Genomic DNA, 576716 nt, shown 5'->3' with positions numbered 1-576716 from the left:
GTGATTTTATGAGATTTGATAAACACTTTGTTTCAGTTCTATAAGCATATTATGTTTCTGTGAAATACTAAAAAAAATGTGTTCCCATTCCAAAAATTTATGATATTAATTTAAAGCTCTATGGTAACTCTAACAATTCTACAAAAACAGTTTTTTTCTAACTGTACTTTTATTAAAGAAACAAATTTCTCCTTTTTTCCTATTAATTTATTGAGTTTCCATTATTATTAATAAGGGTGAATATTCGTTTGAGTATAAGTATGTCAAAATATTAAATAAATGCTCCTAAATAAGAGGATAGCGGAAGTTCTAATATTACTCATAGATCGACTCAAAATATTTCGGTTGTTGGTTTTTGACACTAATTGTAACCGAAACTACACTCTAGTATTTTTTACAAACCGAATGATAATTGAAAGTACGAAACTAAAAAATCGCTAAGCGACAGGCCATACTGATTGAGGACTATAATAAGTGCTTCTAAAAATGGATTGCTCCCTGGAGCATATACCACATCAAAGAAATCTTAATTTGAAAACGATAATGACAAAGTATTTGAAGATGACCGTGGTGGTAAAATGAACTAAAGTCCTTCTAACTACTACGGAGGACATGCGTTAGGACCATATACCAACCAATATCGAAGCTAGCAGTTTATTTCCTATCGGTCAGATTGCAAGGAGCCAAATTTTAATAGTACTTCTATGGAGGGGATATATTGAGTAATCGAAAAAGTCTTTTCGTATTTTGTCCAAAGATGTTGTTGCAGTCGTAGATCTCCAGTGCTACCAATTAGATTGTGTCATACCATATAGTGTCGGAAAGGTAGGATCTTAAGCTTTATGCAACCAAAAAAAATCGATATATTTTGAAATGTTTACAAAAAAAGGAAAGAATGCCACGCAAGCCACCAATGAAATTTGTGAAGTCTACAGAGACAATGCTGCAATGCAGTTTGCGTAGCACAATAATGGTTCACTCGCTTCCGTTCTGGAAATTTCGAAACTTCGATTTACGCGGTCGACCAAAATGGTGCTTATTTATTTATTAGTATAAGTAAAAAAAATAGATTGAAGTTTGATTTAGAAAACGTCGTCTTTTGTGTAAAAATTTACCCCTCAGAGGGCCACCACGGCTGACTTTACAGTAGCTTATCCGATCCACCCAATTTTGAAGTACTTTTTCGATGGTTTCAGGCCTTACGGCAGCTACAGCAGCTTGAATCTCGTACTTTAGATCTTGAATTGTTTCTGGGTGGTTGGCGTAACATTTATCTTTAACAGCTCCTTACAGAACCATCGAGGGGGAAATGAGCCTCGTCCGAAAAGATGCTTTTCGGTAAAACCACTTTGGAAAAAAGTTTTCAATATTTCCCAGTTTTCTTCTAGTAAATTGCGAACCATTTCGTAAATTTTAGACTTTTTACTGAATATCTGTCACTTTCCAAATGGTATTTGACATTTCAAATGTCGAAATATAGATAATTCAAATTTAAAACGTTAGATGGTCCACCCGTTATATTGCTAAGTTGGTAGACCTGTCCTTAATTATTACGCCAAATATGAGCGCGATCAGTCAACCAATTCGTTTACAGCAGCTGCCTAAGACGGTACACCTCAGAAGTGCGTTGCGATTTTTTGAATGGAAAAAAGCTATCGCACAAAGAATTTGTCTCAAATTTTGTATTTTTAACCGAATTTCGTGTACGGAATCATCGCCAATGTTGGAGAAGGCTTACGGTGATTCAGTTTTATCAAAAACATAAGCCTACGAGTGGTACAAAGCTTTCAAAGACCGTCAAGAGATCGTTGCCGACTTGCCTAGTTCAGAAGTTTGCGTGAGAACATCTGTCGAAAACGCCCGGAATTGTGGAAGAATAATTCATGGATTTTACACGATGATAATGCACCATCTCATCGAGCCAAGATTGTGACCGAATTTGAAGCCAAAAACCATAGATCAACTACTGTATTCACCAGATTTGGTTTCGTGTGGTTTTTTCTTGTTCGCCAAACTGAAGTTTCCTCTACTTGAACCCCTTTTTAGTCGATCGAAAAGATAGCTGAAGCAGCTGAAGGCCATCTCAAAAAGTGCTCAGGCAAAGTGTTTCGATGACTAGAATAATCGGTTGTCAAGTGTATTTCATCTGGTGAGATTATTTGAAGGCGACAAAATAAATATTGATGAATAATTAACTATTATTAACAAATTATCTAACCGATATGCATTAAATAAAACATATTTAGTTTATATGTTTCTACAGGCAGACAATTTCCTTTCTCATAGCTTTATCATTTAGAGAATGGTCATAAAAACACTCGATATCTTTTAGAACAAAAAAATGTATTAAATTTGGTGGAATTCGATTAAAATTCCGGGAAATATTTATATTAAGCCGCTGCCATCGATCTCATTTATGTTAGTCAACAGTGTTTATAGCTTTTCCAAAAATTTGTTTACACATATAAAATAAAAGTTCTTCATGGCTTTCGAGAAAACGAAAAAGAACATGAACACGGCATAAAATACGAGCAATCAAATGTTACTACTCGCATGAGAAGACACACACATGCCTACATATGGATATACATAAGTATAGTAAGTGAATACTTCCTTCCAGTAGAGCAACCCAATGGCAGGAAGATTTGAATGGCTCGCAAGACGGTAAGAAACAAAGAAGAGTTCATAAAATTTCAGGCGACAACAAATCAAAGGCGAAACAAAGCGTACGGATTTTATAGTCTTTAGTTGCGCCACACATGACCTCTCGTAGCCGAGGCTTTTTCGGCACATATTGCTGTAACTTGACTGAGGCCAGCAACCAACGAAAAAACCACGCTAAAGATAATGACACTCTTAAGGAAATGAAAATTGTAGTCGACAATATTTTTATTTATGAACCCGAATAACTGTAAAGCACTAACACAGCCAAGTGGCAGAGGACACTTTGTGACTTGACTGCAGAAGGTCGCTGGCGAGACAGGCCTGACGCTCGCAACGGGTGCGAACGAACACACGCAGCTTCAATGCGAGCGCGACACACACACAGACACGGAGAGAGACACAGCCGCAGACACACTCAAATGTACTTAATGTAACGTAATGTTTTATGACTGCCTAATGTTTCCTGCGTTGCTGCGTATAGTAATTGTGGGGCCCCGGAATGGAAATGGAAATGGAAAAGTTGTGCCAAAGCAAAGCGAGACAAGTTTGGCTGTGTGTTTGTGTGTGCGTGTGTGTTGGCAGGGTGGAGGTGGCCATAGAATTCGAATTGAATGCGGTCTGAAAAAGGGCATTTATTTACATCTCTACTTAAAATAACGGCAAACCAAGTGTGAGCGATGATGAACGGTATTCTTGCTTTTGCACGTCGGTTTTGGTTTTTGCTTTTGCTCTTCGCTTGTTGGCAGTTGCTTTGGCGTGTCGGTGAAGCGGGTTATTTGTTTGGCGGAGTTTTAGTTTTGTTGTTTTGCGAGTTGCCAAGGCAAGCGCATCTAATTACCGCAAAACTGCAGTTTTTCGGCGTAAATTGCACAAATGTGCAACATTGCACAAATTCACTTTACGTTAACAGCGCAAAACGTGCAAATTGTTTACGTTTTTTCCTCTTTGTTTCGCTCTTCGGCGCTTTTCTTTTGCCATTTGGCGCTATGAAAACTTTTCACCCACAACTCACACGCTCACTCGTCCCCGCGTCCGCCTTCGCCTCGGCCCCTTGAGGTGCACTGTGAAATGCGCAACGAAGCGCAGCAGCCAAAGAACAAATGCAACAAAATAAAAGTAAAATAAAAATGAAACCGAAAACTCACAAAAAGTAAACGAAATAATAAGAGTAAGAAATAAAATAGATGTTCAGCAAATTTTGAAAAGCGTCGTGTGGCAGCAAGACGCCAACATAAACGCGCTACAAACAACGACAAATTGCTGGCGCTGCTGTTGCAACAAACACTCCCAGCCTCAATGCTAAACAACGTGTGGCAGTCACCGCAATCAGCGGCGAAGCGATGCATTGCAGCATAAAATACAACAACAACAACAGTGCACAGTGTTTTGTGAATGAAGTTTTTGGGGTTTATTTGAGATGAATTTTCATTAAGCGGCAACCGCCTTCTGCACATACTAAACTTCGAATAAGTTGAATTTCGATTTCAACTTCAATTACAACTTCAACTTCAACTACAATTCCAACTTCAATTTCAACTTCAACTACAATTTCAACTTCAAATTTAACTTTAAGTGCAACTGCAACTTATACTTCAACTTCAACTACAATTTCAACTTCCACTTCAACTTTAACTTCAACAACAATTACAATTGCAACTTCAAGTTCAACTTCAACTTTAAGTTCAACTTCAACTGCAACTTCAATTTCAACTTCAACGTCAATTTCAACCTCAACTTCAACTTCAACTTCAACTTCAACTTTAACTTCAATCTCAACTTCAATTAAAGCTTCAACTTCAACTTAAACTTAAACTTAAACTTAAACTTAAACTTAAACTTAAACTTAAACTTAAACTTAAACTTAAACTTAAACTTAAACTTAAACTTAAACTTAAACTTAAACTTAAACTTAAACTTAAACTTAAACTTAAACTTAAACTTAAACTTAAACTTAAACTTAAACTTAAAATTAAACTTAAACTTAAACTTAAACTTAAACTTAAACTTAAACTTAAACTTAAACTTAAACTTAAACTTAAACTTAAACTTAAACTTAAACTTAAACTTAAACTTAAACTTAAACTTAAACTTAAACTTAAACTTAAACTTAAACTTAAACTTAAACTTAAACTTAAACTTAAACTTAAACTTAAACTTAAACTTAAACTTAAACTTAAACTTAAACTTAAACTTAAACTTAAACTTAAACTTAAACTTAAACTTAAACTTAAACTTAAACTTAAACTTAAACTTAAACTTAAACTTAAACTTAAACTTAAACTTAAACTTAAACTTAAACTTAAACTTAAACTTAAACTTAAACTTAAACTTAAACTTAAACTTAAACTTAAACTTAAACTTAAACTTAAACTTAAACTTAAACTTAAACTTAAACTTAAACTTAAACTTAAACTTATACTTAAACTAAAACTTACCTCATGCTTATCTTTATAACATTTGACATTAGTAAGTTTAACAAATTCAAGACACTGTGCAACTGCGTATGCATGTTTCTGCGATACTCAAAGCCATCGGGCACACACACACATACCCACACATACAAGCAGTTGTATGCACATTTGGAGCATAGCATGTCACCATCGTTCCGGTGCGCTCAGTGGGAAATGTGAATGCACCTTCAAGAGTACCAAGTGAAAATGCACTTGAATTTTTTGATTTGTTTGCCACTTCCTCACCTGACTCGTGCCATATAGCCTGCTTGCCGCTGTACCACAGTGGAGTGCAACACGATAACGATAGCAACAACAACGCGCCCTTCAAAAGTCAGCAAATGTAAACGCCTCGTTGTTGGTAAGACGAAATATTACATGGCAAACAGAATGCGAGAAATAAAAGTAAAAATTAAAACTGTTGTGAAATAAAAGCAAAAACAAGCAACAAATTAAAATAAAAATCAGCAATAAAACAACAAAAACGGCGCATCAAAAAATCAAAAGGCTATGCTTAAACCAGCTGGGGGAGAATTTGCAAAAAGTTCGCCGCTGTCAAACATGAGCCGTGCGCGCGCTTACACCTGGCTAGATTTGCACCTAGGTGCCGCTCCCAACACACCAGCTCTAACCACCCCCTCTCACATATCGCACGGACGGAGCACGAAGCACGGAGCACAGGTGACACGGCGTTGCATAACCGAAAACCCCGTTACCGCATAGAATGCAAAGGGACTGCCCGCACAGCCGGCATGCTGATGAATATGCTCGCGGCGCCGCGAAGTATGCAACGACGTGCGCAGTGCTGCAGATTTGTCCCAGGTCCGCCTTGTGGTTGTCGCAGGCGCCTGTTTGACATGCGAGTATTCAAAGTTGTTGTCGCCGTCGTTGAGCATGTTGCTTTTGTTAATATGATTTGCTGTCGTTTTGGTTGTTTGCTTTTACTGTTACCGTTCGACGCGTGCACCTGCATCAGCATCAGCTTTTATTGCATCGCGCGCTGGCGAAGAAAGCAACTCGGTTGATTCTATTTTTAATTTTATTTCCACTTTTATTGTTCGCCCATCCCTGCAACGGGTCTCCTTACCTAACTCAACTTCGACTTTGCACCGCCTTTATGGCAGTTGTAGCCGAAGCGTTCATAGCTTCCATTTACTTAATAAAAATATCTGCGAATATTTAAGTTTTTGTTTTTTAATTTCTCCGCTTATTCTCAAACTGTCAAAAAATGAACAAAAACAACGAAAAGCGCACTTCAAAAGCTGGCGTGGCAGTGGAGGGGTCAGTTGGTGGCAGCATTTCCATTCTCAGGTGACGCGTTGTGGTAGCACAACGAGGAGCTATCATGAAACCTGCTGTCATATGCGCGCCTACAGATACTCGGAGCCGGTTTGGCAGGCTGTTTGGTTCCGCTTTGTGACAACACCTCACTTCATGAGAGCACTGACACACGTTTTTTGGTTTTTGTTCTTGTTCATCCTCCGTACTTCATTGTTCAACGTGACGTGGTTCCCTTAATTTTAATGCAAGCATGTGAGGGCATTTACATAAAGGAGGATTGCCACGAGCACCGCTGCGCGGAGTATACTTCGGATCCATTGGATATTTACCAAATAATATTACTTCCAAAAAAAAGAAGTGATAAATGTTCGACTTTCCAAGCGAAAGTTTAATGAAGGAAGATTTTATACCCAATCCAGCTACGAACAATTTACTCAATGAACTTATACTAATGGATTAAAAATATGTTTATTCCTAGGTCCGTTAAATCTGCTTTGCCAAATGGCCGAGTTTATTGGTAATTTTTCATTTCAGTATTAACACCTACCAATAAATTATCTGACTTACAGGCGTGAGAGCGCCAGACTGCTTGCGACTGCAATTTGGGCCATCATTAGGCTCTCTGGTCGTAACCAAATTATATCTTATCCAACATTGGATAAATGGATTTTGTGAAATATTTTTTCCATCCCTGCTACGCAATGTCTCTTAGATTTGAGTTGTGAGGCATGGAATATATCCTGTCTCATCGGACAAATCTACTTTTCCAAGTTTGTGCAGGTGAGATCTTAAGAACAGATGCCCTGTGATGATTCCTACAATATTTCTAAATTCCCTTTTGTTAGAAGTAGAAGCTTTTTTGTCTGTCTATCATCAATACCACCCCAGAGTAACTTTTAATATGCCTTGTGTGTCCCAATACCAGAGATGTTTATCTGTTGTTGCATTAATGTGGTCGCCTGGATGCAGTGAAACTCAGATGAGCAGCTCCAGACTTGTCAGAATGCTGCATTCCAGACTAGGACAGGATGTCTCCTATTGAACACCTGCATAGCGAGGCCCGTACGCTCCCAGTTAAGGAGCCTACTGAACTCCTCTCCAAGCAGTTCCTGCTGGGGTGCTTCCGCGGAAATCATCTTTGCAGACACCTGCTTGAAGCGGAACCGCATCTTAGGAACATTAAGAGGTAATTTCTCAACTACATCGACGACATTAGGCAATATGTCGACCAGACTTCGGACGCAACTTACTTACGACAAGCACTGACAGTCAGCAACTTCACTCATCTGACACCCCTCTCCCTTTGGTCCGACCCTGTTTCTTGAGACTACCGCTGGATGACATCAACGACAACAACACTTACCGGGGATTAGGTACCCGTTACAACAACAAGTTGTTCCCCTAAGGTCAATTGCTTTAAACAACCATGATAAAGCTGGTCTGTCACTTCCTAGGGGAATCTTCTTCTAAGCTGCATCCTGCAGGCCAATTCGTGTGCCTTTTCGGTTTTTTCTATATCCTGTTCTTAAGGACGACTTATGTCTTTTTTCACAGAGAAAAGAGTGACTCCAATGAATTAGTTCTTGTAACGGACTTCTTATTTACATTTTTTAGAACAATTTTCCCTGCGGTAAAGACATTTTGTATACAGCACTCCTTTTAACAATTCCTCATCATTATTTTTCATTATTTTCTAATATTAGTTGCTACAGAAGAACCCAACGCCTCACTACCGCGTGTGCCAAAAAAAAAATCTTCAAAGCAAAAACCTGTACACACAAGGGAATATCAGAGTGGGGATTTGATCGTTTCGAGTGACTGCTTAAGAACTTATAAGTGTATATTTACCTATCTGAAATATGAAAAAGGCACTTGCTTTGAGTGTCCCCTATTCTGGCAGCTTTTTTTCGAATAAATAAAAAAGATAAAAATACTATAAGTTTTTGAATAGTTTGAGTGCATATCGCTTTCATGGCATAATTAATTAAAAGACTTCATTAAAAGTGCACTTTCTGAAGGGTGCAAAAGCAGAGGATTTGGTTTCCTTTTTATTAACCCACTTATGGTTGGGTTTTTGAATGTACTATATGTACTCATAGAAAGCGATGCGACATGGGGACATTTTATTTATTCGATTTAGAAAAATAACAAAAACAACTGCATTTCATTAGCGCTATTCGCTTGGCGAAGTGGAGGGGTACGTTCAACGAAGTGGCTGTGTTTGCACTTCAGCGGGTAAATATCATATCAAATCTAAAAAATGCAAGGAGAGCAAAATATGACAAAGAGAAACCTTGAAATAAGTTTTTTTAAATTCTAACTGTGCGCGAGAAGAACTCAACTCCCTAGAGTAGTCAGAATAATTAATTAAAGTTATGGTCCAGTTAATGAAAATATGGAACTTACTATGCATGCATATATGTATGTATAATGGTAACTTATAGTTTTAATTTGGTATATTTATTACACCCTAATGATGTTAAAAAATTTGAATTAATAAGTATGTCTGACTCTACCAATGGGCTTATAATGGATGTCTGCGACAATGCGGTAAGTTCCGTTTTTATTTTTATATTTCCATCGGATGAACTTCGTCCAGGACTTATAAAAAGGAGCTAAAATATTTAAGATATTTCAATACATTTCTTTATTGCTTGAACCGATGCAACTTTCCACTGTTAGAAGCCTCAGTTGGTTTGGCTTTGACTGTCTTCAGTGAACTTTGTTTTTTTTTTCGGCTTGGGTTCAATTTTGGTTCGCATGATTTGTTGACAGTTTCGACGTCATATTCACAAACCCACATCTCAGTACTAGTAGTGATGCGTTTGATGAATGTAGGGTCGTTTTCGAGCATAGCTTTTGCGACGTGTATTCGTTTTTACGAAAAACGTAGGTCTTTTAGTTTAAGTCTAGCACTGTTGATCGAAATGATTGAGTTGATCGATAAAGATGTTCAAATCCTCTGCTATCTTTCTGATGCCAACACGACGATTTTGCAATACAATTCCTTCAACTTTCTCGATATGATCGTCAAATACACAGTACTTGAAGTTGGACTTCAAATTTCACAAGGAAATAAAAAAGATCGTAGGATCAGGAAAATTTTTTAATCTATTCGGTTTGCGCGTCCAATTTACGTGGACCTGTCCGAGTCAAATTTGCTCAGATGGTAGAACCTAGGTAGGTAGGTCTGGATTACTCGACCACGCACATATATTCTCACCAACCAACCCGGACTAATATCCCTCGCTCTACTGTCTCTTCTCTGAACTAGAGAAACTCAGTACAAAAAGTTTTGTCTCTGCAGCCTTCAAACTTATCCAAGAAATCTTCCACCTCGATCTTGCATTTGCATAGAAGTTTTTTTTTGTCTTCCCTTCTTCTTCTTCCTGAAAACTTCTACAAATAGACATTATATGGTTTATCTACTATTCTACCAAATCTGCCAATTAGATTGTGATCCGTTGGCACTCCATTAGAGTTCGTATGTCATTCCTATTGAGTTCTAATAATCGGCATGTGCGGCTCATTCATGCTTAAACTTGAGATGTTTCTTTCCTAAAATGGATGATCCAGGTCTCCAGCTGAAACTTTTCAAAGGGTATCTCAAATAATAAGACTTTAGTGAAAATGAAATTATTTTAATTTAATGAAAAATTATAAACAATTATTTTACTTTTCTTATTAATCTTCATTTCTTAATATTCTTCATATAAACAGCGGCATCTATATTAATATATACTCAATTATATTAAAATACAAAATATGAAAGCTTCATGCCATAAAGTTCATATCCATATTTCGCGATTAGCTAGGCAAAAACGATAGCTCTCAAATCAGTGCCATCGTAAAGACAAAGTTTCGTTTGCAATGTTTGCTTTGACTTTGAAGCCAAATAAACAGAAATCAATGCAAAGCAAACAAATGACGCTACTCGAGAGCTCAAAGCGCTTGTCACATTTGATTATCGGCACATTCCGATGCAGATTCACTCATGACAGAGCGTTCAAACGCAATTTGTTCGATGATACTAAACGCGAAACTAATAGAATTTCCTTTCAATTTATTACAATTTTGTCTCTTTCGGGAAAACAACGCACCACGCAGTATTTATGCCTCGCATTCCACGCACATGTCCCTGGAGCTGCTTTTGATCCTTGCCACGCGCTGTAAATTAGCCTCATCAGCATGTTGCGTTCGCCTAGTTGGCGTTGCTGTTGGCGTTGTTGTTGTTGCTACTGCTGCTGAGTTGCATAACTTTTAGTTCTTACTACTTAGCATGGATACTTTGCGTCGCCGCCACTCGCCTCTGATCCTTGCAACTTCGCACGCATCTTAAAGTTCGCTGCATATTCGCGCTGGAGCATCCCTGCGGTGTGCCGCCTCCGCCGCTGCACTGAAGTTTGCGTTGCGTTTTTGTTGGTCACGAATATTGAATTTGTTGCATGCATTAATGCAAACTCTTTCGGTTGCAAGCGTGCCTGCATGCCAGCATCTGTGTATGTGTGTGCGTTAATGATGCACCCAACACACCACTGGAATACATTATTTCCACGAAAAGGAGCAAAAAAAAGCTGGAAACAGAATAAATGCAGCGCAGTGCACTTTTTGCTTTGTTGCATTTCATTTACTCTACTTTATGATAATTACTTTTAAAATAAACACTATGTATGCATTACACATGGGAGGCGGGGCGCCAGCGCAAGCAAATGAAAACTCTTAGCAACTTTGCCAAAATATTTTCACATGCCAACCATGTACACAGTTATGTGCTATGTATATGCATATATGTACGTATGTATGTATGTAGGTATATATGAAGGTTACAGTAGTCACAGCGTGAATTGTCACCTGCTCTTTCACAAAAAGTAAGAGAGTATAGAAGTTTCGAAATAATAATAAAATCTAAATCAAGCTTAATCTATACATTTCTTTAGCATCATAAGCAATTTTAATCTGTATATATAAAATATTTGTATACCCCAAACGGGATTTGTCACGAAGCTTGTAGCATGCAGCAGCTCCCATGAGATATACAAGTATAAATGATCAGCGTGCCGAGTTGAGTCAATTAAGCCATGTCCGTCTGTCTGACGAACTAGTTCTTCAATTTTTGAGATATCGACCTGATATTTTGCACACATCCTTCTCATCAAGAAGTTCTTCGTTTGTTGGAACGACCGATATCGGAGCACTATAACATATAGTTGACATTCAAAGTTTTCATTTGGGAGATATCTTTATGAAAATTGGCAACAGCTATTGCTTTCTCCGAAAAAATTGTTCCGATGAAGACACTATAAAATACCTATATCGTCTTCCTCAATATAATCCTCTTAACCCCAATACGAGTACACATCGATAACATTCTGACAACGTTTTTTCCAATCCTCGAAACATCCTCCTTATTGACAGTTTGGCTGGTCGGAAGGAATTCGTAGTGCACTACACCTCGATAATCGTAGAAAACTTTCAACATAACTTTGATTTTTGACCTGCTTTCACGAGATTATTCGCCCCCGGCTCACTTTGGCCACGATATTAGACCGATTGATCATCTGTTTCCGGATCGTAAGCATAGATCCAAGACTCACCGCCAGTAATAATGTGTTTCATGATATTCTGCTGGTCGTAAAGCATTGTTTCACAGACGTAAACCCGAGGCTGTTTTTCGAAAAAATTGAGTGTTTCACTTTTCTTAGGCCCAAATGACCTTTCAAACTTCTTTCCACGGATCCTTCCGATATTGCAATGATGCCAGTATTATCTCTGACTGTTAATCGTAGATTCTTAAGCACCAATTCCTTTGTTTTATTGACGTGTTGGAACTTCTTTGCTGAATAACTTCGCTCATCGTAAAAATCGACGAACGCAGCTTATGTACTTCAGAAAGACAAGTGTATACCAAAGTCAGATTGTCACATAGCGCTTGTTACACATATCTATTTTAAGTTTTCTCCCCATGAATGACCGCTCTCCTGAGCTTCGTCTTCTACTTCTCGCCAATATGTGGATTGCTTTAAGATTTTTGAAAAATATGGCAGATCCATTTTCATTTGCGGCGATATGTATCGGCAGCTGTTTGATTTCAAAGAAGATTTGACCACAAAACAAGCATAATGTTTCGATTATATCGGTTAAAAAATCACCGCAGAACAAAAGATTTCACGCTTGATTAAAATGTATAGGCTTGGATGCAGTAGAACAATCATTTACCAAATTTAAACCTCATAGGTAATTGAGAGTAAATTTAACCTTATTTTCTCTAGAAGGAATAGATATATATGTTTTTCAAAGCCAATACTTTAAAATGACATAACGGTTCCTAAGTATACAAAAATACGTTGGAGGAATGTCATAAGAAAACAGGTAGTATAACACTGGTCTTCAATGCTTATATTGCTTTAGAAATAAGATGGATTTGGATTTTGGATCAAACGGTGCCCAAAGTTCATGGCACTATCAATGATTTGATAAGATTAGCTCTCGTTCATTTCTAAATCTTTATTTTGATTTAACATTACAAAAGTATGGGTAGAAGTAAACAGAGAAACAAATGACGAAAACATGGGTTTATTATGTTATATCAATTAAACAACTTTTTTGAGCTTTTCTTTTAAAAATTTCCAGCTGACAATTTCTTGTTAAAGATCGGCAGTAATCTGCTATCATTTGGTGATCCCATCAACTTAGATCTCTTTCTTCCATCAGGTTTAGATTCTTTGGAATCTCTCCTTCTGTTTCTCACTATAATTAACTAATTTATCCAGATGATTTTGGAGATGGTTTGATAGTATCAAACTCGTATTTGGTCTTAGAACTGCAAAGCATGATAGCGTGTTTTAAAGTTACCTGGGAAAACTTCGACTATCACCATTTAACTTTTCCAAGCCTCACTTTCCGGCACAGTCAGAACATTGATAAAATTTGTATTTTTGATGAATCCCCATATTTGAGAACCAAACGTTTCCATAGCAAGCTTCGAAAATTTCCTACAAACGTAATTAAAACACTATGCTTCCAAATCCACCGTTTTAAAAATTACTTTTTTCATTCCTAATTTGATCACTTTTTGAACATTTAGTTCATTTTGAGAAAATAACTTTCGCGTAAAAGTTTTATCCTTCCATTTACTTGCATTGCGTAAAGCTGAATATTTAGTAGACCATCGATTTAGGTATCTAAATGTTTGATTTTTATTATTTTTTGGTGTAAATTGTAAATATATTTATTTATTTTGTTGAATGTATATTCATATAATACATATCTATATACATATACAAGTGCAATATTATGCGTTCGTTCTGTGAACTTTGCTATGATGCCACTAACAAAGAGGCTTCATTTTGCGACCATCGTAAAGTTTTGTGATACATTTCATTTCTTTAAGCATTTATATATACATATGTATACGACGTCTTCTTCTTCTTCACATTCAGTCTCTTATTAATGCGCGTTTATGAAGTCAAACAGCCGAGTGAAGAAAATTTATTTCCTTGAGTGCTTATCGCTGAAATCTAATGATGTCACTGGGTAAAAGAAAGTATTGCCTGCTTTCAGCTTAAAAATGAAAGAAGAGGTACGACAAAATAAAGAATAGCAAGAAAAATAACTGATCTTATCAGCAGTACTCTTCAAAAGTATGCACCGAGTGGCATAAATATATTTGTTTTCACCTGCGAGAAGCTTGGTCGCCGCAAAAGCTGCATGCAACGGGTTGGTTGTCGATTTAAATTCTTTCCATAAATTTCTAATAGAAAACACAGCTGTTGTAGTGCGGTTGCGAAACCAAAAGTATGCATAGCGGAACACACACAGCCACACAGGCGCGTTAATATGTGGGTGCACGCCTATTGCGCCCACGATTTGGGGCGTGAAAAGTGACAAGATCTCTTATCTGTAATTGCTTTCCGCAGTCGTTGTTGTTGACTGTGGAATTTTACTTTCCTTCAGCTGCAAGCACCCACACTTGCAACTGATATTTGTGTGTGTGTGCAACTGCATAGAACTACCGCTCAAGTGCCCCAGCTAACGCGCGCTTATCGACTTGGCTACACGCGCAGCCACCCCCGGCCGCATGCAACTTTTGATATTCAGAATGCAGTTACTTTTGCATACAATCATTTCTTTCTGTATTTTTCCATTTCTACACATTTATTTGTGTGTGTGCGCGTGCGTGTGTGGGTTTCTCAAGGAAATTGTTGCTTACATGACCTAATTTTCAAATTCACTGCATTTGAAGGGGCCGCAAGAAACGTGCTGACACCGTGCTACACCGGTGAGAGTTGAGCCAAAGCGTGCAGAACATGAGATGCCTCACACACACTTACATATACATCCATATATTGTATATGCGTAAGATATTTCTGAACAGCACGCCTTGAACGACAAATTTCCGCAAATTATCTAAAAATGTAAGACTATCTCACACACACATACAGGGTGCACGCAACTATAGTGGTGGCGGTGCAGTGGTTCGTCTTGAACACGTGTTATAAATGTCATACTAACTACCTGACATTTGTTGTTGCAGTGCGAATGTTACATTCCATCAGTGAATGTGTACTTCCTCGGCGTTGGTGTCAATTTGAAAATCAAGAAAATATGCTGCGGGCTAAGCATCCATTTCAACCACACAGAAAGCTTTTCAAAAGTGTTTATCAACACACAAATCTTGCGGCGAACGGAACGAACATGTGCCACTCGAGTCAAGCAAGTTCACACAACTCATGAGGGGTGGATTTCAGATCTCAGGTTTAATACGAGTATTAAATATTAAGAAAATATGAAAATGGATGCTGAAGCTTCTCAATCACTAAATGCTTTTATTCTCACTTCACGAGCATTATTACTCCAGATTGATTAGATATGGTTAAGAGCCACTCTAAACTCAAACTAAAGTTTATGCTCCATTACTATAATATTAGCTTCCAACCGAAGGAAAACGATTTGAGTAGAAGACTGTCAGCTGAGTGCTGTTATCCAACGCTCTACAAACTTTGATTCGAAAAACAAGAAAAAAAAATCGGCTCTAATTGCTATATCTGTTAGATCTCAAGAATATGCTCGAACAGTTAGCCAATGCCGAAATATCAAATTTCAATATGTCTTGTAAAAAAAAGTTTTACATACAAGGGCCTGGTTTCGATAGGTCAGTTTGTATAGCAGCTATATGCTGTAATGGTTCGATTTTGACGGTTTCGACATATGCGCAGCTTCTTGATGAACAAGACAGACGAACATGGCTAAGTCGGCTCAGATCATCTGAGGGTTTGTATACCATATACGTATATACTCTATAGGGTCTCCGATGTTTCCTTCTAGGTGTTACAAAGTTTTCGACGAAGTTAATATAACCTTTTCAAGGCATAAAGAAGACTGATATCGGATGAAAACTTCTAGAGATTCGTTCATCATAATTACAATTTTGCTTTTGTTATAGCTCCCAATTATTCGGAAGATATTTATATATGGAAACTATTCCTACAAAAATTATTTTAAAAAGCCTTGGTGGTCGAATAGCTACATATTAGGTTAGCTTAGGTTCATCTGGTAGGCCAATAAGCCACACATAGACCAGTTTTGGTCCTTTGCGATATCAGATGGAGTTCAGTTACTAGATCTATGAGGAGTAGTCATCCCATTTCAACCGACACTGTGGCGTCACTATCGATACATCCTCCAGTGTATCATACTATGGGGACCTTACAGTATAGTCTTCCCAATGCCGGGGCAAGTGCACAAGATGCTCAATGGTTTTCCTGATGCCTTGTTATAGATATTTCCTGCAGTCTTCACAATCCGTCAGCCCAATTCTACGCGCGTGTGTCGCCACCAGACAGTGATCAGTTAGTATTCCTACAGTCTCTTCTATAGAGTACCAACAGGAATTTGGTGTACTTCCGATCTACCGTTTTGCACATGACTTTTGCCGTTTTGCTTGCAGCTAGCTCGTTCCATCAGGTTTTGATTTTGCTTGCCATGCTTCTGTTCAGATCCAATATAATACACGGGTTTCCCAATGTTGATTACTTTTTCGGCGCCATTCTTGGTAATCTCATACACTATTTCATTGCTCTCGATTCCTTTGGGCAATGGCACCCAATAGAAGTGAAGTTGCTTGCTTCCGGCAACAGTTTCTACTGCTGCCCACCTTCTCAAGACACTTCTGGCCGATATACGAAACGAGGTTTTAAGGCCATTTAGATAAACAATTGTGACCTCTGCAAGTCTTTAAAGTTAATGAATTGTAGATTTAGAGGAGAGAACAGTCACGAGTTCTTGTTTGTGAAGCACCCAAAAATCAAACGAAAAAATGCCACCAATTGGAAATATTTTTAGAATTTTTGTTAAAACTATTCAACGAATCCGAAGCCTTTTCGTTTCAGGGAGTATACCAGTTATGCTTAAAAAAGTTCACGTTCTCCTTATCCTAGGATAAAGTAGGGCGTCTTATCGAGCTCCTGCAATACCTATGTATATGGTCTTACTCAATTTTTGATATTTTTAAAATAGTCTTCGTATTCAAAAAGATGAGTGAGAATCTCGATGTTATGACATCAATGCAAATACACTGTCCAGACGATAGCTCCTTTTAGTTATATGTATTTTGTTTTATTTTAGTAAATTGTCTCACTTTACCACGATTAAGTTGTCTCATATCTCATGCAGTGGTTCTCTAACAATAGCAAAAAGTCCTCATTACATCAACGTTGCTTCATATGGTACATGGTTTTTCCAAATTACTGAAGATATTTCAAGACAAATAGTAAAAAAATATTACTGAGTGCTTTGTTCGATTTCGAATGACGTACTTATCTGAATGATCTCATATATTCAGTGGAAATCTCGAAGTTATTTTTATTTACAAGAACTTTTATGAACAGAATTAAAAACTTTGAAACCGAAACCCAAATCAAGCAATAACGAGTTATTTGCTTCTGTTTTACAAGCAAATCTTTCTGCTGTTTGTATCCACAAACACACACACCTTGACACAGCGCTACTCGTTGACTCACTTGTAGCCGAAGGCCTCCACGTCATTTCGACTTGTGATTTCTAAATGCGACTTGCATTTTTGATTGCAACTGCCAATAGCGCTTTAAATGCAATCACACACACACACAGGCACATTTCTAAATAAATAAATCAAAGGTGAATATTGTAAAACGCAATATTAATTTCTATTCATTGCGCTTAAACACTTGAAATATCTAAAATGAAAAAAATATATTTTTATAATATACGTAATATTCAGATTCAGAGTTCATTATTTTTTTATAAATCACTTGCGGTTACACATTTTTATAAAAATATGGCGCCATTTACCTCAACCCACCGCCTAACGCCGTCTAACTGCACAGTCGTACACACACACACACACACACTCGCTGGCACACGAACTCAAGTGCTCGCTTGGCGGCGGTAATTTTTTCATGTTATTAGCGATTTATGCGTGAACTATTTTCAAAGCCCGTTTTAATTAATCAAATGCTGGTCATTTTGTTTGCTTTCAACCCGCGCGCCGGATGCTGGATTGTGTTTGGCTTTTGAGCCATTTTTTCCACAACAATATTCCACGTTTATGCCATTGGATGCGCTGGTTGCCCACACCAATAACTCAATCGGCTCGTTGCGATTGTTAGACATTTGTAATGAATCAATTTTGAAAATTATGTAAATAGAATTAGCAGCAATTGACGTGCGGAGGGTGTGGAAGTAGACTAATCCAACAGTCTTCAAAACTAATCAAGTTGAAGTCTATGAAGTTATTTGCAATTTGATTAATTTCATTTAATTAGCCTTCTATTATTAATAAATTTAGAAATTTTGTCCAAAAGTGGATCAATCGGATTTAATTTATTGAGTCGATTCGTCTGATATGTTATATTTATGAGCTCTTGCAAAAATCTAGTAAATCTGGCTTGAAGTATGCGTGCAGCTCTTATAATATGAATACGGAATCGCTAATGAAATGATTTTCTGGACATATTAATCTAGGTAAAGGGTGCAGCGAAAGGTAAAATTTATTTATTAATTTGACTCGATCTGTTTAATCAGTAAAAATATTATATTTTACTATATAAATAGTGAAACATTTTAAGTATGCACATTTTGGTGAACAAAACAACGCAACTCTTCATTTGACCCCCCACTTTTAACACTGAGACATTGTATAGCTAACCAGCCATCTGCCGTCCAATAGCTGTATTAAAAAGCTTTCACAAAGTATATTCCTTAAATTTAAATATTCATGAGCAACAACCTTCAAAAGCTTAAAGCTCCAAAGCACGATTTGTTTAGCAGAGACTTAAACATATTCAGAACAAAAGCTCTTTTGTAATAGATTTGAAATAATGGTCTAAAAAAGCTTTCAAAGTTCAACCAGATGATTTTATGACAGAGAACGTATAATATTATAATATTATTATACGTTCACTGTTTATGATACAAAAAAAATATTCTATGTTCAATTTTTCGGACTCTGTTCTTTAACATTATCCGCTAATTATATGGTATTTTAATTTCACCGATTGTTAAGTATGTGAACAAAGCTATTGGAAAATACTCCCAGATTTACCAACTTTTACCCGCAAAAATAACATTTTAGTTTATATTAAGCCCGGTCCTGGTCGATTTTTTTACAATTCAACAGAGTTTTAAAAGAAACAAAACCATAGCTTATATAAACTTCGGGAGCCTGCATGGATATGATTTAAATCGCAATCGATGGGAGAGCAACGACAGAAAATTAACTTTTAGTTTCTCAATTATTTTCCACAGGACTTTCGATACATATGTATACATTGGTTATTAAGAACTAAACCCTTTACCTTTTTTATCCTAAAGTCCTCTCTAGACGAACAAAAATCAAATTCTACAAGTCACTCATAATCCTCGTCCTACTATATGGGGAAGAGGCATGGACGATGACAACATCCGACGTTACGAGTTTTCGAGAGAAAGGTTCTGCGGAAGATTTATGGTATGGTATGTTATGGTATTTATGTGCATTGGCAGCGCCGAATACCACACTCGACGGAACCATGAACCGTACAAGATATACGACGACATTTTTTTTTTTATTTTTTTATTTTTTTTTTTTTTTTTATTTCAGTGCCATTGTAACTAGTTAACATAAAATAAACTAACGAACAATTTGTTTTGCTTATTGTATAATACAAAATAATTAATGGTGCTCTGCGTATAAATTGCAGAGAATCTGGTTACTGTATAAGGTGATACGGTTTTTTGCGCTTAAGCCTTTCTTTCCATTCACTTCGAATGACAAGAGCCCTGGCTTCAGTGTTCACATGGTCAGAAAGTCTTTCCATATGAGACTTTGCACATTTTTTAATTGATGCAGCAATTGAGTCAATTCCGAGATCGCGTTCAAGATCGTGACTGCGAACATACCAAGGCGCATTGACGGCGCATCTTAAAACTTTGTTTTGAAATCGCTGGATTTGTGCAACAATGCTAGGGCTTGAGCACCCCCAAAGTTGTATCCCATAAGTCCAAACTGGTCTGAACGCCTGCTTGTAGACTAGAATTTTGTTATATGTGGATAATGCAGAGTTTCTACCCAATAGCCAATACAAGTTTCTGAATTTTATTTCTAATTCTTCTTTTTTCTTTTTGACATGTGCACTCCATCTAAGTTTTGTGTCCAGGGTCATGCCTAGGTATTTCACGGTATTATGATATGGTATTTGCACACCGTTTAAGTACAGAGGCACATATCTAGTATTGTTGTATGCGAAATCAATGTGTACTGATTTAGTCTCGTTTAGTTTTATTCGCCATTTAGCTGTCCATTCAAATATTTTGTTTAAATGTTCCTGCAATCTTGCAATTGATGCAGTTTGTGTTTTGCCAACAGACAGAACCGCAGTGTCATCTGCAAATGTTGCTGTAATACAATTGTCGTCATGTGGTAGATCGCACGTAAAGAGTAGGTAAAGGATGGGTCCTAACACACTACCCTGAGGAACACCAGCCTTTATTTCCTTTAAGTCAGAGTATATATCTCCAAGTTTAATTCGAAAAAAACGGTCCGAAAGGTATGATTTTAAAATATTGTAATATTTTTTTGGTAAAAGCATTTTAATTTTGTTTAGGAGCCCGCCATGACAAACTTTATCAAAGGCTTTAGACACATCGAGAAAAACAGCTGAGCAAACCTTTTTGTCTTCGAAGGCATTTTCAATGACTCGAGTTATTCTATGTACTTGGTCAATAGTGGAGTGATTTTTTTCGAAAGCCAAACTGATGCGCTGGTATCAACTTCCTCTCTTCAATTATGTTGTTAATACGCACAGCAAGCAGTTTTTCCAATAGTTTTGAGAGTATTGGCAGGAGAGATATGGGCCGATACGAAGTAATTTCATGCGCTGGCTTACCAGGTTTATTGAACATAATCACCTCTGCAGTTTTCCAATAAATGGATACGTGTTGAAGATTTATAGTTGCATTCATTATGGCAGTAATTTTACATATAACGTTGTGAGGAAGCTGTTTTAGTATTTCACTAGTAATAAGATCAAACCCAGGCGATTTTTTAGACTTCAGTTTTTTTATTTCTGCGCATACTTCATCATTAGTTATTGGAGAAATTTCGGTATAATTCTCGTAAGTATGAGTTTCCATACCTTCAAGGTATGCCGAAAAAACATTTGCCTTCTCGATATCGCTCTTGGCCCATTGACATAATTCAGCGAATTAAGAGACAGCGGCTACGGTGGATAGGTCATGTCGTCCGAATGAATGAAAGCACTCCAGCGCTGGGAGTATTCGATGGAGTACCCGCTGATGGAAGCAGAGGAAGACAAAGAGGAAGACCTCCACTCCGTTGGAAAAACCAATTAGAGTAGGTCCTAGCTACACTTGGAATCTCTAATTTGGCGCGAAAAATGAAGAATGACTGGAGCGATGTTGTAAACTCGGCTGTAACAGCGTAAGCGGTGTCTACGGCAATAAAGAAGAGGAAGAAACCCTTTCCGTTCACGCACTTGAAAATGCTAAGCGCTCTTAACCAAGTTCCTAGAAAAGTGAAACTTTTCAATAAATAGTTCCATGATTTTCTATTTTGCCTACTCAGCCATTAGACAGTGTCTATGTGAGCACACTCCCTTCTCAGCCCCCTCGTTGTGTTTTAATTAAACTACTTTATGCGTCTCAGTCTGGCGATGTAAGCAAACGAACTATTTTTGCTGTGTTGGTCTTAAAGCGGTACTTTGCTGCTTGTTTGGCAAAATTCATTACTTCCACGCACTTTCCACTAACTTATTAAGTAAACAGTAAAGTGCTGCTTGCAGCATCGAAGAAAGTTCGTCGGCAGCGAATTCAGACGCAAATGCAAACACAGCAATTTCAAAAGCGCTAACTGTAATTCTTGCGAATTTTAAAAGCTCTGTAATGATGGATGGGGAATGCAGTGTGAAAACAAAATACTCGTAACAATCATTAGAATTTCACTATGGTTAATGAAAAATACATTCTGCAAGTATTGTATTGTATGTATCTACAACTTTTTGGTGTCAGAAGACTATTGCTTTAATTAGTGTGTAATGTGTAAAGATAAAAACATGCTGATTTTCGAATAACTCGCCGATTGTAAACTCGCGCAGCACTCCTTTGCACAGAGCTTTGCCTTACCCAACAATTCATGAACAATGCGTTCATATGACATGTCATTCCATCGTTAAAGTGTCGATTATCTGATCCACCCCTATTTTTTTACTCTTGCAACGAGTTCCTACAGGCTATCATTGTTCACCTAACGGTTGTACGTATCACCTAAAGCTAATCGAAATAGATATAGGGTTGTATATATATAAATGATCAGGATGACGAGAAAAGTTGAAATCCGGTTGATTGTCTGTCCGTCCGTCCATCCGTGCAAGCTATATAGAGGCCGGGCACCGCCCACTTTTGGGTGAAATCCCATATCTCGGAACCCGACTGACCGATTTCGACAAAATTTGGAACATGAGTGAAATCGAAAAATAACCACGCCTACTTTTCATATAGCACAATTTCAAATTCCAATTGATTCGCTCAGTTTTCAGCACGGAAATCAAGAAACGGTTAATATAACGGGATAAAACTTTGCACGAATAATATCTTTAATCCTTATGACCAAAAATTATTTAAATCCAATAAAAACTGTTCAAGGCCCTAGGTACCGAACATTTGAACCCCAGTACCTATAGTTGACTTTGACCTAAAACATCGGTCAATGAGTGAGATATATAACTGAAATTAAGGAATAAGCATTATCTAATAATGTTATGTCTGTATGTCAAAAGTGGGCTGAATCGGACCAATACTTCCTTTAGCCCACATGTACCTAATATAAAGATTTTCGAACCTCTGAGTGACTTTGTGCCGAATATATCGGCCAATATTCCATTCCTAATGAAAATAAGAGAGCGTATTTTACCCATAACAGCATATCTTTGTGTCTAAAATAGATAAATTTGAGCAAAAACTTGGCCTTTACTCTATATGATTGGTTTCACACCTTAAAGTATTTCCCTGGCTTTGACTCTTGTAAATTGCAAGAGTACAAAATGATCGGTTGCACCCGAACTTCCGTACTTTTTTGTTTGTTATAGCATCATCATCAGCTCCACAATCCAGTACGGGTCTTCGCTTGCTGCAATTTAATTCACCAATTATTCAACGTCCTGGTTCACAACATCAATCCATCTAAGTTTTGGTCTGTATCTACTTCTGTTATTTCTGCATCTGCCCAGAAGAATTTGCGTAGGAGGAGAGTTTAAATTAATTGTTGTTACAATTTTGATGTGCTTATACAGAGTCCGTAGCTTGAAGTAATACTGCTTCTTCCATAAGCCATCATCGCATATAGCTTCAAAAATTCTCCGCAACACTTTTCGTTCAAAGACTTCTTCTTTATTTTCTTCAGTTCCGCATAACGTCCACGCTTGGCCTACTTATGTTGCCATAGAAGCAATTAGTGTGCGGTAGATTGAAGTTTTCAAGCCATAGTATATTCTTTACATTTTTTATATTATATTTACAGCACTTAAACTCGTCAACTACTTCAAAGTTATGTTCGCCTATGTTTGTGTTTTCTCCAATACTGTGCTGCTCTGATTTCTACGTTGAGGATATTAGTACTATTTTTTTTCATTTACGATATGTGAAGACAAATGTTCTATAAGTAAAAAAAATGACCAATGAATCTGGCAAAAGACAAAACTGGCAATGGTCTTAGAAAACACATTCTGTCGAGCTACTATCAACAAATATACTCCTTGACGAATAAACTGTGTATGATTATTATGAAATAAATTAAAATGAAATTCACCGCTCTCGACTATTTAATTTAGGAAGCAATTTCTCTTTGCGGAACTTAAATTAAGGTTTCAAAAGTTATTACTTTCAATCTCATATAAACACTTCCTCTTGACTGTGAGCTCTACGAAACGTGCTAAAAATTAAATCCTTTGCATATGCCTTAACATCATTTACTTGTAAAATTTATATCAAGAAATGAAGGAGGAATTTAAAATTCCTAATTAAGATTTTGTAAATTTCATGCATTATTCATATGTAAACGCTTTGCATGTGACCTTCCCTCCTTGTGTGTATTTTAATACATTCACACATGTGTACATGTATGTATGTATAATTAATATGAGTAAACAGGCTAAAGACATTTTTAATTGCACGCATTATGAGCTTAAAGTAAATCACTCGGATTTAATAGTAATTAAACAAACATGAAGAACAACAAAGCAGCAGGGGTCGATCGATTACCGGCCGAGACTTTTAAATACGGCGGCGAGGTACTGATAAAGAACCTGCATCAGCTTCTATGCTTTGCCCAATCCAAAAAAAAGGGAACCCTACAGTCTGCGCTAATTGCTGTGAGATAAGCCTTAATATCGCATATAAGGTTCTAAAGCCCACCGTAAACAAACTGACTGAACCTTATCAGTGTGGCTTTAGGCCTGCAAAATCTGCAAGAGAGCAGATATTCGCCATGCGCCAAATCTTGGAAAATACCAGTGAAAAGAAGATCGACACACACCAGCTCTTCGTCAATTTAAAGCCGCTTTCGACAGCATGAAAAGGTCTCTATACTCTGAATTTGGTATCCTCGCAAAGCTAAGTAAAGAGATAAATAGAGAAGGGACCATTTTATATACGAGTGTACGGCTGCTAGCGTACGCCGATGATATTGATATCATTGGCCTCAACATCCACACCGTTAGTTCTACTTTCTCCAGACTCGATAAGGAATTGAAGCGTATGACAAACAAACAGTCATCGCACTCGCGACGAGGCTCATAAGTCTTTGTTGACAGTCATAACTTAGAAGTCGTACATTATTTCATCTATCTTAGAACCAGCATTAACACCAATAACAACGTCCGCCTCGCAGTCCAACGCAGAATAACTCTTGTCAACAGGTGCTACTTTCGACGGAGTCGGCAATTGAAAAGAGAAGTCCTCTCTTGAAGAACAAAGACTACCAAACACTATAAGTCCCTCATTATTCCCGTTCTGCTATATTACGGCGTTACAAGTTTTGGAGAGTAATGTTCTGTGGTCCTCTGCGCATTGGCAACGATGAGCTGTACAAGATATACAGCGACAATGACATAGTTCCGTGAGTGAACAGGCACCGCCTACGATGGCTAGTTCCTGTTGTTCGGATGGAGGAGAAAAGTACGGCTTTGAAAGTATTCGATTCGTTACTCGCTGGTGGAAGCAGAGGAATAGGAAGTCCTTCAATCTGTTGGACAGATCAGGTGGAGATGGACTTGGCTGCACTTAGTATCTCGAATTGGCGCCAAACAGTGAAAAGAAGAAACCACTGGCGCGATTGTTGTTAACTCGACTATAATCGCATAAGTGGTGTCTACATCAGTAAAAAAGATTGCATACCCTCACCCATATGTCGAAAAACATGTTCGTTTTAAACAAATTAACTGGAAAGGCTTTAGCTGTTGTTGGCACTTTCAGATACATATGCAGGTTATATAAAATGTATCTGTTCTTCTTATTTATTTATTACTTTTTCGTGCCAAAACGAGTCGTTAAAATATTCACAATCGTGTTCTCAAAGGGTCCGGGTAAACTGTAAACGCCTCCTCCTCACCTCCCTTGTGCGCTGCGCAAGTTAATCGGTTATGCAGAGTAATGTACGAATGTGTCATTAACTTGAGATATTTCACCTTTTGTTTTGCGATACGCTGGAAAACTCATCAGGAAAGCATAAAATGAAGGCGTAAGCACTTAAGTCGCGAGTATTTCGTGGAGTCGCGCGTGTGTTCAGCAGTTGAAGAAAGGAAAAACCGTAGCAATGCTGCATTTTATCCGCTTCTTTCACTTTTGAATGCGAGCATTTATGTTTCTACAAAAATGTTTGCTTTCTTTGTTGTTGTTGAAATACCAGATGCCACCAACAGTTCGGCAACATTTGCCAACGAAGAAGAGGGAAGCACAATTACGGCTCTTATTGAGTGAGCCCATGCCGGAACCGCTTTTGTTTTGATTTCATTTATTTTGCGGCAACAAGCGAGCGGTGAACCGAACAAACAACCGCTACTTGTTGTGTTTAAAGTCAACAACAAACAATGAAATAAAAACTGTGCCATTACAAATAAGCAAAAAATAAATAAATGTGTGTGTGTGTGTGTATATGCGCTAGGAAAATGATAATGCCGTTATTGGTCGGCAATGGAATACTTAATTAAATTTAATGCACATTTATTCCTCACATTTTCAATGCAAAACATCTTAGCGGAGAAGTTTTAATTTTAATTCGATTTGGAGCGCCGCACAGGAAGCGACAAAGTACACAGACACAAATAATAAAGTAGTCGGAAAGGCAAAAGCGAGTCATTAGCTGTGTGCAAAAGAAAAAATAAACGAAATTAAAACAAGAATATTGCTAAGAACTTGATAACTCTATTGTTTTACCTCGTTGCAAAAATGACAAGGCGAATTAAACGATGTCAGTCCCTTGAGTCTGGGAGTTCATGTATAAGAGATGCTGGGACGAGGAAAATGTCACAAAAACCATAAGATCACACAATTGTTGTTCAACGACAAACTGAAACTTCTTTATTATAAAATTTTGTCATGATACCAAAACTGACGATATCCAAAATACTTATCTGTCCTAGCAGATATATTATTTTACAAATTTGTTTGAAGATTACACGTTGAAGAAAACCATTCTGAAGTTCCTTGATATGCTCCGATTACGTAGCCCTGACTGCTCTGGGAATGGGTCGTTCAAAAGATTTTTTTAGTCTACTTGGTATCTCTACAGTCTTGCCATCAACCCAAATAAAACCGAAGGGCTTTTATTTACTAGAACATACTATATCCCGGTGGTACCACTGCCGCAAATAGAAGACATTCGTCTGCAACCGGCGGACACAGTGAAATATCTACAATTCATCCTGTCCTCATTCCTTCGAAGAGAGAGCAAAAAAGGTATCGAATGGCTTATACTGCTGTAGAGGAGCCATTAGCTCAAGATGAGGTCTCTATCCGAAAGTGGCCCTTTGGCTCTACGACATCATAGTCAAGTCCAATATGTTTTCACATGTCCGAACACTCGGATCAATTGGATCATGGAGTCACCAAACCGAGCTCTGGCGGCTCCTTCTCTGCCCATATACCGGCGAGGATGTTGTGGGTAGAAAGAAGCTATTGGATGAGAAGGGCAGTGAGCTCTTTACGGATGGGTCAAAGCTTGGAGGAAGATTGGTAGAGGGGTTCACTGTAAAGAGCTCTCCATCAACTCCAGCTTCAGATTTTCTGGCTATTGCAGCGTCTTGCAAGCCGAGATTGCAGCTATTAAGGAAGCAGTAGATTTACTGCTCCGAAGTGTAGCCCCCTTCAGAGAAGTGACTATCCACTCAGATAACAGGGGGGCGATACTAACCTAACCTAACCTAACGTAAGTGCTTCCATTAAACTCTTTCACACCGTGGACCGACTATTTAAGTCACCTAACAATCAAATTCACCAATATGTCATAAAGTGCATAAATCTTCAACAGATTGCCACTCTTCAAGGACGAATTTGAGTATTAACAATTTATGATTTTTGAGAAAGAGGAGAATTATGTCGCAACTTACAAGCTTCAAAACAAAAATTCACAGACCGTCTCACATGTCATTGGATTCTTTGCGCATACTGAATATTAATGGGTAACCAAGCAGTTCTCACGTTTATCATTCCGAAATTATTGATGAATAAATATGCATATTTACACGCATCTAAACCAACATTGTTTTGGCATGTGTTTGGTAAATATGTGCATATGTGCTTGCATTTCGTCAGACAAACAATTTCGAAATGGGCCAAATGTTGTATTGTGAATATTTGATGAAGGTGGCAGCACAGACAAAACAATAAGCGCACCCAATTATATGTACGAGGGTAGCACTCAAGAAGAGGCTATGAATATTTCTCACAGTTGGTTAGATTTGTAGACACGCACCGCTTCTTTGCATAATATGTTGATGTGTGGATAAGAAAACAATCAATAAGCAATTACATACGAGACGCAAGAAGTTGAAGAAAAAGAAAACCTCACTTTTTCCTAGCCTTTTTTTAAATAGTGTGAATGTTTTTTGGCTGTCACTTTAAATAATCCGTATGAGATATTAAATTAAATTTTTTATTGCTTTTACTAATTAACATCTTACCTTCTTCTTCTTTTTTATCCTTTCAACCGTGGATCGGTCGGTCTGGGTTTAGAATCGAACACTTCGCCAGTCGCTTCTGTCCTTTGCGAGGTTACGTCATTTGTACATCCAAAGGTCTTTCCATTGGATGCGCGGGCGTCGTTGCCTCCGTTGTCTACCCATGGGTCTCGTGTCGAAGAAGCAATTCGCTATAGCATCATTTTCCATGTTCGGTCTAACCAGGGCATTCGTTGGATTTCTATGCGGTTAACTGTATCCATGTTACTTCTCATACAGTTCATGGTTCCATCTTTTCCGAGGTCATAGTTCACGCGGATGGCACCAAAGATTTGCGAAGAACCGTTCTCCCAAATACTGAAAGTGCTTTCCCAGCTAGGGTCATCATCGTCCATGTTTCTGCACCGAATAATAGAATATTAATGTGGAATTTATGCTGGTTCCAAGATCTACGAGGACCTTAACTTTTACAATTGTGTAGCTGCCCACAATGACGTAGTTCCCAAGATGCTAGGAGTCTTTATATGTGGCCTCCAAACGCGTTGTCTGTCCCTCGTTCACCACAAGACTACACTTCGCTTCTTTTTCTAGGGTGGAAAAGGCTGCGCTGATGGCTCTGTTTTAAAGTCTTTGTTATCAATATCATTTGTGTAATTGTACTCAACCTCATTCTGCAAAACCGTACAAGTTTCGCACTGATACCAAATTTAGACATGACGTCGAATAGGAAGCTCCTATCAGCGCTGTCGAAAGCAACTTTGAAATTGAAAAAAGTTTATGGGAGTCGATTTGTTTGTCAAGGTCTCCTCGAGGATTAGACATATTGTGAAAATCTAAAGTCTATGGTGAATTTGCCAAATCTAAAGCCACACAAATAAGATCCAATCAGTTTTTTTACAATGAACTTAAGTCTTTCACACAATACTGTCGAAAGAACTGTATATGCAATGTTCAGAAAGCTAATCTCCCATATTCCAATCATTGGACATGCTTTCCAACTACTCGCTGCTGTTCTTAAACGCCTCAGCAGGTAATCCATCGACCTGTGGAATTTTGCTGTTTTCAAAGCTGCTTTCACCTCGTCTGGAACAAGTGGCGGGTCGAAGCTTTTGTCGCAGTAGATTGCTAATTGGGGTTCTTCTCTATCCGTCGCATGACTGCTTCTTTCCTCTACATTTCGAATGTACTCTGTGTGTTCCCCCTGCGGGTAGGGGGGACCCCCTCAGGGTTCGGGGGGAAACCGAATATACCCGCGGTAAGGCAAGCCTGTCGTAAGAGGCGACTAAGATCCTGGCCGCCAGTCCAGAGTTGTGTGGAAACTCAACTGGTAGTAACTTCGGTTACAAGGTCTTACCAGAGACTTTAACCTAGTACCACGGGGAGCAGTAAGCCCTTGGAGGTAACTCCAATCTGCTCATTGGGTTTGGCCTTTTGTGGAGATTCGTGGTGGCTGTGGTTAAAACCCAAATCGCGGGAAGAACTGACTTTGTCAGTTCAAATGTGGAGTTGCATTGCAACCTGGCGCCGTGCACTTAGTACGGAAGAGGTTTTAGATGGGCCTCGAACCCTACCAAGGTGGTAATTTGTGTCCATGCCACACTGCCGATTGGTACTGAAAATCGTTACCCATTTTTCAGGGCGCTGAGCGACGCATTGTATTGATCCGTTGTGCTTCTGAGCACCGTAGACTTAGGCCTTCGCAGGTAGGATCCCACGTAAAACACTCTCGACTGTTGTACTCTGTGTGTCTGTTACACAAACATCATATAATATAAAATTTATGATTTCTATTTAAATAAGCAAAACTTAGCTCCAGAAACCAGAAATAATTCAAAACAAAAGGAAAAAATATAAAAAGTAATTTTAGTACTTTTTCCCCTGACAAATATTGTATTTTCGTAATACAGGTTAGTTTATAAGCTTGAATAGCAATAATCTCAGCCATACCTCATCGGCTTTGCTAGCTTGTTTTCTCTTCCCAAACCACTTGAAAAACCGTTGTCACTTTCGCCGGCATAAACTTAAAGAAATTGTATGAACCTTTTTTTTAAATATAATTACCCTTAGAATTAGCATTTTCTTAATTTTTGTAATTCTTTTTTATGTAGAACTTTATGGAATCGCCTGTTTTCAGCTGTCAAATACAATACTTTGTTGTGAGGAAAATTGCACGGCTGAAATCTTTCAAGAGTTTTATGTCGAACCTGCACCTTCTCTATGCTTTACGTTCTCTGGTTTATCTTAATGTATGTACTCACAAACCCTACCTCTAATGTTGTTGGAAATAACGGATACCCTAATACACAATATTATAAATATTTGCACCATATAAATGGTGAAATTAGTCACCAGGCCGATTAATGCAATTATAATTGATCGTTGAAAGCAAAATTATGCAGAATACATGTGACAAATGAATGAATATGGACGAGAAAATATAAACCTATTAACGAAATGAATTATTTAATTTGGGATATTTATAGCCTAATCTTCGCAAAATTAAATTACTCAGAAGATTTATTGGAAAAACAGCAAAAAACTTTCTCAATAATTATTCTCCAAGAGCCTGATACAGACACACAAACATTTATGACCATTTTGTGGCCTATCAAGTACGAACTTTTATGATGAAGCAGTTTGTCCGCTTATGCGCTGTAACTACATAACAGGTGGAAAGCTAATTGAAAGCGAAACTAAATATAAGCCTCTTAAGGTAAAAAAAATGGAAAAGGTGCTTAATAACATTGTTTCAATTGCACTTTTCAGATGCTATTAAACTGCGCAGATTTAATTTGTTTTACGAATATGTGTGTGTGTAAGTATATGTGTTTCATGGCACTGAACAAAATAAACAAAATGAAGCAGTGGAAATATTTTTATATATTCGACCTTCTTACAAGCCGAATTACAGACATCCCATCACTTTACCGTCATAATAACTACATAAATAAAAAAAATTCTCACTTAATAATTTTTTATCTGAAATAAAGATATATTTACGTCTCTACGTAATAGGTTGGGATTACTACTACAGTAGCCATTGATTTTTTCCACAAACGCCGATTTCTCCAAACAAATAACATATTTTTACTTTTAAAACGCTCGTATAAGCTATTGCCTCGTTGAAAATGTAAGCTCTTTTGGCCGAAACAACGAATTGGCGCTATCAGTTAACTTCAACTTTCAGCTGTTTTTATCCCAAAATATTCTTTCATATTTTTTATATATTAATCTTATATCTCTTATAACGAAATATTTATGTTTGCATGTTATCCACAAACGCTGCATTGCAAAATTTCAGCGGAATTCAATTGTCATGAAACGGCTCGTCAAATGGCGCGCTTCAAGCTTTTATGCGCCTGAGGTGGCTATAAAAGCCCCATGGCGTTTCTGGAAATAGCAATTTAGTATCAATTTCTCACAGCTCGTAAAATGTCGGTGCACATCAAATAATCGGAAATCAATACAGCTGCGAGAGGGTATATATATTGTGTATAAAAGCTATAAAAGCGGTAAATGTAATTTAAACAAAATAAAAAGCGATACAAAAATTGTATTTTTCATATTGTCAACAAAAATTAAATACGGCCTAAAATAAAGCAAAAAATCTTTTATACTTTGAGTAATGACCCTTTGTATACTAAATTTATATTTAGAAAAATGGATATAAAAACTTATACTACTGTGTGTATATTAGGGTGCTCCGTTTTAGGCGATATTTTTTCTTCTCTGTGCTAAGTTACATGTCATAGCGGCTTAGTTCTTTCAAAAACTCAACTAACCATATGAATAATACCAGACTTTTATTTCCTGAACAGGGTATATTAAGTTTCCCACGAGGTTTGTCATAACCATGAGGAAACATCGGAGATCCTACAAGGTGCGTTCCAAAGTAAACAGAATTAAAAATCAATTTATTTTATTCAAAATACTCTCCTTCAGCTTCAATGCAGCTTTTTGCATGGTCCAAAAGCATGTCGAACGAGTGTTTTAGCTCGTTGGCCGGTATGGCTGCCAGTAAGCCGGTGCAAGCCTTTTGAATGGCCTCCACGTCTGCATAACGCTTTTGTTTCATAGGCAAATGCATTTTTCCGAAAAGGAAGAAGTCACGCGGTGCCATATCAGGTGAATGCGGAGAGTGGTTAATGGTTAAAAATCACATTTTAACCAATCAATTCAAATAATCGGTCACAAGCGTCGATCGATGAGAACAATTTTTGGTCGTCAGTCAATTTTTGCGGAATAAACCGTGTATACACCTTTCGTAAGCCCAAATGTTCGGTCGAAATGTGGTAAATCGATGGGTTGGAGATGTTCAATTCCATTTCCATGAATTTCAATGATTATTTCTGCTGAATTTTGATGAATTCACGCACAGTTTCGATGGAATATCCGGTGATCACGCATTTTGTTGGCCCACATGTTGATCGTCATTTATGTCCTCACGACCAATTTGAAAACGCTGAAACCATTCGTGCACTCAGCTACGGGATAGGCAATCATCACCATAAACTTGTTTCATCAACTGAAACGTTTCGGTGAAAGTTTTACAAATTAAAAAAAAAATTAAATTTTTTCTCTTTGTTCGAAACTCATTTTTGCACCGATAACACAAACATACTGACACTTAAAACGCAATAACTTCAGTTCCAATCCATGAAATGTCATTCTCACTGAACAATCGATAAAGATAGTAGATTGTAACACACCAGTCGACATAAAGATGGCGCCACCAGGGGCGCTAGATGCAAAAAGTCCTGTTTACTTTGGAACTTTCGTTGTATAATGTATAAAAATAATTTAACAGGATGACGACCTGGGTTAATTCAGCCATGCCTGCGTGTCTGTCTGTTTTTATATACGGGAACTGGTCCCTATTTTTATGTGGTATCGATCTAAAATTCTGGGCATGTCTTTTTCTCTAAAATTAGCTCGAAATTACCTATTACGAACCACCATAGCATATAGTTCCTATATAAACTAAACGATCGAAATGCTTCTATGAAAATTATATTTTGTATCAAATGCTTGCATTTGATACCAAATCTTCACGAAATTTAATAGATACAGGAATAAACTAAACAATCGAGGTTTTTGTGTTTGTGAAGGGTATTATAGTTTCGTTTTTTCTTGTTTTTACTCCAATTTGATTTTCGGCGTAATTTCTTTGTTTAAGGGGTTATACTCGTATACAGTAAAAATTTTCAAAACGTGATTTTAAATTTTATTTTCTTAATGTGCTTGTACATATATTTAAGAATACACACTGAAAATTTCATATCGTTCCGGTGAATATTTTTGAAGTTACTAAAATACACGTATAGCTTTTGCACAGATAGTTTCGTAATTTTATTGGTTAAAAAAGACGCACCCTAATGCATTTGCCACATATGAGTCTTTGTGTCTTTGCAGCATTGTAGATTACTAATGCTCTCGCACTGCTCTAAACACGTTGCCATATACAATTGCTTGTGTTCGCAAGCCAATCAATCATGCCTAATCCCTGCAGCTTCCACGCACTTTCACAATAACAGTAACTTAGCACTGCTTCAACACTGCATTACTGGGCCAAAGTCCATTTTAGATTAGCAAACGCTCGAATAGCCACTAAACACTTGATTTGCGGTGGCAAGAAATGTTGCCCAAAGTACTTGCAATGGTTTTAGGGGCACAAAAAAATTCGAAAATAATTGAGGACCAGCTCTGTAAGACATTGAATCTCTGCACTAAATTTAAATGATTGTTGAATCTTGTGTTGAAGTTTTAAGTCCGAAAATGCGGCGTATGAGTTGGAGATTGAAAAAACTGCATGAAAGTGTAACATGCAATACTTTACTACTTTTTTATTTTTTTGTTATAATTTTTTAATATTTTGTTTTATTTTCGCTATTTTGTTCTATGCTATTCAGTGACCAAAATTCGCTGGAAAATCGAATTTGAACTTTTGTCAGCTTATTTGTACTCTTTTCATACGTACATATGTATGTAACTGAAGCCAACGCTTTCAAAGAAGCGCAAGCAATTTAGATAATAAAATTAAAAAGCCTTGGAGCGTGCGGGTAAATCATTAAAATATGTAACTCAATATTTCAACAAAATTTTCATATTAAATTATTCTGTATCAAATGCTTGCAGAATTTTTAAATAGACGCTAATTAGTGTAATCTTTACAAATATACAGAAAAACTACTATTCATTGACTTAACTAAGTGGCTATTTGAAATGCCTTTGACATCAGTAAATTCAAAAATAATTTATTAAAACTTTTTTTATATTTATAATAGTTTTTATACTGACTCTGGCTATATCTAGTTTAAATATTTAATAAAAAGAGCAAAAGTTTCAACTTTAAACGCTTATTAAATTTTTTGACTTACTAATTTTTATATTTAAAGAATGTCTGAAATCTTTACTTATTTTCAGTTAATTTTCAGTTAAATTTCCAGTGACTATTTATAAACCCGCTTATAACTGCGCAAGCGGTGTCTACTTGTTCTAAAGAAGAAGATATATTATTCCTTGCCACTCTATTTAAAAATAGCTAACGTTAGTTTGATTATATTCTCTGAGAAAACACTCAGCCTTCACAGCTTTAAAGAGATGAAGATAATAAAGGCATTTAAAGCGAAGAAATGTATTTGCAAGCAATTAACGCCACGCTGAAATGCACGGCATCGTGAAATTTATTCCTGTATGCACAGAGCAGAGAAAATGCATAAATAAATAACTGCTGGTAAATAAACAAACGATTAAGGCGCTTAACGTAGTATGCATGGCGTATACGTAACATTTACTACTGTGCGTACACCCAAATGGTATTGGACTATATATTATATATTTCTATATCTATATTTAACCGAATAGATTATAGTTAAGGATAAATCTTTCTAATTTTGATTTGATAAAGGATTTCTGATATAGAATTCGAAATTTTTATATCAGCGGATAGCACGATTCATTCAGTGTTGGAGAGTCTACTCTGTGCAATGCTAAAGATGTTTCCTTATCAAATGTAAATTGATGTTTTCCAAACATAGGGGTTGGGTTTTATACAGTCTTCATTAAGGGGTTAGGGGTAGTCAGAGGCACGAAAACATGAGAGTTTTCAGCATTTTTTTTTTGCTATTAAATCATGTTATTTTACAAAAGTAGTAATATGGCATTATTATAGGATATATTGACGTGAAGTGACGAAATTTTCGAAAAAAAAATTTAATTTCCAAAGTTATAGTTGTTGGTGTTGACCCTGTTCCAAAAAAGGTACTTGCGGTGACAAGCATAAGTCTTTGGAGATTCATCTAGAAACAATCGGACAAAAATAATTAGTTTTATAAATAGATAATCCCGGGCCTGATCGAAGGATTTTATTTTTTATTTTAAAAATAAACAATATGGCGGCCTCAGGAAATTTTTTTCTAAATTTTTGCGAAGAAATCAACAGTGATTGGTCTTAAAAAATCGAAATTCTACTGAGTGGTTTTCGAGTTAAAGTTGTCACCGATTCAAAAAACATAGTTTCACACTAGCGTTGTGAAGTGCCCGAGCTCTCTTTGTTATTTGTAGAATAACTCAAAAACTAATTATCGGATCAACGTGAAATTTTCAGAGAATATTTTTAAGATATTACACTTAACGAAAATGCAAAAAATAATAATTTTTTGAAAATTCTAACTACCCCTAACCCCTTAGTATCGCATACCCCTTTGATTTGTCTCTTTGTTCTAAGCACTAAGCTTAAGTTTTTAGTGTGTGAAGAGCTCAATTACGTCTTTAGTAAAGTTATATAATATCTATACTAATTGCTTGATCTTCGTAATTTTTCGATATTCTTTTTGTCTACGACATTTCCAACGGGGTTCGCCTATTCGATTTACTAGCACGTGCAGCGCCGCAAAGCAAAACAAAAACCGAAATTATTTGTAAAAAGAAAATATCAGTGGAATTGCGGCTGCTTTAAGCAAAAAAGTCATAAATAATCAATCACAGTTGAGGAAAAGTAGCAAACAGGTTAATTTCAGATTAAATATTGAAGTGAAAGTGGAATTTACAGACGTTCGACCCATTTAAAGTGAGGCTGCTGGGCTTCCAGCACTATTTACATAAACAACTTAAATCTGACAAGCACAGACAAGCTTTACTTTTTTGTTGTTAATAAAGCGAACACTTTCGATTGAAATTTTCTGCTTTCATGGCTATGGGTTTTCATATATTTCCCACCATTATCCCTTTTGGCCAAACTCCTTTTGTGCTGCTCCGTTTTCTACCGTATTTTTCAACCTTTTAAATATGTAATTGCAGTAATCTTGTTACAGCACATACGAATGAAGTGGAAAGGAGATGCGAATGCATTTTCGACCAGAGCAAAAATACTACAACGATTTTCACAATACAACTTTTTACAATACTAGCAAGCTCTTACCTTGATTATTGCCATGACAGCCAAACAAAGCGAGCAAAATATAAAGAAGCAAAGTTTTCTCTTGAATATTCAAATAGCAACAAAATGGGTAGTCCGAAAAGTTTTCTAAAGAATGGCCAAGCGAGCAAACGAGAGTTGCTATTAAACACGAATGTCTACTCTAACGCACATGCCTACAAACACACATACATATATGCTTAGTCTACTGTGTAGTAGTGTGTCAAACATTTTGCATATTCATTTAAGAGATTGCATTTTGTTATTCCGATTAACTTGTATTTGATTCAACCGCAGGCAAAGATTTTGTTCAATACCATTTTCATTTTGAAACTTGCAACAAACACATCAAATGAACATATCGAACATTTTAAAATCATTTTCTGTTAACAGTAATACTAATCACTTATTTCACAGCTAACAAGCAAATAATAAATATTTTGCCGAACTACTATGCTCCAGTAAATCCACTCGCTCGAATAAAAAGAACATCATAAAATTTACATGAATATTTTTCTTTTCAGAATTTCCTTATGTTTTGAATTTTCGGTGAAATGAAGCAGATAAAATTGTGGAAAACTTCGCTTAGCTATTTCCAGAAGGCAGAAGTTTATTGCAGCTGCGTAGGCAACAGCAGCAGCAAAACTTTTATGAAAATGGTAATTAATTTTAATGAAAAATTCTGAATATTAAAATATTTCAGTGCCGTTAAAAAGCTTTACTAAACAAAAATTGCAAGAAAATGTTCATAATGGAAAGCTAGAAAGCACAAAGTTGTATTATTCAATAAATTGAACTGAACAACAATTTTGCGAGAAAAATTATTGCCTTTATTTGCAAACGGTGAATGCTGAAACTATTTGAAGCTAAACTTTGTGAACGAAAATGAATTTGCTTTTACTTTATTTCAACTTTATTGCCAAAATGATTGACTTTCCAGCAAACCAAATCATCAAATTATTAGCCTGATATTAAAAAGAGAGTGCCTTACTGCTTTTACTCAAAATTTTAAAGCTATTAAAAAGGAAACTACTGAGACTAACTAGAAATTTCTTTTTATTATTATTTTTTTTCTAAATTAGTTTAAAAATGAGCTTTGATTTCACATGGTTAATGCAATAATAATTTGAATACTGTTATTTTGTGGAATTAGTCGCTAACTAAATTCTAACTAAGCGTTCTCATACAAAATTAAAGCAAGTTAGAGGATTCTAAAATTTAATTTTTGCCGGTTGTATCAAGCTATTAATATCGGAAATAGAATTTTCATGCGTAACTCAGAAATTAAGGATTCTTTCACTATGAACTCCAACCTCATATTATACAATTGCTTTACTAATGTTATTAATAGAACTTTGTCTTATTTCATATTAAGGATATAGTTGTTGCATTTAGTATTCATCATTTCTCAGAAAATGTGCTTAACTAACGATTCAATAGCAAACACAAATTTCTTAGACTAATGTTACTCATACGCACTGTACTATAGATAGAAATTTCACTGGGGGAATGAATCGAAACAAGCTATTATTCTTAGAACTTTTTATTTTATTTATTAGTTGATGAGACTTATTCGAAATTTTTTAACATGCATAACAAAGATTATTATAATGTTAATATATCATCAAGCCATCATATTATTTTTGTTCAGTATTGTTTGTCATTTGGCAAATCGTTCAACTTTATTACGAAAATTCACGTTCTGTAAAGAATGTTTTTAGCGTTTCGCTCAACTGTTGACCCTTAGTTGGCCTACTGAGCGAACTATTCGAAACAACACCATCCATCTTGAGAGCCATCATTCATTATTGGATAACACTCAACCGACAGCTTGTGCCGTTCAACCTTCCCAAGCGACATCGCATCGTTCTATGGGCACTTGAAAAGTTTCAAGAAGACCCGACGTTTTCGAGTCAAATTTTGTTTAGCGATAAGGCCCATTCCTGCCAAACTGGGAACTAAGATCAATCTAAAGAGATTCAAGAGCTGTCATTTCATTCAAAAAAAAAAAAACAATTATTTGGTGTAGTTTGTGGGCCGGTAGAATCATCGGTTCATAAGTATTTCTTCAAAAATGATGTCGGTGAGAACGTAACCGTCAATGGCGACCGTTACAGAGCCATAATAACCGACTATTCAATGCCTCAAATTAAAGCTCGTGATCTCGGCTACATTTGGTTTTAACAAGACAGCGTCATTTCCCACGCATCCCATCAATCATTGGATTTATTGAGAAAACACTTCGGTGAGCAGAAATTGGCTGGTTTGGGCCAGTCGATTAGCCACCAAGATCGTTTAATATCTCACAGTTAGACTTTTACCTATGGGGATATGGTGTTGGAGCAAAACATAACGGGTGTCATTCACCAGTTATTTGTCTAAATGCTCGAATATGCCCTTTATAAGCTCACAATATAAAATTAAAGGAACTCATTCCACAACAGTGGAGTCTAAGCCATCAGTATGAACCTTTATTTATATATAACCTGTAATTTTAAGAAGCTGTTCATGCAGCAAAATTACTTAAAACTAATTAAAAATGCTGCCCCTTCGACAAAAATAACAATAACAATTGAGAACTGTTCCGTAGAAGAAAATTATTATCCGGAAGATTGCGGAGCTTGTCATCAAAACCCATTTTACTTTCACTGAACAAATAAAAAACATTGCTAATAACAATTTTTGTATTTATAATCGCCATCAATAAGCAAGTAAGATTATTTAATTGAATTTCAACAAAAACAACGAAACCTTTATAGTTACTTACAACCAACTTTTGTATATATGAGCACACGACAATCTCCACTCAAGTTGTCAAAGCAACTTAAGCTAAGGACCCGCCTTCGCACTGAGCCCGCCTGCATCGAGCAGCAACAGGTGTAGCAGAATATGTGAGGGTTGCTAGCAACATGTTGCCGTTTACAACATTATACTGCCGAACAAAATTCTATGGCATCCACGTTGCTATTATTACTGTGAAGTTCTACTAGTGAACTACTTACTTGTCGTTGGGGTTCACACATTTTGCATTGTTTACCAGCAAGTAACACAGAAGTCATATGGCAAACATACGGCTGCACAATGGAGAGAATGGAAAATATGTTAAGTGCATACGTAATTTAATTTTAATTGTTAATGGAAAAATACTTCAATGAATCTTTGGCTATAAACACATGATATACATACATACATATAAATGTAAATATGTATATGCATGAAAAATATATAAAAGTGCTGGCTAAATAGGAGCATATAAAGGTAGATGAATATTCATATATGGAAATAATTATGTGACGGCGAAATATAATATTGCAAGCTACCCACTTAACTGTTGTTATAACCTCATTTATGCATTTAAATTCACACAAAAGTTAACTCTACAAAGCTGTACACCTTCGTGCGTCATTTTTATTATTATTTCATTTCAACAAATTATGTGCTTAACAAAAACGCCTTTGTATCCTGAAAGCTTAGAAACGCCGCAGGATTTAAAGTTAATTTCGAAGTAAGGTTTGATTCCGAAGGTAGCGCAAAATTATGGTTTTCTACTCCTACTTTTCAGGTACTCTCTCTCTCTCTTTCTCTATTGACATTAACCTTCAGCTAATTATAGCATAATATATACAAGGTTTTCCAATAAGAGTGCTATGACTGATTAAAAAAAATATTTTTTAGGTAATATGAAATGTTTTTTTAATTACTGTGAAGTACAATCAATAAAAAAAGGTGAATATACCATCACTAAAATGGTCTTTAAGGCTTCTTTTACAGGAACGAATTTGTTGAACCCAATTTTCGAGTACTCTTTCCACTAAATCAAATCGTATGTTATAGATAGCACGTTCAATTTTGACTTCTAAAGCTTGAAGAGAGTTTGGTTTATTGCTAAGGACCAATGACTTCAAATAACCCTACAAAAAGCAGTCTAATGGTGTTCAATCACAACTTCTTGGAGGCCATTCAATGCCACAATTTCTTGAAATAAACGAATCTCCACACTTTTCTCCCTCACTTGTCCCTCAGGGCTGTGTGACAACCCCGTCTTGTTGAAACCAGTTGTTGTCAAGATCAACTTCATCCAATTTCGGCCTTAAAAAGCTAGATTTCATCGATCTATACCGCACTGCATTGAGAGTATCGGTATCATTTCGAAAGGAGTACGGACCGACGATTCCATCAGGCCAAAAACTACACGGAACCATGAATTTAGGTGAATGTAATTGATTTTCATGAATAGTTTGTGGATTTCCATCGCACCAGTTTTGTTTATTTACGGCAGGACACACATGAAAGTGAGCCTCATCGGAGAAGATGATTTTATTAAAAAAATCTTTATCGTTTTCAAGTTATTCCAATGCAAAATCAACAAATTCATGACGTTCACGGTGAACCAATGGCTTCAGTTCTTGAGTGAGAACAATTTTGTGTGGATACAAGCACAAATCCTCTCTCAAACTGCGCTAGCTTGTGGTTTGAGACAGTCCCAATGCTTGAGTACGTCTTGGAATCCACAAATTGCGGTCTTCAGCAACACTTACCTAAACCACAGCAATATTTTCTTTACCTTAAGCGGTTCTCTGTCTTACTTGAACATTATGTGAAGAAAATGGGCGCTCGAAATTTCCAACAATTTGACAGATTGCGGTGCTCGCGGATAATTATTACGACCATTAAATAGCAAAAGCGCACGAAAAGTCGCTATGGGTGAATTTAGAAATCGTATCATCCCTTTTGGAAAACCCGGTATTTGCAGAAATTTCGTTAAGATGCTAATCTAATTATAGCCTTTTAAATTGAAAAAATGTAATTAGCAAAGTAAAAGTTATTACAACACAATGTGGGAAAAGCATTGGTTTATAAAATGGAGATGAATTCCTTGAAAGCTTAAGAAACATATTATATAAAATATATCTTCGCAGCCCACTAATAATTAAATTAATCGTAACAGTATCCAGTAATAAATATGTGGGTTTTAAAAATTTAACTTTTTAAAGTAAAAATTTTCCCATTTCAAATATAAAACCGTCAGAACCCACTTATTAGAATAATATCCAATATTACTTAAACGCTGCTATGTAGCTTTGTGTCCGCCATGCAGAACTTCGCAAACATTTCGAAACAACAAAACACAGTCGCAGACTAACAAATAATGCCATAGTGAATAGGTGAAGCGGAATTCCGAAATGAATACATGATTGCCAAACTTTTTATCTTTTTGCAACTATTTCCAATTTAGTTTCACACAACATTTATGCGTCCATGCACATTTGCAGATAAGCCGAGATTACACTGATTTTGGCAATTTCATATATTTTTCCCCTTAAAAAAAGATATTATAGTATACAATAGTAATAGATATAAATGAACTTAGTTTCAAAGCAGCAACATGATAAATTTATACCGACATGTTTGATATACTGAAAAATATGCAAGCACATAATGCTGATATAAAAGCTTTCAAGCTAGTGATACGTGACTAGTTCACTTGCAACCAGTCGGCAACAAGTTCAAATTGAGAACTGCGGTCTGAACTATTTTTTAAACATTTTATATTTTGAAGATATGAACAGACGGACGAATAATTTAAAATAAAAGTATATTGGGCCTAACTACATTCATACGATTTTACGTAACTTATTTATTAGTCCATTGTTCCAACATTCCGAGCATGCTTGATGATTGGAACCTGCGTGTATTTTGCCAAATCCACAAAAAGTGGGACCCTACAATATGGGATAAATCTCCTTAAATTCGCATATAAGGGCTTATCGAGCTAATTGGGCCTTAGACCTTGAAAATGTATTATCGACCAGGTTTTCACCAAGCGCTAAATCTTACTAAAGACCCGTGAAAGTAAGATTGACACACACCACACCTTCATCGATTTCAAAGCCGCCTTTGACAGTACGAAAAAGGAACGGCCTTTATGCCGCTATGTCTGAACTTGGCGTCCAAAGACCAAACTTTACAAGTGCATCATCATTTCCGTCCTGACATATGGCATCATCCGATAAGTTGGGCTTAGGGGTGTTCGAGCGGAAGATGTGTGTTTGAATGACGTCCTCCATTATGAACCTGTGAAATCGGGTAAAACCATTAATTGAACTTATATTTCTGTTAGCAGAGATACGGACATATGTAAATATTATTTATATTTAATGAAAAAAATATAAAATGCGGGCAACACTGCTATCAAGTATTCGCTACGCAATAGATTTCAATAGATAGATTCCATAAGTCAATGCGCTTTTAGAATCATTTGATCTTTGTACGTTGAAACAAAAAATTAAAGAATTTCATCAACGAACATCGTACCAAAAGAGCACGTTGAAGTATTGTGTGTATACAACCAGTACCGCCATCTAATGAGATAGTTTGGCACTAGCATTAAGTTAACTGCATTTTTGGTAGGGTGAATGACTTAAATATACACATCAAATTACTTACAAAAGAGAGCACAAATGGAGATTTATTATTTTACAATTGAGTTTGATTTTAGTTACAATTCGCTGGAAAAATCACAAGCTAAATTGAAAATTGTTGATTTTCTTGATAAAATAAAAGTTTTACAAACACACTTTACCATAATCTAACGCAAGTTATTTTACTTTAAAAATATCCACAGTCTTTTCCTGGCGTTGGTAATGTAGCTTATGCAAGTCCACTTCAGTATTTTGTTGTAATATGCAATTTTTGTGTTTCATTCTGAGAATAGCATGTTCAAACCTTAATCGATTTCGTCTGTGTTCGGTTTAAGTCGTTTCAATTTCATGAAAATATCAAATTGTTCACTTTAGTTGTTGTTTTCTGATAATTCTTTAATTGAGACTTGCAAATGGAGAAGTCGACCCTCTCAAAGCACATCGATAGAAAGCACAGCCGAAAGGTGTACATATGTATTTTTACTTAAAATGCAAGTGTGTGGATTATTTAAAACTAAAGAAATATGGATTAAATAGAGATAAGAATTGTTATTTTGGAGCAATCAATTACTTGTCAATCCTTTCAAATTATTAAGAAAACTACTTCATAAGTAGTTGTTCTTGATGGAGTAGAAAATGACGTGCCAGTACAGCTCGAAGACAATTGAGTATTAATCGTGGTATAGTCAACTAACTTAGAAATCAAATTTGAGTTATAATTTCATTCCATAACAAAAGTATGAATTCTGCCTGAAGGACAAAAATGAATGACGTTTCATTTATTTTATATTTTCTTACATTTTGATATCCTATACAAGGTAATAGGACAATTGAAAAGTCCTCGGCCCACCATAGTAAAACACCCTCCAACTTTTCGGTACCAATTTTGTACTACGATTTGTCCTTTGCTTCAGATTAGGCCCCAGTTTCAGCGATGACCTCTTCAATCGACGAAAATTTCTTCTCAGCGAGCATTCTTTTGAGATTTGAGAACAGAAAATAGTCACTGGGCGCCATACCTAGAGAATACGGTGGATGTGGTAGCAATACGATGCTTAATTCATGGATTATTGCCATCGTTTTATCGTTTTCACTGACTGATGACAAAGGTGCATACCATTGGTGAAATAACACTTGGGGGTTTATAACCCTTGAATATCTCAAAACACTACTCCGAATCCTCAACTCGTCATTGTTACTGACCAAAAGTGAGCTTGCACACCCCTTTGCATAGCCAAATATTCATGAGTGATATGATGTACACATTCAGTTGATGTATTAAGAGTGCCTGCTATCTCGAACAACTTGACTTTACTGTCATCCAAAATTAATTTTTGTATTTTTTTTATGTTTTCCTCGGCAACAACATTTTTATGGCGTCCACTGCGTTCGTCGCCTTAGTTTGCTCAATTCCCTTTGTCTAAGCTTAGGATAACAATCCTTGATGGTTAATTTTCCTGGGGCAGTGTCCGAAAACTCGTTACGAAGCCAAGTGTTTGCTTCAACTGTTTATTTTTTCCTTCAAAAGCAATATTTTATTGATACAATTTTTTTGCAAGAACAAAAGTTCAAAATGACTTCTTCCTAAACTAATAATCCGACAGCTGTGAAATTTATACATGTGCGTTTTGAAGGTTAGGGTTATCCAAACAATATAGTATTTAATTCTAGTTAATTTTGGTCTTAAACAGATTGTCCAATATTGATGTTTCGCTTTTTCTATTCGCCATTCATGCATCCAGCACTAAAATACACGCCTTGAGTGAATTGTGCTGCTGGCTTGTATTTCTGTTAACGACATGCTCATTATTTAGAAACCACAATTCCAGAAACCAATTAAAAGAGCCCAAAATATGAGATGCGCATATAAAAACATTGCAGAACATGCAAACAGACACAAACCTATGTACATATCTATACACAAATAGCATCCAATTGCAATGCAAAGTGATCTCCCAGCGGCGTTGGCATTAGAAAGTCATAAATTGACGCATTTGAAATACAGTTATGTTTTAGTAAATAATTTGAGTGTTCTCATAACGACGCAAAACTGCGTCAAATTGCCTATATTTAAGCGAATTAGCATTTTTTAAATTCATTAAAGCAATAATAACTGTTTTAATGAGGCATTTTCCATTAGAAAATTCAGTACTCAACACAGCTCAATATCGCTTCTATGTAAGCAAGTATGTATGCGAGTGTGTCTTCGTTCGTCGGCACTAATTATGGCGCCTATTTCGAGCAGTCGTTGACTCAAATTTCAATTTTCTTTTAATATACTTTTTATGAAGTAATTACTTTTCCTCCAACCAAGAATGACTAGGTAATCGACTGTTGCCAAACATTCGGCTTCATTAAATACGCCAAAAGTGTATCGAAAAGTTGCATTTACAACTTGATTTGTCTTGCTAAAGTTTTGCGACTGAATACTCACAGCTTTATAATGAACAGATGTTGGCTTCTTTAACACTTTAAGCATTTTTTTTACAAAGGCAGATGTAAGATGTGTGTACACAGGCATCTATGCCCGAATGTATTAACAGCTCTTGGAAGCCGCCGTGGCGTACGTTTTCGTGAATGCTGTCAAAGGCTGCTAAAAGCATCAAAATATTAAGTTTGTTTATATATAATTTCGTTGTTTAGTAAATCATCTGGAATTTTATATGTATAAAACTTTCACTAGACGTTCTCTTTAACTTGATATCTAAAAGAAGCTGTGGGATGTCATCATTAATATTAGTTTTAGTGCTTGAAAACTGAACGCTACCCCCATTAGTCAGATGTTTCCCTATTAGTTAGCTGTCCTGCTTTTAGTTAGCTGTCCGGAACATCTGTTCTCGTATTGATTAATTGGTGGCTTAAGTACAATTTTAATTAATTAATTTGATGGGCGTTGCAGCTGAGGCAAGTTGTTTTATAGGCTCTTATTAATGAAAACCTAAGCAACCAAAATAAGTGGGGGAAAGTAATGTGAGATAAAATAACTTCCATGTTGCCAGCAAAATACCATTAATATCCCTTACAAACTGGACGATCAAAATCATCGTTCTCGTATGAAAAGATAATTTCCAAGGATAGCATGTATCCAACAAATTTCGACACCATGCGTCATACAAATATCATATAATTTCTTATACTGGGTGAGCAGGATTTTAACTTTGCGAAAAGAAAATCGTAGCATATGGATGATCAGATAAAGAGTTGGATTCAAGAAGTCTGTCATCGAGGATTTTTTCAAAAATTTAAAAGCAGTGGGTCTTTGAGTAGAAACCCAAACTCAGAATCAGCAAGGAAAACATCTTCTAGGGAGAATCAGCAAATATAAATAAAGGAACGATTCAAAACCACTGATGACATCAGGATGGAGGTCGTAGATGACCTTGGAACCAAAATCACTGTTAGAACCATATGAAGCAGGCTCCGGGATGCTGATTTGAACGCTCGATGACCCGCAAAAAACCACTTTTGAATAAGAATATGCATCAACATCGCCTCCGGTGAGCTAAAAAATACCAAAGCTGGACTGAAGTCGATTGGCAGAAAGTAATCTTCTCCGACGAGTCCAAATTCAACGAGATATGTAGCGACGGGATGTCGTACGTAAGAAGAAAAATTGGTGAACGGTATAGCGATAGGTGCATCCGAAGAACGGTTAAGCTGGGAGGCAGCCGAAAGGTTAGGGGGTGCTTTTCTTACCATGGACTTGGCAGTCTGACTCTAATGGACGGAACAGTAAAGGCAATTCAGTACTAGCAAATAGAATATTTATGACCTTCAATTGAAACAGCCGTATTTGAATACACATATTCTCACAAATCAGAGAAAACGATGGCAAAAATTCAAGTATTGGGATTCAAATTGCTGCCACATCTACCGTATTCTCCAGATCTTGCGCTCAGCGATTATATCATGTTTACAGATCTCAAAAGAACGCACGCTGTGAAGAAATTTTTGTCGAATGAAGAGGTGATGGGCTAAACTGAGGCCTATTTTGAAGCAAAAAATAAATCGTACTAAAAAAATGTTATCCAAAAGCTAGAGACTTGCAATAATCTGTGTATCATACTTGAAGGGAACTGTGTTAAATAAAAAATACGAATTTTGCCAAAAATACGTGTTTTACTATGGTAAGCCGAATACTCAATTGACCATTTATGTATTTCACTGAATTTGGAGACGAAGAAGCACACTGACGATATTCCTTGCACTAGGAAGAAGAAGAAGTGAATTTCTCATGTATAGAGTTAATTAACAATGTTCAATTTCTTCCAACTCGGACGCCTTTTACCCACAAAGCACTGCTCGCAACTGTTCTATTCTTTGGCACCTTTCATTGTTTTTCCTGTAATCTTTATTACTTGAAACAATTTTGAATTGATTTATATTGCCAAACTCTATTCCACATGTAGCAGCACACACACACACTACAAACAATATTCGTAAAGCCCTACTTACATTCGTGTCGCCGCTTCAATCCAATTAAGGCGAATTCAAATTTTGATTGTCACTTTTGTGTATTCTGCGAAATGCGATAAAATCGTGACCGTTCGCCACACTCCATGTGCTCGTGCAAACCACGTATTTTGACAAGCTCGTCAAAGCACTAATAACACAACAACGCGCTTATCCAACAATATGCGTACCAACAACTACAGTCATACATAAATATTTATGTGTGTGTGAATGGATGAAATGAGCAAAATTACATTTCTAAGCATGTAACAGCATTAACGGAAGTGTATTTACACATGTGAAATACAAATAGTTCTTATATGTTTGTATTGAGTAGGGTATGTTATAGAAAGCTAAGAAAAGAGACAGTAAATGATTTTATTGAGATTTAAAAAAACACATCAGAGCTTTTCGCTTCTTCGGATTTACTGGGATTTTCGCTAAGACAACTCATTTATACTATATTTCGATTACAACTATAATTTTTACGCTCTAATAAGAGGTTGTAGAGGATACACTCAGCATAACAGCGGTGTGCCGTCGCTGCTGTCTGATAAGTTTATAGCCTTTGTGTTAGGATTCCAATATAATATCTTGTGATGTACCTTGAGCTGTATCTTTTTTGTTTCACCAATCACCATAGATGTTTCAAAATCCTTATGTAGATGGATATTTTTAACATACTACGGAACGCTAGCAATCAGCCCGAGTATTTTTGAGTGGTATCTTTGAATCACATTTTTACTGGATAAACCTTTGCACTTTGTCCCAGATTTGAAGGTCATGACACCTTAGAGATTTCAACAGAGTTTTGTAGAGAAGAATTTGTTTTGTAAACTAAGCGTTTACTAGGGACCCGCTACCAATATATTTTGTCTAAGCTCGTTCTCTTTTCTCTGTGGTTTTATGAGGAAAGACAGACCGAGATACCGTGCGCATAGCTGAAATCAAATCGATAATTTTGAATGATCGATTGTCTTTCCAGCTCTAGTAATAATCCTCCCAAAAATATGCCTTCGAATATTTTCGAGAATACTGTCAGTAGCCAATATGTTTATATAACGAGCAAATATTCATGAGAAGTAGTGCTATATACATGAAAATAAAATAAATATAGACTGATTACAAGTTTACGCCGAAAATAATACATAAATGAAGCAAATGCAACTAATACAAGAAAAAACGTTAACTTCAGCTGCACCGAAGCTAAATACCCTTCACAGGTGCATTTCTGTTAGTAACTATAGTTAACCGATCTGAACAATTTTTTTGGAGATTACATTGTTGCCTTAGAAAATAATATAGACCAAATTTCATGAATATATCTTCTCAAATGTGAAAGTTGTCCATACAAGAACTTGATTCCGATCGTTCAGTTTGTATGGCAGCTATATGTTATAGTGGTCCGATATCGACAAATGTACCTTCTTTAAGAGAAAATGAGGATTGTCGATATAAACATGACCTGGAACTTGCAATTTTTATCGACGAGACTTCAGACCGGACCCTGAATGCTTTAGTGTGTACGAGGTTTATCCAATGGGCATAAGCTGTTGGTGTAGGCTTCGACATTCTAAAGATGACTGGTACTACGAGGTTTCTTCAAAAATTAGCACGATTTTTTTTATTTTTATTTCTCCAGAAAGTGTTTATTTATTCAAGAATATCTGCTTTGGCGCCTTCAAAGTGATCACTCCACCCGTTATATTGCACTTCTGCCAGCTTTTTTTCCAATCCTGAAAGCACTTCAAAAAGTCATGTTTTATAATCTTATTTTCTTTCACCATCGATGCAGTTTTTATCTTTTCAATCGTAGTCATCCTTTAATGCGCCTCGTTTTGGGAACAAAAAAATCACATGGGGTCAGGTCTAAAGAATACGGTGGCTGCGGCGCCTTTAATGTTTTGTTTCTGGCCAAATACTTGCGCAGCCCTCGAAAAATCAAAAACCGCCGTACTTTTGGTACAGATCTCATTCTATGCAAAACTTCAAGTGATTATTTGGTTTTCTGGACATTCGATATTTTCGTAAAGTTATAATAATTTTAGTTATTTTTCTTAATTTTGAAGATATTAAAATAAATATATGTGTATATATATATTTGTTTTCTTTTTTTTAATATGAATTCTATAGACTTTTAACATAATCGAAATATGAACTATCTTATATTCTAAGTTTTATCAAACTATGTACTTTGTGCTAAATTTTACTAAAATCCGGTTCAGTAGGTTCAAGCTTACCTTGGCCAAACAACTGGCACGTATTTATTATGTTCAAGTTGGACTCTACGCATCAATGAAGAGGTTTACCCAATCGGTGCTTTACTGTATGGCTTCTGCATTTCCATCGTAAGAATTAGCTTGAACATCAGCAACTGGAATCTCATTTGAAAACTTAGTCAGCGAGGACTCCATATTTACATACACAGACATAAACATATTATATACATATTCCGACACATCATCCTAACTCATACGCTTAGCCACGAAACGAAGTAGCCGAACCACCTTTGTTGGTCACTGAACATGAAATATTGACCATAGCTACATTTGACACAACTAAGAAACTTACAAAAGATTAGGAGTCAGTCAATCCACACAATAGAAAAGACTTAAATTTCTTTTTTTCTCCCAAGACTACCTAGTCCGGTGGTTTCGTGGGAGGTACAATAGTTGGCAGTAGGTTAGCTTTAGCGGATTAAAGTTCTGCACTCCGGCTTATGATGCTTCCACCTGCTATAAAAATGTATATACAGTATGTAACACAATTGAGCAAATAAAATCACGAATATGGATTCTTACAAAAAATTTGTATTTAATTTGGGCGAATTGAATTACAGTTTTTTCAAATACATTCTTCAGTCCGTCTATAATAAAAAACAACAAAAGAGTAACAAATTTATTCAGGTTTTATAAAAAGAAAATATAAATACTCTTGTATGGCACTTGCTCAATTTTGATACAATGTAATTTTTACCGCTTTAATATTTAGTATAGCCTCCTTTGGCCGCAATCACCGCTTCAATCCGCATGGGAACGCTATTGACTAAATCTTCACATTCTTTTTTAGTGATGGAGTTCCATACTTCTACACATCTAGTAAATAATTCCGCCTTTGTTTTCGGTGGACTGGCATATTTGTATACCCTTTTTTTTAAAACAAACCAAAGGTTCTCGATAGGATTAATATCGGGACTTTGAGGGGGCCGTTCCAAAGTTTCAATTTGTTGACTTCTAAGATACTCCATAGTCTTCTTAGCTTTGTGCTTGGGGTCGTTGTCTTGCATCAGAACGATTTTGCTACTGTCCAGACCCAATTTCTCCAACGAAGAAAAATACCCTTGCCATAATATATCTATATACATATTCGCGTCCATATTTCCGTCGATTAAAATTAGGTCCCCAACACCACTTTTACAAAAGCCACCCCAAAAAAGGACTTTTCCGCCCCCAAATTTGAGTGTTGGGATGACATCGCGGCTGGTAATAGTCTTTGATGGTTTCTTCCAAACGTAATGTATTCCGTCTGACCCGTGAAGATTAATCTTGCTTTCGTCTGTCCAAAATACATTCGCCCACTGTTCTGGAGTCCAGTTTCGGTGCGCTTTAGCAAATTTTAGACGTAGTTCTTGATGACGTTTAGTAAGCAAAGGTTTTTTAATTTTGCGCCTGGCTTTAAAACCTAGTTTTTTCAACTCGCGGTGTACAGTCATGCGAGAAACTTGTTTTCCGTAAGTCCTCTCCAGTTCTTTTTGAATCTCAGTACCTGATTTTACTGCTCCCGAGGCCACTAGACGGTTGATAGTTCGTCTATCATGGTTATTTAAAACGGATCGCCGACCAGATCGATGTTTTGGTATTGATATTTCATGACAATTAGCAATATTTTTCACTGACCCAAATGAAATTTTAGCTAAATTTGCAACTTGCCGATATGACAGCTCTTCATTCAACCATTGAAGCACAGATTTTTTAATAGAGTCAGCAATTTTCTTCATTTTTCTAAAAAAAAACACACGAAGTTAATCAGCTTCACAAAAAACAACCTTTCTAATTCTACTTACCGTCTATAAAATGAAAAATACTTCTGAAAACGTTAGTTAATTGATAAATAGAGCCAGTGGTATTTAAAATACTCGAAAGTTGTTTATTGGGTCTTAGCTATGCTCACACGCCTGATCGCAACCGATGTTGTAACACAATTGAGCAAATGTGCACGTGGCGCAAACCAGACGCAGTCAGAAAATTATTGAGAAATTGTACCGTTATATTTCCGTGAAAAAAACTCAACTAGTGTACCTATTCGAATACATATATATTCTTTTCGTAATAAGTTGCGTAGTGCAAAAAAGTTTTGAAATCAGGAATATTTGATTTTATTTGCTCAATTGTGTTACATACTGTATATATATACAAGGTGCATTCCAAAGTAAACCGTACTTAAAACCCAAAAAAAAAAACAGAACAAATAGTTTTTTTCGGCAAAATCAATTTTATTTATTCAAAATAGTCTCCTTCTGCTTCAATACAGCTTTTTGCACGGCCCAAAAGCATGTTGAACGAGTGTTTAGCTCTTTGGCCGGTATGGTCACCAGTATGCCGTCGTAAGCCTTTTGAATGGCCTTCCTTTTTTCTGAAAAGGAAGAACAGTGCAATTTCAGGTGAATACGTGGAGTGGTTAATGGTTGAAATATGATTTTTGGTCAAATAATCATCCTTCGAATGTTGGATTCTGAGCAATTTTTGGTCGTCAGTCAATTTGTGCGAATCAAACCATGCAAACACCTTTCGTAAGCACAAATGTTCGGTCAAAATGCGATAAATTGATGTTGTGGAGATGTTCAATTCCACTTCCATGAATTCCAATAATAATTTCGGCTGATTTTTGATGAATTCACGCACAGTTTCAATGGAATTTCCGGTGGTCACAGATTTTGATTGGCCAACATGTTGACCGCCATTATTATCCTCACGACCCCTTTGAAAACGTTGAAACCACTCGTGCACTCTGCTACGGGATAGGCAATCATCGCTATAAACTTGTTTCATCAATTGAAACGTTTCGGTTAAAGATTTACCAGTTTGAACACAAAAATTAATGTTGGCTTCCGAAGCTCATTTTCGCACCGATAACACAAACACAAACACTTAAAACGCAATAACTTCACTTCTAATCAATGAAATGTCATAAAATTCTCACGGAACAATCAATAATAATCGCTTCTAAAGCACCAGTTGATATACTAGATGGCACCAGGGGCGCTAGATTCAAAAAGTCTGTTTTACTTTGGAACTCAACTTGTATTATATAATATTTGATGTATATATTACATATATTCAACATTCTCCAATCCAAACGCATATACTCACGAGTTATTATCCAAGCAATCCGAAAAATTTAAACACGAATTTCATTATTTTTAGTTATTTCTTATATTTTTTATTCTAATTCACATCTAAATTACAGTTATTCTTACAAATATATTTATTTAACAGAGATCTTAGTTAATCGCGCTTTCAAAACTTGTTTAATAGTCAACATTAGTTTTTATTTGGAGAGATATCGTTGCGCTTAATATTCTTAAAACGACAACATGGACAATGGTTTAGCCTACACACACACAATGACACAGCGAAATAACAGCTACTTGAGTGTATCCTCGCACAACATTTTCACTTTACTCGCTAAATAAATTGACAATTACGGAGTACATACATATAAGCTCTTTGATGCCATGTACTTGCGCTGACCCATTTAAAATGCCTTTGCCAGCGCACATACACACCCAACCGTACACACATACATACATGCGTGCACACGCACACACGCTGTGATGGTCAACAAGCGCCCCGCTGCTGCGAGGTCGTGGTAAATGCACACGAGCAATGGCCAATTATTGTTCTACACAAACGACACATTCTTGCCACACACCCAACTACACAACACACACATATGACTAGGCACACATGTACATGCATATATGTATGTATGTGTATTGCAGGCTAAAAATCAGCTTGTCATTGATTTATTTACGCTCGTCGTCGGCCGACGCTCGCTCTTGCCAGCAGCACAGCAGGTAGCCAGACCAACAGCAGCTGTGTCCAACCAAATAGGGCGTTAGTGCCGCCGCCGTAGAGGGATCTCGGGTGACCCACGCTGCACAGCACATTCTCGTATTGGCGACAGTTGGTGAAGTGTTTTTCGTCCGAGAGCATTTTGGCTGTGTCACGTGCAAATTTGGCCGAATTCTTGTAGCATTTGTAGCGTGCGCTGTTGTAGATGCAATTTTCGTAGGCGTAGCGTGCACTGCAAGAGATAAGGATGAGAGGAGGATTAAAGGTTTCGGACTTTTGCTTCAAATTACAACTTTCAATTAAGCAAGCATGGTTTGACCGTTGTGGCAATAATTGCCTTGTGTTTTCCAATTAAGACTACTAATAAAGTACACATTTTTGTGATAATCTAGAAGTAATGTAATGTGTTTCGAAATTTTAGCCTTGATTCAAGATTGTGGTGAATACTCTTCGAAATTTTATCCTAGATTCAAAATAGTGATGAGTAATATTTGGTATGATAGTAATGACTAGAAACTACAGACACCGGTTGTGAAGAACCTGATCTAAAAGCTAATTGTAAGCCTCATCTAACCCCGACAATTCTCCTAAACTATATTTTTTGAAAAAGTGGGCGTAACCCCGCCCTCTAAAAAATTTAATGTACATATCTATTAAACTACTAAAGCTACAACAACCAAATTCGCCTGGCGCAAATACTATAAGAACTTCTACCGATAGTGTGAAAATGGATGAACTCGTATTACAACCCCGCCCACTCCCCATATAACGGTACTGTTAAAAACTACTAAAAGAAACTTAAAAGTACTTATATGCAGTGCACAGCTACTTACCAGCAAAACTCCATAAATTTATTGGTGACATTCGTTTGCTCGCCATGCAGCTCCTCGGTGAGTATTTCCTGAAAATTGCGCGTGCAACGCATCCAGTCGTCTTGAATATAGCCGAAGCAGTCCTTGTGCTGTAAATAATCTGCAAATTTGTATAGCATGCCATTAATGTACTTGAATGTTTCAACTTGCAACAAAATTAACTAAATAAACATAAGCAAAAAGTTCCACACCACACCACATATCGGAACATTAGGGTGGCTCATCAATCTAGAAAGTTATTGCAAGCATATGTTGACGCGTTAACGTTGAGCTTCCGCTATTTATGTGCTTCCACTTTCAAGCATTTTTACGCTGCTTGAAGCGCTGAAGCACTAAAATGCCACAATACCACCCTAACATGCTTAAACCGACATTTTAGAACCGCTATAAACTGTGTGTGTGTGCGTGTGTTAAACTTTTAAGAAAGTTTTGCGTATAAAGTAAAAAGTGTCACTTTCACTTTTGAACTGTAAACACATTATATCAAGCATGAACACATGGCGTATGCGTAACTTTTAGCACATGTGCGTGTGCGCGGGGCGTATGAGTAACTTGTTTACACTGTGTGTGTCATGGAATTTCGAAGTTTAACAAAGTTGAAAGGCAAACTATTTTCATGACATTAAGACAACTTTATTTGCACTTTATTATATTTTTGAGGTATTTGATTACGGTAATGGATTTTAAGCTTTTTTATTCCGTTTAACAGAGAGTTCAAAGTCAATAAAACAATAGAGAATAGGCAAATTTAATAAATAAATTTAGAGTTTTATAATTAGATTAAAATTGTGTTTACTTTAAAAATATTATAAGATTATAAGCAAATATAGAACTATTTATAGAGAGACTAATATAAGAAATACAAAAATATCAAGGGGGAAGGGGTTAAGTTCGGGTGCAACCGAACATTTTATACTCAAAGACGGGCAAATAGAAAGAAAAAGTGTAAATTTAATATTATTTTAAATAATTTGACTCTAGAGTTAACACAATCACCAGCAATCTCTATACATTTGCTAATTTTTAAGAAAAATTTCTTAAGAAATTGGCAGAGTGTGACCACTAATTAGACTATAGTAGATATTTCACGGTGAAACAGATTTAATAAGCTAAAATATAAATATTTTTATTATTGGCATATTATTGTGGCTTCGATTTCGAGTATGAATAAGTTTTATGAGCATGTAAACCCACCCTTTTGAAATTCCCGATCACTGCAAAAGCGATTAAAAAATCTGCGTGCTCCTTCCACATTATTCTTGAAGAGATTGAGTGTCTTGTTGGTTAAACAACGAGCCGTATAGTCGTCGAAGCATCTCATGCCCTTGTTGAAAACACTGCAAAAAATAAATAAAAAAAAATCATTGGTGCGAAATCACATGCATTTTAGTATATAAGATAATTATGAAGCTATGTCTATATACATTTTTATATCAATTTTACACATCCGTTGTATGCCACTACCCGAAAACCCTTTAACTTCTTACCTTCATTCTTCATTTAACCATTCTTTGAAAATTTGTATCCTTTTTAAATAAATAATTAAATCATCTCCTTTGAAAAAGATCTCTTGACACACGATTTTTAATTCATTTCGAATTTTGCCAATTACCTTTAGGCCTATCCAGTTATTAATTAACAAACACTTGTATCATATATTTTGATAAAATGTTCGCTTACAAGTGTTTAGTTTGCAACGTGCCTACAAATCCCTAAAATTGTGCAAACTTGTGTGAGAAATCTTTCATGCGTGCAACTACAATAACAAAAATGCAAAAATTTATTTTAATAACTGCAAATATGCACACAAGTTAACACCAGCTCGTAAATTTACTAGAATTTAAGAGGACATTTTGTTATTGTTTCATGCTCTAATTAGTTTGAACACTAAAGTTCTGCATTTAAAGTAAACAATTTTTAAAATTAAATAAAGAAAAATAAAAAACAAAAAATGCAGTAAAATTTCAAATTTATAATGATTTAAGTATAAAAATGCAAAATTTATGTAAAATTAAAATAAAAATTATATCTTCCTGCATTTGTAATAATTGCAAAATTTAATATGAAACAGTGACATGAATAAGAATTCTCCCAAATACTCGATACCACACTATATATACAACAAAAAGTGTTATATTTGGGAAAAAAAAATAAATAATTTTCTTTGTTTTGAATTTTTAATTTCCATAGAAAAATATGCCCATTTCATTTTTAAATTTTGATTTCCCACTAAAAGTAATTTACTAAAGGAAAAGCTCGTTCGTGGAAGTTACCGAACAGCACTTGTCATAGTCAAGCAGCAGCTTTTGCTAACAGAACTCCAACTACCATCGTATGCCAACATGTTTTCATGCCCGTATTTGCTTCACAACAATAAGGTTAAGCTTTACGTGAACAATAGTTCCTTTCAATCAGTGAAAAATAGTTCCGTTTAATCAGTTTTTGCTTTTATCAAACTTTTTTTAACAAAGCTCCACTGTACTTTTCGGTTTATTTGCGCACAAAATGAAATAATTTCAAACTGAAAAGCAAGAACAATACAGAAAAATTATAAAAAAAGAAAAAAACATCGTCATCGAATGAACAGTACTGAAGACAAAATCGTAGTATACAAATTTCGACAATCGTTGACGTCATAGAACAGACATCTACATACATACTGACAGTTAGACGAATTTAAGAAAACGATCATTAAGTCATATAGTAAAGGACTTTTCTTTGCGTAATCATTAATGAGCGCTTGTGCACTCTGCATTTGAGTTTTATTTATAGATTTAGATATTTTTAAAAGGCTATGGCAACCAAACAGTTTGAACTAACTTCGTCTGCAAATATATGATTTCATTGTTATCGCAACCTTTCTCCATGCACCATGTATTGAAATAGTATAGCTTAGACTGCAAAAAAATTAAATTTAATTTTTAAATATAAAAAACAATATGATTAAAAATGGTTTATTTGAAGCAATTTGTATCAAACTGCATATTTGTGTTTACAAAGTGAATCTAATATTATCTGGTTAGAGCAATAAAGTACTGCAATAGTCGTTAAATATTTAATTGACATGAAGGACAATGGTGCAAACTTTGTATTCTATCACAAAAGTGAAACAAACCGAAGGCTCCACTATATTTTCATGTACACAGACGCACACATACACAAACTTGCGTGCCGAAGCCCTACTAATTGCTTTGTAATATGATCTTCTCTTGCGACAACAAGAATAATGGAATCTAGCAAACAATAATGGAAGTGATAACTACATGATACCAAAAATGCCAAATGCTAAAGTATATTTACCAGCAAAGTGTTAGTTGAAATTTGTTGTTAGAGAAAATGTATATAAATAGTATAGTAAGTATAAAACAATGTGTACGCATATTCGTATTTAACCTGAAGGAATTTTACTATTTTTGAGCTTTTTGGTATAATCAACTTACTTCAACTTTCTCACTGGTAAGTTCTAAGGATATTAATGAATTGCCAGTAGCTTTACGAATGACATCGTTTTAAATTTAAGTATTAAAAGAATTTAGAATATATGGAGTTTTAGCACTTTCTTTGGAATTAGTAACAACTTTTACCAGAAATTTTAGATTATTTAGGATAATTAATGCTATTTAGTAAAAAAGAAAATTTTTCGCACATCTCTCAATTAAATTAGATGACTTTTGCCCAAAAACCCCGTAACGTGCATATCTTCATAACTCAATTTAGCAAAAAAAAAAAAAAACATTATACGAAGAGTTGTTCCTCAAAATAACCAAACTATCTATCGAAAACTTGACTTTCGTGAGGATTTAAATGACGAGACAAAGACGATGACGCCCAGAAACTAGTAATCGTGATAAATTGTTGGTAAAAGGCCGCAAAACTATTATTATAGATGCAAGTGTTACTACGAGTATGTGGGGTGAAAGGTTAAATACGATAAAAACAGTGTTTGGGAAATTGTTTACTCTTGTAGAATCACCAGATTTGATCTGGTGAATGGTCCTTAGAGCATACTAAAATAATTAAGGGAACACTTCCCCAGCCTGTTGAATGGCAGAGAAAGCATAACGCCAGGAGAAGCTGGACTCTATTCCCCAATCGATGGCGATGGAGTGGAAGTTCCATTGCCGGTCCATGAAAAAGTTTGAGTAGCCATTACCCGTCTGAAGAACAACATAGTGAGACCTCCACTTTAGGTAGAAAAGGTCACGGCTACAAATGGAATCTCCAATTGGCCCCAAACAACAAAAAGTAAGAACGACTGGCACGCTGTTGTAAACTCGGCTATAACTGCATAAGCGGTGTCTACCCCAATGAAGAAGAAGAAGAACTAAAGAAAGAATTAAATGAAGACCAAACAAGAAAAACGCTAACTTTGGCTGCACCGAAGCTAATATGCCCTTCACAGGTGCATTTCTTTTAGTAAATATGTGTCCAGTTTGTATGGAAGCTATATGCAATAGTAATTCGATCTGAACACTTTCTTCCGATATTACATTATTTCTATGAACAATAACTCATGCGAAATTTTGTGAAGTTACATTGTCAAATGTGAAAGTTTTCCATACAAGAACTTGATTTCGATCGTTCAGTTTGTATGACAGCTATATGTTATAGTGGTCCGATATCGGCCGTTCCGACAAATGAGCAGCTTCTTGAAGAAAAAATTACGTTTGCAAAATTTAAAAAGGATATCTTAAAAACTGAGGGACTAGTTTGTATACATATGTATATACAAAGAGACAGACATGGCTAAATCGACTCAGCTCAACATACTGATCATTCATTTATATATATGACTAGAGTACCCGTCCACGCTTCACTGTGGCTGATACATAGATAATTCTACTACTACTACCATCTATATGATTTCTATTAGTTGGATTATAATTATTAGTTAATGAGATATAGCATTAATGTGAAGCAACTTGTTTTAGTTTACAAAAAAATGGATTATAAAGCATTTCGTGTGTTAATAAAGCATTGCTTTTTTTGGAAAATACTGTTGAATTTGGGGTCTGCATCAGGGAAATCCACCGTTGAAAAGATATTTGCTATGTTGAAAGCAGGCGAAATGAGTAAAGTAGGTGCCTCCAACAAAAACAACCAAAACAACGAACATTTGATTCTGAGAAGTGTTTAAGTGCTCTCTAATCGGAATAAAGCCGAATTTTTGCGTCGGTGATAGAAACATAGCTCCATCATTTCCCACTGGAGTCCAATCGACAGTCAGTCTAGTATACTGCACATGATGAAGCGGTTCTCAGGCGTGGAAAGACGAAAAGGGCGGCTGGAAAATGCACGCTGGAGATGCACGTACTCAGCGCCTGATTATTGAGCCAATTATAATCTATTACACTGCATATTTGGTTGCAGTTCTTTTCTTCTATTCCTAATACATAGCAATTGTATCAGTTTTGAGGACGAATCTGCTTAAAATTGTACGCATATATTCAATTGATTCTTACAAACATGAATTTTGAACAAATGCTAATGATTTAAAATATAATTTTTCTATTTATGAGTTGTATTGGATTCTAACATAAAGAGATAAAAGGTATCCTATGTCCTTACTCTGGCTCTAAGCTACCTCCCCACCAATTTTCAGCCAAATCGGTCCAGCCGTTCTTGAGTTATAAATGGTGTAACTAACACAACTTTCTTTTATATATATAGATTTGTGGGGTCTCCGACGCTTCCTTCTGGTTATTACAAACTTCATGGCAAGCTTAATATTTTACTAAAAAAACGGCTTTCTCCTACAAACTACCCTCCATATTCGCCTGATATATCACCATGTCAGTGGCGTAGCTACAACTTCGGGCGCCCGGGGCCAAGGATGTTCTGCCACCCCCCTTTATCTACCTACCTAATACAAGATTCATGAGGTGGTTCGAACAAAAGTGAATTTTTACAAAATATTTTCGATATTAAGTATATAAAATTTAGGAACTAGAAGCCACGCAAATTCTGAAGTTCCAAAATTCTCACAATACGGGTTTTCAGGAAATTGATATTAAATTTACAAGATATCTTATTAAAAGCCATAGAAAAAATCCATTTTCGCCCTATATCTTGTACACTTTTGACACAATTTGCTGGAATTTTTGCCCGAATTGGAGTTTTTAAATACCATTTTTGAAAATCTGGAGAAATAAAAGTATTTGTTACATTCAAAGCATAGGGTAACTGTGAGAGTGGCATGTCAACTAGCTACGCCACTGCACCATGTGACTATTTGCTATTTCAAAAAATTAAAACCAACAAAAAGAACCATGATGATATTCCAGTCATTCAAAAACAAAAAAATCGTTGCATGATGGATCGTTTTAAACGTTGCATTGAGTCTAATAGGCTCCATTTTGAATATATAATATAATGATCTTCGAAGATAATAAATATAAAGTGCATTTTATTTAATATCATATCATAAGACTATATTTAGGACACACATTATGGTGGGTTCAGAAATGATTTTTCTCTTCGTACTTTAAAAATAGAGGCTTAGGTACCTCTTATTTTTAACGGAGAAGGCTTTCGCTTAACAATTTTCTTTTTTCGTATTATCTAATAGAAAAACTCCAGCCACTTGAACGACAAAAAAGTCTGTAAAGATTTTTGTAAACCCAAGTTTTTGAAACATATTAACGGTTATTTTAAGATTTTTTTTTCGTATGAATATTATAATCTAATGAAAATTAAATTCAAAACTAAAAGTTTTATTGGACATTTTTTACAGGTTTCTAAGATTCTATGTTTCAGAGTACCAAGAGAATGAAAAATATTTATTTTTGTTTACCCACCCTACTGTACATACAACCAAACTTACTAATGCAGCCTATCTATGAGGTTTCATTTAATTTACTTTTAAGCCTCCGTAACTTGATCCACGGTTATATTAAAAAAGTCGTGCGAGTTTGAAATCTTAAGCTTAAGTATTTAATTGTAATTGAGTTTTCACTTAGTTTGTGCACTTATTGCCTAAAACAAATGCTCTTTACAGAGTATATAATTACTCGGAAGTGAGTACAAGAATTTTACAATATTGTGTGTGTATTTGTAATATCAATAAAGAAGAAGAATAAGAACAATTTGTATATCAAAGAAAAAGACGCGGTGAAGAGAACTTAACTGAATGGTTGCTAAGTCGAGTGCTTCTCAAAATTTGGCTTACTTCCTTATTGAGTAGGCACTCTAATTACTCATTAGTTATTAAAGGCTTTTATAAGACTTTATAGAAGACGAAAGCATGACTTTGCCTACCGGGAGGCAAATGAAGTTCACAGATGTTTGAAAACATTTTTCATGACTGGAAATTTAATACAAGCTTGAAATTATGTAAGCAGGAAGAGTAGTAAGAGTTTCATCGCAACCAGGGTTGTAAATATTGCATTAAAAATTTATTGAATTAATATTTGAACTATTAATTAAATTAAAAAATAAATTTTGTTTATTATTAAATAAAATTAAAAAATTAAGCCCATTAACCTTACTTTTATTTTGAAGTTAAGAACCGGATTGAAAAAAAAAATTAATCCAGCATATAATTAAAATTAAAAACAAAAAATTTTGAATTAAAAATTAAAATTATTTCAGAATTTAAAATTAAAAAAATTAAAATTAAAAAAAAAAATTAAATTAGAAAGAGAAAGAGAAATTATATCAGAATTAACATTTTTTCTCATTTCCGTACATCGTATTCTAAAGTTGAAGCTATATCTTCCACAGAGACATCTTCTTCAATACTCTAAAGCACTGGTCGGCAATCTTACATATTCAAATAGATAAAAAATTTTCAAAACCCACATTTTGTATTAAAACTAAGCTTAAATTTTCCATTTCCAATATTGACATATTTATACCTTATTTTTAATTTCAAAGTTGTGGCCAAAAATTGAAAATTTTATTTTTCATCAAAAATTTTTTATACAAAACATTCGCCATCCTACTCTCAACACACCCAAGGCGGGTATGCCTCTTCTCGAAGCCCAAGGCTAATTTAATTTTAGAGTAATTGCACTCAAACGCCAACCTTTTCATCTGACTGCAAAGTAGGCACTATCTAACTGTTTCCAAAATAACAAGCTTGAATTTTCAATTATATATATAACCGATTTCTCATACACACTCACTATAACTTTGATGAAATTTGCTGCGACCACATTTCGAATGCCACATTTCACTTTACGCATTAAGGACATTTTTCCAATCACTTTCGAACGCCGCCATCAAAGGCCGCAAAATGTCATTACCCACCGACCAGACGGCGTTCGCAGAAAATTTCGAATATTTGATTTGGTGTGAAAACCGCAAAAGCGTTCAAAAGTGGCGAACAAACCGAAAATAAACAAACACCACGCCACTTAACCTCACATTGTAAATGAGTATAGAGGCAATTGTGTGTAAATAACTTTGGTAAGAGCATTTGCCAAATTTCGTAAGAACTCCCACTGTTTCACTTACATGCACTTGGATGCGATTTCGCGTTCGTTGTTGGCAATCTTTGTGGTCTGCAGAAATTCCATTAAATGTGGCGGCAGATCCTTAAAGCACTCGTCGACCATGCGTTGAGTGTCGCCGCATTTACTCTCGGCGGCGGCTGCGGTGTCGCTGCTCTTGAGGGAAGCCGCCAGACGCGACTCGGTGTCATTCTGCGAATTCACCGATGACACCAGGGGAATCAACAGCAGCAGTAACGCGAACATTTTGTAATCGCGACGCGGCAAAATTTTGTAATCAACGAACGATTCAAATCAAAGTACTTCAAACACCGTTAATATATATGTATTTCTTTAATTGTGGTTTACTGTTATGATACAAGTATATAAGCACATGTACAGATTCTTGTATTTTTATTTATTTTTTTATTTGACTTTGGATGCTTAAATTTTCAAATATATATTTTTTTGACTCTTTCACACAACTTTATTTGGCGCTATCGCTTTCATCACACTATGAGCTTTCACCACTTTTGTACGAGTATAAACGTGGTCACGCGTCCGAACCGTTACTGTTGCTTTATCAAAACTGCTCGGCCTTTTATATAGCAAAGTGTTAACAGCGCGTTTACAGTTACGATATCATCAACAGTTGTTTTCGACGAAAAAGCTCCAAAAGCCGGTTAAGCTTTCACGCAGCCGCAGCACCACCGCACGCACGTGCCTTTATTATCCTCGTTACGTGCCACCTGTTATCTTCAACAATTCGACAAAAAGGGAGACAAGGTTATTGTGTCGTTTGGCGCGTGATTTGCTATCGCTGGCGACTGCAAAGCGGCAGTGGATAGAAACTTGTTGTAGAAGACTCGCCGTCAAGGTACCAATTGTTGATTTCGCTATGCTTCCCACATCAAGGTCAATTATAATATTTTGTACTTTGCATCTCTTTTTGCGTAACGGTTTAAAGAAGGAAGTTATTTTTAAGAACAATTACAAAACTTTTGCAGTAAAAGCGGAGAAGAAAATATTTTTCCCATAACAAAGGAAAGCTGCATTTTACTTTTCCTCTTGTTTGCGTTGTTTTGGATTATTTCTCACATCTTAGCAGCAAAAGTATGAACAAAACTTGTTAATCGATAAAATAAAGTTCACGTACAACATTTTACAATTTGAATAATTACTGATTAATCACTTGTTCTGCTCGGCATTAATAACAAATCGCCATAAAATCGCGAGGAAAAGACCAGCCACCTGCCCTCAAGTTCGCTTACCTTTCATATGAGGCTAAAGTGCGCAGCAAAGAGCCATAATTCCTAAATTCTCTGTAATTAAGCACTTTTATTCTCAAAAATTCACAGAAAGGTAATCACTTGCAGTTCTTTGTAGTTCTGCTGGCATAATACGTCTGTAATTATGACATCATTTTTAAGTAATTAGCCTGAACAGAATTTCTAAGCTTCGCACAGTGATCTGCATCCAAAATTGATAATGAATGAAAATTAAAAATTTTAAACAATTTTCGTTTTAATTTATTTAATTTAATTCAATTCAATTTAATTTAATTTAATTTAATTTGGTTTGATTTAATTTAATTTAGTTTAATTTAATTTTACTTAATTTATATTAATTAAATTTAATTTAATTTGGTTTAATTTAATTTAATTTAGTTTAATTTGGTTTAATTTACTTTAATTTCATTTAAATTTTTTTAATTTAATTTAATTTAACTTAATTTATATAAATTAATTTTAATTTAATTTAGATTAATTTAATTTATTTTAATTTGGTTTAATTTAATTTGATTTATTTTATTTAAATTTATTTAATTTAATTTAATTTAGTTTAATTTCATTTAATTCAATTTAATTTAATTTAGTTTAATTTAATTTAATTTAATTTAATTCAATTTTATTTTGTTTTATTTTATTTTAATTTTATGATCTCATTTTATTTAAAATCCTTCCATCAAAAGGCTTTAAAATTCCTTATTTCGTTTGCCCACAGTGCGCGCCTTTTTGTCCCTCAGCATAGAGGATGAGGCTGTCCGTTAAGCAACATAATTAAAAGCAACAGCAGCAGCGCAGCACCGCAAATAGCCGACAACGCCACCGGATAGCCGAGAAGGCAGCTGGAGGACGCATTGTCAATGGGAAACAAGAGAGTAAATATGCGTACTAAACTGTCATGGTGACTTATCGCCTCAAAAAGGAAAAACCTAAAGAGAAAGTCAGAAAATCACAGCGAACCGCAGATTTGCTTCGACTACAAATGACCATACATATACGAGTATACAGTATATGTATATCTCCTCCGTACGCTGTAACGAGAGAGAGACCTCATTAAATATTTGTTTTTAGAAAATTAATTAAAAATTTCTAAACTAATAAATGATTTAAGCTCTCTAATATAAAAAAGTTAGAACATAAATATAGAAATTTAAATTTCCCTTACATTATTACTCGTTTTAGCTTATTTTTACATTTCCAATATTGGTTTGATTTGTGTGTGTGTGCACTTTGTTGACTCAATTAATAGAAAAAGCGTACTTGTGTAACCCTTTTCAAGCTCTTTAACTCGGCCAAAGTAGCTCGTCATAGCACATAACCTAAGGCGAATTGCCTACTACAATGAAGAGAGGCATGAAAACTTACGGGTTGCCAGACAATAACGACTCAATTGGGCATCAAAGGTTTTAAAGTACAAAATGGGCATGAACTTTGAAATGAACTTTCAATCGCATGTGGACATTGCGTGGAAGGAGCAGACGGAACAAATTGAAAAAGGTCGATTGAAAATAAATCTATTATTTTGATATTAAATTGAAGATTTTATTTATCATGGCTATAATGCTTTTCGCGTTAACTTGTTGCGATTTCATTACGCCGCTCTCTTTTAAACCCTCATCCCCATTGGCAAATTTTTCCAGTAAATTTTTCTCAATATTCTCTTGAGTCGATTTTTTTTTACCAGTAAAAAGGTGGGCTATTGACAGAAGCAAGACATAATCACTTGATACCTAGCCCTGTGTATAAGGTGATTGCATAAGAGCCTCCCAATCAAGCTTCTGAATGAATGGCTTGGTGTTGTCTTTATAAACGATGATCCATTTCGAAATTCCCTACTCTTTTAAAGAAAATAACACAGAAACTTAAAATCTAATCGCGAATTTTTATTCTCATTCAAAAGAACATTATTTCGCACTTATTTTCCGAGGATTGTCTTTTTCAAGTATTGGCCGCGGCTACTTCGTAAATAGTCCAATTTAGTCCTTGAGTCTATTTTTCGATGATTCGTTCGAACATTTCGACTGTTTTGCTCCAAGGAATAAATCGAAGCGGGATTGTCCGCACAGACTTTAGGCTTTACATACTTTACTAAAAAGTCTATCTGTGACACGATCTAGGTGGCCAATCGACTGGCCCAAAACGTGAAATCAAAGGTCCATTTAGTTAAATAAAAGACGCCGGTGAGAGCGTAACCATCAATGACGACCGTTATCGCGCCATGATAACTGACTATTTGATGCCTGAAAGTGAAGCTTGTGATCTCGGCGATATTTGGTTTCAATAAGACGGCGCCACTTCTCACACAACGGATTCATTTAAAGAACAATTCGGTGAGCAGATAATTCCACCGGCCTACAAACCATACCAAACCCTTCTTTCTCTGGATGAAATGGCAGCTCTTGAATCTCTTCAGGTTGTTCTTCGTTCAAAAGGCAACAATATTGCTTGTTTACATACCCATTGAGCCAGAAATATGTAGACCTCATCGCTGAACAAAATTTGGCTCGAAAATGTCGGATCTTCTTTTAACTTTTCAAGAGCCCATAGAGCAATGCGATGTCTCACGGAAAGGTTGAGCCGCTTCAGTTCTTGCACCAATTTCAAAGTCGTTCCATATGTCACACCGAGTTGCTGCGAACGACACCGACTTGACTCTCAACGGTCTTCGTGTACACTCTCAGCTACGGCTGCTACTGGTATATTTTCTTCACTGCGTTCTGGACGTGATCTATTCGGTCGAGTATTATCCAATAATGAATGAAGGGTTTTAAGATGGGTGACGGTGTAGCAAACAGTACGTTCAGAAAGCCGATACTATTTACGCGAAACACATTCTTTACTATTCCCGAAATTGACTTTGACAACTGTTTCGAGAATTTAAAAGACGTTGACCCAATTGTATTACGACCAAAGAGGATTACTTTGAAGGGAGGACATACATAGGTTTTGAAGAATAAATTAAGAATTTTAAATTTATGAACAAAGTCTTACAATTTTTTGCTCATAGTCGTATTTCCCAATATAGGGTTTTCTGGAAAAGTAAACATCTATTGTTCAACTTAATATTTAATTTGACTCTTTCTCAAAAAATTCACTAAAATTTACATTTCAGGGAATATGAATGACTAAAGTAACTTAATTAAATATGTTGCAAAATAGTTTACTCAAGATGTGCGAGAAATATTAAATTTTTAATTTTGAAACATCAAATAAAAACTTGAATACAAAACAAAGTACCTTTATACACATATACATACTATATATTACATTAATTTTGCTTACTTAAGTGTTAATAAAAGAATTTAAAGCTTTGGCTTTATTGTCAACGAGAAAAGGAAGTAAAATATTTTGGGTTTTATTGTTCCACCACGACACATACAATGCACTAACAGGAACGACAATAAATCTTTTATAGACACATCAACCTGAAGCTTTTGAATGAAATTCCAAATACCTTTGCATACATGTACATATATACTTAAAGCTTTTACTCCAAAGTCATGACTTACGGCAGTAAGAAATTTGAATCCTTTAAGGTGTAGAAGATTTTAAATCTACTTTAAATAACCGTCTGGTTTGAGATAATTCTTAAAATGATATTTAGTATGAAAAGCATATACATATCCTTTAAGTATATTTACTCGTACGTGCTGTATTGATTTTAATGCTGTATTATTTATTTTATTTCACCTGCACAAATTAGATGAACATGCCCACATACTTACGTAAATACATACGTCTACATGAATATAAAGAAGATATCCAAAGCCTTGGCATATAGATACTTATAGAGCTACTTAACCTTTTGCCTTCAGTCCAACACACAATAGCAGCATTATAATAGACACATATGTATGTACATAAACATATGTATGTGTAGTTGGCTACACAGCAATTGCTGGCACGGGCAACCGCCTTTACGTAAGCAATGGTAAAAGGCTAGAGTCCCTTATTCGTTCAATGACAATTACGAGGACTTTTACGTTCCCATAAACATACTCAAAAGGAAATTAAATTATAATACAATGAAAATGCTATAGTAAAAAATAGAGAAGTTCAATTCTTGTTAGCCAGGAGATGGAGTGCATTGTAAAGTCGCAAAACTTGGTTATATAGCGCAGAGCTATAGCGGTATGCAATCAATAACTAACTGGAGTTTTACTGTTAACGTTATACTTGATACCAAAACTCCACAAGACTTGAAAAAATTGGAAGTTCAGTTGTGTTGGTTATAGACACTGCATGGTCAATCGAACAAGAACGGGTATATATAACATAGCCTGGCATACTCAAATATTGACATACGACAAGTGTTTTAATATTTTAAGTCAGTATTCAGACGCTATTTTCAAACGTACAAGGTTGTTTAATACGTTTTGTTTGATAAGTAAAACAAAATTTTATGATTCAAAATACACTTTTTTTCCTTCACCATTTCCAAAAGAATTAATTCTTTTACCAGTTTGCAAGTACTCAAACAAAATTCCTCTCGCATACCAAAAAAGTGATGCCATAACCTTCTTGACCGATTTCCGGACACAAACTCGTTTAGAAGTTGTACAACCAGGTTCACACCATTCTTTAGCCTCTTGATTTGCTTCAATGTCATGGTGATAGACCCAAGTCTATTGAGATGTGTAGAACCTCTACTAAATCTTTCTCAGTCAATTGGCGATCTTCCAAAACCATATCCTGTATTTTGGTTATGATTTCTGGTGCTGATGCGCTTTTTAGACGTCCTTCACGTGGATCGTTTGCAGTCTTCAGATAAATAGATGAAGATTATACCGAGAATTATGGTCTATTGTGCCCTCTCCTAAGTCACAACAACTCGCCTAGCTTTAGTATATTGATAAATTCCAATATACTGATAGGTGCTATTGAGGCGATGTAATCCCTATTTGGAAACATGGATCCAAGGCCTTTATCCTGCGTCTGCAGACTATGCAGTAAATTAGCAGGTGTTCTGAAGTTTCAGGTTATCTGTCACACAACCGGCAATTTGCATTTACATAACTGAACCAGTGTAGAATGCGACTGGTTCGTCGCTAGGGAGGTTGGTACCAATTCCTTTCGACGCTTTCGAGCCGTCGATGGACCACTTGATTGTACTATCCCTTAACAGTAGCTCGAAAGTGGAATCATTCCATTCAGCTTTACTGCTAAGGGTAACCTTGAATTTCTTGGTGAAGTTTCCCCTTTTGGTAAAGCTGTCCCTTGGTGAAGAACCAAAGTTATAACACCACTTAAGTCGTTCATCCGCTGGGATGACATTACCTTATCTCTGACAAACCCTTCTACTATCATTAGAAGAGGTGTGTGCTTGGCTACCTGACCGATCACTAGTTCAAGGGTGTAGGCTCAAGCATTTCAAGTGCTGTCGTAGGGCATGTGCGCATGACACCCGACATGCAAATATATCCAAGTCGTTGCAGCTTCGATAGTTGGAGCCCTACCGAAGTCCGCGATGCTTTTAAGACTCAATCCACCTCCCCAGACGTGATTATCGGTCGCACGTGTATTTGGATACTTGCTTCCGCTACAAATTTTATTGAAATTTTTAAATCATGAATAAGCATGTCAAAATTCGATAGAATGCTTAGTAAGGCTTTACTTACTCGTTAATTGACACAGAATCAAAACATATTTATAATTGCTAGTACTTCCTTTTTAAGAGCTTTCTGAAGAAATGTTCAAACAATGGAGCAGGAGAACTATGCTAGAACTTTATCTTCATAACGAACAATGGATTTTGAAATATTTTTAGTTGAGTGTAATATTTGAGTTAATTGGATTTTTCATGGAAACGAGAGCATACAAAACCTAATTGCTCACTTAACCTTTCACAAATTTGAAGACAGTAAAACCCGTTCGACTGTTGCCAATGGCAAACTGTATTATTTCATTTCTATGCTTTGTGCTTATATACTTTTCAATTATTTATGAAAATATGAAAATAGTAATAATAATAGTAAAGCGCTGCTAACAAGCCCCAGCAAAAAGGAAACAATAACAATTAAATAATGCTCATATGTGCACTCGTGAACCCAAGACAGTTGCCCTGTAAACATTTCAAAGTTGAAATTTAACTTCAATCTTTTCGAACATCCTTTGTGCATCCTTATTAAAAACTTCTTCAAAGAAGTGCTGAACGGGTACAAAGAAAATCAGCAAACACGTTGGTAAATGGGATAATGGGAACAAATTATGGGCAATCAGAGATGAATGCGTACAATCCTACAAAGGCATCGGAAGAAACGGCGATGTTATGTTAAGTGTCAGCACGTGTGTGAAACCAAAGAAAATAAGTGGCGGATTTGCGACTCTGTTAATGGCAGATAGCAAACACTCTAGCATACAAAGCAAAACCACAAAGAAGTGGCTTAAAAGCAATATCTCTGGTTTAATAGCTGCAGCTGATTGGCCGTCTGAAAGTCCAGATTTGGTAACATTGGACTACTGCTTGTGATGGTATGGCCTGTCGAATACCTTAAAATACCTTATTTCAAGATCAGGGTATAAATATATATACATATAAAGATAGAAGCGTATTGTTTCAATATAAATCACATATAAAGTTCTTCGAAACCGCAAAGTCCGAAGACGAACCAAGCGAGATATTGTATATGTGATTACCACTCGGTGGATCGTCATTTCCAATCTTGAACAGAAAACCACAATCATGTCTTCAACGTCGGCCATAACTTCCAAGATGCATCATTTTTTTGTATATCGAGTCCAAAATGTCAATAAAAAGCAGAAGACTTTCGTCAAACGGCTAAGAAATTGCTCACTGGAAATCTTCGAAGTCAGCATCCTCCTAATTGAGATTCAACTCCTTTGAAAATTATGTACATGTGTATGTAAGCTTATGCAACAATATGACTTTGTTGAAATAAACATGTTATGACTTATTCTTCGCAGTATAACGCAATGTGAAATAAGAGAAGCTTTTACTTTTATCATAATACCGTAAAATTTACGATATAAGAAAAATGTTGGTAGACAATGTTACTGGAACTGTTAAGGGGTTACATGAATTTCCTCGCGTACGAAACAGCCTTTTTTCAAAAATTTTTTTCTCATATAGAAAATTAAATATTTTTTAGAATTTGTTAACAAAGAAATTCTGAAATTTTTAAGAAAAAAAATATTTTAAATTCGGCCATTGGGGCACCATTTCCGAGGACCCCTCCGGAAAAAAGTGCGCCAGCGTTGGCAGGATAACACCTGATATGATCATTTAAAGAGAAAAAATATATATTTTAGTTAAAACCTTAACTTACAACTTGGACCCGCCGTTATGAAGGTAAGATTTAGATAAGTTGTCATCAAGGTCATCTAACGGTAGGCCTAGGAAACGTTATGTTTCGACGGGATGGTACCATAGGGAGAGAGGTGTCAAATGTGTAAGTTAGCTGGTCATGCAAAGAGGAGGTTAGAATAATTTGGAGACACGTTGCATGCTGGTCATGTGTTTGATATGGCGGGGTCGATTTGGATAAGAATGAGTTGAACATGCCACAGAACGAAGCTGCGCCAGGATCACTCTCGATTCTCGCGGCAACTCGAGTTCTTTGTCTGCAATGTGTGGCGGTTTGACACCAAGTACGCCATTCACTGAGACGGAGTCGGGTGAAGCTGTTTATGGCTTCACTGTGAATGGCAGTCTGTGTATATCTGAAGTTAGTTGCGTCCGAAATCTGGTCGGCGTATTGCCTTATGTCGTCGACCGTAGTTGAGGAAGGACCTCTAGATGCTCCTAGGAGGCGGTTTCTACAAAAACACCCCAGCAGAAACTGCTTGGAGAGAAGTTCAGTATGCTCTTTGTTGCCAACAACGTTTCTTTGTCTTTTCCCCTTGTGCAGTCGGCTAGCGACTTGAGGATTTAGTGCGGCTCTGCACTTTGACAATAATCGCGGTCGTGTGAGGAGTTAAGAAGCACAGGGTGTCGAGTGTCACACCTAAAATCTTAGGGTTATTAACAGTCGGAATCTTAACGCCATCGATTTCAATATTAAGATCAAGTCTGTACTTCTTCGCACAGTCTGTAAATAAGGACGCTGTGGATTTAGTGGGGAGAGTATCAGGTTCCTCGAAGCGAAGAAGCGGGAAAGATCGGTGAGATAGCCGTTTATTCGAAAAGAGTATTTTAGCTTCGTTGCAAGCGAAGTTTTTGTGAAGTTTCTTTCTTTGGTTTTTGAATTAAAGATAATTTTGAGTAGAAAACTTTCCTCACCGCCAGACAACTTTTATGCACGGGCCCAAAGGAATCCAAAATCATTCAAGATGAATTATCGAATTAATTAAAGTACTGAAACTTCTGTAAATGTGCATTTTTTTTATTTATTTATTAAATAAGCATAGTATAAAATCGATTTTTTGAAGCCTCTAAAGCAGGCTCCCCCCTTAAACCATATTTCACTTACTGTTTGTACCAAAATTAAAAAAAGCTCTGCATTTTTTGGTATTTTCAAAGTTTTTCTAAACATTTATTAATATATGTATGCTTGTATATATGTAAGTATGTATGTATGTATATGAAATTTATTGAATTGGCATTACACAATGAAAATAGTTAATATTATTATACCATAAATAAGAACAATGCTTGAAACAATGCACAACATTCAAGTATTTCACTTAGCGGCTAGCAGTTAGCAGTTACAACAATAAAACTAAATTGCTTCAAATTCTTAAACTTTATTTGTTCACGGCGGTGCGACAAATAGTGCGCGATAGTGTTTTCATTTCATTTAAATGTGGACGTCAACGTATGTATGTATGTATGTGTTATATTACAAAAAACTATTTATTTTCAAATGAAAACGCAATGGCTTAACACTAGAGGGGTAGGGAAGTGGTTATTATTTCAAAATTTCTGCGCGCCAGCTTTTCATAACTTAACCTAGAAATATTTACACTTCACAAAAAGTAACCGTTTGTAAATGTAAACTTTTAGTTTTAATGCAAAATATATTTTTTTCTTTTTTTAATTTTTTTTATTTAATTATTTTTTTAATTTTTTTATTTTTTTGCAGAATATTTTTTTTTTTTAATTTTGCAGAATTTTTATTTTTTAATTTTGCAGAATTTTTATTTTTTAATTTTTGCAGCATTTTTATGCTTTTTAAGTAATTTTGTTTGCAATTTTTCTTATTGCATTAGAATTATATTAATATGATAGTTTTTAATTGCACTTTATTGAGTATATTTAATTAATATTATTATTATCATTATCATTAGCGTTTAATTATAACGCTTCATTCGACATTTTGCTACCGTTATAATTTTCATTAAATTACTACTAATTGCAAACGCTTTAAACTAACAAGTTTGTGTGTGTGTGGGTGTGGTAGCCAATTACAATAGATTTACGCATACGATTTAACTATTATATATTAAATATTATTATAATTATTACCGTTATTTGTAACTGCATTGCTTGTTGCACAATAAAACGCTTTACTGCACAATAATCAAGCAAAGAATTCATGATATTTGCGCGCGAAAAAATGCGCAAAGTAAATTAGCGGTTTAACGGCAATGCAGTTACCGTTAGTTTGATACATATGCATGCATGTATGTATGCAATGCTGTTTCAATTATGACCTAATAATATATTTTGCGCCGTTCTCACTCACATTTTGCACATTACACAATCAATATACATACATATGTATGTATATATATTTCTCTGTGAGTGTGTCTGCATTTAAGTAGTTGTGTTTCTCAGCATGTACATATGTTATATAATGTATTCAAAGGCACAATCGATTTTCATTTACTCGCTAATTAATAAGTTTACAATTACATATGCAATGGCTGCTGCGTGAAAAATTCCGTTAATTTGCTGTATTATGTGCAGTTGCATGTCGGCTGCTTGTGGGAATTTAGAAGTGTGCAGTCTGCCATGCTTTTGTGGCAAGCGCTTGTGGTTACATTACATAAAATAATTGCAAATTCGCAAGGATCTGCTCCGGAGTAATTATAATTTTCGTAACTTTGACAATTTCTGCATTTGTATTAGTGCGTGCATGTAAATTTAAATTGCCACAGAGCTTTCAACGCAAGTGTGAGCACTTTCGTGCAGATTTTAAAATGATTGCTGTTACAGTTGCTTTCTGTTGTAATTTTATAAAGAAAATTAAATTTATTAAAAAAAAATAAATTTATTAAAAAAAATTAAATTTATTAAAAAAAAACAAATAAATTTATTTAAAAAAAATTTAATTAAAAAAAAAAAAACAAAATTATTTTATTTAAAATAAATTTTTATTTTATTAAAAAAAAATTTTAAATTTGATCTCAACAAATTGTATTAAAATAAATTAATGTTTATTTTAAAGAAATCGCGTCACGAATTAAAAAAAAATTCCGAGGTTTAAAAAACAAATAAATTAGAAAAAATATTAAAAAAATCAATGTTTGAGCTGAATACTTTATTTTAAGCTCTATTTATTTAAATTTGAAACAAACTATTAAATACTCTTTTTATTTTCTATAAGTTTTAGTGTCGTTTTCGAAAATATTCATAGTAAAAAAATTGAAAAACTTTTTTTATCAGCATTTTACAACAAGTTTTGAAAGTGTAGAAAACAATCACAGTAAAAAAAGTTGAAAAATTGATATTTTGTAATTTTTATTAGCATTTTACAACAAGTTCCGAAAGTATAGAAAATATTCACAGTCAAAAAAATTGAAATATTGATATTTTATAACAAGTTTTGAAAGTTTAGGAAATATTCACAGTCCAAAAAATTTAAATATGGATATTTTGTAATTTTTTTTAGCATTTTATCAAGTTTTAAAATTATGGAAAACGCACCTAAAAGTTGTAGTCAAAAGTTTTTACTATTATGATGAAATTTTGCATTGTTCTAGAGGCTAATAATTTTCGTGAAAAGGCTCCGAGTTCTTTAAGCAGAATTCTAGACTTTTTGCGTTTTTTTCTCTTTTTCAAACTATTAAAAAAATATATGCAATGTACGCCAAGAACACCAGCCTAAAAGCATGCTTTGCAGCAACTTGAAGTTAACTGTAAACTGCATGTCTTCCAATATTATGCTTAGCATATTCATTTGTTGTTGTAATTATTACTAATTTAATAACAACAATTTAGAATTTTCGGTATTTGACAAACTTTTTTATTAGTATTTGTTGCTTATATAAATTCATAAACGAAATTTGGAGCAAAAAAGCTCCAGTTTGGCCACACAAACAGCATGAATTGCGCTGATTTTCAGGTTTTTTGTTTATTATTATTGTTTTTTTTCACGTTTTCTGTTTTCCCTATTATTATTTTTTTCTATTTTATGAAAACTTGAATACATAATTTCACGTAATGTAAGTTTAACTGCAACTTTTTGTTTTTGTTTTTTTTTTTTTAATTATTATTATTCCTAATTAATGTTAAACGTAATTAATGTAGATGCGTTTGTTGTTTTTTGTTTTGTTTTTTTTTTTTTTGTTTCAAATGTGCGTACAGTGATTGATTGGTGATTTTTAACCATAACATCATTAATTATATTTGCAAAAAAATATAATATTTAACTGTTATTTGTAAATAAATTATGCCTACAATTAATTTATATACTTATACAGACTAAATATGGCTTTTTTCTTGTTTCATATGATCGATTTTTTTCTTGTTGTAGTTGTCCATAGTTTTTCTTTATAAAAAATTGTATTTCCCGTTAAGCTAGTTATATATACATATATATAACTGCTTTTTAAAAAAATTTTATGTAATTTTTATGCTTAAAAAATGTTTTATATAAACTGTGTTATAACTTGATTGGCTAGAATGACTATAATATGCATAACGCTTGCTTGCTTTCTTTCTTCTTCTTGTTTTTTTGTTTTTGTTGCATTTGTAGCTGGTGGTTATCATTACTCATATATTAAATAATATTATTATATTTAAACAATGCTTTGCCACAAAAGCTTTACTTAAAAATATTTTTTTTTTAGAAAATTATATAATATAAGAAAAACTGTTATTTTTTAGAAACGAAAATTCCGCTTACTTTTTGAGATTCACATGAGTCTACTGATTTGAGAAGTACATGATTTTTGTTCGCAGCTTAGAGTTGTTAGAAAATTATGGCTTACAATGTTGCGCTGATTCGCGTTTACCGTACACCGCATACAGGGTGGTACTGCTTAAGTTTCTACTTTTCAATATACATTTGTTTGCGCGTGCTTGCGCGCTGCTAATTCGAACTTTAAACGAGCTACGTATTACGTTAAGGCGTTAAGAACTAAAAAAAAATTCTAAGTTTGATTGATTGATGTAAGTTCTAGTTAGAATTGATATACTGTTAAGCAGCACAAAATAATATTTAGCAATTGCTGAGTTGGAGACAAAACCCGACGAGACCATTTCAGCGCCAACAGTCAAAAGCAGCTTAAAATTAAACCAGCATCCAGCAAGAATCAGGTGAGAGTAGATCATATTTTGTTGCACAACGCTGGTGGTGAGTACACTGCTGGTGGAAGAAAGAACAAATGTAATAAAGTAAAATAATAATAAAGTAAAATTGCACATTTATACATACTTGTTGGTTACATCGTAAATTCAGTTATGCCACCTCGTCTATACGCTCACAATTACGTCCCGCAAGGTATGCTATGTTGGTGATATGATGTGGTGGTGTGGTGAAAGCAAGCAGACACATGATATTAGGTGGCTTAATTGACTGCTTGTTCAGTTGACTGATTGCTTGCTGCTGCTGCTCGACACATCGGCTGACACACACGCTCGTCGTACAACACTCATTAACACAATTCATCCCACCGGCATAAATGACGAGGATGCCGACGTGGTGGATACGGACGACGAAGCATTCGAATGTTTTCTGCCAATACTGGCATGCATTATGCCGTTATGTGGCAGGCGTATGTAATCGTAGGGGATGTACAGTGGCGTCGGCGTATATACACAGTTGTTAGCTAAACGAAGGTGAGGTATACACTATTCACTATAGTAGCCATCGTTGCATACAGCATTGGTAAATATATATATATATTTGTGTATGTAGGTATATAGGGTATTATTTGTACTTATACATATGCACTTGGCATGCATACAATGTCACAAAGTTGGTAAGTAGGTGATAGTGCGGTATATGGTAGTGGTGGTGGTGGTGGGATGATGACGCTGATTTTGTTAGCAATACTCGTATAGTTGATTATTATGTCAGAGCGTTTCCTATAAGATTAGTTGTTGTAGCTGTTATTTGATATAAATTATTGTTATAGTTGTTGTTTTCTTTTTACTACGCCACTTGGTTTGTAGTTCAGCGCGTTAGGCGTGCTAAAAGTGGCTTTCTCGGTTGCTGTTAGTTTTTTGCGCACATCAGCGCCTGCCACTAAGTGGCCGCTGCACAAACGAGTTGTGGACTGTTGAATGCGACGTTGCTGCTTGCTTGGCCACCATGTAAACACACGTCGCTGCCGTTATTTTTGCTCTGATTTCTGCGCCTTTTTACTGCTTTTGTTGTTATTGCTTTCTATGGCATGATTGTAACGTTCAATATAATTTTGAATTATTATTATTTAATTTTTTTATTTAGTTTAATATTATTATTATTTTTTTTTTAATTTTTTTATAACTGTATCGTACAATTTTTTTAAATATTTTTATAATATTATTATAAATTTAATTACACAAATTTATTATTATTTTTTTTATTATTTTATTATATGGCTCGCTTTCAATAGCAAATTTTTTTGCATGCCTTTAGACATCTGTCGAATGGTGAGAAAGACAACTATTTTTTACTTCGTTAATTGTTATATATTTTTTTAGGTATTAATAGTTGGTAGTAGTTGTGAAGGTGTGTGTGTGGTAGCAACGAGTTAATCAATCAATCGCGTCTAAATGGGTTATTTTCGTCTACCATGGCACCGGATGGGTTAGCATGTAAATAAATAAAAAGTAGAAGAGAAAAACAAGAAGAATTTTTAGTGGTTATTGTTAGTAAATATTATTTATAAATTACATAATTAAGTTTCAAAAGTGTTATTAATACACATTTGCATGTTTGATGTGTTAAATTTCAATGATTTGGATAGTTGAGTGGTGAGTAATTTGCAATTAGGCAAAGTAAGTGCTTTCAAGTGCGTTCAACGGCTATTAAAAACGAAGAAAATGGACTTTAATGCGCTGAAAAATACTAGAAATAGTAACAGCGATCCGATTATGCGCAATATTGTTTATAAATGACGTAGACATAATTATGAAAACGCGTTAGTTTTTCATTTCCAATGTTTAATGAGCCACAAAATTTGAATTTGTAGCAGAATAAAGCAACTGTGGATTGACAGTATACGAATATATTGGGTAGTCGAAATAGTCTTTTCGTATTTTATCAAAAGATCATATTGTGTTATACCGTATAGTGATGGAAAGGTGAGATAAGCTTCATTTATACAAAAGAAAATTAAATTCGGGGAAGTTGAAAAAAAGTTACAGCTCCTCAAAAATGAGTTAAAAAAAATATGCCACACATGCCGCCAATGAAATATGCGAAGCTTACGGAGACGATGCTGTATCATACGCATGATACGAAAAGACTTTTACTACCAATAGTTATATAGTCGCTTGTTTATAAAGTTCAATTATCAGCTGCCCAAACCGTAGGCCGGTTATTGCCCCTAAACAACGCGCTGGCATGCATATACATATGTATTTATTTATTATGCACATAAATATGCGGCCCTAAACAAATACTCAGTGAGGTGTGATGATAAAAATCTATTTACTAATCACGCTAGCCAATTTAATGGCAAAGAAGCCTATAAATTCATTTATAGGCATTGTAAACTAACAAAGAAATTGTTGTTGTTGTTCTTCTCTAACGCTACATTGCTTTTTCGCACTCATAAGCGTTAACTTCTAACGGTAATTTCGATTTGCTAGATTTATGACAGACAAATCGTAGCGAAACGCTAATGAATAAACGTTAAGCAGCTTCGTCTTGGCGGCAGCTGGAGTTTGGCATGCAAAAATAATGTTTTTACTTTAGCAAATTGCAGTTATGCCACTAAAATTATAAATTTACATTTTTTATTTATTTTATGCCACCGCCTTTTAATTAAAGCGCGCATCTGCTTCATGTATGCGGAAGGAAATTTTCCATTATTTTTTTTTGTCGTGATTATTTTAATGTTGAAACGCACTTAAATGCACTTACAAATGCTTTTTGTTGCAATATTAATATGTGTTGGTGTGAGTGTGTGTGTACGCTAATGTGTCGGCGTTGATGAACTGTAATTAGCTAATGCTTAACTGCCGCATATCAATTAATTACACACAGTCGTGTAATCCATCAAGCTAACTGTGCATTATTTTGTGCTTTTTTATGCAAATACAAATACATTTATGGAAAACAGTTATTCACACTTCAATGCTTGCCACATCGATGACATGTCAATTAAACATTAACTAATTACAATTCACACACCTGTTTTATTAATTTTTTTTCTTTATTTTTGTTTCGTATGCTTAAACATGAGTTACAATGTATGCATGTGTGTGTGTGTGTGTGTGTAGATACAGGATGAGATTTTGTATTAATAAATACTGACATTCATATTTCTTCGATTAGTGTTTTCGCTTTTGAATACATTTAGATACTTTTGTGGATTATTTTCCAAATTATTGTCATTACTTCTGTGGCTTTTTGGTGCACAGCTTGCTTGCTTGCTCTTGTTGTAGGGTAAAAGTTATTTATACATATTAAATTAAATAGTTTTATTGATTTTTGGTTTGATTAATTTACTATAGATATTTTACTCGATGCGTAGTAAGTTCAAAGAGAATTAATAGTAATTTACAAAACATGAAAGTTTAAATTGTTTTAGTTAACTTGGCCTTTGGTTAGTCTCTTTTTTGTTTTTGTTTTTGGTTTAGCAATAATATTTATAGTATACTTTATACATATATATTGTATGTATATTCATATATAAATAAGTAGTTATGTGATATTCTTTTCAAATTCATATATTAAGTACTAATGAACGCACAGTCCCCTTTCTAGCGACCGCTGCGTATGAGTAACATTTTCATATGGCGAATGGTGAACATTCATTGTTGTTGGTTAGCGCAGAGTTGAGTTGATATTGAGTTAATTATATTTGTTTCCATTTAGAACAATAGGTGTTGCTTGACATGTAACCGTATAAGGTGCGAGACATACATACACACACAATAGATAATTCGCAATAATGCAATTAATTTACAAATGAAAATAGAATGATAAAAATTAAATTGTTTTGAAATAAACATTTTCTTTAAATTTCTTGACTGATGTGCGGTTTTTTCATTTAAAAATGTCTACATTGGGGTAATACATACTTATTTTTAATCTTTCACTTTCCAATACTTTTTTTTAATTTTAATATATTAACTATTATTTTTTTATTTTAAATAATTTGTTTTTGTATAAATGTAATGGATATTTCAAAATTGAAATTACTATTTTTTTTTTTACAAACGTAATCGATATTTCAAAATTAGAATTCTTAAAAAAAAAATATTTATTTTAGCTTTACTCAACAATTGAAAAAGAATTTTTTTGTTTGCAAAAAAATTTGATGGAAAAAATTCAAAAATTAAATTCGTTACAAATTTTAGTTAAATAAATTAAGATTTGAAATAAAATTTTGAAATATACTTAAAAAAAATGTATAGTTATATATATTGGAAGATGTTGCGAAATTGCACCAAATAATTGGCTTTTATTCAACAGAAAAATTATTAGATACAAACATACATACTTAATTATTAATTATTTAAATTATATATAAAGTTGAAAAATTAAAAATTATTTGAAAACTTGAGAAAATATTTAAAAAAGATACCAACGTAATAAATAAGTTTTACATTAGAAACTTTGATTATGTATAAAAAAAAACATTAGAAAAATTAAAAAAAAAATCATAAAAAAAACATTAATAAAAATTAACAATCAAACCAAAAAAATTTGCTAGAATTATTAAAAAAAAATAAACTAATAAAAATATTAAGACATAATTGAAATTAAAAAATATAAATTATATTAAAAAATAATTGAAAAATTTTTTAAATCAAATTGGAATTTTGTTTTAATTTCTTCTAATTTTTTGAAGAATGAATAAAATAACAAATTTAATTAGTTAAGGAATTTTAATTATGTATGGAATAAATAATTGAATGAAATTCAAACAAATTAAAAATAAAATAATAATTTAAAACGTTTTTAAAAAATTATTTTAAAAAAATTAAAAATAATTAAGGTTAAAGGGAATTAAAATTAAAAACTAATATATTTAAATTAAAAATTAAGCGAAAATTTTTTATTGAATACTTCTTAATTTTTACTTTTTATTAACTTTAAATTTTTTTTTAATTTTTTAAGAATAAATAAAATAAAATTCTTTATTTTTTAATAAAACATAATTAGTTTTGAAATGTCAATTAAGAAATTTAAATTATGTATAAAATAAATTACTGAAAAATTCAATATGATTTAATTAATTAATAATTTAATTCAAATTATAAAAAATTAAAAAAATAATTATTTAAAACGTTTTAAAAATTTAAAAAAATGTAAACAAATTAAAAAAAAATAAAGTCGAAATTAAAGTTAAAAAAAATTAAAATATAACAAATTAAAATATAACAAAGTAAAATTTAGATTTATGCAATACTTTTTAAATTTTAATTTTGTCTGATTTTTTAATTTTTTATAATCTTTTGAAGAATAAAATAGTAAAAAATAGAATATACATATGTAATATTTTACTTACAAAACTATTTTTTCTATTTATTTTACCACTGTAAATACTGTACAGTGCATACAAATTTTGATTTTAAGTTCCTAGAACATCCTATATGCATGTACATATGTAAATTCCCTTCACATGTGTGTGTATGTATGTCAATTGCTATCGATGTGTGATATAAAAAAGAGGTTAGCGTTAATTTCGGCACCCTTTTCAACGATTTAGGGTCGTACAGTGCAAATGTATGTATGTGGGAATATTTAGATGAATGAGGATAAATGTGACGTTAAATGTGTGCGCTGAGATGCATTTTCTGCCTTCAATGACTTATCTCAAGCACTTCCAAACAAATAAAATTATTTCAGATAAGCAAAGAGGCAATAAATAATGCATGAATGGAGAGTATTCTTCGTATGTAGTACGAGGGTTGCAGATTAAAAGAGGGACTCATAGTCAAGCTTACAAATTAACAAAGTACATATATATGTAATTGAGATTAATTCTAAAGCGAAATATTATCGCATCGATTAGTCAATGTTAAAGTATTTTTAGATATTTATTACAAATATTATTTTCTATTTATATTTATGTATATATGTATGCATAGGATTACTTGTATAAATACCGCAACCACATAGATTTGGCAGAGAAGTTAATAAATCGTTAAATTATTCATATCATACTATATATGGAGATACAAATGTTTATATGGTTAAGGCATTATTTGTACATGTACATAGAGATACATACGTGCTTAGCGCTAAGTGTTAACGACATGGAATCTATTCAATAACTAAGAACTCAAATCTTGGCACTGCCACTAGCAGTACGAGTGGTTAATAAGTGAACTGAGAGCGAGGGTTGGAAGTGGATGCAACAATTGCTTTTTCTTTACCACGCAGCAGGCAGCTTGTGACCATTATATGTGGGTGGGTGTTTTTAAAGGTGGTTGGCGGTGCAGCCTAGGCGCCACATTGCTGCGCGGGGTCCAACGGTGTACGAGCAGGCAATATTAAAAACGTTTGCGGCCTCGTAGACATCACTTCCGTAAGTAGCTTCAAATGGACGCACACAACTTCGTGTGGGAGCTTCGTGGAAGGTAGTTTATTGCAGAATTTTCGTAATTTTCGAGCGTATCAATAGGAGTGTGTGCGAGACGGTTAGCGGTGCACTGGTGTGGGTCAACATTTTAGTAAGTAGATAGTCTAATTTAGTGGTATGCCACGCGTGTAGTTGGCGAAAGTGGTTACAATGTTAATAATGAGTCGCTTACAGACTAGTTTAGTACACTGACTACATACTAGATATTCACTAATGTTTATTCGAGTATATAATATGACAATTAGTTGTTCATTAGTAATGTATGATTGTTGAAATTCTATGATTTTTATTAATTTTTTTTTTCTTGTTATTGCACAATAAAAATTATTTTTGATATATGTGTTTTTAGTAAGAAATTTTTTAATGCAAATCTTGGTTTAATATTGAAATGTTTTGGAAATTTTTTTTCTTTCTTCGCTTGCTGAGTTGCTGAGTGAAAAAACTTTTCGTTTTGTTTTGCAATTCAACTAAATTATTGATTTTTATTTGTTTGTTTTATGCATATTTGAAAATTGTGTACAAAATTTGCGTTAATAATATATATAATTGTATATAATTTATAAAGGTATAGACTTAATTCACATTTAAAATGAGTTGTAGCTTTTGCTTTGTTACACAATGTAAAACTTGTAGAAAAAAATAAACAATTCAAGTTATAAAGCATAAACTAATAAATAACTGTAGTTTTGATAACAAGTTTTAAAAATAATTAAGGATTTTGTTTTTGCTTTTTAAAACACGGTTGCATTTGTGCTTCAAAATGCTGCGCTTTCAAGTTTCTTTTACAAATATATTGCATATACATATACGTATGTATGTTTAACGGTAACTGTATGTTACTATTGCAGGCAATTTGAATTGAAATACTTTTTTTATACGACTATAAATACAAAATCGCTTAAAGCTAAGAAAATTTGCTCGTACAACATACTAGAATGCACTAAAAAAACATGTATAAAATATATTTATATATAAATATATATATGTGTGTATATAAAATGAAAACAAGTTTTAGGTACAAACTAAAGAATGAGCCACACGTCTGTGCCTAATAATGGGCCCCGCACAATACAAACGCATACACACACGTGGTTTATATGTATGCATGTATGTTTGTAATGGACATTTGACGACGTCCCTGTGTAATTTCCATTTATAATGCATTTTAATATATATACTTTTTATTATGCTCCCTAAATGTAACGCTTACCTTAGGTTTAAATCTACATATGTATGGCGAAAATCTCTCGACACGTCACAAAGGCACAAGTCAACATACAAACAATTTAACCATTTTTACGCAGTTTGGCTGCTACGCTCCTTATTATTCTCATATATAAAATACTAGACTTTGCGAAAAGTTTCATATACGTACAACAAAAACACAACTTTGAAGAAATATGTGCAGCAACAACTTTTTTCAGACGAAATAAAAAATTGTTGTTGCATATAAAAAACGAGAAGGGCATGCTAGAGGAGGCAAAGCGACAGCGGCGACAGGTTTTTTATTTATCTATTATTTTTTATAATTAAAAAAAAAATTATAAAAATTAAAATTATATAAAAATTAAAATTTTTTAAAAACAAATTTTTTAAATTGTTTTTTTACAAAATTTTTTTCTATATTATAAATTTTTTTTATAAAATTGTTTTTATAATTTTTTTTATAATTTTTTTTTATAAAAATTTTTCATTTATAATTTTTTTTTATAAAATTTTTTTGTTTCTAAAATCTTTTTGTTTTGAGAGCTGTAGTTTGAACCAGTTTTACATTTTTGTGGTAAAATTTAAATAAAATCATGACATAATTATTCCCGAAATTTAATCTTTTTCCAAAAAAATTTGCAATTTACATATAATTTAACCTCAAAATAATTGCATTAAAAACTGCAGCAAAAACTAGAAAAAAAATTTACTATTTATTAAGCAACAAATACGTTAATTGTTTCACTTTCATTTGGCACGCACACGCGCGCTTTCGCTTTGCCTCCACAGCGTTGCATTTGTAAAAAAACGAGGATTTTGTATGTGTATTATTTTGCGAAAAATTAAGAAAGGGGGCAATCGTAGAACACAAACTAACCTGTTGAGCTGTCAAACTGGGCAAATCATTCATTTTTGTGTTAAACGCTAGAGTTCATTTCACACAGCTCGGCGCTTTTTGCGGTAGACAGAGGCGTAGGCTTGATTTTTTGATTTTTTTTGTTTGGCGTGAGTGTGTGTGTGTTTGTTTTATACTCAATATTCAGCCCAGTTACTTAACATTGCGCGGGCTATACGCAGTCGTGCTGGTCACAGCTTCGCGCAGGCAATTAGCAAATTTAAATATTTATTTTTTACATAAAATTTATTATTATTATTATGTTTTTATTTAAAACTTTATTATTTTAATTGCAACAAAATGTTTGAAAAATGCAATTTCCGCAAATTTTAGCTTACTTGTGAGTTTCGCTTTTAAAAACATTATATAAAATTTATTTGCAACTTTTTTACTTAAAGAAAAAAACAATATTTATGTATAAAAACGAGATTACTTTAGTTTCTTATAAAAAAAAAAAAAAAAAAAAAAATGAAATAAACGAAAGATATTAATGGAGCCGCCGGCATGCATACATGTGCGTGTACATAGACCGTTATTTATGTAGTTTTGTTGTATGTATGCATGCGCCGCAAATATATGATAAACTGTAACATTAACTTTTGTTGTTGTAATTTCACTGCTTTCGATTTTAGCTTTTTTATAATTTTTGTTTAAGTGCTTAACCGTTATTTACTGTATCTCAATGAAGCCTGGCTTGGCTGTGACGCCGACCGCAGCCGCTGCCCTCTGATATGGATGATCTCTGTTAGCCAAACGTCGCTGCTGCTTAAGAGCGCCTACTAAAATATATTCGATATATACATAGTAAGATTAATAGGTAAGGGCATTATATTATATTATAGTTTATATAAATTCATAATAACTTTTCACATAACGTCATTATTATACATATGTATATATGTAAATCAATACATATGCGCATGTATGTACATGTATACGCTAGATATTTAGATAGAAAATAAATTCTGGTAAACGTAAATAAAATATACAATCATTTGTGCACTACATAAATACTCAATAACAAAATAAATTCTATAGTTTACAAAAAAAAATCGCTTTGCAGACAAGGAAACAACGTAAATACTACCATTTTTCATACAAAACTACACATTGCAATGAGTGAAAGCGAAAAGCTGCAATTTCATTTGTAAAAAAACATTATATATGCATTTTAACTGGGCGCTTGTTGCTTTCTTTGTTGGTTCTAAGGCTTTCGAATTTGTTAAAAAAAGAATACACTTGGTTTGACGCCCTTGACTGGGAGCTGAGTCTCACTTTTGCTTTTAACAACTTCTATGAATCGCAGAATTTATTTAAAAATTTACAAAAAATGTTCAATAGCAGGCTTCGGCAGCCAATTCGTAATGTGTGTTGTATATATACATATTGTATATAGCATATATATTTTAATATTCTTTGGAATGAATCGTATATGCTTGTTTGTTTGTTGTATGTGTTTGAGTGACAATTAATTTTTTGATAAAAAAAATAAAAAAAAATCTCGTTTATTGTTAAGCTTACAAATTTAACCAATAAGTGATTTCTAATTGACCGCGCTTAAAAGCTACGAAGAAGTGCTTATCTTATATACTTTAGCAATAACTTTACCAGCTAACTAAATGAACATAGACCTACAGATGCATTATTAGAAAAATTAAAAAAAAAAATAATAATAATTAAAACACCAGAGCAAAAAAATAAATAAATAAAACTTAAAACCAAAAATAAAAAATTAAATAAAAAATATATGTACATATAAAAAAAAAAATAAAATAAAAAAAATAATACCTAATAAAATAAATTAATAAAAAAATTTAAATATATATGTATACAACATGAAAAAATATATAAACAAAAACTAAAAACATATTCAAAATAATATACATATATGTGTATAAAATAAATTTAAATTAAAAAAAAATTAACAACACTAAAAAATAAATAAAAAAAATATGAAAAGTAAACTAAATATCTGAATATAGACCTACAGACGTATTCTTACAAAAACGAAAAAAAAAAACTAAATTAAAAACAATATATAAAAAGTCTATTAAAAAAAATAGATATATATCTATATAAAACATATAAAATATATTTAAACAAAAATAAAAAAAAATATATGAACAAAATGAAAAATAAAAATAAAACATAAAAAACTAAAAATAAAAAATTTAAAAAATTTAAAAAAAATATAAAAATAAAACATAAAAAACTAAAAATAAAAAATTTAAAAAATTTAAAAAAAATATAAAAAAATGAATAAAAATAAATTAAAAAATAACCAATACATTAAAAAAAGTAAAACAAAAATAATAAAAAAATTTGCCAAATTAGAAATAAACTAAAAAGAAATTTAAAAAAAATGTATATAAAAAATCTCATCTCAAACAAAAACAAAATCTCAACGAAAGTTTAAATATAATGCGCTTACAGTACTCTAAAATAATATGCATACAATCAACGAGCCTCACAAACCGACAGCTCGGCTGCACAAGCTTGATGAGAACCGCTCCCTAATTGCTACGAAAAGCTCGTTAAAAGCTCTCAACCAGAGTAATACCATTGTGAAGTGAAAGCTTCTAAATTTCACATCTAACAAGCCTCAAGTGTTGTTAAATGTATTTATTTCAACCTATATGCCGTTGCTTATATTGTTTTGTGTAGTAATTAACTTTGACTAGGCAACTTAATTATTTGGACGGATATCGGTGAGCTGTAAACGATTTATACAGTTTATTTCTGACGAATAAAAACATTTTATGGCTTTTGTAGGCATAATAAATAGAATATTGTATATATATAAAGGTGTGTACTTAACGACACATAAATTGTTTGAATATAGTTACATACTTAAATATAACCTAGAAGGTAATAATTTCGCTTGTAGAAGTATAAAACTATGTTTAATAATAATATTTATGAAAGCTCAACAAAAAGTTTAAATGTATGTTTGTCGAATCTCTTTAGAAAGCTTTTTGTGAAAGCTCTTTTTAATATCAATAATTTTAGCACCATTTATGATTCGACGCCATATTGTAGGCTCAAAGCTCAATACATTCCTAATAAATGTGAAAGCTCTTATGCGTATAATAATATATGTGTTGTAGTCAATACTAGCATTTCAAATTCCAATATAATGAGTTAAACATGTCTTAACTAACTGCCTTTTCTTTAGCGCTTAAAAGATGCAAGACAATGGCACTATGTGGAAAAATGTGACGGGGTGTAGGTATAATCGCGTAAATAACGTAGAGCTATAAGAAACAAAATATTCAATTCAAATAGCTGCGTTAGAGTATGGTATTTATAAATAGATTTTATAATAGAATATAGTGTAAGAAAATAAAAATTGTCTCCTTGCAGTACATAAGAGTAACTGAAGAGTGGGTGCCAAGTAGCTTTCGTTTATCAGCTTAATTTCCACAAATGGCAACCCTGACGCGGTCAAGTGAAATTGAATATTGAATACCGAACAGAAAATAAATAAAAGAAGAGAACACAAGATATTGCAAATTGATTTAAAAGTTTATATTTCAGAGAAAATTAATTTGCTTAATAAAATTAAAAAATAAAAAAAAAATAACAAAAAATTTATTTAAATATTAACTGGAAAATATAAAAATTTAATATTTTAAAATTCAATGAAATCAAATAAAAAATAAAAAAAAAAATTAAATAAAAAAATAAATCCCTTATAAAAATAAAATGAAAAATAAAAATATCTTAACTAAAAAATGCTTAAGAGTAGCTTAAAAATCATAAAATTTTCGTTAGTTTAGCATATATCTTTTTTAAAACTAAAAAAATATATTTATAAGAGCTGGTAACCCTTATATGAGTTATCTAGATATTTAGGTGAAAGTTAGACAAATAAGAAAGCGCTTAACATATTATATATTTTTCTCGTAACTAGAATATACTCATTATATATTTGCTTGTTATTAAGAAGTTGTTTCACAGAATCCCAAAAAAGCACTAGAAAATAATTTCAAAACTATGTAAGTAACCTAAACTGCTAACAAACTGCGTAGACTAAACTAATTTCTAGCAAAACTTACAGGCTATAATAATATTGCGCACTTGCGGCTAATTAGAAATCACTTATTGGCATTTACTAATATTTTTGTTGCTGCCTTTTTCTGCGCGAATTGCATATACGATACCAAAAACTAGTCACTAACGGTTATATTGCTTTAATTAACTGTTTTTTTATATTTTTTTATGTAATTGTTGTTTGCTTTGAGTATTGCGTGGTTTGCTGCTGATTTACTGTGCGCTTGCGCCTAAAACGCTGCTAACTTTTTTCAATAAACTCGCTTATCACTTTGCATAGAGTGTAAATAGTTTAAATTATTTATATATTATATATGTATATGTGTCTGTATCATATATGTATGTATGTACTTATACATATTAACTTCCGAGTTGCATGTGTCGCCGCTTACTTAACAAATAACAACAAAGCACAGTTGCAAACGTAAGTATGTAGTCAAAATCTACGGTCTGCTTGTTTGCTGCTTTCTATAATAATTTCATTCTCCATTTATATACTTTTTTTTTATATTTACGTTGGTTGTTTGTCGTTACTTGCAACAACACTCAAATTTACAAATTCACTAAACCTATTTTTTGATTGTTGCAACAAATCTTCGCACTGCTTGCTGGCTCAAGTGGTGAAGAAATTGTGGACAATAAATTACTTTAGAAAGGGCTTGGTCGGTAAAACGTTCAAAAGACGGAGCCGGCATGCAAATATCGACCAACTGCATTTTGCCGCCAACAACAAAATGTTCGTACGGTTTATTTGTTTGTTTGTGTGTTCGATAATGTTCAAATGTGTTGGCGAACATCAGAGTGGTTACATAAGTAGGTATGTAAGGTCGCGTTGGTCATACATATATTTGTTGTTGTAGAAAAAAGAAGGAAATATACAAAAACAAATTATTATGATAATCGATAACAAAAATGTAAATTCATACACATGATTTAACAAATAAAAATTAGCTTTAGTAAAAAATTAGCAAAAAGAATTTGATACGGATTAGCATTTTTGTTGTTGTTTAAGTTATGCGTAGAGTTGGAAAGCGTCTCATTTCATTTAATTTGGGTTTAGTAGAGAAAAGCGGATGATTTGCATGAGTTTTGGTTATTTTCGGCTATGTATTTGTTGTTGTTGTTATTGCGTTGGTTAATTTAATTAACGGTTTTTGTTAAGCATTCGCTTTCGTTGTGTAGTGGTTAGGTAGAATAATTGCGAAGAAGAAAGGAAAAAAAAAAAAAATTAAGAACGCTATATTGAAATTCTGAAACTCTTTATTGCATTGCAACTCTGTGTGGTTGAGGAAAGCCCTCAAACGGTATATATAAGGTTGCGCTAACCACAAAACTTGCAGTTAACAGTTATATTAACAGTTAGCAAACTGTCAACATTTCTTGAAATATTGTAAAATAACGGTAAATATGAACAAACAGTTAAAAAAGCAGTTTCTATAAATATAGACACTACAGAGTTGCATTTTGACTTGCTTGCTGGCGTATGGCACATATATGAACGAACTACTGTAACAGTTAACTGTCATATATAAATATATAATAAACATATTTACAAAAACTAAGGAAAAACAAAACGGTAAATGAAAAAACAACACGAAATAATAAATATTTAACAAAAACAAAGCATGCAACCTGGTGAATATGTGCATAACGGTACTTAAATTAACTAAAATGCAGGCGAAAAACAAGTTTTACTAAATAATTTTGAGGGAATAAAAATCTCAAAAAGGCATTAGAACATTTTTTGAGTACACTGGGGCTGTTTAAATACAGTATCTTATAACAAAACAAACAGTTATGTACAATTTATGTTTGGCTGGTTGACAATTCAACGCATAATGCTTCCGAATATGCGACTTCTAACCTAACTTTTTGCATAAGTTCTCTGTGAATGTCTCTACAATCAGACCTTAATTGTTTTTTCCCGTTTCAAACTGTAAAATGCGACTCCTAACCTAACTTTTTGCACAGATTCTTTCAAAGTGTCACTCCAATCAAATCCTAACTGTTTTTCGACGTTCAAACTGTCTTTGCATGTAATGTTGCTCACTGGTTCGGTGCGTACCGCAGACCTCACCTCAAATTCGCGTGACTTAAAGCCAAAATTAAACCTAAATGCTAACTGCTTACACTTCGAGTTAATTAATGTTACTTAATTTAGTTAATTAAGTAGCTTTTGCAGAGATGTGCTGTAAGTTGTTGTTGTTGTTGCTAGTGTTTATATGCTTTTTTAGGTATATGTATGTATGTATGTATATGGTAGTGGCATGTATTTGGTAATTTTACGGATGTGATATTATTTTGCGCGCAATTCCACAAAGAAAGCCTAGAATTTATTTTCACTATTATTAATTAATTATTAACCATCAATTATTGTTTGATTACTTAACGCAACACTACTGCAACTTAACCACGAAAGATTTTGTATTTACGCTATTATGTTTGTTGTTAATGTTTTATATATATTTATAAGTATTATATATGTTTTCTTGTTTTTTTTTTTTGTTTTTTGTTTTACGGCTAAAAGACATTTTGTGTTTTTGTTCTCGAACGAACACAAAAAGCACAAAAATCTGCTTGTAAAATCATAAAAAAACAACTAAATAATACATAACGATAACAAAAAAAAACAACAACATAATCAAAATAATTGCAATTCGATTAATCATCAATGAATGAAGTAATTAATTAATTAATTCATTATTCGTATAGTATATAAGTTATAGAGAATATATAAAGTTGTGTAAAATGTTTATCTAGCAAACAACCCACCGCTATGATCTGTGTATTCCGTCAGCAAGGGATTGCCGGCAGCGAGTGCAGCATAATTCGCGTAGTCGCCGTACGGTGCGAAAATCATGCCGTGTGCGGGATTCTCGAAGGCGGCGGGCGCAGCTTGGCCGGACAGTATGCTCGCCGCTGTGGTCGGCACGGTCATGCGTTGTGAGAGTATCAAGGGGGCGCCCAGTGTGGTGGCCTGCGGTGCGCGTATCTGTGGTGCTAGGGTTGGCAATGCTGGCGCCAATAGGCGGCTCTCAGCCGAGGCGGCGATCACACGGCGCCATTCCTCCTCGCAGGCTATGCAACGAAAGAGAGAGTGTGGAGAGTTAGTGTTGAGTCGAAAGTAAACAAATGTAGTTATATAAGATTATATTAGCTTAATAAAGTAAAATTAATTTAAATTAAACTAAAATATATTGAAATTTTAAACTATGAACAAGAGAATATGTACTTAGAGCAACACTTATGGGAATAAACTTCACTAAAACAAATTTAACCTCAAAACTTCGTTTAATATTCAAGATCTTGAGCTAAGGCTAAGCACATATTGGACTGAAGAGTAAGTTATAAAATATATTAAGCGTTTTTACCACTAGTCAATTTAAAAAAATCGATATTTTTTGACATACGCGTTATACAATATATAGAAGATATTCTCCGAAATTTGGAATTGATCCCCCACATAAATTTATAAAAATAAGCTTATTGGTAAGATTTTCTAACTTAGTGTAATTAGCTCCCAAACCTTTAAAATCATTTTTTCCAAAACGCTGTTTTCAGATTCGGTGATAGAAATTTCTCTGAAGTGCCTGGACTTGACTTGAAATTTGCGCACGATCTTCTTAAAAATATGTGAAAGGCACACTAAACCTAAGGTCGCGGTGCAAACCTTATCTCTTAATCTTCAGATATATGTATGTATTTGTCAGGTATACAAGGAATACGATTTTTCCAACAATCTGAAGTGCAAATTTTTCACGAAAAATTATTTTTTTTTTTTTTTAACTCTTGTCAAAAATCATTATTATAATTTTCTTTGTTTTTTTTTTTTTCATATAGAAAGTATGTTCAAAAAATTTCACTATATAACCCTTTAAAGGGTTACCTGTGTTTACGGGTTTCAAAAAATCGAATTTTCGTTTATTGTCTTATTAAATTCTGCAATACCTCTAGAATATTGTCCTAAAGTTTAAAGTTGATCTGAGTAATAGTTTCGGATATACAGCCTTGAGATCTTGTGTGCTCGAGGCTAGCTGGGCTAAGTGTGCCGCCTTTAAACACGTTGTCCTTGAAACTGTGTTTTTGTAGTCGGTCGGCAAGTTTTCTCAAGAACCACTCAATCGATCTTTATGAATCTTATCTTTGAGGTATAATTCTTAAAGACTTGGACGAAGGATTTTTTTTCGATTAAAACTGACTGAAACAAAAAAATATCTTTTTTTGCAAAAATGTCTGCCAAAAATCCAATTTTCAGTTTTATTTCCTCGTCCAAGTTCTAAGTTAAGGTTTTAACTAAAATACGTATTCCAATAAAATATTTCATTTTTTATATGAGAAAAAAATTGTTGAAAAAACGCTTTTTTTTACCCAAGGAAACCCATGTAACCCTTAAATCTAGAATACTTAATGCTATTAACTTACAAAAATAATAATAAACACAATTAGACTAAAATATACAGTATTCTAACCGAAATCTTAACTACTTCGTATTAATATTTGTAGTGTTTTAGGTAAGTGGGTGATAGCAATGGTAATCGTTTATTTAACGGTTATGTTTTTACAATTAAATATTTTGGGCATCAGTACCAGTAGTTGTTGTTATAACAAAATTGTTGATATTTTTTAACAAACAGAATTATTTAAAAAATAAAATTTTCGATTAATAAAGAGGAAATAGAGTCATCAGTGTAACATACCTGGAATGGCATTTTTCGCCGACGTATCCCTATAAGTGCCATTAATTATAGCTAATTCCATGAGTTGACGTTTTTTAAGTTCATCTTCGCCTTCGGCTTGCTGTTAGTACAAACATTAATGTAGTCGTGAATTTTTTTGTTTAATACACAAGAGAAAATTATTAGATATTTTCAGTAGAAAAAATTATAATTTCGAAATGTTCGGTTTATTTGAAGTTTTTTTTAGGGGGGTTTGTTATGCATTTTGTAAATATGTTTGTATGTAAACATGATTTGTTTTTAAACAAAAATAATTATTTTGATTAATCAGATTATGGAAAATAAGAGCACGCGCACGCAAAAGCGCGAATTGCAAAAACAAACTGCTACACACCTGCATATATGGTATATGCATTGTTGTTGTAGCTGTCGGATTTTGCAATTCCTTCGCTTATATTATTAAGACATTATTTCGTTTAGTTTTTTTAATAATTATTATTATGTAATTTGTAGCCACGCGTATGTGTGTAGGGTATATATAGTGGGATTGTATGTCGGCAGCGACATTTAACTGTCGTCGCTTACAAATACACACGAGCGCTGCTGCTTTTGAAGCCGCGTGTATTTGGTTTGAGTCGCATGCTTGGCGGCTAATACTTACCGGTACTAGAAGCTTTTGCACTTCGGCAACGGCCTGAGCTAATTTGACTTTGGCACGATTCTGTGTGTCCTCCACGGTGATCAACACGTGCAGATCGTCGGACAAGTGCTCCCAGTTGGGTTTGCCGCGATTTGCGTCCTCCTGCAATAAAAAGCAAATCGTTAGAAATTATTTGCGGATTTTGAGGTTATGATTTTAATAATACAATTTTTATACCCTAAATTTGGTAAGCTTCTTTTTTTAGATTTTTAATTTGAAATTTCATACTTTTTTGGTTCCGTTAGTTTAGACCAAACCATACGAAACCCGCCGAAAAAATATTTTTATGAAATAATCATTTATTTTAACTTCGATTTTTGTAAAAAATCGCATTCGCACTTATTATATTTATAAATAATGCACACTCTAATTTTCATGGCTTATGTAAGAACTAATACCTCGTTGGTGAACCAAACGACAACCTGTTCGATTCGATTACATGCTTGCTAAGCAGCCACTTATTTCATTTTTGCACTTAAGCATGCACTTTAGACCATAAATGTGGCATTTACCAACACACCCACAAACACATACAAATATGTACATATGTATGTATGCGTCGGTGTGTGCGCACGCATTAAAGTAGATTAAGTGCGCCGCTTTCTGTTTATCGCAAAGCAGCAGTGAAAGTTATTGGCAGCTGTTTTAAGAAAAGTGTCAACTATGAAAACAAAAGCGACAACGAGTTGTATACAGGGTGTGGCAAGCAGGTGGGATTGGCTTAGGTTAGATTGCTATGAATGCAAAACCTTAGAAATACAGAGTTTAGGAAGAAAAAATTTTAAAGAAGAAAAAACATGAACTCCGGTCATAATCTAGTCAAAGCTACATTATCTATAGAAACTATATGCAGATGTAACGGTATTCAAGAACGTAACCATCTAACGGTTTGCAGCCTGTGGAAAACATTTTGGTAGTTCTTTCTAGCCACGTGTTTGATATAAACTATCTTTATGTCAAATGAAGGTAACTTAATAAGGAATAAAATCAGTTGCTTGTCTGACAGCTATAAGCTATAATGGTGCGATCTGAATAATTTGTTGGGAGATCGTAGCGTTGCCTTAGAAAATAATCTAAAACAAATTTGGTGAAGATATTGTGTTAAATAAAAAAGTTGTTGATACAAGAAATTGATTTTGAACGTTAAGTTTGTATGACAGCTATATGCTATAGCGCTCCGATCTGAAAAATTTGTTTCAAGCTTGTAGCATTGTCTATGAAAATAATATTGATAAATTTCGTGTAGATAATTTGTCAAATAAAAAAGTTCCCATAGAAGGACTTCATTTTGATCGGCGAATTTGTATGGCAGCTATTTGCTATTGTGTTCCGTTCTGAACCATTTTTTCGGAGGTTGTATTACTGTCTTGGAAAATATTCCATACCTAATTTCGTGAAGATATCTCGTCAAATAAAAAAGTTTCCCTAGAAGGACTCAATTTTGTTCGGCGAATTTGTATGGCAGCCATATTATATATAGTCTTTCGATCAGAACCATTTGTTCGGAGGTTGTAACACTTTCTTGGAAAATATTCCTTACCAAATTTCGTGAAGATATCGCGTAAAATAAAACAGTGTCCATAGAAGGGCTTAATTTCGAGCGGTGAATTTGTATGACAGAAGTATCCTATAGTGGTCTTGATTTCCTTAGAGAAAAGGATGTGATGATTTTAAATCAATATCTCAGAAACTGAAGGACTAGTACGGATCACTATAAGGTATCCGATGGTTCCTTCGGGATGACACACATTTCGTGACAAAATATACGCTGTTCAGAGACTAAAAATGTGATAAGTTGAAGAATTTGGAGAGGTAAGAAGAAGACAGGGTTCTGGTCCAGCTGTAAAAAACTCAGGAACAGTTAAGATTTGAGTAAATAGTGCTCTGGGCAACAAATAGTAAGACTTTCTAATTTAAATTTCGTGCGAAAATCCATTTAGTGAAATATTTTTTTTTTTTTTTGGGTTGATATGTGTATCAATGATATCTGCGCCAAATATCACATCAAAATAATTATTAGCTTGTCTTTCTGAAGTACGGTAAATTAATAGTTTTAAAATTATGAAGAAAGTCTTACTACTTATTGCAATAATTTTGAAAATATCAAAAGACGCTGTTAAGTGCACATAAAATGAGAAAAGTATTGAAAAAGCGCTAAGCTTATGCAGAAAATAAGAACATCAAAAGTGTTTCGGAAATAGCAAAGCATAAACGAACATCACCTATAAGGCTTAGAACATACTACAATACAGTGATAGGAAATTAAAAAGAAAAATAATTTAAATAAAAATTATTTAAAAATTAAAAAAAAAAATTAAAAAAAATAATAAAAAAATTAAAAAAAAAATAATAATAAAAAAATTTAAAAAAAAAATAAATAAATAAAAAAATTAAAAAAAAAATAAATAAATAAAAAAAAATTTAAAAAAAAAAATTAAATAAAAAAAAACAATATTTAAGAAATAATATCATCTAAGCGATCGATTAATTCCATCCAGCGATTATAGATTTAATAAAGCGAGTAAAGGTTTATTTCGACTGATTGCGTTCTATCAGCTGCGTGCTAGATAGGATTTGCAAGCGCAACAAATTGGCTAACGATTTCGCGATAAAGCGAAAACATAAATGCGCCCTCATCATCAGCTCAAAATAGTCACAACAAAACGTCGGCATACAGGAATATGCGATTAATGCAATCATTTGTGCATGTGTGTGTGTGTACATTTGTGTATTTGCAGTAATAAGCCGATAATTGGCAGAGTAATCAGTGATCAAAGCGGATAATTTCTGAAACAATGAACAAAATGACGCTTGCGGGTGCCGCAATTAAGCTTCTTATGATGGGTGAATCTAAAAAACAAAACAGTAAAAAAATGTAAAATAAAAAAATAAATAAAAAACAAAAAAAAAAAATTGCAGATGCATATTTATACTCCTATATCTTAATACTTAAATAAAAACTTTTAAAATTTTTGCTAAAAACATTTTTAAAAATGATTTCACTCCTAATTAAACCGCTAATAAAAATGTTTGGTTATAAAAACAGGTAGGAAATATACCCACAAAATTTTAAATGCTATAGTATGTAATTGATTCAATCAAATAAAACGAAATAATGATAATAAAATGACAGCGCATTTCCGTTGCCAATTTGAAATTTTTAATACCCAAAACACACAAACGGAAACGTACGAGATTTCTTATTTTGCTTTATTAAATTTTTATTATTTTTTTAATAATTCGAAACACATAAGTGGGTGGCTGGTTTAGTCAGCGTTGAGATGAATCAACGAGCAGAGATGAAATATACGTAAGAAAAAATGTGAATTCACGGTAAAATAAACAGCGAAACGCTTTATTATTGACACTGCCAGAAACAAAGGCAAAAACGTTTGTAAAAACATAGCAAACATAAACAGCTAAATTATTTATTTTTTTAAGCAACCCCTTTTATGGGATATACCACCTACACACATACACACACACACACACACTTCTTTTTAGTTACACAAACAGCCGCTCGCTCTAGTAGCCACTTGAAGAAGCTCTGCTGTGTCCAAGTGTGTCCAAAGTGCATGAGTCAACGCTGGCGGCACGAAGAGTCGAACACACGACACTTCAGGCACTTAAAATAGATATGCAAGATTTTGAGACACCACATGGCATATCGCCTATGCAGCAACGCGCTTTTCGGCTGCCAAAGCAATTTAAATGGCAAATAATTATTGCCTAAAAATCAAGCAAATGAGAATGCTGAATTATTTTTCTGTAAAAGTTGCCAATTGTTTATCCAAATCGGGTGACCCAACTTTGTCGTGTTTCCCCGCAACACACCCTTTGCCTTCGTATTTCAAACGCCCCCACAGTTGAGGTAAACACTCACACATACACTAAGCTTGATGATCGCTGCCAAAAGAACGATCAGTGCCCATTAAACGGCACTGTCAGCGCGAGAAGAACACAATACCGAGCCAAAGGTGCTTAAATAAACACACACACATATACACATACACATACGTAGTGAGCGCATTTTAATGACGCCGCGTTCGGCGGTGAGCGAAACCGCAACACATCACCCGGTAGTAGAGGCTCATCGTCGCAACATTGTTGCGCGTTGCTAATAAAAAATCCCCATTGAAACTATTGTTAAATATTTTATTTATGTTTCGTAAATATTTTTATTAGTTTCGTTTTGCGGTAAAGAATTTTTGCCATTTCCCAGCCACAACGCCCGCGACACAGCGCTCAGCTGCAGCCACAGCAAGTGCAATCGTCGCTATGGTGCCGCTGTTGTTGTAGTAAGACATGTTGTTGTTGTAGTAAGACATGTTGTTGTTGTTATAAAGCATGGTGTTGTTGTTGTAAAGCATGTTGTTTTTGTTGTAAAGTATGTTATTGTAAAGCGTGATGTTGTTGTTACTTAGCGGACGCAAATCCGCAACGTTGCCAACTGTGGCGCAGAAATGCCCAGTCCACACTTTTGGTACGCGCTAAATGTTGCCGCCACTGACAGACAAATAGGCCGCACCGAATTGAGTTAGCAATGCGATTCAAGCAACAACAACAACTAAAACTGTTTAGAATTTTTTCGCGATAAGCTTGCCGCTGCACTATTTGCTCTGCTTCCAGTATGCACGCACTAGTTGTAGTTGCTGGACTGACTGTCTTTGCTGTCAGTGGCATTTCATTTGTTGCCGACTTGACAGTTCTAATTTGACAGCTGAGCGCAACAGTTTACAACTTTGTTTGTTGTTTGTTGTCAGCTGCAGCGCAACTGACCGGTCGGTCGGCGCTGCCGTCAAAGCAATGATAGGAATACACAGCGATATGTATTTGGCTACAGTGCATGTGGCAAGTATGCGAAAGTTCGAGATTAAACTGGACATGAGAAAAATCTCTCGTTAGAAGAGAAATGGGCGTGACTTTGCCTTTTTTTGTTTGACCGTAGGTATTTATACGGACAATATCTTCTGGTAGAGGCATTTTTTAGTAAGTTTCATCCTCGGAGAAGTTATATAGATACATTCTTAAGTGCCGTCGAAGTTCATTTCTGCGAGCGATTTTAGCTTTAATTCCATATACTTTTTACACAGTGTGTAAATATGCCTGTACATATTTAAAATAAAAAATCAAATAGACCAATATTTTTTTTTTGCTTTAGTTTTCCACTTCGACCACTTGCCGCTTTTAAATATACTATTTATTGTTTGCTTTTTACCGCAATTCGCTGGTTGTTTGCGAGCGATAAGTGTCAACATGAGATTTTCCATATAATTAATGCGGAAATATATTTTGGGTCAGTGGATTTTGTTGTAATAAAAATATTTTTGCTTACCGCAAATTTTAAATAGTTTATCCGAAAATAAGATAGGTTAGGTTGAAGTGGTTATATGAAAGTTTTCTATAGGTATGGACAAAGAAATATCAAAACTTTAATGTTCAAAATTAATTTTTTTTGATTAGCACAAATTATTCAAAGGAGGTCGAGAGCGAGTAATTGGTGACAAACGACGTTCAGGACAGCCATCGACATCAATTGCTAATTAACACGTCAATAAAATAAAGGAGTTGGCAACCTGGCTTCGTTGGAATATCGGAAAAATCAATTAAAACCATGTTTAAAGCCTATTTCTTGGATCTATGCTTACGATCCGGAAACAGAAGATCAATCTGCCGAATATCGTGACAAAGGTAAGACGAAGCCGAAAAAACACGTTTAGCGCTTATGGAGGTGTTCTGCATTCCGAATTCCTTTTAACAATCGATTTGATTTTCTTTATGAACACGTCATTTATGAAAATTTAATTGTTAAAATTCGCAGAATAATAAATTGCAATCATAATTCAAATATTTGAAAAGAGGCACGACTTGATTTTTCGAAAGCGTTTGACGTAATTTTATCTTCATGCAACTATCCATAAGATCACCAGACTCTTCCAATTAGAGCATATTTATAATTATAGACATGTATGTATGTATGCTATGTGTATAGTCTCAAATGTTTATATATGTATGTATTTGTTTGCAAGTATGTCAGGGCCTGAGAGAAGCCCACCCACGTCCACACCCTACATTAAGCGATCGACAAAATTTTTATTTTCCTCATATGTTTTTTTGTGCTTTTTCATTTTTAATTAGATATAAATCTGTCACCTGCTGTCAAAAATCTTTAAATTTGTGTGTTTGTTAACACCGGTGCACAATCAGAACTACAAGAAGACACGGCATCATTGAGGAAAGCAGGCAAGCTACGATGGGAAAAGCAAACTAATAAATTTTTCTAAAAAAAATATTAAATGTATTAAGTGTACAAAAACAACAATTTGAAAGTTATGTGATGGAAAGTGGCCAAATTAAGAAGGGAGAAATCGATTTTTGAGTTGTTGTTGTTTGCGACGTCTGAACGTCGTCGTCGCTGAAAAACAACATGTTTTCGTAATTATTGAAAAATATATATTTATAATTGGAAAAAAAGAAATGAAAAATAGAATTATGAAATAAAATGATGTTAAAGCGGTTCATAAAAATTGATTTTTTTTTTTCATTTTTTATGTAAATAAAATTTTTTAAAGTAATTTTTGAACACAAAAAAACTCTGCTATCTCCTAACCTAAAATATTTTAAACTTCAATTAACAATCTAAAAGGATGTTCTCGCTAAACAGTATTTTAGGAAATTTTATACAATGTATACATTTTATATGAAATCTGCCAGAATTCAATACGCTTCAATTCCTATAAAAGAAATTACAGAATAATTTAAAATCTAAAATACGCGAAATTCAGAAATTTTGGTGGTTGGGATCGCTTATTCATTTATCTTGGCAATTGTTAGTCGGATGGATATACAAATCTTACACAGATTGCAGAAGCTTGAGGTTTAAAAAAATCTACAAAACAGTGTAAACTATAGAAGGGCCAATACGGGCCAATACAATAACACAATTCTTAATCGAACAATGTTGAAACATCGCACTTGGTTTCTGATATTTGTTAAAAGCATTTTTTTCCAAACAAACAGACATTTAATAAATAATAGACATTATCGTCAGACTCAGAGAGTCTGGGTTCTTAAAAGAACACCTGTCTGAATACTCGGAAATCCTCACTCACTTGGACTTCATACCAGATCACTTGGATCAGGGAGTCGCCAAACCGACCTGGCGTTTCTTTCTTTAGCCAGGAAGAGGCAGGAGCTCTCTATCTATTACAGCTTCAGATTCCCTGACATTGCCTCCTTCAGGAGCTAAAACGAAAAATCACCTTAGAACCGCTATCAATTGAATGGTACCGGGTCGGTGCTTAGTATCCTCTTGTGTTCTACTACTAGATAGCTGGGTTTCGCGAAAGCTTAGCCAGCGCTGGGCCACCATCAGTACATGCGCTGTCGCAAAAGCTTTTTGGCCCAAAATCGATCGCAAGAGATCTAGTGATCTCTATGTCCTCAGTAAGGCTAGACCCTCCCGAGTTTTGGGGCTTTTAACGAGCAATTTCCCTATTGGTGTCCACGCAGTAACTCTATGATCCTGGCAAGTCGCAAGCGTATGAAATGTCACTTACAGCCGAAGTTAACACTTCCTTACATATTTTATTTTGTTTATGCTTTAAGAAAAATTGATTTTTCAAAAATTAATATTTCTAAAATTTTAATTTGTTAGTATTATTATTGTTTCTGTTTTCTTATTTGTCTCAAAAAACGTATAGCATGCAAAACAAAAATAAGCACTTTATTTTCTCATAAAATTTAAATTCTAATAAAATTAAAAATCTCGCCAGGTAAATATAGTAAAAAAAAATCATCTTAAACCATTAATTTCATTTCGACTTACCTTCTTTTTATCTCTCATCGAGCCTTTGCCTCGAACCATTATTTTACAGCCAGTCTCTTGTTCCAATTGCTTGGCTGTCATGCCGCGAGGTCCCAAAATTCTGCCAACGAAGTTGAACTGAAAGCAAAGAAAAGTATAAAAATAAATATTTTGTTGACATTTGCAAGCGATTTTGTTTAATTGTCTTTTGGACACATGTTGTTAGTCAGCTGGCGTTGGGACATTAGAAATGCTCACAAATGTTTGCAATAAAATGCAAAATACGAGCCCACCCTCAGTAATAAAACGAAAGTATTTCGCATATAAGAATAAACACATTATAAAGACATTTATAAATGACACATACACAGACAAGACACATTCACACCCATGGAATAACCAGCGCGACTCATGTCCAAGGGCGATTGAATAACGAAATTTGTCATGACATTCAAATGACGCAAAGCTGCAGGCAGGCAGCCGCTATGCTGGCCCGCGAATGCGTTCAACACCCTGCACGGAGAATTCAAGGTTGAAGGCAACAAGATATTTTTGTTTGCTGCCGTTGCGCTCAATAAATTCACTGCTGCTGCTCTTTTCGCTCCCGTTCAGATTTGCACTTAGTTAACGCTGTCCAAATAACGACTGCCGTCAACTGGGGACTTCAAAGAAAGGCGCAAACACTTGGCAAAAGCAGTTGTAAATCCCCAAACTGGGATGATCGCCAACACCGTGGTGACTCATACGCACCGCTGACCCATTGCGCCACCCGTGGGTCTTAGCTAAGCACACAGACACACACACCAAAAGCGCGCAACAACTGCAGCCGCGCGGGGAGGAGCAGTGCAGATAATTGCAAGTGGAGGAAATTACTAACTGCCCGAAGGCCAACACGCCCCGTATTGACACGATAAACCAATCAACTAAATGAAGATGCAAAAACCGAAGCAGAGGCGTGCGCGCGGCGCATCATCGTGTGCAGCGAAACATTTAGCTAAAGCAACGCCAACACGGCTGATCGCATTTCAGTGTTGCGCACACACATACCTGAGATGTGAGGTTAGCAGGGGGTTAAGTGCAGATATTTTGCACTTCAGTGCACCCGACAACTATGTCTGCTGGAGGCCTCTCTACTTAACCTGCCTACAAGCGGAGCAACCGACCTCGGACGTGCCTTCCAAGACGTGCTGCTGTCGCGTTTTGCTCCTCTAATGCCAATACAGCAAGGCATATACATATGCAGACACGCACACATACATGCATATGTACATTGCATAGCAGCTAAGTAAGCTTGGCAGCGTGTATTTGCATGCAAGTCCCGTGCGTCGTCGCCGCTTATTGATTTGTTGGCTGAAAGCATGCGCATTGTTTGCATTTTTGTTTGATGTATTTATTGACACACACACACATACACACGTACACTTGCATACATGCATGCTACAAGTGACAATAGCTACTTGTCGCTTGGCTGATTGCTGCCTGTCTGTCCGTCCAGCCGATCGCCTATCTTGCCATCTATCACTCGACGTCTGCTCGCACGTCGCTCCCGCCTAGGCACGCCAGTCGCAGAATTGCAATTGTAATTTTCAAACGAATTAGATTTGTCATTAAATTATGATTTTCGATTTGATTTGTTAAGCCGTAAATCTGCTACATTTGGCCATTAGTCGGTTCGGAGCCATAAATGGCCCGTCATTCAACACACCCAGTTATGAAATAATTCCTACACACACACATATACACATTAGACTCGTGCAAATTCATAATAATAATGCTCATTCTTCAATGCCAATCAGCAATCAGCTCCTAATCGGGCGAACTTGACGCTCACTTAGAAGGCAAAGGCGTTTTTCTCGAATTTACATAGAAAATACATACAAATGTGCGTGCAAATATGGCGTCGTTTCGCGTTTGACGACTTCAGACAAAAACAATTAACAAATTTATAGTTAATAAATAATTTACATAAAAGGATCGATATTCAGGTAAAATGATTATCGATAACCATTAAATCTCTTTATTCCCAGAAACCAAGGTGATAGCTAAATTTTCAAATGTTTTCTCACTAACAGATGATATATTGAATGGCTAAAAGTTGTCGACCAAAATGGTACATATTTCTTTATTTATTTATTATTATAAATATAAAAAAAAAATAAAAATAAAAATAGATTAAGTTTGATTAGGAATACGAAAAGACTTTTTCGACTACCCAATATGTAAGTAGCACCACAACCTGCTAGAAGCAATGGCCTTATTACATCAGCTATTTGATCTGATCACAATACGAGTGTGGTTTGGGTACTTAACCAAAAAACAAACCTTGGTTTTGAAACTGAAATTTTTTTTACCCTCCATTTCAAAGAAATTAGGTCAAATTACGCGTACTCGAAATGCACACTACTATCGAACAAAAACTTCTGGTAGAAAAGTAGAAATATTATAATTTTTTTTTTACTTTTATAAAGTAAATCTATTCTTGAAGCAAACCATCGTGGTAACCCTTCTTGCGGTTCCAGCGAAACCTAAACTCTCATTCCGTTTTTCATAACTCTATTTTACTAATGATTTTAAATTAGATGGATGCCTTAAAACCTCCCAACCCAGCTACCAGCGCTTTAGGCGAGTAACTATGGATTTGTGTTCAAAACACTATCAGATTATTTTTAAGATTTTGAGGATTTTTAAAATATTTTTTTTAATTTTTTTTTATTTTTTTAGTATTTTTATAATTTTATTTTTAAATTTTTTTAAAGTATTTTTTAATGAATATTTTTTTTTAATATTTGTTTTTTATATTTTTTTTATAAATTTTTGCATATAAGCTACCAGACCATTAGGCGAGTAACTATGGATTTGTGCTCAAAACACTATCAGATTATTTTTAATATTTTGAGGAATTTTAAAATATATATTTTTTTTAATTTTTTTTATTTTTTTAATATTTTTATTTTAATATTTTTTATATATTTTTTTAAAGTATTTTTCAACGAATATTTTTTTAATATTTGTTTTTTATATTTTTTTTATAAATGTTTTTAAAATTAATTATTATTTTATATATATATTTTTTTAAAAACATCTTTTTCACTTTTCTTTTTTTTTAATATTTTTCTTTAAACAATTTTTTAATATTTATGTTTTTGAAATCTACGTTTATTTGGTTGGTTTGCTGCATTAAAAAATAGTTTCTATTAAGAGGTTATATCCACTTGTAATTTTGAAAAAAAAAATCGAATTTTTTTTGCAGAGTTTAAATGTATATACATATATTCGAGAATATTGTCTGTAAATTTCAAAGTTATCCGGTAAATAGTTTCGGAGTAATGAGCGTATTTTTAAAGACGTCTCCGAGCGTTTGAAAGTAAGCGGAACCGTAACCCGGAGTAGCAGCTGTGCTTTAAATGCGTTTTTCTCAAAATGATGTTTTCAAAGTCGGTGAGGAATATTTCTCCGAAACGGCTTGACCGATTGACTTGAAATTTTCACAGGATCTTGTTAGATACGTTTGAGAGGTAATGATCGAATGCATAAAGTATCTGATAAAAATCATTTAAAGTGTACAAGTGTGCAAAAAAGTTTTTTTTGTTGGGAAGCCACCATTTTGTCTGAAATCACAATTTTTACCATTTCTTCGATCATTACCTGTATATATCTATCTTAAAAGTAAGCCTTTCAGTTTTTTTATTTCAGATAATTTGGATCAGAGATATCTTCCTCACCGACAAACACCTTTTTGTGGAGGACTTTCCGGAGATCTTCCACAGGAACGATGGAACCTAATATTTTTATTAATATGAAAATGAATTTTCATATATTTTATGTATATTTTCAATAAAAAGGCTCTAATATATAATGTAACCCCATTTCACTGTACGACTAGCTGAATATGAAAACTGACTTTTTACAAGCCTGTGTTTTATGCAATCTGACCCAACTGAAAGAATTCATAGCTTAGCTGCCGAAAATATCAAATTGCCAATATACTTTAAAAATTATTTATGTCTTTAGTTTTTGACAGTTGTTTCGAATATGTTTGCCAAATAACAGCAATCCAGCAAACACCAACCAAAATGCGGGGAAATAGAAACTAAAACTCGTGTAAACATTTACTTGCAAATTTAACAACAAATGCAAAACTGCATTGCAGCGGGTTAAGTCTATTTGCACACACACACACACACATGCCAACACAGCTACAACTGTAAGTACATATGCGCAGCTGAGTGCATCCACACACGCATTTAATGTAACAAAATCGCATATTTGCACAGGTGTAAAAATAGTTGCACTTAGGCGTGCGAGCGAACATGAGAATCATTTTTTTTCACATTGGAATGCATGTTGAAATAAAAAGAGTAACAACAATAACAATAGAAATATAAATACCAAAAGTGAGCGTAGGACCAGGCAAGCCATCAAAATGCAGCGACACGAATCGACTTGCATTAAATCGCCATTTCGCACTAGATTAACGCGCCAGCATATTTCAGCGCTGCAAACACACCCACAACTGTGCAAATGCCCCACCGACGTTGCCACACAAACGACACTTTAGTAGTCGCTAGCAGCAGGTTTGACAATGCAACTAAATTATCAATTCATTTAGCTGCGACTACACACACACACATACATACATACAGGCATATCAACAATATTTATGCGAGTGCCGCTTGATTAAGTGCCGCAAATTCAATATAACATTCGTGCTAGCCCAGTTCCTGTGGTTTCGGACACGACAAAAACAAAACTAAAGATAATCGCCAACAATGCAACACCTACTCAGCGGGCCACCAACATACAGCGCGCATAGAAACGCCATGCCACAGACACGACAACGACACGACACCGTCGCACCGTTTTGAATGTCAAGCGCAGCAATGGAAATGATGAATGTTGCTTATTAAATTGATGTGGTGACGCGCGACTTAGTTGGTGGAGTAGATGACGGCTCATGTCTCACGGCGTTCGCGATGACGATGACGTCGGCCGAAAACAAATTGCCAACAACAATTGCACTGTGTGTTGAACGAAATGAACGAAATCGAAATGGCAGAGGTGAAGCAACAGGTATAGTATTTATAGTAAGGAAACCGCAAAAGTTATAATAATAATGTCAGAAAGCTATAACAAAAAAATGGCGCTAAAGATTTCTTTAAATAAAAATACAAAATAAATTTTTATAATTCCAAAATGGTTAAAAATAAAAATAATTAGAGTTATGGTCACCTTGTGCCACAAACTCGCGTTTACTGGCCATTTGTGTGTTTAGGCATTACCTCATGAAGAACAGTTTGACATTCAAAATGTAAAATTTTGCTTTAAATTCCAATTTAATAATATAATTTTAACACACCCTTGAATATTTTATATTCGCTTGTTAAAAAAACGGTTGTTAACGTATAAATGCGTATAACAACTCCAAATACAGATCATAATACCACAATGCTTTCTTATATACTTGTATGTATGTATGTAAATGTAATGATATAAAAATTTTGAAAGAATATTATTAAAAATAAATAAAAATATAATATACATAAAAAAAATTAAAATTTTATAATTAAAAAATACAACAAAAAATTATTATTAAAAATATTTATTATAAAAAATTTTTAAAAAATTAAAAAAACATATTAAAAAAAATAAACAAATTAAATTTTTTTTAAATTAAATTTTTTTAATTTTAATTTTTTTAGTTTAATCTTTTTATAGTTGAAAACATAAAAAAAGTTTAACTAAAAAATTAAAAAAAATAAATAAAATTAAAAAAATTTAAAAAAAAATTAAAAAAAAAATTAAAAAAAAATTAAAAAAAAATATAATTAATAATTTTAATCGATCATGAATTCTTAGATTTAAATTTACATCCTAAAATCAGAATTAAAATTGCCTCGCTTTCATGTTTGCAGACCACTGCTGCAGATAATTGAATAATTGAAATTCTGACTGAGTTTAGTTAAAAATTTTCGATTTTTTTAATTGTTAATTAAATTTTTTTCAATGCGGTATTTGGGATTATTTTTTTTCGTATCCGTTATTAATATTATTAATTAATATTAATTTCTTTTTTTAATTTTTCAATTAAGAATTTTAAAAACTAAAATTTTCGGGTTACAAAATTGTAAAAATTATTATGCATTTTCAAAAATATTTTCAACAAAATTTGAACCACCCTAATGTTCAAACATATATGCGCAAATGTATAAGTATAAAATTTTCGCGGAATTTTCACACACATTTTCGCAGTTCCCTTTGCGCTGTTGCATATTTGTACAACTGCCGACTACAGTTATGAATAAAACAAGCACGACAAGATCAAATTAATTTGAACGCCGCATACGCCAGAGAGTAAATACAGTATCAATCAGCCGTTAAGTGTTGATTGCATGCAACGAATGCAACTAGCCGCAGTGAATAAATAGTGCAGCGAGCAGAAAAGCTGATTCGGATATGCCGCAAGGCATGCCACAGACAATAAACACGAAGCGTATGTGTGTAGTGTATGTGCGTGTTCGTATGTAAGAGAAATGCAAATGCGGGTCCGCCGCAAAAAGGCAAACATACAATGTAGTGCCACAGTCTGCCACAATAGTATGAGTATGAGTAATAACGAATGACTGTCGGCTAACACTGTAGCGCAAGCTGGTTGGCTGGCTGACTGACCGACTGGTCGAGCGTCCGACTGACCACAACCGATTGATGCTGCGATTAGTTTCGCCTGCAGGCAATCGTGCTTTAATTAATTTTACTGCAGTTGTGGCCACAACAACAGCACAACGACAAGCGAAACTCAAATAATCATCGCCATCGCCGGCGTAGTGAGCAATCGGTCGCTTTGCCTTATCGAATTCTAATAATAAAGGATTCAATTAATACAATTTTGAAAATAGTCTGAATAAGTCAATTGATGGCATGAGATCATCGCGATGAAATTAGGGCGGGTTTTCCAAGCGAATCATGCGCTGAACTGGCATTGATAGACAGATAAGACGATAAGTATGTATGTATGTGTGTTTCGATGCTTTAAAAGTACTAAGAATAAGGGAAAAATCATTGAGAGTGAAGACAGAACATTCGTTTATATTATGAGCTGAAATAATATATATATAAAAAGGGTGATTTACAATGATTGTAATATTTTAGTGAGTCAACAGCTTTTAAGATAAGAAGTTTAGGAACAGAATACCACTTGAGATCATACACGAAAAAGTGCACAACTCAAATTAATAACAAAACTTACTTTCAAATTAATATCGACGAAGTTAAAAAAAATATAAATTATTCAAGGGCATTCTATTAACAAAGGAAGTGGAGATTCTTCATCTCCTCATAGAACATTGTATAGAAAAAATCGGTTCAGAAGAAACCTACGTGTTTTGATACTACCTTGAAGCTGAAAAAAGTATATTAAAACCAAAAAAAAACCCAACTCAAATGTATGTATTATTGTATATTACTTTTTGATCCCACTGTACCAGCTGTGAGCCACATCACAGCCCCGACTACAGCCAACTGCCGACAAGAACTGTGCCAAGTTTTCGCTTTCGGCATCAGCAAGCCAAACCAAACCACGCGCAAAGTTGGGCAAGTGGAAAAACGTTTTCGCTTTCAGCCACATGTGCGCGCATGCGCAGCCGACGCACGCGAACGTTGCGCGCATGCGTGAAAACTCAGCAAAGTGCAATTACATATGCGATTATTTGTATATGTTTCGTGTTTTTTAGATTTGACAACCACGAATTTGCATTCTTAATTATGCAAAAAAAATGCAATTAAGTTATTTTGTTTTTCATGTCAGCATAAAATATTCTGTTTGAGAATTTTTGTATTTTTAACGATTATAAAAATTGTTATTGCCGACAAACACACATACATATGTACATATATTATATTGGAGCCAATTAATATTGAAATAATTATAAACACCACTTAAAGCCCTGTTTAATAATCTCTAACAAACACTAAAGCTCCATTTTATTTCTCCCACCCATAATACTCGTTCCTACATCACAGGTTCATATACAATACTATATACATATACATACAATAAATACGTATAAGTATGTCTTTTGTGTTTTTTTTTTTTTAACTGTAGCAAAATTAATTTCCGTTAGCCTACCTACCTAAATGGGTAAATCAAGACAAACAAATGCCAGCAGTGTAAATACGAACCCATACTGTTAGCAGCCAAATATTTGCATACACGCTTATGGCATGGGAGAGCATGGCACGCCAGTGTATGGGGCTTAGCCTTGCATAAGTGTTTTTGTGCGCTTATTTACCTATTGACAATTAGATATTTGCCGAGGCAACATTTTTACGACGTGACGCAGTGGACCGCACTTCCTGTGATTTTTCTCCACTTTTTGCCTCTTTTGTGGAGTTTTGAATTTAAAAGCGTTAGATTTGTGCATTTGCATTTGTATGGGTGTGTGTGTGTATGTGTGTGTCTGCTGCTACTGCGCAACTTGAGTGTGGGCTGTTAGCGGGAAATACATAAAATGTCTATAAATGCGCGTTTGTGAACTTGTGTGGGTTGACCTATGGGCTCCTACTCGTTTTAACCAAATAGACTTGTCAATAAGTATTAAGGCTGGGATATTTATACATACACTATATTTGTATGCAGCGGCAAGTAAATGGAAGCTTTGAAAGCTAAATTGAGCTTGTTTAAACAAATTTAAATTAAATAAAATTTCTTGAAATTAAAAAAATAAAAATAATAGTAATATAAAATTTTAATTTCAATTTTAAAATATGATAAAATATAATAAAAAAACAAATTAAATTAAATTAAAATTATTAAATAAAATTAAAAAAATTTTTTTAAAATAAAATTAAAAAATAATAATTACAAATAAATATAAAAAATTAAAGAAAAATTTAATTTACAATCAAGAAAAACCAACTAAATTATTCTTAATTAAAGAAATTTATATTAAATAAAGTTTTTTAAAATTAAAAACACAATAATAAAATAAAAGTTAAAAAATATTATAAAAAAGATATTATAAAAAAATATATTATAAAAAAAATATTAAAACAATAATAAAAAAATTAAATAAAAACATATTTGATAGGGTCTCCAGAGTTTCTTTCGGGCTTTTATAAGCTTCGTGGAAAAGTTAATATATGTATATTGATGAGGGTCCAAATTATATAATAAAATCATCAAAAACAAATAAATATAAAAAGTTAATAAATATTAAAAATATATATATAATTTGATTATTAACACCAAATGCAAATTAACGTATCAAGTTTTTCAGAAATTTACAGTGGCATGAATGAAAAAATAAAATGGAACATGAGTGAAAAAATATTAATATTGGTTAAAAAAAATATGAAAAAAAAAAAAATTTAATATTAAAATAAAAAAAAATCAATAAAAAATTTAATTTTTTTTTATAAAAAAAAAAAAATTTAAAAAAAAAATAAAAAAATTAAAAAAAAAAAATAAATTAAAAAAAAAATAATTAATAATAAAAAAATAGAAAAAAAAATGTATTAAAAAAAAAGAATATTAAAAACAATATAAAAAATATTAAAAAAAATATTGAAAAAAAATAAAAAAAAAAAAAATATTAAAAAAAATATTAAAAATAATATTGAAAAAAATATTAGAAAACAAATATTTAAAAAAAATATTAAAAAAAAATATTAAAAAAAAAAATAATAATATTAAAAAAAAAAAATAATTTAAAAAAAAAATAATTCCATTAATTCGCCATTTTTCTCATCAATACAAAACATTTTCATTAAACATTACAATCACAACAAATAATAAATCACTTAACAAGCTGGTCAAAGCTATAAAAAAAGTTAATTATTTTTCCTTTCGCTAACAAGCAAACTATTTCGTACGCCATTTTGAAATTTTGAGATTTACCATTTGGTATCGGCGCCATAACTCATACATACACACACATGCAAATGCATTTTGTAAATGTTTATATTTAACTAAAATAACAGTGTGGTGGAAGGTATATGTTTAAGCATTGAGGCGGCAAATATTTTGTACAAATTCGCCAACAAATTTTTAGCCGATAAGTTTTGCCAATAAACTTTTCGTTTCGCGTATAATAATTTCAGCAAAACCACTCACAACGGCACGAGCGTAAGACACGCAAGTGCGAAGATGCAGAAGTGCATGTGGAAGAACAAGAAATGCAAGTGAAGCCAATTTAATTAAAATCCTCCGACGTAAATCGATCAGCAATTATTGCACTTGCATCGCCATGAGGGCAGCCAAGCTGAAATTGTATTTGTAACTGATGACACATACACATGTATGTGTAAGTGTTTGTGTGTGTAGCAGATTGCAGCTTATTCAGAAATCTCAAAATGCAAATAAACAAGTTGAGCGGTGAAGATGTTGCATGCTCTCCTATGTATGTATGGGTGATGTCTTGATGGCTATGTTATGCGCCGATATAAAAATATGGTAAAAAACAACAACAGCAAAGAGCATTATAGCAAAGCAACGTAATTTTTGAAATTATGAAATCAGTTTGGACAATTTTAAGCCACAGACTTTCTAGTATATAGTACATATCGTCACCTAAAATACAAAACATTGTATCATCAAAAAATTTAAAATCGTTGTCAGATATAATAACCAATATATAACCATTATATAACGAAAACTATAATTTTTTCAGTATGATAACCAAATGATAACCAATATATAACCATTATATGACCAATATGTAACCATTTTATAACCAATATATAACCATATTATAACCAATACTCAAATTTTATTTTAATATTAGTGGTTTCTATTATATCGTTGCGAAACACTTGATAAGTTCGACTGAGATGACTTTTAATTAGGAATATTGAATTCATCTAACGTTATATACTTAAATGAAAAATAGGTAACTGTTAGCTGGAAACCACAACTATTCGAATTATGGGTCGAACGAAAAATGTTCTAGATTCGAACCCAAGTGTTTACTACGAAACTTGTGACAATTCAGAAATGAGTTAATGAGTCAATAAGCACGAAGCTAATGCAATCAAAAAAAAATATGGATATTTTTAAAAATATCTGATTATCCGACCATATTTACATTCGTGATATGATTCACTTGACTATCCATATTAATTACGTATTGCTCGCATTGCTTTCGCTAAGCACTCTCCAGCTTAAACGCCTCTAATTACTGCGGCCGCCAAGGGAACCCACCCACAGAGCACCGTGAGCCAATACTGCAAACAAACACTCCCCGAGTCATTAAGCGACGATTATCAATCAGAAATTTATTTACATAGCAAAGGCATACCAAATCATACAAACACTTGCCACCGCGACAAAACAAAAACAACAACAACAATAAAGGCGGTGAAATACAAATAAATACAGTACATGCACAAAGTGGAGGGCCTCGCCTCGCCTCGCGAACGGCTGGCTAGCAGTGCATTTTATGATTTTATGACTGCTCAAAAGCAAAGCAATGTTTGAGATTCCAGCGAACGATAATAAGTGGTAGCACTCGCAATAGCTGAAAAAATAGTAGCAACAAAAATACACACAAAAACCACTAAACACATAATCAAACAAATTAAAAAAAAAAAAACGAGGAAAACAACTAAACACCGTTAGCGGCACGCGTTCATATTTATTGATAAAAAATATTATATGTGTGCTCGTACTAGTGTGTGTGTATGTGTTTACAAGTTCAATAAATTAGCGACATCAATTGATTGCGCAAACATGCACACACACACACCCAAAAAAAGAGACGATGACATTAGAAATGGCTGGCCGCATTAATAACTAAAACCAATAAACAGTAGTAAACACTTATCACTTGAAAAAGTACGATAAGCGCGGCATTATTACGAGGATGTGAATCAAACTCAACGACACTCGAAATTATGGGGCATAACTGATCAAATGTTGACTTGTCGCACACACCCACACCACTACTCTGCCGCTTACTAATTTGCTGATAAAATTTTGACACACACACACATACATATGTAGATAAATATTCACCGATTTCATTGACAAATTGCTTGCCATTAAACCACAGTTGTTCATTGATAGCTTGATAAATTGTTGTTTTGGCGCTCGTTATCTGTGTAATCACCTATTAAATACTTTGTATTGGATTTAAGGCTCAATATTTATGGCAGTGCAGCGGAAAAGTCAACAAAAGAAATCAATAAAAATATAAATGAGAGAAATTTATTTTTTGAAGACCTTTTACAACTTTTGATTGCATATTAGCGGCGCTGCAGTTGACAGGGTGTTTCAAATAATTAGAATTTGAGAGGAAAATTAATAAAAAAAAGGAGTGGGGGTCTGAGTAACCGAAATGAACACAAATTTTTATACGGCTTAGGACTGGCAATACAACAATATGACTCAAAATTAACTGGAAAATACTTTTTGCTACAGCCACAGAGTGCCTCACTTTCAATAAAACTAAATAAAAAAACATCGCGCTTACATACTCACAGCGTAATAATAATTTTTTTAACCAAATTCACCACAAAAAAAACCTAAAATTTACTTTTGTATATATGTACATTTATCGCAACAAAAAACCTAACATGCGTGCCACCCTGTACGCAATTTACACAACAAACCCATTAGCGATTATTTAAACATCATAAACTGTTAAACGTTTTTAATGCGAATTATGAATTCATAATTATGAATTTAGTGCGACATATTAACTCTGCGACAAACAAATAAAAACAACAACTAAGAACAACAACTAAAAACAATAGGTTTTGCATTTTAGCGCTATTTAATGAAGCGAGTGACACTCTATTTTGGCGACATAGAAATATTTTATTTGTTTTTGCTTTTATGTTTCTCAAACTGCCATTGATGGATTGTATGGGTTTCGAAACTGGATTTGTTTCATTTTTTTCCTGCTATAAAAATCGCTAATTAATTGGCTCCGAGAAAACTTAAACTTGTTACATAAAGCCAATTTCATAAATTAACTGAAGATGCTCTCGTGAACTGACGCAAAACAATTCATGAATTAATTTGCCATTTGAGAGAAATATTTAGAGGCCCTATTAGACTATTACATTAACATACTTAATGGTTAAATTTATGATATTTTTAAATCAACGAAAAAGTGAATTAAAAAGAAATATATTATAGGAAATAAAAAGATTTAGATAGATAGATTATATGGACGATATGTTAGCAGAGACAAGTTAAAGTAGTTTTCAAGTGTAGCTTTTTGAGAAATGAAAATAGAGTTGTCCAATAAGTAAGAAAAGAATGGTTCTAAAAAAATCGTAATTCAGAATGGCTAAAAAATTTAAAATTTTTATGAAAGGGTTTACTCCTTCGATCACTAGCTGACTTGTGATCCAAGTAAAGGTACTTTTTTTGACAAGTCGTGTCAAGCTGTTGTGTTATTTTCTTTCAGTATTGTTTGGCATTTCATCATGGAAAGACTTTTTTAGTCAACATAATCGGCCTACTGAGCGTACTATTCGCAACACCATCACCCATCTTGAGACCCAGCATTCATTATTGGTTAACATTCGATAGACGACGTGAGGAAAATAAAGCATCCGTAGCTAAAAGTATACCCGAAGACCGTGGAGCGTCGATTCGACGCCGTTCGGCAACTCGGACTGACGTATGGAACGGCTTGGCGCATTTACGTCGAAATCTTAAAATACAGCTTGTGCAAGAACTGTAACCGCTCAACATTCCCAAGCGACATCGCTTCGCTCTATGGGCTCTAGAAAAGTACCAAGAAGATCCGACGTTTTCGAGCCAAATTTGGTTAAGCGATAAGACCCACTTCTGACTCAATGATGCAACCTGAATAGAAAAAAGAACGTTTGGTGTGGTTTTTGGGTCGGTGGAATTGTCGGTCCATATTTATTCAAAAATTATGCCACTGAGAACGTAACCGTCAATGGCGACTATTATCACCATGATAACCGACTATTGGATGCCTGAAATTGAAGCTCGTGATCTCGACATTTGGTTTCAACAAGATGACGCCACTTCCCACACATGGCATCAATCAATGGATTTATTGAGTGAACACATCGGTGAGCAGAAAATTTCCCGTTTTGGGCCGGTGGATTGGTCCCCTAAATCGTGTGATCGTGTAATACAACGTTAGACTTTTTCCTATGAGAATATGTAAAATATAAAGTCTATGCGGACAATCCCGCTTCGATTCAGGCCTAGAAGCAAAACATCACGCGTGTCATTCTCTAGTTACCAGTCGAAATGCTCGAACGAGGCATCAAAAAATGGTCGTAAGTGGATATAACTACTTAAGGTTGAAGAACTAAGTGTGATTCATCATTCCAGCTGCTGAGTTCGACTAAACTAAGGGTGTTACACTGTGTTCAATTTGATTAGACGGACTTAGATGATCAACACTAGCATGCCCTTTAACTGCGAAATAGTACGCTACCAGTAATTAGTTCAATCAGAGCTTGAATAAACTAGCGAATTTTCTGAAACAAATTATAGCATGTTTAACGTGTCAAACCCTTCCTAGGCGGTCAATCAGTCAATCAGCTCAAGCAATTGTCACACAGTTTGTTCAGCATGCAGATTTAGTGCACAACAGTTCACAATTTCTCATGACACAAACATACTCTGTACAGATGTAGAAGTGTCTAAGCGAGTAGTGTCTGTTCGATTGTGTGAGTGTCAGTCACATAACTGCGTGCGTAGCGCCGATAAAATCGACTATATGTAACACGTGAAGTCGGTCAACTTCAAAGCCGGCTATGAAAATCTTGCGAACTTGCGATCTCGCGAAGCGATCACAGCTCGAATCAAAGGCCACCACTTTGAGCGGCAAAAGCGAGCAGCAATTGAACGGTAAGCGAGCAACTGGCGCATGCAAAGTGTGCAATTTACATAAAACACGGGCGCGCTGCTGGCGCGCTATGAAAAGTACAGCGCGGACGGACAGCATAATTCATAGATTGACAGCAAATTTAATAAATGCGACGACGCAGATGGACAAAACGAGTCGTACACGAAGTGTAGACAAGCGGAGCGCCCACATCATACAAACATATGTCTGTCTGTCTCATATGTAGGTATATATGTATGTATGTGTAACGCTGCAGACATATAAAAAGTATATAATTAATTAGCAAGCGGGCAGTAAAAAAATTCGAAATGCTCGATAAAAATTTCAAAACTTTTTTGTTGTGATTTTGTTAATGAAATTAATGTTGTACCCATGTATGTTTGTCTGTGTGTGTACGTGTGTGTATGGTTACACAAATAATTAATTAAAATGCATTTAGCGCTGCCGCATTTAATTGAATTTATTAGTTAATGCTCTATGACTAATAATGCCGCTAATGCGACAGCAATAGCAACAGCAACAGCAACAATAATAACAACAACAAGTGGTTGCTACAGGTAGGAATGCAGCGGCGGACGATGTTCTTGCCGCAAACGTAGCGATTTATTGCCGCTTCATGAGCCGCCGTGAAATATTTTTTGCACTTAAAATATATTATACTGCAGCAACACACAAACACACTTAACATGCATACAGGTGCTGAGGAGCATTTGAATACGGCGTTATAAAAGTGTTTGCAGTGCTTCTGCAGCAAGGCAAATATGCGCGGCGACGGCGAATGGTAATTGAGAAATTGAGCATTTAAAAATTTATGTGCACACACACTCATATACTCGTATACTAAATTTTTAAAATACGAAAATATGCGCGCAACTTTTGACTCATTTTCCGCTGCCTCGCGTCGGAGGGGCCGTCATTTTTGGACAAGCGCGTTGAAGGCACGACGCTTTGATAGAACCCGCATATTCACGAAGCATTTTTAGACGTGCTTATATATATATTAGATAAATGCCCCATAAACATTTCGGTTTGAGTCAATTGAGCCACGAGTTTAGGTCTAACCGAGTTCTCGAGTCCCGAAGGATGTCTCTCAACCTGACAGCGATGTTCTGCTTTAAAAATCAATTTGAATGTATTATACACTTCAAAGGTTGAATAATATTGAAATAAACTGAAAACTATAAATTGCTGTAAGTTTGAAGAATAATCGTGTGTTTGTTTATACTTCAAATAAACTCCCAAGCAGTAGTCTAATGATGTTAAATCACAACTTTTTGGAGAACACTCAATGCCACAATTTCTTAAAATAATCGAATCTCCAAACCTTTTTCGCAATAAATAGGTTGTTGTACGTGCTGGGCCACTATCGGTACATGCGCTGTCGCAAAAGCATTTTGGTCCAAGAACGATCGCAAGAGATCTCTTTGCCCTCAGTAAGTCTAGCCTTTCCCTTGTTGTGGGGCTTTTGACAGGCCATTGCCCTATTTGCGTCCATGTTGAATAGTTGAATCTTATCAGACGCCATCTGCAGAAGGTGTATGAAGGAAAATGAGCTGGAAACAACTCAACACTTCCTTTTTGACCGTCCCGCGGTTGAAAAGTCAAGAACTATACACTTTGGAGCGGATACCTTCAAACAACCTATCTTAACGGATACCAAGGGTTTTGTGAATTTATAAGTTCTGAATAAGCCATGAAACCTAACCTAATGTGTTGTGTGGCATCGTTTTCAAGTTTTTCCCAAGCAAAATCACCACGTTTACGATATTCCAATGACTGCAGTTCTTGAGTGAGAACAATTTTTTATGGATGCAAGCCCAAACCCTTCCTCAAAATCCACCAGTTAGTGGTTTAAAACAATCCCAATTCTTGAGAACGTCTTGGAATCGACAAATTGCGGCCTTAAGCAACACTTGCCTGAACGGAGGCAATATTTGCATTACTTCGACCGATTCTCTGTTTTACTGAACATTATGTGAAAAAAATGTGCGCTTAAAATTTTCAGTTATTCGACAAATTGCGAGCACGAGCACGATTATTACGACCATATAATGGCAAAAGCGCACGACAAATTGCAACTGGAAAACGATTGTATTGGTAATAAAAATTAATGATTTGTAAATGTTGTTCTTGCGCATAACTTTCCATGATGCAATTGTAAATATTATTTAATGCAATGAAAAAAAAAATACAGATCATGACATACTAAAAATGGCCGAAACGGCACTTAGAAATCATACCATCCCTAGGAAAACCCGATGCATATATCGAATGTACTATACTTATATTCAATAGTATTTTCTGAATTTTGGATATGCTCGGGGAAACAGTTTCGAAGATACAAGCGATGAAAATTTATTCGAAACGGCTAGACCGATCTACTTAAAAAGTGTGAAGTTAAGAAAGGATGAAGTATTATATTTTTCAAAATTAATCAACTTTTTCTGGAACCGCCATTTTGTATAAAAGATCGAGGGTTATGCAGTGTACTTTATATCAAAATTAATCGACTTTTTTGAGAATTTGTGACTAGTTCTTCGATTATTACCTGTATTCACCTCTAGTATTATTCTTTTTTTTTTGGTTTTTGAATTTAAAATAATTCTACGCGGAAAAATCTTGCTCCGCCGCCAGATATCGTCTCCAGAAATCCTCTGGCAGAGCAGAATACTGGAAATCAAACTGGAGGACGGTGTTGAATACCAACTGAAGCTGCTCAAACATATGTAGTTGTTGGTTGGGTATATTGCAAAATGTAATAATCTAAGTATATACATAGATATATATACATATATATATATTTTTTTATATATATGTATGTATGCCTCGATATAAGCAACGTGAGCGCTCAAGCAATTTTCCGTTTCCTCACGGCTGTGCGTCGCGCCACCGTCTCATGACTTTTGCTTACAAATTGCTCGTGGCATTTTTAGCAAATGTGCATGTCGTTATTTCGTTATTATTATTATTCTTTTTTCCCCATCTGCTCTTTTTTTCTTTTATAGATCGCTGCCTGCACTAACAAATTTCATTTGCCATTCTTATAAATTGATTTAATTATTAATACACTTGAATAGATGATGTATGGTTGTTGTTATAATTGTTGTTTCAGTTGTCGGAGCAGAAACATTTGCCACGGATGCGATCATCAACGCCACGAAAATGGCCACTCAAAGCGCGAAAGGTATGCTGCTGGTATTTTTGGAAAATTATTAATTTCGTTCGCGTGAAAATAAAAATTAAGGTCAAACGCTGAGTAATAATGATTTGAAAATCATAAAAAAACAACATTGCTAATAATAAAATTTGATAGCTTGAAATTAATTAAGTAGCAAAAAGCAAAGAAAACAGTGCAGCAAGCTTTTAGCGCCCGTGAACGCCCCGCCCCCACTGTGTAACCTCAACGCCCGGAGCAAAGTAAAGTAATAAAATTATTTACAGCCTTGTCACAAGATGCCGTAATGGAGGCACTTAATTGCGAATATGTAAAGCGGATAAAAATAGTGAATGCGCGGGAGCAGGAATGCTGAAAAAGATGTCAACAAACGTAATTGTCAACGCTGTCAAACGCTTGCTGTGAACAAGTGTAAGCGGAATCCAATGAGGGGTGCTGAGTGGAGCGCGTCTACAAGCCGCAAAACGCGATTAGATTCCATACAATGTATGTAAAAGTGCTTACAAAAAGAACATGCTACAACAACAATTACAGCAATGAATTGATGTCTAATTACTAATACGCGCCAACGGGTCGGTAGGAAGTGAAATGTAAGTACAGGCGCCCCGATTCGCATGTTTCAACAGCTGACAGATGTTATAGGTGCGGAATGTTTCTGGTGTTGATAGTTTAACAAGATGGCAACCGCTACGACTCTTGTTACATGCAAATACCTGCAGCTATTTTATGTTTGGTAACTCAATTAGTTTTTGAAAGGAGAACGAGAGTAGTTGCAGCACCAATTCCAAAGCGACCGCTACCGATTTAGACATTAAGAAGTCTAGGCGTTTAATAGAAGAAGAAATGATTCTATAAGCAGTTGTAGACATTGATTCAAGAATTATTGGTAGAAGGAATTGGAGCAAACGCTGAACAAAATCAACCAACAGTTTCGAAAAAATAATATTTCCTAGAAAAAAAAAATTAAAAATATATAATTTCATATATATATATATATATATATATATATATATATTTTAACTAAAAACAATATCACTTCGATGAGTTGTCAGTTCATTTCTCGATATACACATTGTTGCTCTGCCAGACACTCCCGCACAGCTGCGCGAAATTGGAACCCCGGTTTTAATGAGCATTGAGAAAAAATAAATGAGAAATCAACAAACCGCAAATATTGCTCGCATTTACTTAAATATTTATTTCAATTTATTTACAAGCACTTAATTATGCAACATTCCATGTAAAATCGTTGAATGTGACTTGATTTCTAATTTAGCTTTCAGTTGCTGATAAAAGTTGCGCATTGAAACCGACATAAATAGAAAATAAAAATAAGAAAAAAAATAAAAAAATAAATAGAAAATAATAAAAAAATAAATAGAAAATAATAAAAAAATAAATAAAAATAATAATATAAGAAAGAACATAAAACAAGTAAGGAACAGTTAAGTTTGGGTATAACCAAACATTTCTTACTCTTGCAACTTGTACGGATCAAAGCTAGGGAAATACCATATGTAAGGCTTTTTAGTCATACAGAGTCTAGAGGAGTTTTAAATTTTATTGATTCTAAGCAGAAATATGCACCGTTAACAAAAACACGATCGCTTAATTTTATCAAGATAACTCACATATTGGCCGATATATGCGGTGTATAAGGCACACGGAAGTTCGAAAGTCTTTCTATTATACTTGTATTAGGTACATACTATATGAGAGCTAAGGGCAGTGTTGATCCAAATCACCAAATCACCAAATCATTTTTGACACACAGACATACTCATATCAGAATAGGATTCTCTCTGTATCTCAATTATAAATCTCACACATTGACCAATATTTTCGTTACAAAGTTATTTTCAAAAAAAAGTACTGGGATTCAAATATTCGGTTCCTAAGGGTCTGAACAATTTTCGTTGGATGTGGACAATTTTTGACCATAAGTTGGCACAACTCAAATGCATTATTCGTGCAAAGTAAATATACTGAATTATTTTTAGGCACAAAACTGACAGCACAAAGTATTGAAATAAGTAGCTACTCGGCATATACCAACAATTTGTACAATCTTTAAGAGGATATATACCTAAGATACATATAACGAACAAAGTTATGAATTTTTGGATCACTTTCAAACAGAAAAATTCGCAAAAAATGTCAAACGCTAAGTGTGAATATTAAACCCGCAAACGTAAAAGAAATAGAAATGTGAGCTGTCAAAAACAGGTGATTAATGCAGCAAATGCAGATTAGCCGCACTAAAAAAAAATTAAAAAAAAATACAAAAAACAAACATGAAAACAATTTCAAGTGATCAGTGATCAGCAAAACAAAAAAAGCGCTAGAATGACAAATCACCGACACAAAGAAGCGCAGCAGGTGTTTCGTGTTTGTTTGGATTTGTAGGTGGCAGCTGTACCACCCGACGCCCTGTGCTCGTCTCACAAAGCGCTTAATCGATTGATGATGATGCTGACACAATTACTCATATCGAATGAAGTGATGATCATATGATCACTCCCACAAGCGCAGCCGCGATAGCAGCATAGATCGGTAATTATTGAGACACCTGTGTGTTGGAGTATGCATGCGTAATGCGTTCAGGGACAGCATGATCTATAGACGTGTGTGTAAGTTAGCGTCTCGAAGATTTGTGCCTCATTTAAATTGCAAATGTTGATATTTAGCTCCATACGAGTAAATCATGTTTAAAAACTTTGTATATCGCTAAATATTTATGTGTTTGAACGTTTTGGCAATAAATCAGCTTGAAAGCGATCTAGATCAGTCTCTGCAGCCAATGCAGTTATGCGCCTTTGGCGATAGTTAAACTCAATTCATAGTTAGATGGTTGCCTAATTAGTTTTTATTAGCAAACATTAAATTTTTGACTATCAAATGATGGATATATTAGGAAATTGAAAGAAAACAGAAAAAACGCACTAAAAATATACTAGTTTTATGTTTTATATACATGCAGAGACTAAGTTGGAAAAGGATTATATAACCATAAAATAAGCTGAACTGAATTTTCATAAATGCAGGGAGATTAAAATAAGGGTGAGCGATAGAGATATTTATTAAAGAACCGATCTTCAATATCAGTATCAAATTCAGCTTCAGGTATTGCCAAACTTTTTTAGAGTGCTGGATTGCGATTATGCAAGAAATTCATTAGCAAATGAGGACCACACGCCGAATAGCGATCAAGAAATATTTGAGGTAAAAGTCGTCATCAGAGTCTTGAATAATAATGTTAACGGATTCAGCTACTATCGTTCTTTATTTCTGTGAAAGTACATTCGACGCCATTATGTATGAAACTTGACTTCTTTTGCATGGCCAACACGAGCATGTTTGCAGAAGTCCAAACGCTGCTCGACTGTTCGATATTTGTTCGAAGTTCATCAATCGTCGCTAGCTTGTTGGCGTAGACCATAGACTTAACGTAGGCACACAGAAAATAGTTTAATGGCGTCAAATCCCACGACCGAGGTGACTGGGCCATTTCTTGAATCAAACTTGGTTTCCAATAAATCGATTGTGACATTCGCTGTGTGGCTTTTGGCGCCATACTGTTGGAACCACATAGTGTACAAGTCCACATCATTCAATTCCGGCGAAAATATTAGGTTATCATTGAGCGGCAGCGATTCTCATTCACAATAACGTGCCGGTCTTGACACCGCCTGCCCATTAAGCGTACCAAGCCATAATTTTTTCAGGAACCAATGGTGACTCATGGAGTAAATGTGAATTACTGCCCGACCAAAAACGCTTAATTTGCTTATTGACAAAGCCATTAAGCCAGAAATGAGCATCATCGCTGAAGATGATTTTTCGATGAAAATCCAGATCGTTTCAGGTTGGTGCTCAACCCAACTCAAGAACATACGATGGTTCTGGTGGTCAAGCGGCTTCAGTTCTTACGTCAATTTCATCTTGTTAGGATGTGTTTTCGCAAAATTCACCATTACGGCGTCACAGAGATGCCCAACGTTTGAGAACGACGTGTGAGATACTGATTTGAGTCTTCCTCAATTAATGCGTCAGTGGCAGCAATATTCTTGACACTTATTGGTATCACTGCCCCGGGAACATTTTGTGCTGTGCCTGTGGATTCAAATTTTTCCACTAGACGCTCAATTCTTGATCTGACAGGACGATTATGATGACCATAAATTGGACGTAGCTTGACGGTAGTGTCAAGAATGTCCAATTTGTTTATTTCAAATTATTATCAAACGAATACAAAGTCTATTTTAAAATTATTATTGAACAAATTCACAATTTATTTTAAAGAAGATTAAATTAATTTTTATGCCTGCTTGCGACTGTACTGTCTGTGACAGTAGTAAATTTTGATAATTTCGACTCGTTGTTGGATCGTATATCTTTCCCTGATGAAATGGCAAACCTTACTGAAGAGAAGTGTCAAAAGAGCGGGAGTCATGGAGTCATTTGCTGTCCCTATCGGTCTACTTTTATAGCGTCCCTATTGATAACCCCGTTACTTCATTAAAAGCGGTTTCAACATCTTAAAAAGTGCTCTTTCAAACGATTTTTAACCTTTCACTTTTTATTATTTTAATCTTTTTTATTATTATTAATCTCACAGTTTTTTTGCAATAAGTATGTTGTTACTTAAGAGTCGCCTTTCTTATTGACAAAAAAGAAGAAGTGAAGAAGTGTTTGGTGAGAAGATTTTACAACTTTAGATTCCGCTAAGTATGAAATCACCTTAAAGGCTTATGAAATGTTTACTAATACCGCAGTTTAGTTGAAAAGGTTGGAAGACAGACAAAACTTAGAATTACATTTGTTTGTTATTATTATTTTTTGTTTTATTAAACGGTCGAAATGCTGTTAACGCCTAAGAAAATCAAGCAGCTACAACAAACATATTGGTCATTCTCGGCAGAGTATATATGCTTACATTCTTAGCCGCATAAGCAAATATTTAAGCATATTTGAATGCCTAAAACGCTACAAAGTGTGGAGTATTTACACGCAGCAACGAGCACCGCGGCAGTCGAAGCGACCTCCCTACACCACAACAAGGTTAATTATCACATTGGAAATTTAAATAAGTATATTTTTGGAAATAGCATTAAGACACAACTAAAATTATGCAAAACAGATGTTAATCCGAAGATTTTCCAAATTGAAATTTATGAGTTTGTCCGCCACATTTGTCTACCCTCCCCGCTAAAACTCCGACTGGACAGCAAAAATAGCTGGGGAGGAAGTGGAATGCCATAAAACGCTAGCACAGACGAATGTGTTGGAAGCACTGCGAAACCGAATTCTACATTCTCGATGCGGCATGTTTACACGCCCGCATGCCTTACGGCCAGCCCCACAACGCTGCTCCAACTCCCTGCTGAAAAACTCACAAGAGACAGCCATCAACTCGCGGCATTGCATAACTGCCAACGTTGATGAAATGGGGCGCCGTGCCTTAGAGGCACTCGACAGCAGCGCCACCGCCGACGTGTAGAAGACGTCATAAGCGCGACACACACACACACACGACGACTACATGACACAGAAGAGTTGTGTCGGTGGAAGAGCGAGAGGGTGGCTGACAGGCGGCAAACCCGAGGCGCACCTCTAATAGATTTCCGGTGCACTAGAAATTCATTCGACGCACTAGCGCAAGAAATACACACGGACCAACGAGCAGACAGCCAGCTAACGCTCCGTATGGCGGCGCAACAACAACGCAAGCGCCAGCCAATAAACAGAGCTGCTTACACGAGCATTGAAAATGTGTATGTATATGTGTTTGTGTGTGCGAGCGAATGATGCAGAACATTGCTGCTAGTTGTCTGTCTATCAGTCTATCCATGTAAATATATCGCTAGTGGCAGATTAACAACAACAACAAAAGCAATTATATAGCTATAAATGTGAATAGTTCTCTCGGTGCTTCTTTTTAATTAGCGGAAACGATTCCGATGCTAAAGCTGCCAGGTTTCATTTCATAAAACAAATGTTCAGATTTTATGCTTCACTACCTATTCAGATTGAACGCGGTATTTGCATTTGTTCTCATGCGTGTGTGTGTGTGTATATGTTTTGTTAGAAAAATGTGTAGTTAACGCTTTAAATAGATTATATGTACTTTTGTTGTTGTTGCATGCTTCGTCTTCTCGCTTTGCGCTTTAACTCCACAACAATTGCGTTAATTAGTAATTAATCATTCTATTAGTCAGCTTTAATTTTATCTACAAGCGATTTTACAGTTATTACCTATGCGGTTGAGAAACTAGACATGTCGGTTTACAAAGACTTCTAGCTGATTGAGGTTAGGTTATATTTCGAAGAGAGCACAACATATACGAGCATAAATTGATTTTAACACAAGGGTTAAGCATTTCGATTAAAAATCTATATTTGAGAACTGAGCACCATACCGAGGCGAATAAGCCGATGGTAATCCACAAGCCTTAAAATCCAACGCAGAATCACTCGTGCTAATAGGTGCTACTTTGGACTGAGTGGACAACCAATTGATAAGTAAAGTCCTCTCTCCACGAACAAAGACCAAAGTCCCTCATTATACCCGTTCTGCTATATGGTGCGGAGGCATGGACAATGACATTATATGATGAGTCGGTCTTAAGAGTATTCGAGAGAAAAGTTTTGCGAAGTATTTATCGTTCTTTGCGCTTTGCAACGGCGAGTATCGAAGTCGATGGGACGATGAGCTGTACGATATCTACGCAACCATTGACATAGTTCAACGAATCAAGACAGCGACTACGCTGGCTAGGTCACGTCGTCCGAATAGACAGCACAAAGAGTATTCGATGCAGTACCCGCTGGGGGGCAGCAGAGGAAGAGGAAGACCTCCACTCCGTTGGAAAGAACAGGAAGAGAAAGACCTGGCTTTACTTGGAATTGTTATTGAATTGCGGGGAACTAAAACTCAGAACCCACGAAAGTCCGGAGCGGAACTGGATTTTTATCCGGCCAAGGACTGCCAACTCGGCACCACTCGTCGAACTTCTTTTAGGAATGTTATCTGCCGTTTTAACAACAACACTGCATAGAACAAGAAGATAAAACCATTAACTTTGGCTGAACCGAAGTTAAACCAACCCAAGATCGATCTCAAGAGATCTAGTGATCTCTTTGCCGCCAGGCAGGCTAGGCTCTCCATAGTTGTAGGGCTTTTAACAGGCCATGGTCCTATTGACGTCCATGCTGTAAGGCTGGAAATCTTACTAGACGTCATCTGCAGAAGCTGTATGGAAGAAGATGAGGTGGAAATAACTCAACACTTCCCGTTAGACTGTACCGCTTTTAAGGTTAAGTTGAAGACGATTGAGGTTAAGACTTAAACACTTGAAATGTTTCTCAATCCCAGCAAAAAAAGCTCAATATCCATGGTGGCTATGCAAAAAAACAAACTGTGGTGAATTGGAACATGTAAAAAATTGCTCCAGCCCCATCGAGGCAAGAGCTAGATATGGTAACCTCAAAGTTTAAATCCATAATAATTTGTTGAAGTACATATACAGTTGTGTACAGTATATATTAAAGCGACTTACATCTGGATGTTCTCGAACTGGCACGTATACTTTCTCATTTAACTGTACAGGAGTGCCCTCGGGCTCTGGCAGCGTGAGTGGTTCCTTCTTGACGCCATTTATTTGAAACAGTGAGGCACGTACTCGCGCGATTTCTGCAAAAAAAAAAGATGAGAAATTAAAAAAATTGGAAAATATTTTGGAAATAAAAGATAAAAGCAGTAAAATCACTTAATTTGTTGTTGTTAAAAAAAAACTGAAACCATTCATATAACATAAGCAAAAATAACATACATATGTGAACCTACATACATACATACATATATACATATGTATGTATGCGTGTGCGTGGAGTGACGGAAGCCATATTGCGTTTAATTGAATTATCAAATCGAATAGATTTGTGAACTCTTGACACGCAGCCATATCAAATTAATTTCGCACACAATTCGCCCGCAAATACCTATTCAACATTTGGCCACACACATGTGAGTGTATGTCTCAATAAACCACTACAGAGGACTCGCAAACACACACATACATATATTCATAGATTCATAAATATTTTATGTGTACTCAAAGCTTTTATGGTTTTCACTTATTTTACCGTTTTCTGCATATTTCCCATTTAATATTTCCGCCACGTTTCGAACGTAAGGCGGCATTAATTTGCTTCGAGTTATGGCCAAAAGTCGACGAATAATCAGCCAACTAGCCAAAAACGTGATTGACTGACCGACGACTGCAATTGGCCAAATGCGCGAACGCCGTCAACGAGCTTGGTAGAGTCAAGTAAGACGATTTTAACGACTTAAACACCGCTGCTTGCCGCATTCTGCCGAAATCCGTGCGAACGGCGTGGCTCGGCTGTGGCCACTTCACTTCATTGTTGCAATGGGCGCTTAAAATTCATAACTGCTCATAAACTTTGAGATATCTAAATAAGCGCTCACATACACGCACACAGACAAGTGTGGTGCAGCGTGTAGCGTGCATATATCAGGCCTTGTTGATCGATGCTACCGCAGCTCACAGCAATTAGCACCGACTATAAATAATCATTTGAATGCTGCTAAACTGTATTTTAAACGCTTAGCCATATTTCACACGCGAATCACAAGTGAAGCTCGCCATTTAAACGCTCGGCGATTATACACCTCAAATGATTGCGTTTGCTAAGTATGTAATTGTTGTTGTTAGCAATAATCGGTAGCATATGTCTGTCTGTTTATACTAAAGGTTAACGGGTTAAATTAAGTCGGTCAACAATGTTGGTGGGACTGTAGTTGAATTATAATGCTCATATTACATATTTTTTCATCACTATTTCTTTTATTTTATTCTTATGCTCTTGCAACATTTTGCAACAGAGTATAATAGTTTTGTTCACCTAACGGTTGTATGTACATATCACCTAAAATAAAACGAGAGAGAGTAAAAATTTAGGCGTTCCTTGGCAAAAAACGAACGAGTTCGTGTTACCATAACAAACAGTAATTTAAGGTATAAAACTCTAATTTGGCACACTGGAGCACTGGGCATCTGTGAGCAAAAGTTTTTTTTTTTAAGTTTTAATTTTTTTGACGTTTTAACTTTTACTTTATATATTTTATAAAATTTTTTCTTTTTATTTTTGTCGTTAATTTTTTTGCTCCTTATTCACAGTTTATAATTTTTATATTTTTTACATTTTTTGTTTTTTTTTTTCATTTTTTATTATATTTTATTTTTTTGGTTCTTATTTTTTTTTTTAATTTTTACTTTATATTTTTTATATAATTTTTTGTTTTTAGTTTTTTACTTTTTATTCCCAATTTATAATTTTTATATTTTTTTTTATTGTTCTTAGCTTCTTTCAGTTTTTTTTATTTAATCTTTTTTAATTTTAATTTTTTATTCTTTTCTTATTTTAATTTTTTTTATTTTTTTTTTTATTTTTTTTTTTATTTTTTTTTTTTTTAATTTTTTTTATTTTTTTTTTTTTTATATTTTTATTATTTTTTTTTTTTTTTTTTTTATTTTTAATTTTTTTTGTTTTTTTTGTTTTTTTTTATTTTTTTTAATTTATTTTTTAATTTTTTTTGTTTTATTTTATTTTATTTTATTTTTTTTTGTTTTTTATTTATTTTTTATTTTTTTATTTTTTTTTTTTGTTTTTTTTTATTTTTTTTTTCTTTTTTTTTTTTTTTTTTTCTTTTATTTATTTTTTTTTTTTCTATTTTTTTATTTTATTTTTTTTTTTTTTTTTTTGTCTTTTTTATTTTTATTTTATTGTTTATTTTTTTTTATTCTTCAATTTATTTTATTTTTCATAGTTTTTTTCATTTTCTATTTTTCCTTTAATTTAATTTTGTTAATTAACTGATTAATTTTTAATTTTAATCTTTATTTACTATTTTATTCGTTTTTAACTAGTTATTTTATTTATTTTTTATTAGATCTTTTAATTCATACACACATATTATGCTCTTCATTTTCTTTTCAGCTAATTTTATTACTCTTTTATATCAGAAACTTTTGTTTTTAACCTAATTGTAATTCGTTTTTATTTTTAATTTTTTTTTTTAATTTTATGTATTCAATTCATGAAATTTTTATTACTTTTTTTTGTATGTAAATATTATATTTGTAATTTTGTGGGTATATCTTATTTTATTAATTTTATTTTTTTATAATTTTTTTATTATTATTTTTAATTTGCATATATTCATCTGAGTTTTATGTCTCGCATTTTATTTTAGTGGGCATACCTAACATGCAATTTTCAAAACGTCCATTTTGTTCATATTTCCATAGGTTCCAGCTTAAAAAAACGAACTGAAATTCCAAACCCACTTCTCAAATAGTTTTTGAGTTAACATACAGCATTTCTAAAGTGTAACCACGAAGACAAATGACTATAAAATTTTTTTCTGCATGCTCTCTATATAATCTCCACACAATGACCTAACAGTTTTCTACTCATTCATGAAATACACTGTAAGGATTATTTTGAAGCTGACTAACTTTTCACCGTAACCTTAACAGAATTCAACAACATACGTAGCAGTTCCCAGCTAAATTGACTATTATAAGGCAGAATTGGGAACTTTTACAGCTATTTTTCAAACTGTAACCATAAAGATCTTTAATTAATTTGAGGCCTAGAAATATTGATGGATATAAATAATGGAATCCTATAAATCTATGATGCGCAATATTATATTTACATAAGTATAAGTTATATATATATCAACATAAAAAAATATGATGCGATATATCAGAAGTAAAGTTAGATTATAGCATGGAAATAAACTTAGTTAATACCAATTGCTGTTTTCACTTACTAAAAATCGCAGGAAAACTAAACAGCAGTTAAGTATATTTAATTGATCACAATCGCGGTAAAAGTGAATAACACAAAATGTGCATTAAAATTCTGTAGAAACGAAATGATTTCATTCAAGAAGAATCCAAAGGCCTCACAGGCATTATGTGGTTTACAGAGGTAGCAACTGCTGTACACTATAAATAAATCAAGATACTACTCACAAGTATAAATGAAACGATTAATTTACTTTTAAAAGCCTATGAGCAATCATCTGCGATTTGTTGTTTTTTTTTTTTTCAATTTTAGAAGCAACTGATTTTCTTGCTAATACTTATCTATTTTCAATTTAATTTATTTGTGCAAAAATATATTTTAATGCAACATAATGGAGTTCCTCAACTAATTTGCAACATTTGTCAAACCACACACACAGATATATATATAATCACATTGGCAAATAGCAATGCAATTGTTAGTATGTAAATAAGCGCACGGTGACACAGCCCGCGCGCTCCAGTCAGTCAGCAGAATGATTGCCTATTTAGTCGAATGCAAATGTGGCTGCGAAATATTGCTGCAATTCCAGCAGTTTATTGATTATTACAATTGATTATCACACTTGCGCTGCCATAAAATGTTAGCATGTGTGTGTGCGTGTGCACGATCCACCACGAATATCGCGCGAATTTCAGTCCATAGCGCACCGGCTGGCTGTCATGGACGAACACCGCGCCACCTGCCCACCCAGCGCGCAGCCAGTGGCATTGCATCATCAGCGGTGGTGGAGATGACATAAATATAGAATTTCTGCTAAACGGATGAGTGCATGCAAATGCTAAACACTCGCTGCTGTCATAAATTGCTAATCACATTTGCAGATTAGTAAAAGTGGTGAATATTTTGTCCACGTGCTGGCCGACTGCGATTAATGCGGAATACTATAGTGTGGATGAGGCACATCTGAGTATTAATTTTTTTGACCTTTTTGTATAATGTCCAGATGTTAAATGCAGAATTATTAATTCATATTTTATTGCGTATTTACTATTAATGCCTGATTTAATTAGATATAATATTTTACTGTCATTTTAAATGGCTTGATTGTCTTTAATATTTATGAAAATGTAAAGATGAACACGAATTTAAATTTTTTGAAATAATTCCATTGCTTTCATAGTAATTATTCACCAGATGTTGGAAAAATTTAAAAAGGTTGTGAAGGCAGATATTTTAAGCAGGTTTTAGGGTGATTCAGAGTGTCTTTATTTAAAATTTAAACCCCTTGGATGACGCGCAAGTCAAGTTATTATGAAAAACCACCAAAATATATGTTATCCAGATATGGTTCATATTCGGAGTATTTGTTGGCACGCAGTAAATTTAAGAAAACCACACATATGATGATGATTAGCAAACTTTCTATATTATTAACAATTAACTCATCTGAACAAAAATAGCTCGGCTCGAGCCGAATTAACAAACATTTTTTTCCTGGATTGGTAGAACCTTTTTTATAAACGTGTCAAGTTTGTTCTCTATATATCAATTACGTAGCTGAGGACCACGTATTCATCAAACGCATTTTCGCTGGCTATCCAAAAATCTGGCGAATAACGCTCCAAAAATGAGCCGAAACCGAAAAAAAAGGAGATCAAAAATCAAGATGATGCTGATCGTTTGCTTTGATTTTGGTGATATGGTTAAACATGAGTTCAATCTACAGGGTCAAACGGTAAATAAGGCTTACTACTTGGACGTTCTGAGACGACTACATAAAGCAATTCGTCGTAAACGACCGGATTTTTGGCCGGAAAATCCATTAATTGTTCACCATGATAACGCGCCGTCACCTTCTACCAAGATCGTGACTGACTTTTAAGCCAAAAACGAAAGGACGGTCATTACTCATACACTATATTTAACAGATTTGGCTTCCAGTGACTTTTTTTGGTTTTCGAAACTGATAAATCCACTTCAAGAAACGCGCCCGAAGTCGAGGCTTATAAAAAGTATACGTAAAATTGGTTTAAGAGGTTACATGGGTTTACGGTTTCCAAAAACTCGAAATTTTTTATTCTTTTAATAAGTTCTACAAAACTATAGAATATTCTCCTAAATTTTCAAGTTAATCCGAGTAATAGTTTCGGAGATACAGCTGTGAGAATTTCTACGCTCGAGGTTAGCTAGGCTAAATGCGCTGTCTTTAAAACGCGTTTTTTCTCGAAACTGTGTTTTTGAAGTCGATTGGAAAGATTTCTCGAGAACTACTCAACCGATCTTCTTGACATTTTACTCAGTTTTAGATACAATCTTTAAAGACTTGGACAAATTTTTTCGATTCTATAAGTCGAACAATTAGTTATTAAATTATTTTGGAAATTATCAAAAATATCTGCTGGCATTATCTTGCTCTTTTGCTTTTAAAAATGTACACTGACAAACACATCCAAAATTTATCCAAGCAAATCTTAGCATAAAAATGTAAAACATCTTCACCAAACAGCAACAACAATACTTTAAAATTATATACATATAATAAATTTCATCTACATGCAGAGCTCTGACTCAATATTTTCTTGCTAAAGACACAAAAATCGCTGCCGCTCTAAATTAACTGCTGCTTCTTAAGCACGGCAACCACTGTTTCCCCTGCTGATGACCATCGCTGCCTAGTATTGCTGACCCACATTTGCTAAGACGCTGCAGTCACTCTTCGCCAACGTTTGGTAAGGAAATGCTCAAGCGAATTAGCTTGACACCTGATAATCCGCGTAGATTTGTACGGAAAAGTTTGTGACTACTGAGCGCACGGCCGGCAGAAGCTATACGCACACACACGCATACACATTTGTGGCAATGAGTGTCATTTATTTACATGTGTATGTGTGTGTTTGTTGTGTTCTGCATAAATACATATCTAATGCTGCCAAGTTCCAAACTGTCAACGAATCAAACATATTTATCTGCAAAATGCAAACTTTTCATCGGCCATCAGAAATGTGTCAACTGCAATCACAACAACTGTCAGCGGTGATCAGTATCAACGTCAGCGTAGTAGAAATTACAAACGCAGCAAAAACAATATAATGAATGAGTTAACATTTCGCATAATTTTCGGTGTGATTTGGGGCAAAAAGTTTGTGTTTTAAGGCAATATAGTAGATATTTATATATGCGAGAATATATACATACATATATAATATATACATACATATGTAATTCTACATATATGTGTGTGTCGTTTTATGCTGATCGCAACTAAAGATGTCGCGTCGTCTTCTGCGGCTCTTCAACGCCAAAGACAATGTGACTAACGAACTGTGCTAAGCAGAAATCAAATGTATGCTTTATTGTACGCTTACAGGCTACAGTTAGCGCGACATTAAAAGCGACAGATTTAGCGCACTAAGGTGAGAATATTGATGGACTGAACGAATGAAGGCAAAAGTGAGCGAGTGTCGATGCAAGTGTGTGTGTGTGTGTGCGAATGAGCTGGGCGCATGATGAGGTAGGTGCCTGCTGAGTCAACAGGGGTATTTTTAAATGTCAACAACAACAACAAGTGTGTGCTTGTCTGCTAGCTGTTGTCTATTGGCAACTACTGTTGGCATTTACTAGTGCACCGCTTGCAATATACACATTTTAATATATCTGTATGTTGTTTTTGTTGTTTTTGCAGCTTTCAGCTTAGCTACCTGTGCGCTCGTTATCTCGTGCATCAACTAGTTTTCGAGCTTTCAGCGTTTAGCGCAGCGTAATTAAAATGTAACGACGCGACAAATAAATACATTAACACACACACACACACACACAGACACGCACACAGATATACAAATGCGCACTAGATACACGTTGACTGGAGCAACTGGTGGCGTCGCCGATTCATTGAAAAATAAATTATGAATAAGAAAGATTATGAACTTGTTGCAGACCATGTAAGGGCAAGCGCAGCTTAAACGAGTCAGCACCGGCTAACACGGCTAACTCGGCTAACTCGGCATATGGGCTAACAGCTAGCGGCTAAAAGCGTTGCTTAAGTCATGCGCCAACAACAACAGCAAACACTTAACTGGTTAACTTACGACTTAATATGGTAATTTGGTCCGTGGGCGTTCTGACGAACCCACTGTGTCTGTGTGTGTGCGTTTACAAGTTGCTGCTTTTGTTGTGGGCGTGAACACAGCACTTTGCTTTGTGCTCGTCGGGCGGTGGCAACAATGGCTGACAGTTACAATAGACCGATAAATAACACGAAATAGTATTAATTTTATGAATGACTAACCGGCCAACAACAACAACAATAGCAAATTGAATGCAGCGCTTTTTTGCCATAAAATAGCAAAAGTAAAAAAAATATTATGTAGTGAGTAAGATATCAATTAATTAATGCTAATGATGAATGCTGGTGATGAAATATTACTAATTAAAATATTTTTGTCGCATTCAAAAAAAGTAAAATTTTAATAATTTTTTTATTTACGAAACGTGACAGCGAATGGCAACGGCAGTTACTGTGGGTTTATGGGCACGTGCCGCATACGGCAGGCACAGTTATGCATAAGTGACAACAGCTGCCGCAGCTGATTTGCGCATGCGCTCACTTGGCATTTAAATGGTTTATTATTGCAGGAAAATTTAACTTTTTTTATTTCCCGCTAGCGTCTTTGCATGCGTAGGCCAAATAAAAAACCAATAAAAAAAATTAAAAAAAAAAATAAAATAAGAAAGAAAATATATAAAAAAATATTAAAAAAAAAAAAAGAAAAAACAAATTGACGCTTGCTTGCTTGTTACTTATCTACTTCTTTGAAGAGCCATCGCTTTGTTGCACCGCAGTCAAGTGCGGCTTCTGTTGTGATTTTTATTATTTTTTATTGACCAATGTCGCCTGCCTAACCAAACCAGCTCGCTCACGCTCAGCAGGCTGCTCGCCGTTGTTTTTCGCTTTTCAAACGCTCCATGTGTGCCGCGTCGCCGCTTGTAGCCGATACGCCAATATGTATGCCATTTGAAGGCTGTTTCGCCCTATTTGGCTGTCGCTGTCATATCCCGATTTGGCCACTGAGCGTTGGCTCAAACTCAGCACACATTTTTACATACACATTTATATGTATGTGCGCATACAACTGCTTAGCCTACAAAGAAAACACACAGAAATGCGTGGTCGGTGCGCCTTTCATGGAGCTTCGCTTTTAAGAGGCATGTCCCCGGCTATGTGATTTTCACTAAATACACATGCATATATGTACAGCTATGTACATGAACTAGTGTGTGTATATATGTATAACAATGTACTATTATGTACTGATGCGTGTATGTGTGGCACATGTGTACGTGCATTTGAATAAAGTCGTAGGCATAGGAATTAATTTCGTGCAACAACGAAATGAGATTTGTATTTGCCTATTTTAGTATCCAACGTAGGTTGTAAACTCTTATTTTTACACATTTCTATACATATATAAATATATACATATGTAAGTACAATATATGTACATACCCACATAGATACATTCATATGTATTTAAATTTGAATATTTCAATGGATAACAGCATTGACAGTAAATGTTGAATGAATTGAAGAACTGTGCTTTTTTATTTCCATTTTCAGTTTGCTTTGAAATATAATAATTATTATAATAGTAGTCTACATATGTACTATATATTATTTAAGATATGTATATATACATATATATTTTAAGATTTATATTTGTATAGTTTTTTAATTTTTATACATTTTTTCGTTCTTTAATATACATATAATATATATATTTCTCCGTAAACACCTAAAAATCATCAACATTTTCTTAAGCCTTAACGGAAATATTTTCAGCACCTTGTTTTAGATCGAAAAATGCTGTTAAATATCAATTTGCGAATTAGAATATTTCAGAATATTTATAAATCAATGAGAAATACACATGTATGTATGTCAATGACGCTTATACGCACGCATAAAAAAGCAAAGATGCGTCGGAATGAGTAAGTCTGTGCGCATTTGGCGCCGGCGCATATTTCAATATTTGCTGATTGACGGATGTATTGAAACGATCAGTTTTTATTTCAAATTTTTATGAAAATTATGAATTAGCACATCTGACGGAATTGGTAGGTATGTATGTACATATATCTCCGCTGATTGAATGGCATGCAGGTACGTGGCTTTGTAGTGCTTTCAGTGCAGGAATTGCGCAAAGGATTAGAAATATGCTCAGCACGTACTCACGCGCCAAAAGTGCACACATTTCCTTATTATACATAAATACTATATATGTACATATATGCAAATAATTATGTATATATCATTAAATTGATAATTTTGCGCGTGTGTGCGGCCGCATGTGCCACACATTGTATTGCGTGCGTAAGAAAAATGAACAGTAGCGCATATCGCCATCTGCGGGATGCTATAAATACGCGCTTACATAAGTATGTATGCAAAATTGTAAATGTGTAATAAATGCATGATATATTTGCAATATTTTTACTATAATTGCAATTTCAGACAATTTACGTTTGTTTTTCATAGAGCAATAAATATTCGTTTAACAAATGTTGCTTATTTGGTAAATGCTTTGAAGTCTACAATGCATAAGTCTAATGAAAATTAGCTTTGATGGGGATATGAGCACAAGCGACAGATATATTTGCTGGCTTGAATCAGTTTTACTTTATAACAAATGCTTTTCGAAGCACCTGCTTTGCTGAGAAGTAATATCTAAGGCTCAAAATAATTAGCTTAATGGAAAAAGTTAATGTCAATGACAGTAAAATTAGCGGAAAATATTTAAAATATATATTCATTGGTGTTATGGCAACCCTAGGAACTTTTAACTGTCTGATACTTCAAAGAAATTATTCATAAATCGGTTGAGAACTATAGACGAGTTTTCTATGCCAATGAAAATGAATTCCACCTAGATAATTCTTAACTAAAAAATATTACATTAATGAAGTTATCCAAAAATATTTAAAACAAATACTTATTAGGATTATGGCAACCCTAGAAACTTTTAACTGTCTGATATTTGATAAACCGGCTGAGAACTATAAACGTGTTTTCTTTGCTAATAAAAATGGCTACTTCGATGCTTTTAAATAATATACATTTAATCAAATGAATTGATTTTTACAACTAAAAACTTATTTATTTGGAAAAATCGAAAAATTTTTCAGGCCTATTTAAAAATAACGGATATTTCTAATAAACTAAAGAACATACTAGCCATACAATCTACATACAAAAGTGTATGGTTTCCAAATATTTTAATATTCTCCACTTTCTGCTCGGCGCATTCCACATTTCATTATTTTGAAGTCATTTAAATCAAAAGTGAAATTAGCACGCAATAATTGAAGGCGACGGTTTTCAAAACACACTGCTCTTCGCCATGCGGAATATTCCAAAGCACACACATGAGTATTTCACCTAATTTTTCGCTTTGCGTGTGTGCGTTAAAACTTTTGGTGCTGAAGACAAGTCAAAATAATTTTTAATGAACTCATATTTCGGGTAGAAGATGTGCAACTAAGCCAATTAAGAGCGCAACACCTACAAATGATTTCAAAGAAAATGCTAACATGTGAAGCTGGCAGCGATTTGGAGGAATAAAGCGAATATATTACATCAAAAAGTGAAGAAAACTATGAAAGAAGAGGATTCATATAGAAGAAGAAAGAGGCATCATATAGAAGATAGACCCTCTCAACCACCTGAGTGCAGCATTTTCTATTTCAATTTGAATAAACTCATTTTAGGCGTGACTAAGCAGCATCAAACACGGCGGTGGATCAGTGGATAGCGGGTGCAAGCGGTAGCTCGGCGACGCGAAAGTGTCTCGCGTCTAAATGTCTAAATTATGCGCTCGACTAGTATGCGGATAAATCAGAGGCTAGATTACACATATTTGCGCTTTTAGTTAAATGGCAAATTAAATTACTTGTGAAAATCATGTGCAAGAGAAATTATAAATATATTAAGTATGTATATAAAATTATAGCATTTTATTTGTGTATTTATAAGCAACAATTACGTGTGTGTGTTTCGCCTTACTTTGCACTTAATATTTCAGCTTTTCATTATTATTACTTTTTCTCGCTGAATTTCTTTGTCGTTTGCCATTGCAGCCAGCGCAAATTTGGGTCGTTCTCGCTGCAGCATAATAAATACATTGTAACACATAGTCCCCAAATGTTAAGAATTTTCACCCACTCGTTGAAGCAACTCTGCGCACATAGCACAAACAATATGTATGCATGTTTGTGTGCTTCTATAGAAATCATTTTATTTGCCAAAAAGCTTAATTAAAATTTGCATAAAATCTATTCATAAAGCACACACACACATGAACACATTAATATGAATTAGATCACGATTTCCTTTTCAACAATTTTATGCCGTAAAATATACAAAGTAGCAGTGAAGAAAAACAATAACAAATTGAAAAATTTGAAGAAGCAATTCATACGAATTACTTGTGAAGCTTTAGGGCTAGAGTTCCTGGTTGACTTAATTATGAAAATTTCACAAATTCTCAATATTTATTGTTATTGTATCAGCATTTTTACATTAATTTGTTATCTTGGTCATACATTGCATGCATTTATTGCCTTGAATTTACAACAAATTACAAAAATTCTCTTAGTATATTTAGTGCAGAATTTTTAATGCGAAAACCTAGCATGCAATTTCGAAAATAATATTTTTTGTTTTTGTAGTCTATATTTTTAAAAATAACATATACAAATTTCAAATTATTATTTTATATATTTTTTTAGTTACAGCCTTCAAAAAGTAGCCGCTCAGTGCAATCAGCTTCATCAGTTTATATTTAAGCGAATTTTTCTCAAAACTACATTTTTGAAATTGGCTGAAGTTGTAACTCGAAAACAAACCATCCGATCGCTTTGATTTTTGCGCTTATTTTGCCATATGTTTCGCTTTACAAAGACCATTAATTTTTCGATTGTATAGAAAAAGCAAAGTTGGTGGGCCAAAAACCATCTCATTTTGAAACAAATTTTCTCATATTTTTTCAAAGTGTGCCATTTTGTTAAATTTGAATTTCTTTAACAATCGTAGGTCATGGGTTAGGTAATACCTTAATGATTTATAATATTTTACATTTCTTGTTCTTAACAACTGTGAAGGCGATAATTACAGCTACAGTGATAGGACCTTTTTTAGTACCTTGGAAAATATAAAGAAGTTGCCAAAAATTTATCGGAACTGCCGATATCGATTTTTATTTGTATTTTAAATATTAAAAATATAATTTATTTATATTTTAAATTGTCCGCCGATATCAAGTTGTTCGTTAATCCTTAATATTTTCCTACAATATTTCATATATAGTAATTTTAAATTTATTTTTCATTCTTGCAAACACATTCTTAAATATTTTTTTAATATTTTTCTTTAATGTTTTTTTAAATTTTTGCAAATTTTTATTGCTAAAATGTTTATACATTTTTTAATCATTTTAAAATTTTTATCCTTTTTTAAATTTTTTTTTGAATTTTTTTTTTGAATTTTTTTTTTAATTTTTTTTTTGAATTTTTTTTTGAATTTTTTTAAATTTGTTTTTTAATGTTTTTTTTTTAAATTTTTTTTTAATGTTTTTTTTATTTTTTTATTTTTTTTCTAATTTTTTTTTATTTATTTCTTTTATTTATAAATGTTTAATGTTAAAATATTTACACATTCTTTGTTTTTTTTTAATTTATTTTTTAATTTTTTAAATTTTTGTTATAATTTTTTTTTTTATTTTATGTAGTTTTTTTTAGTATTATCTAGTACTTTGTTAAACTTTGTTATTTTTTTTATAATATTTCATATATTTTTTTATAAAATTTTATTTTTTTTTCCGTTTTTGAAAAATTTTGACAATAATTTTTTTGATTTACTGTATTTTTTTTTGTGAATTCCTATAATTACTTTATTTTTTTATATATATATTCTTTAATTTTTTTAATTTCTTTTATTATTATTTTTATTTATTTATTTTGTTTTGTTATTCGTGTACTTTGTATTTTAAACATTTTATGTTCGTGCTATTCAATTTCAAATTGTCTAATTTTAGTTTTAATACCATATTAACATTAAATATGATATGTGATTTTTTATTCTTTTTTTTTGGTTTTCCATAAACGTTTTCTCTCAAACCTTGCAACTAATAACAATTACCGCTTAAGCGCCGTTCACACCATGCCTAAATCAGTCCAACAATGCAAGCGGCATTGTTTCGCAGCTGCACTCACACTCCACAATCAATTCCAAACCTTTCTCACCGCATGCAACAAGCTTAGTCATCCATTATTTCGTTCCTAAAATTTTTTCTCTATTTACAGTTATTAAAAACTCAACATTACAGCTTTTGATTGATGCCCATATTTGTCGTTTTTAATGTTGGAAGTGTCAATTTTCATTAAACACAAAATACAGACGCGTTTATTTGTCTAAATTTGGCTACCACGGCGATTTATGCGAGTTAACATTATTTGATATAACTGGCTTTGGTGGCTTTGCTAACAAAAAGCACAATAAGTAGCAGCCTTAAAGGTATTAAATAAAAGTTATTTTTTGCTTACGTTTTGCCGGTAATTTTTTGCTTCTTAACGTATTTTTCTGGTAATCAGAAGTCATTAATGCGCACAATAGCAACAAAAGCAACAATATCGGCAACATTTTTTTGAAATTTTCGTTCTTTTCTTAAGCTTTTGATTGTGCCATTTGCTTGAGCCTATTAGCGCCTTGCCTATTTGTTGTTATTGTTATTGCTTTTTATTGTAAATGTTTTTGTTATTTATATTGTAGATTCGCTTAAGCGGCGACTTGGTGCCCAACACCTGTCAATTGATTTTTAATTATACTCGCCAACTTGTTTCGTATTTGATTGAAAGAGCTTGTACCGAATCGTTAACCGTTTTGGTAGGTCATTAATAACATCAAAGTTGCATGATTAAGGGTTATGTTTTCCATTGGTTTTAGAAGCACATGAGATTGTTGATTCGTTAACGGTGAGATAACTTAAAAAAAAATTAATTATATCTTATGGGGTCTAACTTTTTATTTTCCATCGATAAAGATTGTTGAACTTTACTTCTAACCAGCTTTAAAACTAGAACTCGTATTTTTTGGCTTTAATTTCCTTTCCCGCTAGCTTGGCAGGATGTCCCTGCCTTACTGCGTGGACGTCAATAGGGTAATAACCCGTTAAAAGCCCCAAAGCCAGGAAGAGGCTAGCCTTACTGACGACAAAGAGATCAACGCTTGGGCCAAAAGTATTTTGCGACAGCTCATGTATCGATGGTTGCTCAACGCTGGCCGAAGCGCAGCTTTCTAGCAGTACAATACAAGAGAATGCGGGAGCACCGATCCACTCCCATTTTACCGATAGCGATTCTAGGGTGCCTTTACTTGTTAGCTCGTCAGCTTTACAGATTCCTGCGATTCCGCTGTGGCATGCCCCACATAGCAGTCTTATCACGAAGACACTCGATGCTATTGATAGCGAGATTACATAGGCAGTCTTCGACCAGCACTGTTAATGAGTTCAAAACTAGTATCGTCACTCTGCTATCTAAGTGGATGGTCACTTCTCTAAAGGAGGCTGCACTCCGGAACAGTAAATCTACTGCCACCTCAATGGCCTGAAAGACACTGCAATAGTCTGAAAGTCTGAAGCCGTAGTTGATAAAGAACTTCTGACAGTAAAACCCAAGTGTGCAGTGTGGTATTTTCTAGAGCCTTCACTATATAAAGACTCCAAATAAAAAAATGGGCTTCACTATGGTGTCGCAGAGCCAGAGAACCACTTTCGGTTAGGGACCCCCGCTTTTGCCAATGGCTCCTCCACAGCAGTACAAGGCAATCGACGCCTTTTTGTCCTCTCTTCGATATTCAGATCGCATAAAAGCTTTCTATCTAGGATGAGCCCTACATATTTCATTGTATCAGCTGGTTGCAAACATCTGTCTTCCATTTTCGGCAACGGTGCCACCGGGATCTTGTATCTTCTAATGAACAAAGCCAAAAAAATGTCTCCGTGTGAATACGCCTTAAGTAGTTCCCCTTTTAACTGTGATGAAATACGTATTCTTGTTATTGTTGCTTTTCTTAATGACTAATTTCTAAGAAGACATTAAAAACTATTACAGCGCTTTGAAATGCCGCGTCAAAAGCGGGTGATTAATTTCGAATTATGTAAACAAGCGACTGTGCCAATAACCATCACAACAACCATGGTAAGTAAGTCAGTCTAATTATCAAACATGGCAGATGAATGGCTTTGTGCGCCGTAAATAAGGCCGTTTCGCACACATGCTCACACGTGGCCTGGCGGCTCCAGCTTCGGTTTCGGCTGAGTTGAGGCTGCGTTACTGGAGCATCACATCACATCGCGGCATTTAAAATTGTAGCGACAGCAGCAGCACTAGCAAAAAAGCTTAAGAGAGTAGAGTGATGACATTGACGATGGAATTTCTGATTAGCAACTCTGCGACGACGCCTATCAATCAGCTGTTGTTAACTCGACGCTGTCGACTGCGTGCAATTTGTGCGAATTAGTGTGCAATTACGCTGTCATCAGTCGGAGCAATACGCTGTGTACACCCTAATGTATTGAATGTCACACAGTCATGCTCGTTTGTTTACACAGCAAGCTGAGTACGCTTGCTTTCCTTGCGTCTTTTCTATTTTGCTTTGGGCATTTCGGTTGTCGGGCGGCATTTGCTATTATTTTTTTGGTGTCTGCATATTTTTGCATACTTTTTATAAAAGTTTTTTAATAATTTTTTTTTTGTTCTTTTTTGTATTATTTGTTCTTTTTTGTATTTCTGCGAGTCACATTTGTTTTGTTCTGCAATTTCTAATAATAACACAATTATTTCATAAAGCGCTTTATCGCGCCCATTTATAGATAAGTATGTGTGTGTGCGTCTGAACCTGTTGCAGGCCCAGGTAGCTGTTTTTCGCAAGCTCACTCGAGCAGTTAGTCGGTCAGTCAGTCACCCAGTCAGCGGTTTATTACTTCACATTTTTTGTGCTGCGCGAATTTCATTACTTTTCGACAGCGCATTGCCGACTTTTTACATACATTGTAGGCATAACGACTCTCAAGCAGCCGCAGAAAACCGGACTTGTAAAGTTTTCAAGGCAATGACAACTTAGAATTATGATTAGCTGGCAGCGCTACTTTCGTGTCGTTTAGCGCTTAGAATTTGCTTAAACGCTGCTTAACGGTCTTTTCTTTTAGTATATCTTCGTTTTTATTGCTTTTATTTTTTGTTGTATTGTTTTGCATTTTTTATAGTTTTGTCATTTTTTACTGCTTTGATTTGAAAAAATTTTTTTTCCATTTTTTTTTTTTATTTTATCATTTCTTTCATTTTTTTAATTTTTTTAATTTTTTACATTTTTTTTTATTTTTTTTTTTACATTTTTTTTTTATTTTTTTTTACATTTTTTTTATTTTTTTTTTTTTCATTTCTTTCTCTCACTTTACACATTTTTTATTGCCTTTTTATTTCTTCATAACCGTTCGACGGGGTTTATGAACCTCGCTTAGACAGTTTTAAAGTGAAATACAATAAATTTAGCATTTATGTTATTCTCTTTCCACCATATTCTGCTGTGTTCGTCTTATCAACTCCCTTGGGTGGCGATTTGAGCAATATTCAAATGCTTTGCTAATTTCAGAATTTTGCCTTTACGAAAAACGCTCAAATAATTATGCATTCACGCTAACAAAGGCGCTCATGACAGCTCGTAAAAAGCACAACTACAACAAAGCACGCAAATGACATCATACAGCCACAGATAAAGCCGCTTGGTAGGAGGCGAAGGCGTACATTTGTATAGCCTTCCACTAATCGGGGATTGAGTACGTCAGAGACAAATTTGACTTGAGCAAACAACACGCAAAGTCAATATATAACCGCATATACAAAAATAACAACACAACAAGCAAAACAAAACAAAAATTTATAAAACACACACACACATGGCAACGCGGCGATTGTCTAGCTCAACGGAAGCGGTCACCTGGCGCTGGAACTTGTTCCACAAAGCCATTTCAAGCGACTCATTTGAGTCGGGCAATGGACAGCCAACAACGCTAAGCCAATGGGATATCTAAAATAAATAACGCCAATGCGAGAAAAAGGTCAACACAAATAATTCAATGCGGATAAGTACATAAGCAGGCGCAAGTAATTGAAGCGCCGCGTCAGGGTTGCCAATGCTTTGGCCGTGCCGTACCTTTGGTTGTGATTTGCGCGACCTTTTCTTTCATTTCATTTCGTTTCAATATTATTTTTAAGCTGCGCGCCGGAAACTTCAAGCTCCAATAAAGCGCGTCTGTCTGTCAGTTAAATATTTTTGCGCCCTCATTTTGTACACTTTTATAACTTATTTTTGGATTTTGTTTTTTTTTTCGCCTCGAAAATCATATTTCAAATTTAAGGTGTGTTATGTCTTTAACTGTTGTTTTCGCTTCGGTCAGCACATTTCAATGGCCTGCTAACCTCCCGCAACCTGGCCTGATTCGGGCGTACGCGGTGGCGCAATCTTCGCCCATTGTTCGACTCATTCGAGGTACGCGAACGCGCACGAAAAAAATGCTATTTTATGATTGTTTATATTATTTTAGCGTGCAACTTTTATCAGGTATTCCTACATATTTGTTTTGAATTCATGTATTTACATTACCAAAGAGCATAAAGCCGCATGCGCTCGCTCAAATCTTCTGGGTAAATAAACAAAAATTGGAAATTTCGGTGGAATCGGTTGATTGGATTTTTATGTATTTTCTGTTTTGCTAATCAAATGTCCAAATGCATGCAGCCTCCGCTTCGGTGAAATGTTTCGAATGCTTGTGATTCTTACAGACAGTTTCAAGGAGCTTTCTGCATGCCTGCATTGCGGTGAGTTGGCGGAAAATATTTTTACTGCCCAATGAGGGTGTTTGGATGATTTTACGAATTTTATGGTGAAGCTTTCATTGTTGGTAATGATGGAAGAATATGTAATCAGTACTGCTTGGGGTTATGTGCGTTTTGACGGCCGAAAAGTTGCCTATTTTCACAATTTTTTTTTTCATATAAAAAATTAATTTATTTATTACAACTTGCCTTGAAAAAATTCGCTGTATTCAAAAACGAAAAATCCTTCAATCAATCACGAGTTCATCCTATTTAAAAACTGTGAACATTTTCAATGTTGTTGACTCGGCTATAATCGCGTAAGCGGTGTCTACGTCAGTAAAGAAGAAGAAGAAAAAAAAAATATAAAAAAAATTCTGAAATTTCAAAACAATCGTAACCAATTAACTCACAATCATCATGTGAAAATTTTTAGTCCAGTCCATTCGTATAAACTTTCCTTACCGACTCAGTAGTTCGAACAAAACGCGTCTTAAGTTTTAGAAGACGATTACACTGTGTTAAAAATTTTAGAGGCCGTTTCTATACGCATGGGTCCAAACAAGATCATCGAGTGGGAGGTGGTGTCTTCTCAGGAAAATTTGATACCAACATCGCCTTTTGTCTACCAGACCTCGGTAGTCCCACAAGCAGAACATGCAGGCATGCCGGCGGAGTAGAAACACCACATAATGACTATTGAAGCAGCTTTCAGGAGGAAAACGAAGAGGAGATAATAAAGCGTCTTCTAAGACATTGCAAAGCTGTGTATAGAACAAGAATCCCAACTAACGGTCAAAAGGACGAGGAGGTTCAGAGCGGAGACGATAGAGTGAGGGGATTTTAATTCCGGCGGTTTCTTAATGGACCATTAGAAGGTTCAGGTGCGTCATCAGACAGCCAATCTACGTACCTTGCTACCTATAATTGTTTACCAGTATGATCATAACTCTGAAACTAATTGCCAGATCAACTTTAAACTTTCGGAGAAGGAGTGGAGGTCTTCCTCTGCTTCCATTGGTGGGTACTGCATCAAAAACCTTCAAAGCTGGAGTTCTCTTTCCTACGGTCTAAATGACTTAGCTAGCGCAGCCACTGTCGCTTGATTCCCTGAACTATGTCAATGTCTTTTCGTACTGTCGAAGGCGCCTTTAAAATCGACGAAGAGGCCACACGGCCATCTTCCTTTCACGGGTATTTTCCAAGATTTGGCACATGGCCGTATTTGAAGAGCTCGGACAGTAATCCATCGGCCCCTGCCCCATTAAAGTGCAATAATCACATGCTATCTAATATACCAGCTGTTTGTTCTATTTGCCACTCTCAAAGTTTCCTCGAACCAAATACAATAACAAACTGGAGAACGGTTAAGGCAGTATATTAGATTTTACAACAGGAAATCAGTTGTCAACTTTAATTACATTTTCAATGGGAAATGGGATTATTATAGTACCATATATTGTATTAATAATAATTGTGCAAATTATGCGCATAACAAATGGCAGTGCTGTAGAATGCAAAACCGACAAGACGCGAATGCAGAGCAAAAGAAGTGTGAACGAAACAGCCATTTGAGTGGAGAGCAAAAAAGCGCAGAATACGCTTGTAATGGCATTATCATAATATTTTTGCGCGCGAATACTGCGGTGACATCGCCAAGCGCTAACAAAGCCGTTAAGCTCGAAGGCAATCGCTGAAGCGCGCATGCGCAACAAGCCGCGTAATCAGCTTTTGACTCACTTTCAGCTGCGGCCGCAAGTTTATTTTCCAGTTTTTGTGCAAACCAACACACACACATACATGCGCGCTTACTTTCTAAGGTAAAAGGGACAAAGCAAAAATGGCAGAAAATCGTAACAAACCCACAATGCAAACAAAACATGTTGCTTATGATGGAAAAAGACATAACAACAACAAAAGCGTACGCCGTTCAAACGTTAACTACTCGAGTGGCAGTGAGTGTCCCGCTTTACTTTCGCATTTCATTTTCACTCTCATTACACAGCTGTTGTTGTTGTTGTTAGCTAGAGTGTTATGCATGTGCGTGTGTGTGTGCATGTGGCAGCGCTAGGTGCTCAGACGCAGTTACGCCAACGGCAACGATGCGTGGCCACATTTCTTTCATTTTTCTTTTTTTATTTTTATTTTCTTTTTCACTTTTTGTTTTTGCTTGCAGCATTTATCTTGTCTTGTGTCGCCTGAGACAAATAACAGATAATGATGTTATAATGAATGTACGTACATATGTACAATTGTATGTACATATATGCCTTGCTCGTACATATAAAGTTAGAAATAATAATGAAATCCGCCTCAACCGCAACCGTAGCAGCAGCAACGGCAGTCACGCTACGCTGCACGAGTCGGGAAACATGAGTTGTGTGCTGTGAGCCCCTTCTGCTTCCGCCACTGCTGCCTGCAGCGCCGCCAGCAACGAACGACGGTTGACAATGTGTAACTTGAGAAAAGAAAACACAAAGGCACACACAGCGCAATAACAACAAATACAAAATTAGTTGAGATCTGAAGATTTTACATTATTTCTGCCACGCCATGTCGCTCTATTAACCGAGTGAAGTCAGTTGACTTTTTCATATGCAAATGTGTAATAATTTAGCGAGATCACAACTAATCACAGCTGTTGGCGGGAACTCGTTAACGTAGCGCGCATATTAAATAACGTGACTCAAAACAGATTTGCTTCCAAACACAATTTTCGCTGCGCCAAAGTGAAAAAAGCTGCAACACTTCACACTTAATTATTTCACACGCTTTGGCGCACTCACATACGCACACACTTGGATATATGCAGTCATATATGGCTTTGGTGGCAAAGTGAAAAATGAAAGTTGTTATGCGCAACGGCGTTAACGCAAATGGCGACACTGCAGCTTCCACAAGCGTTTGTCGGCCATGGCGTATGAGTGCTCTGCAAGATGCGTGGGTTGCATGTGTGTGTGTAGGTGGCGCATAAGTACACTTTTACACAAGTGTGTGACTTCGCATACAGTTACTGCTGCAACGCCATACTTGTAACGGTACTACTGCATGCCACAACAAAAACAACAAAAATAACACTTCAGAAGTGGAGTAGCAGAAAAGCTGCGCTGGCGATATTTTACGCGTAGGAAATAACATAAAATCTTCAATGGCAATAAAAGCGCAAATATGCGGGTATTTATGTATGCGTGTAGCTGTAAAGAGCGGCTAAAACAATTTGCACCATTTCGCTCGAGTCAATAAAACGACAGTCGGTCGGCAATTTCGCCGCTTGCTGTATTGAAGAATTTGCACGAATTGCCATTTCCAATGCTCCAGCTACGCGTAGACCCACAACATACGCAACAACAATTACAACGAAATGCAAGCACAAACACATAAGTACGTAGAGGTTATGTGTAAAAGCACACATAAAAATAACTGCAAATGCATGAAAATTTTAGAAAAGGCCAATATTAGCGAAAAACTTGTTAAGTAAAGCAGAAACGAGACGCTTTATAGCGGCTTATAAATATGTTTGCTTATGTCACGACACAGGCAAAGTCATAAAAGCAACGCACAAGAGATATTTTTATATTCTCTCAGAAATAAATGTGGACTTTTAAGAGAGCAAAACATTTGACTTGAGCAGTTCTTGCAGACAGCGCATTAAATTATGGTCTTAATGGCAAATATTTGCATATATTTTATTATTCGGTGGAGTACATTCTTAAACCACGTCTGCAGGTGATTAAGAAACATAAAAATGACAGTGTGTCAAATAAAATATTAAACCATAATTATGGGTTTGCATGAGAACTGACTTCCTGATCACAGCTGTAAGGGACATACATACATACATATATGTACACGCTTAATTTTACTATAGGAAAACTGACGATATTCCAAAGTTCAGTTCAAGTTCTGTTACAAATGGATTATAAATTTTTTTTTGCAGAGAATATAGTTGTTAATGATCTTTTTAATTTTTTGTTAATAGAATATAAAATTTGACATCAGAGTTGACAGAAAACTTTTTTTTTGCTTCTTTTATACGTAGAATTTCATGATCGATCTGGCATTTAACATAATGTAGAAAGATTTAACATTACATGGGTTTACGGGTTTCAAAAAATCAATTTTTTTTTTTGTCTTACTAAGTTCGACGACAACTCTAGAATATTGTCCTAAATTTTCACGTTGAGCCGTTGGGTTTTTTAAAGTCGGTTGACCCGACGGGTATTTAAATACAGTGTTCACGCGAAGAATCATATCTCGCAAGTGTTTAGATATATTGACTTTATTTATTTTCTAAATCATAGAGGAAATGTAAAATAATATACACTCCTTATAAGACAGGACAAAATTTCGATTAATAAGTGCCCATTTTCAAGGTCAAAGTTGAGATGTTTGAAAAACCAGAAAATGATTCACAATTTCTCATCGCATCTTTTTTCGGAGATCACCGGAAATTGCGTCGCAATGAGCGAGTTCAAAATATTGTTTTCCAAAAATTTCAGAATTTCTTTGTTAACTCCAAAAAATTTTAATAAATACACTCTAAGTGCTGACGAATCGAAAACAAGTAGCATTTTTTTACCGACATTAACTCAAAAGCACTGAAAAAAATATGTGTAAGTATATAAATATCTAGAAAGCATATTTCTAAGAACAAGAAACATTCAAAATTATTTGAAATCGCTTGCTTTCTGTTATATATATGTACCTAAACTAAAAGTACTGAAAATACATTTTTTTATTTATCACAAATTTCGCAAACATTTCTAAGAAGTTGCACTCACGATTTGTTTACTTACGCTCTGCATTTAGACAACATAATTAAATAAATAAAGATATACATATTTTAAATTCAAAACATGAACCTTATACTGCAATGAATAACTCCGTGTTGAGCGCTGATTTCAAGCGACAGTCACTCTACACAAATTGAATGCAAGATCCCTACACACACAAGCAGTTAGACTGGCAGTAGACGAAGCTTATTAGCTAAATACTTGAACAGGTAGATATGGATTCTTTAAAGCCGAATACATGTATTGTAATATACATACATATATGTATATATACATATGTATGTTTGTGAATATATGTACATATTCATGGGTGGTCGCTTAGAAATTTCAATTCCCACATACTGCCGAATTATGAGCGTCGAAAATGATGACACATTTCGGATTTTTGAATTGTATGAATATAGAAGTTTGTACATATGGATATTAAAGTGGGTAAAAAAAGAAAACTTTTTTTTTTGATACACAAAATAGGTGCTAAGACTCTCCAAGTATTATTACTAATTTTTCTTATTATCAAATAGGAAAAGTGTATCTTTCTTCCAACTGCTTGCAAAAATATCTCGTTTTATAGAGCTTATAGGAAATTCTCTACAAAATTGCTCTTCAAATAGGTGTCTTAAAAATTTAAGTTTGATTATTTTAAGATAATATTTTTATGAATTTTATAACTGGGTGAAAAGTATCATTTAAAATTGTGAAACTAATAGTTTGTAGGAAGTTTACTACTCTACAAATTGGCATCCAATTATTATTTTTTTTTTTTAATATTTTTTAATTTTTTTTTAATTATTTTTAAATTTATTTTTAACTTTTTTAATCATGATTGAAGATGGTTTTCTTATCTGCTTTAAATTTATTTTGTAAATTTTTTTTAATTTTTTTTAATTTTAATTTTTATTTTTTTTTAATTTTTTTTTTATTTTTTTTTTATTTTTTTTTAATTTTTTTAAATTTTTTTTTTAATTTTTTTTAATTTTTTTAAAATATTTTTTTTTAATATCTTTTTTTAATATTTTTTTTAAATACATATTTATTTTTAGTTTTTTTTAATTTTTTTTAAGTTGGATATGTTATCTGCTTTACTCAATCGAGAAATACTTGAAGTGACTTCCTCAACGGTTTCTAGGTTTCTACGAACATATTTTCCAAAGTGAAAAAATATTGGAATTTTTGTCCCATCCTATTGCATACCATATACAAACATATGTAAATATGTGCAGCATACATATCTACTTACATGAAATTAATATATATATATTTAAATTAGATAAAACTGTCAGTTGCTGAGATGAGAACATGTATACCTAGTGTGTACTTATATACACGTTTATTGGTTTTGCTTTCATTTGCCGGATGTATGTATCATATATAAAGTCCAGCTACTCACACTCACTTCATTAAATCTTTAATGACAGGAACCGTTTCTTTGTACTGCAAATTAACTAAAATTACATACATACATATACATACATACATGCAATATTGACAACCTGTCTCTAAAACAGCAAAATCAAATACAAGCAAATTTGTATATATGTATATACATAAGTACGTACATACATATGTATGTATTAACATTTGAGTCGCACTGACTCAACCGTTTTCGGGGATTTGGGAATTCGTACTTAAATATTAGCTATTTTCGCACGTTCGCTCGAGGGAGCAGCGCTTTCGTCTCGGTTAATATTTATATTTGCTAATGTGATTTGCTTCTAAGTCATAAATTGCAGCGATATTGACAGCGAAATAGTTACTTTATATTCCGACTTCATAGTCCGCCAAGAAACGATCATAAACTAGTGTAAATAAATGCAGCACACAAACCTACACACACACATACGCAAATGCCAGCGCGGAAATAGCAACTGGCAACTGGCATGCGCGGCGGTTGGCGTCGGTCTAGCAACCACAACAACAATAGCAAATGACATAAATTTTAGCAACAGCTGTTGTACGTACATATGTGTGCTATATTATTATTTTTATTAATTTTATGCGAATTCCACATTTAATTGCACGCAGCGCTGGGCGCTTGCTTGTTGCTTGCAAAAAAAAAGTTGTTGAAAATTTGCGGTTGAACTGGATTGTGGTCGGGCGCTGACTGCAGGCGCACACAATATATCATATCACTTGCACATATACAAACACAACTAAATATGTATGTATGTATGTGATGTAGGTTGAGTTGTGCGCACGCATTCGCACGCCGCTGAATTGCACTTGTTTCCCAGCCGCGCCACTTGACTGTGAACTCCACGCCGCTCGTTTCGGTCGGGTTATTAATCGGCTTATTATGTTTGCGGATTTTCGGAAGCCGCGTTCCACTTTAAATACGCAGCTGATTGCTTAGGAGCGACCTTGTCTTTGCACAATTAAATGGCGTTTAATTGCCTTAGGAAAAAATCGGAAAATGAGGCGAATTTGAAGCGAGTTGGGGCCTCATTAAGTGGTATTCATCCAGCATGCTATTAAAAAACTGTCGAAATTATAATCAATTGTTATAATTAGCGTTTGATTAAGTAATTAGGTGTGTGTGTGAATGTGTCTTTGTTTAAATTTGGTTCATTGGGCTTTGAATTGCAGTGATTTGTCTTAATATGATTTTGTATTTTTTACAGCTCGACATACCCTCACTATGCATTTTCAGACTGAGAAAAATAAAGAAAACAGATTGAGCAGACTGAATAGCTTTATACCTTTACAATACAACAAATTCAAACAAATACGAATTGTGAAGGCGGCAAACATCAAAAGAAAATATATGTATTTTTATTATATTTTTCAGTTAGATGATTTTATGAGTTCTAATTATTTTCGTTCACCTTTGTAAAAAAAAAACAATATTTTTGAAAAAGAAAAATACAGAAATTTTGACGTCATTTTAGCATCAGCTCAGCAAAATAACTTAAGTGACGTCATACAAAGCACAAGCGGCATACCGACTTTTTAAGGAGAACACATGGTATGAATCTTCGAAAATAAAAAAATAATTTTTTTTTTTTTTGCATATTTCCATATCTATACCTTTGAAAATAAAATACTAAATTTTCAAAAATATTCAAAATATATATTTGTTGAGTTCCTACTTTCTAACACGTAGCCCCTTAGTTCTATCAGTTCAAACAGTTTATCTTTAAACTCATATTTTCAAAACTAGATTTTTAAATTTTTAGTAGTCTAACTCAAAAACAAATCAAAACTTCGTTTTTGCTTATTTTGTATATATTTCTCCCTACAATGACTTTACAGTTCCTCGATTGTATGAAAAGTGGAAGTTCGGCGGGTCAAAATTTATAAAATTTTTTACTTTTTTTCTCTTCTTATACTTTACTTTTTTTATTTTTATTTTTGTATTTTTTTTTGTTTCTGAATTTTGGTATTTTTATTTTTGTATTTTTTTTATTTCTGTATTTTGGTATTTTTTTTTATTTTTGTATTTTTTTTTTTACTTTTTAATTTTTTTTCTGTCTCTTAAACTATATTTAAATTTTCATAAGAATCGTAGATCATTTTAGATTTATATTATTAATTAGCAGCAGTTAAGGACCCTGTGTGTAGTAATTTGGGAAACAGCGAACGACGCGTTAAAACTTTAATTTTATTTTTATGCATTTTTTTGAGTATATTCAATACACATATGTAAATATCTCTTTAGTGATCACATTTTTTAAGCGATTACATTATCCTTTGATTGAATTTCAAAAAATATTTGTAAATTATATATCTTTACATAAACAAAAATTTAATTATTTATTTTTTTAAATAAAAAATATTCAAAATACGCCGTTTTTTGTAAGTCAACTAGTAAACATATAACAAAGACTTTGTATACAGCAACTCATGAAATTTCGCTAATTGCAACACTGTGTTGAGTTTCTTTGTCTTCCATGTCACCTACGGTGTTTCTCTAATATATTTTTTGCCTCGAATAACATTCCGTTTTCTAATTGCACACACAGCCTATAAAGGAAGCCGCACCCATTGTTAATAAATCAAAAATGCATTGAAATGCAAATGTGCGAAAATGCAACGCTGGCGGATAACGCTAACAAAGTGAGCAAACAAATTTACATGCGAGGGCCTATAGGAACTTGGAACGGAACATTTGTACATATTAACATACATATATACATATGTAGATGTACCTCCACATAAAGTTTCTAAAAATAATTATGATGCTGATAAGTATTCGTATCTACAAACAAATCTGGAACGATTTAAAGATCATAATACTTGCATCCGAAGTATAGAAGTTACAACTAGTCAAGAATGTTCAAGCAATTGGAAGTGTAATAAATCCGTAACTTTTATTGCTGGGAAAAGTGGAACCAACCACTTGGAGATAATTTAGTTTAAACCCATTCATAATATTAAATATTAAAGCGCGTTGTGTCAACACAAATTAACAGGCAATCAAATAAATGCGAAAATAATAACTGTAAAACGTATTATAATGAACTTAGCGGTAATATTCACATAATTTCGCAGTTCCTCTACCATTAGGGCGGCCGCGTTAAGTAAGTGTGATTAAATCTACAAGTGCTAGCACTCAGCCAACAAGTAGGGAAGTAAGCAAATACTCATAAATCTCACTTGTGTGACAAGTGGCTGTCAGTCAATCGGCGCAGCATCGGGTGCTGAACAATCGCTCAGGTGCGTCGTAAGTAAGTGATGCCACCTGTTTCGTAAACACCCACTAATAGCCAGATTACAAATACAAACAAGCGGACGTACATACGCATGAACGGCGAAGAAATCGAACCAATCGGCGAATTGCGATTGCAGGCACAGTCACATACAACTAAAAACGTACTACACTTGTGTACACATATGACGTTATCAGCTCTTGATCGCCTTATCTACGTGCTTATGACATTGACAGGTGATTTGTTTGGTTGTTTATTATTGACACAGGCGTTGTTGGTCTTGTTTTTACTCGTTTTCCTGCATTTATCGCTAAGATAAGAACACTCACCTGTAAAGAAAGAGAAAGAGAGGGAAGAAATTAGTTGGCTGTCTCATATTTAAAGTATATTTATAGTATTTTAATAGGGATATAATATATATAATATATATACAAAAATATAGATAATAAGGTTTAGTTACTTTTGGTGTTTACATTTAGCATCAAAATGAATATACTTAAGGAACGCTCAAATATAAATACTAAAATTGTTTAAAATGTATGAAGAACAAACAATTTTTCATTAAATTTTTTATTTTTTCAAATTTTTATTTTTTTCGTCTTAATTCTTCTTTATTCTTTTTTTTATTTTTATTTCTTACTTATTTTTTTTTATATTTAACGTTTTTAGTATTTTTAATATTTTTTATATATTTTCCTTTCTATTTATTATTATTATTATATTATTTAAATTTTTGTATATCTTTTAATTATTCTATTTTTATTTTTTTATTTTATTTTTGTAAACATACATACATACATATATATTTCTTATTTTATTAATTTTATTTCATTAACATATTTTATTTTGTATAATTTTTGCCTTTACTCTCTTTTAGCCTTATTTTTTTTCATTTTTAATTTTACCTTTTCTATTTTGTACTCTTTTGTTATTTATTTGTTTATTAATTTTTTTTATTTGTATTTAACATTTCTTTAATGTTGTTTTAGTTTATTTTTTCTTTTTAATATTTTTTTATAAATTTCTTAGTTTTTTTCGTAAATACTTACATATTTTATTATTTTTATTTCATTAATTAATTTTTTTCGCCTTTATTTTTTTTATCGTTATTTTTTATTTTTATTTTTACTCTTTATATTTATTTATTTTTTTTTGTATAAATATGTATATTTAACATTTTTTGAGATTGTTTTATTTTATTTTTATTCTTTTTAATACTTTTTATATTTTTTTATTCATTATCATTTTTTTTTTAATTTTTTTATATCTTTTCATTTTATTCTTTTTTGATTTTTTATTTTTTTTTAATTTATTTTTTTTATTATTTTTTTTAAATTTTATTATTTTTATTCTTATTCTATTAATTTTTTATTTATTTATTTATACTTAAAAATTTTTTATCTTGTTTTATTTTATTTTCATTTTTTAATATTTTTTATACATTTCTTATTTTTATATAATTTTTTTTTTATTTTTCCATTAATTAATTTTTTCTTTTATTTTCTATTTTTTATTTTTAATCTTTTTATATTTTTTTTAAATACATTTTTATTTTATTAATTTTAATTATATATTATTTGTCACACTTTTATTTTTTTTAATAATTTTAATTTTATTTTTTATTTATTTATTTTCATTATTTTTATTTATATTTTACAACAGAAGAAGAAATAAAATTCACATTTTCTGTTTGGCAACAGTTGTTGGAGAACACAGTTGCCCTTCCACCCCCTGTTTCAGTGTTGATTGCCACTATACCACAATTTCTTGAGAGAAACCAAATTATTATTGGTTTTAAGCGAGTTCAAGTTCCGATGAACTTTATGTGCTTCATATATTCACCAAAATAGCTCGGGAAATTTCCATTTGCTAGACACAACAAAGGAAAAAATAAATCATACGCAGTAGAGTACAAGAAAATATTTCTATAAATAAATTTTACAAAAGAAAACTTAAGCTCTTTTGCTTGATTTATGCAGCTAATATATATTATTTGTTGTTGTGTACGTAAATTTGTTACCAAAAGCGGCTGCGTGCCTTATATAAACAAACGTCGCCCCCCCCGCTTATATAGGCCTCATATGCGACCCGCAGAATTACGACATAAATCCACGAAAACAAAAGTGCTCACGGTTGCTACTTTTCGTGATTGAGTGCGGCTGAGCTGCCGCGTGAGTGCGTGTGCCATTTTTTGGAGCTTTAATAAGACTTTTTACACATACAATACATGTACAATTTAACGATGAGACATTGCTTTGAACTACTTTTCTTAAATTATATATTTATGCGTGTGTATATGTGTGTATGTATTAATTTACTTTCCATTGTCACGGAAATACGCAGGCATTGTTCATATTTCTTACGTTTATTATTTATATTTATTTGTTTTACTTTTATTACATTTTTAATTATGCATATTTATATGCGACGACAGTCGGACTTGGCAGATTCACAGCACACGCATAGACACACACACAAAGGCAAAGCGTAGGTAGGGACCTCGACACGCCATCGCAGTGTTGCATACAAATGGCTTGGCGATGGAATAACTCCAATTGCTTTAATGCAGCGCTTTGTCGTGCACAAAAAGACATAATTACAAACATATGTACATATATATTCATACATAAATATGTATCTATGTAGCATTGTAAGAAGTAGTGAAAATAAAAATGGTGCGCCAGTGGGTAGCTTAGGCAAGACAAGTTTCTATTGCGTTCAAGTGCAGCAATTTGTTAGTACGAAAATATGAAAAAATTGTAAAATATATGTATATATGTATGTGTATATTAACAACAGCAGTGCTTCTGACTTCTGCGCGCGCCTTTAAGCGCAACCCACTCGGCAGCAATAAAAGATAATCTTGTATAATAATAGTGATGACTTTGAGTGTTGCCTACTTATTAAGCAGTTGAGCAACAGCTGCTGCAGCAATTGTCAAATGCCAGACATTTAATACAATAAATCGGATGTGTGTCCACCTACTTACTTATATAAATAATGCTATAAAGTACAAAGTGAGCAAAATCGCAGACTAATGCATTTTTTATTTTTTTATTTTTTTTTTTATTTTTTTATTTATTTATTTTTTTTGTATTTTATTTCATTACTTATTTTTTATTATTATTACATTATTTTATTTTACTAATTATTAAAACATTATTTTTTTTAATTTCCCTTATTATTATTTTTTTTATATTTTTTTAATTTTCCTTCTCACTTTAGACTTTATTATTATTCTGGTATTTTTTGTATATATTTTGGTTTATTTTTTAAATTTAATTATTTTCATAATTATTATATTAGTTTTTTTTATTATTCTTATTTTACGTTTTTTTATTATTATTTTACTTTTTTTATTTTATTATTATTATTTTTTTTGATTTTACTAATTATTTAACTATATTTTTTTTTTAATTTCCGTTCTCACTTTAAATTTTATTATTATTCTAGTATTGTTTTGCATAAATTTTCGATTATTTTTTAAATTTTTATAATATTATTTTATCAATTTTAGTTTTTTCTAATAGCAATATAATTTTTATTTTTGTTTTTATTAATTTTTATAATTTTTTTTTATTTAATTTCTAATCTTACATCATATAATATATTTATTATTATTTTGTACAAACACCTGTTCGTATTATATCTTTTCAGTTGTTATATATACATACATAATAATAATGTTTATTACTTTTCTATCAATTTATGTTTTTTATAATAGTATTTTTTATATATAATTAAATCTTTCTCTAAATAACTTCTTTTGCCTTTAGTTTTCTTTCGCTGTTAATTTTTTTTCAATTTTGAATATTATTGTGAAAAAGAATTTTTATATATGTACATATGTATATATATATTTTATTAAAATTAATTTTTAAGTATATTTATTTAATATTTTCCGCAATTTTTTTAAATTATTAATTTTCTTACTTTTCACTTTTCTTTTTCTAAATATCTTTTATTTTCAATATTTTTTTAATTTGTTACTAAATAATTTTCATTTTTTAAAAATATATATACATATTTTTTTTAATAATTATTCATTTGTTTTTTGTTATAAATAGTTTTTATCTGATTTTTTGTATATTATTCCAAAATGTTAAATATATCTTTCAGATATTTAATTTTTTGTGTAATTTCATTCCAGTGACGCAACATTTTTGTCTTTGTCTTCGGCCGTGTGACACTTAAGCCATGTTCGTAGACAAACCTGTCACTTATCTTTCTTAGCGCTGCGCAAGTGAGCTTTAATTTTAAATCTCTGTCGTTCCTTTTTTAATTTTTTTTTTGTATTTTTTGTTTTTGTGTCGGCCTACGACATTCATTACTCAACTACACCCATTTCAGCACACGCAACGCGCAACGCAACTCATTTGTTTTGCCTCGACAATCGTCGGTACACTTGCTTTCAAGTCGTGGTCACGAAGTGTCTGAATCGCTGTCGCTTTACCAATGTCAATTTCAGTTTTTTGTCTTGACAATAAATTGCAGAACCCAACTATTTGCGTAGGCTCTTTAAATATATCATTATAGTTTTATGTACATAATAAGTATTTGTCTAGTTTTCATCTGTAACCGGAAAACCCACGAATTATTTCAACGCACACTTTTTTAAGCGTCGATTTCAAGTTCCTTTTTTCGACCACGCATGCTCTGCAGTGCGTTCTACTTTTAAGCTAAAAATATGCATATTTATACCATTGAAAGTGAATGTCAAATTGACATTTTCAAGTTTACGACGACCACACAGTTTGCTTGGCTTTGCTGAGGGACTTCTCAAGCGCTTCGAAATTGGTAAAAACTCTTAACAATGGGTGTCATTGAACGAGGGTTAGAGTGTGCCACGCGATTTGTAAAATCCAGAAAGAAATATCAGAGACTGTATAAATCCTGGATGGGATCAGTGTGACAAAGTTGTTTTGGATATATAGGTCTATCTGCATACAGATTACATACGCGCACTAGTCTCTCAGATTTGGAGTTCTGATCGATCTGAAATTTTGCAAACATCCTTTTTTTTACAAAACAGCTGCTTACTTATCGTAAACGCTATTATCGGATCTCTGAAGTATAAAGCTGTCATCCAAACTGTTCGGGTGTTATATCTTCGTTGCAACCGAAGTTAACATTTTCTCACTTTTTCTTCTTGCCCACAGTCCACACTCACTTAAGGCAAACTATCTTTGTTTTTTGTTATTTATGTAATTGTTTTTGTTACTGCATTTCTTCGGCGTGCACATTGGTAGACGCCCAAAATGGTTGGGACAACTTTCTCTTTCTACTTATTTGGTCGAAACGTCTGAGCTTGTCGCCTGACCAGCCAACTGTAGTGACCACACTTTGTGCACATTGTCCGCCCCCGCACTTATGTACACTTGTTGCAAGCAGCAGTGGCAGTTTAATATAAACAGCTGCCCATTTAACAAATGATTCCCTGCAAAGAAATCAAGAAACTCAACAAAATAATGACAAAAATGTAAGAGAAATCAAGCGAAGGCTTTTCAACCAACTGGCCCTGTGCTTCAGCAGGCAAATGTGTGCGTGCGGGTGTGAGTGTATGCGGGGGAGATTAAAAATAGACTGGAAGATACTTCACTCTAAAAATAAGAAGTAAGTGCTGACTTTTTTAGTGTCCTTATGAAGGCAAGCAACCATTCCAGAGGACTTCAAACTGCTTGTAACATGAATAATATCTATTTTGATATGAAACTCAAGAGGAATAATTTTGAAAATTTCACAACTGTTTGTTAGTTGTTATAAGACACACACAAAGATATTTTTATCAAGCAGAAATTCTTCATTGTCAAACATGTAAATAGTGGCTTATCTCGCTGTTATACCACTGTCTACTCACATACTTACATATGAGTGTATATGCGAAACCAAAACAACAAATGTATCCATGCTAAGAAGGAAGTTCATACGTGTACGATTTATAGTACAAAGTCATCGCTATAAATACACACACACATACACATGCATATGCATAAAGAAATATGTATGTATATGCATATATGCCTCTGCATGCTTACGCCACACGCTGCGCAAACACATGGCAGATAAAGACACTTTCAACAGGTTCATTATGTGTGTATAATAAGAAAATATTTACTTCCCGTTGAGTACGCGTATCAAACAACAGAATAATGCCGCGACAAATAAATTAGCCAAACGCTACCGACTCCACTGCAACAAGATCACTAGATCGCCGTGCGTCCAACAGTGGCTGGCAGAAGCAGGAGGACGAGTGGCGAACCTGAGCAACCCCTAAAATTAACATAACAAAGAGACACTTTTGTATTGATGCGACTTGACGAGACCAGCGGCGCTGAGGCAAGCATGACACGGTACCCTCCCTCCTCCAGCAATGGAACCACAACTAAGCAGCATTCGTTGAGGTTATGACCTCTGAGTGCTGAAATTATATTGCATTTGCGTATACTGCTATGAGCCGAGTATGGTTTTGTGTATACAATTGAGAATATTTAATTGAAGTAGCTTTAAATATAGACTATGCGGCAAGGTAGTCTCGCCTGCGGGCCAGGAGTCGGTAAGCCAAACGAAAAAGCTAAAATAAATTAAATTATAAATATGTGATGACAAAGGTAGCTATTGTTAGGGGTTGAAATATGCCTGGTTGGTCAATTGTCAGACGCCGTGACGCTAGAAGCAGTTGAAAATGTTGATTTTCAAGGTTTCCACAAGTATAATATACTTTCTCATACAATTTTGACAACGTTGCGATGGCAAGTATCAAGATACTGCTTCTAGAAAGCGTTACTAGGTCACTAACTGGTATTCGAAGTCCGGAAAAACATTCGATTTTGTTCGAAAAGTCAAGTACTTTTATAGACGAAAGTAGTCAATAACAATTTTCTTCAGAAAGAGGAAAAAAAGATAAAAAAACAAAAAGGGTAAGGGCCTTGCGCAGCTTCGTTCTGGATACTACAGCAGGTTAAACCCCTAATTATCCAGAATAAAACCTGGCATATCGAACATATGTCCAGCGTTCAATGGGTCACCGCATGACACTAGCGACCTCTTTGCATGCCCTGCTAACCCTACACATCTGACAGTCTTTTAAATATCATAACGAACCTCAAGAGCGTTTATTCATGAAATTTTGAAATATAACACTTTTAGAACTCCTTAAGTGGGATATCTGAGAACAGTATGGAAAGATGCAAGTATAAAACCATAATCTGCAACTAACAGAGATGCATGGGCAGGGCAGTTTTGGTCTTGGGAACCGCAGAAGATGGATCATGGGAACCTCAGTCGAAGGAAAAACAATTTTTAGTCTTGAGATACGCAATACACGTATCAATGGAACGTATTTGAAATATTTGTAAATTTGGGAACAATGTCTATTGAAAGAAAAACGATATTCTTGGTTCCCTATAGGTTAGTTATGGAAAAAAAAATATATTCTTGCTTCCCTATAAGTTAGTAACGGATTGTACATTGTTGGAAAACCAACGTGATAAGTGATTAAATTCAATAGATTAAAGCAATTTTGAGAACACTGCTAAGACCAAAACCCATGTACCGCAGAACAAACGATAAAAGGCAAACATATGGCGGGACACAGAAAATCGAGAGTAAGTCACAGCGAATAAAAACTTTCCGACTGAACGCGGCAACAACACACATACATATGCAGCTAGAGCTGGTAAATGAAACCCATATGGCAAGACATGTGTACCAAAACCACACGACGACCACAAGCAGTATAACCGGTGCGTGGCGACATCGGCGACGCCAATATCGGTGCATACACACACGCGTATTTTGACATCTGATATTAAAAAACGAAATTACAACGCGAAGCAATTGAGTTTCCAAAAGAATTCTATGCGATACCAAAATCTTCTCATCAAAATAGTTGAATGACATCAAAGCCAACACATGGACGGCAGACGTATTTGACAAAATAGCGCAAAACTAAAACGGGTGGCAGGTCTGTGTGCCGCGCACAACAACAAACCAGCGCAAATTTTATAAATTTCATTTTATAGACGATCGACGATCGACAAAAGCACACATGCGCACATATGTACATAACAGTATAACGAGAAATGTGTCAATATTTGCATGTATGCGTGTGTGTGTGTGAGTTGGCTTGAAAAAACACATTGAATGCAACAAAAAAGCAAAAGCGACTGTGGGCAGCCGGTTATTGGTGCGCGATCATGCAACACTTGAGTCGAGCAGGCGGCACGCAGAATTGGAACTAGTTGCCACACGAGAACGCCATGTAGGAGTCGACCGCCGCCGCAGCCACCACCACCGCCACAAACTGCCATTGCGCTGCGCTTTTCGCTTTTTGGTTCACTGCTGGAACTAGTTAGTCATATCGTTGCCCAAACTGCGCGCGCGTACTGCAGCAATGCGTTCGGCTGCCCATCGTTGTGTGTTTGTGTGTTTGGCACGAACGTTCGGACGCCAGCAATTTGCAAGTGTGGAAACATTACATTGATTGTTTGTGCGCAGCACCATGAATGGGAGCACTTGGTGTGGGCAAAACAATTTAGATTTAGTCAAAAGGTCTAAAAAACATCGCCAGCAAGCAAGGCGCACTTATGGACCTGCGTGCACGCCGCATATGTTTTCAAGTGCCAGAGTACAATTATGGCATTGTGCATTTGTTCGGCATTAGAGTTGAGAAAGAAACATAGATGCCAGCTTCAGATTACCGAAAAGTCAAAGCGGGTTCATTGTAGTACACGAACGGGTCGAACAGTGCTCAGCCAGGCTGTCGGCGGGCGTGCTTCTGCAGCCGATGCGGAGGCTTTTGTCAATCCGCACGTACTCGTGTGTGCGAGTTATCGCGCTGTGCATCTTCCTGGCGGCGAGCGGTGAAGGAGGCGGACGCGCTGCTGACAGACAGTCAAACAAATTAGTCAGTTGCCGGTTGCTGAGCGCGCTCGTAAACAAAACCTACTATTTTGTGAGGAAATTGAAATCTTACTCACCTAAATGTACATATGTTTGTGTAATCGTAAGCAAAAGCATATTCTTTAATTCAATTTCTGCTCGCGCGAGTGACGCATTCACGTTTTATCCGCACGCTGCCGTCTCTGCCCTGCTCCTCATCCGAACTCGCTCATATTGTGCGTCTATTTTCATTTCTATGCGCGCGCGATTATACGCTCATTTGTATGTATATGAGCCGGTGGAGAATAGCACACATTTCTTTAGCATTTCAATGCTGGCGGTATTTTTATAGCAACAACACGTTCATCGTGCTGTGCCGACAAGCACACAGAAGAACACTACACCGCATGTCTTGGCTATTAATGTTTCTTTCGACTCGCTCTTTTTTTTATTATTTTAAGATATTTTTCGGCAATTTAACGCTTCGTACGCATTTGCGATTATTTTTCTGCTTTTTTTATGACCATACACATGCATACATATGTACATATGTTTGTAGATAGTATATGCACCGCTTGCCGTATGTTCTTGCGGATTCCTTAGAGCTCCTGCTGATGTCAACACTTTGCCGCATTTGGTTCGTGTCGACTTGGAAACGTGCCTGATGTTTTCTGTTCTCTAGCGCTGTAGTTTTTAATGATTCTAGATTCCACAAATACAGTCGGTATGTTTGTATACAAATTATTCCACATAAAATCATTAGATAAAAAAGCATTTATACAAATATTTATTGCAGAAACTTTTTTCAAAAATTGACTCAAGCAATTTTCACGACTATTTTGTGACAAAAAAGTCATATGTGTAAAAAATTGGAATAATCACAATCGCTGTTGCTTTCGAAAAATCAACCGTTATCTAAAAGTATTTTCATAATGCATTGATCGACTAAAGCAATGTTTATAGATATGGATAGAAAGTAAATTGAGGTTTTGCACTTCGATCTAGTGTATATTGTGCCCTCTCCTATACCACATATGGTCACAAAGCTCTTGAACTATTCCAGTAGCTTACTGGGCGCGATGAAGTTAATGCGTTCCCTGTCCACGTGGATGGATCTAAGGGCCTTGAGCCTGCTTCGACAAATTTGCTGGGCAATCTAGAATCAGCTGTTCTGGAGTTTGCGGTTCCATACCACAAAATCGACAGTTTGCACAAGAGGTTATGTCCATGTTGGACAAGTGTTTTCTGAGCCTGCAGTAGTCAATGATGTAGATGAAGACATTACGAAATTAAACTCAAATAAATCACAAAATAAGAGGGTTGCAATTAAAATGAAGAAACGAAACATTTAAAAATGTTTACGTACACGCTTTTCCAAATATAATCTCCAAACTTACACAAATTTGGAAAATACTTTTAAAATAAGTCTATGACGCATATCGATTCATCTTTCGAAAAACGGGCGTATTTTTAACTTCGTAAAATATATGGTTTCCAATATAAAAGTAACGTCTGATCAAATTTGACCCGGACTGGTCTATATAAACAGCGATCGTGGATTTCCTGTATTGATACAACCTTAAGTGAATGGTTTCCAATATAAAGGTGCCGTCTGATCAAATTTGATCCGGACTGGTGCATTTAAACTGTGAGCACGAATTTCCTATATATGTAGGTCAACCTTTTCCTTTATTCATGTGAAATTTGGTCTCCAAGTGCCAACTAGAGTGTGGTTGACGACGGGAAAAACTTGTCTTGGAATTCGTTAAAATCGCCAATATCGAAAAAAAATTAAACAAGTTTGCCGATTGTTGAAAATATTGCAAAAGTGTTTTGGGTTGTCTACTTTATGACAAACACAAGCATTTGAGTGGCACAAAGAAAACAGTGGAGGTCGCAAAATGATCGAAAAATTGCCATATGAAAGTGTCTGAATGGGACAAAATGTATCGGCTCAACAGATTTGCACCAGAAGAACTGAATCTTTTGCAAAACCTAGGCCGAGTAGAGGACTGGTGGATAGGAAACCGTACAACAATCTAGACAAAGAAAACCAGAAGACACTGATAACACGAAATGCTATTCCAGCCGAGTCTCATAAAAAGCAAAAAAAAAAACAATCAAAATAGAATGCATTGAAGACACGGAAGTATTAGATCAAGCTAGAATTATTTAAAGAATTATTTAAAAATACGCGAAAACTATCACTTCAGTCCGGGTCAAATTTGATCAGATGGGATAGCCTTAATAATGAGTTGACAGCAGGTTCATAAATCGAAGAAAGCTGCTTCAATTTGTTTCAAACGAGATATTATGTATAATCGTTGAACAAATTATTTATAATTTTAAGCTGGCAGCTCAACACTAAGGTCTTTTCAATAGATTTTCTAATTGGATTGTGATTTTAATTTCATTGATAAAAAAGAAAATATTTCCGACTGCATTGAAGCGCCATTATTGGGAAATTATGCAGATATATCTTAATGAGAAAGCATATAAAGGCAAATGAACCCATATTTCACGCAACTACTAACTCCAAAAGTAGATTTATTATGCCCGCCATTGCCTTCTTCACGCATTAAAAAGACACGAGAACTGTAAAGAGTGCGCACTCGAAACCAATTATTGCAGGGATCAATTAAACAGGCATTCATATCGATTAATAATTTAACTTTAAAACATTTAATGGCACAAAAACAACAGCAACAATACTATGCGATAATTGTGATAGCGGCACAACAACAACAAAAACGAAATAAATAAAGAAGTAGCGCATTAACTCCACCACGCATTATGGCTGCAGGGTTGAAATGATCAATTGAGATAAGAAATTAAATTGAATGGGAACTACTTCAATGAGCACGCGCTGAGCGTGCGTATTGCGCGTGCGCAATATGGCGGCATGCAGGCGAAACTAAATGCATGAACGGGAGTGTGTGTGCGTGTGAGCGCTGCAATTGGACGCGTGGAAATATGAGGATAATGAATACTTCAACTTCAACTGCCACTCAAGTTGCAAGACTTCTCGTAAAACAACAATAACAAATAGCGCGCGTTGGGCTACTTGGAAAGTCGGATGCCGAAACAAGCAACATTATTGTAGCTAAAAAGCTGAAGGAGAGTGTGTGGCGGCGGAGAGTGCCACATAGTGATGCAGCAACACCCACACATAGACAATACATAGACAAATGATCACTTACATACATTTAATGCAATTTAAGAATTTGTACCGCCATCATGTGGGCTGCAGAGGGGTGGCGAGGACGCAGCTTGAAAGTGAGACTAGCAAGGGTGGACTATGGACGCCAAATGCAAACGAAGACCAGCGCAGCAAAGCGTGCAACAACAGATGGCTTTACAAATGCAACGCTTTGTTGTCGCTGTAGTAAGCATGGGCAGTGGAGTTTAACAAAAATGCACACATAACCTGAAAACATTTGATTTCGCGGTATTTTGTCACATGTGTTGGAGTACACACACACATACATACATATGTATATGCCAATAGCACGTACGAGTTTCATTTTTATGCGCGGCACTTAAACTACAACAAGCTCAGCAAGCGTCAGCGCGCTTTATTCGGCGAACAATGAAAAGTTGAAAATATTTTAATTACACGAACACGCGCCACAAGCTAATGAAACGCGCCTCCCACCCCACAACAGCAATGTTACACACCACACAGCCCCCCCGCGCAGCTCCGTTGCAGCAGCGCTGGCGCAATTGTCACTTGAGGTAGCTGGAGAATATCAAATTCTTTAGCTTAGATCAGCGCAATGACGTAACTGCGCTGCTGCTGCGCTTGGAGGAAGCACAATTGTACTAAACATGTGTGCAGAAATCGCCAAAGCATGACAGACAACAGATGCGCTTAAAAGTGAGCTAATAAATAAATTAAACAAAAGACAAGCTTCAGCAGTAATGGAGCCTTTACATCTTACAATGGTACATTAGGACACTATAAACTGCGTTGGCTTAAGCACAACTGGCAGACCCAAACGGCCCACAAAATCAGCCCCTCCCTAGGCGATAAATCGCGCATGCGCAGTGAACCGCAAAGTGATCGGCAACCATTTGAGCGATCGTATGCGCTCCATATGGCACACAGGCGATAACAGACGCACTCACACACACACACAGTAACAACAAACACTTAGCATATCGAGTACACACAGGCGCAAAACAAAAGGCATGCATTGAGTGCCGCGCTAATGGAAAACCGACGGCATTAATTGGCAACAAGCGGCGGCACAATTGCGGCCCGATCGATAGCAATACAATTATTTTATTTGCGGCAAAATGTGGAAAATTTAATTAAAAGTCGGTAAGTGAAGCAGTGAAAATTTCAAATTATCAATACAACGCTCGCTGGAATGAGCGACGGCAAATACAATAAATAAACAAAATCATGCAAGCGATCGGGTTAAATGGAAATTAAAGCAATGATAATGAATACATAAATAAGCCAATTAAATATATGGATGTAGCGTTGTGTGTGTAATGTCAACGTCATGAACGATCGGCGTCATTGTCAGTTGGAAAAGCCATCATTACGAGCAACAACAACAACTAAAACAGAGCGTTTGTATGGATCAGCAACGCCATACTGAGCAACTCTGCGCCTTTGTTTATTGTTGTAGCGGGCATTCAATAAAAGTGACAGCGAAAATAATGCAACAATTTGTAAATGAATTTGTTCAACAAATTGTTGCCGAGAAATGAGCGGAGGCGGGGGTAGAGGCGTCGAATATGCAATCCGAGGTCACGGTTGAGTCGGTATTACAAAGATCGCAATACTTGTAAGGCAAAACGTAGACAGGACATTTTGTGAAACTGCTTCAAAATAAAGCTAGAATTGAAAATTCACGCTCAGAAGCTCAACTAGTACACCTAAATAAGCTTTTTCAGAGCAAAGCTGCCTTAAAATTTCGAAAAGTACTTGATCGAAAAATAATATGTTAATATAAACCAACGATAAAGTTATGATGAAAGGAAGATGCGTCTTCATGCGGTGCATTCTGGGTAACGCTATATGTATGACCTGTGGTCTTCACGGACTTACGACTCCTACGGATATTTGACAATTTGCTCGACAAGGATTTTCCTGAAGACTATTAGATGGGTTGGTTGAACCCTGAGCTGGTGTCAAGGTATATAATTTGCCAACTGAGCATGCATATGAGACACCCTGCAAAAATGACTGATGAATTAATGCCAAGGCTGCCTCTGACCCATTAAATCTGATTTAAGCTGCTGTGGTAGGTGTAGGTTGGAATGACATTCCCTTTACTCGGCTCTATATGCACTATCTGATAAGGCGAACCGAATCTAGCATATAATATTTTCGGCGCCGTTCGCAGCAACTTGGAATGACGTATGAAACGATTTGGACGACGCATTTTACTTCGAGATCTTAAACTGAAAGCGTAAAAAATACACCCTGTGCAAGAACTGAAACAGCTCCACTTTCGCAGGCAACATCGCTTCGCTTTGGTAGGTCTTGAAAAATTCCAAGAATATCCAACATTTTCGAGCCAAATTTTGTCAACCGATGGAACCTGTTTCTAGCTCAACAGGGATGTAAAGAAGCAAAATTGCTGCATTTGGAACGAACAGCAACTTGAAGACATTCAAGGGCTGCCATTTCATTCAGAAAAAACAACGGTTTGGTGTGTTTTCTAGGCCGTTATAATCATCAGTCCATATTTCTTCAAAAATGTTGCTGGTCAGATCCTAACCGTCAATGGCGACCGTTATCGCTCATGATAACTGACTATTTTATGCCTAAAATTGAAGCTCGCGATCTCGGCGACATTTGGTCTCAACAAGACGGCGCCATTTCCCACACATCGCATCAATCAATGGATTTATTGAGAGAACACTTCGCTGAGCAGATAATTTTACGTTTTGGACCGGTCGATTGACTACAAACATCATCAACATCTGACATCACACCGTTAGGCAAGCCAGCTCTGATTCAGGCCTTTGAGCAAAACATCACACGTGTCATTCGCCAGTTCCCAGTCGAAATGCTCGAAAGCCATCGAAAACTGCACTCAACAGGTGGACTATCTGAGACGAAGCCACGGCCAACATTGGAAAGAGAGAATGTTCAAAAAATAAATGCCAAAGAATATTTGTTCAAATGATAATTAATGCATTAAATTTGAAGTTTATGTAGGGAACCTCAAAATGGATCACCCTTTAAAACTTTTATCATAGAAAGCAAAATAATACTAAAACTCATAGCTTAGATGCTTCATATATCCAAATAGATGATCATTATTCCCCTTTTCGCAAAACCAGAAGTAAAGTTTCAGCCCATCATAGTATTGAATCATAGCTGGCAAGTATCAACAATATATGTCTAATATTGTCAGTCATCAAACAACACATTTTTTTGCTTTGTGGCGCTGCTCACACGCTTGAGTAGTTCTCAAAATTCCAATTGTAAAATCGCTTTTGTGCTCCTTATTTGTCGACAATGCGTCAACACAATGTCTCCAGCCAACCAATGACTTGCCACCGGCTTTCGGTCACCAAGTGGACCCTTTCAGCGTTTGTTTCGCTTTTTTTTTTTGTTTTTGCTCGCTTTATTTGCTGTCCACTATACAAATTGAAAATTGACAATGACTGCTGCTATCGCGCTCGTTCAGCTCAAGCGCCAATTTGAATATTGCCCTACGCTTGGCAATCACTGTCATAATCGAAGCGACAGCAATGACACAGCAGACACAAAACGAGAACAATGTGAAGCTTTTGACATATGCAAAAATAGAGAAAATCTAAAACCATATGAAGCCGGGAGTAGTATGTGTTGAAAAACATGAAAAAAGCGTGCTTGCGATTGAATGGGCTACTTGCGGTAGACGGCATTAAATTCATGTTACGCATAAAATTTAATGGCATTTAATCGATCAAGCGTATGTTGGGAAACGATCGTTTGCGGATCAGAAACGATAAACGATCGCTTGGGGCTTGGGGCAAAACAGCATTACACAAGTGGCACGCACGTACGCAGCTGCTGTGAGCCGGCTTGTACTAAAAGAGAGAGCAGCAGCAGCAATGCCTAAAATCATGCACGATCGCTGTGGCGAACAATTACAAGGCTTGCTGACTACGCGGCGGCCAGCGGGCAGGCGGGCAGGCAGGCAATGTATGCAAGCGAATTTTCGACGGAATTGAATTTAAATTTTAAATTAGTGAAAAGCAAAACGGTAGTGTGAAGCATTTCTTGTGGCGATCGATGAAGCGCGATCGCTACAAATTCTCAGATTGTGTGCATGATTTATGCAGTTACTGCAAATACACCAGCCATGCGCGCATAACAGAATGAGTGGAGGAGTGGTATTGGCCACAAATTGTCAATAAGTTAAAGTTAGCGCGGTTTGTTTGGTCAACGCGATCGATCGTTGGATTGAGCGCGTCGCTGATGAACTGATCGACATATGCTGTTGGAAGAAATGATGAGTTTGATGTGCGCACTTTTATTTTTATAACGAGTATAAACATATTTTTTGCTTGTTGCTTCATTAAGCGTCATTCGTCGTCACCACGAATGTTAACCACAACAACAACGGCGCAACGGCGGCATGTTGCTACCGTGCAACAGTTCATCAGCTACTGAAAAGTACATATATGTACATACATATATATGTATACGGTTATGTTTGTGCCTTCATATTTGTGTTGGGGCTTGGCGTGCAATCGACGTTGCTTCGACGCTTCTACACTGAAATTAGTCATGTGCGCCGAGTGCCAAGACAAATGGTACGTTCGTTCGCTCATTCTTCCACTCTTGGCGGTCGCGCGCTTTATTTATATTTTACGAGTTTCAATTGCTCTTTTGGGCACTAAATTCTAAACCAATCGCCAATGAAGTGTGACACACACAATATTTGTACTCTAGTGAAGAGGGGGCGGCGACGCAGGGAGCGTATTGAATTAGAGTGAGCTGCTAGGTGCGCAAGAAAAGGGATGGGCGTTGCACAAAGGCAACTAAAAGTACTGAAATGTCTGATTTTTATTAATCTCGTTCTCGTTTTACTCGCCGCTGATTTATTTTCATGTATCCACATGTGGGTGCCGGTGCCGTAGCATTGTCGCTGACCCAAAATCTCGGCCGAAAATGCAAATGCGAATGCAGTCTGCAAATGTTGGTAGAAATGAAAATCAAAAATATAAAAAAATATATAAAAAAAATATAAAAAAAAAATATAAAAAAATATTAAAAAAAATATAAAAAAAATATATAAAAAAAAACATAAAACAAAAATTAAAAAAAAATAAAAAAAAAAATAAAAAAATTATTAAAAAAAAAATTTAAAAAAATTAAATTATTAAAAAAAAATATAAAAAAAATTAAATTTTAAAACAATTACAAAAAAATATTGAAAACGTGAAAAAATTGACAAATTTTGAAACAAAAAATTAAAAAAAAAAATATGAAAGAAAAATATTAAAAAAATTTAAAACAAAAAATATTAAAAAATTCAAAACCCAAATATTAAAAAAGGAAACATTACAAATAATATTAAAACAAAATCAAAAATATTAAACAAAACTCAATTACTTTTCTGCGAACTGGACTTTAATCAAAATGCAGTACCACGGAGTCACCTTTCTGTATCACGAGTGCACAGCATCCCATGATCACTTCGCACACTTCGAAACCGCTCCATGTCATACATAAGAAAAACAAGAATTCTATTTTTAAGATAAACACATTTTTTGGTGGAAATGAAAATTTCGAAAATTTGCCGAGTACACCCATTGCCATACACACCGTACACACCGCTTTGCTTATGGCCATGTTGTTTTCATCGAAACGTTGTTGTTGAAAATTAGTTTTACGATCTCGTACGTGATCGTATACGGCTGTTATCCAAACGAACGACCGACCCACCGATCAACCATGTGGCGCACAATTTTTTTTAGTGAAATCAAAAGAAAATAAAAGCAATAAAAATAAAAATGTAAAGATAAACGCCGGCAGGCGGCAGCCGCAGCATCCAAACCGGCGAAAAAAGTTCAAAACGGGCGATGAAGAACTTATAAAAGCAACAATTGAACATATCAGCAAGCGAATATAAATGTGCATGCATTAGGTTCTAATAACTACTGGCTAGCTGCTAAGGGGGACTATCGTCTTCTCTGTAGCGCTCACTGCTCCACCGCCGATGCTCAGCGGACGTGTCGTATCTACAGCTTCGCAGTGTGCTGCCGCTACTAGCTTTGTTTTCACGCTGCTCACTTGACGCTTCGGCGTTTCGTTTGTTAACACTCACAATTTGGTTGGTATTTTCGTAATTTCGAAAAAAGTGACCTCAGCGCGAACGCTGTTTCTGTGCTTTGCTGCACACATTTGTTGTTTTATTTTTTATGCTACTTTGTATTTGTTTTTCAGTTTCAGTACGGTATGTTTTTAAATGTTTTCTTCTCATATTTTTATTATATTTCATGTTTTTATTACGGAAAACTACAGTTTCCTGATGTTTTTCTCTCTGATCGTGCTTAACTACATATCTATGTGTGTGTATAAGTGTGTGTAATTTTTTTCGGCAGGCATTTTCGTCGCCATGCAATGCATTTCGAACAAGCATGTGCTACATTCGAAATTAGAATATCGTTCTCCCACTCGCGTCGCGCACACATTTGCTCAGCGGAGGGTGGGGGTCGTCGTCTTTAGAAAAAGCTTGCGTGGGTGTAGAAATCTAGAAATATGATTATAGCTGCGCGCTGACTTTTACGAGTATATATTTTTATACGAACAGTCGCCATGCACATACATACATACATACAGACTTGTGATGCTGTTGTGTGTGTGTTTCAGCTGTGTATTTCTTCTGACTTGCTGTAGCGTTTCTAAGACGTTTTTACTTTGTTGCATATGTAGGAAAATTTCCGATCACAGCGCCGCGCTCGTCCGAGTGTTCTTACACGACACATTAGTCGAATTGATATTTTTGAAATCTGCTGTGTTATGTTTTACTGTGAGACTTTATGTAGTGTGTCGAACCTGTCAACTGCCGAAATTTATGTTTATGACTATTTTCAATCAAGATTTTATTAGATATCACACATATACGCGTACATATACACATAGTGTGAGTGTGTACTGTGAAATGCTGCCAGAAATAATCGGATTGAAATAATAAAGTGAATTGTATTTAACGGTGCGCGCCTAGGGTGTAATTTCGAAAACACACATTAATGCATCGGACACACAGAGATATATATTTATGCGTATATTTGCTTTTTGGTGGCTTTCAATGCTTTTATCTTTATAACTTTAGAGCACAGGGAAGTATTTTAAAAGCTCGCAACAGTTTTAAAATTTATTGAACTAGGCCCATTGTCGAGTTGTTCCAAAATACTTTAAAAGCTATTTTGAAACTATAAAAAATAAGATGTGGCGACGATATATTTTAATGAGTTTTCAAATGACAATACAAACTACAAATAAAATATTGAAAAAAATATAGACAAACGATTTAAAAAGAATTCAGAATATCCAAGACTCGAACCCAACAGAGTAAGAAACCAAATTAGAAAATTTATGTTTTATATATGATAGCCGTATGTAGTACTTTGCCTAATAGACTATGGGTCTGAAACCGGTTTCGAGCCAAAAATTATAAGTTTTTTTTTTTGTGAATAAAAAAATTTTTTTCGTCCTTTTTTGAGATATCCACAAATATTTAATAAGTAGATGCATTCTGATATTCTTTCGATCATATGTCGGAATCGGGAAAGATCGGACAATGATATCACATACATATGTATACATATCTCCCATACAACTGATATTTCAGATTTCTTGCATTTCGCCTTAAAAATCGCTCGAAAAAGTGTTTAGTCCCATAATGTCTTAGGCGGAATTGTAAAATATTTCCCGCCTACCCAATTTTATAGTAATCGGCTAGCACTAATGTATATAACAAATGTAAATATGTATAAAAGCAGCTCAATGACTTACAACAATCTCAACTCATTAGCTGCTTAGATCGTCTTATAGTAGAACTTGTTAAATAAGTAGGCAAATAACAGTATAACGAGTAAACAGTGTGTGTAACCAAACAGAAAACTGGTCAAAACCAAACCAAATAATAATATTTACATATAAATTTATTAATTATTTCGAATACAACAACGCTGCCTATACAAATTTCGTTGCCAGCTAATAATTTCTGTTAAAACACATTTCCTTCGCAGCCATATTTGGAGGCAAAAAAGTAGCTATAAGTAGAATTATTGCACTTAAATGTTCCGCACACATTTCCGCCGCCACTTTAAATTGCCCCCCTTGTATTTTCCCCCGTTCCTTGCACTTCGTCGATAACAGTTAGGCAAACAGTCATGCATAGTTCGGAAAGCAATTTACCGCTGGGCAGCTCATTATGGAAGTACATACTTACATATGTATGTACTCGTACGTAGTGGAGATAAAGAAGAAATTAGCGCTTTTATTACTATATTGCTATGTAAATACATAACTACGTAACGTTTCGAAGTGCGCACGCCGGCTGCTAACGCTATTGCGGCACGATTATGTAGTTGAGAGCCGATTAAAGCGTGCGAAATTGGACATAATTATGCAATGAAAACGCTATTAACAAAAACAAAGTTAGTTTAATTGAAAATAATAGTATGAAATTAATTGCAAACTTTCTTGAAACATAATTGTTGAGAAGTGGGAGTTGATTTTTAATATTTTTGATTTAAATGCACATTATTTTTTTTTAATTGTTTTTTTATTTTTATTTATTTTTTTGTTATATATTTATAAGTTTTTTTATGGTTTAGAATTTGTATGCATTTTTGAGTATTCTAACTTTCTCTATATTATTTATTTTGTTTTAAATTAATTTCTTTATCAATTGAGTTATTAAAATATATATATTTTTATTAATTAATTTTTAGTTATTTTTTTATTAAAATTTTTAATATATATTTTTTTAATTTTATTTTTTTAACTAATTTTTATTTATTTATTTTATTTTTTTGTGGAATATTTGTTATTATTTTTTTATTTATTTATATTTTTTTTTTCAAATGTATATGCTGTTTTTAAGCATTGTCATTCCTTTTATTATTTATTTGTAAATATTTATATAAAAATATAGTTTTTTTATGTATTATACAATTTTATGTATTATTGTCCTTTATTTATACTTTATCAATAAATATTTTAGCTTATAAAGTATTAATATATTACTTGATAAATTTCCGTTATTCTGCCCGCCTTGTGCGAGAACCGATGTTTCCTATCAATGAAACACTATTTATTTTATACAAAATGTGGCTGAAATCAAAAATTATTGCGCAAGGTAAACATACTTTCTCACCTAATACCCTTATTTTTTTTTGACGGTTTATTTTTTCATATTTCCAACGCTTTAATTTAATTATTTTTTATTTTCCATTTCTTGGTTATTTTCAATTTATTAATTCTACTTCAATAAAAACACGTCCTTTGCAACTAAAATTAATTGCATTAATTAAATTCAAATTTGAAGCAAATTTGTATGCAAACCACGGCATTCCTTTAGCACAGAGAATTAAATAAATAAATTCGTCTATAAAAACGCAGCAGAGCGCAAGCACACTTATGTATGCACATCTGTAGTAGCAATAGGAAGAACAAACTGCGAATTAGTGTTTTGAATAAATTGCTGAGATTCTGTCATTCATTGAGTCACAGTCAAACGCGTTGAAACTGCTAGCCGCACGAAGGAGAAAATGCAAAGAAATGGTTAAAGAAATGGTCAAAGAATCTCAAGTGTGTGTCAGTAGTGTCAAAAATCCACTACGAAACACATACATACATACATACATACATATGTATGTATTACATGTAGTTTCTATGTATGTAATGCGGGTTCGTTGTACGCACTTTTGTGCATACATAAGTACATACATACATATTTACTAACATTTTTCTATAAGCATATATTTTGTCTAAGCATTTATGCTTATGTGTGCGTAGAAGTTGCTGGTTGCTAACAGGTAACTTAATTAGGTCAGTGTGAATACCATTACGAACTGGGCGAAAATGAAGTTAAGAGTTTTACGAGTTTTGCTGTTGTGTTCTAACCGCCAGCGGAGACATTTTGCCTCCGGTTATAGAATTACAAAAACAAAACACATGCGGTTTTTTAGAAAGCAAAATAGACATTTCATGCGCAAATTTAAAGTCAAAGCTTAGGGTCGCATGTTTAAATACTGATAAAAAAGCTAAAGGAGGAAAACGGAATGTGGTTGATATGCATATTCATGTGCTGTTTATGAAATATTATTAAAATATGATGAAACCTAATCAAAGGTGCAGAATGTCGATATTTTCTTAAGTAACTTTTGTTCGACATTTCTTTCGTATCAAAACTGAAACACAGAAATTGCTTCAAAACTGCAATTATTTTATTCTTCCGACAGTGCTGACATTTACAAAAATAACAGCATAGCTTAGCTTGTATTTTTATTTGAAAATGTTTTGAAATACATCATTATGCAGTCTGGATATGTACATTCACTGTAAAAGCACGATGAAATACGAAAGTTAAGATAATGATGAAAAGAAAAGTTTAATTGCCAATAAAACTGATATGCCATTATAAATTAAACGCATACGATTTTAATCAATTAATTGCAAAAAATATTTCATTAAGCAATAACACATCTGGTTAGTTGTAGATTTATCATAAGCTCTTTATAAACAAAAGCGAAAAGTCGGAAGGAGAAAGTTCAGTTCACCTTTCGCAAAAATTTGACCCAAAAAAATTTAATTCAGTTGCAAAAAAGGTAAGAATTGAGCAATCAATAAAATATAGAGTATGGAAATTGGTATCAAAAAAGATATGACATGGTAAATTAAAAATATTAAAATTAATAAAACAAAAACAAGAAAAGCAGTGCGAAGCACAGCAAGCCAAGAAAACTAAATAAAATGCAGAAGGTAAAGCAAATCTTAGCAAATTAAAAATTAAGAAAAAAGTACATTTAAGCGCTTTTGGAGTAGGTCCAACATATACATATATGGCATTCATACATACTTATATTTATTTTGTCGAACTCCACGTTTATAATATTTAATTTTGGTCATTTTTCGCGCTTATCTAGGTAATAATTTTCAATTAAAAACTTGTGGTTTTGAAGTTAAAAAATTGTGTAAACTTTGAATATTTGTCGCCATAATTAACAAAAATAAAAAAAAACAATAAAAAGCAAAGTCTGCTCAGCATATGGTTTATTTATAGCCAATTTGTTTACACAAACTCATTACTGCATGGGGTTAGTTACTGGGTACACACGGATACATGCCGCCGCCATTAACGCCGTGGATGCTAAGCATAAAAAACGTGAACTGTTTTTGCACCGCGCAGATAAAAATATGTGTAGCTACTTCGTTTAAAGTTTTAAAGCCAAATAACAATATACATACATACATCTACAGGCATGCATAGGTACACACTACATTTTCCAAAAGCTGATATCGCTTTGCGGTGGCGAAATGAATTTAATTCCATTTTATAACCTCAAATTCTTATCGCATTGCGTCTACGTCTGTTGGTTTTGCGGCTACCCTTTTTGGTGGTTTACCTAAATGACGTTGAAAATATATTACTCTACTTTACTATTTGTTTATTAACAATTTATCTAAAGAAACCGCATCGCCATTGTCTTGCGGACCGTAGCTATTTGAATTTAATTATCAAGTAAAACAAAAACAAGAAGTTAAAATAGAAAACATGTTTATCTCGAGCATTAATGTTGGTGTATTTGATTTGAATACAATTCTGGTTTTGGTTTTTATTTTATCAGCCAGAGTTGTGGCTTCCGGAAAAAAGATTACTAGCTTAATTTTCGCTGAAATAAATTTTGTGGCGATTGTTATCGATCACTGTGTGAATTGTTAATTGTGCAGCAACTTTTTCAATGTTATTTAGAATAACCGGTTAACTGTTTGGTTATGTAGATGATTGGCATTATTTTGGTCTAAAATTAGGGCACCAAATTCGTAGAATTAACGTAATAAGTCAAGTTAAGAATTTTTAAAAAATTTAAATTTTTAATTTTTACACTTTTTTGCTTTTAAAATAGGAAAGTAATAAAAAGTACGTCTGCGGTAAGAAATTAAAAAAAAATCAGCAAACTGCCAACTCATAATATATTTACTGTTACTTATGTACTGTTTACCAACGAATTAATTTGAAAAGGGAGTGTAAAAATTAAGTAAAATACAGCTCTGGATGAACAAAATTATTAATTTAAGCACAATGAACATACAACTTCTGAAGCCTCTGAAGCCTTCACATGCACAAGTACACTTATCTACACATCTACATACATATGTACACAACACTGAGCTTCTTGTTATTTCGGTGAAAATGTACAATAGGAAAAAATTATACATTCCGAATTTCCAAACATATTTTTACAAATTTTAATCTAAACAAAAATGAAAGATTTTCGCAGAAAATCACTATCTACAATTCATTATATCCGCCACGTTTCCGAAATTTTCCAAAATTGTTTACATATCAAAATATATGTACACAAAAATCGGGATATGTATTTTTATCTCCAAGTTACACAGTTCTTTCGCCACATTTCTGCATTTTCGCCGGGTCAGCCACAAGGCATTAACAATTCAAATTACAAAGAAATAATACAACAATTTTGTGCGTAAATGCACAAATGTCAAGTGGGCAGGCGAACTCTCAGTCACCATTCTCCCGCCGGTATTGACACTTTACCCCATGCCAGGCAACGCGACTGGGCATCGAATTATCATAAATGCATTAAAAAACGTAAACGTAACGAATGGAATGGCACTCAATGGGATAAGTTTGTACCGCAAATAGGCAGACAGACATTCTTTCGATGTTGCACAGCGTCTTAACTGGAGCTACGGCAGACCATGCACATGCCAAGACTCACACAAGTGCACTTGAATGGAATACGAAGTGGGAGCAGATAAACAATAATGCGACAACAATGTGTGCGCATCGTGGCAAGAAGACAGTAGGCACTGTAAGGGCATGGCTGCAATGCTAAGAACATATACAGGAAGAAATGTGCCCCAGACAGCTAGCAAGAAAAATCAAAGAAAACTAAAGAATTTTATATAAATACAAGTGTATAAAAGGAAAGCGAATTGGGTGAGAAACAAAGTAAAGAAAAGAAAGAAAAAACGATTAAGGTGGAATGAACCGAATTGTTGGAGCTGTTTACTCAAAGACTCCAAATGCGGAGCTATGGAAAAGAGAAGACAAAAGACATTTCTGCTTGGCTTTCTACACTTTCATTGCTTTTATCACGTGTGCCTATAGTTTTTTCTGCTTTTGGCATTTAATCTGCTTAACCAGATCCACGTACTATTCTGTAGTTTTACTAAAAACACGTTCTCCGAAAGAGAGATCAACGACTCCTTGTTGTGGGCTACACTTTATAGCAATAATTTTGAAAGAGAAACAACAAAACACAAAGCAATAAAAGTTAGAGCTTTGAAAAATAGTCTTTTATTGATTTCAGTGATTGTGCCTAAAATTTTACTAACGCAACCTAAAGGATTAAAATCTGTTGGAACAGGAAACTAACTACTAACTAAGGCACAATAAATAGCTTTATTTCCGATGTCAAAATATTTTAATACACACTTGAACCATATGCTATTATTTCAAAATCATAGTTTTCGTACGTAAAAGAAAACATTATACCTAGCTTTTAATGAATAAATAAATTATATTAAGTTTTATTTTTACAATTGATTAATTTTGTTACATACCTTCATCAAGCAGACGTTCCACGTGATTGAATACATTTGGAAAAGCTGCCATTTGTTTGCGATCCTTCAGCAATTGTGCCAAATAATCGGCTATGCTTTGTGTGCTCTGGTGTTGTTGTTGAGGGGTGGCTTGAATGGTAACGGCGCTAGCATCACACAGACTCATTTTGAAGCTGTTTTTTTTTGTTTTTCTTTAGCAGTTTTTAAATAAAAAAATGTGTTCACAAAAATTTATAATTCTAATGGCTTAATCAATGAAAATTCACTAGCCACACACAATTATTTGTAAAGTTCTTGTGGTTTAAAACTTGAACTGATTTTTTTTTTAAACGTGAGTAAATTATTGCACTTTGTTTTTATTATATTATGAATGAGCGTTCCAAAAACTTAATTTCACCCAATTCATTTATTTTGTTGTTGAATTTACAATTATTTAAATTTGATATGCATGTACTTAAGTCTGTGTTATTGGTTTATTTGCGATTGTGACACGTTTTTCCAATTAACTGTAATTGTGAGAAATTTATTTATTATTTTCATATTTAAAATTCAAATTTCGTATTTAATATCGTTTAAATACATATTTCCTCTTAACCAAATCAATTGCAGAGTGAAAATTAAGAGGCAGAGATTTTGTAGGAATTGCGATTATGCTGTACGATTTCAATAATTCCAACTCTCAAGTGTTTAAATACATGTTTTTCCAATTTCATTAAATAAACGCAAATTAACACTACTCTCGTAGGTAAAACTCGGTTATTATGGCACAGAATGACAAGAACATAAAATATAATTAAATATGAATATATTGATATTCAGAAAACGAAATGGTGTACATAATGATAAATGCGAAAACTACTTTAATTACAGCAAAAACAAACAGATGTGCCATTTGTGTTTGTAGTTGCAGTGAAATGCGCTGCCGACGAGAAGGCGGAATTCGCATAGGATCAGTGGCAGACAAAGTGACAAAAGGGGTGTAATACAAATGCAAATGCTTTATAAATTAAAATCAACAATTTCTTCAGTTGTATTTGTAATTTGCTTTTGCGTTTGCACATTTTTTTTTTTACTATACGAAGAAAAGTCATTCGAATCCAGTCGATCGTATTTCTTGTATTTTCGCCGCTTCTCATACGCCTTCTATTTCTGTCGTACGCTCCTGTTTTGAACGCAAATGAAGCCGCTGCGTCGCTGCTCACAATAACGCAAGCGTCGCAGTTTTCATTAGCTTCTCGCTTGCTTCGTTCATTACTTTGTTATTTTTGTTTTTGCCTGCTTTTTCGAATTACGCTTTCTGCAGTCAATTCGTACGGCAAGTCGTTCGATCCGTGCATTTAGCTGTTTGCTATACACACCCATACATATACACACTTATTTGTGTATATGCTGACAATGCGGATAAACGACGAGATGAAAGCGGAATGTCAAACAGATTTATTTCTTATATTATATGCTGCGCTGCGCTGCCTTGCGTCGTTGTTTTCCATACTAGTGGAGTAAACAGGCTGCTAAAAATATTTTATTTAACTAAAAATACACTAGACGGAAATGGGAAAGCTCGCTTGCCGACACTACATATTTCCCCCGCCCAATTTCACTACACAACACTAAAAATTTCCATATACAATTCTTTTTTGACTCTCGGAAACTATGCGGAATTGTCAAGAATCGCGCTGCGCAGTCGCTACGCAGCTTGGTTTGGAATGAATGGAGGCGACGACGACTGCGGCTGCATTGTTGTTTGCTTCAACAATTTGCTTCGATTCTTGCCCTTTAAAAACGAGCACAAGTATTACAACAAAACAAAAAAGTAAAAAATTTGTGGAATTCCAAAGCATCTCTGCAATTGATTTTGGCTTAAGACACTATTCACTTTAAGCTTATTTTGTTTGATTGTTGGTCCATTCACATACTTTTGTGGTTTGTTAAACGTTTCACGCTTTATTCGATCGCGATTTGAAAATCCAAAGGAAGAATTTAAACAATTTTTTGTGTGTATAATTACTATTTAAGCACACTCAAGATTTGCTATTGAACGCGAAGTATGATTTTTTGAATAACTAAACGCGATGACTCCAAGAACAAAACTGAAAAGACACGAAACGAAAATTTCGCTTTCAAGCGATCGCCGCAATTTTTTCTTCGGAAACGAGATTGCATTTTGTTTTCGTGTGGGTTTTTAATTCTCTTCGGGCTGCGGCTTCAGCGTATATCGTTGGCTCGCTCGCACGGTTTGTTAGCGCGTACCGGTCAACGGTTGTGTGAGCAGGCTAGATGAGTGTTGCACCGATCAAATCAACCAGTTTGTAAAAATGTACCATGGGAACAGTGGAAATGAGTCAAATGCGATATTTGGGAACACATTCAGTATGTGTGGGAAGTTAACTAAAAATAACATTTTGAAAAAGGGTCTTCCGTTTAGGTCGCTAGGGATTTGCATGGTAATTTTACGATTTCTTATTAGTTAAGCAGTTTGTTCATAATAATAAAAAAAGACTATTATTAAGGGAAATTAAACATTTTCGTATATTGACAACAATTCGTCACATTTTTACATTAGCGTGCATATGTACATATGTATAAAATTTATTTCACAGTGGTACAGATCCAAAAAATATATAAAAAATTTAAAAATTGAGTTCTTGCATTGTTCATTTAATTGAAGTGGATATTTACTGTAAAGATATTATATTTTTGAATTTTTTATAATAATTTCGTGTCTTTAAGCCACTCTGAAGTGTAAATTTTTTCACGACTTTTGTTTTGTTAAAAAACATAATTTTTACTAGTCCTTCGATCATAATAATAGTCATCTATAAGAAAAACAATTTTTTTCCTTTTTTAGATTTGGTCATCTTCTTAACCTTTTTCGGAGTTCCTCCTGGCGATCGACTACAGGAACAAAGGAATTGAAATATTTTTAAAATGATTCCCCGATTATTGAAGTACCTTAAATTCTATAGGTGTACATTTGTATTTATTTTTTATGAAATACAATGTCCCTTAAAAATAAAATCATAAAAAGCGCCGACTTCCTAGTGGATATAACCCCTTAAATATATCGTAATATGTGCTAGAACTTACTTCTTCATTTTCAAACCTGTGTTATGCAACATTAAAATAGAAATAAAATGTATACGACTTTAGAAAACTTATACGTAAATTAAATTATTGTTATTCCCTTCAACAGCTGAAATCAAGTTTCAGTTGTTTTAGACGCGAGATATCTCGTTATCTTTAGCGCTAGTTCTAGTTTCCTTAAACGGCGCTCCAAGTGAGGAGGAGGATAAATTGGTCATTCCACTTTATTGTTTGAGCTTGTTCTTGGTTTTTTTTTTAAATATTTATTAGATTTTTTTATAATAGAAATACATACATACATACATAACCGTAGGCTCCTACGTGCGAAAATTAAAACAAAGCAACATGAAGCAGTTTTGTACCAAAAGAAATCTTTGGAGTTCTCAAAATGGTAATGGCACCAATCATTCTGCTCAAGGTGTTTAAGTTGAGCGTTCTAAGAGGCAGCCATGAAAATCTCGGATTAGCATACATACATACATATGTACATATGAGTATAAAACATTCATGATAGAATCGATCAATTTGCATGATTTTTTTGTAACCATATACTCACTTATTGCGAGGAAGGCATCACTCTATTACTCGTACAAGATTAATACGAGTATTTACACTTATGCAAATATATTGTACATAGTATGTCTGCGAAAAAATGTTAAAAGCGTCTGAAGTGTCTCTGTTTTCGAAATAGATGTACCAAAAACGAAAATGTTTCTTACACATTGTTGAGTATTTATAATTTTCTTAATTGAAGCTGCATCTTATCGGCCAGTGCTTCAACAACGTCAGCAATTTTGGTATGAACAAAAATGCCGTCGGCCAGTCCATTCAACCCTGCGGAAGACAATAAGTCTCTTTCCACTTGCACTTACTCACGCAGATCCTCCTTCCATTCTTCGACAAGCTGTTATCATAATGTATATCTTCAGAACCAAAAGCATCGTCATCTATTTGTATTCGATCGACAAGTCTCGATCAACTGTACTCGATACCCGAACGATGTTGGTGCCGTCATAAAATAATTAGATAGGTTAGATAAGGTTATGTTAGACGGCTGATCTACAAAAATCGTATGTAGACTGTTATATGTATATAGTCCTTTTTGAAGGCATAGACATGAAGAACTCCTTTGTTCGAACTTATAAATTAGCAAAACCCAATTTGCAAAGGCTTTTAATTTTCATCCCCTCCAGTTCGGTGGGATGTCTGAAGTATGTGCTCACAAGTGTTTAAGTCTTGACCGCCTAAACGCAGGACCGCCAAGAAGGAAGTGTCGAGTTGTTTCCACCTAATCTTCTTGCATGCAGCTTTTGCGGATAACGTCTGAATAGATCATTTCGTCAAAATCAATAAGGCAATTCAATTTTTCAAACCCTTTTCGAAAATGCCGAAGGGCAGTCAATCCAGTCTAAAATACCAAACAATCGTTTTACCAAGAATGTTTCTAATTGAACATTCGACCGTTTAGCATCGTTGCCTTTTTCGAAACTGTTTGTTACAGAAAAATCCAATTAGTTCTTGATGTCATATGTAATATGAAATGAGAAACTTTATTTTCAATTACTACAATAGGATTGTTTGACAGTTCGTTGCATTTATGGCATACATACATATATACATATCCATGTACATACACACGCACGTCTACACACACTTTTTTTTCTATACAGAATATGTACTAGAAAATACTAAATAAGTAGTTATGTATGTAAGTACAAAGTCGCATGAAATGTGTAAACTAATTAAAAGTAAATACTCAAGTGGGAATTCTTAATTTTGTTTCCATAAATTTTTGGCTCAATTATCATCGCATAGCTATCGGTAATATTTAATGTGGGAAAATTGTCATTTAGCGTAGGAATTCGGCGATTAACGTGTTAAAGCATTAAAAGGAGCTTTTCTTATGCTCGCTCCTACAAACATAGATATGAATATATGAATGTAATAAAGTGTTTGCATTATTATTGTATTTGTATTTATTGAGAATCACATTGCATTTCGTTGTTGAATTATTTAACGCATTTTTTGGTAAAATTCAAGTAGCAAAAATAATAAATAACTGCTGTTATATGGTTTGAACGGTCGGTGGCGCATGCGCAACGATTGAGCACACTTGCTGTATCCAGCTTGTCAATCGCTGTAGCCAATGGCTCGCAACTGGCGTCAACGGTTTAATGGCAACAGCCATTTATGGCATAACATCATGTGTTAAGGATTCTCATAGCCACTGCGTAAACTCACATAAATTTGCAATACATACATACATATGTATGTATGTAAGTAGCTGGTAATTTATCGTACGTAACAACTGTAGCGCAAAAATACAAGAATATCAATTTTTGTGGAGCTAATAATATATTTTGCATAATTATAAAAGTTTGTTGATTTTAAAAAACATTAGTAGTGACAAAATTTTAGCTTTTAGGTGATATTTTCGTCTTGCTCTCGTACACTACCAGTCCCATTTGATTCCCTTCCTTACCCAGTCTGAAGAAAAGAGAGGCCAATGATATCATTATTATCGGCGTACGCCAACAGCTGAACACTCATCAATAGAAATTTTACCTGCTCGATTAAGTCCTGCAGGCTCAACGTCAATTTACACAAGCCGTATAGTAGTTTTACGGGGATACCAAACTCAGACATAGTCGCAAAAGGCAGCTCCTTTTTCGTACTGTCAGAAGCAACTTTGAAATCGACGATGATTAGATGATGTTTGGTCGATTCTTTTTTTCACGGGGTTTTTCCAAGAATTGGCGTGTGGTGAATATCTGGTCCAATCAGTTTTGTTGACTGTGGGCTTTAATCTTCCACACTACGCAATACGCTCGATAGATAGAATCTTATATGCGATGTTGAAGAAGCTTATGTCACTTTTTGTTGGCGCAAATAGGTGGGGTCCCTCCCTCTTTGTGGATTGGACAGAGCACATTTTTAAATTCCAAGCGGTAGGCATACTTTCGTCGGACAATTTTTTACAAAGAAAGTTGATGCATGCTACTAGCTTTTCTTCACCGCCGTATTTGAATAGCTGGTCGGCAACCGCCGCTTTGTTGATCTTCAGACGGGGTAATTAATAATCTGAACTGCTTCATGGCCTTGCAATGGAAGTCTGCTCCATCGTCATCGATTAGAGAATCGAGTTCACGCATTTTTCTGGTGTTATGTTTTCTCAGCCATTCAGCAATTCAGCAGTGTTCAGTCCACAACTTTAGTATTCTCTGGGCATCAGTCACTAGATCAGCACTGGGAGTTCAAGAGCTTTGTGGGGTTTTTCAATTCGCTTGATTCAGTAGCCAATCTCCACGCAAGAGAGCCTCCGAGGTATTCCTGGAGGTGAGGATGGATTTTTTATACTTCTCAATATCCAAGGTAATCTTCAAGAATAGTGATGAAGTATAGTCAACTTATGCAAAAATTTTTGGAAGATGAATTGACAAAAAGAACTGGGAACTGGTTGAATTTTAACTAAGAGGCTTCTAACTGTGTGTGTAATTAACCTGAAATTATTATAAAAATCTAACTTGTTAGTTTACAAAAAATTATCATTATTAATATCAATCTTATCAAATGTATGTATGTACATATATGTATATGACATGATGCAAAGATGTTTTAACTGAGCGAAACAGTCATGTTCAGGACTTGATTGCCAGTATCACGATTTTATTTTGGTCACACAGAAGTATGATGGATATTTATAGTTTTTTTTTTGTATTTTCGAAACTAAAAGAGATCTCATATAGTTTCTCAGCCATGAAAACTGCACCTGAGGGGTTCGGAGTATTTGATTAAGTTGTTAAAGCGCTTAAAAACACATTATGAATTTCTATTTTGTATAAAATCGGCTAAGCATCAATGAAAACAAGGCTCATTCTCCCGGGATTACGCAGGCTCGAAATACCAACAAACAATTATACATATGCATATGTATATATGTACATATATACGACATGTTCAGACTTATTGGCATACTAAGTGCCCGCATGGTACAATTAATGTCTGTATTTCTTGTTGTCACTCGTAAAATGTGTGATTATTCAAAAACAAAAATTCAAGTAGGCTGTAATAAGCCAACACCCACACTTGCTTTGGGCCGCCTCGCTATATTGCGCTGCGCATTTCGTTGTGTTATGTGTGGTGTTGTTTTTAGCTTGTCGTGCTTGTGTTTTTGTTGTGGTTTACAACTGCAATCGCTTGCTTGTTGCTGTCGCTTGCGGTAGTGGTCGTGATTGTGGTTTTATTTCGTTTTGTTAGCCTTCGACTTAAAAATTTTTAATATCACTTGATGTCATTTGTCGTTTATGTTTTTGCATTTTGTTTTTGTATTTTCTCTTCCATTTCTATTTTGCTTCTGACACCTTATTTACGTTCCGTTTTATTTAAAATCCACATAAGGGCTTTCGTGTCTCCAGTGTGTGTGGGTTTGATATTTTTCACTTTGTTTATTAGATACGTTTTAAAACAATATAACCGTTAAATGCAATAAATTTCAGTTAACCTCTTTTCGTTGCTGCATAGGCCACTAAAACTCACGAAGATCGCCTTAACAAATGTAAACTGAAAGAAAGAGAAAGAGAGAGAGAAAAAGAGAGATGTATAGTAATGATCTTCATATCCAGAAAATAGGTTAGGTTAATCTGGTAGGCCACCTAGCCACGCATGGACCAGTTTTGATCCTTTGCGATACCAGATGGAGTTGAGTTACTAGGTGCATGAGGAGTAGTCATTCGTTAGGATGCCTACGCTTGGCACGAACATTAAGATACTCTGTGGCCTCACTATCGATATCTTCTCCAGTATATCATGCCTTGAACTCCAGATATTTACAGTGTAGACTTGCCAATGCGGTACAAGTGTACAAGAGATGCTCCACTTCTCTAGACATTTCCTGCAGTCTCCTCGATCTGTCAATCTCATTCTGCGGGCGTGTGTCGCCTCCAGACAGTGATCGGTGCCGGTCATGGTCCTACCGTCTTTTCTATCGGGTGCCAATAGGAATTTTGTGTACTTCCGATCTACTGTTTTGCACATGATTTTTGCAGTTTTGCACACAGGTAACTCATTCCATCAGGTTTTGATTTTCTTTATCATGCTTCTGTGCAGATCATCAGATAGACAATGCATGGGTTTCCCAATGTTGATCACGTTTTCGAGTGTTAGCCGTACCCCATTCTTGGGAAACTCGTCCACTATTTCATTGCTCTTGATGCCTTCATGACTTAGCACCCATTAGAAGTGAAGTTGCTTACTTTGGCAACACTTTCCACTGCTGCCTTGTTTCTCAAAACATTTCTGGCCCATATGTGTAAGATTGCTGTCCACGTAGATGTTGTCTCTGGAATTGGCCGCAGGTGCATTAGAGGCCAGCTCCTCGGCTTTTGTAATAGCAAAGACCTCAGCTTGAAATATACTGCAGTGGTCCGGCATCTTAAAAGCTGCCTTATGCTTTACTCTGGACATTATATCCCCGCAACAACTCAATCGTCCATTTCCGAACCATCCGTATAATGTTTAGAGTGTTACACGTAGCTACCAATCTTTGCGCCAACAATATTTTTCTATGTCTACTTTGAACCTTCTTTTCCAGTTGAAAAGTAGGATCATGTAGACGATGTTTGCCGAATACCCAAATCCCAACCACCTCGGTTAGGTTCTATATGTGAATTCTCCTGCAGCCAGCAGTCGTCCCGGCGCTTTTGCTGCGCAGTTTGCAGTAAAGAGGTTTATAGGTTTAGTAAAACTTCAAGAGCCTCCGTTGGAGTTGTTCTTAAAGCTCCCATTATATACAGCGAAGCGATCCTTTTAATGGGCTTCCGGTAGGTGGATTTCCGTTCGCTTGTCCACCATACTAATGGGCCGTAGAAAATAAGATTGCGTAATAATATACAATTTGAATGAGGTACCTTGGTCTTTACAACGCAGTGGAGGCTTCGAAATATTTTCTCAAAGATTAGATTTTGAAATTCGCACGATAGGGAGGCAATTTGTCTGAGACTTAATTCAGTATAAAATTGTTCGAAGAAGTTCTTTCCAATTCAGACTTAACTGCTTGTTAGATTGCTCAATATCATATCACAAAGCTACATGAGCTACATGCATGCATAAGTTTTCGGAGAGCTTGAGGTTATGATAATTAATAGCTGAAAACGGGAATACCAACTTCCATTGTTCTAACGTTTCAACACGCGTGACATTCTTTCCAACAATCATGCTAGACCCAGGTATTTTAGCGTTAATAAAATTTTGTTAAGTAATTTATACAAAGAAAGAATTAGAAAAGTTTGTTAGTCGATGAAAAATGTCGATTCCGTAGAAGCGAAAGTACGTTCGTTCAATAGTTAATAGTTGTTGGTATGTAAATGAATTTAGATATGAGTTCATCGCTCATCTCCCACAACGCCGGAATGCATCACTGTCATGCACTCAGTGACCAATCAGCTAAACGTTTGGCATTTGGGGCGGCAAGATCAAGACAATTAGCGCTTTGATTCAACGAAATGCAGGAACTTTTTTCTAGCCAATCGCATTGTACACGGTTTAATGGCCAGCAAATATCTACACACACACCCACAGTGTGCGATTTGTGTAGCACAGAAAATACGAAATGAGAAACAATTTTCTTTGACAATTTTTATTGGCAATAACGGTCAATACATTTTTTTCACTCGGCCAACTTGGGGCTAACTCACACACTTGCAATTTCAACGAACACAAGTATACACGTCGTGCGTCATCGCCGACGAGGGATGCAATCGTGGGGGTAAAGTGCGAACATTTAAGACTTGGCCGCTAATTTGATTTGCCAACTGCGCCAGTGACGAAATGGCCGACAAAAAGCGGCAAAAAGTAAACGATATCTAAAAAGTACAACTTGATGCATAAATTTCTGCGAACATATTCAAATGCATGCGCTTGTGTGCGGGGCGAGTTTTGTGAGTTGGGGAGCTGGTGTTTCGGTGGCAAGTGGCCGTTGGTTGGGGCTGTCGTCGTGTGTTTGCCCGTTATGGAGCTGTGGCGTCGTCGCCGCTACCATTTTTGGGAACTAACTCACAAATTGAATTTCAAAGTGTTGGCATATCTTTTTGCGGCTTGCGATTGTGTCGCCATTGTCGCCGCTAATGCGAATATATAATATATACATACACTTGTTGTTATTGCTGGCGCAAATGCATTTTATTTCTTTTTCTGCATATTCCACTAACAAGTGGCCCCAGACCAAGTACCGCTGCTACAGTTGAATTTCATTTAAATATTTTATGGAAAAATAGTTTGTTTTTAAGCTTAGCTTTGTCCGGGATTAGATTGCAATTTTTTGCGGTTTTCGGCTGTCAAAAGCTGTGTAGCGGCTGGTTCAAGCCCGCACCAAAAGTTATGAACTCCGCTCTAAGCGTTGACTAAATTTGTAACTGTGTCAATTTTTAATGCAAATCAATTGCCAACACAGAGGAAAAAGTGAACCTTTCAATTCCAGTACTCAGAGCAGTCGAGCGTAGTTCAGTAAGCAACGCACTGCGGTTCCTTTTGGGCTTACCGACCACAGCGTGGGCCAGCAGACACTGGAGCGAATGATCAATTGGCCCGTGTACTTACATATATATGTGTCATTGTGTGCGTGTATGTAATTTCGGTGGCAGACGCCGATGCGTTTCACAACAAGGCACAGGCGGCGAGTGTCACCAGCAGCCATCAGCACCCGCAAGCTTCACCGTCATCACTTCTATCATGCGCGGCAGCATCAATTACGGTACATTGCTGTTGTTACTGTTGTTGTTGTAATTGTGTGGTTATGTTTTGCGGTGGCGACGCCACCAATGGCATGTCAACGCTGGCTGGCACGAAATTGTGTCTTTTAAGCCACTTTATTGGAAGTCTTGGCAGCCGTTTAACGACAACGACAGCAACAGGCCAAAAGAAATCAAAAATATTTTAATGCAATAATTGAATAAAGTGGCAGATTGTCTAAAACCGAAATAACTGAAAATAAATACTAAGCAATCGCGTCGATAAAAGACGAACATGTTTTTGCTTTTGCCGTTGAAAATTCGTAAAATTCATTCCTTAATGAAGTTTTGGCTTTCCGCTGAATACTGAATACTCTATACATAGAGTGTACATAAATATATTTTCTCGGCAGCATTTAAGGACACCAAAGCAAATGTGTAAATATTAGAAAATATTATGAGACCGATGTGGTACAGTGATGACAGCAAAAGAATGTGAACATAGGGCTTCCATGCATCAACGCCCATTAAGATTAGAAAAATATCTATTGGATATATAGGAGGGACTCTCATCCGAGGCTGAATGTCCTTTTTACGTAACGGGTCGCACAACCCTATGGAGGTGATGGTTCGCCTTCTCACTTAGCTCGCTTTCAAATGGATGTTTTCTGGCTAAAAGAAGGTGTCTTTGGCACAACAGTCGATAGCTTCCACGAGGAAGCATCCCCAAATGGGTTGAGGCTGATCGACTTCGCCGGGGACGGAAATATGGTTATCGGTGATAATAGATTTCAGGATAGACAAATTCACCAAGCTATATGGTTGTCTCCGGATCGAAAAGCAACCAACCAGATCGATCATGTTGTGATAGACGGAAGACACGTCTCCAGTATTTTAAACGTGCGTACGCTCCGAGATCCAAACATTGACTCGGACCACTATCTTGTTCCAGCTGAACATACGCACTCGCATCTGTGCAGCAAAAAACTAACGTCGACGTCGAGAAGCTGCAATCACAACAGATAGCCGAACGATTTTCGACTCGGCTTGCACTCCTGCCTCTGAGAGCACTCGTCAACAACTCGGTATAAGGGAACTGTGGGACGGCATTTCAAATTCCTTACGTACAGCTGCAAATGAAAACAGACTGCCAACCTCGACCATAACACGTGTGGGATGGGTTCTATACTAAGAGTTAAAGAGGAAAGCGAGACACATTTGCAGACAGAAAAAGAGAGAGACCGAAATGCGTGAGTATGAAGAGAGAAGGTTTCAAGACCGGTGCATACTCTTGTAGAATCTTAGAACATACTACTGGCTGATGCCTAGAGCATACTAAAATTATGGAGCGAACACTTCTCCGGCCTGCTGAATGACAGTGAAAATATAACGCCAAGAGAAAGCGAACCCGATTTCCAAATTCCGCTGCTATGAACTCTGCTATAGCGGTGTCTACGCCAATAAAGAACAAGAATATGTTTAAGGAAAATTTTATGAGATTTAATATTTTGAAACATCTAAGAAAAAGGACCACCTAAAGAATATAAAAGTTCAGTTGGTTACAGTAAAAGCTTTTTTAAAGACATATATGTATGTATAAAAGGTGTCACATCAATTTCCTTGAAAGTAGTATTTACATATGTATACTCGTACATATGTTTTCTCTGCAACAGCATTCTATGAAGCAAAGTTTTCTCTCAAATGAAATAGTTCCTTGCATTTACCCTGAATACTATTTGTTATTCCCAAAGTGCTTTTTTAAGCTTTACAAGATAAGATATTACTTACAATTGCCACGGTTTTATGGTGAAAGATTGCAAATAACTATCACTATCGGGGTTTTTTCATCAGTTTCGCGGCGCTCAGTCTCAGCAAATAATAAGAAGCCCCTAAGTTCATTTCTTTTCTCGACAGCTCTTTGGAAGTTCGGAGGCAGCTTTAAATATAGAAAATTAATTTTTTTAAGAAACTCTTTTAAAAAGTGAATCGGAACGTCGTAGGCATGCTCCAAACAAGAGAGCAAGATACTTTGCTTTATGATATATTTCAGTTAACTAATTTTGAATTTCATGGTCCATAAACATGCCTAGTATACATGTAGATTTTTTATTTAAATTAATAGAAAAAGACCCCACGCACTTTACACGGATTTAGATTAAGTCATTTGCACAATGAGGGCGCGCATGGATGGAGGAAGAAAAGAAAAAGAAATAAACGTTTATGAAATAGAGAAATCACTTCAGTGAAAGTAATAAAAAATCAGTCAAAAGCCACACCGGAAGCACACAGACACACAAACGCGCTGAGCGAAACGCTTACGAGGTGACAAAGCGCAGACAATGAACTGAATGCCTTGTGAATGGACGGCAGCAGCGATGCCAGCATCAGCGACAACTAACACGGCCAATAAGAAATGAACGGGTACCACTCGCACCAAATTGCTGTCAAAGCGTTGAAGGTAATTTATATAACTGATAAGGGGGCGATGTGAACGCGTTCGAGCGTAACGCCAAGTCAGCAGCGAGCAGCTGGAGTCAGCAGTTGCATCGGTGTGTGTCGTGCGTAGGAGCGTCACGGCTGCACACCCCACCTGCGAATGGAGTAGAGTGCGCAAGCTGCACCCAAGTCTATGCATGCATGTAGGTATGTTTGTGTGTAACTGTGCAGGTGACAGCTAATGCATACGCAATGCAATGATTGACACTCGCTTTCGAGCCGAACATGTTGCACTTTTGCTTTTAACACCGCCAGCGCCGTCTGTGTCGTTGAAATGCCGCTGCTAGTGCGTAGCGGTGTTGATGTGTTTGTATGCGCAGCAACATGTGCCTATTGCGCAGCTCTTTAGCACCACTTACAGCCACCCACTCACCTCTTGCAGCCTTATAATTATTGAATATTTGTAGAAATTGTTATGGAAAATTCACTCGCAGCGAGTTGTTCGTTGAACACACACCTACTCATATACATATGTATGTGTGGTATATGTACATACATGATCCACCAGTTGTTATCGTTGAAATGTGAAAACAGGTGGGCAGAAAAAAAGCTCAAAGTACTGAGACATTGAAAGGCATGCATAAAAGCATACAACTAGAAAACCATTCCCAGGCATCGAAGCACTCTTGGCCTAGTCCACCAGTTGTTCCTACGTTTTGCATCGCAGTTCTCCTGCTCAATCTAAATTATCTAATGTATATGATTCCTTTAACTTCAGCTAACAATAATCCATATACTCGTAGAATCGAATAATTTCATTACAGTGAAGCTCGAAGTATATTTAGCCCGGGTTCATTCCACAGAGCGGCAATTTCAGTTTGGCGAACAAAAAAAATCAGACGGAGCCAAATCTGGCGAATACGGTGGTTGATCGATAGTATTCATTGCGTTTATGGCTTTAAATTTGGCCGCAATCGTGGCTCGATGCGATGATGCATTATCATATTGTAAAATCCATAACTTGATCTTTCACAATTTCGGCCATTTTCGACGGATGTCCTCCAAATGCCTCAATGCGGCCAAATATAATTGACAGTCTGTCCCTCCGAAACAAATTTATGATGCACCAAACCACGAATATCGAAAAGAATGAGCATCACATTGATTTTTAAGCGGCTTTGGCCTGGTTTTTTTTTTTGTTTTTGGCTCCTATTTTCCTCCATTCCGATGAGTGTTGACTTGCTTGCATGTCAAACTTATAAACCCATCTCTCATCGAAAACCGTATTACGGTACTACTTTCAAAGAAAATTCGGGACGAGTCGAGCAAGAACACATGTAATACCCAAAATATCCAACAAAATCATTCGAACGAATTTGCGAAAGATGGCGAGGTCTCTGGCCATCTCTCTAACACTTGCCAACGATTTCAAGCACCATATCCTCACTTTTTTAATACTGTTATCAGTTGAAGAGGTCATCCAGTATGAGGATTGTCTTCAACGATGTCTTGACTTGGACGAAGTTATAATTCCATTTCACCCATTTTCACAGGGTTTGTAGGGATGCTAAAAAGATTTGCCCCAAGCGAATTTTGTTATACTATTATTTGGTTCGGAATAAGTTTGAAAGATATTCACACCATAATTCAGGCAAAAAATTTCCACGATGTAAGCGCTCAGAAGTGTGGAACCATGTGTAGAAGTTCACGCAGGTGAGGAAAGTTTTCTGAGCACCATTCACTCGGGAGTGGTCAGAAACGATTATTTTACATATGGCTCAAGCAGCTCACGACTTCCAATCTTAGACCAAGTATCCTCTGGGTAGCCAAAAAAACATTAATTTGCATGTGAGCTAAAGGAAGAAGGCGAACCATCCCCCCGCAGGGTTGTGCGCTGGGTTTGAGACTCGCCACGTAAAGAACGCCCCCATTAAAAAGGAAACAACGGCCTCGGATGAGAGACCACCCTTTCGATCTCCTGTGATCAAGCAAACACTCGTCGCAATCGAACTTGGTTCCCACTGTTGATGGTCATAACTTCGAAGTCATAAATAAGTTCGTCTATGTTGGAGTTAACACCAACAACAACGTCAGCCTCGAAATCCAAAGCAGAATAACTCTTGCCAATAGGTGCTACTTCGAACTGAGTAGGCAATCGAGAAGTAAAGTCCTCACGCGACGAACAAAAACCAAACTCTATAAGTCATTCATTATTCCCGGTACAGAGGCCTGGACGATGACAACATCTGACGAGTCGAGGTTGCGAGTTTTCGAGAGAAAGATTCTGCGGAAGATTTATGGTCCTGGCGCTCAGTTAATATTATTATGAAATTCCTATGAGTCCACTGTGTGGTCAACCTTAGAAAATGGATTCAGTGCGCGAATACTACTCTTTTAAAAGCATTAGATTATACGTCTGTATACATGTATGTACTAAACTAAACTATAAAATACTTTTTCTTATAAATTGTTTTACAAACACGCTCACACCTATACATACATACATGTACATCTAAAAGTGTATACTTCAACTTTCGCAACACTGTACATCGCTGTGAAGCGGCTGGCACACGTTCAATTCAGCACAGGTCAACATGATTTTTACAAAAACAACGGTTTGGCAGATTATTTACAGATTATTTACGATTGTTCGTGTTTCATTCACTTCGGGTCGGTATATTTATGAATGAAAACGACTTGTTTATGACCTTGTGGCCAACAAGTGGTCACATTAGCCGCATTGGCCAATACACATCTCGATACGTGATCGCCGAACAGTGGTCGTCCATTCAAGAAGTGCATATCTAATATATACATAGTATATACATATGCATGTACATAATATATTTGCATTGCGCAGGCGGGCAACAATTTGTGGTTTTGCTGCAGAATAATGCACGCAAAAAGCACCAGCAACACATTGAGACATCCACACACGTACTCAAGCATCAGCGCTGCGGTAAAAACCACAAACGACTTTGTCGAGCTTGCAAAGCGCTTGAAGTTTTGGCGCCATAATTGTGGCAAATGGCAGCATGTTCGAATTCATTGACAGTGGGCGCTTAGCGCAAGTTTCAATTAGTTATTGTGTGTGTACATGTAGCTCGCTCTCGCTCCTCCAGTCGCCACTTGGCTTAACACAACATTTTCGTGCTATTCACCAGCTGCTTGCGGTTCACTCTTTTCCATTAGATTTCAAGTTTTTTCTTTGTTTATTGTTGTTTCTCTATTTTCCTAAGCGCTCACCTACGTAACTCTGCCGATGCATATGTATGCAATATAACATACATACTTAGCCACACGACATATCGATGTTTGCCCTGAACACCCACTCTGTGGTAAATAGTTAATAGTGAATTAATTAATGTACACTTCCATTTATTTTATTAAACTTTTTTACACTGTGTTAATCCATTTCATTCATTGTTTGTCGATCTTGTCGATAAAATGAACCCGAATGGGAGAATACTTAGGCCGCCGTAAGAGAATATGGTTCTATGTAACCAGTTTTGTAACTACTTTTTATTTATACAGAAAGAAATATCGATCGCGTAGTGTAACATTCTCTTTTTTTAGATGGTGGAAAAAGCGTAAGCACTCAGAGTGCAGGGAGGATGGACTTATGTGTAGAAGTTTACACAAGTGAGAAAAGTTTTTTGGGGCCATTCACTTGGGAGTGGCCAGAAACTACTCTTTTACATATGGGTCAAGCAGCTCACGAAGGCGAACCATCCCACCTGAGGGTTGTGCGCTGGGTTTGGGACCCGCCACATAAAAAACAGCCCCCTTTTGATGACGACCACAGCAAACGTAATAAGGACTGTGACTTAAGGGCATGCACCAGTTTTAACACCAACAACAATGTCAGACCCGAAATCCAACGCAGAATAACTCTTGTCAACAGTGCTACTTGGGACTGAGTAGGGAATTTTTCTCTCCGGACGAACAAAGACCAAACTCTATAAGTATCTCATTATGCTATATGGTGCAGGGGAATGGACGATGACAATATCTGATGAGTCGACATTAAGAGTTTTCGAGAGAAAGATTCTGCGGAAGATTTATGGTCCTTTGTTTATTGGCAAAGGTGAATACCACAGTAGATAGAACGAGATATACGACGACACTGACATAGTTCAGTTAATTAAGAGACAGCGGCTATGCTTCAGATTTGAAAGTATTCAACGCCATATCCGGCGGAGGGCCGAGCAAGCGGAAGACCTCCACTCCGTTGGAAAGACCAGGTCGAGAAAGACCTGGTTACACTTGGAATATCGAATTGGCGCCAACTGCGGGAAAGAAGAACGATTGTAGCGCTGTTATAAACTCCGCAATAAAAGCGTCAGCGGTATCTACGCCAAAAACACAAAGAAGACATGTAATCAATTAGAAAAAAGCTCTGCAAAGATATTACTTGCAATGCAATGTATGGAACATACTTGTATATCCTCCAGTGGTTATAGCCGGCAGGTGTTTCTTGCGAAGAACGCTTATTCTTGAAAATTTAGTGTGCCTTTTTACGAAAGAATCGAAGTTTAAAGGGAAGGTTGAAGGGAGTTTTCTGCAAGTAGTTCTCCGTCGAGTAAAATTTATAGCTAACTGATCGTTTTTCAAGCAGATGTCGCTGCCATTAAGATAGCTCTAGATTTATTGCGCCGAAGTGCAGCCTCTTTCAGGGAGGTGAGCGCAGTGAACAATTAACTAAACTAAACTAAAGTAATTCTGAGCAGTAGTGTTGAGTTGACCGGCTATGGTCCATTCCGGTTACTTGATCGATAACATCAAACTATTTTATTATGAAACTACAATGGCGATGAGCTCGCAAAAGTGGGCATATGATCTTATCGGTGAATACTATAATGGACGTAGTTTTATTTCGAAGCTAACGGGATGTTTGGAGGAGTAACTGACGCTAGGGCCTCGGTCTAATAATCAATATGGGCACAAATGTTCAAGCTTTGAAGAGTTTTGTTGGGAGAAGGACTTAGCTGCACGTTTTTCATATAATTTCTCATTTATAAACATAGAAAAGGCTCTTAAATTATGATATTTGGTTCGGAAAAGTGTAAAAACGCTCTTTAGTAGGGAGCTGCACGGATTAGGATAGAAGAGAAGCATTATCTTGTCTGAAAGGGTAATTTGGCTGCAAGAAATTATGTCTTATTCACTCATTTGACTCTCTTTGACGCACAACATGCAGCTATAACACGAGATCAAACTTAAAATCAGCGCTTTCGAAATATATATGCACATATAAACATATTCACAAACACACAGACTGTGCGCCCTAAACGTATGAATTAATGTGTGTTGGAGACCAAAAGCAGCGGCACGTCTGAATCATCGCTACAATTAAATTAAACGTCGCACTTCTTTGGTCAACAGCGCCGCCATTTTCATTTGTCATTTGCCAATGCTCCAATGCTGTCAATATTATTGTGGGTGCGTTGATGGCCAAATCAAGTATACGCAATGTGTGACCGAACAATGATGAGCAGCGCTCGGCGGCAACAATAAAATACCTTCGTGAACGCTTGCTTCGAGGTAACATGATGCATATGTATGTATGTATATGCAACGCGAGATCGTGTACAAAGCAAAAAACATGTGAAATAAGAAAAAAATTGCGAGCGACACAAATACAAAACTTAAAAGGCGCTCGAGAAACACGTTCAATAAAATGCCAAATTGGGTGAAATGATCAATTTATTTTGCAGTCCATACATATGTATGTGTGCGCGTGTGTGTAATTACAAATGCTCGTTTCATGTATTGAAATTTGGCGTTTTTGGATTTAGCACAAATCGTGTGAAATAAAGAATTACAATGTTTTATTTAACGAAACCTTTGTACATACTTACACACATACATATATGGTATACTAAAGTGCCAGAAATAAATTGTAGTTAAGCAAGTCAAGGTAAAAACGATAACATTTGATTATAGATATAAATTTGTAGATTTATGAGTAGTAGTTCTCAATATCATAAATGTAAGTTATTTTATTAAAACAGAGAAGTGATGAGAATAAAGAAGTGTCACAATGAAACATCACAATGGAATTAATTGTAAGCTCTGACGCTCTAAGTCAGATGTTTTCTCCCAAAGTTGAAAGTTAAAGATAAAATTTTTCTAGTGAAAAGCGACAATTTGAGATACTAGAACAAAATTTGCCAACGAGTCAGAAGGAGTTCTCTGCTAAGGCCAATGTCTCCACTTCTCCTTCTTCTTTATTGCCATAGACACCGCTTAAGCGGTCATAGTCAAGTTAACAACAGCGCGCCAGTCGTTTCCTCTTTTTGATATGTGGCGCCAATTGGAGACTCCAAGTGTAGTCAGGTCCTTCTCCACTCGTTCTTTCCAACAGAGTGGAGATCTTCCACTTCCTCTGCTTTCCCCGGCGTGTACTGCGTCAAATACTTTCAGATCTGGAGTGTTTTCATCCATTCGGACGACATGTCCTTGCCAGCGTAGCCGCTGTCTCTTAATTCGCTGAACTTATTGTTCCATCGACTGCGATATTCGCCATTGTCAATGCGCAAAGGACCAGAAATCGTCCTCTCAAAAACTCGTAACGCCAACTCATTAGATGTTGTCATCGTTCATACCTCTGCACCATAAAGCCGAACGGCGAGGATTGTATAATTTAGTCTTTGTTCGTCGAAATACTATACGTCTTTACTTCTCAATATCCTACTCTGTCTGAAGTAGCACCTGTTGGATTGCCAGGAATTTTGTATTTGCAACTCAAAGTCCTTTTCTTCGCAGAATATGGCTAAAGATGGAAATTTTGAACTTTTGGGGGGGAACTCTCCGCAGTTACGCCCCTGACCAGACCCATACGCTTTGCTTCCTCATCTGGTCAGTCTGGAGAAAGCAGAACTAACGGCGAGGCCAATGATATCAATATCATCGGCGTACGCTATCAGCTGTTCATACACTCTTATAGAAGATGGTACCTTCTCTATTTAGCTCTGCAGCTCGAACTATTTTCTCCAGCAATATATTGAAGAAGTCACACGATAGGGACTCTCCTTAAGTAAAACCTCGCTTGGTATCGAACGGCTCGGAGAGGTCTTTCGCGATCCTGACGGAGCTTTTGGTGTTGCTCAACGTCAGCTGACACAGAATGAATATGTATATACATAGATAAAAAACTTAACGAGTTACTTCAAATAATATGTATGTTTCTTATGGAATGAGGGTAACACAATCATTAAAAATATTTTGGAAGTCAATTTTATCACGAACACAAGAATTTGTGTGGCTCAAAGCATTTAGTGAAGGTCGTGAAGTCATCGAATCGAGTCACTTCTGTTAAGGACGATGACATCGAAAAAATTAAGAACCGGTGGTTAAAAATCGTCATCAGAGAGATAGCAGAGGATCTCAACACCTCTTATGGATCGACTCAACACATTTTGGTTAATGTGTTTGCTATGAGGCGCGGCTAGACTGGTACCAATAGACCTTTCGAATAGAGGTCGGAAAAGAGATGCTCGACAACGTAGCTGAGGACGCTACGTTCATCACATGCATTATTGCTGGTGAGGAGACGTGAGTTTATGTATACGATGTCGAAACTATTCAACAATCTAGCGAAAGCCGCTCCAAACATGAGACAAACCCGAAAAATAAAATTCGTTTTAATAAGTGATGAAAAATTGCAGTAACGTTGGCATGCTTGTATTGGTTCTGGAACCTATTTTGAAGACAACAATAAGTATTTGTATTAAAATAAGCGAAAATGTATTTTTCGTCAGTCCGGGGAAATTTGATAGAATAGATAGATTCGACGAAAATACCAAGTGGTTCAAGCACTGTATATCATTATCACTCAATAAAGCACCTCGACACTTATAGCGCCAATTGAGTTCAATTTCAGAAGGAGCTCCTAAGAGTACCAAGATCATAGCTGAAGCAATTTAGCAACATTTTTGTTTAATCTTAGCGTAAATTGGTTGATGAATATATTAATAAATACTCAAAAGATGCAAAGATCACCCAGCCATAGCTTTTAGGGAAATATATGTAAGAAAACAGATATACGTACATGCATATATACATATATACTGTTTTCAACAGAAACTTTATATATTATAGCTTACGTATACATTTCAAATAGTGTTATATAACGCAGAGACCAAAGTGGCATTTACTTTGTTTAATAGAAATCGCTAATGGCTGATCGCCTCATTTTTGGTGTGCTTAAATAATAAAATTCTAACAAATATGGCGCGAGTGGAGGCAGCAGCAAAGTCAATCAACCAGTTCAGACTATTGAAACGAGGGCGTAGGAGTGTAGTAACGAGCTTCAGTGGCGGATGTGAACATTTAAGTATATAAAGGGTGATCCAAGCAGAAATACAGAGAGAGAAAATTGAGGCTCATTGTGAGACAACTTTCTCTCTCCGTATGTCCCACAATAAGCACGATAATATAATTGAAGATCTCAAACGCAATAACCAAACACACCCACGCCTGACTTCGACACCACGTTTGAACTCCAATGATAACTAATTGGATATCAATTGCGGTAATTGAATCGATACATTTTCGGGTATTGCTTTCTGCAAAGTGAAAAAGAGCAACGTGGGAAAAAATTTGGTGCGAATAGCGAATTTTTGAACTTGAACTCAAACGCAGAAATGCGAAAAATTATACTCTTATCATTTCCACTCCCTTCCACCCTATAGTCGTTCAACACAAATCACGCTTATAAAGGTATAGTTTCGATATATTTGAAAAATATAATAATTATTTATATTTTACATTAAACCGTTTGGATTAAAAATATAATTTTCATTAAACCGTTTGGATTAAAAATGAATGTTAGGCATTTCAACTAAACTAGCTAATAACTCATATATTGGGGAAATCTCATCGCATGAAATTTTTATTCTTTCTTAATTGGTCACGATTAATTTGCTTGAAGACGCGTTGTTTCGGGTTGTCGTCATTCATTTGTTTGTAATAGCCAAAGCCACCGCCACCAACACGTTTCTCTGGCCGATTGCGTTTAGCACCAACCTTCAGATCCACCACAGGCGGTACTAAGAAGCCGAAACTCTTGGCGACCGCTTGCAAATCAAGCGTGTTGATATCGAATATTGTTTTCAATTGATGTGAATCATAAGCACGTACATAGGCCTTGAATGCCTCTTTAGCTGATTGGTTGAGGAAGTAATTTTTGGAGATGAGTTTCTCCAGCTGCATTATATAAAAAAGAGAATTAATAATGTTATATTAGCGAAAAAACTTTAAATCAAAATCACCTGTAGTTGTATGTCTGCAATTTTCGCCCATGAAAATTCAAATTCATTAAGTGGTACTTTGGCCGCCTTTAGATAGCGCAAAAATCCCAACTCTTCCGGACGCAGCAAAAGCAAAGCATGACCCGAACTGCCGGTACCTCTCGCGGTACGACCAACACGGTGAATATATTCCTGATGAGAGATTATACACATAACAAGGTTTTATAAAATCACAATTTCAGTCACCCACCTTTGGGTCATCTGGAGGATCGAACTGCACAATCCAATCTACTTGCGGAATGTCTAGACCACGAGCAGCCACATCTGTGCATAGTAAAATGCCCTCGGATGCATTGCAAAACTGGAAGAACGTAGTTGTACGTTTGGTTTGCTTTTGCTTGCCCTGAAAACCGTAATTTTTATAATTAAATATTAAGCAAAAAATACAGATATTAAACAAACGCATAACATACATGGATACACGTCACGGGCAGATCTATGTAGTTAAATAGTTCATGATGATATTTTACTGACATACAGGACGAGAAGAACACCATAACCTTCTTCTTACGATTCTTTTTCAGGAAAGTGAACAGCACCAGTAAACGTTTATCTGAGGGGCACACAATATATCCTTGTTCCAAGCCACTAACTGTGGCTACATCCTCATGATCGTCGACTCCAACGTAGAATGGCTCCTTCTTGAGCGCCAATTTGGAGAGCGCGTCAATTTTTTCCGTTTGTGTTGCTGAAAACAACATTGTTTGGCGGCGTTCTGAAAATCATTGAAATATAAAAGCAATATTTCAATATTTTGAATAATTTCAGCTTACTTGGTAGTAATTTCACAATCTGCTTTAATTCTTCCTCGAAGCCAATTTCTAATATGCGATCTACTTCGTCGAGAATCAAACATTGCAGGTTTTTATACAAGAAATCCGGTGAATTTTGCAAGTGATCCAATAAACGTCCCGGAGTTGCTACCAAAATGTTGATACCTTTACCAAGTTTTTCACTCTCCACTTGACGATTGGATCCTCCCATAACTAAACCATAAGTGTGGTTATGGTGCGCCATCAATTCTTTCAATACACCGAAAGTTTGCATCGATAATTCTCGTGTTGGCGATATGATAATAACTCCTGTACCGTTACGTGGCATAAATCGCAGTTTATATATTAACTCTACGGCCGGTATGAGGAAAGCAAGTGTCTTGCCGGAACCTGTCTTGGCAGCACCAACTAAATCGCGTCCTTGGAGTAACGGAGGCAGGGACTTAGCTTGTATCTCTGTCATCTCTGTGAAACCCATTTCTTCGATGGCTTTTAATGTGGGTTCGGACACGACACCTTTGAGCGAGGCAAAGGAACGCTCATTGGGATCAAGTTTTTGTACAGCTTCTCCAGCATTTAAATCCACAGCAGTAGATTGTTTTTCATTTTTATTAATGTTGCCATTATTTTTTCCTTTCTGATTTGTGATGGTGTGTTCCGGCTGTATATCCTCATCATCAGAATATTCACTTTCATCATCTAAAAGAAATTAAATGTTTATATATAATACAACAAACAAGTTTGTTTTGCATCATTCCTAAACGGATCTCAGTATTAATAACTAATCTCACGAATCTCTTTCTTTAAACATTAACTCGTTTTAAAAGAAATTTCGAATTCGCCTTAAAATTCATCACTTTTCGGTAACGAAAATTAGAGCTTCGTTTGCTGGACTTACCTTGCTGCGGTTCTCCTTCACTATCCGAGTCGGAATTTACTACTTCAATTTGACGCTGCTGCTTTTTTTTGGAGACTTTAGCTTTCTTTATTTGAGGTTCAGGGGCTTCGCTAAAATCATCGTCAATTTCATCTACAGCATAGGTTGTTAATTATTATTAAAGCTTTCCCATAAAAATCACATTTTCAAAAAGGTGCTTACCCGATTGTACTTTTTTGGAAGGTTTGACCGGTTGCTTTCCTTTCTTTTCCGCTAGAACTTTTTTCATTTTCTCACGCTTCTTAATCTTTTGCATGAGTAATTTCTCTCGAATGGACATTTTTGCTACTTATTTTTACACAACACAATTAATAAGAACTAAACTGACGAAGGATAAAGCATTGCACGTGTGTCTTTAATTTGACAACAGATTGCTTAAATGTCAAAATTTGTTTACTAAATTTTTACTTCGTACTGTACAACAGGGTTGTATTAAAAGTTACAATAAATACGTAAATTTGGTGAAATAGAAGTTTAACATAGAACATGATAGAATTCTTGCTTGATATATTGCTCTTCTATACATACGCATGTATGTATGTATATAGCTACATCATAAGAAGCAATTGGCAGTTTCTATTTGAATTTCTTCCATGATATATTAGTTTGGAATTTTAATGCAATTGAAATTGATTAATGGTTTGGAATTAACAACATCTTTTGACCGTTTTTAAGTCTGCTCTTCAAATAGGTCCCAAGAATAATTTTTAATACGATGGATGAAAAGACCTTCCAAATCTATTAAATCGTAAAGGTTACATGAATAATTGCGGGTGGCTTCCAAAAGGCACCGGTGACATTGAAATACGACTCCTCCTAGCCTTTGTAAAACGCACCTCAATAATATACGAGAACTGGAATCTAAAAGTTTTAAGTTACTCCCACACGGCTGGCCAAAATAATAAGAATGTCTTACTCGGAGGTTTACAATTGTTGCTAAGGAATGACCATCATTAGAAGTACTTAAACAGAGGCACTGTGTGGTAATGCGCACCTCGCGCAAGAATTAAAAAAGAAAAAAATCCGTGAATTCAAAATGTTATGTTTTTTTATTTATTTATTTATTAGTTTGTATTTCAAAGGCGTTTTGCATCAATTGATCATTTTTTTCTTTATATAACGAAATTAAAAATATGAACAACAACTACTACGTAATTCAGATAGTTAAAGATATAGAGATAAAATACATAAATGTAAAATTTCAGTTATACAAAATATAAATTTTACTTCCATTTTGTTATTATTTTATTTTAAATAGTATATATAAGTATTTATATATTTTTTTTTTTGTAATTTTTTATTTCTAAATTCTATTCTGCAAATTTCATATATGTATATTTGCAAACAATTCAATACATTTACTAAATTCAAAATGATTACCATTAAACTATCTAGTGTAAGCAGAAATTTAAAGCTCTAATTTTGTAAAAGGCAAATCCGATTTGTTAATTACTACTTAGTAGACTAAATTAAGGCCAATGCTCGAGATTGCCCCATTATGACGTATGCATTTTTCAAAATCGAAGTTTACAGCTTTCTGCAATTTTTTTCTACAGCAATAAATATGTAAACTGTAAGAAAATATGAAGCAAAATTGGAAATGTCAAAACAAGGCGAATTTGTTAAAAAGCTTTGATCTAAATGCCAATGCGATTGCAAGAAGCTGTCGCAAAAATCAAAAAATTAACTGCATGATGATGTGTGTAGTATAATTATTTTTTTTTTTAAATGCAGTGTCTGCACGTAATGAAATTGTTTCGCAATTTGAAAATGTGGATATATCAGCTCAGACAATTGAATTTGGTTTTGCGTAGCCACATGAGTTTGGAGTAAAGTGTAAATTTGTAATTGTAGTATGTATGTATGCATATGTGTGTGTTAAACTATGAATGCGAACTGCTTAAGTGCTATTGTAAATTATCGTACAGTTAGAATTAGTTAGTCTAACAACTTAGCTATTACTACAAATATTTTATGTAAATATGTATAAGGTTATGATATTTTTCATTGTTTTCCTCAACTGTTCAGCGATTGGCCGTTTACAAGTTTAACATTATTAATTATTAATGCAATAAATACATAAGTATATATATATACATATAAATTTGTTCTTCAATAAAATTGTAGAATAGCGCAACATTTCTAATGTGAATATGAATTGACGAAATGTTAAGTTCAGCGCAACCATTTCCATTACCGCATTTCATAAATTAATGTGGATTACATTAGGATCGTTATAAGTTTCTTCGTAGTTATTGAGCAAATCGTTTGTATTTGTTAGAAACAAATGTATATTCATTCAAGTTCAGAAAGCTTCATTGCCAGTTAAACGAAAGTGGTGTATAAGACCTGCTTATTTGGCTAGTTACATGTACTAAAACTGACATAAGTGCATATATCTTTTTTATGTATTAATATAATATTGTTAATTAAATATTTTAAGGCCAGTGGTGATTTGATTAGAAGTTTGTTGTAGTTTCGTTTCTACTTAATCCATTTGATTCTTCTGCTTTCCAGTCAATTCCAACAATACATTTATTGTTCATTACATGCTTCCCAATTAAATTTTTTTTCTATCCAGCCTGCTGAAATAGATCACTTTAACATTACTATCTTCAAACTTTTACAAATTTTATACTTTTGTTTCTAATATTGTAATATTTTGTTTTTGTTTCTAAATTCGTCAAATATATGTATAGTTTTCAAAATGATATAAACTTTATAAATTGATGCGCCGGATATTAGTGTGCCTGCACAATCTTCCTGTACAAAAAGTCATACTAATTTCACCCAAATAATTCAGCGTTCATCATTAATTATTGTTTTTAATGTAATTTCAAATTTCAATTTTCAAAGTTTTTTATAGATTGGATGTAAAGCTTCCATAAATATCTTTTTATGCATGATTGCACATTTCTAATTGACATTTAAAATTTTTTCTCCACCAAACCAAATATATTAACGATACAAAAATATATTTTTTCAACGCTTAGATTACTATCAACACCTTTTATTTTTATTATTTTACTATAGATTCAGTACATTATCGATATATGAAAAAATATTCATTATCTTTTAATATTAGATTTCGTTAAAACCAATTTATATGTCAAATGAATATCTACCAATTAATTATAAAAGCAGTTTGACACCTGGACAACAGCTGGCGTAACTATTTATTTATAAACACAATTTTTTTTATATGAAAAAGTATTGCCACCAACAATTTACACTTGTATATATGAACGTATAACGAATTCTTGCGACCATATTTTGCATCCTTTAACTTTGTTATATGCTATATACGAGCACAAGCCAAGATCGAAAATAGTTTAATATACTCTAGTTACAATAAAAAAAATTAGCGTAAAGACTGTGTGGCATATTTATTACAAGAACCGTTCATATATTCGAGCTGGTAAATTACATACATACAAATCTTTAGTGCAACTCCTGTTCGTTATGTCATCTACTTTTTGTTTTTAGTAACGGTGGGCGATACTATTTTATAATAAATATTGCAAAAACAGTCAGGTGTAACTTTGCTCTTATTAACATCATGCTAGGAGATTTTTGTGACATTTCATCAATTACCATACCTACACAACTAATTACATACATCATTACTTAAAGTATAATTATGTTTCCCTTCTATTAGCTGTAATTACTTAAATGACTAAATAAACTGTTCGTTTACATTATGATTGCTCTGTGTTGTATTTCCGACGTCCTGATAGCTTGAGTGATCGTCTGTGGTCTCAGAATTGAATCGATCATCGAAAAATCTTCTAAATGTAAATTCGAAAAATCCGTGGGACTGACTATCACTATAAGCGAAATCATCTCCACTTAAATTTGAATTATTCGAACGCAATTTATCTGGATCAATTGGATCAAAATTGGACGTATCTGTGGGAAATTCAATCTTTGGAATATATGGAGCAGTTTGCTGCCGCATATCAGCAAACTCAACACCTTTGAAGAAAGGATGCGCTTTGACCTCTTCAGTGTTTTTGCCCAGACGTTTGTCGGCCGATGCGCATAAGCGTCGTATTAGGTCAGTAGCTTCTGGCGTTAGTTTTGCTTGCGGCGGTATGAGTAGAGTTTTCTCCCAATTGATTACCTTAAATATAAACAGTTATATTAGTTTCATGAATCTATTGAGGTTATGTATGTATAATATGATTAGGTTTTGAATCAATGTAAATATACTTTTTGTTGTGTTTCTACTGGTGTATTCGCTAAGAAAGGCGGCTGTCCGACTAACATTTCGTAGAGTATAACACCTACGCTCCACCAATCACAAAGTTGAGTATAACCGCTCCGTTCGAGCACTTCTGGCGCGATGTAATTTGGTGTGCCTACTAATGAATGTGCCAATACTCTTTGATGATCCCGTATGCGTCGCCTAAGAGAGTGATCGATAGATGTAAAACATTACTTAGGCAGGTAAGAAGATGTGTGGTTACCTTTCTAATACAGTTGGTCGGTGTCCGATTTCGGAGTACTCCTCCCACGGCTCCATTGAATCTTGCCTCGAATGATTGCCTAGACAGTATATTAAATGTATTACATTTTCAATTTTGTTTAATAAAATTTCGTATTGACTTCAATACCGAAAACATAATATTCAGTATCGAAACTATTAAAATGTATAAAATATTGTCAAGTGACTAATTTGAATTTGTGCTTAAGTTTACCATTTTCTTGATAATATTTCGAATTATGTGTCCATCTAAATCCCGTGCATAATCCAAAATCAGTCAGTTTTATGTGACCATCCCTATCGATGAGTATATTGTCAGGTTTAATATCCCTGAAGTGAGAAAAGGAGATTTTATGGGTTAAGACAAAGTTTTGTTGGCAAATGAACCCGTACAAACCTATGAATAAAACCCATTTTGTGTACACTTTCAACAGCGCATGTCAGTTCGGCAATGTAAAATCGCGCTAATGGTTCTTCAAATATGCCCTTCTTAATTAATAGAGACATAAGGTCTCCTCCTGTTATGAAGAGAGAAACCCGTAAACATTATTATTTAAAATATAAATTGTTTTTTTTTTTTTTACACCCACTCACCCGGTATGTAGTCCATCACAAAATATAAATTTTCCTTATCCTGAAAACTATAGTATAATTTAACAACCCAATTATTGTCGGCCTCCGCTAAAATATCACGTTCTGCTTTCACATGCGCCACCTGATTACGCTTCAACACGTCCGCCTTCCGTAGCGTCTTCATGGCGTACAAATGATTCTTTGCATCGATCTTCCGAACCAGCGATACCTCGCCGAACGCACCCACGCCAATGTCTTGGATCTTCGCGAACATGCTCTTATTCATTTTGGCGCGCTTCAAGCGTATGTAATTGCTCTCCTTTTGGCTTAACATTTTTCGCATCTCCACTTGCGCCTGCTGCGGCAAGCACATGCGTGACATCTCCTTCTCCAGCTGATTCTTTCGATTGGCGCGTTGTTTGCAGGATTTGATCACGTTTTCGATATGCTGCTCCATGTAGAATTTATACGCCTGTGGAGAGTACTGTGTTATGCGACATTCTTTACGCTCCTCCTCCTTTTCCTTGGAGATTTTTTTGCGTTCGGGTATGGGCGAAGCATGCTTGATTTTCTCGCCGCCTTTGCCCACAGCGCCACCACCAGATGCGGCCGGCGATGTGCCGCCACCGCCACTACCGGAACTAGTTGTGCCCCCACTGCCACCACTATTTTTCGCCGGTGGTATTGGTGGTGTTGTTGTCAAGTTGCTATTTATGATTTGGTTATTGTTTACCATATTGCTGTGCAGCGCCGCTGCTGCCTTGCCATTTGCCTTCATATCCATCGGATTGTTGTTGCCACTTATCTCCGACGGTGGCGCTGCGGCAGCGCGTGTGCTCTGATAGGGCGGCGGAGGCGGCAATTGGCGTGGCACTGGCACGGAGCACACCTGCTTTTGTTGCTGCTGCTGTTGTTGTTGTTGTTGTTGCTGTGCTGCCAACGCTACAGCCGCTGCAGCGCGCAACTGTGCTGACGATGTTTGTTGCTGTTGCTGGTGATGCTGTGCGGCCTTAGCCTGCATTGTCACCGAATAAGAAGGCGGCTCAATGCATATCGGTTTGCTCACCACACTACCGTTCAACGCGTTGGCTATGAGCGGCGGTGTGGTGGGCGTCGATGACTTCACTGCGGTGCTGAGAGTGGTGGGGACGCCACCAGCCAACAGCGGCGATTGCTGCTGAGCTGCTTGTTGTTGTTGCACAACAATAGCAGATTTTTGCGGGTAGGAGGGTGGCGCGGGCATGATGTGTACAGGCGAATTGCAAGCCGAGGCCGAGACCGGTGTCTGTGGCGCCACAGCCGTTTGCAGAACCGGCTTTTGCACCTGCGTCGATCTGACACTCTGCATGATGATTGGCTGCTGAGTGCGCGCGTAGGTACGAGGCTGCGGACGCGCTACAGCAGTCGGCTGCAGTGGCAGTATCGCGCTATTTGACACAGTGATAGGACTGGGCGATCCGGCAGAGGTGGCTGAGTAGATGCCGCTGCTTGGTGACTTACGGTAATCAGATTGTGACTGCGTGGGTGACTGACGGGATTGCATGGAGGCGGTGTAGCTGGGCGGTGGCGCTGACGTAGCCACCACCACTGTGTTGATAGGATACGGCGGTGGTGGCGGTTCAACGGCGCTACCACCAGCCTGATATAAGCTTAGCGCCTTCATTTGTGACAGCTGTTGTTGGGCTTTGATGCCATTCCGCAAAATAACCGGCGAGGTGCCACGCGTTGTCGGATTGGGTGTAATTGCCGCTGGCCTCGTATTAGCAGGTGATCGCCTTTTGTAGAGTTGATTAGGCGGTGGTGGTGGCGGTGTAGCGGAGTTTGCCGTTGTTGGATGCCGTGGCGGTGGTGCTGGTGGGCCAACGTCGCTGAAACTTGAAGGTGACGGCGAATATTGTCCTGTGCTAACACGTCCGGCATTTGTGACTTGTTGATGCGAATGAGGGCTATCCGATCGCGAACTGCCTGCGCCAGAGTCCAACGCTGGGCTGCATCGGTGCAGATAATTGAGCGGAGTTTCACGTTCGATACTTGGTTTTCGAATCAATTTTGCTGAAATAAGGCCGGGTGGCAGAACTTTTGGCACATGTCCGTTTAATTGGGGATTCGGTGATGGTGCAACAGGTAAAGGCGATACCGCAGGCATGGGTTCCATCAGCTTGGCATGCATGTAGTCCGGCGGATCGGAGCGACCCCCGTTGACGGCATTGTAACGCATCGGTGGGAAGTTCTGCAATAAATAAAAATCATTAAATCAAATACTGGAATATTTAGCTTTGAAAGCATAAATATTTCAATTGTTTTATTCATTTTGTATAAGGAATAACGGTAAAAATAAGGCGGGAAAATTTTGTTTTAACAATGCTTTGATGTAATCGCCTCTTTACTATTACAAAATTTCTAGGAGCTTAGAAAAAATAGAATAAATGGACCTGTACCACCACGACACAAGATCATACCCAGCGTGCAATAAGTCCCTGCATGACAGTGGTTATCCCTTTGCATGCCCTGCTAACCCTACTCATCTGACACCCTTCTCTCTTTGGTCCGACCCTGTCGAAACAGCACGTTTCCTGGGCCTACCGTTGGATGACGTCGACGATAACTTATCTAATCCTTACCATCCTAACTTGGATTAAATACCCGTTACAACAACAACCCCAAAGAACCTTTCAGATTTTTTGAGAAATTAAAGAAACCGTACTTAATCTGGGAGATGACAAAGTAGAAGCTTCATTGAGAATTCTATACTACAAAAAGTGTCAAAAGATAAAAAACATTCCATGAGCATACCGAGGTATGACGGTTCTTGTGTCAGCAGTCCGAACAAGATGATCAGTTCAAAGCACAAATAAGGAAATGCAAAAGATACACCTAAGAATATGGTGATGAAAACAAAAACCAAAAAAATCAGAAAATTAGCAAACGCGCGATAAAAAAAAAACACAAAAACAACAAAAAAAAAACTAAATAAATAAATCAAACATAGGAATACTACAAGAAAACACAACAATGGAAAAAATGAAGGAACAAACTTACTCACAAATGTATATTTGGTTTAATATAGAAATATGCAAAGAAGAAAAGCGCAACAAGCAAAAAAATATAATTAAAAAGAAGTTATGCGATGGAATTCGTGAAATCGATAAAACTGACAGAACGGCAAGCGTGTGCGCAAGATTTGTGTGCCAGATTCGCCAGTGATTATGCGTTGTTTACCTTACTGCATTCCTTCGCACCGCTCCAACCAATCAAACTCAGCTGAGCAGTGTCGCAACGATATCGCACTAATACGGACCCGAGCAACTACAGTAGCTCATTTACTTAGAATACCAGTGAAATGTGAAGTTCCCGTAAGGAAGCGGTCAAGAGAATGGTCGATGGTTTGCCAGACGATGCGAGCATTTTGCTTTTATTAGGAGACCAAATTAACCAGAGCAGCAAGAAAAAAGGTGTCGGCAATACTTAAAAGTACTCTTTAAAGGTTTTGGATTGGATTACATTTGGCTAGAAAAAAATTAAGGCTTACACTGGGACCTAAGATCTATTGTGTACGCCCTTTTATTACAAGTACTAACATAGGCCCAGCACTCTGTTGAATTTCAGAATCTTGCTGGGCGCTCTTGAGGCGATGTGATCGGTATTCGGATAAAAATGTATGCAGATCTAATGGACTTGATCCCCATTTTGAAAAGGTGGTTCCTGAGCTAGTAATACCCAGTGTAAAATGCTACGAGTAGCCAAAATATGTCCGGTTCGCCAAAGTGTAACAATGATTCCAAAGAAAGCACCATTGCAGACATCTGATTGAAGCATTGACGTAGAGTAAAAACTCTGTTACTATATCAGAATTGAAGCAATAAAAATATACTGACTTTTTCTGGATATTCTATCGCTGGTTGGATTAGAATCAATTGCGGTCGGAAGATTCTCTATAATTCATGGTTGAAACTTCGTAAGAAATTCTATTTCTTTTTTTTTAATAAAGCAACGAATATTACACATTCTTTACATATTTGTATATGTATGTATTAGTACATATACATACATATATACAAATGAATGCGCATGCAGAAAAAATGCACTGAAATAAAACATATCAGCTCACAAAAATACTATATTCTTCGGAACAAATACATACATTTGTAGGTATATACGCATATGTGTGCACTCGCTTTAGTGAATGTAAGAGAGTCACTCCGCGGAAAACGCCTGCACAGTAAGCAAGAAACAGAGAAACACAGACGATCGCATACGAAACGATTGTCCGACTGGAATTCGACGAAATGACAGCACGAGACGGCAAAAGAAGGAAGGGAAATTCTTGCCGTCACGTAATAATTTCATACATTGAATTCCTGAAAGTCAAGAGCAAAATAGATGAGATGCCCCAAACCCGGAGAAGAACAGTACACAACAGATGTGCAGCGATCACGCTACGACACAGTCAAGCCAGCTAAGCTCTGGTACTGTGCCAAACGTTGCAGCACTGTCACACCCTCCACGCGTCTCTCTATTCACCCCACCAACCATTTGGCGCTTTGTGGTTGTTTGGTTGTTCGGCTGTGTTACCTCGCGAATTGTTTTCAATTTATGGGAATGTTTGCCGTTCGTTCCACTGTTTAGCTCGGTTCAAATTGGCTACTGTATTACACTCAATGTGCGATGCAGCAACTTTACCGAAATAAAACTACCAAGAAATTATGTATCGTAACTCGGACGAAAAGTTGTTATACCCTCGATGACACGATACTTGGTGCTTTTTATTTTCTGTAGCAAATTGGAGTTTGAAATAAATTTTTATTTATAGGAGGAGAGGTTATCTCCACCTCCAAATTTAAAGAATCGATTTGTGTATTTTTACAATATCGAATTAATGATATTTGAACTATCGAATTAAGGCAGAATTTAGAAATATTCTTCGACAATTTTCTTCTTTCGGACAAATGTATAGCATTGAAAAATGCTAGTGTAATCGGTTCCCAAAACTTCGAAACGTCGTTTTCAGAGTTGGTAAGGAAATTTTCTCCAAACGGTTGGACCGATCGCCACGAATTTGTCAGAGAAGGAATAATCGAAAGATAAAGATTGTTAATAACGATTTCGATTTTTTAAGCTTTTATGCTAAATGGAGAAGCAATATCATCTGTGTACCAATTGACCTAATATCTTAGGTGCTTTGAAAGCTTTAAGAAAGTAGGATTATAAAGAAATAATGATCCTTTTCTTTTTCTAACAATGCATTTTTGAAATTCGTTTTCAAATTTATTAATAGTTCCTCCGTTGGAGGGCATATACAATATACAAGAATACAAATTAAAGCGTAACAAAAATAAAATAAGAAAGGAAACAAAAAACGGCAAAGGAGATATCATAAAAATAACATCGCATAAAAATGAAGAAGAAACTGGTTAAAAAACAAAAGCACAAAAATGCAATCGAACCTTGGTTGGTGCGAGTATCCTAGCTTAATGCTGGCAAAACTTGCGCTTTTTTCCACCATCCACATGTCGACCGACTTGACAAGTCTTTCTGCTGCTCTGCGCCGTGCAATCCCCAACAATTGACGGCCAACTTACTGCTGCACGTGAGTACATACACACACACAATATGTATGTATATGTATACATGCATATATAAATAAATAAGCATACTTTTGCCGCAGCGTAAATGGTGCAAAAATAACAACAGACAGAGGGTCCACAAATTAGTCGGCCATAAGGTAAAAAGAATATTTTCCCTTTTACGCTGTTACGGATATCAACAAAACAGATGAAAATGAAAATATCCATGAATTTGATGTTGTTGTTGTTATTGGCGGAGCAAAATAGGCAGTGCAGACGGACAACAAGCAGCTCTTTTACGATGTAAATCAGCACAGTAGATATAATGGTGGCGATGAAGATATCTCCAAATGTAATTAGCAAGATACGGCATCTCATGGTGATAATACTGATTAAAATTGCTAAAAAAAGGTAAAATAAGATAGGGTATTTGAAAATTAAAGTAATACGCGAGAACTCCGAAGCTTGACAGGCTATATCAAGTAACTTTTCGATTTTAATTATCATTCTATATATCTAGTCTTTCAGGTGAGAAAAGAACTTTGAAAACTTTGGGAAAGAAAATTTCAACTGTTTTGGGGAATCTACTTTATTACGAACATAAGGATTTGAGGTGTACAAAGCAATCAGAGAAGGTTCTGAAATCGTAGAAAACTTTCTTCATGCGAGTCGTCCGTCCACCTCTGTTAATTACGATAACATCGAGGTAATCTTACCCTCAACCATTCAGAAGACATAGCCTAAGCCGATATCAGTCGTCTCAATAAACTTGTGATGGGCTTAAAGCGTTTAATCGATCTGTAAGGGTCGTATGATTCAGTTTTTTAGGAATTTATAGGTACGACAGCGGACCGGCGCTCAAAACTGCCCAAGTGAGATTTCTCTAAGGATGAAACGAATTGATGCTAGTTTTATACCAGAAGACTTGAAACTTTTGCAAAAACGACGCCGAGTAGGTAGTGTAGTAAAACACATTCTGACAACCTAGTTGAGGACCCTGGACTCATTAAACGCATCATTAATAGAGACGAAACGTCCTTCCTCAACTACGGCGTACTTGCGGTCAAACCACCACTCATTTCAGTCGAAGAGCTCGAGTTGCCGCGAGAAACGAGAGTTCCCCTTCTGCAGCTTTGTTCTGGATACTGTGGCAGGTTAAACTCCTGCTTGTCCAGAATAGACCTTGACATCAAACATATGTACATACAATATGTCCAGCGTGTAATGAGTCCCTGCATGACACTAGTCACCTCTTTGCATGCCCTGCTAACCCTACACATCTGACACCCTTCTCCTTTTGGTCCGACCCCATCGAAGCAGCACGTTTCCTGGGCCTACCGTTAAATGACCTTGATGACAACTTATCTAATCCTTACCATGCTAACGGCAATAAGGCACCCGTTACAACAACAACAACGAGGCATGGGGTCATAAATATGTCGAAAATATCCAACAAGTTATCGAATAGGTCGCCAAAAATTTACTGGAATCAAAAAAAAAAAAAAAAACAAAATTCGCTGATGGCACTGAAGGCCATAACAAGCGTATGGAAAATTTAATTAATATTTATAATACATGTATTAGCTCAGGATCCTATTTTGAAGGCGATAATACAGGTTTGTATTGAAATACAGCAGTTTTTTTGTCAATTCGTGGCAATCCTGAACAGATGGTATTTTTTTCTATTTTTGAATTTGACATATTAAAATAAATTTTAGATATTGTAATAATAACTGATACTTAACTTAAACTTGCTGATCTTGATAAAAAAAAAATTGAAAAAATCAGGAAATTTGATGTCTGCTTGGGATCTTTCGTAATATCATATATTGCTTAGAGAGAGTTCCTAAAATAGTCATCATAATAATTAATGAACTAAATGGTAAACGAATTGAACAGCTTTTAGTACTTGTTTACTGTTTTTTATTTTATTCAAAAGCGCGAAGGTAAACCGAAAGTAGTCCAGTCAGCTTAACCGCCAATCACCGATTAAATATATGTCAGGGCTGCAAAGTGTGTCTATTTTTACTTTAACCGCACACTAAATAGTTTATCTGTCTAATTACTCGTAGGCGTCTTAACTGTTATTGTTTACAATGACACTAATTGGTTCTAATCAATAGCACTTAAGACTGGCTACGTCTTTTGGACGCAATTAAGTGGATTAGGGAATTACAATCATTGAAACAATTCGATTTTATTGCATGAAACAAGTACGACTGTTCGATTAACTTGAACCAATATCTTTACAATTGTTTGGAATGAGTTCAAACTAATTTGTTTATTACAAAATATCAATTGCCGCGCATACATACGTACAAAAGTAGCGATGAAAACAAAGAAAAGTTGTTGATATTATTTTTCACCTAACCGATCGTGATAACTCAAAGGTTAGTCAAATGCGGCATGTTTAATATTTTCAATATTCTAAATTTCTCATCAATACGCCTGCCTTCTGGAGCAATTGCAGTCAGCTTGTTTGTTTTTACTTTGGCATTTTTCGCATTCTTTAAAAAATTGCCTTGTGTTTTTGATAATATTTGCTCTCTTATCTAAATACGCGCGCAATGGCTTAGAATCATTATTTACATTTATGCTTTTTGTGCGATTTGAAATGTCGCTTGCTTGTATTCGCACATACACATATAGTATGTAAAAACATACATATATGTATGTTTATATGTAAATACAATATCTCCTTGGCCGAAATAACTTTGAACCTGAAAACTGTTCGTTGCGTTGGTCGCCTTTTTCACGTTCGCGTAAAAAGTAAAAAGCCAAAAACAAAAAATCTTGGCAATAATAATAAATTTTAGTTTTGCAACGAGCGAATGTCTTTTTGCTATTAGCAGCAAAGTGTAGAAAGAGTGTTATTTTTAGCTGTGAATTCCTAAGAATTTAATACAGAAAAATTTCGCGTTCAACTGAAAATGATTTTTCGCAAAAGAAAATAATTTTAATACTTTATCAAAACTTAAATATGTATGTATACATAAGCTAAATCGTTACACAAATACAAAAGCTGCAATACAGCAGCCGAAATATGCAAATAAGCTATACATAATTGCAAAGACATATCGCTCCGTAAAAATAAAAGTGGCACAACTCAAAATTTGTCAAAACCGCATTTTTGACATTCGTGAGTTCACTGAGTATATCACTAACTGTTCGTGTTATTGTTTGATGTTATGTCTCTTAAACCTGAAAAATGTTATTAAATATAGATAATTCGATCTAACCACAAGTCAAAATTAAGAAACTTTCAGCATTACTCTCTTTGGCTCTAAAATTAGAAATACGAAAAGACTTTTTCGACTACCATATTACAATCATTATTACAAAAATTCTTTGAAATATAAATAAAAAATATCATAATTTAAATAAATAAATGCAAAATTTCACAAAATCGATTTAAGCTTTTATGTGATCAGAGCACAAAAATATTGCTATGTCCGCATGTTTGTAGAATTTTAGAATTAAGAACCGAGCAGAGTAGAATAAAATTCAATAATTGTTTGCTATTTCTACACACACAGACACAAGCAACATATGCATTCATGATTTTCAATACACTGGCGAACAACAAAATCGGCCCACTACGCAGGATACATGCATGCTACAAGTACTTCCATGATCACAGCTGGCAAGTTGAGGTGAAAGAAATGGTTCAGCCACACTTTTTGACTATATTTGTTTTTGTATTTTACTATTTTTTCGGAAGCCTGAAAGTCCTAAAGTTTTTAACATAATTTTTGGTTTGAGGATATAACTTTGATCTCTTCACCAGAGAATGTAACAGACCATTGAAATAAGGTGAAAAGGTTAGAATATGTCTACGTTTTTAATTTTGTAGTAATTTACATATGTATTCTAATCAGTCATAACTTCGAAGACATAGATAATTTCGTGAATCTTGAAACCAGCAGTAACACCAGCAACTATGTCAGTCTCGAAATACAACGCAGAATAACTCTTGCCAACAGGTACTACTTCGGACTTAGTAGGCAATTGAGTATTAAAGTCCTCTCTCGACGAACAAAGATCAAATTCTACAAGTCACTCGTCATCCCCGTCCTGCTTTATGGTGCAGAGGCATGAACGATCACAACAGCTGATGAGTCGACGTTACGAGTTTTTAGAGAAAGGTTCTGCGGAAGATTTAAGGTCCTTTGCGCATTGCCAACGACGGAACGATGAGCTGTACGTGATAAATGATTACATTAACATAGTTCAGCGAATGGATGAAAAAACTTCAGCACTGAGAGTATTCGACGCAGTACACTCCGGGGAAAGCAGAGTAAGACCACCACTCCGTTGAAAAGACCAGGTTTATAAGGACCTGGATACACTTGGAATCTCTAATTGGCGCCAAACAGAGAAGAGGAAGAACGACTGGCGCTTGACGCGAATTTTAACAGACTCTGCGGCCTCACTATCAATACCTAACGCAGTGAACAGTTAGTATTCCCATCATCTTCCTATATTCTCTTCTAACGAGTGCCAATAGCAATTTTGTATACTTCTGATCTACCATTTTGCACTTGATTCTTAGCTAAAACCTTTGAAATTTATTTAAAAAAATACGAGACACCGATTGTTGGAAACTTTTGATCTGATTTGTTAAATTTAACTTTCTTGTATAAAATGTAAACTTTTGAACATTATACGCACAATACATATACCTATATATAAAATTAGATAAAAAACTATAAAACTTAGAAGTTTCGACGTCTTTTGGCATTCGGCAGCTTTATTTTCACGTTCATGATGTTATATGGTTTTTCGTCATCAACAAAAAGTATTATATACGAGTATTAACTGTTTATATTGGTCCTAACACACTCAGCTGATAGTTTGAATTTTATTTTGTTATTTAAATTTAAATAGGTGAAATGTGGACCGACTTCATTGACTGCTAGTGTACATACATACATGTCTACTTAAGTATTTTTGTATAGCAGTTTGGCTGTGGAGAGCTAGTCTCATCGCGCATATAAAGATACATATTACAATTGCCTTTTGTTTTGACGTATTTTTATTTATTCGAACAATAAATGAATATTTTGTGGGCTCACCCGGAGGGCGTTCGCTTGGCTATTTGAAAAGGTTTTTGGCAGCGCTTAAAGAACTCATATGCACATACATACATAAGAAGATATGTATATATAATTTTTTTATTTGTCACAATTTTGTGCAAAATGCGTTGATAAGTTAATTGTGTCTTTAATTGCTGTGAAATGTGTGGGCGTTTTATATTTCAAAGAATACCTTGGTGACCACAAACTTTTGGCTCTTTTCAATAAATCGTTTATGTGTCTCGAATTTATAATTGTTTTCTTGCTAAATACGTACATATGTTTGTATGTACCTATGTAGCTATGTACAAATTGGCATTAGGCATCACTAATCATAAACAATCACCATTCGCACATACATATTTTTACATGTGTGACGGCTTTTAGCGTTTGACGTTTGATTGTGGCGACAATGTTGGCTTACAAGCCCGCACCATGGCCACAAAAGACGACTAAAACAACGTCAACATTACACCCTGGCAACAACAGCAACAATATCGTAATGCAGCCTAACCAAATGTAGCGCTATCGAAAGTGTATTTCTAATTTCGAATTTGAATTTCAATGTGATTAACAGCAGCGCCAGCAGCAGCAGTAGCAGGGACGGCGGCACCGGCCAAAACAGCTATGGGCACTCACATAAGGCAATCTTACGTGTATGAATGTGATGTATTTAGTTCGTCGCCATATTTGGAGGACTTATATTGTAATTTTATTCTAAGTTTTTTCTTTTAAGCAATCAACATACAAATTTATATGTCGGAGAAGAACGACGGGATATTTATCAATGTTTGCATAATCCTGATGTTTGCATAGAAGCAAAATATGAATTTACAAATAAGTAAAGAAGGTCTAAATTCGGGTGTAACCGAACATTTTATACTCTTGCAACCTGCAAAGATTAAAGTCGGATAATACCGTCAGTTACCTAAGGCTTTTTAGTTATATGGGATCTAGGGCAAGTTTTCACTCGAATTTATTCAGTCTAAACACAAAGATGCACCGTTGCTAGAAAAAACGCTCTCTAAATTTCGTTCAGAACACTCACATATTGACCGACCCTTTCATCGGTAGTGAAAACACTTGAGGCCTTGCCACTCCCGACCTTCAATCACCAAATGAGTCTAGCAAACCACCAGCATGACTTCCGTAATGTGCAGCACCACCCCAGCACTTAGTAGCATAAACGCCTGGTTAGCTGATAGCCTCAACCAGAAACCATCCTGCAAGAGAACGATCCTCGTAACGTTGGGCATGTCAAAAGTCTTTGAAACAGTCAACCACACAACGCTACTTGAGAACATCAAAAAAATCTCCGGTCCCTCCAGGGTTGAAGAGGTGAACTATTAACTACCTGAACGGCCGGCAATCATCCATTCTGTTTCGAGGTAAACATTCTATATTGAGGAAAATTAAATAGAGGGTTCCGCAAGGTGGTATCCCCTCTCCGTTGCTGTTTAATTTCTACATTTCAAAACTCCCTCAATCACCAGAGGAAAATTTCTATCACCTCGTACACTGATGATTGCACAATAATGATCTCGGGCAATGAAACGCTGTTCGGAGCCTAACGCATTCCCCCACTAAATCTACAGCGACCATATTCAAAATCTGGACAAAGGAGCACAGACGTTGGTTGGATGCAATAAGAAAAGAGGAAGCTTCAGACAAGCCAGAACAATGCACTCCGGACTATAACGGAATGGTTCTTGATGTCACCGATCAAAGAACTACACAGTGCAGCAGTTAAGGAACATAATGAACTCCTCTCCAAGCAGTTTCTGCTGGAGTGTTTTCGTAGAAACCATCCCTACAGTCGCCTTCTTGAAGCGGAACCGCATCATACAAAACATCAAGAGGTCTTTCCTTAACTACATCGACGACATAAGAAAATACGCCGAACAGAAAAGTCAATGTTGACCGAAAAAAGTCGTTTTCTTTAAAAAAAATCTTATTTTCATCGCCGTTTCGGAGAAATTTTTCTCTTGTTTCTCACCCGTTCCGACACGGGGAACTGGAACAGAGCCGGATTTTTATCCGGGCAAGGACTGTGAACTCGGCCGCTACAACAACAACAGACATTTTTCTCACCAATTCTGAAAATTATTTGCTCGACGTAGCTTGACCAAAGTTACTAGACGGAATTTTCTTTTGTCTATATGTTTATCTAAAACATTTAAAAATTATTAAAAATATTTTAAAAATTTTAACGATTTTGTGTCATATCTGGAAGATTCTGCATTTTCCTCGCGGTATGACGAATTTGGTGTTCCAAAAGTTTGGGTACTTTTGCCCTGGTTTTAAGATTTTTTTGTATCAAATAATAGCAAACTTTTGGAGACATGATACATTCAATATGGTAATATTCGAAAATTCCTAATTACATTCATTAATTTTATGATTAGCACTTAAAAAAAATATTTGCATAAATTTTTAAGAACGTAAATTATAAATTTGCTATAGCTGTAGGAATTAGCTACCCATGCATGCACATGCCGCATACAGCGCTATGAAAATAATGGAGCAAAATTGCAAACGAAAAAGTTCACGGTTTCGGCTGTAGATTTTATGATTTACAGAAATCGATTATGGAGGAACTCTGCAAATCTAAAACCATCTTGCTGCGGACATTCGCTGAAATGTCATAAACGTCAAGGTATTCGCTATTTACTACTGTCATCTATACGACAGAATTACTATGCCAAGCGAAATTTGGTGGCAACAACAACAACACGTAAAGGAACAATACAAGTAATCATATGGCGGCTGAGAGACACATTGCTGATGAGTACACGATATACACATATTGATAAAGGCAACAATAAGAACCAAAAAGTGTAGCCATAAAATAAGTCCATTGAGCAGAGATTATTGTAAATAACGATTGTAAAAACAGTAGCTGCCGCTAAAGTCATAAAATTTCAAATTGATTTTGCTTCGTCAGATCACATGTGGGCCACTTTATGATGCACACAGGTTAATTTAAGCTGCATCCGTATAGACTTATGCACATGCATAAATTTAATACTGAAATTGCCGCTTGTCAACGCTTTCAACAGCTGTTTTATGACAAGAGTAGTGTTCTTTCCTTCAACTAAAATTAGTTCTTTCGAAATGAAATGAGTATGTGGCTGAGATTTATGTACATATGTATGTATGTAAAGGTGCCATTAGTAAACCAAAATGTTCATGGGCACACAGAGGAAATTTTAACACGTGAACATTGAGATTCAAATAATTTATACAACGTAGCTGGTCATAGTCGGCATGGAAACTTCAGAGCCGGCGTTTGTTTATTATTCAACACGAGCCGCAAGATTTTCCACCCACTGGTCGTTTTTGGGGTAAAAAGGGGTCAATTGTAGTAAGCTTAACCTGAATTTGGATAGACAACGGTAGTTGTTGTTTTTATTTCAGGTTTATAGCGTATATGGCTAATCAAAAAGTAAATTAGGCGTAATATTAAAAATTTCTGTCTTTTCTTGATATATGCTCACAAATTTATTTCCCGATTATCAGCTTAAAGAAGTGACTACACAGAAATTGAAGAAATTCGTTCAACTAACGATATATTTTCAAAAACTACCAAAAAATTAAAAAAAAACATGTATTTATACTTATATAAATAAATTCCATAGCCAAAATTTTCGACCCCAGTTAACTTAGACAAATGTGCTTAAATTTATTCTTTTGAAATCAAATGGTGTAAGTATAGTTTCTTCACTCACCTGTGCTCCACCATTGTCCCTTTGTACTTGAAAACGTGTCAGATCCTGTTTGATAGATTCGAGGGCATGAGCTGTGTATTTATTTTTGGGGCGACCCCTTTTTTCGCCCGCTGGATGCATTCTTGTGATATTTAGCAGTCATATCACAAACAACTAACTTGTACAAAACCAAAAAATTTACGGTTTTCCTTTATTGTTGTCTTCAGATACGTCTCTATTGTTTTTGATTTCTTCTTCCCTTTCAACTTAGGACACGTTTTAAATTTTGCACTATTCACTTAACTATGTTTGTATATGTAGTATATTTTCAGACTTTAAGTTGACTTGCCGGCAGCTGATTCCGCCGTATTCTTAGTATAATATTTAATCAAGATAACTTGTACGAGATATAACGAAGGGTAAGTGATAAAGCGAGGTACAACACACACATTCAAGTAGTATCGTTTTTGTTCCAAGTATTTATTTTTTTTTTATATTTTCAATGTGTAAATTCTGGCAGCGACACTAAACTAAAAACACTGGAATTTGCATAATAATCCACATCACTAAGGCATATTAGCGCTTTGCTCTTTGTGGTACAATATTTGCACTTTTCATTTATACTTTATCAACACACAAGGCACAACAACAATTTTGCTAAAACTTAAACACGGTTTGTTGCGCATTCCTCTCGACGGCTGCGTGCTTTTGGTATTCAGCAGCTTGATATGTTCTGAAAATAGGCAGATAAAATAGAAATTTAGAGGGTGTATGGTTTCGTAGTTGTTGTAAACTGAAATGCAAAATAAATAAATTATGGGTGAGGATTTCGGAAATATTTTATCAGCATAGCTAGTGAGATACACACACTCATTTTACATATGTACATACATAAGTATGTTCATTCACATGTAGTCTTGTATGTACAGTGACTTGCGCTTGGTGAACCTATATTAATACGTAAACAATAAATACACATACATACATATGTATATAGTTATGCCGGCGTGTTTATCAAAATTAATGTATGTGCATATACATATGTGAGTATTCAAAAGATGCCAACTTTATGAGTCACAGATAAACATTTAAGTTATCGAATGGCAAATGTAAATTTATAAATCAAACACGGCTTGAAATATTTGAGTTGACATTGCTAACAATCTAAATACATATTTGACGAGCTAAACAAAAAAGAACAAGAAGTATAGAAACTAGTAAGGAAATCACAAGATCTCATAGCATATTGAAATGTCAATATATGTTTGCATATTAATATTAGGATGCGATCAGAATTTGCAAGCAATGGTTTTTCAAAATCATTTTGCTTTTAGAAAATCGATGTTAGAAAGACCGCATCGTCGTGGCGAAGACTGATTCGTGTTCCGCGGTTGGGTTTCCTCATTTCTTAAAGGACAACTGGCAAACAAACGGTTGTGTGCCACTCAGAATTTACTGTTATGCGTTGTTCTAGTGGTATGGTTGCGACATGTTCATATTCAGTTTCTCCAAAAAACAAGGCACTATTTGCTCAGGCTCATAGATAAAAACCCACGAATGATCACCTTTTACGATGTAATAGACGTGTTTCGAAGCAACGCTATCGTATTTTTTAAATTTCTCTTGACCAAACGACAAGAATAGTTTTTAAGCGAGTGACAAATATCCCATACATTCAATTTTTTACAGTCTAATGTTCATGCAATTTAAATGGTCCCACTAATGCCTATAGTTGTCTCAATCTCACGATAGGCAAAATGACGATCTTGCAATATCGATTTGATGTGCGCACCAAAAGTTTCCGGAACAACAACTGATTTTGGTAGAACTTCACGAAATTTGTCTTGGAGTGATCTATGACCTCGATTCATTTTAACATACCATCGATAAACATTAGACTTTGATGGAGCTTCATCGCCAAAAATTTAATTAAATGCATCCATATCGAAAGTTGTAAAAAATAATCGTTTTAAAATGCTGTAAACTGAATGACTTAATTCCATTTTCGGCCAAAATGAATATTTTAAGTTACTGTTAACAGAAATAGCACTGAGTATGTACAACATCAAAAATGTCAAAACTTGTGAGTTGTCAGTTTGCAACATCCCGAAATATAAAAGCCAACCTACGTAACATCCAAAAGCGTCACATTGCAAAAAAAAAAATCTACATCAAGCACAAAAATACATCCATTGATTCAGACAGAAAGACTTTGTGGTTTCACAAATTACATATAACCTGATTTTAATACAATAAAAATCTGTAGTATGAATTTACTAATAATAAAACCATCTGAGTCAAACTTTTATTCATGACAAATTTATATTTACGGACAGAAGGTCCTTCTTTGAAAGAAAGTTGAGATATTTACTTCATAATCATTTTTAACTCTATGTTTGAATAAAATATTCGTTCGCTTTTGAAATGTTGAAAGCAGAAACATAAATAGAAGACACAATGTTGTACAACTTTCGCATAATTATAAATAGATCCGAATTTCGAATAGAATCTATTTTCAAATCGAGATACAAAATAGGACCCCAGAATATCTACGGCAAATTACATTCGCAAATTCCATCCGTGAATTACGATGACAATTTGCTTTAAAAACTTATCTTAAGCTCATTGCTCATTATTTTCGCAAGACGTATTTAAAAAAAAAAGTTGGCCCGGTCCTTCATTACGTGGTCTAATATTTTGTACAGTGAAATGGAGGAACCGACACACTGTCACCAAGCAGAACCGAGCGATTGCTACAGCTCATATTGTAAGTATGTACGTACTAGGGTGTGTATATATGTAAGTATCGCTGCCAAACATCAAGTTGGCTAGAGCAGCGCTGCGCTGGATAAAAATAGAATTTGTTTCTGATAATTATTGCAAAGTTCGGCATTTGTGCGTTCTGCGTTTTCTTCGTGCATTCATTTTTTCGTGCTTTTCCTTCGGCTCGCCTTTGCGTTTTACGCTTTTCTATTTTCAATTGCATTGATCGTTGTGTTTATTCTCGCCTCACGCACACATGAAATATTCATGAGCTATTCGCACGCAATATGAAATTGTTACTTGCACTAGCAACAACAAATTAAAACAACAATTACAATTAAGCTTTCAAACGCAATGCTCCCAAGCGATCACACAACTGTGCGCACCAGCCTGTCTGTCTGACTGACCACTGACGATAAGCAGACAGCGGACAATGGACACTGCCAGTTGACACATCAAATCAACATCGCAGAAAATACACAGTATATAATGTACCTATAATTGTTTGTATGTATCTACATACATATATGAATAAATACTAACTTGCTGTGTGAGCGAAAATTTTGTAAACGGAAGGTAGACGAAAGTAGAAGTCTTCAGATAAATAAACACTGAGTACATATATCGGTGTACTGGTATAGAATATGGTATGAAAAGATAAGTCCTTTGTAGATACTCGACTTAGACATTTCGGGAGTATATTTTGAACTCAACTCACAACAAAACTTGATACTGGTCCTTCAGTTGGTATGAAAGCTACAGCTATGTGCTATAGTAGTCCAATATCAACGATTTCGACAAATACATAAGTAGCTTTCTGGGAAGGAAAAGATGTGTGATAAAATTTAAGACCGATATCTTGATAACAGAGAGGCTAGATTGCATATAGACAGTCAGACAGACGGACATGTCTAAATCGACTCAGTTCGTCAAGCCAATCATTTCTACTTTTATATATATATGTATGTATGTCAATATATATGTATGTACATACATACATACATGTACATACAAACGACTCCGTCGTTTCCTTCTGGGTAATAGTATAATAAAAATGAATTAAAATTAAAATTGAACAAACATTGAGAATTATATTTCACTTTTTTATTCAATAATTAGCTCTTTATCAATAACGAACTATAAAAGATTTGAGTCTATTGAAACTTTGCGACTATGTAAATCTACATACATACATACATATGTATGTATATTATCAATCATCTCTTTGAAGGAGGGAGGGACAGGAGTCCAAGTCCTCATCATGTAAATGAAGTGACTTTAACAGGACTCCTGCTTCTGATCGCATTGTAGTACTGATGTTCCCTGGAGCTGGTTTCTGTTGAATAGTTTACTGCTTATTATTTGAAAGTGGTTTGCAATATTGTTTCGCACACATACAAAATGGGTGAGACCAATTGTAAACTTTATAAAATATGGTATGACTGACAGATGAAGCGCATAAGCACATACCTACCATTAAAGTGCAAAGCGCTACATTTTCGCTAAGAGTACTACATTGGCAACGACATCATTCCACATTGCCAAAGATAAAAGCAATAATGCAGAAAGAGAAAACCCATAAACACTGACAGTAATGTGATCAAAGCAAATACCAACAGCAAAACTAATGCACTACAAGCGCACACACACACACCGCACACAATTCACCCCCACCTCTTCAATGGTGGTAAAGCTTAACCGATCCAGCAGCACCAAATACACACATTTCCAGCCGTCATAACCAAATGTCCACTTTGTAACTAAACCCCAACCCACTTGGAATTTTTAGTTTACATATGTACATATGTAATTTTTATAGCCTGATCACTTGTGGAGGCTTAGTTGAAAACTTTTCGCTCTCCTCCCCATCGAATCCACTTCTAATTGCCGCCTCATAATCGCACGCGATACGTAATCACTACACCATTCACCTACTAGTTCTTTGCTGAATGTGCTGATTCATGCTCCACCCTGTGATTGGCTCCCTCCTCGATTTTTTTTTTTTTGCTTGTTTGGTCCTTGAGGTCTCCTGCCAGTAATAGGTTTATAGTGATAATGCCGACAAATTATGTCCATATTTATGTATGTACTCGTACAGAGGCATAAAAAATATACATTTGCACACACAAATACATAATACACACGTACACATTACGTTGCCGCGTCGCCTCCACTCGCACTCGAAATGCATAATGGAATGTGAATGGAATTTCAAAAATGTTTTCATCGTTTACCAACGCTTGTAAACACATACTACATGTACATAAATATATAAATATGTATGAATGCGCCAGCGCAATAAGCGTTGCTTACGGGCCCGTCAAGTTAACCAGCCCCAACAGCCATCTAGCCATTCGGTTGGCGCAGACTACATACTTATGTACATAGTAGGTGTGTGCCATGTGTGACTGACGGTGTTGTTAGCGTTAAGCGTTGACGTAGTAAAGCTTAGCTAGATAATGTAGCGTAGGCAGCGGCAGTGACAGAGGCAGAAGCAACGACTGTAGCCGCTTACGTCGCCGCAATTGGAGTTGGAGGCGGGATATAGAATGGATTTTTGTTGCTACTTTTGTGAATATGTTATAATCGTAGACATATTTGTAGATGTTGTTGCCGTTGTTATAATCGTGCCTTCGTGCAAGTGTCATAGGTATTTAAATATTTACGACGTATGTATGTATAGATGCATACATTTATATTGGTGTCCACAATTCGCAAATTATCATGCAAGCAGCGCAATCTTTTACTATTAGCCATCCAAGTGCAATGGCTGCGCGCGCATTTTTTATCATGCAAGTATGTATTTACTTGATCTGATTCTTGGCAGAAATATGTATGTACGTATATGTGTATATACAGCTGTGGACAAAATAATAAAAGTGAATTTTCCTTTTACATATACTCACACAATTCCTTTAAACTTCACACATACACCGTAATTAAATCATTTTATTGTTAATTTCTAAATATTTCACGTTCAAAATAATGAGATTAATGTGTTTTAAAAGGAAGTGTAAAAATATTAAAAAGAAATTCTATATACATATGTATTATACATATGTTTGAATTTATTTACATACATATGCACATACATATCTGTTTAAATATTGGAAAGAGCTAAACAATGTACATGCGTACGTCTATAAAGCTAACAATAATAAAAGGATAGCAAAGGTATAGATACCAGGGCACTTTGTTCAGCGTTCACCATACTATTTAGGTACTCAGTTGTCCATAGAACTATTAATGTAATGTTTAAAATCTCTAATAAATATTTTAAAACTTTTATTTACACCCAAAATGTTTTTATTATAAAATTTAAGCCCCTAAACAGCTATGTAAACATTACATTTGCTGCTAATCTCTATGCATTGAGTTCTTATAGAAAGATTCAGAGTTCTTATTAAGTCCTTTTTTTTTAGAATGCTTATTTGTACTTCTACACACAGTTTGAAAATATACTAAAGTGTTTTTTTTTTTGGCATTTTTTAACTCAATTTTCAATTTTGTAGCCACGACTGTATAGCAAAAACAATAAAAATCCTTAAATTCATTTTATTTAATAATGAAAACTAATTAATCTTTTTTTTTGTATTATTATAAGACATAAAAAATCTTCCTTAGTATTTTCACGTACTTATCCAAATGCACTAAGTATAAATAAATTTCCGGCATACAGTAAATATTATTATATGTAGAACTTTTATAAAGATTTTTTAAGATATGTAATTTTTTATACACATAGTTATTGCTTAAAAAAAGAAATAAATATTATATTTTCCTAAAACACATAAGTTTACATGGGAAACGGGATAATGAGGTAACATTAGAATCATTGACAGTTACACCACAACTGGTTAACAATGTCCAGTTACATGCATATACAGTTGCAAAATATAGATTTTTAAATTTCTTTTATTTCACATATCCTCTTTTTTGCAGTATTTTAGTGCACAACTTTTGTATTCAATTTGATTTTCTTCACTAGCTCGTGTTTGAACGATTTAATCCTAAAATTCTTCTTATCGTAATTAACGTGCCCATTATGTACATAAACACACCATCAAAATATATCTAATAAGCATTTATCACAACCGTCTGCATTACACTTGTAACAAAGCTTACGTATTCGAGTTTTGATTCCATAAACAGAATTTACATATGACGAAAGTGGAAAAATAAAGTATATTTTCTTTTTTATTTCACTGTCAAAGTATACTTTTTACACGTGCGGAACTGTTGCATTTGAGCCATTTGAAAGACAATCAGCGGCAGACCGACAGATATCTAGCCACACGGACACGGAACGTCGAGCGCGAGCACAGCACACAACAGAGCAGCGAGCAATTTATTGTACTAGATTCATTCGTATCGTTGATATCTTATTGGACAAACGCATGGGAGGAGACGGGGTCAAATGAATTCCTCTTATTGCGAACGAATACCAGAACTCGGGAAACTCACTGAAATTCCACAACTTTAAATTCAATTTACTCCTTCTCACCTTGCATAAATACACTTCACAAACATCACATAAGAGTATATTCACAGTAAATAATATTTTGTCAATATTTTTGTTCGATTTCGACGCGTCTAATTGGAAAATAATAATGGTAAAAAGTTTAGAGCACACGCAAAGAACTATGAACAATAGCAAATGCAACGAGATGACGTTCGACGAGTATGTATTCGGTCAAATACACTCGTTGGTACGGAAAAATTAATTGTTCGCAGTGTTGCACTTACACAGTAAATTTTAACATAATACTCGTATATAAGAAAAAGTTTAAGAACATTATTATATTATAATTGAACATTGCTTAAATTTGGTCTAGTAATTCATATAAATACGATTTTAACTAATACATAATATCAATATTTTATTTGTAGTTTGGGCTTGTTGGAAAATGAATTATTTGAGCGCCTAAAGTTTGTGAAGTTGACACTACTGGAAACAGCTGTTTCAATTCACCTTTTATTTTAGGTTATTTCTAATTTCATATACAATTACTTTGTAGGTGTCGTAAACTAAACCGCAGTTAAAAGAAATAGAAATATAATACAATATGGGTAAAGTCATGTCAATGGTCGCCAATAAAATGAACCGATTCAATGTGGAAAATAGGGCACATCGCATATTAGAGCGTGACAAACCTGTGCCGGCACCGAAATATGAATCCAATATTCAGGATATGCAACGAGCTCTTGAATGTAAAAATGAAATCATTTGATGAGTTAAAATGTAAATTGAGAATATTTCTATTTATTTAGTGGATCCGCAGCTGGTTGATAAACTAAACAAAAAAGATTTAGCGTTGGATGATCGATTAAAAAATGTTTATGTAACTTCCGAGGATAAATTTGTGGGTTAAATGGACCTAAATGACCAATTTTTCAATATGCATTAAATAATTTCATTAAATACAGATTGACTATGCTGCACAACGCACAGACCCTAATAAACCGCTTCCATTAAGTAGAAAAACTCCACAAGATTTCGAGTATGGATACAGAGAACCAACACGGGTTGTGGCAGGTCGTTGTACACTGCGGCAAGCGATGCAATTCATAACAGACCATCAAAGTGACCCAGAATTGTGGACGAAACAAAGAATTGCGTCAGACTATAAGTTGAAGGAAGAAGTTGTTGGTAAATGGTTTATTTTAACTACTTGTTTTGTCGGCTTGAATTAATAAACATTTTTTTAGGTAACATTCTTCATTATTTTAAAAGCTTTAACGTGTACATCCCAGATAAAGGTCAAAAGGAACGTATTCTGTCCCAATCCAGTAAGAAATTAATTGAAAGCAAGTCAGAAGATTAATACTCTCGCCGTTACATTAGAAAAACGGTAGCTATCCGATCATGTCTTGTTACTTCTATCAACAAGTTATACCACCCTTTGTCGTTGGAGAAATGCGTTAAAGCTCAATGTAGTCGATAGTTGATAAGTAGAAATAATTGTTATCAAATATAAATTAAATGCTAAAAATATCCGCGTCGAAATCAAACCGATTTAAAATATTAAATTTTTATTGATTTATGTTAAACAATAATGTTAGGCGGACAATTATACAAATTCAAAGATTTGTCTTCCGATACAGATATAACTTTGTCATCTGATAAGCTGTATTTTACTCCCCAAGCTTGGTCACTATGTTCTGAAAATGTATGCATGCATTTGCGTTCGGCGAAATCCCAAATTTTTACGCTCATATCACTAGAAGAAGAAGCAAAATGTTTACCATCTTCGGAGAACGAAACACACAACACCCATGAGGCGTGACCAGATAATGTCCCAGCGACGTCCGAATGAGCTCTAAAAAAGTTTGAAAGAACTCATAGTAAATGTAGTAAGTGTATACATTATATATATACATACACATCGTATAGTTTCATATGTCCATCATCTGAAGCAGTTAGCAACATCTGCGAGTTTGGTGAAAAGCACAAGCTTCGAACCGACATGGCGTGACCTTCCAAAGTTTGCGCCACTTTGCCTGCAGCCACATCAAATATAGTAATAATGCCATCTATAGCACCACTTGCTATGTATTTTCCATCTGGACTCTAAAAATATGTTATTGGCATTATATTCATATTTTATAGTTTTATATGTACGGTCAATGCACTTCTTCTTAAACTTACATAGGCAATGCTTAGCGTAAATTTTCCATTTTGGGGATCTAATACTTGCTCCACCTTTCCAGTTTCAACGCTATACATTGAAATTTTCCCATCATTAGATCCCGAAATCACATAGTTGTTGCAGGGAGAAAAAGCTACTGTCCACAGATCAACCGGCCCAAACGAAAGCAAATGCTTTTGTTGCCCAGTTTTAGAATCCCAAAAGCAAAGACTAGAGTCTAAAGAACTACTCGCGATTGCTAAATAAAAACAATAACATTTGTAAACTATTTTCATTAGTTCAACGAATCTAACACTCACTTTTTCCATCTGGACTGACAGCCACAGAAACAACACCTAAAGAATGTCCCTTCAAGGTGTGACGTAGCTTTAATTGGTCATCATCTCGAATATCCCACACTTTCACCAAATCATCCAGCCCGCCGGTCACAATAAAATCAACCGGTTCAGGCTTCTTTTTACCGTACATTGAATCATTACTAGCGTTCGGATCTTTTTCTGGGTCAGCATTATTTTCGGATTGTTCCTCCTCTGGGTGTAAGCGTCCCCAAGAGCATGACCAAATCTAAAATATAAATAAACTCTAACATCTCTCAATTTCCACATACTAAACAATCTTACTCCATCGTCGTGTGCAGCCTCTTCTTTATGCAACAGGGAGAACTAGAATTACATTCAAAAATATAGGTTATAATAGTGGCCTAAAGCACAATTAATAATTTATACCTACCATTGCTTTATTTCTATAAAACTAACAACAGTTTAAATTATAATCACAACTTGCCGCACATTTGCTGCCACAAAATGCCAAATAAAAACAAATTGACAAAACCAGATGTAAGCTTACCATATTGCAAAAATATGAGGTATTACCATATTAATGAATTAATACTTATAAAAAACATTTGAAATAAAATTAAATTAATAAAATATTTGAAATAAAATAAAAATTAAATTAATTAATATAAAGGATATATTAAAAAAAAAACATAAAAGCTGTTTTTATGTAAAATTAAGATTAACTAATGAAATTGAAGTTATAACAATAATCCTGTACAATAGTGATGCCGTGGTATTTACTTCAGCATATTTCAACTTATTTTACAGAAAATCTGTTTAATTTTTGAAATATAATTTCTAATTTTTAACCAAAATTTCTTTGCAAATTTATTATACCATATAAAAGATTTTAATAAGTTGAGATCAACTTTGAGAAATTAGTAAAGACGAATTTAATGGTAGCGTGTGTACGTATTAAAATCTACTACAACAAATGTGGGGGATTTTCCCAGTAATGCATTTTGGGGCCTAATCTACCTGTCACTACAGTCATTTCTCGTGAAACGGCAGAGTTGAATGTGGTGTACGGTTTTGGTGAGCGCATTCTAATTAATCCTTATTTCAGAAATATAAATAATTTAGGAGCAGAAACTCCTCAACCGCTCGATAACAGATAACATATTTGATATAAATTGAAATCACAGTGTGTAAAATGTGATTGAATTTATGTGCAATCAAATGAAAAATAAGCGATTGTTACGAAACAACGAGTGAATGAATGCATTGAAAATACACGATAATAAAAAATGTAAGAATAGTAAAAGCAAAGAAATTGAGCAGAAAATATGGCGATAACCGGAGAAAATCCAAATAAAAGAAGTGAATGCTAAACAAAATATAAATTTTTATGTTATTTGGTAAAATTTTAAAAAGTTGTGTGCTTTCTAGTGTACAAAATCGATTGTAAATCAAATAATACCTCTAATTTATTTTTGGCGTTATAAAAAATAAAAAAAATTGTTCTCTGCGGCGCGTGTGATTAATCAGACTCTTATTTGTATATGTATCTAAATATGTTGGATACTTTAGATACTCCTGCGCATAAGAGTCGAATTTGGGTGGACGGATAAACGTTCAGAATTAGTCAGACCGTAAACAGTACGGCCGGTGCCTTCTGTTGAAGCACTTAACATTCATTGAACAAATTTTTAAATAAATACTTTGCAGTTGTTTAGGATTTTTGGTAAATTATCCCATAATGCATGTTTTTAGGTGTATTAGTAATAGAACACCTACTTGTTTATCGCAGTAATGATTATACATTGTTAGGGCTCAAGTTAGGAAATGAGATTGATTGAAACTAATTTTTGTTATTGTTAATTTTTTTATGTTTTTGATAATTTTCACTAGAATAAGAAGTAGTCCAAAAATATCTCGCTGTAACTAATATACAAATGTATGCATATACGAATGCAAATACATATAAGTACATACATAAGTATATGCATACTTATTGTACATACTTCGTCGTGCTGTTTCTCATAAACAAAAGTGCAACCGGTTTTTATTATGATATTATGTTTTCTATTTTTGTCCCTATTTTCTATTATCGACTAAAATTCGACGTTTAATTGTAGTACGAGGTCTCTGTTGAAAAAAAGAGATAAATCACAACAAACCAAAAATCGAAAAATAGTTTAAGAATAAATAAAGCGTTTGGAAAATATCGAGAAATGTAAGTATCAACAATTTGCATACATTCAGTATTTTTTGTTTATAACTAAAATATACATACATAAATAAGTACATCTTGTAGATAAAATAATAAGTATATGCTTAAGACAGAAATTTTAAGTTGATTTTAGAGAAATTCTGATTTAGAATGTTATAAACAATGTAGTTTGTTTATTTCTAAGCAGATAAAGTTTAAATATTTTGAAAATATGTTTGCTATATGAACAAATTTTAATTTAACTTTAACAATATACCAAATTTGAGTTGCAAAAAATAAAAAACTTCCAATAATTCCAATAAATATTCAAATTTTCATTTTGTGCCAAATTTCGCTCTGCATGAGAAGGTATGTATGTGCATGAGAAGGTATGTATGTGCTAAAAAGCCAGGTGCGAACAATTGGCATTCTTAAAATAGTTGTCCGACACTCAGTCGTAGAGTTCAGCGTTGGTAAAATATAAGCATAAATAGCAACAAACAGTGCTGTGGCGTTAAGCATACAAACCTTTGCATAAATATAATTCTCTTACCTAAATACATACGTCTGTATATATAGTATGTTTGTACGTACATACGCATGTAAGTAAGTTGTATGTACTCGTGAGTTCACTTTTATAAATTTAGGTATAATTTGCATGCAACGGTAAAATAAAATAATTATTGATTTGAAAGCGATTGTTCATAATACTTAAATTCGGCTCTAGCGACAATAAAATGTTGGTCAGTAATAATTTAGTTTATAGTTGAAAAGTCGATTTGACTTCCTTGTAAATATTGCCAATCGCAACTCAAACTTTCTGAGCAGATTATTGAATGTTTATTAAAATTCAAATATTAACTTCAACACAAATATTATTTTGTTTGTGGGTTGTTGCTAAATATTTTTGGGAAAAAATTGCTATTTCCTTATCTTATCGCGTGTCGCATACAACAGTTATCTGAAAATACTATCATTTACAACTTTGCGGTTCTGAAAGAAGTAGAATACAATAATTTAGATATAAATATGAAAACAACAACAAACAAAAGATAAATAAACGCGGTAATTATAAATGCGAATGAAGTCACTAACATTTGCTATTTTTAGCAAACTAGTAACAGTCTCAACCGCTGCATCGTTTTTATTTTGTGTTGTTGTTGTAGCCTTAAGTCATTCTCCGCCTTGTTTGTGAATGCTTGGCGCAGCCTCTATTAAAATAACAAAAGAAACGCCGTCAGATAATTTAAACTTTTTAAGAGTCCAAGTTGAACTTTTTCGCTTGTTCCTATCTAATGACAGCGCTGCGCTTGCTTACCTAAGTAAGAGAGTATCTTTTGTGTGCGGATATTTTTTATTTTGCTTTTCCTTCGCTTCAAGACTTCGCCTGGGGTTAGGTGTCGCAGACTGCCATGTCAATGTGCCGCTTTTCGCTCTCCTCATTCACAAATGCCACCGGGGCTTGGCATTTATGCATTTGAACTATTGTCAGCTTTGTTTGCTCATCGCAAATTCACGTGCTGCCCGTGGAAAAATATACCGAACAAAGAATTAAGCAAACTACCTAAAATCTTTTATTGTGATGTGCTTTGGAGAGCGGTCAACAAACGTTTAACTTTAAGTGTTGCAAGCTAAATGCATTTTAAGATGACGTGCTTTGAAAAATAGACAATATCAAAAACTTTCCTCTGTTAAAAATTTTAATAAATTCAAAATGTTTCAGTTTTTTAGTTGTCCTGCCGACGATAAACATATTTTTAAAGTCCGAATAGTTTGTTTATCGATTTATTAATTTATTTTTCTTCCTTTCGGTCTCAGATATGGATCTCCTTTCCAAAAAACGTCGGAGACTCTATAAAGTATACAATATATGATGCCTCTGCTTATAAGTGAACTGAAATTTTCTCTGATACAAACTGGTTTATCAAAATCAAAATTTTCAATGAAAAACTTCACATAGTATAGCTGCCTCACAATTTGATTTCAAATTAAATTCTGGTAGTTCTTCACCTGGTACATTTTTCCTTAACGCCAGCATGTTCCCTTATATTTTAACGGCATAAATTTGCTTCAGTTTTCATTAACAAATTTCCGCCCGGTTATAATGCAATTCATAATGCTCCAATAATCTTTACCTAGGGTATCACCAGCATGAATGCAGCAGTTTCTTTCATCTCCCAATATACATACAGACAAACAACGTTATATAGTGCATATGTATGTATATACATACATATTGTAACGAGTGAATGCACAATAAATTTAGTTGATTATTAAGCTGCTGTCTGCCCGGCAGATAACCACTTAGTTGTAGCCCAGGCAACGAACGCGTTAGCTCAGCTGCAAAGTTCATGACCGGCACAAAGCGCTCTACTACAACTTATCGCACTATTATTCTGGTGTGAATATGAAAAGAAACAAACAAAACCAATGAAGACAAGGAAAGCGCTCGCTGTAGATAGCTTATACTTGTGGCACATATACACATACGATGCGGCGATAGCACGATGTTAATGATTACGACAATGACGAAGGCTCTGAATGAACGGCAAAAAAATTTTGTTTCTTTTTTACGATGCGACTAAGTTTTATTCCATTGTGTCGAATAATTTAAGCAACCATTGACGGGATGACTCAGAAGCCCTCAATCTACGGCTAGATGACTTGCAGAGCTTTGAGGCGAGTTCAACGTAACTAGCACGCTACACGTTGTCACTTAGTAATTGATTTGAATGCTTATTTACACTCGCCGTTACTAAATTGCTCAGCTGCACGCTTGAATATTTCCAACCACATTATTTATAATTTAGTATGTATTGCTAAGAGCACCAGCCGTATGGCTGAAGTTGCTGCTGATTTTGATGCTGACAGTCAATTGCTGAAAATAATTAAGTGCTGCTCGCTGCGCCAAGTGAGTCAAGGTCAGTCAGAAGCTCTACAGCTTTCACCCTATGCAAGTGAAACGCTTCAGGCGGCTATTTTCTTGAGCACCACATAAAAATAGCATGTAAATATCTGAATTTTTTCTGTATGACATGGCACTAGATATGTACTAGTAGTCACATATTAAAAAGCAAAAACAGAAAAGCATAAAAATTGCTTGTGCGTTCTCGTTTGCTATGCGTATCTGGTTGGCGCCTGTACGTCTTGTTGGTATGATGTCATGCATGAATGTGGCTCCAAGTTGACGCTTTGAAAGAAAGGACATGAACATAAAAGAATTGGCTGCACTGGTTGCTCACCCTGCCGACAGAAATAGAACGTTTTTTCAGATATGTATGTATGTATGTGCGTGTAGTTGTAGTGACGACGAGGTATGAAACCTAAAAAGTCAATGTATTTCTTGGGCTGCGACACTTTTCTCCATTTCTTCCTATTAGACGTTGTAGTGCTGTATTTACTCTAATAAATTGCACTACATATTTTATTGTTTTCTTCGTTTTATAATTGCAGAATAGATTGTGGAATGAAGTTTGTATATTTATTCCTCATAATTAATACTGTTAGGTTAGGTGAGGTAAGGCCTATCGAAAAAAAGCTTTCCATGTCATTTGAGGGGTTATATCCACTTATGTACATATATCAAACCATATACATATTTGACGTATATTCTACGAAATTTTGAGGTTGAGATTTTTTTAATTTAGTCTAATCGGTTCCCAAAGCTTTAAACAGTTTTTTTCGAAGCACTTTTTTCATAGTCGGTGAATCGATTGACTTGGAATTCTCGACTGACCTTCTTAAATATAACGGGGTTTTCAACAAGGACGCTACAATAGTAGACCGATAGGAACAGTAAACGACGCCATATTTTTCCCCGCTCTTTTGACATTTCCCTTCAGTAAGGTTTGCCATTTCATCATGGTAAGATATACGATCCAACAATGAAACGAAATTATTAAAATTTTCTACCGAAGTTCGGAGTGAGTGGCTTTAACTTTAAAAGCGTTACGTCCAATTTATGGTCGCCATAATAATCCTGTCAGATCAACAATTGAGCGTCTAATGGGAAAATGTTAATTCACAGGCATAGTTAAAAATGTTCCCGTGCCAGTGAGACAAAGAAGTGTCCATAGTGTTGAGAATATTGGTGCAGCTAGCGCATCAATTGAGAAAGACCCAAAGCAGTCTCTTACACGTCGTTCTAAACTGTTGATCGTCTCAGTGACGTCGTTGTTGCGAATTTTGCGAAAAGATCTTGGCCTATATTCTTACAAGTTTAAATTGACGCAAGAACTGAAGCCGCTTGACCAACAGAATCTTCCTCTGATCGTGAATTGGGCTGAGCAACAACTTGAAAATGATTCAGATTTTCATCGAAAAATCATCTTCAGCGATGCGGCTCAATGATAACCGAATATTTTTGGCCCGATTTGGATGATATGGACTAGGACAATATGTGGTTTCGTGTTATCATACGAAATGTCCAAGTGAATTGGCCGCCTAGGTCGTGCGATTTGGCGCCGTTAAACTATTTCCTGTTTAGCTACATCAAGTCTATGATCTTTGCTAACAAACCAGCGACGATTTATGGACTTCGTACGAATATCGAACGTGAAACGTCTAAAATTGGGTTCAGCGTCTGGACTTCTGCAAGCGTGCCCGTAGTGACAATGCAAAAGAAATCGAGTTCCATACATATTGGCAACGAACTTACTTTAACAGAAACAAAGAAAAAAGGAGAAATACGATTTTTGATAATAATTTTGTTTTTAAAATTAGAAAGTAATTTTTTCACAAAACCGACTTTTTTTGAAGCCGTCCTTTTTGACGAAATTCAAAATTTTGACTAGTCCTTTATTTACCAGTGTTCAGCTACAGAATTAAAAACTTTTTTATGTGTTTGGTTTCGAGATAATTTTAAGTAGTGTTTTGGAGGTTCTTCTAAAGATCGATTGTGGGATCAAAGGAACCAAAAATTTTTCAAAATAAAATGCGTTTATAATTTTAATATAATTTTACACATAAAAAAGTTGAGAGAGCTTGATATATAAGAAAACAACATACTAAGTCGATTCACATTGTTTTCGAAAAACTCTCTAAACTCCGATTCTTGTAGCTCGCAAACCGATGTAAATCTCATTGTTATAATTTTCCGAACACCACTGTAGGATAACTAATGTAGCGTAAGTATTTACAGTCCAACCATTATGCGATTTTCTTGCCGCCATTATCCACCAACTCCCATGCTAACGAGTTAACAAATTCGTTACACCCCACATAGATCGACGGGCATTTTTCATCGCCATATTTTCCGCCCTATTCTTTTGATGCTTCCATTTGTGTGAGGCATTGTGCACTTTATGCACTGTGACTTGCAGTAATAGCATCGCCAGCGTCGGCAGTGGCGGCAGCGTTTGCACTCTTGGCACCATTTCACTTGAGTATTTCGCGTTCGAACAACAAACCCAGTTTTAAGAGCAGTTTAAGCACATCTACATATGTACATACAGATGCTTGTATATGAGTCTATTTGTGCAACAAACAGCACTCTGCACTTCCTGGCGTCGGCAATATTCACAAACTTTGTCACAGGCCATTATACAAATTGTTTTTATTTCTTAGTTTACACTTTGCTGCAGAAAAGTTATAGAAATATGAGTAATCCAGCATCACAATTGACACATTTAACAAATAGGCATACATACTATATACTATACTTATTCATATTTGGTATTTATGTATAGGACTGCAATGAATTTTATATTTGCGACAACTTATCTATAGAAAGAGCACAAACGGTTTTTCGAACCGATAAAGCTTTCCCTTCCTCTTGCATTTTTGGCAGTACCCAGTCTTTGAGTTAGTGTTTTCTAGATTTTCGAAGTACTATCACAAGCATTTTTTATGAACAACAGGTTTCATGTCAGTGCAATAGCTCTCAAACTGCTGCATGAAGAGATTTTATTTTTCTATCTTGAACCGTCTTGCCATGAGCAAGTAATACTCAGAAGGAATCTTCGGAGGCCCTAAAAAATATAAATATAAATGGTTGAGATATCGCTCTGAAATTATGCACGCAACCTTTTTTTTCAGGAAGCTACTCATAAGTCGGAAACGCTGATATAGGACCACTATAGCATCTGCCATAACAACTGAACGATACAAATCAAGTTCCCTTTACTCTTCTTCTTCTTTACTGGCATAGACAGCGCTTATGTGGTTATAACTGAGTTAACAACAGTGCGCCAGTCGTTTCTTCCTTTTGCTATTTGGCGCCAACTCGAGATACCAAGTGCAACCAGGTCCTTCTCCACCTGATCGCTCCAACATACTTGAAGTCTTCCTCTTCCTCTGCTTCCACTGCAATGGAAAACCTTCTAAGCTAGACAGCGCTGCCGGTGTCTTTTGTTTCGATGAATTATGGTATGTCAATGTTGTCGTATGTACATATATCTCGTACAGCTCAACGCTCCATTAAGGTGCCCGCTGTTACCAATGCTCAAAAGACCATAAATTATCCGCAAAACTTTTCTCTCGAACTCTCCTAAGGCTTACTTATCAGATGTTGTCATTGTCCATGTCTCTGCACCATATATTATATATAGCAGGACGGGGATAATGATGCATAATATAGCCTTTGTTCGTCGAGAGAGGATTTTACTACTTAGTTCAGCAGAATGTGGGCTCCTCGTATTTGTGGATTGGGCAGAGCACACCTATGTTCCAATCGTCGGGCATGCTTTCATCTGACCATATCTGATGCATGCACTTTATCAGTTCTTCGCCCTCGGGTTTGAAAAGCTCGGCCGGTAATCCATCGACCCTGGTGCTTTGTTGTTTGCTTTTGCTATTCGAACCTTATCATAGTTGGGAAATGAAACATCTTTTCCATCGGGGAATCGGGTTCGCGATCTCCAGATGTTATACTTTCACAGTCGTTCAGCAGGCTGGAGAAGCGTTCCCGCTATAACTTCAGTATGCTTTGAACATCAGCCACTAGATCAACACTTTGGGTCTTACAAGAGTTTGCTCCAATCTCTTTATTATAGAAGAGTAGTTTAGCTTCGGTGCAACCGAATTTAATCGACAGTGCTTACATGACGCTCGGAATCTACGATTTCCATTATTTATCCCTATTTTCGGCTATTGGCCTTCCACAATATGGGAAATTTATCTAAACATTATCTGTCTTGTGTTTTCGCTTTTATGAGAAGTAATGTAAAAATGGCGTATTTTCTGTTTGCTGGTTTTCATCATCATCCAACAATACTGAGTTAAGCGATCACAAACTTAATTTTGCTAATAAAACGTTTTACTTATATAAAAGACCTTCCATTTTTAAGCTTTCATGAACTCTTTTTAAAGATTTGTCTCATTTGACAGTCCCTTCAATTTCTATGGAATTTCTTCAAATACTCTTTGGCAGCGCAATTTCAAATTTCGTTTATGTTTATGCATATGTAAATATCAAGCTCGTATGCCACTAAAAGCGCATATGTAAACACATTACGGTAGGACCAACAAATTAGATTTAAATAAATTAAATGACAAACTCGACAAATATAATATAATCGTTGGACTATGATTACCCTCAGTAGCATGACCCAAAACATCTGCACTCTCAAATTGTTCACCGCCAAGAGTAAAACTCTGTGCTGAGCCACTGAGCCACTAATGCGGATTTTATCTAAAATCAGTAAAATGCAGTAAAAGTAATTAGGGCGAACCAAGGCTTAGGCATAGCGGCATACAGCGCGAGTAACACACGTGTGCACATATGTATAATTATTTATACATATGTATTATGGTAATTTATACACATTAGATAGGTAAGCATGTACATATGTGTGTGGAATGCATGCATAACCCGTGCATATGCGTACATAGGTTTCTACACTTGCATATACATATGTAATTGAAAATGTTATGAACAACGTCACAGGCAGCATAAAAGAAGTCACTGAAGCTTGAAAATTTCAAATATGAGCGCAAGTGCAAATGCGTACGCGAGCATTCGCGGAACGAGTACCTTTTGGGCGCCCACGGAGGTGAACATTTGATACAAAAGCTCATGGTACATAACACACACACACACATACATATATATATACCTACAATGTTTAGATTTATTTTATTAAATATTCACATATACCCTCGTTTATATGCTGACTTCGTTGTTGGTCGAAAAAATGACGGCTGTTATGCATTTCTGTGCAGTTGCATGTAAAATACATATAAACACTGGTTGGCACAATCGTATAGCGTGTTTCAAAGGCGGACAGGTGTTGTGCCACACGAACGCTGGAGCGCGTGTATACGAGGCGTAGAAGCGACGGCAAGCAGCATGGGAAGAGGTTAATAAGCAGCTGGGTCGAGCCGGCCAGCCTAGCTAGTTGGTCCATTTGTTCATTCATTTATCGAATGGTGAGAAAATGTGTTTTTACAAAGGCACCCCTTAACAAAACACACACACACAATAAGCTTTTATTGGCGTTAGATAAATGCTGCCCATAGACAAATGCAACTCTGCACTTGCATGCGAAATCAACTCTAAAATGTTTAACACTCTGGCATTTATTGCATCTGTCAATTGATTTTTTTGTTTATTGTTGCACTATTGTTGCAGATTCTGTGAATGAAATTTAAATATACATAAATGAAATAAAAATAGTTGTCAAATTGTATGCATTTCGATTTAAGCGTATTTCTTTGCATTTAAGCTCGTTTCAGTATGATGTATTGATTTAGTCGAAGGTCAATCGTCACAGAAGACTGTAGATCCGAAGCGAGGTTTTTCTCGGCGTCGGCTCACCTTTGGCACGATATTCAGCCGATTGATTGTCTGTTTCCGGGCCGTAAACATAGATCCTAGACTCATAGCCAGAAATAATACTTTGAATGACATTCTGGTAGTCGAAAAGCATTGTTTCACAAACGATAACGACACGCTATTGTTCAAATAAATTGAGTGGATTGGGAACCAATCGTGATTTCACTTTTCCTAGGTCCAATTAATCTTTCAAAATAGATTTCACTTTTCCTTCCGATATTTCAACGATGTCAGTAAGATCCCTGACTATTAATCGTTGATTCCCAAGCACCAATTCCTTCATTGGCGTGTTGATCACCAGTTGCTGTTAATGGCCGTCTTGAACGTGGTTCATAGTCAACGTGTTCTCGACCTTCTTTGAATAATTTGTTCCAATCAAGAACCCTTTCCCGCGGTAAACAATTATCACCAAAGGCAAGAACGGAACGTTTCGGCATCAGAAATTTGATTTCGCACAGAAAATTTAATGGAACTTCTTTGTTTAATAATTTCACTCAACGTAAAAATCGACGAATGCATTTTATGTACTTCAGAAAGACGAGCGTATACTAAACACTAATGATTATTTTGATGTGACATTTGGCACAGACGTCACCGACAGTCATACCAACCTTGAAAGAAAATATTTCGAAGAATTGATTTTCATGCGAAATTTAAATTAAAAATGCTTACTATTTTTTGCCCAATCGGTGGTTGTTTGATCGATGAGATTGTATGAGAGGTACGTGTATACCATAAAGTGGTCCGATATCTGACAAATGAGCAGGTTCTTTGGAAAAAAATAACAATGGACTAGTTTTCGAATATAGAGAAAATGAATCAGCTCATTAATATACCTTAGGGTATCCGACATTTCCTTCTGGGAGCTACAAACGACTTGGCAAAGTTAGTACACCCTGTTTAGAGTATAAAAATTATACTGTTTTAAAGTGTTTTTTTTTTTTAATTCTAATCTTAAATAAGTATATTCATATTTCAAGAAACCTATTCAACTTCACGTTCGAGTGTGAGTACTGGAAGAACTGCTTTAACAACCCTATCAAGTACTTGTGATAGTGGAGATAAGGCTGTCAATATTTATTGACGATTGACTTTTATTGCCGAGGGAACTAAAAATATATTATATGTTTATAAAAACAGATACAATTTTCTCATTTTACTCAGTATATAAACTACATATGTATAAAGTTTACCATACATAAAGTTTCGTAACATACATTTCCTTTTAGAAAAGAAGAAAGTCGTGATTCTTCGACGATAATATGCCGATATTTAAATACAGTTTTTTCAAGCAATAATTTCGAGGATCCATCAACTATTTTGTTATCTCTTCGTTTCTCTTAGATAATTATTCTTCATGGATAACATACTCGAACATTCAAATATACTCCATGATAGATATGCCTTGCCGGAGCAAAGAAATCGAAATGGGAATCCGTATCACTTGCCTACTTTCCTGAAATTAAATACCACTTCTACAAACATACATATATACATATTTAGTTTGTTTCTGCCACATTAAGCCTCACGCCCCTCCTCCGAAAGAAAAAGCGAAAAAGAAGCATAACGAAAGCGAAAAACATACAAACAACATATATAAAACAAAATGCAGCAGAAAACTAACTTTTTATTTGACTTAACGTACTCAAATTTCATTGCATTTGTGATAAGTTCAGTTCCCCTTCTTGCGGCTCTTCGTCCACTTTCAATCGTTGTCGTGGCTGCGTAGTGTTCGCCATAATATTGGGTGTCGATGTCATGACGCGTTGTTGTTGTTGTACAGTTCAACTCTCGTCACCAGTTTTGCTATGAGCGCCGGTGTGATGTTTTGGTCGACTTTGTGCTGAAGTGTTGTTTTTATTGTTATTTGATTTAAAGTGGTGTACTTGGTATTCTCCTGCTGCTGACAATGGCTTTGTCACTTGACTTTGTCTGTGAGTAGGTCTGTCGTTCAATTCAATTCAAGGTCAGAGCGATTTTTTTCAACGTGCTTCAATTTCAACGACGGTGTAACATTGCACGCCGGCGTTGGTAGGGTTAACGAGCGCTAAACAAGGAAGAAGAAGCCTAAACAGAAATCATAAACAAATGCGTGGTGCTGTAAAGTTGTTGGCTCTCACTTTACGTCGGCGCATGTTAAAATTAAACAGTAAGTGTTGATTAGGCGAAGATTTCGACGATTCGTTTACTCTAATTAACAAAGCTTGAGTGCCGAGTGCTGATTGCTTTCATACGCCTTTGGGTTTTGCAAATATGTATATTTGGACCAATTTTTTGTTGTTTTTGTTTTGTTTTTTTACATTTTTTAAATATTTACTTCAAATTTTATTTTACATTTTTAGTTTTGCATTTTTAACACTTTTCTGTCTTCTTTTCCAGATTTCCTTTAACGTATAAAAAAAGCTATACCTATATAACGGTATATCAACTCAAATGCTTTAAAAAGTACACATTTTAAATATTATTTGAGGTAAGTGCATTAAATATAAAATACACAAACAATAAAAAGTCTTAGTATGTACATTAGGGGGTTGATTTACAGCCAAAAAACTAATAAATCGGGTATACGGGAAATATTCTACGGATGGTTCGGAGCCTAAGAGACTGTGGGTCTAAAATCGGTTTCGAGCCATGGATTTTGGAGACAAAATTTCCGAATGAAATTTAATACGTACATAGATGCATTTTGATATTCTATTAATCATTTCTCAGACTCGGTGAGATTGAACCACTGTAACACATATTTTCCATGCAACCAATTACATATTCAGATATTTTAAATTCGTTCTTTAAATCGCCGGCTTGAAATCGGTTTTAGGCCCATAGTTTTTTTAATCAAAGGTGTTCAGAATGATCCGTAAAACATCTTTGGCATACGCGATTTTCTTTAAAGAAAAATCGACCCTCTCTAACGTACATATTTGAATGGTAATTCGTTTGGATGTATGTATAAGAAAAGGGCATAGTTTACTAGGTCAATAGCTGTTTAAAGTAGCAGCCAATAAATACAGTTTGGCTCTCTTTAAAAGACAAAGCATAAAAATTAGAGATGAATTGGCTGACTTGCTTAGTTATTCTTAGAAGGCACGAACTGCAAATACGAAATGTATTAGTAACGGGTTATCCATTTCCCATCAAATATGAAATAAAGCATATGTTGGTATTTTCTGGTGTTTTTACCTCGTTTTTATATACCCCTCATGTTTTCCTAATGTTTATACCCTGAAGAGGATGGTAAGCTTGCCACGAAGTTTGCAATTTCAGGTGGAAGCATCGAAGACCCTATATAATGATCAGCGTGACCAGCAGATTTAGCTATGTTCGACTGTTCAGTCCTCAGTTTTCGAAACATCGATCTAGAATTTTGTACACGTCGTTTTTTCTCATAAAATCTCCTCAATTATTAGAACTGCTGATATCGGACTACTATTGGGTATAGCTGCCATACAAATTGACCAATCAAAATCAAGTGCTTGTAGAAATTGTTAACATCGGACCTCTCTACCGAGTTCCTGTCATACAAACTGACTGATAAAAATCATGTTTTGTGCGGCACACTTTTTTTATTTGACGATATATCTTCAGAAAATTTGACATATATACTTATGTAGCTTATTGTCCAAGGCAACGGTACAATCTGCAAAGAAATTGTTTAGATCGGACTACATACTGTGTACAAACTGACCGATCAAAATCAAGTCAAGAACTTTGTTATACAGAAACTTTTTTATTTGCGAGTGTTATTAAAGCTTCGATGTAGCCCAAGATAACGTTTCGTTCTTCTTCATTTTTTATATGACATGCTATATTTGGAAATTACCCTAATTCGTTCTTGGAATCTTCGAATTTCCTAATTTTTTACTTGAATACTTTTAATGATTTCGTAAATGTCAAACGTTCCGCTTGATAGCCAAGCTATCGTACTCTCACTTGTGTGTGTTTCACTCTCACTGGGAGTCTCTGCAACGTAGCCACTTATGCGTCCAACAATTTACTTAACTCGTTTATAAATACATTTGGATCTGACAACCGATCGCTAACTAAATAGCACCGCTTAGCAAGTTGTATGCAACAAAATTGGCAATCGATGCACATCCACCTATACGGTGGAGCCACTGACAGGCACTCACTTAGGTCTGGCTGAGTGTATGTCTGCATGCCCAAAGTGCTAAACGTTTAATACAAGTACATATGGCAATTTATTTTTAATGTGCTTGCCATGTGTAGGTACAACATTTTTCACTCGCGCATTCGCGCTATTTTTGTTATTTACAGTACTAACTCAATCAAACGAACATCTCGATCCAACGATCATCAATTTTTTTTTAATTTTAATATTTTTATTTAAATAAATATTTATTTTTTGTTTTGCTTTAAAAAGACGTTAAAAAACTGTTTGATCCAGCAAAAGCTAATTTAATTATGTCTGCATGTAATGTTGCACTTTTCGCCGCTTCACTGTATTTATCTCGATTTTTGATTATCTATCGTTGCACCTACAGCTCAGTGGAAATCAATTTACTTTTAATTGGCCTCCGCGTTTGCGAAGCCAACTGATTGCCGCGAACCACGTCGCGCCCGTGTTCGCGTTGGGCTACTCCTCATGCCTGCTGCTTTGATGGCGCTTTCACAGACCGCAAATTCTCAGTTTTACTGGCGGTTGCGGTCGATTAAGTTTCGAAAATTTTCGGCAATTTTCTGCACATAAACGTTTAAGCATGTAGAAAATTAAAAGTCCTAGACCTTTTTAAAATAATAAAAATAAAAGTGAAATTTTAGTTAATAAATCATTAAAGGCGAAAAGCTTTTGTAGCTAACGAAGCTGTGATTAAAAAAGTGTGCTAATCATGAAAACCTAAAGCAATGCGGTGAATTTGAAATTGTTCGTTTATACATAAAGTTATGTAATTAATGAGAACCAGAATATTTAAATTGAAAAAATGAAGTTCGATAAGGATTAAAGCATCTAAATAAACGCAATGTAATAAAGATTTGGTATAAGTTTGTTTTTTAATTTATAAAAGTGAAAAAAAAATAAAATTGTGTTTTAAATAGTGCGGAATGGCATATAAATAAAGTGTATTGAAATGATTATGTAATTTGAAAAAGTAAAGAGACATGTAATAAATAAGAAACTTAACTTAAACGTTACTGATAACATAACTTAAAATCAAAGGACTGTAATGAAAAAGTACTGTGTTCATATTATACGAAAGAAAAATAAAAAATTATTTATGACGCAAGATTTTAAAACAAAAAAAAACTAAACTTAAAAAGACAATAAAGGAAAAAAGATTAAAAATTGGCACTTGCAGCTTAGCGGCACATCTAAAATGACCGTCTAAAAAAAGATTTTCGAAAATTATAAGAAGAATTAAGAAATATTGTATCAATAATTTAAAATTAAAAAAAAATGAATGAATAGGACATAGAAAACAAATTCTTATTAGAATATATTATCCATACAATGATTAAAAATTGACAAGATGGCCACGCTTTGAAATAAGTTGAATGTTACTCAAAATTTTGCTCTTCATTGGCTTATCAAAATTCGATTTTTGAACAGATCAAAAAGCTGGTAGGTCATTGTATGAAGAACTAACGGGGTTTTCAATAAGAAAGCTAATTTTTTTTTTTTAATAAAACAAAAACGGTTTGGGATATCAATAAAATTGTGTCAGAAATGAGCATCATCGCTGAAGATGATTTTCAATGAAAATCCGGATAATTTTCGAGTTGTTGCTCAACCCAATACAAGAACATACGATGGTTCTGGTGGTCAAGCGGCTTCAGTTGTTACGTCAATATCATCTTGTTAAATGTAGGCCAAGCTCTTTTCGCAAAATTTGCCACAACGACGCCGTCGAGATGCTCGACACTAGAGAAAGACGTGTGACAGACTGATTCGGATCTTCCTCAATTGTTGCGCTAGCGGCAGCAAAATTCTCAACACTTTGAACATCCCTTTTTTCTCACTGTTATAGGAACATTTTATAGTGTAACTGAGGATTTAAATTTTTCCTCTAGTTGTTGATCTGACAGGACGATTATGACGACCCTAAATTGGACTTAGCGCTCTTAAAGTTGAAGCCACTGACTCTGAATTTCGGACTCGTGATTGGATCCTACATATCCTTAGTGAAGAGAAATGTCAAAAGATAAAATATGGCGTCGTTTGCTGTTCCTATCGGTCTTTTGTAGCGTCCCTATTGAAAACTTCATTATATACTGAACACTAAGCAAATATTGGTGATGAGTTCATTTGCCTTTGAGCTGATTGAAAGCCGTAACTCAAAAACTTTTTGAGATATCGATTTAAAATGTTAGCATGTTAATTTTAAATGTATAACCTATCTAAATATGAAATTTTTTTAAACTATAAAAACTGACATTCAGAAATTGTATAGATTTACCTCCTACTACGCATTGACAACAAATTATGTTTAACTTAAATGAATATAAAATTTAAAATTCACTTCTGAATTTAATTCGTTATATTAAGGAATAGTCGAATGTTCCGTTATTTTTAGTTTACGATTAAATAATGTTGAAATTTTAAGTTTAAATTTTATTAGAGATTCGTAAATTATAATAACATTGGCTATTAAGAAGTCTCAACAGCTTCTTCATGGTGTTTTTTCGGTGAATGCCTGAGTTCGGTCTTCACGGCGCTGCAATAAAAATGTGTGAAAAGTGTATAAAATGTTTATTTCAAAAATCTGTTTTATGATGAACGAATTGTGAGCACGCTACAGAAGCAGTAAAATGCTAGTTTTACAAATTTGAAAGTAAATATTTAAAGAGTTAAGGTGTTACAACTAAGCATAACACAAAAACATAAATTAAAATATGTATATAAACATAAAAATATAAAATATTTATTTAACAATTAAAATAAAACTAAAATAAAAATTCGTATTATTAATTTTTTTTTTTTAAATGGCAGCTGAGTGTAGGGTATCAGCTAAATCAATGAAAATTAAATTGTTTTGTTTAACACATTCTTCGTGGGGAATCTGATGAATTTATCGTTGCTTATTTGTTCTCGTTTTTTTTTCTCGCAATTTCTCGTTGGTGTTGCGTGCAAGCGTGAGCTGCTTAAGTTTGGCAGATTTTAGAATCACTTACTTCTGCACCGAGCAAAGTGAAAATTGAAAGCGTTGCATGGCTAAAATTAAAAAAAGAAAAGTGCGCGAGCAAAATGTGTAGTGCGAGCGAAAAATACGGTAACGCAACGTTCCAAATGCGGGGTAGAGTGTTCGCGTTGAATTTTTGCGGCTAAAAAATAATTTTAAAGAATTGGCTAATGCTATGAGTTGCAATTGAAATTAGAACGCGCCTTTATGTAATACATAAATAAATTGTAATATATGTATATGTATGCGTATATTTAAAGCTGCCAAAATGACAGCGCTATTATTTTTAGTTTTTTGTTTTTCGTTTTTTTTTTTTTAAGTGGAAGGCATGTGTGCGTGCTCTTAGCTAATTGACAAGTGAAATATTGAAACAAGATAAAAAAGGCAAGCAATTATTTTTACAACACCACAGCATGCGGCAGTGAGCAGCCTTTTATGGGCTGTATTAGCTAGACGGATACTGTTTTTATTTTTTTTAACACAAATAACAACAATGCGCGGCTGATGAACTCTTTTGCCGGCAATAACCTAAAATTGGAACTGCTCACCACCAACGCCAGCACATAAGCAGGTACAGATATATAGATATTTATGGAGGATAAATGTCGACTATGTACTATATATGTATACTGACTTTTTTCAATTTGTTTAAAATTTATCGTGTGATTACAGGCCATAGGCGAAATTAATAATTAGAACTTTCGGTCACACATCAAAAAATTAGGTCAATAAACACGCTTATATTTACATATCTACATATGTATGTATACATACAGTCGTATATATAGCTACAGTTGTAAGCCGGTATCATAATCCGAAAAACGAAAAGATGAATTAAGCATATTGTTGTCGTATGAACAGCTGTTAGGAAGATGTTAGCGATGGTGTGTTTAAAATATTGCCACGTTTTATAAAATTGTGACATAATTTTTATTTTCTCAATCAAATTAACATTTCTCAACTTAACAAAGAAATGTCCCATAACTTGCTTACTACGAAATAAATTGCATAAATGCTAACGATAAGCAAGCACCGTTAATTGTGTGTATTAAGTAATTGCAACAAAATGCATTATTTGCAACAGTTTTGTTAAACTTCTCCGAATCATTTATTCACAATTTCGCAGCTCTTTTTCCGCCCACAACCGCCTTAATGAACCGACTAAGCAAATACTTGCTCGGGCTGAATGTCAGTCAGCAAGCCGATCAGCTCATAGTTACTCATGAAATTGCTGATCTAATGACACCCACGGGCCTATAATTTGTTTAATTACACTGTAATTCCTAGCCAGATACGGGCGTGTGTGTGTGAACCTTTGTAAATGCGTGTATTTGTGTGATTACTTCATAATTTGTTATTGACGGTAGCAAAATGCAGTCATAGTACATTCTGTTGAACATTTTAATAATTACATATTATGTCTAATGCCTCCCTTATATCAGCAGTGTTTATGGGAATTTTTTAGCTTCGTGCCATTTTAATGTGTACTCACCGGCATTCCAGCTGCAACGCCGGCCAGTTTTGTTCTGCATTCACATGTGATTTGGAGTTAGTTTGGATTTTTGAAAGTTTTGTGAAATTCAGAAAACGATCATGAATTAAAGTTTTTTACGATGATGAATTGAAGTTTTTAGAATACTGTAGATCCAAAGAAATCTTAATTACCAAAGTATAATTTTTAGTCCTCAGGATTAATTTCGAACTCGATTTGCTAATATGGTTTCTTAGTCATTTTTTTTCTTTAAGGGGTTCCATGGTTACTTCTGGAATATTGTCCTAAATTTTCAAGAGAAGTTGATTCGAGTAATAGGTTCGGAGATACAGCCTTGTTAACTTGTGCGCTCGAGGCTAGCTAGGCTAAGTGCGCTGTCTTTAAACGCGTTTTTCTCGAAGCTGTGTTTTTGAAATCGGTTGGAAAGATTTCTCGAGAACTACTCAACTGATTTTCATGAAATTTAGAAAATAAGATACTCATAAAAACTTGGATGAAAGATTTTTTTTCGATTATAACTATGTGAAAAAAATTCTCGAGATTTTCACAAACATTTTTTTTTTCTAAAAATGTCTGACAAAAATGAAATTTTCAATTTTTTTTACTTCGTTCAAGTTCTAAATTGAGGTTTTAACTAAAACACGTATTTTTTCTCACTTTAAGTGATCCTGTAAGTAGTTATCCTGCCAACGCTTTTTTCCGAAGGGACATCGGAAATGACGTCGCAATGGCCGAGTTTAAAATATTTTTTCTAAAAATTTCAGAATTTTTTTGTCAATAGTGTATGTAACAGTAAAAATTTTAATAAAATATTTTATTTTTATATGTATGAGAAAAAAATTGTTGGAAAAAGGCTATTTTTTACCCAAGGAAACCCACGTTACCTCTTAAGTCGCACAGTAAACCTCGATTAAATTCTAATCAACAACCCATAATTTTTTCTATTTGAGACTTTACATTTCTAATATTTTCTTAAATTTCCTTAACTTTTGAAGAAATAATTTCCTTATTTAACAAATATTCTCTTGATATTCTTTTCAACTGAAAATGTGTGTCTGTCTAGAAACGTTGAAATATTTATAGTGGCGCCCGCATATTCACATAAAATTTGTAAACGTTTTTGATACTAAACGTAATCGTATTGGTTTGATAAATTGTTTGTAGATAAGATTTGGCAATGACCAAATTTCAATTTGAATTTGTTGCTTTTTTGTGTAGTCATTATTTATTTCTACATCAATAGATATACATATGTACATACTTAAAATGAATCCATTTATATACCAAAAGATTAACCTTTAAATTGTTTTCAAATTTAGTAAATATTCGCTTGACTTTGCTAAACTTGAGAAATTATTTATCTTCTACCGAATTTTTAATAGCTTTCTCATAAATTTTCGTTTTGTTGTTTATATTTCTTTAAAGAATTTAATACCAATACAATGTATGCATATACATATAATGCACACATGATCATATATCAACATACGTACATACGTACATAGCTAAGCCTTTGCTTAAAGAAGGTGCTTGAGTTTTTGTAAGGGCTTATGTTATCTTAAAACAAATTTTATTTCGGGTTCTCAATGACTTTCATTCATAAAGCTAAATTATTTAAATCGAATACATATATACATATATACGAAAATAAAGATAAAAGAGCAGATTTGTATGCACATATAAGTACATATATAGTATATTTATGTATGTAGTTATCCAATGGTGACAAGTAAAGCCGCTTGAAAAGCAACAAAGAAGGGAAATATTTGCTTGTTGACCGGCCGCCCCGTTTTGTCAATCAACCAACCTTGACCAAAAAACACCACATTTGAAAAGCAATAAACGCACAGTATCTATACATACTATATATAATTTTGTAGCAGTATATGTGTACCTAAGTATGTATGCAAAGACCAGGCCTTTAATTTTATGAAACCTTCAAGCAGATACGCTGGATGGCGGCGAAAGCGTCAAAACACGACTGGCATTATGAGGGAGCACGACGCTTGAATGAATGAATCAGCTGAATGTACAGTTATTCATTTATATATGTACATATATGTATATTATTTGATATATACTTATTATACGAGTATGTAAGTATTTTAGAAATTGCCATATAATATTTGATTGAAAAATTATTGGTTCCAAACGGGAGCGGAACTATAAGCCTTTTCAAGCCGGAGTAAATAGGTGATTTAACATTTGGAAGGTTTCTACAAATACACTTTCAAATAAGATATGATTATTCGCTTAGTCTATAGTAATTCTCTATTAGTACTATTAAAGACGGCCTGTGCCGGAAACTGAATTCTCAAATTTTTTTTTAAATTAAATTTCATTTTTTTTTTCTTAAAAAAAGCTTGTGACTAGTTTTTTGAGTAAATAATTAATTTTATTTTTCCTTTTGAAAAAATTTCTGGATAAAAAAAATGTCATTAAATGTCGTCATCTAGTCTAATTTGCTGCTGCCGGTGATTTTCGAAATTTCGGTAGACATCTCATTAAACTTCTCGTATTTAAGTTAATATTCGAAACTTCTACAAAAGGTAAACTAAAAATCATATTCATAAAAGTATCTTTTGAAGCTTGAAGAAGATAACAGATAATAATTTTTAAGGTGAACGCCGATTTAATTAAAAAATCGAATTTTCGAGAGATATATTTTAGCCTCATGTGCCTTTTCTTATTCCTAAAGGATGAAAGAATTAATTTTAGATTTTCTAGAAAACAAGTTACACACTCATGCATATAAGTACATATGTATGTATAGTATATTCCAATAAAGGATAAACGACCTTTGTCGCGTGGATGTGTACGCCTTTCGAGTGGGTTTAGCTTGTTACTGCATTCAAGAAAAAGTGTGAAAAGCAACAGAACGTATGAACATGAAAGAGTTGTTTATAGAGCCCTTTTCCGGTGTCAGAGGAAATGCAAATTGTCTGCCACAAACGATAAAAGGCGGTCGAATGAGTTATGGCGCGAGTGCGCTGGTTTGGTCTGTGTGGGGGATTCGCGTAGAAATCATAGATGTGGATGAGGCGACTGCAGTCGTAACATGTCGTACCATGCGGTACATTTGTACAACTGTACATATGTATGTTTACATAGCTATGCTTTTTAATATAAATATAGTGTTGCATTTATTGGCATTTATCGAGAAGTCGGTTGGAGTATTGTACTTCGTGCCACACACTGGCTGTGCGATTAAAAAGCAAAATTTAGCTTTAAATTCGACATTTGATTTTACTTTTAAATACCATACCTGCCGCATTTAGTGTTTGTTTATAGTATATGTACATATGTAGTATGCATGTGAGAATGTTGTATGCTTTGGTTATTTAGTTGGAAGGGAGCTTTTTTCATTTCGATTGTTTATAGGAAAATGTTGGCATTGATCGTACGAGTATTATTTTTATTGAAAAAACTTGTGCTTAGTTTCGTTTATGCCGGTGTTTCAATGTACATGCATACTATAGGTATGGTATACATATGTATTTACACACATATTTATTTATTTTACTGCTTGAATGCATTTGTGAAAGTCACAGTGTAGTGAGCAGCGCCAGCACCGCGACCACGAATAGTCAATTTGAAAGGGACCCAAAGTCATATATTTACATGTTTAGATATATATAATCAATACATATGTTTATATAAGCACATAGAGCATCCAGAAATACTTTAAATGCTGAAGGTAATGAAACACAAAATCTTAATTCACGATTACGCCAAACTAAATTTTATTTATTTTTTTTTCGATTTTTTTACATTTGTAATCACTAGCCGAGTAGGTGTTGCGCACAAACGCAAGAAAATGTACAGAATTATAGAAAAACCTAAGCTAATCAGCCAAGCTGAAAAGTTGCCTTTTGCGCTCTCAACTGGCTAACCCACCAGTGTCAACGCACAAACTCTGCTCAACCACGTTCGAATATTGACAGAACTTATTCATTTACTGTACTCGTATGTGCGTACAAGCATACATGAATACAACGCTTGCGCTTGGCGTTTCTATAACTGAAGTTCTGGTTTGTGTCTTTCCACCCACGCGTTTCCATTAAATTCCAATAATATTTTGTAAATAATAACAAAAAATAAATATAGAATAATGTTCTTTCGGTGAATGTCAATCAAACCAGGCCATGTATACCATATTCATACATACATATATGGTACAACAAAGGCGGCGGAGGAAAACAATAAGTAAACATACAATTTCTTAATTCGATCTCGTGACTGTGTTTATTAAAATTTAAAATAATAATACTTGCTTTTAATTTCAGATATCGATCTGAAATTTTGCACACGTCCTTTCCTCCACAAGAAGCTGCTCAATTGTTGAAACTGTCGATATCGGATCACTATTGGGTATAGCTGCCATACAAACTGACCAATCAAAATCAAGCCTTTGTATAAAAACTTTTTATTTGACAATATCTTCACGAAATTCTCATTAGATTATTGCCCATGACAACGCTGTAATATCCGAATAAATTGTTCAGATCGCTATACGATCAAAATAAAAACATAAATCGGTCAGATTACTATGAGCAAAAAATAGTAAGAATGTGCTTATAATTTTAAAATTCTTCTTATGTCGTTCCCCTCAAAGTATTCCCCCTTGGTCAGAATACACTTATGACAAAGTTTTTCCAATCCTCGAAACAGTTGTAAAGGTCAATTTCCGGAATAGCCTTTATTGCGCTTGGCGATTCTCGTTTAATGTTTTAAATTGACTCAAAACGATTTCATCAGAGCCGTCGTTTGAGTTTAGTGAAAAGTCAGAAGTCACACCGAGCAAAATCAGGCGAATACGGTTGTTGCGGTTCGATAATGGTTGAAAATTTGGCGAAATACTCACGTAGAATCAATGCAGTATGCGACAGTGCATTATCGTGGTGTAAAAACCAAGAGTTGTCGGCCTAGAATAGTATTTTTTGTTGACAGTTTGGCCGGTCTGAGGAATGCGGATTGCATCACGCCTCGATAATCGAATAAAACTGTCAACACAACCTAGATTTTTGACCAGCTTTGACGATGTTTTTTCGGCTCACCTTTGTCACGATATTCGGCTGATTGATTGTCTGTTTCCGGGTCGTAAGCTTAGATCCAAGGCTCATCGGCAGTGGGAAAGTATTGTTTCACAGACGTTACCGCGCGTTGTTTTTCGAAAAAAATTAGTAATTTTGGAACCTATCGTGCTTTCACTGTTCTTTGGCCCAAATTACCTTTGAAAAGAGATGCCAGTTGTTTTATTGATTGTTAATAATATTTTTTGGACATAATAAATAAAATATACATATATAAAGAAAATATATCAATTTTCTAAAGCATGAAGGACACTTCGCTCACTATGTATGTATACTAATATGTCCACAGCTGATGTATTTATTTAGCTATCTGTGCTACCCATGATTATTTTGTAATTATGAAACATATGTATGTACATTGACACCTACACATATGCATTTGTAGATGTGTATGTAGTATATTCCAATATTATTTTTGCCAATTATAATTGTGTTGCTATCTTTGTGCACACTTGGCAAAGCGTTGTATGGAAAAGATAAATCTACCTATCAAAGCGAAGCGATAACTGTGTGATTTGTGAATTTTGCCGTTTGCCGTTTGCCTGTCGGTTTGTTTGTGCGTTTGTATGTGTACCTAATTGAGCTTTAATTATTCCAATCGTTTTTGTGTTGAAATATTTGCACATTTTATGTTCATTGCTTGCTTTGTGTTTCAAACTTTTTGCTCCAATTATTTTCACGCACTTATACACACAATTCACACCACTAAATGCACAATGCCACCGCTCATAACAGATTATGAGTTTTCCATTGATTGACTCAAATGAAATTTTTATTGCAACTTTTTGTTCACATCTTTTTTGCCACACAATGTTTATTGAGTTCATTGTGTAACGAAGCGCTCAAATTGCATTTTTTGTACACTTTTTTAGCAAGCTTGTAAAAAAAATTGTCTAACAAAGATACTTTTATGTTATTGCGCATGCGCACTTCACCAACACGCACTTGAATGAAATCTGCCGACAGCTGTTCTTGTCTTGTGCTCGTGCTTTGGTTGAAAGGCTTATTGTCCATTTTGTTTATGTGCTTCAATTTGCATCTGAATTTAACGCCTTATTTCACCTTAGGCGTTAGGCATGATCTAAAACCAACGGAATAGCAAAAAATAATACTTAAATATGTAATCAATTTGCTAGTCAGAAAGAACGTTTTTTTTTTAAGAGGCTGTTCATTTAATAGATAAAAATGGTACTATAATATGTTTTACTGTAATAATCGTCGATTTATTTCGAAAAATTTTGGATTCTCTCGATTCCGCAGTCGATATCCAGGATTCTGAAAAAGACGGTCTGCTAAATAGTTTTACGTCCAAAAACAGAACAAGTAAGAAAGGGCTAATGGCTACACCATATATACATACATATGTACTTATGTATATTTATTAGAAAAACGAAAATCTTTATACATATACTAGATATGGGAGTTGGGGTAGTATTGACTCGATTTTATCTATTAACTAATATCAAGACAGATACTAAAAAATGTTCCTTTTGTTTAAGGTACCTTACATAAAGCCACCATTTAGATGGAGTAAACTCAGCCGGATGTCAGAAAATCCTGTTATTAGTTGTATATGGGCTAGTTCAATTTCCTCCAATTTTATCTATGTTAGGCACAAATAAATATACACTGTTATGATTAAAACACGATCTTTAATTTTCGTTGAGATAACTCAAATATTGGCGGATATATATACTACAAAGTCACCCGGAAGTTCGTAAATCTTTATATTAGGTATATGGGAGCTCAAGAAAGTATTGACCATTTTAGATACACAGAGATACGATTACCTGGAAAGGATTCTGTCTGAATTTCAATTGTATATCCCATACCTTGACCGATATTTTCGGCCAAACGTCCACAATAGACTACACATTTCCGAAATTTTTGGTGATAAGGTGACATATTTTAAAATGGCATAATTTAAAACTGTCTTATATAGGAAGTAGGCGTGGTTGTAGTCCATTTCGCCCATTTTCGTACTGTGACATGGGAATATTAGAAGAGTGTCACGTACTAAATTTAATCAAAATCGTTTGGTCGGGTCCCTACATATGGGATTTCATCAAGGAATGCCTCGCCCGTCGTTCAATTTCCCCACCGGCTCTCATAAAGTTCCCTCATACCATCTCGAAGGTAAAATTTAATGTCTCTGGCGTAATTAGTTATTGATTTATCGCGCTTTTAGTGGTTTTTAACAGTACCATTAAATGGGAAGTTGGCGGGTTATCATCCGAATTCATTTTCGTTATTAATAACAAAATTTCTCATAAAAGACCTTTAGAGAAAAAATGTCATTAAGTTAGTGTCAACTTCTTTAAATGATAAAAATATCAAACTGTCTCTGTTTCTTTGGAAACAGTCTGCACGTTTGCGTTGAAATCTTGGCTTAACACGTATATATTTATTGCAAATTATCCGGTAATAGTAAACTACAAAGTTTCCGATTCTTCGCGTTTCAAAAAAGCAGTTTTTATTACAGTAATTTCTCTGGTCCTACAAACAGTTAGTTTGGCTCTTTAATTATCAAAAATATACCTAACTATATAATGTGAAAATGACTTTACTTATAAGACACAACTCCCATTCTTATTATATTTCTAATTTTTCATGCCAAAATACGTCTCATTTTGAACAGCAAGATCTAGCTGAACTGTGTAGTGTGGAGAGAAATAGTGCCTCCATTTGCACCGGCATACACTCTATATACATACATATTTTAGTATCTGCTATATATTAGTAAGATGCATATCATTTATCATCATCATCCATACCAGCATGTAAGTATAAAAATATCTTGTGTGACATAAATGCCATAGAGTTTTTTTTTGTTAATTCAACTAATGATGGCTGCGTAATTTGCCGGAAAATCGCGTCAAAAATTTCAATTTCGTTTCACTTAGTATTTGCGAGTATCTTGTATATGCATGAGTCTATTAGCGAAGTATCTCCATTAAAATTATCGCTATGTGTCACAATATTTAGTACTTAGAAGCGAAATTTTATAGCAATTTCATTTTGTCAAAAGCAATAAAATTCGCTTCTTTGTACAACGTGCTGCCGCTGGTGTTAATTCATGTAGAATATTAATGTGAGTGTATGACATACATATCTGCATATGTATCTATGATTACTCGTATCTGCATATGTATGTGTTATGTGAATGATTTTCGTATTGTGCGGCAATCTTTTTGCGCGGATTTTGCTCAAAAATGCTTAGTTTGTTTTTATTTTGTGATTGTGTTCACTTGTGGTGTGGTCATCAAGTTCATTTACCCAATTCTCGCGTGCTGTGTGCCGACCTAATTCGAAAAAGTATTAAATGTTTTTGTTTTTTGTTTTTTTTTTTTCTTTGTTTAGACATGTGCCTTTGAGCGTAGGCATGAAACATAATTTTTCGGAAACCAGTACATAGTATGGGTGTATACTTTTATTCGGTAAAAGTATAGATTCCAATAGATATCAGCCGATAAGTGAAGTGTTGTAAAACAATGAACACAAGCAGATTTTTTTTGTATCCAAAAGTAAGTTTGAAAATTTTTTGTACATGAATTTTTAGCTTTCTAACGCATGTTTTACTTCGGTGTGATACTTTGTTGACTTTGTAGTATATTGAGTTAAGTGGTTACATGGGTTTCCTCGAGTAAAAAACAGCCTTTTTTCAACAATTTTTTCTTATATAAAAAATTAAATATTTTGATAGATTTTTTTATTGTTATAAACATACACTATTAACAAAGAAATTCTAAAATTTTTGGGAAAAAATATTTTAAACTGGGGTCATTGCGACGCCACTTCTTGCAGGATCTTCTAAAGTGAAAAAAGGGTATTTTAGTTAAAATCTTAACTTAGATCTTATACAGAGGAAAAAAACTGAAAATTAGATTTTTGGGAGACAGTTTTACAAAAAAATAAAAATTTCAGTGAAAATTTCGCGAAATTTTTTTTTTTCAAAAAGTTTTTAAAACTTGTATCTCAAAGACCTGTGTAAAATTTCATAAAGATCGGTTGAGTAGTTCTCGAGAAATCTGTCTGTTGGCAAGATCGAATTCAAAAACACAGTTTCGAGAAAAACGTCTTCGATGCTTATGATATTTCTCTTGGCGGATGAAGGAATCTGGAGAGTATTTTATTGAAACATAAAAATACAAAATACAATATTCTCGCATTGCATGTTAGTGACATACATACATACTTACATATATTCGAAATCATGTTTATAACCTGAACAGTGTGCATTAAGTTTGTCATGAAATTTTAAACTTCCAGAAGGAAACGTCGGGGAAACTAAATTATTCTTAATTGGGAAGATTTTTTTTATTTCGAAAAGTTGTCTTGACGGAATCTGGCAAAAATTATTGTTTAAGGACAATCTACAATATCTGAAAATATTGTTCAGATAATGATCTTTTTAGTGCTTTTATATGCTACTAACGGCGAATATTTAGAGATTTAGATATATTAAGATACATACATACATACATATATACATCAATAATTTGAAACTTTGATTAGCATCAAAATTCGCTCACTGCTCCTTCAAACACATACTCATGTACGTATGTATGTACTTTAATAGTTTTGACCCAGTGCCCAAGCAACACTTCCTCATTGCAATTATGTGCATATTCCCTCATATACTTGTATTCGCTGAAATTCTTTAACTATTAACAATTACTAAACTGCATAAGCACACACAGCCACTAACACTTATGATAATAATATTATGTGGTAAATCATAGTGCACCGCATAGCGTTTCGTGGCACATGACCACATGCAACGGTTCACGGTATCAGTGACTGCCGTAAGCATACATACATATGTACACACATAAGCTGCTATCTGAAGTGCGGTTGCCGGCAGCATGACTCGAACCCACAAACTGACACGCCGTGTACACATCATTCCATATGTTCGTTCTGCCGCACGCCGAGGCACATGTGGTCTCTGCCACATTTTTTAATTTTTAGAATTTTGTGTATTAGTATTATGTTTGTGTGTGTTTGTTTGTGATACTTACATACATGCATAATTTTTTCTAAATTCAAGAATTTTTATGCTTCAGCTGTTCAGCGTTCAGTTTCTCAAATGGTTGAATGAATGTTGCTCGTCCGCTTAACTATCGCATAATATGCACACATTCATACTTTTGCATACAAATATCTAGATATTTTTACATACTATACATAAAAATACATATATGTATGTACGTAGTGTGTACAGAGAGCGGTGCCTAGCCAGATATGTGTGTGGTACATATACATTACAAATATTGCTATCAAGTTTAGCTGGGCAGCCGATTGCCTGGGCATAGCGTGCGTCTCGACAATTATTGTTGAACCATCGAGACTACGCGAAAAATTGAGTGAAATCCCCTTTAAGCTTAAGGAAAATACACACACCAATATTTCATATGATTTATAACTGCATACATACATGTACATATGTATATACAATGTGTATTGGTGTAGAAATAAATTTAAAATTGTTGTAAGCAATACCCTCTCGCACACACATACACATGCGCATTTCGACAACATCAAAAATAATTACTTGCCGTTAACAATTAATGTTTACCAGTTTAACACAATTATTTGTACACCAACACAGGCACGAAACAAGTTTTGAGATGTTAAAAAATTACACAATTAGCGGTTAAAACACAAGCATTTCGCTGTTTGTACTTTAATCAATTATGTAGGAATTTTGTTGTGTTGCTGTAACTCTCTTGCATTGTAATGTTTATTAACCGCAATCTACTCTTGAGCTAATTCTACGGCCTCGCCTTCTTGCTTTATATACAAATGAATTTTCTGTTGTTGCAACACCTGGCACTGGTCCTGAAGTAATGTTTGAGAAGATAGGCAGTAATAATAAAAACAATCTTTGTTGCGCTGCTAAAAATCCATTATTCCTTTCATTTTGAGTCTAATCTCTACCACCATGAGTAAAATACACTGTATTAAAATATATAACTATTCAGCAATATTTATTTTGTCCACACCAGTTGTAATACACTTATGCCAACTATTTTTGCAATCCTCATAAGCGATGGCCTTCAGCAAGTTTTGTTTTATCTCTTCGCTCCACGGAGCGCCAGTTTCAGTTTGAGGAACAAGAAAAAATCACATGGAGTCAAATCTGGTGAGGACGTTGGTTGATCGAAGGTATTCATCGCGTTTTTGCTTTTCATTTTGGCCACATTCGTGGCTCGATGCGATGGTGCATTTTCATCGGGTAAAGTTCATGAATTGTTCTTCCACAACTCCGGCCGTTTTCGAAGTTTTTTTTTTTTTTAAGGAAAAACCTCAATACGACAAAATAGAACTTCTAATTGAACGTCTGTCCCTCCGAAACAAATTCATGATCCACCAAACCAGGAATATCGAAAAAAAAACAATAAGCATCACCTTGATTTTTGAACGGCTTTGACGTGGTTTTCTTTAGTTTCGGCTGGTGTTTCTTGACTTGTTTGCCAAACTTATAAACCCATTTCTCACGCTCTCCAGAATGTGGATTCGGAATCAAGCATGTCCAACGAGACCTGTTTACGGCACTATTTAAAAAAAATTCAGCTTTATCGGGACAAATCGAGCAAGATCGCGTTTCATACCCAAAATATCAACCAAAATCATTCGAACGCCAAAGACGCCGAACTCTCTTGCCATCTCTCTAACATTTGCCTGACGATTTTCCAGCACCATATGTTTTACTTTCTTAATATTTTCATTCGTCGAAAAGGTCGAAGGTCGTTCAGAAGGAGCCATGTCTTCAAAGATCTCTCAACCGTCTTTGAAGGCTTTGTACCACTCGTAGGCTTGTGTTTTTATATCATCGAAAGCCTTTTTCAAGATACACAACGATTCCGCACGCGATATTTGGTCAGAAATACAAAATTTTGTAAGAAAATCATTGTTAGATATTTTTGTTCATTGTAAAAATCGCAACACCTTACTGAGATGTACCGACTTAAGCAGCTGCTGTATACAAACTGGTTGGCAGATCGCGCTCATATTCGGCATAATAATTAAGGGAGGACTGTCAACTTAGCAAAATATATTTTTTTGAAATAAGTATCTTTACCCGAGAAATTTAATTACAATTTCCGGGCGCTTTTTTGTTGCTATTTATCTTTGTGGTTGATTTTCGAATAAAATATCCTAATTTAATTTTGTATCAATTTACTTTCATAAACCAAACAACAGTTGAAAATATCATTCTCGTCTTGTCAAGCGTTGAATTTTTTTGATGCAATCAATAATCGTTGCTTTTTAGTAATCGATCAACAATTTTCTGTTGTCACCACTATGTATTTACACAGTTTTTGTTATAATAAATTAAATCGCTCCATTATCTCATCGTAATAAGCAGTAGAAAGCAACACTTAATCTTGTTATTCAGTTTAACGTCATGGCCACTTGAATTAGTGAGTCAGTAGCACCGCCGTGAATATGGGTAAATTCCAGCTGTAATGTCACGCTGACAGAATTCTATCAATTTAATGCTCACTCCGCTTCAACTTACTAATTAAAGACAAAATAAGCAACAATAGTATTTGTCTACACAAATGCATGTACAAACTTCTTTGCGTAATCCTACTTAAATGGAAGTGCTGTCCCTTGGTGGTGAGGCGTTGCTGTCAATCCACAAACTGACAATTGACAGTGATAAGCAGTGTTCGTGTAAATAACATTGTGAGAGGGAGGAATAGTGTACACCGCAGTGGCAATACCATTACTCGTTGTACAACAAAAGTACTGAGCACAAATGGCGATATTTCAGCGGCGTTAAAAGTGAAATTTAATCCTGTTGCTTTGATGCATTTGAGTGATGAAATGATTTTTAAATAAAAAATTATTTGCCTTCTGTTTACTTCAAACAATTCTTGTTTGCTACGTGTCAACAAAACTCCGTTATACAAACAATGTGGCCTGATCTTTGATTAACCGTTAACATTTTATTTTCTACCTAAGAACTTTTAGTTGTAAAATGCATTATCGCTGCGCTTGTGCATCTGTGAGTAAGCCGTGTCGTATACGTGACATTGACACACATTGCAACACCAAATAAGCTTTCGCGAGTTTCACCTGTTAGCTTTCAATTTTTATCAACACAATTGCTATTGTTGCAATCAATCGCATTTGAACTTCATACATACACAAAAATGTATACACACACGTACATTAGATGAATTTAAGTTACGTAAGCTGAACACAAAGTGAGCAGAAGAAACAACAATTGCATTCGCCACCAAATTACCCGCAACAACAATAACAAAGAAAATTAACGATAATTACTTTATGTAATATGTATGTACGTCCGTGTGTATGTGTATTTGTGTAAGTTTATGTGTGTAAATGAAAAGTGTTCTCCTTGCGCGCACGATCGATTATGTGTGTGATCTCGCCTTGAAGAAGCCAATTTGCCATGCTATTTGCACACCTATTTATTTATTTATTTTTTTCATTGTTATTCTGATTTTTGTGTTTCTTAATTAAGAATTGTTCGAAGTAATTGACTATCAGTGCACCTGTTGAACAAATGATCGCCAGTCGTTGCCGGTGAATATGTGTAGTTCTGATTTTGTTCTCCCAACAAGAATATGAAATCATTGTTTTTGTAAATATATTTTTTTTATTAAAGTGCAACAACTTTGAGCACAGTCGGATGCAAAATTCAAGACGCGAACCTAGTGTGACAGTTTAAAACAGACGATTGTTGGGAATTAAAATAATCAACTTTATCAATAGTTTTAAAATTTTAAGGGTATATTTATACATATTTCAAGAACCCAGTTAAAAAAGTGTGAAATGTCGTTCACGGTCTACCAAAATTCGATTTCTGATCAGATTAAAAAAATTTTGGGTTCATTAGTTGAAGAATTATTTCAAGAAACACGTTCAAAGATGACCTGATTAAGGGGTTACATGGGTTTCCTCGGTTAAAAAATAGCTTTTTTTCCAACAAGTTTTTCTAATATAAAAAATGAAATATTTTAATAGAATTTTTTATTGTTACAAACATACACTATTAACAGAGAAATTGTGACATTTTTGGAAAAAAAATATTTTAAATTCGGCCATTGCGACGCCATTTCCGGTGACCCCTCGGAAAAAACATGAGCCCGAGTTGGCATAATAACTCCTTATAAGATCATCTAAAGTGAAAAAATATGTGTTTTGGTTGAAACCTTAACATATAACTTGGACAAAGGAAAAAAATGTAAAATTGGATTTTTGGCAGACATTTTTACAAAAAAAAAATGCAAATTTCAGAACATTTTTTATACATAGTTTTTAAGAATTGTATTTCAAAGACCTGCGTAAAATTTCATGAAGATCGAGAAATCTTGTCAATCGACTGCAAAAACACAGTTTCGAGAAAAACTCGTTTAAAGGCGGCACACTTAACCTAGCTAGCCTCGAGTGCACAAGTTCTCAAGACTGTATCTCCGAAACTATTAATTATTATCAAATCAACTTGAAAATTTAGGACAATATTCTAGAGGTGTTATACAATTTAATAAGACAATAAAAAATTGTTTTTTTGAATCCCGTAAACCCATGTAACCCTTAAAATGTTATGCTAATATTTTCTTCTTGGTATGAATAGAAGACACTATCACTCTAGAAATATACATAAATCTTTATATACATACATTGAAAAAATATTCTAAGTAGTGCGTGGAAGTGAAATGCATTGTTCAAAGAAAACACTGAAGCAGCTTGGAGCGGATGTGCTATGCGCTATGCAAATAAAAAGTATTCAGTAAGTGCATAAGTGCGAAATGCATACGCATATATGTATGAATGTAGCATTGTATTCCAGAATATTTATGAATAAACGTCATGCCGCACATTTCCGACGTATTGACGATTATGGCATTTTGACGCAGTCAGTCGCTGTTCGCACAATGCAATTCCGTCGAAACCATTTATGGCTGCCACAAAGCAATGAGAACAACAATAAGCAAATGCATGACAGAAATTCTAAAAAACAAATGCATGACAAAAACTCGAATTTTATTGATTTTATAGAAATATAAATCCAGCATTTAATTCGAAATAAGCGCAAAAATATTTAGTTCCCGTTAAGCAACGTTTTTTTTGCTGCTAATATCGAGTTGGCTAAGCGTGCAAGGCACTGAATGCAAGGCACTTTTCTCAGTATGTCATTCGAGACACAAGTGTTTTCTTTTTCGCCTCATTTAGAGGCAACGCTGGCGGTTTCATCTAGTTAATGTTAAACTGTGCAACTGAAACTACAAATTGTGGCACAAATTCTGAGAAGCTGCCTGCCTTCACTTTGTGCTCCTTCCCTCCCTCCCAATAAATTTCCAGCCGTGTTAGCTGGTTGCACAAATTATCCACCAACTGGCGTAATATGGTGATTAGACGCGTTTCACACTTTCTCCGTCTGTTGTCAATGTACTGTTGGTGTTGTTGCATGTCTACTTTATTTTTAATAAAACTTATTTTTAGTTTTGCTACTGCAGCCGTCTTGCAAATTCATGGTCAACCTTAAAATTTCCATTTCAGAAATCCATTCATACACACCGATAGCCGTGCATAAGCGCTTTGAGAGCAGAGATTGTGCGAGTGCGCCAAGTGGCAGGCCAGTTGCTTGCCACATGCAACGCAGCAGGTCAATAAAAGTACATATACACACACTGGCATAGATGTAAGTATAAATATAAAACAATGTTGCATATATATGTACAAACCGATAGCATATATCAGACCTCCAACTGAACGTGTGCGAAAGTGTGCGCAGTAATGAAAATAAAAGCTAAACAAAATGAAAATGAAATTTCCTGGCAGCAAAATTGCGCATAGTTCCATGCGTGCTTGTCTACACACTATTTATGTGAGCTCACTATGTAAGCCGAACTGCTCGGAAAGTCTCCAAGTTTGCACAGTTGCCTCAACATTCGCGTTTGCCTCACGTCATTGTGCGTAAAAATCACAATTTTTCACCTCATTTGCAACGCAAGTCAAGTGGTATTGGTCGATGGTGGCTGCCTCTTGTCTGTTGAACGTTCGTTGGCAGGTTGCAATAGTTTTACAGTGTGACATAAAAGTAGATAACTACAGTGTTGTATACAAAGGATGTGATGAACTGTATTGATTTAGTTATCGGTGAACTAGTCTCTCAGTTTTACTCCTTAAGAAGCTGTACAGTTTTCGAAACCGCCAATATCGGACTACTATAGTATATAGTTGTCTTAAAAAACGATCGATTAAAATTAAGTTCTTGTATAGAAAAATTTTATTTGACAATATTTATTCGAGAAATCAGTTGACCAAGGCAAAGCTACAATCTCGGATCCATTCAAATTAACGATCATAATCAGTATATGGATTTTCATAAAATACAGGACTTGTCCAAAAAGTAATAGGACTGAGTCGATTTAAAAAGTTTTATTAAACCAATCGTTACAATTCTTTAAAAATTTGTAAAATAGGCTCCTTCTGCGTCGATGCAGCGCTGCCAGCGCGTTTTCCAAGCATTGAAGGCGTCACGGAAGGCATTCTCCGGAATAGCCTTGAGAGTCGAGGTGTATGCCGCTTGGATCCCCTTTCATCGGCCTTTTCAGGCAAGGAAACAAGGAAAGTCCGGGGGTGCCATACCTGGGCTGTAGAGCGGTTGCGGAAGCATTGGGATGACGGCCTTGGTTAGGTAGCTGTTCACAAGAAAGGCGGTGTGAGCCGGGGCGTTGTCGTGATGCAGCTTCCAATTGGCTGCGATGTCTTGTCGGACCCGATTGACCCTTCACTCGAGGACTTCCACATAAAACTTGGAGTTGACGATTTGTCCAGGAGGCACAAAATTCATGGTAGACGATATCTTTAATGTCAAAAAAGGCAATGAGTATCGTTTTCACTTTGGATTTGCTCATTCATCAGCGACTTCTTCCCGGCCTTCCAAAAAAGCTTGGTGCTACCGAAACACACCACTTCTTGTTAAAGCAATACCTGGGTAAGCCTGCTTCAACATATCAAACGTCTCTGTCGCAGATTTACCGAGTTTCACAAAGAATTTAATCGTGTACCTCTGCTCTAACGAACGCTGCATTTTTGCATTTTTGGCTTGCATCACTTTCAGAAACGCGTCGGGCAAAAATATTTGGCCTGGTGCTCGAAGACAACTGACCAACCGCTCGTTCGTTAGCTAGGAATGCCCTCTACCGAGTACAGTAGGTGTGCGCACGCAGATAGCGAGTCACTGCCGTATGCTAAATTGTTGAATTGTGGGACAGGAATATTTTAACAGTGCACACAACTTCTCCAATTGCATCTTTTTCCTTAACATTCGAACAGCATTCCATACTTCCAAATTAAAAAATTTAACGCAAACTTTTTTAAATCACTGTATCCTTATTGAGCGTCCCTCGTCCGCAATCGATTTCTTCATACATATAGGCAATGGCAACACTAATTCATTGCTGTCACGTCTGCGAGTGCATTGCCTCATTGTTATCGTTGTTGTTTCATTTTACGTTTTGTTTTTTTTTTTTTTTTTTTTTTTTGATTACGCATTGCTGCTGGAAATTTATGGATTTTGGTTTGTGTATTGACTAAGCAGTCGCTGCTGTCGTTCGTTGGCCATCTTGGGAAATTAGGCAGCCTTCTATACGCAAACAAACGCGCATAAATAAGCACTGCAAGTCAATAAGCAACGTTTGTGTACTCTGCCAATCCAAAAGGGAACGCTCATACACATATACATATGTAAATTGATTTACTTCTGTTTATTTGAGCATTTGGAAGGGAAAATTTTAATTGCAGCAACCCCAATTTCAATGGCATCCACACCATTTTCAGTTGTTTCCAAAGGACAAACACATACTCGTAATATGCGGGGGACTCCGTTCAATTCAATCAGCGCCGAGCTGTCAGTTGCCGCTGTCACGCACCAATGCGGCGTTAAAAATGTCCAACGTCTGCTTCTATTTGTAATAGTGTTTGCTTTGTTTACATATGTACACATGTTCATATTTATATTTGCTGTCTGCACTAGTCAGCTGTTTAAATGCAGTTGAACGACAAACAGTCTGTTGGCCAGCAAGTTTCCATTCCGCCAGCACGCAATCCTCCTTTTGCAAGCTTAACACAAACACGTTATTAAATGGAAAAGTCTGATTTTACTTTCTTGTCTCGTTGCTGCCGTTTACCAGCACTGTGAACTCGTTTCTTTATTCATTTAGCAGTTGCTCTACTCGTTGCTTTATTAGTTGAAATAGGGATGTAAACAAATCCTATTTGACAAAACAAAGCAAGTGCACGAGTTCAGCGAGCGCAAAAACAATCTCTCAGTGCTTTGTTCCGTCCGCACCTGTGTGAGGAGAATGTTCCTTTGTTTTTTTTCAATTTCATTTGCTTAGTAGTGATTAATGAAAGCAATGAGGAAAATTATGAGCTGAATTTATTTGTGACGTCGGAGCAATTTATCATTAAAAAGTACTGTATTAATTCTTTTCAAATTTAAAGTATTAATTTATATAGTATATTTTAAGAATTCAGATAAAAATTGAATACTTCATCCTTCTTCTAAATTGTCATTCAGACAGCAGTAATTATTATTTACTGGACTGAGTGTAGAGTCGCCATTGCTAAAGCTAACTATCAACCGCAGATACTTTTCAAAATAAATTTTCACGTATCCGCTTGTGTATATAGCTGGGTAGAATCCCACCATTCAAGCTGAAGCAATTTCAGTGTTCTGAAAGGTATTTGTTATCCAAAATCTTAAAAAGAATATTCAGATAAAAAATAATTTTTTTATAGATAAGCGTGAGTGTAATGCTTTCATTGCATCAGACTCGTACTACGTTTTAAAATTAAAGCATTTATTTTGCAACAATGTTATATGCAACAAATGTATTTTCTTTGTAAACTCAAGATAAATCTATAACAATTATACACAAAAAAGTGACAGCAGTCTTTCCTTCCAGTGTCGGTAATATGCAATTACAAGTAGTTCGTGTACAATGATGCGGAAAATGCTTGTGAGAAATTCCGTAGACAATGTAGACGAGCAATGCAATGCAATGACACGAGTCAATGATATGGAAGCATAACAAAACTTACTTGATGATAGCATGAATCATCTCATTGGCGAGACGAATTGCTAGTTAGACAAACAGACCGAGAGAGAGAGAGGTAAAGATACAGGCAACTTGACAGGCTAACTGACTGCCTTTGTTGTCATCAACTTATGAGCAGTGTGCAACAGATCGGGTCAACAACACATCCGCCCGGCGTCTGCGCTCATTGCAAGCGGGGCATTACACAGTCTCATATATTCAAGTGCATACATACATACATATGTATATTTAAAGTATTACATACATAAGTATATGCATATGCACAAAGACTATGTGGCATTAAACTTAAAGGCATCTTAATTTAGTCAAATGTCTAATTGGCCCCCCACATGCCCGCACACCACAACTACACCCTGTGACTGGTTGTCCTCTGTCTTGCTGTAGACAGTTGAAAATGCATTTCATCATTTCTTTTGTTCACAAATGCGACTTATTGAGCTGAGAGGAACGACCCGACAATTAATTAATGACCAGAGTACAATAGCATTTTAAGATGCGCTGGCCCATTCGCCAGTTGCTTGCCTGGCTCTGGGTCGAATGAAGACACTGTGTGTGGTGCGGCGCGCGGCTAGCATAACTAGAGTAGTAGGCACTAATTGCATTTAAATGAATCATTGTGACAGTAATTACTACCACTCGAAAGTGTTGTTGCACAACTATGGCATTTTTGGATTCCGGACATGTGTTCGTAGAAGAGCTTTCAAATCGGAAATGTTTTTCGCTCAGCTTATTTGTATTAATGACTGCCATAAATGTACGAAGATCAGGGTTAAGCGGTAGCCACTATTTTGGTCATATCAATCTCAGTTGCTCGTAGATCTCTTCAATTGTTGTACAAGTATCATTGCTTTTTAAGTGTGTAATTTGCCGCCTGCTTTGTATGTCCAATTTTGGTTGCGATCAATGTCGAATGTGAATGACGAGGACACTGATTGTGTATGAAGTAACTGTTTGGCGTAACACACATACAAGCATACGATACAAATGTTAGCTGTTTTGTGAATTTGTTCAGTGTTTCCAGAAAATAAAAATATTATTTAATTTGTTCGTGACGAGTTCAGGTATCTTCCATTTTTGTCTTATGTGAGGAAAGTGTATAGGAAAGTGAAAGGTTCTACAGGTTTAAGTAGTTACAGGGGTTATTTTTACACAGGTCCGCAAAGCTTCCACTTCTGCGAATACAGTTTCTTAATTATTTTAAATTTTTTGGGGGGTTTTTATTTATTATAAATACTTTTAGTCTAAGCTCATAGTAGCAAGAGGCAAGTCAATGCATCCCAACGTTGCCTGTTTCTTTCGGTATCGGTATGCTGTCTTATTCATTTAGCTTCATTCGCTTAAACAAATAAATAAAAACTTCACTCAGATAGAGTTTTTATAAATTTTTTTATTTATAAAATCAATTGAATTGCTTATAATTTTTTTGTGCGCTTCTTTGTGTTTGCATAAGATTTTACTATTATTTAGCATCATCAAATTGAATTATCTATTCGCATGTTACAAACTACACTGTATCCTGTATCTGTTTTCTTCGTCCGATCTATACAAATAGCTTCATGCTAAATTATGTCATAGGCATTAATCATTAATTGCTTATTTATTAATTTTCGCTTTTATGCAAATTATTTCCATAATATTTACTTCTCCGCTACGTAATCTACGATTATTTGCTTGAGTGTTTCGCTCGGTGGACGCCGATTATCTTCATTTGCCATTTTCCGTATTTTTATATAATTCTATCTACTTACATATATGTATGTATCTACCGTGATTTACACCTAAACATCGTTATTGGTATCTGCTTTGAGTGTTTTGTGAATGTAGTTTGATTTGAGTTATTTTCGCCGAATAATTTGTATGTCACATGGCTCGTCTGTTATTTGATTTTCGTTTACTTGGTAATTAAGAAATTGATGTGAAGTTCACCCAGCCACCAACAGGTGCCAAGGAATATGTAGCAATTGGTCAAGGGTAATGTAACACTTTCATTTTTGTTGGGCTCGAATCGTTGAAAACAAATAAACTGATTGATTGCAAATCGTGGGTATTAAAAGTTTGAGCAAATCTTATATACTATGGTCATTGGCTCAAGCGATTCTTTTTAGTCCAAACTCTATTCCAAAATAACTTTTAGGTATTACTTCTAGTAAGTTTTCAGTTTGTTCTCAATGACCAATATTACACAAGTCCTTTATCATTTGATCCGTTGGTCTATGAGCGCTGCCAGTTTTTTTCTGCGTAGGTCGTAGTTTCCGTAGAGTCGAGAATATTGCTGCATCTAGCGTATCAATTGAGGAAGACCCAAATCAGTCTCTCACGTGTTGGATATCTCTGTTACGTTTTTGTGGTGAATTTTGCGAAAAATCTTGGCCTACAATCTGACAAGATCCAATTTACGCAAGAACTGAAGCCGCTTGACCACCAGAATCGTCGTATGTTCGTAAATTGAACTGAGCAAAATGATCCGGATTTTCACTAAAGGCTCATTTCGGGCTAAATGGCTTCGTCGATGAGCAAAATTGCGTTATTAGTCAGACAGCAATCCTCACGTACTCCATGAGTCAGTTATTGTGAATGGGAATCGCTACCGCTGATAACCGAATGCTTTTGGCCTGAATTAGATGATATGGACTTGGACAATATGTGGTTCCAACAGGACGGCGCCACAAACCACATAGCGAATTTCACAATCGATTTATTGAAAACCAAGTGTGTAAACCTGTTATCTCACGAAATGGCCAGGCAATTTCCTTTTCATGCGATTTGACGTCGGTAGCTTATTTTCTGTGCGGCTACGTCAAGTCTATGGTCTATGCCAACAAGCCAGCGCCGATTGATGGACTTCGTATTCGATTTATGCTTAAAAAACGTCCAGAATTGGGATCACCGTCTGGACTTCTGCAAGCGTGCCCGCGGATCTGTACAAGAAGTCGAGTTTTAATTAATTTTTTTACTGTATTTTCCTAAAACATGTATAAATATACTCTGAAAATTGCAAAACAATCGATATTGTAGATTTTTTTTTTTTAATTCTTAAAAATTGATGTTTTTAGGCCGCGCTAGATGTGCCCCTTAAGAAAATCTTAAGCTAAAAAGTATACTAACTGCGCAGTTGTTGTCAAGTATGAGCAGAGACAATGTCATTTATAGTATTGTTGCTAGTTAGATCTATTGAACAGAAATTATTCAACAAAAGTTACCCTTTGCCGTAGAGAGGAATTTCAAGAACTTTATTGTGTTTCTGAAAGCTTAACGTTGCTTCAAAGAATAGAGATATTAATTAATATATGTTTTATAACATATGAATCAAGATGCCATCATTAAATCGATTAAGTCGTGACAGAAACAATTAGTACTATATGCAACTACTTATTTATATGAGTACCCACATACATACTTACATATGTATAATTTGAATCATGCTTGCTTCTGATTTTTAATATGTGGTATACTCGTATATATTTACATAACCCTAATTCCTTGAAGATTAAAGTACAAATGTAATTGTATTGCATTTAATAAATTTCTGCATATTTATATAAGTAAATATGTACATATGTATACATATGTATAATAATTATTGTTTTTTCTCTCTTCTAATCGATGCTTTGTATTGCACATATGTATGTATGTACATTATATTAAGGTTTGTGTGTAAAGAGAATATAACTAGTTTTACATAAAGTAAAGTGACTGCTGATTTAAGAATACTACAAAAAACATTCATATGTACATTTCTCTATTATGTATGCAAGTATGTACATAAATACTTGTATGAGTTCGTCGTCGTGTCATTGCATTTACTCATTCATCGAACTGCAAATAGTCAGCGGTAAAATTTGTAGCTTATTATTGTTATCGGCGCCAAGGAAACGCAGAGTGCACATGTCGTCATCTTTATACAATAGTGTTGCTAGGCAAGGCTGTACAGAATCCCGAAGTGTTATTGCTCTTACTAACCAGAGATCAATGTTCTCAGCATAACTTCAGTATCTCAAAGCAAAAAACAAATACGCAGAACTGGAACCAGATGAGAATAGATTTTTTTAGCGCTTATTTTGATATTGTTTGTCATTGGAAGATGCCCAAATGTAATAGATCTTTTAAGTTTGTTGAATTTTTTTTTTTAAGAGTACCCGAACACCTATTTACAGCATATATTGGTAGAAATATGTTTGTATGACATTCATATCTCGAAACCCGAAATTCGCTTCGTTGCAAGCATTTAGCGCTGCCAGTCAATACACCTGAACGTCTACTCAACCATGGTTTTGTAATTACATCGACCTCTTGGGATCGCAAGATTCCGCATCACCTCACCGGCGAACATAAAACCAACATCACGATGGCTACAGTTGCACTTGCAACCTGTACGTGCAACAAAACCGAGTAGCCAAGGTAAGCACAGAAAGCGCAGCCACTGCAAACCATTTGAACGAGTTGTGTATTTTTGTTGTTGTACTACACGTTGGACTCTTGACTGCGGTCTGTTGGTTATAGCTGAGCCGAGTTCAATTTAATGGTTCGCTATGAACTGACTCTGCGAACGCGGCATTCCTACCTTGCAGCGCCACTAAGAGCAGCGCCCGAGCTATGGCTCACGTTAATGGCATCTAATGTTTTTGTGGTTTTGCTTTGTACCATTTTTATTTACCGCTATCAGGCATTCAGGTTGGGTGCACACTTCCAATTTTATTGGCAGGCAGGTTGGGCGAGCCGCCACCGCGCCGCAATGATTATTATAATTTTCGCCGTAGTTCGATTACCGCGGATAGGTACATTCATACATTCATACATACGAGTACATACGAACATACAGGAATGAGTATGTACATGCATATGTGCAGAATTATCTGTGCTTGAAAGTTTATATCACCTGTGCTCAGTTTATTATGCTTAGTAAAATGGGCGGAACAAAAATTTTGCTTTTTTGCGCCTTAAGAAATGGATTTTGAATTTTCTGGGGATTTATGTGTGCAGATTTCTATTTATTTGTCTATTCAATCAAATGTATCATAAATATATAAATACTAGCAGTTGTTTTCAATTTGTTTTCACAACAAAGTTTGTCGATGCAAAATATTTGGAATACCAGACTTGAGGAATTAATCAATGGGTTATTTGTATGGCATTATTTGCAATGAAGCAATCGAGAAATAATGCTGTGATCATCTGGTGACAAATTGCCGAGTGTGGCACAGAACCTTAAAATAAATTTTTAACAACGCAAATACCAAGTAGATTCAAAAGTTTATATCCTTTTATTTTATTAATCAACAGTAGTTGTTATCTAGGGCGTGAGGACATTTCCATATTTTCGTGCATACTTTTGTAGTACGATTGGCTTTTGCCTCAAAATAGGCTTCAATTTCTTTTGAACTACAATTTTTGAGCTCGGAAAACAAGAAAACGTTGCAAGGAGCCGAATTCTAAGAATGCAGTGAAAATGGAAACAATTCGTGGTCAAATTAACACAACTTAGGAGTGGTTTTCATTGATCTTAACATGGGATAGCTCGGCACAAAGTCTGGCCTTGTTGCCAGATTTGGAACCCTCGGTCGCCTGCACAGGAGAACGAAGAAGTTTACCCTTCCCTTTCCGCGTTTATGCTCACGGCGCTTTCTTGGTCCGAGTCCGAGACTGTGGCACCCGTGCACTGTAAAGCTGATTTGACAGAAGCACTACAACCACCGCAACCTGCTCCCGTTGCTGTGGAGTTTTGGCCGCTGGCGACACAACTCTTACTTTCGCTCTGTACGCTGGTGGTAGCAACATCGTCTCCCACCGACGTTTGTACCGATATCCCGGTCCGCCTCGTTCCTTTGCTGTCCTCCGTTTCGAGTTTTTGATTCGGGGGTTCTACCCCCAGCGTTTTATACCTACCGCTAAGTACCTAATTTGCAATGGCCGTTATATTACCCATTCACCTACTTCTGAGAATGCATGACATTGTAAACAGGGATACCCATTGCCCAGTCGACACCCGCGCGGAGAAGACAGCTAAGATGAAATTTTGCCGACCTTTATCTAACGAAGTAATAGATTTTAGACACTTGAAAACCCGCCAATATGACTTAAAAATTATTTGCCAACTTTCGTGAAAATATCTTCTCAAATAAAACACTTTTCCCCATAAAAACTTAATTTGGATCGGTCAGTTTATATGGCCGCTATATCTAATATTGGTCCAATCTCGACGGACAAATATGCAGGTTTTTGAGGAGAAAAGTACATTTTTAAATTTTCAACTCGATATCTCAAAACTGAGGCTCTGATTGGTGTATATAAAGACGAACCGACACGACTGTATCGACTCAGGACTTCATGCTTTTCATTTATGTGTATTTTATAAGGTTTCCTTCTGGATTCTAAAAGCGTTCTTTGCGGCAAACTTAATATACCCTGTTCAGGGTATACAAACTCACAAGGAATATTAATCTGCGGTGCCAAAAAAGTGTACATTCGAGATAAGCAATGTCGGCCACTAAGAGGTTAAACAATTTTCTGGCATTTCACTGTTGAAAGCAATAATTTTCTATTTACGATTATTTTTATGATCAGATTGAAATAACTTATATATAATGGATGACCTGGTTAGTGGGGTATTAGTAATGGAAAAAAACATAAAAAAGTAACTTTGAACAACTTTCTTGTGCAACTAAATACTTCGAAGTACGTACACTTTTTACTGATAATGCATTTTTTATGATAATTTGACTTTGATAACCAACATTGCAACACATATTTTATGCGTTAAGTAGTGCATTTACTGCGCTTGGTTTATTGAAAATACAGTTTAGAACAATACAGAATAATATGATATTTTTTCTACTTTCAGATAACACATGATTTTTCAGGAAATCGACTGAATAATGTAAGTACTATTTTATATTTATATATTTTATATTTTATTTATTCTTATTCACATACATTTTTGTAACATTAACATATATATTTATATAAGTATATGTACACATATGTATGCGCATATGTTTGGTTAGTTTTGTGTACAAATTTATTAACATACGTAAGTAATAAATTTTAAATAAATTTGAGCATTCAACACAATTCAACATCAACATAAAGCATAAAGCATAAAAATTGCCATGAAACTAACACAGTTCACAACTTAATTGAATAAAGACATTATTTATGTACATATGTATGTATTATGAATGGATTTACAAATGATTGTCTACAAAGTGCTTACATACATACATATGTACATATGTACTCGTCATGTCATATTTGACACAAATTCTTTAATTTTTTCTGGCACTGCACCTTTTTTGTGTGATTATAGTGCACATTTTATGTTATTATACAGAGTGAGCATGAACATTAGAAAAGTTTATTAAAGAAAATTATCTATACGCATGTCGTTGCATTCTTTAATATCATCAGGGATGCATAAATTTAGGGCTGTTGAAACATCATAAATATAATTTATTTATACATACATACATATATATTTTCATATTTGTTGAATTTCATTAAACAAAATATTAAGCTTATTTATTTTAAGTTAAAAAATAAAATTTTTACCTTGGGTTTGTAGAAAAGTTTTCCTCGCGTTGACAACATCGCGCCAGTCGTTTATTCTTTTCACTGTTTGGCTCCAAGTCGAGATACCAAATGCAGCCAGGTCCCTCTCCACTTGATCTCTCCACAGCGGGGAACTGAATCAAAAATCTTCAAAGCTGGAGTCTGTCATCGATATTCATTTATTGACATATAACCATATTCTACATATGTACGGTAGTACATAATCTCAAATAAAAACCGTTTCATTAAAATATAATTATTTTAGTACTATAGTTTTTCAAGTTGCAATACACAGTTAGTATTGTTATCATTATTGTGATGATTACTATATCCCACAGTCCAGAAAATAAATGATGGGAAATATGAACGACAAAGAAACAGTAAAATTGTGCTCCCTCCTTAGCTGGCCGATTTTTATGAGCATTAAAGCTCATCGGCACACCTGTTTACACTGCATTATATTTGTTTTCGTACATTCATTTGTTGTTTATTACTGCTGCTCAAATAGCACAGTTTCTGAGAAAAAACATGTAATAAATATATTAGTGTATTTGTTTAATTTATCGGTATAAAATGAGAAGCAGTTTTTTTTTGAAGCTTTGAGGAGTGTTTTTTTTTATTATTTTTGGGCTCGATTTTTTACTAGGTAATCTTACTACAACTACATACGTCACTATATAAGTAGTTTGGGGGCATTGACAATGACATCATCTGATGAGGAGAGTGCTTGAGAGAAAGGTTTTGCGGAAGATTAATGGTCCTTTGTGCATTGGCAACGGCGGATACCGTAGTCAATGGAACAATGAGCAATGCGAGATGTACGACGACATTGACATAGTACAGCGAATAAAAAGATAGCGACTGCGCTGGCTAGGTCATGTTGGAGAAGACTCCAGCTTTAAAGGTTTTCGATTCAGTTCCCCACGGTGGAAACAGAGGAAGAGGGAGATTTCCTGTCCGTTGGAGAGATCAGTTGGAAAGGTACCAGACTGTACTTGATATCTCGAATTGGCGCCAGAAAGAAAAAAAACGACTAAATTCAAATCATGGATATCAAAAATTATAGCGATTTTTCGATTTTTTTTAGATAATTTAATATATGTATGTATATTACATATCTTATTTTTTACTAATATGTATATCTTCGAAACTCGTACGTATGTATGTACATATGTATAAAAGTTTGCGCTGACAAGGCAGGATTTCTCGCGTACATGAAATACATACATACATATAGTACATAGACATTTGCTGTACTTACATACATATGTGCACACAGATCTCATCTCCCCTTTGTCTCTAATCGGGTTACACCCACGCTAACTGTAGTAAAGCGTTCATGAATGGAACATAGCATTCCTACAGGAAGCTGACTTATCCTTTACACAACCACATTTTATTGAGATCGTAACGGAATTAGGTTAAACATGAGTAAGCGGATGCCGGTGGGTATGTGTGCTGTGTGCGTGTATGAACAATGCTCATGCAAACCTATAAAACACAGAATCGAAAAAATATACGTACATAAGTGAAAGGATTCTAGGCCAGCAAGGATAGTATATACATAAATATGTATATACTACAAGTCATACATATGTATATTGTAGATACCTACATATGTACATATACATATGTATATACATTTGTATGTGCGTTTATCTCCATGTTCCTCCTTATTTATGTTTGCGGATAAATGTAGAGATTTGTTGCAAATAAAGTTCGAGCACAGATAATAAAGGGTGATTTTTTTAAGAGCTTGATACCTTTTTTTTAAAAAAAAACGCATAAATAATATAATAAACGCAAAATCTCATCGGTTCTTTATTTGAAACGTTAGATTGGTTCATGACATTTACTTTTTGAAGATAATTTCATTTAAATGTTGACCGCGGCTGCGTCTTAGGTGGTCCATTCGGAAAGTCCAATTTTGGGCAACTTTTTCGAGCATTTCGGCCGGAATAGCCCGAATTTCTTCGGAAATGTTGTCTTCCAAAGCTGGAATAGTTGCTGGCTTATTTCTGTAGACTTTAGACTTGACGTAGCCCCACAAAAAATAGTCTAAAGGCGTTAAATCGCATGATCTTGGTGGCCAACTTACGGGTCCATTTCTTGAGATGAATTGTTGTCCGAAGTTTTCCCTCAAAATGGCCATAGAATCGCGAGCTGTGTGGCATGTAGCGCCATCTTGTTGAAACACATGTCAACCAAGTTCAGTTCTTCCATTTTTGGCAACAAAAAGTTTGTTAGCATCGAACGATAGCGATCGCCATTCACCGTAACGTTGCGTCCAACAGCATCTTTGAAAAAATACGGTCCAATGATTCCACCAGCGTACAAACCACACCAAACAGTGCATTTTTCGGGATGCATGGGCAGTTCTTGAACGGCTTCTGGTTGCTCTTCACCCCAATTGCGGCAATTTTGCTTATTTACGTAGCCATTCAACCAGAAATGAGCCTCATCGCTGAACAAAATTTGTCGGACGTAAAGCGCGAAACACATTTCGAACCGAACACTGATTTTGGTAATAAAATTCAATGATTTGCAAGCGTTGCTCGTTAGTAAGTCTATTCATGATGAAATGTCAAAGCATACTGAGCATCTTTCTCTTTGACACCATGTCTTAAATCCCACGTGATCTGTCAAATACTAATGCATGAAAATCCTAACCTCAAAAAAATCACCCGTTATAAGAGACAGCTAAGGCAAAGAACTCTTCAATCACATGCGTTATTTTGCATTTTTTAAATGTAAAAATGGAATTACATTCATTCTCTGAGATAGTTTACTAAAAATATAATATTACTTTTTCTATTACTTCACTAATTCTTTATACCTTTTTATTGACACTTTTTTGATATGTTCCGATTCTTTACCAACAGTAAATTTTCATTCTATATATCTCCTGCATATTTTACCATTTTTCTACACAACATATTTCAAAATTTCTTACACCAATCAACATTAGTGTAGGCGATGTCTTCACTCAGCTGACATCATAACATGAGATGAACATCAAAAACTTGAAATTATATAGAAACTGCTTTCCAATCGATTTAAAATTATGGCTTAGTCTTTTCACACATGCTGTTTCGACGATTTCCGAACTCGCTAGACCTCTAAAGCGTTTTCGCCGACTAACTACCCAGCGTGAAACGTTTTCGTTGTTTTGTATGCCGCCGATCAACGAACGCCATCACTAGCAACGGCCATGTGCAAGTACAATTGTGACCCAATTCCAAGCGCCAAGAATAAACACTTACACACATATAAACCGCCAAGAAATAAAAAAAAAACTAAATTCTAGCTACGCGTCGCTTAAACGTCGATTGAGGCATTTTCACGCGCCGTCAGCAGCAACATAGACATCAACGGCAGCGCCGCTGTGGACCGCACCAGCTAGAAATAAGAATGAGAGTGGCTGAAGTACGCTATGTTTCGCGCTCAGCTGCTCGGTGTGTGTCTGCTTTGCGTTGTCTGTAGGTAAAGAAAAATAAACAAACTTTTAGGCAACGAGGCAAGAATTTTGCAAGCGAATCTCCATTATTCTGCCAGTAAGTCTATTAAAGCAAAACGCGTCTGCATTGCTCTTCCGCTGCATCACAAGCTTTATTTCTAATAAACGATTTCGCGCCTGAGGCTGAGTGCACATTGGAGCGATGATTGAAATAACGCAATATGCATAATTTTGTGGGGTTTCATAATTGCTAAGACTTTTCTAGAAGCTTGACTTTAATTCATTTATGTTAGAAGTGATGTATAAACACCTGAAGTGAAGAAATAAAACTGGTGTCGCAGCACACCGGTTCATTAAGAGCAAATGAAAGTGTGCATCAAAATTTTAGATAATGTCGTTATCCCTACAAATATTGAATAGGACACAGAAATCTGTATAAATGAAAATAACTTTCACCATTCTCACTTATTCTTAATGTTCTACTCTGCGCTTAGCCTTAGCGCGACTGTAGAAAAGCTGTGCGTTGGCTCTGACACGAAGCGCGCCAATTGATTTGGCCGACCTAATAGAATTGTTGTTGCATTGCTGATTTGAATTCAATTAAAGTGCTTCCTGCCGGCACAATCACCGCCATGTATACACACATACACACACACATGATTTGTATGCATATTAAATTGTTTGCTGCCACATTCGCACAATTTTATCATCGTAAGTTACACAATTCGATTTGAATTGCTGCCGATATTTGCACTTATTCTTTGCCACTGACTTACATAGTCGAACATGCAATTGTTTTTGTTGTTGTGGTTGTTGTTTTCGCTTTTATTTTACCCGTTGCTTGCACTACTACATTTATAAGTATGTACTCATTATTACATTATTATTATGACACATTTTCATTTCATGTACGAACGCTTTTGCTTCGACTTCGATCTCCTTTAGCTCTGTAACCATGTACAAGTTGTCTTTCATCCACAATTGCTTACTTGGCTTTGATTTGTTTGTGTGTTTGGTTGGATTTTTGTAATTGCGATTGGCTAATGGATTCAAGTTGTCAGCCTAAGGCACTTGTATGCCGGAAAGGGTAACTTCGTCTATATGAATGATGCTTTTAAGTAACCTGGACTCTATCACTCGACAAATGTGTATATTTTTTCCTATGTTCCTATTTTGGTGAGAAATAATGATATAAAATAATTTTTGTAACAAGATTTTTAGCTTTGAATTATTTGCTTATGCGTTAGTGATTTTAGTTAGAGTTCGTTGATTTTGAATTGTTGCTAATCGAACACACGAAATCTGCAAACGCATAATTTGGTACAATGGGAGTTGAAACATCTACTAATGAAACAGATGGCAGTAATATAACGGCTGATCTATGTAGAGGGACTTTTTCGAGCCAAACATTGTCTATATGGGTATGTAAACAAGCGAAATTGACGAAGAGTAACCTCAAGAGATTTAGTAGCTTCCATTTCATCTAGAAAAAACAACGGTTTGGTGTGATTTGTGGACAAGTGGAATCAACGGTCCATATTTCTTCAAAAACAATTCCCGTGCGAACGTAACCGTCAATGGCGACTATTATCATGATAAAATACTATTTGAAAGCTAAAATTGAAGCTCATGGTCTCGGCGACATTTGGTTTCAACAAGACGGTGTCACTTCCCACACATCGCTTCAGTTAATGGATTTATTGAGAAAACACTTCGGTGAGCAGATAATTTCACATTTTGGGCCGATCGATTGGCTACCAAGATCGTGTTATATCACACCGTTAGACTTTTTCCTGTGAGGATATGTAAAGTCTAAAGCCCAAACGAGTCATCGGATGGATCATCTGAGACGGAGTCGTGGTCAACATTTGAAAGAGATAATTCTCAAAAAAAAAAAACAAATGACAAATAATTTTCTTTCGAATGATAATAAACATTCCCCTTAAATTGGAAAGTTTTTTGCTTCAAAAAAGTAGGGAGCCTCGAAATGGATCTCCCTTTAGTATGTAACGCGAAAGTCAAACATTGCTGGATATATAGGTGTGTAGAACCCTTTTCGGTTAAAATTTTTCAAAATTTCGACCAAATTGGTCTCAATGGAAAGCAATAATTTACATTACATCGATTCGGAGCTATATACATTTGTACTTATGTATATTCCAAAAGATTTATTCTTTAGTAATCGAGCGCTTATGTTTTGCCAATATGCCTCGAAATATTTTAGGCGCCGCGAAATCTTCTTTAAGGCTCGTTGAAGCAATCAAAACGTGTATCTTTCGCAAAGCTTCTACTAAATTTTTATTTTAGGATGTATTGTTTTGGGCGCATGCATACGTACTATATATTCATTTATATTTTATACATATTTACATATATGTACATGTACTCGTATGTATAATCAAAAAACTGTTTTAGCAGCAATTTTAAGTGAACTTTCAACATATGGCAGGAAGCCAAAATGGATTTAATTTAATTTCGCTAACAAACCCAACACTGTCAGACAAATATTTACAACAACAAAAGTGCTCGGTACATATTTATTATAAATAAGAATATTTTAATTCATAAAAATGCCACACTTTTTCCGCACATTGCCAAAACACATGCCATTTAATGTAAATCTTCGGACTTAGAATTGAAATAAATAGCATCTAAATTGTAATCTTTTTGATCAGCCACATGAAAAATCACTTGCCGTAAAACAGGCGCAAGTTTGCACATATCAAGCAAAAGCATTTAGTAAATATACTTATTTAGTATGAACCTAAACATATACTATATAGGATAATACTTGAGTGGAACTAGTGGCTCTGGGGCCATAGTTTCATCATAGTTCATCATCATATAAGAACTTTTACAAAACTTGGGAAGCTGCAAATCATATTTTTTACAAACTATTATTTTAGAAATAAAACTCGCTTCTTTCATATTTTTTAATTTCGGCACAGTATGTCGGCACCTAAAATGCAAAATAGCGTATCATCAAAAAAAAAATAAAAAATCGAAAAACCAAAACTCAAATTTTGTTTCAATTTGTGTAGTTTCTATTAGATCGTCTTTCCTTCGCCTGTAAAATTATGAAAAGTGAAGTTTACGTTATTTTGCATTTTAGCTAACGTGTCCTTAATTCATGTTTTCCCAACAGGGTCGCTTTGTGTGGCATCGAACCACCTAAATTCGAAACTAATTCGCTCTGCTGCGCCGCAAATTTGCCCGTTTAAGTATTTTTAAATAGTCTATGAATAGATTGAAATTAAAAAAAAAAAAAAATAATGAAATTCTCCCTACATATGGATGAGCATATCAATCAGTTGTCTGTCGTTGTGTTGGCGCTGTGCTCTTGCGCCCCATTTGAAATATGAGCATTTCGCCGGGTCCGACTTGGCGCGGTCTGGTAAATTTGTTAAGTGTTGAAAGAATTTTCAAGCATAAAATATTTCTTTAGCTGTTATTTATGCCACAACAGCTCTTAATGTTGGCACAAACTGTTTGTGGCAGCTACAACATGGCCTCTGTGCAACGAATTTAATTTTGGTTTTTGTTAACACAAATATTAATGTCATGAGGAAGTATCCTGTAAATGAAATTAAAATTAGTTTCGAAATTTTCGTGCTACTTTTCTTAAAATTGTATTACCAAACGCTAATTATTATTAGGAGCGTGGAATATGTTATATTATTGTTCTCAGCAATATTTTTATTCTTATACTTTAATATGCTATTGAGCATACTTTATAGTTTTCAAATTCCTAATTCACTAGAAAATAACTTTTATTTATATTGATAGTTATATAAGCTTTCAAAAGAGCATTAAACTTATGGAAAACTATTTAATTTTTTTTTAACTTTAGGTGACGATATAAAGAAATTAATTTGCATGAATTAGACAATAATTTTTCTATTAACTTTCACACGCCGTGACAGCACAAATAAAGCTTTCCATATAAAAAGTTAAATTTTTATTTCCACATTAAAGACTACAAGTATGATATATTTGTGCATATGAATATAAAGCTTAAAAATGTTTAATCACAATTTTTTCCTTATTAATATACACATATGTATGTATGTATGTACATACATTTCTATGTCACATCGTTATATATGTACATATGTAGTTTTAACTTTTGTCAGCAATGTCGAATGACACACGATAAGCATCAGTTCAATAAACAACAGTAATAACAACATAAACATTATTGTTACGAAAACATAATTTATCGACTGATGGTTTCTTCAAGTGTTCGCTCGTATTTTCTTATCGCTCGGCATTAGCAGCGTATAGTATATAGCGTATATGTACATACATACGTACATATGTACATAGTATCACGTGTGAACTATTTTCTTTGGACTATATTTTTATCAGTACATGACAAATGATTTTTGGGTTAGGAATTCCAAATACATTTGCCATAACATTCAATATTTGATTATATTGTCTATTTGGCTGCATATAATTATTTACTTTTTTGAGTAAGACTGAGAAAGAAGAGTTGATTGGGATGAAAATAAATAAAGATCATACATATGTATGTATTTAAAAGTAAAAACTTTACTGTTGTCAACATTAAGATATCTATAGAGTATGATCCTATACTTCAAGATTAAAATACCTATTATTTTACTACTCAATAGAGTTTTTTTGATTTAGTAATATTAGGTTTCAGTGATTCCGCGGTTATTTATTCGAGTTTCAGCAACTTCGATATTGATCTTTAGAGATATTGATTTAAAAGATTTTATACAATAGACTTTATGGGTTCTGGAAAATATTAATTGGTCTTTCATTGTTTTTATTTGATGTTTTGTATACATTGCAATATATGTATGTATGTATATTTATTTAATAAATTTGCTCGAAAAAATGTAATCTTTTCTTGCTTTGACTTGCTATCTCGAAAGGGGTATATTCTTTAATTAACTTACAATAGAAATAATTTCGTTTTACAAATATCAAATAGTATTGAAGATGAAGAAATTATTTTGAAAATTTGTCACACCATATGTCTCGTTATTTGGCCAACTGCCAATCACAATCACCAATTGCTGTGCTATACCCACAACATATGCTGACACACTTGAAAACTTTCGTTCCGGCAATGCAATGGTGCGCGCAAAATTATTATAACGGGTGATTCAAGTAGAGGAACTTTTTTCAATAGTCTTTTTTCGACAGATCACATATGAGCTGTCATATTATTTTTCTTCAGTATTGTTTGGCATTTAATCATGGAATTATTGGATGATATTATACCGAACAAGTGAAATACAGCAGCCGTAGTTAAGAGTATACACGAGAAGACCGTGGAGTGTCGGTTCGGCGCCGTTCCCAGCATCTCGGACTGACGTATGAAACGACTTTCACGTCGAGATCTTAAATTGTAAGCATACAAAAAATACAGTTTGTGCAAGAACTGAAGTCGCTCGATCTTCCTAAGCGACATCGCTTCGCTCCATGGGCTCTTGAAAAGTTTCAAGGAGATCCGACGTTTTCAAACCAAATTTTGTTCAGCGATGAGGCCCTTTTCTGGCTCAATCGGTATTTAAAAACGCAAAATTGCCGCATTTGGGACGAAGAACAACCTAAAGAGATTCAAGAGTTGCCATTTCATCCAGAAAAACAACGGTGCCAATTGTGGACCGCCGAAATCATCGGTTATACGTTATCCCGCCATGATAATCGACAATTTGTTGCCTGAAATTGAAGCTCATACGACATTTTGTTTCAATATCGGATTTATTGAGAGAACACTTCGGTGAGCAGATAATTTCACGTTTTGTGCCGACCGATTAGCGATCAAGATCGTGTGATATCACACGGTTAAACATTTTCCTGTGGGAATATGTAAAGTCGATTCAGGTATTGGAGTAAAACATCACGCGTGTCATTCGCCAGTTACCAGTCCAAATGCTCGAACGAGTCTTCGAATATTGCACTCAACAGGTGAGAGATCTGAGACGTAGCCGTGGCCAACATTCGAAAGAGATAATCTTCAAAAATAAATGCCAAACAATGTTCCATCGAATGATAATAAATATGCATAATTGAATTTGAAGTTTCTGTGTTTTTCTTTTAAAATGTAGAGAACCTCGTAATGAATCACCTTTTAGTTTTCAACAATTATGCGCTTTGTTTCCGACCACCATCTATCAATGGATCTTTATTTCCGGTGTGACTATGCTAAAAATATGCCAAAAATAGTATGGACGCATCTGCACATAGAAAATATTTTTAACTTATACATATTTATAGTTTAAACACGTGCATATGTATAAATGAAAAGTGAGTTTTCCTGCGAAAAATGGTATTTTCAAAACTGTCTATATGTCACATCAAAAACAAGTATATTTCTAATAATTTCGCTATCTAAGGCAATACGGAATTGGTATTGATTCCTGCAAAACCAAATCAAGGTCGCTTGTATTGAGTATGCATTAGTATTATTCTCCAATGCAACAAAATTGTAAATGTTTTCATTGATTTAAATTCGAATCACCTTGAACCATCGGTCTGCACTTGCAATTGTATTCATATATGTATAGGCAGCCATACTCATTTCTAAATTCGCACCTAATAAATAGTTTTTATAGTTATTTATGAATTTGTGAGCACACAAATGGGAAAACTAAATTTTAGTTGTATTTATCCATTATTTCATTCAATTAAATGGTTTCTTTAATAAATGTGTTAGTGGTCTATGCTATTTTTGGAAGACTATTTTATTTAGTCGTAACTACTTGAATCATCGATGCTTTTCTGTCATACATTTGTACATACATACATATAGTATTGTATATTTTTATTTCTTCGCTGCACCCCATAAAAAAGTTTAATTTTTAAATATTCTTTTTTAAGGAATTTTATCTCATTATCTACAACACCTCTAGAATATTGTCCTAAATTTTGTTAAAAGTTGATCCGAGTAATAGTTTCGGAGATACAGCATTGAGAACTTGTGCGCTCGAGGTTAGCTAGGCTAAGTGCGCGGTCTTTAAACGCGTTTTTCTCGAAAGAAGTCGAAGTTGATGTCTGTTGGCAAGATTTCTCGAGAACTACTCAACCGATCTTCATGAAATTTTACACAGGTCTTTAAGATAGCAGTTATCCTGCCAACGCAGGTTCATCTTTTTTCCAAGCGGTCAACAGAAATGGCGTCGCAATGGCCGAGTTTAAAATATTTTTTTTCCAAAAATTTCAGAATTTCTTAGTTATTAGTGTATGTTTGTAACAGAAAAAAATTCTGTTAAAATATTTAATTTTCAAATAAATTCTTAAAAAAGGCTGTTTTTACCAAAGGAACCCCTTAAATTCAACTGACTATTACGTTTTAGTTTGTTCGTACAAATCTTTACAATACTTCGCTCAGAAATTCTGTAAAAGTAGATACATACAATATGTAAACGTTCAGCTATACCAACACAAAGTACCTCCAAAATTGTTTTTTTTTTGTATGAAATGTTTTGAAATTTTCTATTTGTAAAATATTTATTAAAATCACACCGTTTTTAATAGTTGCAAACAAACTTATTTTAATGAACAATTTTCACATTTGAAATGTCACATTTTATTGTTGGCGATGAATCACCACGAGAAACCTCGTCAGCACCACCCACGCAAAGCAACCCCGTTCCCGCGCAAATTACTGTTATGCTAGAAAAAAGCTTACTTGTGCCATACATTTGTTGTCTGCCCCAACAAAAATATTATTAAGAATGCGCAAATTGAAACAAAGAGTAAAGTAAAATTTCCTTCCAAATGACGCCTGTCGGAGCAAAGTAATTGTAACAGTCGCTTTTTGTTGCGACTTTTTCCACTGAGGAAATCAATAAGCAAAGGCCATTCCAAAAAATGCTGTTATTTTGGGTGCGGCAAAGGGCTACTTTGCGCGCTCTCCTCCTCCTTTGGGGATTTGGTAATATGACACTTGGACGACAAACATTGCGGGCGCCGCTGCAAACCAGCTCACGCCAACGAAATCAAATGAGCACAGCACTATATACATACATACAAGCATACTTAATTTGCTATATAAATACGAATTTGTATATAAAAACAAATTATAAAGTGTATATAGATTTGTATGTAGATACATACATACATACATACGTACTATATCGGTTATGCTTTTTGGAGCGCATGGAATTTGTTTATGCTTTGGTCATCAAACGGTGATTAAATAGTGTTAAAAATAGCTGTCAAAATATATACATACATACATGGGAAAAGGAAGTAGAAGAATATAATTAAGTAAATTAGAAACAGACTCGTTATAAATTTAATACGGAAAGACCAAGCTCCGATCAACTTATACATATGTACTAAACATATACATATGTTAGTATGTAGTATAAATTGTCGAGGAACATATCTAGAAAGTCAAAACTTGGTCTTTTTGATTTGATCGCATTACAGTACAAAAAATACAGTTACAAAAACAGTTGACTGTTAATAGAACAATATTTAAGTACTAACTTTTATGAATTCTAGCTCTCATGAATTTTTTGTATACTCTCATTTTTGAGACTAAGAGATATTATTTAATATATTTTCTTATGCCGTGTAAAAATTATCCGAACAAACCATGATTTTATAGTTTTTTTTAGTATTTGCTCATCCAGAATTAGCTTTCAGAGTTCCGGCGTTTTACTAATAGATCCATATTAATTCGTGAACATATCTACCCATATATGTACATACTTACATTGAGACTAAAAAGCATCCGGAAACTGTAACTAAATTCCCCGGGTTAATATTTCAAAAAAAATGTTTCTGAAGTTGGTAGGACTTCCAAAAACGGTCGAGAGATCATTGAAGACATGCCTCGTTCTTGACGGCCTTCGACCGATGAAAATTTTCAAGTGATGAAAATATTAAAAAAGTAAAGAATATGGTGCTTGAAAATAAAAAGTGGTAAAGAGAGGGAAAGAGAACTCGACATAGATATTTTAGGTATGAAACGCGTTCTTACTCGACATGTCCCGATAAAGCTGATTTTGAGATAAAACAAAATTCGCTGAAGAAGTTGAAAGTAATCCCAAAAAGTGCTTCTGAAAAGTGTTTCGAGGACTAGAGAAATCATTGGCATAAGTGTATTACATCTGGTGGGGATTACTCTGAGGACATAAAATTAAATGCTGAGGAACGGTTAAATATTTTTGCGTTTTATTTACAATTTCCGGGTACTTTTTTGTCAAAATGTATGTATACAGTTTTGAAAACAACAATTTGTTTGCAAACATGGGGCCAGCTGCAATTGACCTGTGATTTTAAATAACCTCATAAAACCCGAAGAAAGAGCTTCTTATAATTCTTGTCCACGACGCCGAATTGAGGTTCCTGGATTGTCAACTCTCACGCACTGGTTCGATATTGTCGTTTGAAGGTCTTGTTTGCAGCCGCAAAGCTTTCTTAATTTTCGAAATATTGTGCAATAATGAAGGCACGTTTTTCTATTGAGTAACGCTCCGTTTTTTCTAAGCCCAGACTATCAGCTGTCGATTTTTTTTTTTGTTTAGGGTTGTCAACACTTTCCTACATCAATGACGGCAATTTCAAATCTTGCGTTATTTTAGACACACCCTATATTAACTGTGGTGCGTTTCAACCTTTATCCAGGTAACCTCCCATTGCAAAAGGTCCCGGTGATAAATGAATGAATGCGTATGACTACTAAGTGATGTCTTCTAGAGTTTTTATTTTGCCAAAAGCGCGTTTAATAATTTTGATGAATGTGCTTTCGTGCTTTGTTCTTTCTGAAACTTCTCTCTCTTTACCGTTGCTTTTTATTGCGCGTATTTACCTTTTCTTTTTTCTGTGCGTGATTTGTTTTTGTCTCCTTTGTAAATGATTCGAACGGTTCAACGTTTTCTTGTTGGGTTGGTCAGTGACTCATTACCAGCTATGGATATGGCAGTTATCAGAAATGCTTAGACTTGTTTTAAGGAGGAGCCTCCAAAACACAAAGAGAATTTGCGTACATATCGTAAGCACAATTTTTTTATTGTCTGTTTTGTCTACATATTTACAAGCACACTCTTTGTAGGGAAGATTCGTGCAGGCCATGCCGTTTTTTTGTCGTATATTGATAAATATATGCAATCAGTAAATGGGCATGTACAGGTTGGGTATTTTGCCTTAAACAAATTACTGCTGGCCATAATGCGCAGTTCACTGTAGCTCTAGTGTTAACATTACAGTACAAATTATTGCTAAATCTGTAAAAACTTTTAATAAGCAATTTTTTATTCACCTGTGTATCAAAATTTAAACTCTTCTTCCACTCTATACTTTCAGCATGAGTCGTCCAACGCAGCAACGCACGATGCCACAACAGAAGCCGCCGAAGCAGTACCTTACCGAGCAGGAGGCCATCGCGGCCTCCGAGCTCTTCGATCTCTTCTGCGTCGCAACGACAATGCGTCAGATTTTGGGCTTGCATCGCGACATGTGCGACATACTGGGCTTACGACCCGCCCCGATCAACGAATTCTACCCGATGTTGAAGGCGAAGATTCGTTCGTGGAAAGCGCAGGCGCTATGGAAGAAGTTCGATGCACGTGCGGCGCATCGCGTCTACGCGAAAGGAACAGCGTGCAATGGCACGCATGTGCTAGTCATTGGCGCAGGTCCATGTGGCTTGCGCACCGCCATTGAGGCGCAGTTGTTAGGTGCCAAAGTCGTTGTGCTGGAGAAACGCGATCGCATTACGCGCAACAATGTGCTGCACTTGTGGCCGTTCGTCATTACCGATCTGCGAAATTTGGGTGCAAAGAAATTTTATGGAAAATTTTGTGCCGGTTCCATAGATCACATATCCATTCGGCAATTACAAATCATATTAATGAAGGTTGCGCTGCTGTTGGGTGTCGAGATACATGAGAATGTGTCCTTTGAGCGAACAATTGAGCCGAGTGGCGATGGCTTCGGCTGGCGTGCGGCCGTAACTCCAGCGGATCATGTGGTTTCATATTATGAATTCGATGTTTTAATCGGAGCCGATGGTAAACGTAACACACTGGAAGGATTCAAACGAAAGGAGTTTCGTGGAAAACTAGCTATTGCAATTACAGCCAATTTCATAAATAAGAAAACAGAGGCAGAGGCTAAAGCGGAGGAGATAAGCGGTGTTGCGTTCATATTCAATCAGTCCTTCTTCAAGGAGCTATATGAGAAAACGGGCATCGATTTAGAGAATATCGTCTATTATAAAGACGAGACGCACTACTTTGTTATGACCGCGAAGAAACACAGTCTTATAGACAAAGGTGTTATATTACAGGTGAGGTAGAAATGAACATATTTCGTTTAAAATTAGAAAAGAAAAACTTCCAACTCTTTAGGATTTCTCCGATCCGGCCGAACTGCTCGCCTCGGCCAACGTGAGCGCCGAAAAGTTGCTCGATTATGCGCGTGAAGCTGCCGAATTCTCCACAAAGTACCAAATGCCAAATCTTGAGTTCGCTGTGAATCATTATGGCAAACCCGACGTCGCCATGTTCGATTTCACCTCCATGTTCGCCGCGGAGACATCCTGCCGTGTGATGTTGAGGCACGGCCATCGTTTGTTGCAATGCTTGGTGGGTGACAGTTTGTTGGAGCCCTTCTGGCCCACAGGTTCGGGCTGTGCGCGCGGTTTCCTTTCTAGCATGGATGCTGCGTATGCGACTAAACTTTGGTCTAACCCGCGCAATAGTATTATGGGCGTTGTGGCGCAGCGTGAAAGTATATACAGGTGAAATAAAGTAGTACCAATGGCATTAACTAAATTGAAAAGTCAAATATATAATAAAACTTAAAAATGTTTTCTATTTAGACTACTTAATCAGACCACACCTGAGAATTTACAGCGTGACACAGGTTCTTATACAGTAGATCCTGCCTCAAGGTATCCCAATCTGAATCGCACGGCTGTCAGCCCCTACCAGGTGAAAACGCTCATCGACTCAGATGATCCAAAGGTATTCGAGCAGCCAATAGCCGAAATTATAACAACGCCAGCGTTAGCTGAGGCCCCAGCGTTGTTGCGTAAATCCCGTCGTAGTACAGGTATGTCTTGCTTAAATGGGCGGCAAGTGCACACTGTTAAGATTTCGCTGTATTAACTGTAATGAATGAATAAATACAAACATTTTACTGATTAAAACAATTTTTTGACTTCTTTCTCTTTTGAAAATGAAAAAAATATTCATTCGTTGCATTAATACGTGGTTCATATTCATATCTTTTCATTTCATATCTTTGAAATTATTAATTCTTAATTCTTAAAGATATTGTGCCTGAAGCTTTGCTACATTGGGTTTGTACTCAGCTGCATATGTACGATTTCGTAAAGGAATTACAGGAACCTGCCGACATACTTAAAAATGGAAAATCACTATGCGCCTTAATCAGCCGGTAGCCCATATTATCATTTTGTTATTTAAATGTATTTTGTAAATTTCTGTTTTCATTTGAACAACTCATAGTTTTCGGCCGGACTTAATCGATTACTCAGCAACACGTGACTTAACGCTGGCTGAACGTAATGAAGTTGCTTTCAGAATATTAGAAGCGGAATATCAACTGCCACGCATCATGAGCGGTGAGAAATCTGTAGATCTAGAGAAAGTGGATACACGTCACTGGCTCCACTATTTGAACCAAGTGCGTGAAGTGTTCCGCGGTGAAGTGCCGTATCTGAAACATCCAAAGATGGACATATCAGAGCTGCGCGAAAAATACCGTCTCAACAATGCGCATGCGCAGCCAGACTTCTCGAAATTGTTGCAACTTTCGACCAAGCCGAAATATCCGAAAGCAAAAAGTCCCATTGAGGATATGGTGGACGTGCCGCAAGTGGTGCAACGCCGCTCGGTGCTGGATGAAGAACGTGTGAAACGCGTGCGCAGACATGAGCCGGCTGCAGGCGGCCCAGCAGCAGCCAGTTCGCCACAACAAGGTATGAAAAGCTGCAAAGAAATATCAAAATAGCAAATAAACTGAATTTCTGCATTGCAGGTCAAACCGATACACCACGTCGTGCCAAGAAGAGAAGAAATGTCGAGAAGGCTGCTAATATTGTGAGTACCACAATAGCGGTAATAAAGGATGCTTTTGTAAATTACATTTTCAGACATTGAAAAGTGATCTAAATACAATTTCTGCTATCGAAATTGTCAGTAATAGTATAGCATACATGAAATTGAACTTGAGATGAAGAAGTTTAAGCATATATCCTGAAATCTTAAAAATGAATAAAAATTTCGAAATTTTAATTTTTACCTTTTTCAAATTTTGAATTTTAATGGATAAATTTAATTTGTTAAATGATTTGAATAAATTTAAAATTAATTTTACTAAATAATATAAAATATCAAGTTAATTTTAAAACAAAAAACACTTGAATAAGCACACATATTGGTAGAACATTGAATTAAAAACAAAGTAAAACAATTTGTTAATGCTGTTTTAAGCAGCAAGTCAGGATCACTTTTCAAAACACACAAATAACACGAAAAAGTTACATATTTTCAGTTTTACATACATACAAACATATGTATATCTTATCACATCTGATGATAATTATTTGTAAATTATTCCATTTGAAAAACAAAACATACCGAAACGCTTGTGTATTATTATTTTCATAAGGTTCATATTATGCTAGACCGTCATCAGAGTACATGCATCGTCATAAATGAGCTTTCAGACTTACACTCTGAGGTATTCACCATATATTATTTATGTGCTCTCATGGTTTTTTGCATTTTTCGTACCTCCATTCGTTTTACTAATCTGACTACATTCACACATACAAATGTTTGCTATTGCCTACTCGTTCATCATTGGGGTTTCATTAAAAAAAAAAACGCCATACAAATATTAACCTTTGTATTCATTTACTCACTTTACGTTTTGCGCATATCCTTCCGAAGCAGTTCGTAATCAAACGCCAGGTCCCTTAATGTATTTAATAAGCATATGTATGTATACCCTATTGACCCTCTGCTCAATTTGCCAATTGCTGTTATTACGAATTATTAGGAAGAACGACAAAAGCGCCTACAAGAAATTGAACAAAATCGCCAGGAGCGTATAAGCAAACGTCGACAGCAACGTTATCAACAGACACAGAACTTTTACAAGAGCTTGCAAATGTTGCAAGTCAACACATTGCTGCGTGAAACTGACGATCCAACCGCATTTGAGGACTACTCACTATTCATATATCGTCAACATGCGCCGGAGTTCAATGATCGCGTGAAGGATTTGGAGCGCAAATTGCTGTATCCTGTAAGATAGTCTAAAGTTGTTGTACTTTTCTTGTTTACTGTTGCCTGCCACCATGTTTGATCGCGTGAATGGTGCAAAGCTATTTACATGTTCTAAATGCTCCTGCTAACCTACTTAACACTCGCGGAATGCTGCTGATTTCGAGTGTTGCAATAATCGCCGTTAATCGTTGATAACTAATATGGAATGAATTATCTTGTTAACTAGGATTTTAGAGTTTTGTTAGAGAAATTTTAATAATATGCCGCTTTGATTTTAAATAACACAATCGTTCTTTGCTCAATAGTTAACTGTAAAAGAGTAAAAGAATTAATTTATTTAGTGAGAAAAAGCAGATTTGGCATTAGTTGTGATCTTAAAGTGTATTGAAGTGAGCTATTTAACTGGAAAATCGAGTTTTTTAAATCAGAAAAAAATATAGAAATATACAATAATACTGATATATAATATATGTATATAATATATAAGTATATAATATATCAGTATTCCTGAAATTCATTCTTAATTTGTACTATATAGCATTTGGTCTTCATTATTAATAAACAAGCTTAATTAGATTTGAAAACCCGAAATTTTTTTAAGTAAATTCCTGAATAGATACTTTTCATCGTAAATTTTGAGGTTATTACATCTCTGCTCATTGTTTTACCGTACTACTCCTATTTGTAACTAGTTTACCGTCTTGATATTTAATCAAGTGTAGTACTTTAAGTTGTTGTCGGGATAGATGATTGATTTCTACAACAGCATTCAGGCTTTTAAGGGCGATAGCTATTATAAAAAAAATTTTTAGAACATAATTTTTACCTTGGGTAGTCACAGGGTGTTGGTATGCTGAACACAGTTTAGAGTGATCTCTTCATATAAAATAGTTTTTGACTTAGATAAAGCCACGATTACTTATTGTTTAGGGTATAAAATCTATACATTTCATGTTTTCGGTTTATAATAGAGTTGCTTGTGATAATTTGTATGTGAAGTCATTAAATAGGTTATGTTTATTTGGTTTTATGGGTTTCGTGTAATCGCAACTAACCAAAGAAAGCAACTAATGTACTCGTGTATAATTTGATAAATGTTTTGTTTTCGCTGAGGCCCGTATGTGTTAAATTAATTTTATTTTAAGAAAGTTCTACTGTGCGTGTACCTCTTTTGTTTAATATTAAGCTCCATTTAAATTGTTGTAAAACTTATTTAAAAATATATAATTTTTTATATTGAAATCATGATTTTTTCTTTTTCTCCATAAAAACCTTTTCGACCACCTTTCCTACATTTTACTTTGCTTAAATTCAAAACTGAACACACTCCTTCCCATTTCCACTTCCCTACCTCCGACGAACTGTGAAATTCAATGAAATGCCATGTACAGGATCGCAATCGCGGCGATATACCATCAGCAATGCCACGAAATAATCCGGATGAACAGTTTAGTGATCGCATCAAATCTATGGAGCAACGCATAAGCTCGAAGAATGCTTGTGGCAACGATAAGAAACCCAAAGACTTAATGCGTGCCATTGGCAAGATCGACAGCAATGACTGGAATGTGCGCGAAATCGAAAAGAAAATCGAACAATCAAAACGAACTGAAATACATGGTCCGAAAGGACGTGAAAAGGTGCCGAAATGGAGTAAAGAACAATTTTTGGCTAGACAAAATAAAATGGCAAAACCAACGCGTCAAGAATCTGTAGAGGAGAAGTTCAAAGAGATCGATCAAACCTTAAAGAATTTGGATAAACAGTTAAAGGAGGGTTCCATACTGGAAGTTGGTGAACGCGGCCGCAACAAGGTCGCATCAATTGCTGGGCAATTTGTTAAAAAAGATGATAAAACGAGCGACGAAAAGAATCCTACTCCCGCCGCTGTCAATAGCGCGCCGAAATCCGTGAGTAATGTGCTAGTTGGGTCGACTTTACGGTTAATTTGCACTGAAGACGTTGACGAACAATCACAAGCATCATATGTACGACTTTAGTATTGAAGTTATATTATTTAGTCTATACTGTCGTCGATATTATTATGCCTATGCTTACGTATTGTTTGTTACACTTTTCTTCAGAGGCAGTTCAGTGAAGTCGACCCTTTGGTGATCACTTTGTTTTTGTGTTGCTTGGGTTTTAGTTATTGCTTTCTCGTTTTATTCAACGTTTTTCATTTAATCGATTTTTTTTTATTTGGTAATATTTCTTGTATGTATTATATTAATGCTTCAGAAAGACTTCGAATTTCTTGAAGCAGGATAGTTATATCGAAATGGTTAATGTAGTCTTTGTTGAAACGCCATGCGTTAATGCATTGAGGTTTAAAGGTTCTCTTAATTAGCATTTAAGTTCCGTTCTGAGGTGTTTCGTCTTTCATCTTTTCACATAACTCATACCCATACAAGCACTCACACTCGAATAACATTTGAGCTCACCATTTTTTATCATTAATCATATCGTTAAGTGCTTTTAATATAGTTCTATAAAATTGTATCTAATAATAATCATATTTTTCACCATCCAGAGCGCCAAGGTCGCGTTGGCATTTAAGAAGCAAGCCGCGTCCGAAAAGTGCCACTTCTGCAAACAAATCGTTTACTTAATGGAAAAAATCACCGCCGAAGATCTCGTATTTCATCGTTCGTGTCTGAAGTGTCATCATTGTCATACAAATTTGCGTCTCGGCGGCTATGCATTCGATCGCGACGATCCAAATGGACGCTTCTACTGCACGCAACACTTTAAGCTGCCAGCGAAGGCTATACGTCCTGTAGTCAGAAAACCAGGTCAAAGGGTAAATATTACTCACTTAAATATGCATGCACAAAAATCATTACAATGAAATTGCAGAAGCCAACTCAGCAGCAACAAGCTGCCGCCGCTGCAGCTGCTGCTGTCGACATTACCGTTACAACAGCGGACGCTGCAAGTGGAATCATGCAAACAGACCTACCCAAAACGCCTGATAAACTTCGTGGCCCCGCTGATAGCGTTGTACAGCTCGATTTATTGGATCGCGGTCAAACACCGGAACGTATCGAATTCGAAAATACCGATGCTATGTCCGATGGTGAACCTTCGGAGGAGCATATACTCGATGAGCACGAGTGGTCGGGCAGAAATTTCTTGCCTGAATCTAATCAAGATTCTGAGTCGGATCTCTCCAGTTCCGATGACTCGGATACCGAGTCCGATGCTGATATGTTCGAAGAGGCAAATGACTCACCATTGGCGGCACAAACATTACAATTGGCCACCGATTGGATCGGCAAACAACATTACTCCGATAGTGATGATTCAGATGATTTTTATGATTCGAGTGACGGAATTGCGGGTGAGTTTTCCAAATTCTTAATATTAATCATATAAAGTATTAGTCTATCGCTCGCATTAATTACCGATTACACCCATGTCATCAACTAAGACTCAGGGCTTAGAGATTTGGTTCGTTAAAATTTATCAAAATTATGCTCAAATACTACTTTTTTCACTTGTTGGCATTTTGGATTTTTTATGCCTCTTTTTACAATTGCTTTGCATTGACTATTTCTCAGATGACGATGGTAAAGACGATACCGAAGGTGAAGACTTCAAGAAGGCTCGTGAACTACGTCGAGAAGAAGTGCGCCTACAGCCACTGCCCGCGAACTTGCCCACTGACACGGAAACTGAGGTGAGTTTTTATCGTTGATATTGAACTAGCTTATGTTCTTTTATTAATTCTTGCAATAAATCACTATTATTTTTATATTTATTTTCTTCTATCAATTGTCATCACATACATATACTCACCTTGAAATGCAAAATTTAATGGTGTTGGTTTCATTATTATCACACAATAATTTTTACTAAATTAAATTTTCAAACAAATACACAAATCAAAACATAAAAATAGAGTCAATTACCAGCGGAAAATAATGAAAGCATTGAAAATGTAGAAATGATTCCGGTTCCGACGGGTAATGAGCCTATTGAACAGCCAGAGTTAAAGCAAGATCCTAAACCAGATATTGATAAGTGTTCCGAAAATTCTTATAACTCTGAAAAATCCTTCAAGTCGGTGGACTCTTTTGCTGGTGACATAGCACCACTTACCACACACGTCTCCTCTAAAGGGCCACCACCTACAAAAACGGATATTGAGAAGTTGGAACAAAGTACTGGACGCCGCTTTAGCGCCGAAATTGAAGCAATCAATGAGAAACTACATCGCCTCAACAGTGTGGTCAAAATGAGTAAGGATATCGAAACCATAGCCAAAGAAAATTTAGTAAAGAGCGATATACTCAAGAAGCTAACAATGAAAGAAAAATGGCTGGCAGACAACTCTGCGAGCAACTCAAATCCACTAGCACCCAAGTCGGCATTTGAAAATCGCTTTGCGCCGAAACAGGAGGTGCTAAAAGAGCAGAAAGAAAATGCGAAAGCTGATGAGAATATAAAACAGCCTACCGCATTGGCTGAAAGTGTGTTGGAGAAGTTAAAAACAGAATTAAAATCCGAAAAGAGTAACGAGAATGCCAGCACAGATATTAAAAAGGCTGCCGCGGCTCAAAAAGCCACTTCACCTGAAGAGGTATTGGCGAGTTTGAAAGCAGAGATAAAATCAGCTTCGCTTAATCGCCAAGGCAGTCTTAAGAGACAACAGCTAAGTCCTACTGCCAGTCCTAGCGCCAGCAAAAAGCCCAGTGCAAGCGCTAGTCGCTCCAATAGTTTTAAGAGCAAAGCTACACAGGAAAACAAAGAATCTGCTAAAAGTAGCGAGCAGTCTGTTAGTCGTACAAATAGTCTTAAGCGTTCGGAAAAATTCACATCTAAAGACGAGGTGATAGCCAACGATAGCCGAATGCAAATACAAAACATATTGGGTCTTGTGAAGGACATTGATGATAGCAAAGAAAAGGGATTTGGTCCTAATCGGTCGAATTCAGATATGGGTAAGCTGTTTTATGACGCGGAGAGTAAATTTTCACCAAAGGTCGACAGACGATTGATGCAGGAAAAGTTGAAGGAAATCGAAGCAAAGAGTTTCTCCGGCACAATGGACGCCATAAAATCGCAAATGGTTGTGCCAACTGTTAGTTCCCAAGCAAACCCATCCGTAGATCTCTCTAAATATTTTCCCGATCAAAAGCAACAGAAAACCAATGCCGCTGCGGTCAATAAAAACCAAAAAAATTTAAAGGATGTTGATTTAGCGAAATACTTTCCCAGCAGTCCGACGCCACAGCGCCGCAGTGCCGTAGTGACTGTAGCAGACAAGTTGAAGAAATCGCAAACGGAGAATGCCATTGCGCCTGCACCGACTACATCCACAAATGCAAGCAATAAAAACACAACTCCGGTTAAGGTCAACAAACTAGCGCCGAAGCGACAAGCTTCACTGGGAAACGCCGCTTTCAGTTTGCGTGATCATCAGTTGGACGGCGCCGTTGATTTGTCAAAGAAACATACACCAGTCGTGGTCAATAAAGATGTTGCAGCAAAAAGCGGTCAAACCGCCGTCACAACCACAACTGCAACGGCCGCTGTGACAAAGAAGGGCAATGTGAAGATAATAAAAAAGATTGTGCCAAAAAAGAAGGTGGGAGGAAACGCAGCGAAAAAGGCCAATAGCGTACAAGACAAATCTATTGTACCACGTGATGAATCTGATCGGGTGCTAGATGAAATTCTACAATCCTCCGACAAGGAGATGCATTCACCCAGTGCGGAGTATTCGAAACTATTCAAGGAGGAAAAATCACCTAGTGAAGATCTTTCAGATAAAATTGAGCGTATGTTCCAAGAAACAGGCATAGATTTAGGCATAGCCGAACCTGTAACAATTAGCAATAAAAAACGATTGCTGAAAACCAAATCGCTGGGGGAGGGGGAATTCGAGCGACTCTCAAAAGAGAGAAGCATGGCGAAAGACGAATTGACAACTAAAGAGGACGGCGACCGACCCATTGGTGTACAAGGTTTACTGGCACGTTTCGAATCAATGAGTTCGGTTAAGTCCTCGGAGCAATCGTTCAAACTGCGGCGTATGGAATCAACCGTAAGCAATTTAAACAAGTCGCGTGAGTCACTAATTTCTCATGATTCTGTCATGTCGCGTGAGTCCGACTCGTTGAGTGATTTGGAGAAGACAATGGAATATCTGAAGTCTGAATGGCGTAATGAAGCAACCAATTTTCTACAAAAGAAACGCGATAACTTCTTTTCAAAGAAACGTGCGATTGAAGAAGAAGAAGCGGCAGCCAAAACCGAAGCATTGAAAAAGTCAAAATACGAAGATTTGCCAGTGCAATATCGTGAGTCGAAGTTTGCCAAGTTTTTCGGTATCAAATCGAAATCACCAGAAAAAATTAAAACCAAATCACCTGAGAAGAAAAATGTTGCAACCACAAAAAACACTTTAGTTAATGACGGCACAGTGAAGAAGTCATCATCGCCAAGCAAGAACTTAAATAAAAACACTGAAACGAAAGCGAAAACGTCTACAAATTTACAAGTTAACTCAAAGAATGCCAAACGTAAGTCGCCTTCTCCAAAAAAAAGTCAAAGCAACAATTCCGAAAACACAAAAAATAACACCGACAGGGCTTCCAAACCAGCAGCAGCAGCAAGGAAGACGATATCGCCGCCTAAAAGTCAAATGGAAGACTTCGAAACCTTACTATTAGTAGAAAAGGGTAGTATAATCAACTTAGAGACCAAGGTAGCGCCAGTTCTTGACCAAAATATTATTGCGGCTCAAGTTCCTTGCGATCCAAACCGATCCAATAGCGTTGCGTGCAATGCTACTGACACGGCTATTCAAACCAAAACTTTATCGCGCCAGAACTCCAACAACTCTGATAATTCAGCACCAGAAACACCGGTATTAAAAAGGCGACCACTTGTAGAGGACATAAAAAATTTACCAAAGACAGGCTGTGACAAATCGCTAAGTAATTCACGCCGCAATTCCGCCGCAAGTTTACATTCGCGACGGTGTTCAGACGTCTCCCTGGCTGAAAAACTGGATACTGTAGCCACAAAACTAACGCAAAGTTCGCAAGATAATCGAAATGTGGATGAACTGTTTCAAAATATTGTAGAACGCCTTTCTAACGAACACAGCGAACAAAACGCCAATACAGAAGAGGAATGTGACTCATTGTGTACGTCTATTAGTAAAAGCCCCAGTGCTGCACCGACCACAGTACGTATGCGGGGCTCGTCAGAGGATGAAAGCATCGAAAAGTTATTTAGTCAGTTCTCAGATGAAATGTTGGTGAATGTGGAGTTTGATTCGAACGATGAATTGGTGGGCATCACACCACGCATACCATTGAAGAGCACCACGATCGAAGAGGACGCAGATTTTGTTGATCGACTTGAGTCTTTAGAAAAGGATGAGGTGCCTACAATCAAATTTGAAACACTGGAATCTCCCAAAGCGTCATCTGATTTCACACAAGTCGATGAGCATGAAAATAACGAAAGTGTCACGTCTAATGCTGATCAAAAAACACTCTGCAATCCCTCAGCTATCAAAGCAGGTCCCTTAACTCTCGAGAGTATACAGACAATGCTTTATATGGAACCCCAAGAAATGCCTTTCCCCATCCGTCCGCAGCGGCGACAGAAAAGTACCTCATCCTCCAGTGAAGCTTCAGCGCCCATTGCACCACAACGCATCAAACATAAATTAGCAAAATTATGTCCCGACAATATGCCTCCATCGGTGCAGGATTTAATGCAAACAACATTCACAAAAAGTTTAACTGCTGAATTAGCAGCAAATGGTGGCATTTCAATACACAAGTTCCCACGTAACATATCCGAAGATGAATTGGAGGATGTGAAGGAAAGCCATTACCAGAACCAACCAACCTCTGTTCAACGATCAAACCCATTGAAAGAAAAAACGAGCAACGTACAAAGCTCAAATAGTGTTGTAGTGGAACTTCCTATTAAGGATATACCTAAAGAAACTTCAAACGTTGCGGAAATAAAACAAAAGGAAGATGTGAAGATCAATGATGTGCAAACCATTAAAGATGAAGAAAGTAGAGCCAATCATTCTAATAATAAGCAACCAATTCAAGATATCACTTCGAATGTGATTCCTGAAATGCCAGTAAAAACTGAGACTTCTATTAATCAAATAATAACTCCATCCAATGAACCTGAAATCGCCCTTCGAAGAAATTCACAGGCCTCCATTGATGAAAAAACAAGTAATGCAACCGAATCTGCAGTAATGCAGCGAACCCTTCGAAGAAATTCACAGGCCTCCATTGATGAAAAAACGAGTAATGCAACCGAATCTCCTCCAGCAATGCAGCGAAACCAACCGCGTTCCGCAATAAACGGGAAAACAATTGAAACCGAAACGAGTTCTAACACACCAAGGCTTTCAAAATCTTCAGTCTTAGAACAAACAACATCGCCTCTCAAACAGAGCCCGTTATTACAGCGAAAATTATCGCAATCTTCTACTGGCAGCGATAAGATACAGACTCTCAATGACTCTCCGATCACGCAATGCAAACCAACGCAATATACCAATGTGGACCTTGGTAACTCTCCATTGATGCAATGGCGGTTACTACAAGCTGCAAGCAATTCAGACTCAGCAGAGAATCTATCCACGGCCACTAATCTTAAAGACAGCTTAAGGGAAGATAATACAAAATCATCAAACAGCAATGAGATTTTGAGCGTACCAAATTCCAGCAAAGCCTCAAGTAAGGAGCGATCGTTGGAATGGGATATGACTAAAATGCCGGCGAGTCCTATGCCGCGACGTAAATTCATTCATGCCGAACGTCGTGGTTTAGACGAAACTAGAATAAAAGATGTGTCGCCAACGAGTTCAATAAGACTGCTGAATAATATTTCCTCTAACAGCAGTGACTCAGATGAACGTCGTATAATAGAAGATTTCGAAATGGAACGCCGTCAAGCATTGATACAACGTGACAAAGAATATAAAGAATTGGAGAAAAAAGAAAGAGAGAATGAAAATAAACTAGAAGTCAAGAAACCACAATCGGGCAATAAAATCAACAGCAACAACAACTCTAAGTGCACAACACCACGTCCCACACCACTGAGTTCGCGTCGCGGGACACAAGATAGTATTAGTACACAAAGAGAGGTCACACCACCAAACTTTAAAAAGCTTGTAATACCAGCGGAAACAGAAGATTTACCTTCACTTAGTTCCCGTTGTAGCTCATTTGCGTTTATCGAGCTGATGAGCAATGGTGAAGCGAGGGAAGCGCCGATGCCACAAAAGTTGAAAATTCCCACAAAACCGCAACCGATAGTGTTACCAGAGATCAATGAACCTATAGCCGAAGTTTTTCAGAATAGACCATGGCCTAAGGCGGAGCTTTCACCTGAGATCGATATGAGTGATTCACCCGATACGGTGATCGAGGTGAAACGCGCCAATTCAGCTCCACGATCACCGGTAGCCGAAGTTTTTCGTAATCGCAAATGGCCTGATGGCAAAACGGTATTCAACGAAGAGAGTGAACAATACTCAGACGACGATGACTTCATGAGAAAGATCTCCAAGAATAGAAGCAAATACCGCAAAATGCAATCACATTCACCACAACCAACTACTCGGCATAGATTGGCTACCGACGAAATAAGTGATGGCAAAATGTCGTCAAAGTCAATCTCAGATCTTCGTAAAGATTCACCTATCACCTCAATCTATGAAGCGGCACCCTCGATTAATTTTGGTACGCGGTCGTCACCATCGAGTGTTGACAATTCATCTACACACACTTCGATCAGTGGTGCGCCGAAACGACCGTTGCGACACATACCAGTTGGTCAAACGCCCGAACAAACGATAGACGCCAGTACACGAATGCTGTTGGATCGCAGCAAACGCTTACATAATCGTAAAAGTGAGTTTATCAATGAACGTGCTGCTGAACGGAATCCATATTTACGCGATGTAGTCAACGCAGAGCGCATAGAACGTGAGGCACTCGATGCAGCGGAGGACGAGTTGGAATGTTATCGACCCAACGGGTATAAGAGCAAACAGCTGACGCGTTTTCCCACTTCACGAACACTTGGACGCGATCATAGCAGATTGTCAAATAGTCATTATAGTTACACGCCTACATATAATTCAGATTATGCGTTGAGCAACCGACGCCTTTATGGCACACCGACATTACCATATACCAGCACCACTTCTTTAAGCCACAATCCATATCTGACTACAGGTAGTACGGCGTATGGTGGCGCCCTTGGACGCAGCATGCATTTCAACGACTACACTAGGCGTAGTCCTTCGCGGCACCGTGAACGGGAACACTCCAAAGAATCGTGCGTTATAGCTTAAAAGAAATATGCATTCATTTATTTTGTTAGATGCACTAAATTTCCATTTAACATTAGATTTTGGAGATATTAACACAATGCTTTCAACGAACAACAACAACTACAACACGAACAAAACTCAAAGGGAGCCAAGAAACTTCAAAGAGTTGTTTTTTATCCCATACTTTGGCTCAAATAACGAACGAAACAAGTTGAAAACATAAGTACATTCACATATTTGTAAGAGTTATAAACAATTTTGAATAAAAAAAATTTTAATAACAAACTAATGTAATGAAACCAACGCCAGTCTCAACAAAATAGTACAACATACACATATCAAAGTCTTTAGTTAGCATTACACACACTAAAGAATTAAAGTAATCAATTTAAATAATTGTAAACGTAAACACAAACATAAACAAAAACAAAAAAAAATATTCGTACGACCCTCCAACGACCAACCAACGGACCAAGCAACCAACCAACAACCATTCAACCAAAAACGTCTGCCTAACTGCCCGCCAGCTTGTTTACGCTCGGTGTGCCTCAAACAAACATATAAATCCTTGAATGCGGTTAACAAAATTGTCTCCCACACATTCACATTTCAGAGCGGAAAAGGAATTGAAAAAGTTAAAACAAAAATTATGACAAAGTGCAATAAGAGAGAGTTGAGGCTTAACACTCAATAACCACCATCGGGTACGATCTGTGAAGGTAAAAAAGAACTAATACATAACCCAACCAAACCAATACCGCTTTGGCGTACAAGTGTGTATTAAGCTATAAATAATAACTGCTTCAAAGTTAGCTGCCTTTGTTTTCGCTCGAGATTGATAGATCGATACATACGTGCGCCATTCATGTTAACCCGGAATCATGTGCGGGCATAACAAAACGTGCGTCCATTGTGCGCTGAACTCACTTTAACCCATTGTTTAGCGTTATTTAACCAACTTTGCAGCGTTCTATGCTAATACTTATATTTTTTAATTAATAAATTAATCAAAACTTTTATAAATGCGTTCCTCAAGTGTAGTACTTGTGCTCATTTGTGCTGTGCCTTTTTGGATCGTACCTCATTGCTGATTGTTGTGTAATGAATTGAAATATCATTGCTCCCATCGTTTTGCATGCATTTTGCGCATCCATTTGCTTCCAAACTCGCAACACGACTAAAATATCGACTAAACCGCTTGTGAAGAGATCACAAGCAAAAATCCACAAATCCGACTACTCACTGCCTTGTTTTGTTTATGACTGTGTATTGGTACACAACGTTCACAGCCTTTATTGTATATTTGTTGGAATTTGTTTCTTCATTGCCTTTAAATATATAAGCTAGCAATTCGACAATTAATTAATATGTATTTATGTTTTGCAGGTTCAAAGCGAATCAGAGACGACATCTCCCGAAGAGGTTGAGCTCAATTCAGCTACGGAAATTTCCACTGATTCGGAGTTCGATCACGATGAAATAATTCGTGAGACACCTAAAATATTCATCGATGATACTCACCTCAGAAAACCAACAAAAGTTCAAGTAAGATTGTCTAAACAATACACAGAAGTATGCATACATATCATAATTAATATTATTATAGGTAAAATCTACCGTTATTGCTTCGACTGCCAGTCAACGACATCACATACCATCCGCCAACACTGCTAATGCACACAACTTGAGAGGCAGTTATCTGCAGAAATATCAAGTGAACCCACCACAACCACAATTCAAACCACTCGTACAGGTGGATCCGACGCTCTTAACGAAAAGTCGTACTCCCTTACAAAATCCACGTCCCGGCGATTATCTGCTCAATAAAACGGCCAGTACAGAGGGCATCGCCTCAAAGAAAAGTCTAGAGCTCAAGAAACGTTATTTGCTTGGTGAACAGGGCAATGGCAATAAGATACAAAAATCGGGCTCTACTTCGGTACTCGACTCACGCATACGAAGTTTCCAGTCGAATATATCCGAATGCCAAAAGCTACTGAATCCAGGTAGCGGTATTTCAGCCAGCATGAAAACCTTTTTGGATCGTACGAAATTAGGCGAAAGTACAAACAACGATTTAATGCGTTCGGCAACAACAAACATTTTGAACGATCTAAAAGTTGAAATTACGATACAGAAGGCCTCGTCCACTGCCTCGACGGATAATGAGAAGGAAAACGTGTTTGTGAATAGTAAAAATGAGCTGAATAAAGGCATGGAATATTCGGAGACTGTTAATACGACTCTGGTCGAGACTGTCAACAACAAAAAATCACCTTCAACACCAACTAATAGTCACACAATTTTGGCCACAATAGATTTAGTTACACCGGAAAAGGAAAAACCAAAATCTATAATAGATATTACGAAGGTAGATATACCAACGAAAATGTTGGAATCGAATATCGATTTCATTGAGAACATTAATGTTGACGATGCTGAGATGAAACCCAATTCCCCTGAAAATAATGATGCATTGCTCACTGCCGATAGTAATAAAATTATAGATCTTACATGCGAATCACCAGTAAAAAGTGACAATACCATAATAGAAGAACTGAAGCCCGATGTTTCGAAAGATGTTAAAGAAAGAATACCCGATTTACTGGGTCATATTGGGCAGGAAGTAAAATCAGCAGGTAAGACAACACCACTACGTCAAACAGAGGATCAACAGCATCTTTTGAGTCACTCTTGCGACGAGGAGAAAATGGATTCACCAGAAAAACTCGAAGAACTTTTCGAGAACGATACGTTACAAATACAAGTGCCGAACATACCGTGGAGCACACGTAAAACGGACACAATGTCATCAACCGAAGGCTCTAGCTGCACATCTGGCTCATCGAGTATCGAAGATATACAACACTATATATTAGAGTCAACGACTAGTCCAGATACACAAACCGGTGGTATGGCCATTGGACATCAAGTACCACGTGTAGAAATCCATGACACATCCGGAACACTCATGCAAATTGATAGTTTGATGATAATTGATGGTAAATACATTGGTGATCCTGAAGATCTAAAATACATGGAAATACCTGCGGGCGTTGTCGTACCAGAGACGCCAGCCATCAAGACATCGGAAATCGAAGATGAAAACGAAGCTGATATGGAACCAGTTACTGCGACACCCGAACCGGTAGAATGTACGGTAATCGAGGCTGAAACAAATAAATTACACGAGGATGAAGAGACAGAGAATGCGTATACTGATGAAGCACAATTACCACCATTGCCTGAGAAAGGTCCGCCATTGCCAGAACGTGGACCGCCAAATATAAAGACATATAATCTTAAATTCGATACTAAAAACGAAAATAAGGTAGAAAGTCTTAAACATCTCCCGTTAATCGTTGAACAAACTATGGAGCATACAAAAGCGGTGAAGCCACTTACGTTGAATTTGAATACTGTTCAAAAATCACCAAACACGCCCACAACACCTACAGCTGCTTCAGTCGCTTGCTCTGCCATAGACCGCACACCAAATTCACCGCTTGTAGACAGTGATATAACACCGACGGGAGAACTAATGTCTCGCGGATCCGACTCAGAAACCGAACTGACTGGAACTCAGGCGTTAACTGAAACCGAGTTGTCGGACTGGACCGCTGACGATTGTATTTCGGAGAATTTCATTGATATGGAGTTCGTGCTCAACTCTAACAAGGGAACTATTAAACGTAATAAAAAAGAGAAGAGACGTATGTCTGCAGCTTCGAAATTGCCGACCACGATTGAAATGCTGGGTGAGATAAATAAAACAGCGCCGGTTGCGGAATTCGAGGGCATTTTGAAATCTATCGATATTGATGATATTGAATTTATGGATACCGGCTCTGAGGGTTCATGTGCGGAAGGATATTCTGCTACCAACACAGCGCTGTTGCGGAATCGCGGATACGTGGAGTTTATCGAAACTACACCAAAGCAAACGCCTACGCACAAAACGAATTCTGCCAAATCTGCAGCTAGTACGCATAAACCAGTTGCTACCAAGCGTGATGAGAAACTTGGTGTAGATTACATTGAACAGGGGGCGTATATCTTACAAAACGATGATCATGAACATGATATGCTTAAGACACCTGTGAATGAAGAGTCACATTTGGTAGCATCGCTGGCGGAAAAATCCCAAGCCACAGGTCCACCTTCACTGATGACACAATCACTGACCGATTCCAGCACACTTAATGACCTGGAAGACGACAGTCTCTTCACAGCAACACCAAACTCACAAATTCAATTATCGACCGCCACCACTACTAAGACCACGACGGAAGAGAGTGAAGCGTTAACCGTTGTAACCAGCCCGCTTGACTCATCTTCACCAAAAGTAGCCGATGTGCTCAACAGTACTTATATTGTAGATAAAGGCGCTGAATTGACAACTGGTTCAACTCCCAGCAGTTCGGATAAGAATCCAAAAACCTCACAGTCAACATGCACAACAATGAGCAGTTCAACTGCCTCTTCGAACAAAGCAATAAATCCGCATGGTGTCTCACAAGGAAATGCTGCACCTGTAGCGACTGCGCCGAAAGCAGCACCACGTAAACCCTCAAATGAGTTGTCCTATGAGGAATGTGTTCGTGCGTTGCAGCAAAAAATTACACAAATCAGTACGGCTCGTGATTCCGATGTGCGTAAACAAAGGCGAAAGAGTTCCAAAGGTGAAATGCCCGTCGGAAATGCTCAAACTGTGATAGAAGCAACACCAGCCGAATCGGAAAACATGATTGCTAATGCATCTGTAACGGCAACTGCCAGTCCTTCCGCAGCGGCGACACAAATCCACAAGGTACCTGAAATTCCGACATTGACACGCAAGCTAGAGGAGATCACGAAGGAACGCACCAAGCAGAAGGACCTGATACATGACCTAGTCATGGACAAACTACAATCAAAGAAACAGTTAAATGCCGAAAAACGCTTGCATCGCAGTCGCCAACGCACGATGCTAACAAGCGGTTACGCAAGTGGCTCTAGTCTAAGTCCTACACCGAAAATTGCGGCGGCTACCACAACTACTGACACCAATTGCACCAGCCGAGCGCACTATCATGAATCCACAGCAGCGACGCCGTCGACGACTGTGGCAAGGGACACAGAAGAACGTTCAAATTGCTCAAATTTCAGAGATAGTGTACCACTACAAAAATCATCGACCTATGTGTCGGCCTATGGAATGTCCGGCGGTTCGCCAACTCGCATTATTGGTTATCATCAACGACCCTTCAGCGAACACTTGACCAGCGAGCAATTGGATGCATTCGAAAGATACAAATTGACTAAAACTCCATCGTTTTCATATGGCTTACCGAATCAATCCAACAAAACAACATTGAAGAATGAAAGTGCTTACAACTTTGTGACACCAGTTGCACCTGCGCGTCATAATCGCAATCAGAAGCCCTTAATTTCTACCTTAAGTGTAGATAGCTCACTATCGGCGTCGACTGAGAATTTACGCACCGAAGCACGCGCTCGTGCTCGACTCAAGTCGAACACTGAACTCGGTCTCAGCCCAGAGGACAAAATGCAATTATTGCGCCAACGTTTGCATCTCGAACACTTGGAAACCAAAAATAACACTGCTACCGCACTACATACACAAGTTCCGCTGAAATCACCAAACGATACGGAACAACAGAGCATATGTGATCGCCGGTTGAGCGCATCGAAAAGTGTCAACGATTTAGCTTACTTGACGAGCAAACAATCGGATTTATCTGCAGATGTCAATTCGAATACAAAACCAACCGGTGCGACTGCCGATTTTACATCCGATCCAAATTTGCTACTCTCTTCCAACTCCATACAGTCCAGCATGGGAAGCATCAATAACAAAGCAGCGGCCAAAGGCAAGACCAGTCGCAGGCAAAAGGATCCCGAACGTCGTAAGAGTTTAATACAATCATTATCCAGCTTCTTTCATAAGGAGAAAAAGGACACCAGTAACGGTGGTGGTGGCAGCGGTAGCGCAACTAGCATAGTTGGCTCTGCACAGTCAGAGCGTCCGGGAACTAGTGGCAAAAATGGCACAACAGCTTCAAGCGGCATTGATATGGGCGTTTTTGGTCGTTTCCGCATATCGCCCAAAACTAAGGAGAGATCCAAGGTTAGTAAACGGCTTTCCAATTGCGCCCCTGCTTTTTGTAGCCTTGTGTGATGTGTATGTGTGTGTGTGTGTTTGCTCACTGACATCCCGTGTAATATGCGCAGCTAACTGCTGTTGATCGTGTGCTGCAAGTCAAATGTTTGGTGGTGGGATGACTTGTATGTGTGTATGTTAAGGAAATTTAAGTTGTACAGTAAATGTTAATACATAGTATATAATCCACTGAAGAATCTTAATTCGGTGAAGATGCAATCTTAAGACTATAAAAGAAGTGGATTTTCCACAAAGTTGCTTATTATTGTCTCTTCGTTGAGTTTGGATTAATTGCCTTAATTTGTCTATTTATGTTGTATTAATTAGGCATGTCATTAATATGTTATTATTGGTTCAGAATGTACAATAAGCTCAAGTATTTTCTGGCTAAAATATATTCATTCATAAGATAAATACTCTTAAAAGCCCTCTGCTTCAGCTCAAAATATGCGATGTTTCAAAATAAAGAAAACGAAAACAAAACAGAACAGAATACAGTTCACTTTGTGCTCTGTTGTAAGTTTTACTTGTGCTTTAAATTGTTTATCTTTTTTCATTTATAAGAATCGCGATTTCAATTTTTGCTTAATAAAATTTACTATTTTTTACACTTCAGCTTAGTGTACATATTTACCAAATATACGTAAATATTACATATATATCATATAATTCTGCTATAATGTGTGTGATGAGAACTTGGTTTCTTATATACTCGTATATATGCGTAACAATCAATTAACCCGAGTCTTTCGTTTTTGCAGTCTTGCTTCGATGTCAGGAGTATCGGTTTTGGTGTAAGCTTAACATTTTTTGAGCTCTCTACTTGTATTTCTAAGTTCATTTGCTTCGATATGCAAAAAAGCTTTCTTTTCGCTTATACATGTTAATGCTTTTTCTAAACGCTTCTATTCCAAACTAACATGAAATTTGGCATTTTGGACTTTTACTGCTTAAAAGAAAATTAGAAAAAAAAAAAAACAAATAATATAAAAGCTCTTTCATAGTTTTTCACAACATTATTTTCAAAAGAGTCATTATTTGTAGGCAGAACATCTATCTCTATCATTAGTAATATTTTATTATGATTCTTGAACTATAAATTAGTTTATTTTTATGAATTTAATACTCGTTTCATGTAGTTAGTATTTCGTAGTAACTTCTTCATCAATTAAAAAAAGTTGTCGACGATTATAATTAAAATTAATCGAAGTAAAGTATTAACTGTAGTGAAAATTTTAGCGGTAGTTTTTTTGTTAACTTTCAATTATGGTATTGATATTAGCAAGGTGTAGAAGTAGTCTGATTTTAGAGAGTCAATTCAATTAAAAAAATATTTTTTAAGCTATTTATTATAGTATTATTAAATTTCTTACCTTGAAAACGTTAAATACATTTAGTCAATTTTATATTTAGTTTGCAGTAAATTAGAGGTTTTTTATATGAAAACCAAAAGTGAATTTTGTTTTTGAGGAGAATTTTATATTATTTATACTGACGTGCTGTTTTAAAAAGCCAATAAACAAACAAATATAAGTAAATATACATATACATAATACCAAATATTCCCAAAATCGGAATTTGAAATTGAAAATTAAATTCATAATACAAAATTGTCTATTCGGAACCCTCTTCTGATCGAATCCAAACGAAAAAATTCTACATAAATTTCAGTCAATTTTTCTTTCCCCTCTTTCTATCGTCGAATTCACCATGTTACTAATCTATGAACCTTACAAATTATCACAAATATGTGTATAGGGTTCAAGGACATGGTTTTTAATTTCCGAATTGGTTAACCAATCCATACTTTAGACCAGAAAAGAAAATGGCTTTGGCGAACCCATGCATTCAAAAGTTGGAAAACGTTTTTTCTCGCCAAATGAAACTAAAAATAAAAAGCAATGTCAAACATCATCGCGAAGTAGTTAGATGCTCTTTCGAATCAATAAAAAATACGAATACCTACATATTAGGCATATGAAAAACATTATAATAATAAAATATAATAAATAAATATAAAATACATATATGTATATAACATTATAGCGTCAGGTACTGTAATAGTCGAAAAATGGATGGAATGTGAATTATAATTATATAATTCGTATAAGTAAACAAAATCCATTGTAATTCTTCTAATTTATTTTGTGATTAGTTATTGATAGAGCTTTTTAGTGAGACTTTAGAGTAGGTTAGAAAAATTTGGTTGCACATTTTTTAAGTGAACTTTAGAAAACTTGATTCAAACATAGCTAATTACATAACAAACACTTATATACGCACATAGTTTTTATTTTATTTTTGTGTTTTTCGTTTTTTTTTTATTATTATAAATTTTTTTCTTTTTGGCATGCTTGCTCGTGTAATAGTCACCAAATTCATTGTATAAAAATATTTGCTCGCACTACATACCTGCATTTTGGCATGCAAAGTGTTTACCGTAATAAACACACCCACATACGTATGTACACCTGTTTGTGGCACGCAAATAAACTCATATTTTGTCTTTTAATTGCACTGCTTAGTCTTTGGTTTAGTGTTCTTGTCGGTGCACGCAGCACCCAGCGCATTGCAACAGCTTTTAGCGCCCACACACAAATCCATATGTAAATATGTGTGCACATGCTGCTACATATTATATATGTATTTACATTTGGCTCGTTAATGCACGTACCTGATATGAGCTTTCTAACAAAATTGATGGTTTTGATTTTGATTTTGATTTTAATTTTTCGTTTGTAATTCAAACGTTTTCGGAGTTTAATTATTATTTCTTTTGTTTCCCTTTTTTTGTTTTTTTCTTACAGAATAAATAGATTTTATTGCACATGTAGAGTAAAAGAGAAAATTCGTGTGTTCGTCTCGGTACTCAGAGGCTTCAAACATATGCGTATGTTTGTGTGTGTGTTTGGGTGACAGAGGCGAACATTTGGTATAAGTCTTTTTAAACTCTACACTTCAGAACAATCCACTCCACAACACTTCTACTACTCCATCCACTTGCTTGTGGGCACAAATGAGATACAACTATATTATTTTTATTTTAGTGAAAATATATTAATTTTAAAAAATATAATATTATTATTGCTCTATGGTTATGTATTTTCTTTAGTTTATGAAGTAATTATCATTTATATACATACATATATACATAAAAATATTATACACTTTTGTAATAACACAAATATATGCGATTTATATAAAGAAAATTTACATTATAATACATACATACATATGTAAACTAGCTTAGGTCGTACGTACATACAAGAATATGTATATATGTGCCATACAACGAAATGTAAAATGTCAGTCATAAATCGAAATAAATTCAACGATTACATAAATATATATTTGCTTGAAATCCATGTCTTTCTATTTTTATATTAATTATAATTTAAAAATCATCACATTAACAATGGTTACACATGCATGCATGCACACGCCTATAAACAATCAATATACATAACTCGGCATGAATATGTTTTTTGCTATTTTTAATATTGATTTAAATAATAATGAAGTATTATATGAGGTTATGAGATGATTTTACAACTGACGACAACTTTTTTTAATTTAACAACAAAAAAAGGTTTAATATATTACTATACTACAGATATTTTAAAATTTATTTTATTTTTATGTTAATTATTTAATAATTATTATTTTACATTTTAGTTTGATTTCAAATAAATTATTATTTTTTAAACATTTAATGCAATTTTATGTTATGATTTCGGTTTCGGTCGGGAGTTTGGGTTCATATATGTATGCATATGTTACTTTTATATTAATACTACGAAAAATGGAATATAAATATATTTGTATAAATAGTTAATTCGTGTGTATATTGATAAATTTTCATACCTGTCAAAAGTTCGTGAAATCTTATAAGGGCTCAGCTTGACTGCGGGTGGAAAAAAATAAAACTACTAACGTTAATCATTATGTATTAGATAGATGAAGCTTATACGAGTATACCTTGAACAGGTTATGTTAAGTCTGTCACCAAGTTTGTAGCACCCTAAGAGAAAAGTACTCAACATGACGAGCTGAGTCAATTTAGCTATGTCCATCTGTCTGTCTGTCCGTTGGTCTGTGTATAGCCGAGCACGTCTCTCAGTTTTTGAGTTATCGATCGGAAAATTTGCACACGTCCACTTCTCGCCAAGAAGCTGCTCATTTGTCGGAACCGCTGATATTGGATCATTGTAACATATATATGTAGCTGCCATATAAACTAAACTATCAAAATTATGTCCTTGAATTATTGTCCAAAGCAACAAATGCAATTTTTTCATATACTAAACTCTAAAAAATCTGTCAAGAAAAAACATGTAAATGGAGAATGAAAGTTTCACCTAAATTCGTTATTTATAGTCAACAATGACTTATTAAATTGCTAACGCAGAGTCCTTGCGAAACAAGCATTTGGGTGTATAATACCTTAATTCATTGCTGATTGATGGAACTAGTTATACTTGCTTTCAAATTGAACATTGTTTCGGACTAATTGTTGTTATTATTGTTATTTGACGCATGTAATTATTTATGTTAAATTTGCGCTTGACTTTTCTGTTTTTGGAGGAAATATATACATTATTTCATATTTGTGTACAGATATTAAGCTTGGTGTAGATCTAGTTGGTGCCAAGTTGTAACAACACAAACTCATGCTTCATTTCCGACTCCTAAACTAAAATGTGTAATATTACTAAAATCTAAAATCATCATGTTTTTTAATTTCACGCCGCTGACAATGCTGCTGCATTTTGCTATGAAACACCATTGCGCCGCACGGCTTAAAAAACATCACCGAAACAAATGCATACACACAAAAATAACAAATAACAACATTAAAATTTACGAAATGAAAATTAAATAAAAATGATTAAAATCAAAAATCACTCTGTAAACCGAAACAATTTTTGAAATAAATTTATATCTAATTGGAAAAATAAATAAATTCTGAACAAAAACAAAAAAACACGCCATTAGGACAAAGATGACTATCTCTTTGAAGCCCAATTACACAACAACACTGGAATGTCAAATGCGAGCTCATCAAACAGCAATATACATTTGAACACAACACCAACAAAGAGCGGCAACAAAAAGTCATCAATAGCGGCGCTCTCATCATCCAGCCCACAATTGTTTATCCACAGGCCGAATTATGTGGCGACACATGACATCGACGAGCCGGCACCACCGCCCATTCCTCCTTTGCCACTCAATTACCAGAGATCCGATGGTTTGTTTTACACACTTACTTTCTTTCTTTCTTACTTTCGTTTTAACGTTATTCCAACGTTATTGTTTTCGCTATTGTAAATCGTTCATTCGAATGTACATACTTCCTTTCTTAACTTTCACTAACTACTCAGTGTTTCATAAGTACTAATTTTGATGATATTTTTCATGGATTTGAAGATGAGAGCAACGCAACCGAAACGCGTGAGCAGAAGCGGCAGCGTGCCATATCGAAGGCTGTTCGACAAGCTGAGCTCAAGCGACTCAGAATCGCTCAGGAGATTCAGCGTGAGCAGGAGGAAATCGAGGTGCAATTGAAGGAGTTGGAGGCGCGTGGCGTTCTAATTGAGAAGGCATTGCGCGGTGAGAGCGAACAGCATAACAGCAAGTAAGTGGCATCACGAAAAACTATCATCTATTATCAATTTACAGCAAAAAACATTTATATATTTTTATGTTGCAGTTTTGACACAACTAATATTGGCAGCAATGATGAAAAACTACTGAAGGAGCTTTTGGAGATTTGGCGCAATATAAAACAACTTAAGTAAGAACATTGTATATGAAAATCAAAACAACGCCTTGTAATAGATAATTTATTATAAAATTAAACTTCTGAAATCCCCTTTGTTAATGTGAATATTAATGCCTCCGCGCTGTTATCTTTTACGTGCAGAAAACGCGATGAGGAGCTGAGTATACGTCAACAAGAGTTGCAATTAGAGCATAGGCATGCGCAGTTAAAGGAAGAGCTCAACCTGAGATTGTCTTTCAATAGTAAGTATAATATATTACATACATTAGGGTGTTCGTTTTTTGTAAACGCCTCCTAATGTTTTAGTTTTTGCTCAGCACATCTGGAAAAAAAATATATCGCCTTATTATTATTTTTTTTTATAAAGAGACAAAATTATAAATGTATATAATATTCTAATAAATATGTATATTTCATTATTTGAATTCGAAATCATTTGTCGGATTATCGTTGACAAATTATAAATTTTAAGTATTTTCAACGATCACCAGAAAATCGAATCGCTTAGCCGACGCAACAATCCGTTTCGCAAACTTCCAATATTTGTATTAAAATTATCTACTTTCCTCTAAAATTATGAGTTATCTAAAATGAAAACAAAAACATCTAAATAAAAAAATACTAAACACTGCATTTATCATTAATCTTATTTGTTTCTTTTCTGCAGAATTGGATAAAAGCTCCGCCGATGTGGCAGCCGAAGGTGCTATACTGAATGAGATGTTAGAAATTGTGGCCAAACGCGCAGCTTTGAGACCAACCAGCTCCGGTGCCGAACTTTCCACAGCACTGAACTTTATGTCGTCCGCGACCGCAGTCTCCGCTGATGGCATCAATTTAGTGGGTGGTGTTACTGGTGCATATGGAACAGTTCATGCATCAATTCACAACAACGATGAATCAAATGTAAGTGCAGCAAATAGTTGCACATTAAACTTTTCAAGCACAAATCTTTTTGCATTCATCTTTTTTTCTTTTGGCTTTTATATATTTTATATGGCACTTTTTAATTGATTTTTCTTAATAATAATTATATTAGTTCTTTATTATTTAACTGAAAATTGTAATTTTGAAATTGTAAGTGAAGAACATAAAAATTTGTGAAATTCAAAATATAACAAAACCAATGTTTTGCATTTATATACATATGTTTAAATAGGCCTAAAAAAATTATATATTAATACACACATTAATTTCCTCTTTTAGCACTACTTTAAATTAATATTGAGTAATTTTTCCTTAAAATGTTGATAATATTGCGTATAACATGTCTGCATATTTTCTGAATATAAACAACTCATATTACAGTTATACTACCAATTACTTTAAATGTCAATTACAATTAATTTATATGAAGACAACTTTCTATTGAAAAAAATATTTGAAAAACTTAATAATTACAGAACATAATTTTGTATTGAGGTTATCCAAAATATATGATTTAAGGTAATAATTTTTAAAGTTGAGAAATAAAACAAAAAAATTCAAGTAAAGATAGATGCCGCTACAAAAATTGCTTGGAAACTTTAGCTAATTTAATCGATTTCTTCAAGCTGTTTGTAACTCTTCTTGCAAACTAACTATAACTGAGATTCCGTGCAGTCGCTGATAACGTGTCAACTCTTTCAAACATATAACATTTTATTCAATGTAAATTTTCTTATAATTTGCTTTTTTATCTACTATAGTTTCAATTTGTGTATTCATTGTATGCTATAATTAAAACAAAAGCTAACCAAAATTTTTCTTTTCTATCATTATAGATTTGAGGTAAACGCTTTCCATGGACTCTTATCGCCTCTGAACTTTTTCATGCAATTTTAAATCTTCACAATTAACACGTTTTAATCATTAACAAAAACAGAAAAAAGAAAAAAGAACTACCTTATATTAAGCACTTGGAGACATAGTCAATCTATTTAGTGCTTAATTAACATTTCAACTTGAATATCTCCTTGTTATGGACTTTGAAATATTCGAGATGAGCAAATGTTGCAGTCGCATCAAATAGTAATTAATTATTTACTACATAAAACGCGTACTAAAAACCTATAGTAGTAACTAGATATAGTCAATGACAATTATATAAATGTATTGAAAGTAATGGAACCCGAAAGTGACAAACATACACTAAATATATGGATATATATACATATATACCAAAAACCAATAAAAACTGTTACTTTTAGTCGTCGATACTGGCCTTCATCACAACATACGAATTCAATTAAAAAAGAAAAACACTTAAAATACAACAAAACCGTTAGCAATGAGCCAACAAATATACTCGCCGAGTTTTTAGTGGGCCATAACGCTTAATTTTAAATTAATTTTATTGAAATCTAAACAAAAGTACGACCACAAAAATTTGATATATATACACATAATATATACATATGTGCGCGTCCGCTATACTTTGTTTGTACAGTTTTATAAAATGAAAAGCAAAATATGCCCAATGTGTGGATTTTACAACAATGTGACGTCCTTGTAACCAAAAATCGAATTATTCGGCTAAGCCTCTCCTGCTCACTTAATACACCAAATGTTCGCGTGTATTAATTATCATTTATAGGCTCATCTCTATTTTATATGTAGTATGTGTGCAGTATTTATTTTCGTTAGCGTTAAACCTATTTACGTGTTATTTCCGCAAGGCATCATGACAGAAGTGCAGCTGTATATTTTGTACGAGTATAAGTCTCTCAGTTATGTTATTGTATTTTAGTTAATGTTGTAATGGTGTTTAACTGTATATTATTATAATACATTTCGTTTTATAGTCTTTCTTTTACTAAATATCCAATTATTATTGATGTATGTATGTATTTGTACGTAATTATTTTGTTAAAACACATTTTTTACTTGAAATATTTTTACCAATTGTGTCAGTATGTATTTGTATGCGTATATTTAGCTGCCAATTTATTTAAAAAAAATTTCATATACACTCACGCACGATATTACAGAGGGAAGGCAGCACAAATCCAGCGTAATCAGCACACATAATTGTGAATATATTTTATATGGTATAAACTATAATTAAAAATATTATTGTAATTATTTTATTTACACGCTACAACATACATGCATACAAGCATTCATTTGTACTACACATGTATATCGAATTTACAAAGAGATGAGAACAGGAAACTAAAAAATATTTACCTACATTTATTTTATTAAACTAAAGATTATTGATGAATTAATTTTAATAAAGTGGAAATTCGTTTAATTGAAACATGCAGTTTTTATTTACGCAATTCAACGGATTGATTGGGAAAAACTTGGGCAGAGATTTAAAGGTCACACCTAATGGCAGAATACGAAATAATATTTTTTTGCATATTTCTGTAGGTTATATTTTTCAATATAACATACTAAAATTTTATATAAATACTAGTAGATACCGCCACGAAGTAAGTGAGGTTTTGTGAAGCTCTTGACGTAGCCTGCTTTGCTGTGTCTATAGTATATGATAATAAATTATATTATTGTATATTAAACTATTTAATGCAGAATAAAGGCAAATAAATTCAGAGTCAGTGGCCTCAACTTTAAAAGCGCTACGTCCAATATATGGTCGTCATAATCATCCTGTCAGATCAACAATTTAGCGTCAAGTGGGACAGTACAAAATGTTCCCGTGACAGTGAGACAAATAAGTGCCCGTAGTGTAGAGAATATTGTTGCCGTTAGCGCATCAATTGAGGAAGACGCAAATCAGTCTCTCACACGTCATTTGCGAAAAGATCTTGACCGACATCCTTACAAGATCAAATTGACACAATACTTGACTACCAGAATCGTCGGCACCAATATGTGGTTCCAACAGGAGGGCGCCACAAGCCTCACAGCGAATGTCGAAATCGTGAATCGATTTGACGCCGTTAGACTATTTTCTTTGGGGCTAGTAGTGGGGCAGCAGTATATGTCGATTTATGCTTGAAAACCGTCGAAAATTGGGTTCAGCGTCTGGACTTCTGCAAGCATGGCCCCACGGGCAAAAGAAATCGAGTTCCATACATAATGGCATTGAATGTACTTTCACACGACTAAAGAATTTCATTCATATCCCAACCCGTTTTTGTTTTTTGTTTTAAACGTTTGTCACTCTCTCATTAGTTCTAACACTCTTAGTCTTGCGAACATCATTTGTAGAAAAAGAAAGTAAACAGTTCAACGAATAAAGACACAGTCATTACTTTGATGGCTATACATTTGACGAGCTTAGTCGATTTAGTTCCTTAGTTTTTCATAAGCATAAACATTTTTGCAAACGACCTTTTCTTTTCATTTTCATTTCACGACATTCGGCATGAATTATTGTCCAAAGAATTAATACGATCTCCGAACATATTGCGCAGATCGGACCACTATATCATGTAGCTGTGATGCAAACTGATCGATCAAAATCCAATTCATGTAAGGAAAACTTTTTCATTTTACGAGATATTTTCCCGAAATTTGGCATGAATTATTTTCCAACCGAACGTTTTCGTTTCTTATTATTTCTATTCTTAAGTTTTCTTAAGAAAAATTCCTAAAGATCACCAATTTTTAGGTGATTACACTAGGTGTGCGCCTTAACTAATACTTACATATTTCTGGTTTACGAACCTTGAATTGGAACCTTGAGGTGTAGAACATGGTCTATGCAACAGATAGTCAGATAATGAAAATGTCATTAATTGCAGCAATTGCCTTTATTACACTACAAGATGAGACCATATATGTATATATATATATACCATAAATGTGTTTGTTTGTATATGTGTATATGTAAACAGCATTAAAAATAGTTATAAATAGTTTCAGTTATGCAGTATACTACGCATTAGTTCATCTGTCTATATACTATAAATATGTATGTATGTAAGTATATGGCTTATGCAGATAAATTATATTTAAGCACTAAGAAGTCTTGGAAGTAGTTGACTGATACAATACGCTAACCTCCCGTGTCAATTTAAAAAACCCCTGACAATATAAAATTACGGTCCACATAACGACTGAAAATTGCACTTGTGTACTTTCCCATATTCTCCATCCGAATCTAGCTAACCGTGCTACGCCATCATTTGTTCTTCTTTCGTTGACCATTCTGATTTTGTGACTTGCTTCCGCCATTGACAAGCGATTTATTGCACATATTTGGCACGCCATTTGGGATACTATTCAGTTCTGCAGTGCTTTTAGTCATCAACTCTGACTGAGAGTAGCCCCCACTATCTGCTTCATCGTCCGATTGGTCAAAGTAATCCTCCGGTTGTATTAGCTCGATAGCACAACGACGCGGGAACCACCCACGTATTGGCCCCTTGCGCTGTAAGTCTGGCATGTTCAACTCTGCATCGCACACTACTCGTTCGCCGAACAGCCAATGTTGGCGGAAACGTGTTACTTTGATTACGTCACCAGGCTCGAGCCGAATACGTGATTCATCAGTACACGGTGGCGACAAGCAGACACGCAAACCTTGTGAGAAGAGCGGCAGGAAGCGACCTGTTGCTGGACGTATGCACCGATAGGTTTTGGTGCGTGCGCGTTTCTCTGCCTTTTGTGCGATTTGTTCGCGCTATAAATTATTTACGCATTTATTACACACATATACGCACGTATTTAAAGAAGACAATTTAATCGATAACATACCGTTAAGGTGTATTGGTCACAACCATCTAGCACAGGCCACACAATACCTTGACCAGCTGCTACAAGTCGTTTGCTGAACACCTGTCGTAAATTCTCGCGCCAGCCCAAATCGTAAGGATACACAAAATCATCATCGTCTGGATTGCAGTAATGCCTATAAATTGCCTTCTCCACAATCCACATCTCGATACTCGTCTGATTTTTTAGAATCGATTTAAGCTACAAATTATCAATTTTAGTAATTGAGCCAAAGCGAAAGTATGTTTATTTTTACCTGTATGTAGAGCAACATGCCCAAGGCGATGACAACACCGATCGCCAACCCTGTGGCTATAATATTCATTATAATGCTGGCCATTGTGAACTGCACCGTGGCCAAGTGTGTATAACCGTGCGTCAGATACCAATAGCGATGTACACCGCGATAGAAGGAGAAACCCAGTATTATGGACGCTTGAAAACTGCCCAAAATGGCGAAGGTAAGAAAGTATGTGAAATATGCGTGATTTGCCCAGCCCACACAGTGATTTATCCACGGGCAATGATGATCCATTTTCTTAACGCATCGATTACCTAAACAAACAACAGTTCAATTGAAGATTTCAAATAAAATCGAATAAATGCAACCAAAGGAATTGATAAAACACTAACTTACATTTGCGACAGTGGTGTGAACGGGGCGCTTTGTAGCCTTGGCAAATCTTACAGAATTGTAATTGATCGACATCACTCGGATTCTAAGGAAGTATGACGGAAATAACAGTTAGACGTATATACAAATAGCTTCGTGATTCTATACATACATATATATGTATAACCATGTTATTTGAGTGAAAATGTATTACTTTAAATAGTTATGTTCATACCGGAGCAGATATAGGACAAAATCATAGACCGTAACAATTATAATTAAATAATGCTGATGAGCATATGCTTATAATTAGTAAATTTTATTTATTTTGTGTGTTTCAAAATATTTTTTACACTAAATTTTTCATTGAAAATGGTATTTATAAAAAAACAAGTAAAGAAAGGCTAAGTTCGAGTGTAACCGAACATATTATACTCTTGCAAATTGGATCAAAGCATTCGAAATTCCTTCAGGTGGTGACAAACAACCATCATTCGATGAAATCGTAAATAAATTGCAATCAAATTTGATATCTTCTTGACTTATATTGAAGGCCATAAACTTAGACTTAGTTCGCGACAGCTAAAATTATATTGGGTTGTCAAAAAAGTCTTGCGGTATTTTTATTGAATTTTATTTATTTTTATTTTTTTATTTTTTTTTTTTTAATAAGCCGTATTTTCTCTTTATTTTGCTCCATGTTTGCGACGCTATAACTCAAGAAGGACTTAAAAGAAACGACAATCAATCAAACACGTGTTAGCGCGTGAAATGAGCTTTCCAAACATTTATAGCATGACCCGATGCGACGAATAAAGCTAGAACTACGCGCTTTCAGCGCCAACTAGCGAAAATACCGCAAGACTTTTTTTGACAACCCAATATTAACAACATCCTCCTATGAGATAAATTTAGACCAGAGAATGGGAATTTCTTATATTAGGGATATGTTAGGGACTAAGATATGGAGCAATTCAATTCTAATTCAGCGTTAAATCATATAATTTTTTAGAAAATTTGTCCATTGCCGTGAACGGTTTAGATGCAGGTGAAAAGAGGGAAATTATACGTTTCATTAAATTTTGTGTGCGGAATCAAATTTCTGGTGTCGGAATGTTTAGAATGTTGGAAAGGCTTTCGGTTATAATTATTTATCCGAATTAGTGTTTTTGATTGGTACAAATTATTCAAAGACGGTCGAGAGCGAATTAACGTCGAACCACGTCCAGGACGGCCATCAACAGCATGATCAACACGTCAATAAAATAAAGGAATTGATACTTAAGAAACGTATATCGCTCGTTGGCTTATCGGTAGGATCAGTGAAAACCATTTTGAAAGATCATTTAGGCCTTAGGAAAGTAAAAGTGCGATTGGTTCCAAAATCACTCAAATTTCTCGAACAACCCTGTGAAACAGTGCTTTCCAACTACCATGATGCCGTGAAACGTATTATTACTGGCGATGAGTCTTGGATCTATGCTTACATCCCGGAAACAGACGATTAATCGTGATCATTATATGTAGCCAGGTAGCGGGGTTATGATCCGATTTTATTCATTTTCACACTGTCGGTAGAGATTCCTATAAGATTTGTATTGAGCTTTGAATTACTGTAGCTAAAATGTTTTGAAAGATATGTATGTACATACCTATTAGGGAGCGAGGTCACTCCCACTATTTCAAAATTTCCCTGCTATAAATATAAATGCACCTGTGAAGGGTAATATACCGTTAGTGCAGGGGAAGTTAAAGTTTTAGATATTATTTATTTTATTGAAACTTCAATTTGACAACTATGACACAATCGGTCGAACAATATATACGAAACATCGGTCGCCTTCATTTAGTATGGCGCATATGAGAGTCATCACATGGCCTTAATATTCTTTGAAAATCATTTACATAAAGAGGAGTGGCTGCAAAATTCGATGAAATCATGAATACGAATACATTATTTCACAACGTGCAACAAAGAAAATGTATGTAATATTTCAATGTCCTTTTGCATATACATATGTATGTACCTCTTGATTTTTGATTTACCGCAATGGGCGGACTTTGTATATCCCTTTATTAGCAAGCGCGCCAAAAACGCCTCCATGTCGTAGGGCGAATGGCTTAATTGGCCATTGCGTGACAGGTGTGGACTAAAGTGCAAGTGGAATTGTTTGTAAATGCAGCAAAGTCGCGTTTTAAGAGGTTCAACTGCCAGTCATTACTGTTAGGTTTGCTTGACCAACTTGGTTCTTATTCCTTTTAATAATTATAATGCTACAAGGATATTAAAGTTAATAAATTGGTAGTAAAAAATCCATAGTTGCACTGAACTCTTAACACATATACATACATATGTATGTGTTATGTAAATATGTACGACCTTAGTAGTAGTCTCGTAACAATAAATGCAGTCATTTGTTAGAAAATAGGAAGTGTTAAAAACATTCGCGGTCGCGTGTAAGAAACAAATAATTGCCACCAAATTGAGACGGAACTTGAAATGCGCACCATTTCGTGCCGCCGGTACGAAACCGCTCCGCTCCGCTTTATTTGGGCTCGCTTCTAGATGTTTATCGAATGTCACTTTTGGATGGCGTGTTCCGGCGCTACAACAGTAATCGTGCGGTGGTGTGCTTTGTTTACGCTAAACTGCAACGTTTATTAAGTACAGGATCAAAAGTGCCAACATGAAGGATTATACACGCGAACGTACAAATGTACGAAATACTGTGTATGTATCTACAAAACTTGTAAATGCGCTGTTTGAAAAATTGGCTTAAAACCTGCAATTTTTTATTATAAGCACACATATGTATACATATATACATATATACATATGTATAACCAACACATATGTATTGGCCTAAACTTTTCAATTTAAATTTTATGCTCATAGAAATTAATTTGCTATGGTAATTGTATTCTCCAATATGACATATTTAATTAATGACCAGCCGTTGGGGGTAACTTAAACGAACCTGAGTAACTTAATGAAAGCGAAATTTATATCTGCTAAATTTAATATTTCTATAACAGATCAACTACATAATTTCGATGCAAACTAACTTGCGCCTTTCCAACCAAAAGAGAGTCTAGGATAAGCACTACTACAAGACCAGGACTAAGCGGCGATTTGGTTAACAAAAAAAAATTATCCAAACTAATCAATCTAACCACAGAATTTGGTTTAGCGCTTCGATAACAATATTTCTCACCTCAAAAACTCTACAATTGTAGACCATTCAAAGGAATAAGGTAATGGTAGGAGTTGGCATCTACAAAAATTGTTGCCTACAATTAGCTGAATTGTCCTATTGAATCTGAATGCATTTGCATATTCATATGTGAATTTTATAGCTGCACTTACTTTTGGTTTCCATTTTTTAGGCAGTAGACCAGGTCCTGTTAAAGTCGCCATAACATAGTTAAACGTAGCTAATGACGAAAGCATCAGAAAGAGTCCCTGGTTAAAAAAGCCACCCAAACTAGCATTCGGCGGCCACCACATTGAGTTCATATAGAGAGCGGTTAAAGTTATTACTTTTATAATGCCTGAAATTTGTAGAAATATTAAAAATTAATTATTTAATTATTTCAACGGTAATAAACAGTTTTTAATATACGCAGATAAAGTACATACTTAGATACGTACATATATTGTATGAGACTAACAGCACGCATGGAGAATTTACGCGATACAAAACACATATACATATGTATATGTATGTGCATGCAGTAAACTCCTTTAGAAATACATGAAGGGAAATAAGGAAGTAGGACAAAACAATTAGCGGGCACACTTTCACGTAACAGCAATTCACGACGCAAGGAAATTATGTGGCAAATACGCAAAAACCAAGTGTTTTTATAATATATAGTAGTGCGTTCATTCATTAAATAAGCCTCCTTAACTCTCTCTGGAAAGCTTTACGAGTTGGCTACACTTTGAGCACAACTAAAGCACAACAAATTAAAGCAATACTACACACACCGAGGAGGAGATTTTGTTTTGGGCAACCTAATCTTAAGGAACTAATTAAGAGGGTAATTTGCAAGTTAATGGGAATGAACTTATTATAAGAAAGAAAGCACAAAAACAAATGTGTAAATATAAATATGTACACATTCAACACCGCAAAAGAAATTAGTGATTTGAAATGAATAATTTCCGCAAACATCGACAGACACGGAAGTTGTTTATTGTTTACACCATGGTGGTCCTAACTTAGTTATTTCTCATCTTAACTGCCAATTAACGTAAAATTAATTAATATCATCGTGATATTAATATAATATAAATTATTTTGATATCTACACATATAAATAAAACCAGACGTAAATGAATAAGATGGAGTCGACTGCATACTTTGCAAATTTGTATACAGACAAAGACTCTAATGCCAATACTTTATGCCATCTCTCTAGCCACATTCATTGACCATAGGTTATTTCTTCTACTTCGTTATATTCCTTAATGGGAGTATGTAAACTAGACACTTACTCAATGCCGTTATCGGACCCCAATGTAAAAATCTCCACATTCCTGAAAATATGGTACTCATTTTGTACACTATTGGAAATATTTTTTTTTAACAATTTTTTGTTTATATTTTTCGCCAATTTAAGTTAGGCGATATTAATATTATATCAATTAATTTATTAAAACCAATTCACAGAAAAGCAAAAGCGCTACTGATATATTCAAGCCGCAATAAGTAAATCATAGAATGTCAAAAATAGCACATACGAAAACATCTGTTTCGTCATGAAACAGGGTAACCAGTATTCTACAACAAGAAATGTTTAACAAGGAAATATATTTGAGTCTAATTTATTACTAACAAAATATTTTAAAGTTTAGTAACAATTCGTTCGTCATTCATTCATTTATCGTAATTTTTAAAAATTGTTTGCTAAATTTAAAATCAAAAACTATTGCATACCATTAGGCGCCAACCCAGCTAATTTCACACATCGCTTATATATTTATATTGATTATTGAGTGTTTATAATCACTTTGTTTTATTGTTGTAAAATTAATTTGATTTTAAAGTGAAATATGTAGTCGCAAATAGAATATATAAGGTTTTATTATCATCTGCGATTAAAGTTACATAATATAATTTGGCTGCAATTTCTAAAACCAAAAAATGTAATAGATTAGCATTAGCAAAGAAGTTTAGCCGTATTGAAAATATGGCCACGCCATTGGTCCATTGCATTCAATGTGAAGTTGTGGAATTCGTTTTCAAAGCATAAAATTAGGTAAATTTCATATTAAAACTAAAAAATATCAAATTAATTAAATATAGATGTTCATATAAAATATACTAAACATAATTTAAGGTGTAAAAATAAAGAAATAATATGAAAGGTGTACAAACAATAGTGAATAACTAAATACCAAAACAACGCACTGAAGGACGTACATATGTACATATGTGTGCGATGGAATTTGTGTTCTTATCAAAATATAATTTCTTACACCAATTTTCTTTCTGAAATTAAATTGTAACTAAGAAAAAACACAAAAGCCTTCAAGTACTATCGCTCATGAAAAGTATGCTATTAAAATGGAAAAGTATTAGAAGTAAATTTAATTTGTGATTTTGTTCGAAAGTTGCCACAATGGTGTTCACTTTCTCGCACCCTATGGGAGAGAGTGTATGTGTGTGTGTATGTGATAGCGTAGAGACTTGTTGCATTCGTTCTGTCGCCGATGTTGAATAAATGTGTGTGTTCGGTTCACTGAATACGCGAAGTTCAGTTATGTATGCTTATGCGCCTCAAGATCGGTTTGTTTCTAGTATAAATTTTCAGAATGTGTATCGTATGTAGTTTACTGCTTCTAGGCGTTGCTGACGTATTCATTTTTCGTAGTTAGCCCAATTTTTAATGTTCACAGTGCCTAAAAATTGATTAAGAAGTAGAACACTTATTTTAAATTACGATTGACTCTATTCCAATGATTTAATAAATCTGTTCCTTCTGGAAAATCATCAAAGTATGTCGGTATTGAAACAAATTTGTACTTACAAATAGTCTCTATGTTAATGCACCGCTTACAAAAATTTAATATATATGAAGTACAGTATTTAATTGTACTTGTATCTCAACTTCTGAAAATAATAATTTTTAAGCATTTACTTATTACTTATGTTCTTATGAATATTTATAAGCATTTTAATTTCAGTAAATATGGGAGATTCCAACAAAAAACCAAGCCCTAAGGTCAAAGAACCTGTGAACCAAACAAGTCCAAATAACGCTGTAAAAATCTTGAATGAGCGCGCCTCTAAACGTTCGAAACCAGCTAATCCGGACTCTAGTCCACCGTCAAAGCATGTGAAGCTTTCTATTGGAAAGAGCAAAACTACTGTTGAAAATAATGATGACATGGACCACTATGTATTGAAAACCATAAAAGACGAGGCCAGTTTGGAGGGTGGGGAAACAATAGCTATTGTATTGAATGAGGAGGCAAAAGGTGTTACGGCCGCTGCTGGAGAAGTAGCTGAAGAGCTCCAAATTAGCGAAGAGGAAGCCGATGACACTGATGGGAAAAATGATGTGATGGAACATTTTTGCGGCAAGTGCTACAAAACTTTTAGACGATTCAGTGTAAGTAGATAATATGACACTAATGTATATTATGATAAAAGCCAGCAATCTAATTTATTGACTTTTCTTTTAAATTAGGGTCTCAAAAATCATATGGAATTTTGCCGTTACGACAGTGGTTATCATTTGCGCAAAAATGAAATGCTAAAAAATCTCGATAAAATCGAGAAAGATGCTGTTACAATGGAGAAGAAAGATGTGTGCTTTTGTTGTGGCGAAAGCTATGACACATTCCATGTATGATTTAACTGTTCTCTAATATAATATTTGACATATTTATGTATATTTTTTTATGTTAATTTTTACTTTATATGTCATTAGTTGGGACACATTAATTGCCCTGATTGTCCCAAGTCTTTCAAATCGCAAATGAGCTATGAACGCCACATATTCATTACACACTCCGAATTCGACACCTACCCATGTTCAATTTGTAATGCAAAACTGCGCAGCGATAATTTATTAAAACTCCATGAAGAGCAGCATAAAAATCGAGGAAAACCCTTTGCATGCAAAATATGTGGAAAAGACTTTACTCGTGCGTACCATCTTAAACGCCATCAGAAGTATTCATCTTGTTCAGCCGCAGGAATTGACGCCATGAAGTGTAAAGTCTGCGATAAGGCTTTCTTTCGGTTGGACAATCTTCGTGCTCACCTAAGGCAGCATTTGGGTACACATGTTACTAAAAAGCCTGAATATAGATGCCCGCAATGTAAAAATTGTTTTTACAGTTTATCTACTTTAAAGTAAGTGAAATTCTTCAAATATATTCTGAATTCAAAAAGTACCAATTATTAATTAATTTATAGCATTCACACTCGAACGCACACCGGAGAACGGCCATTCGATTGCGATTTATGTGAGAAGAAATTTCCCACTTTAATTGCTCTGAAAAAACATCGCCGCTACCATACTGGTGAAAAACCTTACACATGTTCTGTGGTAAGCAGAATATCTTAAACTTTAATAGAAGTTAGAGTCAAATATCCATTTCTTGCAGTGTAATCAATCGTTTGCTGTTAAGGAGGTGTTAAATCGCCACATGAAGCGACACACTGGTGAAAGACCACATACCTGCCCGGATTGTAATAAAAGCTTTATCCAGGCATCACAATTGCGAAGTCATGCACGAACCCATATTTTACCGTTCGAATGCGCAGAGTGCGATCAGAAATTCAAAACACAGAAACAGTAAGTTCGATTTTTTTTTTTTTTAATATTCACACAAAAACTTTGCTTAATATAAAAAACCTCAACAGCCTCGACAAGCACAAAAAGACTCACATTAAGAAATGCTACGAGTGCAATAGTACTTTTGCCGATCAGTCTCAACTGGAGGATCATATGGCAAACTTCGTGCATAAAAGTGAGTTCTTTTTAAAGTTCTCTGTCTCAGTTGAAACTCTATATGCTCTTTCTTCCTTAGAATCAACAAAAACAGCTAAGAAAACAGTTACTCGTAAATCTACGAGACGCACTCGTACTTATTGCCATGTCTGCGATCAAGACTTCAGTACCGTGAAAAATTTCCAATTTCACATCCTCAAAGTGCATGAGATGGATCCCGAGGATTTCGTTAATGAAAAACTCAAAGAAAACGAAGCAATTAAAACTAGTGAAAACGTTTACAAAATCGAAGGAGCAGCATCAAATGAAATACAGATCCTCAGCGAAACAGAGGGTAACGCCGCCATTATGGCCGCTGGCAGTATGAACAGTACGGAGATTTACAACAACAATAAAGGCAGTAAAGGTGGGTTGGTGGTGAAAGAGTTCATCGTCAATGATGTACCTGCCGCTGAAGAAGCAGCAATGGTCCTCCACGACGAAGCTTATACAGTTATACCACTAGACGGAGATGGTCCCATAGAAACAGTGACTGCTGTCACTATGAGTCCTATTAACATATCGGCAGAAGTTAAAAAAGAACGACGCAAATCATTAGCTGAATCACTGGCCGTGGCAATTGGTACAGACAATGTTACACTGAGAGAGCCTATACAACTGAATGAAGAAGATATGAAACTGAAGGAGAATGTCGGAAAATTACTGGATATGTTGGTCGATAATAAAACTTTGAAGAAATTCGGTTGGCCAACCAACAGCGAAGAAAATGTAAGATGCACCATAATCTTATGTTTATATATTTGTAGCAGTAAATATTACATAACATAATATATTACAACTTTCTAGGTTTTATGCCGTGTCATTGAAAATTGCGGATATAACTTAACAAAAGATGCAGAAACATATCGAGATTGTGATTACGCGACGAGAATGCGTGAATACGTGAAACTGTTATTTACCGTAGTGATTCATAATAACTCCATAAAGGAGTTATTAAATAATTATCCCATCGATGAAGTAGTTGAGTACGTGCTGGGTAACGATGACGACGAGGACGATGATGGTGATAACGATAAAGATGATGACAATAGTAATATGAAAAATTAGCAAAAAATTTATAGGTACCGAGATCGTTGCCTTTGTTTATATTGAATATAGAATTACATAAACAAAACTTATGGTAGTGAAGTTGCCTTCTGACGTCAAACTTTTTTAATATACATATATACTATATAATGTTATGTACAAATTTACGTACACGTATACAAACTTCTTTACTCTATGAATAGATTTATGCCAGCATCAAATATAGTGTGTACTATGAATGAATTTTTATCGCTGAAATGAAGTTTGGTTAGTTGTGGACACTCGGTTTCACCGAAATGAATTACATTTAATTTTTGTAAAATATTTTTCCAAGCAATAAATAACAATTGAATTGAAGTTATGAAATAACAAAACTTAATATATAGAGTTTTATTGTTTTATTATCTTATTGTTGATATTATATGTAAAAAAAGGAAAATGGCTGCCATTTGCTCTATATCTATGCTAATATTTCGTTTATAAAAATATTTATATTCTTTAATATTTAATTTTTTTCATAAGTTGGTTTTTTTATACTTTCGAAATATGATTTACAGCAACCATGAAATTTTTCAGAGAAATATTCTATTTTATTCATAATAAGGCAAATTGACGCTGAACAACTCATGTTGGAAACTAAATTAAAATCTCAACAACATTCGTACTAAATACGTTCATAACTGTGAGCATAGCAAATTTAACTTTTGTTTTTGAAACTACTAACCGCCAGCGTTGGTTCTACGAATTATTACACTTTAATATACGACTCTAGACAACGTGTTAACTCTTACTTTTAACCTATTTGACCCATTGAAACGGATTTGAGATCAATGTACCTAGACAGGGAGAGAGGGAGGGAGTGGGGAACAATTCCTCCCGTACTAGGAGCTCTGTTATTGTTGTTGTTGTAGTGTCAGAATTCTGAATTATGAAAATTTGCTTAAATGACAAGAGTTACCGAAATCATCGTCACCTCAATACCACTCTAAACTTATAGGAGAGTCGCTTTGTTTAGAAAAAAGTTTAAACTTCATATGTTTAATATATATTTTATCTTTTGAATTCTATTTAAGTTGTACTAATTTTATATACATACATATATATGTATGTTAAAATATATGGATCACTTTTATAGGAATTTTTATTGTTTTTAATAAAATATTCTAGCCCTTCTTTAAATAACGCTGTAGGGTATTGGTAAAAACGTTGTAACGGCATTTGTATATGTGCATACATGTTCCCGTTACCAAGTCAACGAAAGGCCATAACTGAAACTCCGAAGTTCATATGCGCGTGTTGAATTCATCAAAATAACAAATGAAAATTCAGAGCACACATAACTGTGAACCGCAATCCATTTCGCGGAAATGTTTAAATAATTTGCGTCGAAAAGTGTATTTAAGTAAAAATTGTAATTTAATAATAAGAAATTTAAGAGCTGAAGAGATGGGAGATCTAGACATATCTGTGATAAAACTGACCCAGCAAACCTTAGGGAAATATGTGAAGAAACCACCCTTGACGGAGAAGTTGTTAACAAAGCCACCATTTCGCTTTCTGCACGATGTCTTTAATGCCGTAAGTTTTTCGAGTTCTTGAAACCACATACATACATACATAAATATACATATGTACGTGTATGGCTGACCTAATTTCGTATATTTCTAGGTCATTAAAGAAACAGGTTGTTTTGAGGGTTTGTACACAGCCGAGGAGCTAAATTCTGATAACATCAAGGATCGTGACGACAAGATGAAGTTTTTGCAGAAGATGATTGACGTTATAAGTAAGTAAAAATGTTAGAAGAGAAAGAAAGATATTTTGTACAATTAATTATACAAGGAATGTTTAATATAAGTATGTGTATGTATATATTGGAATTGTTTCATTTCGTTCAATTCATTGTTCACAGAAATTACATCGAATAAACCTATCACTGTACGGACCTCAAAAATAGTGGCAGGTCAAGAACCGGAAAAGACCAATGAGCTGCTCCAACTAATCGGAGAGGTGATAGAAAAGAAATTAGACTGGAAAAAAGCTGTCGAAGAAGTTTTAAACAGCAAAGGAACGACGAAAACAAATACAACAAAGTCAAAGCCTAATGTCAAACCTGTGGAAAAAAAGAATAAAGATAAGATTCAAGAAAAGTCTACAGATAAAGAAAGTAAATCAAAGGATACAAAAGCCAAGGATGTCAAAAAAATATCTAAATCTACCACGCCTACTATCAAATCTGAAAAACCGGTCAAACGAAATCCAGAACCAATACACAAATCTACGGAAGTTCGCGAGAAAAATAAGCACGGAAAAGGGATGAAGGAAGTGTCTAAGGATACAAAGGAGAAGGCTGGAAAGAATGCTGATCAACCTAAGCCCACGAAACATAAAACTGACACTAAAACCAATAGTCCGACCTCGCTAAAAGAAAAAGAACCTGCTGGAAAAGAAACTGAAAATTTAATAAGCAAAGAGCCTACGATCGCCCAAAATAGTGATTCTATAGGATTTGGGGCGATAGTAATGGAGCGAGAAGAATCATCTCCTAATCAAATTAGTCAAAATGAAAATCAGCGACGTAACAGCAAGGTTATCGAACAAGAAGTATTAAAAGAATCTAAAAATTCATTGGATAATAATTCAACAAGTATGAGTACAGGAATAATGGACGCATCCATCGATGTTGGAGGCAGTAATTTAATACTTGATATAAATACAGAGAATGTGAATGGATGGAATGGCGGAGGAAGTCGTAAATCTTCGGCGAGATCTAAAAGATCGTCTGCAAATAGTCGGAGATCAAGCGCTAAAAAAGCAATACGTGACGAGCCCGAAGCTCAAATACCAGAACCGAAAGACGATAAGAAGAATGATAATGAAAATTCGGGGGCGAATATTTTAAAGACATTATTAGATGAAACTTTGCAAGCGAACACACGGCAAAAGCAGACAGAAGAACCTGTACAAAGTTCAGTCACGCAATCGCAAGCACCCAAAACGGTACAAAAGGAAAGTCCCATTCAAACCCCAACCGCGGTGCCAACCCCAGTTCAATCCACGCCGGGCGAAGTGCGACGTGAGTCAACATTTACACGTGAAAACTCTCGCGACAGCAGTACCAACAACACAACTAATCGGCCACGGACTTCATTGCGTCCACCGAGTGCTCGACCCGCCTCAGCACGTCCCGGTGCGCCACGCCGACGTGATCGCAATGTAGAGATTGTATTGCAGCCCAATGATCAAGTGAAATTATCCGGTATCAACGTAAAATTGGAGTCCTTCGGCGATTTAGATGATGACGGTGAGAATTTAGTTGTCATTGAGGATGCCAATACGGTCAATATAGCAGAATCCGCGAAAGAAGTGTCGCGTGTCGATGACACCGACATGGGAAGTAACTTGGAACAACAGGGGCATCTAGTACAACAGATACTCGAGACGCAAAAGGAATTTATGCAGCAGCAAAATGGAAATAGTTCTGTCGGACGCAATGAGAAGGTATCGTACAATCATACACCAGAATTTATAAAACCGCTCAAACAGTTCTAGCACTCATAATTTCTTTTCATTTACAGGATATGGAAATAACCAACAATTCAACTGTACGTCAAAGTTCGGCGCGCCAAATGAATAGTCTGCGCGACATCATACAAAATTTGACCAAGTCGGTGAACCCATTTGGCAAGTTAATGGATTTCATACCAGAAGACATCGATGCCATGCAATTGGAACTAACCATGTGGCGGGACACGTACACACAAGTGGCCAATGAGCTTAGGCGCGAAAAAAGGTACTATTTTAGGTGTTTCTAGTTACTATATGTATATTTGCAAATACTGATAATGTGAATTACGTATACAATGTTATGACTGATACGTGTTTCTGTTTGTAGCCTCACTGAGTCAGCCACGGAGCCGATGAAAGAACAACTTCTACAAATCGAAGCGAACATCAAGGAGTTTATGGAAATGATCGATGCGAGTCGCACGAAAATATTGCAAAATTCTGAGAAAATATTAAAAATGCTTGCAGAACAATAGAAAGACCGAAGAATAAGAATGTACTTTATGTTTGACGATTAAATAATATATTTTATGTTGCAATTTGAGTTCAAGGAAATGAGTTTCAAGTTTTAATAACGATGTGAAATAAATTGTAGATCAATAAAACTGTCTAAAATGAAAGAAATTATAAAAAAAAACCCATGTAACCCCTTGAATGTATCCCTTCATTTTTTATATAATTATATGAAACACTAATATTTTAACAAACCTTCGCCCGCCGTCTAAATAAATTTTTTTTTTTTCATGTTATTTTATTTATTTTTATTGTTATGCAGGTTTTGCATCTTACTTTGTTAGTAAATTGCCATAAGCCGCGCTAGTTATAATAGCAAGTTCTTAAATCTCTTTCCTATCTACAAACATGAATTTCAAATCATTTTACACAATCAAGGTACAAGTCAAGGAACCATGCAAGCCATATCGTGTAACAATAGAAGGTCCTAAAGCATTATAAGCATTTTAACTTAACCTCAAATAGAGAACATACAAACGGATGATAGTAGAACAATACAAGTAAATACAGTACATATGTACATATGTACGCACATATACATATCTAATCATAGTTTATGTATTTTTTTAATTTTTTTATTTTTCCGCGCTATAATTCTTCAAAAAGATGACAATTCCCATCCAAACACTATTTTATTTCCATATAATGAATTATTATGTCCACAGTTGAACTATAAATTCTTTGTAAAAGTATGCTTTATACTAATTAAAAATTTTCCATTTTTTGTAGTCGTCGAAGGATTTAAGGTACATTTGTAGATTTCACGTTATTCAAAATTATAACCTCAAAGTAACGTTTCGCGACTATACAAAACAAAATAGTTAAGTTTTTTATATTTTCAAAATTTTAAAATAAATTTTATTTAAGATAATGTGCGTCGAACAGAAATTAAAAATTGACAAGAGAACTAAATACATAAAAATGTGATACTATGGGCTACGCTTTTGATGCCTGTAGAAAAGAAAAATATTTTTTTAAGTGTGCACCTTAATAAAAACTGTGGCAAATTCAAAAAATTCAGAAGAAAATGTAAAGGTTGCCCAATTAAGTACACAACTTAACTTGAATGTGTGTTATGATTAAAGAACTGTCCTCGAGGTCAACCACTAACAAATACATTTTCAAAAATTAATTGTTTTACAGCGATTACCATTTTTAAATATACATATGTATATCGCAAACAGAGATAATTTTCATTCAGCAGTCTAATTAAATTCCGGTTACTAAACCATTTGAAGACTTTGAAAATTTGAAAAAAAGACCAATAATTAATTGTTTTCAAATAAAATTTCATATTATTATAATACTCATACGCTCAGTATTATAACTGATCGGAAAAAAATGAATAGAAAAACGTCAAAGCTCCAATCGAAATTAAAGCCGTAAGATTTATAAACAAAAATATATGTGTATATGTTAACCAAATATAATTATAAATACCAAATACGAAATACGAAATGAAAATATGTAATTCATAAATATTTTATATACACATATGTATGTCAGTAGATCAGTAGATTGCATGCACAAATACATATTTACATACATAGTATCTGCACTTTAAACAGTTCAACTTATTTAATATATGTAGCGTTAACTATTCAAAACTTCACGCAGTACAAATGTTTACACCTTAAAAAAAATTAAAATTTTATATTATTTATATATATATTTACTATTTATCATAATTTCACAGAGTTTCTGTTTAACTGCCCGTGGCTGTGTTGGCATTCAAGTGCATTAAGTAACATCAGTTGAGTGTGTATGTGTGAGTGTGTAAATGCGAAAACATTTGATATTTTATTCACATTTGTATTCAAATAAGAACGTAGTTTATAGTGCATAAATAGTTTAAAATTGTCAGCAAACTATTTTAAAATTTTACATTTTGCACATTGGCCTTTACTTGAGGTTGTTTTATGTCATTTTTGTTAAATAATATAATATTTTCAGCATAATTTCCAACTTTCAAACAAATTTCCATCCTACATTTGTATGTGTATATAGTATAAAATATTTGCGTTTTACTCTTAGTAATAAGGATACATGTCTATGTTAATTTTTGCTGCCATAATTATTCACGATAGCTATATAGTATAGTATTTTTTAAATTTCATTAAAACTAATATTAAAATTTCTATAATGGGCATTCAGTGGATCGCAGAGAAGTGATGTGTTTCTTGTGTGTGTGCTACAATTCGAAGAATTCATCCTGCTGTTTTTCTAGTCGCTTCAGTGACTTTTGCACGTGTCGTGTTTGCGTGGTATTCAATAGCTGCGCTGTGTCCGAGGTGCTGCCTGAAGAACTGTGCCGTTGGTGGTTTGATTGATTTTGCCGATTCGTTTTGTAAGAATTATTCAAGTGATTGTTACGCCTGTGCTGTACAAAATCGGTGGTAACAAACAGATCGTTGTCACTCTGGCTAGTAATCATTCTGTAATTAAAAATTAATACATTCGTTCAGAAATTTGAATTTGGTTTGTATTAAAATACTATAACATAAATATAATGTAATAACAAATTATTATAATTACAAAATAATAATATTATAAAACTTTTATTATTATTACTTGATACGACAACTGTAAATATTAAAAAAAAACTTTTAGGCAATTGCATGAATAACAATTTACTATAGCATACTTTTAGGAACTTATCACACTAAATATCGCTCATTTGCTGCAAGACCGGCATAAATGAAAAAACGTGATTTTTGAGTTAAAGCTGCAGAATTGTTCGTTATATCATACTTCATGTTGAGTGAAAAATTCATATGAATACCTCTTATATGCTCCGCTTGAGAAGAGGTGTAAGGTTGTAGTCAGTTGAAAACTTTAAACGCGTTTTCTGGAAAATCGATTTTTTTGACTTATGCCGGTCTTGCAGCAAATGAGCGATATGTAGTCGTCCCCGTACCAGTTTAATACTAATATAGTAAACTATTGCACAACTTACTCTTTGGATTTCTCAACATATTTTCTCGACTCCGAGATAGTTGAATCGATTTTGCTCAAAAACTCGTTTATGGATTTACGATTTTCCTCCTCCGGCGTCATAGCCACCACAGAGTCAAGCGATTTGCTCTGCTTATTACTGCTGCTGCTGTGATTGTTTAGCGTGACATCATCGTCGCTGCTTTGCACTAATAATTCACCGGCGATTGAGTATGGACGAGTTGGCAACGTGGATGGACGTGGATTATTTGCTGAGTCAAGGCAGCTGGTTGGTGCTGCGAATACCCCAAGTGGATCAGCAGTTGGATTACTCGCATTTGTTGCATTTACAGAATTTACAATATTTTGCGAATTTATATTATTTTGCAGCACAGTGTTGTTGGAACTAATTTCTAATGGATTATTTTCATCCGCTTTGGGATAGTACGGCGACGATTTGTCCACTGGGATTAGCAAAAACTGACGCAAGAATAGACTGTCTGAGGCGAAGAGCCGATTAGCGCGTCGTATCTGTTCCGTCTGTCAATAGAAAAATTGAAAGTGATTGATTATTTATTTAGCATTTTAAAAATTCATATCAATTATAAAAAAGATTTAAAATATTTAATAGTCTTTAATAACTTAATTTATAAGAACCAAAAAAGTTCAATGATTGATTGAAAGTGATTTCATAGGATCGCACCAATGAAGTAATCAGTAGGTATAAGAAAGCCAAGACAATGATTGATGACTGAATAGCGTTCGCTGTATTTGAAAAGATTTTTATTTTGAAAACACACATTTTTTCCTTTATTTAAAAAAGTTTAATATTAAAAGTTAAATGAAAACAAAAAAATGTTTTTTAAAATAATTGCAGTAATTGAAGTTCTCAATAAAATTAATATGCGATTTAAATAATATTATAACTTAGGTCATCAGATGGAAGTTAGAACAAAACAAAAAACAGTTGCATAAATCTGAATAATTTTGCTGGTTACAGTTAAAAATATGAAAACTATCATTTACATACATACATATGTATGTGTTTGTCTTATGTATGTGTGTTAAAATATGATAAGAAACCACTTTATCTACATAGTATTAAAACAATCATGTTACACTGCTTGTGAAAGCACTTCACAAAGATTTACGTAATGTTTAATTCAAAGAGAAATTACTATAAATATAATATATATAAGTACCTAATTTTGTTAAATGCTATCTAATCTAACTATGTTATCTCCGTATTTAAGCAAGGATTTATTCAATATATAAACTATTTACGTATGTCTTTTATAAATTACCTAAATTTTAGTTTGCTTAAAAAATATTAAATCACGGAATGCAGAAACTGCATTCCAATTTTGTTATATGAGTCAATATTCATATTTTTTTATAATATATCGTTTATTTTCGTTGTTTGCTTACTGGTTCTTAAAATAAGCAATTCACGAGAATTACCCAATAACCAAATAAAAGATTGGTCACAACTGGATTTCCAACTTGTTTAAAAATAAATGTTTAAACAGTATGCGTACACATATGCATGTGCTTTCTGGTTTTTATGTAGGTTGTAATAGCCGAATTATTATTTTTTTTTTTTGAATCACCAATTTCAATACATTTAGCTTTAACTCACTTAGAGGCCAAGTAATGTTTAATCGATAAGCAATGTTTATGAAAGTATGTGTATGTATGAATTATGCAATAAAAAGAAATGCAGATCTCACATAAAAATACTATAATTACTACTAACTTTGCAAAAAGTATAGATATAAAACATACCGAACATCCATATCTTAGCGCAATGCCCTGGAGTGTATCTGTCTTTTCCACGTCATGTCGTATGAGTGTCTCGTTGTTCCTTATGTTATGATTATAGCAGGTGCTACCATATTTTTTGAGTGAACGCGCAGATTCGCGAATGGATTGCTTCTCGTTAAACATCATGTAATCGGCATCATCCATATCGGGTACGATCTCATGGAACTGAAAGGCCGTAAAGGGGGTTATTACAATTTATAAAAGAAAATATTATTATATAGTATGTACATATTTACATGGTTTTAAAACATTTTTTTTTTTTTCGTTTTTATACTTAAACAAAAACATATGAATAATAAATACATATATAACGTCCATTTCATGAAATATACACAGTCATTCAGCCTTTCATATGTAAATATTATTCCTTACAGGATACAATGTTTACCATCCATACAGTCCCAAATATTGTATGTGACGTCATTTGCATTGCCATTAAGTTCAACATCTGGTCTATTACCCCCGTCAGACATACCATGGCCAAAACAAACTTTTTGATATTACACATAAATGAAAACAACGAAGGTACTATTCATAATTCGAGCATTCAATATGCTTATCAGTGCAAAGACTCTTGGATATGTGGTCACATGAAATAGATTTATTTTCAAATTATCTGCATAATTTTTTAAGGAAATTTACTCAAGCTAAAAGTAAAACTCCCAATTTAATACACTTACTTTATAATGGTTGTTTTACGATGTTTTGAAATGTACGTCTGCATATTAGCAGGAGTTATTAAGCTTTTCAACTAATTAATCACCCCACCACATACCTTCTATTTGTAAGTTCCAAACTTGTTCGAGGTTCAGCGCTGAAGTTGTTTCACTTTACTATGCACCGAACACTGCTGCATTAGCAATCATAAAATCAACCAAGCGTTTGAATTAATTTTCCATTTTTTGTTAAAAAATATGTTGTGTGTAGAAATCACAAAAACCACAATTTGTTGCAAACGTGTGAGCTTATTTTTTGTTGCGCAAATTTTCAACGAAGAGTGAACTTGTTGTGAAGTGGCGAAGTAGCTAAGTAATAAAATTAAAGCTGATAAATGAGATAAAGTTATACGAAGTTAAGTATATGGCAAAAATTTTGTTAGCCACTTTGAAATACGTACAAATAAAGCACACAGCTGATTTTCCCTTCACCTGAGAAAGTCAAATCAATGAATACCTATACAAATAATGGTAGCTTTTAGCACAAAGCTGGAAATGCTTTTGCCAAAACCGAGCTTAAAAAATTATGGAAAAATTAAAAAAAAAAAACAAATCCAAATTAAAATGTATTATTGTTTAAATTACCGTAATATGGAAATAATAAATTCTAATTCAATCTCTAAACATAAACATTTTACAGCCTCTGCTGCATCCCTGTGTGTTGACTTGCCAACAGCAATTTTTTTCTCCTACAGTTGGTGATATACAACAGATGTTAAAATGGTAACCGCTAAAGTCTAATTGGAATACTGCTATGTGCTTACAGTGAGAATATGTGTGTAATAGTTAATCGAATTAATTTTTTGTACATCTAATTAAAATATAAATTAAAGAAGCATTATTGAATAATTTCAAAATCACACTATCAACTAACACACTAAAGAAATCTTCAATGAGTTCCGTCAGTACGTATCGCGTTGCCAACTACTAGTCAACTCATAAGTAATTTCTGATTTGATGGTTGGGGTTGCCGTACGTACTTTAGAGAAAAAAGTAGTACATCGGTATAAAATACGAAATTGTATGTAAGTATAAGCTATTGTATTTGATAAACTATTTGTCAATATAAAATAAATGAATAAACATTATTAATTATACTACTTATATCTTAAAATTCTACAATTAAGTAATAGCTATATACATGAGTTGGATTTTAACAGAAAAGATATTTTTGATAACAAATTGAAATTGTACCGTTACATGTATGTATATTCAAACAAAACAAACTAAATTTCATTCGTCACAGAAACGGAAATCATTTCGGTAGGACACGTGAATTTAAAGTAATTGTATGTATCTACTTATTTACCGGTATATTCAATGCGCCGAAAACATAGAATACGAGTTATAAGTTAAATAATAAAGAGAAGAAGAATATACATATGTACATACATAAGTATATACTTATGAAAATATAAGTGCCACCCAAACACATAGTGTATAGTAAGGAGTTAAAAATCTTTTGGCAAACCGCTGAATAATCATTATTTCGGGGAAGAGTGATTTAATATCACAATTAGTTAACTTCCTTGTCACTCCGATTCGCTAAATTTTAAAGGCAATAGATAATTATACGTAAGCAAATATGTATGTACGTATGGACATGCAGATGTTTATATTAACGTTATCGGTGTTTGCATTGAAATTAATATTTACCGAGCGTTTTTCTAAGATCATTTGTTTTAGTAGCAAAACAATAAAAGAAGTGAACTACAAAACAGAACATAAAATATACTGTGTAGTAAAGGGGTCGAGAGGAGTGTTCATTGAAAGAAGCCCACGTGATGGCGATGACGAGCGAAGATCACTAAAAAAAATTACCAGGCACCTTAATGATTTTTCAAATTAATAACAAAAAAATAAAAATTTGCTCAGATCACTACATATACATACATGCATATATGGATATGCGAAAGTGCGCCTGCAGGTATGTACTATGTGTGTACACACGTGTGCACTTATGAAGATTTTTGCCAGTTGTTTTGTTGTTGTGGTTGCTGGAGGCGAAATTCTCGATAATTAGTTATTAAACAATTTTGTGTTGTTTAAAAGCATTTCATTGTTGTAAATTACTTTTCCAATCGAAATAATTGTCATCATGCAATTCACGACGTCTCGACGTTTTCGAATTGCACACGTCTGCTATTTTAATATATTTAAGTTAATGCAGAGATGACTACATATATACTTAGACATACATACATATATGTATCAATTTGTTATGATTCCGACGAATGCGCTAAAGTGAATTTGAATTTCTACTTTTCTGCTTTTAATTTGTATTGTTTAATTTACCACTGACTGGTTCATATAAACTTACTACATACATATATCTGAATGTAATATTGTATTTGCAATCACTCATTGTGGCCATATTCCAGTAATTATTTATACTTAATTGAAATTTCGTTTCATTTATTAATCTTAAATGTGACGTTTCTTATAGCGAGCATATGCTTTTTGACACCTTCTATGTGCATATAAATACACACATAGGTGTGAGGGCGTGTGTAATCAAAACAAAGAGCATATGTCGCTCATGACTTTCAAGAACGGCAAAAAAAGAATCCATCAAAAAACATGAATTGTTTACATTCAGAAAGATATCAAGTTCATTAATTACTTAACTTCCTTAACAAAAGTTATTTTGCGAACGATATATCAAGATATAAAGATTTGTAAATGACAATGTATACTTTGTATAATGACAAAACGGGGAAATAGTATGTCTCAATTATAACTGAAATTCGCCGCCGCCAACGCTTGAATGGTATGCACTGACAAGTGTTGGTGCTAAAAAAAGCTTTATGGGTAAGACGTACCACTCGAAACTTGGCACTTAAATGCAGACCTATTTATATGTTACACATGTGTATGTGTGTAAGTATAATATTCGACACTTCCTTTTTCCATAGTTTATCATTGATAAGAATCGTCATAACAATTCGAAACAAACTGACGTAATCGCACGGATCTCAATTAATAATTTTCGCAATGTTTAACTTTTTACATACTAACATTCACCTGATCTAAGCTATGGTACAATTATAAGATTTTGGCCAGAGTAGCGAAAATTTATTTTTTTATTTTATTATATCTAAATTGGAGGTCAATGCAACTTTATTATAGTTTGATTTCCCTAAGAATTGTATAATTTATAAAATTATTTTGTAATTTGAGTTAAATTCATCATAACTTGTCTGCTATCCGAAAAAAGTGTTTCTACTATTTGCAATCAGATATTAAATCCAAAAATTCTCATATACTATTCGGTTAGCTTTTTTAACATATTAGCTTTCCTTATTATGCCCTGAATAGGGTATATTACATACTTATGTCACGAACTTTATAACAGTCAGAAGGAAACGTCGGGTACTCTATAAATAATCGGTATCACGAGCTGAGTAGACTTCGCCATATTCGTCTGTCTGTCTATACACGATCTTTTGAGGCATCGATCTGACGTTCCTACGTCGCGTCCTTTTCTCCTTAAGAAGTTGCTTATTTGTCGAAACCGATATTGTACCACTTAAACATAGCTGCCATACATACTGAACGATCAAAATCATGTCCTTGAATTTAAAACTGTTTTATTAGTCGGGATATCTTCACAAAATTTGGAATGGATTAATGTTCAAGGCAACGGTACAATCTCCGAACAAATAGTTCAAATCGGAAGATTATAGCGTCATACAAACTGAACAATTCAAACCAAATACTAGCTTGGAAAACTTTTTCGTCTGATACGATTTTGGCAAAAAACGAAGGTAATTCGCAACTCATGGTGTTAATCACATTGTTAGGCCCTAATCATTAGAGTTATCAATAATACCACAAGCAATAGCTGCCGCTGCAATTGCGATACAATTCTGCAGAGAGTGTGGGTGTAGGTGTATAAGTAGCCTAATACATTGTTTAATTGTCTTTAAAGTACGCCGATTCGTGTCACCATGATCTGGAAGTATGGAGTGCTCGTGCCATACCGTTATCTAAACGGATTGTTATATGGCTTTTTATGCACATAACTATAAAAGTACAAGTATGTACATATGTACAATTGTAAGCATAACATAGATGATCTAAACAGTCAAAAATTTTATACGCGAATTTCCAAAGAGTTAATAAAGCTAATCTTTGTTTATATGCACAACAATCAAATTTATTTGTTTATATGTGAGTTTTTTTTCTGCTACCGCTGTGAAATGATGGCAATAAAAACGGCGAAATGCTTAAATTTACTTAGTTAATAAAAGGGATAAGTTCTCATATAAGAGTGTCCTTTAACTTATTATGGCAATTTATTTGAGCAAAGCATTATTGAGAGCAATTGTAACCGAGTTGTGTGTTGCATGCATGTATAAATTACCAAAGAATTACAATATTACTGTACATTATGAACTTTACAAATGTAATGAGTGGTGCTGGTGTGTTTATATAATAATATGCTACTTTATTTCAAAGCACTCAAAAGCTTTAGAACAAACATACGCCTTGATGGCATTATCATTTGGCGTGAATCATAAATTGGTAGTATCTTTTTAATATTTGGTGTGAATGTGTATGTATGAGCTTATGTGTACGTACATTAGTGTTAGTTCGGTATCAATAGGTACAATAGTTAATACCTTTGTTTTGCGGTGATACCGCGCCAAGAGATAGTAAATGGACAGATTGGCTTATATACATACATAAATATATACATATATAGATACGTTGATACAAATAAATTTATATAAACGCGTTGTTTAAGTATACAAATAGTTCTTATACACCCGTCTATACCATATTTGCTTGTGAGAGCTTGTATTTATACATATGGTATGTACATATGTACATACATATGTGCTTCTGTTGGCACACGCAAATTATTTTGTACATAACTCTCAATCTTAAATATGTCCTCCACACGGCTGCGAACCGCACTAAATCAAATCAAATATTTAAGTGCCTACATATGTATGTACATATGTACATATGTATGTATATATTTTTTAGAGCAATGTGTACGTAGCTAAGTGTGTACGTTAGTATATCGTGATCATAAATTTTCTAATTAAGAACTCAAAATCAGGTATTACGTAGTGTCAATGTGAGATAGCATTTAACAAAGAAACAAAGTTATTAATTCCTTGCGTCAAACTAAAAACCATTGCAGAAATGCGACCCTGTCACACGGAAGGTTTCAAAATATTAATACATATTAACGGTTGTTTGCCTGAGTTTGTACATTGATACATCGATTTTTAATGCCTTTTGACTTTGGCTTCATAAATCGATAAGAACGTGCTAATTTATTTACGTGACAATATTTAAACTTTTGATGTAAATCGCAACTGGGTTTACTGTCGAAAGTCACGAACTTGGTGGCCATTTTGGAACAAACCTTCGTAGGGAATTTCCCAATGAAAAGCAAGTTTGTAGAAATGCTTATTTTCAATTGAATATCTCGATATTGAAGGAGTTCCTTATTCATTTGAAACCATTAACAGTATTTTTTTATATGCATATGTACATATACATATGTATATGTATATATGTATGACTTAGTTGAAAAATGTGGACTTCTTAAATTCCAACATTTCTAAGAAATAATTAACATGTACATATATGTATGTATGTATATAGGGTGTTTTTTTACTATTAATTTTTTTCAATCCCGTCATTTTTTTATTACATACCATCTATGAAAATTCCATACAGCCTAACTTAAAAAGCCGAATATCTCGAGAACTATTAATGATAGCGATTTTTACCTTGGCCCTTTTTTATAGCAAATCAAATTTCCTACAAGTTTGCCATAAACATTTTTCTATAGCTCTTGTCATTTACGAGATATATACAAAACAATGCGAATTTCGTAGATAAGTCAGGTTTAGAGCCCCGTACTACCTCGCCGGTGTGAGCTTCGACTTTGTCGCACTGGGCACTTTTGTATAGTGAACAATTTTGGGAAATATGCGTCTAAATTCAAAGCGATACCTTAAAATACCTTTGATCTGTAGGAATTTAAATATAAAAAATCAGGATTGTAGTGTATTTTCTATGGAAAATTTTTACATGTCTTGGTCCAGTTCTTAATGTTAATATTAAGGGCTAAAATTTTCATGGAATTTTTTTTAGGGTATTTCCAAGGAAATTTCGTGACGGGATTAGTAGTTCAAAAAAAAAACACCCTAATGTATATATATAAAAATAATTGAAATATGCATATTACAGTTGTTGGCAGAATTCATTAGCGTCTTTGTTTCATAATTAATTTGTAGTTTACGTTTATAAATACATACATATGTACAAGTTTATAGTGCAATCACTTACACGCCGCTCTTGGGGAAACTCGTGTGACAAAGCGTGATTGCGCGATTGTAGCATTTTTAATTACGCAAATAAGTTTTGCTAAGATAATATTTTGCATGTGAGGCAGAGATATACATTTTACATATACTTACATATGTTGTACTAAATTCATCATTAATCAACAGTTATCTTAAACCAGTGCAAGTAATTAAAATTAATAAAGGATCGTAATTCATCTGCAGCTGCTAACCGGAGGTTTCCCCAATCTCAACTGAAGAACAGAACTCTGGTCTCTTTCCCCACTGCCCTTAGAACTATCAGCTACAAAAATGGGAATTTTATATTTGTTAACTCGTTTTTGTGGGTGGAATTTTTTTGAAGAACCATTTCATTTCTCTAAAACTGAAAATCTCAAGTATATGGTTTTAAGTACAATTGCTTTATCTTCAATAGCTTTTGAATTAAAGTTTAATCGAAGGGAATTACGTTCTCTGATAATATTCCCTAACTAATTTCTTGCATAGGTGATATCTCTATCTTGAGTTAACATATTTTTATTTTTTTGTAAAATAGTACTAAAGACAGTGATAATGATATTAAGTCGTATATGTTAATAGCCACGGTTTTCATATAATCAATAAAACCTGATATTTTAGCAGATTGAAAAAGTGAAATAATTTGAAGTAGAAGAAGCACAATATGTACGTATAAGAAAAATGTGCTAAATTTTTTGTTGGACAAATATTTTTAATTTTTTTCACGCAACATTTTCAGACAAGTCTAATTTAAATTTTTTACCTGGTAATGTGTTTTTCTTCACATCCTGAGTTATTTTTCAAGTTCTGCCAGCTAACAATATAATATATATTATAATTAATGCTTACTTCTATTTATATGTCTAATGTCTATATAGTAATATCGTGGTAATTTACAACTCTTATATCACGTGATCACATCCTATAACACGTTATTTGTACTTTTAAATGCAAATTTGTACACATTACCTATTATTACTGCTCTTTTTTTACACGTAATCAATTAAGTAATTAAACTTGTTCAATTATTATAAAGATTTTTGCCATCTTCTAACAATTAAATATGATTATAATACGTATACGTAGGAAATTTAATTTTTATCCGCCAAACTGGTCCTAAAACATAATAAAGGGTGATTTTTTAAGAGCTTGATAACTTTTTTTTAAAAAAAAACGCATAAAATTTGCAAAATCTCATCGGTTCTTTATTTGAAACGTTAGATTGGTTCATGACATTTACTTTTTGAAGATAATTTCATTTAAATGTTGACCGCGGCTGCGTCTTAGGTGGTCCATTCGGAAAGTCCAATTTTGGGCAACTTTTTCGAGCATTTCGGCCGGAATAGCCCGAATTTCTTCGGAAATGTTGTCTTCCAAAGCTGGAATAGTTGCTGGCTTATTTCTGTAGACTTTAGACTTGACGTAGCCCCACAAAAAATAGTCTAAAGGCGTTAAATCGCATGATCTTGGTGGCCAACTTACGGGTCCATTTCTTGAGATGAATTGTTGTCCGAAGTTTTCCCTCAAAATGGCCATAGAATCGCGAGCTGTGTGGCATGTAGCGCCATCTTGTTGAAACCACATGTCAACCAAGTTCAGTTCTTCCATTTTTGGCAACAAAAAGTTTGTTAGCATCGAACGATAGCGATCGCCATTCACCGTAACGTTGCGTCCAACAGCATCTTTGAAAAAATACGGTCCAATGATTCCACCAGCGTACAAACCACACCAAACAGTGCATTTTTCGGGATGCATGGGAAGTTCTTGAACGGCTTCTGGTTGCTCTTCACCCCAAATGCGGCAATTTTGCTTATTTACGTAGCCATTCAACCAGAAATGAGCCTCATCGCTGAACAAAATTTGTCGATAAAAAAGCGGATTACGGAACACTGATTTTGGTAATAAAATTCAATGATTTGCAAGCGTTGCTCGTTAGTAAGTCTATTCATGATGAAATGTCAAAGCATACTGAGCATCTTTCTCTTTGACACCATGTCTGAAATCCCACGTGATCTGTCAAATACTAATGCATGAAAATCCTAACCTCAAAAAAATCACCCGTTACTTAGACACGAAATCTGGGCACATTTGAGATAGAGGAGCTTCAAAGAATAATTGCTTGTATACAGCGGTGATTCAACAAAGAGATTCGGTATTTAACGAAAAATTACGAAACTATTCATAATTTGATAAGTAGCAGAAAGACACCGACTCTCAAGAATTTGTTTCACATTGGGAAACACATATGTACATATGTATGTTGATATAAAGAGTTCTCATGGTGACGCTCTACTTTTTGGAAAACTATTTTAATTTCTCTTAAGAATATTATCTTGTTTGAAAATTAAACGATTGTTCTCATAGGAACGGAATTAATTATTAATTTTAATTATTAAAAATAAGAAGAAACGCTGATTTCGGTTGCACCGAAGCTGTAATACCCTTCGAAAATACACATACAAAAAATTCCTAACAAAAACTTAATTCCGACTATAACTTTATGCTATTGTTAACCGAGCTGAACCGTTTCTTCTGAAATTGTATTATTTTCTTGGACAATGATCCTTGTCAAATTTCGTGAAGATATCTCGACTTCTACTTCATTCGGATAATTCAGTTTGTATAGCAGCCGTGTGCTATAACGGTCCGATAACGGCGGATCCGACAAATGAGCAGCTACTTGGGGAAAAGAATGTGTGCAAAATTAATTTCAGATCGAAATCTGAGAAACTGAAGGAGTTGTTCGCGTATATACAGACAGACGGACATTTGTACATTCGCTCAGCTCATTGCGGTGATCATTTAGATACATACATACATATATGTATATTTGAAAGGGTATCCGACGTATCCTTCTAGGTGTTATAAATATCGTGGCGAACTTAATATAACCTATTCAGGGTATAACAAAGTTCAAGGTTTATAGGCGTCTTCCAAACAAATGGATTACCTTGCAAGAGGTGCATAAATTTCGTTAGGTAAGGTAAGGTATCTGTATCTAAATATATGCTGTCAAAGATATAAAAATCAGTACAAGCACCAATTTTCATAGAAATGCTAATCAAAATCCGGTTTCCAAGCAAAAATGTGATAAGCAATTTGACAAAGCCGCTAATTTTATTATAAAATCTGTATTTGTTTTTGTATCGATTGAAAACTGGTATTATCGTTTCAATACGTAAATTGGTACAGTGAGGGGTAGAACAATATTAATTAAATATTAATTAACATTTATGGTAATGCGAGTTGCCAAAAAGGCAACATTTTCAAACAAACATCACATGGTCATTTTTATGATGATTCTCAAAATATTTCAGGTTGCAATATTTTAGCTTAGCCTGACTTTTATGAACTAAATTTTTGTAAATAAAATAACAAATTTACTTTGGCTTCACTGCAGCTACAATAGCGCTTCTTATAGCAACTTCAGGGTATATGCATGTAAAACTAAATATAAAATCGTAACCGAACACGATTTGCATCCAATGGAAACTAAATTGCTCAACGTTTTATGATTCTTTCTTCTTGATTGTGATCAGTCAGTTTGAATGGTATACACTATAATGGTTCGATCTAAACAATATATTCGGAGATTGTCCTTGTATCGACTAACCTTGTAACCTGTTAGAATTAATTAATTTAGAAGAGATAATTTGTCAAATAAAAAAAATGTCCATACAAGGACTCTAGTTTGATAGATATATAGTGGTCTTATGAAGAAAAGAACGTGTTTTTTTCATTGAGTTATAAAATTATTAAAAAATAAAAATTTTTCCCAAAAATCATCAAATTTTAACTGTTAATATCTTTTAAACGGTTGGGTTTACAAAAAAAATCATACGAGACCATATTTTAGAGCATTCAATTCCCTACAAAACCTAATTAACAAAATATTTTTTCAAGTAGTTGGAAGCGAGATATAAATTTTTCTATCTGATAATAAGAAAAAATAGAAAACCGTTAGGCGGAGGACCTTCCCGTTACAATTAAAATCTCATATTTGGAGAGGCTTTCTTAGAGGTGTCTAGGAACCTATTTTTGCGAGTACCAATTGAAAAAAAAAATAAAAAAAATTTTTGAATCACCCTAATACATATATTATAAATATATGTAAGTATGTATACGATATAAAAACCTGCCATATCTGACGTACGTGCTCATGTATAAAACAAATGAAGTTTATTTTATTTTCCTACATACATAATTATATACTATATCTGAATTCAAATCTCGAGATAGCGCGGAATTTCAAGCCCACATGCATACATACATACATACATATGTACGTAGTTACACGCTAGCATAACCTTAACCCCATCAAAATAAAACAATGCGATAAATGCAAAACTTCAGCACAATAGTTTAAGTTTACGTTTAAGTTTTATTATTATTATTAATTAGTTTTTTTCTAAATTTATTTGCTCTTAGCAAAAAAAGACGTCAGCAATTTAAGCCGCAAAATTTGCTCAGAAGCAACAACTGACGCCTCAAGGTTTTCTGTGGTACTCAGAATAAAACAAATCCGACAGAGTTGGAGACATGTGTACATTCATACAAACATGCACACTGGTTAAACATATGTACATACAATGGTGCATGTACGTGGGGATCTACAAAGTGGCTATTGAAATCTGCCAGACATTGTTCAAAACTGGCTAGAAACTTTTTGTTTTAACTGAGTTTGTTTGATGCAATTACAACATATAGTATACGTTTACATACATACCTACATTTATATGTATGTATGTATATACCTGTGTGCAAACGCATTTTAACATTGATTTTTTATTGGCGTGGGAGAAGCGCAAATCCTTTGTAGCGCTCAATTAAGATTTATTTTATTAAATTTTTATTGTGCACCATAAAAACTGTCGAAGTGCACAAAGTGCAATTAATATTCTCCCATATTTGCACATGTAGTATATGTATTTTCTGTGAATATTATTTAAAACCTCACCTGGAAACATCCTTTGTTCGAGTAACATACTATATTTGAAGGTTGCTTTTTATCAAAGCTTCGCAGGAATTCCCGATCTCACCTTTGTTGTGTGTCAAATAGCGTTATACATACATACATATGTATGTACATACTATATATATTGAAAAATCGGCATACTATAATATTTTCGTTGTAATCAGAGGAACTCACCAAGAAATTCTCAGTATGGTTCCTAGATTCATTATCAGTTGTTTGACATTCATTTTCTTTGTGCACTAGCATTCGGAATAGTGAAAGAAGACACAAAGAAAGCGAATGCAGGAAATTGAATGAATATGAAAAATGTCGTATTTATTTTATAAATTATCACAATTTGTTTACGATTATACAATTGTATAATTGCACGTATTAAATTATTGTTTTATGTTATAATGAATCATTTAGTTGATCGATTCGAGTGTAATAGGCAAGAAATGCAAGGAAAATGTCAAACAAATTGGCTGATGTATAAATTGTATTTGTGTCTCGTAGGTAAACATCACAGTTAATAAAACTCGAAACATCATCGAAAAGATACTCCATTTAATCTTAAAAGTTAATAACACGTTGTTGTTCACTATCCCGACATGTTGAACAAATGGGATGCTTAAGGGGATACAGCATTGAAAAAACGACTATTTTTTGTGGCTTTTTGTACCCTTTATTGTCCTACAAACATATTCAATTGGTAGTAAATATAAAAATATACATACCAGAGATCTGCAACGGATACACAATTTCCGTGCACACTCGAACACTTACCCGAAACCGGCTTGTATTGCTTTCTTTGAACGAGCAGAAGGATTGCTTGTTAGCGACTGTGCGCAGACGAACGTGTTGATCACAACACTCGAGTGTCGTTCATACGTGTTTGTTTGGGTTCGGGTGTTTTGCGGATCAATATATTCGAGTGTCCGAGTTTAGGCTCGAGTGTGCAAAGCATTTTTTGTTTATGTGTAATCGTCAGTACAGTTGATTAATTTGCTTTGTGAGTGTTAAGAATGTTATATGATACGTATTACATGATATTTATTGAAAATAATGGCCGAAAAAAGAAGATTTTATTGGTTGCAAAATTGCGAATGGCAGTTACAGCTTGTCTGGTCTTATGTTATGGTTATGCAAATATATTTTTAATTTTAAAATGCGCCATTCCTTTGATATATGCATACATATAGTTTAAATGCTGTATTTCAATAATATTGACTGTTAAAGTGTATACAACATTCATAATTTCTCATATTTTTGCTCAGAAAAATTTGATACATTTCTTCTACACCCGTGTTCTGTCCGAGTATCCGTGGCAATAGTTGAACACATTTCGGGTTAGCTGCGGGTGTCGAGTGTGGACACTCGCTTGTGATCGTTTTGAAGAGAGTATGATCAAACAGACTCGAACACTCAGAAAGCAGCTGCCGGGTGTGCCACTCGATCGAACCCATTGCTGCCGAGTGTGGTGCTCGCTCGTGCTCGATTTTTAATGAGGGTGATCGAACAGGCTCGAACATACCCAATGCAGCTCTCTGATACATACACACGTAGCAGCTATTTTGTATCAAAAGTTCATTATAAATTTTTTGACACTGCAGTAAGCAATTCAATTAAGCCTGAAAGAAAGCAGAATAAATTGTCAAAGTTAGACCTTTATAGTGCATTAGATAGGTCTAACCCTCAAAAAACGTAACAGATTTAGACATTTAAATAGTGAATTTTACTGATTCCTATGAATTGATTTTGAAGGTTAGTACTCGGAACCTACTCCCCCGATCTCAACCAAGTTTGGTATGTAATATAATTCTGACATTCCTACAGTACAGTGTTAAAATGGGCGAAATCGCACACTCGCGCCTACTTCCCGTGTAATACAATTTTAAATTTTATCTTAGACATACATATGTTCTTTAACTCTCTGGTAAACAAAACTAAATTTACTCGTTCTTATGTACATAAAACTTTGCAGAAACAATGCCTTAAAGGTCTTTGTTAATTCCAAGTATACGAAATATTCGCTACACCCGGACTTAGCCCTATCTTGCTTGTTATTTCTATCCCCGTTGCTTAAAATCTAGGTGTATCATACCCCGGGGATTCATTTTAAACAAAATATTTTCTAGTCTATGGGCGTAAATTGTGATATAAAGAAAGCTCATTTATTTTCTAAAGGATTAAATTTGCCACGATTTTTGTAAGATCCAGATATTTACAAGGTGCGTTCCAAAGCTTTTTTGAATCTAGCGCCCCCTGGTGGCGCCATCTATGTGTCGACTGGTGCGTTAGAATCTGCTATCTTTATTGATTGTTTAGTGAGAATTTCATTATTTCATTGAACATCCCCAAAACATCGATTTATCGCATTTTGACCGAACATTTGGGCTTACGAAAGATGTGTGCACGGTTTGTTTCCACACAAATTGACTGACGACCAAAAATTGCGCAGCATTCGTCTCGTCGATCGACGCTTTGACTAAAAATCACATTTTAACCATTAACCACTCTCCGTATTTACCTGATATGACACCGTGCGACTTCTTCCTTTTTGGAAAAATGTATTTGCCCATGAAAGGAAAGCGGTATGCAGACGTAGAGGCCATTCGAAAGGCTTGCACCGGCGTACTGGTGGCCATACCGACCAACGAGCGAAAACACTCGTTCGATATGCTTTTGGACCATGCAAAAAGCTGTATTGAAGCAGAAAGAGACTATTTTGAATACAATAATTTGATTTTTTTTAAACCATTTGTTCCTTTTTTAATGTCCTGTTTACTTTGGAACGCACCTTGTATAAGAATGTAAATGTTTACCATGACAAACAGAGTCGATTTAGCCATGTCCGTCTATCTATGTATACTTATTCTAACGCGAGCTAGTTCCTCAATTTTTGAGATATCAATCTGAAATTTTGTAAATATTCTTTACTCCGCAAGAAGCTTTTCATTTGGCAGAACCTCCGATATCGGATCATTATAACATACAAACATGTCATACAAACTGAACGGTCAAAATCTAGTTTCTGCATGGGAAACTTTTTATAACTTAAAAAAATTTAGCACAGATTAATAACAAGACTTATTCAAATCGGTTCACTATAACATACATACATATATGCTATACAATTGTTCGCACTAATCTTAAGATAAATATATTTTTAAACCCTTTAAAGCTATAAGAAATTCAACTGTGAAGGGTATTATAACTTCGAAGCAAACAAAGTTTACGTTTTTCTTGTTTCTTATTTATTTTTGCTGTTTTTCAATATTTTCATAATTTGACAATTTTCCTACCGGGAAACTAAACATACATACATAAAATTGCATAGATAAACTCATATCAGTAAATGTACATATGTATGTATGCCTGTATGTACCTGAATTTTTATGTGTTTTGTTAAATATGCAAAATTGCATGAAATCAATGATTTCACACTTGTTGCGCCGTCAAAAACATTTCGAGCTTTTGCTTTAGTATGCGTAGCGTGGAAGGCTCTTAACATTTGAAAACAAGGTTGTGAAGCAACATGTGTTCATACACATTTGTAATTTAAACAATGCTAATGCATATAATATACATACATATACCATAGTACATTAAACTGTAACAATGAACTACAAGTAAGGCAATTTAAGCTCTTAATGAAAACAATTGGACGCAACCTTGACTTCGGGGAATGCATTCGTGCGCTGACCACACATGTACATTGCGTGCCTCAAAATATTATTCTCAAATGTAAGTATGTGGGCAGCAACGGGAATCGATCCACATACACATACATATGTATGTGTGCATATTTAATTATACTTATGTATATACATAAGTACATTTAACTTAGCTAAACATATACAGGTATTTCCTTCGAGTATTGTAATTGAAAATCAATAGTTTTTAAAGTATTCAGCAACAACATATGAAAAATAAGTGCACACGCATAAAAACACATGTTCCTTTGGGGTAATATTAAAATTGGTCATAAAACTATAAACACAGCTATACCTAAATAAAATCAAAGCTGGTTATATGTTAGACAGAAGCTGTTGCTTAATTACTACGGACATACTCCACGAAAATCGACTAAAAAAATTATTTAGCAAATAATCATAAAGTCGTATGTAAACAACACCGAGTAAAAAAATATTTAACAAAAAATCATAAACTCGAATGTAACCATAAAAGTTTATCAACAATACCGATATCGATATAAATGTTTATTGGAGAAAATAAGTATTCGAAGGGTTTCGAACGACTCAGTGTGTGTGGAATCAACTAATTTTTCAGATTTCATTTGTGGATTCTACATAGAATTTCGAAAGTTATTGATTCGCAAAAATAATAACAATTATCCTCAGATTGTCTAATTGTAAGATGATTTTCGGTCCGAAGAACAATTTTTATTGTCAGCTAATGCTGTTTTAGACTATTTTTTCAAAACTTGCATCGGTGAAATACACTTTTTTGCATGTTTTTTGATTGCTTTAGAAATTTTAAGATTACCGGGAATTGCCGGTAATTACTAAGTACTTACGGTACCGCACGTGCTCAATACAAAATTAATTCGAAATAATAATAACAGAATTTTGGCTGAGGCTTTAGTACTAATGTTTTTGTAAAGACAAAAAAAAAAGAAATATCTAAAGAGCTGATAAACAAAATGGAATATTTGATCATGCACTAACAGCATGGATCAAATGCGGTAATGCAGATCTTTTCGAGTCGTATACGCAAATGTTATGTCTGACAGAATACGAGTATGTGTGTATGTATACAAAATCAAGTAATTCGAAACATTTTGAAACCGATCGCATTACCATAACACTATATGTACATATATGTGAATATATGTATGTTTACACTCCCGCCACTGTTATATGTACATACATATGTATGTAGATTGCGGTACTCCTCGGCGTTGAGGTAAACCGACTGCTCACAGAAATTCAAACAAACAAATCTAGACCAGTTTACTTCAGTCGTGATGGAGGGATATTATTAATTATGTACATATTTACATGCATACATATAAACGTTTGCATTGTATGTAACTGTGCACATATGTACATATGCATGTATGTATTTACATTAGTGACTTTAGAAGGAATACTTTATTTGCTCATACATAGACTTGGCGCACAACATGTGCACTGTACACAGCGATCTCGTTGATCCGGCTCCAACGTAATCCGGCAGCGTTACACCCCGATAAAGCCTAGCTTTGCTCTTATTTTTCACGTGCACTGAGTTTACTCTCTTAGTAACAAATGTAATGTAAAAATCTCATTTTTCAGCGAGTATATAAATACATATGTATACATATAGAATGGTTGAGGTTGCATTAAACTTGATGTGATTGAGTGTACGAGTACATACATTCATGTTACATATCCACATATAGTGTTATCATACGCACTGGTTCCTTTGATTGCTATTTTGCAATAATTATTTTCCTTTTCGCGTTAACCGTCGCGTTGTTAATCAGGGAAAGCAACAGGAAGTGAAGAGTTTTTCTAAATATCAAAAATACGCTTGGAGAGGGCAAAAGTCCCCAGAGTGCTGAACATGAACTTGAAGCCTTCAAAGTCACAAAGTCGTGCAAGGAAAGATTGTATGGTACAAATTGTTACCTAATTTAATCTTGACCTTTTTATGGCGCTGTTTTCTTTCGAAAACGTGTAAAAATAAGAGCTTTTGTGAGGTGCATTTGGATGAAAAACAATTGAAGGATAATTTGAAGGGTAAGTGACTCTTATGTATACATACATACATACATACATATGTATGTATGTATATGTAGCTCTAGTCTGACATCATACTTATGTGTATTTTACTATCAATCACTTCGGCTACACCGATATTGGCTTTAATTTCTTCGTCTCTTCTTCGCTAATGATTCTTTGGTTTTTAGTTAACGCTACATATGCACCTAATTATACATACATATGTGTATACATATGTGCGTTTGAGTGTACATGCCTTTTGGACACTTACCTGAGAGTGGAGTTTCCAATCTTTGTATGCTTTAACAATATAATCCATTTTTATGTTATTTTGTGGTTTCTATTCTTTTGTATGGCAAGCGGAAATGTGCGATCTGTCCACCAATCAACGTTGGGAAACAGTCTGAGTCACGATCGTCTTTTACTTCTTCACACCAGACAACGCGAGCAAAACTTTCGCAGCTGATCTTCTTGTGTTGACTTTGTAAATACGCGCATGTGTGTTAATATGTATGCAATTAATATATACATATGTATGTACAATATACACTTGTATACACGATATGTGTGCTTGTACTTTTATTGTTTATTTTCTGTGTAGTTTATTTCTTTTGGTAAAATCCTCAAACCTTTACCACAAAAGTTAGTTAATAGTTGTTGTTGCTTTATAAAAACCCAATAACAAATGTACTTTACACAGTTATACGTTTGTTTCGAGCGCTTTTGATACTGAAAGGTAAACGACTTGCACTTTAACAATTAACGGTTGTTCCGGACGTGTTATGACGAATACCGCACTGCGGGACACGAATGTTAGCTATTATGTATGTGTACGTCAGAGAACTCAACGCTGTTGACCTGCTGCAAATTACAATTCTTCATGGGAATTCACTGTTTCATTGGAAAATGCGAAATGCGAAACAATGCGCCAATCTGTTGTCCCCAGCGACTCTAATGCACATATTAAGCGAAACAGTTTGTATGCATTACACCACGTTTCACTAATCACTGGAGCGACGGTATGCAGGCAAATATTTTGATGAATTAATGTGATTTATTATTTTCAAGTGTTTTACACGACGATCGATTTGCATTTAGTTTTATTCACAAATGTTTTCATTTGCCAATGCCGCCGTATGAAAACTACTTACGGTTAATTCGTTCTGGAGCTGAGTGATCCTCGCTTTTTGTCGTATTCGTATTGAGGTAGTATTTCACAAACACATTAACAAGTGTGTAGATTTTCGAGTCACCGATGCGCGTGGCAACAAAAGCCGATTTTAATTATTGTATGCGAAATAATAGTGTGCCCGGTGCTTTTTGTTTTGTTGAAACATAAAATTCACTGTGAGAATGTCCGTTGACCGGTGGAATCCGGCTTGCGCGCCACAATTCGAAGCAAATTGCACGTTTGTTCGACTTTTCGCCAGTTGTCTGACAGAAGCGTCAGACTATTGAGTGGTGTGTAATGTGGTTTGGAGTACAGTGTCTGCGTGGAAACGCTTAGCGTTGGTTAATCAAGTGAATGAGTGAGTGATCAAGTGGTTGGAGTAAGAGTCTCGTCTCGACGATCTTTCTCGCAGCGCGCACAACTAACTCCGATTCGCGATTGATACCGACTGACTTCTCTACTGACGACTAGCGGCTGTCGACTCAAGCGACTTTCTGCTGACGGCTACCTACCTACTTACCTACAGCTGTTCCAGCTGGCGCCCCAGTGAAACACCTACGAAGTTATGCGTGGCGCGGTGTGTCATTGCGGGGCGTTGGAGACGTACTAGTGTGACGGTGGAGAGCATTATACGAGCACAAGAGCATAGATACATATATAATCGTATATATACTTGTAGATACGAGTTGGCACATGCATATATTTATGTGGCTGTGTGGGCATACACCAATTTCACATACACATATGTATGTACACATGTACAAATATACACTCATATATTTTGCATGATTGACAAAATTTTGAGTATCAACCAAGAAACGTTCATAAAACATTGCTTTTGCAGGTTTGCAGGTGCAGTATTTGTTTCGTCCTCCCCTCGACCTTACCCACTTTGTGAATGCGCCTTTTTTCATTTGCGATAATAAAAAAATGTGTGCAGTTTTTTTATTTGTTATTCAAATGATCATTTCAACCTTATTTCAGCCGGTCTGTGTATTCGTTAGAACGTCCCAATGTCTGTGTTGCTTCTGGCCACGTTGCGAACTGATCATTGTGGTGTTGGTGGCTATGGTGGTGTGGTTGTCAAAGCCTGTTTAACATTATGGTCGCGAATACTCTATTTTTATTGAAACAAAAGCGAGAGGTATTTAAAGTAGTGAGCACTTTGTGTCTGTGCAGCTTCTAAGTGACAGTGGGCTTACTTGACCGAATTGTCGGTTCGTCGACAAAGCATAAGGATAGCGTGACAAACACACCGACTTAGGCGAAAACACTTTCGCAACTGAAAAAAATGTTATAAATTTTAAACAATATTTTTTCTCATATTTAAAAAAAATGGAATATTTTAAATCTTTACAAAAATTGCTTATTATAATTGCTCCATACTTTCCTTATATCCTCCAGAATGTCTATAAAGCCACCAACTGTCCTACGATGTACATACATATGTACATATGTATGTTTGTATGTTTGTATGTACTATGTGTATATCGAGCCATGCCTTACAAAAGCTAGGCGCTGAACCGTGCTCTTCCTTTGTTTTGCCTACAGGGCTTTACCGTCTCTGACGTTTAAACAAATACAAACAAAAGCTTTGTTTTTATTGTTTGTTTGTAGTTAGTTAGTAGAGAGTGTTTGAAGAGCAACTATGATTTGTTGTGAGTGATTTGATTAACTAAGAGAAATTGCGGCGGCTATAAATTTTATTCATACTTTATAACTTATTATGCTTACGTTTGATTTTCGATTCGCATGGGTATAGAGTGCAAATGCAAATTTATAAGCAAAACAAATATAATCCATAAGTGTCTAATATTTATTAGTCATTATTTATCAGTGAACCGTACATACACACATACATATGTATGTTCATACATATGGAACACACATTGTTGTACTCGTATCGCATACAAACAAATTATTTGCAGAGCGAATTTAGCGTCGCGGTGTTTTGGAGAACATGTCTGTTTATTGACACTCCAAAACTGGTGACACAAATGTTTCTTTTCATTGATAACAATTAATGAGAAAATTGTATATCTTTGATAACGCTCCAATAATACATACATACATATACGAAAAGTTTCTAAGGAATTTTACTTTGTTTGGATTATAAAATTTTTTCTGACATAAAAAATTAAAAGGTACGTATTTGTATGAATGAAAAAAAAATAAAACATGCTCATCATAGTTATAAAAAGGGTACTTTGTCTAAAAAATTAAATTAAATAAAAACAATTTAAGCCTATTTCGGGTGTATGCGTTTACTAAGAAGTATTTTTCAATATACAGAGAAAGCAATAATATAAATAGGAAGAAATGAGAAAACTAAATACATAAGTATGTATGTACATGCTTGCTTTTTTTCAAAATTTTCCAGCTGTCAAAATTTTTTTCGGCGGTGTGTTTAAATTCACTAAACGATAGTGATAAATAATTTAGATTATTACTATATTAATTAACCAAATCCGCTGAAAGTAATAAGTAACACCTTTCATATAACTCAATTTGAATGTTTGTTCTTTTATCTAGTTATAAATTGGTTGAGTTGAGGTTTCAATTGTAATGTCAACCAACTTGAAGAGACAGTTCTGAACAGAGAGGAGTGATAACTAATTGGAAAATTTCAGCACTGTACGAGTATAAGTAGAATAACTTTAGAGATTAAATACACTTCTGCATTTCCCAAAAATCGATTTTTGGCTACACATATGTATGGTTACAGCGCATAGAGGTAGAAGGCCGCGGAAAACAACCGAAAGAGAGGATAAGGAAATCATTCGGGCAATAAAAAATTACCCTTTTATATCGGCAATATCTATTGTAAGATAATTACGGTTAAATATATTACAGAGCTCCATACAACGTCGAGCTGTCCATGGGGGGTTTTCATGCTACCTGTAGCAAGTTAGTGCAAAAAAGCCGTATTATTTATTTAAAGAACAGACTGGCGCGATTGGAATTTGTGAGGATGCACATAAATTGAACGATTACCAAATGGTAAACTGTACTTTTTTCTGGCGAACTGAAGTTTAATATGAAAGATTGAGATGGGTTGAAGCTGGTAGGCAGACCGAAGGGACAACGCCTAAATCAGCGCCATAAAAAAAGCGCGGTGAAACATGGTGGAGACAATGGTACTAGTGTGGGGTTGTTTTCCAGAGAATGGAATTGGGCCAATTCATTATATAAACAGTACAATGGACAAATGCAAGCATAAAAATATTTTTTCAAAATATCATGCTGCCGCATGTTGCAGAAGAAATGGATTTAAAATGGAGTTATCAACATGACAACGACCAGAAACATACTGCTATTTGTGTAAAACAGTGGTTTGTTGATAACAGGATTGAGGTTTTGAAGCGACTCGCACAATCACCTGATCGCCATCCCATAGAGAACCAATAGGAAATTGTAGATCGAAAAATCAGACGTGAGAATTGTAAAAATAAGGCCGTTTTATACATACAAGTAAAGGTAGCATGGAAAAGCATTTTCTGCGACACTTAAAATAAATTAATTGAGCCCATGCCTCGCCGATGTGCCCCTGTATTGAAAAATAAGGGATACGCAACCAAATATTGAAAGACATAAATTTTTCAATGATAAAACCCTTTCGTGCTTTAGTTTTGTCGCACCAGATTTTTGGAGTTTTTCATATATGGAATTTTATATATTTTCTTAATAAGTTAATTTGTTTAATTTTTACTAATTCAAAAAGAAGAATGAATGAACTAGTTATAAAAATAAAAATAAAATCATGTATAACATACTTTATGATTTTATTAATTTAAATACCGATGAGGTTGATTCCGTGCTTTAGTTTTGTCGCACACTGTATATGGAATGTAGGCACATAATATGTATATACATATGTATGTATGTTTGTTTGAAAATATTCTCCCAATTTTTTGAATTCATCCAGCAATTAGTTTCGGAGATATGAATTCTGTAACTTAATGTAATCGGCTCCAAAACGTTAAGCGCGTTTTTCCCGAAACATTGTTTTGAGAGTTCTCAGCAACGACGGATCGAAGAAATAAGAATCTGAGGCTCTGAGGTGTAAATTTTTCCACAAATATTATTTTATTTTTTTTTTTTTGTGAAGTCGCCATTTTGTCAAAAAAAACATTACCACTTCTTCGATTATTACCAGTATTAATGTATAATAATAATAAATTCTTCTGCTGTTTTTCGTTTGTTATGATAGAAAAGTTTTCCTTTTCACCAGCCACCTTTTCCTACGGAAAAAACTACCATATATTCTGTAAATGCAACATATTTTTAATTATTTAAAAAATATCTCTTAAAAATATCATAAAAAATTGTTTATTACGTTTTTTACTTGCATGTATGTACATACATATGTAGATATGTATAACCCCAAAAACAAAGCAACAATTACAATAGTTTAAAAAAAAGGAAATTTATATGCTCTTTTTTATTTTTTTATTTATTAAAACGGGTTATTATATACTTTTACCATCCCACTTTCTATATAGAGTCAGTTTTGTGACATTTTACCATCCTTTTTCGATATTGTTTGAATGAATGGACCCCTTGAGTGTCATTGATAGTCTCTCTGCACAATAAAAACCCGACCATACCACAAATTGAAGCGTTAACTTGCTGATTGTGGTAGTCATAATAACTTCTTAGAGCACTATTGCATATAATCCGTCTAAAGCATCGTAAACCATGGTCTAAAGTACTATCGGTGCGATATTTTATTATATTTATTGGCAACAGGCGTTGTTTGTGTTTTTTTTATACACATACGAACATATACATATGTAAATGCACAAATATATGACTCGATAAGAAAGGTATATAAATATTTTAATTAAAGCTATATATTTTAAATAAAGGGGAGTTATATATTAAATTAAGACACACAGTTTAAATTTATGAATCTCTTGCCCATTTGGTATGGCAATATACAAAAACAAAAATACAAAGAAATACATAAAAAGGCAGTTTCTAAATAAAAAAAAATAATAATAATTTAAATTTCTTTATACCGTTTGCTCTAAGTCCATCCGGTTACTATTATTTTCTGATTCGACTCATAATTTATATAAACCTATTGAGTTTTGCAGACACATGTTTCTAAGTATTTTCAAGGTTTATTTCAACTCTATTCTGTTTTATTTAAGCTGAGAGTTGAGCACTGATCATTTTACACCCACGATGAGACGTGACGAAATCTCCTCTTATCCTCATTTTCAAGAAATCTAGAGTAGGCCAAACGTACAGCGCGTTGTTAAGACGGTGACCAACATGAGTGGCAAATTCTAAGCTCTTATACAAGAAAAAGCGAAATAAAAAGTGTCCACGGCAATAAAATTCTAGTGTGGTTTTGAATAGCTGCGTTTTTAGAACATGCTCCACATCCGTACCAAACTTATAGCATATGTACATATGTGTGGCTGTGTGTGTATACAAAAGATTTCGCTTATTGACTACTTTCGCTTACTGACTTGTGTGATGACAACTAATTTTGAATAACCCCACTTCAATATCTGCACGCCCGCCCATGTTCTTTATTATTGCAGGGTCGTCAGCAAGATATGTCACAAAAAGTTAAAAGTTTCCCTGAGATTTCTGTGCCAGGCGCTGTTCCGTATAACTGCCTACACGCGGCCATATGGTAAATCCATGTGTAAGTGTGTTTGATGCTACACATTGGCTTTGCAGATGCTGGTACTGGAGTTTCAAATCAAAAATACGCTAATTTAATTATCACACACAAGTAATTTGTTCAACATACAAACTGACATATGTATATACATACATATGTACTTATAAATGTACATATGTATGTATAGATTAGAAGGAGTCACACAAATTTACAAAATTGTCACAACAAATGTCAAGTAACACAACCACACACATATTGAAATTGTTAGCATATGTATATATGTATATACGTAAATGTGTGTATAAGTATACATGTACTTCGATTGGTATGAGTATTTTTAGTAAATGCGCACAAATAAAAATTGAGATAAAGGACTTTTCAGTCAAATGTCTTCTTCTTTAATGGCGTAGATACCTCTTACGCGGTTATAGCCGAGTTTGCAACAGCGCGCCAGTCGTTCTTCTTTTTCGCTGTTTGGCGCCAATTGGAGATTCCAAGTGTAATCATATAACTGGAGTTTTCAACGGAGGGGAGGTCTTCCTCTTCCTCTGCTTCCCCGGCGGGTACTGCGTCGAATACTTTCAGAGCTGAAGTGTTTTCATCCATTTGGACGACATGACCTAGCCAGCGTAGCCGCTATCTCTTAATTCGAACTGAACTATGTCAATGTCATCGTATATCTCGTACAGCTCATCGTTCCATATTCGCGGTTGCCAATGTTCAAAGGACCATAAATCTTCCACCGAACCTTTCTCTCAAGAACTGGTAACGTCGACTCATCAGATGTTGTCATCGTTCATGCCTCTGCACCATACAGCAGGATGGGTATAATAAGTGACTTGTAGAATTTGGTCTTCGTTCGACCAGACGGGACTTTACTTCTCAGTTGCCCACTCAGTCCGAAGTAACACCTGTTGGCAAGTGTTATTCTGCGTTGGATTTCGAGGCTGATGTTGTTGTTGGTGTTAATGGAGTTATCTACGACTTCGACGTTATTACTGTCAACAGAGCCGGGGGATCCAAGTGGTCAGTGCGACGACTGTTTGTCTGATGACGGGAGATATTCCGTCTTGTCCTCGTTCACTATCAGACCCGTTTGCGTCGCTTCTTTGTTCAATCTGAAGAAAGCAGAAATAATGTCGCAGTTAAATATATACTTACATATTATAATATTTAGATTTAATTAATACATAAATTCAAAGCTGAATGATGGAAAATGTGTCGCATCGATGGACAACTTTCAACAGCCAGGCTGAGATGCTCTATTCCATTAAGATTAAAGTAAAAAAATTTTATTAATAAAGAATTCTGTATATTTGATATACATATGTATGTAAATCTGAAATGAGTTTTTCGTCGGTGAAGAAAAAAGATGCATTTCTCTACAGTGTTCCACCCAGGTATATGAAAGTGTCAAGTTTTGACATCGTATTTACATAAGCTTATATGTACATATGTACATATGTACATACATATGTTAAAATGAAGATCTGAGTAGCTGAAAATGGCTAAAGGTGAGCAGTTGTGCTTTTGATTAGTGTAATTGCTTCGCCTCTTATTGTATATCGTATACATACATATGTACATATATTTGTGTGTATAAATAATAAAGAATATTTGTCACAGCGATAATGAAGATAATAAATTGGGCAAAGCCCTTGTTCAAAATATTGATTAACGCCTATCCTCGTTTAAAGTCGATTTTCATAACTTCTCTACCTCATCAGCTGCAAAAATACATATGCAAGCATAAAAATTCGCAAACTCACAAACAAAGCAGTGTCAAAATATTTATTCGTAGTACATACATACATGCAATCTACTTATGAGTGCGTGGGTATGAAAACGCGGTGAAATCGTTTTAATAAACAATAACAACTACGGTGACACTTTAAAATATATGTATAATCGTTAACGGCAGTTCGTCATAAAACTTTATTTAAATGTCAAATATGTGCACATTCAATTTGTCACGATCAATTTGTTTGGAGATCATGAGCACGAGTTCCATATTCATAATTAATTTTGAGATTGACATTTTTTTCTAAAAAGTAAATTAAAAGAAAGGTTAACTTAAAGGTGCTATGGAAGATACAAAGGCTTGTACAACGTATGTTTAAAATTTATATAATTTATTACATCTTTGAGTAACGTCCCTGTAAATGAATTTAAATATTTTATTGAAAAAAACTTGACGAAAGCAAGTTGGGACCTCCTTGTTTTCCACTGCAGATGGCGCGCCTAGCATGGCGCTGAATATCGCTGTCATAGTTTTGACATTTTGTTTTTATGCTTAATATCAAAACTTTACCATATTGAAAAGGTAACACAAGTTTAAATAGCGACAAAAATTAATATTAAAAATACAGATAAATATTCTTCCGAATATTATTAATAATGTCGTATCAACTGTACAGAAACACAACACTTGGAAATACTTTACAAGAGAGTCTTGATGAACTAATTCAAGTAAGTAATTTCTTAATATTGATATAAACACTAATAGCTTGGTTTTGCAAAACTGTAATTATTATAAACCGCTTGTTTTAGTATGGTCACATTACACCAACACTGGCATTCAAGGTACTCTTGCAGTTTGATAAGTCCATCAATCTGGCCCTAAATCAACGGGTCAAGGCTAGGGTTACATTCAAGGCGAATAAACTGAATACGTATCGATTCTGCGATAATGTGTGGACGCTTATGTTAAATGAAGTAGAGTTTCGCGAGGTGCACGAATTCGCCAAAGTAGATAAAGTGAAAATTGTAGCGTGCGACGGAAAGAGCGGTGAATTCAATGGATAATGTATTAATATCTACACGACAATATGGAAAACGGTATCAGTTCTCGGCTAAACTATTACTACACATTGATGCTGACTAGAATTTAGTGATTAGAGCGGAACATTGGATGCTTGGACAAAGTTGTTCGGAGATACAAATATTTAAGTAAATTAGTAAAGTAATGTATAAAAAATATATATTAAAATACAGAGATGAATTTTTTATGACAAATTGTCTTAAAAATATTTTATATACTAATCAATTAAACCGATAAGGTTGATAATTAAACATCTGATTTTTCTTACTGCAATAGTTAACTGTTCTTTAAATTCAAATACCATGTATTTATTTATGTCTAACGAAATATTCTTAAAAAATGCAAGAGGTATGTGCGCAGTTTTATGATTACACTTGGTTGTACTTGTGATTAGATAATTTTTATTTTATCCATATTATTTTTATTTGTATTCATTCATATAGTATACTTCCAAAATAGCGGTGGCGTTAGTTACATCTCCGATCGTCAAATGTGCTTTCAATATTATACCCAAGCAAAATATATGTATATCAAACAAGTTTCTAAATACATTTGGCTCAATCGCCAAGTTCCAAGTTCAGAGCGACCAAAATATAGTACCAAGGCATTGCCCTTCCGTTGCCTTTATTCGTATGAATGTACATATGTATACTCGTATGTATATATGAATACGAGAAGAAATATTTCTGTGTGTACTGTAATTAAAGTAAATAAGTTTTATACAATTGCAATTGTTTTTTTTTAATTTTTGTGTGTCAGCATTAACACGATGACAATTTCATATCATTCGCAATTAAAAAAAAATAATAATAATTTTATTGTTGTGTCTAGTTAATTATTTTTGCGTGTAATAATTGATAACCTTTCGATTTAAATTTTATAGCTTAGTCGTGTCTTATTTCGTGATTTTTTGTTATCACTATAAATTTAAAAGTATGCTTGAATATTTACATAGTGGACTAAGTTTGTCCATTTTGTGGGCAAGTATGCGTAAATTAACTTTTAAAATCACGATTATACAAATTTCAAATTTGTTATATATTAAATTATTTATACTTACATCTCACGAAATTTTTACTTTTCTCCAAATATTTGTTATCTTCTTTGTTCATTAATATATTTTTGTAATCGTCGGATATGTGAGATGACTGCCTTGTTGAATACGCTCATCATTATTGTCCTTAACAACAAAAAGCAACCTAGTACTTTTTTATCATTTCGTGAATCGCTGCTTTGCTACAACGATTGATTTAATATGCGGAACAACCACTTGAAGGTAGTCTTTGTTATATTCATGTTAAATATTATAAAGTATATGTTATTGATATGGCTAATTTTTTCCACACATATATGGGTACTTATGTGTATGTATATAAATTTAAAAAACACTCCAGAATCCCTATAATATAGTAGTAGACTGTCTAATAATTACGCGATCGTCCATATCATTTCATGAGTTGAAATATTATCAGTAATATGCATGCTCCAGTTTCACTTTAGAAAGCCGCGCTCTAAGATTTGCAAACCGACTGAAACCGGTTTGCCATTCCGGTAAGACCTTACGACTTCAATATAAAATATTCGCAGAATAGACAATGAATAGACTTGCAGTTTAAATCAGACAATATTTAATTAAGTAAATTGTACACTGGCGAGTATGAATGTGTACAAATTACATATAATGTGATGTGGAAAATATACATGTTCGTATGTATATATGTATGTATGTTTGTGTTTTCAAAAAATAATTTTACACACTTTTGATTATACATTTTGTAATTTGTGTGCAATGTGTGATTTTGCTTTCTTTTAACAGATAACAATTTCCAGTCAAAACAAAACAAGTACTAAGCATCACTTAGTGACAACAACTTGTGATTATGTCTTTCATCCCGCTCCATTTATAAACAAATATTGATGAAATACACAACCTCACTGATATCAGATTGTTACACCCAATTTGTTACCATGTGAGTGTGGTTCTCGTGTGTTCATGTTCCTCAGTGGTTCACAAGTTCAAATCCTTTGAAAAATTAACGAAGTTTATTATCATTTTAAACATCAATTCATAAACATTACTATTTTAAGAAAATTAATTGACTTTAATTAAATAGTACACATCGCTCATTTGCTGCAAGACCGGCATAAATCAAAAAACGTGATTTTTGAGTTAATGCTGTAGAATTGTTCGTTATATCATACTTCATGTTGAGTGAAAAATTCATGTGAATACCTCTCATATGCTCCGCTTGAGAAGAGGTGTAAGGTTGTTGTCACCGTGTAAGGTTGTAGTCAGTTGAAAACTTTAAACGCGTTTTCTGGAAAATCGATTTTTTTGACTTATGCCGGTCTTGCAGCAAATGAGCGACATGTGGTTTTTGTATTTATTTAACCCTTGCCATTTCTTTTATTTATGTATATATAAATGTAATTTTCACATCCACAAGGGGGAGCCTATATAACTATTTGTACAATCAATATTTATTTACATTTTCATAACCTCAATTTATTAGTACTAATGTTATCATACATTTTTATATTGAGCATAGTTCACAATTTGTTAACATAATATATTTTGTTATTATTTATCTTTAGTACAAAGTATAATTCGGCATGCGTGTTGGTATTTATACAATTTTTCTAAATGTTCAAATTCAGGTATAATTCATGTTTAATTTTAAATATATTACTACTTATTAAATAAAGGTAAATTATAAATTCTGAAAATACATTGATGTAGAATATCTCATAATGTTTAATCTCCCTTCCTCAAAAATGTTATCACATCAATTGGGCAAAATCCATAATGTAATACTGAGACCGCTGATGGACTTCATTACGCAGCACATTGCCACCAAAACCAATAACATTGTTCGCAGGAGGTGATGCCTCTAAATCCGTCGCACCATCACCAATCATTGTAATATTGGCGTTGGGATGGCAGTGTTTAATAATCGAAACTGCTTCCGCTTTGCCGCCACTTTTTGAAGTAGGTTCTGTAGTATCGAAGCTTGCATAATCACCATTAAAATAAAAAAGCAATTTATTTGCAAATATATGATTTCGAGGTATTCCCAGTTCATCGGCAATGGGATCGATCAAACAATGAAATCCTCCCGAAATTAGATAAATTTCTTTTCTTTCCGCTTTTAATTTTTCTATAAAAGCTCTAATATTTTTAGTTAACGTACAAGGGCGTTGTTGGAGAAACTCATTGATCTGCTTTTGGCTTGGTCGAATAATATTTAATCTTATATTTAAGGCATCTTGGAAAGACATTGCACCTCCCATGGCTTCTTTTGTGACGCGTGCTACCTCCGAACCTTTACCACAAAAATCTGCCAGCTCATCGATTCCTTCTTCACAGATTAATGTCGAATCAACATCAAAACATATTATGTCAGATTTCTTTACAATTTCAGAGGCTTCTTCGGAATTTTTACTTGACTTCAAGGCGTCGCGGTTAGGAGCAGACACCATAGTTCTATTTATTAGTGATGCCTTTCCAGAGGAATTTAATTGAACGTTATCTGCGTACGTAAAGTCTGAATTTGACGTTGAAGCAGTAGATTGAATAGCTGCTGTAAATGTATCATTTAAGAGATTCCCGCTTCTTGCCACGCGAACCGAACCCATAGTCATACGATTCATTGTTTACTCAAATTACACCAGTTACGTCAATCCGAATAGAAAAAAGTGGCCTCAGCTGTTGGTATTGCACTTGTTTTGTTTACTTGTAGCCTTTTGACGATGCACTTGTTTTCTTTAATGGATTAAGTGATGATAATGCGTATTCAACAATGATTTGCTTTTTTATTTCAACAAAATTAATCACGCCACAATTTATTAATCCCCTTTTTGTAAATCAAAGCAATTTTGTCAAAGGGTTTATTTTTATGACGCTGGTTTGCTTCAAACAAATAAAATTTAGCTAATTAACCACACAAGTATAAATTTAGAAAGATATGTTAATTGAAGGAAAACACGCCAACAAGTAAATTAATATTTGCTCTTTGCACAGTTCTTAAATGAAAGCAATGTGCAAATTTCCCCACTTTTATATATTTCACGTTTTATTCCAATGGAAATTTCCAATGTTTATTAACACCAATACAAACAGCTGATAAGCAGTGTTGCAATTTCATCTATTTGTGACTTAATTTTATATAATTGTTATAGAACTTATTTCACATCCCGAAAATATTTAATATAAATTTTAAAGCCATTATATCGAAAACTTTGAAATATGTGAGTAAACCTTGTTTTTATAGTCAACAGTAAAAACCGTAACTTATCATATACCAGCTTTCATACAGATATTTATTTCAAAAACAAATATTGCAATTATTTGAACTGCACGAACCATTGTGGGAACCAGGGAATTTCTTCAGATAGGCTTAACCATAAATTATGGTCTCACTGGCGATCAGCTGATTTGATTCGCTATCAAATATAATTGGAACACCCTGTGTCACGAACACATTTTATTTTCCTCCACCTCTATTATTAAACCACTGTCAGCTTTAAAATTGTTACAAAATAATTTTTTTTTAATAAAATAAGATGATTTCTTTCATTTCTTCTATGAGAACAGTGTTAGCTCGACAACAAAGTGTTGACACATTAAGGAAACTTCATACATCAGCTATTTCTGAAGCTGCCCGTAAGGGCACTCGAGAGAAGGCTCGAAAGAAAAAAGTTAAAGTTGAAGTGAAGAAAGTGGGGTTCATACCCCATAATCAAAGGGATAAGAAGTAATAATGTGTACAATAAAGAGGAAATAATAGATAAATATTATGATTATTAATTTCTTTCAGAATTAACTTGCAACGTGAAAATTTACACTTTGACGATTCTTGGAAACAATTACCACAAGACAATGTTTATGTTCTGAAATACTATCGTTGGCCGGTATACACGGTTGCTAATGCTATAGAGTGTCATCGTGAAACGCATCATCCTTCTATGTACAATGTGCCTAACGCTCCCCTCATCGTAGATATTGAATTGGATATGCGAGCAGAGAAGAAAAACCGATTCGTGGACAACTTTCAGCGAATGGCTATGATACCTCATAAGTTCGAGCACGGTGAGGAGCGCAAAATCCTCGTTTTCACAAAAGGAAATGTATGTTAAAAACAAACATATCCTAATTGAAATTACATACAATTTTCTTAATTATAGGATGAGATCAGTGAGGCTCGGGAAGCCGGTGCTACACTTGTAGGTGGTATTGAGTTGATAAAGGACATAACCAATGGAGAGTTATTACTGACCGATTATCAATTTGTACTCGCACATCCAAATATTTTACCAGAGTTGGTGGCCCTGCGAGGGCTGATGAAGCGTAAGTTTCCAAACCCGCGAAGCGAGACTCTTGGTACAAATTTAGCGGAAATGATTGAACGCTTTTCAAATGGCATTAGCTATGCAGCCACCAAGGATGAGCATCAACAAGATTTTGGGTTGATTTCAACAAGCGTGGGAACGTTAGATATGGATACTCAAAAATTAGAAGAAAATTTACGTTCCTTACTGCTGGATGTTGATTTAATACGTCCTAAGCGTGAAGGTGAACGATTTATAAAACGTGTACTACTTAAGAGTCCACCGAGTAGTGAACGACTGAAAATAGATGCTTATCAATATGTACCAGAGTTTTACGTAAAAACAGCTAATAAAGCTTCTGCGAAATCGAACGAAGTCGAGGAACGGGAAGAAGAATCTAGTGAAAAACAAGAAGCTGTCGCTGCACAATAATGTTACATTTAAAAATTTTTAATAGAGAAGTAATATGTACTGTTGAGTGTCATAAATAAAGGTTGAATTAAATGTCAGTCATTTAAGTTTCTGAAAGAAACTAACGTGTTAATGTGTGGATAATCATGGCTGTTCTGATTCGTAGACGCAACGGTGATGCTAACAGAACGGAATATAGTTATTGTTGTTGTTCTTCAAGTAACCGATTATGAAAGAATAAGAATTTCTTTTCTTGTCAGTGGTTTTAATTTTTGGTTTATTATATAACTATCATTGTCATGAAGGAAATTGTAAACGAATATGTTTGCATTACAAAAATTCAACATAAGCTTATTATATACATATGTAATGTCTACCCAGAATAATTATAACTTTTCCCTTAAAAATACAAAGCCGGTTGAAAAAGTTCTTCTTATGCCTTTTGTGTCGCGGTAGTCCGTTCGTGTTGACGTTGCATTTCCAATTGCTTCACACGTGTATAAGCGGCACTAGCCAGTAAAACAATAACATTTGATGCCCACCATAATGCTGACTTTGCATCATTATACCATTGTGTCGCTATAACAGTCTGAGCGCAAGCCTTTGCAGTTCCAGAAATGTTGTGAGTTAATGGTGATGTTACCTACATAAGTTATAAATAGACATTATAAATAAATTAAAATCTCCAAAAAATTATACGTTGGATTGTATTTTTATTACCTTAATTTGCAAAACTGTAACAAATCCAATTGCGAAACCGCATAAGCCGCCAAGCACCATAGCACTAATGAACCAAGGAGCAAATATGTGTTCATAGTTGAGAATTGCGTTCATTTCTCCATTAATGAAGATTAAAGGCAAGAAAAATACACTGGAGTAGACATTATTGTAGTAGCTTAGTAGAAGAACTTGCTGATTAACGTGAACTAATGCCTTTTTGGTTTGAATGGAATACCAGGCCAGTATAAACGAGCCCATAACGCCATAGATTGTGCCGCGTAGAGAAAACTGTGCGGTTAAGCTCTCCTGGTCGACTCCCAAAAGGAAACCAAAAACAACAAATACACAGCACATTGTAGCCTTGAAGCTGGTTTTTTGTCGTAACAGTATATATGTTAGTACGACATTAAATACCGTCGTTAACGATCGGCCAACATAATAAAAAGCTACTCCCACATATTTAAGGCACAAATTATTTGTTGCAACCATTAAAGTAAACAAAATGGATAACGGCAAAATCTAATGATAAAAAAATTTTAAGTAATGTACGAATTAATAATAAATTTTGATATCACCTTTCGAAAAATATCCACATCAAATGGATTACCTTCTGGGAACGTAATGACATTTGGATAACGCCGACCAAGAGCACTCAAAAGCGCACATAAACCCGCGGAGACAAGACATTGGAACCAGCATACAAAAAGGGGTGCGTCTAAATTTACCGTATCACTGCTTAGTAGTAATTTATTCATAAACACTGTACATATTGATACTGTCCTGCAATCACATTAATAAACGGAAACTCAAAACATTTAGGATTTACATTTTGTTTTCTTACCAATATAAAGCTACTACAAAAAATACCAATAGGTATTTATTCACTAATCGGTTGTGCTCCGACATACTTGTATACATTGTGGCGATTTGTGCGCTGTTTTAAATTATATTAATTAAATTTACGATTAAAAACACATTGTTTTAAACGGGGCCAACTACAACTGATAAAGACACAAACAGCTGTACAAATTTGTCAGTATTTTTTTATATATCTATTATTTCGTGTGACAACTATTATTCAACAAGAGATAAAATTTTAACTACTCTATTATTGAAAAGAAACTTTGCCAGGTAACCCACTAATTAATACTTTTTGTTTTTATTAAAAATAAGACATATTTTCAGTTCATAATTTTTTTAACATATCAAGAGATATTTATATCTATAAATGTAAACAAATATTAGTCGACTTTGATTACTAACATTCGACTTTTTATCAATGATTCGATAATCACATAGATTAGGAGCTCTAACAAAGGTGATAAACACTAATTGTGGATACTTTGTGGAAATGTCTGATATAGAATCCGATGGCGAAGATTGGTTTAATAAAGATGAAGAAGAGATTTTGCAGAACTTGCAGTGCAAGGTCAAAAATGAGCATACGAGAGATACAGAAGCTAACACCGAAGATATAGTAGATGCTAATACAGAGTATATACGTGGTCCATCGGAAACAAGTATGATAATGCATATGCACATATGTATATATATTATTAACGGTTTTTTTTTTAATAAAATTACAGACGAATACCTTTACCAAAAACGACTGGAAGCTTCATCACACCTTTCCAAAGAAGCTAATGTAAAAAAGATGACCACGTCAGAGATGCGTAAGGCAATTAATCTAGAGCCATTGGACGTTTTCCTCTTTATTATAACAAACGAAAGAGATTTTTTTGTTGATCAAATATCGACTAGTGACGGATTGGAACGGGTTATTTTATACTTGCGTATTTGGTGTAAAATATGTGAACTGGAACTTCCTGGATTTCAAAAAGAGCTTCTACAGTACTTTGTGAACAATGACATATTTTTAGAAAAGTTACGAGTTTTAAGCGCTAAACTTTTTCAAAAAAAATTTAAGACGATATGGAAAAATGTCGAAGAGGTAGAAGAGATCATATATGCAATGAGATTCCTAATAGTTCGTTTGCATAAGTGGCAACTAATAACAACTAAAGCGTCATATGTAATTGAGCATATAAAGAAACTAATTGAAGATAGCGATAATCCGGACATGGTTCAACGACAACTGAGCCAGCAGCTAAAATTTGAGTTGGATAGAGTGTTAAAAGAAGAATGTAAACAGCTAAACGAAAATGCTAACGTAATCTAATTAATATCCAACTAATAATTCATAAGATATAATCGATGTGTAAATTTTTTCAGATATATCCCACACTTAATGAACTCTTTGAAGGAAACGGGGAAGACTGCAATCAAATCATTAACGCTTTAAAAATTTCTGAAAAATTAGAAGTGCCAGAGTATATCGCAAAACAAAAACGTATTCTTCGTGAAGATTTTATGATTCCTCTACGTGATTATGTATGCAAATTGAAAGAATTTGGTACATCACCACATGGTCCGGAGATATATGAGGACGTTTGCATCGTTCTTAATGCAGATTTCATCAATGCTAAGCGCCATGAAATGCTTTTCGTTGATGTGTTCGGCAGAAAGCGCCAATTGAATGAAAAAAGGAAAAAAGGAGATAATGTGATCTCTTTGACTAAGGAAGAAAAAAAATTAGCACGAGACAAATTATCAGCAATTAAAACTGGTTCTTTACTGTTATTTTCAACAAGTAGGAGCTTTGAAAATCTCATCTTGGCAACAGTTACTTACACCGACAGAGAACTTATAAATTTGGGATACGTAAGTAAAATCGAAATATTGTCATAGGATTAGGATAATAAATTTCCGGTTAATACAGTTAGGTATTGAAATTGTGCGGCAATATAATATTGGAACCTTTTATGACAGATCTTTGTTGATGTTCGAAACACCAGCCTTCTTTGAACCTTATAATAACGTATATAATTATTTGAATACCTATGGCGAGGATAAGCTGCCTATGAAGCAATATATTATTGATGGTGAGGTAATGTTGCTTTATTATTCCAACTAATCGATGGCCGAAAATACATACGATACATTTTATTTTTAAATTTCATTTGCCTTTACAGAGCAACGTATCTCCACCTCGTTACCTACAAATAACTAAACCTTATTCATATGATAGAGAAAAATTATCATTGAACACAACGAATCCAATCAAGCCGAAAAGTTTTCCACTAAATGAATCACAGTGGAACGCATATTGTAAAGCATTAACACATGAATTTTGTTTAATACAGGGTCCACCAGGAACTGGTAAAACCCACCTGTCGGTACATTTGGTGCGTACTCTTATTTCGAACGCTAAAACACCCGTCGTCCTAATTACTTACACGAACGATTCGCTAGACAAATTCTTACTGAAGCTTTCCTCCTATACCAGTAACATTTTACGATTCGGTAGCCAAACGCGTCTTCGCGAAATTGCAAAATTTAATGTACAGTTACAAGACACTCAAAACGAAATGGTAAATCCCCGCCTGAAGCGTCTCTACTACGTTGTTAACGAAGAGTTTACGACTAAGTTCGCAATCGTCCAACAAATACAAACGAATTTCGATGGTAGTGAAGAGTCTTACCAGAGTTTGTTGGCAGCTCAGAAAGCTGTACGTGATGTTCAGGAAAAGTTAAAAACAATACGTATAATGTTTCAATTTTATGTAGCACGAAAAGCGGATATCATAGCAATGACGTCAACTTTCGCTGCTAGAAATAATTTCCTATTTCGCTTGCTGCAGTGTAAAATCGGTAACAATATTTACTATATACACGATTTAGTGAAATAATTCTCATTCTAAGTGTTTTATTTGCTTAAATATTTGTAGTGATTTTCGAGGAAGCTGCGGAAATTTTGGAATCACACGTTCTGGCTTGCTTAACAGAATATACCGAACATGTCATCATGATTGGTGATCACCTGCAGTTAAAGCCTTATACTTCGAACTATCGCAATAGCCTCACGTCTCAACTAAATATATCATTATTCGAACGACTATTTGTTAACAATTTAAAAGGGTATACGCTGAACGTACAATATCGTATGCGTCCTTGTATTGCGGATTTAATTCATCCCACTTTCTACACTGATCTTAAGAACGATGATACAGTAAACAGTTATCCAAAAATTCGAAATATGGATAAAAATCTATATTTTCATACGCACCGGAAGCATGAAATTTTCTCAGAGGTATGGCACTTTCTTAACATAATATTATCAATTCCAATTACACGTGAAAAATTTATAGTAATCATTTGTTTTGTTTACTTTCAGGATGAATGTTCAATCTTTAACCTATATGAGGTGAAGGAAATCTTAAAATTGGCCAAATTTTTAATAGAAAAGGCTTCTTATACAGCAAATGATATTGTCATTCTAAGTCCTTATGCTAAGCAAGTGGAAAGCCTGAAATCCGAGGTAAGCATGGTTTTGATTCACAAAATATAAAGAAAGTATGTATGTAGTCATATTGGTATTTCAGGCACTTAAATCTTTTGAAAATACCGAATTGAATATTTCTACTGTGGATAGCTTTCAGGGATTAGAGGCTGACATAGTACTTTTGTCGTTGGTGCGAAGCAATGACAAAGAACAAATTGGATTTCTCAAAGAGAAGAATCGTATTTGTGTAGCTCTTTCGCGTGCCAAACACGGCCTGTATATCATTGGAAATCTACCGTTACTGGCTAGATGCAGCGAGTCGTGGCGATCCATCGAACAGATATTAAAGTCACAGGACGCTATCGGCAATGAGTTTCCATTATCAAGTGAAGAATAACAATAAAGACTGCTAATATTTATGCAAAAAGCATTGAAACGTTAAGTGAATTAAGTGTGGAATTTAATTTTGCATTGTTCACGATTTGTTTCCTTCGTACGCGCATTAATTCTATAAAATAAAAAGCAAATGTTTGACATTTTGCCTTGAGACTTTATTTATTTATTTACTGTCTGTTTTATTTATGAAAGTTCTTTTTATTATTTATTTATTAATTTTCTTGTTATTATTTATTTATGCTTTTATGCTTCTTCTATAACCATTTTTAAGCTACACTACAATGATAAAATTTTACTGAAATCATGTTGGCTTTCCCTTTGTTCCGTTGTTTTGCTTTTATGTATGTATGTATGTATGTATTAAGTAATTGATACGATTAGATAATGTTCTCACAGTTATAACTTTATGAATATATTTATGTGTATGCAATAAGTTTAATTAAATTTAAAAGAAAAGCTGCTATCCATATGTACGTATGTAGTATGTCATAGCCAACTGTGTGTAAAATTTGTAGATGTCCTCAACAATGTGTGCAATAAGGAGTCGCATAAACATATAATTAGCAGTATAATATGTAACATATAAAGCATTTTTGTTTTTGTTTTTTTTTCTCACCCAATTAGCTGCTTAAACTATTAATTCATATTATGGGTCTTCGACATTATAATGAAGATATACATATTTACCATACTTAAAGTTTCTTACCATATGAGCAATTGCAATTTTTTCAAAGGATTTATGGTAAATAATTCAAGCTGATTGAAGATTAGTAAGCAAAAGCGTATACCTTGTCGCACAAACTGTTTTTCTTTACTGCGCCTGCGCTCTGGCCTTACTTTTTCTAAAGCTTACATTATATATTTCCATACATACAAAAGTGCGCAAGTATATACTCGTATGTATGTATTTAATCATTCAACCAGACATAATTTGTTTCTCGTAATTTTTGGTTGCGTTTTCGGATATTTCTCAACTTAGTTTATTTACTAATTCGTCTGCAAAACTGATACAGATTTTTTAACTTTATGAATATTTAAATTAAAACTTAACAATATTCACAAACTTTTGAAAATTGTTTAACGAAATTATCACCGAATTCATCCCTAGAATCACCGCTTTTATTAATTTTAAAATTTAATTACAGCATTGCGTTTTTATTTAAATTAGTTTGAAAGCATTGAATTATGTCTGTAGTATTGTTGTTCTCCAGTACGTATTTTGAAGAGTATTTTACAATATTACAATAACAATGAAGTATTTTACAGTATTACAATAACAACGATGAATCCAATTTAATTCATCATTTCATCGTTCCCTTTATGAATTACTTTTGTACTGATTTGATGTTGTTTACTTTATATATGTACGTATTCCTGCATATTTTTTTTACTCTTTGAATACACCTTGTCGGCTGAAGGTAATAATGCAAAGTTTCGCTCGGCAGTTGCTATAGTTGTAAGAGAAATTTCAAATCCAATCGAAAAGGCTTTTAACTTTCCCGCAGTTAAAACAATCTACCGAAAAATATAGTTCTCTACAGCGATTACACTTATTCGAACTCGACAAATGAATTGTATTTGGTGTTCCGGTAGAAAATGTTTTCGAAATTCAAATTTCGAATTGAATCTTAGCTCCAATGAAATTCGTTGGAAAATGTGAATGACGAAATTAATATGTATATATTTATGTATACTTTTTATATGGGGTTTGATGTTTTTATATTAAACAAATTTTAAGTGCATAGTAGATGTGAAAGCTATAAATCACGCTAACGAAGGATATCATACTTATGTATGTAAATTAAGGGAGATAAACAATGCTTTTGATTGACGATGTCTAGATGAGGCATATTTGTAAATGCGCTTTTATTTATTTCTTTATATTAAATTGTCCAACTAAATCGTTAAATTTTTATTATTTTTTTCTAGCATTTATTTATTTTTAATTTTTATGTTTTCATTTTCAATCAACCACTCATAATCATGTTCTAATCATTCCAGTTACATTACAAGTTTGTCTATATAAAAATACATTATATATGTATGTATGTATGTAGTATGTGTGGTATACTTTTCGGCGAATATTTTTTTATCATTACGCTTTTTTTGTTGTTTTAATGGGTTTCCTTAGTTGTTTTACATGTTTTCTATTTTCATAAAAATTTCTTAGCACTTTTTTTGTATGTGTTTTTGCATTCCGTGAATAAAACCAATATCTTATTATGAATGTATATATGCATGTATGTACGCTTTACAAGCATTCTCGCTAAATTGATTTATTTTATTGGTGTTATTGCGGTTTATTTATTCACAATTTTGATTTTCAAATGCAAAAATACCTTTTGGATTTGATCTGTTATCATTGGTAGTTTATTTAATTTTCATTATGTGCCTTACCATTTGCATGTACATATGTAATTTTGTTAGATTGTAGCAATTAATTATTTTTAGCTTTAAAACTTGAAATAAAATTTTTACTTAGATACAGATTCACAATCAAAAGAATGGTAAATAGAAAATTCTATTTTAAGCATACGAAGAAGAAACCGAATTAGATGTGTTTGCTGTTAAATTAATTGGGATACTTTGTGTCACATAGTAAATAGTGTTGCATGGCAAATGACGACCTTTACTCTTAAATTAGGTTATGTTACAAAGTAAAGATATACAGTAAGTTCTTATTACAAAATAAAGCAATTTTACATACATACATATTTCTAAAAAAAAGAAAGTAACTTTTAGGGTAAGTAAACTTAGAAAATTCTATTGCAAAGCTTAAAATTAGGCTCAATTAAAAATATGTTTTTGCATAAACGATGAAGAGAATCGATCATAAGTCAAGTTTTTTAAATTTAAACCGTGGAGGCAGTAACAGAGAGGGGACAGTGTAACATACAAGGTGGAATTTGGAAAATCAACTCCCTTATTTGGAACTCAATAAAATATATTATGTTTTCTTTAGGTTCCAGAACTATTTCATTTGAGTATTGCAGGTGGTGAGCAATAAATAATTTCTCATTTTTTTCAAGTGATTTTCAAAGTTCCACGGCAGAATGATAGGACGGACTATTGAAGAGGAAGTTTATAGAGTCCAAACTGTATGCTATTAGCAGCAGGCAAGAGCGTTAAACCGTTCAAAAGCAGGAGGAGAAAGTTAGAATATGCTCATATGTACATATGTATACCGTTATGCCCACGAAAGACGTAGCTAAATAAGATAGCACCTTAAAGCGAAATATAAATGGAACTTTTGTTTAAATATACGACGATATTAAATTATATTTTCTGTTACAGAAGAAATTAAAAATATTTAACAAATAAGTTCAGAATGAATACTAATAATTAACCGGATTTGCATTAAAAACGCGCATTTACTTTGCACCCATCAAAATATAGTAATTTTTTAAAAACTTTTTGTTTAATTGAACGAAGCTAATTGATAACTGATAGAAGATATTCTATTAAATAGAATAAAAGTGTAATGAAGCACGCACATCGTATTTGATGGTAAAATGTGTCAAGCTTCTTAAGCTACTAAATTAAGTAACAAAAAAATGGGTATCCAACGGTTCAGCCAGCTGCTATAACACACACATACATACATATAATGAGCTTACATGCATTGCTGCAATTGAGAAAATGAAATATGCGAAAGGGAATATATCAGTCGGTGGTTGGAGGATGTGGAAAGACATAGCAATACTCCTTGGGGATAATAAGAGAATGGGTAGATGTGAGGAACATTTTAGTACTACATACATATTTACTAGCTTTACAAACTTAAAATGTATGCAACTTTTTTTGGTGTTTATTTTGTGGTTTTATAGATATATGGTTCATATATGATGTTGATATTCTCCTTGTTGTTGGTGGCCTCTTAACATTTTCTTTGCGGTTGTTGTTGTTGAACTTATTGATGTATTTAGTACAATTTTGTTGTTGTTTTGACATGGTGAATGAGTGGTGTATGTTTGTATGTATGTATGAGAAATCGTGAGTATGTATGTGTATGAACTACTGCCATTTCGGTCACTATGCATGTGTATGTAAGACGATTGGTTGCTTAATGTTTTTGTTGTTGTTTTTATCTACTTATTTATGTTTTGTTGTTTGTATATTTTGTTTGTTTGTTTGTGGTCTTTATGCGGCGATTAGCAGACGCTAAACTGTCCTGCTATTTTTACAACAGCTATATTACATTTATGTTTGTTGCTGTTGCTGCTGTTGTCTGATCTGGCTATCAACCTTTTATTGCTACCGTCGATTAATCAGTCCATTGGGCGGTGCTTGCTGTCCCGCCGTATGCATCAGTTCCAATTCGACCAACAGCGGAAAATGATCCGAGGGTATATGTGGATGTGGGCAGCCAACAACTTTATTCTCACGTAGCCATTCATTCGAAATGGGACCCAATAAACCGAGCGGCACCATACCTGTTTTAGTATAAAATATATAATCGATGATGCCCTTAAAGTCGAACGTGTAGTTCGTGTGCGGCATTATGTCTTCACTGTAGGCGGAGGCCAATTTGAAGGAGTGCGTAAACTCGCTGGTGTCATTCGAGAGTAAGCGTTGCAGGCATGATTTATAGCCCATGTCCTTGAAATCTTGATGGTCCATTGCTACACGTCCCTTGCCGAGAAATTCGATAACACCGGAATCGGGTAAGGAATTGAAATCACCGCACAACAATAATTGTACGCTATTCGAGTCATTCTTATGGCCGGGTCTAAAGCTGTGGCTCGCCTCGTCGATAATAGTCTTAAGCTCATTGCTCAACATCATCGTTTGGATAAGTTTGACATCGCAGAATTCGGGATCCCAGTGAATGTGTGCAGTGCAAACAAGTAAGGGCTGGGAGATTTGTGTCACCTCCGTCATTGGATCCCAGGCATTTTCCTTCACTTTCAGCAATGCTGCCAAACCGATATTGTCTTTCGGCATTACGCGATTCAACATATTGTCCGAGCCCTCAGCATTAGCCATTGCCAATTGATTGAATTCGATTAAATGTTCTTTAATCAATGTGAATCTGTAAGAGGTTAATAGGGCGACAAAAATCCACGATCAATATAGTACAAATAAAGTAAAATATAAATAAATTAAGTTCATAACCTTAAAACTAAAAATTTTATGAGTACCAGATTTAACAGTTACTACTGATGAGGATCCTACTCTATGTTTTTCTTATGTTTATATCTGTATACACTCACTTTGCAGCTCTAAAGAAAATAGCGCAGCCGTCCACAAATTTACGTTCCATCTCTGACATAGTCTTGGCACGGGATTTCGGCGAGAAAATACCCTCATAACCATCGGCCTTCAGTTCAGGCAGAAAGAAATTATAAAACTGTTCTGTTTCGATTTCTTGCAGACTAATTATATCCGCCGAATAGTGACGGATTTCGTCAAGTATCGCCTTTTTTCTGTACTCCCAACTCAAGGCCCATGATGGACAGTATCCGTACATCTGTCGTGTGGCATATTTGTCGCACAAAACATTATAACACATAACTGTAAAGATGCCTATAACAAATAAACATAAAATATTCCTTTATTATATGTGTTGTATCCACATACATACATATGTATTTACAATATATGTATGTTTTTTATGAGTATAAAAATTATGTAGGATGAGATACAAAGTCTACAAAAGAAGAAACTTACATGCTGGCCTCGATTTGTTCGGTTTGGCTAATGGTATCCATGGACGTTGGGGCGGAGGGGTTACTGAAACTAAAAGTAAAAAATATAAATAACATTTTATTACAAGCTGTATGCAAAGATAGTTTGGGTATCTAAAATAATATATACACAATATGAATAATATAAAATATACAATATACCCTTATGATGTTAGGTTAGGTATGTTGAAGATTCATTCAATATTTATGTAAATTGTTTCCGAATATTTGCAGTGCTTTTTACAAAAACTTATTTTGCTGTTTTAAAAATAAAGAAATTTCGGTGTTCTTATTGATATACAAGCCTGACCAATGGACATGTGACGAAGGTGTGAATCCAAACCAGATGAATAAGTTAAGTGATGAAACTTCAGAATAAGAAATGAGTTTGCCGAATCTTTTGCAGAATATTGTATGATGGCTTTTTCTTTTTTGAGGTCTGGCTGATCAATAAATTCAAATACACATATAATCAATATATGTAAGTCTTGAAACGATTTCGGTAGCAATATCTTTAATCTTCGCAAATAAGCAAGATTGTCTTCAAATTCGAACGAATTTTGCAAATCGAAGACCAAGTTAGGGCAAACCCTTCTGTAATAATATTACTCGTGAGAAACATAGTTGAGATTGGGTATACAAATACAAAGTCGCAACCGTCATATAATGCATTATATCCCACTTCGATTTGTAACATAAAACTAATTTGTATTTCTAAAAGGTATTTCCTTAAATGTGTGAGAAAAAAAACACAAAAACAGGTGCTAATATGTATGAATATTTGCCGATCACCTGCTACAAAGCTTATTAGATATGAAAATAATTGATAATTGCACATTTCTTTCTTTCTATTTCTACATCTTTGATATAATTAGGTAGCCCGGAATTGGAAAGGTGATAGCCAAGTGGATTCGCGTTACTTCCACTAGGCACGCAATGCTTTGCCCATGGAATATATAATGAGTATATACAAGCTATGAATGTACAATTGTATGCTATTTAATTTGCAGTCTTAACGCGATTTGCACGAAATCGTCGAGGGAATTAACTAAGCCGTTGGCGTCGTAAACGCCACAACAAACATCTTAGATTGCACTGGATTTATTATTTTGTTTGTTGTTATGGGTGTATGATTAACTGTATGTTGTATGTTTGTTGGTATTATGACGTTGGTGGTAGTCAATGAGCAATTGCAAGCGCGACGGTGAAAGTGACCCACAAATTACTTCCGTGTAACTAACAACAACAACAACAGTAGCAAAAAATTATATTCACATTATGAACGAGCGTACAATTTAAAAATTTTGGATTTGATATACGCTTTACACTTTACCAAGCCCTACTAATTAAAGTAGCTGATTTTGTTGCCTTTTACCAACAAAAAAATACACGTGTATTATTATTGTATTTTGCAAAAACACCTAAAATTCATTTGGATTAGGTTTGAGCACGTTCCTGCGATTGCCAAGTTTTGACATTCACTACCACTTGGTGAGTCCTAGGGCGCTGCATTTAACTAATGAATATGTAATTACTGGAAACATTAGCGTTGCTGAGGCCAGCTTTATATTTTCTAATACACTTCCGAATGAGAATACTGAAAGAATAAATCTTGTAAGATCCTTCTGAAAATATCTAGATTCAAAGGGGTTTCAAGTGTGTTGTGGTTCGCAAACTGCACCTAATCATTTATAAATGCGGTCAATAAACGTTACGTATTGGATTACAACATAATTACGAACGATTAATAAGAATCAACCTTATTCTCCTAAAAATACAGACGATATGTTGGAAAATCGGTTTAATTGAAACAATATGACACAATATGTTTTATTTTAAGAACTTGAGATGATTTACCATTTTACACGTCCGGACATTTCGTGGTTTCTCTGTCAAAATTCAACTAATAGCTAAATGGCCATATAATTTTAAAATAATGCGATAATAAAATCGATCAACAGACTTATTAACAGTTGCAATGTTTACAGATTGAAAATTCTAAACTTCAATCAGCTGTTAGTTTGCGATTGAAATTGTCACTTTTCAACATTGCCATCAATATTAATTGTTTGGAGCGTAAGAAGTTGCAGTCTATTAATTAAATTATAGTAGTAAATGTAAGAAACCAATTGATTGGTTCACTTTTACACACACACACATATTCATTGAATTAATTCAGCTCCATTTATTTAGTAAATGACTTCAAAAGACTTGCCTTCATTTTTTTGGTTGTCGTTATCGTTGCAGTTGCAGGTGAGGTAATTTGCGCTAGGGAAACCTCGAATTAAGGAAGCGGAAACCAAAGACAATAATTTTGGAAGTAAATGTTTATTATTTTTCGTAAAAAGATTACTTAAAAATTTTGTAAGAGTACATGTTTACGTTTATACATATTGATGGCTCAAAAGAAACGTTTGGAAATAAGGATATTTAGCATGTAATATGTTTTACATAAGTCTATTAAAGGTCTGTCAATTGGCGATTAAAAGTAAATATGTTTTTTGGTCAAAGTATTTTAGCGCTGGCATTTAAAAAAAAAATATCATAAGAAATTTTTGAAAAAAATCTCGAGATGGATACGTTTTTTTGCCACTTAAGCGGTTGAAGTTATTCTAAAGATATTGTTGGGATATGACATTGAACACATTGTAGGCGATCTCTTCCTTTGTACGTGAATATGAACTTTCATACTCAAAATCGTATAACCTTTATTTAACAGTAGTGGAAAAGACTCGAAAAGCTTAAAATATTATTAAGCTACTACCAACTTTCGTTACATGATTAAAATAATAATTTGATTCAATCGAATGTTTCGTAACAACCACAAAACTCACTGTCGGTTTTGCGAAATCAATGGAGATTTGTCTGTATGTACATATGTATGTATGTATATAATGTATAATTTTTTATAAGCTTGTAAAACTAAAATTTAATTACATCAATTTTCAGGGTTATTTAAAAGTCATTATTTTTTTTATAAAAACATAATTGAGCTCCAGCTTAAGCCAGAGCCACAACCAACTAACTCTACCACAGAAACAAAGGCAAAAAGCAAAAGCAAAAATCTGCAGCTAAATCCGTTACAACTGGCCAATAAAAAGTTGCTAGCAACAGTACAGATTAAATAAAACCCAAACACCAAATACATTAACAAAGGCAAAGATTGTGACTGCAAAAAATACCGACAATAAAGGCAACAAAGAGGGAGCTAAAATTAACCGAATCATAAAATCGTAAAAAGTGAAAGTTCTCCCCACTGCCCGGCACCAAGTAAACAGACACACGAGGAGCCAATGTAAACAGAAACGCACTGTTGCGTGGCGTCATCTTGAAATAAATAAACAAAAGAAAAGAAAACGAAAAAAAACCGCCAAACCCGAAAAGAAAATAAACATGAAAATTAAGATTGTTTAATGATTCTCTTGAAAATTGTAAAATAAGAAAATTGTGTTTTTTTTATTATTTTCTATAAATACGTGTTTTGTTCTTAATACTTTAAATAAAAAAAAGTACAAGTGGTTTCGATGGAGTATAAAAATGCAAGATTTTCAGCTTGTCTACAGTTAAAAAATAGATATAGATGAATAGACCCGAACATTAGTGAAAAGTTTAGATGAAATAGATGTTACCAATCTTGTGGTATTACAAAATTTAGACAGATCTATGTGGACTTCATGTATGTAAGCATACCTTATCATCCATCCCAAAGTGGTAAAATGTGTGTATGTATGTTAAATGTGCACTTACATATGTAAATGTACATTATTCTACAACAGCGAAATTTATTCAAATATTCGAAAAAACAACAACGAACCAAAGCAAATATTAGTGCAATTCGATCGTCACGATATTTACAAATCACACTTGCACCTTCAGTCCCCCAGCTAGCTTTGTACTTAGCGCCAACAAATAGAGCTTCAAAGTTGATATACAATACAGTAAAGGGGAGGTTATTAGCTCGATATCTATTAATTTAAGCTTAAAAAGACGACAAGTCTGATTAAGAAGATTTAGTGATCAAATTTTATAATTAAGTTTTTAGAGTCAACGCAAAATATCAGTTTAATCCATCCAAGTCATCAACCATTTTGAGGCCCATCAACTTCTGAGACCTAAATATGGAGCTTAGCAAGAAAAGAAAGTCCCTTAATCAGACCAAAGGGTTTTTGTCGGTAAATCCGTCTATCAAATTATTTTAGATACATATACATACATATAATACAACAAACTATTATGGAAAAAAAAATTGTAAGACTTTTTAATATAAATTTCGGCGAAACATATACATACGTCAAAATATATATTTTTTAGGTTGATATGTCTGTCAGTGGCATCTGTGCCAAATGTCACATCAAAATAATCATTAGTGTTTAGTAAATATTTGTCTTTCTGAAGTACATAAAGTGCATTCAACGATTGTTACTATGAGCGAAATTATTCAACAAAGTTGCACTCAATTTTTTGTGCAGAACCAAATTTCTGATGCTAAACCGTTTCGAATGTTGGAAAAGGTCTTCGTTGATAATTGGTTGGCATGAGAACGAGTGTTTTCGATTGGTGCAAATTATTCAAAGAGTGTCGATAGCGCGTTGACGACGAACGACGTCCAGGACGGCCGTCTACAGCAACTGATGATCAACTCGTCAATAAAATAAATGAATTGGTGCTTGACAACAGTCAGAGATCTTACTGGCGTCGTTGGAATATCGGAAGGATTAGTGAAAACCATTTTGAAAGATTATTTGGGCCTTAGAAAAGGGAAAGCACGATCGGTTCCAAAAAAACTCAATTTTTTTTAAACAGTCGCGTTAAGGTCTGAAAGTTTACCGACTACCAGGATGTCATGAAACGTATTATTACTGGCAATGAGTCTTAGATCTATGCTTACGACCCGGACACAGACGATCAATCGCCCGAATATCGTGGCAAAGGTGACCCGAACCCGATGAAACCACGTTAAAGCAGTTCAAAAGTCAAGGTTATGTTGACAGTTTTCTTCGTTTATCGAGGTGTGGTGCACTCCGAATTCCTTCCGACCATCCAAACTGTCAACAAGAAATACTATTTGAGTGTTATGCGTCGTTTGCGCGAAGCTATTCGTAAAAAGAGGCCGGAATTATGGGGGCGACAACTCCTGGTTTTTGCACTATGATAATCAAACGTGAATCGCTACGCGTATTGAAGGCTATTCCGGAAATTGACTTTAACTACTGTTTCGAGAATTGGAAAAAAACGTTGGCACAAGTATATAGGGGCCAAGGAGGATTACTTTGAGGGGGTTGACATATGCAAATTTTGAATAATAAAACAAGAATTTTTAAAGTATGAACAAAGTCTATTATTTCATAGTAATATGCACATAATTATTTTTTTTTTGATTAAAGTATTTTTGATTTATTGAATTAGCTGGTAAAACAAAACGATTATAATGTTGCCATATGCATATGCACGTCACTTGCACTCTCCCAAATAAAATGCTGACAAAGCAAACTAACATTTAAACATTTACATATGGATGAGCATACACAACGACGCGTTCGAAAGCCTCTAAAGGCTAAATCAGCTGTGGTTGGTGAGTATCTCCTAGTAGACTAGTCGGCTTGTATGGTTTTCGTGTGTTTGTTTTGTTTCAGCCACTTCAATTTCCACATCGTTAACTCCTGCTGCTCCATTGAGTTTTCGATCGGTTGTGTTGTTGTATTGCGTCGGACAATGTTCGATCGAAAAAGAAAGTGAATTTACTGCTTCACTGGCTTTTTTATATTGCGCAGATATTGACTTGTTGGCTCTACATTAGGGTAGTTCCAGAAGCGCTCGGAAGTTATTCGCTGAAGCTAATGACTACTGGCATTGCATCGGTATTCAGTCATATTACGGATTTGTAAGTGTTTCCTTAAATATTTTATCGACTTATCGAACGAAGGCAAATGTCGGTTGAACATCTCAAATAATCAGCTAATAAAACTTCTTCAAATAAATAACTGCATATTATTAGTACTTCTGCGCATCATGTCCGTGGCATTGTCGTGACGTGTTGTTACTTTTAACTTTTTTAAGTAAGTCCGCCACCGCTTGCATACAGCACAGCTTCTTTATCAGTGCAGGGGTGTAGGGATTCAATCTCGCTCGCTACTTGTGCCGCTATTGCACTGCTCTGCCACCATAAATAAAACCAGTTTAACTGCATTTTTATGCACACATTTTTATTACACGCGAAACCGTTCGCTGCCAAAAGTTGAACCATACTGTGCAGCACTTTGCGGAGTCATAGCGACATAAATATGTGTGTAACGGGTGATTTTTTTGAGGTTAGGATTTTCATGCATTAGTATTTGACAGATCACGTGGGATTTCAGACATGGTGTCAAAGAGAAAGATGCTCAGTATGCTTTGACATTTCATCATGAATAGACTTACTAACGAGCAACGCTTGCAAATCATTGAATTTTATTACCAAAATCAGTGTTCGGTTCGAAATGTGTTTATCGACAAATTTTGTTCAGCGATGAGGCTCATTTCTGGTTGAATGGCTACGTAAATAAGCAAAATTGCCGCATTTGGGGTGAAGAGCAACCAGAAGCCGTTCAAGAACTGCCCATGCATCCCGAAAAATGCACTGTTTGGTGTGGTTTGTACGCTGGTGGAATCATTGGACCGTATTTTTTCAAAGATGCTGTTGGACGCAACGTTACGGTGAATGGCGATCGCTATCGTTCGATGCTAACAAACTTTTTGTTGCCAAAAATGGAAGAACTGAACTTGGTTGACATGTGGTTTCAACAAGATGGCGCTACATGCCACACAGCTCGCGATTCTATGGCCATTTTGAGGGAAAACTTCGGACAACAATTCATCTCAAGAAATGGACCCGTAAGTTGGCCACCAAGATCATGCGATTTAACGCCTTTAGACTATTTTTTGTGGGGCTACGTCAAGTCTAAAGTCTACAGAAATAAGCCAGCAACTATTCCAGCTTTGGAAGACAACATTTCCGAAGAAATTCGGGCTATTCCGGCCGAAATGCTCGAAAAAGTTGCCCAAAATTGGACTTTCCGAATGGACCACCTAAGACGCAGCCGCGGTCAACATTTAAATGAAATTATCTTCAAAAAGTAAATGTCATGAACCAATCTAACGTTTCAAATAAAGAACCGATGAGATTTTGCAAATTTTATGCGTTTTTTTTTTTAAAAAAGTTATCAAGCTCTTAAAAAATCACCCTTTACTATGCGTGTGATAGCGGTGGCGACAACGAAAACGCCATTGCACCGGTTTTACTGGCGGGCAGAGAGGTTGTTAGTCGGGCGATGTTCGAACATTCGTGAGCAAAGATTGAAAACTGCACCACATCCACAATGCTATCGCCAGCTCGTTGACAGCGTCATCAGCATCAGCAATGCATATCAACCGGTGTTTCAACTATTGCGCCAAGAGTCAAGCTGGCAAAACAAGCAATAATCTGAATGCTGACAATTCACCCAGCGAGAATGAGTTTCAATAAAGTCCATATAAATCTAACTAAACAAACTAAATAACAAAAAAAGGAAAAATAAAGTAATCGGTGTGGGGAAAATTCGCTCATCTCATAAAAAAATTATGTCAAATAATTAACGTGACTGATTGAGGAGGAATTGATTTTCATTTTTAAATATTGAGGAACAAAATTTACTGACATTTTCATCACTTTTCTCCTACTTATGAGAGCTAACTGTGGCTTTAAATTAATTAGAGTTGTGTAAAATATACAATTACTTTTCCTGCAGGGTCTAGGTAGCGGTTTTATACATACTACCAGACATATTAAAAGAGTAGTGCAAGTGTTAACATTTGCATTGCGTCGAATTGTTGTTTTTGTTATTTACGAGTAAATAATTTTTTTATAAACACATTTTTGCTGCTTTGGTTTTACAATTTTTATTGATCGACAATTAAAATGACCAACAAACAGGTTTTGAGTTGCTTCTGCATATGTTATGCATAAATCTCATAATATACATACATACATACATATAAATGATAGCATTGCCGCTGACAGCGCGCATGCGCATTCGCTGTCACCCAGACAGTGGACTAGTCAAGCCGCAAGCATACAATATGTTGCAGAGCAACATTTCCGCCACTACACCAGCACGGTCACATATAACATACACACGTAGTTACCGCCCCCACTACCATCGCCATTATAATCTCACTCAGAGTCGCATTGCGCAGGTGTTGTAATCTTCTGTTCGCTAGTTAATTTTATTGCCTGCTTTATAGTTTTTCTCCGACAGCTATGTATGTTGCCAAACAAAGCAGGAAAGCTGAATATTTCACACACGTACAAATATACATATTGCATACGGGTGCATACGTAGATACCATACTTTTGGTTTGTGGAGCTTTTTGATTTTTTTCTTCCTCTTATTGCCATGATTGTCGTAGGCGACACTTTCGGATGATCCACTTTTAAGTACTTTCACTAAGTCACTACTCGTTTCGGTGGTGGCTCGGTGAATTGGCGTCGCTCCGTTTCACGACATGTTTGTTGTTGTTGCTACTACTCTTCAAATTGCTATTTTATGATGTTATTTTTGCATTTACAAGCAAATAGTTTGAACATTTACAACAACAAAGTGTATGGTTTTCAAGTAAAACAATAAAAACAAATTGTTGTGCGAATTGACGGAAGTATTTACCTTGAGATGCCTACTAAAGATAATTGAATAATGAATCAAATGATTTGTACTTTCATTTAAGGCATTGCCTTGAGTGTTTTTTGCAAGCGTTTAGTGTTTAAATATGTATGTACATGTTTGCTGCTATAGATTGTCACTTAATTGAGGCAACAAGTAAATTGAGAATAAAAAATCACTTTATTATGTTGAGCAAAATAAATGGAGTTCTGGATTCCGAATTCCAGGATGTACATTTACTAAGATATTGAAATACGAATCAACTTAAACTAAAAAGTTATTATTAATACAATGTGGCGAAAAAGTACCCGGAAATTGTAAATAGCACGCAAAATATTTAATTAGTTATCAATATTTATTTTGTCGCCTTCAAAGTAATCCTTACCAGATGTAATATTCTTATGCAAACAATTTTTCCAGTCCCCAATACTTTTCATAAGCACTTTTTGGGATGGCCTTCAGCTGCTTCAACGAATTTTGTTTTTGGCCGAGTGTAAATGGGTTCCATCGGTGTCTCATCGGCGGTTATAATATTCTCCATGAATGTGGGGTCGGAATTCGCAAGATCAAGCATGTCCAAAGAAGTCTTGTTTACGACACTCTTTTTGAAAACTTTAAATTCAGTTTTACAGTTTTATCGGGACGAGTCGGGCAAGAACGCGTTTCATACCCAAAATATCCACAAAAATTATTCGAACGGACTCTCGAGAGATGTCGAGCTCACTTGGTCGAAGGTCGTCCAGAACGAGGCATGTCTTCAACGATCCCTCGATCGTCTTGTGTTTTTGACAAAACTGAAAAGTGCGCTATTCGGCTGTGCATTTCCATACCAAATTTCGTGAATATACCATATCTTGTAAAACAAATAGGGTTTTAATACACGGACCATAAGCAAAGGCTAAGTTCGGGTGCACCCGCATATTTTATACTCCAGCAAATTGCAAGGATCACAGCCGGCAATATTGGAAAAGTAGCAAAAAAAAGGTTTCAACTTCGGATTCGTGAATGGATTACCTCATACTATTAACATGCCACATTCTAATTAAATTCTCTCTGGGTTTCATTAAGGTACCTTTCACACCATCACCAATCTATTTGGAGTAAAGTCAGCCCGATTTTATCAATTTTTAGCATAAAAATACTAGTCTAAATTTGATCGAGGTAACTCACATATTGGCCGGTACAAAGTCAACCGGAATTTTGCAAATCTTTATATAAGGCTAATGTGTACTAAAGGTAGTCTTGATACGATTCTATCAATTTTTGACATTTAGACATATTATTATCAAAAAGGATTATCTTCGAATTTCAATTGAATATCTTACCAATATTTTCGGTAAAAAATCACTAGAGTCCACATATTCGATACGTAGGAGCTTGGATAGTTTCCGTTCGATTTGGATTTAAGAAACCCGTTACATGGGGTGTGGACAGAATTATCATCCGATTTTATTTATTTTCACTCTTTCGTAAGAAAGGTTAGGTTAGAGAGCTGACCAAAGCTGCATGTGGAACGAAAATGATACGGTAATCCATCAATGCGAAAGCTGATGGCATAAACGAAGTCTAGTTTAGAAACACCACTTCGCATTCTTAACTGAGGCCCTCCACAGACTAGTTACAGTAGGTTAGAACAAAATCGGTACAGCGGAAAAGTTTAAATCAAAACTCGCCATATTATAATGTATACTTTAATTTTTTTTTAATTTCAAATTTGCAAATCAGCAGAAAATAAATCCGGAAAATCTAATGACATATAAAAATATTGAATTCAATTATCAGCTAATTCGCTGCACTATAACGGTTACACATAATGTGTGCATGGCACGAATAAATTTATGACCGTTTTCAATTCTTTTCGTCTGCCATGACACTGAATGAGAGGCGTGTAAAAAACTGTTTATTTGGTCATAAAATGAAATGTAGGCCAATTACGCGAATTGTCTAATAGTGAAGTCTTCTTCACACCACAAAATATAATAGTAATAACAAATATAAGCCGCGGAAAAGAAAAAAGTCAAAAACCAACACGATACGGCACTGGAAACGGAACCGAAAACGCGCCATCAAAACAAAAACAAAGAGCGCGAATAAAAAAGAAAACAACTTTAAGTAAAGTAAAACGGAAAAAAGTAACAGACAGACAGTTAAAGTGTTTCGTAACCGAAGTAACAGTTACCATTTATTGTTTGGACTGAAATGCGGGCACCAAAAAAGCAAAACTAACAAAAAAAATCTCAACGGAAATACACAGCACTTATGTATGGATGTATGTAATCGGCCATTTATAACAGATTTACCTAAATATCTGCACTTCACACATACACACATACATACATATGTATATACTTGTTTACATGTAAATGTGTGGAAGCTTGCAGCTTTATGGGTATGACTAATTATGAAGCCGTAGTGGAGTAGTGTACTTTGCCTATTAAGCAACAACACAGCAAACCACGAAGACCAAACTTATAATTAGGCAGACGAAGTGTTGGAAAGGTAACTGATCGTCTGTAAAACACATTTGGTCGAATTAATCAAAGATGATGTAAAATATTATTACATACATTTTGTTTTGCTTTTCGTTTATCCTTTTGTTGCTGCAAAGAGGTGTGTCGGATAGCTGTAGCTTGACATTTAGATATATATTATTAAATATTTTATTTTATATTAAATATACATAGGCATATACGGTATGTATGTGTTGGCACCAATATGTATCGATAGCATATGCTTTTATTACTTTATGAAGAAGTTTTAAATAAAAAATACTCAACAATACCTCTTTGGTTTTCTTCTTTCGGAAAGATAACTTTAGTAGCTTAAAACTTGTAACAGGGTTATCAATATGAGCGCTACAAAAGTTTTTTATATTTCTATAGTGCATTCGATGTATGGAACTCAATTTCGTTTGCATGGCAACCACAGGCACACTTGCAGAAGTCCAGATGCTGAACACAATATTTGACGGTTTTCAAGCATAAATCGGCCAACACTGCTGCAATTTCACGTTCGATATTCGTACGAAGTTCATAAACCGTCACTAGGTTGTTGGCATAGACTTGACGTAGTCCCAAAGGAAAAAGTCTAACGGCGTCAAATCGCATTACCGAGGCGGCCAATTGACTGGGGCATTTCGTGAGATAACACGTTCATCAAACCAAATTAATTGTGATAATCGTTGCGGCCAAATATATTCGGTTATCATTGAGCGGTAGCGATTCCTATTCACAGTAACATGCCGGTCTTGATCATCACGGAAAAAGTACGAACAATGAAGCCGCCGGCCTATAAACCGTACCAAACCGCAATTTTTCGGGAAGCAATGGTCACTCATGACGAAGCCATTTAACGAGAAATGAGCCGCATAGCTGAAGATGACTTTTCGATGAAAATCCGGAACATTTTTAATTCATTCCTCAGACCAATTTACGAATATACGAGGGTTCTCGTGGTCAAGCGGCTTCTGTTCTTGCGTTAATTTGATCTTGTGAGGATGTAGGCCAAGATCTTTTCGCAAAATTGAAAACGACATGTGAGAGACTGATTTGGTTGGGTCTTCTTCAATTGATGCGCTAGCGGCAGCAATATTCTCGACACGATTTTGTAATGTGCCTGTGGATTCAAATTTTTCCACTAGACTGTTGGTCTGACAGGACGATTATGACGACCATAAATATACTACGAATTTCGGTAGTTATTATTAAAAATTTGGGCTCGTTGTTGAATCGTATTTGATAAAATGGCAAACCTTACCGAAGAGAAATGTTAAAAGAGCGGGAAAAATATGACTTCGTTTGCTGTCCTTATCGGTCTACTTTTGTAGCGTCCCTATTGAAAAACCCGTTAGTTGGTAATGCTTTCGTTACTAAAAATTATTTATGGTAGAGTAAGGTCCTTTTTTCCGACTTTTTTTATTTTTGTTGCATATACTTGCAGTTAGAAATAGCAAAGCAACTGTAAAAATTTCCATTTTTCTATCACAAATCAATAGGTTTATCACAAATATTTTCCTGCAACTAGTCTTGAAGTTGTTTTTCAGTAAGTCAGAAATGCGTACATAAATATATCTTTATATGAGATATTTATGAGCAATTGGCAATTAACAAACGTCAAGTCAAAGGTTATTAACAATGTCAAAGCTCTCGAGAAAGAACTTCACAGCATATTGATGACGTTCAACTACAACATTGGGACTTGCGAAAAAGAGATGCTGTGTTCTAAGCTTGAAATAATAAGATTGACAAAGCTGGCTTCACTTGAAATGCGTAAACGTGCGTGAGAAAGTACAGCATGGAATTATCTCATAGTAAATATGTAATCCTTCAGGTGGAAAATTTAAAAGGATATCAAAAGCAACGTCGTTTTTTTCCAGACTTTCTAAAACATAAGACTGAACGGAAAACATACCAACAAATAAATCATCAAGTACGGAAATATCTTTCGATTACGATGATGAAAAATACAATCTTCACATAATTGAAAATTCAGAGCATTTTAGCGAGTGACCGCACGACCCAATAACCAAAATACTCATATGTAATTATGCTTAGTTGTAACATAATAAATAATAACAAAAAAAATCACGGATGAAATTTATATCCGCGGTAGTCGGCAGAGCTTTGACCGAGAAACCGAAGAAAAGCTGACAACTAAATAATAAAAAATCCACAATCAACAACAACACATACACAAGTAGGAATTAACGTGAAACGACGATGTTGTGTAACTAATAATACAAATCCATTAACTTAAAAGCAAATAAGTGATGAAAATTAAGGAAATACAAAAATAAATAAATACAACGGTAAAGACGTTGAAGCTTGTCGAATTAGTTAATTATGTAATATTTTTCGGTTGAACTGTTAAATACGAGCAAGTAGCGCATGAACTTTATCGTGAAATTTTATGGAGTCGTATATGTATGTCATTACTCCTGAACCTCGCTGCGCATAAAAAAGTACTAAACTGTAGAAATGCATATGTTTACTAAGTAAATTTATTATATGTATATGAACAATAAGCTATGTACATACTTCTAATATATTTCACATTTTTTCTTATTTAATTGCCATATACCACATACATATGTATATACTCCATATCAACAGGTGTGCATGTACAATATGTATGTATATAAAAGCGGCATATGAACATTTACGTACATACATATCTACATGCATATAACGGTAGCAATCAAAAATGATGACAGCCACTAAGAATACCACAATGATAAATTGAGGGTATAGAAGCTCCACATAATAACATTCAACACAATGAAACCTGGTCAAAAATTTATTGGTACTGAGCGGTATTCTGACCGTTAGTATCTTAACTGTTTGACATTTTACATAACCTTCTTCTTAATTGTCGCTGCTATTGTAGCGCTGCTCAGTAGTGACTCGTCGGTTTTTCTTTACACACATGGTACATATGCACATAGGTCGTATGCACGCACATATCTGCCTAGTCAGAATGTCATATTTCGGCCACAATTCTAAGACCCACTTTCGATGGCGAAACATGTGTGTTACTGTTGTGCGGCTTTTTGATGGGCTCTTAAGTTGGAACAGAATTTAAAAGTTTCCATTGTGTTGCAACAGAGCAGCTAGAATACAACAGCGGATACCTAGCAGTGTGTGTGTGCCAGCGACCCAACAACGGAAAAGTGTGAACCAGAGTTAATGTACGAGTGTGTATGTACATATGTATATACGTTTGTATGTAACTCTGCACCAAATATGAGCACTTGGAACATGGTACTGAAAATTTCAACACCGCGGAGTGATTTTGCCGACTCATCCAGCAACAATCTTGCACAAAAAGGCAAAACCTTGTGAGTGTATGTGTATATGTATGGACATACCGAATATACTTAGCGACATATGACATACTCATATGTGCGGATTTATGGTGTCTTCTAGCATGTGAGTTCAAAGTTAAGTTAAGCGGCCACTTAACCGGCACAACGGGAAGTTACAATAGGCACCATGTGGCACATAAAGGTATCAGAATTGGGTCATTTACCGCTATCACTATTTGTCTCAGACCGCTTACTGTTTTTTTGTATTTTTTTATAACAACAGATATATTTGAAGTCGTACGAAATTACGTACGAATAAATGATGCATTAAAAATGTATGACATACTTAAGTGACTAGGACCCGTTTAAATAAAATCTGGGCCAGTGCTAATTAACAAAGGCTTAGGCAAGAGCAATAAAATTTAAGAATTGCATTTGTAGACCTTTATATACTTGTTTTTCAAGAGCATCGTTAGTAGAACTTATAATGAGTCGAAGATACAATATATCGTAACTATGTGACCCAACTTAAGTCAGTTCCAATGATATGATTTTCGAACATTTTTATAGTTCATATTTGAACAGCTTCTCCGAATTTAATTTTTTTGGTTAAATGGAGCTGAAAATCTCATCTTTCCAATCACAATGTGATTGGTATCACTGGAGATATACGACTGCAACGACATCTATTAACAAAAGACTTTTTCGACTACCCAAAATAATAATTGCAAAAATACATATGGTTAACTTCATTATATCATATTACTCACTAACGGTGGCCATAAAACACAGAGTGTTATCAGAAAGGAAAGTGCGAACTCTTTTCTTCACCACATGGATCTAATATTTTACATATATAGTTAATTTTGAGTAGATGTATACATACATATGTATGTACATATGAAAATCTGTGTTTGGGTTTCTGGTCACGATATCGCTTGGAGCAATTTACACACTGCCAACGGTTAATAAAGCCAAATTTGAGAAAATTAACACATTTTCGAAAGTGCGTATATGTATGTATGTAAGTGCATGTGCTGACCAAGAGGTGGGTCTGCCTCTGCCAACGATTGCGTGCCAATAAAAGTGAAAGAGGAAAACTACATTTGAATGTTGGAGAATTTTTGAAAATTATATTTTAATTGTTTTGCTTTGGGCTTGGTACAAAAACACCCATATAGAAACACACACCACCTGTCCAAGTAAGGAGCACGCGTTCATTAAGAGAATGAGTAGAAAAACGCTCAAATGCCCATAATGGATACTCGAGTATGAGTAGGCATTCTTTGTTTTGTTAGAAATATGTCAAATGGAGGCAATTTTCTCAATTTCTTGAAGTAGCAGCCTCTTGTTTAATTCGTATTTAGCCCGAAGCTTTTACGCTATTGGTTAGGTATGGATAAGATTCTAATAGGTTTGAGTGAACAATTATTTCTAAAATTAATAGCATTCGATTTCAAAAAAACAACCGCTTCAAGCGTCTCAGAATTGTTTTGCATCTGCTTTTATTTGAGATTAATATTGCAGCACTTTAATATAACTTTTCTGTGCATTATAGTTCTTTAAGTGGCAGTAGACATCTACTTTATTCCAAAGCGGTTGGAACTATTAGCCTTTTAAGCTTTGTAATACAATTAAATATCTAATCACCTTTAAGCTTTGTTATTATTAATAAGCTAACTTATTATGAAGACGATAGTTAACAATTTTCAATAATTCAGACAAAAAAAGGAGAAGAAACAAGAAAGGAAGAGCTAAGTTCATGTATAATAGCTTGTTAGTTACATGGGGTCTAGGCGAGTTTTCAGCCGATTCTATTCGTCCTAAGCAAAATATGCTCAATTTTAACGGGTGATTTTTTTGAGGTTAGGATTTTCATGCATTAGTATTTGACAGATCACGTGGGATTTCAGACATGGTGTCAAAGAGAAAGATGCTCAGTATGCTTTGACATTTCATCATGAATAGACTTACTAACGAGCAACGCTTGCAAATCATTGAATTTTATTACCAAAATCAGTGTTCGGTTCGAAATGTGTTTATCGACAAATTTTGTTCAGCGATGAGGCTCATTTCTGGTTGAATGGCTACGTAAATAAGCAAAATTGCCGCATTTGGGGTGAAGAGCAACCAGAAGCCGTTCAAGAACTGCCCATGCATCCCGAAAAATGCACTGTTTGGTGTGGTTTGTACGCTGGTGGAATCATTGGACCGTATTTTTTCAAAGATGCTGTTGGACGCAACGTTACGGTGAATGGCGATCGCTATCGTTCGATGCTAACAAACTTTTTGTTGCCAAAAATGGAAGAACTGAACTTGGTTGACATGTGGTTTCAACAAGATGGCGCTACATGCCATCGGGCTACGTCAAGTCTAAAGTCTACAGAAATAAGCCAGCAACTATTCCAGCTTTGGAAGACAACATTTCCGAAGAAATTCGGGCTATTCCGGCCGAAATGCTCGAAAAAGTTGCCCAAAATTGGACTTTCCGAATGGACCACCTAAGACGCAGCCGCGGTCTTTATTAAGATCTCACATAAAGTTACCCGGAAGTAAGAATATCTTTATATTAGGTTAATGGGGGCTAAGGAAAGTATTGACCCGTTTCAACTGATTTTTGCCGCACAGATATACTACTATCAGGAAAAGATTATTTATAAATTTCAATTATAATTTTCACACATTAACCGAAATTTTCGATAAAAAGTCAAATATTAGCACTGGGTCTACATGCTCAGCGCCACGGGGCTTGAGAAGTTTTGGTTGGGTTATACGAACTTGTAATTTTTTTTTACTAAGGAACATTAGTTTTACTCAAGTTACAGATTGCACGGACGGACAGACAGACAGACCCGGATTTCAACTCGTCTCATACTCCTTACCTTTACATATGTATATATAATATAACCCTACATATTTATCGCTTCGTTTTAGGATCGATTTAAAAATATATTCAGCTCATCCCGATTATCATTATATAAATATACTTTATATAGTCTCCGACGTTTTGTTCTAAGTCTTATATATAAAACAACGAAAATAATTTCCGAAAATTTACAAAAAGTGAAAACGAACAGAGTAATCTGTTTACTCATACACACAACAACATGAACAAGCGGAGAACCAATCCTACTTTCATTTTCGCAGAGACTATATTTTAATCGGGAAATCTTCGCAAAAGCAGAAGTCGTTATAAATGAGACACATCCACACAAGCACACACTTAACATAACTGGGGAGCGTCTTGAACGCTTAGATGAACCGACAAGAACCGATAATTGCAAATGGTTGAAAAAATATATAAAAAAAAACGACAATGGATACACATGCAAAACGTGGTGGCTAAGACAAAAGAATAGAGCGAGCGTAATAAAAATGGATAAAGCAGCAAATAAAATAAAATTTATTACACGCAAATTTCTATTTCAATGGCCAAGTTGGGAAAAACTTCATTGTAATGCAACGCGCAACGCCGGCGGCACGTGAAGCCCGAGCAAAGTGAAGAAAACGAGTCAGCAAATCAGCAAAGCATTCAACAGCTTGTGAAGCCGCTCTAACGAGCGAAACTGCCGGCAAAACAAACAGTGGACCGGAAAATAAGCAAGCAGCGTCTGCGTTCCAAACATAGAATTGCACATTCTATTCAACCGTGATGATGAAAAGGAAATATGGAGAGCACATTGCTAAATGCGAAGTCGTAGTACACTCGTAATCGTTGCCGGCAGCTAGTTTATGAGCGGACACACTCTAACAAAATAGCAAAAACTGACTAATGAAATATGTATGTATGTAGCTAAGAGAATTGACTAAATGACGGACGCTACTTCGAAGTTGTATACTAGTCGCAACACATGCATGCCCAGGTATGCAGGGGCAAATGACCCAATTGTCTACTGACCCACTCTTCACTTCACTTACACAAGAGTGCAAAGCCCTAAGACGGGCGAAATAGAAACCGCTTTATAGAACTGTTGTAGTGTTTGTGAAATTGCTTAGTATATACAGGTATTTATATATATATGCGGCGTTTTATATCAAACCCAGTCGGAAAATTGGCGAGATAATGCTCCGTAATATATATTCCCATAAAAACAATTTTTTTCCTGCGAAAGTGGCCACAAAGTAATGGTCATCTTCTACTGAACGAAATCTGCGAATGTTCTTTGGAAAATGGAAAATAATAAATCTTTAGGATAGTAGAGCATTTAGTAAAAGGGATTTAATTATTCATTCCCAAAATAGATTTTTTTTTTTCAATTTTTGATTTTTTAAGCTGCTCTGACTGAAGTGTAATTTTTTTCACAAAAAATCGATTTCTTTTTTTTCCCCAAAAAAGTTTTTAAATTAGTGATAAAATAGAGTCCGCAAAACTTCAACTTCTCAAAGAGAGATTCTCTACGAAAATAATTCTAATTGGCCCGTTAATCTCAGCTATATCTGTAGATATATGCCATAGTCTAGCGGAATTTAAAAAATTTCGAGCGACAGACAACTAATTAGTTTCCACAGACGTTGTTTGATAGGACCATTCTAAGTTGCATGCCTAAATCGAAATCATCTGAAAGTTGTTCCTACTGGGTTCCGACTGCAGACCACTACTCGCTCTTTAGTAAGCGTATTGTGCTGCTACTAATTGCTAGCAATAAAGTGTTTTGAGTGTAAGACAAAGAAGGTGAAGCAAATCGTTGCTTCCATACATACTGTATGTTTGTAGCCAAGAGGTTGTCTGTTGTTGTTCGTCCATAAAAGGCCAAACGCAGCAGAGTGTTGAAAGCGCTAATAGACGTTTAGTCGGGTATTTAAATAACAATGGCTAATAATAAAATGATTTCGACTGTTAAACCGCAGCGAAAGAATACAAACGTGCTGAAGAACATAAATAGTGGCGAAGAGGAGGTGGCGTTAAGAAATTAGCTTGTTGATGACTACAAAATTAGCACAGAATTTTGGTGGAAAAAAATTATTTTTAAGATATTTTAAAATTAGGTACGACGCTCAAATAATGGCCAGCTTTGTATTAACTTAATCTGGCACCAAAAAACAATTAGACATGTAAGTATGTACATATGTATATAACAGCCAAATTTGCTAGATAATGAATATGTAGAAATACTATATGTATGAAGGTAATTATATTAATTAGTTTTGCGATCTCTCAATTAAATGGTGCTCTTCTCGCAAAGTGTGCTAAAAATTAATTGACAGTCATGGCAAATTACAGTTGCCGCAGTTGAGGTCACAGTTACCGTAACTTTTTCCTAACCTACTGCGCAGCCGCATGGGGTCGGCTGTAGAAAGTCTTAGAGACCATGAACAAAATAGTAGGAAAAGTAGCAAACACAAAAATTGACGGCATTTATAATTTAACATCTCGAAAAGCGAAAATCACGTTTTTTATTGATATTTCATTCGTTTAAACGATGTGAATGCTCTAGATCTCATGCATTTCAGACAAGATTACAGAATGAAAAGTAATTTATTTAGATATTTTATTTTTGTTCACAATTTTAATTAAGTTTTATTCTCCATTTCTTTATGAAGTGGAACGTTCTAATAGTTTGAAGAAAATTGTCACACTATTTTAAGGTAAATTATAATTTAAATTAATAAATGCTCCAAACCACATCCATAGAGACTAAAATTGGATCGCATACATGTTACATATATTTTTAACGTTCGATATTCTTTAAAGTATACATGCATACACACTTATGTGGGCAAAAAATAGTAAGAAAGTAAGAAAAGGGGGTCGAGAACGCGTTGACGACAAACCACATCAAGGACGGCGAACAACAGTCTCTGTTGATCAACAGGTCAATAAGAGAAAATAATTCGAGGATTAACAAGCAGAGCTCTTACCGGGATCGTTGGAATATCGGAAGGAATAGTGAAAACCATTTTAAAAGAATATTTGGGCCTAAGGAAAGTGAAAGCACGATTGGTTCCGAAATTACTAATTTTTTTACGAAAAAAACGTCGCGTTAACGTCTGTGAAACAATGCTTTCCGGTTACCAGGATGTCATGAATCGTATTATTACTGGCGATGAGTCTTGGATCTAAGCTTACGACCCGGAAACAGACGATCAATCGGCCGAATATCGTGGCGAAAGTGACTCGAAGCCGATGAAACCACGTTAAAGCAGGTCAAAAGTAAAGATTATGTTGACGGTTTTCTTCGATTATTGAGACGTGGTGCAATCCGAATTCCTTCCGTCATTTGCTCGAAGCTGTTCGTAAAAAGAGGCCGGAATAATGGGGCCGACTGCACCTGGTTTATGCAGCGAATTTTTTATGCTAAATTTTCAAGAAATATCGTACCGCAACCACCTTAATCGCCTAATTTAGCTCCGTGTGACTTCTGGCTATTCAGCAAACTCAAATGACCACTCCGGGGAAACCGTTTTAAGTCAATTGAAGACAATAGAAACGTGAATCACGCATTGAAGGCTTTTCCGAGCATTAAAATAAACATTGGCGCAAGGGTAATGAGGACAAGGGGGATTACTTTGATATTATGTCGTCCTCATAGATTTTGAAGAATAAATGAATATATAACTGTATATACGAAAACTAGTCAATTAGTTTAGTTGAGATATCGATCTGAAATTTTTGTATGAACCGCCGATATCGGAGCACTATGGAATATATCCGTACAAACTAATTGATATATTCAAGTTCTTGCGTGAAAAGTTCCTAATTTGACAAGTTATCTTATTGAAATTTGACATAGATTATTTCCCATGCAACGCTCCAATTTCCGTACAAAGCCTTCAAGTCGGTCTACTATAAGCTAAATACCTTACAAATTGCTTGCTCAAAACCAAGATAAATTATAAAAGAAATACTATATACATGCCGTATATAAGGGAAGAGGACCACTATAAATTTTCGACCTTTGTTAATGGTCCATGAACTTTCCACCACATAGGTAAACATAATTTATAAAATAAAAAGTTGGGATAAATATATTTGACAAACAAAACTATTGTTCAGTTCACAAGAGCTTTAACAAACTTTATTTATTTCTTTCACACGTTCACACTCCAGCGAGAACTCGGCCTGTCAAAACTGTGGAGATTTCTAAAAACAAAATTGGCAGAAAAAAGCTAACAACTTTCGGGGAAAATTAGCGAGCACGCATCATATACATAGTATATATGTATGTATGTATGTATATATGCACGTACGGGAGAACAAAGAGTAACTGCAAAGTGAGATATACAAAAATTAAAAATAAACGAGCACAACTATTTTGTTAGCAATAATTGTTTACAACAATGCATTTTATTTGTTTCAATAAATATCATATATCGTATAGGCTAAAACTAAAAATAGATTTAAGTTTACTTGTAACCAAATATGAGTTTGTACAATTGTCAATTTATGGTATATAACAAGAGCATTTATTCTTAATTAAAAAGAATCGGCTTGATTGCCCAACTAATATTTATTGGGTCTTTGAATAGTTGAACAATGGTCATAATTAATAAGAAAATAAATATGTTATTTTAATAAATACTTTGTATACTTGTTATTTGTGCACAAATTCACTGAAAATATCTTACAATTGTAATTATTAACCGCTATGGTTTATTTTTGGGCAAAGTAATTGGCAATAAAGACCACCTACTGGTACATATGTTGGTTTACAAAATAATTTTGCTATTATGAACACGCATACATACAAATATTTATATAAATAATATAATAATTGTGGAAATTTGACAAAACAACTGCTTTGAATCGAATCTAAGCAAAAATTCTGAAAAGTATAGATATTCTTTTGAGAGTACTCGATTTTTAATGATAGAAGTGTTAGGAATTTTGGCAGAGAACATTTAAAAACTAAAAGTAATGTATTAATTTAAGTGCTTGGCTGAGTCCAAGCTTGATTTTGGACAGATTATATTGAAATAGTAACCAATAAATACAAATTTTGTATATAGAATTAAATAATTATTCGAAGAAAACTTAGATAACCCTACGCCTTTTAACCCCGCTCTATACGACCATTATAATTTCATATTTAAATATTGCTTGTAAGAATGTATGTATGTATGTGTAAGATTTTACGTAAGAGATCAATCTAAATTAAAAATACTCTGACATATATTAATATTAAAAAACTAAAGATTTTTCAAGAATTATTTAGAATAACGAGAAGGGATTATTGAATTTTATAATAAAATAACAGTCTTTTTGAAGACATTTACATTTTCTATAACGCTAATTCTAATTCAAACAAAATTATTAAGTAAGCAAGTAAAAAGAATGGTTAACCTATCGTAAATAATCTAACTTAAACAAAACTTGCTTTGTAACCCAAAATCCGGAAAGTTTTATAATTTAAAGTGCGCAATTTTACTAATGAATACTAAAGGTTAGAGTATTTTTTTTTGGAACATTAACCACATCTTGAGAAATTTATTATTATTTTTTTTCCAAATTAAGCAGTAAATAAAAAATGTTTTTTTTTTGTTCAAAAAGTATTATAAAATATTCAATGTGGAAGTTGATAAATGCTTCCAGTATATATTTTAATTCGTCAAGTTAACGCTTAACATTATTATCCAACAAAGAAAGCAATCAGCATCTACAACTCACGCTGTGACATTTTTACCAATTTTTTGTTTGCATAGAAAATATCAAATGATTTGCACACACACACACGCATACACAAGCATATGCAAGCAGGAGCTCATAAGTCAGCAGTCGATTTCGCGGATCTTCACCCAAGTCTGAGTTGAGTTGCTGGCTGTTGCTTTGTTTAATTCACCAACTACCAACTAATAACTGTAAAAGTGGATGGCGCTGAGACAAAAGCGCGGATGCGTGCTGTATAGTCAGTCGGTCGGTTTCACTAATTCGCCGCATACTCTGCTGTTTTGGTCTATTGATATTGAATAAAATAGAAATCTCGGCTTTGTTTCAGCTGTTTTGTGTCGCAGTAACTGAAAGATGGGTGTATGTGTGTGTGTGTGTTCGTTTTTTTTTTTTTAATTCATAAAGACAATGACTGCGCTCGGTGATGGTGCAAATGCAGATTGGACCCGTTGATGGAGCGCGCGGCGCAATCAACACTACCACATACTTACATACATACACGCACGCGCACAACAAAAATAAGCAGAGCTGAAGTTGCTGCAATAAACAACATTCATTTTCACCAAAGCGGCGGATGCAGTGTTTAACTTGGAAAACTAGGCAGTTTCTCTAGCCAGCGCTCTTATTATTTATTATTAATAAGTACTCGGCAAGCAGCCATTGTGAAAGGAAGGGAAAATGTACGAAAAAATTATATTATTGCAAAGGCATGGTAGGAAAAAACAAATAAACATAAATTATGTGAGAAATTTTACTTAAATAAATTAAAAAGCGGAGATTGTATGAAGGTATGTAGTTTTTTTTAGCTACTCTCGGTGAAACGAAAAGTTGCGAAAAGATTAGGCTTGTTAAGTAGTGTGCTAACTAATAGCGTTAGTTTCTATTCCGCAATTTAGTTTTTTTATTTGATGCGGTTAGTTAGTGATTTGGTAGAACAGCCCATATTGATTTTCCAAAATTCTGAAGAGCACGCTTTAAGTCTTGATTTTAGTGTATTGAATCAACGCTGTTGCTTTAAAGGTTTAAATTTTAATGTCTTAGGTATGCATTAATGAGCTGACAGCAATATATATAAATTTAGTAACTTTATACGTAATGTCTTGTGGCCTAAATATATATGTATAAATATAATACATACAGTAATCCGAAATTATCATACAATTTTAAGGAAACTGGTAAATATGTGGTATTATAAGTTGAAGCTAATGAAGTTTTCATATGTTCATCCAAAAAGTAGAGAGAGTCCTGATATCATGACACCTAGTGTAAATTTTAGAGAAAAATATGGAAAACAATTGCGAACTTTTCATATGTTTTTAACGAAACTCCAGATATATAGACTGAAATGCTTTAGTACTATCTTACTAACTCACGCATAGCACTATAAGACCACATTGTAGTCATAAACCTAGTATACTTCTAAATTAAGCAATTATATGTTTAATTATTTCAAAAATTAGACCTAACCACTTAAGCTTATTTAGGCTAAGCACATAGTGGAAAGAAAAAAATGTAAAACGGCGTTAAGGGTAAACGACAAAGTAGTGAAAGTATAGATATGTATATTATGTAATACGACCACGCTTACTAACTAAAGCTTTGCAACTTTTTCTGCTTCTTGCTTTCACTAATACTTTTGTACGCTCCGCTAAGTTTAACCAAACAAATTTGCTACTAACCGCAATATTCGCTCCACTATGCGCATAGACTTAAGCTAAAATAGGAAATGTATCTATGCCCTTAGCAAAAATTGTAACTACATCAAATGTGATATACTTTTTAAGGCAGTGATTGGTAACTTTAAAAATACTTTCTTCGAAATATGTTTAGAATGCAATTATTCAATTAACCGTATGCATATAAACCCCTTATATGTAACTTAACTTTTTCTTATACTTTTTATACTTAAATCTAAACCATAACCAACGTCTCAAACTGCCGTGTGTGTGACGCTTTATGCACAAATAACAATACTGAAGAAATAACAGTTAAAATTTACTATTTCTAAAGATGCAATAAATACAAAAGTTAAAAATACAATAACAAATATGAATATATGAAACTTAATAGATATACATATATCTTTGTGTAAAAGTCGAAGCCTACGTTATAGAACCTTTTAAGGTTTGCATCAAATTTGAAGTCTCCTCAGTGTTTGGCCACCAAGCAAGTGTGCAGACGAATCGCTAATTCGCGATCACTGCAGCACACCCACTAGAAAGGTCCACAGCCACAGAGAGGCACCAACCAACAAAAACACAGAATCAAATGCACAATAAAACGAACACAATGTCTAATTACGCGACGTTCACCAGTCACTCGTGCCCATAGGCGTTTGCATGTCAAGCCATGGCATGCCATATAACTCCATTCAATTGCACGGAGCGCTCAAGTTGGTGCTGCACGTCGTCTAGCTTGAAGCTTGGTTCATAAATTTGCATGTCGTGACGCCACGGTGCAATGGCTGCTTGTTTGGGCGACGGACGGATGGACGGACAATCGTACGTTCGCCCGATAGTTTGTGCGCGCAGCTGATCTGTTGTGAGCTGTTGTGGTTTAGTGAGTGCAGAGAAAGTGAAAGTTTCAGCTTTGCTCTGCCTTTCTGTTACGGCCTACAGCCAAGTCAGTCTGGCTCGACTGTTTGGATTTCAATTGTTTGTTTTTATCTTTTTTGTTGTTTTGGTTTTTGGTTTTTACTTTTGCTATTGTTGGTGTTTGCAGTCGCGTTGTCGGGTTACGGTTGCGGCGTACTGTGGTGTCCGATCCCTCGGGTGCCTTATACACTTTTTAGCCGCAATTATATATATGTTTGTTTGTGCTTTGCTCTTTAGCAGTGGTTTTGCTATTGTTTTTATTTGAGTTATTACATACAATACGCGCTTTGTTAAGCTTTTAATATAGTTATTTTTGTAGCATTAGTTGCTTTGTAGTTTCGTTTTTATTTTTATATATGTGTAAATATTTTTTTATGTGTTATATTATCATTATTTCATTTGTTCGTTTTTCGTCTTCGCTGTTTCACTAATGCGCTGGACGCTTTTGTCGCGGCGGTGTTAAGCTTGTGGCCGCAGCCGCTTTTGCTGTTGGTGCTTTGGTTTTGTAACCAACATTGTTGTTGCTTTGTCTGTTCTTTTTTTGGTTTCTCTGATTCGACCAACAACACAAGCGGAAACAGGAAAAAGCGATGTCGCAATTGTAAGCAAAATATGCAAAGACGATACACCAAATCCAGCTCTGTAGTTTTTTTGCGGTTTGAGCTTATGCTTGTGTGTTGGTTTTTGTTAAGACAATTCGCTTTCATCACATTGTTATTTTTTCACAATGCTTTGTTTGTGTATCGCTTAGTTTTGTTGGTCGCTTGTTGCGTTGCCGACCTCTGACAGGCCCTTAAGCCACGCAATAGTTTTCACTCGGTCAATAATGATGTTGCGTAATCCACTGCCAATGGGCCGGGTCCGTTTGAAGCGAATTAAAACGAAATTGAAACGTTTGATTTGTCTTTAGCGCACGTTTGTGTTAGTGATAGACCGCATAATGAGGAAGGGAACGGCGTGATCGCTAGAAATGATTTTGAATAATTGGCAGGAACTTATAATCCCACTTATTGAGGAGAGCGTTATGAACTCTGGTAACATATCACTTTTGGCTGCCTTATTTAAACTTCTTATCTTATTATACGCTAAAAAATTATTAATTAATTAATCGATTTACACAGGTAAACTTCATCTAAGCGATCTCTGTGAATGATAATGCACCCAACTGCTTATTCACATCCAAATCTAGTATTTTTGTTGCCGTCTCTCGTATGCAGCGCTCAAATGTTGTCGGCCACACTAAATCAAAACAATTATTGATGAATTGTTGATGGTGTTGTTGTTGTTGTTTTTCGTTTAATGATTGTTGATTTTTGTATTGTTGTCGCTCGTTTTCGCTTTCAAACTCGAAGATGCTTTTATTATTGTTGTTATTATTAACATCGAAGAGGAGATTCATATTTGCTGCATTCAGAAGAAACCGTTCATCGTTGCTGGTTGCCGTGGTTGTTGTTGGTGCTGTTGTTACCATCACTGATCCAACGTTAGCTGCAATTGTATTGTTATTAACACTGCTAGTGTTGTTGTTGTCGTCATTTATGGAACATTTCGCAATTGGATCGATCATAAAATTCAAATTGTCAAACTTGAAGACCAACTCATCACAATTCACAATGGCAGCGCTATCGATGCCGCTATCCGTGGAGAAATCACTGCTGCAGCGTGAATAGGCGCTCGTTGAACGCGTCGCCGCATCCGCTGCTAGTTCGTTAGACAGCTCGCTGCCACAAGTTTCGATAAGTTTGCGTGAAATCTCGTTAATACTCTCCGTTAGCAAAGCATCGGCGGTTGCAGGCAGTAAGGGCGGTAGTGTGACGCTAGCAGCTTGGAGCGAACGATTAGGCGACGTTGGTCCTGCGTTCAAGCCCATGTTAGTGGCTTCAAAAAGAGGCGCTAGTACAGCAGATGTTTGTTGTATTGCACTCTGACTGAAGAAATCATCGGCAATATTGATGCCACTCAGTATGTCACCGTAACCCGAGTCATTCGAATCACTCAGGCAGCCATTCGTAGTAGTTCTGCTGCCGAATACGTCACATGACGTATCGGCGCGCTTCGTCGCATCCCGATTGTTATCGGGCACATTGCGATTGGAGCCAATAACGCCCACGCCATCCGCACGTGAAAGTGCGGCTGTAGGCGACATGGCGCCGTCTATCAACGGTGTCGACGAACAGCAAGACGATGACGCCTCCGCAGAGGAAACATGTGAAGGCGACGCCGATGTTGAGGAAGATGTGGATGACGAGGAATGTGTGCGTGCTGATGCGGTTGACGAGTCGGAGAGAGAGCGCCTTAGCGGATAGTCCCAAATCGAACGTAGCGGATCACAGGCGCTGCAGAAACAAATGCCATGCTCATCTGGTGTGTCGCCACATTTTGTAATCTTGACGTCGTTCAGATAATTGTTGGATTTTAAGCAAACAGATTGTAGCAGACTTCTTGGCTTGCAGTTCTGCTGTGACGTGTTTGCAGTAAAAGCGTGTGTGTCTATTGGTTGATTGTGACCAATGTAAAAGTTGATAAATTTAGGGTTGAAGGCGTTCTCATTGACGTCTTCAGGCGGATTTAAATATGCTTGTTGTTGTAATTGCTGGTGCTGCCTGGAAAGTATCTGTGCCATGCCTAATCCACTCATATGCGACGACTTACACTCCTTCTCCGTTGCGGTTGTAGCACTTGAAATCGCATCCAATTTCAGGAAAATACCGTTAGTTGCCGGTTTTCGATCCTTCTTTCGACGCTTGCGTGGTTTAATTATACGGGGTAGTGCAGTCTCTCCACTGTCGGTGTTTTCTTTGGGAGTTTCAGACGCAGTTGGTATCTCTTCCGTCGCCGGCGTTGTGGAATTCTCCTTGCCACGTGTACTGAGTGCGGCGGGTGCAGAGTGTTGGTAACGAAGAGTGCTGCGGGTGGGTTTGTCACCATTTGATTTTACGGTACCCGTAGACGTAGCGGAGGTAAAGGCATGGGATCCATTATTTGGCATAGACCATTTTTGTGCGGAATTTTGTTGCAATTGCTGTTGTTGTTTGTGAAGCAGCAAGGGCACACCTTGAGCATGCGCAGCAAGTTGAGAAATCTGCGAACAACTGGCAGCATTGGAGTTGCGAGTCATATACAATGTGGGATGGTGCAAATTGTACGTCTGTTCGATACCACCGACTGTTGCCAGCTTTTGATGAGGCACGGGTGAACGTGATAGTTTGCGCTGAACGCGTTGCCGTTGGTTCGCGTTGGAGATAAGCGGTATGCCGGCACATTCGTGAATACGCTGCGGATTTATCACCGACGTAGTGGATAGCTTGCTAAAGTTGTGTGGATGCGTTGATGGGGTTGGTGCAGTGTTAGAGTTCGATTGATCCGACGTTGGACCCGAGCGAGATTGACTCGCAGAACCATAACCATTAAAATGGTGTGGGGCATGTGTGGACTGCTGATGCAATGTCTGCAGGCTACCAAGGTACTGATGATATTGGTGCTGTGGATGTGAGTGTGGCCCCGTTGTTGGTGGCAACTGTAGTTGCTGTTGGTTCTGACTTTGGTTCAATGGCAGGGCTTGATGTCGTCCAATTCCAACATTCTTGTGTGCAATTGGGGGATGTGCGGTGGCATTGTAGAGGCTTTGTTGAGTCAACCAATGGTTGGGAGCTGGCGACTTGAAAGCTTGCTGCTGTTGTATGAGATGTGGCGGCGCGTGAAAGTGGTGTTGTTGCTGCTGCTGGTGATTGTGATGGTGGTGCTGCTGCTGTTGCTGGTGATGGAGATTTTGTTGTTGCTGTGCTTGTTGCTGATGCGGATGCGGAGGTAGATGTGAGTGCAAGTGGGCAGTCTGTGTCAAAGGATATGGTGGCAAGCTCCGTAGGGCCGCAGTGTTTGCAGCGTTTTCTAGCGTACAACAGCCGCTATTGGCATTGGGTCGCATAATCCTTTTTAGTTTTACAACTGTTGTTGTGAAGATTTACTCGCGGAAAACAAATAATTTTTTGGGGAGCCTAACAACAGCAAGGACATTACGCAGAGGTTACACTATTTTATTGTTTTATTTTGTTTTTTATTTTGATTTCTTGTTTTTTTTTTAATTAGTATAAAATTTCAAGGGCGTTATGGTTTTTCGTTCGCGTTTTTTAGTGCGTGTGCGCGTCAAGGTTTACTAAGTCCACTTGCCAGCAAATGGATAATTAGCCCAAATCGTAACCACAGAATACACATGCGTAATACGCACAAATTCACATTAACAATCCAAGCTGATTTTAGTTTTGTTTAACTAATTTTGTCTTTTTTTTTTGATATACAATTATTGCTGGTTCACACAAAAGTTATAATAATTTTCGCAAATTGCAAATTTATTTATGTGGAGAATTAAAAAAAAAATGAAAACTTTCGGAGCAAACACTGCGTAATCGCTTCAGTAGCAGCTATTTTACTTCGACAGCTAAAGCGCAAACGCGTACGAACCGTGGAAATCCACTGGCGGCCTCTTTTTCCAAGTTGAAGTTTTTCAAGAATTAAAAAAATGAATCACAACAATGCATGTGTATGTGGTTTTTGTGTGTGTGTTGCACATTTCACAATTTCCTTTAGCTTCCACGCAAATAGTAAACGCCCGAAAATGTTACGTACTTCTGCTAGAGTCTCTATAGTGTGCGTAATAAATTCCGATTGAGCCGCTAACAACAACCGTTTTCGAGCCAAACTCGTCGAAGACTAAGCTCAATGCTTCGGCGCTGTGTTGCGACAAGACTACCATTGCCACCGCTGCTCAGGTGGTACGCTTATTACCAAACTGTGGCGCAACTTGCAGCAGCAAGAGTCAGCCTTACGAAAACACGGTTAGACAGAAAAATCAAAGACTGGCACGGTACGTTGGCTTTCCAACCAAGGCTTGCATAAAGCTTCGCTTGCGATTTGTCAATGCTTAGAGCGCTAGCATTGCAAGAGCACTTCGGCATACACTACTTTATATGAATCTCTCTCCCTCTCGTACATTTTCTCTCTAATGTTGCCGTTCTCATTTTGCTCACCGCGCTCTTCACCTAAGCTGCAGTTTTTGTGGTGGTTTTGTTGTTATGGACAATGACTTCTTTTTCGAAAGCTCAGCACCAGCCTACTACATTGCCACTTACACACATATTCAAATGTATTTAAGTTTGGACCGACATATTTATGTATGTACATGAGCAGACGGGCGGATAATTACATATGTATGTCGTGGTAATCTCTTTGGCTTTATGCTAAAGTCCGTCAGAAGCTTTTCGTGTCGAGGTCATGTACAATAGTTATTTATGTGTTTCTTTTGTTTTTGGTTTTTCAAACCAGTCTTTTATCTCGAAGTTTAACAACTCAATAGTACACAAGAAGTGGAGTAGAGGTTCTTGTTGTAAACGCTTCATTGCACTGATCTCCACCGTGCCTCCGAGGCGGCAAACCATAGGCAATATCCATGCGTAAGTTTGGTTTGTAATCATTCGGTGCTATTAGAGTCATAATAAGAGGCATCGCTCTGCTATGTTTGCTCTTATAATTGAAGGTAGTGAACAGCCGCCATGAGGTGTTGTAGGCCTTGTGGCGATTAGATGATGATGACCTTATAAGACAAGCAGTGCGTGTGGTGTTAGAGATTCAGACTGCTTGAAAAATATAAACGTTTACCACTTCTAATATTCACATATTATATTTCATACTTCATTGGGATTATTATTGTGACACAACTTGGAAAAAGCGAAAAATATGTCTACTAAAAGCTTTGGACTTTCTTTTATTTAAAATATTTACTTTGTTTTATATAAAGAATATTCAAGTCGGGTTAAGGTTACTTAATAAGGAACGAAAATAATTTATGTAGATCTTGATTTTGTAGTGGATCGATCTATACAATTCGTTCGGAGATTGTAGCGTTGCTTTAAAAGATAAACGATGCCAAATTTCGTGAAGATATCTTGTCAAATAAAAAGTTTTTCACACAAGGACTTCAGTAGTTAGTTTGTATGGCAAATTGATATGTCTAAATCGACTCAGTTCGCCATGCTGACCTTTTATGTACATATGTATATAATTTATATTAGCTTCCGACGTTTGTTTTAGGATGTTATGGATTTTGAGAGAAACTTATATACCCTATTCGGGGTATAAAAAAGAAAAATTATAAAATTATTGAAGACCTTCATAAATACCCGAACACATGATTCTAAGGTTCACATGTCACATTATTTTCGTAGTTTTATTGACACAACGGATCATCTAAAAAGAGTCCTGTCATTGATCTTTGTTTTTATAACTTAGTGCAAAAGATCCCCATTAAATAGAATAACAAGTTTGAGATACAATGGATGAATCTTTAAAGTTTAGAAAAGAAAATGTTTTTCAGAAACTGGGATTGAACACAGGTTAATTAATCGCTAACCCCTTCACCAAGTGGTTGGCAATTTAAAGAAAAAAAGAGTGTTTATTTGGTTTTATACTTTTTTTTATCAAAAGTTTATTGAATACTTGAATACATTATAACTAACACTTTGCCTGTGTGTGTGCGTGTGCTAATGTAGGCAAATTTGTCTCAAGTTACAGCTGCTGGCGGTACACGAACTGTGATTGAAATGTTTTGCAAGGAAACTTTCTCTTTTCACTGTTCCTACGCAGTAGCCAGTAAGGCTAATGGACAAATCAACTGACTGAAAAATACGGGGGAAAAAGCGCGAGACAACAACAAACTGGTATCGCAGCAAGGCAACGGGTACTGACCAGCCGATCCGGCAACAAGTGCGTCACAGCATGTCTGTGCGTGTGTGTGTGCCGGTGAAGATTTTCCAACCGGCTGTAGCCTTTCTACGCTCATGACTCGAAAAGGCGTTTATGACTGCAACAACCATAGTGAATGTTGACAGTAATTGCACTATGCGATCGTTTTTGTTGTGATACTTATTAAAGAAAAGTGATCATGAAATAATGTTGCAGTTTGCAGCCAGTTTGTTATAGCGTACACACAAAGCGTCGATAACAGTAAAAGCGAGTACATGGCAGACAGAAAGGAGTTATGAAGAGCACCGATAAGCGATTTCGTTTTCATTTATTTTGGCAACATTAAGGATGCTCTGAACATTCTTAAACAATAATAAATTCGTACAAATTTTGTTCATGAGCTCAGCGGTTAGTTTCAAAAAATCTACATAAAAAAGTGTTTTATATTTTCAAATATAGATCAATTCTTGGCAATCGTTATAATTCTTAAACGAATTTGGTTCCCAATTCAATTAATAGTTCTAGTTCAATATGTAACTATAAGCTGGTTAGCAGCCACCTGTCAGTTAAGTTCTTAGTATAATGACTATTGAATATTGAAGAGAATATAGAACCGACTGTCTTATAATCTTATAATTAATAAATGCAGTACTCACCTGATAAATTGTCCAACATATATGTTAGCAGTTTTTGAGTGCCATTTGGTTCGTTATAAATGGATAGAAACTCTTTTTGTAATGGATTTCCCATTAATCCTAGGACGTGCAAATGAAAGAGTTTTCCAATTTCATAGGGCAGAACTCGCAAGTAATTGTTGTTCAACAGAAGTTCTCTGTAAGGGTATAGTTTTTTACACCGTAATATTTTTAATATAAGAAGTGATATTGGATAAATAATCTTAGCAAAATAAAAAATCTTGAAATATCGCATCAAAGTTAAAAAAAATATATTTCGGTAATCTTATAAGTTATTGCCAATGAGTTTTTGTATATTTTATCGGTTAATGTAAGTTTACCTCAACTGTATTAACTCGCCCAATTCTGCAGGTAAACTGCGCAACTTATTGCTTGATAGATCCAATGTGCGCAAATTGCTTAGCAAACCAATGTCGCCGGGCAAACGTAACAGCTGGTTGTCATTGAGATACAATGCTGTTAAATGTTCAAATTCCCACAATGAGGGACTAATATTGCGTACACAGCCTGTAAAGATGATAAAAGATAAATTACAGTGAAAAAATATATATACGTACATAATATGTATGTATGTACGTAATCGTAGTTATGCACACATTTTGCTGAAAGAAAAAATACCGAAATATATGGTTAATAAAATCGAAATCATTTTTAATCACAGTTTCTCTATGCATACACTTTCTCTAATACAGGGCACTCCGTTTTCTATGAAATTTTAAACATTTAACTAAGAACAATATTATTTTTAAGATACACACACATATTCAACAATAAAAAACAACAGCCACAATAAAATGTTGCATACCTGTTATCTCAATGCCAGTCCATGAGGATTTTTTACCAGCAGCCACATCTTCTGCTGACATAAAAATCTGTTGTCGTCTGTTTGTAGTCTCGTATTTCTCCTTATTACGAGACATTTTGTACAAGTTTCCTACACCAAACAGAACGACAGAAAATAATTAATTTGTTACCATCTATAAAATGTTAAGGATATAGTGAAATTAAAAGTAAAACTAAAACTAAATTGAATTACGAAAAAACAAATCAATTAGGCTCGCGAAGTTAAGTTTGTTGTATTAAACAAAATAATTTTTTTTAGTTAAATGCATAACAACATAATTTAATACATATGTACGTAGATAATTAGTAAGATAAACGATAAGTTGGCAAATAACTGTATTTATAACGATTGAAATCAATTTGAAAATTTACAAGTTATTTGTTGAATAAAAATAAATTTAATGATAATAATTAAATTTTTTAAATTTGTAAATGTTGAAGAAAATGATAACCTTTCATAATAACCGCCTGATGATAAGCGTCTCTGCAAAATATTAATAAAGTTTTGATTAATATTATTTCATTGTTATGTTTGATATGTGATAGTTGTTAGCAAATAAACAAGCATTAAATGCAAATTAAAAACAAACAATACAACAAATGTCAGGAAAGGAATTAAGGTTTTGAACTTATCACATGAGCATGCGCACCTGCAAAATGTCGCTACAATTGATGTTTTTATTTTAGTTTAGAGCGGTCTGAATTTTGCTCATACTTTTAATTTGTAAATTAAAAAAAAAATACATGTACAGATGTATATATTTTGACACATTTTATTAACCGTAAGTGCGAAACTGAAATTTATAAGAAGAAAGTAACTGTTCCTGATAGTATTAAAAATACTTTTATTGTTTAATCGAGAATGTGTCTATATGAAAAGATAGAAATAAATTAAGGCTTTGATAAATTCCAGGATTCTGTTGGGTAGTATTTAGTTGCTCTATTCAAATATATATAGATCTAACCCCTGATCCTGGATCTAGACAGCAGTAATGCCTAGAATTCGTGTTGGAAAAGACTATACTTCACACAATGATTGACGAAGACTCATATGCACTTCAATAAAAAACTTTCAAAAAATATATTCACTCAATTTAAATATTTAGTAGGTAATATGATATCTGTCAAATAATTTGTATATAATTTTTAGAACATTGTAGCGAATATCCTCCAAAAGTTAGGCAATGAAATATTCTAACCTAATTGGCATTTTAGTACCGTACCAGCACAGAAAGGAGTTTTAACTATCAGGAACCTGTTGTTTAGTAAAATGGAACACCTTTTAAAGAAATGTATGTATTTTATCTACAATTTAATTTTTATATTTATGAAGTGGGAATGGCATCTTGCCCGTTGAAGTGCAAAAAAATGACGTCGTTATAGCGCAGCAAAAAAGTAAAACATCCCAATTATGACAACGTCGACAAAACTCTCAATCGAAATTAATAGGGAAGGGAAACAAAATATCACATACACCTGCCTGCATTTACTTTTACCCAATGTTTCAGTACTTCCGCGCTAGCCACCGCGTCCTATCAAGACCTGATTGCAATCACTGCTGTTGTTGCCACTATTGATGATGTTGCTGCTGCAAAATCTTTCCGTATCCACTGCTGGTAATGTCAGGTAACCGATACAACTAATTTTGTATAGCAGTAATACTTCCGCTTTCTCGCTAACTACTTTTCCCAATGTTGTTGCAATTGAAATCCCGCTGAAGACTCTAGACGTTAAAGAAGCCAATAACTCAGCCTGAAGTCGGTGAAATTGGGGCGCCCTTTTTGTTGCGTTGAACTGTTTCTGTCCTCTTTTATTTTACCGTTTTTTGTATGCTCTTTATTGGTTTTATTTTCTTTGAATATTATCTTACTTTCCTTGCTAGGCGCGAACTTAAAATATGGTATAATTTTTTTGTTTAAGCGAAAATATTTGCGTTTAACTAAATAACCACACTTCTTCCTTACTTCTGTTCTTCGTTCTTCAACTTTCGTTCACGGCGTTTATGCATTCCATTAACATTCGTTGTTGTGTTGTTGAGAAAATTGTTTTGTATACATTGGTGAAAACCGTCGTTGAAAACTGCCAACAGTGCTGCCAGCTCGAATAGTTGAATTGTTTAATAATTTCAATCACACACTTGGAAAGTGAAATTGTTTCTCTAGAGATATTGTTTTTATAAAAATCGAGAAAATTTGCTTAATGTTTGCAGTCATTTTATAATGCTAGGCATTATTATGGTTGATTTCAATAGGAAAAATTATGTATAATTTTCTTTAAGCCGAGTTGGTTATGTTCGTAATATTCCATCTTTGGCGGAACCTTCCAAAAAGAGGGTTTAAATAACATAAAAATAAATAAAATTAAGATTGGGATTACACTTTCCTCGTTAGTATTTAAATTTATTTTTTTTCTAAATTCTGCTTGGCTTATATTACATTACAATATACTGGATATTTTGAATTTAAAATTCTAAACTTTTTTAATATATTATACATTATTTCTAATTTTACATATATTATAAAAATAAAAAAGAATAAACTGAATAAAAAAATGATATATCAGATATATTAAACTTGAAATTTCAGCTATATGTTAGTCAATATTTACACCTACGCTGCAAATAGAAGCTTAAATATATTCTTACAATTAACATCATATTTAAAAAAAAAGTAATACACCCACAAATAAAAAATATCGCTACGCTTTTCGGTGCAAGTTTAACTTATTTACATTCAAGTCGAAACCGTAATTAGAATTGATTAAATTCGAACTGTTCCATGAACAGTGCCTCCGTATGTTAGTTTGAATTATCACCAATTTCACTAACGGTAATTGTCATCTTCTCCTCGTCACCCGTACTATCAATATCATCGTCAAGCTCATCATCATCATCATCGATATCATCATCAACATAGCTTCCGCTAGTGCCATCTTCATCGTCATCTTCTGCCGATTGGGCAATTTGCATGGCAACGCCTGATCCATTCACTCCAGCATTACCACTAATAGTGCTCGTCACATTAGATACTGCAGAATTTGACAATTCAATTGTCAACATTCCATTGGCTGTTGTAATACTTTTTGGTGCATTTGAAGTTGCGCCGCTATTTTGAATGTCACTCCCATTTTCCGACATTCGTTGCGAATGCGATTTATCTTCTTGCTTCATATTAAGTTCCATAAGATCAAGCGGCGATCGCACCTTAAAGTGTGTTTTTATATGCTTGGAAAGATGGTCACTTCGCATGAATTTCTTATTGCATTCACGACATTGAAACCGCTTTTCTCCGGTATGGGTACGTCTATGGCGTTGCAATTCATCGGAGCGTGTAAAACGTTTGCCACAGAATAGCCATGAACATACAAAAGGTCGCTCGCCCGTGTGCCAACGCAAATGTGCACGCAAATGTGACGTCTTTCCGTATACCTTACTGCAACCTGGTATGTGGCATATGTGTTGGCGTTTTCGATCGGCGTGCTTTTCTCCCTCCGTGCAATTGGGACAAGTGCAAGCGACACGTTTCAGACGTGGCTTTATTTCCAGTCCTCCGACCATGTTTACACCCACACTGGAATTAATACCACTGATCGTACCTATGCCACTATTGGTGGTGCTGGTACTATTGCCCGCACTGACATCGTTAACATTTATGTTAACATTGACAGAGGTTGTTGCTGATGCAGGCACTGTTGTCGTTGTTGCTGCGTTTGCCGTATTTAATTGCGTTTGGAGAGCTTGCAATTGTGACTGCTGTTGCTGCTGCTGTTGTAATTGATGAGCTAATGCCGCTGGTGCAGTCGCTATTGTGATTTGGGTGCCGCCACCACTAGATGTTACCGTTGTGTTGGGCGTCATTATTGTATTATTTTGTGATGCCATGCCACTTACTGCTGTCATGGTTGTGGGAAGTGTCTTCAACATGGTGGTACGCGTTTGATTGGTAGGTGTGATAGTGAAGCTTGGCGTTTGAGGGACGGCTGTGATTTGTATAGATGTGGGCAGTGATGATGTAGTTGTTGCGCTCTCGTTAGATGAATGTTGTTGAGACTGATCAGTTTGCTGTTGTTGGGATTGCAGTGGTTGCATATTTACAGTCATGTTATGTGGCACAACCCATTTTATTTGTTGAGGAGTTTGACTCGGATCCGGTGGTTCTTGCTTTATGTTTGTGATAAGCGTGTGTTGCACCTGAGAGGGACTTTGGGGTTCTGTTTTTGGTTGCACCAAGTTTGTACTTGCCGTAGACGATGTTGTGCCGGTTTGTGGAAGAGATGATTGCGTTGCATTAGGCACGGTGCCTGTATTAGGTTGTAATTGCATCTGCTGCTGTTGTTGCAGTTGTTGTGGCAGAATGACGTGTTGAAAACTCCCTTGTAATTGGGGTGGCAGGTGATTCGCCTGAATTATTTGAACTTGCCCTATACCAGGAATATTTTGAATGGGTAGCGCTTGTATTCCTGGCAACTGCTGCAGCTGAATAAGATTTGGGGTTGTGCCGGGAGCAGTTGGCGCTGAGGCAGTACGAAGTTGTTGTAGTTGCTGGGCGGGTATCACTGTTACCTGCTGTCCTTGGGCATTAGTAATTGTAATTGACTGATTTGTTGGTAATTGTATACCAGATTCCGATGCTGCACTTAATGCATTTAAGAGCTGTTGCTGTTGTTGCTGTTGCTGAGCAACCTAGAATCAAAAAGTTAATACAATATGTTTTTTTTTTAATAAATTGGTATTGACATACCTGCTGTTGATGTTGTTGTTGATGTTGAGCACTGGCAGCAGCCTGAGCAGCAGCTGCGGCAGCGGCAGCTTGTTGTTGCTGATTAGTTGAAGTGGTTTGAGCTTGGGGTTGTTGAATGTGTATAATATTCGCATTTGGTGGCAGTTGAGAATATGACATTGCATTCAAAGGCGCCAACTGCACTTGCTGTATTTGTCCATTCGGCGTCACTATTTGGGCGATTTGGGCGAATTGTGGTATTATTTGCATTTGGGTAGGAGGTAACGCAGCAGACATTGGCAGAGCTTGTGCGGGCATCATATTAGGCAGTCCTGCTGCATTTAACTGATGTAAGGGGACATGCACTGTCTGGTATATTGTTTGGCCTCCACCAGTTTGAATTGGAACTTGTACGGCTACTGTTTGCTGTAGTGTTTGTGCTGCTGGTTGTTGCAGCGCATGCGGAAATTGTATGAATTGAGGTATACCCGCTTGATTAGAATTGGCCGTTGCTCCTGCAGGTCTTATTTGCACATTTTGCAAAGTCTGTCCATTTTCCAACTTGATTGTGTTGTTACCAAGCAAGTTACTTAAATTTCCTAACAAACCATTTGAAGCTGCTACAGAAGTTGGAATCTGTATGTTGGTACCGGGTATAGTAATGGTACTGGGCAATGTTGTAGTTTGAGTAGAACTTGTCGGAACTTGCGTAGCACTTGTGGGTGGTTGAGTGGAACATGTGTTGCCGCTGTTCGAAGTGTTTGTGTTACTGGTATTAGTTGTCGACTGAGTTTGGCTTTGCTGTTGCTGTTGTTGTTGTAATATATGTTGTTGCTGTACAGCAGCATTTACAACAGGTACTTGTATATTAGTGCCAGGAATAGTAAATAATGTTTGCTCCCCCGATCCCACACCTGGTGGCAGTTGCATAGCTTGTCCCAAGCCATGTATGAATTGGGGTCCAGGCTGTAGCTGCATTGCAGTTGGCGGAGGACCAGCGGTCGGTGCTCGTACTATTTGCCCATTAGGTGTTATAAATGCTTGCTGTCCATTAAAATTTATTGGCTGGGCAGCTGTTGCCAATTGTGCCGCATTTAAATTTGGGATAAATATAGCTTCTTGTCCATCAATGGTCACCGTTTGCATGGGCTGCACAATTTGAAACATGTTTTGGCCCGGAATAGCGTGGGCCTGCTGTTGTGCCGAGCCAGAAGTCTGCACAAACTGTTGAGGCAGTTGCTGCAAGTTAATGATTTGCTGTAAGGGCACATTGTTATTCCCATTTGCAGTTATTCCTTGAGCTGTAGGTGTAGCATTTACAAATGTGGCTTTTACTTGGGCATTGGGCGCCGCCGACGTTTGCTGTTGTAGACCTTGTGTGGGGGTGGATGTTGAGGACTGGCCTGCAGTGTTGTTTGCACTCGTATTTACGGTGGTACCGCCTAAAGCACTATTTTTATATTGAATCATTTGGAGAATTGACCCTAAATTTATGAAAATTAAAATTTCTCGTGTAGTCACTAATAGTTTCGAAAGTGCATTGCCTTTTCGTACCACCCAACTTCTTGCTTGACCACTTTTTCAAGTTACACTGTAGTCTTTTCACTTCATAACATGCCTTAATAAGAGATATGTTGCTTATAATTACTTATTCACATGTTGATAACAACCCAAATTCAACACATTCTTAAGAACTTTTAATAATATTTCATGAAAAATGAAAATTTTCAACCAATTTGTTTATTTTACTAAACGTCTTCAAGCGGCCATTATGGAAAAATCATTTTTTCAGTGCTTCCATATTAGTAAACTGTCATTCGATAAGTGCTACCATTTTAACTACTAAGCATGGTCGTTTAACGAAATTAGTATTGTACATAAAGGTTTTTACGCATATAATAAAAGTTTTGGATGTGTGAAGTTATTACAAGTCCCTTGTACAATTGTGTCGTCCTGTGCACTAAGAACAAAAGAAATTTGTATAAAATGTAAAATCATTGTTACGAATTTGAGTGTTGGGTGTGGAGTCGATTTTCATAAAGATCTGGAATATGTTTTGGAGATTAGCAATTTAAGGTTCAATTAGAAGTGCAATTCCAAAAACCCATACCTACAACCAATTTGAAAATTGATAGGTGGATTTTGATTTCAGCCACAGCTTTATAGTAGAGCTCCGATAATTGGAAACAGTGGCGCCCGTAAAGTTGGGTCGATCATGGCACAAATAATTTAACCTTTACACTGATTCACTGTATTTGGTCTTTGGGACCAGTAGAGTAATTTAACTAATATATTTTAGTATCTTAGAAATTCTAAACACCCTGTGTTTATGATACATAGCGGAGAATGTCAAATATATGACAATGTCAATATTTAATATAAATAAAAAAGTACTTTGCTGCTGACGTCGAGTGCAAATATATTTTAATTTTTTCTGCAGAAAATGTGCTTAGAATGTGTTTGCGATTGTGGCTCAGCAGTATAAGTTATTGTCTAATGATTAGTCGTAATCTCGGATCGTTTTAAAGATAGCCCATAAAAGAATTGATTTAAGTAGATGCGCGATGTTGCGCTCACGACGCCGGATCACATTGATTTTATGCGGCGTTTGTTTAGGCCTATTGATAGTGGTTTATATATTATTAAACTTCGTGGCATTCTCAGAAGATAATGTGGTATTATTTCAATATAATAAACGAATACAAATAGTATAAATAATCCTTTGTACTAGGCTGATTTTGGGGCCATAGTGTCTAAACTACAATCCTTAGAGGATGGGCTCCATCGCCATGGTCAGGAAATGAAACATCTGAAAAATCGTTTAGATCACCAGTGGCAGCAAAAAGGGGAAGTACGGCGAGAACAAAGCCAACAGCAACGGCAACAGGAGCGTGACTTTTTGGAAAAGCCTGCGTTAGCAGAATTTGAGCAATGTAGTTTTGACTTCCAGCAGGTTCCCCAACCTGATGTACAGGTAAGAAATCAAACAAAAATATTCAAAAGTGAATTTCTTAATTAATTTGAATAATTTTTCTAGATGCTGGATATGTACAATGAGTGGTCGTTTGCGGACATAGATGGTGGAGTTTGGAAACAAGGTTGGAACATCAAGTATGATCCAAAGCGCTTCAATGAGCACAACAAATTGAAAGTATTTGTTATGCCCCACTCTCACAACGATCCTGGTAAATATTTACTAAAAACAATAATGCATTGTAAAATTTAATTTTTCTTATAATGTTTGAATATATTTTTAGGCTGGGTTAAAACCTTTGAGGACTACTATGAACATGACACCAAACATATTTTGTCGAATGCGTTGCGGCACTTACGAGAAAACCCTGATATGACATTTATCTGGGCGGAGATATCATATTTTTCGCGTTTCTATGAAGATCTTGGTCAGCACAACAAACTTGAAATGAAAAAGTGAGTGCATTTTTTTTACTAGTGTATCAAGAATTTATCTTCTTATTATCTTCTTATAGACTTGTGCAAAACCGCCAACTGGAATTTGTTTCGGGCGGTTGGGTCATGCCAGATGAAGCGAATTCTCATTGGTTAAGCATTTTATTGCAACTTACGGAAGGGCAAACATGGCTGAAGCAACATTTGAATGTTACACCGACATCTTCATGGTCGATAGATCCGTTCGGTCACAGCCCCACTCTACCTTATATATTAAAAAAGTCCGGTTTTCAGAACCATCTTATTCAACGCACGCATTACTCAGTTAAAAAAGAATTGGCTCTCAAAAAACAGTTGGAATTTCATTGGCGACAAATTTGGGGTAATTTATCCATTATAAATTATTTTAAATTTTACCATCTTGTTTTTTTTTCAAAATATTTCAGATACCACTGGCAGCACCAGTCTCTTTACACACATGATGCCATTTTATTCCTATGATATTCCCCATACTTGTGGTCCGGATCCAAAGATTTGTTGCCAATTTGATTTCAAGCGAATGCATGAATTTGGACTCTCCTGCCCTTGGCATGTGCCACCACAACCCATCACGGAACAAAATGTTGCGCAACGGTGAATTCCGATTATAATTATTATCGGACAAAAATTCATATTTATATACTTTTTTATACATCCTTATTAGCGCGGAGATGATTGTCGACCAATGGAAAAAGAAAGCCGAATTGTATCGCACGAATGTGCTTCTGATACCTTTAGGTGACGATTTCCGTTTTAGTCAAAGTACCGAATGGGATGTGCAGCGTGTCAACTACGAAGCTTTGTTCGATCACATCAACTCGGAGCATCGACATTTCGTGGAGGCCAAGTTTGGCACCTTACAACAATACTTCGATGCAGTTCACCAAGAACAGCGGGAGCTTAACCGTGAAATTCCCACATTAAGTGGAGACTTTTTCACCTACGCAGATCGTTCCGACAACTACTGGTCGGGTTACTACACTTCACGTCCGTACTACAAGCGTTTGGATCGTGTACTCTTGCACTATGTGCGCGCTGCTGAAATGTTGCACGCTTGGCACTCGTGGGACCCTGCCGCGAAGTTCGATGAAATGCTTCAGAATGCACGTCGGGAACTTTCACTATTTCAACACCACGACGGTATAACGGGGACAGCCAAGACACATGTGGTGAACGACTATGCTCGTCGCATGCTAAGCGCTGTAACGACATGCCAATTCGTGATGCAGCAGTCGGTCTATAGACTGCTTACCAAGCCGTCGGTATGTAATCAACATTATATTTATATACTTGTAAATATAATAAATCACTTTTACATTTTTAGATTTACATACCAGACTACAAATTCCATTATTTCTATTTGGATGACTCTCGTTGGCCCGGTCCTAATGACAGTCGCAGTACAATTATCCTGGGCGATGAATTGCCGATTAAACACATTGTCTTACACAATTCATTGGCGCGCTGGCGCGAAGAACTAGTCGATTTTTATGTTTCAAGTCCATACATGGGTGTGAAAGACTCGGACGATAATCCAGTGGAGGCACAAATTACGCCTGTGTGGACATGGCATCGGCACACACCCTCCAATAGCATCACACCGCAAGCGTCCACCACCAAGTATCGATTGCTCTTTAAAGCGAAGGTGCCGCCCCTAGGTCTGGCCACTTACATAATACAAGCGCAGACGAGCGCACAGAAGTACGCACACGCTACCCACAAATAAATATTTGTTACACTAAATATATCTTTTTATAGACATACCTCATATGCGACGAATCTTATCTTAACTACAAATCCAACCTCGATAAGTATAGGAAATTATCCACACGAGGTGAAGTTCGGTGAGCATCGCCCGATTTCGCTGCACGTGGCTGGCGGCCCAACTGTAGCTTTTAGCGGTGACGGCCTGCTGAAGTCCATACAAATCGATTCCCATGCACCACATACACCCATAAAGCTGAAGTTCTACAAATACAGTGGCGACCGGTCCGGTGCCTATTTATTTATGCCATATGGGCCGGCTACGCCGTTGGTCGACATGGGACCGCCCACCGTGCTGGTGAGTGAAGGATCATTAGAAGCTAGTGTGACCGTTGGTTTGCCGTTCGTGGTGCATCAGACCGTGCTGCGCGGCGGTCCGCCGGAAATACAAAACCTCGTAGATATCGGACACATGGACAATACTGAGATCGCCATGCGTCTTTCGACACGCATCGAGAATGGCGATGTATTCTACACAGATCTCAATGGACTACAGGTATGATAATGTCTGCTATACGCTTTCAAAATTTTCATCGTTTTTTTCGGGATTACAGCTGATTAAGCGTAGACGATTGTCGAAATTGCCGCTACAAGCAAATTATTACCCCATACCCTCAACTGCGTACATTGAAGACAGCACACAGCGCTTGACCTTGCTCACCGGCCAGCCTTTGGGCGGCTCATCCTTGAGCTCTGGCGAATTGGAAATTATGCAAGATCGTCGTTTGACGCACGACGACGAACGTGGCCTTGGACAAGGCGTGCTGGACAACCAGCCAGTGCTGCATATATTCCGCGTTGTATTGGAACGCATCGACACCTGCCTAAAGCTCTCGGAAACCCATCCGTCTGGCGCTCTAACACCAAACGCATACTTGGCTTCGCAAACGCTGCTGCATCCGTTGGATAAGTTTATTTTTATAGAAAACAATTGGTTGGGCGTGCTGCCGGCCTTTGGGAGTCAGCGCAGTGGCGTCAGTGAAGACACTAGCCTTGCGGTTATGAGGAACCTGCCACCAACTATAACCAAAATACCCGTAGCACGTGATCGCACAACCAAGGAGCCATTGATGAACACAGGCATCGTGGTGCATCGCACTTTACTTCTGCAGTGCCATGCCGCCGACCAGCAGACGGGCATTGTAAGTGCAAATTTGCAAAATTATCGTAATTACATTTCGATTCTTATCACGACGCTTATTCAAATTGCAGGTTAACTTGAGCAAACTCCTAATGCTAGACACTATTACCGGTGTTTACAATACAAGTCTCACATTCCTACAGTCGTCGCAAAAGTTAGATAGCGTGGAGTCAATCAATCTCTGTCCGCTGGATACGCAGGCCTACATCTTGCAACATCGCGGTTAATTTATTTTATTTTATTCGTAAAATCCATGGCACCACCTTAATATTGTTTAGTTTTAGTTATAGTTGTGTGATGAAACATTGAATCTCGAATCAAAGCAACAGTTGCCCGTCGGAATGTATTGTTTGTGACCGTTTATTGACTACAAACGCTAGTTTATTGTTTTGTTTTGATCTAGGTTACATTTTCTTTTATCATATTATGATAGTGCTTTAATTTTTAATTTATTCACGTTTTTGTGTTTACTTGTGATAACGGTAACATTTAGTTCTCCTAACAATTTATGACGTTCACAACAAAATCGAAGCATGTTATTACACCGTCTCATTGTGATTAACTTTGACGAGTTCTTACAAATCTAAAAATGTAATAACGAATTTTGAATAAATGACGAATGACTAAATCTACAACAATTTATGCGTATTAATTGCATGTCTTTAGACAAGTGTGCTTAAAGTAACTTTGATGAACGTTAATAGTCTCGTAGATTCTCGGGTCTGTTCCAGTTACTGTTGTGGGGGTGGATTGATTGGTTGCTTGATCATTTGTTGTTTATTTTCAGGTTTTTTGTTGCTTAAGCACATAAAATATTTTACAAATAATTACTTTAAGAGCAAGTTTGCAAGTTGTGCACATGTCTCTCCTCAAATTCCCACAAAAGCTGCTACTCCGATCGCACGACAATCGGGTCTACGTAACTGGAACGGACCTGGATTTTTTATCCAACCAAGGACCCAAATTTTTTATGCGACTGTCATAATAATGATGTTGGAAATGAACTCATTTCCGAACTTCGTGGTAAATATTTCGATTTTGGAGAATAACTTCGAAGAACGAAGAAAATAGTTTTTTACTTATGACACGAACTTTCGATAAAAATTGGTTCGGTCCGATACCCAGAATTCAAGGTGTTTTTGCTTTGTAGTGGTATGAGTTGACTCTGTTGTTGTTGTTGTAACGGGTACCTAACCCCCTTAGGTTGTCAACGGAAGGCCCAAGAAACGTGCTGTTTCGACGGGGTCGGACCAAAGGGGGAGAGATGTCAGATGAGTGCGGTTGGTGGGATATGCAAAGCAGTGCCTAGTGTCATGTGGAGACTCATTGCACACTGGATATATTGCATATGTCAGAGTGTATTCTGGATAAGTAGAAGCTTGTTATAGTATCCAGAACGAGGCAGAGCAAGGGTATCTCTCTCTCTCTCTCTCCTTTCTCGCGGCACCTCGAGCTCTTCGTCTGCAGTGGGTGGTAGTATCTTCAGTCCTGGAGGGAGCGTAGCTTTTTTGATATCCGGCAGTAACGTTGTGTGTCGATTCTCTTTGTTATCCTCTTGGCAGTATGATTTTTTAATTGGGAGAATTGGTTCCTGCTTTCAAACAATTTGAAGTTGAAGTTTCAGCCATTGACCGTGGGGGCTTCTTTATTATACTTATTGTAAATACAGATCTCGAAAAAATTATCTGTGATCTAAACCTGATTAGATCAGAAGTCGAATTTTGAAATAATAATTTTCCTTAATTTTTTGTTCCGTGTATTACTAGTAGAGAATTGGTGTAACGGAAAGTGATTCATTCACACACACGACGTAGCGTAATGAAATTGATGTCGGGTTAACGACTACAGTTGGAGTCTCACATGTGGCGGCGACACATATTTTCGGTTGCAAAGTGGTTGCCCCGCTCTTCAAGATATTCTACAATGACCGGTTATGAAAACTTTTAAAGTTTACACACACACACACACACACATGTGCTTCTTGGCATAGCAGATCGCTGAGCGTACGAAGTATGAGCATACAGAAAGGCTGCTGAGCGCCAGCACTCTTAGATTGAAGCCTACTCGTGTGCAATCGGTTGTGTATGTGCAAAGTTTCTTTATTATAGCTTTGGGCGAGAATGTAACAGCGGGATAGTGTGCATATTCCTGTGGGTACGAGGGCATTTGTGTGTAGTAAGAAGTCGGAGAAAACTTGGCACCAAACTTATTTGTTAGCTACCGTGCTGCTTGAGCTTTGGAAGAGCAACACAGCGTGAGATTACATGCGTTTAAAGAGCGAGAGCGCCGGAAGCTTTGCTATGTGTTGGCTGTGCTTTGAGTTTGTGGAAGTACACTCGCAAGCGGCTGCTTGTCGTTCCGTAGCTGACTCGCCATCACTTTCGATTTAATCGCATTCGTAAGCGTACGTTTTTGTCTGGTTGCTAGTATATATTATTTAAATCGTATTATTGTTCTTATTATTACTAGAATACACAATTTTCTTATAACGTGCATATGTATGTATGAGTGCACACACATACGTATGTATGCGTACAGATAGTTTGTATACAGTGTGTAGGAAAATATTTACAAAACATATTTTTGTTTCGAAAACAAAAACTGCGTGGCGATAATTTGTATTGGTATCGTGTATGCGACATGCGTTGAAGCTAACGGTTAACTATAAATAAAAGTAACTAAATAAAATATTAAAAAATAAAATAAAATTCGAAAAAAAGAGAAAGAAAGTGAAGTGCTGTCGAGAATTATAATTCAAAAATCGTTAGAAAGTAATGAAAAAAATTGAAAAATTATAAATAAGCACGAGAATAAGAATATTTTTAAAGAAATGTGTGATAAATAGTGCAATGATAACGGATTATGTACTTTTTTCGCTGCAAAATTAAACTTTTAATGGAAAATTTTGAGATAAACAGCTGCTGTGCTGCAAATATTTGTGAAATATTGGAGAATATATAATATTTAAGCATAAATATTTACTTTTATGAAAATTGCTATATGCATGCATACATACATATAACAACATAAAAGACAAAAACAGCGAACGCTGTAATCAAGAATATTACCGAAAACTTTACAAGCTCAATATTAAAATTATTTTTGTTTATTTTTCTATTACGAAAATGCGCTCAATTTGAATTGGTGTGCCTGCGAGCGCCGCTGAGGCAATTTATTTACTGTTTGTTAGGAAGCAAGTCATACAGTGGGCTGGCTGGTCGATTGAGCGATCAATGAATGATTTCTTGAATGCACCCATATGTACATAGCTACATACATACATATGTATGTATGAGGAACGCATGCAAGCCTTCAATTGTGCGAAAGCAGTTTAGGCCCTCAGTTGGATTAGTTGGGATTTACGCGTGTCTTCGACTGACTAAGCCATCAGCTTGGGCTAAATTAAGTGCACAACAGTTGATTGCTTGTAGGTCGCGCGGTTTATAGGTGCGCAGAGGTGAGGACAGGGGCGCCATGTCAAGCGTTTGACCAGTCAGTTAGCCAGTTGGTCCATACGCAAGACAATGTTCGCTCATATGCATATGTATGCCTTCGAATTTATAAACTCAAGAAAAAGTATTCAGGCCCGATTGACGCAGTGTTGTTGCTGGCTAGGCAGTGAAGCGCTAGCCGGTCGCTTGGGCACTGTAGGGCACACGCTGCCCCTGCAAGGTGGTGGGGAGTGGGCTGCGTTTGTTGGACAGCGCGAGCGAGAGAGCGCCAACACGCTGTGCTACATATACAAATACACTTCCTCACACATATGCACACAACTACACTCATACATACATAAGTATCTCTGCAGGTACGAATGGCAGCACAAACTTTCGTTTCAATGCCAATCGCTTAAATATGCCCACGAAAGCACATTTTATAATTAAGCGTGTATATAAAAATATGGACACACACACATCTACATATGCAAATATTGTATGTATGTGTCTGTTTGTATGTTCAAGTGTTGGCCAAGGCATACATGCCTGCACATTCGTACGCATTGTTGTTATTGACGTTTTGCTCTTTAAGATTGTTGTCCGCCAGTCATAGATACACACACACAGCCAAACGCATCAGTGGCTATATAATGTGAGCATATGTGTGTGGCTTGATAATTGTTGTTGCGTTATCAATATTGCCATGTTTGTTGCAGCTGAGCAAATCACTTGCGCAGCGCAGAGTTGGTTACATAAAGGCATATACATACATACATGTACGTATGTACATACTTACGTGTATACTCAAATCTACACAGTTTGACAAATATTTATCTATGACAATGCGCGTTTACAGATTTGCATATCGATGGGTATTTGAAAAATCGAAAACGTTGCGACCCAAAAATTTGGCGCAATACTTTATTAGCGAAGACAAGAAAAGCAACAAAACAAAAGAAATGCAAATACCTGCTATGAGACGCGTGTGTTGTTGCAATAGTTAAGCTCTCCAGTGGATCAGGCTGTAGTTCGAAGATTCAGAAAACGAAGTTTAGAAGAAATAAGAAAAAAACCCTTCTCAAATAAAAAAAAGTTTTCCATGCATGAATTTGATTCCGATCGATCAGTTTGTATGACAGCTATATGCTATAACGAACCGATATCAGCTGTTCGGTAAATGAACAACTTATGGGGCCAAAAAAAGTTTGCAAAATTTGAGAACAATATCTCAAAAACTGAGGGACTAGTACGCGTCTATACAGAAAGACGGAGACGTACATATGTACATATGTATGTATAGAGAAGGTAGACAGAGGAGGTGACTAAATCGACTCAGGTCGTCACGCTGATAATTTATATAAACATGTACATATCTATATACTTCTAACTCGGCTATAACCCCGTAAGCAGTGTCTACGCCAGTAAAGAAGAAGAAGATATACATACATTCTTGAGTCTCCGACGTATGCTTCTGGATGTTAAACACTTTATGGCAAATACCATTTTCCGGCTATAAATCATTGAAATAATTTGAAAACACGTTATTAAATGAAAAATCTAGGCTTTATTTACACAGCAGCAGCAAAATATCGGCGACAATATGCAATAAGCTCTATTAAGCACATAAAGTGCCTCATTTCATGCCTACCTTTAGCAACACCACGCTTCCACTGATAAAATAGAAGTGGCAAGTAGTAAATAGAAGTTGAGCAAAAACAAAAATGATAGACGCAAAAAATTGAAAATGACCGTTAATTGATCTAAAGCTGCAGCATGAAATCAATTTCCATCATTAAAGCGAGCAGAAATATTCAATGATGGCACAGTCTGCTTCTTTGGCTTCCCACAGATACGGGGGCACATACAAGTACACATGCCTAACGCTTCCTAAATGCCGCTACGCTACCACTAAAGCAAAAATTACAAGTGTGATGTAAACATACATTCTTATATACATCAATACATACACTCGTATGCACATGTCTATACATCATGTGGCTTGGCTAGGATGGTCCTTTCTAGTTGGGTCAATGGAAATCGGCTTGACAATAGGCGCTCTTTTGGTTTGGCGCGTGCGCGTTACCGCTTTGTAAATAATCAAATTCCAATGGTCAAATGTCACGCGAAGCGCTGAAAATATATGCATATGTACACATGTAATGTGAGCAAATATATAAGCAAGTGTTTATGTACTTGCAAGCGCATACTTACATACATATGTTACATATATTTATTAAAATAAGTTTTCAAGTGCAAGCTTTCGCACAGCTTTTCATCCTCGTTGGCAGACAAGAATGTTAAGAACTTCTTTGTTTTGAATTGTGCTACTTGAGGCAAATAATGACTTTTGATTAAGCCATTCGAAGGGTAATTGCTGATTTCTGAATCAAAATCCGATTTTTTAATCCATTGGAAGGTCAATTTTTGATTTTTGGATCAAAATACGTTTACTTAAGCTATTCAAGTTAAAGTACCTTGAGTTGTTAAATTATAAATAAATTTTGTTTCGAAAATTTTTACACAAACATTTTTTTTGCTTTGAGGCTTCAGTTACTTTTTATCTTTAAGCTGGTTCCAAACTCCTACTGGGTTTTCTAAGAAGCATAACTTCTCTTGGAGGTCTGCCATTGATTATCGTAGTAGAAGTAGGTTTAAGATAGCGCCTCTAACCACCGCTTCATGGCCATCCAGCAACTTTTATTCTAACCCGATGCGTTCTATCCACTTGAAAGAGAGAAAAATGGGTTGCCTCTATTTTGTTAGAAATAGAATATATACATATATATGAAATATAGAAATTTGTTGTTTTTTTAATTAAAAATAAAAATAACGATTGTAGAATTACAGGGTTTTATGGACTTTAATAAAGGTGATTTATTTTAAAACATTTTGTGTTGCCTTGATCCCGAAGCCGATTTACAGGAGAACGTCTAAAATAGCTGTCTGGCAGTGAGGTAGAATTTTATGCTTCAAAATTGTTCCATATTCAATATTCCAATTCCAATTTTTTTAATTAACACTTCAGAGTGGCTTAAAAAATTATTAACAACAATCTTACTCCTTCAATCGTTTTTTCATTGGCTCTGACTCCGCTTACGGGTAATAGACGCAAAGATGCCACTCGTTCTTCCGTTTCGCTGTTTGGCGCTAATTGGAGATCCCACGTGTAGCCAGGTCCTTCCCACCTGGTCTTTCAAATGAAGTGGATGTCTTTCTCTTCCTTTATATACATATATTAAGACAACCTTCAAGTTGATAGGTCCAGTCGATTTGTAGAAAATTCCATCTTAAGTAGAATTTGAAGGATTTTTCCATTTCTTTGTGGGATTGGCTTAGCCTCGCACATATCCAGATAAAGACAACATTATGTATGTTAGATTAAATTAGGTTTGAAAATGAAGAGGACATGGCAGAAAAGTAAATAATTTTTTTATACAATCGAATTTGAAAAATACTATTAATTAGCTATATTCAACAATTGAAACATTATACATATACAGTGTCAAGCTTTACAAAATATTTTTTCTATCGATTCTTATAATCCGATTTATCGATACCAAATATATTCACATATGTACATATTGCGCCAATTGCCATACTAACACGAACATACACACATAGCATACAAACATGAACAGTGGGAGCAAAAAGTGTAAACTTTTTTTTATGTAAATGTGTGTGTGTCCATTTGTGTGCAGCTAAGTACTGGAGTCTCGAACACGCATCGCCTTCACCCTGCCCCCACTGCCTCGTCGTGCGTAAAACCGAACAGCGATGCGCAACTACGTCATCGAAAAGTGTGTCAAAGCAGCGACTTGGTGCTCGGTGGTTGCAGCAGCAGCCAAACATAGCAACAATGTACATATTTGTATCCCATTGTGTCCACAAACATCCGTACATACATATGTACATACATACACATGTATGTCGGCGCATACCACATGTACACACGTAGCAGTGAACACATACGCAAGCCTGCATACATAAGTGCATAGAGTGATTTAGACAGTCTCGGAAAGCTGTTGGCGAGCGCAGGCCGCAGTGTGAGGCTTACATGCCTTGCCTCTTTGCTCTTTTGCGTTTCCCAACTGATTGCTCGCCACTGTATGTGTGCGGATGAATAGAGCTTAGCGCACAATACGTTCAATTTAGTGAGGCGTCGAGTGGGCAATTGGCGCTTATGAAGAAGTGAAATAATGTGGTTGTGCTTTAAAGAATTTGCTAGCGACTTTTCGGCATTCAAAGTTGCTGATTAGAAAAATTATAGTTGATTAAGTATTTCTGCAATAATAGCTTAAATGTGTTATCTTCCAGAAAAAAAGCTTCTACATTTACATACATTCATACATACATGTATGTATGTGTGCAGTCAAAAGAGTGCTTTTGCTCAAATATATGTATGTGAGATACGCAAGCATATTCACAAACATATACTTTTATACACACTCTACATTTCCATTGTGTGCTCTCAGCAATCGCTGCATATTAGATAGTGGCTCTCCTCAGAGCACTCAGCAAAGTTTTTAGTTTTTTTTATGGTTTTTTGCTTCAAACATTTTATTTTTGTTTGAGTTTTCATGTGCTCATTTAGGGAATACAAAGCTTTTGAACGCTGGAAATCAATATTTCGCGCAAATAACTCTTCTTATTACCGACACGCTCTCTGTTGCGCCTTTTCTTTGAGCTCTTCTCTTTATTTTCAAAAGTTCTAAGTTATTTGTGGTGGGCAGGGGGAGTTGGATTTTCCTGTCTAACGCGCTCGCTTTTCTTCAATTTTCTTCTCTTTTGACATTTGCATTTTTTCGCACTTACTTATCGTATATTTACTTACGCACATATGTACATATGTATGTACAATTCTCAAAGCTCTGCACAAACAATACCTGAAATTGCACACATTTACATTACTGCAAATGCACTAGTATGTGTGTATAATCTTTCAGGCGCGTAACAGAATCCCATTGTTGTTGCCTGAATTATGTCATATGTTCTCCGGCCATTATATGGCAAATTTGTAGCAATATACATAGGCACTCATATGCTTTAATGCTTGTGTGCATGTGTGCATGTGAGGTTATTCGTGCTTATTAAGAGCACATATGTATGTATGTATGTACCTTTGAGTGGATAAATTTCAGCTAAAGGCTAATTTTTCAAAAGACTTTCGGCTGCTTAGTTAAATCGGTATTTTGCTATTCCAAAAATAACTAATACACACACACATTTGTATATATGTATTATAGTTGAAAATAGCTTATAACACTTCTAATAACAGACGAGTTCATAGGCACTTAGTAAATTAAATTAACTTCATATACAAACATACATATGTATGTATGTATGTACATATGTACACAATTGCTTATACAAAAAGATTTGCATATCTGTTTATTTAATTAATTAAAGTTTCAAATTGTTTAAACTCGCTCTATTCAGCAATAAGCAAAAGAACATTAACTAGCATAGCTTTAAACAATCTCATAATCCTTCATTTTTTGTTTGTAATTAGTTTAATGATTGAAAGTAGTTTGTAATTGAAACATTTTTAAATTAATTATTATAATTGATTTTCGTATTAAAACACAAAGAATATTAAAAAAATTATTTTAAATTCAATATTTTGAACAAATTTAAATTTTTTGGTAAAATTTCAATTTTTTTTGTCCAATTTCAATATTTTGGTTAAATTTCATTTTTTTTAGTCAAATTTCAATTTTTGGACAAATTTAAATTTTTTGGTCAAATTTCAAAAATTTGACAAAATTTAAATATTTTGGTCAAATTGCAATTTTTTAGTCAAATTTCAATATTTTGGTAAAATTTCAATTTCTCTTTGTCAAATTTCAATATTTTGGTCAAATTCCACATTTTTGGTCAAATTTCAATTTTTTGCACAAATTTCAATATTTTGGACGAATTTCAATTTTTTTGTCAAATTTCAATATTTTGGTCAAATTTCAATTTTTTGCACAAAGTTCAATATTTTGGTCAAATTCCACATTTTTGGTCAAATGTTTTTTCAAATTTTTACCGCTGACGCAAATCTCTTAGGAGAAATAAATAATTAGATTTATTAGGTATTAGTTAATATTGTTATCAATATTTATTCGACATATCCATTAGCAAATTCCAAGGGGTTTGGGAACTTTGGCTAGTTAACCATTTAAAATTAATTCTTATCTGAGAGCAGTCAAGCCGTCAATAACTATGACATATTAATGTTGATTTCATAATTACAAACTACAGCATGTTTCTCGGTGACTTAGTGCGGACTCTGTTTGTACCCACATATTAGTATTTAGTCAGCATTGTCAGCTCTTACTTTTCCAATACAAAGGTTCCAATTTTTTATTTGCTGTGTACAAGTAGAAATCTTCTGTGTTTCTACATAGTCTATGGTGCGCCAGACTTCGAGTGCTACGAATCGAACAAGCAACAAGCTAAACCTTGAATAGCTTCACACTACCAATCCATAAAAAAGCATTCAGCTGGATAGCTTTGTCTTTGCGCTCAAATCGATTTTTCTTTCAGTTCAATGAGACTGGCTTTTTAAAGCGAAAAAATATGTAGAAGCTTATATGTTTTTTATTATTGTTTTTTAATATCTTCACTGTTTTTATACCAATTATATGATACTTGAAATGCATCGCAATTTACTTAAACATAAATCTAAATAAAAACTGAATCATCGCCCAGTTAATTAGGGTCATACACATACAATTGTAAAGTGCCAAGACGCAAGAAGTAAACTTGTCAAGCGCCCACGTTGTGTGTACTTACATTTGTCCGCCCACATGCGCTTTTATAATTTGTTTCCTCCTACTAATTATTATTATTCCTTTCATACTTTTTGTAGTGAGCATTTTTTGCTAAATTTTTTTAAGTACATATATTAACATTTATAAACACATACATACGTACTTGTGTAAACATTTTTACTTACCATATGCGCTTACATATATTATTATCTAAGCTAAATTTATTTACATACTTACATACATATACATATGTACATATATAGTAAACATGAACGCATTCATCTTACTCATTATATAACCTTCACCATTTCTATCTTCACCAGATTTCCAAGCTCAAATCGCATTTGCCTACCATCAACCAACATCAACCAAATCAGTTTTGAAAGCTTTTCATTTGTGCTCGCTTGGCATTAATCTACATTGATAGCTTGCGGAAACTTATGTATGTATTGCACATAAATATTTTTTTAGTAATAAAAAACACTATGATTTTTCTGCATATCTCTGATTGTATATTTTTGTATAAATGAAAACAGCAAAAGTCTAATGTCAAAGAAAGTTTGGCACAGGTTGAAAGTTGTATATAAATGTTTTAAATAATATATAATTATTTTGCTGTGACAAGCCTCTATTTTGTACAGAGGTTTGAGCGCACAAGGAATGCGCTTGAGGACATATTTTGAACGATGTTGTTCTCCGGTTCTTCGATTCAGTTACGCGGCAGGCACAGTACATTGATAGTCCAAAAAGCTCATCTTGAACAAAACAGATTTCTAAGTGTCTTGATATATTTTTCAGTGTTAATTAAACCATTAATTTTGTTGACTTTTGGATATAATTTTCTGTTGAACGATCATTTCAATGAGCAGTGAGCTGCTTGAGCCATATGTAAAAGAATTGTTTCTCAAGTGAGTTCCGCTTAGAGAACTTTTCTCACTTGTTCGAACTTCTACACATGACTCTATGCTCCCGGTGAATGGTTGACGTTTCGTTATACTCAGCAAGCGCAAGATCATTGAATACCGCAGATTTTATTTGCTAGGTTTTCTATAAAAACTCTATGTACCTCTTGTTCTCTGAGAACTAAGTAGTACAAACACAATAAATTTTACAAGATCGTATTATTATATTTATGGTATTCTAATTTACTAAACATTCACTTTTTTGTCGAAATGCGTTATTGTTTATTTCAATATTGATTTATTTTAAAATTAGTTCTGAAATAAGGTCTAACCTAATTACGAAACACTAATGAATAAACACGTGAGGAATTGCACTCATTTCAAACGAATTGCCAACTTTTTTCTCTAAAATTTACTTGACCCTCTTAAGTTGCAAGTTGCCCACTGCCAAAGCTTTGACTCTTACAGAAAGCACAATGCCAGCTCTTGCTCCTGTGCTCTTACCATTTACAATACTGCCGCAATGCAAGAACTTCCACGAAGTTCAATCTCTCAAAGTGTGTGTCGAACATAATAAAACACAAATGAGATGCAAACGATAAGTAAGAATTCAGGAAACCAGCGTCAATTGCGCTTTCTAGCGAGTGCAAGGGCTGCGTGCTGCCCGCAGCCTACACGGCGTATGCGGAACCGAAGAGCACTCAGCGCCTGGCGATGTGCAAGAGAGCAAGAGAGCTGCACTGTAATGGGAGACGCAGTGGGCTGCATGATGGTTTAGGGTCGCTTCGGCTGCACCTGCGTACATACATACGTGCATTCATATGTAAGAACCTACTGCCCTAATAAACAGCAGCAAAACAACAAAGTCAAGCCTTGCAAAGTAGGCAAACACAAACTGCGTTACATATTTACACGCACCATTACACACACACACAGACGCATGCATAGGGGTCCGCAAATGCACTCGCGAATGTACTAAGTTGTAAACAGTAATTTAAATATATGTAAAGGCGTGTGTGTTGCCATGTATATGTGCTTGCTTGTGGCCACATGTGTGAAGACTAAATGAATTGTGTTAATTTACAAGCGCTGCTGGGCCGTTCTGCAAGGGATAAAGCGCTTTTATTTATTTTTTCGAGATTAGTAAGCGAAAATGTGAAAAACGTGCGAAGCAAAAAGGTGAAAAAGCGCGGGGCAGCGGGGAAAATGTGTGTTAGGTGAAGGTGTAGGTGTGGGCAGGTGGGTGTGCGTGAGCACAAGTTGATGCAACTAAACGCTTGCAAATAAGTTCATAGGTTTATGTATATACATATATACATACATATATAATCTTGTATATAGTCAGTTCTTTGGTTTCTTCTGCATACCTCTGTGTGTGTGTGTGTGTTGTAGTGTATGAATATGGCACCTAGGAAACTCGATCGACTGTGTTGGTGTGCTGTCCATCGCAGCGCGTTGCTTTGGCACACGAGCGACTTTTCGTAACGCTGCAAAAATAAAATCAATGCTGGTTGTTATGTGTATATATGGATGTTTGTATGTAAGTGGAAATACGAAGATGAATTCTCGTTAAACGAAAGGAAAAACGGCTGATAGACGCGCTATGAAAATCGTACGGAGCATAGAAACGGGCATAACGGTGACAGCCACGAGCGACAAACGACGGTGATAACGGCGACAGCACTGGTGAAATTCTAATGCTACAACAATTGTGAAAAATCAGTTTTAATAAGAAAAAAATATTAATAAAAGAGAAATAAATAAATTTTGAGCCAAAATTAATAAACGAAATAAAACAAATAAATAATATAAGAGTGGGCTATATAATATTGGCGATAGGTAACGGTAAAAGAAAATTCGTTAACGAAAGTGAAACCAATGGAAGGTTGCTGTTTGTGTGCGTGTATTTGGCGAGCCCCTGAATTTTAGGCAAAGAACTACAAAAAAAAAAAAAAAGAAACTAATGAAAGTTTTGCAGAAATAATTAGCAAAGAATTTATGAAAAAAGAAAATTATATTACATTTGAAAAGGTGAAACTTGTTTATACTACGCAAGGAAAAAGTGTGTAGCGATTTCAAGTTTAGTAGTCACGTGACACTGCTTGCAGCGTTAAACTCCACCACAATTAAAGTTTAAGGATATTTTTCCGCCTAACGCGCGTGCTATGTAGCGAGAAAAAAAGGAAAATATATTAAATAAGTGCTATGCAATATGTAAAGCAACTACAGCAAAAAATATATATACATATGTTTTTAAAAATATAAATATGTACTTTATTTCTATAGCTTTGTTTTCTACATAATTAAATAAAGGTTTGCGACAACTTTAAATGAAAGCTCAATGTCATAGTTTGAAGTCAGTGTAATTGCAACAACAATAGAAAAGCTTATAAATAAATACTAGAAATCAGCAGCAGCAGCAACACACCGCCAATCAATTGCAACGAATTACAATATTTTAAAACTAGAAAAATTTTGAAAAAAAATACAAACGGAAATAACAAGTTTATTAGTCAACCACTATCAACTGACATAACAACGGCAACAATAACAACAATAAGAAATAAAAGCCATTTTTTTGAATCATACGTACAAAAAAAATTGTTTCTCTAAACCACAGCAAAAACACCAACCAACCAACAACAACAAGAAGAACATCAACAATAGATTTCTACAAAAAGCGCAGCTAGAACAACAAATAAATAGAGGAAAAAACAAGATTTATATGCACGTTTGTAAATAAGTATGTGTGTGTAACGGCAAGCGAAATAGTCAATTCACGATTACATATTCGTATACAAATGCCTTCAATTCTATATATACGTACTACGTTTTATATATAGAAGTCTTAAAGACACTAACAGCAAAGGTGAATATATTTATATATTGTATAAACATTTGCATACATACACATGCGCGCATATGCATATGCATTTGTGTGCTGGTGTATATGTAGTATGTATTTGTGCACTTGTATTTTATAAGTTTGTATGTATATGCATTTTTATTATAGTTAATTTAAATTCATTATGCAGCGACAAGTAGGCAACTGCTGATTCTCTATATGCTCCGATACACATATTTTCATGTGTATATGTATATATATACATATATTCATGTAAACTCTGAGCGAAATAGTTTAAATTGATATGAATAGAAGTTTGTTGCTTAATTGAATAGTTTGAAGGCAAAATGGACAAATTATAGTATACATGTATACACTTTATATATGTACATATGTATGTGTGACGTGTCTGATGACAGATTTTCGCGCCTTGACTAATAAATTTGCATAAACTCATAATAAATAGAGCAGATTTTATGACTAGTTCTTATATGAAAAATTTCTTGTGAATGACGGAAGCAAATAGGGCAATGAAGTGTTCTTGATTTAATGTTTTTTCTTCAAAATGTTTACATATACATATTTCACCTAAAATTGAAACAACGTTTCATCAAAAAAAAATTGAAAATCGTTGTCAGATATAATAACCAATATACATATAACCATTTTATAACCAAAACTCAAATTTTATTTCAATACTTTTGGTTTATATTGTTTATAAATTTGGTTATATATTGTTTTTCTTTCGCCTGCAAACTTATGAAAAGTGATGTTACGATATTTTGGATTTTAGGTGACGATATAGAGTTTTAGATATCATGTTTATAAAAAATTTGTGTATACTTCTTCAGTAAATTCTGTTGCTATTTGCCACATCCAACAAGAGAAAATTTTTATCAAAAAATGTCACCCTAAATGTAGGCAATCAAAAATAAAAAAAACATTGCCTACATTTAAGCATATTTGAATATTTAAATATTAAATATTTAAACATATTAAAAATATGTTGCCAAATATTGCTAAGTTTCTGTTCACTAAAATCTTCACTCGACTAAAAATTATTTGATTATAAATATCGTGACTTGAAATGCAAAATAACATAATAAGTTTATAGGTGAAGGAAAAACATATAAAGGAATCATCCATTCATATTGAAACAAAATTTGAGTTTTGGTTATAAAATTATATAAATATATTTTATATAATATGATGTAGTGAATCATGAGCAATAAAAAATTCAAATTCGAATTTTTTGATAATACGTTGTTTTGCAATACAGCAATCGTCAAAATTTAATTTATACAAATATCCAATTTATTACCAAGAAAACTTCAAACAATGAAGTCGTGAGGAAGCTGACAATTTCTGTATAAATACCAATGAAACAAGGAAACTTCAATCTACTCAAAGAAGCAGCAATAGGAAAGAACATATATTTATATAATCATGCTATGGCAACAAAGTAGAGATAGGTGAACTTCAAAAGGTGGGGGTTAGATTCGATATATGTATATTAGTTGTGTTGTGAAATCCCACACAACAATAACCACTGCTTCCAGAACAATAAAAAGTAGTTCTTCATTTCTGTAGATATATAAAAAAAACAAATTCATATAAAAGCAAAGCGCATATCTACTTATGTATCATACATATTTACCTATTTAGTTTACTTAAATATGTATAAAATTATTTACTTGTTAACAAGTACTTGTGCTGGAAAACGCGTGACTCGTTACATGATTCTGAATCTTCATTAGCCAACCCACTTGCATGAAGTGTACTTGGCCTTACATATGTGCGAGTATACATATTTACGCGCAATAGTATTTACAGATATACATATGTATATCGTGCGTTTGTAAAAAAGGTAGGCTATCAATATGGTAGGTGCAGTAGTTAGGAGTAGCTCAATAGCAGCTATTAGTTTTAATGACTTTGTGTTTGTATAGCAACATTTATATATTATGTACATGCATACAAATATATGGCATATATAATATGTGTATGTATATATATGTATTCTATACACATTCATGTAATAGGTATATGTTTTCATATAATTCAACGCGAAAAATCGCTTTATTGTAAAATGGAGGCGATTATTATAGTTAACTGTAGTACACGAACTCTTTCTAGATTTCTGGATAAAACTAAGTGACAGAGAAATGTTTAAAAACGTCAGGAAATAATGAAATATACATGGATATTGTTTGGCAGATAAAAACCTAAGCACCCGAAGGCTTTTCAAATAAAAAACCACTCAAACAAATATTTTTTCAACAAAGGTTAAAAGTTTTAGTAAAATTTTTGCTTTTTAAAAGCCTATTCAAATACAAATATTTATAATATTATTGGCAGCGTAAAAGGTAAATTTTCGCCTGCTTTTTATGGCAGTGATAAGTCGCTCTTTATATCTCTCATAGCATATTACGACCTAAAATTAAGTATAAGAGAGATTTATATTTAAGTCGTCTTCGATTCGTCACCTCAACAAATTTAGATAGCTGAATACAATAAAAAACAATGCCATGCTAGGACATTAAAGTGTCATAAACTCTAGTTTCTGTTACTCTCTTTGGCTTAAGCCAGCTGCCTGTTCGATTTGTCACACTGATATTTTTAGCGAGTTATTATTTCACAGTTTAATTAAGATTACTTGACTTTGTTGGTGTTTTAGAAATATTTTTTTGGTCTCAAATAAGTTTTCGAAGGCTAAAATATTCCTGCTGGCATGCGTTAGTACATACATACACATGCATAAATTTTCGCGCTGTTTCAGGTATTACACAAGTCTTGACTTAGCTAGTATTCTATTTAGTACCCGCACAAACATGTATATACTTAGCATATTCTAATCCCTTTTTAAGGCCTGTCCGTGTGGGTGCACTTCACCCGCTTGCCTGCTGCTCGCCAGGTTTACAAGTTGTTCTATTGGAGACCCGCTGCGAGCTAGCTGTGCAAAGCTAATTTGCGTGCAATGTCATTTTAGTTACAAATGCACACACATGTGCTTACATATGCACAAATGTACGTATATATATATATATATATATATATATATATATATATTTATAAGTACATATGTACCTATTGCACAATCAACTCTTTCCGATTGCTCGCGGAATTCCGTGCACTTGCGGTGTAGCTGTGGGATATTCATACGTGTGTAAAGAAATTTGAAAAACCCAAAAACAACAAAACTTGTACAGTACAAAATGTTAGCGAATATTTTCGCCGACTTTGCGGTACTATTGTCTACTTTCGCAGATGAATTTCAAACTTTAGCAGATAACAAGTGCATTCGCTTACATGCAATCATACGCACGCATACACACACAGGCACACATGTACGCGGCAGCGAGTATCAATAACTGCGCACTGACTGCGTTTTTATGCAGCTACAAGCTAGAAGCCCGCCAGCTTGTTGTTGTTCGGCGTTTTGTTTTTAGCATTCGCTGGCGTTTTGTTGCCTCAACTTAGCTGATTATATTGTAAAATAGTTTCGCTTTGCTTTATTGGCATGCATTGTTGTTGCTTTGTATGCATACAGCGTAGTCGTATGCGCTTTCATGCTCGCGGGCATACAGCAAACTTTTAATTATTTGCCATGGTTTTGCGTTGACTCGTGCACTTTTCATATGATTCCCTTGGAATTGAAAAAAATAAATACAAGTAAATAAAAATAAAAAATAAATAAATGCAATAGTGTTGGCCATGACCCAGTTAATGGTGTCGCACTAACTCAAGATGACCTTAACTTTGTGCTTTATTGGCTTTCTTTAATTTGAAAAGTGCTTAACACGAAATATCTTTGATTGTAAGACAACAGCGGCAGTTTTGAAAATTGTTTGCGGTAATTTAGCTGATATGAACTTGAGTAAGTTGGGAATTCACAGTTGACAAAAATTGTGTTGCCTAATTGGATGCATTTGAGCTTAACCATTTACGACAAAAAATATTTTTGCACAACAAAATTGTAAAATATATATATGTTATTACAGCTGTACAAAAAAAGATTTTTGGACCATAATCCCATCTAGAAACTCAGTTTTATTATTATCAATTATAAGAATCGGGTTTTAATAGTTTTGCTTTGAAATCTGATTGACATATAATGCATTGATTTATAACATCCAAATGGAAATATTATAAATTATAATCCATATCGAGGTTTCCTACTTTTTTTTTTAAGGAAAAATACAGAAAATTCAAATTTAATGGAGAATGTTTATTATTATTCGAAAGAACATTTTTGGCATTTACTTTTGAAGATTATTTCTTTCAAAAGTTGGCCGTGACTACGTCTCAGATGGTTCACCCAATTTTCGCTGACTCGTTCCAGCATTTCGACTGGTAACGAGCGAATGATACGCGTCATGATTTGCTCTAAGACCTGAATCGAAGCGGGATTGTTCGCATAGACTTAAATTTTTCATATCCCCACAGGAAAAAGTGTGACGGTGTTATTTTCATAAATGGAAATGGACATTTTGTTGAAAGCAAATGTCCCCGAGTTCAGAAGCTACAATTTCAGGCATCAAATGGCGCGATAACGGTCGCCATTGACGATTACGTTCTCACCGACATAATTTTTGAAAAACCATCCACGCCGTTTTTTTCTGGATGCAATGGCAGCTCTTGAATCTATTCAGGTTACTCTTTGACCCTAATGCGACAATTTTGCTTGTGTACATACCTATTGAGCCAGAAATAAATGTCATCGCTGAACAAAATTTGGCTCGAAAACGTCGGATCTTCTTGGAACTTTTCAAGGGTCAATAGAGCGAAGCGAAGTCGCTTGGGAAGGTCGAGCGGCTTCAGTTTTTGCATAAGCTTTATTTTCTTCGTTTTCAATGTAAGATCTCGACGTAAAATGCCTCAGTCATTCCATACGTCAGGCCGAGGTGCTGCGACGGAACCCAAATCGATTCTCCACAGTCTTTGTGTACACTCTAAGCTCCGGGTCACTGCGTGCTGGATGTGGTCTATTAGGTCGAATATTATCCAATGATAAATACTGGATCTCAATATGGGTGAGGGTATTGCGAATAGTACGTTGACCACAAGTTGAATGAAGCGCGCGAAATACATTCTTTACAAAATAAAATTTATAGTTGACTAACGTCGGTAGTTTTACCGAAAAGAGCTTAAAACTAATTGATCGGATTATTGAACGAACATAACTTTCTAATACGAATTAGGTTAGGTTAGCTCGAATGTGGTAACATGGTTAGATTGGATTTAGGAGCGATGTGTAGCCAGGTCCTTCTTTACCTGGTGTTTCCTCTGCTTCACACGGCGGGGACTGCGTCGGATACTGTAAAGCTGGAGTGTTTTCATCCATTCGGAAGACATGACGTAGCCAGCGTAGCCAGATGTAGCCTGGACTATGACAATGTCGTCGCATATCTCATACAGATCATCTTTCCATCGAATTCGATATTCGCCGTGGCCAACCCGCAAAAGACTAACCATATTTCGCAGAACCTTTCTTTCGAAAACTCGTAACACTGCATCATCAGATGTTGTCATCGTCTATGCCTCTGCACTATAAAGCAGGACAGGGATGATGAATGACTTGTAGAATTTGGTCTTTGTTCGTCGAGAGAGGATTTTACTTCTCAATTGGATTTCGATGCTGACGTAATTGGCGGCGTTAATGCTGGTTACAAGTTAGACGAAATTATCTAAGACTTCGCAGTTATGACTGCAGGCTTGATGATGAGATATGTATTTCGGAAAGCAAAAGCAACTTGCGCGCTGCCGTAAATTCGGCTATAATCGCGTAAGCGGTGAATACGCCTATAAAGTAGAGAAGAAGAATAAGTAGTGGCCGACTAAATTGCTGTCATGGTTTTTAACCAATGACAGTCTAATAGATTTTAATTCTGAAATACTTTGAATTTTTAATTTCCGAAATAACTTTTTATAGAAATGTCAACAAATTTTCCAATAATCAGTACGAAGATGTCTAACTGTGGGATCGACTGTATACATGTACATACAAGTATGTTCTATCAAAATCTAATAAAACTACAAATTGGGTAAAAGAATTTCGCAGGTCTTCAGCAGTGTGTGCCAGTTAGATGAAGGTGTGCTGGCAAGAGGAAACGGGGGGGACTATGGGATTGAAAATGTGAACGTTTGCAGTAAATGCAATGCCAACAATTTGCGTGCTTCAGCGATTTTTATTTTTCGTATTCTGCTTTTGTTTTTGTGTTTTGCTTTCGAATTTAATTTTAACATTTATTTTTCTATGCAAATCGAGCAGATGAATTGCAGTGGCCAAGTAGAGAAGCCAAATGAAGGATGGGAAGCAAAAGCAAAAGCAAAGGGTGCCATCAAGCGAATGGTGATAAAAAAAGCACCGTTACAATTATAGAAAATGCAGGCGTTTTGTAGGGCTCTGTTCGAGGGGCGGCACAGGGGACGCGAGAAATGAAATAATGTCACAAGGTTCTCCACTTGACCAAGTTTATGCATTTATGTATAAGTATATTTGTGTGTGAGAGTTTTGGTGTTGTTGCTGCTTTTGAGCGGCATTGTTGGGCGCTTCAAGTGCTTCGAGCGCTGCATTGCCTTGTTGCTGTTGTTGTGCGCTTTTCAGCAGCGCTTTTAAATGCCTCACAACATGGTGTTGCACTACATGTGCGAACGCCTGTGTATTTATTGCTGTTGCATTTGTGCTGTGCGTTGCAATGTGTTGCATAATATATTGATGACGTTGCGTGACAGCGAGAAAACCCAACGCTGTCATTTGGTTTCGTTGGTTGCTGTTGTTGCGGTGGCTTTATGTGCCACGCTGTCAATGTTGTTGATGTTGTTGCAGCTGCTGTGGGAACTATATGCGCGCGTGCTAAACTCGTTGCAGCAATAAATGTCAAGAGATGCCATCACATGCGGGCTGAGAAAATTATGAGCTGAAAGGATTTCGGTTGCAAAGAATTCTCTGAAACAAAAAAAAAACGTTTGACGTTGTTATAGTCATTTGTTATTTCTTAAAGAAGAAATGTAGACCAGAGAGCTTCTAAGATGTCAACAGGGAAGCTATAATGTTTTGTAATTATGGCGGAGATCTGTACATTTTTGTATATCAATAATTTTTCAAATCTAAAAAAACTTGACTTTGACCCGGACGAACAAAAAATCGTTACAACGTATGACTTTTACCGGCTTTAGGGTTCTCATGGCGCGTTCCACGTGGAGGATTTTTCAGTTTCGAAATCAGAAAACATTTACAGTTCCCCAAATATGACAAATACGGTAGATGAGCGATGAGCCTCGTTTCATATTTGGTCAAAAGTTCGGTTATAATCATCCAAGAATGACGGCACTTTAGCGTGGTGAAAAGTTCAGGCATTTCTTCTCCAGAAATTCGCCCACTTTCAACGAATTGGTTCACATAGATGACTCGAAACGGACAATTAGTATTTCTTACTGACCGCTGAGATTGAGAACCGGACTTCTTTCCACTCTATTTTTATATCAAAATTCCCTTCTTTCTATTCAAAATTCCCTTCAAATTTATTCTTGACAGCTACTTGCTCCATTTGCCACTCTTCAAGTTTTTATGAATCAAAGAAAGCTTTAATTTGATCCCTTTTTCGTATTACCTATTTTACCTACAGGGTAGCACTTGCACTATGACTACTCTCCACTATCGCCCTTCGCACTTGCCCTCACATACCCATTCACTCTCTTTGACTTGTGCTAGCGCGCAGACAGACAAGCGACGCGACACAATTGCCAACCGCGAACCACCTTGTGCGGAATGCCAATTGCAAACACTTTGCCTCGACATAGCCCCCGAATTGGGTCACTTGTCCATTGATATGTGTAGATTTGCTGCTGTTGGGGCTTTGCCGCTTCAATGATTGTGCCCGTAGCTGCTAAAGTGCGCAAAAAAGAATGTAAATAAATAAACTTCAATTGCAACAATGTGCACTAAAGAGCTTACACGCACACACAAGTATTTTGTATATGCATATGTGTGCCTATGTATATATGTATATGCATTCGTAATGGCAGTAAAGTCTATATTAAGTGCAAACGCCAACGCAGTGCAGCATTCGGTGAGCAGCTATGTAAGCGCTCAAAAGCCAACACCAACAACAACAAGTGGAGCGAAATTGCACGCAACTCGTTTTTCTGCGACAAGCCGAGTGGAAATGCGTGGTCGCGCGCTGCCAGAAGTTGGTGCTCCAGTTGCAGTTCGCTTTTGCTTCTTTTGCGCAGCTTTGATTGGCTGCCTTTGTGCTGTGCGACCTCGGAAGAGCTTCAATAAAAAACTGCAGTTGTATACATATACATACATATGTAGATGCGACCTCGGAAGAGTCCATTTATGCGACTTAGTGGGTGATTTGTGTAGTTTTCCGAAAAGGGTAGTTGATTTCTTTCTAACTCATTCAAAATTTTTGTTATTAAAAGTTTGGCAGGGATTAAAATTTATTATGCAACGAAAATATAAATCTATCACCAATATCGGTTATACTCGTATGTATATTTTCAAGCTTACTGGGATTTTCATGTGAAATGTAATTCTAATGTCTTATTTTAGGGGTAACATGAGTTTCCTCGCGTAAAAACAGCCTTTAAAAAAAAAATATTTTATCTTATTTTTATTAAAAAAAATTTAATATTTTATTCGAGTTTTTTATCGTTACAAACATACACTATTAACAAAGATTCTAAAAATTTTGAAAAAAAAAATTTTAAACTCGGCCATTGCGACGCCATTTCCGGTGACCCCTCGGTCACCCGCGTTGGCAGGATAACTACCTACAGAATCGAAAATTGAATTTTTTAGTAGACATTTTTACAAAAAAGTTAAAATTTCAGTGTACTAGAATTGTATCTTAAAGTCCTGTGTAAAATTTCATGAAGATCGATTAAGCAGTTATTGAGAAATCTTCCCAACTGACTTCAAGCACACAGCTTCGAGAGAAACGCGTTTAGAGACGACGCTTTTAGCCCAGCATCCTCGAGCGCACAAGTTCCCAAGGCTGCATCTCCGAAACTATTACTCGGATCAACTTAGTTTAGGACAATTTTCTGAAGGTGTTGTGGAATTTAATGAGACAATAAAAAATTCGATTTATTTTAACTAGTAAACTTATGTAACCCCTTAAAATATATATATTTTATATACATAATTTTATTCGCAATTTTTTTCTGAAGCGTGGGTCTCGAACTCAACGGTATGCAACATATTATCATAATTTAGCACTACGAAGACAAGGAGATTGATGACGTAATTTGTAAAATATGTAATTTTTATATTTTATTACAAAAAATGCTTCAAATTTGTTCAATAGCACGCTGAATGTCTTCTCTTGGCATTCATTAAAGGAAAAAGTGTCCTTTGATCTCAAAATTGCCTATGACACTTTTATACAACTGCAGGTTTTAAAGTAAAATGACTTATTTGCTAGCAAACATACATACAAATATGTCTAAAGGTGTTTTTTCAATAAGGTAAACGCTTGTTTACTTGCGCATATGCCACTTGTCTCCACTTTGGCTCCGCTGCGACACTACGACGTGATAAATGACGAGTATTTTTATACATGCCTGCGTATGTATTGATGTGTGTGCGTAGAAACGCTCGTAGTGGGCACCTAAGCAGCCCTCAGTTTCGTCACAACCAACGCAACGTCTTCATCGCGTTCGTCGTCACCTCCAGCTCAGCTGGGTTCTCCGCTTCCTCGCCGCTTGCGCTTGTCTACCGATTGAGAGTTTGGCCTAATTAGCCAACTTTGTTGGTTTCTAGGCCGCATGCTGCAGCTCCGACTATTTGTGTACACTTTGTTTACATGCCACAATGCAATACACAGTTGCACAGTGCCAGTCTTTAGCAGTGCATTCGCCACCCCACCGCATGCACCTGACTGCCGCCGAGGGTGCTGGCCGTTTTATGCCATCTACAAAACGTCTGCGTGTGTGTGTGCTGTGCATGCTGCATACACGCCGCATAACAGTGCTTTTCAATATCCTCTTGTCACATATTTCTATGCCACGGCATAAGCACTCTCACTTGACACGGATTTTCCATTTTTAATTTCCTTCCTCGTCTTCAAAGGATTGCTGGCGTCAAAGTTATGCGCTGCTCTTTTGTTGTAGTTGGTGGCATTTAACGTACATTTCTCATTTTAGCGTTTAGTTTTTGCCTTGTTGTGGAAGTGACTAAGTAATTTGCAGTTTTGTCAGCAGCAGTTTGTAATTAATTTGTCGAAGGGAAGAAATAAACGGGAATTAGGTTTATGCGCTGCAGTTGAGCGCCATTTAGCTGCATGCTACGCCTTATGTGTGTGTATGAGTATGTGTTTAGAACTAATTGCTTTTGCTTTGAAACATGTGTTCGCTGACAATCTTATTAGCAGAATTATGATAACAGATTTGCCCGGTCTGCGCGCGCTAGAAAAATAAAGGAAATTGGCTCACGGTTTTCTTCACTGAGATTTTTTAATACAAAGCATTTTTTTCAATTCAAATTGTTAATAAAGCTTTTCATTGCTACATTTGCGATTACTTTTTTTTTCAAAATTGATATGTTTTACATTCAAATTTTCATTACAGTATTGCTAAACAAATTGTCACATCAACGTTTTTCAACTATTTATTATACAAAGTCTTTACTTAAACTCTCCACTCGGTTTTGTAGAGACTGTTTCATTGAAAATCGGAAAACAAATCATGATACCCTAAAATGTAATGACTATTTTTAAAAATATAGAAGGATCTTCAGCCTAAGGCTTTTAATTTAACCTTAAAGTGTTTCAGGCGCAAGAGTATCCATTTAGAAAACCATTAACCGATAGATAAGATAATTGTGTATGTGAAATTGTTCGAAGAGTACCTGGGTTGTGCCTCTTTATAAAATAACACCCTGTCATCATTATATATTTCGAAAGCTTGGAATAATTTAAAAATAACAACTTTTAAGATTAAGCTCTTTTAATTGTTTATTTACACCTTGAAGTCACGAAGTTTGTGACCCCAGGAAACAACGGAAACACTATAAATAAAATACATAAAATATCAGCGTGACATAATGAGTTGATTTGGCAATATCTGCCTGTCCCTCTGTTCTTAGATAGGCGAAGTATAGTAAACCTTCTGTTGTTGAGATATCGTCCTGAAATTTTGCACATGTATTTTCTTTCGAAGAAACTATGACTATGTATTGGCATGGAGAACTTCTCTTTGAGAGATGTCTTCAACAAATGTTGCACGAAGTATTTTCCAAAGCTTTCTGAAGAAATTGTTTGTGTCGAACCGACCGAGCCGATAGATGCGGTCATATGTTTTATGGTCCTTAACTACTGCATACCAATACAGTGGCCTGGATGTAGCCGACCCTGTTTTCGTCCCTGCAATCGCTTGCTTGAATCGAAACCGCCTCCTAGGAACATCAAGACGTAACAAACATATGTGCTGACCGCCTTTCAAAATGGACCATAAAAACCTTCACAGTGAATGGAGTTAAACCTCCACCCATTGCTGATGACTAGCTCGACTTGCCGCGTGAATCGAGAGTGACCCTTATGTAACTTAGTTCTGGATACTGTAGCAGGTTAAACTCCAACTTAGCCAGAATATACCCCGACTTACCAAATATACGTATGTCCAGGAACCAACGGGCATGACTTGAAACACCTCTTTGCATGCTCTATGGTCCGACTTCGTCGAAAGAGCATATTTGCTGAGTCTACCATTGGATGATCTCGATGTCTCGCGGGAGAAAAAATATTTCTTTCAATTTAGCCGAACTTTATTACCCTAACGGGACTAGAACCGTTACAAGCAACAACATGACAGATCAAAATCAGGATAAAGATCTTTATAAAAGATTTTTGCCCGTACTAAGTAACGTTATTTTGGCTTGAAGGTTGTTTACATGTATCAAAAACGTGGCTAGGAAAAACTGGCAAAACTTTTGAAGACTTTGGATGTTGGTTTTCAGATTTAGTTATATATAAATGTGCATAGTTGCTGTAACAAATGCAACTGTGCACAGTATAAAAGCTATGGTGATTTCAAAGTGGACGTTTTTTCCCATTTTGTAACTAGATTTACCAATATATGTCGTTATCATTTATATTTATATCAAAAAATTAAAAAGTAAATACGCCTAAATACACACTATAACAGTAGGTCCATCATAGTATTTGCACACATGTAAGAATCACTTGAATATTTTGGTTTTGCATAACAAATTATTCTCCAAAATGTAATATTTTCAAATGTTTCTACAAGCAGTCGCAAATTTAGTGTGATAACATTGTCAAACACTCTTTAGTACACGCGTATGCCCTCGTACATATGTATAGTAGTATATACAACCATATTTATACACATGTGCCATCAACCAAAATTTCAAAACCCTTGCTAACTTGCTTGTAACCGCGTAAGCGGTGTCTATGCTAATAAAGAAGAAGAAGAGTTAGCACTCTAGCACTTCAGCATTAAACTAAAGTGTATAGCCACCCAATTTGGCTGCTAAGTAACCACCACAGAGCAGCCACCAAATGCTCGTCAGTGTGTCAACGCGTCCAAGTTCCTCTTCGAATTCGCTGTCTGGCAACTTTCCAGCGCTGCTCGTTGCTTTTCCTTCTTTACTTACTTTTTATACATATGTATATGGTATATCCATACTTACATATGTACGTGCTGTGACTAGTATATGAAGCAACTCAGCACAACGAGGATTATCCATCGGCGCTAAGTAACAAAGCAGATCCATGTGACTTTTGCACGTTCCGCCACTCGTACACTGGCATGACACGTGTGCTGCAACATCGCGAGCCAAGTGTGGGTATTATGAAATCAAAGCGCTCACGTGAGTCGAAAACAAAGGAAAACACAGAAGCAGCAGCACAAAGCGGAAGAAATTTCGGTTATTGGAAAATTCGTGGATATATTTTCGGCAGATGAAAGTCGAAGCTTTTGGTGAGAGTGCGATTAGCAGGGCATTAGAGAGCGTATAATGTGCGATTACTCGCTCTTAAAGCGCTTAAAAAGCTTTGCACGCGGGAGAAAAAATATTTCTTTAAAGAGATAGCAATATGTGCAAAAAGGAGCGGTGAGTAATTCAAGGATATGCGTACTCATCTGCTTATTCGTCAGTGAGTCCTACTCAGTTACTCAATATACGTACAAATACACGTGCAAGTCCACACGCTCGTTTTTAACTTCCGCTTTGACATCTCTTCCGTTTCCTCTTCTGTGTATTATTCGTGGCAGTGCGCATGAAAATGAAAATGCCAAATACATGCAAAGAAAGCTTTTTTGCATGTATTCAGCCACAGACACGTGGTTACATACTTGTGGCAACTCTCAAAGAAGAGAGCTCTCTGTAACGAGCATATATAGGTTACGGCGCATCTTCATCATAACCTATTTATATATCTACATACTCGTATATACTAAAAATATAAACAACACTCAGCTGGCTACTGTCGGGTTTCATTACCAAGTCCTACTTGTTGTTGTTGTTAATATTTTTTTTTGCTTGCCTGCAGGCAGTTCCTGCAAGTGTGCTTATTACGCTCGAGCAACATTGGCGGCAACGAGTGCTGAAGTGGCCTGTGACTGAAACTGATTGCTTACTTCGTTTTGAGGTTAACTTGGGCATAATAACGATTGGGCACTTTTCGCACACTTTCTGAGGCACAAGCCATTTGCGTCTAATGCCCGCTTTGCGTGGTCCCCAAAGGTGCAAGGGAAGCATGTCATTTGTTTCATGGCTTGTAGTTGTTAACCCATTTAGGCATTCCGGTCGCAATTTCATTGAATGCGCCGCCCCAGAAGTTAACCTGATAAAATAATACAGATAAAGTATAATTTTTATAAAAATTGGGGATCAAAAAAGAGTACGCTCACGTAAATAGTGCGTTGTATTTGACGTTTTATCTTCTTAAAGTAGTAAAACTAGCGAAAGTTCAAACTTTTGAGGATTCTCTGTAGAAATAAAAAAGATTTAGTGTGCTTTAAAATAGCAATCGAACCTAAATATCACGTTTATGCGTGCCTTAGTTCTATTTTCTTCATATTTCCATTTATGTACTTTTAAACTCATAGTCTGATACCCCAAAAATTCACTTTCTTAATTAGCTTTCGATTTCATTTCCATAAACTTATGTCGCTGTCTTACGAAATCATTCCACTTCTTCGCAACTTTGAAACGCAAATAGGCTAGAATTGCGTTCTGAATTTTAATTTTAGTTTGTTTTTTATAAATTAATTAGCACAAAACTGGCTCAGCTCCACCAAGACACATATTTATAGCGACACAGTGTGTGTTACAAGCTTACCATATATGTATACTCGTACAAATGCATGCATGATTGAAGGTATGTACATATGGATGTAGGTCCAGTTGTGAAGGTCAGGCAGGTGACTGCTTAAATGCCTCCAGCCGGTTTAACATATTCTCTGAATTGATTTAGAAAACTAATATACATATTTATGGGCACTTATGTACGTCCATACATACATATGTATGAGCTATAGAATACGTAGATGGAAAACGAGTTCCGTTAGGCGCGTAAGATATTAGTATTTAGAACGCATAAAAAAGTGTGTTGAATGATAGACTTTGTGATAAAAAAGTTGTCGTCTAATATACATACATTCATTATACATATTCATGAATATGTCTGAGAAGACGCCTTAGACATCATAAGCAAATTTACCTTTAGCGAGTTCTAGCTTAGCTGTCTGATATAAACAACCTAGGGTTACTTAATAAAAGAATAATATCTTTAATAAAGATCTCGATTGTGATTTTGCTCGATTAGTTTCTATTTTAGCGATAAGTGGTCTGAACGGAGAGATTGTACCGCTGTCTTGGATGATTATCTATGCAAAATTTCTTTAAGATATCTTGTTAAGTGTAAAATCTGAAAATCGATTATTCGAATATTTGGTTTGTAACCGTCCGTACGAGTATGAATATTAACCAATATTAAATATTACAATGTTACGACTTTTGAATAGTTGTTTTACTGCGTTCGAAAGCGGCTATTCGAATACTTGTTCTACTGATAGTATTTGAATAAATGAAAATTGTTTGAAATTCAAGCAGCCTTTTTGTTAGTTTTAATTTGTGAAAATGCCTTTCTGTGCGTATATACTGCAATGTTTCTATAAATTTATGTATGTACATAGAAAAAATGTGTAGATTTGAACGTTTACTTTTCAGCTGGATAGTCAAAAATGAGCGGCTAATCGAATAGTCGGCGAATTACGTCTATCCGGATACTGCGAACCGAATATTATTAAAAACGGATTATCTCGATTTACGGCAAAACTACGAGTCCTATAGAAAAAAGCAGTTTTATAGGTAATTTAGGGATCTATAACTTTTGCATATGGACATATGTATATACTTTTTCACGTAACCTCAAAATTTATTTCAAAAATTCAAATGACCAATTTTTGATATTTTTTTTACAAACACTTCTTTTATTACGAAATTTGGTGTAAACTTACTTCCATGTCCCAAATATAAATATTTTTTTCTTTCAAAATTTTTTTTTTTTAATATTTATATTTATATATATATTTTTTTTAATATTTATATCCTTACATTATCCTAATAAAAAATCCTAATTTTCCATCAAAAATATTCAGAGAAAATTTCAGATTTTTTTATGTCAGGCGGCTTTATGATTGCTGAATTCTCATCTTTCTAATGGTTCTTGGACCACTACTTTATATTCGAGGTTCCTTACTGTTTTAAAGAAAAATCACAGAAACTTCATATTTATTGTTGAATGTTTATTATCATTCGAAAGACCATTCTTTAGTACCTTTTTTTAATGGTTGATCCATCTGTTGAGTCTAATTTTCGATGACTCGTTCGAGCATTTTAACTGGTAACTGGCGAATGACACTCGTGATGTTCTACTCCAAGGCCTGAATCGAAGCTGAATTGTCCGCATAAGCTAAAGATTTTACTCCACAGGAAAAAGTCTAACGGTGTTGTATCGCACGATATTGGTGGGCAATCTACCGCCCCGGCTATAGTATATAGCTGCCCTACAAACTGAATGATCAGAATCAAGTTCTTTAAAAAAAACTTCTTTATTTGTGAAGGGTGTTCTAGCTTCCAACTACCGAAGTTAAGGTTTTTTCTCGTTCTTAACAACCGTAGGTGAGTTGGTAAGTGGAAGTTTTTTCATTTCAACTAAAGTTAAGGTCACATCCATTGCCGAGTTTAGCGCACTCGAATAACTCACTAAGAATTAAATATAATTTTCGGAAATTTCTGTGTGTATATGTGTGTAAATATATTCAAGATTTCATGAGATTTCTTTAAAAAATTCCAAAAAATTTTTTTGGCGATGGCTTATAAATGACAATTTTTGTTGCTAGCGTGATTAAAATTCACAATAGGTTTTCATAAAACTGTTCTTCAACGAAACATCGCAAGCAGCTTCGAACACACTTAAATGAGAATATAATGAGAAATTGTTATTTTTGTAAATTTATATATATTAACCAATTGATCAAATAAAGCGGGAAGGTTGAGTAAAATGAATATTTGAATTTCTAAAAATTTATTTTGTGACACAATTAATTTACTTTTGTAAACAGTGTTTTATGGAGCGTCTACTGTCTTTCATAAATCTTTCGCATTAATCAGCCACTACTTTCCGCACGACTGTGTCATTTCTAAGCGCTGATGAATTGTTGCATATTTTTCAAAACGCAAAACAATAGATAATACCAAGCAAGGAAGTAGAGTACACACACACACACATACATATGCATACCTACGTAATAGATTGGCTGTTGTCAACAAGTTGCGTCAATGTGTTGAAAGTATTTATCTCCTATTGTTGGTCAACAGTTAGGTGACTGAAGCGATTGACAAGCGCGAGGCGATACAGAAGATAAAGAAAATTTTGAAAAATCAGGCGACAACAACTACAGCGGTAACAAAGTAACTTATTGTTGTTGTTGTGTGCGCCTAAGCGAGTTGAGTTGCAGCGGCATAAAGGTCATTAAACGACTTTCGGGAATGACTAGGGAGACTTGTTTTTTATGCTTTTATTTTCTCCTTTATTTCGCTTTAAGATTCTTATTTATTTGACGTCGTTTCTCTTTTATTTTTTAAATGAGCGGACAAAGTGCACAAACAAACGGTTTATGCTAGATGAGTTTGTTGTTATATTTGCTTTTATAGCATACTAAATTGCATTTGAACGTGATTAAAGGCCAGCTATGTACACATGTATGGTTTGTGTGTGTGTGTGTGTGCGAAGGCTTGCGTGCAGCGGTAGGCGCAGGCGCAGCTAGCCGATATGGATATGTGAAATATGCTGCTCAACGCTGTAGATACTGTAGCGGAATGCCTTACATGTAAACACAAGCACACATACATACATATTAATAGAAGTGAGCATGTGTGTGGCTGTTTGAGCAGTTGGTCGGGTCGCTGCCTGGTTGTGAGTTTGACCGATTCGTCAGCTACTTCACACAGCTGTGTCAATGCTCACGTGTAATTTTTCCACAATGATTTACTTACGAATATGTGTGTGTGTTTGCGTGTGCTTGTATGTGAGGATATAAGTGTGATATATAATTCACTCGTTATCAGCATGAAGTACTGTTGTATTTCACTAACGGAGTACTCTACAAAGATTCGATTGAAGTGACATGAAATCAACAAGTACCACTACATACACATCAACGTAACCAACGAAATGTATATTCAGGAGTGTGTGCGGTTTTGTGCATGTGTTTTTGCTGACTTTCCGCCTCTACATTGCTACCACGCCTCTGTCTTCCTTCCGCAATTTCATATATTTCCATGCATTTCATTTATGTGTCGCTTATCAGTTGTACGACAACAACAACTACAAACGACCACAAAGTCATAAGCAACCACACAAAGGCAACAAAACACATAGCTGTAAAAACTGTTGGGTAGTTTCAGCAAGCAAGCAAGAACAACAGCCATAAAAGCAAACTATCAAACTGATAAGAAATGTACAAAAATAGGAACACAGGCACGTCCGTGTGGAGAAACCCACAAGCGAGCGTTGGGTGGTATTGGAGCGAACGGGTATTGCTGGAGCGAACAGAAAGAGAGTAGGAGAGATCACGTAAATAAATAAAGAGCACTGGCGAAGAGCGGCGGCATGAATTTTGGGGGCGAACACTGCAAGTTGTGAGTGAGTGCGCTGCTGTTGAAACATTATTCAGCGAAGTGGCAGCAGGCGCGTTAACACCAAAAAGCCATAACGAAAACATTTCGGCTGTGCAAATAGCAAACACAACAGCCACCACGAGTGCGGTATGTGTGTCGAAGTGAATATGCTTTATTTTTAGTGTGTTTGTTATTGTTTGTTTGAGTGCCTCTCACGTTGTGAGCACGCTGCTGACACTTGTTTGGCTCCACCAGTGAATGTCATAAGCTCTGGGGTATGCTTTTGGTGATGCACACATATATATACAAACAAATATACATATATACAAAATATATTCATATGTATGTACATATGCTTATACATATTTATCTGCTTATTCATTTATGAGTCAAGATAAGCGCTAAAAGTGTCTTCTCTTTTCTCGTATCCGCATATACATTCTGTACAGCATATGTACATATGTATGTATGTATCAGTAAATGTGAATAATTTGAACACACATACCATGCATATGACTATTTAATTTTGCTCGTAGAAATTTTCTTTGACAGCCACGTTAAAGCACTAGTTACAAACTAGTTACTAATGAACAATTTGCTTGAATTTTGGTATTGTAGCGTTGTCTTGGATAAAAATTCTTCATCCAAGTCTTTATCTCAAAAGACCTGGGTAATATTTCATGAAGATCGGTTGAGTAGTTCTCGAGAAAACTTGTCAATTGATTTCAAAAAACAGTTTGGAGAAAAACGCGTTTAAAGACGGCGCTCTTAGCCCAGCTAGTCTCGAGCGCACAAGCATCTCCGAAACTATTTCTCGGATCAACTTGAATTTAGTACAATATTCTAGAGATGTTGTAAAATTTAATAAGAAAATCGATTTTTTTTAAACCCGTAAGCCCATGTAATCCCTTTATATATCCTCTTCAGGGCACAAAAAGTATCATACATACACATATTAGTGCTTAAAATCTTCCACTTACTGGTTGGTATTTTAAATAAAGGGAATCGGTAGTGAACCTTTAAAATACAATATGAAAATGTAAAGTACATTTTTAATAGGAAAAGAAAAATAAAAACATGTATTTATAAAGCGCATTTTTAATAGAAAAAAATGTATTTCTTATAAAATAGAGGTTTAAATAATTTTCAATAGCCGTAGAATTTAAAGGGGGCCTCCCTAAGTCAGCGGTTATCTTTACTTCATACCTCATTAAATACGTAGCAACATGTTGCGCTGTAAAATATTATTAAATTCACAACTCTCTAACAATCAAATCAATTTCTTTAAATAATTTGTGCATAAATAATAACAAATTGAACTGCTTAAATTACTTCTCAACCGCATGTTACTAGTTCAGGAACTACTTTCTTCTATTCTCAGTGCTCCTATTTACACTCAATTGCTTACCCATACACCTACAGCTACATATATGAGTGTATTGCCGCTACACACACACACTCGCGTACACATGCGCGCTCTTACCACACCAATAGTGCAGCGCTGGGAGAGCGCTTGTGAGAGCAGCGCTCAACATTTCCACTTTATTTTCGAGCGTTATTTGTTTAATGCTTTCTGCCTCACCATTTTCGTTTAATTTAATTTCATTCCATTGCAATTCATTTTGTAAGTCAGACATTTCACGTTTTCCTCTACATTTTTGTTTAACGTCACGTCACGATACGAGTGTGTACGATTTGCTGTGTGTTTGTCAAAAAAAATTAACGAAATTTAGTTGCCCAATAAAAATGTGTGTTTAAAGCGCCTAATTTATTTCATAGCTCATTATATAAAAATATTTAAAAAATCTTAAAAAAATAATATAATAATAGGTACAATTATAGAAAATTTTTGAAAAAAAATATGTGCATATGATTTTAAAAACTGTTAACTGTCGCATTTATTGGATTTAGTGGAAGCTCGGAGTGTGCGTTGTGGGTGTAAGCTACATAAGTAATTCGTCGTGTGTTCATTTGCTTGCATGTAAATATATGAATTTTATGCGATTATTGTTATTGTTGTTATAATGACGTTAATGGCGTCGTAAATTAATTTAAGAGTTATTCTAAACGGATAAAATTGCTTAAGCAATTTCTAGTTGTGTGTTTCGAGTACTTAATACATTGTTTAGTTATGTAAACATGCCATATACTTATGTGTGTATGTATGTATGTATGTCAGTACAAGCAAGTGGGTGTAATGAGCAAGGCATTGCTGCTACTGAGATGGTGTTGAATATGTGTTTGTTTAAATGTATTAAAAAACTTGTGAAATCACAATTTTTAATGAAGAAAATAATGTCTTAATTACTCACAGAAATTTTATACTTCTGAAATTGCACTGAATCACTTTTGGCGTCTTACCTAAATTACAACGCCTAAAACCATGCTACAAATACTTAGCGCAAAGTTTTTATATGAAAATAAGTAGAAAAATTACAAAAACATATAATAATCATTTTTATAAAAATTATCAAAGTTTGCCAATACTCAACTGACTACCTTCCATAGCTAAAAATAAAATATTTAAACAGCTAAACGCCTAAAGCAGTCCTAAACGTGTTTTGTTCTACAACGTGTGCGCTAAAAATTATGCTACACAGAAAAATTAACAAAATTTTGTTTTTCAGTTTTTTAATAAACTAAATGAAGTTTTTGTTTCAAAATCGCCCTTTACTTAACTGCCGAACTTCTTGTCTATTATTAATTAATTTGCGCCCATTCACAAGCAGACACAAAGCCGCCGTTTTTCTCAATTTCTTCAAACTCCACTGCTTTCTTCTTTAGTTTTTCTTTTAATCGCCACTTCTGTCAATTGAAAATATTTTATTTCGTTTAACATTCAATACTTCAAATACAAAATACAACAAATACAATAACTTGAAGAGCAATTCCTCTAAACAGACGATCCACCCCTATTTGCAACGCCCCTCCCCGCGCTGTACTTATGCATTTAACAGTTAATTAAAAGAAATTGAAAGATAATAACTAAAAAAGGGGGAAATCACTGTGTGACTTCAATGCGACACACTCCATTTTTATTACCGCAAAACTGCGAAATAACAACAAACACAATCAGTAACAACAAATACATAACATAGAACTAAATGTGGCAAAGTTATCAATGTCTATCGAAATGCTCGAAACTTGCAGCGGTTTGAGTTCAGTATTTTTTTTTCTTAATTGACGACTGCATATGTATGTATGTGTTAAGTATAAATGCTATCTAAAATATAAAATATGTTCGTATGTATGTGCATGCAAGTATCACGCATATCTACTTATGTACGTTACGAGGTAGCGTTGATAGCGCGACTTCAGCGAAGTCAAAAAAAAAAAATTGGTGTAAGAATGTGTATAAATATATATGGGTTACATACTTTATATGTATGTAAGTATGTATGTACCTTATTACGGCAAGCATATTGACAACATTTAATATTATAATTAAAATTAGGTTAAATTCGTTAAGTGCAGCAGCTCGGGAAGTTCCATGTTTTCAAAAGTATTCCCTAATACACTTATATGTGTATATACGCACATACATATGTATATACTATGTATTAGGGCTTTTGGTTTTCAACTAGTTGACTAACCTGATTAATCGCATAGTGTATTATTCGAATAATAATATTCGGTTTGTAGTATCCGGATAGTCGTACGTCGTCGACTATTCGAATATTGTATTAGGCATTCATTTTTTATTTTTATTGAAAAAAGTGAAACAACCTCTACATATACATACATATAACTTTATAAAAACTCTGGCTTTATTGACATTTTTTACATTTAAAATAAGCAAAAATCAAAGTGTGCTCGGATTTCATACAATTTTCAATTATTCAAATACTGGTAGAAGAGCAACTACTCGAATAATAACAGTAGAACGAGTAACAGTTTTAACACGCAATGTTGCGACTTTTCCAATAGTATTAATTGGTTAATTTTCATACTAACGGTTACAAACCGGTTATTCGAAAAATCGGTTCTCAGGTTATTCGAATAATTTTCAAAGTATTAGTATGTATATTATAAAGATGCAGTTATTAAGGTATTACATGGGTTTCATGATTCCAAAATTTGTTTTTAAAAATTAAAAAGAAATAATTATTATTTTTAACGTCTTATTTAACTCCATACCGCAAGGTGAGACAGTTTTTTTCGATGGACTGCCAGAAGTGATGTCGTAATGACCGCGATTTGAGTATTTTTCATTACGAATTTCACAAAATTTTTTGTAATATTTATGTATGTGTCTTTGGATTATTAAAAAATTTTGAATAAAATATTTCACTTTTTATAAGACAAAACAAGAAACACTCTTGAAAATAAGACGTTTTTTTCTGTAGGAAACTCATTTAACGCCCTAATAGGAAGCCATAGAAACACAACATTTTTATTCAGATAACATCAAAAAATCAACCACTTTATCTCTCCATCGAAAAATTTATTGTTGAAATTATCTTTGAATAAAGGAATAAAATTAATTTCGCAATTTTATTAAACATCTAAAAATAACTAATGCGAAAAATGTGCTTTGAAACAAAATTTTAACATATAAAAAGTACGTGTCACGTTGTTTGTCCGCGATGAACTCCTAAACTACTAAACCGATTTTAGTAAAATTTATGCCACTGTGTCCAGTTCGAACCAACTTAGAAGATAGAATGGTAGGAACAAATCAACTGTAACAAAACAACTTTATTGAAAAGTTTGTTATGTGAAAAAAATAGTATGAAAAGTATACCCCAGCAACGCGTGGCCGGATCCACTAGTAAAGTTTTATAAACAAAAAAAAAACTGTATTAAACATTTTTTACATACATAAAACATTCACGAAAACAGCAAAATGTTCATATATTCTCTTAAGAACCTTTTGCGACAAGGTTTATCACAATGTCATAAATTGTATCAAATTCCCTCTAAGACTTCAGAGAAAAAGCTTAAATATTGTTAAAATATGAAGGCATATGTACTACTTTTATCAAAGTATACATACTTATATTAATATCTTTTTATGTGGTACATAAGTACTTAAATATAACAAGCTGTGTCTACAGAATGATCGTACAAAACATTATAGTAAATATGGAGCACACAATATTTAATATTTAAATGGAGAATAAACTTCCTTGCTTGTGTTTGTTAATAAAGTATAAGGTGTTGCATAGGTTGCGTGCTCTGGCTATTCCAGACGTTATTTACCATGCTGAATAAATACTTTTGGGGAAGTACCTTGTATTTATGTCTATTGAAGTGCCCTGCATACCACAGCACATTATATTTCAAATTTTAATTCACCGCACTCTCGAAAAGATAAAATTTTTAAGCATATAAGTTTGATTAGACAATAAAAAAGTACAATATTCAAGCAATTGAGCTTTGTAGGTTATCTGAAGTGAAGCGGAGTAAAGAAGAAAGACAAATAGTGGAAATAAATAACTAAACATTTCCTTATATAAGCTCTAGAAACATTTCCTTTCATATGAAAATTTGGTTTGCGCTTCGATTCACTATACATATACACAGGCTAAAGAGAGTTGCGAGCGTTTAGTTGCCACATTTTTGTTTCGTTTGATTGGCATTGTAATGATTTAAAAACTGGAAAATTAATTTGGATTTTTTCAGATCTGATACTGTTGAGGATGTCATATTTATTATTATATTTTCTTAGCCTGACGAGCTTTTTTCATGCAGTTACTTAAATATAACTCAAAGCTATCAAATATTCATAAATCTCGTTCAAGTAAGAGTTTATAGGCGGCAAGTTGATTCTCAATATTTTTACATCTTTGAAAGTTGAGTGCTTTTTCTTGCAATTCGGAAATGTTACTGTCAAAAGTTATAGGGCTAAAGAGGCTCATAACGCTGGCGATTTTCGTTATAAAAAGAAACAATAAAATAGCATTTACTGACAGTTTGTGAACCACAATAAAAATCATATATGCAGATTTCGCATTTCAGTTGCTAGGCCCTTTGTTAGTGCCATTTGCTTGTGATTATGCAAATTTTTTGCCATTTTGACTTCAAAAATGAGAGCGCTGAAATTGAAAGTTATATTTATCCCAAGCAAACACATTCAAATACTCTCTAATTATTATGTAATGCACGGTTGTAATGTGACGAAAAATCTTAATAATTTACAAATTCATTTGTAAGAAAGATTGTTGCGCTGTGACAGCCGCTGAAAATTAGCCAAATCATAACGCAAAGCAGACGAACACAATGCGCGGGCATTGAAAAAACGAAAGCAAAAGCGATAATTTGGGCAATGCCGTCGTCAGGTGGATAAGTTGGCGCTTCTGTGCTAATCAATTTCGCCATCTGCCGACAGCAGACACACACACGCACACAAACTCACTCGTTATCCAATATGCATGTGTGTGTGTGTATGTGTTTTCGTTTAATAAAGCGCGAACTTTTTGTTTTTTTTGTTCAGTTTGAATTGTGACTTTTAGAAATTTTCTGCATCGCATATTTTGAAAATGGGAAAATATTTGCAATAATTTTTTGGCTGTGACAGCCGCAGAGCAGCGAAAAATATTTATTTGGCAGAGTTTTGGCTTCAAGGACACAGCTTGTTGTAGCAGCCGCAGCGTTGGGCGCCAACACCCAGCGTTGCAACTTTCGAACTTTTATTGTTGTAATAAGAGTATGAAAAATGTGCCACGAACACACGCACACACGTAGCCACCACACGTGTGTATGTGTTGCTGTGTGCGTGTATAGGTGTGCTTATTATTTGCCGCTGCGGAAGCTTGGCGGCTGTGGTGCCCATGGAATTTCTTGGCTGGCTGCTTGTGCCGCTGCATTCTGGTGCAATGTGTTGTCAACAGCATGCCACAGCAACCATTTCACTGTTTTTGTTCAATATGCATTTGCTAAAAGGTATATTGTTGCCTTTTTTATTTTTATCAATTTTACTTTGCTTACTGCTGGCTCTTTTTGTCAACTTGCCAAAGCGATGAGTGTCAAGTGGTGTGGACTTTATTATTATTATTATTTTTTTTATCATTTGTGGTTATATATGTGCTTACAAGTGTTCTTATATAACATTTACATGTATCTAAGTATGTAAATTAGCGTTTATTAATTGAAAAGATTTTTTCACCGCTCAACTGGTTTAAATTTAAATATTTACTTGTTATCGTCTTTGCAAAGCCAATTACTAAGCTTACACGGTTCCTAAGCATACTTTGATGGCGTTTAGTTAAACACCTCTGAGCTCATCTTCGTTTGTTATGGCATTTGCTTGGCAGCGCATTCAAGTTTTACCGCTATAACCTCACAGGTTCTACTTCTGCAGTATTCAACAATTCACGTATTGCTTTTATTTCAAATCTTCGTGTTGTTTTTGAAAAGCTTGAAATGTTAATCGGTTGTTTAGTGATTTTTGAGCAAGTGCGCAGCTTGGCGTTGCTTTTCTTTGTTGTTGGTTTTCGTTTTCAATTCATAAAAGCAGTTTGAATACTTGAAACTGGTTGCCATTTTGATGTATAAATTAATGATCGTCCGCTTTAATGATCGCATGTTGAATTGCGACTTTGAAAACGAAGATTACGGTGCAGAAAATTTAGTGGCATCATTAGTGAGGGGCATATATGAAAATTTATTACTAACCAGGGGCTGAAGTTCCGGTGCCTGTCGTAAATGCGGCTATAAATATTCGTTGTAATTGAAATAGCGCTGATTAGCGCGTCGTACATTTTAGGGAACGCAAATGTAACAATTCGAGTGATGAAAAAAAAATTTTAAATATTATTTATTATGTTAAAAACGCTAACGTCAAATAAAATTGTATTGAATTGTATAATTTTAATTTCTTGATCAAATTAAATCGTTCATGTCAGTAATTTGAGGCGATCAACTATAGTCGATATCGTTATATAACCCAATTTGTCGCAATAAAATTTTAACAGTAGCTTAGAAAAGCTTTTTTGAGTAAAGCTCTTGCAGAAAAAAATTAAATCTACGATGGCGCTAAACAAAGGTCCTCTACTGCTGCAGCGATTCCGGTCTTCTACATGAAAAAATTAAAAAAAAAAATTATAAAATTTTACTAGTAGATATAGCCCATACAATGAGCATCTCTCAAAACGGAAATCAATTATTGCGCTGATTGAGTTTTGTGGCCATACTTTAGAAAGCTGTAACTTTGAAACTAACTCAGGTGTCAATATAAAATTTTAGTATCTAACTTTCAAAAGTATAATGTATCAAAATTTAAAATAAAACTTGCAAATCTAAAATAACTATAATTTTTTATCGAAAAAAAATCGATATAAAGTTAAATGTAAAATTAGATTAAGCTTTCCATATACATATATACCGTTTGCATATCATTTAATTCTTTTATCTTTACTACAAAGTTAACGATAATTTTATCGAAATCGATAACAAAATTATTGACACGTTAACGAAATACATGATATAACACCGTTATATAATTTACGAAAATATTCCGTGTGCATATCTTTAATTCTGTTATCGCTATACAGTGTTATCGAGAATTTTATCGAAATCGATAACACAATATATTCCGTCTCCATATCTTTTAATTATTTGATCACTATTACAAAGTCATCGATAATTTTTATCGAAACCGATAACACAATTATTATCACAGTAACGAAATACATGATATAACGCCGTTATATAATTTACGAAAATATTCCGTGTGCATATCTTTAATTCTGTTATCGCTATACAGTGTTATCGAAAATTTTATCGAAATCGATAACACAATTTATTCGAGAATTTTATCGAAATCGATAACACAATTATTAACACGTTAACGAAATACATACATGTTATCGGGGTTATATATTTAAAGAAAACTTTCAGTAACTTCATTGTTTGCCAAATACTCTGATGACTAGCAGAGCGAATCTATCTAACTGACATCTAGAGCATTTCGATTGTAAAACCATTTGAAAAAAGTCATTAAGTTAAAAGCTTTATTGTTACTTCGATGGCATTTTCTTGTGCTAGTTTTTACTTTGTAGCGAGTACTTTTCCTCATTTCTTAAATTTTAATATGACCGCAAAGCTTTTATCGCAGTTTGAAAGCAGTTTTTCTTATGGTTCAAGCGTAATTTGTTTTCGTTTTCTTTGCCGAAGTCACAATCTTCAAATTTCTTTTTCGTGCAAACGCAATTTTTCTCTACAAGTTCAACGCTGCTTTTGCTATTGTTGTTATGCATTGTCGTTTGCAATGGTCAAGGCCATTTCAAAGCTATAGATGAACACAGCGCAGCGGCAAGCGAGCAGAATGCGAGAAATATTTTAACAAATCAAGCAAGCAACGAGCGCACAGCAGTAACAAATGAAAAAAGTTATGAAATTAATTACAATAAAAAATGAAGTATAAATATATGAGAGACCGGTTTAAACCTTCGAATAAGAATTCAACAAAATTATTTTATTTTTTTTTTAATATAAAAGTTGATTTCAAAATGCTTGTCTCATCGCCCTCCAATTTTGAATACCCGCTACTGATGGGGCTTTGTTACCGAATTGTTGTAATTTTGTTTACTATTACAAGTAGATAACTCAAAATCAATTGACAGCTGGGTATTTATTTCGGAGAAAAACCAGTTCTTATGACTAGGTGTGTGAGTAATTTGCATACGAGCTTTTAAGCTGAAAAAATAACCACACATAATTTGAAAAAAAAAAAACAAGAAATAATAGCAATTAAATCACCGCTCGTGTAATTCTACAGCGTTAGCTCACTCGAAATTTGTTAAAAAATACTCGTGTACGCCAAAAGTTTGGAAAACGCCCACTGGCATTTGCTCCGACACTTGTAATGTGCCCTCGAAGTTAGATGTTGTTGTTTTCGGCGCACGATTGTTTTTTTTTCTGAGCCGGAAATATTGTGTTTTAGCAGCAGCAGTTGCAAGGTTAAGTCATCCTCTAAAAATTTGTCTAAAAAATTGAAAAAAAAATTGAAAAAAAAATTGAAAAAAACTTGTAATGGTAAAGTTTGAAAAAGAGTTTTTTTTTTAATTGCTGGAACCACTTAGATATATAATTAAATTTTTTACATTCGCTATATTGAGAATATTTGTAAATTTTTTATCGATATTTTTAATCGATTTCCATATATCGTGTATAAGTTATGGATACTTTTTAGATCGGAAATTATTTTTCATCTAAGCATACTATGTTAAGCCCCTGAAGTACTTTAATTTTACGCACTAGTGTATTACGGAAAGTTCTAAACAGCTTTCGAAAACGCTCAAAAACAAATGGTTCGAAACTGCATTAACAATACACGCTCATAACTGGACTGGTGATCCATTCATTGGCATGAAACATTTTCAAAATTTAAAATTGGGTTTTCAGCTTTTTGTGTTTGCTTGTTGTTGTAAATACATACATACATACGTATAACTCAAAATAACTCTCATTCCAAAACATTTAGAATAAATCGGAAAGTTGTGGCTTAAATATGTATATATAATATTGAGCATTTATGCGAGAATGTTATAAGTGTTTCAGACAATTTTTCAACTCAGACATTAGCAAGTTGCTTAAAAATGAACGAATTGTTTGAAACGCCTAGTTAGATAATATTCTTAAGTAAACAATAATTGTACAGAAATAAACAAAAATAAATTACTTTTGAGGTGGTTTTAAATCGTTAGTCGAAAATGTTAGAGAGAATATTTTTTTAAATTTATTTGCGAGTTATAAATAAAAATTGTTAAATACGGTTGAACTATTAGGAGATTCATAAATTTTTAGAAAACGTTAAGACTTCGAATCAAGAACTTAAAAAAAAAACAAAATACTTAATAAGAGAGAAAACAAATTTTTAATTTTCATTTTATTAAAATGTAAGACAGAAATTGAGCAACGCTTGCTTTTTTGTGCCACGGATCTCTAATTGAATAAAACTTTTTATATTTTAGGGACTTGTTCCAAGACAATAAAATATAGAAACATTAAAAATAAAACATGAATCGAAAAAGCTTTCGATAAATATAAATGGTATATTCTAATGTCTTTCGCTCGATCGAAAGTCGAACAAATTTGCAGTTTTTCATGACAAAATCTTCTTCGCTACTCTTTTTCCCTCTCTCTCTACATGTATCTATCTCTATTACTATTTGTCTGTGCATAAGAATGTAAATTTTTTTAAGTCAGCTTTGTCCATCCAGTCATCTAATCGATAAATCAATCGACTTGCTGTTTAGTGTTCGGCTTGTTTTTTTTGTTTACTTGCTGCCTCTTTTCAGCTCATTGTAAAAATTTATTCGATTATCGAATGTGTTTACCATTAATCGTATTATATTACATAAATTACATACTTACTTATATGAATAATTGTGCGGAAAAATATTGATAAATCGCCAGCGATTTATTACTATTAAATGTTGTCTTGTATTTAATTGTTATTCTTATTATTGTTATTATTATTATGCTGCATTTATTCATAAATATTTTTTTCTTTTTTTCTTTTTTCATACAAACAAAAATCAAATAATCGATTCGCACATTCAATTCCACCACAAAACCACCACTACCACAACCACCACCACCACTACCACTACTACTACTACTACTACTACTACTACTACTATATACTACTATAACTACTACTACCACCAACTACCACTACCATCCAAAATAAAGGACCAAATAAAAGCATCCCATAAACGTTTGCGTGTTGCATTTGCTTTGAGCGACGAACTCATCACAAGATCACAAGATCAAAAGTAGTAAAAAGACCTCAGTGAACGTCACAGCCACCAAACAAATCAGCCATCACAACAAAGTCATCAGACCAGGCAAAATTACCAGTTACCCAAGTCCAAGTCAATCGTGTATACAGTGCATCCAAAAACCATAGCGCTGACAGTAAACAAAAGCATAATAAAAACGCACTCAGATCGGAATAACGGTGCGAGATACGAAGCCAATGCGTTACAGTCCAAACAATTGACAGTAAGCCACAGTGCGAAACAGCGCAAAGTAAATCAAGAAAATAGAAAAGACGAAAAGCTCGGTATTTAAGCTGTAACGCTTGAAAACAAGAGTATCCGAAGCCGATCTGATCGATCTGTGCGATAGTTAAACGCATCGACTGCATTGCATCGTCTCGCATCGATTTGTAATCGAAAACAAAACAAAGCAAAAATCACTCGTCAAATCGTCTCGCATTTGCATTTCTCTGCATCCACAAAATTGCTTCAAGTAGCAAACAATCATCATTGCGACACCACATTGGGCAGGCCAAGGGGGCGATTAATTAGAAAATTCGAAAACAAAAAACCCTCACTCACAAGCAGCTCATATGCGCTTACGAAGCAAAAGCGAGTTTTGAACACACATCTTTAGGAGCGTGAGAGAGCGTGCTGTACAATAATAATAAAAATAAGAAAAACAAAACAGTCAAGCAGTCAAAGCAGAGATCGAGCGTGTAAGGAGCGTGTAGAAGTAAAGTCAAAGTCAGTCAGAGCAGATCGTTCCATAGCAAGATTGTACGCAGTTTCGAAATCGTATATTCGAACGGTGAATAGAAAAGTTGGAAAAGACCAAAATAAATAAAAGAAAGAAAACAGCAATCACAACAAACACCTCAGTTCAATCATTAGCAATCAACCAAATCCAAGAAAAGTTAATAACAAAAGCAAAAATTTGCACGTGCTAAACAATTATTAAGCAAAAATAGGCGCACGTCAAAGCAAAAAGCATTAAGACAAAAGCTAACAGTTAAAATAAGCAGTAACGAAACCAAACCAAAAACCACCACACTCACATACCAAATCATTCAAGAGCAGTTAGTAGTGCGAGTAGTAAAAATTCAGGTTAAAATGGCCGAAGACGCAGCTATGGAAACATGCCCAAGCCCCGAAATCGGCGATTCTAGAAAAAGGCCACTAGATTCCGATCCGGAAAATGAACAAACCAAACGCTCACATTTCAGTTCCGGTAAGTCTCTTATAAAATTGCCTCTATCATTTACAAAATCACCAAAAATAAAGCAAATCAAGTTAAACTAGAAAAAAGTAACAAATCAGAACGTTAAAATTAGGAAATCCCATAAACGATTATATCTCTTTCTCTCTCTCTCTTTTTTTCGCTGTTTGTCACATCAGGTTTACTTCAACATTTGTTTCTCAGAACTCTTCCTCTCTTGTCTGCTCCTTGTTTTCACATGTAAACTCATCTACTTTCTCGCTTTTATTATCTATCCTTTACTCTCAACATTTCAATATGTTTTGTCAACAAAAATATCCGCTCCATTTTAACGCAATTAAACTGTTTCGAGGAGTTGGGCGCAGATCAGCTATATGTAGATAATGTTTTTAACGTCTCAACATACATACTGCCGCCATATTTGTATGTATGTACATAAGTATGTGATGCCTTCACACGCCTCATTGTAGTGCACTCATAAAAGCGCGCTCTCCTACAAACATTCATAGCATTGCATATAAACAATACGAAGTGTGACGAAAGAGGGACTCTCTTGGAAGAGACCTGGTGTTCTCTAGCATGTTAACGCAGGGCTAAAAGAATTACGAAAATTAACGGTGTATTTGGGCACAAATTTATTTAAAATTTAAATTTTCAACTCTCGCGTAGTCCCGTCTACTACATATATGTATAGTGCTCAGGAATCATTCGTTAAAATACATAACGTGAGGTTCTTGTCTTTTATAAAATGTTGTGAGTTATAAGTAATTGATGTTCTCACGCCTAAAACTTGCTTCAATTCAAAAAGTGAGCTTAATTTTCTGACAAAAACCTTAACATCATTTTGTGTGTATAACTCGAATGAAATAACTCATTTTAATATAATCTAAGAAATATATATAATTAATTATATAATTTAACGCTTCATCAAGCATAAATTACGTAAATTATATACATGATTTATGACTATAACGGCATTGTGAAAATAAATGCCTCCAAACATTAAAATACACTCGAGTTTATAACTCGTCGTATATACAGTTGAGCAGACAACAGAGAACCCTATCTCTGCTAAATAGGAATTAAATTTTATTAACCTGTAATATATGTGTGTATACTTAAAGTTATATAAAACATAAAAAGCTTGCTTTGTTTAAACTTCTACTGCTTTGTAAATAAGATTTATGCAACACGAAGATACTCGTGGAACATATGTAAATTGCCTTGTTTAGTTTGTGATTAGTATATAAGTCAGTAGGTGATTCGATGGCTTACTCTTAATCAAGTACTACAAAATAGTGCTGGTTCAAAGTGCTCATTCCATATCACTGTCCAATTAGTTGTGATTGCCTCACATGCTGTCGTTAAAAATACTGTCCCGTTGCTCTAAATGTTTTCCTAACTTTTTCTCTGTGATTTAAAGCAGCAATAAAAGCTTCTCCTCATTTCTCTGGTTGGAAACAAATACAACGCTGCGCTTGTCCAAATGTCGTACGCAATAAGGGTTAAGAATGAATTTCTGCAGTCTTCTTCTACTTGCATTTGGGTGACCAATGCTGACATACTTAGGTTGCCAAATTTAATGCTAATTATGCGGAACTTTATGCAATGTGTATATTTTTAATTTATGTTGTTTGAGGAATGGGGGTAACGCAGTGCGCATTTATGTAGAGTTGCTGCACTTTTCCGAAGGTAAAATAATTGGATTATATGTACTTAAATGGGAGCGTCGCGGTTTGCTTTTCAATTTTAAAAACTTCAATCCATGAGGCGCTGTTAATTTGGAAGCAGGGTTTTCTAGGCTTTCTTGTTATATAACTGCTCTTCATTATCATGGCAAGGGTTATTTTGGCATGGTTTTTTTGACAGTCCTTTGTCAATGCGCCTTTAACAATTTTCTCTTAAAAAATGCAAAGTCCAAAGTGTCTAGTATCGACTTAACATAAACCAAATGAGAAAAACTAATTTCGTTGGCACTTAAAACATGCTTGATATCACCAGAGGCTACTCATTGATAGCGACTAGCACTACACCGAAATATACCAGTTAATGTACTAGTTAGTTTTATCTCGCTCGCTGTTGTTTCTAGAGTATGAAGTGTCAATATATGTAAGAATATGTATATGCATACAATAAAATACATTTTTTACTAACTGACTGACGTTCGGTGTTCTTCAAAGTCAACGAGAACACGCTCGTCAACAATGCTCTTCACATGTTGCCATGTATTTAACAACTAGTAGTGAGCAATTAAAAACAATAAATATTTGAAGGCATCACATAAGCAATTGAAAATGAAGGCAACAGAATAATTAAGTGTCAGTGCAATGTGGAAAGGGCGAGTTATTGTGAAGCACAGCAAAAAGGGGAGGCTGCTATATAAATCAGTTGCTGTTTTGTTGCAAGAAAATCTTATTGTAAGCAAATAAAAAGTATAGTTTGTAGCAACGAAAAAAATATTTTCTATTCAAAGAGAAGGCAAGTGTTAAAAACTTGGTGAATAATTTGTGATAATTGAAAGTACTCCAAACCTAGAATAAAGACGCATAAAAGGGCACTAATTAGTTATTAAAAATTTTGTTATTGACAAACTTTGCTTCATATGGTATAATTAAAAGCTCAAAAGTTTATTTAAAATTTATATTATTTTCTGGGTCAGTCAGTTGCATGTTAAGTTATTTAAAATTCCACGCATTTACATTCGTGACATGATTTAGCGCTATTGGTGCTGCCACATATTTATACATTTATGGTAAAAAATGTCAAATATGTCATGTGATGCTTATTGCTTTCATATGTACACCCTGCAGACACACTAGTATAGAACTACATTTTCCAGTTGTTGTGTGACCCAAACACCTGTCACCCTCCATATCACGTGTTGCCGTCAAATTTTTTTCATTCTGCTATTGTTGTCACGAAAAGTGCTTGCATATCTTCGCAGGCACTTAACATATTCCATTCTATTCTACTTTTGTTTAGGCTTTGTTTTTTTTTTCACCTTATAGCTGTGCCACGAAAGCTTACGTTGCTCTGGTGCCATAGAAAAGTGAATGAAGTGGACACTCTTCGCTGTGGTTAAGGCTTTTCAGCTATTTTTGGGTGAAGATGAATGGTTGAAGTGTTGAAAGTGAGATTTCTATAGTGTGTGATGCTTAAAGAATAGGAGAATGTAAATTTAGATTTGGATTTGAGTAACTAAAAGCTGCACGGTAAAAATTTGAAAATCCTATTTGCTACCTTATGCTGGTTTAATTCTGTAAAGATAGTGGAATGAGTAAAAGGATTGAAAACTAATATTATATAAAAGTGAAAACTGAAACCAGCTTCACTCAAAATTCTCTAATATATTTGGAAATATTCATTCTCAGCATCGCATATATTTTGACAGTTAATGTGTTAGCATTGTTATTAAATGGCTTTGGGGGAATTTTTTTCTAAACAGTTTTTCCTTCAGACTGGTGGATGAAGACAAACTTGATTGCAAAAACAAAATTTTGTTGCCCGATTCAACATAAATCACGATTGAGTAATCTCTGTATAAGTTTAGGTTATCTTTCTGGTAACTGAAAAATGTGCAACGTGATTTCGCACCGGATCAGAGTTTGGAGACTATTTATCTGAGCCACATATATATTTATATATATACATATATCAATCTGAGTCATATATACATATATATTTTATATATAATTATGCATATAATGTTCATTACTTTTATTTATTTTCTAAGAACATGAATGAATACAATTAAATAAGTAACTACGTGCTCAATGCCGGTTAAGATTTTTTAATTATCGATAATAAAACAATAATGAGTAATTAAATCGAGACTCTAACAAGGCAAACGAGACTTCAACTTGTATTTTTTCACGGTTTCGTTGCATGAGGATTATTTCATTTTAAATAAGCTTTAGTAATGAAGTTGTAGCACAAACGTCTGTAAAAAAAAGTACACTCATACAAGCACACATTACACCTGACATGCATTTATTGACAACTTAGCAAACGCGTGATTGAGTGACCCACTGACTGCTTGACTAACTGACTGATCGGCTGACTGACTGACCGAATGACTGACTGGTGCACGAAGCACTGCGCTGTCACGCTAACTTTTTGCTCTTGCTCATTTAAATAAATTTTGTTACAATAATCGCATTTATTGTCTGCCTCCAAAGACGCCATTGCGAAGCGATTAGCTGTTTTACCCTGGATTATCAGCGCTTCGTGGCTATTTTTAAGCCAGTTGCATATATATTTATTTATATGAGTATTTATATGTGCTTAATGAGCTAATTTTTATGTGTATTGGCGATTAGTAGTCCGCTGATGCTACTGCAAACATTTGGACTATAAGCTACACTGCAGGAAAAAGTAGTCACTACAGGCTCTTTTGTATTTCTTATGGGTTATGTGTTGTAAATAAATTATTTGTGGTTATTATTGATGTTGGAACTGTTGGAACTATAGGCCAACTAGTCAAAATATGTGAGAAAATGTATTCATAAAATTTCTGTTACATATTTATTAAATAACCAAATTTTTTTATAGCCAAATTTTTTTACATTTTTAATATGTGGCTTTTTTCACGTTAATAATTAAGAAAAATTAAAATAAAAAATAATTAATTATTATCAAAAAATTTATTAAGTCGATAATTTAATAAAAATAAATGAATTGCTTAAGAAATTTTTACAATTATTTATTACATGTTCATATTTATTAAAGTAGCAAACTTATTTAAAACAAAATTAAAATAAAAAATAAATAAAAAAATTATATTATCAGCAAAAACATTAACTAAGTTAATAAATTATTAAAAAAAATTAAATTAATAATATAAATTTAGTAAAAGATTTATAAAAAAAAATATTTATCGGCAAAAAATTTACATTCGAGTTTAGCACGCTCAGAATTTAGAACGAACTTATGACAAAAATTTTTATGAATGTTTAAGTAATACCATAAAAAATAAATTAAAAACATTGTTAAAAATTAAATATTATAAAAAAGTTTTAAAAACATAACAGTAAATTTGTAATTATTTATTACTAAAAAAACATTTTTTTAATTTTTTTAAATAATCATCAAATAATATATTTATGTATTCTTGGATGATAAATAATTTTTATTTTCATACCGATTAATTAAATTTTTTTAAGAAATTTTGAGTTATAAAAAATATAAATATGTGAAAGCACACAAGAAGTCCAATTACAAGAGAAAAAATTTCAAAAAAATGTTTACAGTTTTCCCCACATTTTATAAAAAAGTAAATTTTCCTGCTGGGCATCGTGCTGATGGCTACTTTCAACATCGTTTGCAGCGCTTCAATAATGATGTCATTTTCTCAATACTGTCGTTCAGTTGTTGCTTTTGCACAGCATTTCTTACGTTGTTGTTATTTGAGATTTTTTTCAGATTCTATTTCATTAGAGTTTCGCTAATTTCAGTAGTTATTGCGTTTTAGAATGTCCGCCTGGCAGCCAGTTTAACGGGTACATCTTCACTCATTACGAGTATTGCACATTACGAACGAATATGAATATAAATAAACTAATACTAATATAATTTATGAAAAAAAAAAAAAATGTTTAATCCGACACAACTTGTTTTACTGCGTTTTTAATTTCGCCAACAGCGAAACAAATGATGCAACAACGATATTGCTATGCATGACTGTGCACCCATACATACTCGTATATACGTGTGTGCATGTTTGTGGCTATAAAAAACCTGCTCGCGCACGGCATTTCACGCCCGTCGTGTTTTATTCATTTGAACAACCGTCGATTAATTTTGTCAAACATTTTCTTAAAAAAAATTTAGTTGAAATCGAAATTAATTTTTTTGTTTCTTTTTTGATCTTGCTGTGATTTGTTTTTAATTTTTCTTCAGCATGATTTTTTAATAATTTTTATAAAATTTAAAAATAATAAAAAAGTCACTGCATACAAAGTTTGAAATTAAATAAAGGCATTCCTAATGCATATTGCACACTCAATATTTCTTTGTCTATTTATAAATATGTACATACTATATATACATATATGTACTATGTCTATATGTCAGCGAGTAAGAACCTATAAATATTTATACGCCTAATCACTTGCTTTGATTCGCCAATCATTTGCACTTTGTACGCGAATTATCGCTCGAATTAATACTTACACATACATACATACACATACGAACATACATACGAGCGAGTGCTCTTGAAAATGCTTTGTGGCAAACTCAATAAAAACCTCAACTTCAAGCCACTAATTTATTTATTAGGTATTTTTTTGTTGTTTTTGCTCTTTTGCTGTGCTGACATTCCTGATGCAAAGTGTTTGCAATTTCTTTGCTTTTTAACAATTGTTGTTGTTGTTGTTGTTGCTGTTATTTTCTGCTCATATGACTGCACATTTTACAAAGTTCAAGTTTATCGAGTTTTGCTACTGGAGGCCTTGCACTTTACTTCGCACACACACACATGCGCAGGTATTCGTGTAGATGTACACACATGCATACAGCTGCTTATTAGCGACTTGTATGCAAATACGCGGATTTAAATATACATAATTATATATAGTATGTATGTGAGTGGCAAGTTGTACTATAAAGATATCGTGTTTGGGGGTCAAGTTCAGACTCTTGATGTGGCGGGCAAAAACTAGGCGATATTGGCCGGTGAATGTTTAGCGAAGTTTGTATGCGTGTGCCTCTCTATTGTCATGGTATGCATAAAATTAGCGTTGCTTAGACATTCAATGCCTAATAAATGATGTCAATATGATATATAAATACGTCTATTTGGGTTTCATCGATTTTGGTTGGAGACATAATATTGTTGGCGGTATTCAGAAAGTTTTCAGATACAATCTTTTTGTAGTCGGAATTTTTATAGCTTATTAAAGTACGAAGACTATATCTGATTCTTAAAATATTTTTTATTTCTTATATAGAGTTAGGGGACTCACAATTTGTCATAACTCAAAGTGAAATCATAAAATCACAAATTTTTACACTTGTTTAAAAAAGTTGTTGTTAGATTATGTACAAAAATGAGTTTACGCAATCACAATTCTCAACGCTATGCTTTGGGTTCGTGATAACTATAACTTTACTAGGGGACTCGGCAATGCGTTGCTGTGGTACACTATTATTCATATAATAAAGTATTCAATACAGTGAAAATTTTAATTAAATCCAAGGGATTGTACTTGAGGTTTAATTTTGAATATGTTCATACAAATACTTTCAGTGGAAAAAATAACGAATTTAAAGTTGCTTTCTCAATGTCTAGTGACCAGCCTTTCTGTCCCGTTAATAGAGATATCCGCTAATAGAGTGTCCATTTAATAGAGTATTCACTGCATATTTTAATTATGAATCTTCTAAGTTGGTCTAAGGAGTCCATCGCGGACAAACAATGTAACACTATATGAAACCACAGGTATGTACTTTTCTTCGCCAAAGTCAGAGTAATATCTTCAAAAAATACTGTCTCGACTTTGAATCCCCATTACATCTGACGTATAAGCTTGACTGAAAAAAGTTTGACACCACTGAAATGAGAAGAAAGCAATTATGGTGTACATATTTGTAATATTTTAAGAACTCAATTTCGAAATTCACATATTTCGACTTTGGAGGCTAACAGCCAAAAACAGAGAAATTTCTTTTTTGGTTTTGTGCAATTCCCAGTCGAATGTTGCACAGTGTAATGATTATTTATTATTTATTACCAAATAACCTTTATGGGGATTTTCAGTTTACAGTTTAGGTCTTCTGCTTTATCGGCACCGAATATCACATGACTTTTCAATAACACTTATGTGTAAGTGACGAAATTCACCTTAAAATTGGATGTGACTATTTCGTACTAAAAAAATTCTAAATATTTTGAATGGCAAAAAGGAATTTTGATTCATAAGCCAATATTTAATATTGATTTATTTACGACCACCTTAGCAAAGAATTGCCATTAGCCCATTACTGAGAACCCACTTTCGATTAGCATTCTCAAATATTATATTGAAACAATACGCTCCGCTTTCGCTCATATAGAAGCTTTTCAAATTTACAAATACTGCTTTCGACCGTTAAAATTGAGAAAAGCGCGACCATAAAAAGTTGCAAACACATTTTGTCACATTGTTTACGGAATAAAAAAAAATTATAATAAAATCACTTTTTACTTCAGACACCAAAGCTCGACAACAACTCATTAAAAGCCCTTCTCCTTTATCCAACCATGAGTGCCAGCTATTAAAACGGTATTTAGCGTGTTCTCTCTCTTCCGCTTTACTGTTTATCAAACAAAGTGTATTTGCAAGCTCACGGTGATAAATAGAAAAAGATCGAGATATAACGCGATTGACCTCAAAGTTTGATAAGACCCATTACCCAGACCACACAGCGTATATATACATATGTACATATGTGTATGTATTTTTTAATAACGCTTCTGCTTGTGGGCTCTGAATCGTTTGTCAAGTGGGACACCAAGGAGATATGACTTGCAAGTATGGGACGAATTTTAGTTGAGGCACTTAAACCGAACTAGCACAAGTAGTCGGAGATAATGTCAGGAATTAAATACGGCATATATACTAAAGGTATGTACTACATATATGTATGTGTGTGCTTAATGCGAGATTTTTTTGACATGACGAGATAATAGGCCGGTGTAGTTGAAATTAACCGAGTGTGTGTGTGTGAAAATTTTGCTGATAAGATAGAAACACCAATTCAGAAATGTTGTTGCAATATTAGGCAACAAGATTGGAAAAATACAAAAATAAATAAGAAGAAAACATAATGGAAATAACAAAATAAAGAAATAAAATAATATAAAATAAAATAAAAAAATATAAAATTAAATTAAATTAAAATAATTAAATAAAATAAAATAAAATAAAATAAAATTGAATAAAACAAAATAAAATAAAAGAAAATAAAAGAAAATAAAAGAAAAAAAAAATAAAATAAAATAAAAAAAAAGAATAAAAAAAATAAAATAAACTAAAATAAAATAAAAGCTAATAAAATTAAACTAAATTAAATTACCTAAAATTAAATTAAATTTAATAAAAAATAAAATGAAATAAAAGTCGAATTAAAAATTAAAAAGAATTTCTATATAAAATAGTACTCCTCAAAATAGATGAAAATCAGCAAAGAAAGTAAAAAATATTATTCGATAATTTTTTGTCAAAAAGTATTGATATATCAAGTTCACAGAAAATATTAGAAAATGTGAAAATAATTATTAACCAAAGTATGTACAAACAACAATTTAATAAAAATTTGAACACTTTTAATAACAACACTTTGCATTTGATTAAGTAATTTGTAAATACAAAAATGCAGTTATTTTCCAGACACTCCGGAAGATGATTACATAAAAATATTTTTGCCGAAGACTTGAAGATAACAGTTACACAACACAGTAACAGTAGATTATTTTCGAGCAAACTTTTTCAAGTAGTTCCATTTCTAGCTATTATTTATTTTATTTTTTATGAATTTTCTTTGTATGTATATTTAAGTTGCATTGTTGCAGACGCGCTAGAAGCTAGAAACAACAACAATTGTAAATACACAATACGCGGTTTAGAATAGTATGCAAATGTGAAGTGAAAGAATGATTGTAAATATATATGTACATACAAACACATGTATATATGTATGTATATTATATACTTATGTATATATGCATATATTTGGCATACAAACAAATTTGCTGATTTTATATACAAGTAGATATGTAGGTACATAGCAAGTTATTTTCATTGTTCTCTTCTTCTTCTTCTGCACTTTATTTCAGTGCGGCCACTTGTTCCACATACTTGAATGCATATGTGCAATTGTGTGTGTGCTGCAAAAATGCATAAAAGGTTTTTGTTTCACAAGTTCTCCTCTAGTTTCTACTTTCATCGCAAAAATAGTGAAAATCGTTGCGCTAAAGAGCATATATGAACGTTCTAAGTTCGACAAAAGCAATGCGAATAATAAAACGCCTCACTAGAACTTTAAAATTCATATGAAATGAAAGTATTTTGTATTGCATTGGCTTTGTTTGACGCTGAAAGCACAATATGAAATCGTTTATGTGTGCTGCTAAGTCGCATAGCGGTAACCGAGGTCAAATCTATATATGTATTATATATTTGAATATTAGAATCTGCTGCGTTCGGAACAAAATCTGGTGCTCGTTAAAGAATTGTCTTATACACCTGGTGGATTTGTGCTAATCTTAGCATGGTGGATGTCACACGTGACTTTTAATGGTTCGATCATAGATTCGAATTCTTTCCAAAATCAAAGCAATGATGTTGTGGAATTTCTTTTATTCAATTAATGACAAAAGAGATTGAAAACTTTTACCTTTCGAAATGGAAACGATTTTTCAAATTCTACGAGAGGAGAAGAAATAAGTTTGCGATCTCGTGTAAAGCGCTTTCATGATTCAAGGAGGCTACTGTTAAAGAAGATAGTAGAGCTAAACAGAAGCGTGATTTAGATATACTGCTTATAACAATTTTACTAGGCTATAAATCCTTTTTTAAGCGAAGGAGGGAGTATATACTGAACCAAACCTCTGAAAGTTCTCCTTTCGCTGCTGCGATGTTTTACGTACTATTTATACTGAGCCCTGCTATATTTTCTAGTATTTCGGTTGTACCAATTTATGTATCTACTCAAAACCTCAAATTTATATTTACGAGTATATACATATGAATGTATGGTATACTTTAAAAGTAACATCGAAATTTACATTACTTTTAAGCTGAAAAAAATTAAAACTTAAAATGGAAATTTGTTCTTTTTGAAAATCCATTAAAAAACAACAAGCAGCTGTATCGAGTGCACGCTCACATATTAACACTCATAAATAATTAAATATTTTTACGCCTTTCAGCCGTTGGGCTAACGGTCAGCAGAGAGCTGGCATAATGCCCGATATTCATATGTTGGCCACAGGAACGTGGCAAGGCCTGTCGCATGCCACTCACAGCTTACTGTTAACATTTGTATGCGTGACCAAAGCTATTTGGGCTTTGCAACATTTCTGCAGCGCTGCCAGCTCCCCCAGCTCCCCCAGCTGCCCTTCCTACCAAGTTTTATTATATATATGTATGTGTTTTGTATATGTTGTTATTTTTTACTGCTTCACCGATTTATTTTCCATTAGCGAGTAAGAGCATGTTATATGCGAAGCGCCGACGGGCTGTTAGAGCCTGCGGAGGGGGCGGCAGCGTGTGCTCAAGGACGTTTACAAAGTGGTTGCTTTGGTGTGCAAGGCAGAGCAACGTTGGTTATAGCTGCAGCAAAGCAATCGGCTGCGCAACACGCAACATTGCACAGGAACTGACATACAAACAGACATGTATACATATATACTTATATATGTATATCTTCTATATAGAAAAGTGCGGGGTCTCTTTTAATTGCAATGCGCGTTGCTATGCATTGCCACAACCACCCATGTTTATTTACATGCCTCTATGTGTGCTAGTTCGTCCGCTGTAAGCCCTTAGATATATGTAGGTATGTATGTCTGTTGATTGTTGCTTTTGTTGCAATTCTATTTTCGTCGCTGCTATTTGACATTGCGACTACAATTCTATTGCCATTGCCAAAGCGACCGAACAAGCGAGACAGAACAAGACGGCTACAACTCATGTGAAATATTTTGCACACACTCTCTCTTTTCCTCTCGCTTTTGCTTTGGCGCTTTTCGCTCACTTCTGTTTGCTTTGTGCATTTTCTTATGCGCAGGACGCGAATGCTGCAAAAAGGAGACCCGGAAAATGCCACGTGTGCAGCTGGTTGCAGCCACCAACGGCGTGCTGCATTGCATAGAACATGCGCTCCACCTCACCCCTTGTCCAGCAACACTTGGCGCCTGCAGCCGAGCATAAGTAGGTCACATGGTTGCAAAACGAGCAAAACTGCAAGCGCCCAATGCGAATGTGGTGACAAGTGTAATGCGACAAAATGTGTCTATGAAAAATGTCCAACGAAGTGAGTATACGCATGTGTGTGTGTATATGGGTGCCACCAAATGTGCCACTGATTGCAGTTACACACATCGCATCGCGTTTTGAATACGAGTACTCGCCTGCTGGTCAACCTAAATTTTGACAATACTGCTTCGATATCTTTGGGCTTTGTTGTTGTAGTTGCGTGTTGCATGAATTGCGACCTCTATACACTGCATGTTGCCATGTTTGAAGCTTCCGCTTGACCACAGAGCAGCAACATATCTCAGTTACGCATAGCTCTCACTGTGTATGGGGCGCTCCTCTCTTCCTCTGAAGGCGAATTTTTGGCATTCTGCTTTCTCTGCGTCTACGCTTTAGCTGCAGTGTTGCACACATGTCCGCTGGGGCACTTACCACGTTCCATTTGCAGCACTTCACATGTGCTTATGTACACATTCGCACGCATATGTAAGTATGTATGTAGACGTATGCCGAGACATGTGCGCGCTAGCCGTGGTTTTGCGCAGTGCGGATTTTGATCCTTGAAAACTGCAACGCGCACGCACACACACATACACACCTGCTCATAAAGCATAAATTACCGCTCTGAAGGTCTTCACTGCTTACTTTCGCATGTTCGTAGTTGTGTATTGTGCGTTTGTGTGCTCATTGCAGCTTCTTTTCGTTTGCCAGGCCATAATTTAAGCGCTTGCTTGTGATTTTGAAAACGACAGTGTTGCTCCGCCAGCGTGTGGTACGTGGGTGGGAAGAAGAAGAAGTCGAAGCTGACAAGGTGAAGTGGATTTGAGGCGCTATTGATGATATACTTTACCCTATTGTAACACACATACAAGGATATCAATGCCCTGCTATTTTGTGCGCATTGTCGAAAATCACTCATACGCCACGTCGGCACAAAGGAAAAGCAATGATACGTATACGTCCTGTTGGCCTAAATACCGCCTTTTTCAGTATTTGAACACAAAAGTTTCGCAGTTAATGCAAGTAGCGTATGTGCCTGTTAGATCGGGCGGATGATTTATTATTTAAATTGTAGGTCATAGAAGGTTGTATAATAGATATAATTTTATGCATCGGCGGATGGTGAGTTTTGACTTATTGCCAGATAATAAAGTTTTATTTGTCAGTATCGCTCTTCTTTCGAGTAAATATAGACTTTGTGCTACATTTCCACTATTTATTTCGTTTTATCTTCATTGCGCTCCACCTAGCATATAAAAATATTCAACATTGCGTTATATAATACCAGTTAATTAAGCTATTTCCCCACAATTGCATTATCTGTTTACTTCAAAATGCAAACTCCACTTTTCCATTGAAAGTAATTATAGGTTTATATAATATTAATGCGCTTTAAGTTGCAATTTGCGTGATAAAGTTATTTAATTGCACTAAAAATTAACCTTTGTAGCTGGAGCCAAGTCTAATGTGCACATCGACGTATAATTACTGCACGTAGCTGTAGAGTTTCATAATTATTTGATATCGTTATTGCAGCGAAACCACTTTTCTAAATTAGTTTTCAGCAAGCGTGAAGCCATATAAAATTACAATTTTTTTTTAATATAAAATTAAAAGGCAATTATACAAATCATTCTTTTAATGAAATATATGAAGCAGTTTTGTTATTTGTTTGTTTGCTGTTTTTATTTTTCTATTTGTTGCGTATGCAAATTTTAGTCTGTCAGAAAATTACTTTTTCTCTCTTTCTACAAAGCTGCAATTTCGTTTAAAAATAAAAGTAGGAAATTACACTCCTTTCGTATTGAAATTTATTATAAATATTTGCCAGTATTAGTCCATTTTGACCGATTTGTATAGCTTTATACTTGCTAATCTTTAGTTGTATAAAATTTTTGATAATCAGGTCTCTGAACTCAGAAATCACTTGGGCTTACACAAAAAAGTCTTAATTATTACTTTAATTTTTTTTTTAATTTTTTGCTTTTTATAAAAGTTTTAGATTTTATTTCAATTTTAAACTTAATTTGCTTAAAAAAATGCTTTCTTATTTCTTTTTTTAATTTAATTTTTATTCAAATTTTTAGTTTTAAGTCAATTTAATTTTTAATTTATTTTTAATTTCAGTTTTAAATTTAATTTGCTTTAAAAAAATGTTTTAATTCTTATTTTAATTTTATTTTTGGCAACAAAAAGTTTGTTAGCATCGAACGATAGCGATCGCCATTCACCGTAACGTTGCGTCCAACAGCATCTTTTAATACAAATCTTAGTTTTTTGTCATATTTAATTTCATTTTGAAATTTTTTTAATATAAGTTTTAATTTGCTTTACATAAAAAAAATGTTTTAATTATAATTTTAATTCCAGTTTTAATTTTATTTTTTATTTTAATCCAAATTGTAATTGTTAATTTCTTATTTTAACTCTAGATTTAATTTTAGTTTTTTTTAAATCAAATTTAATTTTTTTTTTACTTAATTTTTAAATTAAATTTTAATTTTAGTTTTAACTCAAATTGTATTTTTTTTAATTAATATTTTTTTTTATTTTTAATTTTAATTTTTATTTTAATTTTAAATTAAATTTTAATTTCAATTTCAATTTTAATTTTATAGCTATAACAAGCTTATCTTTAGTTGTATCATATTTTTAATATTCAGACCTCTGAAGCTAGCAATGACTATGAACAACTCTTAAAGAGATATGTAAATTGCTTCCACTCTATCTTCAAAATAATAACTTAAATATTTATTTCTATTTCTTAAAGCCAACCTCGACTATACACATACAAAACGGCTTCTAAGCAAGTTTGCCAAATAAATAAAGTCTTTGTATGATTTCAAATTGACTTCCTACCATTTTGCTTTGTTGTTTTTGTGCTATTTTCAAGCTCAATTAATAAAGCTGTTTAGATGCGTTTATTACTCTTTAGTTAGTAGCGTTTTGGCTAAGACGCCTTTAAGAGTCTCAAATGATTAGCTACAAAGGTTTCTACATATTAACTTAAAAGTGAGCGGCTGTCAGGTTGTTTTTTTTTATAGCGCTAAGTTATACGCAAACAACTCACACAAAATTTTAATACAAAATTAAGTCTCTGTGCTCACACACACACTCACACACAAATAGCTGTAGCACACTAGCTGAGAATTACGTTTAAAATTCATAAAAATAAGCTGTTTGCGTACATAATAAATACACAGTTTTTAAGAGTATGAATATTATCTCTACACACATACATACTTTTGTACAAGTTGGGCTGGCAAAAGCAACAGCAAAAGCCTCAGCAAATCGTTCTTAGCTTACGTCATACACACGGCTATGCTGTGCTTCGCTGCCATGTATTTGGATGGATGGATGTGGAGTAATATGCAATAGGCGAATAGCGCAAAGTGGAAGTTAGAGATGGAGCAGTAGCGCGGAAGAATTTCTAAGTCGACGAAGCAGCGTGAAAAAGGCGCGCACGAAATACAAAGTAAACAGATAATGAAACGAGAAAAAAGCGCGCGTTGGTAGGAGAGTAGTGGCGCCCGCGGGAAGGAAGCTTACAAAATGTGGAGGTCGGAGTTGTGTTGCCTTAGGCATATTTGAATACGCCATATAAGCGTGTGTGTGTATGTTTATGCGTTGTGTGATTTAGTGCCGTTGGTGTGTACTTTTTGACTGCGTGTCACAATCTTGTCAAAATCGTAAAAGCGCACAACCACAACACGGTAAACTTGATACGCGTTAATGCTGGTCATACACACACACATATACACTTACATACATATATAAAGTGTGTACATTTGAATGTGGAAAAATATTGTAGATAAGAGTGTCGGAATCGGAGGCAAAATATTGATTGCTTGGAAGATGTTGAATATTTAGTTTTGAATTTAAATTGTGCTAGTGCTAATGCTATGTACCTCATTTATGTAACACTTTTTTATTATGTAATTATTTATTTTAATTTTCTTATTGTATATAACAGCTGCATTTAATTTAATTTGATTAAGTATTTTGTAATATAAAAATATAGTTTTTTGTAGTTTTAATTTTTTTTCTACTTCTCTAATTTACTTTGAAGTTATATTGAATTTGAAAATTAATATTAATTCCAGTTTTTTTTTTAGTTTCAAATTATAATTTTAATATTACTTTTGATATTAATTTTCATATTAATTTTAAATTTAAATTAGTATTAAATAATAATTTAATTTTTAGTTTACTTAACTTTTAATTTCAAAATTAAATTTAATATATATATTAATTTAATTTTAATTCTTATAATAACTTTAACTTTAAATTAAATTTTAAAATAATTTTTTTTAAATTAAATAAAATCAAATTATAAATTGATTTTAATTTAATTTTAGTTTTAATTAATTTTTAATTTCAAATTCTAATTATTTTTATATTAAATTTTAAATTAATTTTTTTAATTAATTAAAATCAAATTATAAATTGATATTAATTTAATTTTTGTTTTAATTAATTTTTAATTTCAAATTCTAATTCTCAGACTAATTATTTTTATATTAAATTTTAAATTAATTTTTTTTAATTAATTAAAATTAAATTTTAAGATTAATATGAATTTCATTTTTATTTTACTTAATTTTAAATTTCAAATTTAATTGTGATATTAATATTAATTTTGTTTTAAATTTTCTTACCAAATTTAATTTTTGCTTACGCTTGAATATTTATTTTTACCACCGCGCTGCCAGCAGCATAACTTCTATTTTGTTGACGATTGTTTTTATTACCTTTTCTACCTGTTTCCCACTGTTTATCTCCCGTTTTTGCAAACTATATTCGACATTCTCTCAGAATTCTTCAACGTGGCGCTTTTACACCGTCCCTTACCTTATTCACATGTATGTATTGTTGTTCTGGAGGCAGTCACGCTTTTTTTTTGTTTTTGTTTGGCCACAAAAACATTACGTGCGCACATATGTAACAAAATATTTCCCAATTAAAATTCTATTACTGCTTGCACTTATTAACTTGTTGTTGCTTTGTTAGTTCTGCCGTCAGGCATCCACTACGCAGCAGTAGCGTGTAGCAGTAACTCTACAAAGTGTACGTACACAGTGACAACAATTTGCATATATTGGCGCATACAACAACAAAGCACATACATACATACACTTAAATATATATATGTATGTGCGAGTGTTGATTGTGGCTTCATCGGCAATCGGCGCTGGCCAGCCGACCTGGCTCGCTGACTGATTGCTTGCATGCTTAGCTGGCTGCTTCGCTGGCTAGTTAGCTAGTCAGCTACATCACTATGTACAACTGTATGAATATATATGTGTTTGTGCATGTGTACTCATACGTTTAAAGAGGTATGTGTGCGTGTAGCTATGTGGCTGGCTGACTGACTCTCCAACTCTTTTGGCCTTTTCGGCAGTTCGGCGTTTTTAGTGCGATTCCAACGTTTCACATCGCTTGTTGTTCATAATCGTTGTCGTCGTCGTCGTCTTCTTCGTCGTCGTATCCGTCACTGTTGTCGTCGCTTGCGTTTTGCGTCCGCATCCGGTTCACGTTATCATCAAACAGTAAAACAGAAAAAACACCACAACAACTCGAGAAGAAACGAAATGTATGCCAAAGTGTTGGAAAAAATAGATTCAAGTGTATTTTGAAATTTCATAAAAGTGCTGAATTGTGTCATACTAAATGAAATCGCTTATGTTATGCGTAATTTAAATGAAGTGACAATGGATTTGTTGAGGCCATAATAGCGATTTTGATTTTTAGCAAAGTTAGCGTGAATTTCAGTAACCTTAATTAAATTATACTAATGACTGCAGATATTTGCAGTAAAAAGGATGAAATCAAATCTAAAAATAATATTCCAGTTAATAATAACGCAACTGAAATGAAATCAATTAAAATGTTGTATTAAATAATAAATGCCATGAAGGCTAACTGAAACATAAAAAGTTATAAAATAAATAACCTGAAATCGCACTCATCTCACAAATTGTTGGTAAAATCAAAATCAACTTTTAAACTCTCTTGCTTCTTGCTCTTCGTTTGCGCTTTGGCAGAATGTCTTAAAAATTTGCTTTGATTTCGGCACAAACACCAAAATGTGCTCGTCAAAATTGCTACACATTTCATTTTTTGTTTCGAATTTATTCAACAAGACTTTTCTTCAATTTGCCGCTGCTCACCCCACTTGCCTTTATGGTTCCTACGTCGCGCTGCTTTTTACGCTTTTCATTCGTGCGCTGCCGTCGCCGTCGTCGTTTCGCTTTCGTTTTCACTTTTGTCTGCTGTTTCTGAAAATCACATTTCTGCACTCGTTTTATTTTCGTGCCCATTTTCGTATTCCTAGCTATCTAGGTTTAGCACTTGTCTCATGGCGAAACTTTTGGCAGCCAACGCTAAAACTGCACACACTATATAAAAGTATATATATATACATACATATATATGTATATCCGTGTGTGGATACATCTGAGGGTACATCTCCCTACTTGACGCCCACTTGCCGCCCTTAAAGGCTGGCTGCTCGCCATACGCTGCATAGTTTCGTGTCTCCCTCGTCCAACTATTTTAAAATAATTCGTGCTTTTTGCTGCTCAAATATCGCATGCGATTTAACCTTGAAAGCTGTCGCACAGTGGGCACAAAGCACGTGAGTTTTCCTTGTTTTTCTCTTTTCTCTTGTTCGCTTCCCTTGTTTGTTTCGCATTTGTATGCGCTAATTTCGTGTGGCTTGTGCGTCCACCGCATGAATAATTCATGCAATCGCCACTTTTATGGTGTGTATATAGTCGCGAGCGTTTGCTAAGTTGCTATATAATTCGATTTCGAATTATTCTCGAAAAATATATAAATTTTCTTCAATTTGTTGTTTGGCGTTCGAATTTGAGTTATTAACACATATGCGCCATTTACATGTTGGTCGTACAAGCGCCTAGATTTTTTTCTTATGTCTACATTCTTGTAGTGCCTCTTTCGACACCCTCGCCAACTCGCTTGCTACAACAACACACCTAGAGACGTGCACATATTTCACGCTGTTAAATATTTATGGATTTTCCTTTATCAAATGCCTCGTAGCGCTCTGCTGATATGCGCCCAAGCACACTTGTTTGCAACCTGTCTAATTGCATAGATTTGTAGGGAAATGTGTAGTCTGCTTTTCAGCGCCGCACGCTCGTGCACTAATGATGAGCGCTTTGTTGGCTGCAGGTGTCAAGGTTAGATGTTGATAGTTCGCTTCTGACTTAAGGGCTGCAATCACTATATACTTCTCAGTGCACATGTGTGTGTATGTGTATGCGATTGCATGGCTGGGCTATAATTACACAATCTCAAGCGCTAATTGCTTGCATGTGCTGAACGGGGGCGCGGTGCGTTGTGGCTTATATTATGCATAATATTTTTCTGACATAAAAATTGCAAAAATAAAGTGCTTGTCGCTGCTGTTTTGTGTGTGTGTAGTTGACTAAGGTTTGGTTAGTTTCCAATTGGCTTTGTGTGTAGGTTTAGCTTTCGGGAATTTGTTGAGTGTTCTAATCAACTGAGTAAGCCATAAGAAATGCAATTGAATTTGCTTTGTTATGAAATATTTTGTAGTTTTGGTGTGCAAAATTATATTTTTCCTTAAATAATATTTTAATTGAAGCTAAATTTTTGTAGTTTTGGTAGTTTTGAGCTCTTGTTGTGTATTTTTCAATAATTCTTCACATCTCTAGAGTCCTAAAATTGAAAAGTTATTCTAAAACATCTTTCCTAATCCATAAAAAGTTCAATTGCTTAGAATTTTTTTCATATACTCAGATTGCGAATGTTTTATGAATGTTTTATTAAAATTTTTTAAATCTTTGCTAAAAGTTTTTTAATTTTTGCTAAAAATTTTTAAATTTTAAATTTTTTTCAAATTTTGTTAAACATTTTTAAATTTTTCAAAATTTTCCAATTTTTGTATTCTTTTTCAACTTTGAATCCCAAATATTTTGAGTTAAATATTAGAAATCGAAAAAACATAATCCGTTTGAATGTGTAAGTGATATAAATGTGCGTTTGAAGACTCTGTGTGAGCTCTAATTCCGAATTGATTTTTATTAAACATTTTCATGATTAAGTTTTTAACGCAACCCTGCTGTCTTCTACTATATTTCTGGGCTTTTTACAAATGCAGCTGCACTCCTTAAGATCTTTGAGCCATAAAAATATTGAAATCTTCCGCCCTGCAGGCCTTACGAACACCTAATATAGATCAAGTCACTTGAGATGCTTTCTAAATTTTGCACTTTTTGTATAATGAGGAACGAAATATGACTTATAACTAACTCATTGAAATTCAAATATTGAACTAAAAGTAAAACAATTTTTTTTAAATGGAGTTTCAAAACGTTCTAGAATACCCCTAAGTATAAACGTACGCAAATATTTATATATTATATTGTTCACGAGCGTTTCTGTATATCTGTAAGCATATAACTGTGCACTGACTCACACACACACCTGTGTCAGCGCTAATCAAAAGCACAAATAATGCTTATGTATGTCAAAATACTTGAAAATTTGCCACAACTTCAACGGAAAACGATAAGTGAGCATTTAAAACTCATCAATGTGGGGATTAAACTAAGTTGCGTTTGCAAAAAAGTTATCTTGTAGACGGAAATACCTTGTGAGCAAATAATTAGCACAGAAAATCGATTTAAAAAAAAAACACCAAAAAAAAACTTTTTTTTATAGATAAGCAGACCAGCGATTTGCTGAAGCACTACTAGTGTCGTAATGCCGTTATAGCGTAATAACGCTACCTGCGATGGTCAAATTAATGATTTTTCAATTTTTTTACTATACCGTTTGAACATAAAAGTATTCACGACTATTGGCTTATAAGCATTATGTATATACACAGAGTTGCATTTGGCATGTAGATAAGCGCCGTAACCAAAAATATATAAGCATATGTATGTTTGTTTGCTTGTGTGGTAGAAGATGCTAATCAGAGCGCACTAATTCACTGCTCACATGTTTGATTATTTATTCGGTTATTCGGTTATTGTTGTCAAGCCACGGGCGCTGCGCTCTATGACGATACGCTAACTATAAATATTTTTTTTAATTTTTTTTTTTTATAAATGCGCGCCAACGTACAGCGTGAGTGTTTGTTTCTCGGCGCTATTTGAGTTATTATAATTTTGTAATTTTATTTTTCCATTCTGATTTGGCAAGAAATCTCTAATTAATTAAAGAAAAATATATAAAAAAAATTCTTTTATTAGAGCTTCACAAATAAAAGAATCTGTTAAACGACTAACGCCATGCAATTGACAAGTGACATTGGTCAAATGATGCGTATCGTTAAAAAGAGCGCAGGTGCATTCATATATTTTACATGCTATATGAAAAGTGTGAGAGTGTGTGTGTAGCATCATGCAAATTGACTTAAAATATATATACTTTACATACACACATATGTACATATATTTATATGCACACTTCCTTGCTAATATCGCAGCAAGCCATGCTATTTTAGTTGCCGTTATATTCTGCGGATTTCTCTTCACTTGCATTCATTTTCCATTCAATTCATTCATTTATTTTAATATTTTTTTTTGTCTTTTACCGCTGTTGCAATATAAGAAATAATTTAAAATGATTTGTTTGTGCGCTTTTCAAAATGAATTTAGTTCAATGTCAGCGGTGCCGCACAGCATATCGCATACTCACACATACATATTTACTAAGCATACGTACATACATATAGGTTTGTTGTGTGTAGGTGAAACGCCATCCCAGTGTCACAAACTGCCTTTGAATTATGAGTTTGCATTTGTTTGGGTCAGTCGAAGCAGCAAAGGAAAAACATGAAAATAAAATCGCATTAAATGTCAGAGGTGTGACTTTGAATGAATTTCACATGCAGTGCCACACATATTCCTATACGTATCTCACAAATATGAAAAACATATATTTAAATATAAGCCAAAAATGAAAAGAAAACTCAGTCATTCAGGTACAAGTATTTTGGGCAGTCGGTCTAATAAATTGGGTCAACTAAACCGAGTGCAGCACATAACTAACTCGTGCGTATATACATATATGTATGTATCTACAAGTATATATTGTATATAGCATATACTGACGCCATACAGTGCTAAAAGTGCTAGGTTGAGGTATATTTCCTTGGATAAGCTTTTGAAGTAGGTGTACATACTCATACATTTTGGGATATTTGGTCGTACTTTGCCTTGAAAATGGAGCTATAAATAAGACAATAAAATACTTAAAAAAAAATCTGGTATATAAGGTTAATGAATTTGAAAGTTGAATAAAAATTGTTGAACCGAAACTTTGTGATCCAGGCAGTACTTTTATTTATTTTTAATACTTTCATTATGTGCAGAAACGATAGTAATTCATGGTAGATATTTTATATTTACCATTTATTTAGAAAATGCAAAGTGAAATATAAAACTGTGTGAATTTAGGGTCACTAATAACCAATGTCAATGTCAGTGGGTTGAGTTCTTTTTTAAAACAGGCTTTAACGTTGGCTGTATCGATGGTATAGTACCCTTCTAAGGTACATTTTTTATAGCAGAAAAGAGTATAAAATCATATCCCATAGTTCATTTCGTTCCAAGTTTCGTGAAGATAATTTCTCAAATCATCTTTACATATAAACACTTCATTGTAATCGGTCAGTTTGTTGACAGCAATATGCTACAGTGATCATAGTACTCATGAGGAGAAAATGGTGTATCAAAATTTTCACACCGATACCTCAAAAACTGAGAAGCAAACAGACGGAGATTGCTAAATTGGCTCAGCTCGCCTCGTTCCTAGGGTCTATATATTGTCATCAAACATGCAAAACAACGTATCATCAAAAAAAAAAAATCAAAAATTGCTATCAGATATACATAATAACCAATATAAAACCATTTTATAACCAAAAATATATTTTTTTTAATATGAGTATGTGGCAACCAATATATAACTAATACATAACCACTTTATAACCAAAACTCAATTGGAGTGGTTTCTATTATAAAGTTTTCTCTTCGCCTGTAAACTTATGAAAAGTGATGTTATGTTATTTTAAATTTTAGGTGACGATATATAGTCTATAGGGTTGTCCACATTTTCTTCTGTGTGACAAACTTAATATACGCTGTTCAGGGTATAATAAAAGAAAAAGGTGTGAGTTTTACTTTTCAGTTCAATCCTATATTTAAAGTTTAATAAAAATATAAGAGCTGAGACTCGTACTTTTGACAATTTAATTGTCACAACTCAGCATGATTTCGTTATCCTACAGTGTTGAAATTTATGCTAACCTAAATCTAACTCCACGAAGCCTACGACTTTCATTTAGTTTACAGTGGATACTGAAGAGTGAGATAATTTCGAGCACAATTTCCGACACATTTGTGGCAAACGCTCTGTTGCGCTTGTTACAGTTCCAAATGCCTGACCATTTCACAACAACAACAAATGCACAACACCTTTCACGCCCATAACGCACAACTCAATCCAATTAATGTGTGTCAACCGCAGACATTTGCGCACTGCCATTGCGTGTTTGACGAAATTTTGCGTCTCTTTGCGTGGACGGACACACGAGTCAGCCTCAACGTCAACGTCATGGCATTTGTGCAGTTAGCCAGTGCGTCGCTCTCTCAGCTGTCGACGCCGTGCGTCTGCCTTAACCTGCTTTTGTGGTGACGCTGTCAACTCTTCTTCGTCTTTGCTTGAATTTATTATTAATATATGCCTTTCTTTTTGTTCTTCAAATGTATTTATTTATTTATGCAAAAAATTAAGTTTTACGCTGCGTCACTTTGTTGTTGTCGACTATTTATAGCCGTTTATGTGAACGCGTCTCGCTTTAGTAGCGTGCGTATGTGTGAATGTGTTCACGCGTGCGTGTTATTGTTTTTGCTTTTTCAATGAGCCTGTGTTCATCATGATTAGTTGCTAGATTAGTTGATTGCATAATCACAAGATGAAAGGCGCAAAAGCGCAGAGTTGCACCCAATTATAAATTTTTACAGACGCACACACACAGTAATATGCACGCAGCTATAAAAATTTATGAATTGCCATAAATCAGCGCACGATGAAGAGGAGGCGATTGTATCACGCAATTATGTGTCAGTTGTACGCTGATTTACTGTAAGCGATATGCAGTTGCAAATTGCAAATAATTTTGAAAAAAACTTAGTTTATTATAAGCGTGGCTTATAATTTTTTAATTTTTTCTTAATAATTAATAATTTCGAAATTTTTTCTGTTATTGCAAAATTTTTTTGGTTCACCAAAATGAAAAATAGTCGAAGCCTTTTCGTATTTCTAAGCAAACTTCAACTTATTATTTTTTTATAATATAGTATAACCAGGCTGGATCAGCTCATAGCTCCGTTCCAATTCCACCAAACACCTTTCAAGGCGTCAATCCTGGCTTTTTGACCATTTGTTGAGCTTCACCACGCTTGAACCATGATCTTTTGCGCACATTATTGTCGTATTTGATTCACTTTTCGTCTCCTATTACCATACGCTTCAGAAATGTTTCGAGTTATTTTCGTTTCAGCAAAAAATCGCAGATGTTAATTTGGTCCATTAAATTTTTCATAGACAATTCATAAATGGTTCAAAACCGTTTGATGATGAATATTAAGCTCCTTAGCGATATCATGGCTGCTTATGTTACGTTCCTGATCAGTCTTTTCCAGAATTTCGTCGACTTTTTCAATGATAGGTCGACCAGAGCGAGGTGCATCATTCACATTGAAATTTCCAGAACGGAAGCGAGCGAACCATTGTTGTGCTACACGCACTGATAAGTACAGCATCGTCTCCGTAAACTTCACAAATTTCATTGGTGCCTTGGTGACATTATTCTTTTTTAATACAAAAGTTTCAAAATATAGCGGCTTTCTTAATTGTTTTCAGTCATTTTTGAACAGCTGTAACTTTTTTTCTACTTTCCCGAATTAAATTTTTTTTGTTTAAATGAAGTATGATAAAAAGCGATTTGTAGCACTGGAGATATACGACTGCAACGACATCTGTTAACAAAATACGAAAAGACTTTTTCGACTACTGTTCAAATGTCGGAACTGTCGATATCGGACCACAATACGGTAAAGCTACAATACAAATCAATCAAAATCAGGACTTAGTACGGCAAACTTTTTTATGTGACAAGACTGTACCGAACAAAATGTCAAGATCAGACCACTATGCATCCAAATTGAGCAATCGGTATAAAGTTCTTGTACGAAAAATCTTCTTTTTATGTTTGTATAGCTTTGTTGCAACCGAAATTCACGTTTTTTCTTGTTATTTTATTTTTTTTTTGTTTTTCAACTCTTTGTTAAATTCCGTTCTGCACCACAGTGCACAGCATAGTGCACATTTTTACAACCGTATCAAATAGCCAGCTAATTTACTTGGCAGCGCAACTCGCAGCGCACCGTTTCCGTATAAATATGTACATATGCACATGTACGTATGTGTTTTCTAATTGTTTAAATTTTAGTTTTTTTCGACTGCTACGCCGCAGACTGCGGCCTGAGTTCACTTGTTTCTTTTGTTACTGCCTAATTGTGTACCAAGGCAATTATCAAGGTTTCATTTGCGTTCAGCTTGTAATTACGCTACCGTTGTGCTTATACATACAGACATGTGTGTGATATTGTTTATGTACACAAGTATAAAAATTATATATAGAAGCATTTAGACTGACCACTTTGTTTATGTTACATGCCGTGTTGTTGTTTTGGGCCTAAATTTTTGTAATAACAAAACTGGCCGACATTTTGGCTATTAAAGCGCCATATACATAAAAATTAAAAGTCATAATAAACGCTTCACAATTTACAGACTAATACATGAACAAAAGCGCAAGCAAGTGAAAAAATATTAAATTTTATAACAAGAAAAAAATTTATAAAATTGTTAAATGAACTCAAATAATTAGAATATTACGCTAAAATGTGCAAATAAACAAACAAATAACTCTATTAGCTGCCATTTAGTTCAATTTGAGCTTTCCGCGTAGTAAAAAAACCAGTTTATTTCACTTTCATTGCACGCTAATTCGCTGCGACCTAAAAACTGGGAACAAAGGGCGCTAACTGTACTTTAAATAGATAATTAACTGTAAAGTACTGTAATTAACAGTTGCGTGCACTCAAGCGCACTAAATATTTGATGCTTTTGGACTACGTACTCAGCGCTCGCTGCAGCAATGCAACACGCCGCGTCCTCAGTCAGTGCACACTGCGTATGAGTAACATTTATCCCACTACATTTTCGTTTTCGTGTGCTGCTTAGTGGAAATTGCCGCTTTGGCGTCGTAAACTGCTTCGATTTATGCTTTCGTGTCACCTGTACACCCACGCACAATGCGCCGAAGATCTGTAAGCGTGTGATTCAAATTTGAATTTTATTAACTGAAACAAAAAAAAATCATAAATTCACAATTCAATGGCGTCGTCATTAATGAGCTCATGTTAAACATATATTTGTATATTGTGTATTCAAGGCGAAGATGCTGTTGGCGGCCACTGAAATGAATTTCATAGTGTCACAAATATTTCTAGTTGTTGTTAATAAATTACCTAATCGCTGAATATCAATTTCAAGCATAAAACATAAAAGCAGACAAACATATATACCTACTATATGCGTGTATTCATGTAGCTAGCTGATCTGCTGATCTCACACAACGCGCTCTTGACACTGACCAAAGCGCTGTCGCTGCCTTTACTGTCATAGAAATGCACACACAAACGCAGATGTTTGCCATGAGTTTTCTATGCGCATAGCTTTATTTTTATTAGTTTTTGCTACGCAAGTTGGCAGGTCTAGGTATTGGAAGGTAGCGACAACTTGGTGCGTCAATGGCACTTTCAAGCGGGTGTGAGTCTGTGCTGAAGTTACTGATCAACTTGTTTTCAGATTTTGTTGTAACATATCTATAGGCAATAAAGGAGGTGTTAAAAAGTTATTCAATGAATTTATAGTAAAAACAAACAATGGTGTGAATGTTAAGGAAAACATTAAAAATGACAACTGAACAGAAAATATTATAACAAAATGTGTATGGCATGCTGTGTGCGATTTTTCAAATAAATTTTTATAAATGATAAACTCACGCTAGGAGATCATCTGCTTTCAAGTTTTGCAATGCTTATTAAATTTGTATAAATATGGAACATACATTGTTTTTATTGATTAATAGAGCTTATAGAAAACAGTGCTTAGAAATCGCTGTTTTTTAAACAAATCAGTTCTACAATTTTGACCCTCTGAACAAAAAATCTGTCATAGATATGCCGGAAAAGCTTTAATGCCTAAAAAGCTTATAGAAATTTTGTATGGTGATAATGGTTTGAAAAATGGTGCCTACATTTTGGTGCGCAGCTAAAAATTTTGTTTAATTTTTTTGTAGAAAAACTCAAATTTTGCCCCTCTCAAGAGCAAATCTGTCATAGATATGTCGGAACAAGGTTAATGCCGAAAATATTCGTAGTTGTGATATTACGTCAAGCCAATGTAATAATGGTTTGAGAAATGTTGCCTACATTTTGGCGCGCAGCTAAAAATTTTGTTTAATTTTTCTGTGGAAAACCCAAACTACAATAAATGCAATAGAATACCATTTTAAGCCACAAAAAACCATTTTATAAAATAAAAGTAATCGCTTAAATGATCTTATTCTTTTACTCTTTCGAAAAATCAACTCAATGAATATTCAAAAGTGTGGAAAAACGAATATAATTAAGCGAAATGCTTGCTACTCACTTTCAACTAACTTTGGTGTTCCTCTACTAAACTTTTTAATAGGTTCAGAACTTAAAATTTTTCTGAAGACTTCTGATTTATACAAAAATAATACGAAAAGTTATTTTAGCGACCTTTGACCCACTGTGCAAACGTGCAAACTTTATTTCCATTTCAATGTTTCGTGAGGATTTCAATTATTTTATAAATATTCTCAATACGTATTCATATCGGCGTATATATGTATGTGCATACATGTATCTTTACGTTACGTTTTTGTCATTTTGGTATTTCAATTAACTGTTGTGTTATTATATCTGTACATTGCTTTTACTGTTTTTACTTTTTTTCCCCCGCTTTATTTATTATTCAACACTATTGTGTCTGACTGTGTACTCGTACTTGTCAAATAAGTTTACGTGCGGCACTGTGGTTAGATAAATTAAAAACGTAAAACGCAAAGCAGAGAACCAGCAAAAAATAGAATTGCTGGCGCGCAAATATAGCGGACTGGCGCGTTGGCACACTAATTGACTGGCTGACTAACTGGCTGACAGGCAGACAAGCGCGTTTGAATGGCTTTACGTTGATCGTGACTCGCTTGATCGGCTGCCTGTAACGCAATATATGTTGTTGCTGTTAATGTTGTTCTTATTGTTGTTGCCCGACTAACTGGTTGGATGTTTTGCATATTCTGTGCTTTTATTACCAAATATTTCACTCATTCCGTTTTGATTTTATTTCCATTTTGTTTTTCTTTTTTTCGCCGCTTTGTTGCCGTTGAGCGGCAGCTGAGCGCCGACAGGTAGATTATTGGTGCGCGGCTCAAGTCGATGGGCGCTGTCTGCGCGCTGCTGACTGGTGAGGTAATACCGACGAGCAGCGCTTGGAAAAACAAGTGCGAGTGCGTAGCGCAGCGCTTGCGTGGCGCCTTTTTGTTGTTTTGTACATATGCGCAAAACATGTGTGTCGTTTTTTGGCATTTTGTTCATGTGCGCGCTTTGTGTGAGCGTTTACATGAATTGCTTAGGCGAGTATCAGCGCCGAACGAAATACCAATTTAATTATCGAACATTCTTTGTGGTGCGCGCGAGCCGATATTAGTGTGTGTGTGCGCCTGCAAGTTCTGTGGTATTTAGCCCTCTTTCTGTTTCAGTCTCATTATATGTATATGTGTGTGTGTGTGAAGTCTCCTTCTTTATTGCTACTCTCCACTGGCTGCTCCGCGCGCTTTCGCGTGCTACTCAACTTGAGCTTTTCACATTATCGCCAGCGTAGCCGACCAACTCGATTTGGTGAGACACGCTGCTCATTTTAATCGTTTCAAAGCTGTGAGCTGAGCGCGGTACTTGTCGGCGTGGCGCAGCGTGGCTTAGCATTTGTCAGTCAACAATTGAAGTGGTTGTGGCGCGAAGTGGAGCTCAAGTGACAATTTCATGTGCGCATTTGGAGCTTAAGCAACACAACAACACTACAGGCGTATATTTAGTTACGAGCAAGCGCAGTTGCTTGAGTGTGCGCGGCATTGAAGTAAGGCGACCTTGACTTTAAAGTGATTACTCGCCATCAAAAGAGCGCGCGGAAAAAAGTCACACATTTTATTATTTTTATTACAAAATTCATCGCATCGGAATTAGTGATTGGTGCGCTGCTTTATTGTTTTTCTTTATTGATTGTGTTGTGTGGAAAATCAATATTCTGATTTTATAATTTGCTTATACTTTCAAAACGGCTGTAAGACATAAGCGCCTGCACTCAAACATCATCAAATGCTTCATTATCGTCTTTAAAGTGCCTCCGAAATGATTTCCGTGCGGAAGTGAAGCAATTTGACATTCAAAAAGCAAAAATCCTCGTTTATTTAACATTGAAAATATATAATGAAGACATACATACACACATACAGCTACGCACATCCATATAATTATTGTATAATTAAGCGCTATTGAAAGTTAATTATACATATACATACAAACTCAAGTGTAATATACATATATTTGGTTCTCTTTATTTAAAACTCCAAAATGCGAAAACGAAAGACATACTACAAATTCATTCTGTACAAAATTTCATGCATTCAACTAAATGCGCACAAAGTACATACATATTTTGGATTTTCGTGAAATATTTGTTAATTTTCCGCTGGCCGCGTATTTTAATTATACCTATGCATATGTATGTATGTATATGTGTGTGCTTTTTTCTAACTCACTTCGCATTCGATTTATAATTAGCGTGCACTGAGTGGAAACAAATTGAAGCAATAATAATAATTTCTTTTAATTGCAACATACACACACACAAACATGCGCAGAAGCTGTAAATATGATATTATTTAAATACTGGACAGCGGCTATTTATAAGCTGTGACATTCATGCTACAGTAAATCGCAAGAGAAAAAATATGAATATTATAATAATTGCAATGAAAGCTATAATCACATAGTACATATGTATGTATATATGTATGTATATGCCAGCATACAGCAAGTTATCAAGTTATCATTAACTAACACGATATGAAACAGCCGTGCACACACTGGCGCAATTTAGAATTCAATATAAACAATTTTGCATTAAATATTTGAAAAATATATTGCGCTTTATCAGCATAGTGTTTGGAAAAAATCTGTGTAGTTGGCGCAAAAAAACTTAATACAAAATTTAATAACAATGTACATAGCTTGAGTGAAAACGTTGATATTGTGAAAAAAATAATAATAAAATAAAATAAAATAAATAAATAAAAAAAATAAAATAAAGTAAAATAAAATTAGAATAAAATAAAATAAAATAAAATAAAATAAAATAAAATAAAATAAAATAAAATAAAATAAAATAAAATAAAATAAAATAAAATAAAATAAAATAAAATAAAATAAAATAAAATAAAATAAAATAAAATAAAGTAAAAAAAAATAAAATTAAGTAAAATAAAATGAAAAAAATAAAATAAAATTAAATTAAATAAAAAAATGAAAATAAAATTTAGATTTAAAAGTTTTTAATTTTTTGTGTATTTGTAGTACATTCTACTGAAATTAAAAAAAAATAATATGTTATTATGTTTGCTTATGAGCTTTTGATTTGTCAGAAAAAAATGCTACATAAAGCTTAGAGTTGCCAGAGTTATCAGTTATTGCGGTTGTATGCGTTTTTTAAAAATAATTAATAATATTTTTATCAAATACAAATACAAAAAGAAAACATCAAAGTTGTTTCTAGGCAAAAAACTGGCAAAGAAAAATATAAGCGCACGAATAATACGAAATTCAATTAAGTGTTTCTAAAAGAAAAAACATAAGAGCGATGATTAAATAACTATAGCGAAATAAAATAAAGTATTGTTTAAATAAAAAAAATATGAAAATATTAAACAAATTTAATTCATTAATTTTGAAAAAAAAAAAATATCAACGTAAAAAAGTGAAATTAAAAAAAAAAAAATAATTAAATCAATAAATAAAAACCCAAAAAATTGATACGATAAAACGTAATAAATAGATGAAACGATAAATAATATATACAATATATTTTATTTTTATTTACCTCATAAAAATTAATAAATAAAAATATGTAAAAATATTATCATATATTTTTTAACTTTTTTTGGAAATAAATAAAAATTATATAAATTTAATTACATATAAAAAATATCAAATAAATGCATACATAAGCGAAACAGATAAAATATTTTAATATATGCATATAAGGAAAATAAATATTAAATAAAATGGATGTACAAAAATCTGCACTTTCAGCCAAAGAAATAACCAGAATATGTGCTAACTAAATTAGAATTTTTAAACTCATATACATATGTACAACAGCACATGCGCTTCTGTACATATGTATAAACTCGAGAATTTACGCAAAATTCTGTCTTATTTTAACAAGCAGCTCATACAAAAACATTCCCAGTGTAAAAAACCAACAACAAATACCAATGCATTGAAATCTCCGCACGAGGAACAAAAGACATACGCAAATAACAAACACATCAAATTCATGAATTCACATCAAATGAAAAACAAAACGAATGTGATATTTATAAATAATTTCAAAAATTTACGCTTAATGTGATTGAAAGTGCATCAGAACTCGTGAAAAACACGAAAAATCAAAAACTCATCGCTCAGAAAAAATATATTCATCAGCAAACAGAAAACGCGATAAACTCATCAGTTTTACAAAAGCAAAAAAAATATTCATAAATAAAAAAACTCAAACATATGTGTATCTATGTAACCGAAACGCTCGAAGCATTCGCGAATAAATCCATAACTCTCAGCGTGTGTGTACAATCATAAATAACTGCACGCACACACACATGTACATTTTGCGCATAACAGTGTGTTTTACAAATATTCGCCAACACCAGTTTCATTCAATGTATAACAACTGTATCCGCACCTCCCGCGCAGCAAGCACAAGCCAACACAACGCGCATCTATTTATTTAGTACAACAACAACATACAGCGATTACAACTATTTAAGCATTCTCATCGAACTCACCAAATCGCAACTGACATTTGACATTTAATACAGCGATCGAGGCATTCAGCAACAAGAAAAAACAAAGAGCAGCAACATCTCCATCGGCAACTGCGTTCAACGTCACCCACATATCGATACATACAGACATCACGGCAAGTGTGCGAATTGACACCTACTTGCCAAGGCGCGCACCCCAGACCAGCCGAGTCATTTAGTTGGCAGCCCAATAACAGTTACGTCACTGCATCTGTCATCGCTCGCTAATTGCGGCGTCTGAGCAAACGCATCGCATTGACTAGCGCTAAGTCAGTTAGTAAGTCAGTCAGTCAGTTGGCGTCAGCCTCAGTTCTCTGCAAAGACAGCAAGAAAGAACAGAGTAAAACAAAGAACACGGTCACATCGTTGGAGTGCAGCCGAGCGAACTTTTGAGCGGTTAGCTAATAAAGACGGAGAGCAAAAGCTGCAGACAACGAAAAGTGAACAAAAGTGTTGTTTTTAACGGTAAATGGATGTTTTGTGCTCCAAAATGGAACTTTTACTACAAATTCATGCGGTTTTTGTTTGAAACAAAATCACTATTTAAAAAAAAAATGTTGTTTAAAATATATTTTTTTCGATTCAAAATTAAAAGATAAAATGAAAAAAATTAAATTACTTAACTAATTTAATTTAAAAATAAAAAAAAAAATAAATTAATAAACTTATTAAATTATTTAATTGAAAAAATTAATTTTTTTTTTAATTTTCTTTTTAATTTAAATTATAGTTAAATATTTTTTTTGTTATTTTAAAACATTATTCTGCCAACATTGTAAATCTATTGGTAATTTTTTTCTGGCTTGAAAATAAAAATGTGTAAAAATAGTCATTCTAAATTTAGGCTTTAAAAATGTGTCAAATAAATACATTATTTAAAAACCCAAAAATCACTTTAACTTCTCAAATTTTGATTTGGTGGTATATTCAAAGTTACAAAATTTTTTAGTAAATAATGTAAATATACATTTTTTTATTTTTTATTATTTAATTTAAAAAAATTGAAACTAATTAAAGAAAGGAATATATATTTACGATCTTTTAAATGACAATATATTAAAAAATAAAATATAAATCATAAAAATCATTTGCTTATCCACATGTAATGAGCAAGCCGCTGAAATGTAGTAAAATTTCCTGCCAAAAGAAATTTATGTGTGTCAAAATGACATAACCATTACCATCAAACGTCATGCAAACCAAAACATGCCTAAATACATACACATGCACATGATAAACTATCGCCCATAAATCACGCATAACTTCGCATAACAGATAACGGGAGTCAATAAAAATAATTGAAAGAAAGCTGTTGCACCGCGCTTAAAAAAGAATACAAGTTAACAGTTAACACATTATAATAACACACAGAAACATAACAGAAACAGACTTAACATATCTCTAAAATCAGCTGTTAAAGAAACAGCGCTGTAGTACCTGCAGTGCTATGTAATATTCTGTGCCAAAAAAATCTCTTTAATCAAAAGGTGTTTATATGAATTTAAGACGGATTTATAAATGTTTAAATTTTTTATAAATATTTTTTATAAATATTTACCATGAATTTTAGCTAAAAACATTTAATAGTGTTTATTTTATACATAAGCATATACGTATATATTTGAATGTAACTGTACATATGCTCATCATACACTACTCTTCTAACTACTCGCAAATATCGAACTTATTGAACACTTACGCCATTAACATCGGGTTAATTTTGACGTAACTACTCACCAACTAGTTACGTACATATTCGCACATAAAAATCGCCTCGCACCAAAAATCAATGGAAGTCCATTTCGCTGCTGCTGTGTAAAGAAAAAAATCAAAACAAAAAAAAAACATAAGAATTAAAATATTTACATATCGTTGTTGTTGTTGTTGTCGTTGTCGCTTATACTCAAACTAAAAATATCTATCTATATATATATACATATATTTGAATAATATAATTAAAAAAAAATGACTAGATAAAAATACACGCCAACATAAACTCATCAAAGGAAAGGAAGAGCATTAACCAACTCGAAGGCCTTACATAAGTTATAGGTTTTACGAAAAAATAAGACTAATAATAACAACTCGCTTTCAAAGTGGAATGTCTAGCACGAACAGAATTTATTTCTAGAAAGCATCAAACTCATTAAATGTACCTAATCGCCACTTTGATCATCAATAAATCATCGCCACTCTCGCAATGTGCTCTCTCTCACACACTATTTTCTATGCATCAAATAATCATGGGCATCTGCAAACAACAGTAAATAACTAATCTCGTTTGCCACCACCAACAAAAACATCTATGTATGTATCTATGTACAACAGTCAGTCAGTCAGTCAAATTCATTGTGCGTGTAACGAAATCGCAAAACTCAAATAAGCAATGAAAAATCAACAATAAAGTAATTTTTTATTTTTGTTTTTCTATTTCTTTTCCCTCTCTTTCTCTCTCGCTTGCGTACTCGATCGATTGACGATTTAACAAAACAAAAAAGTTTAAGAGAAAAGTATAAAACAACCAGAATAGGTTTACGCATACTCATCTAAAGCGTAATTGTTAGTGCAACAACCAACAACAACAACTACGTATATTGTTACACAACTAACTAACAACAAGTAGTGAAATACGACAACAGCGCATAAGAGTCTAGCGAAGACACAAACCATTGCGGTGAAAAGTAAGTGAAAATTGACAACAGAGCAAGCGTCTAAGACACAGAAACGCTCTAAAGAACACTGACTCCTATTGAAAAGGAAATAAGAGAAAAAGTGATTACATTTAAAACAAACAATTTGAAGTATTGCAACGGAGAAATCTTCACAAGTGAGCCACGTGGCAGAGAAGCACAAAAATACTGAAATATAATAAAAGCTATCAACATAATTCCGGCCATTAGCAGCAACACTACGCCCATTAGAAAAAGAAAACTTTACATATATTTAATTGAAAGACTGAAAGCTCAGAGAAGCCACGGTATTAGTACCTTTTAAACGCACACATTCGCATACGCATAGAGCAAGCAAAACGGCACACTTGTTGCTGCCACAGCACGCGCACAACATGACCCAACCCAACTCACCTGCAACGCTACAGCAACAGTTGCAAGTGCAGGCGAACTGCAACGGCTCGGCAGAGAGCCTCATGAGCAACGCCTTCGACTTGATTGGCGGCGCGAGTGCCGCGCAGCAGTTCTTGAATCACATGGACTTATATGCGCAACAACAGCGCCAGCAACAGCAACAGTTGAACTATCTGCAACAGCAGCAACAACAGTTGCACTCACAATCGCTGATGGCCAAGTCACCGTCCACGTCGCCGACCAACTTCGGCAGTGGCGGCAGCAGCAACAGCAGCAGCCACAGCAACATCACAATCACCACCAATAATTTACATACAAACTATAATCAACAACATCACCAACAACAGCAACAGCAACAACATGTCGCCGCAGCAGCAGCGGCAGCGGTGCAACAGCATTTAGGCAATAAGCATTCCATATCGTTGACATCATCGCCAATCACATCACCAACCAAATCGATACTCACACAAGTGGCTGCGGCGGCCAGCAGTGTCGGTGCTGGTGCCGTTAGCGCCACCAGTACAGCAACCACGTCGCCGCCGTCATCGTCGCCGCCAACCATCCTAAATAATTTCAATTCACAACACCATTTTAATCTGCATCACAATAATCACCAGATGGATTTACAACAACAACAACAACAGCAGCAGCAACAACTGCAGCAGCAGCTACGTGAGCGCGAAGCGGCCAACGGTGGCCTCAATAGCAACAACAACCAAACAAACAACAACAACAGTCCAAATGGCGAACGCCTCTCGAACGCCACCGCCATGGGCACAATCACGCCCACCGGCGGTCACAGCCCCAACGGTGGCGCACACCATCAGCTCCAACAGCAACAGCAGCAGCAGCACAACCATGCCTTGGCGCAACACCAGCATCATCATCATCAACACGGCAACAGCACATCGCCGTTCAAGCCGCCCAGCTCAGCTTCCTGTTGGTGTTATGGTGAGTTCCGTTACCAAATGCTCTTTTGCTTAAATACTCAAAAACAAAAAAAAAAAGAAAAGAAAAACAATCAGAAAATCAGTAAAATGATACATTTAAAGCATCATCTAAGCATCAAAGCATAATATACACCACCAGCAGCAGCACCATCAGTGCCTGTTGCCGCAACATCATCGCTTTGCTCGTGTTGCTCGTGTATTTCGCAACATTTGCTCTGGCCTCATCTCATCAACGCACTGACTAGCTTTCGCTCCATTGTTTAGGCTTTGCCAATAAACAGGGTTTCCTTTCTTGTTTTTTGTTTTGATTAAGAAGTGGGAAGTGCGAAATTGCAATTTTTACTCTAATTTGTATATTACAATTAGCGAAAGGCGTACGGAAATTATAACTTTGTTAAAAACAAATTAAGTGCCTTGAAAAACACGAACAATAATTCTAATTTAGTTAATGAAATAAACAAATATTTTGAGATTTCCACAGCATCACATATACTTCAATGTATATACGTACTCATGTGTGTATGTACTTGTATGTATTGCATTGTGTTGTGTAGGTGCGCTTTGGTTAAACTCCTTGCAGACAAATTCAGACTTCTGTAGACATTTGGTCTCACAGGAGCACTCATATACTTATAAGAATATAAGTATATATACTGACATATATCGTAAAAATATATATCTACAAATGTGCGTGTGTTTGTTTACACTCTGCGTCTGCATTGCATAACAGCAGTCTCACTGGAAGGCTTGTTAAGCTGTTCAAATTTTCCCCAAAGCACCTTCGTTGCCTTGGCGTATCTTAAGTTGTCAATATGTATTCGCCTTGTGTTTGAGCGCGCGCAGTGTTTGTTGCTATGTTCACTTTGAGTGAGTGTGTGTTTGCTTACAAGAATTTATGAGCAGGTGGCGATAACATTCAAGTTATTTTTGAAATGCTTACAACACCACCAGATATGTGGTCATAAATGTTGACAATATATATAACATACAAATATATATGCTTATATGTATATATGCACTCATGTATTGAATTTAACTGAAGTCATTCAATTTTGACTACTTTCGGACACTTTAGAGCGCATGTTTATTATCTGCCATATATTAATTGATATATGATTCCGATCAAATATAGTGTGATATCTTATTTTATATTTCCAAGCTGTTAGATATACTTTTAGCGGCAGGTTTTTTACACATTAGTAGAACTGGTTATGCTTAATTTATGGCGAATAAGCCTGCTTGGTTGGTTTTTAATATTGATAATGATTTTCGACTTCGAAAATTGAAAATTCCACCAACATAGCACACAAATTACACAGGCAGCCTTCAACATGGTTCTTAAAAAAGTATATTTATACAAATGTATGCATAAATTATATTATTAAATACATAAATATTTACATTAATTAAGCGTCTGCAACAAGAATATTGAATAATAATTACTTCCAAGTGTTTGTTTAATGTTTCTTACGAAAGCAAACATTATTTCTAAAACTATTTTCCTCCACTTAAATATTTTCTTTATTTATTTCGTACAAACATTTTTTGATATTGCTGCATTCGTATTTCTTTCAATTTGGCGCATTTACCATATTTATATGCCAACCTTTTCAAGGTTGCGTATACGCCATGTATTACACCATATACAATTTGGGTCGAGTGCCGCCGGTAAACCTATTTATTTGGATAAAAAACGTGGGTGCTTGCGGAATTATTTGAGAAAGCGGTGACTGGTAAATTTTGGCGCTGAACTTTTGTCAAAAAAGGAAATAAAGTTGCGTCAGGTTAAATAAAAATAGAAGTGTGTTTAAAGATATTCATAACCCCACTTAAATAATAATTGTATTTGTATTTCCTAATGAATTATTTATAGCGCTAGTAAACATGAACAAGTTAAATAGCGATAAAACTGAAAACTTGTCTCAATATTTGTTGGCTGTAATGGTTTGTTTTCTCTCTGCTGACATTGGCTCAGGCACAGCTTTCAATAAGACAGTTTGCATTTAGAAATTACTTGCGTTCGCCATAAAGAAAATATCTAGGCAATGAGAAATGAATCTTTAAATAAATTAAGAGCAAATCAAATTAATATATACTCTTATATATATATATATATTTTTATTAAAAAAAGGAATACAAATTTGAGCATTTCACAAGTATGTACCATTTTGGTCGACCCTTTTTTGCCATTTTTCCGCCAGAGACATTATTCCATCAGTGTAAAACTTTCACAGTGTAAATCGTAATTACAAAATACGAAAAGATTTTTTCGACTACCCAATATTCGTATTTTGTAGACAGTGAGATTAAGTTCTATCTATATATATACTATCTATATATATACTATCTATATATATGTATACTATATTATTTCCCAATTATCAACAAAGTTTTTTTTTGACAAATTTTTACACAAAATTGTATGTTAACCCAAATGCTTTGGCTGTGTTAAACAGTACATATTGAAACTTGCGAATAAAGAATTTGTTTAAATTTCGCAAATAACTCAGCATGTCGTTGAAGCTCATAAATCACAGCAACAACATGCATTTGGACTGGCTGGCATAGAAACAAACAAATAACCAAAGTCTATTAAATATATTTATACCCAAGCAAATGTGCTTTTCGAACAAATAAACAAAAATCGTTGGGCGCTTGATAAACATACTACACACACACATAAGCACAACTGAATAGAAACCAATACATGTGAACCTGTATGAGTGAGTGTGCGTGTTTGTCCGTGGCGACTTAGTTCATTGTCTTTGGCAGCACGCCATTGCGACATTCTCTGTTGCGGTAGCCGGGATATAGATTAATAGTCTCGCAAAATGAAGCACATGCCAGATAATTATGCAAATAAATATGATTCTTATAAAATATGTGGCAGGCGAAACTGAATTAAATATAATATATATATGTATATATTTTAATAATTTGAGAACACGTGAAACAGGCGTGACTATAAGTATTTGTTTGGGATCTCATTTAATTGGAACCTCAGCACCTACACAGCAGCATTTAATTTAACGTTTCGTCGCTTATGCCAACAAATATTAACATATTTAGTTTGGACTGCGTTTTTTTCCAACAAAACTGTCGATTGCTATTTTTTCTAGAATTTCTTTCGAATATGTAAATATTTGCTTTACTTATGACTTTGCCGCGCACTCTCTGGCGGCAAGCTTGTTGCTTCACAATTTGCCGCGCATTCTTTTCGCACAATTTATTTTGATTATCCGCTCGCTGGTGTTCCAATTTCCATTCAAACTTTTTACCTGCACCATTTGCGTGCGCCATAACGATTAGTCAAAAAGTAAAAATGTACTCCAACATGCGTGCGTTTGTATATAGTTTTGAGTACATTTGGAAAAAACACATTTTTGAATATTTATAAACTCTGAAGTGCAGGCGAATTCGTGACGACCTAGACAAGTCACATAAATTTGTAAACTTATTTCCCAAGAAACCATAAATAATGCAACGTTTCATCGATTTACATACGGTATTCAATTAATGTTTCATTGTTTTTCGGGACTATTTATGATTTCGTTATAGAAGAATGTCATCTTTTTCATTTTAATGAAGTCTTAAACTTTGTAAGCAATGCTCAATTCAAAATAATGATGACTTGAGCTCAATCATTTGATTAGTTATCTTCTTCTTTATTGGCGTAGACTGAGGTTACAACAGCGCGCCAGCCGTTCTTTCTTTGCGCTGTTTGGCGCCAATTGCAGATACTCTCTGAGCTGGGGTGTTTTCATCCATTCGGACAACATGACCTAGACAGCGTAGATTCTGTCTCTGAACTACGTCTATGTCATCGTAGATTTCGTACAATTCATCATTTCATCGACTGCGCTATTCGCCGAATCCAATGTGCAAATGACCATAAATCTTTTGCAGAACATTATTCTCGAAAACTTGTAACGCGGACTCGTCAGATGTTGCCATCGACATCGTCTATGTAGTTATGTTAAGGGGCTATACCAGCGTAAAAATTAGGCGATTTTCGTGAATTTTTTTAAAAGAAAGTAATTAATCGAATGTTTCAAAGTTGTTTGGACATAATAAGGTATATTTTCAGCTATATTTTAAGATTTTTTTTTTACAAAAGTATTGAATAATAGCGGAGTTATGTGCTGTCTACGGAGGTGTCAGAAGAAAAGTTCCCCAACTGCTGACATTATTTAAGCCGAATGAGTAGCTGAAACAAAAAAATTCAAAAAGGTTATTAAAGTTGAAGGTATTTCCTATACAATGACCGATTTTGGAAAAATATCAAAAATTAACAAAATAAATGGCTTGGTTCTGAAGAAAGTGTCGTTTTTTATGTAAAAAATTTTCGTTTTTTAATACCAAAATTTACAATTTTCAACCTATCAAATAGATCGCAAGTCATTGTATAGTCCATATATTCAATACTCAGTTTCAATTTAAAGTCGATCGGTCAATTTCCTGTAGTTATGCTGTTAGCAAAATATGTCGTTTCGAGAAAAATGCGTTTCAAGTTTCAACTATCTGCGAAATAACTACGAGCGGTCTCTTTTTACAACGCCGCCACTCAAAAACTATTTAAGATATAACCTTTCCGATTTCACAGGATATTTTTGAGAATATAAACTATCGAAAAAGCAAAAAAAAAATCGAGTTTTTGAAAGTGCCACACCTGTATAGCTCTATAAGGGATAAATTCAGTTCAATTTTAGGAATGAAAAGCTATAAATCTCCAGTTTCTGTTTGAGCAAATTTCCAAGTTTATTATAATGTTCCAAATATATTCGCTTATGATATTATATATATATATGTATGTTTCTTAATATTTTTTGAGAATTTCGAACTCTCTTCTAACAAACTTTTAAAATATCAAATCGAGGAAGTACCCTTTTCTCAATCTTTATTTCACAAAAAAGAATTCTTGAAATTAAATTTCTGGCGCCATAATACATATGTATTAACCATTCTTTAAATGTGTGTATTTGCATTCGTTAAAATTTATTAAAAAATATATGTTGAGTGCCTTAGACGTTTCTATTTCGGATTTAAGCTTTGCGTGAATGAAGAATATATTTTTGGAACAACTGTGTCATCGTGCACGTGCCTGCTTAGGTCGCTATATATATATATATATATATTTAGGTATATATGTTTTTGTGATTTTTTAATGAAAGCATTTTAAAAAGAAGTGAGGCATATCAATACAACACTAACAAAAGATCTTGAACATTTATTTATACACAGAAAAATTATGAAATACATCAGCAATTATTTATGTCCCGGATTAAAACTATCTGAAACTATAATAAAATTAGTTTTAAAGCTAATTAATCGGACCAAATTGAATTTATATATATAATATATTCACAATTATTTCAATATTTTCGCTTAATACGTTTTTCAATGTCAATGAGTTAGGGTTGTGCGGAGAAGTCTCATTTATACGAATTTGTAATAAACTTGCGAGTATGTTATGAGTCAGTCCTTTGTCTTGCCTTATTATATATATATAGAGAGAGAGAGATAGGTAGAGTGGCTATCTACCGACGCACTAGACCTCAAACTCTCAATTTATACTCAATTTTGCAAGATTCATAATAAGCATTGATATTGTGGATCTTGCAAAATTGCGTAGATGAAGAAGTTAATCCAATAATTTTGCCAAAGATCGTGAATTACGTGCTTATAATTATTTTCAACAAAATATATGCTAGAAATAAATTTTTCCATTGCTGAATTTGTGCATACAAGTTGCATTCGTTAGAAAAATAATTACTTTTAACCCAAAAATATTGTTTTTGAATATGCATTTCACATATTTATCACCTTTATATCGCTCATAAGCCCTTCTGTTGATTAAAGCGACTAAAAATAGTCAAGCCAGACAGCTGTCAGCCGTCAAGTAAGATCAACTAAAATGTCAACTGTCAGAGCGTGTCAAAATCGCAAATCCAAGGTGCATATTTCGTCTCTCTGATTATTATAATTTACTGAAAATTTTGAAAAAAAAAAATTGCAATGCTCGTGCTAATTGGCATGCCACAAATTCTTACAAGAACATCAGACAAACGTCTGCTTATTTCATAGCCAAAATGTTTCGCACAAAATTTATGTTTTCCTGCTTAGTTCAAAAACTTTAAGTTTTTAAACAAACATTTTGTGAGAAACTGCTTTACTCTAATTGAATTACAATTCACGAATTCGGGCTGTAACTGTATACCTTATACTACTTTTTTAGTATATAGGTATGTACATATTTATATATAAACTCATATGTGCATATATATGTATCTGAATTATTGCTGTCTGCGTTAGTAATTTTTATTCGCACTTTTCTGCGGGTTAATAGGCTTTTCTCGCATTTTTTTGCATAATCATTTACATATTTACAAATCTCTATATATATATATATATATATATATATATATATGTAGATATGTAATCGTGATTACAATTCTTAGGCCTGCTCCTACATTTATTTGGAGCACACTCGACACTTCTGCTATTTGGGTATTTGGGTATCTGTGCAATGTCATTTTGTCCTCGCTCGGCTCCGTCGCATTTGAACACGAATGTATGAGTGTGTATGTGGAAATGGTTTCAGTTCGCAACTTGTATCTAATTAAAAACTAACGATATAGCGCAAGTAAACAACAACAAAAGCAAAAGGAAAACGAAAATGAAAAAGTAAAAGTAAAAAGAGAATATAGAGGTGTACTTAGACACAAATATAAAATTCTGAAGGGCACGAAAGCACATATGCAAAGGCACGTACGAAATGCAGAAGCCGAAAGAGCACGGGATGGCGACTAAATTAGAAATGCATTGTGAAAAATGAGAAATGAAACAAAAATGGAAATGCCGCAAGGCAGCAAGGCCGAGAGGGAAATAGAAAGAAAAGTTTCGAAATGTTATTGCGCAGGCAAAATACAAAAAAAAAAGTACAAAGTAAGCAAATAGACACGCATTGGCGTTAAGAAATAGTAATGATAGCTGCAGGAAAGGCGACGTATATAGAAAAATATGAAAGCAATAAAAGTAAAACAGGAAAAGTAATGTAAACTTTTTTTCTTTACTATCAATTTTCCTCCCAATTTATAAAATTTAAAACTTTTCTTACGTGAGACTTAGGAAGTATATGGCATTTTTAACATAATTACTGACACCTTTGAACCCAGCGACAAATCTCAAAATTTCGGTGTCACACTGTCTCATTACTCTATCACCTTTACGATCCGCTGACCTAAACGCTGTGCATGAGTCGTGACCTAAATATGGTACACACATCTATTTAAATGATAAACGCTGGCTAGTTTGGGCTGCTAGCGTTAACTTTGTGTGTGTTGCTTGTATGATTGTGTGTATGTTAAAAAAACTGTAGAAAATTGTGATTTTGAGGTCATCAAAAAGGTTGTCCTTTGTAAATATAAAGTGCTTTCCAAAATTTTCTTTCCGGCAGAAAACAATTTTTGAAATTGTGAATGCCTCTGATATTCAGCTAAAGAAACGTATAAGCATGCGTGTTGTAGTTGCATAAGCTTACATTCAAACACACATATTTTTGAAAGCGTTGCAAGTTTGATTTGCAAGTGAAAGTGAAAGTGAGCGGGTAAAGCATCTGACTTTTCCACTTTTCTTACACTAATTTTCTTTTATACTGGAAAATAAACGCCAACAGTTTATTAATTTAATATCTATTGCCGTAAATATTGCAGCAAACTCATTTTTATTTGAAAACCATACAGGTGTAAAGAGATATGCGCCTAAAATTGTGCTTTATTTTTCGAAAAAGTCTAAACATTTGTGTCTGAGTTAGTTATATCAGTAGACATTTCTATAAAAGTGTTTGCATGATTTTCAAAAATCTTTAAAAAACAAAATTTTATTAGGTAGTGAGCTAAATTTGTTCAAAACTGACTTCATGTCAATAGTAAAGACGCAAACCACCACCGACATACCCACTCAAGCTTTGTGAAAATAAATTTACTGTAGAGTTTAACTCTTAAAAATTATAAAATTATTTATTTATTGTTTAATATTTAATTATTAAAAATTTACAATCAATAATTTTTTTTTTTAATTTCTTCTCGTTACAGGTGAGTCAGTTTGTTCGGGAATTGAGGTTGAAATTGAAAATAATAACAATTTCTCTCATGGTAAGCTTTTTCATTATTCATTAACTACCATTACAACCGACTTTCATCTGCCTACAAAATTTTGAATTTGAAATTGAAAAACCAAAAACAAAAACAATTAATGCTTTGATTTTGATTTAACACGAACCGTTTTTAATATGCCGTTTATTGGAGCTTTCCCTTTTTTACCTACAAACATTTTTTACACTTTTCTTTTGCTTTTTATACTCTTATTTACCCAAATTAATCTTGTATTATTTTTTTGTATAAATACTCCTTTCACGATCTCGATCCTTCTGCGTTGCGTAATTCATCATTGTAATGCGCAATCAAACTGCAATAGGAATTAAATAGTTGTAAATAAATAATAATAAAAGTATACTAAAAAGTGTGTATTTAACAGTTCTAAAAATTTCCACAAGTTCATAACTGTTTTTTAAGGTTAGGGCGCATTTCTCTTGAATATGCCTAGCAGAGCCACTAGTTCTTCGAAATGAACTGAACCTAGCGAATTGTTGTCTTATTGCTGTAAAGGAATTTAATAATTTCACATATTCTCTAAAACATTGCTCCGTCCATTAAAGCTTAGCTCCATTCTTGGTGGCACCAATTTCCATATAAATAACGAGTTTAGATTCCACTTGGAGCCTCTCTTATAGCTCAGTATTTCTGTCCAATATTTTAAATATGACCTTTATCATCAGCTCTGACAATACCTCCCCGAGTCTTCAATAAAATCGTGGAATAAATAATTTTTATTGCGGCACTAATAACAGCTTTCCTTATATTTACCACTACAACAATAACAAATTAATAACAATTGGTGAAAATCATTCATTCTCACATCATTTGTCAAGCATCTCATTCTCATTGCGCATTCTCAGCGTTTCTCGTCGATGCTCGTTTGCTCATTTGCTCATTCGCTCGCCATTTCATTTCGATTCTCCTCATGCCATATTGATGCAGCACAAAGACCATAAACTGCGTGCAGCCACCAACTCATTTGTCGCCCCATTTCAGCGCAGCATGGCAAATAAGCAAAAACTGCAAGCAAAAACAAAAACAAATCATCTAATAATTACTCATTTGAAGTGAAAGAGAGCGCAACTGTTATTATTTTTAATTTTAAATCCTCTTCTGTGTATGTAACGATTTATTAATTAAATATAATTATATATAACTATATATCTATATATATATATATACAATATATAGATAATTATGTGTTTCAAAAGTAAACTGCTTATATGTACTTATGTATGTAATGCCTGCAACCAAAGCCGAAGTACACGCGTTAAGTGTATTTCGTTGCGGTTATGTAAAAACAGATATTAATCATTTTGTAAAAGGCAAATTACACAACCAACACTGTCTGCTCAAATACTTTATTAATGCACCACGGTGCTTTTCGTTTTTTTCCTTCTCTTCCTATGTAACGCTTTGTCTCATTTCACGCTCACGTTCGCGCGCGCAGGCGACTCTTCTTACCACATGAAGATCCTAGTGCCTGCCGTGGCCTCCGGTGCCATCATAGGCAAGGGTGGCGAGACAATCGCCTCTTTGCAGAAAGACTCCGGTGCTAGAGTTAAAATGTCCAAGTCGCACGACTTCTATCCAGGTAATAAGCTTGTCTCTCAATTGCACTTGAACACAATACAAACGCTTTCTTTCTTTCTGTGCGTGTAGGTACTACGGAGCGCGTTTGCCTCATCACCGGCTCCGTGGATGGCATTATGTCGGTTATGGACTTTATTATGGATAAAATACGTGAGAAGCCCGATCTTACCACTAAGATAATAGACACTGACTCCAAACAGAATCAGGATCGTGATAAGCAGGTGAAAATTTTGGTGCCCAATTCAACGGCTGGTATGATCATCGGCAAGGGTGGTGCTTTCATTAAGCAGATCAAGGAGGAGAGCGGCTCGTATGTGCAGATTTCACAGAAACCTAAGGATATATCGTTGCAGGAACGTTGCATTACCATCATTGGCGATAAGGAAAACAATAAGGCCGCCTGCAAGATGATACTGTCCAAGATTGTTGAGGATCCGCAATCCGGTACATGCCTTAATGTCTCATATGCCGATATTAGTGGCCCAGTTGCCAATTTCAACCCAACTGGCTCACCTTATGCCACCAACCAGAATGCCATAAATACGAGTACCGCTTCGTTGAACTCGACTTTGGGTCAGAATATTGGCGGTGCAGCTACAGCTGCGGGTCTTTTAATAAACGGCACCGGTATCAATCTATCGCTGAACCTGAGCTCACCCAACCCAGCTCCGAACTTGGCGGTGGCCACACAATTGCTTGAACACATCAAGGTACTAGCCTGCTAACGCTTGCTTTTAACTGAACCGTTTAATTTATATATTTGTCTTTTAGGTTGCTCTACGCGGCTCCGGCTACTCAGAAACCGCCACCAACGAAGTGTGCGCCGCACTTGGCGTACTCGCCAAATATGGCGTTTTGGGCATGGGTGTCGGTGTACCGCATGCCAATGGCACCACCACACTCGGCAGTTTTCTGGGTGTTACGACGTTGGATCAGCAGACAGCTGCCGCCGCTTCAGCAGCTACTGCCAGTAATGTTTTCGGTGCTGTGGGTCAAGTTAATTTGGAACAGTATACAGCGGCAGCGGCTGCTGCTGCTGCAGCAGCTGCCAGCCGTCCGACACAGTCGCACCTGGAAGCGGCCGCCGCCGCGCAATTCGACCCGTTCCGTCATTTGAGCACATCAGCCACAGCGGCACAGGCCACCACACCGGTATCGCTGAACAACAATAGTTTCGGCTTGACTGCTGCGACCGGTACTACGTGCACAACAGCGCAGAGCCTCAGCGCCGCAACGCATACGCTTAGCGGCTTGAGCAAGAGTCCCACACCGGGCGATCTGGGTGCTAAGGATACCAAAAATGTTGAAATCCCAGAAGTGATTGTTGGCGCTATCTTAGGTGGGCCACGCTTTTATTATCCCTACTAAAAAAAACAACCCCAAAACCAAAACATAGTCGGTGAAATCACGCGAAATCCATACGAAGCCTAAATGCTACTCACAGACACAGTTAAAATGTTTAATGTTCCCACACTTATAATTTGTGCGAGCGCCAAAAACCGTTTGCCTAATTAATGTTGCGCCTAAAACTATGCTGCTCAAATATCAAGCGCATTGGAGTAAATTTCAAAAATAGCTTAACACATCTGCTAACAGTTGAAACTTTGTATTATTTCAATTATTTATTGTTGCATATATGTTGCGTAACTATGTATGTATATCCTAACCAACACAAGCATACGTAGTTTGCCGCGTGCGCCGGAGCTTACACATTTTTTAGCTGAAAATCACACCTTTAAGTTTGATATGTACTTTTTGGTTAATACGTGTTGCGGTACAATTATACTCCACCTAATTTTCGAAAGCAAAACATTGGAAGGTTTTATGATATTTTAGTTTTATACTTTTATTGCCATAGAAACAGTGTTAGAAAAAGTCATCTGCAGTGGATTTAGTATGGCAAGGGCGCTGTAAACATAATTGAAATAGAAATCCAAAAAATTAAACGTTGATTTTTTGAGTGATCATACCCTTATCTACATATATATTTTACATTAGATAATATATATTTTTCCAAATTTTTTTTTTTTTAATTTCCACTTCATTACTCCGAACCTTTCAGTTTTATGTGATTTAGTGAAAGTTTGAGCGCCACTGCAGCAAATGTACGAAGTCCACTGCGTACTTTATTCATCGTGGATCATATAAGCAATAAATTAGAATCATTTCTATTTAATACTAATCATCACATGCTATTAAAGAGCAATTCTTCAAAAATTTCAAACACCCAATTTTGCCGCTATGTACATACATACATACATTATATTTCTTTCCAAATTCCATTCTCCATAAATGTCAATATGAGCGTGCTGTTATACATTCCAACACCTTTAGATTTTAAAAATACATACATACATATTTTTTAATAGAAGAACATTTGATTTTTGGTTTTGAGATACTCTATGTTTTGTTTGTATTATCTAGTCAAGTTCTTGCCGCAAACATTTGCTTTCCTTCGCTTATCACAAACTGAAAATTCTCAAAGCAAAAAATCTCAAGCAAACCACATACCCAATACATAAGCAGACAAGCGCACCCAACGAGAATCTTAAGTAAACATGTGCACCCACGGGCTGACTCAAAGATGCACGAAAGTACATACATATAAATACATATGTTAAACGATGTAACTGTGATTTCGTTTACGCCAGCACCCCGCGCACCTCTTACACGAATCATACAATACAAGCACGCTTATAAATTGCACGCACATAAAGTCAGCCAAAAGATAAATAGATGTGGATCGCACCGCGACCTTAGGTAAACTGGGCCCTCAGCCATACAGTTGAGCCTTGCATGCATTATCTTCATAACGGTAAACAGTTTTGTGCAGCTTTATGCCTAAATCATCAAAAATAAGTCCACAAAGGTTTTCCTCACCTCTCTAGAAGACGATGGTAACCACAGCTGATAACAAGTTATATATAGCTTATAACAGAGCGTTCCAGTTTTCTGCTCATAATAAAGCTTTTAAGCTGCAATCTTTACACTTTCATTAATTTTCGCGTCAAAAACAATAAAATCACCGTTATTTCACTCCAGCTGGGGTACCATCCCACTACAGGATAAACTTTTTGTCTAGAGCTTTCACAAGACTCTCTTACACCGACCCACACACACACATACATATCAATCTGCACACATTATAAAGGCATTCCTTGCATTGACCAGCGTAGTTTTACGCCTTTGTTAGTCCTATTTTGTTAATCACCTGCACCTCGACATTCCCGGCTTACTAGCACTAGCGCAGACATTCTAGCATAAATGACAGAGTGCGTCACATTGGCTGTGCAATCAATTATCCTTGTATCGTACATGTACGGGACTTTATCTAGTGATTAGTGCCACAAAACGCACGCACTCCATGTGTACATACACCCAACTGCAACTACACAAGCATACTCATACATAACGTGTATGCACATATCTTATTTACATATGTATATGGTATATTATATTATAATTGACATAGAAAGACATAAGTTAAAAGTCGTTTTTTTTCTTTTTTTAACTTTTTTTAAACACAAACAAAAATTAATGTTTTATAGAAGCTTATAAAGGCGTAGGTATATTTGTTGTTATAAAGGGTTTGGCTTTTTGTTATGCATACATACAAACATTTATTTACATATAACACATACATATATAGTTGTAGGTATTAATATTAAGTAAAGTGCCTTACAAATGCACCAACCGTGCAGCGCTCACGCTACTAAACTGAATGGTGTAATCACACACAAATTTGTTATATGCTCATATATACCATATCTATTTTGTGTGATTATTTGTTCGTAAAGCAGCTTTGATCGCCGCGGTTACATGTGCTAAATTTATTTTTTTTTGTAAACCTTGGTTATGTACCTATTGTTGGTAAGGTTAGATATTTTAGATTAGTTTTAGTTTCTTCATGCAAAACTCCACGTTTGAACTCAAGACAGCTGCAAAAATTATAACGCTGAAAGTATGTGAAAGCTTTTCTCGGAGAGAAAAAAGTTGTCATTAAAGTTTATGGAAAAAAATTAAAAAATACCGATTATAACAATTCTCTGACAGAAATATTCTATTCAAAATATGCTTAAAATTGGGGAGTAATTAAAGCTATAGAAAATATAATATTCATATTTTCTATGCGAAAAAATAAAAATACCGATCATACCATTTCTCTAAGAGAAACATACTCTCCAAAGTATTGAAAAAGAAATATTGACATTTATACTGTCCTAAACTCAACTAAACATAAAAATGCATTCTATAGTTTCCTATTTAATTGATGTAAAGAAGCTTTTAAAGAGCTTTCACTTTCAGCAACGATTGAAAAAAGCTTTTGCTTTTTTTCTTTGCTACGACAATTACTTTTGCTTTCATAAGTGTAAGCCGAGTTGGCTAAATTGTAAGCTTTTAAAGAGCTTTCATTTTCGGCATCAATTGCAAAAAAGCTTTTCCTTCTATTTTATTTGCTATGACAATTACTTATGCTTTCATAAGTGTAAGCCGAGTTGGCTAAATTGTTAAGCTTTCACAGCCGAAATTCTAAACGCCCAAAGCTACAGCATAAGCAGCATAGATACCTCATAATATACAATTTCTTAATTTGTCAGTTAATTTTCTTTCATTTGCCTTGTACATAGACAAGTACATACATATAATAATTAATCTATATAATTACAAGTATATAAAAAAGGCACAAGCTAATTTTAGCAAACAGCAACATTTATAAGCAGCTAAATATGCCTATAATAGTTTAATAGTTCTAAGCTAATTATTTTGGCTAACATGAAAAGAATTTCTTACTTAAAATTATGCCTTACTAATATGTAAATTTATTCTAGCTTAGCATATTGTTATGGAAACCACACTGTTTGAATTTATGCTAGTTGTAGACTTCTTAGTAGTTGCCTAACCTCAAAAATTTCGTTTTTATTTTAAATCTTTATTTTTATACAAACGTACATATATTGTCTTATTTTATTAACAGTTACTTAGTGCCGTTTAGTTGCAAATCACTTTTAACCACACTTTAACATAACAGTTATGTTTTTGAGTTGAGCAACTGTACCTTATATGTATGTAATTATCCCCCTCTTATGTATACTACTCCAACAACAAAACATACATATATATCTATGTATCTATACTATATAGTGAAAATGTACTTGTATATGCCAATGTGTATAAAAATCAATTATAATGGAACATTAAAATTACAGGTCCAAATGGTCGTAGTTTAGTTGAAATCCAACATGTTTCTGGCGCAAATGTGCAAATTTCAAAAAAGGGCATATTCGCACCGGGCACTAGAAATCGAATTGTAACAATAACTGGTCAGCCGAATGCCATTGCCAAAGCGCAATATTTAATTGAACAGAAAATCACCGACGAGGAGACGAAGAGAGCGCGACAAATTCCATTAACCACTGTTGTGAATTAAAGCGAAAAACCATTTACACAAAATAAAAATTACAAAAAAAAAAAACAAAAAACATAATAATAAAAATAACTGAAAAAACAACAACATAAAATATAACCGAAAGAACATATTTTAAGAGACATTAAAAAGAAAAACAAAAAACCTATAATAATAATGCATACAGAAGAGAGAAAAACAACAACAACCATAACCTTAAAATTAAAACGAAAAGTTATAAAATAAATTATAAAATTTGTAAATAGAAATTATTAATTAAAATGCTGAAGACGAAAAGAGCAGAGGCGAAAAATAGTTAAATTTGAAAAGTTGAAAATTCATAAAGTTTAAAATTTCACATCACAAATTTAGATGAAAGTTTTGAAAACACACAAAAAAAATTGCCGTCAAAACCACTAATGATGGCAGCGTGCAAAAGCAACAAAACGCAAACAAATTTTAAAGTAAATAGCAAAATACAAAAAGAGAGCATTGTAAATGAGAAGCGTAGAGAGAAGCGGCGCGCTGCGTACATTGTAATATATGAAAGTAGAGATTTTAAAAGCAAGAAATTTAGGAACAATTTATATACCACATACGAAACCAAGCGCGCGCTCAGCACGCAGAGAACAATAACAAACAAAACAAAAACAGAAAGAACAACTGAAGTAATTACATAAAGCAGCCAGAGCGAGACAAACAGACATACATATATATAGTGTAGCAAATAATTAGGCTGAGTTTTATTATAATTTTTAATAGCGAAAATTTAACTAATTAAAAACAAAAACGAAAGTAACAACAAACAAAACCAAAAGCAAACATACACTGTTAAGTAATGTTAACTTCGTTAATTGTAGTTGGAAAAGTGCGAAATAGTTAAGCTAAAAGCAATTATGTTAGCGCAAGTGAGAAGCAAAGTGCAGGCAAGCCAAACACCTGAGCAGACACATACAAATACAAATATAAATACGTTTTTCACTTACTTAGCTAAATTGTAAAAAGTTAGAGAAATAAAAGACACAAATTGTTTCCGCTGAAAATATATTGAAATTTAAATTTAAACGAAAATCCGCTCCTGTAGTTAAAAGCGAAGTTTTTTCAGAATTAATTGCGTTAGCTGCGTTTGGTAAAATTGAAATATAAAGAAAATAAGTAAATAAATTTTACACGCCTTACTAGTTGAGCGCTGCAGTAAAAAACACGCCAGAAAAAGTATTAAGAAAGACATTTTTGGGCACACACTAACACATACACACGCACCTAAGCGGATTTGTGCTTTTGAAAAGTATTAACGAAACTTTTAAGATAATTTTATTGTTTGCTGTCTAAGCCAGAAGTTAACTGAGAAGCGTATGAGCCTAAAAAAATAATGAATTAAATTAATTTAAAAAAAATTTCTTTTAATCTTGTTAAATTAATTAAAAAAAAAACGATTTTTTTTAATTTAATTTAAAATTATTTTTTTTTTAATTTAATTTAAAATTAATTAAAAAAAAAAACGATTTTTTTTAATTTAATTTAAAATTAATTTTTAATTTAAAAAAATTTTGAGTTTGTTTTAGAGAAGCAAAAACTATTTTTTTTTGTTTAAAAAAGAATTAAAATTAAAATTAAAAATTTAAAATTATAATTAATTTTTTTTTAATTAAAATTTTTTTTTATTTAAGTTAGTTTTAGAGAAACCAAAAACTGATCTTTTTTAATTTGGTTTCACTAAAACTACCTTAAATAAAAACTTTTTTTAATCAAAAAAAATTATTATAATTTTAATTGTTTAAATAAAAATTTGATTTCAATTTTTTTTTAATTTAAAAGCAATTAGTTCTTGTTTTCTCTAAAACTAATTTTAAAATTATTTTTTAAATTAAAAATTAAATTTTAATTAATTTCAAATTAAATTAAAAAAATTTTAGTTTGTGGTTTCTCTAACATTTTGAGCGCTTTTAATGCCGAAAAATACACCTAATGGCAAAAATAAATCTCCAATGCTTGGTTCTAGTAATATGTACTAGAACTGCAATAAGTTATGGTGCTCAAAATGTTAGCAACTTAAAGTCCGTTATATTTTGTGTGTCTAATTTTTTACACCTTCAATGCTAACTTTTTCGACTTTTGAGGGCTTCAGTTTTTGTTTTGTTACGTACGTTTTTGTTATTGGAAGCTATATTGAAAAGCAGTTCAAACTTAACTGAATTTGATAACGGCTTTTTGTATATAATTGCCGCAAACTTATAAGGCGGTATGTTATCTAAATATGCAATTAAGTTAAAAGAGTTGTTAAAATAATAATTATAATATTACATTTGCGGTTAGTTTTGATTGCTTTCAATTATAGCGCTTGTTATTGTGTCTTAAGCTTTCTTGCAATTTTAACAAATTTTTAATTTGTTTTGATATTTTTATAGAAACAATTATATTTTGTTGCTTTTGAAACGCCTGTTGAGCATTTTCAGTGATCTAAAAGAATTTTCGTTTACATGCGTTGCAAATAATTACACTGTTTAACATACAATTGTATACAGCATTGTTTTAAGCACTTGTGGTTTGAGTTTGATACGAACAAGCGTTAAAAAAGACAACCTGCAGAAAGAAAAGCTAAAAAGCAAAAAATTTTTATATATGTATACAGTACTGAAAACCACGTCAGAAAAATCCCACGCCTGCGCCCTTCATACAGCATACCCATATTCTAGAAGGTAAATATTTAGCTTTAACAGTTACTTAGTATTTTACGTGGTTGCTTTAAAATAATTTGCATTATTCTCTAATTTTTATTGATCTCCCTGTTGTTTTTTTTTTATTATTTGCAAGCCCATAACAACGTTTCGTTACTAATAGAAGGCGACCATGAACGTATAATGTGAAGCTTTAAGATAAAAAGCGAAAGCTTGCTGTGAAAGCTCTTTGCGTCAAATGCGAATTCGGCGCTCGAATTTGTGATTTTCGCTTACTCCCCTATATAGCCTATACGCTAGCCTTTTTACTACTTATTTCTCTACGTTTTGCCTTCCTCTTCCCAATTTTTGTTGCTGACAAACTATTTGCATATACATTTTGGTTTATTGTTTATGTTTTTTTTTTTAATTACTGTGACTACACTCGGCGTCATTGGCGTTTTGATTTGTGATATATGGCAACAACAAAACAACAAAAAATGCGCGGATGTACATATTGTTGTTGTCGTTGTGGCGGATGATACGGTGGTTGTTTGGCCGCCTTGTTGATGGAAAGTGGTAAAAATGTGTGGCGCGCATTCTGAGTCTCCTTACAATTTGATTTTTTCGCGTTACACATACAAATTTTTACTTTTGCAATTTTAAGACTATTTATGTTATTTGTTTATATTCGATTTGTACACATTGTTTTTGAGTTTTAAATTTTCGTACCGGAAAATATTCCCTTTTTTGAAACATTGCCCTTGTACACACCTAGTTTACATAAAGTGTAAGTTACATATTTACTAAGAATGCTTTCATGTCTATTAAATTAATTGAATTATATATATATATATACATTCGTATACTTACTACATACATACATACTATTTATGTTTTTAAGTTATGCTACTTTTTAATTTAAAAAATGAGGTCAAACTAGTTAAAAACAAAAAAAAAACGTTAATTACATCACAAGTTGCTGTTAGCACATTAATTTAATTGAATTGTTGCTCACGCTTAGCTGAGTGCACTGTGCACTTGGCCACCATTCAATGGGTCGTGAGTTCGCAGCACACACAACGAAGTCAGATCATGAGCAAGGCATTACTCAGGCGTATGAAAATTTGATAATTACGTGAGCTTTTCATGAGAGTTGATTTAACCGCGCGGAGGACGCTGTAGCTTTTAAGTTCGGTGATTTGTCAGCTTTCATCGTGTGCGAAAGCGCAAACTGGCGCAGCAGCTCGGCTCGGTGTAACGCCATATTTTTATTATGCTGTTTACCGTTATAGTTGTGACACTTAAATTAATTATACACTCACATACAAATAAACACATATGTAGATTATATTGTTTTCATAGCGTTCGTTACTTTTATATGTGTCATTTATTGATTTTATTGTTTTAGTTAAAAAGTAATTAATTTTATCGAAGAAAAAAAAAAGAAGAAAATGTGCAATTCAGGTTTACTCTTACGTTTAGAATTGTGTTTGTAATTTTAATTTCAATAAGTTCCAATCAAATCTATTTAGTCCAATCATATTAGTGATCAAATATGCGTAAAAAAGACAATAAATCATATGAAAATGCATTTTCCACACTAAAAAAAACATTTCGAAACGACTTTATGTATTGAATTTGACTTTCGAAGCGTTGCCAATTTCAAACATACGAAAAGTAAACATTTTACGCATATTCGCACATTATTTCTTCAATAACTCAATATTATATAAAATGTCAAGATCATTAAACTTAAGTCCTGAAAAACTGCGATTTTTTGTTACCTCTCTATGTAAACACTTCGAGTCCCCCCACTTGTATCACACGCAATTCATAAGTTTTTATATAATTTTTCATAGCAATTCATGCAAAATTCTAGTTTAGTTTCCGTTTTCCTTAAATGTCTTTGTATTTTTTTCTACAAAAGAAAGCAAAAAACACCAATATTTTCATACAAAATGTAACTGTTTAGTTTTTGTTAAAACACCTAATTTTTAAGTACTCTTCATTTTTGTATAAATTGTAATTCTTTAAGTGCATACTATAAAAAATATTAACAAAATTATAAGCGTATACATACATTTACATTTATACTTTAAATGCCTTTTTCTTTAAATTATGTTAAATAAAATAATCAAAAATAAATATTTACATAAATGAAAAATCGAAAAAATACCTTTGCGCTTTTATTTTAATATTTACTGTTTTTTTTTTCTGATTGTACAAAATATCATCAACGAAAAATCCTCAAATCACGGGTATCAATCGACAAATCAGTTTTGCGCCATCACATTTCCACCACTTAAAGTCACCATGCGCAATACCACACACCACCCACCACCACCACCAATCACAATTCACCACCGACACCTAAGCTCAAGTATCAAGTATCACCATCACCAACACCCTCCTCAAAAAATGTCAGTCGACATCCGTTAGGTATAAAGCAATGAGAACTTACCACAAATTTCCGCATAAAACCGCCCGAAGTACACCACCATGAATATAAATTTATGGTTTTTTGTAATTTCTTCATTTTTTGTATTTTTTTTACGTAAAATATGTGCCTTTTGTGCACTTTACATTCACCACTCGTAGGAAAATTATCATTAAATAATATAAAATATAAAATTTGAATCAGTTTTACATATTTTTTTGTTTCGTTTGCGCCGACTTTAATTATTTTTGCAATTTTTTCGTTTTTTTGGTAATCGGATCAACGTACTTTTAAAACGCATTAAATTCACCACTAGTAAGAAAATTGGATATAAATATATACATACATATATTTATATACATATATTCCTTTGAATCAGTATATTCATATTTAGTATGCATTGTTTTTTTGTTGCGGTTGCTCTGACATCACAAAGAATCATAAATAACAAACAAAATTTATTTCTCACTGAAAATGCTCATAAGTAAAAAGAAGAAATACATATATTTATGACACATTTCTTTAAATATAAGCATAAACATATATACATTTGTAGCGTTAAATAGGAGCTCCATTCATTCACTTGAGTACATAAAGACATTTGTCATTTCAAAGAACCGTTAAAAGTGAGGAATAAACGCGAGTATGCCTACTGGGTACATGCTCTACACCGTACTACTACACACATATGTACATGCATACATACATACATGATTTCTATTAACATATTGTAAAAGTTGCATAATCTATAAATACAAAAACAAAAAACATATATATGTACAAGTGTAATTATGTTGTTATTGCTGTCAAAATACATACATACAAAGCTACCTACGTATTATTTTGAAGTAGAATTCGTGTATGCGAGTCATTGAGTCAGTCAGTTTGTTGTTTAATGATGTAGTAGATAGTGCCGTTAGGGACGCAAAGCGCAGAAGTGATCCACAATTGTTTGTTAAACTTAAATAAATATTAAACAAAAATGAAAGGAATAGAAAACACATCACAAATGGGCAATATGAAGCGTACGCTGGTGAGTGAAGATATTGCAGGTAACAAAAATGCTTGCAAAGCGGCATTTTGTGGTTGAAAAATGTTGATTTTTGTGTTGACTTGATGCAAATATGAGCGAAATTACAGACGAAGTGTCGTTAAAGATTATTGAGAGAGAGTACTGTATACCAGGTAAAAGTAGGAAAAAATATTTGCAATTATTCTATAATGGAATAGATGGCTACTAAATGTAGGCAATAAAAGTTATTATACGGTAGTATTTCAACTGAAATTGCAAAAGCGTTGTGCGCCTGGAAGTATGCAATGATTTTTGTATACATTGAGTATTTTATTTTAATAAGCCTTAAAGTGTGTAAACTTAAAAAAATTAAGCTTTTAGGAGCATTGTGGTTCACTAAAGAATTCCCAATGACTTCGGAAAAAGCCTGTAGAAAATCAAATAAAGTCGGATTTCATAGTATCCGAATTTTCGAACTCATTGCAGCAGCAAATAAAATCGGATTTTATGACTAGAAAAATAAATTGAAAAAAAAATTAATACGCATTACCTGATTTCCACAGCGATAAATACGTGTACAAATTGGAAATTTTGCAAATTTGCTGAAAAACAATGAGGCACTTTATTTGGCGCCAAAAAGCACGCCACAGTTACTGCATCCAGTTGCAGGTAGACATCTTGATATATTGAACTCAAACGAGAGCGTTCGGAATATTTGACAGAAAATCGTGCAAATTTCGTAAAGCTCCTAAAAATACGACAAAAGCGCTCACAAAACTTCAACACACGATCCACAAACTGCTGCCGCAGCAATACGGTACGGTTTTCAATAAAAAAAAAAACAAAAACATGAAATATGAAATATGAAAACCAACTACAACAATAATGAAAAATATTCAATAAAACCAGAAAGTTACGCAGCGTCGTGTTGCAGAGCATAGTTATTGTTTAGAAGCAGTCATTGTTACATACATACATACATACGTACATATACCCTTTAAATATATATTTTAACATTAACAATAACAACGCGTTGTCATATGAGAATCTGTGCAATATAAAAACACACATACACTTATAAAATAATAATTTAAAATAAGTAAACTATTTGTTAAATATCAATACTTTATTATTATTTTTTGTTTTCGATTTGCCTTTGCACGTTATTTTCACTTGTTTCAAACTTTTTGCAAAGGAAACACATGTAAATTAGAAAGTAGTTGCTGAGAAGTGCTTTCACTAGGTAACAACAACAACACAATGTTACAATTAACATTAGTATATGGTGATTTTATTGCTAGTGCGCCTGAAAGTAGGCTAGAAAAGTTTGAAATGCAAGTTTTATTTGAGACAAAAATAAAAATGAAAAAACTTAAAAATAATTTATTGAATAAGACAACTCAATAATGCATCACTTGATTGTGATTTACTTTTTAGCATTCACATAAAAATAAATGTAGTAATTTTTTCTGCAGCATTGGTGCGTTTCGAAATTTTTTCATTGTTTACGACAAGATCATCTTTGCTAGGCCTTAAAATGTATTAAATTCATAATATTTAATATTGAAAACGATTAGTAATTATAAAAAGTATGTTTCATGATTAATTAAGTTGTTGTTGAGTAAAGCACACACACAATAACACAGCCTTATACATATATTTATATATAAATACACTTGTTAATTGCCTGTAGAAATGTGCGAGTTTTTGCAATACACAAACAACAACACACATTGAAAAATAGCAAGAAATCCGTTAAAGAAAGAAAGCAAGTAAAAAAGTAAAAGAACCAATGCAATATTCAGCGAAATTCAAATTTAATTATTACCTAATAGAAATAGCAATAGAAATAGAAAAAAAAAAACTAAAGTATCGTTGACAAATGTAAAATACTGTTATGTAAATTCAATTCAACTTATCAAATACAATTCAATTAACTCAATAATAATGTAATGTAACAAGTAATTAAATCAATACATACCTATATATATAAGTAATAAGTTGTAAAAGCGAAAATATATATACATACATACAAACATACATAATTCAATGTGAAAGTACTAATTTTAGTAGGCAAATTAATTAAAATGGTAGTTAAAAAGATTTATTAAATAAAGTTTAAAATAATTGAAAATTATAAAAAAAAGATAATTATAAATAAAAATTTAAACGAAATTCCCGCATTTCCCAGCATTCCCATTTTTGGCACACGTAGAACTACTCGCAACCTTCCAATTCTCTCCGTTAAGCATACCACATAAGTACATACATACATACATAGTCAAACATATATCCATACATGTTTGTATACATAGAGGAACACCGAATTGGATCAACAAATGACGCATGCGCAACCAAATTCAATTCCATTTCGCAAACAACCACGAACACATTACTTAGACTCGTAAAGACACGAGCGTAATAAGCAAAGTCAAAAGAGGCAAGAAAATATTTGGTAGAAGTAAGTCTATAGATGAAGAAGAAGAAGTCTATAAGCTATATGTGAGTGAGTCAGAAATTATGCTTAGCGCGGAAACCAGCGGAAAATAGAAATGGCTGAAGAATATGGTTCGGAACTGTCGGAACATAAAAATCATTTTATATTTTCCAAAAATCGCAAACATATTTGTTTAACACGTTTTTGAAGTAGGCTTGGCTTTTGGAATGAACCATTAAGAGAGACGACGATCCATTGGCCAAATGTTTAACATTAATTTTTAACTCATCAAATGATAGTTGGTGTTGATATTTTCGGCTGATGGTACTATGAACTTAGCAGTATACAAATTAAATCATAGTTTTCAGAAATTTGTAACGTAACATGCTCTTTTGCTCTTGAAATTAGAGATAGAGGGTTTGTGGTGGAAGTAGAACGCATTGTTAAATTTAATTTCTGCAGTTACACAAACTTGTTTGAAGAATATTTAGGTTAGATTCAGTTTAAGGGTATCTGAGGCAAACTTAAAGATATTCGGTAGAAGAATCCATCACTGAGTCTGTTAATCCATTCATAACAGAAACGATTCCATAGGGACTTCTCGCATAACATCGATTTTTATAAAATAATTGCTCTTTCGTCTGATTTGAAAATTTAAAATACATGTAAATGCTCGAAGGATTCAATCGCTTCTCTTGTATTCCGATTTAGATGCCAAAGATACGACTCGTCTTTAGATCGGTTAGGTTTCGTGTATGTTGAAAAATATTAGCCTCTTCGCGAAAATATCATTCAGTGTTAAATAAAAATATATTTCACCACAATCGTTTGTTAGCATATCCTTCAAACACGTTCACACATTCACACACACACACTCAACACACGCGCCCATCTGCACTCGTATATCGGAACTCCAAAATGCAAAGTCACAAGACAATTCCACATATACACACATTCACACAAAAATTGCAAAAATTATTTCATAAACAAGTGATTTTATTATATACATATACACATATACATATACATATGTATGTGTGTGCGTTTTCACAGTCAACAAGAACAAGATCAGTTACAAGTAACTACAACAACCATACATACTTCGCATTCTCATTCGCATCTTTACAGAATCAGCTTAAATCAAAACAGTTCGGAACAAAGTGCATCGGATAAGTACAAGTGCAGGTACGAGTACGAGTATGAGTACCAGAGTTTAACGTAAGTCATGTCACATTCGCTCATAATACATCAAATATACCAATTATTACAGACAGATAACGGCAATGTTGTCCACGTGCCGTTATAATGCCTTAACAATTCAGAGAAAAAAAAAACAAAAACAAATTGTAACACAGTAAAAACAGTCGTACATCGCCGAATCCAGCAACGCCTCTGCAATCACAACAAAACCACCATCAACAAACACCACAATCACCAAACGCCACCTTCACCAACCGTCAACTTCCAACCACCTTCATAACCACAAACACCACCACCACCATCAGCACCACTGTATTCACCACTGTCACCATCCGTAATCAGAGATCATCCTCATTTGCATCCGAATGAACATCAAAATTATAAATCACATCCGAACCACTTCAACTGAGCGAGAAATATCCATAATATGTGAAGCTCCATCTTCATCTAACTTGAAGTCATAGACAAAACGAAGCAAATAAATTTTAAGAAGCAAAGCTAAGCTTAATGAAAAAGATATATAAGCGAAAATGCGAAACAAATACAAAGTTAAAGTACTGGATCTGTGATATGTAATTAATATATTTAAAAGAAATATAAATATATATATATATATGAAAATTATTTAAAGACGTTGATGAAAACGAAGCAAGAAAAGTGATAGAAATGAGCACGAACTCATAAAGAAAGCCAGTAAAAGCGAAATATTTATGTCGAGTGGAAGGGGTGGAGGAGTAAAGAAAAACGTGGAAGAACGGGGAGAAGGAGAGGGCGCTGAAGGTGAAGTTGTTAAAGTTGATTACAATAAGTATGCGAATGAGTATGCGAATGTTAATTAATATGCATCAAATGCAGACGATATGCGATATTATTTAAAAAATCCATATATGTAGTTAATAAAATATGAAACGAAAATACAAAATAAAATTATCTTGCGAATAAAACCAAAAGAGAAAATTAAATGCAAAAATCGTTAAAACAATGATACTAACACACAAACAACACACCGACAAGGTAGAACCTTTGTGAAAAGCAGCGCAAAACTAAGGTGCAATAAAAAGCAAAAACGAAAAACACAACAAACATTAGATTTTTGAGCGCAAAACGTGAGAGAAATTTTAAACACAACAAATACAAAATTTTAATGCTGTGAAAAGGTTCATCTGCTATGCGATTCATACACACACATATAACGTTGTAGAGTGCTGTAGCCAGCGTGATTGAGCGGTTTGGTGGCCTGCAAGGAAAAAGCGTGGTAAAAGGTTTTAGGTTACAATTACTAACTTTTGGCCAAACTTTCTGTTAGACCAAATACCGCTAGCATTACGACCATTGCAAGACTAATAAGAGCGGATATTTCAGTGCCACTGTTATTAGCAGTAATCCACGTCTTTTCCTGCAGGCTGCGCGTTTGACTTCAGCTACATTTGAATAGGAGCAACTGAATTAACAACCAAAATGTGAAATACTTAAAGTACCTTAGCGTTTTTTGGCATACAACACATTACACACTACTGTACGTACTATGCACGTGCATACGAATCGTGACGAAGCATATTTCAGTCACCGCACTACATGGAAATTACGAAGAAAGCAAAACAAAAAAAAAAAAAAAACATTTACATCATATATGTTTTTTTATAGTAATGGATATGAGTATTAAGTCAGTTCAATAATTCATTGCTAGCCAGCGCCAAGCTTCAAAATGGTTTTGAAACCTGTCTAAATTTCTGATTTTTGTTAGAGCAGTGTATAAGATTCTCTGCTTTAATATTGAAAGGCTGCAAGTGACTTAGGAAGCCAAGTAAAGAAACCTTTTCAAAAGTGCTGAAAAACGCTCAATGCTCAAAAAACCTCAACGCTTGCCACTTTCGCAAGCAAAGGTTCGGTTAGGTTAATCTGGTAGATCAATAAGCCACGCAAAGTACATATACTATGCTCATGAGGAGGAGTCATCCTTCATGATGCCCGCGTTTGACGCGAGTTTTAACAGACTCTGTGGCCTTCCTATTGATACCTCCTAAAGTGTATCATCCCACAGGGATTCCAGATGCTTACAGCGTAGTCTTGCCATTGCGGGACAAGTGCACAAGAGATGTTTCCCTGGTGCCTTGCTGTAGACATTTCATGCAGGCTTTCAGATCTGTCAGCCCCATTCCCCGGACGTATATCGCCACCAGTGACAGTGACCAGTTACTATTCTGATCATGTTCCTGCAGACTCTTCTATCGAGTGCTATTAAAAATTTAGGACTTTATCAACATGTATCTAATTTAATAATCAAGGGCATAATTGTAATGCAAAGTATTTGTATTTACGTACATATATATAAGTATAAAGTGTATAAAGTTTAAGAATAAATAGTAAAACTTTTGAAGAAACCAACTAAATATTATTTGAGGGGTTATATCCACTTGTAAGTTCGAAAAAATGTGTTTTTGTTATTTTTTTTTTTTTTTTGGAGAGGCTTTTTATTGTATATATAATATATGAACTTTTAGCGAATTTAACATATTCTAAGAATTCATATTTTTCTAATACAAATATTGGATTCATTCCTATAAAAGATCTCCTATCTGAAATAAAAAACCAAAAGGATTACTTTTAGGACAGATAAATACAGGTAATGATCGAAGAAATCTTTTTTGTACGAAAATTTACACTTTAAAGTGGCTTAAAAATCGAAATTTTTATTAGAAACTTTATTCCTTCGATCATCGATCAAGCTGTTTCGGAGAAATATTCCTCACCGACTTTGAAAACATCGGAGACGACTTTACAAATTCCCTCACTACTCCGAAACTATTTACCGGATTACTTCGAAATTTACAGATAATATTCTGAATTTAACCCCTTGAGCTAAATGAGATCATCACGATTCCAAAAAACAGGTTGTTCACTGTTGAAATGATTACGTTCTCATCTGATACCAAAAAAACTCTTATTGTAAATTTTGTTAGGTCGAAAAATATCAAAAATTGACACACGTTAATTTTTTTTTTTTGAATTTCGACCAAAATCGCGGTTGTTTTTAACCTCAATGTTAAAATTAAATTTTTTATTAGATACAGAGAATTTCTTACAGAATATGCAGTGAAAGTTTGATACCTATCGAATCACTTGTCTCTGAGTAATCACTGCAGCAGATTTAAATAAATAAATTATGGAGCAAATTGATCTGAGCGCCTGCACTTTGGAAACATGTAACTCAAAAACAGTTTGAAATATCGATTTAAGTCTGTAATATGCTCTTTTTTCAAAAAAAAAAAAATCAGTAGAGAAAGTTCATCCATTGCGATAAATATATCTCTAATTTTCTTACTAGTCGGAAGTATATTTTATTGTATTTCTCTTTGTGTCAATAATTTTATATTCTTCTTGGCTTGCTTCGTCACCGAGTAGAAATACCTAATGAAGGGAGTGGCTTTGTTGAAGAAATTTTAAAGCTCAATTCCTCCAAAAATATATAAAGCATTAAAAACTTCTTGAATCTCACAGTGCGTATTAATAGGTTCAATGTTCTTGAGAGGCAAATTTATAGCAAAGCTTAGTGGGACAATTGAAGATTTTAACGAAAGATTTTTGCGATCCATTTCACGTTTTTAAAAGATCTTTTAAAACAAAAAGAGGCATATAGATATGCCTATATACCCAAATTTATTCGAAATTTTTTGAGCTGACGACACTAGGTATATTCGACAATATCTAAAGCGGGGACGATTGCTGTTCGTTCCCACGACAGTCGGGTCTACGTAACCGGAACGGACCCGGACAACAACTACTATTTATGGAATAAAGCGTAGATTCGCTTTTTCATTTTCGCTCACAAACACATACATACTTACACATAGTACATATAGACACGCATACGACTTAGCAGCAGAGCGGGGTATAAATTAAACAATTTAAGCGTGAAAAACGAAATTTGTCCAAAATATTACAATAATTGCACAGAAGTTTCTATTTTTCTCTTCACACTAATTAACGCGCGCATCAGTCATTGGAGAAACATGCAAATATTTAACATAATGTCACGTTATTGCTATAATTTGGCTAAAATTATTAACAAAAATTGTAAAAAAATAATAATAGTAATTTTTTAGAAGGAAAAATATATATAAGAAAAACTGAAAACAATTGAAAACTAACTGTAAACAGCATGTTGCATAATTTAACTTAAATATACATACACACGTGCATTAACAAAAAGCTACATACAAACAAATATAATTAATATAAATATAGAGGAAGATATATATATTGAAGCAAACCTAAAAAATAGAATATAAAATAAATGAAATTAAAATAAAAAAATTAAAATTAATAAAAGCAAACAAATATATACGTACATATAGGAAAAATTGTTTTCTTCACATTTTATTTACATTTGTTAGCGTAATTTTTAAAATTTAACAAATTATATACATACAAACATATATATATGTAGGAAAATATCAGAATAATTGATTTAACTAGTAAAAAACTAAACGAGCATAACTGTAAGCGCGAAGCCGTGAAAACGACAGTTAATATTTTAATAGAAGAAAACCAAACTAAGAAAACTTTTCTTAAAATTCAATAGCAGAGTCTTTTAGCATAATAGTACTATATATACATACATATATAATATATATACATATGTATGTATATACATATATATATATACATATATATTGTATATTCAGTGGTTAGTTATTAAACAACAAAAAGTTACAAAAGACAAATTCAGAATAAACTATTTAGCGTAACACGAAAACAAATGCTGAAATTCTACATACTAAACTACAGTAGAACCTCAATAAGCGAGACTAAGCGCGCGCATACAAAGCAAAATGGTGGCAATAAGTTGAGGAAAGCAGGCGAAGAAAAGCGAACAAGTAATCAAGTAATAATTCATGTATTGCCTAGTTTAATTTGCAAGAGACCAAGTGTGGTAGGTGAAGAAACAAAGTATATGCTGGCTAATTCACCACAGTTGAAAGCAGTGGCGAGGTGTGCGATGAGCTGTTAAATAGTTGTTAAGTTAAATTGTCGATAAAAGAAGCTGTAGTAGATTTAAGGCAAATGAGAAATGTAATGATAAACCAAAATGCAACAACAAGTACGCTGATAATGACACTAATTGAAAAGTAATTACAAAAACGAGCAACATTGAAGCAAACCAGCAAACCAGCAAAGGGCAATTGCAATGAAAGAATGTTGAAACAAAAAAAAAAAACACTCAAGTAATTTTTATTTATTACAAGGCTCACTGTTATTAGAACAAATTTACAATTTTTAAACTTAATTACAATCTATTCATTTAGTGCATACAGATTTCCACTCCAAAGTAATGAAATCGAATTATTAACATTAACAACAACAACTACAATTAGCAACAGTAACAAATTTCGAAAATTCACTGAAATGCATATGATAAATATGAAATACGTCAAACCCATGCATATTTATATATATTTAAGTGCATAAATCTATATACATACATATATATATACAGTATATACCTAGCGAATTGTTGTAAGCGCAGTTGACCTGCGTTACTCTGACAAACCTTCGAATGAAACCACAAATATTTTAAAATCAGCTGTTGAAACTTCAAACAACACAACAAACATGCAAGCATACATATATTTCAAGCAAAAACAAAAATAAACACAAAAACCAAAACAAAAGACAACTTGAAAATCTAATAGATCCAAAATGTTAAGAAGAAAAAACACAAAAACCAAATGGCGATTCCAAATCCAAGTGATTATTTAAAATCTTTAATCCCAAATTAAAATACCAAACTTCAATATTTACAAAAACAAAACCAAAAACCAAATAGAAAGAGATAATTGTATTGAATTAGTAGTAAATGAAACAAAATCAGTAAATGTAAATGCCATAAAGAGAAACTGTGATTGCGATGAAATTCCCTCGGAGTAAAAAATAAATAAAATTCAAACTAATAAAACATACATAAATAAATAAAAATAAACAACAACAACAACAATTAACTAAACTACAACTGTTTTAAGGAGCTGTGGAGGCGAAAAACTTCATCGAGATTGGCGTTGCACCGAGTGTGGCAGATGTGTGTACGAGGAACGAGTACTTTGTTAGTAGCGGATTGCTGATAGCGAATTGCAACCCTGCGTATTGCCCATAAACGCATTCATCGTTATCAATTTTAAAGAAAATTAGTTCTTAGCGTGATATACATACATACATAATTGCATACATACATTAATTACATAATGGGCATGAAATCAATAAAAACAATTTAACATTACAAAAAAAAATAAAAAATTATAACACAATTGTTTATATTTGTGGCGTGCGAGTTTCGCTGTTTAAGAGAGGTAAGTAAGTAAGTAATTTTTTAGTGCAAGTTAGGTTAGTCTGGTAGGCCAATGAGCCACGCATAGATCAGTTTTGGTCCTTCGCGATACCAGATGGAGTTCCGTTACTAGGTTCAAGAGGAGTAGTCATCGTTTAAGATGTCTGCGCGTGACGCGATTTTTAACAACTCTTTGGATACAGTAGATGCACAAGAGATGCTCCATTGTTTTGCTGTTGTCTTGCTCTAGACATTTTCTGCAGTCTTCTCGACCTCGGTCATGTTCCTGCAGTCTCTTATATCGTGCGCCTATAGGAATTGTGTATGTACTTCCGATCTACCGCCTTGCACTTGACTTTTGCAGTTTTGCACCCAGGTAGCTCGTATTTGGTTTTGAATTTCTTAACAGTGCTTCTAACTAGATCGTATGGATAATAGGTATGGATAATTAATATGTTTCCCAACGTTTTCGGGTGTTAATGGTACACCGTTATTGGCAATCTTGGCCACTATTTCATTGTCTTCGATGGCTTTGTGACCTGATACCCAGTAAAAGTGAAGCTTTTGGCAACACTTCCCACTGCTGCCCTACTTCCCAAGGCACTTCTGGCTGATATGCGATCCAAGGTTACTGCTTTGATTTCTGCTTGGCTGTTTACGTAGATGTTGGCTCTGGAATTGTCTGCAGGTGCATTAGAAGCCAGCTCCAGCCTTACCTTTACGCCAACCATTTTTTTCTTTTTTATTTTTGAATTTTCTTTCCCAGTAAAAGTAGGATCATGTAGTGGGTGTTTGTCTAACCGTCATTACCCACCCAACTAGAAGTCGTCCCACCGATTTTGTTGCGCAGTTTTTAACAAAGTGGTCTAAGGTGGTTTAGTACCAGTTCAAGAGCCGACGTTGGAGTTGTTCTTAAAGCTCCCGTTATACACAGCGCAGCGAGTCGCTGAACTCTATCCTTTGGCTTCCGGTACGTGGATTTATGTACGCCTGTCCATATAGAATTCGTCTTGTCTGTGTAGCACCAGTGCATGAGGGAAAGAGCCCCCAGGCTGTACCGAACATCTGCCTACACCCATATAAAGCATTGCTAGCCTTTCTCCCTCGTTCTTTCACATTCTGCTTCCACAGCAGTTTGATGTCCAAAACTACTCCAATTACTAGGTGCGGTATTTAAGAGAGATTTGTGTCCCATTTATCGATGGTACATATATAACGGTAAAGTGGTTAAGTGTGAAGTTGGCTGCGAAAAAATTCAATAAGATCAGCTGTTGTCACCAAATGAAATTATTTAATGAACAAACAAAGAATTCCTTAAATACCACAAATAAACCGATATTTTCAGTATAAAGCCAGCCAAAGCTGCTGGGGTTCATACATTCAGAATCTGGTGTCTTGAAAAGTTATGGTTCGATATTGGCCGTTTTTAAATAGTGTTAATAAATATAAATAGTAAATGCACTTTTTCATTAATTTTTTTCGATATCTTTTAGGATATTTAAGGAGTTTTAGGGAAAGAATGTATGTATTTGAAAATATTATCCGAAATAGTTTCAGTGATTTGAGCGTATTTGTAAAAAAAATTTCACTTGGGTAATCGGATTCCAAGAATTTAAACGCGTTTTTCTCGAAACACTTTTTAAAATTTTTGACGAAAATGTCCCTTCAGCACCTAGATCTTCTTATCTTCATATTTTTCAAGTAATGATCAGAGGGATAAAATTTTTGATAAATATTGGGATGGATCCAAGATCAACTCTGAAGTGCAAATATTTCTTTTGTAAGCCGCCATTTGTCTAAAAATATGAATTTTCAATAGACCTTAAATCATTACCTGTAATTATCTATTCGGCTGTAACCACGTAAGCGGTGTCTTCGCCAATAAAGAAGAAGTATTCATCCATTATAATATTTTTAAGCAGAAAATTCTTCCTCACATACATACTTGTGTACCTCACCACCTTTTTTCAGAGCTACTCCTGCAGTTCGGCTATGGGACCAAGAGAACTAAAATTTTTTTTAAAATGAATTTGCTGATTATTAAAATTCCCTCGATTCTGCGAATGCGTATTATTTTATTAACTTTAAAAACATTTAATTCATCGTTCTGGTTGTAGTTTTTTGTAAAGTATTTTTATCTTTGACTTTATAAAAGTTTATTTCCCAGATAATTCCGTTGGACAGTCCGGCTGATTGTGTGGATGAGCAGCTATAAAGGCGGTTATCATTTTCAATTCACTTTCGATACGTGAAATAATCGGATATTGTCGCATATCAACCTGAGAGCTACAAATGAAATGAGAGTTATTTAGTACATCTTTTTCTGTCTTCTCATTACTCACTTTCTGGCATTAAAAACTTGGGGCAGCAGACAGCAATCAGCCATTGAAACCTCATCACCCACACAATATTTGCCCGCCGTGGTGGAGAGCTTTTCTTCCAGAGCGCGAAAACCGCTATTGACCCAATGTTGAACCCACTCCAGTCGTTTATCGTGCTCAACACGCTTCTGCACTTTCCGATTTTGTAACGGCTGTATGCCTGAGGCTATGATTTCCACAATCTCACGGACCTTAGCACGTTCGTATGCATCTTGCGGCAACAGTGCTGGCAGCGGACGCGTCTCCTCCAAATAATGTAAAATGGCAATGGACTCAATGAGGTTCTTTCCATCTCATTAAAAAAAAAACATATTGAAATAAAATTTTTATTTTACATAAAGCACTCACCTATAAATAGTGTTGGCACATGTGCCGTAGGATTAATCGCAAGATACTCGGCAGAATGTTGTCCGCTTTCCGGCTTAAGTAAGTTGACAGCTCGCGTCTCATATGGAATATTTTTCCAGTGGAGTACTGTGCGGACCCGCCACGAGCAGGAACTGTGCCAGTACGAATAAAGTATTGGCTTCATGCCTTCACTGGTTTCTACTGGCTTGTGGAGCGACGCTGAGGCGGAAATTTGCTGTGCGCTCATCTTCAAAGCGCGATGAGTTTGCCAAATGCTTTGAAAAAGCTGTCGGCTACTCAGTGCTGTATTCATGTCGTGGCGCTGTTATATATTCCAGACAATTGTGAAATTATTAAAACACTAACAACTGCCGGCTTAAAAGCATCAACGACCCCTTACTTCGCTTTATCGGCTTATTCCTTATCACTTAAACCAGAGAATTATATACAAATCTCCATTTTCTGCTTAGACATCTGTTTGCTAACTTTTCGCACATTATGCTTTGTTATTTACTTTATTGCAAGGTTTTGTTCTCGTTTGTTTAACCAGAGATGTTTTATGTTCTCTGATCAAGTAGCCTAAAATTATGCAAAATTTCGCTGCGATCTTATAAAATACCGAAAACTAATAATCAACCGAAAACAGAAAGGGAAGAACAGAAACAGAAAATCATCAAAATCTAAATAGAATTCATTCAATTCAATTGATGCGATGTGTGGGAAGTAACGCCGTCTGTTTGAAGTCAAATGTCGCCAAGATCACGACCTTCAATCTCGGGAATTAATTAGTCGGTTATCATGGCGCGATAACGGTCGCTATTGACGGTTAAGTTCTCATAATTTTGAAGAAATATCGACCGTGGCTTTTTGTGGATGAAATGGCAGGTCTTGAATCTTTTTATGTTGCCCGTCATACCAAATGAGGCAATGTAGCTGCTTTTTACATACCCATTGAGCCAGAAATGAGCACCATCGGTGAATAAAATTTGGATCGAAAACGTCAGATCTTCTAGGAACTTTGAAAGCAACCATTTCTGTGATTTCTTTATATGTATGTCTTGCCCTGATCTCTTAACTTAACTATATAAACTCTCGCTTTTCGATTGAGCAATGCTTTTTTTCAACCCACTAAACAAGAAATAAAGAGCGATTTCAATAAATTTATATCACACAATCATTACATTATTTTATTACATAGTTAAAATAAAATTATAATTTTTTTTTTTTAATTTTTTTCAACTATTCCCGTCAAGCACTACTATTTTAATGAACAAAAGACTTTTGGTGCAAATATTGAAATATATCATAAATAAAGCAAGGCATAATAAAAATAACGGCATTTCGGTGTTTTTTTATTAACAATATTCTGTTCTACGAAAGTATTGTAGAAGTGTTCATTTTGCAAGATAGAACATATCAGCAATAAGTTTGGAGTGTTTGTGCTGTCGCACTACTATTTTCGTGAACACAACTGTATATACAAGTATTAAAGAACAAGCACTACAGAGTCACACTGAGTATGCCAATGATGTTCTTTCTACTTCTATGTAAGTAGGTACACATATTGTTAAGTAGTCACATATAAATATGTACATGAGTCTATGGTAAAAAATGCCAGTCCCGCTGATTTGGCAAAAATTGCCTCTACATACATACATATACATATATTTACAAACACCTATTTAGTAGCACATACATACATATGTATGTATATGCAATGCTTGTGATCAGAAAAAAGCTTTATTTGAGAACCGTTGAATTAAGAGCATTGTTGTGAAAAGCTTGCTACATATATATAAATGTTAGTTCTCGCAACTAGTAGTATTGGGAATCGCTGAGTGTTCTTTAGGAATCGCTGAATACTTCAATTTTGCACACAAATATACATACATATATACGAGTACAGTTAAATATGTATGTACATATAGTATATCCATTTGTTTAATCAACTTGTAATTAACTATTTGCACCGATTTTAATTATTATTTTCGCAAACATTTTTATACCCTTTCAACATATTACTACAAAGTATAATTGTTTTGTTAATCTAATGGTTGTACTTACGTATCACTTAAAACTAAGCGAGATAGATATAGGCTTATATACGTATAATTGATCAGGATCAAAACAAGTTAAAATCCGCATGACTCTCTGTTTCTCTGTCCGTCCGTCCATGCAAGTTGTAACTTGAGTAAAAATTGAGATATCTTGAGAAACTTCGAATGCGTGTTCATTGAGTACGCGGATGGGGGTTTCGGACCACTGCCACGCCTTTGACCGAAAAGTTATAAAGTGGTATGGCTGCGCTTTAATAGAGCAAGGGTCAAAATGGGCGACGGGCGTGGCACCGTCGAATTTTAAGTGAAAACACATACATATCTCGAGGCCCTTCAGACCGATTTCAACCAAATTTGATATGTAATCAGATTACAGTAATTTTAGTAAAAAATATACTTTCTTATTTTAAATACAACACAGTATAGGAGATATAATGATGATCAATAAATACTTTGAAATCACATTATTAATATACGAATATCAACTGCTCTCCGTTCACATACATAGGTATATATCTTTATATAAATAAATACATATGCATTCATTTAGCATATATTTCAGTTCATTAATTCCGCAGATTCTATACAGCCCCTCCAGTTTTCTTCCCAGCCGGGTGCAGTCTTCTTCAAATTCTCGTACCATCTGGCTACATTGGCATAATTACTGAAATCGTATTTGACAACATCATAAGATGACACTGTGGCTAACAAAGAGAGATCAGCGAGCGTCAAAGTATCTCCGGCAGCATAAGTATGTCCTTCCAGGAAAGTGTTCAAGAACTCAAAAGCTGTATCAATTTTATTGATCTTTTCGCCATCTATAGGCGTTTTAAACATATATTTTGCTATATAAGCATTAACGAAGGCCTGGTATAATGTGTCGGCGTCAAAGGAGAGACGTTGGTTGATGAGAGTGCGCTTCTTCGGGCATTTCGGATATAACGAATCATTTTTACCGTATATTTCGACCAAATAGACAATTATGGCACGTGATTTCGAAATTGCGTAACCGTTATCCACCAATGTGGGAATTGTATGTTGAGGGTTGAGTTTAAGAAACTCCGGTTTGAGATGAGCTCCTGCAAACAAATCTAACTTTATTTTATTTAATTTAACGCCGAGCGCTTCGGCGGTCATGGTGACGGTACGACAAGGAGCCGATATAGGAAGATAATAGAAGTCCATTTTGCGTCTGAAAAGTAAAAATGAGGACTTTTGAGATATATATTCACATATATACATACTATATACATATGTATATGTATATACACATAACATGTTAAAAGAAACAAATTTCTGTATCTGTATCTAAGGTTAGAAACTGGACCTTAAAATTTTATCATACTATCCAGAGTAGTTACATAAAATATTATTAAATTTATTACTTACCAATATCGAAAGGTGTGTATTTATACTCCCTCGAATGTGTTAATTTCACCAGAAGAATTTTGAAACTGAATGACTACGAGTAATGTCTCCATACTTGCTTCTGTACGAGTATACATGGGAAAGCATTATAAAAGTAAAAGCAAGTAGAGAAATGAGTATGCGAGAGCGTAACGTATAAGTGTAATAAACTGTAGAGTATAGGAATATATAATGCGTGCAGGCACAACTGTTACTAGAATCTCAACGAAGCCCAAATATTGTTTTATATTGAGAAGAGTGTTCTCGGATTACTCTGCTATGTAATTTTCCAACCGAATGTAAACGAAAACTGGTTGATTTGAAATTTTAAAATTTACTTTACTTGTACCCAAAATAGTACGGGCTGGACAAAAGAAAGAAAGATTTTACGATTAATAGGTGTAACGTATTCGCTCTCTATATTCTTTTTATTTTTTGCTTGAAAAATGCAAAGCACCCGAGTTATTTTGTAGAATGGTTTGTAACAAAATATTATTAGTTATACTTTCTCTCTAATTTCCAGCCTGATAGCCCGTTTAAGGGGCTAGTATATTTTGGTTTTTCATTCTCTCAGCTACTCTCCAGAACCGAAGTTACATACTGCTATTGTAGATCCGTTTTAAATTACTTTCAAAACATTTTTAAATAACTTTGAGAATAAATGGCTGATAAAAGGAATACAACTAGTTCCGGTGAAAGAGTAATAATCGTTAAATTATGGAAAGAAGCAAAACTTTGCGTGAAATCTGCGCAACTGTAGGTAGAACTCACTCTTCTATTCAAAGAGTGATTTGTAATTATAAATCAAGAGGTTCCACAGTTCCTAAGCATCGTTTTCGCTTAGTTACCGAGAAGAGCGGTACATTATTAAAGAAGTACAGCGAAACATTCAACTTAAAGCTTCCCAAATAGCGAAAGATGTCAAAGAAAGGTTTAATAAATCTATCTGCAGCGATACTTTATGTAAAATTCTCAAAAAAAGGGGATATCGTAGTCGAGTTGCACGAAATAAGCTTTACATATCGCTTGTAAACAGACAAAAGCGAATCGCCTTTGCCAATGAACACATTAATAAGCCACCTGATCTTTGGGAAAACGTGATATTTTCTGATCAAAGCAAATTTTGCATATTTGGAGTAAAAGGGAGTAGATTGGTGTGGATAAATCAAGGTACAAGCTTAAATAAAGAAAACTTAGTGCCTACAGTGAAGCACGTCGGTGGTGGTGTTATGGTGTGGGGGTGTATGGCCAGTGGTGGTGTAGATAACATAGATTTTATTGATACTATTATGGATAAGAGGTTGTACCTTGATACTTTGAAGGCAAATTTAAAGCAAAGTGCACAAAACCTTGTGTTTTACTTTCAACATGATAATGATCCGAAACACATAGCAGACATAATCAAATTATGGCTGTTATATAATGCGCCGAAACAATTGCTACACCTCCACAATCTTCAGATCACAATCCTATTGAGCACTTGCGGGACTTATTGGAGCGCAGGATTCGGAAATACAGTATTTAATCCGAACCCGACTTGAGAAAGATCATTCTCGAAGAATGGAATAAAATTTCTTCAGAAGAGACGGCAAAATTGGTAAAATCAATGCCAAAGCAGTTATCAGAAGTATTAAAACGTAAATGATACCCCACAAGTTATTAAGTATTAGTTTACTTAATTTTGTGATTTAAAAAAAATTGTTCCTTACTTTTGTACGCAAACTTTTTCTGAAGTGTTTTTTATTAGTCATGGCTTTTTCGTTTAATTTTGCTTTTGTTTTGATATTTTTCGACTTGAAACATTTTTTTATAGTAAAACCGAATTTCAATATAGAAATAAAAACTGAATTTAAATTCGAAATACTGAATTTTATATCCGTTTTTCAAATAGTTTATGACCTGGTCTATCTGTACGCAAGCTTTTTCTGACTAGTGTATAACTTAATATGCATATGAACCTTTATGTAAAAACTTGATTTTATAAATATACACATATGTACATATATCAAATAAAATTATTTCAGTATAAATTTTAAATGAAAATTAGTTTTGTAAAAAGTTAGGGAAATTTCACATTTATTAGAAATCTTTAGGAAATCCCTTCCACTTATGCTGAACTCATAACCAAACGATGTCGAGTTCATTTCACAAAACACTGCATTTTTCAAAAATAGTACTCGTATTATTCAGCTTCAGGGTTCTTGGCTGGGCACTAAGAAGAAGCGTTTTATGATCCAAAAGTGTAACGTGTTCATATGTAACATACATATACCATATTTGAAGTAGTTGACCAAATTAGACAAAGAAGAAAAATGTTACATTTTCTATTATATTTTCTAGAAACAATTCAGATGTCACTTTAAATGGAATTTTCTGGATCAACAATTGATTGGGCTTCGGTTTATTGAACCAAACGATTTAAAGGTCTTACTATTAAGTGGCTGAAACAGGAATATGATCTATTTAGTATCGCTAGCTAAATAATGTTAAGAATTTCTGGCACACAACCACTAAATGCTAAAATACTATCAAATACTAAACATTTTTGATAAGATAAAACTTTTTTCTTAAGAGCATACTTGGGCTTGCCATAATTACAGGGTTTTAAGTCAGTACATAAATACTCAACAACTTTGAAAGAAACAATTGCCAGATATCCGGGCGGCAAAGGAAGCGGTCATACTTGTAATCGATCTCTATTCTTTTTCTTTTTCTTTTTCTTTTTCAAAATTCTATGCTGTTATTTTGCACTTCTTGGGCAACCTCAGATCATGGGTCAGAAACACAACAGGAATAAATCTTTAGTGGTAGTGCGAATAGTATGCTCAGTATGGCGATTATGTCGACCATAAGTTTCGCAAAGTTCGCGAAACACATTCTTTACAAAACATGAATTTTCGTAATAAAGTTTGTAAACATTGTTCAGGCATAAGTCTTTCCAAGATGACATGCCAAACATTACTGAACAAAAAAACATTACAGCTTGACTCGACTCACGCGATTTTTGCCAAAAAAAAGACTATTGAAAAAAGTACCTCTACTTGGTTCATCCGTTACAATCAAATTTCTCTTGAGACAGTCAAGCCATTTGCATACTAAGTACTTCTCAGATCACCTCGTACACTCCCTGTAATGAAACACTCTCTGCATTCAAGTTTTGAAGGATTAAGACAATGTATTCATTTACTTTATTATTCATTAAAATTTTGTATGACAATTATGTAATCGTTTGCAGAAAGTTTACTTATGAAATAAGTTTAATCTTTTTCGTTTTATATTATTTACTCTTTAGTTTGAGTCACTAAAGCACATACAGCAATACATAAAATTTCATGTAATTTCATTAGCATAAATATCTATTTGCATTGAGTTAAAAAACTATTTTCATGTGCATGAGTATTGAAATTTGTTATAAACCGTTTTTTTTTAGCTATACAGATTAATCTGAAGTACATACATACATAGAGGACATTTGAGATATTACATGTATACTATATTATATTATTGATTGAATTTTAATCACCAGCGCTTGAAAAGTAAAGTCACAATTCGAGTAATCCATCACAAAAGTATTTCAGCATTCCGAATTGAGTTGTTCAATTTGTAGAGAATGGAAAAAAGTGATATCAACAAATTTCAGGGTAGTTGACAAGTTACATTTAGGGGTTTCATAGAGTTTCGTGAAGTTGTAAGTAATAACGAACCGAAAACGTAGAAACCGATAATTGTAATTGCGGAAATTCAAATTGTATGTAATCCAACAATGATTTTTTTTTTTAAGTGTCAAAATTTTTGATTTTATTTTTATTTTTGACAAGCTGGAGTCCTCTAATTGACTCAATGGTTGAAGGCTTGGATTAGTTTGCTTGAAATATGTGTGAACAAATTTCGTTTAATTTGTTGATTTTTTTCAATTTATTGTAAAACGCATTTGAAATTAACACAAATACAATAATTCTGAGCCAAAAATGAAAAAGGAGAAGGCTAAAAGATGGACATCAAACAAATTCTTACAACAAAAGAAATCAGTTAAATTTGAAATTGAACATTTGGAGAATTTGTCACACTTGGGTTGGCAGAATGAATTTCGCAGCCGAAGTGTGACAAAACGGGAAGTTTTAGTGATAAATTTAGCAAAATATCGTAGTAAATGAAATGCCGCATTCAAAATGTGATCTCGGAATAAATACAAAAAATTATCGATGCGTTTAGTTTATATAGCACAGTCCGAGTCAAATTCGAACAGCTGGTATACGTGTCTTTTTTTGACGTTACGCGGTAAATTTTGTATACAATTTGTTCATTCAATATAATTTGCTCTCTAAAAATCATTATTGGTATTATTTAAAAATAAATAGAAAATCATTTTTGTAGCTGTTTTGATCAGTGAAAAATCGAAATTAAAAAAAAATAAAAAAATTCTTGCAAGTTTCAATAATGAACTCTGCGTCTGAAATATGCGCTTTAATTATGTTTTTAATATTAATAGTTATTTTTTTTTTTTTGTGAAATCTTAATGCTTGTCCAACTATTAAAATACATTTTGTTTTTGTTGTTCCCTTAATGTAATGCTTAATTTTCACGTTCACTTTAGGAAGCTAATAGTTTTTTATTTTCTTTTTCACTTATGCTTTTATGTACTTTTTGGTTTCAATGAATTAATTTGCTGCATTTTGTACTCTTTTATTTGCGTGTTTTGTATTTTGTTACAAGTTCTTTGTGTTTGCACCGTTATTGTTTGGTGTTTCGGTCAGTGGCTTGCTCAAGTGTCTTATTCTTCTTGTGTTGTTTGTGTGGGTGTGTGTGTATGTTCATTTTTTGCGAATTTCACTTATTCCCTTCTAGTTGCTTAAAAATCCCTGAATTTAATTTTGCTTTTCGTACATAATTTCACAAGTTTTTAATTTTTAATTGTTTGTTTTCGAATTTATTTTCAATTTATTTTCGAAATCTCAATTTTCTTCCTCTAACATTTTATAGTTTTACATACTTTTTTAAGTAATGCTTATAATATAGATGTTTGTGTGTGTGTATTTGTGTTTGGGTTTAAGTGTAATCTATAAAATACGTATTCATATCTTTTAGATAGTTTTCACAATTGTTGCCAAATATTTTTTAAATCAAATTTTCATGCTTTCTCACATTCCAAATGTTCGATTAGCTCTCACATTTTCTACCCTCTTTGAGTTTGCATTTCACAATTTCTTCATACATTTATTATATGCTTATTTTGTTTAATTGTAGAGCGGTTCAGCGTGGGCCACTTTGTGGACTCTTTATCCTACTACTGATCGCCATTCAACGGTTTTGCAGAATTTTGCAAGTTTCAAGAATTTTTAAATATCTGTATAGATATACATACGTATATACATATATATGTCTCAATGTCTTTGCCAATTCGTCTTTCAAAATTTTGTCTTGTGGTTTTTGTTATTTTCACTTTATTAAATTTGCAACTTTGCGTTGCTTCGTTTGGTAAGATTTGTTTCAACTGCTTGAAGGTGCCACATTTTGTCGTTTGTTTTCAATTTGTGCGCCATTGCATGGATTCGGTGACTTCCAGGTGTTTCGGTTATGCTTGATGATGCTGCTGCTACTTTTGTTCTTGTTGTTGTTATTGTGTTGTTTGCGATCATTTTTTGGTTTTGCGGCGCTTCGCAGTTGTTGACGGGAAATTCTATTTGTTTGGCAACTCCGGTGGACAGTCTGGTTGGTTGGAGGGATGTGCGGCGCGGAAGGCGGGATTGGCCTCCAATTCACGATCGATGCGCAAGATGATCGGGTATGGACGTAAATCAACATGGAATCTGTTAAATGACAGTAGATATAGTTGACTTTCGTAATATTTTGTTTAATTAATACTACCCGTACCACATTAGAAATTACTGCTGTTAAATTAAGGAGTTACATAGGTTTATGAGTTTCCAAAAATTTAATTTCTTTTATTGTCTTATTAAAAAACGTTGTCTTATTATTGAAAAAAAAACGCACGAGGAAACCCATATAACCCCTTTATACTATTCCTACTACATTAGATCTCACGGTTTAATATTATAAGCACGCTATTTTACCTTCTTGCATTGAAGACCTGTGGCACCAAACAGCAATCGGCCATGGAAATCTCATCGCCCACACAGTACTTGCCAGCCGAGGTGGAGAGCGCTTTTTCAACAGCGCGAAAACCGCGTGTAATCCAATGCTGTGCCCATTCCTTCTTCTTCTCCTCGCCGACATGGATGAGTACAATCAGATTCTGCAGTGGCTGTATACCCGAACAGATGATTTCCACAATCTCACGCACTTTAGCGCGTTTGTGCACATCCTGTGGAAGCAATGGACGTTGGGGACGCGTCTCCTCCAAGTAGTGCATAATGGCGACTGACTCGATCAGCGTGTGGCCATCTGCATGTAATAAGAGAAATATATTAAATTAACTTTTTTTTCAATATTTTATGCTGCAGTAAGTATAGATTCTACCGATTTGCAACGCTGGCACCTGCTCCATCGGATTGACCTCACGATACTCATTGCAATGCTGTTCACCGCCCGACTTGATTAGGCTGATGGGTTTGATGTCGTAGGGTATTTCCTTCAAGTTGAGAGCGATGCGCACCCGCCACGAACAGGAACTACGCCAATACGAGTAGAGTATAGGCTTCAATGTCGAGTCGCGTTTTACGGCGTCGTTTTGTAAAGTAGAGCAAGTGGGAGATTTAGACATTGTTAAGATTTTATTTTAACAGTTAAAACATATAATAAAGCAAAATATATTTTGAACAATATTATTTATGAGAAATATGTGAGGAGAGACTGTGAAAGCTTCGACCTCTCGCCAAGCACTGCAGAAACACGCGATCGCGCTTAGTTAGTTAGGCTAAGGAATTAAGGGCTTGTAAACTTCAATTTAATTTGGTTAGAATTGATATATTTTAATCAATTAGAACTCTCAACCGCGATGCCCCAGTGTTGAGCCCATCGATTCATAAATATTGATATTCTTTTATGTGCTTATCCACAAAAGTGTTGGAGTAAATGAATATTAACTTCTCACATAACAGTGTATCAAGAAAACGTGTATCAAAGTGAATATACATATATAAGTATGTATTTACAAATATTAATAAATTAAAATGACCTGGCCCAACTGGTTTATTTATTTTGCTGTTTAAGTCCACATTCTGAGTTGTTTTTATTGTTTTTGTTTTGTTTTCTTTATAGCTTTGTTTGCCGTTTATGCAAATTCCAAAGAGAACCGGTAAATATTAATTTTATTTACTTCGTATTTATTGCTTATTCTTAAATATAGACAAACAAGCCTTCTTATCACATCGACCAGCTGTGTTCTCGTGTGACTTAATTTGCCGAATTTAAACGAAATCTGATGTGAATAATTAAGAATTAAGAGCAAACGTTTTTATGTTTTAGTTTTTAAGTAATTTTGGATATGTTGCAATATACTACAGCTTTATTTATTCAGTTTACTTTCTTGTTCTGTTGGATTCTCCGAAGATTATATACAAGTATGAACAACCAATATTATCTGGTTGTTATAAATATTATAACATTATAATTTTTGGAATTCTCTCCAGCGTTGTAGGTATTATTGAGAGAAAAAGGCAAACAGTTGTGATTAGAAAAAACAGTCAAAAAAAAGACGACTTTCAAATTACACCAATAGCAAAACATAAATGGGGAATAACATCGATCTTATTTATTAAGGGATTATGCCTATGCTATTAAACAATTACAGCGTACATATTGGGACAAAAATGCACCCGAAAATTTAAAAGAACACGCAAAATATTTAATTATTCATCGTTATATATATTATCGCCTTCAAAGTAATCCCTACCAGATGTATCACTTTTATGCCATCGACTTTTCCAGCCCTTGAAACACTTTTCATAAGCACTTTTTGGCGAATTTTGTTTTTTGTCACAGTTTGTTATGACAATATATTTAAAGTGTTCGGTACAATGTTCATATAATATATTAACCAAAGTTCCGACCGTCACTATCGGTGTTATCCGCATACGAGCGGATTTTCGCAAACTTTGAAATGCAAGTGAGTGTTTAGGTATTTAAATCTAAAACTGCTCAGTTGAAAAAATGCTTACATACATGAACTCGAAAGATACTTAAACAAGTAAGGAAAGGCTAAGGTCCAGCTGAAATCGAACATTTCTTATTCTTGCAACTTGCCAGGAAAAAATCCAGGGAAATAAATTCGGGTGCAAATAGTATATATTTCCCCGTAGTTTCTATGTGGAACATAGGGCCACAATAAACAAATTATAATTAATTTTATTTAAAGCTATGAATTTAATTACTCTCCAAGAATAAACACTTCTCTGTGCTTCTGCTTCGACTTCCCATCTCTAGGTGTTGGCTGGTCTCCCGCGACTTCGGTTTCCTTGCCGGATCCAATCTAGCGCTGTTCTCTCTCTGGGCTTTCACAGAGTGTTCCCGATTCATCGGTATCTGGGTGCTAAGACTTGTAAATTATATGAGGTTCCAGGCAAATTTTCACCCGATTTTTGCCAATAAAGTCAACTGAATATGTTTCCTATTTGGTATATGAGTGCTAAAGAAATGATTTATCCGATTTTAACCATTTTTGACGTACAGGCATATTATTATCAGAAACGGAATCCCTCCGGAGATCCATAATATATCTGACAAATTGACCGATATTTTCGATAAAAGAATTCACAATTAGAACTTTGATCCATTTATTCGGTATCTGGAGGCTTGAATAGTTTTGGTCCGATATGGATTTGGTCATAAGCTGTCCTACTTTAAGCACACTATTCGAGGTAAGTTTTTTTCCGATACATTCATTGGTGCTTGGACTGCATATTGGAAAGTGAAAGAATCAAATAGAGTTTAAAATTGGTTTATATGGGAAGTAGACGTGGTTGTACTTAGTCCGATTTCGTTTGTTTTCACACAGGAAAATAGAAATATCAGGGTAAGTAACAACATATACCAAGTTTGGTCGAAATCGGACGAGTAGGTCCTGAGAGGGTAGGCTTTTCACCAAAATGTCCGCGGCGTCACGCCCATCGTGCAATTTATACTCCGGATCCTATAAAGTGTATCAATGGTTCGTTTACACTCATCTACGAACTCGTCCTCGATTTTATATCTCATTAAATGCAAAAGTTTTACATACAACGACTTCATCATTCAGTTGATATGGCAGCTATACATATATTATATTAGTCCGGTATCGGCGATTCCGAAAAATAAATACCTTTTTAGGGACAACATGACATGTGCAAATTTGTGTCAGTTTGATACCTCAAAAATTAAGGGTTTAGGGTTAAGTTTGCTCGGGTCAGCGTCTCACTTTTCCTTCGGAATGTTACAAGCCTCGAGGCAAACTTAATATACCCTATTCAGGATATAATTAGCACATAAGCGATGAAATGGTTCGTTTAGTTCCAAATTTGTTCTTCCTGATTTTAGTAGTAGGAACTGCCTGGGCAAGAGAACAAGAGCAAATTTTTTTTTCTTGATATAATAATCTATAATTCGTTGTCACCAAAATACCATATATTATAACTCGTTCCCATTCACTCGAATCCAGAATCTTTTGTAGTTTATAAAAAGTTTGGCATTTCCTTCCGAACACTAAACTATTTTTAAAGATTTATGATTAGGTATAATTCATACATACGAGTATATGTATACATACATATACATATATCTTCATTTATATTACAAAGGATGAACAAACAAAAATTTGTAAATTCGGAAACTTCCGTTTCCTCTGTAAACTATCGCTGAAGATATGGAGCAACCGAAAAATATTCACCGCCGAAATACATATAAACGAGGTCAATGAACTCGCCTTAACAATCGTATACTTCCTACTACCAGCACGTACATATATGTACATTTGTATTTGGCAGAGGCACACACCCACACTTGCTAATGACCATTACGTCGCAAATACTATATACAATAATGGCCTACCATACACATAACTACGTCATAATGATGAAGCTATTGATGCCACGAGTTGCCCAACTGTGTCGCACCCCAAGGTCGGGTGAATGACCTTTTTCAACGTGAGCATCACGAACATTATGCTTCACATGAATCGGGAGCGCTTTGCTATGTATGCCATGTAACAGCGCCTGTTGTTGGCATTTCAGGACATTCACCTCTCGCTGGCAGGCGCTACATTCAAACATTGTAGGCCATAAGTAGGCTTAGATTAATTTTGAGTGAAACTCGCTGGCGGCCTTGCATTATGTGCCCGCTGCCACTTTGTTCGCTGATTTGTTTGCTTGCCGAGTTGCTCCAGCTGGTTTTGTGTTTAAATACCGGTTGAATATTTTACTCCTAAAGCGCTAAAAGCGAACGCAATGAAATGAGAGGGAGAGTGAAAACAAGGAATAAGAGTAATTTGAGGTGCCTGCATTTGTTTGGAGTGTGAGTGACGTACACGTGCCAAGCTACGAGCGCCTATCACCAACGGCGTTGGTAGGATTTCGTTGCTCATGTGTTGGAGTGAGAGTGTGGTGAATGTCACTGTTGGAGAACGGTAACAGTGGCATGCAGATAAAGTGAAATCCCGAAGCGCCTAGAGATCTGCTAGTTAAGCTTTCGGGAAGGCAGTGTTGCCATGGTTAACAGCATGTGCTGGTTTAGCAAAGAAGAGGTTATTAAATTTATATACATTCTAGTATGACATTCTAACTATATCATTAAGTAGAAGCCACATTTAAAGTAACACGAGTGAGGGCATACAATCATTTTTGAGAATCAACAAGCTAAATAAAAGCTGCTTTTTATAGCTTTCACTTAACTGTCTGCAGAACAGCACAAAGTCTTATCAATAATTGCTCCAGCTTATGGCTCCCGAAAACCAATTTCATATTTTTTCTATGTTTATTTTATTTTTAATACCCGAGGCAGCTTTTCTCTTTATTTTATTGAGTATTAGTTGTTATCTTCAATTAATTTCTTTCTTTAAAGATTTAATTTCATTCTACTTTTCTAATAATTACTTTAATTTTTTGAGCTTTAAAGAACCCGTTTTTGCAGTTGGCAATCATATTCGGTCGCAATGGCCACAAGGGTTGCTTTGTGAATAGGAAATTCGCAAACTTTTACAACACTCACACTCGTGAAAGTTTCTTTTATCGCAAAATAGCGGTGTGAGAGCAACATAACTGTGGTTTGAGAAAACATTAGCTGCCACAAAAAATGTTGCGAGAGGTTTGAGTGGCCCGGCACATGCGCATAAAGGAAGAAATATAGAGGAAGCATACAATTGGAAAGCGTGTTAAATGCGAAAGCAAACGAATAAGGTAGTGTTGCCAGATGGGTAAATATTTTTAAAATATTTTTGTTATAGATATTAACTTATCTTAAAAGTTTTATTTATTATTTTACGAGAGCAGGGCACTAGGGAAGCAATGGAGGCCTAGCCTAAGCTAATTTTAAGAACTTTATACATAATTTATTTTTTCTGAATTATAAGAAACAATTTCACCTTACACTTTGGCTTCCTTATACCAGGAACAGGGTATATTAAGTGTGTCATGAAATTTGAAGCACCCTTACGATTCGTCAGAGACCCAATAAAATGAAAATATAAATTATCACAATTAAGTTCTTGTATTGAGTACTCTTTTATTTGACAAGATATCTTTTCCCTTATAAAGTAACTTTAAATCGACTTGAAGGTTGTTTATATAAAAAAGTGGCTGCCAAGAACTACAAAATGTTATCCTTTCCGTCTATTTGCCGTTTACATTTTCAGATTTAGTTATACGAACTTATGGTTGCATTTGTGAAGGGTATAACAACTTCGGTGTTTTTATAATTATGAGATAAATTTAAAATATGAAATTATTTTATTTATGAAATGATAGAGATATCCGCAAACTATTCGAAAATTCCCGAAATATATTACTTTGTAGAAAAACTAACAAAAACCACCATCTGGCCACACTTTTTGCCGAAAATTACTCATTGATGGGAAGAGAACTTAAGAGCGTGGTATGAGTGAAATTTGCAAATTGACTAATTCTAAGAGAAAAATGCAAAAAACCGTAAAAAAAAACTCATACCGAACAAAATGGGTAATTAAAATGCAGCGCCAAAAGACTGAGCGAAGTTGCATTCATTCTGCAGTGCTTCTTCCTCTTTTAATTCTCCTATAACGGCCATTGAAAATTTAAAGCCACACGCACATAGTTTTGTGTATGTATGTGTTCGATATATGCAATTACTATAGGACTTACCTTTGCTATGGCCGACAAGGACATAGCGTTGTGATGGTACTTTGAATAATTAATTTTGAAGCCTTTCTTCTATACACACACACTAACAAAAGTGACTCGCACACAAAAGTGCCGTAATGCTCCTTTCGATGTGGACTCTGACGCGCTTCTATCTATTTCTATCCCAAAAGGATATGCGGCCACCTCTTTCAAATATCACTTTGAATGGGGTTATAGTAAAATATGGCCGACAGCGTTAACGCATCGATGTGTCTGCAAGAACACAGAAAACAACAAACAACTACAACGAAACTCTATTCTTTAAACTTTTCACAAGCACTGAAAGTTCACTTTCAATATCCGCAATACATTAGGGGTAGCACGGGTGCTGAGGATGCGTGTGGCAAGCGCGTCGAGCTGAGACACCAAAGCCACGCAGCTGCCCGTAATGCATTAATTGGTGTGGCAGGCACGCGGTGCAAACGGCACTGACGAAGGCGTCAATCACTTAAGCACAGTTCTTCTACTAAGTTACGGTTTCAGCGGATTCAAAACTCTTTTTGAAAATCGTTTTTCGAATTCTTTAATATTTTAACTTTGCATTGCAATTGATTTTCCCAAAATTCACTTTGGCTTTGCCTCCGCACACGCCGCCCCACACAATAAGTCCTTTCCCAACACTTCAAATGCTAGGCAAGTACAATGCCATACTTTTGTTGTAAATAGCTGTGAGTTGCCGCAAGCGAAACCGCCACAAACTTTCTACTCGAATGGTTGACAACACACTGACAGCGCCAACGCCATACAACACCTCTGTAGAGTTACCGGCTGAGCCAAAGCCAATAGCCAAGCACACACACACACACACATTGAAACGCTCACGCACACACTCACAACCTTGCTGTGTTGAAACGTCCTTTATTGTTGGCTATTCGCTGAGCTGCACTGAAGGACAATTAGCACATTGCCGGTGTTCTCGTTGTTTATAAGCTTTGCTCAAAGAGCGCAGGCAGCTGTGTGTGTGTGTGTGGTAAGTAGCGAAAAGCTTACGATTTGGGCTTTAAATTTCACAACTTTAACTAAACTTTTATGGTAAAGTGTTTGGCTCTGTACTAAGCAAAAGTTGAGCGCCACTGGACACATTTCGCGCTGGTTCAAGAATTCGCTAGTCAGATCATGGAATGCAGGGCTTTTACGGCATTTCGTTTACAAAATTTAATTCTTGAAAAATTTTGGTGCTAAAATATTCATAATATTTCCTCTTTATATTAAAATGAACATTTGAAGTATCTGCAAGAATAAATTTAACGTCTAAAAATGTATGAAGATTGCCTTAAATTGCAGGCTTTATAAAGCATGTATAGAATTTAGATTTAGGTCAAATTTGAACCGCTTTGATATATAACTTATTGCCATTTCGAAAGCATAACTTATATTCTCAGAGAAACTATCGATTCTACTGACTCAAGCTTCTCTTGAAACAAATTTTCACCAACAAAATGAATTATTATAGACAAGAACAAGTAGAAATCACTTCATGTCAAATAGAGAACATAAGATGGATGCATAAGAACTTCCCAGCCTCCGCAGCTTCTAGTTGCTCACTAAGGATATGTGTGTCTTGGCGGACGGAAGACAAATTCGCTCCCCAAAGCCAAAACTGGCTACTTCTATGCGATTGCTTTCCTAACACGGTTTTAATGTTGACAATGCAGTTGCAAATTGAGAGTTTTAAGTTGTTCAAAAGATTACATGACGGTCGAACTCGACTCTATTCATTATTTTATCGATATTTATTTTCGAGAATTGGCTCAGTCTACATCAAAATTAGAGCAACAGAATCCATGAAACCAAAATCACGCATGATCGCCTGTTGAGGTATCAGAACCTTATACAGAAATATCACTTTCAGCGGACTGGCTTACATTTTCCCCTTTATCGCAGAAAACCTATAAAATTTGAAGTATTTTCTCTGAAATCATTTTCCAAAATGTTGTAAAGAACTTTAAACAAAACGCTAATCAAAAAATATAATTCGAATTTTACCTGAAAGGATTTTATGCGAACAATGAAATAATTCTTTGAATGAAAATATTGTTTTGTTCTTTGACATAATCCCCATTTAGGGATATGCATTTATCTAACATTTCAATACTGATCCGATGATTTGTCGCTTCGTTTACCTAGACCTTCATTTGAGTAAAGTCTTTTTCAAGCGTGTCACTTGTTCAGTCCGAGAAAAAGGAAATAAGCGTTACTTCACAGTGCAATTCATTTAGTCGTATCACAAGCCAAAGTGTTTGCCGAAGTTCAATAAACGTGGCGTGGACACGATGGGATGTTAAAGTGACATAAAACACCCATATTTGGGCAAAATTGTTCTGTTTTCTGTCATTTATATATATCCACTCGTGTTTCCCCATTTTCGATGAACTACTGCAGCGTCTGGGCTGGAATTTCGGCTATGGTGTGCTGAATGTCGTAACATACCCTCAGATAAAATAACCTAGAGGCGTTAAATCGCATGATTTTGACGGTCATTTGACAGGATCATTTCTTTAATTATGTTCATGTTTAGACGTGAAACCGTCTTTCTGGGAATAGAAATCTTCTACATCAATTTCATCTATTCCGGGAAAAAAAATCATGCAATAAAAAAAAAAATGAGACACGATAATGCTGCCATACCACAGACCACACTTTTGGGGATGCAATTGCGTTTCCTAATCTACACGAGCATTTGACTTGCCCCAAAACCGACAATTTTGTTTGTTGACGAAGCCAGAAATGATGATCATCTAAAAAATGATTTTTTAATGAAAATCGAAAAAACAGTAGCCAAAGGTTAATATGAGCAATAAACTTGGACTATTTCCCAGTGTTGTACCAAAGTCACTATAATCATGCCACGACGAAATGGCTTACTGAACAAACTGATAAGACTTAACACGCTAACCATATAGTGCGTAATTTTCGAAAAATTGTCTGATGGTATACTACACTGTAATAAACATTCCCTTCAATTTTGAAATCGAAGTTTGAATTATTACGATCGCTGCAGTGTTTCTTGTAGAAAGTCAACAGACTGGCTATAACTTCAATCTTTAAACGTTTTTCTGAAAATGGTGCTTTTCAAAACAGTTACCATCCTCAAAGGAAGAGTTTTGAAGATATCTAGTTTCAATTTGGAGAAAACATTTTTAAAGTCATTCTCTTTCGCGCTATAGAGGTTTTTTTTTTAATCTTTTTTTTTCTCAACAAAAATGTCGAGAAAAGTGCCACATTCGATACTTTTTATTGAAACTGCCGCCATTTTGTCAAATTGCAAAAAAAAAACTTTCCATAGCGCGAAAATCAGTCATTTTTCGGAGGATCCCTTAAGTTTAGTCTTCTTACAACTTTTCGGTTTGTGTATGACGCGATACCTTGGTGAATGGTGTAATGAAAACAACAGCGTTTAATTTCTTTGTTTTGTTTCTCATTTCACTTTTATTTTCATATTATTTGAAAAGAATTTACATGATGGAATAATTTGAATTTGCTTTTTGTTCATCTTAAATCTGATAATAATTGTCTGTTTTACACATCAGTGTACATTTGCTTTCACACTTTTAAAATTTCACATAATTTTACTTGTGGTTCATTTAAATATTATGTCTGAGTGTGTGTGCGTGTCTTAGTGAAAGGGGAAAAAAGAAAATGATTTTAAAAATATATATACATATATTTTAATAATTTTTACTAAAAAGTTTTATTTATAAAATTTGTTTGAACTAAAAGACCTGTGAGTTGTAGTTGAAAGTGGTTTTTTATAAAAGAAATTCTATGTCTGACAAAAAAAAACAACAGAAAACAGACGCGAAGCCGTAGTTTGTCTGTTATCGATATTTCCTCTTATTTGCTCTTATTTTGTATTTATTTTCATATATTTTTATATTTTTTGGCTTCCAGCTGACTCGGCTTTACTTGATTGTTGTTGAAGAGTGGAAATAAACAATTTGTTTGGAAATTGTCTACGGTAGTTTTAGTTTTTTTTTATATTTGAGTGTTTAGTGGTGTGTATGCGTGTTTGACTGTGTAGGTATTTGTTTAGGGGCTTACGTATGGGGCTTAAATGCTAACAAGTAACGGAGTAACATTGTCACATACAAACGTCTAGGCGTGTGTCTGTGTGTGTGTATTGTGTACGTTTCCCTTTGTCTTTTGTATATAAAGTATTTAGCACGATGTTTCAAGTCTTGAATTTTAAAATAAAGTTACATTCTCATTTAATACATGTTTATCTCAAATTTTTTATTTTTTTTGATTTTTTTTTTGTAATTTTTTTATAATTTTCTTATTGTAATTTATAAGTATAATACATATGTATGAATGTATATATATATGTATGTATATATATGTACTTCTTATAATATATAATGTCATTGAGTTGACGCTAAAAGTAAGTAACGCAGATTTTAACAATTTATCATTATTTATTTGTAAGTATGTGTGTATGTGTGGATTTAAGTAAAATGTATCTACGCACCACTACTACAAAAGAGTATGTATGTAAGTATAAATGCATGCAAATATTTCTACTGAATATATTTGTATATATATGTATACGTATGTGTGTGTTCATGGATGTTTGGTATATATGTATGTATATAAGTGTATGTTTTAGATATCCTGCAGTGCAATATCATTTCAGTGGAGAAAATAATAGTCCTCAAATAGAAATTTTGAAACTATATTTAGACTAGCCAAGCAGAATCTAACTTGAATCACTTATAAAGTGGCTTAATGAGTTCTTTCTTTTCTTGACATTTCTTCTTCATAACCTCAAGTGTGTCTATATGTGTTTATGTGGTGAGTGGGTATGTTAGTGTTAGTGTAGTGGATGCTTGTTTAGGGTTCTTTAGTACATAGAACTTCAGTTAAAAGCGCACAACCGAGAGAATATAGTTTTATTTACACATACAAATGCAAACACACAGCCATACAAATCAATAGATACAGTACCACCTATACATATACAAGCGGGCACACATATAGAACGTTAACATACTCGCAACAGTGTTAAAGTGAACAATTCATACACATATGCAAATATGCGGGTAAATATGTATGATGTTGCCACAGTGGCAGAGATGTAAGGAAAACGCAACAAAACAAAAATAAAAAAACACATTTTCTGTCTGTATTTACTGTATAAAACAAAATTAGTACCAGCGCCGCTTTGAGAAAAAACCAGAAATATGAAATAAAAATATTCCGGCAGCACTGCTGACCGACCGCACACTAGCAAACGTTGCTCACACGCATTCGAAACGCACACTATCACACAGAACCCTTATATTTACTTATACTTACATACATATATGTTTGAATATTCGAAAATACAGTTATACGCGTACAAATGTATGTGCTTCATGTATATATATATAAATATATATATATACGTTTATCAAAGTATATGTATGTAGGTAACTCTTTAATGACCCTTTCCAAGTTTGCACCTTATATCCAAGTATATATGTATATATACTGTTATATTATTCCATAATTTTCACTTCTCCGCCGTTTCCTTTCCGTTGCTTTGAACGCTAGTCGCTTAGTATGCCTTGCTATGTGCGATGACAAAATTATCATATTGAAGCAATTCAAACATGCTCAATACTACGATACACACACATACAGAAAATTCGAACAAAAATTTTCTTTATTTTTTCGGTTTTTATTAAAGAGTGAATAAACGGTTTAAAACGGTTCACTAAGCTACTATGTCTGTATGTGATTGTGTTTTTATTCACTTATTTATTTACTATTACATATAATAATTTATTTTTATGAACGTCGATGACTGTTTAAATGTGTACATATGTGTTCACTACAGAGTTAGATATATATATAAATCGATACTTGATAACATTTTAGGATATTATATACGAAATTTTAAAAATTATTGGAGGGAATTGATTTATGATTACTTTTGATATCTGCAAAGGTTTGCTCTGCTCCGCATGCGTAGTGGAGGGTAGCAGCACAGCACTTAGACATGCACCAACATGTGTGTACATAGCAACATACACATGTACATAAATATGTACAAACGTCAAATAGACGATAAAAATGCATTTTTTTGTGCGAGAAATTAGAAAGTAAAATCCAAAATAAGATTTAACGAATTAAAATAAAAAAAAATTAAAAAGTTGTTTAAAGTTTAATGAAAGCAAAAAAATAAAATTTAAAATTGAAATTTAAAACAACAAAACAAACAAAAAATCAAAAGTATAAATAGAAAAAACATTAAAAATATTTAAAAATTTAATTCAAGCAATTTTTGAAAAATGAAAATAAAAATAGAAAAAACAAAAAAAAAATCATAAAACTATAAATTATTTTGAAAGTTCAATAAAAGACATTTTTTTAAATTAAAAATAAAAATTTGCAGTACAAAAAAAATTCAAAAACTAAAAAAAAACATAATAAAATATTTGAAAAATCTAAAGCAGGCAATTTTTTTATAATTAAAAAAAATTGCATAAAAAAAACAAAAATTCAACCAAAAAATTCGAAAAATTAAAAAGTAAAAAAAAGTACCAAAATATTAAAAAAATGATTGCAAGCAATTTATTAAAATTTAAGGTACAAAGTTGCAGTTTAAAAAAACAAACAAAAAATTAAAGTAACAAACATAAAAAAAATATTAAATTGATGCAAGTATTTTTTTTAAATTGAAAACAAAAAATTGCATATAAAAAAAAATAGAATTATAAATAAAAAAGTTTAAATATTTAAAATATTTAATGCAAGCATCTGTTTAAAATTAAGAAAAAAAATATTCTTCGTATTATTTTAAACGATACATTAAATATGTCGAATAAAGCAAATATAGCCATAACTAAACCGCTATTATAGGGTCTAAACCTACAAAATATTATGTAAAAATATTTTGTCATAGTTGTAAATGGCAAGTTTAAGAATAAAATCTGAACGAAATTGCATATCCAAAATCCAATCATTCAAGTAAATAGTCACAAAGAGCTAAATAAATAAAAATAAGACCGCTGCTGAGTACAAGTCAAATTATTATTTTTTAAGTCATTGCGAATGAATACTAGATTTCTACTATTGACAAATTTACTATTTTGGAGACAAAGATCGAATTTGCAATCTTGTTACCTGATGGAAGTCGAATTAAGAAAAACATTTCTGAACTTAAAAAAACGTAAATTTCTTAATATTTCAGAAACTTATTACCATATTTATAAATCTGCCAAAACAAGTGATAATATACTATATTATTATAAATATATAATTAACCAAATCAAATAACGACCCGAGCTGAGCCTGAAAGTATGCTATAATAATAAGGTTCTCTTGTATAATGCCAAGTTCTCAATATAACGTATTTACAGGTGCTCACATAACATTTCAACATTAAATTACATTGCATTAAAAAAATAAATTTAAAAAAATACTTTATTGTTATTAAAAAATTAATAAAATATAAATAAAAAAATTAAAAAAAAAATTATTTATTTAAAATTATATATTATTTATTTAATATAATTTTTTTTTACTAAACTTTAATAAATTAAAAATGTGTTATACAATTCTATCTTTAGCTACAAGTACTTCAAACGTATAAACGTTTACACTCTGGAAAATTAAAATTCGCAATATATACAAACATTTATAATGATAATTATGTCGTTTGGTTTGTTGAATCATTGAATAACGGCAATTCGAGCAAAAGTTTAGAGTATCATTGTAACAGTTATTCGATTCTCGAGCTATTCGATGTTGGAGTATTTTTGGCATTTATTCGTTGAATATTGAAATTTGAAAGTGCATGAAAATGCTTCGTAAATTGTGCCTGTGAGAAATGGTCGTTAGAACGCTGTCGAGTGCTGAGCTGAATTTTAATCTAGCAACTTATTGAAAAGGAAGAGAAGACTAGATATTGTGTTACAGAAGAGCTGTATTCATTAATTTGCGTAACTTTGAGATCGGTTTGGTATTTTTTTTAGTTATTTAAACCTACTATTAGGCGAATTGAGAATTAAATCTGATCTTTTAAAGGCAAATTTCAGCGCTTGAACGCATTTAGTTGAATCTCTCCAAAAGCTTCCATCCGCAATTGGATCGCTTTACCTACCTAAAAGTAGCTTCTTCTGCATGCGACTAATAAACAGCTCAGCATTCACACTCAATTCATTACACAGCGTTCTTAAAGTCATGTTCGTATATTAATAAATATATATATTGTTTGTAAATCAGTTATAAAAACAACAAAAGCAAAAAAGACCGACTTCATTTTATTGTGATTGTTTGTAAGTATACTCGTATATACACGTATATTGTAACAACTAGCTAACATGCAAATAAAGTTTAAGTTCGAGATGAGTTGTGATGAGTAGATGAAAGTCCTTAACCTATTTTGATCATCAGTTTACAACCATGAAGATTACTTAATTTATTTCTTATTTCTTTATATATATATATATATATATATATATATATATATATTATTTTTGGTTTTTGAGAGTTTGAAGCATTGATTTCTTGCTGGCATTCTTCACAGCATATTCACTTCACTTGTTTGTCTTGCTTAATATAAATTTATTTACTTAAAACTATTATTAGTATTCATATTATATCTCTGCATTTATTTACTTTATTTTCAACGATAAACGTTTATTTAGTTTGTGTTGTGTTTGCTCAACAAGAAGTTGCAACACGCATGCTTGCCACAATTATCAATCAACAGTTTGCTATAAAAATTTTGCTTATTTCAGATATAGATGTATGTACGTATGTATGTATATATATATACTTTTTTATTTAGTTTATAAAGTTAAAAACAGACTCACTGCGCATGCGCATGCGCAACGTGGAGCCACGCGTTTGTGAGCGCGTGAGTGGGCGCTTTGCTTGCGGTGAGCGTGAGCTTACGCGCACAAATTTATATACGTATGTTTGTTTTTATGTTTGTAGGTTATGTATAGTTGGTATGTAGGTATGCAGCGTTGCCACTTTGTAGCAAATTTTGTTTCATTGTACGCGGTCAAAGTTGAGCTTCTCGTTATTGCTATACATTTTGCTGATTTATTTAACATTTAATATTGTTTTTGTTTTTTGTTTGTTTTTGTGGGCGATCACTGCAACTGCCGCTGCTGTGTGTTAGTTATGGATTGCTGTGCTTATTTCGATATTTGTTTTACTTTTGGTTTCTCATTCGCACAAAAGAAATTTGAAGTTAGAAAACGCCTACAAATCTGCTGCTCTAATGGTTCTGCACACACATTGAAGCGATGCGTTTTTTGTGGTACATTTTTGCCTGGTTATTTTATGAAACATTAGTTATACCCTCCTTTGTATTTACAAATATTTACTTATTTTTTTCTGTTTTTTTTGAAAATAAGTTTTTTTGCTACTTTATCTAGTGTGTGTTCTCTGCTTTGGTCAAAATGTTTTGATTATAGTTGGATGTGTGTTTGAGTGGCTTTGTAGCGTTTTACATGCACATTTATGCTTGTTTGATTGTGTTAGTTAGTTTTATACTCAACACTTCTCACACTTAAATTTTCCATTTTGCAATATGTGTCTGTGTGTGTACGTGTGTGTCCTTACCACATACTTAATTGCTAATTTCTTTCTTTTTAATGTTTTAAAATCGTCTTAAATACTAGCGCACCAATAACAGCTATGAGTATTACATAAGAAAAAATATATATTTTATATACATATAAATGTAAGTATATATATGCTATATACATATATATTGTATTTATATATATATGCTTTGAAAATTAGAATACGAAATACAATTGTAGATAATAATAAAAGTGTTGATATGTCTAAGGAATTATTATCCTTCGTTTACGCGGGTGTATTAGTGTGACTTGCATTTATATTAAATATGCGTTTATTATTTGAATACTTTAATTAAACACTATGTAATTGTATGCAACGCTAGCTGGCCGCACTGGCAACGAAACTTGCCTCACAGCAAGACACCGAATAGCATACGCTATCAACTATTACTTCTCACACATACATATGTGCACAGACATACATATATGTACATAAACACATGTATATATGCACGTATATTGTTCGTTGCCCGGCTAAAAACTGATTTGGCTCACCACTAATTAAAAACGTATTCTGATAGCGCTACAGAAGTCGTATATACTATAGTACATGTATATATGTATGCATCGCCACAGACTGCATATATGTTCTATATATGTATATACATATTTATATATTATTATATATGCATAAATACCCTTCACAGAATAGTTTTTTGCTTGAACAACATTATTTTACACATGCTCATATTAAATACTCCTTTTTAATGCGGTTTACTTTATATATTATTTATTAATTCATGTGTTTTCATTTTTATTTTTTGGTTACACACTTAATACACAATCACAACGCAGAGTATTGAGATAAGATTTTCGAAAAGTTCCATTTTGAGCGCAATTAGTAGTTTGCGAAAGGTGTGCGGTTTGTCTCTGTGTATTTCTTCATATACTTACATATGTACAACATTATTCATATACATACACATGTATGTAGTTATGTATGTATATATCGGTACATGGTATGCCTGTATGCAAATTTATTATAAGTACGTATATTTGATTGGAAATCAATTGGCTTATGGCATTTTATATCGTCGATTAATTGCTATTGCAACAACGGAAAAACAACAACAAGTTCGTAAAATAAAAAATATATTTCAGTGACGATTTCGCCATTGGAAAATCGGTGTTTTTTTGAATAGTATACAAATCCGATTGTCATCAACTACTTATATATTTATGTATTTCTATTTATATACATTTGTGATAAAACAACAAATATTGCAAGCGCCACACAAAAAGAAAAAGTAATGGTAAATTACTTAAAGCAGCTTAGTCAATAATAATACAGAACTAAATAATCACACATGATATAAAACAAGCCAGGGTGTGCAAATAAAACATTGTTTCATCAATAGGATACAAAAAAATACCAATACTAGATACCCGAAAATTCAATCCAAAGCATTGCTTAATCAGAAGCAGTAAGGTATGAAAGGTATAAAGCAAAGAGTGAAATATTCGTAACGTTTCTATGAGAGGCTAAGTGACTCTCCCTAGACTTGAAATGAATTAATATGTCAGATCTAACCTCTAACCTGTGTATAAATAAATTTCGCAAGAGCAAAACAAGTGATTTTTGCAAATTAATAAAAAATAAAATATTTCACATTTGTAGAACCAACTGCAAGGTTCAAGAAAGTTGGGTATGGAAATGCAAATTATTTGCTGTTATTGCCGCCCAACTATGTTCAAACTATTATTTTAACATGTCATTAAAAACACTTTTACTCTTGATTCATTTAGTTTCTTCCAAAAATTATAAGTGATCGGAAAATATTTGTTG

The 576716-nt window shown here is 34.7% G+C and overlaps 23 protein-coding genes and 1 long non-coding RNA gene across 98 annotated transcripts; 10 read left to right on the top strand and 14 right to left on the bottom strand.

Moving 5' to 3' along the window:
- Nucleotides 1-52814: 52814 nt before the first annotated feature.
- LOC105225865 (uncharacterized) lies at nt 52815-63681 on the bottom strand. Its single transcript, XM_011204531.4, has 4 exons — nt 62793-63681; nt 55530-55672; nt 54297-54435; nt 52815-53695 (listed from the first exon to the last, which is right to left on the bottom strand). The coding sequence occupies exons 1-4, from the start codon at nt 63032-63034 to the stop codon at nt 53419-53421; spliced, it is 801 nt and encodes a 266-aa protein (XP_011202833.2). The 5' UTR covers nt 63035-63681; the 3' UTR covers nt 52815-53418.
- Nucleotides 63682-73098: 9417 nt separating this feature from the next.
- LOC105225863 (protein held out wings) lies at nt 73099-183256 on the bottom strand. Of its 8 annotated transcripts, none has more exons than XR_007421799.1 (9): nt 183067-183256; nt 181151-181656; nt 127835-127968; nt 102285-102401; nt 94418-94558; nt 93778-93877; nt 91853-92158; nt 76614-77007; nt 73099-76544 (listed from the first exon to the last, which is right to left on the bottom strand). XR_007421799.1 is itself a non-coding variant. In XM_049449162.1 (8 exons), the coding sequence occupies exons 2-8, from the start codon at nt 181314-181316 to the stop codon at nt 77925-77927; spliced, it is 993 nt and encodes a 330-aa protein (XP_049305119.1). In that variant the 5' UTR covers nt 181317-181656; nt 183067-183255; the 3' UTR covers nt 77832-77924. The 8 variants fall into 8 exon arrangements, 4 of the variants coding, with proteins under 4 accessions (XP_049305119.1, XP_049305117.1, XP_049305118.1 ...); XR_007421798.1 differs by having other exon boundaries at nt 73099-76541; XR_007421800.1 differs by lacking the exon at nt 183067-183256 and adding an exon at nt 183027-183045.
- A 19932-nt stretch (nt 183257-203188) lies between these two features.
- LOC105225862 (probable ATP-dependent RNA helicase pitchoune) lies at nt 203189-205791 on the bottom strand. Its single transcript, XM_011204526.4, has 7 exons — nt 205581-205791; nt 205380-205511; nt 204482-205180; nt 204122-204423; nt 203899-204051; nt 203670-203840; nt 203189-203604 (listed from the first exon to the last, which is right to left on the bottom strand). The coding sequence occupies exons 1-7, from the start codon at nt 205696-205698 to the stop codon at nt 203275-203277; spliced, it is 1905 nt and encodes a 634-aa protein (XP_011202828.2). The 5' UTR covers nt 205699-205791; the 3' UTR covers nt 203189-203274.
- A 1185-nt stretch (nt 205792-206976) lies between these two features.
- On the bottom strand, nt 206977-232250 carry LOC105225859 (serine/threonine-protein kinase Warts). 3 transcript variants are annotated; one of them, XM_011204520.4, is made up of 8 exons: nt 232091-232250; nt 224845-225556; nt 210499-212707; nt 210302-210422; nt 210119-210234; nt 209888-209966; nt 209631-209826; nt 206977-209541 (listed from the first exon to the last, which is right to left on the bottom strand). In XM_011204520.4, the coding sequence occupies exons 2-8, from the start codon at nt 224962-224964 to the stop codon at nt 209095-209097; spliced, it is 3288 nt and encodes a 1095-aa protein (XP_011202822.1). In that variant the 5' UTR covers nt 224965-225556; nt 232091-232250; the 3' UTR covers nt 206977-209094. The 3 variants fall into 3 exon arrangements, with proteins under 3 accessions (XP_011202822.1, XP_011202821.1, XP_049306300.1); XM_011204519.4 differs by having other exon boundaries at nt 231712-232237; XM_049450343.1 differs by lacking the exon at nt 232091-232250 and adding an exon at nt 231224-231372.
- Nucleotides 232251-232571: 321 nt separating this feature from the next.
- LOC105225860 (protein NDUFAF4 homolog) lies at nt 232572-233598 on the top strand. Its single transcript, XM_011204521.4, has 4 exons — nt 232572-232797; nt 232858-232949; nt 233014-233236; nt 233296-233598. The coding sequence occupies exons 1-4, from the start codon at nt 232653-232655 to the stop codon at nt 233409-233411; spliced, it is 576 nt and encodes a 191-aa protein (XP_011202823.1). The 5' UTR covers nt 232572-232652; the 3' UTR covers nt 233412-233598.
- Nucleotides 233582-235084, bottom strand: LOC105225861 (WD repeat-containing protein 61). Its single transcript, XM_011204525.4, has 6 exons — nt 234966-235084; nt 234857-234898; nt 234536-234800; nt 234236-234474; nt 233970-234157; nt 233582-233906 (listed from the first exon to the last, which is right to left on the bottom strand). The coding sequence occupies exons 1-6, from the start codon at nt 234966-234968 to the stop codon at nt 233633-233635; spliced, it is 1011 nt and encodes a 336-aa protein (XP_011202827.2). The 5' UTR covers nt 234969-235084; the 3' UTR covers nt 233582-233632.
- A 445-nt stretch (nt 235085-235529) lies between these two features.
- On the top strand, nt 235530-324110 carry LOC105225857 (F-actin-monooxygenase Mical). 28 transcript variants are annotated; one of them, XM_029550046.2, is made up of 21 exons: nt 294424-294452; nt 294627-295611; nt 295673-296064; nt 296146-296378; nt 296600-296726; nt 296798-297270; nt 297330-297391; nt 298356-298604; nt 299977-300495; nt 301116-301385; nt 301442-301925; nt 302146-302264; nt 310308-310466; nt 310528-315051; nt 315846-315878; nt 320080-320335; nt 320515-320722; nt 320798-320881; nt 321011-321111; nt 321537-321775; nt 322633-324110. In XM_029550046.2, the coding sequence occupies exons 1-21, from the start codon at nt 294439-294441 to the stop codon at nt 322636-322638; spliced, it is 9537 nt and encodes a 3178-aa protein (XP_029405906.2). In that variant the 5' UTR covers nt 294424-294438; the 3' UTR covers nt 322639-324110. The 28 variants fall into 28 exon arrangements, 6 of the variants coding, with proteins under 6 accessions (XP_029405907.2, XP_029405906.2, XP_049303577.1 ...); XM_049447620.1 differs by lacking the exon at nt 315846-315878; XM_019990103.3 differs by lacking the exons at nt 298356-298604; nt 299977-300495.
- A 1435-nt stretch (nt 324111-325545) lies between these two features.
- Nucleotides 325546-331866, bottom strand: LOC105225856 (palmitoyltransferase ZDHHC6). The gene is made up of 6 exons (XM_011204516.4): nt 331654-331866; nt 330520-330704; nt 327177-327258; nt 326796-327094; nt 326522-326740; nt 325546-326447 (listed from the first exon to the last, which is right to left on the bottom strand). Exons 1-6 carry the CDS (start codon nt 331712-331714, stop codon nt 325947-325949), a joined length of 1347 nt encoding a protein of 448 aa, XP_011202818.1. The 5' UTR covers nt 331715-331866; the 3' UTR covers nt 325546-325946.
- A 452-nt stretch (nt 331867-332318) lies between these two features.
- LOC105225855 (protein suppressor of hairy wing) lies at nt 332319-336588 on the top strand. Of its 4 annotated transcripts, none has more exons than XM_011204513.3 (9): nt 332319-332417; nt 333346-333773; nt 333852-334010; nt 334095-334522; nt 334586-334718; nt 334777-334967; nt 335036-335142; nt 335203-335891; nt 335970-336588. In XM_011204513.3, exons 2-9 carry the CDS (start codon nt 333351-333353, stop codon nt 336228-336230), a joined length of 2391 nt encoding a protein of 796 aa, XP_011202815.2. In that variant the 5' UTR covers nt 332319-332417; nt 333346-333350; the 3' UTR covers nt 336231-336588. The 4 variants fall into 4 exon arrangements, with proteins under 4 accessions (XP_011202815.2, XP_011202816.2, XP_011202814.2 ...); XM_011204514.3 differs by having other exon boundaries at nt 332327-332417; nt 333332-333773; XM_011204512.4 differs by having other exon boundaries at nt 332372-332712.
- Nucleotides 336589-337554: 966 nt separating this feature from the next.
- LOC105225854 (TRAF3-interacting protein 1) lies at nt 337555-340389 on the top strand. Its single transcript, XM_011204511.4, has 5 exons — nt 337555-337787; nt 337878-337995; nt 338122-339710; nt 339788-340002; nt 340105-340389. Exons 1-5 carry the CDS (start codon nt 337656-337658, stop codon nt 340250-340252), a joined length of 2202 nt encoding a protein of 733 aa, XP_011202813.2. The 5' UTR covers nt 337555-337655; the 3' UTR covers nt 340253-340389.
- Nucleotides 340390-341110: 721 nt separating this feature from the next.
- LOC105225852 (uncharacterized) lies at nt 341111-364547 on the bottom strand. Of its 4 annotated transcripts, XM_049447637.1 has the most exons (5): nt 346165-346181; nt 345823-346072; nt 345009-345212; nt 343246-343763; nt 341111-342724 (listed from the first exon to the last, which is right to left on the bottom strand). In XM_049447637.1, the coding sequence occupies exons 3-5, from the start codon at nt 345189-345191 to the stop codon at nt 342481-342483; spliced, it is 945 nt and encodes a 314-aa protein (XP_049303594.1). In that variant the 5' UTR covers nt 345192-345212; nt 345823-346072; nt 346165-346181; the 3' UTR covers nt 341111-342480. The 4 variants fall into 4 exon arrangements, with proteins under 4 accessions (XP_049303594.1, XP_011202809.1, XP_049303596.1 ...); XM_011204507.4 differs by lacking the exons at nt 345823-346072; nt 346165-346181 and adding an exon at nt 363047-364547; XM_049447639.1 differs by lacking the exon at nt 346165-346181 and having other exon boundaries at nt 345728-346141.
- LOC125776258 (uncharacterized) lies at nt 342731-374752 on the top strand. The gene is made up of 2 exons (XR_007421574.1): nt 342731-343104; nt 374675-374752. It is a non-coding gene; the product is annotated as an uncharacterized LOC125776258 (long non-coding RNA).
- On the top strand, nt 371869-372681 carry LOC105225851 (transcription initiation factor IIA subunit 2). The gene is made up of 2 exons (XM_011204506.4): nt 371869-372056; nt 372138-372681. Exons 1-2 carry the CDS (start codon nt 371985-371987, stop codon nt 372390-372392), a joined length of 327 nt encoding a protein of 108 aa, XP_011202808.1. The 5' UTR covers nt 371869-371984; the 3' UTR covers nt 372393-372681.
- Nucleotides 374753-374783: 31 nt separating the features above from the next.
- LOC105225849 (phosphoserine phosphatase) lies at nt 374784-376460 on the bottom strand. Its single transcript, XM_011204505.4, has one exon. It carries the CDS (start codon nt 376057-376059, stop codon nt 375190-375192), a length of 870 nt encoding a protein of 289 aa, XP_011202807.1. The 5' UTR covers nt 376060-376460; the 3' UTR covers nt 374784-375189.
- Nucleotides 376461-376862: 402 nt separating this feature from the next.
- LOC105225848 (39S ribosomal protein L1, mitochondrial) lies at nt 376863-378268 on the top strand. The gene is made up of 3 exons (XM_011204504.4): nt 376863-377162; nt 377226-377535; nt 377593-378268. Exons 1-3 carry the CDS (start codon nt 376972-376974, stop codon nt 378166-378168), a joined length of 1077 nt encoding a protein of 358 aa, XP_011202806.2. The 5' UTR covers nt 376863-376971; the 3' UTR covers nt 378169-378268.
- A 123-nt stretch (nt 378269-378391) lies between these two features.
- LOC105225846 (GDP-fucose transporter 1) lies at nt 378392-380092 on the bottom strand. 2 transcript variants are annotated; one of them, XM_011204502.4, is made up of 4 exons: nt 379709-380092; nt 379443-379647; nt 378868-379386; nt 378392-378790 (listed from the first exon to the last, which is right to left on the bottom strand). In XM_011204502.4, the coding sequence occupies exons 1-4, from the start codon at nt 379783-379785 to the stop codon at nt 378581-378583; spliced, it is 1011 nt and encodes a 336-aa protein (XP_011202804.1). In that variant the 5' UTR covers nt 379786-380092; the 3' UTR covers nt 378392-378580. The 2 variants fall into 2 exon arrangements, with proteins under 2 accessions (XP_011202804.1, XP_029405893.1); XM_029550033.2 differs by having other exon boundaries at nt 379443-379642; nt 379709-380074.
- Nucleotides 380093-380166: 74 nt separating this feature from the next.
- Nucleotides 380167-383771, top strand: LOC105225847 (NFX1-type zinc finger-containing protein 1). Its single transcript, XM_049447626.1, has 8 exons — nt 380167-380387; nt 380454-381037; nt 381100-381588; nt 381647-381814; nt 381900-382578; nt 382656-383017; nt 383102-383245; nt 383310-383771. Exons 1-8 carry the CDS (start codon nt 380219-380221, stop codon nt 383604-383606), a joined length of 2892 nt encoding a protein of 963 aa, XP_049303583.1. The 5' UTR covers nt 380167-380218; the 3' UTR covers nt 383607-383771.
- Nucleotides 383760-425249, bottom strand: LOC105225875 (CCR4-NOT transcription complex subunit 6-like). Of its 7 annotated transcripts, none has more exons than XM_049447632.1 (8): nt 424717-425248; nt 423695-423726; nt 423205-423333; nt 422720-422906; nt 422361-422536; nt 389276-389344; nt 388819-389131; nt 383760-388637 (listed from the first exon to the last, which is right to left on the bottom strand). In XM_049447632.1, the coding sequence occupies exons 2-8, from the start codon at nt 423699-423701 to the stop codon at nt 387860-387862; spliced, it is 1659 nt and encodes a 552-aa protein (XP_049303589.1). In that variant the 5' UTR covers nt 423702-423726; nt 424717-425248; the 3' UTR covers nt 383760-387859. The 7 variants fall into 7 exon arrangements, with proteins under 7 accessions (XP_049303589.1, XP_049303587.1, XP_049303586.1 ...); XM_049447630.1 differs by having other exon boundaries at nt 424723-425248; XM_049447629.1 differs by having other exon boundaries at nt 424733-425248.
- A 350-nt stretch (nt 425250-425599) lies between these two features.
- On the bottom strand, nt 425600-429781 carry LOC105225844 (transcription factor Sp4). The gene is made up of 2 exons (XM_049447625.1): nt 427982-429781; nt 425600-427923 (listed from the first exon to the last, which is right to left on the bottom strand). The coding sequence occupies exons 1-2, from the start codon at nt 429428-429430 to the stop codon at nt 426040-426042; spliced, it is 3333 nt and encodes a 1110-aa protein (XP_049303582.1). The 5' UTR covers nt 429431-429781; the 3' UTR covers nt 425600-426039.
- Nucleotides 429782-430330: 549 nt separating this feature from the next.
- Nucleotides 430331-434950, top strand: LOC105225843 (alpha-mannosidase 2). Of its 2 annotated transcripts, none has more exons than XM_049447624.1 (11): nt 430331-430632; nt 430692-430934; nt 430998-431145; nt 431218-431389; nt 431449-431750; nt 431815-432001; nt 432072-432669; nt 432732-433108; nt 433166-433667; nt 433726-434313; nt 434384-434950. In XM_049447624.1, exons 1-11 carry the CDS (start codon nt 430525-430527, stop codon nt 434537-434539), a joined length of 3381 nt encoding a protein of 1126 aa, XP_049303581.1. In that variant the 5' UTR covers nt 430331-430524; the 3' UTR covers nt 434540-434950. The 2 variants fall into 2 exon arrangements, with proteins under 2 accessions (XP_049303581.1, XP_049303580.1); XM_049447623.1 differs by having other exon boundaries at nt 430331-430635.
- Nucleotides 434951-436630: 1680 nt separating this feature from the next.
- On the top strand, nt 436631-546345 carry LOC105225842 (RNA-binding protein Pasilla). 23 transcript variants are annotated; one of them, XM_049448157.1, is made up of 10 exons: nt 436631-436716; nt 447693-448275; nt 478052-479350; nt 510964-512062; nt 514096-515631; nt 523724-523783; nt 525237-525380; nt 525449-526089; nt 526151-526718; nt 530587-546345. In XM_049448157.1, the coding sequence occupies exons 5-10, from the start codon at nt 514662-514664 to the stop codon at nt 530805-530807; spliced, it is 2604 nt and encodes an 867-aa protein (XP_049304114.1). In that variant the 5' UTR covers nt 436631-436716; nt 447693-448275; nt 478052-479350; nt 510964-512062; nt 514096-514661; the 3' UTR covers nt 530808-546345. The 23 variants fall into 23 exon arrangements, with proteins under 23 accessions (XP_049304114.1, XP_011202799.1, XP_049304117.1 ...); XM_049448160.1 differs by having other exon boundaries at nt 436647-436716; nt 447720-448275; XM_049448158.1 differs by lacking the exon at nt 447693-448275 and adding an exon at nt 444828-444946 and having other exon boundaries at nt 436692-436716.
- A 2561-nt stretch (nt 546346-548906) lies between these two features.
- On the bottom strand, nt 548907-550125 carry LOC105225841 (probable maleylacetoacetate isomerase 2). Its single transcript, XM_011204488.3, has 4 exons — nt 549981-550125; nt 549581-549902; nt 549194-549524; nt 548907-549137 (listed from the first exon to the last, which is right to left on the bottom strand). Exons 2-4 carry the CDS (start codon nt 549891-549893, stop codon nt 549008-549010), a joined length of 774 nt encoding a protein of 257 aa, XP_011202790.2. The 5' UTR covers nt 549894-549902; nt 549981-550125; the 3' UTR covers nt 548907-549007.
- A 723-nt stretch (nt 550126-550848) lies between these two features.
- Nucleotides 550849-553154, bottom strand: LOC125776447 (glutathione S-transferase D1-like). The gene is made up of 2 exons (XM_049448347.1): nt 553027-553154; nt 550849-552829 (listed from the first exon to the last, which is right to left on the bottom strand). The coding sequence occupies exon 2, from the start codon at nt 552820-552822 to the stop codon at nt 552196-552198; it is 627 nt and encodes a 208-aa protein (XP_049304304.1). The 5' UTR covers nt 552823-552829; nt 553027-553154; the 3' UTR covers nt 550849-552195.
- Nucleotides 553155-556989: 3835 nt separating this feature from the next.
- Nucleotides 556990-566102, bottom strand: LOC105225839 (probable maleylacetoacetate isomerase 2). 3 transcript variants are annotated; one of them, XM_049447784.1, is made up of 5 exons: nt 565998-566102; nt 565308-565559; nt 559522-559699; nt 559116-559446; nt 556990-558851 (listed from the first exon to the last, which is right to left on the bottom strand). In XM_049447784.1, the coding sequence occupies exons 2-5, from the start codon at nt 565329-565331 to the stop codon at nt 558722-558724; spliced, it is 663 nt and encodes a 220-aa protein (XP_049303741.1). In that variant the 5' UTR covers nt 565332-565559; nt 565998-566102; the 3' UTR covers nt 556990-558721. The 3 variants fall into 3 exon arrangements, with proteins under 3 accessions (XP_049303741.1, XP_049303742.1, XP_049303740.1); XM_049447785.1 differs by having other exon boundaries at nt 565308-566068; XM_049447783.1 differs by lacking the exons at nt 565308-565559; nt 565998-566102 and having other exon boundaries at nt 559522-560114.
- Between the last annotated feature and the right edge of the window lie 10614 nt (nt 566103-576716).

Source organism: Bactrocera dorsalis, chromosome 2, assembly GCF_023373825.1.
Source record: "Bactrocera dorsalis isolate Fly_Bdor chromosome 2, ASM2337382v1, whole genome shotgun sequence".
In the NCBI taxonomy this organism is placed as follows: Eukaryota; Metazoa; Arthropoda; class Insecta; order Diptera; family Tephritidae; genus Bactrocera; species Bactrocera dorsalis.
The sequence above is the reverse complement of the archived record's forward strand: the minus strand, read 5'-3'. Positions and strand labels throughout refer to the sequence as shown.

Coding starts and splice junctions, on each gene's coding strand:
- LOC105225865 (XM_011204531.4), bottom strand. CDS start 63,034: ATGTTCGCGTTACTGCTGCTGTTGATTCCCCTGGTGTCATCGGTGAAT. Junction 55,673..62,792: donor GAAATCGCATCCAAGTGCAT/GTAAGTGAAACA, acceptor TATTTTTTGCAG/TGTTTTCAACAAGGGCATGA. Junction 53,696..54,296: donor AAATTTATGGAGTTTTGCTG/GTAAGTAGCTGT, acceptor TATCTCTTGCAG/TGCACGCTACGCCTACGAAA.
- LOC105225863 (XM_049449160.1), bottom strand. CDS start 181,316: ATGAGTCTGTGTGATGCTAGCGCCGTTACCATTCAAGCCACCCCTCAA. Junction 93,878..94,417: donor TGCAAAAGCTTCTAGTACCG/GTAAGTATTAGC, acceptor TTGTACTAACAG/CAAGCCGAAGGCGAAGATGA. Junction 92,159..93,777: donor GGCGAAAAATGCCATTCCAG/GTATGTTACACT, acceptor TTCGTTGCATAG/CCTGCGAGGAGGAATGGCGC.
- LOC105225862 (XM_011204526.4), bottom strand. CDS start 205,698: ATGTCCATTCGAGAGAAATTACTCATGCAAAAGATTAAGAAGCGTGAG. Junction 204,424..204,481: donor GATTGTGAAATTACTACCAA/GTAAGCTGAAAT, acceptor AATGATTTTCAG/AACGCCGCCAAACAATGTTG. Junction 203,605..203,669: donor TTGCAGACATACAACTACAG/GTGATTTTGATT, acceptor TATATAATGCAG/CTGGAGAAACTCATCTCCAA.
- LOC105225859 (XM_011204520.4), bottom strand. CDS start 224,964: ATGCATCCAGCGGGCGAAAAAAGGGGTCGCCCCAAAAATAAATACACA. Junction 209,827..209,887: donor CGACCAACTGTATTAGAAAG/GTAACCACACAT, acceptor TCACTCTCTTAG/GCGACGCATACGGGATCATC. Junction 209,542..209,630: donor CAGTAGAAACACAACAAAAA/GTATATTTACAT, acceptor TTTATATTTAAG/GTAATCAATTGGGAGAAAAC.
- LOC105225860 (XM_011204521.4), top strand. CDS start 232,653: ATGGGTAAAGTCATGTCAATGGTCGCCAATAAAATGAACCGATTCAAT. Junction 232,798..232,857: donor TATGCAACGAGCTCTTGAAT/GTAAAAATGAAA, acceptor CTATTTATTTAG/TGGATCCGCAGCTGGTTGAT. Junction 232,950..233,013: donor TAACTTCCGAGGATAAATTT/GTGGGTTAAATG, acceptor CATTAAATACAG/ATTGACTATGCTGCACAACG.
- LOC105225861 (XM_011204525.4), bottom strand. Junction 234,801..234,856: donor AGGCTGCACACGACGATGGA/GTAAGATTGTTT, acceptor TTTATATTTTAG/ATTTGGTCATGCTCTTGGGG. Junction 233,907..233,969: donor CATATGAAACTATACGATGT/GTATGTATATAT, acceptor AAACTTTTTTAG/AGCTCATTCGGACGTCGCTG.
- LOC105225857 (XM_029550046.2), top strand. Junction 297,271..297,329: donor AGCCAGTTCGCCACAACAAG/GTATGAAAAGCT, acceptor TCTGCATTGCAG/GTCAAACCGATACACCACGT. Junction 301,386..301,441: donor TCAGAAAACCAGGTCAAAGG/GTAAATATTACT, acceptor ATGAAATTGCAG/AAGCCAACTCAGCAGCAACA.
- LOC105225856 (XM_011204516.4), bottom strand. CDS start 331,714: ATGAGTACCATATTTTCAGGAATGTGGAGATTTTTACATTGGGGTCCG. Junction 327,259..330,519: donor CTAAAAAATGGAAACCAAAA/GTAAGTGCAGCT, acceptor ATACTTCCTTAG/AATCCGAGTGATGTCGATCA. Junction 326,741..326,795: donor GCATGTTGCTCTACATACAG/GTAAAAATAAAC, acceptor GATAATTTGTAG/CTTAAATCGATTCTAAAAAA.
- LOC105225855 (XM_011204512.4), top strand. Junction 334,968..335,035: donor AAATTCAAAACACAGAAACA/GTAAGTTCGATT, acceptor AAACCTCAACAG/CCTCGACAAGCACAAAAAGA. Junction 335,143..335,202: donor GGCAAACTTCGTGCATAAAA/GTGAGTTCTTTT, acceptor TTTCTTCCTTAG/AATCAACAAAAACAGCTAAG.
- LOC105225854 (XM_011204511.4), top strand. CDS start 337,656: ATGGGAGATCTAGACATATCTGTGATAAAACTGACCCAGCAAACCTTA. Junction 337,788..337,877: donor TGCACGATGTCTTTAATGCC/GTAAGTTTTTCG, acceptor GTATATTTCTAG/GTCATTAAAGAAACAGGTTG. Junction 339,711..339,787: donor CTGTCGGACGCAATGAGAAG/GTATCGTACAAT, acceptor TTTCATTTACAG/GATATGGAAATAACCAACAA.
- LOC105225852 (XM_011204507.4), bottom strand. CDS start 363,094: ATGGATTATATTGTTAAAGCATACAAAGATTGGAAACTCCACTCTCAG. Junction 345,213..363,046: donor ATTGGAAACTCCACTCTCAG/GTAAGTGTCCAA, acceptor ACGGCCTTTCAG/TTCCATGAGATCGTACCCGA. Junction 343,764..345,008: donor CGCTAAGATATGGATGTTCG/GTATGTTTTATA, acceptor TTCTATTGACAG/ACGGAACAGATACGACGCGC.
- LOC105225851 (XM_011204506.4), top strand. CDS start 371,985: ATGTCGTATCAACTGTACAGAAACACAACACTTGGAAATACTTTACAA. Junction 372,057..372,137: donor GTCTTGATGAACTAATTCAA/GTAAGTAATTTC, acceptor CGCTTGTTTTAG/TATGGTCACATTACACCAAC.
- LOC105225849 (XM_011204505.4), bottom strand. CDS start 376,059: ATGAATCGTATGACTATGGGTTCGGTTCGCGTGGCAAGAAGCGGGAAT.
- LOC105225848 (XM_011204504.4), top strand. CDS start 376,972: ATGATTTCTTTCATTTCTTCTATGAGAACAGTGTTAGCTCGACAACAA. Junction 377,163..377,225: donor CATAATCAAAGGGATAAGAA/GTAATAATGTGT, acceptor AATTTCTTTCAG/AATTAACTTGCAACGTGAAA. Junction 377,536..377,592: donor TCGTTTTCACAAAAGGAAAT/GTATGTTAAAAA, acceptor TCTTAATTATAG/GATGAGATCAGTGAGGCTCG.
- LOC105225846 (XM_011204502.4), bottom strand. CDS start 379,785: ATGTATACAAGTATGTCGGAGCACAACCGATTAGTGAATAAATACCTA. Junction 379,387..379,442: donor ATGTGGATATTTTTCGAAAG/GTGATATCAAAA, acceptor TTTTATCATTAG/ATTTTGCCGTTATCCATTTT. Junction 378,791..378,867: donor TTACAGTTTTGCAAATTAAG/GTAATAAAAATA, acceptor TAACTTATGTAG/GTAACATCACCATTAACTCA.
- LOC105225847 (XM_049447626.1), top strand. CDS start 380,219: ATGTCTGATATAGAATCCGATGGCGAAGATTGGTTTAATAAAGATGAA. Junction 380,388..380,453: donor ACGTGGTCCATCGGAAACAA/GTATGATAATGC, acceptor ATAAAATTACAG/ACGAATACCTTTACCAAAAA. Junction 382,579..382,655: donor CTTGCTGCAGTGTAAAATCG/GTAACAATATTT, acceptor AAATATTTGTAG/TGATTTTCGAGGAAGCTGCG.
- LOC105225875 (XM_049447632.1), bottom strand. Junction 389,132..389,275: donor GAACAAATCGAGGCCAGCAT/GTAAGTTTCTTC, acceptor TATTTGTTATAG/GCATCTTTACAGTTATGTGT. Junction 388,638..388,818: donor ATTTTCTTTAGAGCTGCAAA/GTGAGTGTATAC, acceptor AACCTCTTACAG/ATTCACATTGATTAAAGAAC.
- LOC105225844 (XM_049447625.1), bottom strand. CDS start 429,430: ATGATTCAATATAAAAATAGTGCTTTAGGCGGTACCACCGTAAATACG. Junction 427,924..427,981: donor AACAACAACATCAACAGCAG/GTATGTCAATAC, acceptor TTTTGATTCTAG/GTTGCTCAGCAACAGCAACA.
- LOC105225843 (XM_049447623.1), top strand. CDS start 430,525: ATGTTGCGCTCACGACGCCGGATCACATTGATTTTATGCGGCGTTTGT. Junction 430,636..430,691: donor CATTCTCAGAAGATAATGTG/GTATTATTTCAA, acceptor CCTTTGTACTAG/GCTGATTTTGGGGCCATAGT. Junction 431,751..431,814: donor TCATTGGCGACAAATTTGGG/GTAATTTATCCA, acceptor AAAATATTTCAG/ATACCACTGGCAGCACCAGT.
- LOC105225842 (XM_049448157.1), top strand. CDS start 514,662: ATGACCCAACCCAACTCACCTGCAACGCTACAGCAACAGTTGCAAGTG. Junction 523,784..525,236: donor TAATAACAATTTCTCTCATG/GTAAGCTTTTTC, acceptor TCGCGCGCGCAG/GCGACTCTTCTTACCACATG. Junction 525,381..525,448: donor GTCGCACGACTTCTATCCAG/GTAATAAGCTTG, acceptor CTGTGCGTGTAG/GTACTACGGAGCGCGTTTGC.
- LOC105225841 (XM_011204488.3), bottom strand. CDS start 549,893: ATGAATACAGCACTGAGTAGCCGACAGCTTTTTCAAAGCATTTGGCAA. Junction 549,525..549,580: donor TGTGCCAACACTATTTATAG/GTGAGTGCTTTA, acceptor TTTTTTAATGAG/ATGGAAAGAACCTCATTGAG. Junction 549,138..549,193: donor CAAGTTTTTAATGCCAGAAA/GTGAGTAATGAG, acceptor TTTCATTTGTAG/CTCTCAGGTTGATATGCGAC.
- LOC125776447 (XM_049448347.1), bottom strand. CDS start 552,822: ATGGACTTCTATTATCTTCCTATATCGGCTCCTTGTCGTACCGTCACC.
- LOC105225839 (XM_049447783.1), bottom strand. CDS start 559,765: ATGTCTAAATCTCCCACTTGCTCTACTTTACAAAACGACGCCGTAAAA. Junction 559,447..559,521: donor GGTGCCAGCGTTGCAAATCG/GTAGAATCTATA, acceptor TATTACATGCAG/ATGGCCACACGCTGATCGAG. Junction 558,852..559,115: donor CAGGTCTTCAATGCAAGAAG/GTAAAATAGCGT, acceptor GTCATTTAACAG/ATTCCATGTTGATTTACGTC.